The 576,716-nt window shown below is 43.3% G+C and overlaps 14 protein-coding genes across 29 annotated transcripts; 8 read left to right on the top strand and 6 right to left on the bottom strand.

The window, feature by feature from the left end:
• The first annotated feature begins 147,722 nt into the window (after positions 1 to 147,722).
• On the top strand, positions 147,723 to 270,652 carry LOC115197442 (G1/S-specific cyclin-D2). Of its 2 annotated transcripts, none has more exons than XM_029758966.1 (5): positions 147,723 to 147,767; positions 236,790 to 237,005; positions 241,669 to 241,828; positions 259,249 to 259,397; positions 266,101 to 270,652. In XM_029758966.1, exons 1-5 carry the CDS (start codon positions 147,738 to 147,740, stop codon positions 266,275 to 266,277), a joined length of 732 nt encoding a protein of 243 aa, XP_029614826.1. In that variant the 5' UTR covers positions 147,723 to 147,737; the 3' UTR covers positions 266,278 to 270,652. The 2 variants fall into 2 exon arrangements, with proteins under 2 accessions (XP_029614826.1, XP_029614825.1); XM_029758965.1 differs by lacking the exon at positions 147,723 to 147,767 and adding an exon at positions 235,044 to 235,444.
• A 1,461-nt stretch (positions 270,653 to 272,113) lies between these two features.
• tigara (TP53 induced glycolysis regulatory phosphatase a) lies at positions 272,114 to 275,114 on the top strand. Of its 4 annotated transcripts, none has more exons than XM_029758970.1 (6): positions 272,114 to 272,245; positions 272,774 to 272,811; positions 273,196 to 273,317; positions 273,467 to 273,544; positions 273,797 to 273,907; positions 274,495 to 275,114. In XM_029758970.1, exons 1-6 carry the CDS (start codon positions 272,214 to 272,216, stop codon positions 274,861 to 274,863), a joined length of 750 nt encoding a protein of 249 aa, XP_029614830.1. In that variant the 5' UTR covers positions 272,114 to 272,213; the 3' UTR covers positions 274,864 to 275,114. The 4 variants fall into 4 exon arrangements, with proteins under 4 accessions (XP_029614830.1, XP_029614831.1, XP_029614827.1 ...); XM_029758971.1 differs by having other exon boundaries at positions 272,142 to 272,532; XM_029758967.1 differs by having other exon boundaries at positions 272,142 to 272,532; positions 272,774 to 273,317.
• Positions 275,115 to 280,689: 5,575 nt separating this feature from the next.
• LOC115197444 (fibroblast growth factor 23) lies at positions 280,690 to 287,853 on the bottom strand. Its single transcript, XM_029758972.1, has 3 exons — positions 287,293 to 287,853; positions 282,685 to 282,788; positions 280,690 to 282,523 (listed from the first exon to the last, which is right to left on the bottom strand). The coding sequence occupies exons 1-3, from the start codon at positions 287,498 to 287,500 to the stop codon at positions 282,161 to 282,163; spliced, it is 675 nt and encodes a 224-aa protein (XP_029614832.1). The 5' UTR covers positions 287,501 to 287,853; the 3' UTR covers positions 280,690 to 282,160.
• Positions 287,854 to 290,048: 2,195 nt separating this feature from the next.
• Positions 290,049 to 300,523, bottom strand: LOC115197441 (fibroblast growth factor 6). Its single transcript, XM_029758964.1, has 3 exons — positions 299,492 to 300,523; positions 298,857 to 298,960; positions 290,049 to 292,147 (listed from the first exon to the last, which is right to left on the bottom strand). Exons 1-3 carry the CDS (start codon positions 299,799 to 299,801, stop codon positions 291,971 to 291,973), a joined length of 591 nt encoding a protein of 196 aa, XP_029614824.1. The 5' UTR covers positions 299,802 to 300,523; the 3' UTR covers positions 290,049 to 291,970.
• A 13,900-nt stretch (positions 300,524 to 314,423) lies between these two features.
• LOC115197439 (solute carrier family 45 member 3-like) lies at positions 314,424 to 388,731 on the bottom strand. 2 transcript variants are annotated; one of them, XM_029758957.1, is made up of 5 exons: positions 388,648 to 388,731; positions 338,161 to 338,494; positions 331,564 to 332,370; positions 325,904 to 326,169; positions 314,424 to 316,014 (listed from the first exon to the last, which is right to left on the bottom strand). In XM_029758957.1, exons 2-5 carry the CDS (start codon positions 338,306 to 338,308, stop codon positions 315,571 to 315,573), a joined length of 1,665 nt encoding a protein of 554 aa, XP_029614817.1. In that variant the 5' UTR covers positions 338,309 to 338,494; positions 388,648 to 388,731; the 3' UTR covers positions 314,424 to 315,570. The 2 variants fall into 2 exon arrangements, with proteins under 2 accessions (XP_029614817.1, XP_029614818.1); XM_029758958.1 differs by lacking the exon at positions 388,648 to 388,731 and adding an exon at positions 349,849 to 350,074.
• A 1,629-nt stretch (positions 388,732 to 390,360) lies between these two features.
• On the bottom strand, positions 390,361 to 409,971 carry LOC115197438 (protein C12orf4 homolog). 3 transcript variants are annotated; one of them, XM_029758955.1, is made up of 14 exons: positions 409,866 to 409,971; positions 404,233 to 404,418; positions 403,953 to 404,098; positions 401,315 to 401,496; positions 401,092 to 401,191; positions 400,856 to 400,977; positions 400,242 to 400,348; positions 399,844 to 400,041; positions 399,402 to 399,527; positions 398,448 to 398,522; positions 398,044 to 398,246; positions 393,214 to 393,271; positions 393,056 to 393,123; positions 390,361 to 391,635 (listed from the first exon to the last, which is right to left on the bottom strand). In XM_029758955.1, the coding sequence occupies exons 2-14, from the start codon at positions 404,408 to 404,410 to the stop codon at positions 391,543 to 391,545; spliced, it is 1,656 nt and encodes a 551-aa protein (XP_029614815.1). In that variant the 5' UTR covers positions 404,411 to 404,418; positions 409,866 to 409,971; the 3' UTR covers positions 390,361 to 391,542. The 3 variants fall into 3 exon arrangements, with proteins under 3 accessions (XP_029614815.1, XP_029614816.1, XP_029614814.1); XM_029758954.1 differs by lacking the exon at positions 390,361 to 391,635 and adding an exon at positions 392,089 to 392,679; XM_029758956.1 differs by lacking the exons at positions 390,361 to 391,635; positions 403,953 to 404,098; positions 404,233 to 404,418; positions 409,866 to 409,971 and adding exons at positions 392,087 to 392,679; positions 403,484 to 403,556.
• Positions 409,972 to 410,139: 168 nt separating this feature from the next.
• On the top strand, positions 410,140 to 418,432 carry LOC115197440 (RAD51-associated protein 1). 4 transcript variants are annotated; one of them, XM_029758959.1, is made up of 8 exons: positions 410,140 to 410,388; positions 410,635 to 410,681; positions 410,789 to 410,912; positions 411,126 to 411,229; positions 411,399 to 411,566; positions 411,692 to 411,826; positions 414,725 to 414,844; positions 415,174 to 415,528. In XM_029758959.1, exons 1-8 carry the CDS (start codon positions 410,372 to 410,374, stop codon positions 415,218 to 415,220), a joined length of 762 nt encoding a protein of 253 aa, XP_029614819.1. In that variant the 5' UTR covers positions 410,140 to 410,371; the 3' UTR covers positions 415,221 to 415,528. The 4 variants fall into 4 exon arrangements, with proteins under 4 accessions (XP_029614819.1, XP_029614822.1, XP_029614821.1 ...); XM_029758962.1 differs by having other exon boundaries at positions 410,140 to 410,420; XM_029758961.1 differs by lacking the exon at positions 415,174 to 415,528 and adding an exon at positions 418,317 to 418,432 and having other exon boundaries at positions 410,141 to 410,388.
• Positions 418,433 to 456,364: 37,932 nt separating this feature from the next.
• Positions 456,365 to 470,371, top strand: LOC115197437 (dual specificity tyrosine-phosphorylation-regulated kinase 4-like). Its single transcript, XM_029758953.1, has 12 exons — positions 456,365 to 456,908; positions 462,340 to 462,492; positions 462,771 to 463,085; positions 464,817 to 464,953; positions 465,457 to 465,597; positions 466,754 to 466,892; positions 467,085 to 467,166; positions 467,314 to 467,486; positions 467,621 to 467,681; positions 468,206 to 468,335; positions 468,606 to 468,787; positions 468,888 to 470,371. The coding sequence occupies exons 1-12, from the start codon at positions 456,885 to 456,887 to the stop codon at positions 469,151 to 469,153; spliced, it is 1,803 nt and encodes a 600-aa protein (XP_029614813.1). The 5' UTR covers positions 456,365 to 456,884; the 3' UTR covers positions 469,154 to 470,371.
• Positions 470,372 to 472,261: 1,890 nt separating this feature from the next.
• LOC115197436 (NADH dehydrogenase [ubiquinone] 1 alpha subcomplex subunit 9, mitochondrial) lies at positions 472,262 to 476,356 on the top strand. Its single transcript, XM_029758952.1, has 11 exons — positions 472,262 to 472,361; positions 472,722 to 472,892; positions 473,555 to 473,652; positions 473,796 to 473,887; positions 474,177 to 474,319; positions 474,420 to 474,521; positions 474,875 to 474,945; positions 475,018 to 475,094; positions 475,455 to 475,550; positions 475,810 to 475,876; positions 476,061 to 476,356. Exons 1-11 carry the CDS (start codon positions 472,307 to 472,309, stop codon positions 476,229 to 476,231), a joined length of 1,143 nt encoding a protein of 380 aa, XP_029614812.1. The 5' UTR covers positions 472,262 to 472,306; the 3' UTR covers positions 476,232 to 476,356.
• Positions 476,357 to 478,264: 1,908 nt separating this feature from the next.
• On the top strand, positions 478,265 to 482,758 carry LOC115197435 (probable polypeptide N-acetylgalactosaminyltransferase 8). The gene is made up of 8 exons (XM_029758950.1): positions 478,265 to 478,663; positions 478,764 to 478,961; positions 480,125 to 480,239; positions 480,427 to 480,612; positions 480,799 to 480,936; positions 481,818 to 481,913; positions 482,009 to 482,176; positions 482,398 to 482,758. The coding sequence occupies exons 1-8, from the start codon at positions 478,542 to 478,544 to the stop codon at positions 482,530 to 482,532; spliced, it is 1,158 nt and encodes a 385-aa protein (XP_029614810.1). The 5' UTR covers positions 478,265 to 478,541; the 3' UTR covers positions 482,533 to 482,758.
• Positions 482,759 to 494,781: 12,023 nt separating this feature from the next.
• LOC115197432 (probable polypeptide N-acetylgalactosaminyltransferase 8) lies at positions 494,782 to 500,780 on the top strand. Of its 4 annotated transcripts, none has more exons than XM_029758943.1 (11): positions 494,782 to 495,048; positions 497,289 to 497,583; positions 498,120 to 498,286; positions 498,372 to 498,558; positions 498,724 to 498,921; positions 499,037 to 499,151; positions 499,293 to 499,478; positions 499,659 to 499,796; positions 499,934 to 500,026; positions 500,129 to 500,296; positions 500,426 to 500,780. In XM_029758943.1, the coding sequence occupies exons 1-11, from the start codon at positions 494,835 to 494,837 to the stop codon at positions 500,543 to 500,545; spliced, it is 1,881 nt and encodes a 626-aa protein (XP_029614803.1). In that variant the 5' UTR covers positions 494,782 to 494,834; the 3' UTR covers positions 500,546 to 500,780. The 4 variants fall into 4 exon arrangements, with proteins under 4 accessions (XP_029614803.1, XP_029614806.1, XP_029614804.1 ...); XM_029758944.1 differs by having other exon boundaries at positions 494,985 to 495,052; XM_029758945.1 differs by lacking the exon at positions 494,782 to 495,048 and adding an exon at positions 496,654 to 496,718.
• A 516-nt stretch (positions 500,781 to 501,296) lies between these two features.
• ribc2 (RIB43A domain with coiled-coils 2) lies at positions 501,297 to 504,996 on the top strand. Of its 2 annotated transcripts, none has more exons than XM_029758948.1 (7): positions 501,297 to 501,520; positions 502,609 to 502,690; positions 502,831 to 503,142; positions 503,240 to 503,358; positions 503,530 to 503,757; positions 503,895 to 504,061; positions 504,575 to 504,996. In XM_029758948.1, the coding sequence occupies exons 1-7, from the start codon at positions 501,404 to 501,406 to the stop codon at positions 504,651 to 504,653; spliced, it is 1,104 nt and encodes a 367-aa protein (XP_029614808.1). In that variant the 5' UTR covers positions 501,297 to 501,403; the 3' UTR covers positions 504,654 to 504,996. The 2 variants fall into 2 exon arrangements, with proteins under 2 accessions (XP_029614808.1, XP_029614809.1); XM_029758949.1 differs by having other exon boundaries at positions 503,895 to 504,083; positions 504,575 to 504,654.
• LOC115197433 (adenosine deaminase 2-A) lies at positions 504,772 to 511,354 on the bottom strand. The gene is made up of 10 exons (XM_029758947.1): positions 511,217 to 511,354; positions 510,015 to 510,364; positions 509,450 to 509,669; positions 507,452 to 507,662; positions 507,139 to 507,266; positions 506,870 to 506,960; positions 506,590 to 506,698; positions 506,199 to 506,356; positions 505,773 to 505,975; positions 504,772 to 505,645 (listed from the first exon to the last, which is right to left on the bottom strand). The coding sequence occupies exons 2-10, from the start codon at positions 510,316 to 510,318 to the stop codon at positions 505,555 to 505,557; spliced, it is 1,515 nt and encodes a 504-aa protein (XP_029614807.1). The 5' UTR covers positions 510,319 to 510,364; positions 511,217 to 511,354; the 3' UTR covers positions 504,772 to 505,554.
• An 8,064-nt stretch (positions 511,355 to 519,418) lies between these two features.
• LOC115197431 (cat eye syndrome critical region protein 2) lies at positions 519,419 to 571,225 on the bottom strand. Of its 2 annotated transcripts, none has more exons than XM_029758940.1 (19): positions 570,916 to 571,225; positions 545,452 to 545,546; positions 539,575 to 539,758; positions 536,033 to 536,160; positions 535,541 to 535,621; positions 535,316 to 535,374; positions 535,032 to 535,192; positions 533,092 to 533,181; positions 532,834 to 532,990; positions 530,990 to 531,119; positions 530,856 to 530,893; positions 530,620 to 530,711; positions 530,349 to 530,475; positions 529,479 to 529,846; positions 529,113 to 529,268; positions 528,091 to 528,928; positions 525,753 to 527,616; positions 525,528 to 525,595; positions 519,419 to 522,704 (listed from the first exon to the last, which is right to left on the bottom strand). In XM_029758940.1, the coding sequence occupies exons 1-18, from the start codon at positions 571,033 to 571,035 to the stop codon at positions 525,547 to 525,549; spliced, it is 4,737 nt and encodes a 1,578-aa protein (XP_029614800.1). In that variant the 5' UTR covers positions 571,036 to 571,225; the 3' UTR covers positions 519,419 to 522,704; positions 525,528 to 525,546. The 2 variants fall into 2 exon arrangements, with proteins under 2 accessions (XP_029614800.1, XP_029614801.1); XM_029758941.1 differs by having other exon boundaries at positions 529,113 to 529,265.
• Between the last annotated feature and the right edge of the window lie 5,491 nt (positions 571,226 to 576,716).

Raw genomic sequence — 576,716 nt, 5'->3', positions numbered from 1 at the left:
AAACTGAATAAAAAGTAGAAGAAACTATACTATGAAACAAAGATAAATTACATAAAGAATGATAGTAAAAAACTTTGGAGCACCTTAAATTACATTTTGGGAAAAAACGTAAACTCAGCGCCATCATTCATTGAATCAGATGGCTCATTCATCACAAAACCCACTGATATTGCCAACTACTTTAATCATTTTTTCATTGGCAAGATTAGCAAACGTAGGCATGACATGCCAGCAACAAACGCTGACACTACACATCCAAGTATATCTGACCAAATTATGAAGACAAGCATTGTAATTTTTTATTCTGTAAAGTAAGTGAAAAAAGTATTGTTGTCTATCAACAATGACAAGCCAACAGGGTCTGACAACTTGGATGGAAAATCACTGAAGATAATAGCGGATGATATTGCCACTCCTATTTGTCATATCTTCAATTTAAGCCTACTAGAAAGTGTGTGCCCCCAGGCCTGGAGGGAAGCAAAAGTCATTCCTCTACCTAAGAATAGTAAAGCCCCCTTTACTGGCTCAAATAGCTGACCAATCAGCCTGTTACCAACCATTAGTCAACTTTTTGAAAAAAATGTGTTTGACCAGATACAATGCTATTTTACAGTAAACAAATAGACAACAAACTTTCAGCATGCTTATAGGGAAGGATATTCAACAAGCACAGCACTTACACAAATGACTGATGATTGGCTGAGAGAAATTGATGATAAAAAGATTGGGGGGGATGTTTTGTTAGACTTCAGTGCGGCTTTTGACATTATCGATCATAGTCTGCTGCCGGAAAATTGTATATGGCTTTACACCCCCTGCTATATTGTGGATAAAGAGTTACCTGTCTAACAGAACACAGAGGGTGTTCTTTAATGAAACCCTCTCCAACATAATCCAGATAGAATCAGGAATTCCCCAGGGCAGCTGTCTAGGCTGCTGTCTTACTTTTTTCAATCTTTACTAATGACATGCCACTGGCTTTGAGTAAAGCCAGTGTGTCTATGTATGAGGATGACTCAACACTATACATGTCAGCTACTGAAATTACTGTAACACTTAACAAAGAGCTGCAGTTCGTTTGAGAGTGGGTGGCAAGGAATAAGTTAGTCCTAAATATTTCTAAAACTAAAAGCATTGCATTTAGGACAAATCATTCACTAAACCCTAAACCTCAACTAAATATTATAATAAATAATGTGGAAATTGAGCAAGTTGATGTGACTAAACTGCTTGGAGTTAAACCTGGATTGTATTTTTTTTTAATTGAACCTTTATTTAACTAAGCAAGTCAGTTAATAACAAATTCTTATTTACAATGATGGCCTACCCCAGCCAAACCCGGATGACGCTGGGCCAATTGGGCACCACCCTATGGGACTCCCAATCACAGCCGGATGTAATACAACCTGGATTCAAACCAGGGACTGTAGTGACACCTCTTGCACTGAGATTCAGTGCCTTAGACCGCAGTGCCACTCGGGAGCCCTGGTAAACTGTCATGGTCAAAACATATTGATACAACAGTAGCTAAGATGGGAAGAAGTCTGTCCATAATAAAGCGCTGCTCAACCTTATTAACAGCACTATCAACAAGGCAGGTCCTACAGGCCCTAGTTTTGTCGCACCTGGACTACTGTTCAGTCGTGTGGTTAGGTACCACAAAAAGGGAAAATTGCAATTGGCTCAGAACAGGGCAGCACGGCTGGCCCTTGGATGTACACAGAGAGCTAATATTAATAATATGCATGTCAATCTCTGGAGGAGAGATTGACTTCATCAGTACTTGTATTTATGAGAGGTATTGACATGTTGAATGCACCAAGCTGTCTGCTTGAGCTGCTGGCGCACAGCTAGGACACCATGTATACCCCACAAGACATGCCACAAGAGGTCTCTTCACAGTCCCCAAGTCCAGAACAGACTATGGGACACTACTACGCACACTACTACATAGAGCCATGACTTCATGGAACTCTATTCTACATCAAGTAACTGATGCAAGAAGTAAAATTAGATTGAAAAAAATAAACCCAGATAAAAAAACACCTTATGGAACAGCGGGGACTGTGAAGCAACACAAACATAGGCACAGACACATGCATACACACACACACACACGGCAACATGCACATTATACACACACGTACACATGGATGTTGTACTGTAGATATGTGGTAGTGGTAGAGGAGGGTGCTGAGGGCACACATATTGTGTTGTGAAATCTGTGACTGTATTGCAATGTTTTTAAAATTGTATAAACTGCTTTAATTATGCTGGACCCCATGAAGAGTAGCTGCTGCCATCCACAATAAATACAAATACAGAAAATATGCAACTATGATACAGAGGGGTAGGGATATGACATGATCTTTGCTCAATATTCTTTGATTGATCAGGGATGAACTATTTCAGAAAACTGTACAATAAATGTATGCAGAGGCTTTAAAAGGGGATAAACGAGATGCAATAGGCCTAAAGCCACTAAGCCAGGCCTATGTAATGTCCATGAGAGTACATATTGAAGATGCAGCCTCAACTGACAATGATTTATAGTTGAACCAAGTCATGAGGGTCACTCTCTTTCCACCCGAGCACTTTCCCATTGAACAAAAGGCAAAGAGGACGTCTGGCCTACAGGTATATGTCCGCAGGGAAGGATCAGGATGGCAAGTAAAGCTGTTAATGACACTGTAAAGCACTTTACCTCAAAAGCAGGAAGTGAACTAGCAGAAGATTAAGGATTTCCCCTGCCTAACTCTGTAAACAGACATTAGGCAACTCTTAGACAGTGAGTTCCACTGTCTGTTGTTCCACATATCAATGGTTGGGTGTTTTATACCAACATCACTCAGTATTAAAGCAGCTAACGCCAAGGGCTAGTTAATAAAGCAGACTCAGACTTCAAATATGGAAACTTGACATTACCGATGACACTACAGGGAATTGTACAGTAATTGTAGTCCATGTGACATTCATTAATATTGTATGCACATATTGTGCTCTCAGTTGACGGAAAATAAGTTCCCTGGAAGAAGTGAGGTCAAAAAAGAGTATACAGGTGAAGAACCAGTCTGGTTCAGAAACAAAAACAAAAGTTGAACCAAGCCCTTTGTCCATGAGGTGCAATGTACCAGGATGTGTTTCTCTAGGTCAGGGGTAAGCAACTACAATAGATTCAGCCGCTGGCCGATTTTTGTCTGTGCGAATGGTCGGGGGGCCGGAACATAATTACACTGAACAAAAATATAGAAGGAACATGCAACAATTTCAAAGATTTTATTGAGTTACAGTTCATATGAGGAAATCAGTTAATTGAAGTACATTTATTAAGACCCAGGTTAGGACGATGAGCACGCAGATGAGCTTCTCTGAGATGGTTTCTGACAGTTTGTGCAGAGATTCTTCGCTTGTGCAAACCCACAGTTTCATTGGCTGTCCAGGTGGCTGGTCTCAGACGATCCCGCAGGTGAAGAAGCCGGATGTGGAGGTCATGGTCTGCGGTTGTAAGGTCGGTTGGACGTACTGCCAAATTCTCTAAAACAACGTTGGTGGCGGCTTATGGTAGAGAAATTAACATAAAATTCTCTGGCAACAGCTCTGGTGGACATTCCTGCAGTCAGCATGCCAATTGTACACTCCCTCAACTTGTGGCATTGTGTTGTGTGACAAAACCATACATTTTAAAGTGGCCTTTTATTTTCCCCAGCACAAGATGCTCCTGTGTAATGATCATGCTAGTCAGCTTCTTGATATGCGAAACCTGTCAGGTGAATGGATTATCTGGGCAAAGGACAAATGCTCACTAACAGGGATGTAAACAAGAAATATGCTTTGTGTGAAAATATGAAGTATTTCTTGGATCTTTTATTTCAGCTCATGAAACATGGGACCAACACTTCACATGTTGTGTTTTTATATTTTTGTTCAGTGAATACACTGCAAATTGACCACAACTAAGCCCAAAAAGAGATTTGTATTTAAAAATGACAATCATTTCATACCTTGATTACATTGAGACATGATCACATATGTCTTTCTTTATTCGTGGGAATACTTGGGAACAGATTATTTTTTTAAAGTGTTACATTTGTATTTTTTATTATTGTCACTCTCGGGATGGTTTTGGCCCACAGGCCGTCTGTTTCCGACCCCTGCTCTAGCTTATTTAATGTTCAGGTGACCCTATTGCATTTTGTCAGAGCAGCAGTACATCAGGGGACTCTCTCAACCCTACGTGGCTAGGCTTGTATCCGGATAACACTTTCCTCTTTGGGGTGTGTGTCCAAGGCATTTGTTCGCTTTCTAGCGGTGCAGTGTGTTATAGAGACCACCCGTCGGTGGGTGACTGATGGATGTCATTTTGCACGTTTCCACATAGAAAATCGGTTTGCACTCGGTTTTCAAAATGCACCTGGCACTCTGTTCAAATCAAATTTATTTATATAGCCGTTCTTACATCAGCTGATGTCACAAAGTGCTGTACAGAAACCCAGCCTAAAACCCCAAACAGCAAGCAATGCAGGTGTAGAAGCACGGTGGCTAGGAAAAACTCCCTAGAAAGGCCAAAACCTAGGAAGAAACCTAGAGAGGAACCAGGCTATGAGGGGTGGCCAGTCCTCTTCTGGCTGTGCCGGGTGGAGATTATAACAGAACATGGCCAAGATGTTCAAATGTTCATAAATGACCAGCATGGTCAAATATACTGCTCAAAAAATAAAGGGAACACTTAAACAACACAATGTAACTCCAAGTCAATCACACTTCTGTGAAATCAAACTGTCCACTTAGGAAGCAACACTGATTGACAATAAATTTCACATGCTGTTGTGCAAATGGAATAGACAACAGGTGGAAATTATAGGCAATAAGCAAGACACCCCCAATAAAGGAGTGGTTCTGCAGGTGGAGACCACAGACCACTTCTCATTTCCTATGCTTCCTGGCTGATGTTTTGGTCACTTTTGAATGCTGTCGGTGCTTTCACTCTAGTGGTAGCATGAGACAGAGTCTACAACCCACACAAGTGGCTCAGGTAGTGCAGCTCATCCAGGATGGCACATCAATGCGAGCTGTGGCAAGAAGGTTTGCTGTGTCTGTCAGCGTAGTGTCCAGAGCATGGAGGCTCTACCAGGAGACAGGCCAGTACATCAGGAGACGTGGAGGAGGCCGTAGGAGGGCAACAACCCAGCAGCAGGACCGCTACCTCCGCCTTTGTGCAAGGTGGAGCAGGAGAAGCACTGCCAGAGCCCTGCAAAATGACCTCCAGCAGGCCACAAATGTGCATGTGTCTGCTCAAACGGTCAGAAACAGACTCCATGAGGGTGGTATGAGGGCCCGACGTCCACAGGTGGGGGTTGTGCTTACAGCCCAACACCGTGCAGGACGTTTGGCATTTGCCAGAGAACACCAAGATTGGCAAATTCGCCACTGGCGCCCTGTGCTCTTCACAGATGAAAGAAGGTTCACACTGAGCACGTGACAGACGTGACAGAGTCTGGAGACGCCGTGGAGAACGTTCTGCTGCCTGCAACATCCTCCAGCATGACCGGTTTGGCGGTGGGTCAGTCATGGTGTGGGGTGGCATTTCTTTGGGGGGCCGCACAGCCCTCCATGTGCTCGCCAGAGGTAGCCTGACTGCCATTAGGTACCGAGATGAGATCCTCAGACCCCTTGTGAGACCATATGCTGGTGCGGTTGGCCCTGGGTTCTTCCTAATGCAAGACAATGCTAGACCTCATGTGGCTGGAGTGTGTCAGCAGTTCCTGCAAGAGGAAGGCATTGATGCTATGGACTGGCCCGCCCGTTCCCCAGACCTGAATCCAATTGAGCACATCTGGGACATCATGTCTCGCTCCATCCACCAACGCCACGTTGCACCACAGACTGTCCAGGAGTTGGCAGATACTTTAGTCCAGGTCTGGGAGGAGATCCCTCAGGAGACCATCCGCCACCTCATCAGGAGCATGCCCAGGCGTTGTAGGGAGTTCATACAGGCACGTGGAGGCCACACACACTACTGAGCCTCATTTTGACTTGTTTTAAGGACATTACATCAAAGTTGGATCAGCCTGTAGTGTGGTTTTCCACTTTAATTTTGAGTGTGACTCCAAATCCAGACCTCCATGGGTTGATAAATTGGATTTCCATTGATTATTTTTGTGTGATTTTGTTGTCAGCACATTCAACTATGTAAAGAAAAAAGTATTTAATAAGATTATTTCTTTCATTCAGATCTAGGATGTGTTGTTTAAGTGTTCCCTTTATTTTTTTGAGCAGTGTAATAATAATCACAGTAGTTGTTGAGGGTGCAACAAGTCAGCACCTCAGGAGTAAATGTCAGTTGGCTTTTCATAGCCGATCATTGAGAGTATCTCTACCGCTCCTGCTGTGTCTAGAGAGTTGAAAACAGCAGGTCTGGGACAGGTAGCACGTCCGGTGAACAGGTCAGGGTTCCATAGCCGCAGGCAGAACAGTTGAAACTGGAGCAGCAGCATTACCAGGTGGACTGGGGACAGCTAGGAGTCATCATGCCAGGTAGTCCTGAGGCATGGTCTTAGGGCTCAGGTCCTCCGAGAGAGAAAGAAAGAAAGAATTAGAGAGAGCATACTTAAATTCCCACAGGACACCGGATAAGACAGGAGAAATACTCCAGATATAACAGACTGACCCTAGCCCCCCGACACAAACTACTGCAGCATAAATACTGGAGGCTGAGACAGGAGGGGTCAGGAGACACTGTGGCCCCATCCGATGATACCCCCGGACAGGGCCAAACAGGAAGGATATAACCCCACCCACTTTGCCAAAGCACAGCCCCCACACCACTAGAGGGATATCTTCAACCACCAACTTACCATCCTGAGACAAGGCCGAGTATAGCCCACAAAGATCTCCGCCACGGCACAACCCAAGGGGGGGCGCCAACCCAGACAGGAAGACCACGTCAGTGACTCAACCCACTCAAGTGACGCACCCCTCCTAGGGATGGCATGGAAGAGCACCAGTAAGCCAGTGACTCAGCCCCTGTAATAGGGTTAGAGGCAGAGAATCCCAGTGGAGAGAGGGGAACCGGCCAGGCAGAGACAGCAAGGGCGGTTCGTTGTTCCAGAACCTTTCCGTTCACCTTCACACTCCTGGGCCAGACTACACTCAATCATATGACCTACTGAAGAGATGAGTCTTCAGTAAAGACTTAAAGGTTGAGACCGAGTCTGCGTCTCTCACATGGGTAGGCAGACCATTCCATAAAAATGGAGCTCTATAGGAGAAAGCCCTGCCTCCAGCTGTTTGCTTAGAAATTTTAGGGACAATTAGGAGGCCTGCGTCTTGTGACCGTAGCGTACGTGTAGGTATGTATGGCAGGACCAAATCGGAAAGATAGGTAGGAGCAAGCCCATGTAATGCTTTGTAGGTTAGCAGTAAAACCTTAATCAGCCCTTGCCTTAACAGGAAGCCAGTGTAGAGAGGCTAGCACTGGAGTAATATGATCACATTTTTGGGTTCTAGTCAGGATTCTAGCAGCCATATTTAGCACTAACTGAAGTTTATTTATTGCTTTATCCGGGTAGCCGGAAAGTAGAGCATTGCAGTAGTCTAACCTAGAAGTAACAAAAGCATGGATTAATTTTTCTGCATCATTTTTGGACAGAAAGTGTCTGATTTTTGCAATGTTACGTAGATGGAAAAAAGCTGTCCTTGACACAGTCTTGATATGTTCGTCAAAAGAGAGATCAGGGTCCAGAGTAACGCCGACGTCCTTCACAGTTTTATTTGAGACGATTGTACAACCATCAAGATTAATTGTCAGATTCAACAGAAGATCTCTTTGTTTCTTGGGACCGAGAACAAGCATCTCTGTTTTGTCCGAGTTTAAAATTAGAACGTTTGCAGCCATCCACTTCCTTATGTCTGAAACACAGGCTTCTAGCGAGAGAGGCGCTAAAGTACTCTCGGCCGGCAGACGCCCGACAATCCTACCGGTCTGTTTGTGCCATAAGGGACATATAGGCCCCTATATAAATGACTCACTCCTGAAATCTTTATGGCCATATATACACCTCCCAAGAGTTTGTAGCCTTCACACTGATACGCATACAATGTATTATGCCATTTCCCAGTGATATGTCAGAAGAAGATGTGGGTGATTGTCATAGTTTTCCATGGAGCTGGGTTTGACTTGCTGAACTCTAGGACACATGCCAGCCTTGCACGTTATTCTGCCCCATTTCTGTAGAATGGCATGGCATTCAGGAAAGACCTGTTTTCAAGTCTTATCAACATGCATTATCTGGGGTTATGGTATTGCAGACCTCCAGTCTGTTGTAATGGCTCTCTTTTCCTTGTTACAGTGAAACGGCTATTTGCTTAGGCTACTTATCACCCGACAATCAGTTCAAGTCACTTTACCTCACAATTGGCTTCATGGGAAAATCAGTCTGATCAGGTGCCAGGCACTTTGAACATCCACCCCAACTGGTGCAGCATGTGTGTGCATGTGAAAGACGTGTCTGCCAACACCAAAGCTGGTTCTCAAACCAAAAATTCTATTCGCAACAAACAAACTGGATTCATAGCACGGAGGACCTCTGGTCAATGACATGCAGCCCTTTTTAAATTCCTCTGAGAACAAGTCTCTGAATGGTCAGTCATTGATGGGGATTTTCTACATATAACGACATACTTCTCTATCATTCCACTGAGGATACAGTGCAACACTTAATGAATGTCCTCTTGTTGGAACAAAGGAGTAAGTCCACACAATGACGAAGAGAGAAGCCTGTGCAAAATATCTGTTGGATATGCAGTACCCTGCATGACCTTCAGATGGAACTGATGCATTCTTTAAACAGCTCTTTCTGGGAGGAATCTCACTCTGGTTTGCCGCATCTCTCTGTGGTCGTCTACACACAGCGTGGTGGGCACATACACTATCTACCAGAATTAGAACGGAGAAGCCATACTAATAGTACAAGATAGAATAAGAAATTCCTGTCACCTCAAGGCACGAACACTAATGAGACATGCATGATCTGGTGTTACGTTAGTAACATGGTCTAAAGGTTATCATTTGTACCATGCTACAATGACAGCATAGTTCCACTAGGGTTGAATGGCGGGAACCCGGTTACTGAGATTTACCGGAATTTACAGCACAAAACCACTCCCGGGATAATTAACTGTGAGAAACCGGTAAATTATAGTGAACAAAATGGGGAGCCAGGCCCAGCCAATCGGAGTGAGTTTTTCCCCACAAAAGGGTTTTATTACAGACAGAAATACTCCTCATCATAAGCTGTAGACCACACCATCTACCAAGAAAGTTTTCATCTATATTTTTCGTTGCCGTCTACTTACCACCACAAAGTTGGCACTAAGCCCGCACTCATCGAGCTGTATATCATAAGTAAACAAGAAAATGCTCATCCAGAAGCGGTGCTCCTAGTAACCGGGGACTTTAATGTAGACAAACTTAAATATGTTTTACCTCATTTCTACCAGCATGTGCAACCAGAGGAAAAAAAACTTTAGACCACCTTTATTTCACACACAGAGACACATACAAAGCTCTCCCTCACCCTCAATTTGGCAAATCTGACCATAATTTTATCGTCCTGATTCCTGCTTACAAGCAAAAACTAAAGCAGGAAGTACCAGTGACTCGCTCAATACGGAAGTGGTCCAATGACGCGAGTGCTACGCTACAGGACTGTTTTGCTAGCACAGACTGGAATATGTTCCAGGATTCATCCCATGGAATTGAGGTGTACCACCTCTGTCACCGGCTTCATCAATAAGTGCATCGACGACGTCGTCTCCACAGTGACCGTATGTACATACAGTGGGGGAAAAAAGTATTTGATCCCCTGCTGATTTTGTATGTTTGCCCACTGATAAAGAAAGGATCAGTCTATAATTTTAATGGTAGGTTTATTTGAACAGTGAGAGACAGAATAACAACAAAAATATCCAGAAAAACGCATGTCAAAAATGTTATAAATTGATTTGCATTTTAATGAGGGAAATAAGTATTTGACCCCCTCTCAATCAGAAAGATTTCTGGCTCGCAGGTGTCTTTTATACAGGTAGCGAGCTGAGATTAGGAGCACACTCTTAAAGGGAGTGCTCCTAACCGCAGCTTGTTACCTGTAAAAAAGACACATGTCCACAGAAGCAATCAATCAGATCTCTCCACCATGGCCAAGACCAAAGAGCTCACCAAGGATGTCAGGGACAAGATTGTAGACCTACACAAGGCTGGAATGGGCTACAAGACCATCGCCAAGCAGCTTGGTGAGAAGGTGACAACATTTGGTGCGATTATTCGCAAATGGAAGAAACACAAAAGAACTGTCAATATCCCTCGGCCTGGGGCTCCATGCAAGATCTCACCTTGTGGGGTTGCAATGATCATGAGAACGGTGAGGAATCAGCCCAGAACTACACGGGAGGATCTTGTCAATGATCTCAAGGCAGCTGGGACCATAGTCACCACTTTGTAGACGCTTTTATTAAAACTCATGTGCAAGCATTGCCATCATATGTAAAAGACTCTATAGACTTCATAAACAAGATCTCACCAATAACGGGTTTGAAAGAAGTCTGTATTCTGGTCACATTAGATGTCGAGAGTCTATATACCAGCATTCCCCATGCGGGGGGGCTGGCAGCACTAGCTCACTATTTGGGAGACAGAGATACTAATGAATATCCACCAACAAACTTTATTTTAGAGCTGGCAGAATACGTTTTGAAGTATAACTATTTTAGGTTTGATGATGAATACTACCTCCAAACGAATGGAACGGCGATGGGTTCCACATTCGCTCCGAGCTATGCTAACCTTTATGTGGGTCTATTTGAAGAACGTTTTGTCAATAACATAAACGAAAATCCATTTTTGAACAAAATCCTGAAGTGGTATCGATATATTGACGACATTTTTTGCATATGGGAAGGAACTGAACAAGAGCTGTCAGATTTTATGGCACTACTCAATGACATGGATCCCAATCTCAAATTTACTATTGAAAGTGACACTCAACGCGTTCATTACCTCGATATGTGGATTGAGAAATCAAATGGAACCCTGTTTACAACTCTGTATCGAAAAGAAACAGACAGAAATACTCTATTACAGGGGGACAGCTTCCATCCTGAGCCATTAAAAAGAGGACTTCCTAGAAGCCAGTTTTTCAGACTGCGCCGTATATGCTACTCCAATGATGATTATCTAGAAAAAGCAGCGGAGATGCGCACTAGGTTTCTAAGAAGAGGCTATTCGCCACAATGTGTGGATGAAGCTCTTCATTTGGCATTGGGAAAAACACGAGATGAATTGTTACAAAAAAGACCCGCTAAAGCAAAAGAACACTCCGTTATGTTCACAACCACATATACTTTGAATTCGCGAAAAGTGGGAGGTGTGGTTAAGAAACACTGGCATATTTTATCATCGGACCCAGCTTTGCCGGCTGAATTTAAGAATCCACCACTCATTGTATATAGGAGAGGTCGCAATTTACGCGATAAATTGGTTCATGCCAACTGCCAGCCACGAAAGAAAATCAGCCAGGCTCTTTTACGCCCTCTACCAAATGGTAGCTATAAATGTAGAGGATGCGCACAGTGCAACAATATGATGAAGTGTGAATATGTCTGCCACCCACACACAGGAAAACGGTTTCAAATAAATGATATCATTACGTGTACCACCACCCATGTTATTTACATTATTAAATGTCCATGTGGGCTCTGCTATGTCGGTAAAACCTCCCGCTCTCTCAAACAGAGAATTAGTGAACACAAAAGTTCAATCAGGAGAAACGACAGGGATTATCCAGTCGCAGTACATGACCTAAAGCATGACATTTATACCTTTAGATTTTGTGGCATAGAGAAAGTCAAGATATCAGACAGGGGAGGTGATATTAATAATACTCTGAGCAAAAGAGAATGTTTTTGGATTTTCACCCTCCAGACATTATTTCCTAAAGGACTTAATGATGAAATGCCTATGTATGTTATGTTGTGAATTTAAAATATGTTCCTATTTAAGATTACTTTGTTTTTTTTTCGTATGATGTACCCAATGATTAATGAAAACTTGCTATGTCCTCGTTGTGATTTTATGGACGTGTTTGGTGCGTCTAGTCTATACACTTGTAATATTTGTGAAATGCATATTGTTATGTTTGGTAGCACTTTTTTATTTTTCCTTAGCCTCCAACTCCTTTCCATATGTGGAACGGATGTGGGTGGGGCTAGGTCTACATAGAGGTGCTGTTTTCGAAAATTCACAAAAGCTCTGACGAAGGCCGTTGGGCCGATACGTAAGCTTATTAAATACCAGTGATACTATCAAGAGCAGTGTGCGGTTTCCTTCATCCTGTTTTAATTGCTTTAATTGTTGCCATGCACCTGCAACAAGACTGCTCAGATGTGCGAGTGCCTTTTGAATCTTACCATAGTCACCAAGAAAACAATTGGTAACACACTACGCCGTGAAGGACTGAAATCCTGCAACGCCCGCAAGGTCCCCCTGCTCAAGAGAGCACATATACATGCCCGTCTGAAGTTTGCCAATGAACATCTGAATGATTCAGTGGACAACTGGGTGAAAGTGTTGTGGTCAGATGAGACCAAAATGGAGCTCTTTGGCATCAACTCAACTCGCCGTGTTTGGAGGAGAAGGAATGCTGCCTATGACCCCAAGAACACCATCCCAGCATGTAACATGGAGGTGGAAACATTATGCTTTGGTGGTGTTTTTCTGCTAAGGGGACAGGACAACTTCACCGCATCAAATGGATGATGGACGGGGCCATGTACCGTCAAATCTTGGGTGAGAACCTCCTTCCCTCAGCCAGGGCATTGAAAATGGGTCGTGGATGGGTATTCCAGCATGACAATGACCCAAAACACACGGCCAAGGCAACAAAGGAGTGGCTCAAGAAGAAGCACATTAAGGTCCTGGAGTGGCCTAGCCAGTCTCCAGACCTTAACCCCATAGAAAATCTGTGAAGGGAGCTGAAGGTTTGAGTTGCCAAACGTCAGCCTCGAAACCTTAATGACTTAGAGAAGATCTGCAAAGAGGAGTGGGACAAAATCCCTCCTGAGATGTGTGCAAACCTGGTGGCCAACTACAAGAAACGTCTGACCTCTGTGATTGCCAACAAGGGTTTTGCCAGCAAGTACTAAGTCATGTTTTGCAGAGGGGTCAAATACTTATTTCCCTCATTAAAATGCAAATCAATTTATAAAATTTTTGACATGCGGTTTTCTGGATTTTTTTGTTGTTAATCTGTCTCTCACTATTCAAATAAACCTACCATTAAAATTATAGACTGATCATTTCTTTGTCAGTGGGCAAATGTACAAAATCAACAGGGGATCAAATACTTTTTTCCCTCAGTGTATTCAGACCCATAACCATTCAATATTCGTGAAGAGAAGTGAAAGCCATCTGCATCTAATTCTAGTCGTATATTATTCAAGGATGTCATTAGAATGATGAAGATAAGGACAATGAAACTTATTTAATTGAACTGTTGAAAGCGAAGAAGGAATGAAGCAACAATAGAGAGAGAAAGATGAGGTAGGCTAATAATGTTAGGGAAAATATTATGAAAAGTATATATGTGTAAGCCTACTAATTATACAAATAGGCTCTACTATATTTCAGAAACAAAGTGATTTATTCTCAGGATGCAACATTTGTAAAATATCAGGAAAATAATTAACCCTAAATTCCACCATGACAATCTCCGGGGCTGGCTGGCAGACTATCACATGCCACAAAATCTGAGTGGAGGCCTCTGGACTCAGCAAATAGACAATAGATGGCTATCACTAGAACACTATGACACTTTACTGTACGCTCATGCCTCATGAGTAAAGCACTGAGTGACTGCTCTTGCTGCTGGGAAATAAATGCTTTAAATTACTTTCTCTTTTCGTTTTTCTTCCATTCAATAAGTGGTTGGAAATACTAGGAAGTTATTAGTATTACCCAGAAGTAATACTACCCAGAGGGAGAGGGAGAGGTCATGAGCAGATGAGCTCCCACATTTTTCAGCATCTTTTTTAAAAAATAGATAGAGTTAGACAAACTAAGATTTTTTGGCAGGGACATATACAGGATGCTACCCTAAATAACATAATCTTCACTCCTAATCAAAACTCCAAACCTGCAACCTGATTTTGGACGGAATTACCTGGAATTACCTGGAATGCCTCCTACACCCAAGGATTATTATTCCCAAACTATACAGCAAATGCTCTAGCAAACAAACAGAAACCTGAAAACACCATCCAACCTGGAACTGAGTGAGTAATGCTTAGTCTGAAGCTATTTTTTACTTTCAAAAGAGAAGAAGAAAAATATATTACAATCATACATTTTACTTTATAAGGACTGAATGCTAAGGCTACCAAGCTTGCTAGGACAAAGAGATACAACTTCAATTAGCACTGACGTGTGAAGCGAGAGGTGTTGAAGCCTTTGAGCCCAACAAATGGCAGGCTACCCCACCCAAATCCACAGGTCTTGAAGCCGGCGCCTGCTGTGCAGAGACCATCCACTGGCATTTTCTACAAGAAATCTGAAATCCAGAAATAAAAGCTTCTCCCAAGTGGGTGTGACACCTACTCCCGTCGCTCGCCTCCACCGCACAGGTACTGTTGGGGCGAGTGACTTTGATCTTACAATGGCTAACCCCAAGTCGTTATATATATTTTTTTTTTCTTGTGCATTTTACTATTTGCCTCATGACTCCTGCATGCTTTGTTGACTACGAACTTTCTTTACCCAACCGTGGGACTCGGACTCTCTATTGGTTACACAGACTTTTGGCCTCCCATCCTATTCTAACCACCTCTCACCGGCTTTGTATTCATGTTACCTGATGAAATTGCTGTACAATATGATCTTGTTGCCATTTGATGCACATTCAGATGTCATAAATCAGCACTGCAGAGCTTTCCTTTTCCTATGCCGTGCCTTGATTGTATTACTGTTGATGATATCTGGAAATGTGCATGTACACCCTGGCCCATCTACTGTTGCTAGCCCCAATTCTGACTTGTGCTCTGATATCTGCTTCACTGATTTTTGCTCTCATAAAAGCCTGGGTTTTTCTGCACATTAGAAGCTTATTAGCTAAAATGGATCAATTGAAAGTGTGGGTTCACAGCTCCAATCCAGATGTGTTGGTCATTACTGAGACGTGGTTAAGGAAGAGTGTTTTGAATACTGATGCTGCTATTTTCATTGACTTGGCCAAAGCTTTTGATACGGTAGACTATTCCATTCTTGTGGGCCAGCTAAGGAGTATTGGTGTCTCTGAGGGGTCTTTGGCCTGGTTTGCTAACTATCTCTCTCAAAGAGTGCAGTTTATACAATCTGAAAATCTGCTGTCTCAGCCACTGCCTGTCATCAAGGGAGTACCCCAAGGCTCAATCCTAGGCCCCACGCTCTTCTCAATTTACATCAACAACATAGCTCAGGCAGTATGATGCTCTCTCATCCATTTATATGCAGGTGATACAGTCTTATACTCAGCTGGCCCCTCCCCGGATTTTGTGTTAAATGCTCTACAACAACATTTCTTAGTGTCCAACAAGCTTTCTTTACCCTTGACCTTGTTCTGAACACCTCCAAAACAAAGGTCATGTGGTTTGGTAAGAAGAATGCCCCTCTCCCCACAGATGTGATTACTACCTCTGAGGGTTTAGAGCTTGAGGTAGTCACCTCATACAAGTACTTGGGAGTATGGCTAGACAGTACACTGTCCTTCTCTCAGCACATATATCAAAACAAATATCAAAGCTCCAGGCTAAAGTTAAATCTAGACTTGGTTTCCTCGATCGTAATCGCTCCTCTTTCACCCCAGCTGCCAAACTAACCCTGATTCAGATTACCATCCTACCCATGCTAGATTATGGAGACATAATTTATAGATTGGTAAGGGTGCTCTTGAGTGGCTAGATGTTCTTTACCATTCGGCCATCAGATTTGCCTTATAGGACTTCTTAGGGATCGGCGTCCTGTCAACGGGACAGTTAGTAATCATGCAGCGCCTTGTGTCAAGATCGCAGATTTTAGAGAAACAACAAATGTCAGTACATATAAGTGTCTTATATCGGCTGAAAGCTTAAATTCTTGTTAGTATAACTGCACTGTCCAATTTACAGTAGCTATTACTGTGAAAAAATGCCATTATATTGTTTGAGGAGAGCTCCTAACAACAAAACACAACTGAGCCACAGGTCCCGTGTGGCTCAGTTGGTAAAGCATGGTGTTTGCAACGCCAGGGTTGTGGGTTCAATTCCCACGGGGGACCAGTACGGGGGGAAAAAAAGAAAAAAAAATGTATGAAATGTATGCACTCACTACTGTAAGTCGCTCTGGATAAGAGCATCTGCTAAATGATTAAAATGTAAAAAAATTATAAGTTTGATAAATTCACCTCTGAAGGTGAAATGTATACTTACATTCTGAAGTCTTGATCTGATGTATCATCCAAAGGGTCCCAGAGATAACATGAAGTGTCGTTTTGTTAGATAAAATCATTTTTTAATATCCTAAAAAGGTCCATATAGCATGCACGATCAATTATGTATTTCCACTCGTTCAATTTGCAAAGAAAGGAATCTGTGAAAATCTAACCCTAACCGTTGTTTCAACCAGTCAACGTTCTTTCAACCAGTTTGTATGTATTCCTCAGAGATCCTAGAATGTAACCAGACTTAACTATATCATTAGGGGTGTAGTATATCCTATAGGATACCAAATTTGGTCAGAGAGCGACGCCGATGACGCAAGCGGTCTTCACTTGATCAACTCTAACTTTGTCAAATAAGCACCAATTGGGATCAAACAAAGCCAGCTAGATAGCCAATGAGCTGGACTTTACGGGAGTATCCGGAAACCCTGTATCTGTCGCAAAATGGGGCTGCTAACCTTGTGCGACAGCATGCATTTTCCTTTTGGACAAAAATTCAAAGAATATTCAGAGTTATGAAGTTATGAAAACTGGTTGTTTTGCAAATGTTGAACTTATAATATGGCTACTAATACTGGAAAAGCTAAATCAAAGTCCAAGTATACAGATTTGACAATATTCTTGCAGAAAAATGTAATATGAATGCAAATGTCTCCTTCACGATTGGCCCAAATGTACCTGGGTGACTTCACACTAAATGTCATGTAGTGTGCTCATACTTCAAGTTATTCGTCTTTGCACATACACTGCTGCCATCTTGTGGACAACATCGGAATTACAACCAGAGTGATGGCTATAAGTGGGACATTTCTGATGCATTTCAAAGATGGTGGTAGAAAAAAACGTTGTTTTTTTTTCTTCTACCAGATCTATTGTGTTATATTCTCCTACATTCAATTCACATTTCCACAAACTTCAAAGTGTTTCCTTTCAAATGGTACCAAGAATATGCATATCCTTGCTTCAGGGCCTGAGCTACAGGCAGTTAGATTTGGGTATGTCATTTTAGGCGATAATTGAAGGAAAGGGGGCTATCCATAAGAAGATTTATAGGACACATCACTCCACTCTATACTCCTCTGTAAACTGGTCATCTCTGTATACCCGTCGCAAGACCCACTGGTTGATGCTTATTTATAAAACCCTCTTAGGCCTCACTCCCCCCTATCTGAGATATCTACTGCAGCCCTCATCCTCCACATACAACACCTGTTCTGCCAGTCACATTCTGTTAAAGGTCCCCAAAGCACACACATCCCTGGGTCGCTCGTCTTTTCAGTTTGCTGCATGACTGGAACGAGCTGCAACAATCACTCAAACTGGACAGTTTTATCTCAATCTTTTCATTCAAAGACTCAATCATGGACACTCGTACTGATAGTTGTGGCTGCTTTGCGTGATTTATTGTTGTCTCTACCTTTTTGCCCTTCGTGCTGTTGTCTGTGCCCAATAATGTTTATACCATGTTTTGTGCTGCTACCATGTTGTGTTGCTACCATGTTGTTGTCATGTTGTGTTGCTACCATGCTGTGTTGTCATGTGTTGCTGCCTTGCTATGTTATTGTCTTAGGTCTCCTTATGTAGTATTGTGTTGTCTCTCTTGTCGTGATGTGTGTTTTGTCCTATATTTAGATTTTATATTTTATATTATATTTCATCAACTGGAACACCTGCGTTATTGCCATTTTTTTTTACTAACTTGTTGAAATGAATCCCAATTTATAATAGCTACAAAAAAACTTGGACTACATTTTTTATAGTAGGCCTAACTAATAATTAAGAACACATTGAAGTTGGTAGTGGCACATCTGTCTGTCAGAGGAAGCGGTCTGAACAGTTGGAGACATTGTTAGAGGGGACGCCATTCAGGGAGAGAGGCAAGGAGATTTGGATGCTTGTAGAGGCCTGGAGGGTTGTCTATCTGAGCTGAGCCCTACAGGTGTGCTGCCATCTGGGGTCCCAACCGTTGAACCAACTTCCCAGATAACAGGCACCACCCTGCTCCCACCCTGTCAGCAAACCAATCACACACTTTGATCTGGTGGCATCCCTCTCTATCTCTCTCTTTCACTTTGTTTGAAAGTGCAGACAGTTGGCAGTGTCTGTGAGACTTAGTGTTGCTGTGTACCACAGGTATGGTGATGCGGGTATAGAATCGTGTGTGTGTGTGTGTGTGTGTGTGTGTGTGTGTGTGTGCGCGTGCGCATGTGCTCATGTGTTTGTTTACAGAGGCGTCATGCCCATAGGGGGCACAAGGGCACGTGCCTCCACAGATATGTTATGTTTTTAAATGAATTACTGAACTTAATTTTTAAACCCTTTTTATAAATCATATATCATAATTATTTATAAAATGATCTGTCAAAGTATTTTGCAGAAGGAGCACACATTTTATATGTACATTTTAGTAATTTAGCAAACACTCTTATCCAGAGCAATTAGGGTTAAGTGCCTTGCTCAAGGGCATATTGACATATTTTTCACCTAGTTGGCTGGGGGATTCAAACCGCCGACCTTTCAGTTACTGGCCCAACGTTCTTAAGTGCTAGGCTACCTGCCACTTTTTTCCTGGCACACTGACTGCCTTTTATAAACATATAATGCAGTTCTATGTCATTTTACATACCAGATTTTTCTTTTTTATACCACACAAATTTGTGAAATTATAGGCTAAGAATGAACGGAGAGATAGGCCTATGTGTTCATCTTATCATATTTCTCTAATGCCAAATCAGTGTGTCTTGTTTGCAATGAAACTATCCCTGTTTGCAAATAATAAAATGTGAGATGTCATTAGGAATCTGAGCATGGTACTTTCAAAAGTTAGGCCTACCAAAAGAGCAGGCCTACCGACACAGAAAAATGTTAGCTTTATCTCCTGGCTACTCTTCTTCCATGGCTTAATCCAATGAGAGGAGGTTACAAGTGTTTCCCTAAAAACTGTCTGAGTTTAAACATCTTGTATTGTACAGAAAGTGAATAGCTTAATCAATTGATAGTGACAGAATTAAATGACTGCCCAAGCAAAGTAAGCCTCTGAATGTCAAAGAAACTAAATAATGATATCCCCATATGCATCAGTGTCACGTCTTTCCCGGATATTTTACAGCTTGTTTCTAGCATAAAACATTGCAGACCACTTTATTTTCTTTAAAATCTCTTTTCACATTTTATTTACTAAAAGGTAGGCCTATGGCATAACCCCTCAATTTGAGTCTTGGTTTTAACTTAACAGCCCTTCACTGACAAGGAGATAGGCTATTTAAAGAGTGCATGGTGGGTGGCGGAATTGACTGACAAATCTATTGATATAGCAGCCTATGACCTAATTTCATCTGTCAAACAGGTAGACCTACCTCTTATTTCTTAAATAGGAAGTAATAGGCTCCAACACAAAGTCCTCTTGTTTTTAGTAAAGTCTAATTAAAATGAAGATGGTTGAAATGAATTATGCCTAATCAAATGTTCCTACTTTCAGAACCATGAGCTGTCCTTTTCCGATTGATTTTGCAGCGGCTGTTGCTTTAAGTTTCAGCACCACAATGTAAGTTACTAAAATCTGGCTTATTGTGAGGTCAAAAACTACATTATGGGCAAGGAACATATTGTTTTTAATAAAATCAATTATAATGGTCGCAAGCGATCAAAGTTGACCTCCAGTCCTCCTTCTCATCTTCGCTTGCTCCTTCTAAAACTGAACAAAACATAGGCTATAGGCTAGGTCACACGCAAGATATTGAATTTTTTGGACTAGGCCTAATAAATAAAAAAATCTGAAGAAACCATTTGACTCTGCTCCTTAACTGCCACCTTAGCACTACACAGCAGGGGCAGCATCGGGCACACATCAATATATAGCCTAATAAGCAAGTAATTCTAAACAACATTGACATTTCATCAATTACATATCACATGAGAGTCCTCTGGACTAGATTTAAAAAAAATACTAAACACTCCCCTTGACTGAAATTGAAAAGCATGACCCTCCCCCATTTTCCTCCAGGTAACCATTCTGTGAATTTCGATCCATCCCTAAGTGGTTCCTTTCAAGATGCACCACGAAGTAAAGATATGCTAAGCAGGACGCTAAATACTCTAGTGTGTGCAGACACTATCGTCAGTGGAGGAGCAGAGAGAGTGTTGAGTTGATTTAAGCAGGACAAGCAGGAGGTATGTTTGTAAATGAATTTGATCAAGCTATGTAGCCTATTGATTCCTTCTTGTTTCTCTGTAAAGCCACCTAGCAATATTATGAAGTTGGCTTTAGCTGGTCATCCCCAAAGCCAACACCTCCTTTGGCCACCTCTCCTTCCAGTTCTCTGCTGCCAATGACTGGAACAAATTGCAAAAATCACTGAAGTTGGAGACTTATATCTCCCTCACGAACTTTAAGCGTCAGCTGTCAGAGCAGCTTACCAATCGCTGCAGCTGTACACAGCCCATCTGTAAATAGCCCATCCAACCAACTACCTACCTCATCCCCATATTTGTTTTTGTTTTTCTGCTCTTTTGCACACAAGTATTTCTACTTGCACATCCTCATCTGCACATATATCACTCCAGTGTAAATTGCTAAATTGTAATTACTTAACCACTATTGGCCTATTTATTGCCTTACCCCCTTACTTCATTTGCATACACTGTATACAGATGTTTCTATTGTGTTATTGACTGTACGTTTGTTTATCCCATGTGTAACTCTGTGTTGTTGTTTTTGTCACACTGCTTTGCTTTATCTTGGCCAGGTGGCAGTTGTAAATGAGAACTTGTTCTCAACTGGCCTACCTGGTTAAATAAAGGTGAAATAAAAATAAAAAGCTAGCCAGCTAGATAGGTTTTCAATCTCCCAACCTCATAACTAGCTACCAAGCCTGTCAATCAAGTTAGAGTAGCTTGTCTATCTTAGCTGGCATGCCTGTTAGCAAGGTTGCTAAAATACTTTCTGATACTATATACCAGTAGTGTTGTCATGATACCAGAAGTTTGACTTTGATACCAGATTTAGTATCACTATAATCGATACCATGGCAAAAAAATAAGGTATGCTAGCCAAAGTCACAGAATGGCACTTGATCCAGACAGATAAACAAAGTTACTGCTTTGTTCAATCGTTGGGCATCTTTTGAGTTCAATATCATTACATTTGAATTGCTTTTACATTAAACATTTATCATAGACAGCCATGAATGCATTAATTAATCAATAATACAATCAATTTGACTTTGTTTTTACCATTCTAACTACATAACATAATGCAAAAATATTATTTGGAAGGTAAATCTCTATTGATAAACTGGGTAAATCAAGATGCAGCCTCGGCCTATCCACAATACAGGTGAATGCATATTCAATAAGAGTTTGTGCATGCATTGATTTATTGAGCTTGTTTTGGCTGATTTCATGGGGCAACAGATCACAAACAATCTGTCTCCCTTCCATTTATGACATATTTTATTCCACTGATGTAACAACATTTGGGTAGAAATAGCTTATTTTATAAAAATGTGCGCTGTCTCTTTAACAGGTATGACTTAACCTCTCTGGGAAATGTGGGACGCTAGCGTCCCACCTACGGGACACACTATTCAACAGCCAGTGAAATAGCAGTGCGCCAAATTCAAAATAACAAAAATCTCATAATTCAAATTTCTCAAACATACAACTATTTTACACCATTTTAAAGATGAACTTCTCGTTAATCCAACCACATTGTCCGATTTCAAAAAGGCTTTACGGCGAAAGCATAACATTAGATTATGTTAGGATAGCGCCGAGACAAGAAAAACCACACAGCCATTTTCCAAGCAAGGAGAAGCGTCACAAAAACCAGAAATACAGCTAAAATTAATCACTAACCTTTGATGATCTTCATCAGATGGCACTCATAGCACTTCATGTTACACAATACATGTATGTTTTGCTCGATAAAGTTCATATTTATATCCAAAAAAACCATTTTACATTGGCGTGTAATGTTCAGAAATGTTTTGCCTCCCAAAACATCTGGTGAATGAGCACATCAATTTACAATAAACATTGATAAAATATTAAACTATTATTCAAAGAATTATAGATACACTTCTCCTTAATGCAACCGCTGTGTCAGATTTCAAAAAAATTTTACAGCGAAAGCACACTTTGCAATAATCTGAGTACAGCGCTCAGAGACGAAACCAAACTCGCCATTTTGTGGAGTCAACAAAACTCAGAAATAACATTAGAAATATTCACTTACCTTTCATGATCTTCGTCAGAATGCACTCCCAGGATTCCCAGTTCCCCAATAAATGTTCATTTGTTTCGATAAAGTCCATATATAGGTCCAAATACCTCCTTTTTGTTTGCACGTTCGGTAGAGTACTCCAAATGCACTGTGCTCGCGCAGTTAAGTTCAGACGAAAAGTTTAAAAAGTTATATTACAGACGATGTATAGAATGTCAAACGATGTATAGAATCAATCTTTAGGATGTTTTTATCATAAATCTTCCATAATATTCCAACCGGACGATTTCTTTGTCTTCAAAAAAGAAAAGGAACACAGCTACCTCTCATGGGAGCGCGCGCCACTGAGCTCATGTCATTTTCTCCCTCATCTACTTCCAGGAGCTCTTATTCTCTCCCCATTCACAGTAGAAGCATGAAACAACGTTCTAAAGACTGTTGACATCTAGTGGAAGCCTTAGGAAGTGCAAAATGACCCCATTGACACTGTATACTGGATAGGGAATCACTTGAAAAACTACAAACCTCAGATTTCCACACTTCCTGGTTGGATTTTTCTCAGGTTTTTGCCTGCCATATGAGTTCTGTTATACTCACAGACATCATTCAAACAGTTTTAGAAACTGCAGAGTGTTTTCTATCCAAATATACTAATAATATGCATGTCCTACATTCTGGGCCTGAGTAGCAGCAGTTTAATTTGGGCACGTCATTCATCTGAATTTCCGAATACTGCCCCCTGTCACTAAAAAGTTAATTCACAAGGTAAGAAGGGGGCGGCCTGTCGGAGTACAGTCAGTTCGCTGAGGCAATAGATCATCTTTGGGAGAAAGGTGAGAGAGAGCGACCAAATAAGTGAATTAATAACGTTTTTGGTGGCAATCAGCTTTGAAATCAGCATATTTCGCATTATGGTTTGCCTTCCACAACAAAGTACAAGGGTGGTGAATTGATGTTAGCTTCAGCTGTAATCTAGCAGAGCAGCCTATAAAGCTGGAAGCTACCTGTATCTTCTTCGATTAAAATTAAGTTTCAACATTTCTACATTCAGTGTCTTATTATTCAAGTGTTTTATCTTCACTGAAGCATGAGTAAGGAACTAACATGATGCAGACCAGACTCCCAGTGTAGGATGGCAGTGAGTAAGTGGAGCAGGCACGGTGCCCTCTATAATAAAGGGTTGACTGTGCTGCAAGACAGGCTTGATCCGTGAGACACATTTGACAGAAGTACCGAAAGTTACAAAAATTCTAGTACCGAAACGTTTTTCATGTTCTAGTATCGAAAAGTACCGAAGTTTTGGTATACTGTGCAACACTATATACCAGTGTGGAAGTTGTACTAAATTCATAAGGGATAACAGTTTTTAAAGGATAATGTGCATCATTAATTAAAACGGCAGTTGAACAGGTAAAGATGTGTGCTTAGATAACCTATGCATAATGATTATGGCTCTAGATTGCAAGAAAAAGCTGTTTCAGGTGTTTGAAAAATGCACAATTCTCCGTCTTCCGGAGGAGGGGCAACTCCAGCTATTAAACACTGACTTTTTCTGAACTGCATTTGTTTGGATGTGCAATAATCCATACTGCAGGGCTAGGTGCAGAGCAAGCTAGTTTCCTTTTTATAAACCACACATTTCATTAGAACGCACATTGTCAAGTGCTAACCTCATTTGTGCCACAGCTACAGATCCTTTGAAGGCTCGAGAGTAACACTAATGATGATTGTACTGTATGTCTTCACCAACCAGCTAATGGGATACTACTCATTGTTGACAGCTCTCCATCTTATTAATGTTGCAGCTAAACAGGTCATATAAAAGCTTTGATGTCTGCAGACCAGACACAGCTGCCACAGCATTCTCAGGGCATAATCGATCATTTACCATTATTTGACCTCCACAGGTAGCCTACCCACAATCCTTTGCACCTCAGCTTCTAGTGCAATACCTGAGTGGCATTTACGTTCCTCTTTAGAAGTGGGCTAGCACAGTGATTCTAATGTTTCTTTCTTGAGAATATTTTTAGGAGTGGGAGGCAATCTATGTTTAGATAGTTATCTTTTTTTAAAGTTCCTGCTCAACATTCTCTTTTTTTGTTGTCTTTATTTGGTGAACCAAAAACAACCAAGTACCACCATACTACACACTCTGTCATTGTCACACTTTGTCCTGCACAGAGCGTGTCACAATAAACCTGTTAAGCAACAGTGTGTCCCTAACTGGCTTTTGTTAATAGAAAATTATACAGGCCAGGAGTTAGCTAGCCCACTACTTCAGGCAGAGAGCAGATGTTAAACCTGAGTAGCAGAGCCCTAATCCCTAATCTGGAAGGATGAATTTATGTGAATTTCATGAATCAGATTTTAGGCTGTTTGTATTGGAACTGTCAGTCACCAAAACAGATCAATATTAACATGCTAATCTAGTAGCCAGAATGGAAAACAGCAAATCAATGTCTGTTGACTGTTGGAGGTAATTGTTTGACAGGATAGAATTTGCTTTTATTATAGTCTGAAATATTCAGAACAGAGGACACAAAAATAGGTTACACAGGAAATTGTTTGCAAACAGAATGATTTCAATTATAGTTCCTATTCATGACAAAGTTGTTGACAAATGTGATAATGTCTTGTTACTTTCTGATCATTTTGTTAGTCCTTTACATCTTAAAGGACTTTTGAAAGAAGAAAATTCATTATAATTACATATAAATTAGCCTGTTTTGTGATTGTCCTACATTTATATTTGTTCTTACTTAGAAACTAAAACCTGGAGGTCAGAAACACAGGAATTGTTTCATTGTTTCATTCTTGTTAATCAACCTCAATCCCAAAGTAATCTAACTAGGGAAAACCTGTCCTTGTGTCCTTATTGCTCAACTTCTTCTGTCCATTTTACACCAATTGTCCTTGAATCAGATAGGAAATTGTGATACAAGCACGTATATATCAAGTTATTTTGGGTATCAGACTAAGCCTATTTTGTTATAAATCTTTTGTCTTAAATAGCTCAAAGATATTGAGGGTTTATGCAGTCCAATCAAAACTATGGTATTCAGTATGTGATGAAAGTGTTTGGCTGATGTATACAGTACTTATGATTATGTGTGTGTGTGTGTGTGTGTGTGTGTGTGTGTGTGTGTGTGTGTGTGTGTGTGTGTGTGTGTGTGTGTGTGTGCACTTATGTGCGTGTGTGCACTTATGCACTTGCGTTGCATGCATGCGTGTGTGTGTGTGTGTGTGTGTGTGTGTATGCGCTTGTGTGTCTGTGTTCATGTCTGCCTCTGCACTTTGACTGTTAGAGCGCTTACAGCACTCTCTCCATTCCTTTCCCTTTACATTGATAAGAGCCTTTGTCCAAAAATACAGTGAAACAACTTTGGTATAAGCAAACTTATTACCGTTTTGTGATTTAATATTAGTGTTTATTTCTATTCATTTGTAGATTTGTATTTGAAATTCAGTTTAGTTTTAGTTCGTTTTCAGACTTGATTTACTAAAAACCTTTAAATTTTTATATTAGTTAGTTTCAATTTTAGTTTTAGTGTTGGGGACAGAAAGTAGCCTATGCGTGGGAGGCTAGGAGCGATTTCTGTGTTGTCAAAATGGCGAAAGTCCTCAATAGCGCTGCCCATGCAAACACAGGCTTTTGGCCACTAGAGGACTCCATATAACTCCATGCCCAGGACATAGGTTTGGTTAGGTTTAAATTATTAATCAATCCTAATGTGACTTGGATTTAAAGGATACGCACCTAGACTGGTGCAAGAAATATGGAGGAAACTCTCTTGCCCATTTTTACACCAATCCAATGTTTTTTTAACTTTAGTAATAGTTGTAAGAAGAATCAAGTACCTTTACCTTTATTTGACAGAAAGGGAGAGGAAAAAAACAAAAGATGAAGTCATGGCACATTTGACCTGTTATGTTTATGTAATATTAAACATGTATCATTGACTAACCCCTTCAAATACAGTTAATAAAAACAGCTGCAAAAAGAGAAAAAACATAAGCAATACAACAGTTATTCAGAAATCTCTCAGTTCACAGCCAGCTTGTGTGTGTTTCTGTTCAACCAAACAAGATTTTCTGGTTTATCTTCAAGAAGACTCAATGTTCCAGAGAGGTGTCAGTTCGGTTTCTCAAGCCTGATGACAGTTGTGCACAGACAGAGAATATTCTCCCCACGAGTGCTTGGGATGCAGGGGCAGAAACCAGATCCAGTGACACAGGGAACAGCTTTGGATAAACAGCCATCCTTGCCTGCCAGAACTGGAGAGGTGACTCGGTAAACATGCCCCTCTTTACCTCTTTCAGGTATTTCAGCAGAGCACACAGGGCACTTAAAGGGGAAGTTCACCCAAAAACACTTCTGGGCCCCTACTTTTATATCAAAAGGCAAAATGTCAGATATTACCTAAAATGTATTAAACACTGTGTATTTATTGTTACATAAACAACACTTGGTGTCTCTGCATTGAATTGCCAAACAAATGTGTTGTTTAATGTAAAAAAATAAATAAATTAAAAATACTTCGTGCTAGTGCAATAGTCTTCCATATAGTCCGTAATCCAGTAGATACTCTTCTTCGTGGCTCTAAAATTGATAATTATAGGATGCGGGACGAAGGAGCGGCTTACTATTGGTCTTCAAGAAAGGAAATCAGAACGAAGGAAGTAAACAAAGTAGGGATGCACCGATATGCCATTTTTGCTCGATATCGATATCCGATATTTTCCTTGACAAAAAACACGATACTGATAACCGATATTTAAAATTTTTGTGGCCTTTTAAGTGTTCTATTACAGTTAAATTGTCACGCCCTGATCTGTTTCACCTGTTCCTGTGATTGTCTCCACCCCCTCCACGTGTCACTTATTTTCCCCAGTGTATTTATCATGTCTCTGTGCCAGTTCGTCTTGTATGTTTAGTCAAGTCAACCAGCGTGTTTTTCCCCATACTCCTTTTCTATTCTCATTTGCTAGTCCTCCCGGTTTTGACCACTGCCTGACTCTGGACTACTTTCCCAACTGCCTGATTATCCTGCCTACCCTGACCTTGAATCTGCCTGCCCTTCGGTACCTATTGGACTCTGAACTTGTTTTGACCTTTTGCCTGTACACGACCATTCTCTTGCCTACCCCTTTTGGATTAATAAACATTGTAAGACTCCAACCATCTGCCTCCTGTATCTGCATCTGGGTCTCGCCTTGTGCCTTGATAGTACGAACTGGCCATGACAGACCCAGCAGACTTGGACCAGCTCCACCACGCTGTCTACCTGCAGGGAGCCACCATTGGGAGTCATGAGGAGTTGTTACAGGGCCTTTTGGAAGGGCTCAGTTCCTTGACGGAACGCCACGACCATGGGTTAAAGGCTATTATGGAGCAAATCAGGGAGTTAGCTCAGAGGCTGCCTGCCACCTCTGAAAAACCCCAATCACCCAGTAACTTTTTCCCTATCTGTGGTGAGTTTGTACAGCCTATCCCAGCTCCCCGAGAACCCCGCTTACCTCTTCCGAGCAATATTTGGGGAATCCTGGTACCTGCCGGGGTTTTCTTTCTCAGTGCTCGCTTATTTTTGAGCTACAGCTATCTTCGTTTCCTTCAGACCGATCGAAGATGGCGTATATTATTACGTTAATGTCGGGAAGGGCACTCTCCGGGCTACGGCAGTTTGGGAGCAACAATCTGCCATTTGTGGTCATCTGTAGGAATTCATGGCAGAGGTGAGAAAGGTATTTGAATCTCCGGTATCTGGGAGAAAGGCAGCCAGTAAACTGCTTGACCTACGTCAAAAGTCCCATATTGTGGCAGACTACTTGGTTGATTTTCGCACGTTGGTCGCCGAGAGTCCCTGGAATCTGGAGTCTCTTTTCGATACTTTTCTGCATGGATTATCTGAGGAGGTAAAGTATGAGCTAGCTGCTCGGGAACTGCCGGTGGTCCTCGACACCCTTATTGCTCTGACCATTTAAAATCGATGGACGCCTAAGGGAACGCAGGAGTGAGAGGAGGTCTGGTCTCGGGCGCACTCATGCACCCGATATGGCTCGTTCACCTTTGAGGGAATCCGGAAGTTTCTGAAGGAAGCTTTTCCGAGAGGATTCGAAGCCACTCGGGCGCTCTCGTGAATTTACGACGGGTGAGTTGCATACTCCAGAGCCTATGCAGTCGGGAAGAGCTAGGTTATCAGTTGGGGAACGCTCACGGAGGATGAAAAGTAACTGTTGTCTGTACTGTGGAGGGGCAGGACATTTTATACCTACCTGCCCAATTAGGAAACCCTTGTCTCTAGTGGGTACCAGTACTATGGTGAGTCAGACTGGGAGTTCCCTAATTCCCATCACCCGCACACACTTTTTTTGTGCTGTGGGGAGACCAATCTAAGTCTCTCTGAGTGCTCATTGACTCTGGGGCTGATGAATGTCTTATGGATGCCACTATTGCTTCGGAGCTCGTTATTCCCACTCAGCCTCTCTCTGTCCCATGGATGCTAGGGCAATGGACGGCCGCTCTACTACTGTGCCCGTTCAATTACGGGTTTCTGGTAACCACAGTGAGACCATACAGTTCCTCCTCATTGCATCTCCCCATGTTCCGGTTGTTTTGGGATTTTCCTGGCTCATAAAGCACAATCCTGTGATTGACTGGACCACAAGCTCCATCCTGGGTTGGAGCCCATTTTGCCATTCCCACTGCCTTCAAGCAGCACAGCCTTCCCCAAGTCATCTTCCTCAGGATGTTAGCAAGACTGTGGATGTCTCTGCTATTCCCACTGAATACCATGACCTCCTGGAAGTGTTCAGTAAGGCACATGCTACTTCCCTTCTCCCGCACCGTCCTTATGATTGTTCCATTGATCTTCTCCCAGGTACTACACCACCTCGGGGTCGGTTGTCTTCTCTGTCCGGACCAGAGACCAAAGCTATGGAGGAGTACATAGAGGAGTCTCTGGCCACTGGGGCCATCTGTCTGTCTGCGTCTCCTGCCGGTGCAGGGTTTTTCTTTGTGGAGAAGAAGGACAAGACCCTGCGTCCGTGCATTGACTACCGGGGACTTAACGACATTACTGTTAAAAATCGCTACCTCTCCTCTCCTCTGCATTTGAACCTCTCCAGGGGGCCACCATGTTTTCCAAGTTGGACCTTCGGAATGCCTACCACCTGGTTTGGATATGCGAGGAGGATGAGTGGAAGGCAGCCTTCAACACAGCCAGTGGACATTATGAGTACCAGGTCATGCCATTTGGACTCACCAACGCCGCCGCTGTTTTCCAGGCTTTGGTAGACAATGTGCTCTGGGATATGCTAAACGTTTTGTGTTCGTTTACCTTGACGACATCCTGTTTTTTTTCCCGATCTGCCCAAGAACATGTATTTCATGTCAGACAGGTCCTTCAGCGCCTCTTGAAGAACCAATTGTTTGTGAAAGCTGAGAAGTGTGAGTTCCACCGCTCGACAATCTCCTTTCTGGGATATGTCATTGCTGAGGACAATGTTCAGATGGAGCCTGGAAAGGTGAAAGCAGTGGTGGATTGGCCTTAACCAAGGTCCAGGGTGCAGTTGCAATGGTTTCTTGGTTTTGCCTACTTCTACCGCCGTTTCATTCGGGAGGTACCGTTCAAGGTACCGTTCAAATGGTCTCTAACTGTCGACAAAGCCTTTGTGGACCTGACGCATCAGTTCACAACAGGACCCATCCTCATCCATCCGGACCCTTCGTGCCAATTTGTGGTGGAAGTTGATGCTTCGGATGTTGGAGTGGGGGCCATCCTGTCCCAGCAATCTGCCCAGGACCAAAGGCCTGCAGAGAGGAACTACGATGTAGGCAACCGAGAACTACTGGCAGTTGGAAGAGGGGAGGCACTAACTGGAAGGAGCAGACCAGCCATTCTTGGTCTGGACCGACCATAAAAACTTGAAATATCTCCATACAGCCAAGCGCCTCAACTCCAGGCAGGCCCGGTGGGCCCTCTTGTTTACCAGATTCAACTTCACCATTTCCTACCGCCCAGGGTCATAAAATGTGAAGCCTGACGCGCTCTCCCTCCTATACAGTTCCTCTGCCACACCCTCGACCTCCGAAACCATTCACCCTACCTCATGCCTTGCTGCCACTGTGGATTGGGGTATTGAGAACCTGGTTCGCGGGGTGCAACACTCCCAGCCTAGACCTGAAGGGGGCACGGCTAATCGGATGTTTGTCCCTAACCCAGACCGGTCCCGGGTCCAGGAATTGGCTCATTTCTTTAGGCTGACCTGTCATCCAGGGTCCCGTCGTACACTAGCCTTCCTCCGACAATGTTTCTGGTGGCCCACAATGGTTCCTGACGTCTCTGCCTTCGTCGCCACATGCACAGTGTGTGCTCAGAACAAGACTCCACGGCAAGCTCCTTCTGGCCTCCTTCAGCCACTACCGGTCCCTCATCGTCCCTGGTCTCAAATCTCTGGACTTTGTCACTGGGCTCCCTCAGTCTGATGGCAACACTGTCATTCTGACGGTAGTTGATCAATTCTCCATTTCATCCCTCTCCCCAAACTACCTTCTGCCAAGGAGATGGCCCAGCTTATGGTGCAGCATGTCTTCCGGATCCATGGACTCCCGGTAGACATGGTCTCCGTTCGGGGTTCTCGTCTCAGTTCTGGAAGGCATTCTGCACCCTTATTGGGTCGTCGGCCAGCCTTTCATCCGGATTCCATCCCAAACCAACGGTCAGTCAGAGCGAGCCAACCAAGACCTGGAAATCCCCCTGAGATGCCTGCTCTCAACCAATCTCACTACCTGGAGCCGACAACTGGTCTGGGTGGAGTATCCCTGGAACACCCTTCCCTGTTTAGCAACGGGACTCTCTCCATTTGAATGTTCTTTGGCGTATGAACCTCCACTCTTCCCGGAACAAGAGGAAGAGGTCAGCGTACCCTCGGGCCAGATGTTTGTCCGCCGCTGTCAACGTACCTGGAGAAGAGCTCGGGCGGTACTTCTCAAGACCAACTCCAGGTATCGTCGACAAGCGGATCATCGCCAGGACTCCAGCTCCCCGCTACCGCATTGGGCAGAGGGTATGGCTTTCCACTCGGGACCTGCCCCTGTGGGTAGAGTCCCGCAAACTGTCTTCCCGTTTCATTGGTCCTCTTCCCATCTCTAGAGTCCTTAGTTCCACTGCTGTCTGTCTTGTGTTACCCCGTACCCTCCGTATCCACCGTAATTTCCATGTGTCCAGAATTAAGCCCATGCCTCACTGTCCTTTGTCTTCTGTTTCCAGTACCTGGTTGACTGGGAGGGTTATGGCCCGGAGGAGAGGTGCTGGGTTCCTGCTAAAAACAACATTTCACCGCCAACACTGGAGGGGGGGGCTACTGTCATGCCCTGATCTGTTTCACCTGTCCCTGTGATTGTCTCCACCCCCTCCAGGTGTCGCTTATTTATCCCTGTGTTTCCTGTCTCTCTGTGCCAGTTCGTCTTGTATGTTTAGTCTTCGGTACCTATTGGACTCTGAACTGGTTTGGACCTTTTGCCTGTACACGAACATTCTCTTGCCTACCCCTTTTGGATTAATAAACATTGTAAGACTCCAACCATCTGTCTCGTGTGTCTGCATCTGGGTCTCGCCTTGTGCCTTGATATAAATAGTTACCCACACACTGACAAAGTTATTTTGTTGGCATTTACGTATGTCCCCCATTCCCAGTAAAACATAATCAAAGCCTATTTCTTTCACTTACTTGCTGTGCTGTTTCGTTGTTCATTTGTTCAGTCTCAACCAGGATTTCATCATACATGTCAAGCAGTGAAGTTTCAGCTCTGTCTGTCCGTGGCGCCTCTTCCTCTGTGCGCACTGTCACTGTGTCGGTTTCCATCTAGTCTAGCTGTGTCTGTAACATTTCACGTAAACCCTGTTTCTTGTCTGCATCGAAGTAGTGGTCCTTGTACCTAGCATCGAGCATGGTGGCGACATAGTAAAGAGGCTCAGAGAGAATGCCACCGACTTGCTTGTTCACAGCCTCTTGTAGAGTACTTTTGCAAGTTTTAACCCCACGGTATGTGTCGGCAGTTTTGTTGAGCAGGCTTTTCAATGCCATGACAGAGGGTATCACGTCTGCTGCGTCTGATAGTCTGGGTAGCTATTTTGTTAACTATTCAGCGGTCTTATGGCTTGGGGGTAGAAGCTGTTCAGGGTCCTGTTGGTTCCAGACTTGGTGCATTGGTACTTCTTGCCGTGCGTCATGCAATAATTTCTATGGTAATGTTCATTCAAATTATGCTAACTGATGTCGCTCATCCAATGGAATGTGTTTTTGTAATTTGAGTTGATTCAACAAATCACAGCACAGATTGATGGGTACTTCCTGCTTTAACTTTATGCTTTTACTTGCTGCTTTGCTCCTATGGGTACAGTTGCAATGGCCGGCAGTCCACACATTATGCCATCACTGTCTTGAATGGGAACACCAGTTCTATTCAATGAGGGATTAGATTAATCTCGCCCGGGCTCCCGGAGTAGGCGTGTTTTACACCGGGTGAAGTTTTGGAACCGGGCTGCCTCCCCAGTGTGAGCCAGCACATGGAGTAATGAGCAGGATTCTGTCTTAAGATCTTAAATGCAGACTCCTAGCGTCTACTCTCAGCTCCTTCTCAAAACCGATTGGATGAGAAAGCCAGAGGAGAAGGATATGAGGAGGCAAAGAGTATGCAATTGGGATCTTCCATGTGTTATGCATATCCACACGATTCTCAAAGCTTGTACCTAAAGAGCTACTATCCTATAGGTTTTCAATCCAACCCTAATCAAGCTCACTTGTTGGAGTGAAAACTTACAAGACGATTGCTCTCCAGGAATATGTTTGCAAATCCCTGGTCTAACTAATGCTGAGTGACAGTGTGAATGGCATAGTAACTGTCATTGTTGTTTTATATGTTTTATAATAACATTAAATTCAATCTTTCCTCCTGGCTACCCCAACCCTGGCCAACAGCTCCGTACCCACCGCAGCTACTTGCCCAAGCCTCCCCAGCTTCTCCTTCACCCAAATCCAGATAGCAGATGTTCTGAAAGAGCTGCAAAACCTGGACCCGTACAAATCAGCTGGGCTAGACAATTTGGACACTCTTTCTAAAATGATCCACCGCCATTGTTGCAACCCCTATTACCAGTCTGTTCAACCTCTCTTTCGTATCATGCGAGATCCCTAAAGATTGGAAAGCTGCCGCGGTCATCCCCCTCTTCAAAGGGGGTGACAGTCTAGACCCAAACTGTTACAGACATATATCCACCCTACCCTGCTTTTCTAAAGTCTTCGAAAGCCAAGTTAATAAACAGATCACTGACCATTTCGAATCCCACCGTACCTTCTCCACTGTGCAATCTGAGGTGCACCCGCTGGTCACGGGTGCACCTCAGCCACGCTCAAGGTACTAAACGATATCATAACCGCCATCGATAAAAGACAGTACTGTGCAGCCGTCTTCATCGACCTGGCCAAGGCTTTCGACTCTGTCAATCACCGTATTCTTATCGGCAGACTCGACAGCCTTGGTTTCTCAAATGACTGCCTTGCCTGGTTCACTTCAACTACTTCTCAGATAGAGTTCAGTGTGTCAAATCGGAGGGCCTGTTGTCCGGACCTCTGACAGTCTCTATGGGGGTACCACAGGGTTCAATTCTCGGGCCGACTCTTTTCTCTGTATATATCAACGATGTCGCTCTTGCTGCGGGTGATTCCCTGATCTACCTCTACGCAGACGACACCATTCTGTATACATCTAGCCCTTCTTTGGAAACTGTTAACTGACCTCCAAACGAGCTTCAATGCCATACAACACTCCTTCCGTAGCCATCAACTGCTCTTAAATGCTAGTAAAACCAAATGCATGCTTTTCAACCATTCGCTGTCCGCACCCGCCTGCCCGACTAGCATCACTACTCTGGACGGTTCTGACTGAGAATATGTGGACAACTACAAATACCTAGGTGTCTGGCTAGACTGTAAACTCTCCTTCCAGACTCATATTAAACATCTCCAATCCAAAATTAAATCTAGAATTGGCTTCCTATTTCGCAAACAAAGCCTTCTTCACTCACGTCGCCAAACATACCCTCGTAAAACTGACCATCCTACCGATCCTCGACTTCGGCGATGTCATTTACAAAATAGCTTCCAATACTCTACTCAGCAAACTGGATGCAGTCTATCACAGTGCCATCCGTTTTGTCACCAAAGCCCCATATACCACCCACCACTGCAACCTGTATGCTCTCGTCAGCTGGCCCTCGCTACATATTCGTCCCCAGACCCACTGGCTCCAGGTCATCTATAAGTCTATGCTAGGTAAAGCTCCACCTTATCTCAGCTCACTGGTCACGATAACAACACCCACCCGTAGTACCCGCTCCAGCAGGTATATCTCACTGGTCATCCCCAAAGCCAACACCTTCTTTGGCCGCCTTTCCTTCCAGTTCTCTGCTGCCAATGACTGGAACGAATTGCAAAAATCGCTGAAACTGGAGACTTATATTTCCCTCACTAACTTTAAACATCAGCTATCTGAGCAGCTAACCAATCGCTGCAGCTGTACATAGCCCATCTGTAAATAGCCCACCCAATCTACCTACCTCATCCCCATATTGTTTTTATTTACTTTTCTGGTCTTTTGCACACCAGTATTTCTACTTGCACATCATCATCTGATCATCTATCACTCCAGTGTTAATTTGCTAAATTGTAATTACTCTGCTACTATGGCCTATTTATTGCCTTACCTCCTCACGCCATTTGCACACACTGTATATAGACATTATTTTTTTCTATTGTATTATTGACTGTATGTTTGTTCATTCCATGTGTAACTCTGTTTGTTGTTCGTGTCGCACTGCTTTGCTTTATCTTGGCCAGGTTGCAGTTGTAAATGAGAACTTGTTCATCAACTAGCCTACCTGGTTAAATAAAGATGAAATAAAATAAAAATTAATAAAAATGGTTAATATTTTTTTTTTAACTACAATGTTATTTATTGATATTGTTATTCATATAAGATGCTATTAGCCTCCTCAACTTCCTGGAATCCAATATAGCTGCTGCTGGGGTCAGGGTATGTATGTAATTGCTGCCACCACAGAGGCTGGGAGTACCGCCACTAGGCCTATACCAGTGGCGGTCAGTGCCGTTTAAGATGAGGGAGGACAAATCTTTTTTGTTCATGAACATGGACTTATTTCTATTACAACATATTGAATGACTGTCATTCATATTCCATTCACCCAGTTCAATGTAACAGCGATAGGTTTAGGCTATTACATGATACTCAAATTTCCCCTATACCCATCATGAGGTTGCTACAACCTAGCCTTTGAATGAAAGTTTACAACGTAGGTGCACACATGTTGAGAGAAAAATTTGAGGTGACAGTGTTTACATTCAATACCGCCTTGCACACTCTTGCCTGCATCTATCTGATATAGGGTGTAATCATTAGTCCAATAGTTGCAATTTCAATTGGACAAATTCCGGTATGCTTTTCCCCATTTTGTTCCGTTTGCTTCTATTTAAGAATTTTTTTTATCAGAATCGGCGGAATGAATACAGCCCTGATCACGCGTAAACAGTTCACTTTCATAGCATAAAATTTGTCCCAGAGACAGTCATGTATGCATTAATGCATCACTTTTAAAATCAAACAATAAATATGACTTTGCTTTTACCAATTAGTTAGATAATGATAATATTTTTTTTTGCATGGCAAATCTCTTGATAAACTGGGTAAATTAAGATGGCATAGGCCTTCTCACAATACAGGTGAATGTATATTCAATAGGAGTGTGTGCATGTATTGAGTTATTGCGCATGTTTTGCTGATCAGTGGAGTCTATGGTGCTACAGATGACAAACAATGTTTGACTTTCATTTGGGACTTATATTAGCATACAGGTCAACAATATTTGCATAGAAGCATCACTCCAGCATGTTACGCCTGTATGGAAGGACATCATATAGGCACTGCTGTTAGTTTGAGAATATAAAAGAACATCTATTCAATGCAAATGGGTCCAACATAACGTCATGATTTGTGATCACGGTTGCTTTTGAAACTAGTAGTTTTAGTCATTTTCTTTGTCAGAGCCGGCGTAGTAGGATTCAATTTTTTGTCCTGTATTGATGCTTTTTCTGTTTGATAGCTCATCGGAGGTCATAGTGAGATGTCTTATAAGCGTCCAGATTAGTGTCCTGCTCCTTAAAAGCGGCAGCTCTAGCCTTTAGCTCAGTGAGGATGTTGCCTGTATTTTGTTGCCTGTATTTCTTGGCGTTTGGTTGGGATTACAGACTACAAAGGGAAGCACAGCCAAGAGCTGCCCAGTGACACGAGCCTACCAGACGAGCTAAATTACTTCTATGCTTGCTTCGATGCAAGTAACACTAAAACATGCATGAGAGCATCAGCTGTTCTGGACGACTGTGTGATCACGCTCTCCGTAGCTGATGTGAGTAAGACCTTTTAACAGGTCAACATTCGCAAGGCCGCAGGGCCAGATGGATTACCAGGACATGTACTCCGAGCATGCGCTGACCAACTGGCAATTGTCTTCACTGACATTTTCAACCTCTCCCTGTCCGAGTCTGTAATACCAACATGTTTCAAGCAGACCACCATAGTCCCTGTGCCCAAGAACACTAAGTTAACCTTCCTAAATTACTACCGACCTGTAGCACTCACGTCTGTAGCCATGAAGTGCTTTGAAAGGCTGGTCATGGCTCACATCAACACCATTATCCCAGAAACCCCAGACCCACTCCAATTTGCATACTGCCCTCACAGATCCACAGATTATGCAATCTCTATTGCACTCCACACTGCCCTTTACCACCTGGACAAAAGAAACACCTATGTGAGAATGCTATTCATTGACTACAGCTCAACATTCAACACCATAGTGCCCTCAAAGCTCATCACTAAGCTAAGGACCCTGGGACTTAACACCTCCCTCTGCAATTGGATCCTGGACTTCCTGACGGGCTGCCCCTAGGTGGTAAGGGTAGGTAATAACACATCCGCCACGCTGATCCTCAACACGGGGGCCCCTCAGGGGTGCGTGCTCAGTTCCCTCCTGTACTCCCTCTTCACTCATGACTGCATGGCCAGGCACGACTCCAACACCATTAAGTTTGCAGACGACACAACAGTTGTAGGCCTGATCACCGACAACAACGAGACAGCCTATAGGGAGGAGGACAGAGACCTGGCCGTGTGGTGCCAGGACAACAACCTTTCCCTCATCGTGATCAAGACAAAGGAGATGATTGTGGACTACAGGAAAAGGAGGACTGGGCACGCCCCCATTCTCATCGACGGGGCTGTAGTGGAGCAGGTTGAGAGATTCAAGTTCCGTGGTGTCCACATCAACAACAAACTAACATGGTCCAAGCACACCAAGACAGTCGTGAAGAGGGCACGACAAAACCTATTCCCCCTCAGGTGACTGAAAAGATTTGGCATGGGTCGTCAGATCCTCAAAAGGTTCTACAGCTGCACCATGGAGAGCATCTTGACTGGTTGCATCACTGCCTGGTAGTAAAGGTGATCTAGAGTTTTATTGCTTCTAGTTGCACAGGTGACATGCTGATAAAAGTGTGGTAAAACAGATTTCATTTTCCCTGCATTTTCTTGTTTGCTTATGGCCCCCATACAGCTCGCTGAGTGCGGTCTTAGTACCAGCATCGGTTTGTGGTGGTAAATAGACAGTTACGAAAAAAATAGATAAACTCTCTCGGTAAATAGTATGGTCTGCAGCTTATAATGAGGTATTCTAACTCCAGCGAGTAAAAACTTGAGACTTCCTTAATATCTTTTGAGTCCCGGGGATCAGGGCCTGGTCCGGGGTAAGCATAACGTTCAGAGCTGCCAACTAGTTAAAGTAGAAATCGAAATCGAGGTTAGTGATCAGTGTTCTGATGTCCAGAAGCTTTTTTCAATCGTAGGAAATGATGGTGGAAAACATTATGTAAAAACAAACACACAAAATAGTAGAATTGATCAGTCACCGGCTTCATTAATAAGTGCATAACCAATGTTGTCCCCACAGTGACCGTATGTTAGATTAGAGGGGAAAGGTGGCTTTCCTCTGTGACAACATTATTGCTCCGTCCTTAAGACAGTCTGACCCATTCCCATCCCAGCCTAAAATTTGAACATGTGATGTCAGAGCACCCTGTAATCCTTACATGTCACTCAGGGACCTAACCAAAAACAGTCATTAAAAGTTATTTACTCTGAATTGCGAAGGCTCTCAGTAAAAACTGTAATTGCGTACAGAAACCACTCACCTGATCTACAGAAGAGAAATTATGTAGTCATTTGTAATAAAGAAACATTTAAACATTTTGAGGGATTTAAAAAAATAACACTCAACAGCTATTTTTCTTGGATGCTGTTTCAGTCCTACTGTATTTAGGTTAGTTATTGACGTTTGGAAAATATGAATAACTTAAAATGTTATTTACACTTCTGAAGTGTTCATTAAATCTTTTGTAATCTGAAAATTATGATTTGCTTTGTTACTTCACTAGTGCAGCACCTGTAGATGTCTCACAAGTCGTGGTAATGTTCATTGTGGTTAATGACATAACTCTGCCTCCACAGGGTGTTATATAGCCTACGCAGATTGGTTTTAGGTTTGAGAGAGAAACATATGAAGTTTCATCTCTGACATGGGAATGAAATCCACCGATCTTTACTGATCAGGTTATTCTGAAATCTAATTTATAGTATATCTATATATTAGAATTAAACACCATTTATCCCAGTGCTGAATGGGGCTTTTCTACCAAATAGAAAAAACACAATGCAACTATCTACAAAGCTTCTGGTTCCATTTTTATGAACAATGTGTGTCACCAAGAAAAAAAAATTAACAAGCCCCCCCAAAACCAATAGGATATAAAAGGCGAGGCAAAGCTACTGTTAAAAAGCCCTTCTCAGCTGTAAGAAAACATATGGCTCAATGTTTCTGTTAACTAAGTTTTGATCTCTTCTCTCTTTCTTTTTAATATTGACATTTATGAGTTTTGGGATTTAGTAGAAAGATAAACTGGTTAAATTTGGGCCTCAGCAGTGTGTGGTCCCATGGTGACAGTTTCCCAGTTACTTATGTATCCGGCCGAGACATTGGTCTTCAGAGATTGGCCTGCTTTTCCATCAGCCGTCAGGTCAGATTTTATGGCCATCTGGTCGCCCATTGCAGAGGCAGTGCGGCTTTACCTTGTGAATATGTGTGAGTGGCGGCCTTGCGACGTTTGACCTGTGCTTTCCAGGTCCTGACCTTCACCTCATTTCCTTGCGAGCAGCCATTCTGACAGCAGGGTTACGTTTATCTGATACCCCAGATAAGTGCTACTTGAAAGTGGCAAATTTCGGGAAGCAGCCCTCTCTCCTTTGATACTCTGGTTTCTGATGACCCTGCTCTGTCCTCACCAAACCTGAGTCCATCTGGACAGGCCCCACACCAGGCTGCCGTAACCCCCCCCCCCCCCGCCCTGCCACACCAACTTTGTCCCAGTTTTCTCTCTCTCCCTTGTTACCTTTACTTTAGGCTACCTTAACCTTTGTTTGCTTCCGCTTTTTACTTCTGTAATTAAAAACTTTGCCAGTTTAAAGAGGCATCTATTGGTTTTACATTCACATTGTTTTTAGCTTCACTAGAATCTGAAATATCTTCATTGATATTGAACTTTAGACCTCTAGCTTTTTGGCCCTGTGTGGTAGTCCATAAATTAACCCTCCTTTGAGAGAGCTGGTCTGGAATTCCGGAATCTTTGAACTTTCCGGACTGCCGGCTGCTTTCAGAGTCCTAAGGAATCTTTCAGTGGCTCTTGGTGCCAGGGGAAGCCGACACCAAGCTTGATCCCTCCCCCCATTGCTTGCCTCTGTGTCTTCTAGGAAAGAGCACGCAAGTAAGACATCCTTGACTGAATCAAGAGTGAGATGGCAGCGGGTGAAAACTGACTTATGTGCCACTCAACAATATTCCTTTGGCAGAGAGGGGGAAGTGGTGTGTTAGGAAGCAACTATAGAGTATGTGTTGCAAAGTGTTTGAACAGAGGAGGTTGAAATCCATTCTCCACTTTGGCATGCCTGGCCGTTATTAACCTTGCTAGCTTGGCCCTGTGAGAAGACTTAGCTGGGCTCTGTAGCTGAGAGCAAGGCCGGCAAGGCCGACATCAGCACCCCCCTCACAGGTGCCTCTCTTCCCCCAGTGAAGGGCATAATAGCACCAGCTCCCCAGCCCAGCCCAGCCCAACCCTGCTCTGGTTGGCCTTACATCAGTGGGAGAGGACCAGCTAGCTCCTCTCTCACGATGAAATATGTCAATAATGTCTGAAATTATTTGTTCTATTGGATGACCATTTCTGAATAACATGTAGACTAGTTGAAAATATGCGCAGGGTTGGATGAATCTAGTGCTGCATTTTATTGTGACCATTTGTGTACAGCATAAATGTACAAACTGATCTTCACAATACTGTACTGTATGTAAATTATGCTTTATTCTTACTTGGTATTTAGAGTTTTCTGTCCTTCTCACATAACACAAAGACCGATAGAAATGTAACTGGTGCATTTTAGGGTGCTTTAAGACTTTGTTGCAGTCACACCTTATTTTCAGAGATTTCTTCATTTTCTCATGTGTTTGCTTTTCTCTCATGTGGCATGAGACAAACGGTACGCCTTGAAAAGCACCTATCAGCTTTGACTTAGGATATAAACACAACATGTGAATACACCCATGATGGTTTGCTTTTGTTCTTATTTTGGGCTGTGGCCTTACAATAATTTCTTAGAATTTCACTTGACTTTCCGTAAGCGTCATCCTCTGTTTGAAAGCTATATCAGTAGCTTTGTTTGACTTACCCTTGTCTCAGCTTATGTGATAATGCTCTTGCTTTATCCTGTCATAAATGTCTTTTAGACATTCAATAACCTCACATGTATCGTAGGATGAGAGCTCAGCCATGTTAATTGTTTCAGGAGTTTGACAAAAGCACTTTCAAGTTTGAACACTTACAGCACATTACAGAAGAATAAGAAGTCCAGACTAACCTGTACTCCGTCCCAGAGGTCTGCATCATATAGGCCTATACAGTGTAAGCATTTGGGTTATGGGGTGAGGAAAGGGCCCTGTTACAAGCTGCAGCACGGCCTGTGTGCACTCCTGCTCTGGCATGCAACAAAGTATGTGCCAGTTCCCATGACTCGCTCACTATGCCATGCCACTTTTAGTTATCCCCCCCCCCAACAAATGTCACTCACATTGAAAGCTGCATTCATACAGGAATTCATGTAGTGTATTTGATGTGTCCATGTGACGTTAATGTCATAAAGCAGTAGCATAGACTTACTAATAGAATATTTTATATTCATGTAATTTTTTCCCCATTTACCTTTTTAATGATTTGATGGTCTAGCTACATGGCAGGCTCTTATTGTAAGGTTTCCCTGTGTAACGCCCTGGCCATAGAGAGGGGTTTTGTTCTTTATTTTGGTTAGGCCAGGGTGTTACATTGGGTGGGCGTTCTATGTTCCTTTTTCTATGTTTTTTTATTTCTTTGTTTTGGGCCGTGTGTGGCTCCCAATCAGGCACAGCTGAAGCTCGTTGTTGCTGATTGGGAGTCACACGTAAGGAGCATGTTTTTCCTTTGGGTTTTGTGGGTAATTGTATTTTGTTAGTGTGTTTCTGTTTAGTTTTGTACCTAGCAGAACTGTAGGCTGTCGTTCATTTTTGTGTTTTGTTTAAAGTGTTTCTATTAATTAAATATTGAATATGAACACTCACTCCGCTGCGTATTGGTCCACCTTTTCCGACAATGACTTCTCTGTTTCATCTGACGACGAAGACAGCCGTTACACCCTGTTATTTACAGTACAAGTCAAATTGTGGACACCTACTCATTCAAGCATTTTGCTTTATTTTTACTATTTTCTACATTTTAGAATAATAGTGAATACATCAAAACTATGAAAAAACATATGGAATCATGTAGTAACCACAAAAGTGTTAACAAATCAAAATATATTTTAGATTCTTCAAAGTAGCTGGCCTTTGCCTTGATGACAGCTTTGCATAGTCTTGGCATTCTCTCAACCAGCTTCATAACGTAGTCACTTGGAATGCTTTTCAAACAGTCTTGAAGGGGTTCCCACATATGCTGAGCACTTGTTGGCTGCTTTTCCTTCACTCTGCGGTCCAACTTGTCACATCTGCTCCTGCCACACCCCTAGTGGACATCCGGTGTCTCCTTGACCTGCAGCCATTCCCCTAGTTCTCTCTCCCTCTCCCTCTCTCTCTGTGTGTGATTGTGTGGTTGGAGACAGGTGTGCTGGAGTCAGAGCAGTTCCCCACCAGCAGCAATCAAGACCTCTACAAGTGCAGTTAATTGCCGATTTCTGAAGCTAGTAACTCTAATGAAATTATCCACTGCAGCAGAGGTAACTCTGGGTCTTCCTTTCTTGTGGCGGTCCAGTTTCATCATAGCACGTGATGGTTTTTGCGACTGCACTTGAGGAAACTTTCTAAGTACTTGAAATGTTCTGTATTGACTGACCATCACCTTCATGTCTTAAAGTAATCATGGACTCTATTTTCTCATTGCTTATTTGAGGGGATCTTGCCATTAATATGGACTTGGTCTTTTACCAAATCTTCTGTATACCAACCCTACTTTGTCACAACACAACTCATTGGCTGAAATGCATTAAGAAGGAAAGAAATTCCACAAATTGACTTTTAACAAGGCACACCTGTTAATTGAAATGCATTCCAGGTGACTACAGTACCTCATGAAGCTGGTTGAGAGAATGCCAAGAGTGTGCATCAAGGCAAAGGGTGGCTACTTTGAAGAATCTCAAATATAAAGTATATTTTGATTTGTTTTACACTTTTTTGGTTAGTACGTGATTCCATGTGTTATTTCATAGTTTGATGTCTTCACTATTATTCTACGATGTAGAAAATAGTAAAAATAAAGAAAAACCCTGTAATGAGTAGGTGTGTCCAATCTTTTGACTTTTGACTGGCACTGAGTGTGACAGCCTGCACTGGGGAATGGCAGTCCCCTTGATCACAGTCTCATGACTTATCGAACGAATGCTATTTCCAAATTATAGCCTGAAGGATAAGCGGAGGCGTGAGATGCGTAAGAATAGTGTGTACTCGATTAATAGTTATTCACTGGCACTGTATTTGTTTCCTCAAAAGGTCCAGGGCCCATTGCCAAAACGTTGCTGTGTTAAGACAAGAGCCAGCATTTACAATGGAATTTGCCACTACATTATTTGCCAAGGGTTGTTTGTGTTGACAAGTGACAAATGCATTGATACTTTGATCAATCTTATCAAACTGCCGGCAGTTAAGCACGAGAAGCTGGCGCATCCCCTTGGAATGGGCGCATTAAATGTCAACCTTGTCTGACTTGGTCAGAAGTTCGGCCATTCCACATTCCTGACTAAGGGATAAAGCTGCTCTAATCCCTTTTACCAGGTAGCCAGAGTTGGCAGCTGAGCCTGGAATTCCAGCGGCATTCCGATTTGGGGAAGTTGCTAGGGTCTGGATGGACAATTCGCACAACAAAGGAAGACTCTCATTCAAAGAAAATAGGGTTTAAGTTCTGTGAGAAAGTCAGCCGAAAGTCATGTGGATAGTGGCATATTTAGAGAGCTTTTGATTCGGCGGCTGCTCTAAAAAGGGCTGAGGCAATTGGACGTCCACGAGCCGGGAGGCTGATGCAAAGTGGGAGGTGGGAGGCCGGTCTTGATCTCATGACAAGTCTGGCTGAAGGGTGACAGTCCAGAGCAGATTGCAGCAGACTTACCTGTCAAAGCCAAGCCAATGAGCTGCAGTCCTGCAGTACAGCCCCAACAGTACTGACTTCAGAGTCACAGAGGGCACAGTCTGGCATTTTATCTGTCTGGAGAATGCTGTATGGTGCTGCTAAAGACCACAGGCGCCATAGAAGTACAGGGGCATTACTGACCTGTCTCACTGAGTCCTCATAGCCCAGTGGAGTCGGTGTGAAAAACATGGAGATATACACTGAGTGTACAAAACATTAGAAACACCTACTCTTTCCATGACATAGACTGACCAGGTGAATCCAGGTGAAAGTTACAGTATGATCCTTTATTGATGTTACATGTTAAATACATGTCAATCAGTGCAGATGAAGGGGAGGAGACGGGTTAAATAATCATTTTTAAGCCTTGAGACATTTGTGCCATTCAGAGGGTGAATGGGCAAGACAAAATATTGAAGTGCCTTTTGAACAGGGTATGGTAGTGGGTACCAGGCGCACCGGTTTGAATGTGTCAAGAATTGCAATGCTGCTGGATTTTTCACGCTCAATAGTTTCCTGTGTGTATCAAGAATGGTCCACCACCCAAAGGACATCCAGCCAACTTGAGTCAACATGTGCCAGCATCCCTGTGGAACGCTTTCGACAGCTTGTAGGCCATGCCACGACAAATTGAGGCTGTTCTGAGGGCAAAATGGGGTGCAACTCAATATTAGGAAGGTGCACCTAATGTTTTGTACATTGGCCGCTCTTTGTCCAGTCTGAGTAGCATTGAGACTGAACAAGACTCCATGCAACCTGAACAAAAGCCATTAATCTGCAGTAATGTACACGCGAACATGAATTCTTTCAGTTCAATAAAACTCTGTTAAGGAAGAATGGATCAATATCACTGGGTTCCCAATCCCTACGTTTATCGGGGAGATCTAATTAGCATAATGTCTGTTTACTGCTGGCCAGACGTTACTTTTTCAGTGATATACAAATAACGTTTGTGTTATAGCCTAAGTATGTCACAACCTGAGTTTTTTGTTGTCAGAATGGTCCCTATCTCTCTCTGCTTGAATGATTGAAAAAGTTGATATGGTCTGTATGTATGGCCTTGTCAGTATGACGGAGGGCGTTCACACGGTAAAGTATATCATGTTTTTCAAATGGGTGGTCGTCATACACTCCCAAATCTACATCTCAAACCAAGATTTATCACTCTCTGTCTATGCAAACACAGTATATTCTAACTCCCACCTATATTAAAGAATGTGAAGAATTTGTCACATTATAGTATAATTGTAACGTGTGCGCTGGGAGTCGGGAAGCAAATTCAGGGAGTGAATACATAATGAATGAACGAAACATAACACATAACACAAAACAAGAAACACGAACAACACACAGACATGAAACTAAAACAAACAACGCCTGGGGAAGGAACCAAAGGCAGTGACATATATATAGGGAAGGTAATCAGGGAAGTGATGGAGTCCAGGTGAGTCTAATGACGCGCAGGTGAGCGTAATGATAACAATAATTCATCTAGAATATTTTTTGTATTCTATCTCTTTTTTTCTCCCAATTTCAATTATGATCTTGTCTCATTGCTGCAACTCCCCAACGAGCTGGGGAGAACCGTGCTCCTTAACACCCGCCCGCTTAAACCGGAAGCCAACTGGACCAATGTGTTGGAGGAAACACCGCTATTCACCGTGTGTGTGTGTGCGCGTGTGTGTGTGTGCGTGCGTGCGTGCGTGTGTGTAGTTAAACTTTCAGTCAAGTTAGAAGACAAGGGCTCTGGGCCTGGGGGGGAGGGTCTGGTTTTTGAGATGGTGAGAAGGGCATGTCAGCCTCTATTGGCTCCCTGCTGTTAGTGTTGTACTTGAATCAGTCCCAGAGGCCCACAGTGTTCATGAACAGCCACAGACAGACTGCGGATTCACCAGGCAGAGCAGCACCCTCTCTGTCATTCTCCCTGAACTCCAGACACTACAAGGCGTCCCTGTTTCTTTGTGTGGCGTCTGTGAAAAGGCGTGTTTATAGACGCAGAACATAAATCAGCCATGCGTTAAGCCCAGTGTTGAAAAGTTACACATATGTGAAAGATGCTCTGTGTTGTAATGGCAGTATATTCAAAACACACACAAGCATGCACGCACGCACACACACATACATACATAGAGACACATGGACAAACAGACACACATGTGAATAGTAACTACCACATTCTCCCACTGTAAGATAGATTTTCCACACCACAGAGAGTGCTAGCTGCTTTAACTAGAATCATCCTCAGTTGATTCTGAATATGACAGTGGGTTTTCTATATGTAAGTTGCTATTTGACAAGAGGCTCTTCTTATGTAATGCTTTCGAATGCCAGCCCTTGTCTTTTAGCTGTACCCATATTTAGCACACAATAGGCCTATGTCTCACATTCCTGTTTGGCCTGTCACCCCCAAAAGGGAGACAGTGTCCCCTGACTGATGGCTAAAAAAAGTGGGACAAGGAAACAGGAGCCACCGTCCCCTGATGTCACTGAGGAAGAATCTATCTTCCCCTTCACATAATCAACCAGCTGTGTCCGACTCGTCCAACATGTCACCTATTGTACAATCCATCCCACACTGGGTCTACTCTCCCCTGGTTCCCACAGAGCCACGGTAACACTGCCCAGAGGAAAGGTGCCCATTCAGCTCACTGTTTCACCGCCTGGAAATCCCCCTCCGCACAAAGAGACACAAATATAATACTGCACCACTGCAGGCGGGGGAGGTATTCAGGGGGTATTCACAGGACAATATTGATACGGGAGGCACTTTTGTCTGTGAATCCTTCTGGGAATGCACTCAGTTGTTGTGGCTATATGGCCCCGCATTCTATCCAAGTGCAACAGGTAGCTAGGTGTTAGTTGTTATTGATTCAAGATAAGCTTAACACTTATGGACGCTCCGTTTTCTTTCTTTTCCTTTATCCGTCGTTTTTTCTGGGAACCTCACATGTGAGAAGCTGATCTGTCAGCTGATGTTAGCTGATCATGTGTTTTCAGCCTACCTATTCAAATACCACCGATTTGGACATTGTCTGCAGGAAGTGTAGTATAGTATAGGCCAGTAGTCTGTGTTACCTGACTGTTTCTGTATTCAACAATGCTACAGGGCAATTTCACGATAACAGCATTAGGCTGATACTCAGATTTTTCCGTAAATGTGTTTTTGTACAATTTTCTGTGTAAATTGTTATACATAGTCCTTGTGCATAGAGTTGTATGGTTTGTTAAACTTTGAAATCAATGAAACATCTGAGTCTCAGTGTAATTCCGTTATCGTGGAATTGTCCTATGTCATTGTCACCTCTTACCTTGTAAGTTTCTCAAGACATTATCCTTTCATAGGGATGAGAGGAGACCTATTGTACATCAATTTAGTATAGGCCTACTATAATGCTAAACTGGTTTTAAACATAAAACTATGTATTTTCCTGAGAGCTCCTTCCCAGCAGCAGACATAGAGACCAAGCACTAGTCTGACCAGACCAGGTGTGTGCTGCTGCATCCCGGTGGTCCTCTAGGGACATGGATTCCCAGTCACTGAAGTAGTAGTCAGAGAGCCACAGTCACTGTCTGTGTGTGTGTTCTCTGTGTGTGCAGAAAAATGAGGCTCTCTGCAAGACGTCGTTTGAATGCACTTCAGACACCGGGAACAGGGCTATACGTACAACTCCATATGTACTGGCTCACCTCTCCTTACCACATCATGTTTCCAGCCCCATGAATGAGGCCCTCAAGCAGGAACTGACAGTAACATAGAGCCAGACAGCTCTAACATAGTCTATTCCAGGAATATGCAACTTTGATGGGGGTGGGGGCCACGAAAAATCGGAACTCCTCATGGGATGCCGCAGTGGCTCACCAGTCTGCATCCATACCCACACATGTAGTCAGGCCCTAGCCTTTTGGTGGCCCTAAGCAAAATTTTGATTCCCCCACCTTGCGACCAAAATATTTTAGTGGCACCCCTCTTGACAGAGGAGAGAACAGATGTACGTTATAAGAGTTAATTTCCTGCAATTCTGTACATTTTGCCATGGGGCATAGAGAACATTTTGCAGTTTTAAAGCAAGTTTGCTGCAAATCTACACATTTTGCCATGGGGCGGAGAGAAATGTTTGCAGTTTTTAATATGATATCTGAGAGTGACTAACAATTCAATGGGGCTCCCCTCGGTCGGTCATTCGACAATGATGACTACAAGTTTAGATAGCTAGCTGCTAGACTTACTTACCAATCCAATGTAACAAGAGAAAAACTGCTGAATCACAACCAAATTTGGAAATTGCACCTTGTATTGTACTATTCTAACTCTCAACAGTAAGTTGATACCCCAACTGAGTCCGTCCCCCCCCCCCCCCCGCATGCAGTTGCCCATCCCTGGTCTATACAATAATAGACAAAATACGTTTATTTTTGTATTTCTCCAGAAACATGTTGTAGAGGACAGGGCCTGGTTTTAGGTTGCAGCAGGAGAGGTCCTGTTTTTCTAAGAATCCTTCAGAGCGATGCCATACTGTTCCCCTTTATGTGTTTTTTATAGCTTTTTATATATTGCTTGCACAATTTTTGCAACAAAAATGACTCCCTTGGCTGCCTTTTATATGCCACTGTTTTATCATATGTTTTGAATGTGAATCAGGAAGCAATTGTGAAGGTTTGAAACAAATTATGTCTTGTGTTCAAACCTTAGATACTCATTCAGGATATGCTTTGTTAGGACCATAACTGCATGATGGAAGTGGATGAGAATGATGTTGACCAATGAAAAGCTCCAATTAGTTACTACTAAACAGGGTTGAAAAGGTAAATTGTCCACTCAGAACACTTCAACTGACTAGCGCTGGGGCGGCGATCATACAGAGCCATGTCAGATAAGAACTAATACAATGGAGTGCTTATAACAATTGCTCCATACAGAACAGTAATGGGGGGAAATTTGGACTGTTCTGTGTCTGCAATTAAACCTTTAGCTGCGAGCCAAATTACGCAAATATGACTATTGAGTAAAAACAAAACACTGTTTTTTTTAAACGATAACATATCCAGACATTGCAATTACGCGAATATAGACCAACTCAATGTTTCAATTATTAGAAGTAAATAAATAAATAAGTCTGATTTGTGAACTAGATAAGTTGTTTTGAGTGTTTTATTTTCCCAAGTCAACATGGAGGTAATCATTTGATATTGAATTCATGAGCACATCATTTGTTTTTCTTAGGACATTTTCCTGAAATGAACAGCTCCCATACCTCAATTGTTATTAAATGGAAAAAAGAGCAATGAGGGACATGTACACATTATCATGTTAATAATTCATAGATAGCGATGGTCTTCCAGCTAATAATAATGTAGCAATATCAATATAAATATTATTATCTAAATGTCAAAGCAACAATGAGAGTTTCTTTGCAAGGTAATGGTCCTTACCATTTGTTGTAGTCATGTAGCATTTCTTAAAGTGGAAGCAACAGTTATTGTCCATATGCTAAGCTAAGTTTTCTAGTGTTTTATGATGATTTGAATAAATTCAGTTAATGTCTGTTTATGTGAGCTTTCACTGTCTGCTCAATGGACTTGTAGAGCATATGCAAATGTTATTTTTTCGGTCCTTTTGAATATAGGTTGTACTTCCTTTTCACTTCAAGCTAAAGTTTTAGGGGAATTCTGAATCACCAAGCCTATTTAAAGATGTTTGTGTTTGTATGGTTGTTGGGGTGTTTGTCCATTGTTGTTTTGCTATCTTGCCACATAGATGCCTACCCATGTAGTCTTCTTCTGTTCAACTCTACTAATCTTATATTGTCTGTTGGCCAGCTGTGTGAATTGACAGAGCAAGACAAAGTCAGTTTGTCCATCTGCCTGTCCCTCAGATTTCAGCTTTCACGTGCACCCGGACACACAGACTGGGCTGGTGAACAGAGACCTGTTGTGCCCACTCTGTGACTCTCAGTCCCCCCCCCTCTCACTTTTTCTCACCCTCTCACTCACTCTCTCTCTCTTTCTCTCTCCCACTGTCTCTTTCTTTCTCTCACTCACACACTCCCTTTCTCATTCTCTTGTGTTTTCTCTCTCTCTCATTCTCTCTTTCATTTTCTCACTCTCTTGTTCTTCCTTTCTCTCTCTCTCTGCTCTGAGGTCTGCAGGGTGATGCAGATACTGCTCTGGTGGCTGTAATCCGATAGTCACTGATAGTTGTCTTTGTCACGATTAGGCCCACAGCTCCACAGCCCCACTGAGCAGTGCCTGCAGGTGCCTGAGAAAGAACCTCAACTGAGCATGCCTTGTCAACTCGGTCAAAGGCAGATGCGGAGGTTCGCCATATGGAGATATAAATCCGCTGGAATCTCCTTTTGATACCAGGCAAGAAATATAGCAAACTCAGGATACAGGCAGGAAGCCTCAGTGAAGGAAGGTACTATTTTGGGTGAACAGTCCTATTGTCTATGATGTAGGGACGGGAGGCTGGGAGTGGGAGAGAGTGATGTTCTGGGGAGGCAGCATGGCTCCTCTCCCCTACCACTCCCTCCAGTGTTCCACATTCAGAGGGTCCCTCTGTCCCCTCTTATATAACTCGTCTTCAGTGACTGCTGGAGAGAGCTGCCCTGTCTTAAAGGGTTTTGACTAGACAGGATACAGCTTTTGTCAGATTTGACTTTTCAAAGCAGGTTAGGAGAACTAGCAGGTTAGGATAGTTAACATAGCAGGTTTAGGATAATTCGTTTAAGGTTAGGAAAAGGGTAAGGGTTAGCTAAAATGAAAAAAATATCTACTTTTGTCTTAATTTGACAAAATCTGTATCCCTCCTAGCCATGATGCAGTGTGGCGCGGCATAATCAAACTTGAAGATCATAAGGCCAATAAAAGAGAGTAAGCGCCGATGGCAGATTTTCAGAGCATGGCCGTTTGTTTGTCTGCCTTGTCACAATCATGCTGTTTAAAAAACAATACCTCCTGCCAAGAGAGGGAGGGTTGATGAAGAGAAGGGTAGGTAGGCCTTGTACTTTTTATGGACCCATATGTGAATATATATATAGAAAATAATCTAAAAAGCCGAGCTCAGGAAATGTGTTCTCAAACATATCGGTAGCCCTTTCCTGCAGTCAAAGGACCTAGTGGCATCATGGGTGGAATGTTATAATTTCATAAATATAATTTTTTTATTTTATGCTGAAAATCAAGTGTTTATATGTCCTACAGTTTTGTTATATTTCAGTGTCCTGTGATGTGTATAAAGTGTAATATTGGGGTGCAAACTCAAAATGAAATACATTTCAACTCTTGTCTGACATGGTACATGTGTCTTGTTTTTGTAAGCCCATAACCATGTGTGTGAGGTGTTTAAGACAACCAACAAACACTCTGTGTGAGCCTGATTAATCCCACTGCAGTAAAAGGTTATTCATGCAGTTCTTAGAAGTGCTAACCATAAACATTTTCAAGGTTTTGTAATATTCTACTTTCTCTTTCAATGTTTATATGTAACAGTTTAGAGATGCCGCAGTCAAACGTGTGAGTTGTGACCTCACTAACACCACAAGGCCTCACACAACAACTGTGAGGGGAATTCATGTACATTACGGGAATTGTGTGTTTTTAGTTTAGTATTACTGGGTCTGCAACTCTCATGGTCATATCCTCAACTGAAAAGGCCCCCCACTCCTAGGTTCTCTAAATCCTCTAGAGACGACTAGAAAAATAAGCGGAGGTCGTTTTGAGACACGGCTCAGCAAAGTATTTACTTCTTCACACGGCTGATGGTTCTCCAATGGGTGTAACATTGGCACAGGAGACATATCAGACCAAAGACAACACAACAACAAGTGTAGAGCTGTCCTCTGCGGCGGTGTTCGCCCGGAAGGCAAAGCAAACAAACAAACAAGCTGTAGGTCATAATTGCCTAACAGTGGAGGTAGTTCATGTGCTGTCTGGGAGTATAAAATGCCTCACACTCCATGGGCCTCAGCCGCAGCACAGAGCGCAGTACAGCCACCCCAGCTCACATGTACACCCACGGGTTCCTGTCTCACCGATCGCTCTAGCCCAGCCATAGAGCCAGCTGGTGACACAAGCACTTCCTACACTCCCATTTTGTGTCTGCGATTGTGCTGTTCAATGTGTAGCAACTGGCTGAGGCAAAGGCATTACATTACACTCACAATGGAGAGCCAATCCCCTGTATATAGCCTCATTATTGTTATTTTATTGTGTTATTATTGTGTTTATTTAGTAAATATTTTCTTAACTCTATTTTCTTAACTGCGTTGTTGTTTAAGGGTTTGTAAGTAAGCATTTCACAGTAAGGTCTACACCTGGTGTATACAGTGCATGTGACAAATAACATTTGATTTGATTTGATATCCAGCTAAAAACATACAGGTAACTGCCAAAATAATGGAATCACTTGGGTAAATGAGGGATAGTGGGTGAAAGCAGGTGCTTCATGGCTATGCCTTCGTAGGATGACAGTGCTCCCATCCACAGTACACGAGTGGTCACTGAATGGTTTGATGAGCATTAAAACGATGTAAACCTTATGCCATGGTCGTCTCAGTCACCAGATCTCAACCCAATTGAACACATATGTAAAATGTAAAAAAAAATGTAAACATATGGGAGATTCAGGAGCGGCGTCTGAAACAGCGTTTTCCATCAACAAAACACTAAATTATGGAATTTCTGTAAGTATCGTGTAGCATCCCTCCAATAGAGTTATTGTAGAATCTATGCCAAGATGCATTGAAGCTGTTCTGGCTCGTGGTGGCCCAACACCCTATTAAGACACTATGTTGGTGTTTCCTTTATTTTGGAAGTTACCTGTACTTGGTTAGTAGAGGGTATCAGAGGCAGAGTTACTTGTATCACTGAAATGTAATCAATTGTTGCTGAATTGTTATCTGTTTTATATATATATATATATATATATATATATATATATATATATATATATATATATATACAGTTGAAGTGGGAAGTTTACATACACCTTAGCCAAATACATTTAAACTCAGTTTTTCACAATTCCTGACATTTAATCCTCGTACAATTTCCTGTCTTAGGTCAGTTAGGATCACCACTTTATTTTAAGAATGTGAAATAGCAGAATAATAGTAGAGAGAATTATTTATTTCAGCTTTTATTTATTTCACCACATTCCCATTCAATATATCCACATAATTTCCTATCCTCATGATGCCATCTATTTTGTGAAGTACACCAGTCCCTCCTGCAGCAAAGCATCCCCCCAACATGATGCTGCCACCCCGTGCTTCACGATTGGGATGGTGTTCTTCGGCTTGCAAGCCTCCCCCTTTTTCCTCCAAACATAATGATGGTCATTATGGCCAAACAGTTCTATTTTTGTTTCATCAGACCAGAGGACATTTCTCCAAAAAGTACGATCTTTATCTCCATGTACAGTTGCAAACCGTAGTTTTGCTTTTTTATGGCAGTTTTGGATCAGTGCCTTCTTCCTTGCTGAGCGGCCTTTCAGATTATGTCAATATGGGACTCGTTTTACTGTGGATATAGATACTTTTGTACCTGTTTCCTCCAGCATCTTCACAAGGTCCTTTGCTGTTGTTCTGGGATTGATTTGCACTTTTCACACCAAAGTACGTTCATCTCTAGGAGACAGAACGTGCCTCCTTCCTGAGCGGTATGATGGCTGCATGGTCCCATGGTGTCTATACTTGCATACTATTGTTTGTACAGATGAACGTGGCACCTTCAGGCATTTGGAAATTGCTCCCAACAATGAACCAGACTTGTGGAGGTCTACAATTTTTCTTCTGAGGTCTTGGCTGATTTCTTTAGATTTTTCCATGATGTCAAGCAAAGAGGCACTGAGTTTGAAGGTAGGCCTGAGTTTGAAGGTAGGTACACCTCCATTTGACTCAAAGGATGGCAATTAGCCTATCAGATGCTTCTTAAGCCATGACATCATTTTCTGGAATTGTCCAAGCTGTTTAAAGGCACAGTCAACTTAGTGTATGTAAACTTCTGACCCACTGGAATTGTGATACAGTGAATTATAAGTGAAATAATCTGTCTGTAAACAATTGTTGGAAAAATTACCTGTGTCATGCACAAAGTAGATGTCCTACCCGACTTGCCAAAACTATAGTTTGTTAACAAGAAATTTGTGGAGTGGTTGAAAAACGAGTTTTAATGACTCCAACCGAAGTGTATGTAAACTTCCGACTTCAACTGTGTATATATATATATATATATATATCGTTAACACACTAAGAGCTTACAGATGGTAGGCAATTAAGGTCACAGTTATGAAAACAGGACACTAAAGAGGCCTTTCTACTGACTCTGAAAAACACCAAAAGAAAGATGCCCAGGGTCCCTGCTCATCTGCGGGAACGTGCCTTAGGCATGCTGCAAGGAGGCACGGGGACTGCAGATGTGGCCAGGGCAATAAATTGCAATGTCCGTACTGTGAGACGCCTAAGACAGCGCTACAGGGAGACAGGACAGACAGCTGATCGTCCTCACAGTGGCAGATCACGTGTAACAACACCTGCACAGGATCGGTACATCCGAACATCACACCTGCGGAACAGGTACAGGATGTCAACAACAACTGCCTGAGTTACACCATTTACATTTACATTTAAGTCATTTAGCAGACGCTCTTATCCAGAGCGACTTACAAATTGGTGCATTCACCTATAATATCCAGTAGAACAACCACTTTACAATAGTGCATCTAAATCTTTTAAAGGGGGGGGGGTTAGAAGGATTACTTTATCCTATCCCAGGTATTCCTTAAAGAGGTGGGGTTTCAGGTGTCTCCGGAAGGTGGTGATTGACTCCGCTGTCCTGGCATCGTGAGGGAGCTTGTTCCACCATTGGGTTGCCAGAGCAGCGAACAGTTTTGACTGGGCTGAGCGGGAACTGTGCTTCCTCAGAGGTAGGGAGGCGAGCAGGCCAGAGGTGGATGAACGCAGTGCGCTTGTTTGGGTGTAGGGCCTGATCAGAGCCTGAAGGTACGGAGGTGCCGTTCCCCTCACAGCTCCGTAGGCAAGCACCATGGTCTTGTAGCGGATGCGAGCTTCAACTGGAAGCCAGTGGAGAGAGCGGAGGAGCGGGGTGACGTGAGAGAACTTGGGAAGGTTGAACACCAGACGGGCTGCGGCGTTCTGGATGAGTTGTAGGGGTTTGATGGCACAGGCAGGGAGCCCAGCCAACAGCGAGTTGCAGTAATCCAGACGGGAGATGACAAGTGCCTGGATTAGGACCTGCGCCGCTTCCTGTGTGAGGCAGGGTCGTACTCTGCGAATGTTGTAGAGCATGAACCTACAGGATCGGGTCACCGCCTTGATGTTACACCAGGAACGTACAATCCCTCCATCAGTGCTCAGACTGTCCGCAATAGGCTGAGAGAGGCTGGACTGAGGGCTTGTTGTAGGCCTGTTGTAAGGCATCACCGGCAACAACGTCGCCTATGGGCACAAGCCCACCGTCGCTGGACCAGACAGGACTGGCAAAAACTGCTCTTCACTGATGAGTCACGGTTTTGTCTCACCAGGGGTGATGCTCGGATTTGCGTTTATCATCAAAGGAATGAGCATTACACCGAGGCCTGTACTCTGGAGAAGTCTCGTGAACGCGCATCTCAGTCTCACTGTCCCCAGGCAGGCCACTTACAAACTCTGCTGCTGTACTTTGCCCAGAGACAGGAGACACGTCATTCCGCTTTCTGAACGCTTTAGAGAGCCAATGGAAGCCTTAGAAAGTGTCACGTAACAGCACAGATGCTGTAATGTTGATAGAGATGCAACAGAAGGACAACAAATTGTCAGACAGGGCACTTCCTGCATGGAATCTTCTCAGGTTTTGGCCTGCCATATGAGTTCTGTTATACTCACAGACACCATTCAAACAGTTTTAGAAACTTTAGAGTGTTTTCTATCCAAATCTACTAATTGTATGCATATTCCCGTTTCTGGGCAAGAGTAGTAACCAGTTTAAATCGGGTACGTTTTTTATCCGGCCGTGAAAATACTGCCCCCTAGCCCCAACAGGTTAATGTGTTTGTGCCAATCAGTTGTCTTGTGACAAGGTAGGAGTGGTACACAGAAGATAGCCCTATTTGGTAAAAGACCAAGTCCATATTATGACAAAAACAGCAGAGAGAAACGACAGTCCGTCGTTACTTTAAGACGTGAAGGTCAGTCAATGCGGAAAATTTCAAGAACTTTGAAAGTTTCTATAAGTGCAGTTGCAAAAACCAACAAGCGCTGCATTCTGCAGTGATACACCATCCCATCTGGTTTGCGCTTAGTTGGACTATCATTTGTCTTTCAACAGGACAATGACCCAACTCACCTCCAGGCTGTATAAGGACTATTTGACCAAGAAGGAAAGTGATGGAGTGCTGCATCAGATGACCTGGCCTCCACAATCAACCGACCTCAACTCAATTGAGATGGTTTGAGGTGAGTTAGACCGCAGAGTGAAGGAAAAGTGGCCAACAAGTGCTCCGCATATGTGGAAGACTGTTGAAAAAGCATTCCAGGTGAAGCTGGTTGAGAGAATGCCAGGAGTGTGCAAAGCTTTCATCAAGGTGGCTACTTTGAAGAATCTCAAATATAAAATATATTTTGATTTGTTTAGCACTTTTTTGGTTACTACATGATTCCATGTAGTTATTTAATAGTTTAGATGTCTTCGCTATTATTCTACAATGTAGAAAATAGTAAAAATAAAGAAAAACCCTGTAATGAGTAGGTGTGTCCAAACTTTTGACAGGTATATATATATATAAACACATGATGCAGCCGCTCAATAACATGTAAAAGCTTGGCTTATGTCAATGACTGGAAATAGACCAACATACAGTAGAAACAATGCAGTGATCTTACTGAAAGAGATGGAGGTGACACAGGGCAGAAGTGACTTGTTTATACATTTGGATAAGGACAGGACCACAAATGGCTAAGTGTTCTTGAGGGAAACGCAAACAGTCGTCTGACATTTCAGAGACAAATGCAGAGTGTTGTCGGTGAGGGAGGGTTCCAGCTCAGAAGGTGCGGGACTGGGCAGAGCCGCCAGCCAAGGGGGAGAGCAGTGGCGTGTGGTTGGATGGTATAAGGGGGAGAGCGGCGGCGTGTGGTTGGATGGTATCCTTGGGAAAGTTTGCAGCTCGGCTCTCAGTATCTGGATCTCAGCTTGGGACAAATACCACATGGAAACGAGAGGAAGCCCGCTAGAGTGGAGAGGGCCGCGCGCTGGAATGTTTAACTTCAAATGGAAAATGTTTGCAGCTGTTAGCTGCTTTCTGTTTGCTTATTTCTCTAATTTGTTTCTGTGCCCAAGTGATTCTCTTTCATTGGGTCTACATTTGGCTGATACCCTGTGGATGAATCCCCCATGTCCTGCTTCCGATTGGGGCTTTCGTCAGCCCAGAGCAGACTGCCCTACACCAATGTAGATAATGCGTAGAGTTATACAGGAAGCTTCTGTCTGCCCCACAAGAACAACAACAACATCCCAACATCAACAATCCCCATAACTCCAGACCTTCAGACCATCCACCCATCTCGTCTGAAGTCTGATTGCCCTGGTTTGGCCAGAGTTCAAATGAACTTCCAGAGCATTTGTCTACAGAGGTTGCAAATGAGCACACTCTAATGAGCCTGTGGGTTGGAAGGGTTCTGAATCACTGAGAGAGTCCCATTCTAGTGACTCTACGTCCGTTTCCAGATGCATCAAAACCTCAGCCATATGCAGATCACACACCCAGTCACCCAGTGCAAGTGGCAGGTTTCCCTCTGGGCCTCTGATCAGCCTGAGATACGGCTCCATTTGGCACTCCCAATTAATGGGTGGGTCCAACTGTGCATGTTTTCCAAGCCCACATCTATCTCTCCAGTCTTGGGCTGGTTGAGGATTTCTCATAGAACGGCAGCATCACCAGGTTGTAGTCAGAGCTCTGAGAAATTCACTTAGCTGCCTAAACAGACCAAAATAGATAGCCCTTTACTGTGGTCTTGATGATTCTGTGCCTTTCCCTCCAAAACATATGGTAAATTGTTGTTTGTTATAATTGTTATAGTTTTGTATCATGCTCATACTGTAGAACTGTCTCATTTCACAGCTGTTATATTGTGGTTATCTGTTGTTGTTTGTCTTGCTGTTTTTGATGAGATGCAGGAAAATAAGTCTTACCCTTGTGACCCCTCGTCATTCACCAGTCCCAACGCTGATAACAAAAGACAGATAAAGCTGACCGGGCAGATTTGGTGCAGATTGTAGAGCAAGTTTCACCCATCTATGTTCTTTGTGAGCTGGGTGGACTGCAGTTTCCCTCAGACTCATGTGTGTGGGGCAGGGCAAATGCAGGGGCTGCGAGCTGAGACAGCAGCAGAGTGTAGGTGGAGGGGTTTCTTCTCTTCCCTGACAGCAGGGACAGATGAGTTGCTGCTCTGGGGGTAACAGGGAGAACAAATCCTGCAATCCCAACCCTGCAGGCCTCAGTGTCTGGACTGTGGGGACAGGGACTGGGCCTGTCAGCTTAGACGTGATGTGGACACTTTGCCTAGAGTTAGCTAAGCTCACGGACTGCTCTGGAGACAGTGGATGTGATGCATTTCTGTTGGCACACTTTGACAAGCAGCTGCTCACTGCAACACACTGACATAGAAGCTATGTTAAATTCTATCAAACCTAGTACTGATGTGCTTAGGTTAGCTTGTGCACTTGCAGGTGTAATGTCTTCTTTGGCCTGTTTATAATTTTGAAAATTTGACCCTCGTCAGTTACAGGTACCTACCGATTAGACCTGACAAATTCAATCATTTTCCTCATTTTGGCTAGGGTGTCTGTACACAACGTCCTTATATAGCAGGGGCTGACAACAGCCGGCCCGCGGGCCAAAACCGGGCCGGCAAGGGATTTTCATTGGGCCCTCCAAAGTAAAAAATAAATAAAAGTCTGTAAAATCACCAGGAATTCAGCAAAAAAAAGGATATTTCGGAAATCTGTTTCAAAGTATTCCCACAAATAAAAAAAGAGATGTGAACGTCTCTCAGTGTAATCAAGGTATGCCATGATTGTTATTTTCAAATACAATCTCTCTTTGGGCTTAGTTGTAGTCATTTTGCAGTGTACTAATTATGTTCTGGACCCCCGACCATCCACTCCGACAAAAATCAGCCCGCCGCTGAATCTAGTTGCCTACCCGTTATATAGTCTTCAATGTCAAGGCCTTACATAAATGCACAACTTCTCTCTCATCTGCCCCTAGTGTGGCTGAGGACGGAGTATGGCAATGACGAGGTTAAGTCTGGGCATATTGACTTAGAGAGCTTTGCATCATGTAAACATGTTATCGGGAGGTACAGTGCCTTGCAGAAGTATTCATCCCTCTTGGGGTTTTTCCTATTTTGTTGCATTACAACCTGTAATTTAAATTGATTTTTATTTGGATTTCATGTAATGGACATACACAAAATAGTCCTAATTGGTGAAGTGAAATGAAAAAAATTACTTCAAAAACAAATAAAACGGAGAAGTGGTGCATGCATATGTATTCACCCCCTTTGTGATGGAGCCCCTAAATAAGATATGGTGTTACCTTCAGAAGTCACATAATTAGTTAAATAAAGTCCACCTGTGTGCAATCTAAGTGTCACATGATCTGTCACCTGATCTCACTATATATACACCTGTTCTGAAAGGCCCCAGAGTCTGCAACACCTAGCAAGTGGCACCATAAAGACCAAGGAGCTCTTTGAAACAGGTCAGGGACAAAGTTGTGGAGAAGTACAGATCAGGGTTGGGTTATAAAGAAATATCTGAAACTTTGAACATCCCACGGAGCACCATTAAATCTATTATTAAAAAATGGAAAGAATATGGCACCACAACAAACCTGCCAAGAGAGGGCTGCCCACCAAAACTTACGGACCAGGTAAGGAGGGCATTAAGGAGGCAACAACGAGACCAAAGAAAACCCTGGAGGAGCTGCAAAGCTCCACAGCGGAGATTGGAGTATCTGTCCATAGGGCCACTTTAAGCTGTACACTCCACAGAGCTGGGCTTTACGGAAGAGTGGCCAGAAAAAAGCCATTGCTTAAAGAAGAAAATAAGCAAACACGTTTGGTGTTCGCCAAAAGGCATGTGGGAGACTCCCCAAACATATGGAAGAAGGTACTCTGGTCAGATGAGACTAAAATTTAGCTTTTTGGCCATCAAGGAAAACGCTATGTCTGGCGCAAACCCAACACCTCTCATTGCCCCGAGAACACCATCCCCACAGTGATGCATGATGGTGGCAGCATCATGCTGTGAGGATGTTTTTCATCGGCATCGACTGGGAAACTGGTCAGAATTGATGTAATGATGGATGGCGCTAAATACAGGGAAATTCTTGAGGGAAACCTGTTTCAGTCTTCCAGAGATTTGAGACTGGGACAGAGGTTCACCTTCCAGCAGGACAATGACCGTAAGCATACTGCTAAAGCAACACTCGAGTGGTTTAAGAGGAAACATTTAAATGTCTTGGAATGGCCTAGTCAACGCCCAGACCTCAATCCAATTGAGAATCGGTGGTATGACTTAAAGATTGCTGTACACCAGTGGAACCCATCCAAATTGAAGGAGCTGGAGCAGTTTTGCCTTGAAGAATGGGCAAAATCCCAGTGGCTAGATGTGTCAAGCTTATAGAGAAATACCCCAAGAGACTTGCAGCTGTCATTCCTGCAAAAGGTGACACTACAAAGTATTGACTTTGGGGGGGTGAATAGTTATGCACACTCAATTTTTTTTCTTCTTCTTATATCTTGTTTGTTTCACAATAAAACATATTTTGCATCTTCAAGGTGATAGGCATGTTGTGTAAATCAAATGATAGAACCCCCCCCCCCAAAAAATATAGATTTTAATTCCAGGTTGTAAGAAAACAAAATAGGAAAAATGCCAAGGGGGTGAATACTTTCGCAAACCACTGTAAAACGGCTCACATTTAGACCTGGACATCTGGTCCTGTGCATACAAGCAAATAGTCAATGGCTCTGGCTTATGCACTAGGCTGTGTCTCCAGTGCTTGTAGGAAAGTTGGAGAAGTCGAAGGGGGACTATCAAATAAAGAAGTCACTGTTTCCTATTTTTCTGTGTTTCATGTGTGATATAGTGAGGCAGCATGTGTAGAACAAGCCAAAATTATATGAGCAGAAAAATAAATATATAAACAAAGGAAAATTATCCCCAAATTTCATACTGGGTTCCCTCATTATGTGATTATAGAAAACAACGCAGCTCCCTGACAAATGAACTAACGCTGTTGATGATTTAGAACAGACTCTTATTGACTGGGCTTGGAATACGCTTGCCTTGCATTTTAACTGTTTAAGAAGGAATCCATGGAGAGGAGACAGACACTAAATCATATTAATGTACGTCCTTTCCCACCACAGTTTTAACTGCAAGGGAAAATGTGCTCTAAAGAGCGTCAAAACAGAAAGATCATCCATTTGCAAACTGAAGACAGATTTAAAACGCCCTTCTTTTATGCAAATCACACAATTTTGTGATGTAAAACTTACAGGTTGGCTTATCTATTTAGGAGGATACTTTTAGCCTGATTCAGACAACATATTTCCTGTTTCAGCCCCATAGACCCCTTTTGAATTACAAATGCCATCATTTCCCAATTGTTCTCAGTTTAGGTCAGTTTGGGAATTTGGGACCTGTACAAATATGGTGACATATTTGTATTGTGTCCGCCCCCAACCTGACACCTTACTGCGCAATACTGCATGAATCCCTAATCCTTTCTTCTTCCTCTCCTTGTCCCCTTGTACTTCTAGTTTATCAAAGACAATCCAGCCTTGTCATGTGACCAAATCGTCATGACACCCATTCAAGATGATGTTGTGGGCCAAGGAGAGAGTGAGAGGGAGTGATAGAAAGAGTGATAGAAAGAGCGATGGAAAGAGAGAAAGAGCGCAGGAAAGAAAGAGAAAAAGGGCAATAAAAATATGTAGAGCGATAGAAAGATGGAATGAACGATTGAAAGAGAGGGAAAGAGCAATAGAAAGAGGAAGATCAATAGAAAGAGAGCGATAGAAAGAGTGATAAGGATAGAGAGAGTAAATAGGATTACTCTGCTTTGCCACCTGAGGGGATGTAGTTAGCAGTGGTTGAGGGTTGTCGGGACAACAGCTGAGAGCGCTGCCACTCAAGGGGATGTAGCTAGCAGTGGTTGAGGGTTTCCGGGACAACAGCTGAGAGCACTGCCACTGCCGAGAGGAAGAGGGCTCATTTTAATATTCTATATGGGAGGTAGCTAGCCAAGCAGATAGCCTCCAGTGCTTTGGCTATGGGATGGGATTAGAAATGGTCAGTGGGACTGAGGTGCCCTACAGGTCTAAGCCATGGCTGGTGCCGCTGCACCCCATGTCCACAGAGGGGTGAGTCAGGGGAGAACGGCCTGTGTACTGACCAACACCCCACAGCAGGAGACCTCTGTTACAACCCACCATTAACCCCTCCAACTCATCCACAGGCTTTAGTTTTTTACGAAGAAGATGCTTTTCATATCATCAGATGTTCTGAATTGCTTCTCTTATTAACAATGTGATTTAAGTTCCGAAGGGCATAAATGGAAGAGAGAAATTCTCCCAAATATTTCAGTATTGAACTTGAGTTATTTCATTTGGATGTTTTGCATCATGGAACCCTTTTGATAATTCATGAATGATTCCCGTTCATGGGTCTGATCCACTTAATTGCTGACCACTGTTTTGCTACACATGTATTGGTTATTGTGTGAACATGAGACTTGAGCCATGAAGGGGAAAGAGTTTGTTTCAATGAGCAGCCTGTCTTGTTGACATTGAAAAGTTCTAGGATTTGGTCCAAGCCGAGTCAAGTGGGACTTTGAAAGCTTTGATGTCTAAACTAAGAGATTCTCACTGGAGATTACATGGGTTATCAAATCCTCTGGCCCCTTTATGTATTGTGGGCATTTTTTTATTGACCATTCCATTGCATTGGCAAACCTTGGGCAGTGGGCTACATTGCTCCATCCCTAAGGGTCATTTGTTGGATCAATGGATACTACTCACTGGAATGTGTTCCGTGACGCCATCGAGACAGAAGTTCTTCCAGAGTTTTCCCAGCTTAGACCTGACCTAACTGTGCACCATGTCAAAATGGCCGCATTATTTTTGGACAGAGATTGAAGGGTCTGTTGTTGACTCCCTATCCTACGCTGTGTACTAGAGTCCCTCTACAATTCTCCAGCTGCTCCTCTCTTCCCCAGCACTTTCTCTCCATTTCCCCAATGCACGTCCCTCTGTCCTCACCCAGAATGCTCTCTTGCTGTGGATGGATGGCCCCTGAACAGGTCTTGTCTCGGTTCCATTGGTCTGTGTCGGCTGGCCTGACCTTTGTCTGTGTGGGATGTTGTCACTTTGTACATCCTCCTATGAGTTATCGGACTGAAATGAATGGAGGTCAAGACAGAGCCACTCAGTTCTCACCAGAGAAAGAAACTGTTAACTAGACTTATTGTCAGGTCTTTCAAAGAACATTAGGCCGGTTTTAGATGTTTGGGTACAACTAATGTTATTTGAGTACAGTACAAGCTATTTTGGTTCAGTTGTACAGCAGCAGTCAAGAGCAGAGACCAACAGCTGATGGAATTGTTAAGGGAAACTCATGGTTAAGGGAGCAAAACAACCCCAAGAGGTTAACTTAACAGCACCATCTGTGTTACAGGCCCACAGCTCTCATTATCTGCATCTTGTTGCTTTCAGAAGCCATTTACAGGCACCCCCTATCCACAACATCAGTCTGAGATGAGTCACGAAGGAATGGTGCAGCCAGCCTGCTAGTGACGATGCCAGTGGGTGAATGTTAACAGTCAGTGTTAAGAATGGCGTTACATGTATATGAGGAGACCACATCATGATCGTGGGAGGAGTCAAGGACAGTGACGAGCTTGACCCAAACTAGGAGTTTAGTCATAATTTCTCTGCTCTGGAGATCTACTGATTGAAAATGTTATTGTTGACTCGTTTGATCCACATCTCTGACAGGGCTGATGATACAGTTTTGATTTTGAAGAATATTCTTTGTTTTTAAAAATACAAATCAAACAAGCATCAGTTTCTATTTTAATGTTAAACTTGGCTCTTATTCTGCTGTTTCTCTGCGTCATCTGGAGGTATACAGGGATGTCTCCACAACTTTTTTCTCTTCAGTGAGCAAATTAGCCAGACATGTTGCCTACCCCGTCAGCTTGCTAGTAAGAGCAGTGAGGTAAATAATCATTTTCAGCTTTGCTGTGCCAGTGACAGCAGCATGGTGGGCAAAGGCCTGGTGGGTCTGGCTCAGAGAGCCTGCAACATGGTGGGAGTCAACCGTCCACAACACAGAAGGAGGGGCACTAAGTAAACACACCCACTCCCAAAGAGACACACAGGCACAGAGAAACACAGACACAAACACACACACAGCAACACTGACATTTCATTAACATTGTATTTCACAATTAGTAACTTGAGACACAGTGATGGTGCAAAGAGGTTCCCATCACTGCTGATGCAATGATATGGCTCAAGTTCTGAATACAGAGACATTGAAAGAAACAAAATTATTTTGTTAGGTATGTATAGTCTTCTAATTTTCAAATAAGTAATTTCAACCTCAATCTATTCCTAAAGGAAAGTTAAATGAACATTGAACAATACTTGGGCGTGACGGTAAATACGTGTTTGAGAGACTATGTATAGCCTATACCAGTGAAAGCCTTGCCAGGCCGAAGGATTTATGCCACATTCTGCTGTGGCCATGCAGGATGCTCCCTGGAGTGCCCTTGGGTACAGGAAGGGGCAATGTTCTCCCGCTCTCATTTTGCTCATGATCATGCTATTTCAAGGCTGTTCAGGATTATCTCCCCCTACCTGGGGCTCAGGCCAGCTGGGCCAGCCCATGTCTGCCTCAGAGTAATATCAATTGTCTCGACAGTACCTGGCATACTGGATCACTTAGTGTTACTTTGGATCAGTGTAGATAATGTTCAGTGTTTTCCACAAGTATACAGAGTAGCCAGCGAAATAGAAAAAATAGCCAGCTGGGCCGGGGGGGTTTCCCCCCTTGGGTTGGAAATGTTTTGTCGTAGGCGCTCTATTTTGGTGGCCTCTGGTACATTATAATGCCTTGTTTCAATCTGAAATACACAGTGAAATTATTGAATACTTTATAGAGTTTACCTCCCGGATTGGAAAAATTGGTTGTGAAATTGTGTTGAAAGACATGACTTAATTTAAATAACTGAAAATGTATGAATTCAGTGTATTGTTAGTTGTTTTGGATATTGTCTAGGTCTAGGCCTATATGATCAGGGTTACTTTCTAAGTAAGATAACATTAAACCATTTCACCGGTCTTGAGATTAAAGTCTTATTTAGAGTTTTACTGCAAGTTATGAATTGCCACAATGTTTGTTCTTCAAATGTTTTTTTTATTAAAACAGAAAAATGAAGTAAATAGCCCACATTACCTTGAAAAATAAATGAAAGGTTTTGTTTTTCCAGGTTTGAGTTTCTCCGTTTTTTCAGGTTTTCATTCAACATCACACTTTTTAAAGAAAAAAACAACACAATTGAATGTTCTAAGCCCACAATGCTTCAACCACATCAGAAGACCACTTTTGAGGTCTGGGGAAAATCTGCAACATTTTTTATTTTGGGTGTCATTACCCTTTAATTCAAGTGTGCGCCTAACAAGAGGCTGACATTTAGCAGAATGTTTGTAGTGCACATGTGGAGGTAGAGTTTGCAAAACAAATACCCACTGGTGTCAAATATACAAATACCCATCATGAAATAATTTTGTCAGGTAAGCATAGGCTGCTTTGTAGTTAACATTTAATTGAGAAGGTTTCTGGGAAAGCCTTTCCATCTACTAGAAGACTGTTTTCATTAGCATCATCGCTAACAGCTACACAAAGTGGTAGACACACAGACAGGGGCATTATCGTTGCCTCTTCAGAAAGTTGCAGAAAATATGAATCACTGATGCATTCTTATGATAAACTTGTGCAAATGAATACATTTTCAATACATTTAGTTCATTCCCTACTGAGGTTAATACATTTCTTTATATTGTTGAATTCCGTTTTCACTAGTCACTTAAAAAATGTCACTTTAACAATGTTTACATATCTCATCTAATATGTATATACTGTATTTTATACCATCTATTGCATCTTGCTCGGCCATCGCTCATCCATATATTTGTATGTACATATTCTTATTCGATCCCTTTACATTTGTGCGTATTAGGTAGTTGTTGTGAAATTGTTAGATTACTTGTTAAATATTACTGCACTCTTGGAACTATAAGCACAAGCATTTCGCTACACTGGTATTAACATCTGCTAACTATGTGTATGTGCCCCAATAAAATTTGATTTGATTTCATGCCTGGATTCCGTGAGGGCCCTAATTATCATATTTTAACCAGAATGAGGTTCTCCACTACCTATTTTCCGGCAGTGATGATTCAACAGCTTCATTGAATGTTTTCATAATTTATCTGCAGATAATCGCCAAAAAACCTAGGCCTACCAATAGCCTATGCAAATTAGAGAGCCAAATGAATGACTCTTTCACCGATTCGATAGGCTACGCCAGGCATGTTTGCATTGACCCAGGTTTATTCGACAAAAGAAATGTTGCGATAAAAATCATTACGACATGTGTAATGGAAATGGCAGATATAAGAGAAACTTTCTAAAGATCGACAACATTTTTATCCGTTCGACAGGGGTGGAAATTTCTTTTATCTAACTTTCTTTATTGCAACAAATGATGATGAAACTGTTTTTTATTTAAAAAAATATAAATGCGACTAGTTTCAGGAAAGTAGGCATATGTCGCGCATAGGGATGCACATTTTGGGGAATATTCAGAGGTGGAAACCTTCCGTGGGAATTAACGGGAATATATGGGAATTAACAGAAATATATGCAAATTAATATTAACACCATTTAAATGTAGATGTTTTTTGCATTGGATATATTAACCATGTCATATGGAGACAGAAACATAAACGTTTTAACTTATCATAAGTAGACACAATTGCAAATGATTAAATCCTTCCAATAGAAATAAAAATAACTATTTAGTTAAATTAAACTTTCATTAAATGAGTTGACTCTTCACATGGAATGATTTCCTGAACAACAAAAGGGAATACTGAATGATCCCCAATCATCCATCGCATCTCTCAAAAACGTTTTCAAGAATACATCTGTAAAATGATAGTCTAGAAACTAAAGCTTTGGTTGTCTCCCTCTCAGGCTTCCATGTCTTCTCCCTGGACCTCCTCAATGTCCACCTCTTGAACATCAGATTGAGGGTTCATCTCCACTGTCACTTTCCAACCTGGTTGAGGATGGCTCGTTTTCAGGCTCAAAATGCCTCAAATTTGCCCGGATGGCAACCAATTTTTCAATCCTTGTATTGGTCAGTCTGTTGTGTCCTTTGGTGTGTGTGTGTTCCCAAACAAGGACCAGTTGCGCTCTGAGGCGGCTGATGTTGGTGGGATTTGGAGGATGATGGAGGCAACAAGGGAAATATCCTCAGATCCACAAAGTCCCTTCCACCAGGTGGCTGATGAGATATGTTGGCACAACTGCCATATTGGATCTCCATCCCAAAGCCCTTGCTTGGAAGTGTACTTTGCCAGACTGCCAAGAACCTTGCCCTCATCCAGGCCAAGGTGGCGAGACACGGTAGTGATGACACCATAGGCCTTGTTGATCTCTGCACCAGACAGGATGCTCTTGCCAGCATACTTGGGGTCCAACATGTACGCTACGGCGTGTATGGGCTTCAGGCAGAAGTCTTCACGCTTTTTGATGTATTTCAGAACTGCAGTTTCCTCTGCTTGGAGCAACAGTTAAGTGGGCAGGGCAGTACGGATTTATTCTCTTACATCTGCAAGCAGAGCCTGAACAAGATGGCATTGTCTCCCTCAAACTGTGCAACGGCTACTGCTATAGGTTTCAGGCGTTTCAGACTGCTTACCACTCTCTCCCAAAATACATCATCCAGGAGGATCCTCTTGATGGGGCTGTCCATATCAGCAGACTGTCATATTGCCATTGCTTGGAGAGACTCCTTCCCCTCTAGGAGACTGTCAAACATGATGACAACACCACCCCAACGGGTGTTGCTGGGCAGCTTCAATGTGGTGCTCTTATTCTTCTTACTTTGCTTGGTGAAGTAGATTGCTGCTATAACTTGATGACCCTTCACATACCTAACCATTTCCTTCAATCAATTACATTTATTTATAAAGCCCTTCTTACATCAGCTGATGTCACAAAGTGCTGTACAGAAACCCAGCCTAAAACCCCAAACAGCAAGCAATGCAGGTGTAGAAGCACGGTGGCTAGGAAAAACACCCTAGAAAGGCCAAAACCTAGGAAGAAACCTAGAGAGGAACCAGGCTATGAGGGGTGGCCAGTCCTCTTCTGGCTGTGCCGGGTGGAGATTATAACAGAACATGGCCAAGATGTTCAAATGTTCATAGATGACCAGCAGGGTCAGATAATAATAATCACAGTGGTTGTAAAGGGTGCAACAGGTCAGCACCTCAGGAGTAAATGTCAGTTGGCTTTTCACAGCCGATCATTCAGAGTATCTCTACCGCACCTGCTGTCTCTAGAGAGTTGAAAACAGCAGGTCTGGGACAAGGTAGCACGTCCGGTGAACAGGTCAGGGTTCCATAGCTGCAGGCAGAACAGTTGAAACTGGAGCAGCAGCACGACCAGGTGGACTGGGGACAGCAAGGAGTCATCAGGCCAGGTAGTCCTGAGGCATGGTCCTAGGGCTTAGGTCCTTCGAGAGAAAGAGAGAGAAAGGGAGAGAGAGATTTAGAGAGAGCATACTTAAATTCCCACAGGACACCAGATAAGACAGGAGAAATACTCCAGATATAACAGACTGACCCTAGCCCCCCGATACATAAACTATTACAGCATAAATACTGGATGCTGAGACAGGAGGAGACACTGTGACCCCATCCGACGATACCCCCGGACAGGGCCAAACAGGCAGGATATAACCCCACCCACTTTGCCAAAGCACAGGCCCCACACCACTAAAGGGATATCTTCAACCACCAAATTACTATCCTGAGACAAGGCCGAGTATAGCCCACGAAGATCTCCCCCACGACACGAACCCAGCGGGGGGGGGCGCCAACCCGGACAGGAAGACCATGTCAGTGACTCAACCCACTCAAGTGACGCACCCCTCCTAGGGACGGCATGGAAGAGCACCAGTAAGCCAGTGACTCAGCCCCCGTTATAGGGTTTGAGGCAGAGAATCCCAGTGGTGAGAGGGGAACCGGCCAGGCAGAGACAGCAAGGGTGGTTCGTCGCTCCAGTGCCTTTCCATTCACCTTCACACCCCTGTGCCAGACTACACTCAATCATAGGACCTACTGAAGAGATGAGTCTTCAATAAAGACTTAAAGGTCGAGACCTCACATGGATAGGCAGATCATTACATAAAAATGGAGGTCTATAGGAGAAAGCCCTGCCTCCAGCTGTTTGCTTAGAAATTCTAGGGACAGTAAGGAGGTCTGCGTCTTGTGACCGTAGCGTACGTGTAGGTATGTATGGCAGGACCAAATTGGAAAGATAGGTAGGAGCAAGCCCATGTAATGCTTTGTAGGTTAGCAGTAAAACCTTGAAATCAGCCCTAGCTTTAACAGGAAGCCAGTGTAGAGAGGCTAGCACTGAAGTAATGTGATCAAATTTTTGGGTTCTAGTCAAGATTCTAGCAGCCATGTTTAGCACTAACTGAAGTTTATTTAGTGCTTTATCCAGGTAACCGGAAAGTTGAGCATTGCAGTAGTTTAATCTAGAAGTGACAAAATCATAGATTAATTTTTCTGCATTTTTGGACAGAAAGTGTCTGATTTTTGCAATGTTACGTAGATGGAAAAAAGCTGTCCTTGACACAGTCTTGATATGTTTGTCAAAAGAGAAATCAGGGTCCAGAGTAATGCCGAGGTCCTTCAGTTTTATTTGAGACGACTGTACAACCATCAAGATTAATTGTCAGATTCAACAGAAGATCTTTTTGTTTCTTGGGACCTAGAACTAGCATCTCTGTTTTGTCCGAGTTTAAAAGTAGAAAATTTGCCGCCATCCACTTCATTATGTCTGAAACACAGGCTTCCAAGACGGCAATTTTGGGGCTTCACCATGTTTCATCGAAATGTACAGCTGTGTGTCGTCCACATAGCAATGAAAGTTGACATTGTGTTTCCGAATGACATCACCAAGAGGTAAAATATATAGTGAAAACAATAGTGGTCCTAAAATGGAGCCTTGAGGAACACTGAAATGTACAGTTGATTTGTCAGAGGACAAACCATCTAGAGACAAACTGATATCTTTCCGACAGATAAGATCTAAACCAGGCCAGAACTTGTCTGTGTAGACCAATTTGGGTTTCCAATCTCTCCAAAAGAATGTGGTGATCGATGGTATCAAAAGCAGCACTAAGGTCTAGGAGCACGAGGACAGATGTAGCGCCTTGGTCTGACGCCATTAAAAAGTAATTTACCACCTTCACAAGTGCAGTCTCAGTGCTATGATGGGGTCTAAAACCAGACTGAAGCATTTCATATACATTGTTTGTCTTCAGGAAGGCAATGAGTTGCTTTTTCAAAAAAATTGAGAGGAATGGGAGATTCGAAATAGGCCGATAGTTTTTTAAATATTTTCTGGGTCAAGGTTTGGCCTTTTCAAGAGATGCTTTATTACTGCCACTTTTAGTGAGTTTAGTACACATCCGGTGGATAGGGAGCTGTTTATTATGTTCAACATAGGAAGGCCAAGCACAGGAAGCAGCTCTTTCAGTAGTTTAGTTGGAATAGGGGCCAGTATGCAGCTTGAAGGTTTAGAGTCCATGACTATTTTCATCAATGTGTCAAGAGATATAGTATTAAAAAAACTTGAGTGTCTCCCTTGATCATAGGTCCTGGCAGTGTTGTGCAGACTCAGGACAACTGAGCTTTGGAGAAATGTGCAGATTGAAAGAGGAGTCCGCAATTTGCTTTCTAATGATCATGATCTTTTCGTCAAAGAAGTTCATGAATTTATCACTGCTGAAGTGAAAGCCCTCCTCTCTTGGGGAATGCTGCTTTTTAGTTAGCGTTGCGACAGTATCAAAAATAAATGTTGGATTGTTTTTATTTTCCTCAATTAAGTTGGAAAAATAGGATGATCGAGCAGCAGTGAGGGCTCTTCGATACTGCACCGAAGACTTTCAGTTTGGTGTAGCGCCATTTCCGTTCCAATTTTCTGGAAGCTTGCTTCAGGGCTAGGGTATTTTCTGTATACCAGGGAGCTAGTTTCTTATGACAAACATTTTTTGTTTTTAGGGGTGTGACTGCATCTAGGGTATTACGCAAGGTTAAACTGAGTTCCTCAGTTAGGTGGTTAACTGAGTTTTGTACTCCGACATCCTTGGGTAGGTGGACTGAGTCTCCAAGGGCATCTAGGAATCTTTGGGTTGTCCTTGATTCTCTTGTAGAGTGTATCCATTGCTTTCAGTGCCATTATGTACTTGAGGAGCAGATTCAATGCATGAGCGGCATAGCCAATCATTGTGATGTGAGGGTAGGACTCCTCCACTTTAGACCAAGCAGCCTTCGTGTTCGCAGCATTGTCTATCACCAATGCAAATACTTTCTGTGGTCAAAGGTCATTGATGACTGCCTTCAGCTCATCTGCAATGTAGAGACCGGTGTGTCTGTTGTCCCTTGTGTCTGTGCTCTTGTAGAATTCTGGTTGAGGGGTGGAGATGATGTAGTTCATTATTCCTTGCCCACGAACATTCGACCACCCATCAGAGATGATTGCAATACAGTCTGCTTTCTCTATGATTTGCTTGACTTTCACTTCAACTCTGTTGAACTCTGCATCCAGCAAATGAGTAGATAAAGCATGTCTGGTTGGAAGGGTGTATGCTGGGCAAAAAACATTCAGAAATCTCTTCCAATACACATTGCCTGTGAGCATCAGAGGTGAACCAGCTGCATACACAGCTCAAGCAAGACATTCATTTGCATTTCTCTGACTACGTTCCTCCATTGAGTCAAAAAAACTTCTGATTCCAGGAGTACCATGAGCTGTTGCTATCGATAAGGTGTCTGATTCATCATTTTCACATCGAATAGAAGTAGAGGGACTTATGTCAGAGATTGCTTGTTGTGAGCGCTGAGGGAACTTTATGCACTTTGCCAGATGATTCTGCATCTTTGTTGCATTCTTCACATATGATTTGGAACAGTATTTGAAAATGTACACAGCTTTCCCATCTACATTAGCTGAAGGTAAATGTCTCCACACATCAGATAGTGCCCGTGGCATTTTCCTGTGAAGATTATAATTCCTTTTGTAAAAAAAAACACAATACAATTCCATGTACAGATAAATAGTTAAGCAGTTAGATTAAACAAATCCTTTGTAAGATACATGTTTTAAAATGAAACATGTATGGAAACAGGTGAATTAACACTCGGTTTGCAGGCTCAAGCAAGCTAAAACCCACATGGTAGCAAAATCTAACTAGCAGAAATTGTTAACAAGTTAGAAATGATTTAAACACACTTTGCTGTAGGCTATTATTTACTAGTTAACAAAAAATAATGTAAGTCATATAAAATATATTCACCCCACCCAGTATTGTAATCAAAACTTACCAGAAAGCATGTAGTCCTTGGCTCAGACAGTGTAGTAGTGTGGGCTCAATAGCATCTCTTGTGTGCAAGATCTTGAGAATCAGCTGTACATGTGATGGAAGAATGCACTGTGCATGCAGGTGGTTGCAATTCCATTGAATTGGGGATAGTTTAACAAAATATGCCACAAGACCTAGAATTGCCTTATGTGTATCCCATAAAAAAGGTTCACTGTTACAAGCTAACTTTGTTGATGAATTTAAGAAAAATCCCCCAAATTCCAGGGCTTAACTTTCCATGGAAAAGTTCTGGAAATTTACCGGAAAGTGTCCATCCCTTTGCAACCCTAGTCACGCATCACTACTTCACAGGAGAGCAATTTGAATGTAAACAATTTTGTTTTTAACAAAATGCGTTTTTTGGCAGAAAGGCCTTCTGGAACATGTGAACTTTCATGTGCCTTAATAACAAATGTGTATGCTATCTGTAAATACGAATACAATTGTGAAATTCCGAGCTTAGTTGGTTTACCCATGGAAAAAAAAGCAACCTTCCCGCTAGCCATGATTGGAACGAATTGCAAAAATCGCTGAATCTGGAGACTTATATTTCCCTCACTAACTTTAAACATCAGCTATCTGAGCAGCTAACCAATCGCTGCAGCTGTACATAGCCCATCTGTAAATAGCCCACCGAATCTACCTACCTCATCCCCATATTGTTTTTATTTACTTTTCTGCTCTTTTGCACACCAGTGTTTCTACTTGCACATCACCATCTGCTCCACTATCACTCCAGTGTTAATTTGCTAAATTGTAATTACTTTGCTACTATGGCCTATTTATTGCCTTACCACCTCCTCACGCCATTTGCACACACTGTATATAGACTGTCTTTTTTCTCTTGTGTTATTGACTGTACGCTTCTTTATTCCATGTGTAACTCTGTGTTGTTGTTTGTGTTGCACTGCTTTGCTTTATCTTGGCCAGGTCGCAGTTGTAAATGAGAACTTGTTCTCTACTAGCTTACCTGGTTAAATAAAGTTGAAATAAAAAATTAATTAATTAAAAAATTGGCTGAGATAATGATTGAGCTGGACATGCCGAGAGATGAGTTCTATAACATGAGCAGTATGTTTAGGTAATCCTTTCTAAGGCAGCTTTTTTGAAAGATATCACGTAGCAGAACTGCTAAGTGTTGCTCTCCACTTTCTGGAGGACCGAGTTTTGAAATCAGTGGAATTAGAGTATGATAGCTCAGGAGATGGAGAAATTTCTGTCTTTTGATTGCAAATATGAAGACGGAGTCGAAAAGAGAACACACAGAAGGCTGTTGTATAAAACACTTGTCTCCGGATTACATCTTCAAACTAAGGGCAAACATGGCATCCGCGACAGAGAGGGAGAAGTGTCCATCCATGTGACGTTATACGGGTAAGATAGTCTAGCTAGCTATATTTTCAGCTATTGCACGTTTCTAATTTTGTCAGAAAGTCATTTTCATTTCAAGTTAAAGTGTACTGTTAGCTAGCTAGCTAACGTAAGCTGGATGGCTTGCTAGCTAACGTTACGTGTATGATCTATGTAGTTATATTATTTGTATATCAGAACCATTTGCATTGCTAGTTATAGCCTAACTTTAAGCATCAGCTGTCAGAGAAGCTTACTGATCGCTGCAGCTGTACACAGCCCATCTGTAAATAGCCCATCCAAACAACTACCTACCACATCCCCATATTTGTTTTTGTTTTTCTGCTCTTTTGAACACCAGTATTTCTACTTGCACATCCTCATCTGCACACTCCAGTGTTCATTTCTAAATTGTAATTACTTTGCCACTATGGCCTATTTATTGCCTTACCTCCTTACTTCATTTGCACACACTGTATACAGACTTTTCTATTGTGTTATTGACTGTACGTTTGTTTATCCCATGTGTAACTTGTGTTGTTGTTTTTGTCGCACTGCTTTTCTTTATCTTGGCCAGGTCGCAGTTGTAAATGAGAACTTGTTCTTAACTGGCCTACCTGGTTAAATAAAGGTGTGAATAAAAATGTTAGCTAGCTAACATGAATCTGGTTGGTTAGCTACCTGCAAATTCATGCAGGGTAGTAATGTTATGAGTTGGGATTATGGTTCATTGTTTAGCTAGCTAGCTACATGACTAAACAAAAGACTCCAATATGCAAGTAACCATTTCAATAGAATGTTCATGATGTCACTGCGACAACTGTCGATATACGTAGCTGGTAAATTCTCTCTGGCTATCTACTCCGATTGTGGAAAAAGTTAAGGGGTCTGAATACTTTACAAATTCACTGGACAAGTGAATGTTTCCATTCACTTGTCCAGTGATATTTTGTGGACATTTAGAATGTTTGCATAGAAAACAGATGCACCAGCTGCCTGCTAGGGTGCGTTACTAACTTGTGCCGATAAAACAGCTGGACGTAATGACGTCACACCAAAAAATATATATAATACAGTGCGCAAAAACCTACAGTGTCGAATAAAAACATAGTGGGTTAACGCACCCAAGAAAGCGTAATTAAATTGTTGCCAGCAGCACACAGTTGCAGTCACCAATGATCTGGATAACGTAAAAAAAGCCTAACCAGCTCTGCTAGGGCGAGTAAAATGGTCAGAGTGAACTGTTTTCTCATTTGTGTCTGGAAGTAGCTAGCAAGCTAGCCAACATTAGCCAGTTAGCTTGACTGCTGTTGTTAGGTCAGAACGCTTGGATCAACCCTACTCCTCGGCCAGACTGTCCAGTGTGCGCTCTGAAAGCTCCGAGAACGAAATGCTCTGAATTTAAGAATGGACAATATGACAACACTCTGAGTTTAGGAACGCCCAGAGCACACTCTGCCACTCCGGATTAAATTGAGGAATACACACGTAGTATAAACCATCTTTTAGTCTTGACATCTTTGGTTGTTTAGTACATGGCCTCACATGTGAATCCTTAAAGAGATGGGTGTGGCTAAAGCTTAAGAGGGCATGAACGATGCTGAATGGGTGTAGACAAAAGAGCTCTCCAGTAGGTGTACCAAAACATTTCCTATTGCTCCTCAACTGTAGTGTATGATATACCATTTTCTAGCTCTGAGTCTCTACTTTCATCCAATGTAAAAAACACCATTTCAAATTTTGCTACATAAGACAGAATCGAGCCGTTCGGTCACAAATGGTGATTGCCGAATACTTTGGAAGGAACGCGGGGCACCTGATGTCATCACGTAACTATGAACTCCACATTTAATTCTAAATGCCTACTGTTTGCGAAATAACAAATTCTAACTATAAAAATGTACTTTGCAGGACAAGGATTATCCTGACTTTGAAGAATTCCTGAATTGCTTCACCTTGCTTTTCTGGTTGGCTGGCATGTTTCACCGTCCAATTATTTCAGATCTACAGGAGTGCAAGTTTCACCATGGCACAGATTAGCCTAGGCAGCCGAGAGTGCATGACATGCATGGGCGCTAGATCCATGGTGATATGTTAGCACATAAAAATGATTAGAATATGACAAATATTAGTCAATTATTGCATTCTATCAATGCTGGCTTTCGCGGGCTACCTGAGACATGAAACAAATAGGTGGGAGGGCATACAGGCTGTCGCCAATTTATTAATGCTCCATTTGGCTAAATGGATCATGGAAACATTTCAACCACTATGTTCTTATTCGACACTGTAGGTTTTTGCGCACTGCATTATCAATTTTTTTTGTGTGACATCATTACGTCCGGCTGTTTTTATCGACACAAAATAGTAACGCACCCTAGCAGGCAACTGGTGCATCTGTTTTCTATGCAAACGTTCTAAATATCCTCAAAATATCACTGGACAAGGGAATGGAAAAATACAGTTAATTTGGAAAGTATTTAGACCCCTTTTTTGTTACGTTACAGCCTTATTCTAAAATGGATTAAATTGCCCCCCCCCCATCAATCTACACACAATACCCTATAAAGACGAAGCAAAATTATTTTTTTTTGCATTTTTTTACAAATGTATAAAATACAAGAAAACTGATATCACATTTACATAAGTATTCATACCCTTTACTCAGTACTTTGTTGAAGCACGTTTGGTAGTGATTACAGCCTCGAGTCTTCTTGGGTATGACGCTACAAGCTAGGCACACCTGTATTTGGGGAGTTTCTCTCATTCTTCTCTGCAGATCCTCTCAAGCCGTCAGATTGAATGGGGAGCGTCACTGCACAGCTATTTTCAGGTCTCTCCAGAGATGTAAGATCAGGTTCAAGTCCGGGCTCTGGCTGGGCCACTCAACGACATTCAGAGCCACTCCTGCGTTGTCTTGGCTGTGTGCTTAGGGTCATTGTTCTGTTAGAAGGTGAACCTTTGCTCCAGTCTGAGGTCCTGAGCGCTCTTGAGCAGGTTTTCATGAAGAATCTCTCTGTACTGTGCTCTGTTCAGCTTTCCCTCAACCCTGACTAGTCTCCCAGTCCCTGCCGCTGAAAAACACGTGATGTTGCCACCACCATGATTCACCGTAGGGATGGTGCCAGGTTTCCTCCAGATGTGATGCTTGTCATTCAGGCTAAATCTTGGTTTCATCAGACTAAAGAATCTGGTTTCTCATAGTCTGAGAGTCCCTTTAGGTGCCTTTTGGCAAACTCCAAGCAGGCTGTTATGTGTCTTTTACTGAGGAGTGGCTTCCGTCTGGCCACTCTACCATAAAGGCCTGATTGGTGGAGTGCTGCAGAGATGGTTCTCCATCTGGAAGGTTCTCCCATCTCCACAGAGGAACTCTGGAGCTCTGTCAGAGTGACCATTGAGTTCCTGGTCACCTCCCTGACCAAGGCCCTTCTCCCCCGATTGCTCAGTTTGGCCGGGCAGCCAGCTCTAGGAAGAGTCTTGGTGGTTCCAAACTTCGACCTCATGGCTTGGTTTTTGCTCTAAGATGCACTGCCTTTCCAAATCATGTTCAATCAATTTAATTTACCACAGGTGGACTCCAATCAAGTTGCAGAAACATCTCAAGGATGATCAATGGAACCGACCGTAAGGTGCTACAGAGGGTAGTGCGTACAGCCCAGTACATCACTGGAGCCAAGCTTCCTGCCACCCAGGATCTATATACTAGGTGGTGTCAGAGGAAGGCCCAAAAATTGATCAAAGACTCCAGTCACCCAAGTCATAGACTGTTCTCTCTGCTACCGCGCGGCAAGCGGTACCGGAGCACAAAGTCTGGGTCCAAAAGGCTTCTTAACAGCTTCTACCCCCAAGCCATAAGACTGCTGAACAATTCATCAAATGGCCACCTGGACTATTTGCATTTAGGGTCCCCTCCCCTTTGTTTTTACACTGCTGCTACTCACTGTTTATTATCTATATGTACAAATGACCTCGACTAACCTGTACCCCTGCACATTGACTCTGTACCGGCACCCCCTGTATATAGCCTCATTATTGTTTTTTTATTATGTAATTATTTTTTATTTTAGTTTATTTAGTAAATATTTTCTTAACTATATTTTCTTAAAACGGCATTGTTGGTTAAGGGCTTGTAAGTAGCGTTTCATAGTAAGGTCTACACCTGTTGTATTCAGCGCATGTGACAAATAACATTTGATTTGAAACAGGATGCACCTGAGCTCAATTTCTAATCTCATAGCAAAGGGTCTGAGTAGTTATGTAAATAAGGTATTTCGTTGTTTCTTTTATACATTTGCTAACATTTCTCAAAACCTGTTTTCATTGTGTCATTATGGGGTATTGCATGTAGATTGATGAGGAAAAAACATATTTAATCCATTTTGCAATAAAGCTGTAACGTAACAAAATGTGAAAAAAAGTGAAGGTGTCCGAATATTTTCCGAATGCACTGTAGCTACTGATTGACGAGATGAGAGTCACTCACTTGAGCGTCACTGTCTGGCAAGCTCCGACATCCTAGGAAAGGAAACCTAGGAAATCCTTTGTTTTACATGGCCCAATGTGATACCATGGACATATAACCTCGTGGCATGATTAATGAATGACAAAGCGATATAGGTCGACTTTAATTCAGTCAGTTCGACACCTTTTATAAACTAGTAAACACTTGTTTAGTTGTCAATCAACGCACCGTAAATAGTCTACTGTGCGCCCCGACTCCGCGTGGCTGGCTATGTGAAACACGCAAAAGAAAATTAATGTATGTGTCAGATAACAATAATTAGGCTAAGTCGTGGAATTCGACTTATTGTTACCACATTACATGGGGCGTGCAAACTCACAAGCATCATGCACTCTCTCCCTCCTCCGTGTGAATAAATTCGACAGCAACCATGATCTGTATATAATGACGAGATGCTCATGTCTCCGCCCTAACAACGGGAGGCAGGCGACAAGATTCGGTCCAAAAAAGGCCCATAGAAACGTACTTTGGACAGATTTTGGTGAGAGTGAAACCTCTTGCTTTGCCTCTTCCTCTCTGCTGCGTTTCCCAGTCGTCTCTCTTGTGACTGACAGGCCCCTATCCTATCAGTAGATGACTAGAAGATGCATGTCGTTCATTCTAGCCGGAGGGCTCGACGGCTGGCGAATTGAAGCTTTTACATGACAGTCAATGAATGGCAGTTGTGTATGTAGACAAGTGTTTCAAAACTCAGTTATCATGTTGTTTATTGTCATGTGTTCAGTGTGGTTTTATGTGATACGAAGGAGAGTTCAGTGTGGTTTTAGATGGACATGACCATCTCTTAAATGTCATTGTAACTGAACTATTCAGTACTGAAAATGGGACAATCTGTTTTGACTGTGGGAACTGACATGCAGCATGGAGTTTATATCCACTGGAGTTTATATTCCTGTAATTGTCCTCTTTGATGAGGCGCTGTTAGCATCCTTCCCTATGTTGACGAATTACAACGAAAAGATAATTATAAAGGTAGTGTAACGGTTGTCCAAAGGAGTAGACCAAGGTGCAGCGTGGTAAGTGTTCATCTTGATATTTATTTTTACTCAGAACACTTAAACAAAATAATAAACAATGGTAAACAATGGTAAACGACCGTCACGTCTTGCAGGCTTACCGAGTAGTACAAAAATAAGATCCCACAACTCAAGGAGGGAAAAAGGGCTGCCTAAGTATGGTTCCCAATCAGAGACAACGAATGGCAGCTGCCTCTGATTGGAAACCATACCTGGCCAAAACATAGAAATATAAAACATAGAATGCCCACCCTATGACCTAACAAAATAGAAAAATAAACCATCTCTCTCAGGTCAGGGCGTGACAGGTAGGGGTAATAAGATGAAAGGGATAAAAGGTCTGCTATCTGTGATGCAATGATTGGTCTGAGATGAGAATTACACACATTTTTGCACCAGTACTCTACCTTGAATGCAGGATACCCACATCCCCCTACAAACGCTAGCTGCACTGAAGTGGCTCCCTGTTTCAATTTACAGATCTAATCACGTTAATGGTTCATAGTCACAGGCAGTTTCACCTTATCCTAATATCACAATAGTGTGATCTGATCTAATGTGGAGAGTACAGGGAAATCACTCACTCCATTGCTTCTGGGCCAGAAATGCAGTCATGATTATAGAGATACTTCTCCAGTGTTTTGACAGGGAAATACTTTTGTTCTTCAGTACAACACATTACATTTTGGTCATTTAGCAGACACTCTTATCCAGAGCGATTTACATGAGCAATTAGGGTTAAGTGCCTTGCTCAAGTTGGCTCGAGGATTCGAACCAGCGGCTTTTCAGTTACTCGCCCAATGCTCTTAGGCTACCTGACGCCAACACATCTAGACATCCCACTGCACCAGTCTCTAGTGAAGCTAGTAGGGGTAATACTAGGGTGACAGTATGTTATTAGTTGTAATGAATATATTCCAAATGGCCGTCCGTGGACACATACTGCCTGACAAATAGAGTCCAGGTGTTCAAAGGAAAGATCCAATCACAGAAATACACAGGGGTGGATACGTCATAACTCTGATGCAGGAAGTGAACGTGGAGACCTGCTTGTCAAAGGTACAGTTGTGAATGTGTGGCCCAGGAAATTAAGGGTATAGAGGATCAGGCAGGGCCCTACCTCTACCAGAGGTAATCTATCTGGATTTTGCCTATGGGATAGGATTAAATGCATATATATAGAATTAATAGAACAGGAGTTCCCATTCAAGTCAATTATTCGTCCATTCTATTCATTCTATATCTATGCATTTAATCCTATCAAATAGGCGACATCCAGATAGATAGCTTTTGAAAAACTCTGGGAGAGGTAGAGCCCTGCAGGCCAGACAGACAGACGGATGGACAGATAGACATCACGGCCAGCTCATCTGAGCCCCATTAAAGTAGGAATCTCTCTGCCTGTGGTACTACTGTACTAAAGTATAATCTAGGAACATTATGATTGGACACATTATAGAAGTATAAGAAGAAGATTTAAAGCCCACCTTGCTCTTGATGCATTTTTTTTCTGCATTCTATGTATTCTGATGATATTATAGGGGGGGGGGTCAGCCTGTAGCTTTAAATTAGTTGGTCCCTCGTCATAGTGAGACAAATTTCCTGTCCCTGGGACCTGGGTGGGAACAATGACAAACGGCCCACATTAGGACAGTGCATTAGCACTGCACAGGGTGACACAGGGGTCACTGGTTGTTGCCGGAGCACACGACCTGAAATAGTTTCTCTCTCTGAAGTGGACAGAGCAGCGCTGGCTGCAGCTGGATGTGTTCTTGTTGTGATTACCTGGCTCCAGAGGAAGGCAGGCCATTCTCCCTGGACCTCTGGAAACGCACTGGGCTCTGCCAAGGGGCCATGATTATCACCAGCCCGGCCCATTCCTGGGTCAACACCAAGGGCAGTAGGGGGAATTCCACAGGCATCAGCCAGGCAGGGCTATTATTACTAACAGCATTATAACTTTATAATCCTCACTCACTGTAGGCTCTGGTTTGGAAACTGTACACAGGTATAGAGTAGGGTAGCAATGTCACCATTCACAGTCCTGTATATGAAATGGAATTGTTGCATTTTTGCATAGCGTGAAAGGATGAGTACTGTATGAATGGAATGGGTCTAGCCAGGAATATGAATGTAGATCAGTTTGAAGCCCCAAACTGTGTTGCTTGAACAGGTATCGAAGGGCACTGTACAAAGTCTTACCCCTTTGTGTCAGCGTTCTCTAGCAGTCAGCATTTTGGGTGCGCACTGCGTTGAAAACTCTGAGCTAGACCCTGCCAGAATAAGCACACTACTTAATGGTTCGGAACTCTGGCTTATCTTGGCCATCAAACTCAACAAAAGCTATGATTATCTGCAAAATAAACTCTCCCTCTTGATTGTTAGACAAATAATGCATTGAACAGTTCCATATAAACTGGATTCTGCTCAGTGCTGCTGGCCCTTATATACTACTAGAGATAGGCCTTTGGACTACAGATGTTAAGGACCACTTCACTAGGTGATGCAGGAAGTCTCTTGCTAGTGAATTCCAGTGTATCATAAAAGGAACAACTTATATAACAAATTATTATTTGAACACTTGCTTTGTTGTTCTTTATGAAAAATATATATATTTTTTGCCCTATGAAAGTTTCCCCTGCAAATGTGTTTTCCTTTTGTATGACTCAGCATTGTCCGTCTCATGAGGTTTGCTTTATATAGGCCCAGACATTATTTTTGGCATTTTACCTTACACTCCTCCCACTCTTGTTGGCCCTCCTCCATGAGGGCCATGGAAGGCTGGCACTCGCCTGGAGCTCTCGGCCAGACTTGGGCAGCTGGGATCTGGGAGAGCGCCCTCCCCGCAGTTCTGCCTCACTCCCCCGCCACTCTTAATTCTGCCTTTTAATTCAGCTCCAGAACACAATAGAGTGGAGTCCTGCTGCACACACACACACACACACACACACACACACACACACACACACACACACACACACACACACACACACACAGATTTTTCAAATGCAAATGCAATTCAAAGACAGGAGACCAAAGGCGGAAGAAAGTAGCAGACTCCTCTCAGATGCTCATCTAGGCTTTGTGTGCCACTTGACACAGACAAACGCACACAAGATATCTGTTGTTTATTGTTTATGGCAAGACTCTTCATCACACTCATGCTCTCTTCATCTGCCTGAAAAGAGGACAGTCAAGGGCTTTGAGGCTCTGGATTTAAGGAGCTACAGGTGCTGTCTTGCCTATCAATAGAGTGGAGGCGGAAGAGCATGTAAGACCTGTGCTGGAGTAACTGGAGATATTTTCAGGTATATTACACCCACTGGTCCACAGTAACTTCCACATTGTTGTTTGCTCAGCTGGAGTGCACAGGGGAAGGAGGGTTCAGAGCAGTCTTTCCCCAGGGGAGAGGTGTTGTACCGGGGACGCACCTGTAGGTGAGCCTGGTGGCACTGGCCCTGGCTAAACAGGTAGTGATACACTAGGCCCACCCCAACTCTTAAGACGCCACCGCTGACAGCTTCTCATGGCTCACCCCGGGTTCTCATAGCTCACCACGGGTTCTCATGTCTCTCCGGGTTCTCATGGCTCACCCCGGGTTCTCTGCAGTTAAAAGCAGTAGAAATACATTCCTTCCTAATGGCCCATGAAAGCAGCGATTCACCACATATTATTGTTTGAACCATGGCAAATCTTTCCGTTTTACCTCAGCTTTAGAAAACCCATTGACTGGGGCTTATTTTAACACAATTGGCCTTATTCTCGCCTTGACTTATTTTGATGGAGTTCGTAAAAAAAAAAGTGAACTTTTGGTTAATAAGAGTCCAGCTGGACTCAAGAGTTGAAAAGACCTGCCGACTCTGGAGGTCAGTGCCCCGCCATGAAAGACTCAGAGTTAACAGATTTGATGGGACTGGGGAGGACTCTGAGACTTGGACTGTGTTCTGGTAAATAATTGCATTCATTGTTCCTGCCACAGTTGATTATGGTCACAAGCTGTTTGGTAGGCCCCTGTCTGTCTGGGGCTCCCCATGAGCGCAGTGTCAGCGTCTCGCCCCTGAGGGTAACGAGTTGTGCCAGGGGTGAGATGCCAGCTCCCTGACCCGGTGGCCCTAGTCTGACGTGCCCAGGCCGGGGGTGAATGGGTCTGCGGGTCTGTTATGAGGCAGAGGCAGGGCGTGCTGAGCGCATGCATGCTGCTCCACGGTTAAATAAAGCTTGTTCAAAGAGCACATTCCTGCCTCTGCCGGCAACACTTGCGGTGTCAAAGTTCTAGATTGTTTCCTTTTTTTATTGCTTCTCTTTATCTCCTAGGACTTTGTACAATTTGATTGGACGCTTTGTATTTATTATTCACCGTGTGAGTGGTGGTGGGAATGGGGCATATGGCAACAGATTGCTCGGATCACATGCACTTTATCTTAATTCATTAAGTGAAGAATTCCTTTCAGACAAGCTCTCTGATGTGTTAAGTAAGATACTCCTCATCCACATTGTACGGCAGTAGAGTATCTGAATGCACAGTAACATCCACACACTAAACCTGTCACAGTGGGTATGCCATGCAGTAAAAACCAGCAGGGCTGATCACTACACACAATTTGTCAGATTACCATCATCACGAACAGAGTTGAAAATTTGCTCTCCATATCTCTGTCTTTGAGTCAATGTAAATACAACGCAAAGACATGTGTCCTTCACCTTTCATTACGGCAGCAAATGTTGAAGTATAAGGAAATGTGGGCTGTCACCAAAGAACTCACTCTTTTGGCAGAGACTCCACAGGAACTAGTTCATTTGGTCTTTGTTTGCCTTCTGCCTTTGGGACTTCTCTGAGGACTGAGTGCAGAGGGCCTCTTGGACAGATGATCAATATGGAATGTAACTCGAGAGCCATTAAAAAAAACAGGAAGTCCTCAGTAAAAGTCCTCTCACTCTCTCTGTCTCTCTCTTCCTCTCTATGGTTTCCTCCTCTCTTCTCCCTCTCCAATCTTTAATCTTGTCCAGAAGCTTCTTTGCAATATTACTCCCAAAGTGCACTTTGCCAAACTAGCGTGGGAACTGACCCGGCCCATCCAGAGGCGAATCATATGCTGCTTGTAATGATTGAACCTCAATGACATCATGTGCCTTTCAGCGCAGGCTTTGGAAACTGCGCCGTGCGCCTCCTCAAAATACCAGTGGCTAAGTGGAACACACACGCCGAGCTGGGCAATGGAAATCAGATGCTCTCGGTTTGAGTTTTTTTCCCGTCGGCTGGTAGGTTTGTGAGAGCCTGAGCTTGAGGGGCCTCAACAAGGGCTGGGCCTCGACTGTAAATGTTAGAAAATGAATCCAGGCCTTCGTAACAAAGTGGAATCTGATATAATCCACCACAGGCCACCGCGTTTGATCTACACCTCGTTCTCTACCGCTGTCAAAGTCTTGACAGAGAGTAAAGAGCATGCCATACTGTGCATTCGGAAAGTATTCAGACCCCTTGACTTTTTCCACATTTTGTTACATTACAGCCTTATTCTGTAATTGATTGATTTGTTTTTTTCCCCTCATCAATCTACACACAATATCCCTTAATGACAAAGCAAAAACAGGTTTTTAGATATTTTTGCAAATGTATTAAAAATAACAAACAGAAATATCACATTTACAGAAGTATTCAGACCCTTTACTCAGTCCTTTGTTGAAGCACCTTTGGCAGCGATTACAGCCTCGAGTCTTCTTGGGTATGATGCTACAAGCTTGCCACACCTACAGTACCAGTCAAAAGTTTGGACACACCTACTCATTCCGAGCTTTTTCTTTATTTTTTACTATATGATTCCATGTGTGTTATTTAATAGTTTTTGTGTCTCACTATTATTGTACAATGTAGATAATAATAAAAAAACTTGAATGAGTAGGTGTGTCCAAACTTTTGACTGGTACTGTATATTTGGGGAGTTTCTCCCTTTCCTCTCTGCAGATCCTCTCAAGGTCTGTCAGGTTGGATGGGGAGCGTTGCTGCACAGCTATATTCAGGTCTATCCAAATATGTTCAATCAGGTTCAAGTCCGGGCTCTAGCTGGGCCACTCAAGGACATTCAGAGATCTTGTCCCGAAGCCACTCCTACGTTGTCTTGGCTGTGTGCTTAGAGTCATTGTCCTGTTGGAAGGTGAACCTTTGCCCCAGTCTGAGGTCCTGAGTGCTCTGGAGCAGGTTTTCATCAAGGATCTCTCTGTACTTTGCTCCGTTCATATTTGCCTCGATCCTGACTAGTCTTCCAGTCCCTGATGCTGAAAAACAACCCCACAGCATGATGCTGCCACCACTATTCTTCACCATAGGGATGGTGCCAGGTTTCCTCCAGACGTGACGCTTGGCATTCTGGCATTCTGGCATTCTGGCTAAAGAGGCCAATCTTGGTTTCATCAGACTAGAGAATCTTGTTTCTCATAGTCTGAGAGTCTTTAGGTGCCTTTTGGCAAACTCCAAGCATGCTGTCATGTGTCTTTCACTGATGAGTGGCTTCCGTCTGGTGGAGTGCTGCAGAGATGGTTGTCCTTCTGGAAGGTTCTTCCATCTCCACAGAGAACCTCAAGAGCTCTGTCAGAGTGACCATCGGGTTCTTGGTCACCTCCCTGACCAAGGCCCTTCTCACCCGATTGCTCAGTTTGGCCAGTTGGCCAGCTCTATGAAGAGTTTTGGTGGTTTCCAACTTCTTCCATTTAAGAATGATGGAGGCCACTGTGTTGTTGGGGAACTTCAATGCTGCAGAAATATTTTGGTACCCTTCCCCAGATCTGTGCCTCCACACAATCTTGTCTCGGAGCTCTACGGACAATTCCTTCAACCTCATGGCTTGGTTTTTTTCTCTGACATGCACTGTCAACTGTGGGACCTTATATAGACAAGGGTGTGCCTTACCAAATCATGTCCAATCAATTGAATTTACCACAGGTAGACACCGATCAAGTTGTAAAAACATCTCAAGGATGATCAATGGAAACAGGATGCACCTGAGCTCAATTTCAAACCTCATAGCAAAGGTTCTGAATACTAATGTAAATAAGGTATTTCTGTTTTTTATTTTTAATAAATGTTTCTTACAAACATTTCTAAAAACCTGTTTTCGCTTTCTCATTATGGGGTGTTGTGTATAGATTGCTGAGGAATTGTGTTTATTTAATACATTTTAGAGTACGGCTGTAACGTAACAAAATGTGGAAAAAGTCAAGGGGTCTGAATACTTTCTGAAGGCACTGTATCTAGGATGTTACTCTATTTTCACTCAGCATCTGACGTCATGGCCATTTGCCAATAGATATTTTCATGTGTTCATTGACATTATGAAAAACATAGATCTTATATTCAGGTGTTTTTTTCTGTAGGCTTTTTGGATGTCCTGTAAAATGTTTAGGGCTGGATGGCCTATTCAATTGAAACCGGCAAGCAGGTTTCTGGGATGAGTTTGAGTTGATTTGCAGTTAATTTTCTCCACACTTTTTTCGGCACCATTTACTGTACAGGCAGCAGTAGTCCACAGTCTAACTAGACACACACAAGTATGGCGGCAGGAGAAACTTCCATGTTTCACTGCTCAAGGGCTCAGCGTGGTTGGTGAGACTTGAACAGTAGCTTCAGCATTTGCACTTTAATGATTGTCGAATGGGGGATATCTTAGTTTTCTGCATTTTAAAGGTATTTTGAAGATCCCTGGCTCTATAATCGTTTCCCCACCACACCTATACTTATAACGTGTGAAATCCACTGTCAACGTCTACTCCCATGTGGACACTGTCCAGCGCAGACTACTGGGTGGGAATGAAATGATGAATATATTGTTGTTTGGATTGACTGTGGATTGACAATTTATTGAATTATTTATTATTTTAACAAAAACAACAACCAACATAGTGAACAAAAACACAGAAATACAAAACACAAATAAATACAAATGATATTCTTTTTCATGGACATTAAATTATTTTATGTGCCCTTAAGGAAACACAAGAATCGTTCCCATATCTTTTTGGATTCTGTATTATTTGTCTCCAGCCTCTTTGCTAACATTATTTCATACCTTGTTGTTTTTATCAACATTTTCATCCATTCCGTGAGCACTACCTTATTAGAGCTTTTCCAATGTTTCAGGACCATCCTTAACACTGACACAATACCTCAACATAATATTTTGAATTCTGTCTGGTTAACCCCTCTTATTTCAGACTTGTCACTCAACAGACAGTCTTGGTGACCTAGGTACATGGAATTCAAGGCCGTCTCCCATGCACTGTAAGGCTGTTAATAAAAGTCAATACAGACTGTTCTGGTAAAGGTGCTTTCTTTGAGGGTGAACTTCATTCCAACCATTTAGAGCATTTGGCACGTCTCTCTTTTTTGGCCTCATCTCATGGCCTTCCTCCCCCTGATGTTTCTGGTAGCGGATGGATTGTAAAGCATTCTAAATTACAGGTCTATGGGAATCAAGATGAGAAAAAACATGCACATTACTTTCACAGATTTAGCAACATGTGGGGACATCTTAGACCAAATAGAGTATTAAAAAGACTCAAATATTTGGCTTTTGAAATACAATATGTGTTTATTTTTTCGACTTGTGGTAGGGCTACTCCTGTGGATAGATACAGCTGTAGCTTTTACCAGAGCGGGTATGTACATAGGCTACATACTTACAGTGTTCTACAGTATTTGCACATTCCAGTAACACTTTACTATGCCGTATTATAAAGGCTCATACAGGCTTGTAACAAGTCATGAAGCATTATACATGCAGGCTTTAAGTCAAGTGTTACCCAAATTCCATTTGAACATGTTATTTTGAATGCTGTTGGAAGACATGGCTGGACAGAGAAGTTTGGGGGTCTTTGTTTTTGAACAATGTCAAAAAGACATAAGGTAATCATGTAATTTAGCAAGAATGCTATAGGAAGCGTAAATAGACGTCAATGCGCAGGAAGGTAATAAAGTCGACAGGCTGTCTTACATTAAGAGAAAACAATCATAAAAATAAATTCTGTGTAAGTTACGGTATTAGCGGTTTGACTGTGCCAAGTACAATTTGATGTTTGTGTCTGTAAGGGATGAAGGCAGCCAAACGACTGTGGTTGTAGACTGAAGCGGAGCTGAGCGGACCACCATTGATATCCCCTTCCATGTGGCCCCCCACGGCGGAGAATGGGGCTCAATAGAATACTTCCGCATCACATTTCCTGCTGTGCTTTTCCGAAGGTCCATATCTCAACTCCATATGCTGCTCATTGCACATTGTCTGGAGAAACCATAGCAGTGCATTTGCAGGACTGTAATGTGTTACTCAGATTAGATCTGTGGGAGTGTTAGTTTATCAAATACAGTATAGCCTAAATCACAGAGAGAGATCACAGATGAATCCTTTTAGTGTGGGGTAGTAACAAATCCATCTACTGATATCTATCTGGTATATACCTATATGGCTAGCTAATTGTTTATCAAACACTCCCATCTCCAACCAGAGAACATCAGATTGGGAGAGAATTTGAGGAATGAGGAGGATAGCATCTCACCAATGTACGATCCACAGCCATACACAATGCCTGGTCCAACAGTTGTATTAATTTATTTTTCCCTCTTTATAACATTTCTAGTTTCCTTTCTTTCCTCTGGTATCCATGTGCACGTCCACTCCTCTGGAACAGAGGACCTAGAACACAAAGCTGTACTAAACAGTGAAATAATGATCTGGGCCCTGATACACCTGTGATTGAGTCAAGATCTGGGTCTGCTTCTGAAATATGGTCTCAATTACGACCGCCCCCCCTCCCAGCCCTGCTCCTCTGCTCTCCCCGCACACACCAACCAGCCCATACATCCCCACTTTACCACTTCAATTAAAGTCAGATTACCATCAGTGCTTGCCGAATGTGCCTTTTAGTAAATACAGATCCATTTCCCTAGCCAATCTGTTAGAGGCACCCTGCTGGGAGCCCCTCGGAAGCCTGTTCTCCTTTCCCCTGCTAGTTAGTTACTAATTGACTGGCCCTGTGGAGGCCAGGACACTTTGATGGGGAAGCATGGCAGTCATATGTGACCGAGGCGACTGAGTGCATGCGCCTGATATGGGAGCCATTAGCGCACAGTGTCGGCGGAGAGGCACACGTGGGGTGCACGGCTTGAACAAATAAATCACTGTGGAGTACATCTCCTCTGCCTAAAACAAGTTAAGTGCGGTGACTTGGGCTGACATCGATGACAAACAAAGCGTTCCCGTTCCCCCTTCAGGGATGGAGGGATGGCGACGTCTGCTTTGAACTCCTATCTCTGATCCCCCTATTCCCTGCCTGCCCCAATCACTCCCAACACCACACTCAGCACTCAGTATAGCTGTTCTTCTCATACTGTACAACTTACCTGACTGGCGTCAAATCGAATCAGGACCACATGATGTGGAGGTATTTCTCTCTGTTTATCATTTCATGATGTAATGTGGTGTGATTTTCTTTTTTTAAAGACAAATCCAAATCATGTGCAAATAAGTGAATGAAGACCTCAAAGAGAGAGTACAGTAGGAGAGGTTGGAGCTCTGGGTTGGCCAGGCAGTTAGTTATTTTTTAAATACATGCCTTTGATAATGATAGAGCATAAATAGGTCTGACTCCTATTGCCAATACTTTGTTTCTACTGAATCACCTAGTACAGGATGTGGATATGGCCCCCTTGTAGGCCCAAGGCAATCAAAGGCTGCTGAGTGCCCTCACCTGCTTTCTTATGCTCAGAGAAGAGCTTTATCAGTTGTATGGTCGGAAGGTACTGCAGTCTGGGACCTTGGATGTGTTTTTCTTCTGTTTCTGGACTTTGGCCCCTCTAAGGTGTACCAGCCAGTCAGCTGAGAGAGAGAAAAAGCACTGAAGGTGGTGATGGCAAGAGAGGAGAGGAGTTCTGCTCATGTGTTGCCCTTTGATCCAGATGTTTGTGCACAGCAAATACAGCAAACATCATAGGCAACCTGTGGATCTCAGTGTGACATTGTGATTAAGACATTTGTTTTCAGTGACCGGTGAATTCATGGCAGATTTTGTTCCTTATTGATCTTATTGATCTTTATTTAAGCGGCGGGACCTCATGGAAGTGTTCAACTGATTACGGAAAACCACAAAACTCTCCTCAAATTTGACCTTTACATTTATTTCAAAAATTAAATTTCTGAGAATATGTTGACTAGCATAGGAAAAATAGTGGCACAAGATGTGTAACGGTGCTCAAAACACCGACGTGAAAAAAGTCTGTTGTTCCAATCAGTTTTAAGCCATTCAAGCAACCTTTCACCTTGCTTTTCATGAGCTAATTTTCTCTCAGGTTATCCTAGCCACATTTGTGTACATGTACAGCAGCAAGCCATAGCATTGACTGCTTTGATGTTATGTGGTTGCAACAGAGAAGTGACTGTACAGTATGTTATGTCATGGCCAGGTGACTGACTTTTGATAGCACATGGACAGTGTTTACAGGCTACCATGCTAGTGACTGACTTTGCCTCTCCCGGCTGTACAGAACACATGATAATGACTGGTACCCCTTCCCCTTTCCCTCTTCAGAAGGACCACAATGGATATAAGCTGTTAAGCTTTATTGTGTTATCCTTGATGATTTTCTTAAATTGTATGTGGAGGCGTCACCAGCTGGAGTTCCCTTATGTATGTATTTTACAAATTGTCAAATAAATTCAATCAATCAAGTAACAACAGGGCTTTTCAGAATGTTGTTGCATGTCTCACTCTGTCGCTATCAAAATGCACTTTCATTCTCTCTCCCCTGTAGACCTGACTTTTTGACCCAAATTAGCCGGGTGGTTTGCGCCCAATGGAAAACTCTCCCTTAACTCCCCAACACAGGATTTATCCCACAGTATCATGGTGGTCTCTTAAATGATTGAAAGATCTATTTGCACTTATTGACCCGAGCCCCTACCCCGATCAGCAGTGAGTGTATAAACTGTAAAAGATAGATGTGTGATGTTCATGTTTCAGATAGAGAGAGCTCAAGAGACAAAGAGAGTGAGAGAGCTTCTGACCAGGCTGTATACCAAGTGATCCAGTCAGAGTTAGCAAGTTTTTTTCCTGGAGAGGATCTAATGTGCCGCCCAAGGACAGCCCGGCTTAGCAGATGTGACAGATCTGTAGCACCAGTCACAGCAGGCCTGTGTCAGTCCCACCAGACAGGCAGGCCATAGTGACTGGCTGGCATTTGGAGCTCGCCTGGCACTGCTACCCACCCTGCTCTGCTAGTTTGAAACTCTTTTTTTATTATGATTCCTTGTTGCCCCTCCTCCTGACCTTATAATGTGTAATCTCCCTGCTGGGAACCCTGTGCCCTTGTTACTTCATATAGCTTGGCTCTAGTGCACCAGCCATTGATAAGGCTAATGTCTCCGATAGCTAGCGTGCATTCAAGTCCCTCTCACAAAACAGCCGGCTCCCTTTCATGTTGTTTTCCCAAGTCAAAGACAGACAGGCAGGCCTCCCCAGGCTGCAGGATCCAACTGGCTAATCAGTAATCACTAACTTGCTGAGCCCAGCAGTCCTTCAGTTGGGGAGACTTTTAACACCCCTTCTTCTTCTTCTTCTTCTGTTTCTTCTTCTTTCCTCCAGGATGCTTTCTTGTGGTGTTGGAGATTTGAAAGGAGAAAGTGTGGCTGTCATAGAGGCGCCTTGGGAGAAGTGTTTGACTGAAGGGTCTTTCTGCCATGCTGTCCTTCTTTTTTGTCTCTTCTTCTTCTCTGCCGCCACCTGCCCTTCCCTCCTTCCCCTTCTCTTTTTTGTCTCTTCTCTACTCTTTCTGGAGAAACTGTTGGTCCTCTGCCTGGCTGATGAGGGGTGCCAGTGGGGGATACCAGGGACGGGGGACATAATCGTGCCACAGACACATGGCACTGTATTAAAACATTAGTACCACTTTATGACTTTATTTAGCACATGCCAAAGAAAATTGATTAGGTGACAGAGACGGAACAAAAGAGGAATCATCCTCACCCTCCTTAGTGCCCTTTTCTCTTTTAAGCCTATCATGGCCATTCATGTCTGAACATTGGACGTCTCACCCTGTTGTGTTGCTTCATGTAGCAGTGTCCCAAGGTACAGTGCATTCAAAAAATATTCACACCCCTTGACTTTTTCGAAATGTTGTTGTGTTACAATAGTGGGATTTAAATTGATGTAATTGTATTTTTTTGTCAACGATCTACACAGAATACTCTGTAATGTCAAAGTGGAAGAAGAATTCTAACATTTGTAATATATATATATATTACACTACCGTTCAAAAGTTTGGTGTCACTTAGAAATGTCCTTGTTTTTGAAAGAAAAGCAAATTTTTTGTCCATTAAAATAACATCAAATTGATCAGAAATACAGTGTAGACATTGATAATGTTGTAAATGACTATTGTAGCTGGAAAGGTCAGATTTTTTATGGAATATCTACATAGGCGTACAGAGACCCATTATCAGTAACCATCACTCCTGTGTTACAATGGCATGTTGTGTTAGCTAACCCAAGTTTATCATTTTAAAAGGATAATTTATCATTAGCAAACCCTTTTGCAATTATGTTAGCACAGCTGAAAACTGTTCAGAACTAGCATACCCACCGAAACTTCCGGTGAATTTACTTAATTACTCAGCATAAAACGTTCACAAAATACATAACAATTATTTTAAGAATTATAGGTACAGAACTCCTTTATGCAATCGCTATCGCAATATTCTGAGTAGATAGCTAGCCATGATGGCCGGGCTATTTTGACATCCACCAAGTTTGGCACTCACCAAACTCAGATTTACTATAAGAAAAATTGGATTACCTTTGCTGTTCTTTGTCAGAATGCACTCCCAGGACTTCTACTTCAACAACAAATGTTGTTTTGGTTCGAAATAATCCATAGTTATATTGAAATAGCTCTGTTTTGTTCGTGCGTTCAGGTCACAATCCGAAGGGTGACGCGCGAGCGCATTTCGTGACAAAACATTTCAAAATATTCAATTACCGTACTTCAAAGCATGTCAAACGCTGTTTAAAATCAATTTTTATGCGATTTTTCTCGTAAAATAGCGATAATATTCCAACCGGGCGACGTTGTATTCATTCAAAGACTGAAAGAACAAAATGGAGAATTCACATGAACGCGCATCTCCAGTGTCACTACCCCCAGGCAGGCCAGTAACAAACAGAGCTGCTGTACTTCGCCCAGAGACTGCAGACATCTCATTACACTTTCTGGCGCCTTCTGAGAGCCAATGGAAGCCTTAGAAAATGTCACGTTACAGCACAGATGCTGTATTTTTGATAGAGACGCTACAGAAGGACAATAAATTGTCAGACAGGGCACTTCCTGTATGGAATCTTCTCAGGTTTTGGCCTGCCAAATGAGTTCTATTATACTCACAGACACCATTCAAACAGTTTTAGAAACTTTAGAGTGTTTTCTATCCAAATCTACTAATTATATGCATATTCTCGTTTCTGGGCAAGAGTAGAAACCAGTTTAAATCGGGTACGTTTTTTTATCCGGCCGTGCAAATACTGTCCCCTAGCCCCAACAGGTTAAACAGCTGCATATTATCAAGATATCAAAGTGTCACCAAAAGAAAGGTAAATGCAGCATATGGCATTCATTTTCCACATGTAAATAGCACTTTTCAGTAGTGCTCAAAGCATGCCATTCCGTGAGCTCAGCATTTATTTTTCAACTCGATCAATGAGCCCAAATAGTCCTCCATGACAACAAAATCATAAACAACAGAGATGGCTGGCTATTAAATCCTTAGTTTTGGGGTCATGCTCAGGTAAAACAATTTGACTAATCTATACTTCCATATTTCCAAGTCCTATTCTTGAAGATTAAGGGGTATAACATTTATTGGAATGACTGGATTTCTCATATACTTTGGTTTTAATGTAAATATATAATTTAATCGTATTATATATATGTAGTAGAAAGAGATAGGTTAGAAGAAGCCTACATAACCAACCCATGAAGTAAAATTGAACACCCATATATATGGCCAGCTATGTAAACTTTAACATTGATTTATCCTACCATAGATGTCGTTCAATTGGTAACATACATTTTTGTCTTCTTCTAATGCCTCAAGGGGAAAGTAATCTAAAAGTAACGGAATGTAATCAGATTACATTACTGAGTTTGGGTAATCCAAAAGTTACGTTACTGGTTATAATTTTGGACAGGTAACTAGTAACTGTAATGGATTATATTTAGAAAGTAACCTACCCAACCCTGCCCATAACGTTATGCAGTCACCACCATGCTTGAAAATATGGAGATTGCTACTCAGTAATGTATTGTATTGCATTTTGTATTCAGGACAAAAAGTTAATTGCTTTACCACATTGCTGCAGTATTACTTTAGTGCCTTGCTGCAAACAGGATGCATGTTTTGGAATATGTTATTTTGTACAGGCTTTCTTCTTTTCACTATGTCAATTAGATTAGTATTGTGTAGTAACTACAATGTTGTTGATCCATCCTCAGTTTTATCTTATCACAGCCATTGAACTCTGTACAGTAACTGTTTTAAAGTCACCATTGGCCTCATCATGAAATCCCTGAGCGGTTTCCTTCCTCTCCGGCAACTGAGTTAGGAAGGATACCTGTATCTTTGTAGTGACTGGGTGTATTGATACACCATCCAAAGTGCAATTAATAACTTCACCATGTTCAAAGGGATATTCAGCGTCTGCTTTTTTATTTTTACCCATCTACCGATAGATGTCCTTCTTTGCGAGGCATTGGAATACCTCCCTGGTCTTCGTGGTTGAATCTGTGTTTGAAATTCACTGCTCAACTGAGGGACCTTACATATGTATGTGTGGGGTACAGAGATGAGGTAGTCATTAAAAAATCATGTTAAACACTATTATTGCACACAGACTGAGTCCATGCAACTTATGTGACTTGTTAAGCTCATTTTTGCTTCTGAACAAGTGGTTGAATACTTAATGACTCAAGACATTTCAGTGACAAAAAATATCAATGTAATCCATTTTAAATTCAGGCTGGAACACAACAAAATATGGAAAAAGTCAAAGGGTGTGAATACTTTCTGAAAGCACTCCACCATGGAAAGGTATGTAGGAGCTCAGCAATAGAACTTGAATGGTAAATGTTTAGGGGATCAAGAGAGATCACACTCTATAGGCCTAATCAAAATCAATCAAAGATGGTATTGCTGTTATGAAAAACAACAACACTCCAACATCATGTGAGTCCAATCTCTTATACCAAAGGTCCATTCTGAAAATAAGTGCCAGGCCTCCTGTCTGCTTGGCTCAGCATGAGTAAAGACAAAAAATCCTCACATGAGGCTTTGTTTTTTACATCAACTAAATGTAGCCCCTCTGACTGCCTTGCTTTCTGCAAATGAGTAACCAGACACATGATGATGTGTTATTGTTGTTTTTCCCGGGGCCCTGCGATCCCTGTGATCTGTGGTAACAGCGGAGGCTGTTGATGCGTGTATTGTGTGGCGCGGCATGTGATGCAACACCATATGATGGTCAAGGAGAAGAGGCAAGGCTGTGTCAGGAAGTGTGGTCCTATTTGTTTGTGCCTCTCTGCTTGAGCTCAGCCAGTAGCAGGCCCTCTCTCTTCTCACTGAAAAGACTGACCCACACGGTTAAATGAGAGGAGAGTTCTGCAAGCGGGAATGTGTTTGCCGTCCTTGCCAGAGGCAAACTGCTAGTCATCAGCCTTGGGCAAAGGGCAGTTAGGCTGCGCTGCCTTTAAAAAGATAGAAACAATGACGCTGTGAGTGTGAAAATGCTGTTTTATAAGTGCCTGAAGTTATATTAAATTGTAGCTCTTGATCCGGCACTAGACAGTGTGTTTTTATCTTAGACATAGTCTTAAACAGTTTCTATTTAGACTCCACCATTACATTTTGGCTACCCAGCAGAATCTCTGCTGGAAGATCACTGAGGGGGTTCTCACGGTTTGGCGATTCCTAAGATTCCCAAGGACTTCTGGGTTATTATGTTAGCTCTTTTCTCTCTGTTGCATTCCTGAATAATGAATATAAATCCAGTTACCCAATTTCAGTCAAATTAAAAACACTTGCTGCTATACAACAAGTAAATTCACCATGATTGATAACATTCTTTGCCCAAAACAAATATCAACAATACTGTGTTCCCTTCCCATTACGCAAGTGAAGAGAGAGTTAAACCCAAAAAGACAGTAGATATTATTTTACTTATTGTGCTTCTGATTGGGAGATTTTCTCTCTATCTCGCCATTTCATTCAATCTCGCACCTAATTATTATAAGAGAATGGAATAACTCCTTTCCTCTCCCCGCTGCACCTCTACATCGACAGTACCCCACTTATTTTGATTTATTTTGCGTATCATTTGGTATATCAGACTGTGTAAAATGTCTCAGGTACTGTAGGTGTCTTATAGGTCCAATGCAGCCATTTTTATCTCAATATCAAATCACTGCAGTGTAACAATTAAGTACCTTACTCTGATTGTTTTTGATTAAAATGGTCAAAGATTAATAAAAATAGCTTTAGCTAAGAGCAATTTCTCATGCAAGACTTTTTCTAGGACTTTCTGAGAGTGGATAGTCAGTTTAATATAATAGTTTGTTTAAACATTTACATGCTTTGCAAGAAGAAAGATTCTCCTAATAATCAATCCTGTTTACATGGACACATCTATAATCAGGCTACTGATGGGACGTTTGTTAAATGCAGAAATTTCCCAATCAAAATAAACGTTTTACCACAGTGACCATGTTATTTTTGCGAATACTTTTTGATTCTGAGTTCGGAAATATAAAGTTTGTATGTGAAGGCTATTTATATGATGCATACTTTCAGTTGTTCCGAACTCACTACCGGTGCTGGCACATGCACAGATCAAATACTTAGCTGGAATGCCGATTTAGCTGATTAATAATTTGTCCTAATAATTTAAAAGATTGCTCAGAAAACCAGGTGTTTTAATCAGCGTATGGTTACTTCAATTGTGACCATGCACCGATTTAAGATAAGTAGAGTAAGGTGTTTACATGACTAGGGTTGCACATTTTGGGGAATATTCAGAGGTGGAAACTTTTAGTGGGAATTAACGGGAATATGGGAATTAACAGGAATATATGCAAATTAATATTAATACCATTTAAATGTAGATATTTTTTGCATTGGATATTTTTACCATGTGGAGACAGAAACAGAAACCTTTTACCTAAGTAGACATAATTACAAATGATTAAATCCTATCAGTAGAAATAAAAAAGAACAATTGAGTTACTTTAATAAAATGAGTTGACTCTAAACATGGGATGATTTCACTGAACAACAAAAGAAAGGGAATATTGAATGATCCCCAATGATCCATCGCATCTCCTAAAAATGTTTTACACATACATCTGTAAAATGATAGTCTAGAAACTAAAGCTTTGGTTGTCTTCCTCTCAGGCTTCCATGTCTTCTCCCTGGACCTTCTCAATGTCCACCTCTTGAACATCAGACTCTGAGGCCTCATCTTCACTGTCACTTTCCAACCTTGTTGAGATGGCTCATTGTCAGGCTCAAAAAGCCTCAAATTTGCCCGGCTTGCCACCAATTTTTAAACCCTTGTATTGGTCAGCCTGTTGCGTGCTTTGGTGTGTGTGTTCCCAAACAAGGACCAGTTGCGCTCTGAGGCTGCTGATGTTGGTGGGATATGGAGGATGATGGAGGCAACAGGGGAAAGAGCCTCAGATCCACAAAGTCCCTTCCACCAGGTGGCTGATGAGATATGTTGGCACAACTGCCATATTGCATCTCCATCCCAAAGCCCTTGCTTGGAAGTGTACTTCTCCAGACTGCCAAGAACCTTGCCCTCATCCAGGCCAAGGTGGCGAGACACAGTAGTGATGACACCATAAGCCTTGTTGTTCTTTGCACCAAACAGGATGCTCTTGCCAGCATACTTGGGGCCTAACATGTACGCTACGGTGTGTATGGCCTTCAGGCAGAAGTCTTCACGCTTTTTGATGTATTTCAGAACTGCAGTTTCCTCTGCTTGGAGCAACAGTGAAGTGGGCAGGGCAGTACGGATTTCTTGTCTTACATCTGCAAGCAGAGTCTGAACATCAGACAGGATGGCATTGTCTCCCGCAATCCGTACAATGGCTACTGCTATAGGTTTCAGAAGTTTCAGGCTGCTTACCACTCTCTCCCAAAATGCATCATCCAGGAGGATCCTCTTGATGGGGCTGTCCATATCGGCAGACTGTGATATTGCCATTTCTTGGAGAGACTCCTTCCCCTCCAGGAGACTGTCAAACATGAAGACAACACCACCCCAATGGGTTTTGCTGGGCAGCTTCAATGTGGTGCTCTTATTCTTCTCACTTTGCTTGGTGAGGTAGATTGCTGCTATAATTTGACCCTTCACATACCTAACCATTTCCTTGGCTCTCTTGTAGAGTGTATCCATTGTTGTCAGTGCCATGATGTCCTTGAGGAGCATATTCAATGCATGAGCAGCACAGCCAATCGGTGGGATGTGAGGGTAGGACTCCTCCACTTTAGACCAAGCAGCCTTCATGTTCGCAGCATTGTCTGTCACCAGTGCAAATAACTTCTGTGGTCCAAGGTCACTGACGACTGCCTTCAGCTCATCTGCAATGTAGAGACCGGTGTGTCTGTTGTCTCTTGTGTCTGTGCTCTTGTAGAATACTGGTTGAGGGGTGGAGATGATGTAGTTAACTTCTATGGGCTACGTGCCACCTGCGGGACATAGCCAGTGAAATATCAGGGCGGCAAATTCAAAACAACAAAATGTCATAATTCAAATTTCTCAAACATACAACTATTTTACACCATTTTAAAGATACCCCTCTCCTTAATCCAACCACATTGTCTGATTTCAAAAAGGCTTTACAGCGAAAGCATAAAGTTAGATTATGTTAGGACAGTGCCGACACAAGAAAAAACACACATTTTCCAAGCAGGAGAGGGGTCACAAAAACCAGAAATACAGCTAAAATTAAGTACTAACCTTTGACGATCTTCATCAGATGACACTCCTAGGACTCAGTGTTACACAATACATGTATGTTTTGTTCGATAAAGTTCATATTTATATAAAAAAAACATTTTACATTGGCGCGTGATGTTAAGAAAATATTTTGCCTCCAAAACTGTTGGTGAATCAGCACAACAATTTACAAAAATACTCATCATAAACGTTGATAAAATATTAAACTGTTATTCAAAGAATTATATGGGTATAGGGGGCAGTATTTTCATTTTCGGATGAAAAGCGTGCCCAGAGTAAACTGCCTAATACTCGGGTCCAGAGTCAAATATTTTCATATTATTAGTAGATTTGGATAGAAAACACTCTGAAGTTTCCAAAACTGTTTAAATGATGTCTGTGAGTATAACAGAACTCATATGGCAGGCAAAAACCTGAGAAAATCCAACTAGGAAGTGGGAAATCTGATGCTTGTAGTCTTTTCAAGTCATTGCCTGTCTAACACACAGTGACTTAGGGTTCATTTTGCACTTCCTAAGGCTTCCACTAGATGTCAACAGTCTTTAGTACCTTGTTTCAGGCTGTTGCAGTGAACAGAGAGTGAACAAGAAGGCCGGGAAGTTGGTGACTCAGAAAATGACATGAGTTCATTGGCGCGCGTTCACGTGATGAGGTAGCTGTGTTCCATAACATTTTTCAAGACATTGGAATCGTCCAGTTGGAATATTATTGAAGTTTTATGTTAAAAAAGCCCTAAAGATTGATGCTATACATCGTTTGACATGTTTCTACGAACGTAAATATAACTTTTTTAGACTTTTCATCGTGAAATTTTTATGGCCCAGAACATCACTGGGGCCAAGCTTTCTGCCATCCAGAACCTATTTACGAGGCAGTGTCAAAGGAAAGCCCAAAAAATTGTCACGCCTCCAGTCACCCAAGTCATAGACTGTTCTCTCTGCTCCCGCACAGCAAGCAGTACCAGAGCACCAAGTCCAGAACCAAAAGGCTCTTCAACAGCTTCTACCCTCAAGCCATAAGACTGCTGAACAATTAATCAAATGGCCTTTTGGACTATTCACATTGACCCCCAACCCCTCTGTTTTTGCACTGCTGCTACGCACTGTCTGTTATCTATGCATAGTCACTTTACCCATACCTACATGTACAAATTACCTCAACTAACCTGTACCCCCGCACATTAACTCGATACCGGTACTCCCTGTATATAGCCTCATTATTGTTATTTTATTGTGTTACTTTTTTTATATTTTACTTTAGTTTATTTAGTAAATATTTTCTTAACATCTTACATCTAGATGTTCCGCTAGCGGAACACCGCTCCAATATCCAATGATAGGGCGTGGCGCGAATTACAAATTCCTTAAAAATCCAAAAACGTAAATTTTTCAAACATATGACTATTTTACACCATTTTAAAGACAAGACTCTCCTTTATCTAACCACATTGTCCTATTTCAAAAAGGCTTTACAACGAAAGCAGAACATTAAATTATGTCAGGAGAGTACCCAGCCAGAAATAATCACACACCCATTTTTCAAGCTAGCATATAATGTCACAAAAACCAAAACCACAGCTAAATGCAGCACTAACCTTTGATGATCTTCATCAGATGACACCCCTAGGACATTATGTTATACAATACATGCATGTTTTCTTCAATCAAGTTCATATTTATATAAAAAAACAGCTTTTTACATTAGCATGTGACGTTCAGAACTAGCATACCCACCGAAACTTCCGGTGAATTTGCTAAATTACTCATGATAAACGTTCACAAAAAACATAACAATTATTTTAAGAATTATAGATACAGAACTCCTTTATGCAATCGCTATGTCCGATTTTAAAATAGCTTTTCGGTGAAAACACATTTTGCAATATTCTGTGTAGATAGCCCGGCCATCATGGCTAGCTATTTTGACACCCACCAAGTTTGGCACTCACCAAACTCAGATTTACTATAAGAAAAATTGGATTACCTTTGCTGTTCTTCGTCAGAATGCACTCCCAGGACTTCTACTTCAACAACAAATGTTGGTTTGGTTCCAAATAATCCATAGTTATATCCAAATAGCTGCGTTTGTTCTTGCGTTCAAGACACTATCCGAAGGGTGACGCGCCGGCGCATATCGTGACCAAAAATTTCTAAATATTCCATGACCGTACTTCGAAGCATGTCAAACGCTGTTTAAAATCAATTTTTATGCGATTTTTCTAGTAAAATAGCGATAATATTCCGACCGGGCGACGTTGTTTTCGTTCAAAGACTGAAAATGTAAAATGGACTCTTCACGTGCCCGTTTCATTGTTCTCAGATCGACCACTATGCAAATGCGCTACTGTTTTTCAGCCAGGGACTGCAGAGTCATCATTCAACGTTCTGGCGCCTTCTGAGAGCCTATGGGATTCTTAGAATATATCACTTTACAGCAGAGATCCTCTGTTTTTGATAAAGAGGGTATAGAAAGCCAAGAAATGGTCAGAGAGGGCACTTCCTGTTTAGAATCTTCTCAGGTTTTGGCCTGCCATATGAGTTCTGTTATACTCACAGACACCATTCAAACAGTTTTAGAAACTTTAGGGTGTTTTCTATCCAAATCAAACAATTATATGCATATTCTAGTTTCTGGGCAGGAGTAATAACCAGATTAAATCAGGTACGTTTTTTATCCGGCCGTGAAAATACTGCCCCCTATCCTAAACAGGTTAACTCTTTCTTGAACTGCATTGTTGGTTAATGGCTTCTAAGTAAGCATTTCACAGTATGTGGTTATCAAGGCAAAGGGTGGCTACTTTGAAGAATCTCAAATATAAAATAGATTTTCATTTGTTTAACACTTTTTTGGTTACTACGTGATTCCATATGTGTTATTTCATAGTTTTGATGTCTTCACTATTATTCTACAATATTGAAAATAGTAAAAATAAAGAAAAACCCTGGAATTCGTAGGTGTGTCCAAACTTTTGACTGGTACTGTATGTGTATCTCAAGTGCACCTTAGCCAAATATATTCAAATTAAAAATGTCCTGTCTTAAGTCAGTTAGGATCACCACTTTATTTTAAGAATGTGAAATGTCAGAATAATAGTAGAGAGAATGATTTATTTAATCTTTAATTTCTTGTATCACATTCCCATTGGGTCAGAAGTTTACATACACTCAATTAGTATTTGGTAGCATTGCCTTTAAATTGTTTAACCTGGGTCAAACGTTTTGGGTAGCCTTCCACAAGCTTCCCACAATAAGTTGGGTGAATTTTGGCCCATTCCTCCTGACAGAGTTGGTGTAACTGAGTCAGGTTTGTCGGCCTCCTTGCTCGCATACGCTTTTTCAGTTCTGCCCACAAATTTTCTATGGGATTGAGGTCAGGGCTTTGTGATGGCCACTCCAATACCTTGACTTTGTTGTCCTTAAGCCATTTTCCACAACTTTGGAAGTATGCTTTGGGTCATTGTCCATTTGGAAGACCCATTTACGGCCAATGTTTAACTTCCTGACTGATGTCTTGAGATGTTGCTTCAATATATGCACATCATTTTCATGATGCCATCTATTTTGTGAAGTGCACTAGTCCCTCCTGCAGCAAAGCACCCCCACAACATGATGCTGCCACACCGTGCTTCACGGTTGGGATGGTGTTCTTCGGCTTGCAAGCCTCCCCGTTTTTTCTCCAAACATAAAGATTGTCATTATGGCCAAACAGTTCTATTTTTGTTTCATCAGACCAGAGGACATTTCTCCAAAAAGTATGATCTTTGTCCCCATGTGCAGTTGCAAACCGTAATCTGGCTTTTTTTATGGCGGTTTTGGAGCAGTGGCTTCTTCCTTGCTTAGTGGCCTTTCAGGTTATGTCGATATAGGACGCGTTTTACTGTAGATGTAGATACTTTTTTTACCTGTTTCCTCCAGCATCTTCACAAGGTCCTTTGCTGTTGTTCTGGGATTGATTTGCACTTTTCGCACCAAAGTACGTTAAACTCTAGGAGACAGAACGCATCTCCATTCTGAGCGGTATGACGGCTGCGTGGTCCCATGGTGTTTATACTTGCGTTCTATTGTTTTTACAGATGAACGTGGTACCTTCAGGCGCTTGGAAATTGCTCCCAAGGATGAACCAGGCTTGTGGAGTCTACAATTTTTTTTCTGAGGTCTTGGTTGATTTCTTTTGAGTTTCCCATGATGTCAAGCAAAGAGACACTGAGTTTGAAGGTAGGCCTTGAAATACATCCACAGGTACACCTCTAATTGACTCAAATTATGTCAGTTAGCCTATCAGATGCATCTAAAGCCATGGCATAATTTTCTGGAATTTTCCAAGCTGTTTAAAGTCACAGTCAACTTAGTGTATGTAAACTTCTGACCCACTGGAATTGTGATACAGTGAATTATAAGTGAAATAATCTCTCTGTAAACAATTTTTGGAAAAATTACTTGTGTCATGCACAAAGTAGATGTCCTAACCAACTTCCCAAATCTATAGTTTGTTAACAAGACATTTGTGGAGTGGTTGAAAAATGAGTTTTAATGACTCCAACCTAATTGTAAGTAAACTTCCGACAACATCTGTATATATACAGTGAGGGAAAAAAGTATTTGATCCCCTGCTGATTTTGTACGTTTGCCCACTGACAAAGAAATGATCAGTCTATAATTTTAATGGTTGGTTTATTTGAACAGTGAGAGACAGAATAACAATAAATAAATCCAGAAAAACGCATGTCAAAAATGTTATAAATTGATTTGCATTTTAATGAGGGAAATAAGTATTTGACCCCTCTGCAAAACATGACTTAGTACTTGCTGGCAAAACCCTTGTTGGCAATCACAGAGGTCAGACGTTTCTTGTAGTTGGCCACCAGGTTTGCACACATCTCAGAAGGGATTTTGTCCCACTCCTCTTTGCAGATCTTCTCCAAGTCATTAAGGTTTCGAGGCTGACGTTTGGCAACTCGAACCTTCAGCTCCCTCCACAGATTTTCTATGGGATTAAGGTCTGGAGACTGGCAAGGCCACTCCAGGACCTTAATGTGCTTCTTCTTGAGCCACTCCTTTGTTGCCTTGGCCGTGTGTTTTGGGTCATTGTCATGCTGGAATACCCATCCACGACCCATTTTCAATGCCCTGGCTGAGGGAAGGAGGTTCTCACCAAAGATTTGACGGTACATGGCCCCGTCCATCGTCCCTTTGATGCGATGAAGTTGTCCTGTCCCCTTAGCAGAAAAACACCCCCAAAGCATAATGTTTCCACCTCCATGTTTGACGGTGGGGATAATATTCTTGGGGTCATAGGTAGCATTCCTCCTCCTCCAAACAGAGCGAGTTGAGTTGATGCCAAAAAGCTCCATTTTGGTCTCATCTGACCACAACACTTTCACCCAGTTGTCCTCTGAATCATTCAGATGTTCATTGGCAAACTTCAGACGGGCATGTATATGTGCTTTCTTGAGCAGGAGGACCTTGCGGGCGCTGCAGGATTTCAGTCCTTCACGGCGTAGTGTGTTACCAATTGTTTTCTTGGTGACTATGGTCCCAGCTGCCTTGAGATCATTGACAAGATCCTCCCGTGTAGTTCTGGGCTGATTCCTCACCGTTCTTATGATCATTGCAACTCCACGAGGTGAGATCTTGCATGGAGCCCCAGGCCGAGGGAGATTGACAGTTCTTTCGTGTTTCTTCCATTTGCGAATAATCGCACCAACTGTTGTCACCTCACCAAGCTGCTTGGCGATGGTCTTGTAGCCCATTCCAGCCTTGTGTAGGTCTACAATCTTGTCCCTGACATCCTTGGAGAGCTCTTTGGTCTTGGCCATGGTGGAGAGTTTGGAATCTGATTGATTGCTTCTGTGGACAGGTGTCTTTTATACAGGTAACAAGCTGAGATTAGGAGCACTCCCTTTAAGAGTGTGCTTCTAATCTCAGCTCGTTACCTGTATAAAGACACCTGGGAGCCAGAAATCTTTCTGATTGAGAGGGGGTCAAATACTTATTTCCCTCATTAAAATGCAAATCAATTTATAACGTTTTTGACATGCATTTTTCTGGACTCTTTTGTTGTTATTCTGTCTCTCACTGTTCAAATAAACCTACCATTAAAATTATAGACTGATAATTTCTTTGTCAGTGGGCAAACGTACAAAATCAGCAGGGGATCAAATACTTTTTTCCCTCACTGTGAATATATATATATATATATATATATACAGATGAAGTCGGAAGTTATATATATATATATAAAAAAAACACAGGAAAATCACGTTTTTGATTGCACTGTGCCTTTAGGGTCATGTGAGAAGATCCATGGCACAGTTCCTTTCTAGAGTGTATCATTCTGTATGATATGCTCTTGACTGCCATTGTGTTACCGTAGCAGTATGTTTCAAGCCCATCTCCCATCTCCCCTGAACTGGTCCATAGGCAGATCCAGACCCAGCTGCATGATGGGGCCAAGAAATAACCTCAGCATGAGGGAATGTATTATTTTTTTTCCAGGCCATCCCTCATACAGTAACATGACTGGGAGATAAGGTGCTGCAGCATTGGACATGTTCTCTAATCAGGGAGACAGAAACATTTGTGCTGTGGTGGCCAGGATAGCCACTCCACTCTCTCTCTTTTTGTTTCAATGCAGAGTTCTGTCAAAGCATGATAATGAGGCAGAACTTGTATAAATGTGTAAAGACCGACTGACTTTTGCAATGGTCAACAAATGTTTGTCTACATACAATCTGAAACCCGCCCGGGGTCTGTGCAAAATCAAAGCAGGAATGAAAACAGGTCACAGAAATGTGAAGTGTGGTTAGAAATGCTAAACAAGCCATTTTGAGGATTTATTGTAAAAATCCATCATCTTGACAGACATTTGCTGACAATGACTCCAAGCACACACTATGCTTGTAATAGCTTCCAAATTCCAGCTACAACAAGATGATTGGAGACAGTCTCAACATTTTCTAACTCCTTTGTTACAAACACACTATTTACTGGTGGATTGATCTGATCCACTATGTTGATCTACTGATTGTCATAGCCATTCTACTGATGGATTCTGAGAGGTTTATTTGGAAACTCAAGCTCAAGTAACCTAACAGTATAATTCAAACTTCAAGGTGGCAGAAACATGAGACAGTCACACTTCCAGACTGTGCGTGAATGCTTATGTGTTGGACTCTCAGCTCTTGGAGGCTGTTCCTGACCCCTTATTTGGATGTGGGGGAGGTTGGTCTGCATCCCTTGCACAGACCCCACTGCTGGGTAACTAGAGGCAGATGGTACCTGTTACAGACACAGGACTGCTTGTTTTCCCTTGTTTCAATTGAACCCTGGCTGCCGTTAGTCAGAGAGAGGAGAAGAAGCCTAGAACAGACGTCTGGGTCTGGGGCCGGACTGGGGACTGGGGTTCTGTGGAGGCTATTGAGGCACGCATGAAGAATCACTCACATCGGGGGAACACCGCAGTCTGCCTGTCAACTGTTAGGATCTGCTTGGCCAACAATACTGTTGAGTTCGGTTGGTCATTTTTCAGGGGTGGTTTGACTTTTGAAGTAAAGCTATGTCATGTATGATTATATGTGATATAACTATATTTTACATATGCTTGATGAATTAGACATTTTTGCTTTATCACTCTATTAAATAAAATTAATCTATGACCTGCTCTCTAGTGTCTGGTATAAATCTACTGTAGTTCCAAGAACGGAAAGGTCTATAAACTATAGGCACTCCCTCTCTTTCTACATGACAGTTCTTTAACTGTGTGTAATGTCTGTACTGTGCTGTTGTACAGTAATGTCATGCTCTGGTGATGCAGGTAGCCTAGTGGTTAGAGCGTTGGGCCAGTTACCTGAAAGGTCGCTGGTTCGAATAACCGAGCTGACAAGGTGAAAAATGTGTGGATGTGACCTTGAGCAAAGCACTTAACCTTAACTTGCTCCAGGGGTGCCATACTACTATGGCTGACCCTGTAAAACAACACATTTCACTGCACTAATGTGACAATGAGCACATTTGTTATTTTTATTTTTTATGCCGCCAGGCAGTCGCTCTGGCACTGTTGAGGGGGAATTTGTTTGCGGTCTCCATGTTTTTCATGGAGGCGTCCGGACAGCTGGGTGGTCACGTTCTCGTTTGAAGCACTTTATTCACACTGATAAGTGGCCCCCCAGCCGTGTGGTAGCAGAGAGGCCATTCCAGAGCAAACAGCAGTGTTACCGGGTGCCAACGGAAATAACACCAACGCTGACGCTGATAAGATTAGACTGGCCCTCATTTTTATCTGGCCTGGCTGGCCCGGCCAAACACTGAGCCCTGTCCAGGAGGCAAAGGAGAGAGAGGACACTGCCCCAGCCACCTCCAGCCTCCTCCAGCCCTACCACCACCAACCATCTCTCCACAATACAACCACACTGCTCTGCCTCTCATGTTAGAACTATTATTAGAGGTAGAGAGCATGTGGGGGATTTAAAGGGGATACTGACAGGTTTATATCAGAAAGGTTGAGATAATGGACCAAGTGTGCTGGTTTTCATGTAAAGGAGTGTGAAGAGGGAGATGGAGATATGAATGGCTTGTTATGTGACAGGTTCAGGGACAGTTGATACAAGCCTCATGTTGATACAAGCCTTGTGATTTCCATGTCCTATATTGAAGACTTATTTAACTCATGTTATTGGATCATCTTTGGAAAGTCATAGTTGATCTTCAAAGTTGTTACTGGTAATAACAAGGGGGCTTTCTGGACATTTTTGACTCTCTCAAGATCCTTCATACTATCCTCAAGCTATAAATACTTACCTAAATACCATGATTTAACACAAGATTGTCCTTCATATTTTCCCATGAATGTGCAATCATGCATATACAATTACATTTCCAAAACGATCAGGTTTCACAATGAGCAAATTTATATGAAGAGATTCGTTTTGTGACTTTCCCCACCTACTGGACTGTGTTTATCCCCTCATAAGGTGATTTGTATATTCATCTAGCCCAGAAAGGTGTTATGGAAGTTTGAATTCACTTTTTACTATTCAAATGAATTGGCGTCAGTCTTTGCGTGTTGCTGTACTTTTGGAGAGATGCGGAACCTATGTGGAGCCTACAGCTGACTGATAATGACCTTTTAGCTCCACTATACAAGTGGTGAGCCGAACAGATTTTTCTCTTAAATGGACTCATAGTGAAAACACTAGAATGACATGACAGCAACCAGGGCATGAAAGTATGCAGTGTAATGTAGCAAAAAGAAGACCTAAATAAAACTGCCTCAGACAGTCTCAAAGTATACAATATGGACATTGTGTTTCCCCTAGTATTACCTAGAACATGCCCCACCAAGGGCTGTTGTCCCCCGCCTAAACATGTTTGCTACTTATTACAGTAAGTAATTTCAGTAGACAATGTCACTGTCGGGAACCCTAGTGTTTGATTTGGTGGCTTACATATTTAGTATATGATGCCTTCCCTTTCTCCTTCTCCCATATATACTCATTATGTCTCATTTACTGAGCACATTTCTACTAACACTCTTAACACTGAAAACATCCTTGTTGTTTTCATTCTAAGACTTGTTTATTGATGGCTTTGTGGTGAAGCAAAGCTCGGAAGTGGCACACTAACACACGCACACTCTCACGCAAACACACACACACACTATACCGAAGGGAAGATGACATTTGTAAAAAGTGAAGTTTTGGTTTAAATCGTGTGAGTGAAGCCCATGGTCTGCTCACTGAGTTTATTTGATATATTAATAAAAAAGTAGCATTGATCACAAACCATTTACCATCAATTTACAAATGATAAAGTTGCATTTATCTGCTGTATATCATGTATGATCATAAACTCACCAAGCTACAGTAGAACTTAAATCAAAATGTTATATGACTGAATTCATGATTATGACAAACTGATCTGTGTGGTTTTGTCTGTCAGTATAGTAGTGCTATAGCAGAGCAGCTGTTTAAAGGGGGCAGCACTGCTGCTGCAGCTGCTGGTGAAGCAGTCCATAGAGCAGGGTTTCCTGGGTGCTCGGGCGCGCGCAGCTCCCCGGGACTGCCATGCAGAAGAAATATCAGATCGAGCAAGGAAGCACGAGATTGAACTTAACTTCGTTTTCCCCCTTAGTTAACACTTTCAACGTTTCCCTTTACTGTGGGAATTGTGATGGAAACAATGCAATATTAGCCACTTTCAATGCAACATACTGTAACAAAATTAACTATACAAGACTTAGTATGCACAACTAACTATGCAAGAGATTTTGTTGAAGGTAGAACGCATCGGAGAGGGATTCTATTGCATTGACATGCCTGACTCAGCCTCTACTCTACACAGACCGGTGCGGCATAACCAATCAGAGCTGTAGTAGGCCTATATGCAAATAGACCATTGCCAAATATGGATCTGTGCCATTCTCTTTGAACTAGACTGTGTTTACAGCATGAGAAGTCGATCAAAGCTGCATGTAGCCACGTGTGTACATTTGTTCATATCCTTTGCTAGTTAGTGAGTTATTAGCCCAGTTATAGATCATTTGTAGTTAGAAATGAGGGCGTGATTGCTTCCTACAAGAGCACAAAATGTGCACATTTCTAGACATCTTTGATAAGGGAGTCAGATAAATTGCTTATTTCTTTTCATAAAGGGGCAGTGTTGTATTTTGAGACAGGCTTGAGTAAGTTAAGTAGCCAATAGACAGAGGGTAGCATAATTTGTCTGATTCTCTGTAATAATGGTATGGGAATAATAATGCATTTTATTTTGTAAAGTGGTTTCTTGCATCAAACAACACAACAATATTTTCAGTCACCTCTTTGTCTGAAGGACAAGTGGATAAACAAGTTAATGTCAAGCCCTGCATGTTTTTTTCAAAAGGCTCATGAATGTAGGCCTACATTGAACACCACACATTGGCTGCTACTGTAGGTTGAATGATAGACCAGCTATTTCCATGTTAAAATGTTATGGGATGCATTTTCTCCATTGTTTTTTATGGTAGGCCGCTCTGGTAGGCCCATATTATGATCAAATAGCCACAGTAGCCTACTTGACCACTGTCTGAAACTGTAACTTAAAGCGGGTTCAGCCTCAGTGTTCACAGTAAACCTGCTCTGGAACATGCACAGAATTTTGACAACATTCAAGTTTGCGCTCAGCAGACCTGAAATTTGATCAGTGACGAAGAAGATTTGAGTGAACATTGCCCAGGACGTTTAGTTTTTCCCCTAGCACTACACATCGGATTCAAACAACCAACTCATCATCAAGCTTTCCTTATTTTAATCAGCTGTGTAGTGCTAGGGCAAAAACAAAACGTTCACCGGGGGGGCCCCAGGACCAAGTTTGTTCACAAGCAAGGCAGACACAGATGCAGGGGAGAGCCCCGACCACAGAGCTGCAGCCTGCCTTTGGAGCTCTCTATTGAACGCTGTCAGGGCTGCCTGGACAGACACAGACAGACAGAGGAGCAGAGCAGAGCTGCTCTTGTTTGCTGAGTCAGGAAGTAGATACTCTACCACTGTTCAGCTACACATACCTGTGCAGGAGCAGGGCCAAGGACAGGGGCAACAGGGGAGGGGGCAGGGGAGGGGTAGGGGCCATGGAGGGGGAGGGGCAGGTTATAGGTCTCACCTTTCATTTCCTCCTCATCATCTGAGTCAGCATCACTGAAACATTCTGTTTGTTAGAACAGGGGAGGGGCATGATGTACCATAACTATAGCAACATTGTTTTCTATTGATAGCAGTATACTGTAACAGTTTCTAAAATGTGTTGCCCTCAAGGACATACCATTTTAAGAACATTGCCTTCGCGTTGGTGTTGCATTGGAATGGTAAACCACAGTCATATAACTGTACAGCAGTTTTTTTATGCACTGTGTTGCAATGGAATCAGGCAAAGTACAGTAGCTACAGGTTTTTTTTATTGTTTTTTATGCCTCTTCTGCCTAATGGTAAGCTCGCCAATGGGGACATCCCTACCTCATTGAAGTTGACATTTAAAATGGTTAAGGTAAGCGTTAATGTTAGGGTTAGATAATAGTTCTGGTTATGGTTAGGGTAAGTGTAGAGTTTAAAGTTAAGGTTTATGATAGCAACTTCCCATGGATCCCGGATAGCACTGACCGGCACCGATCCCAAAGAATTTCCCATCATTCCAAACATGGCAATTATCAACCAATCACATGGGAATGACTCCTACTGTCATGTGGGCTTCTTTATTTTGCCTGGCAACAGTTCAAGTTAAGTCAGATCTCACTGAGTGAAAGCAGCATGGCTGGAGTGGAGTTGAATTCTTGCAAGGACATTCCACTTAGACTAATCACAGGCTTTTTTGGGCTAAATGGAGAGAAATCAGGCAAATACCTCCTCCAAAAGAACCAGGGAACTTGTGGTATTTTAAGACACAGAGCGGTGACATCTGAATTAGCTTTAATCAGAAAGTCATTTAGAGAATGTTGTTGCTTTCTCCCAGTGTGTCCCAGCCCAGACTCACTCCATTAGTAATGACATTATGGCTCAAACATTAAGGCTATGTTCTAAAAGTTCACTTTAGGGAACAGATCAGTGCAGCATCAGTGGTGCATTCCATTTTGGTACAACTTCCCTTTTTTGAACTTCTCTACTTTAAACAACATGAATGAGTGGAATCTGAAAGTACACGTTTGACCAAACCTCAAGTCCATTCATCAGTATCACAGTCCTATATAAAGCAATCTCACTCAATCTCATTTTTTAGTACAGGCCTATGGTTTATCATCACATGATTTCAGCATCCGGGTGCCTACTGAACACTGCATTTGTTCCATATATAATTATAACAGGTCACTTATGGAATTATGTTTATTGCAAATCATGGATTCATATCTTCGCTTGCCAATTTCTGTTACAAACAGCTGATGTTGATCAATTTAACAAACTTATGGTAGCATTTCCTCCATAATAGTTTACACATGGTTATGCCAGTCATGTAAAATCAAATTAAATCAAACTTTATTTGCCACATGCGCCGAATACAACAAGTGTAGACCTTACCGTGAAATGCTTACTTACAAGCCCTTAACCAACAGTGCAGTTGAAGAAGAGTTAAGAAAATATTGATCAAATAAACTAAAGTTAAAAAAAATCTAAAAATTAACACAATAAAATAACAATAACGAGGCTATATACAGGGAGTACCTGTACCGAGTCAGTGTGTGGGGGTACAGGTTAGTTGAGGTAATTTGTACATGTAGGTAGAGGTGAAGTGACTATGCATAGATAATAAACAGCGAGTAGCAGCAGTGTACAAAACAAATGGAGGGGGAGGGTCAATGTAAATAGTCCAGTGGCCATTTGATTAATCGTTCAGCAGTCTTATGGCTTGGGGGTAGAAGCTGTTAAGGAGCCTTTGGGTTCTAGACTTGGCGCTCCGATACCGCTTGCCGTGCGGTAGCAGAGAAAACAGTCTATGACTTGGGTGACTGGAGTCTCTGACAATTTTATGGGCTTTCCTCTGACACACCATATTATATAGGTCCTGGATGGCAGGAAGCTTGGCAGACCCCTTTATTGTAGACCCTTTATTGGAGCTTTAGATACTGTCAGAATTGGTGCAGAGGGTCGGAATGCAACATTCAGTAACACTGTGTATTGAGAAGCCTCATAAATATGTCTAGTCTGCTGACTGATATGAATGCTAATTACCCATCAAAAATAACCCTGTATTGAGATCAACCAGTAAGGAGGAGGGATGGAGGGATGTCACCAGGCTGTTGTGATGCATGCCAAATACCAGAACCTTCTGAGGCTACAGCCTTCATTTTGAATGGTCACCTGATTGTGTGTGTGTGCACATTTTTATAAGAATACCATTCAAATTGCACCAATTAAAATAATCTGTACTATGACTGCTAAAAAATGTGGGTTCTTTGCACACATAATGTTTTATTTTGGATGTAGATAAGGCATTCAAAGCAATGTATGTTTGTAAGGCTGCATGACCATGCTGTGGAAGTGTCCCCAAAAGGGACAGGTGCCAGGTGTTTCACATCATAGTGTCCTCCTCTCAGTCCATTTGCATAGACAGATGTTTAATATTTAAACGGCCCGGGCCTTGCGACCCCCCTTACTTCGCCACTGATCAGCCTTTTTGACTGCAACATTGTAACAGTCTAATAAATACATGTCATATATGCTGTGGGAAAAATAATCCTTCGGTTGTGTTTGTGAAGGTCTTGGGTAACATTAGAATACGAAAAATAATTTTTTCGAAGAACACAATAGGATTTTCATTTGTTTATGTTACTGTAGGTAAGGATGTGTAACTCTAGTCCTCGGTGGCCTGATAGGTGTCACACTTTTGCCCCAGCCCCAGCTAACGCACCCGACTCCAATAATCAACTAATCATGATTTTCAGTTTAGAATGCAATTAGTTTAATCAGCTGTGTTTGCTAGGGGTGGGGAAACAGTGTGACACCACTCCGGCCTCCGAGGACTGGAGTTTGCCATCCCTGCTGTAAAGCTACAATGCCTTCAGAAACTATTCACACCCCTTGACTTTTTACACATTTTGTTGCGTGACTTCAGCCTGACTTTAAAATGGATTAAATTGAGATTTTTGGTCACTGGCCTAAACACAATACCCCATAATGTGAAAGTGGAATTATGTTTTTTTAAATGTTTACAAATTCATTAAAAATGAAAAGCTGAAATGTCTTGAGTCAATAAGTATTTAACCCCTTTGTTAGGGCAAGCCTAAATAAGTTCAGGAGTAAAAATGTGCTTAGCAAGTCACATAATAAGTGGCATGGACTCGCTCTGTGTGCAATAATAGTGTTTAACATTATTTTTGAATGACTACCTCATCTCTGTACCCCACACATACAATTATCTCTAAGGTCCCTAAGTCGAGCAGTGAATTTCAAACATAGATCCAACCACAAAGAGCAGAGTGATTTTCCAATGTCTTGCAAAGAAGGGCACTTATAGGTAGATGGGTAAAAATATTAGATGGGTAAAAATATTAAACATCCCTTTGAGCATGGTAAAGTTATTAATTACAATTTGGATGGTGTATCAATACACCCAGTCACTACAAAGATACAGGCATCCTTCCTAACTCAGTTGCCTGAGAGGAAGGAAACCGCTCAGGGATTTCGACATGAGGCCAATGGTGATTTTAAAACAGTTACAGAGTATAATGGCTGTAATAGGAGAAAACTGGATGGATCAACAACATTACAGTTACTCCACAATACTAACTAATTGACAGAGTGAAAAGAAGGAAGCCTGGACAGAATACAAATATTCTAAAACATGCATCCTGTTTGCAACAAGGCACAAAAGTAATAATGCAAAAAAATGTGCAAAGCAATGAACCTTCTGTCCTGAATACAAAGTGTTATGTTTGGGGCCAATACAACTGAGTGCCACTCTCCATATGTTCAAGCATGGTGGTGGCTGCATCATGTTTTTATTGAACTAGGCAAGTCAGTTAAGAACAAGGGTCCAGATTGTCTAACCCAGCTGATTTGTACGGGTCCAGGTTTTGCAGCTCTCTCAGAACATCTGCTATCTGGATTTGGGTGAAGGAGAAGCTGGGGAGACTTGGGCGAGTAGCTGCAGGGGGGGCGGAGCTGTTGGCCGGGGTTGGAGTAGCCAGGAGGAAGGCATGGCCAGCCGTTGAGAAATGCTTATTGAAATTTTCGATTATCATGGATTTATCGGTGGTGACCGTGTTACCTAGCCTCAGTGCAGTGGGCAGCTGGGAGGAGGTGCTCTTGTTCTCCATGGACTTTACAGTGTCCCAAAACTTTTTGGAGTTAGAGCTACAGGATGCAAATTTCTGCTTGAAAAAGCTAGCCTTTGCTTTCCTGACTGACTGCGTGTATTGGTTCCTGACTTCCCTGAACAGTTGCATATCACGGGGACTATTCGATGCTATTGCAGTCCGCCACAGGATGTTTTTGTGTTGGTCAAGGGCAGTCAGGTCTGGAGTGAACCAAGAGCTATATCTGTTCTTAGTTCTGCATTTTTTGAACGGGGCATGCTTATCTAAGATGGTGAGGAAATTACTTTTAAAGAATGACCAGGCATCCTCGACTGACGGGATGAGGTCAATATCCTTCCAGGATACCCAGGCCAGGTCGATTAGAAAGGCCTGCTCGCAGAAGTGTTTTAGGGAACGTTTGACAGTGATGAGGAGTGGTCGTTTGACCGCGGACCCATAGCGGATACAGGCAATGAGGCAGTGATCGCTGAGATCCCGATTGAAAACAGCGGAGGTGTATTTGGAGGGCAAGTTGGTCAGGATAACATCTATAAGGGTGCCCATCTTTACAGATTTGGGGTTGTACCTGGTGGGTTCCTTGATGATTTGTGTGAGATTGAGGGCATCTAGCTTAAATTGTAGGACTGCCGGGGTGTTAAGCATATCCCAGTTTAGGTCACCTAACAGAACGAACTCTGAGGCTAAATGGGGGGCGATCAATTCACAAATGGTGTCCAGGGCACAGCTGGGAGCGGAGGGGGGTCGATAGCAGGTGGCAACAGTGAGAGACTTATTTCTGGAGAGATTATTTTTTTTAATTAGAAGTTCGAACTGTTTGGGTATAGACCTGGAAAGTATGACAGAACTTTGCAGGCTATCTCTGCAGTAGATTGCAACTCCTCCCCCTTTGGCAGTTCTATCTTGACAAAAAATGTTGTAGTTGGGTATGGAAATCTCAGAATTTTTGGTGGCCTTCCTAAGCCAGGATTCAGACACGGCAAGGACATCAGGGTTGGCGGAGTGTGCTAAAGCAGTGAGTAAAACAAACTTAGGGAGGAGGCTTCTGATGTTGACATGCATGAAACCAAGGCGTTTTTGATCACAGAAGTCAACAAATGAGGGTGCCTGGGGACATGCAGGGCCTGGGTTAGCCTCCACATCACCCGAGGAACAGAGGAGGAGTAGAATGATGCTACGGCTAAAGGCTATCAAAACTGGTCGCCTAGAGCGTTGGGGACAAAGAATAAAAGGAGCGGATTTCTGGGCATGGTAGAATAGATTCAGGGCATAATGTGCAGACAGGGGTATGGTGGGGTGCGGGTACAGAGGAGGTAAGCCCAGGCACTGAGTGATTATAAGAGAGGTTGTATCTCTGGACATGCTGGTTATAATGGGTGAGGTCATTGCATGTGTGGGAGGTGGGACAAAGGAGGTAACAGAGGTATGATGAGTGGAACTAGTGGCTCCATTGTAAACTAAAACAATAACTAACCTAAGCAACAGTATACAAGGCATATTGACATTTGAGAGAGACATACAGCGAGGCATAAAGTAATCACAGGTGTTGATTGGGAGAGCTAGCTAGACAACAACGGGGGAGACAACAGCTGATCAGCTAAAACAACAACAACAGGTAAAATGGCGATGACTGGACAGAGAGGGTCGGTTAACTACACACACAGCCTGAGTTCGCGGCTGGGGCCGACACATAAACAAATAATAAACAGAATGGAGTACCGTGATTAATGGACAGTTCAGCAGGCATCAGCTATGTAGCCAAGTGATCATAGGGTCCTGGGGGCAGCAATAGATGGAACAGGGAGGCCGCGGAGTAGTCGCTACTACGCTAGCACGCGGGCGACACGGCGCTTAAAGTTAGTAGCCCGGGGCTAGTAGAAGCGTCTGCTCCGACGTAGGACGGTTGGAGGCACAGCGGATGGATAATTCGTCAGCAGACCAGTCGTGGTGGTGCGGCGGGGCGCCGTGTCGACAAAGGATCCAAGCCAGATGGCGAAAGAGGTATTGTAGATGTAGTAATTTAGTTTGCTAGCCAGGGGATGTGCCTGGCTCACGGCTACCTGGTGCTAGCTTCAGGGCATGGGGCGTTAGCCACTATAGCCACTTGATAGCAGCGGTGATCCGGTGCCAAGGTCCAGAGCTTACGGCAAGGATCCGGTAGTGTAGTGGGTTCTAGCCGTGTTTGGGTGGGGTTGGGGTGAACAACTGAGTAGGCCGGGAGGTGGGCCTTAGGGATAGCTTCGGTACTGGGTAAGTCGGTGGGTGCTAGCTAGCTGTGAAGATCAGGAGTAATGGTCCAGGGATTACGGCAGGAATCCGGCGTTGTAGTGGAGAGACAGTCCGATACTGGTAGGCTGGCGAGTATTATCCAAGCTAAAAAAAAAGGGCTGGTATCTGTGCAGAAGGTAAAGGCCGCTAGCAGTGGCTAACAATGACTAAATAGCTTGTAGCTAAATTAGCTGGTTAGCTTCTGATGGCTCTTGCTATAAGGTCTAAAAAATTTAAAATAATAGCGGTTCTGTATCACATTGGGTGAGGCAGGTTACCGGAAGGTATAATTGAGTTAAAATGGAAAGAGATTGAAAATAAAAATCGAAATATATACAAAAAAGGACGAAAAATACAAAAGTACACGAGAGGACGAACAAAACACGTCTGCACTGCTACGCCATCTTGGGAATACATGATAATATTATGTTCTGATTACAATTATTATGTCTCATCTTTTCAATAAATGCGACCTATTAGCTTCCAATATGTAAGTAGGTATATTGTCTAGCTGTCCGATAACACGTTCTGATGGAATGGCGTGTCCTGCACTTTGTAAAAGTGCATTAGTGAATGTTGGAAAAAGATACTGGTTACTTTCTAAACATTGAAATGTGAATGCAAAGAGGGCTTGGACTACAAAATAGGTGAAGTGAACTGGCAAAAGAGTTGAGTCCTCATTCAAAGGTAAGGGCAGTGTGGATGCAAAAAGTGAACTGAGTTCTTTAGCTTTTTTTACCCCAGAGTTCACTTTAAAGAGGACTGAGATTGGTTCTTTTAAAGAGGACTATATGTGAAAACACCCTTAAAGGTCCTGTTGTCACATCATCTGCTTGACACTGTTCCTCAGATTGGAGTATGTGTGTGACTCTGTGTGACTCTGTGTGACTCTGTGTGACTCTGTGTGACTCTGTGTGACTCTGTGTGTGTGTGCGTGTGTGTGTGTGTGTGTGTGTGTGTGTGTCTGTGTGTGTGTCTTTGTGTGGCTGTCTGTGTTGTGTAAGCACCTTCATTCATGTTGGAGCTCTGTATCTATCTAGCAGTAGGGTTGTGTGTTGTGGTGCCCTGTAGAGAGGGGTCAGTTTTGGGTCGGTGTGGGTGAGCAGAGCAGTGCGGGGCGAAGGAGAGGGGGGGGGGGTGGTTAGGGTTATGAATGGCCCACAGCTGTGTGGCCGAGTGGTCAGCACAGACAGCTGAAGGATGAGGAGGAAATTATTAAAATAAACTGCGCGTGATGCTCCATTTATTCTGCAAGACTCCAGTCGCGCCTCACACATCTGGCCTCAGAGAAGCACACCCTGTTGACGTAATGGACATAAATATTTAAAACAGCAAAGGTCGCCAAGTTGATTCATGCAATCAGCCCCGGAAGAATATGAGGGATCCAACTTTTATGAATGTGTTGTGTCATGCACACAATGCTGTATTTACAGAGAGCAAGAAAGAGATTGAGCCAGAGATTGAAAGAGAGGGGGATAGTGACATAGATTTGGTGGGCAAGAAGGGCAGAGATAAAGACAAAGAAAACAGTCACGTTCTGCGAGGATTTCCCTCCCACCCTGGTTGGACCTTGAGCCCGGACTGCCTGGACACACAGCCAGTGCTGTGTCGTGGTTGTGTGTGATGAGCGACGCAGACGGACTGAGGATGACTCAGTGCTACGCACAGTGACAAGCATTGCTGCAAGAGAGTGACACTAGCCTGTCTTCTCCAACTAATTTACTCTTCATAATAAGTGATTTGTGGAAGAATGAGTAACTTTTTAGGAACTTGAAGAAGGACGGCTTTTCAAAGAAAGGATGATCATGGGAAAGCAGACCTCACCTCCTTTTACACATCTCCACACCCCTCTCTCCCCAATTCTTAACCCCCTTCGCACCATCACCCCTGACCCCTTCCATGGGGCTCCCAGACAAAGACACGAGTGCAACTCCTTTCTCAGGGATTATAGGGGGCGGGCCTGTTTGTGCCCCTCTGTGACCCTGCTCTGTGTGTGTGTCAGTCACTTGCACTCGGTTACTGTTTGGGGAGGTCTACTGGTCCTGGCAAACACTGTCGCTAAGCTTATCTCTGGTGTTTTATGTTCCACCCTGTCGGGGCACAAGCAGGCCTTTGTGGCTGAGGGGTGGCTGGGGCCAGTCCAGGCCAGCCCATGCAGCTGTTCCCCACTGTAGGACATTTCCTTGCTGGGTGACCCTCAGTGTGCTGCCTGCTTGCCTGGGGCCGCGTGTGCTGGTGGCTGGTGCTGGGCCCTGGAGGCCAGGGCTACTCAGGGTGTTCAGGGCTGGAGAGAGACGTGGGAGAACTAAGGAGGAGAGGGAAGGGGGGAGATGGAGGCCAAGGCATGCTATGTAGTGCTGGACTGTGCATTGGATCAGTGTTGGGGGTGACGGTGGTGGTGGGGCCTGAACCGACAATGCCTCTTTCATGTGTTTGTGGAGTGTTTGACCTTGTGAATGAGCCCTGTCCTCTCCCGTCACATCCTCCATGTGCTCTGAATGAATAGGGGCCGGGTCTGAGAGGATCAGTGTGGCCCCTGACTCTTTGCGGCCCCAGCCCAGTCAGAGGGGACAGGGGGGCCTGCTTGGAACTGCCCTGTCGACCCATTACCCCAAATCCATCCTGGGTATCACCTCATACCCCTCCACCTGAACCCTGGTGACACGGCAGCTCCCCTCACAGGAGGTTCATTGCTCTGTAACAGAAAGTACATTGTGTTTGACCCATTAAGCACTCTTAAAAGGAGCAGTCGGTGAGGGAAGCACATGCAATGAAGGCCATGTGCTGTGCTCACAGTGAGCGAGGAGACGGCAAGAATGTACCCCCCCAGATTTGGCTAGTTAGCTTACTCCTCTTGTCGATGCAAAAGCTTTGGTGCTTTAAAAAATGTGTGTGCTCGCGTTTGTACTTATAATTAGTTCTGTGTGTCTGTGTGTGTGTTTGTGTTTGAACTCGTGTGTGTGTGTGTGTGTGTGTGTGTGTGTGTATGCTTGCTCATCTCATGTGTTTGTATGTGGGGGTGCATGCCTGTGTGTGGATGTAATGGATGCATCTTGATTAAAAGACTGTAAGATATACAGTGCATTCGGAAAGTATTCAGACCCCTTGACTTTTTCCACATTTTGTTACATTACAGCCTTATTCTAAAATTGATCACATCATTTTTTACTCATCAATCTACACACAATACTACATAATGACAAAGCGAAAACAGGTTTTTAGACATTTTTGCACATGTATTAAAAATAAAAAACAGATATACATTATTTACATAAGTATTCAGACCCTTTGATATGAGACTTGAAATTGAGCTCAGGTGCACCCTGTTTCCATTGATAATCCTTGAGATGTTTCTACAACTTCATTGGAGTCCACCTGTGGAAAAATCAATCGATTGGACATGATTTGTAAAGGCACACACCTGTCTATATAAGGTCCCACAGTTGATAGTGCATGTCAGAGCAAAAACCAAGCCATGAGGTCAAACAAAATTGTTGGTAGAGCTCCGAGACAGGATTGTATCGAGGCTCAGATCTGGGAAGGATACGAAAAAGATTCTGCAGCATTGAAGGTCCCCAAGAACACAGTGGCCTCCATCATTCTTAAATGGAAGAAGTTTGGAACCACCAAGACTCTTCCTAGAGCTAGCTGCCCGGCCAAACTGAGCAATCAGGGGAGAAGAACCTTGGTCAGGGAGGTGACCAAGAACCCGATGGTCAATCTGAGAGAGCTCCAGAGTTCCTCTGTGGAGATGGGAGAACGTTCCAGAAGGACAACCATCTCTGCAGCACTCCACCAATCAGGCCTTTATGGTAGTGGCCAGACGGAATCCTTTCCTCAGTAAAAGGCACACGACAGCCCGCTTGGAGTTTGCCAAAAGGCACCTAATGGACTCTCAGACCATGAGAAACAAGATTCTCTGGTCTGATGAAACCAAGATTGAACTCTTTCGCATGAATGTCAAGTGTCACGTCTGGAGGAAACCAGGGACCATCCTTATAGTGAAGCATGGTTGGTGGCAGCATCATGCTCTGGGAATGTTTTTTAGCGGCAGTCTCTGGGAGACTAGTCAGGATTGAGGGAAAGATGAACTGAGTGAAGTATAGATAGATCCTTGATGAAAACCTGCTCCAGAGCGCTCAGGACCTCAGACTGGGGTGAAGGTTCACCATCCAACAGGACAACGACCCTAAGCACACCGCCTTGGTTTCTCAAATGACTGCCTCGCCTGGTTAACCAACTACTTCTCAGATAGAGTTCAGTGTGTCAAATCAGAGGGCCTGTTGTCCAGACCTCTGGCAGTCTCTATGGGGGTGCCACAGGGTTAAATTCTTGGGCCGACTCTTTTCTCTGTATATATCAATGATGTGCCTCTTGCTGCTGGTGATTATCTGATCCACCTCTACGCAGACGACACCCTTCTGTATACATCTGGCCCTTCTTTGGACACTGTGTTAAAAACTTCTTAGGGCTAGGCGTTCCACCAGCAGAACACCTGTCGATAACTTCCAGTGAAATTGGAGGGTGCACAATTCAAATAAATAATCATAAAAATTAGGGATATTAAACATTTAGGTGCACACAAGTGCCTTATATCGGTTAAAAGCTTAAATTCTTGTTCATCTATGTAAGGGGTGCGTACTGGCGGTAGAGAAGTCAGGCACAGGAGAGCAAAAACTGATTTACAACGGCACAGTTTAATAATAAAAACCACCATAAACAGAACAATAAATCAAATGGGTACAAAACCCGTCAACCACCAGCATAACGTGCACAAGCACTTACAACAAACAATTCCAGACAAGTAAATGGGGGGAACAGAGAGTTAAATACACAACATGTAATGATGGAATTGAAACCAGGTGTGTGGGAAGACAAGACAAAACAAATGGAAAATGAAAGGTGGATTGGCGATGGCTAGAAGACCGATGACGTCGACCGCCGAACGTCGCCCGAACAAGGAGAGGGTCCGACTTCAGAGGAAGTTGTGACAATCTAACTGCATTGTCCGATTTACAATAGGCTTTACAGCGAAAGCATGCCATGCGATTGTTTGAGGACGGCGCCCCACGTCAACATATTTTTCCACCTGCACATAAAATCACAAATAGCGATTAAATATTCACTTACTTTTTGAAAATCTTACTCTGATTTGCAATCTAAAGGGTCCCAGCTACAACATGTATGGTCGTTTTGTTAGATAAAATCCTTCTTTATATCCCAAAATGTCTGTTTAGTTGGCGCCATCGATCCACTCGTTCAACATGCAGAGAAAGGAATCCAAAAAGCTACCGCTAAACTTTGTTAAAACAAGTCAAAATATGTTTCTATTTATTAATCCTAAGGTACCCTAAAATGTAATTAAACTATAATATTTCATACGGAAAGAAGTATGAAGTATCCAACTCTGACTCCTAGTACTAAAACTCAAAATTCTTCCTCATTTTGGAAGAAACAAGCCTGAAACCTTGAGCAAATACTGTTGACATCTAGTGGAAGCCATAGGAATTGCAATCTGGGAGCTGGAATTGTAAGGGCATGGGCTCTCAAAAAAAAAAGAATTCTGGTTGGTGTATCTTTGAATTTTGTCCTACCATATCAATTGTGTTATAGTCTCATACATTATGTTATCATTTCTACAAACTTCAAAGTGTTTTCTATCCAATGGTACCAATTATATGCATATCATGGCTTCTGGGCCTGAGTAACAGGCAGTTTACTTTGGGCACGTCAGTCAGACAGGAAGTGGAGACAAATAAACCCTAGGCTGAAGAAGTTTAACAAACCTCCAAATGAGCTTCAATGCCCCTACAACACTCCTTCCGTGGCCTCCAACTGCTTTTAAATGCTAGTAAAACTAAATGCATGCTCTTCAACCGATTGCTGCCCGCACCCACCTGCCCGACTAGCATCACTACTCTGGACGGTTCTGACTTAGAATATGTGGACAACACAAATACCTAGGTGTCTGGTTAGACTGTAAAATCTCCTTCCAGACTCACATCTCCAATCATCTCACATCTTCCAGACTCGCATCTCCAATCCAAAATTAAATCTAGAATCGGCTTCCTATTACACAACATTTACATTTACATTTAAGTCATTTAGCAGACGCTCTTATCCAGAGCGACTTACAAATTGGTGCATTCACCTTATGATATCCAGTGGAACAACCACTTTACAATAGTGCATCTAGATCTTTTGGGGGGGGGTTAGAAGGATTACTTTATCCTATCCCAGGTATTCCTTAAAGAGGTGGGGTTTCAGGTGTCTCCGGAAGGTGGTGATTGACTCCGCTGTCCTGGCGTCGTGAGGGAGCTTGTTCCACCATTGGGGTGCCAGAGCAGCGAACAGTTTTGACTGGGCTGAGCGGGAACTGTAATTTCCTCAGAGGTAGGGAGGCGAGCAGGCCAGAGGTGGATGAACGCAGTGCCCTTGTTTGGGTGTAGGGCCTGATCAGAGCCTGAAGGTACGGAGGTGCCGTTCCCCTCACAGCTCCGTAGGCAAGCACCATGGACTTGTAGCGGATGCGAGATTCAACTAGAAGCCAGTGGAGAGAGCGGAGGAGCAGGGTGACGTGAGAGAACTTGGGAAGGTTGAACACCAGACGGGCTGCGGCGTTCTGGATGAGTTGTAGGGGTTTAATGGCACAGGCAGGGAGCCCAGCCAACAGCGAGTTGCAGTAATCCAGACGGGAGATGACAAGTGCCTGGACTAGGACCTGCGCCGCTTCCTGTGTGAGGCAGGGTCGTACTCTGCGAATGTTGTAGAGCATGAACCTGCAGGATCGGGTCACCGCCTTGATGTTAGTGGAGAACGACAGGGTGTTGTCCAGGGTCACGCCAAGGTTCTTAGCACTCTGGGAGGAGGACACAAGGGAGTTGTCAACTGTGATGGTGAGATCATGGAACGGGCAGTCTTTCCCCGGGAGGAAGAGCAGCTCCGTCTTGCCGAGGTTCAGCTTGAGGTGGTGAGCCGTCATCCACACTGATATGTCTGCCAGACATGCAGAGATGCGATTCGCCACCTGGTTATCAGAAGGGGGAAAGGAGAAGATTAATTGTGTGTCGTCTGCGTAGCAATGATAGGAGAGACCATGTGAGGATATGACCGAGCCAAGTGACTTGGTGTATAGTGAGAATAGGAGAGGGCCTAGAACAGAGCCCTGGGGGACACCAGTGGTGAGAGCACGTGGTGCGGAGACAGATTCTCGCCACGCCACCTGGTAGGAGCGACCTGTCAGGTAGGACGCAATCCAAGCGTGGGCCGCGCCGGAGATGCCCAGCTCGGAGAGGGTGGAGAGGAGGATCTGATGGTTCACAGTATCAAAGGCAGCAGATAGGTCTAGAAGGATGAGAGCAGAGGAGAGAGAGTTAGCTTTAGCAGTGCGGAGAGCCTCCGTGACACAGAGAAGGGCAGTCTCAGTTGAATGCCCAGTCTTGAAACCTGACTGATTAGGATCAAGAAGGTCATTCTGAGAGAGATAGCAGGAGAGCTGGCCAAGGACGGCACGTTCAAGAGTTTTGGAGAGAAAAGAAAGAAGGGATACTGGTCTGTAGTTGTTGATATCGGAGGGATCGAGTGTAGGTTTTTTCAGAAGGGGTGCAACTCTCGCTCTCTTGAAGACGGAAGGGACGTAGCCAGCGGTCAAGGATGAGTTGATGAGCGAGGTGAGGTAGGGGAGAAGGTCTCCGGAAATGGTCTGGAGAAGAGAGGAGGGGATAGGGTCAAGTGGGCAGGTTGTTGGGGCGGCCGGCCGTCACGAGACGCGAGATTTCATCTGGAGAGAGAGGGGAGAAAGAGGTCAAAGCACAGGGTAGGGCAGTGTGAGCAGGACCAGCGGTTGTCGTTTGGCTTAGCAAACGAGGATCGGATGTCATCAGCCTTCTTTTCAAAATGGTTGACGAAGTCATCCGCAGAGAGAGAGGAGGGGGGGGGAGGGGGAGGAGGATTCAGGAGGGAGGAGAAGGTAGCAAAGAGCTTCCTAGGGTTAGAGGCAGATGCTTGGAATTTAGAGTGGTAGAAAGTGGCTTTAGCAGCAGAGACAGAAGAGGAAAATGTAGAGAGGAGGGCGTGAAAGGATGCCAGGTCCGCAGGGAGGCGAGTTTTCCTCCATTTCCGCTCGGCTGCCCGGAGCCCTGTTTTGTGAGCTCGCAGTGAGTCGTCGAGCCACGGCGCAGGAGTGGAGGACCGAGCCGGCCTGGAGGATAGGGGACAGAGAAAATCAAAGGATGCAGAAAGGGAGGAGAGGAGGGTTGAGGAGGCAGAATCAGGAGATAGGTTGGAGAAGGGTTGAGCAGAGGGAAGAGATGATAGGATGGAAGAGGAGAGAGTAGCGGGAGAGAGAGAGCGAAGGTTGGGACGGCGCAATACCATCCGAGTAGGGGCAGAGTGAGAAGTGTTGGATGAGAACGAGAGGGAAAAGGATACAAGGTAGTGGTCGGAGACTTGGAGGGGAGTTGCAAAGCCTCCTTCACTCATGCTGCAAAACATACCCTCGTAAAAATGACTATCCTACCGATCCTTGACTTTGGCGATGTCATTTACAAAATAGCCTCCAACACTCTACTCAGCAAACTGGATGTAGTCTATCACAGTGCCATCTGTTTTATCACCAAAGTCCCATATACTACCCACCACTGCAACCTGTATGCTCTCGTTGGCTGGCCCTCGCTATATATTCATCGCCAAACCCACTGAATCCAGGTCATCTATAAGTCTTTGCTAGGTAAAGCCCCACCTTATCTCAGCTCACTTGTCACCATAGCAACACCCACCCGTAGCACGCGCTCCAGCAGGTATATTTAACTGGTCATCTCCAAAGCCAACACTTACTTTGGCTGCCTTTCCTTCCAGTTCTCTGCTGCCAATGACTGGAACGAATTGCAAAAATCACTGAAGCTGGAGACTTATATCTCCCTCTCTAACTTCAAGCATCAGCTGTCAGAGCAGCTCACTGTACCTGTACACAGCCAATCTGTAAATAGCAAACCCAACTACCTCATCCCCATATTGTTATTTATCTTCTTGCTCTTTTGCACCCCAGTATCTCTACTTGCACATCATCATCTGCACATCTATCACTCCAGTGTTAATGCTAAATTGTAATTATTTTGCCTCTATGGCCTATTTACTGCCTTACCTCCCTAATCTTCTATTTTTGCACACATTGTACATCGATTTTTCTGTTGTGTTATTGACTGTACATTTGTTTATGTGTAACTCTGTGTTGTTGTTTTTGTCGCACTGCTTTGCTTTATCTTGGCCAGGTTGCAGTTGTAAATGAGAACTTGTTCTCAACTGGCCTACCTGGTTAAATAAATGTGAAATAAAATAAAATAAATAAAACAGCCAAGACAACGTAGGAGTGGCTTTGGGACAAGTCTCTGAATGTCCTTCAAGTCCAGCCAGAGCCCGGTCTTGAACCTGATCTAATATCTCTGGAGAGACCTGAAAATAGCTGTGCAGCATCGCTCCCCATCTAACCTGACAGAGCTTGAGAGGATCTGCAGAAAAGATTGGGAGAAACTTCCCAAATACAGGTGTGCCAAGCTTGTAGCGTCATACCCAAGAAGACTCAAGGCTGTTGTCACGGATCCCTCTGGAACTTTCATCACGCACACCTGTCCCCTATTCCCACTGATTAGTACTGAAGTGTGCCCTTTAGTTTCCCTTGTCTGTCGATTATTGTTACAATGTCCATTGGTGCATGTGAGTACCTGTGCTGTGTGTTTTGGCTTTCGTGCCCTTGTGGATTGCGCAGATGATTACGGGTCTCATCCTGTGTGATAATCATTGTGTGTTTGTGTATTTATTCGAGGTACTCCTCGCTCTTTTCTTTTGGGTTTCTACCCAGTGTTTTGTTACGTGTTTGTTTGTTTTTTGTCCCCGTGCCTTTACACGGCACGCCGTAATTTGGGTACAATAAAAAAAACTATTACGCATTCCTGCGTCTGTCTCCCGAATCATTCATACCAATGTGACAGCTGTAATCGCTGGCAAAGATGCTTCATCAAAGTACTGAGTTAAGGGTCTGAATACTTACGTAAATGTGATATTCCTGTTTTTTTTATACATTTGCAAACATTTTTAAAAAACTGTTTTTCGTTTGGCATTATGGGGTATTGTGTGTAGATTGATGAGGGAATGTTGAAAAAAGAAGGCTGTAATGTAAAATGTGGAAAAAGTCAAAGGGTCTGAATACATTCTGAATGCACTGTAGTATGTACTACAGGCACTGGAGGGTCATGCTCAGTCCTATTATGCAATAAAACATTTTTGAAGTATCTAACATTTCAGTAGCTGTGAAGTAGTATAATCTTGGGTACCTTGCACCTGCCTGCTGATGTACAGATGTGTGTGACAGTATGTAAAAACATGGAAATAATGAGGGACAAATGAACCCAACCCAACAAGTGTTCCAACCTGATGCCTGTCAAAACATCTTAAATAACTCAATACGCACCTATGTTTCATGCACTTAGACATATTCATAGACATTGTATCTGCTGACCTCTGTTGACCCCCTGACCTGTCTGACCGTCCACTTCTTGTCTCTGCCTGTGTTCCCACCCTCAGGGGTGTAGTTAGTTGACAGAGCTGTCAGTGCAGGTGCCAGCCTAAGTGGGCTGTGAGGGATGTTGATGGCTGCATGGTTTAGTGGAGGCCTGGCACTCTGTGAGGCCAGAGATCAGAACTCCACACCTCCACTCTCTCTTTCTGATCAGTGCTCTCTCTCTCTCTCTTCTATTCTCTGTCTCTCTTTCTCTATACACCCACTGTCTCTCTATCTCTCCCCCCTTCTCTCTGACTGACCAGAACATGTGGCTCCTCTCACCCAGGGTCAACGCTCACTGCTCACTCCTCCAGAACAGAACAAAGAATGTGTGGCCTATCCTCAGTGACGATCTCTATATTCCTCTACCTTCCTCTACCTTCCTCTACCTTCCTCTGTCTTCCTCTACCTTAATCTACCTTTCTCTTTCTCCTGTCATTTGTTTTGTCCTCCATCTGTTTTTCTCCTTGATGTGCTGAAACCTCTCCATCAATGTGGTCTCAGTGTGTATGGGTGTCTTAGTGTTTGTGTGTGTGTCTTTGTGTGTTTGTGTCTTTGTGTGTGCCTTTTTGTGTGTCAGTATGTTTGTCTCAGTGTGTCTCCTGATCACAGTGAGAGAACATCTGCTTGACAACGGCGGACAGGGACAAACACAGAGGGGGAATTCTAACAGGGCCGCAAACAAAGATACAGAGGGGATCCAGAACTCTGTTAATCCACTGATGCAGCCAGTTAGCTAGGGCTGAATGGATAGGTAAACCCTCCTCCAAACAAATCCTAAACCAGACTAAAGCACTTGACTGGGAAGTCACTTCCAGTCCTTCCTTTGGTGCCATTGGCCGGGCTGTTTGCTCAGCCTTTGTACCAATCACAAATCAAAGCAGCTGCTTCAATGGAGAGATTAGGTCCCAGAAAGAGTGGGGGGTTCTACCTGTAGCCTGGGTTCTTTATTGACATCCACCTGGGTAACATGTTGGCATTGCATTAGACACACACACACACGCACACAAAACAAAAAAGATCAACTTTCCAGTCACACTGATACAATAGAGCTGCGATAGCACGCGCGGGAAACGACCAGAACTTTCACACACACCGAGGGGAGAAACAGAGAGGAGGGGAGAATGAGAGAGCTAGAGAGGGAGAGGGAGAGAGAGAGAGAGAGAGAGAGAGAGAGCTTGTGCACTTACTTAGGCCTCCCAGATTGTTATGTGCGTAGAGTGATACAAGCAAAACATCATAGTGCATGATACTGTATTATATTGTATGTGTTGGTTGAAGCTCAATGTTAAATTAAAATCTCCCTACCATATCTAAGCCAATATGACACCAATGTCGATGAAAATTTGCACTTGATTGGTGGTACACAACACACTCCTCGCCTCTCATCATGAGCCGTCTGGCCGTTACCGAGAACCACATACCGACAGTGGTGTAAAGTACTTAAGTAAAAATACTTTAAACTACTACTTAAATCGTTTTTTTTGGGTATCTGTACTTTACTTTACTATTAATCTTTTTGACAACTTTTACTTTTACTCCACTACATTCCTAAAGAAAATTATGTACTTACATTTTCCCTGTCACTCAAAAGTACTTGTTACATTTTGAATGCTTAGCAGGACAGGAAAATTGTCTAATTCACGCACTTATCAAGAGAACATCCCTGATCATCCCTTCTGCCTTTGATCTGGCAGACTCACTAAACACAAATGTTTTATTTGTAAATTATGTCTGAGTGTTATGTCTGTGCCCCTGGCTATCCGTAAATTGAGAAAAGAAAAGAAAATCGTGTCGTCTGGTTTGCATTTTAAATTATGTATATACTTTTACTTTGATACTTAAGTAAATTTAAACCAAATACTTTTAGACTTTTACTCTAGTAGTATTTTACTCGGTGACTTTCACTTTTACTTGAGTCATTTTTTTTAAGGTATCTTTACTTTTACTCAAGTATGAAAATTGAATACTTTTTCCACCACTGCATCCCGGATATTTAATAGGCTAGTTAGCAATTGGGTTTTCAGAGTATTTCCTACGCTACCTAGCTCAAATTCTAGATGTTGGTTTAAAACGAGACTGTAGCCTCCATAAAGTGACCATTGGACTAAAAACATTTCAGATTGACAAAATTTGTAGGTGCAACAGTTTTTATTAAATGTATAATTTATCGCTGTCACGTACACATTTACGACCATTAAGAATCAACAACATGATACTTTTTTGTAGCATTTCTCACAATGCTAACATCTTTTTAGCCGAATCTCAGAGTTCTATCTAAAGGGGTCGAGCAACTCGGTTACTCGGCAACAAAACATCTGCTACTGCCAGTCTATAGGAAATGGAGAACAAACCTAGGCTATTGCAGATTTAAGTGATAATGTCAGAGAATTTGATTTATTTCCCCTTTATTTAACCAGGTAAGCTAGTTGAGAACAAATTCTCATTTGCAACTGCGACCTGGCCAAGATAAAGCATAGCAATTCGACACATACAACAACACAGAGTTACACATGGAATAAACAAAACATACAGTCAATAATACAGTTGAACAAAAGAAAACAAAAAGTCTACATACAGTGAGTGCAAATGAGGTAAGTTAAGGCAATAAATAGGTCATGGTGGCGAAGTAATTACAATATAGCAATTAAACACTGGAATGGTAGATGTGCAGAAGATGAATGTGCAAGTAGAGATACTGGGGTGCAAAGGAGCAAGATAAATAAATAAATACAGTATGGGGATGAGGTAGGTAGATAGATGGGCTGTTTACAGATGGGCTATGTACAGGTGCAGTGATCTGTGAGCTGCTCTGACAGCTGGTGCTTAAAGCTAGTGAGGGAGATATGAGTCTCCAGCTTCAGAGATTTTTGCAGTTCATTCCAGTTATTGGCAGCAGAGAACTTGAAGGAAAGACGACCAAAGGAGGAATTGGCTTTGGGGGAACCAGTGAGATATACCTGCTGGAGCACGTGCTACGAGTGGGTGCTGCTATGGTGACCAGTGTGCTGAGATAAGGCGGGGCTTTACCTAGCAGAGACTTGTAGATAACCTGTAGCCAGTGGGTTTGGTGATGAGTATGAAGCGAGGGCCAACCAACGAGAGCATACAGGTCGCAATGGTGGGTAGTGTATGGGGCTTTGGTGACAAAACGGATGGCACTGTGATAGACTGCATCCAGTTTGTTGAGTAAAGTGTTGGAGGCTATTTTATAGATGACATCACCGAAGTCGAGGATCGGTAGGATGGTCAGTTTTACGAGGGTATGTTTGGCAGCATGAGTGAAGGATGCTTTGTTGCGATATAGGAAGCCGATTCTAGATTTAATTTTGGATTGGAGATGCTTAATGTGAGTCTGGCAGGAGAGTTTACAGTCTAACCAGACACCCAGGTATTTGTAGTTGTCCACGTATTCTAAGTCAGAGCCGTGCTGGACGGGCGAGCAGGTGCGGGCAGTGATCGATTGAATAGCATGCATTTAGTTTTACTTGCGTTTAAGAGCAGTTGGAGGCCACGGAAGGAGAGTTGTATGGCATTGAAGCTCGTCTGGAGGTTAGTTAACACAGTGTCCAAAGAGGGGCCAGAAGTATACAGAATGGTGTCGTCTGCGTAGAGGTGGATGAGAGAATCACCAGCAGCAAGAGCAACATCATTGATGTATACAGAGAAGAGAGTCGGCCCGAGAATTGAACCCTGTGGCACACCCATAGAGACTGCCAGAGGTCCGGACAACAGGCCCTCCGATTTGACACAATGAACTCTATCTGAGAAGTAATTGGTAAAATCAAATCAAATTTATTTATATAGCCCTTCGTACATCAGCTGATATCTCAAAGTGCTGTACAGAAACCCAGCCTAAAACCCCAAACAGCAAGCAATGCAGGTGAAAGAAGCACGGTGGATAGGAAAAACTCCCTAGGAAAAACTCCCTAGAAAGGCAAAAACCTAGGAAGAAACCTAGAGAGGAACCAGGCTATGAGGGGTGGCCAGTCCTCTTCTGGCTGTGCAGGGTGGATATTATAACAGAACATGGTCAAAATGTTAAAATGTTCATAAATGACCAGCATGGTCAAATAATAATAATAGTAGTTGTCGAGGGTGCAACAAGCACGTCCGGTGAACAGGTCAGGGTTCCATAGCCGCAGGCAGAACAGTTGAAACTGGAGCAGCAGCACGGCCAGGTGGACTGGGGACAGCAAGGAGTCATCATGCCAGGTAGTCCTGAGGCATGGTCCTAGGGCTCAGGTCCTCCGAGAGAAAGACAGAAAGAGAGAAAGAGAGAATTAGAGAGAGCATATTTAAATTCACACAGGACACCGGATAAGACAAGAGAAATACTCCAGATGTAACAGACTGACCCTAGCCCCCCGACACATAAACTACTGCAGCATAAATACTGGAGGCTGAGACAGGAGGGATCAGAAGACACTGTGGCCCCATCCGATGATACCCCCGGACAGGGCCAAACAGGCAGGATATAACCCCACCCACTTTGCCAAAGCACTGCCCCCACACCACTAGAGGGATGTCTCCAACCACCAACTTACCGTCCTAAGACAAGGCCGAGTATAGCCCACAACGATCTCCGCCATGGCACAACCCAAGGGGGGGCGCCAACCCAGACAGGAAGACCACGTCAGTGACTCAACCCACTCAAGTGACGCACCCCTCCCATGGACGGCATGGAAGAACACCAGTAAGCCAGTGACTCAGCCCCTGTAATAGGGTTAGAGGCAGAGAATCCCAGTGGAAAGAGGGGCACCGGCAAGGCAGAGACAGCAAGGGCGGTTCGTTGCTCCAGCCTTTCCGTTCACCTTCACACTCCTGGGCCGGACTATACTTAATCCTAGGACCTACTGAAGAGATAAGTCTTCAGTAAAGACTTAAAGGTTGAGACTGAGTCTGCGTCTCTCACATTGGTAGGCAGACCATTCCATAAAAATTGAGCTCTATAGGAGAAAGCCCTACCTCCAGCCGTTTGCTTAGAAATTCTAGGGACAATTAGGAGGCCTGCGTCTTGTGAACATAGCGTACGTGTAGGTATGTACGGCAGGACCAAATCGGAAAGATAGGTAGGAGCAAGCCCATGTAATGCTTGGTAGGTTAGCAGTAAAACCTTGAAATCAGCCCTTGCCTTAACAGGAAGCCAGTGTAGGGAGGCTAGCACTGGAGTAATATGATCAAATGGATGGAGTAATATGGAGTAATGGAGTAATATGAGTAATATGGAGTAATATGATCAAATGCCTGGGCAACCTGAGCGAGGCAATCATTTGAGAAACCAAGGCTGTCGAGTCTGCCAATAAGAATGTGGTGATTGACAGAGTCGAAAGCCTTGGCCAGGTCGATGAATACGGCTGCACATTAATGTCTCTTATCGATGGCGGTTATGATGTCGTTTAGGACCTTGAGTGTTGCTGAGGTGCACCCATGACCAGCTCTGAAACCAGATTGCATAGTGGAGAAGGTACGGTGGGATTCTAAATGTTCGGTAATCTGTTTGTTAACTTGGTTTTCGAAGACCTTAGAAAGACAGGGTAGGATAGATATAGGTCTGTAGCAGTTTGGGTCTAGAGTGTCACCCCCTTTGAGGAGGGGGATGACTGCGGCAGCTTTCCAATCTTTGGGAATCTCAGACGATACGAAAGAGAGGTTGAACAGGCTAGTAATAGGGGTTGCAACAATTTCGGCAGATTATTTTCGAAAGAGAGGGTCCAGATTGTCTAGCCCGGCTGATTTGTATGGGTCCAGATTTTGCCGCTCTTTCAGAACATCAGCTATCTGTATTTGGGTGAAGGAGAAATGGTGGGGGCTTTGGCGGGTTGCTGTGGAGGGTGCTGGGCAGTTGACCGGGGTAGGGGTAGCCAGGTGGAAAGCATGGCCAGCCGTAGAGAAATGCTTATTGAAATTCTCAATTATTGTGGATTTATCGGTGGTAACAGTGTTTCCTAGCCTCAGAGCAGTGGGCAGCTGGGAGGAGGTGCTCTTATTCTCCATGGACTTTACAGTGTCCCAGAACTTTTTTGAGTTAGTACTACAGGATGCAAATTTCTGTTTGAAAAAGCTAGCCTTAGCTTTTCTAACTGCCTGTGTATATTGGTTCCTAACTTCCCTGAAAAGTTGCATATCACGGGGGCTATTCGATGCTAATGCAGAACGCCACAGGATGTTTTTGTGCTGGTCAAGGGCAGACAGGTCTGGAGTGAACCAAGGACTATATCTATTCCTAGTTCAACATTTTTTGAGTGGGCATGCTTGTGAGGAAGGCACTTTTAAAGAATAGCCAGGCATCATCTACTGACAGGATGAGGTTAATGTCATTCCAGGATACCCTGGCCAGGTCGATTAGAAAGGCCTGCTCGCAGAAGTGTTTTAGGGAGCGTTTGACAGTGATGAGGGGTGGTCGTTTGGTCGCAGACCCATTACAGATGCAGGCAATGAGGCAGTGATCGCTGAGATCTTGATTGAACACAGCAGAGGTGTATTTGGAGGGCGAGTTAGTTAGGATGACATCTATGAGGATGCCCGTGTTTACGGATTTGGTGGATATATTGGCACGGGTGTTGTTAGCCCCGAGACGAGGGCCGCCGAGGGCCGGCAAACCGTGCCAATATATCCTCCAAACACCGGCTTCGAGGGCATTATCACTTTTATACAGCGGGTTACCAACATATTCAAATAGTGATTGACATATTTTAATTAAAAACGTTATTTTGATGCATTTATTCATACTATTTCATCCATCCACAAGATATAGTCCCAACACAAATCTAGGGTTCCTACCCAAGCCAGCTGGTCATTCGTTCTATTGGTTCGGTTGCCAGAGATGCGACCCAGTCATTTAGTCTTTTTGTTAAGTATCTATGGACGAAACCCAGTCGTTCGTTCTAAATGTTCCATTGCCATACTGGCTGGCAACGTTCTTATCCCTTGCTTGTTAGCTAGCCAACTACGGCTAACTTCCAGTCACATCAAACAGTGCAGACATAATAACAATTGTAGCCGCATTTGCATTTGTTTAAGCTGTGCATCAAGGACGTAGTCCCCACAGTGACTGTACGTATACATACCCCAACCAGAAGCCATTGATTACAGGCAACATTCACACTGAGCTAAAGGGTAGAGCTGCCGCTTTCAAGGAGCGGGACTTATAATAAGTCTTATAAGAAATCCCGCTATGCCCTCCGACGAACCATTAAACAGGCAAAGCGTCAATACAGGAATAAGATTGAATCGTACTACACCGGCTCCAACGCTCGTCGGATGTGGCAGGGCTTGCAAACTATTGCAGACTACAAAGGGACACACAGCCAAGAGCTGCCCAGACGAGCTAAATAACTGCTATGCTCGCTTTGAGGCAAGTAACACGGAAACATGGATGAGAGCATCAGCTGTTCCGGACGACTGTTTGATCACGCTCTCCACAGTTGATGTGAGTAACATTCACAAGGCCGCTGGGCCAGATGGATTACCAGGATGTGTACTCTGAGCATGCGCTGACCAACTGGCAAGTGACTTCACTGACATTTTCAACCTCTCCCTGTCCGAGTCTGTAATACCAACATGTTTCAAGCAGACCACCTTAGTCCCTGTGTCCAAGAACATTAAGGTAACCTGCCTAAATGACTACCGACCCGTAGCACTCACGTCTGTAGCCATGAAATGCTTTGAAAGGCTGGTAATGGCTCACATCAACACCATTATCCCAGAAACCCTAGACCCACTCCAATTTGCATACTGCACCAACAGATCCACAGATGATGCAATCTCTATTGCACTCCACACTGCCCTTTCCCACCTGGACAAAAGGAACACCTATGTGAGAATGCTATTCATTGACTACAGCTCAGTGTTCAAGTGCCCTCAAAGCTCCTCACTAAGCTAAGGACCCTGGGACTAAACACCTCCCTCTGCAACTGGATCCTGGACTTCCTGACGGCCCGCCCCCAGGTGGTAAGGGTAGGTAACAACACATCCACCACGCTGATCATCAACACGGGGCCCCTCAGGGGTGCGTGCTCAGTCCCCTCCTGTACTGCCCGTTCACTCATGACTGCACGGCCAGGCACGACTCAAACACCATCATTAAGTTTGCTGATGACACAACAGTTGTAGGCCTGATCACCAACAACGATGAGACAGCCTATAGGGAGGAGGTCAGAGACCTGGCCGTGTGGTGCAATGACAACAATCTCTCTCTCAACATGATCAAGACTAAGGAGATAATTGTGGACTTCAGGAAAAGGAGGACCGAGCACGCCCCCATTCTCATCGACGGGGCTGTAGTGGAGCAGGTTGAGAGCTTCAAGTTCCTTGGCGTCCACATCACCAACAAACTAACATGGTCCAAGCACACCAAGACAGTCGTGAAGAGGGCACGACAAAACCTATTTCCCCTCAGGAGACCGAAAAGATTTGTCATGGGTCCTCAGATCCTCAAAAGGTTTTACAGCTGCACCATGGAGAACATCCTGACGGGTTGCATCAATGCCTGGTATGGCAACTGCTTGGCCTCCAGAGGGTAGTGCGTACCGCCCAGTACATCACCGGGGCCAAGCTTCCTGCCATCCAGGACCTCTATACCAGGTGGTGTCAGAGGAAGGCCCTAAAAATTGGCAAAGACTCCAGCCCCCCTAGTCATAGACTGTTCTCTCTGCTACCGCAAGGCATTCTGGACCGCAGTGCCAAGTCTAGGTCCAAGAGGCTTCTAAACAGCTTCTACCTCCAAGCCATAAGACTCCTGAACAGCTAATCAAATGGCTACCCAGACTATTTGCATTGCCCCCCCACACACACACACACACTGCTGCTACTCTCTGTTATTATCCATACATAGCCACTTTAATAACACTACATACATGTACATAACTACCTCAATTACCTCGACACCGGTGACCCCGCACATTGACACATTGACTCTGTACCGGTACCCCCTGTATATATAGCCCCACAATTGTTATTTACTGTTGCTCTTTAATTATTTGTTATTCTTGTCTCCTACTTTTTTTAGGTATTTTCCTAACACTGCATTGTTGGTTAAGGCCTTGTAAGTAAGCATTTTACTGTTGTATTTGGCGCATGTGACAAATATAATTTGATTTGATTAGATTTTCTAGTGACAATTATTTGGATGCATCCCTAACCTAACAATGAGCTAAATGATGCGTGATTTCGCCTGGAATAGAAAATGCGCTTTCTCATCAGAACATTGTTGTTCAGAGGAGCTAGCCAACAATAACTTCAAACTGTTTGTCTTGTCCCGACTCACTACATGTTCATTACCATGGTTCAGCTGGAGAATGAATTTGAATATTGAAACAATGTTGCAAATGCTGAAGAGACAGACAGCAGGGTTTATACAAATCTCTGCGTTTGAAAACAAAATTCTGGTCTAAAAGAAATGTGAGATGTCTAGATGCTTTTTATAGTGGAGATCAAGTTTATAAATTGTCTGACTGGGCTGATGAGACAGTGGACAGTACGTAGTCAAATGGAACAGAGTAAATAGGCATTTTAACGTCATAGATTTAGCCAGTGGTAACTTGTGGAATAGACACCGGCTGGAATGCGGTTTTAATAAAGCTAGCTATATGGTGGTATTCAAACTGAGGTTAATCAATAAATGCAAACATATATTTTGATTACCTAGGTTTTGTTCTTTTTTATTTCACCTTTATTTAACCAGGTAGGCCAGTTGAGAACAAGTTCTCATTTACAACTGCGACCTGGCCAAGATAAAGCAAACCAGTGCGACGAAAACAACAACACAGAGTTACACATAAACAAATGTACAGTCAATAACACAATAGAAAAATCTATGTACAGTGTGTGCAAATGTAGAAGATTAGGGAGGTAAGGCAATATATAGGCCAAAGAGGCAAAATAATTACAATTTAGCATTAACACTGCAGTGATAGATGTGCAGATGATGATGTGCAAGTAGATACTGAGGTGCAAAAGAGCAAAAAGATAAATAGGTAGTTGGGTGTTCTATTTACAGATTGGCTGTGTACAGGTACAGTGGTTGGTAAGCTGCTCTGACAGTGTCACGGGCGTCGTAAGGAGTGGACCAAAATGCAGCGGGTAAAGTGCTCATCTTCTTATTTATTAAAGGAAAGACACTTAAACAAAACAAATGACGAAAACAGTCCAATAAGGTGCACAGACTATACTAGGAACAACCACCCACCAACACAAGTGAAAAACGAACACACTTAAATATGGCCTCCAATTAGAGACAACGACAACCAGCTGCCTCTAATTGGAGGTCATTGAAAAACACAACATAGAAATAGAAAACTGGAATAAACATAGAATAGAAAATATAGAACATAAATCAAAATCCCCAAAACACACAAAACAAACACCCCCTGCCACGCCCTCACCAAACTACAATAACAAATAGCCCCTTTTACTGGTCAGGACATGACAGTACCCCCCCCCCCCCCCCCCCAAAAGGTGCAGACCCCGAATGCACCTCAAAACAAACAAACCACAAAAAATAACCCCAAACTTAAAGGGAGGGAAGGGAGGGTGGCCACCGTCAATGACGGCTCCCGTGCTACACCCCCTCCCCCAATCCTCCAACTACGGAGGTGGCTCTGGCTCCGGCCTTAGTCCCCATTCTAACCTGCCCACCCCCGCTGAAGGCTCAGGGCTGTAGACCACTGCTGAAGGCTCTGGGCTGAGGTGCGTCGCTGGAGACCTCGGGCGAGGTGTGTCGCTGGAGTCCTCGGGCTGAGGAGCGTCTCTGCAGGCTCCGGACTGTGGGCCGACTCTGCAGGCTCTGGACTGTGGGCCGTCTCTGCAGGCTCCGGACTGTGGGCCGTCTCTGCAAGCTCCGGACTGTGGGCTGTCTCTGCAAGCTCCGGACTGTGGGCCGTCTCTGCAGGCTCCGGACTGTGGGCCGTCTCTGTCGGTTCCGGACTGTAGGCCGTCTCTGTTGGTTCCGGACTGTAGGACATCGCCGGAAGCTCTGGACGGGGAACTGTTGCCGGAAGCTCTGGACGGGGAACTGTCGCCGGAAGCTCTGGACGGGGAACTGTCGCCGGAAGCTCTGGACGGGGAACTGTTGCCGGAAGCTCTGGACTGGGACTGCGCACTGAAGGCCTGATGCGTGGGGCTGGCTTAGGAGGCGCCAGACTATTGACACGCACCTCAGGGCTAGTGCGAGGAGCAGGAACAGGACGTACTGGACTGGGCAGGCGCACTAGAGGCCTGATGCATGGGGCTGGCTTTGGAGGTGCCATAACAGTAGCACGCACCACAGGGCTAGTGCGAGGAGCAGGAACAGGATACACTGGGTCTTGAAGATGCACTGGAGGTCTGGAGCGCACAGCCTGCACAACCCGTCCTGACTGAGTTGTCACTGTAGCCTTGCACGGGCGGAGTGCTGGTACAGGGCGAACTGGGCTGTGCGGAGGAATGATGGCTGCCGTGCATAGAGCAGGCGCAGGGTAGCCTTCCTGGCTGGATGCCCACTCTGGCACGGCACTTGCGGGGGGCTGGTATCGACCGCACCGAACTGTGCGTGCGGATGGGCGAGACCGTGCGCACTTCCGCATAGCACGGTGCTCTCCACGCCAAACGCTCCCCATAATAAGCTCGAGGAGTTGGCTCAGGTCTATTGCCTGACTTACCCCAACTCCCCGTGTGCCCCCCAATTTTTTTTTGGGGGGGGGCTGCCTCCTCACCTCCTGAAATGGAGGATATAATACCTCATACATCCGTCATTCTGCCTTTGCTGCCTCCAATTCCTCCTTCGGGCGCCGGTACTCCCCAGCCTGCCTCCAAGGTCCCTTTCCATCAAATATTTCTTCCCATGTCCACGACTCCAAATATTTATCCTGCTGCTCCTTCCGCTGCTTGGTCCTCTTTTAGTGGGTGGTTCTGTCACGGGCGTTGTAAGGAGTGGACCAAAATGCAGCGGGTAAAGTGCTCATCTTCTTATTTATTAAAGGAAAGACACTTAAACAAAACAAACGATGAAAACAGTCCAATAAGGTGCACAGACTATACTAGGAACAACCACCCACCAACACAAGTGAAAAACAAACGCACTTAAATATGGCCTCCAATTAGAGACAACGACAACCAGCTGCCTCTAATTGGAGGTCATTGAAAAACACAACATAGCAATAGAAAACTAGAATAAACAATAAAATCGAAAATATAGAACATAAATCAAAAACCCCGAAACACACAAAACAAACACCCCCTGTCACGCCCTCACCAAACTACAATAACCTCTATGGGCTAGGTGGGACGTTAGCATGCCTCAAAAATGCTATAACTTCAATTTCTCAAACATATGACTATTTTACACCATTTGAAAGATAAGACTCTCGTTAATCCAACCACATTGTCTGATTTCAAAAAGGCTTTACAGCGAAAGCAAAACATTCGATTATGTCAGGAGAGTACCCAGCCAAAAATAATCACACAGCCATTTTCAAAGCAAGCATATATGTCACAAAAATCCAAACCACAGCTAAATGCAGCACTAACCTTTGATGATCTTCATCAGATGACACTCCTAGGACATTATGTTATACAATACATGCATGTTTTGTTCAATCAAGTTCATATTTATATCAAAAACAGCTTTTTACATTAGCATGTTATGTTCAGAACTAGCATTCCCACTGAAAACTTCCGGTGAATTTACTCAATTACTCACGATAAACGTTGACAAAATGCATAACAATTATTTTAAGAATTATAGATACAGAACTCCTCTATGCAATCGCTATGTCAGATTTTAAAATAGCTTTTCGGCGAAAGCACATTTTGCAATATTCTGAGTACATAGCTCAGCCATCACAGGCTAGCTATTCAGACACCCGCCAACTTCGGGGCTCACTAAACTCAGAATTACTATTAGAAAAATTGGATTACCTTTGCTGTTCTTTGTCGGAATGCACTCCCAGGACTTCTACTTCAACAACAAATGTTGTTTTGGTTTCAAATAATCCATAGTTATATCCAAATACCTCCGTTTTGTTCGTGCGTTCAGGTCACTATCCAAAGGGTAACGCGCGAGCGCATTTCGTGACAAAAAAATTCTAAATGTTCCATTACCGTACTTAGAAGCATGTCAAACGCTGTTTAAAATAATTTTTTACACTATATAATATTTCGATAATATTTCAACCGGAAAATGGCGAGGTCTCGCATCTCCAGTCTCTCTGTCACCAGGCAGACCACTGACAAACTGTGCTGCTGTTATCTGCCCAGAGACAGGAGATGCCTCATTCCGGTTTCTGAAGGCTTTAGAGAGCCAATGGAAGCCTTAGAAAGTGTCACGTAACAGCACATATACTGTAATTTCGATAGAGATGCAACAGAAGGACTACAAATTGTCAGACAGGCCACTTCCTGCTTGGAATCTTCTCAGGTTTTTGCCTGCCATATGAGTTCTGTTATACTCACAGACACCATTCAAACAGTTTTAGAAACTTTAGTGTGTTTTCTATCCAGATCTACTAATAATATGCATATTCTCGTTTCTGGGCAAGAGTAGTAACCAGTTTAAATCGGGTACGTTTTTTATCCGTACATCGAGCTGTAGGCGCAAACAGCGCGTCCTGTTTAGTCTTAATACCTTACTTAGGCCTATATTTCAATATATAGGCTACTATATCAGTCAATCAATCATTCATTCGTTCATGCCATCACACAGGATACGAGACATTCATGGATTGAAATTCAATCAAGTGTTTTTGACTAATAATTGTAAACATTTCGACCAATCCTCCTTCTGTTTTCTTGACATTTTAATCGAAATGTGTGCTAATCAACAGTGCCAAACTAACAACTCTGCCATTTGACCGTCTTGAATGTATTTACAGCTCCGATCTGGATGCTGGACTAGCCTATCTGTTGGATATTTGTCAACAACCGCTGTGCACGGCCATTCTACTGACACGGCACTAGGGGTGGGGGGAGTGGGCTAATGACCCCCCCAATCCCGGATTATACAAATGTATAGGATGCATAACTCTGCAAAGCTTCAGGCTAGAAACAAGCTGTAAAAGGCACAATAAAGACGCGGCTCCAGTGTACATGGGGATATCTTTGTTTAGTATCTATGGCTGACACAGGAGGCTGCTGATGGGAGAACGGCTCATAATAAAGGTAAGAACGGAGCAAATGGAATGGAATCAAACACCTGGAAACCATGTGTTTGATGTATTTGATACAATTCCACTTATTCTGCCCTAGTCATTAACACAAGCCCGTTCGCCCCAATTATGATGCCAACCTCCTGTGATGGCTGAGTTATACAACCTTCAAAAGTCAATGATTTAAAACAATTTTTTAAACTTTGCTTTCAATGCGAATTGTGTCATATTTTACAATGTTAGTCTGTCACAATCAATTGAGCTATTCACCTTCTGAAAACTGCAGACAATAATGTTTGACTATCCATGGTAAATTCTACACATACTTTAGTTGTTAGTTCAAAGGAAACAGCCAAAAGGGTTTAAACCAGAAACCCTTGCAATTATGTAAGCATACCAGCTGTGCCATTAAGGTCCAGACCTTTTGGCAAATGCGTTTGAGCCAATCAATTGTGTTGTGACAAGGTAGGGTTGGTATACAGAAGATAGCCCTATTTGGTAAAAGACAAAGTCCATATTATGACAAGAACAGCTCAAATAAGCAAAGAGAAACGACAGTCAATCATTACTTTAAGACATGAAGGTCAGCCAATACGGAACATTTCTAGAAAGTTTCTTCAAGTGCAGTCGCAAAAACCCTCAAGAGCTATGATGAAACTGGCTCTCATGAGGACCGCCACAGGAAAGGAAGACCCAGAGTTACCTCTGCTGCAGAGGATAAGTTCATTAGAGTTACCAGCCTAAGAAATTGCAGCCCAAATAAATGCTTCACAGAGTTCAAGTAACAGACACATCTCAACATCAACTGTTCAGAGGAGACTGAGTGAATCAGGCCTTCACTGTCAAATTGCTGCAAAGAAACCACTACTAAAGGACACCAATAAGAATAAGAGACTTGCTTGAGCCAAGAAACATAAGCAATGGACATTAGACTGATGGAAATCTGTCCTTTGGTCTGATGAGTCCAAATTTGAGATTTTTGGTTCCAACTGCTGTCTTTGTGAGATGCAGAGTAGGTGAACGGACGATCTCCGCATGTGTGGTTCCCACCATTAAGCATGGAGGAGGAGGTGTGATGGTGTGAGGGTGCTTTGCCGGTGACACTGTCTGTGATTTCTTTGGAATTCAAGGCACAATTAATCAGCATGGCTACCACAGCATTCTGCAGTGATATGCCGTCCCATCTGGCTTGCGCTTAGTGGGACTATCATTTGTTTTTCAACAGGACAATGACCCAACACACCTCCAGGCTGTGTAAGGGCTATTTGACCAAGAAGGAGAGTGATGGAGTGCTGCATCAGATGACCTGGCCTCCACAATCACCCGACCTCCTCCCAACTGAGATGGTTTGGGATGAGTTGGACTGCAGAGTAAAGGAAAAGCAGCCAACACGTGCTCAACAAATGTGGGAACTCCTTCAAGACTGTTGGAAAAGCATTCCAGGTGAAGCTGGTTGAGAGAATACCAAGAGTGTGCAAAGCTGTCATCAAGGCAAAGGGTGGCTACTTTGAAGAATCTAAAATGTAAAACATATGATATGCTTAACACTTTTTTGGTTACTACATGATTCCATATGTGTTATTTCATAGTTTTGATGTCTCCACTATTATTCTTCAATGTAGAAAATAGTCAAAATAAAGAAAACCCTTAAAGGAGTAGGTGTGTCCAAACTTTTGACTGGTACTGGTATTATATATATATATATATATATATATATATATATATATATATATATATATGGTCATGGGTCAGACCCCCCTTTGCCTCCAGAACAGCCTGAATGGATGCACCTGGTCAGCAACAATGTTTAGATGCGCTGTGGCAGTCAATCATTGCTCAAGTGAACTAACGTATGCCAGAAAAACATTCCCCATACCAGTATACCACCACCATGGATCCATGGACTCATGCTGCTTGCGCCAAATCCTGACTTTGCCATCAGCATGATGAAATAGGAACTGGGATTCGTCAGACCAGGCAGTGCTTTTCCACTCCTCAATTGTCCTGTGTTGGTGATCGCTTGCCCACTGGAACCAGTCTTGTTTTTAGCTGATAGGAGTGGAACCCAGTGTGGTCGTCTGCTGCAATAGCCCATCCGTGACAAGGATCAACTAGTTGTGCATTCCGAGATGTCGTTCTGCACACCACTGTTGTACTGTGCCGTTATTTGTCTATTTGTGGCCCGTCTGTTAGTTTGCACGATTTTTGCCATTCTCCTCTGACCTCTCTCATCAACGAGCTGTTTGTATGACTCATGTGTGGTGTCTGTAGGAGCGATTCATTTTTCGTGAATGGGGTGGTGTAAACTAAAAAACAGGTTGTGAGTGTATATCATTATGCTGTATGTATTTTTAGATATAGACCTATTGTAAATATGTATTATTGTAGCTTCACCATAAATACAAATACAAACATAACTAAGTTACATATTCATTTTGCAGAGGTAATGAACTGCCCATTTATCAGAAAGCAATTGATAAAACAGGACCATGCTTGCTAAACACGTGTTTCTGAGCATATGTCAATATTCACAGGTAAACTAACAGTTATAGAAATAAGGAATGCAGACAGGCTCTATAGACCTGTGAATGTGAATGTGTCCAACCCACCACCACCTGTTGTTATGTTGGGTACATGCTGACCAAATTTTTTTTAATGAAATATAGATTTTTCTTGATGCTTGATTGAGCAAACAGCTTGCTCAATCAAGCATGATGGTTTTGTAAGTATAAAAGCAAAGCTTGCTTTCATATAATTATTAAAAAGTTTGAAAATGTAGTGGAATGGGATTAGTGTGGTGTGTGAAGAATTCAATACGTCATCTTGTATGCGGTACAAATCACATTATTATGGGAGCACCTGAAGGTTTGAATTCTAAGCAACCTGAAAACGATATTGTGTGAAGTACAACAGACCAACATAGCTACTGTAGTAGGTCAAACTGTGTGCTGCAAAACCTTAGTAGAGCATGGGTGAAGTAGGCATTGTGGTGCTCATGTGTATTTCCTTTCTTTTTCGGCTTCAAACTAATGCCTACTTCTCACATAATACATAATTTTTGTTTTTAATATCTATGGGCATGATGAATGTCTTGAAACCTTTAGGATTTAATTTAACAACTTAGGCTTGTATTGTCACAATGCAGAATAAATAATTGATCAGATATTATGCGTAATCCATTGAGGATTTTAATAATTTTTTATTTTTGTTATTTGCAAATTTGCCTATCAAGAGAATCCTTACAGTCACGGCTTAACAGAAATGGAGAAGACGGACAGGTGCATGATAACCAATGTGCTGCTTTGCCAAGTGCTCAGATTTCAAAGACATTTCTAAATAATAGAAGAAGTTTTAAAAAGAGATTTGAGACAATGGAGGGACTTGAATCCTAGATGTCCCCCTCAACATTTATCTTATCCTTATTCCTGACTTCTGAAGTTGTGGGATCTACTTGTGACAGTTGCACATTGAAGCGCTTTGTATTCACACTAGATTTACTTTGTTTGAAAATAAATATGTGTTTTGACAACTTCACATCTCACTGGCTTTCATGATACAGCGCCCCTCCCTCCCTTCCCTTCTTCCCTCCTTCCGTGAGAAATCCTCTCCCACTTGCATTCCTTCCAGGTGAATTGAACCTTGTCTTACTGTTAAATGAAGCTGCTCCTCTTCCTCCTTCCCCCCTCCCCCTCCTCCTGCGATGGATTGGGGGCATTAACTTTAGAAAGTAACGTTAGCTCTCAGACTTGTTTTGGTTGGGGGGCCTGAGGCCTCACTGGCCCAGATAAACTGATCTCTCTGGGGAAGTCTTGATAGAAGACTTAACTCTAACTGACACATGCTTTTGTGGAATAATCACCCCTCTCATCCAAATAATTGTGAGTGATAATAGCTCAGGGAACCTCTGAATTGTATCCTTCTCTTCTTTGTTACCTGTTACGTCATGAGATTTACTATGATTTCAACTGAAGGTATGGAGTGATGGCTTGTTGTTCTGAATCAGGATCATATTCATATAGGGCACTAATGTAAAATGAAATTAAGCATTTCTTATAAGTTCAAGTAGTTTCAGTCCATTTTGTGGCTTACATTTTTTAACTTTTTGTCATTTAGCGACTTACAGGAGCAATTAGGTTTATATGCCTTGCTCAAGGGCACATCAGCTCGATGATTTGAACCAGCGACCTTTCCGTTACTGGCCCAACGTAACCGCTAGACTATCTGCCACCTTGTGAATACCCCCCATTCTTGCATAAGTTGATGGCTCATTTAAAAACTGTAAACCAGATGGGTTAGATTTGAGCTTTCAGCCATATCACATGTAACACATGATCAAACTATTATTCTTCAGATCGAGATTGTGTGAACACATGAAGCAATGGGCTCCCAGTCACCCACAGAGGGAATTTACAAGTCTGTAGGATAAGTGACTGTTCAATTCAAGTTGCATTTGTTTTTTATCTCATATCAGAATTGTCAGGAAACTACTGTCAGGGGAATTCCAGTTAGAAAGGTACATTTTATTGAAGAGGAATAGTACTTTCCATGCAATCATCATCATCATCTTGAGAACAGTAAACTAAGTTTGAGCAGTACTTTCTTTGTTGATATGATGGCTATCAATCACTCAGTTTATTTAATTGTGTCTTTGTTTTTGTTGTTCTAGGAGCATCTGAGCGTCTCAGGAATGGTCTTGGCTGGGCATGGCTCATCTCAGGTAAGACTTTAGCTACCATGGTTTACTTTGTACATGTGAGCTGCTGTTTTCACATGGGAAGGCTACTGAATTCCCCTCTTTGTTTTCAATGAAGAAATTCTACCACAGCAAGAATACTGTAGATTTTGCATGTGTTGTACTGTAAGGAAGGAATAGAAGACATTCCCTGTCCCTGCAGATTCCCTCTGGTGATTTGATTAGCATTTGAGAAATAGAATATCCTGAAACAATAGACTGTTCTATTATACAAGATGTGTAAATGATATAGGATGGGGCAATTCCACGTAAACACAACGGAATTGCACCTACTTTTCAACGTCCATCTAACGGTTTCAGTCAGTGCTCAGTGGGTGAGGATAATGGTTACAGTAAATGGAAAGAGAGGGGGCTCATGGATAACAGCCCGGAGAGTTGGCATTAATTGGAGAGAGAGAGGGAGGTGTTGTCCAGAATTTCACACTCTTGCTTTGACCACCAGATGACAGAAAGAGAAAAAAAAATGTTATCAGTTGAACATAAAAGTATGCCAGTGGAAGGCAGGACAGTAGCAAGTGACCCAGCAGTGATTTGTGACTACTACTACTAGCCAATTCAATTGCAGAAATTTTGTAACAGATTTTTCAGAAGTCTGTTACTGATTTGGTATCAGAATTTTAAGTTTTAGTCACTTAATAATGAATTAACAAAATTGATATCAGTAAGAACACTATAACCTTTACTTGTTACTTCTGTGAACGTCCATTATCCTCCCTCCGCATGAGGTAGAGAAATTAGAAAATATCTTAAAGATATATGGGTTTTTGGTAACAGAATTTCAATCCACAAGGCAATGTTTCTTAAACTTACAGAAGGCAGAATTGTTTTTCCTTGAAAAATAAATAATTGAATAACCTAATATCTAATAACCTAATTGAATAACCTAATATCCAACGTTTCGATAGACAAGCTGTCTTCATCAGGGTATAATGACAAACACTGTGGGTCACTAGTTTATATAGTGTCAAAGAACTCACACAGGGGTCTGTAATCATGGCCGGGTGTGGCCTGATATCATTGGTTAATTCTTAGATATAAAAATAACATACAAAAAACATGAATGATAGCATACGATCAAAGATACAATTTGGCTACATAGGCCTACAAACATTTACAATGAATAGCAAAATCACAATAATCACAAGAATGGCTTCAGATCAAAGTCTACGTTGAGACCGAAGGGAAAAAGGGTCTTTAAATGAAAGATCCAGGCAGCCTCTCATTTTAACAATAAATTGTCGAGTTCACCTCCTCTCCTAGGGAGGGTGATGTGTTCGATGCCGATATAACGTAGGGATGAAATTGAGTGGTTCGCTTCCAAAAAGTGAGCCGCAACTGGGTAAGTCGAGTTCCTGCACCTAATGGCGCTAATGTTTTTCCTAGCAAAACTAAATATAAGTGTTGATATTAGTTGGCAGGGGTCTTTAGTTCAACATTATTGTGTTTTGATGTATTTGTAATGCCTTTAAGACTTTTTCTGGTAGATGTTTTCTAAGACCGCCTTTCCTTCTGTTTGTCAATAAATCAAAGCCTTTGCTTATTCCAAAGTTTTTGGGATGATTATTTTTGAAAAATGTATACAATGCCTTCGGAAAGTATTCAGATTCTTCTAAAATGTATTACATTTTTGTTTTTTTCTCATCAATCTACACACAATACCCCATAATGACAAAGCAGAACCAGGTTTTTAGAAATGTTTGCTAATTAACCTGGAAATATCACATTTACATAAGTATTCAGACCCTTTACTCAGTACTTTGTTGAAGCATCTTTAGCAGTGATTATAGCCTCGAGCCTGCTTGGGTATGATGCTGCAAGCTTGGCACACCTGTACCCGGAGTGTTTTTCCGATTTTTCTCTGCAGATCCTCTCAAGCTTTGTCAGGTTGGATGGGGAGCATTGCTGCACAGCTATTTTCAGGTCTCTTCAGAGATGTTCGATCGGGTTCAAGTCCGGGCTCTGGCTTGGCCACTCAAGGACATTCAGAGACTTGTCCCGAAGCCACTCTTGCATTGTCTTGGGTGTGTGCTTTGGGTTGTTGTCCTGTTGGAAGGTTGCACCTTCACCCCAGTCTGAGGTCCTGAGTGCTCCAGAGTAGGTTTTCATCAAGGATCTCTCTGTAATTTGCTCCGTTCATCTTTGCCTCGATCCTGACCCGTCCCTGTCGTTGAAAAACATCCCCACAGCATGATGCTGCCACCACCATGCTTCACCGTAGGGATGGTGCCAGGTTTCCTCCAGATGTGACGCTTGGCACTCAGGCCAAAGAGTTCAATCTTGGTTTCATCAGACCAGTCTGAGAGTCTTTAGGTGTCTTTTGGCAAACTCCAAGCGGGCTGTCATGTGCCTTGTCCTGAGGAGTGGCTTCCATCGGGCCATACTACCATAAATGCCTGATTGGTGGAGTGCTGCAGAGATGGTTGTCCTTCTGGAAGGTTCTCCCATCTCCACAGAGGAGCTCTGTCAGAGTGACCATCAGGTTCTTGGTCAACTCCCTGACCAAGGCCCTTCTCCCCTGATTGCTCAGTTTGGCCGGGCTGCCAGCTCTAGGAAGTCTTGGTGGTTCCAAACTTCTTCCATTTAAGAATGATGGAGGCCACTGTGTTCTTGGGGACCTTCAATGCTGCAGAATGTTTTTGGTACCCTTCCCCAGATCTGTGCCTCGACAAAATCCTGTCTCGGAACTCTACGGACAATTTCTTCAATCTCATGGCTTGGTTTTTGCTCTGACATGCGCTGTCAACTGTATGCCTGTCCAAATCATGTCCAATCAATTGAATTCACCACAGGTGGACTCCAATCAAGTTGTAAAAACATTTCAAGGATTATCAATGGAAACAGGATGCACCAGCTCAATTTCGAGTCTCATAGTCACTGTGCATCAGGTGTCACTGTTAGTAGATATCAATTTCACATGTCTATGTACTTCTCTGTGAGGTGGTGGGGGCTGTTTGAAAAATGTTGTATTATGAACTGTAAATGGATCAACAACAATATTTCAACACAATCTACCCACTGGTATCTAATTCTCATAACTATACCGGTGCTCCCAAGTGGCGCAGCGGTCTAAGGCACTGCATCTCAGTGCTTGAGGTGTCACTACAGTCCCTGGTTCAAATCCAGACAGTATCACAACCGGCTGTGATTGGGAGTCCTATAGGGCGGCGCACAATTGGCCCAGTGTCGTCCGGGTTTGGCCAGTGTAGGCCGTCATTGTAAATAAGAATTTGTTCTTAACTGGCTTGCCTAGTTAAATAAAGGTTAAATAAATACCAGAACATTTCACATACTCTATTGTTTTTGGTAAATTGATCAATGACAGTACACAGATTCATCAAGGCTGCATTGGAGCCGGTGCCCACCTTGAAGGTAAAGGTCATATGTGAATCTATTAGTGGTCACATATGTTACTGTCATTTTCACTATAACAAATGATCTGATACCAGCACTGTGTCTTTCTTTCTCTACCACCGAAATTCCACAGGCTTGAATTCCTGTAAATGGTGGTCAGGTGGTTTCTCTCCCATCCAGCACTCTCATATCTCTTGATGATTTTAACTTATTTTAAACATTTGATGTTGTACAGCAGCTGTAGAGTATTTTCAATGTGTCAAGGACCATCCACTTAATTGTCCTGAAATTATTTTCACAAAATAATTCACTCAAGTGTCAAACTGATAGGCCTCAGTAAACTGAGGCTCATTACATCAGAAACAGACACTTTCCTAGTATCACACCTTTTCCTGAGTCTTTTTCACCAGATGTATCTTGTTCGCGAAGAGGAAGGGTATATGAATGGAGGCACAGCACAGGCACCCAGTGTGTCAGGGCATTCCTCAGTGAAGTGGATCTGCTCAGAGTGACTCGACACTTTTGACATGTGCTAGCACACTTGTGCTCAGATACGTTTCATTTTTGGATTAGCCTCTGTAGCAGCTGCCTCCCCACAGCTGACCGACCGGGGCTCAAGAACAGAGGTGGAGCTCAGGGTGCTGGAACCCCCCACCCCCCACCTGTCCCGCAGCAGCCAGCCTAGGCAGCGGCTACAACTGTACCCTCTGGTCCCGTTGCCCAGAGAGGGTACAGATGTCTGTTTTCTGTTTCAAGTTCATCTAATAGGCAGTGACAACATGGAACGATTTACGTTTTGTCTGATTTGAGATATTTGTGTGTGTGAGCGATCTGAATCCATGCTTAATGTTTACTAGCAATATATGAATTTTGTCTTATACTGCCAATGGCATTACTGAGCGCCCAGTCCACTGTGCCTGACTGTCTCCCTTACTGTCTTCCTTTCTCTGGTTATCTCACTCATGTCTCTGGGATCCAGTGCTCCAGTCAGAGTACTTTCTGTTGTTTAGGGCTTGCACAGCAAAGGCCCCTCTGCGCTGTTAGCCCCTAGTCCCTAGCTCCACTCTGGGGCCATGTCATCACATCAAACAGTCTGCCAGGTTAGCCCCCAGTTTGTCTGTAGCTCGGTTGCTAAATAAAGGAAACATCTGCTCCTCTGCAGCGCTGCTGGCTGCACTAGATCCAGACAGACTGGCCCTGGGCTGGGGGAGGAAGAGCCGCTCGTCGTGCACGTCGCTCAGCTCTGGTTGCTCTGCTGCTGTCTCCCCCTCATTCCGCCTCAGCCCCCAGCACCAGCACCACCACCACCACCCCCTCAGTCCCTCTGCCCCCCACCATAACAGCTGCAGCCCCCGGATCAATGCAGCTTCAACCATGGAGGGGGTGTTGCAAGGTTTTGCCACAGCTCTCTCTCTCTCTGTCTGTCTCTCTCATTCTCTCTCTCGCTCTCTCTCTATCTCACTTTCTCTCTATCTGTCTCTCTGAGCAAAGATGTGCCTCTGCACATGCATACTACTGTTAACCCTAGCCCAAGTAGTTGTACTCACGCAGCTGTGCTTGCGTGCTAACATTTGAGTGCGGGTTTTAGTGTGTATCTTGAATTGTTAGGGGGGCTCCCATCAAACATTGGTTCTCACAGAGGAAATCCCCCATTCAATGAGTGTGAGGAGAGAATGGGAGAAGAAGGGGTAGATAATGCTGACTCACCCCAGGTAGACTGACAGAGGGAAGAGCTCACAGACTTGAACTGGACACTAGAATATTCTGCAACAGCAGAATGTCCCTTGAACCTACAGTACAGCTGTATTGAGACAGTTCCGCAAGCTTTCAGGAGGCTAATTGGTTAGTTAAACATACATCTTAAACATAGAGCCATAACCCAAACCTGTCAAGATGTGACTTCAGATAGATCACTAACTAGTGGTTAGAGCGTTGGGCTAGTAACCGAAAGGTTGCTTGATCGAATCCCTGAGCTGACAAGGTAAAAATCAGTCGTTCTGCCCCTGAGCAAGGCAGTTAACCCACTGTTCCCCGGCCGCCGAAGACGTGGATGTCGATTATGGCAGCCCCCCCGCACCTCTCTGATTCATAGGGGTTGGGTTAAATGCGGAAGAGACGTTTCAGTTGAAGGCATTCAGTTGTACAACTGACTAGGTATCCCCCTTTCCCTTTCAATTAACCATAGATCAGCTATTGTTGTCACAGATCCTTGTCATGGATATCTGTAACATGTCATTGCTAATAATAAATGTGTAGCTCATGAATATGACATGTCTTCTGCATGATCTGGGTGATGCACAAAATATAGGTCACTGGGCTGTTCTATACATTACATCCTGGGGCTATGGAGGTATGAGCACAGAAACTGTGACTGTGAGAATGATCCCCAGGGAGGAGGTCACGATCCCGGGAAAGAATGGCCATAAAAGAGGCCTCTCTTGGACCTCTTGGTCCTATGCTATCCCCTCATCCAGACAGACACAGAAATAGACTAGTATGGGTTAACTAGCACTCTCTCTCGCAGACTTTAAAATAATAACCCTGTCAACCAAAAGGGAAAAGCAAGATCTGTCCTTCCCAGAGATTGTGGTGGGAATCAAATCAAATCAAGCTTTATTTATACAGCTCATTTCAGACATGGAATGCAACGTAATGTGCTTTACAGGAAAAAACGAATAAAAAAAAGCTAAAATATTTACAACACAACAAACATAAGATTAAAAAAACAAAGAATGACACAAGCTGAACAAATAAAAAGCACATTAAGGAAAAGTTAAAATATGTGTTGTAAGATCTCTTTTAAGTATGTCCACAGTTTCAGCCACCCTCAGGTTCTCTGGCAGCTATTCCAGAGGCTGGGGGCATAATAACTAAAGGCTGCCTCTCCATGCCTCTTGGTCCTAGGCTTTGGGATAGTTAAAAGGCCAGTGCCAGAGGACCTGAGGGACCTACAGAGTACATAACTTAAAAGCATGTCTGACATGTATTGGGGTGCACAATCGTGGATTGATTTAAAAACCAATGGAAGAATCTCAAAATGAATTCTAAAACTCACAGGCAGCCAGTGCAGAGACCATGAAACCTGTGTAATCTGTGCTCTCCTTCTGGTCTTGGTCAGTACCCATGCTGCAGCATTCTGTATGTTTTACAATTGACCAATGACTTTATGGGTAGACCAGACAGGAGAGCATTACTGTAGTCAAGCCTGCTTGTAATAAATGCATGGATGAGTCTCTCTGTATCAGCCTGAAAGAGAAACGTCTACACCTTGGCAATGTTCCTCAGGAGGTAAAAAGCTATTTTGGTCACATTCCTAATGTGTGATTTGAATTTTACTTCAGAATCTAAAATAACACCTAGGTTTTTTACCTGGTGTTTTATCTTATTGCCCATGAATTAAAATGTGTGGCTAGATTCTCTCTCTGTGCTTTGGCTCCAACAATAAGTACCTTGGTCTTGTCTTGATTTAGCTGGAGGAAGTTGTGAGCCATCCAAGTATTTAAATCACTAATACAGTCTAATAATTGATCTGTGGAGCTAAAATCCTCTAGTGACACTGAAATGTAATGTTGTGTATCGTCTGCGTAGCAGTAAAAATCAATGCTGTGCTGTCTGATAATGCTGCCAAGGGGTAACATATATAAACTGAACAGTACAGGACCCAAAATCGAACCTTGTGGAACGCCACATGTGATATGTATTTTCTCTGAGTTATGTTCACCAAGAGTGACAAAAAACTCTCGACTGGACAGAGAGCTGTTTCACATCTGTGTTGGTTCTAAGATAATTTAACGCTTTAACTAAGACTGTCTCTGTGCTGGGCACAAAGAACAGATTGGAATTTTTCTAAAATACAGTTTGCATGAAAAAAATATTTAGCTGTTTGATCACCAATTTTGCTTAAGAATGGAATGATTGAGATGTCTGAAAATACGAGATTACTTTTCATCAGAAGGGGTTTCACCATAACAGTTTTTAGTGCAGTGGGGAAAGTGCCTGTTAACAGGGAGCAATTAAAAATAGCTTGCTCTTCTTCAGATATGCAATTTTTGTATTAAATTTGTTTAAAATTAACCCCTCCACCCCTCTTCGGAAGACAACTATATATATATATTTTTTTTTGTACAGCTTTTCTGCTACACATTTCCGAATCCAAGATGGCGTAGCAGTCAGACGTCTTTGTCTTTGTCTTCTTCACATTCTTTTTAATATTTTTCCTAAACCTCAACTTCAAAATACTCTCCTGCAACCCGCCTCACCCAATGTGGTGTGGATCTGTTTTTTTTCCTAAAGTATTTCAATTTACCTTCGAACTGGAATACCTCAACTGAAGCTAGCTAGCTAACTAGCTACCAGCTATCAGCTATCAGTCAGCTAACCACTGCTAGTGGTCATCAGCTAACCTTTAGCTCGGAAATCTCTCGCCAGTTCGTACAACGCGTTTCAAACCAGAGCATACCGGACCTATTTTTCTCGCCATATCCCCGGATTCCTACCACAAACTCTGAACCTTTTCATCTGGATCATCACAGCTAGCTAACCTCAACCCGGGTTGACTACTCCTGGCTAATGTTTCTGTCCCGGAGCTAGCACCAACTAGCCTGGAGCTAGCCCATGCTAGACCCATCTCCCGGCTAGGGCTCCTGGGCTACTCCTGAAGCCCCCTCCTCGGCTACAATATCTGGACCCCTTCTACTGCCGGTATGGGGCACGGAACCCCTCCGATCCTTCACGACTGGAATACTGACATAATCTGCCCAAGGATCCCAACAGGCCCCTCAGGCACGACGTCTCCTGAAGGCCCATTCTGCTAACCGCGGCCTGCTAGCTATCTAGAGCATATTGCACTGTTAGCTGATCCATCGGCCAGTTTCTTGGACCACTATACCCATTTTGCCAATTGGACTTGGACCCCTCTGCTACTTGGAACCCTACTAATTCCACGACTGGTCCGTCGACGTCACCGCACGAGGAGGCAAAAACAGACTTGTCCATCTAAGGCCCTTATGCTAGCTTGCTAGCCCCGGCCTGCTAACTGCTAGCTTGCTAGCCTTGCCTGCTAACTGTCTGAATCGCCGTGTCCCCAACCAGCCCAACCACTCACTGGACCCATACGATCACTTGGCTACACATGCCTCTCCCTAATATCAATATGCCTTGTCCATTACTGTCTTGGTTAGTGATTACTGTCTTATTTCACTGTAGAGCCTCTAGCCCTGCTCAATATGCCTTAACCAACCATGTTGTTCCACATCTCACATATGCGATGACATCACCTGGTTTAAACGTCTCTAGAGACTAAATCTCTCTCATCATTACTCAATGCCTAGGTTTACCTCCAATGTACTGTCTTCCTACCATATCTTTGTCTGTACATTATGCCTTGAATTTATGCTATCATGCCCAGAAAGCTGCTCCCTTTACTCTCTGTTCCGAACGTGCTAGACGGCCAGTTCTGATAGCCTTTAGCCGTACCCTTATCCAGCTTCTCCTCTGTTCCTCTGGTGATGTAGAGGTTAATCCAGGACCTGCAGTGCCTAGCTCCACTCCTACTCCCTAGGTGCTCTCATTTGTTGACTTCTGTAACCGTAAAAGCCTTGGTTTCATGCATGTTAACATTAGAAGCCTTCTCCCTAAGTTTGCTTTATTCACTTCTTTAGCACATTCTGCCAACCCGGATGTCTTAGCCGTGTCTGAATCCTGGCTTAGGAAAAGCACCAAAAACCCTAACATTTCCATTCCTAACTGTAACATTTTCCGCCAAGATAGAACTGCCAAAGGGGGCGGTGTTGCAATCTACTGCAGAGAAAGCGTGCAGAGTTCTGTCTTACTATCCAGGTCTGTACCAAAACAATTTGAGCTTCTACTTCAAAAAATTCACCTTTCCCGAAACAAGTCTCTCACCGTTGCCGCTTGCTATAGACCACCCTCTGCCCCCAGCTGTGCCCTGGACACCATATGTGAATTGATTGCCCCCCATCTATCTTCTGAGCTCATGCTGCTAGGTGACCTAAACTGGGACATACTTAACACCCCGGCCATCCTACAATCTAAGCTTGATGCCCTCAATATCACACAAATTATCTATGAACCTACCAGGTACAACCCCAAATCCGTAAACACGGGCACCCTCATAGATATCATCCTAACTAACTCGCCCTCCAAATACACCTCTGCTGTTTTCAACCAAGACCTCAGCGTTCACTGCCTCATTGCCTACATCTGTAATGGGCCTGCGGTCAAACAACCACCGCTCATCACTGTCAAATGCTCCCTTAAACACAGCGAACAGGCCGTTCTAATCGACCTGGCCGGGGTATCCTGGATTGACATTGACCTCATCCTGTCAGTAGAGGATGCATGGTTATTCTTTAAAAGTGCCTTCCTCACCATCTTAAATAAGCATGCTCCATTCAAAAAATGTAGAACAAGGAATAGATATAGCCCTTGGTTCACTCCAGACCTGTCTGCCCTTGACCAGCACAAAAACATCCTGTGGCGTTCTGCATTAGCATCAAATAGCCCCCGTGATATGCAACTTTTCAGGGAAGTTAGGAACCAATATACACAGGCAATTAGGAAAGCTAAGGCTAGCTTTTTCAAACAGAAATTTTCATCCTGTAGTACAAACTCAAAAAAGTTCTGGGACACTGTAAAGTCCATGGAGAATAAAAGCACCTCCTCCCAGCTGCCCACTGCACTGAGGCTAGGAAACACTGTCACTACCGATAAATCCACAATAATTGAGAATTTCAATAAGCATTTTTCAATGGCTGGTCATGCTTTCCACCTGGCTACCCCTACCCCGGTCAACAGCCCGGCACTCCCCACAGCAACTCGCCCAAACCTCCCCCACTTCTCCTTCACCCAAATCCAGATAGCTCATGTTCTGAAAGAGCTGCAAAATCTGGACACCTACAAATCAGCTGGGCTAGACTATCTGGACCCTCTCTTTCTAAAATGATCTGCCGAAATTGTTGCAACCCCTATTACTAGCCTGTTCAACCTCTCTTTCGTATTGACTGAGATTCCCATAGATTGGAAAGCTGCCGCGGTCATCACCCTCTTCAAAGGGGGAGACACTCTAGACCCAAACTGCTACAGACCTGTATCTATTCTACCCTGCCTTTCTAAGGTCTTTGAAAGCCAAGTTAACAAACAGATTACGACCATTTCGAATCTCACTGTACCTTCTCCGGTATGCAATCTGGTTTCAGAGCTGGTCATGGGTGCACCTCAGCCACGCTCAAGGTCCTAAACGATATCATAACCGCCATCGATAAGAGACATTACTGTGCAGCCGTATTCATCGACCTGGCTAAGGCTTTCGACTCTGTCAATCACAACATTCTTATTGGCAGACTCGACAGCCTTGGTTTCTCAAATGATTGCCTCGCTTGGTTCACAAACTACTTCTCCGATAGAGTTCAGTATGTCAAATCGGAGGGCCAATTGTCCGGACCTCTGGCAGTCTCTATGGGGGTGCCACAGGGTTCAATTCTCGGGCCGACCCTCTTCTCTGTATACATCAATGATGTCGCTCTCGCTGCTGGTGATTCTTTGATCCACCTCTACGCAGACGTCACCATTCTGTATACCTCTGGCCCTTCGTTGGTCACTGTGTTAACTAACCTCCAGATGAGCTTCAATGCCATACAACTCTCCTTCCGTGGCCTCCAACTGCTCTTAAATGCAAGTAAAACTAAATGCATGCTCATTAACCGATCGCTGCCCGCACTTGCCCGCCCGTCCAGCATCACTACTCTGGACGGTTCTGACTTAGAATATGTGGACAACTACAAATACCTAGGTGTCTGGTTAGACTGTAAACTCTCCTTCCAGACTCACATTAAACATCTCCAATCCAAAATTAAATCTAGAATCGGCTTCCTATTTCGCAACAAAGCATCCTTCACTCATGCTGCCAAACATACCCTCGTAAAACTGACCATCCTACCGATCCTCGACTTCGGCTATATCATTTACAAAATAGCCTCCAACACTCTACTCAACAAATTGGATGCAGTCTATCACAGTGCCATCCGTTTTGTCACCAAAGCCCCATATACTACCCACCACTGCGACCTGTATGCTCTCCTTAGCTGGCCCTCGCTTCATACTCGTCGGCAAACCAACTGGCTCCAGGTCATCTACAAGTCTCTGCTAGGTAAAGCCCCGCCTTATCTCAGCTCACTGGTCACCATAGCAGCACCCACCCGTAGCACGCACTCCAGCAGGTATATCTCACTGGTCACCCCCAAAGCCAATTCTTCCTTTGGCCGCCTCTCCTTCCAGTTCTCTGCTGCCAATGACTGGAACGAACTGCAAAAATCTCTGAAGCTGGAGACTCTTTCCTCCCTCACTAGCTTTAAGCACAGCTGTCAGAGCAGCACACAGATCACTGCACCTGTACATAGCTTATCTGTAAATAGCCCATCCAATCTACTTCATCCCCATACTGTATTTATTTATTTATCTTGCTCCTTTTCACCCCAGTATCTCAACTTGCACATTCATCCCCTGCACATTCTACAATTCCAGTGTTTAATTGCTATATTGTAATTACTTTGCCACCATGGCCTATTTATTGCCTTACCTCTCCTATCCTACCTCATTTGCACATGCTGTATATTGATTTTCCTACTGTATTATTGATTGTATGTTTATTTATTCCATGTGTAACTCTGTGTTGTTGTATGTGTCGAACTGCTTTGCTTTATCTTGGCCAGGTCGCAGTTGCAAATGAGAACTTGTTCTCAACTAGCCTACCTGGTTAAATAAAGGTGAAATAAAAACAATATATATTTATATATATATATACACTACCGTTCAAAAGTTTGGGGTCACTTAGAAATGTCCTTGTTTTTGAAAGAAAAGCACATTTTTTGTCCTTTAAAATAACATCAAATTGATTAGAAATACAGTCTAGACATTGTTAATGTTGTAAATGACTATTGTAGCTGGAAACGGTAGATTTCTTTATGGAATATCTACATAGGCGTACAAAGGCCAATTATCAGCAACCATCACTCCTGTGTTACAATGGCACGTTGTGTTAGCTCATCCAAGTTTATAATTTTTAAAGGCTAATTGATCATTCGAAAACCCTTTTGCAATTATGTTAGCACAGCTGAAAACTGTTGCTCTGATTAAAGTATCAATAAAACTGTCCTTTAGACTAGTTGAGTATCTGGAGCATCAGCATTTGTGGGTTCGATTACAGGCTCAAAATTGCCAGAAACAAAGGACTTTCTTCAGAAACTCGTCAGTCTATTCTTGTTCTAAGAAATGAAGGCTATTCCATGCGAGAAATTGCCAAAAAACTGAAGATCTTGTACAACGCTGTGTACTACTCCCTTCACAGAACAGCGCAAACTGGCCCTAACCAGAATAGAAAGAGAAGTGGGAGGCCCCAGTGCACAACTGAGCAAGAGGACAAGTACATTAGAGTGTCTAGTTTGAGAAACAGACGCCTCACAAGTCGTCAACTGGCAGATTCATTAAATATTACCCGCAAAACACCAGTCTCTTCATCAACGTTGAAGAGGCGACTCCTGGATGCTGGCCTTCTAGGCCTCTTCCCATTTATTTTTCAACCTGTATGGTGCAGCTGTCAACATTTTGTCCTCAAATGAAACTGGTATATTTTTCTATTTATGCCAATTCCTTTCAGCCAATTTGTATCTTTAGTATATGGCAGGCAAAGAAGTTCCCTGCCTTCTCCCTTTTCCACTTGCCTCCTCCATTTTTGTGGTAATGCTGCAATCAGTTGGTTGTGAGTTTGGATTGAGCAGTTATTCCCATATATTTTCAATAGCTGCATATGTGACAAAACTCCTGTCACGTCCTGGCCAGTATAAGGGTTAATTAGTATTGTAGTTTGGTCAGGACGTGACAGAGGGTATATGTTTTATGTGGTTCAGGGTGGTGTGTTTGGTTAAAGGGTGTTTGATGTAGTATTTCCGGGGTTGTGGTTTATAGTCTATGTTTATGTATTTCTATGTGTAGTCTGGTGAGTGTGTTTCTATGTTGGTTTGATTGAGAGTCCCATATATTGGGGTGTGTTTGTGTTTGTGATTCGTGGGTGATTGTTCTGTGTTGAGCCTATGCTTGGCCAGACTGTTAGTTGTTGTTAGTTCGTTCATTTTTCTTGGTTTGTTATTTTGGTGTTCATTTTGTACTTATTAAATTCTCAAGATGAGCATACACGTACCTGCTGCGTTTTGGTCCTCTTTCACCGACGACAACCGTGACAACTCCTCTGTTTCTATTCATAATATCATTAATAAATATAATTTAAAAAATGTAATCCATAAAGAATGTTTTTTTATTAATCAGTATATTTTAGTTTAACCTTAACATTTGTTATATCTTTTCTGGAGGATGAAACTGAAATTGTAACCAGCTTTGTATGTATCAAGGCACAAGCTGAGACACAAATGCAGACACAGGAGGCAGATAGTTGGAGTCTTTCAATGTTTATTAATCCAAAGGGGTAGGGAAGAGAATGGTCGTGGACAGGCAAAAAGGTCAAAACCAGATCAGAGCCCAGGAGGTACAGAGTGGCAGACAGGCCCGTGATCAAGGCAGGCAGAATGGTCAGGCAGGCGGGTACACAGTACAAAGCAGGAGAACGGGTTCATCGCTGGTTGACTTGGAAACATACAAGACGAACTGGCACAGAGAGACAGGAAACACAGGGATAAATACACTGGGGAAAACAAGCGACACCTGGAGTGGGTGGAGATAATCACATGGACAGGTTAAACAGATCAGGGTGTGACAGTATGGCTTGTTTAAGAAAGGGCGATACTTTAAACAAAATGTCATTTTCAATTAGTCGGAAATGAGAAGTTATAATTTGTATAAAGTGTGACGACCCTCCCACTCTGTCTGCCGTATTCTTTCTCTTTGCTCTTGTTTTCCTTATTAGGATGTCAGCGGGCAGAGCTGGGAGGGTCGTCAGCGACATGGGACACACCTGGGCCCGGGTGTGTCCCGGGATAAATACACCTCTTCCCCATTCATTGAGGAGACTCTCTCCATGCAGACACACTTATAGATTTTGGTTGTGGCATTTTTGTGGCCGTTATGTTTGTTTGCTTTGGCACCTTTCAACACCCCTCATTATCACATTTATGCACGCAAACACTCACTTACACTACTGATTACTGACTACACACACCATTGTTAATTGTATTTAGTTTACTTCAGTTAATATTTTGTTATTCCTTATCTCCACGTTGTCTCCCTTTTTGTTACGAACTTCGAGCCGGTTTGTGACAAAAGGAAAAAAGGCAATTTTTGAACAAAGGATGAGCCTTAATAATTTACTGGAGAACCATTTTGGGTTTAAGTATCAAATCAAATCAAATCAAATCACATTTATATAGCCCTTCTTACATCAGCTGATATCACAAAGTGCTGTACAGAAACCCAGCCTAAAACCCCAAACAGCAAGCAATGTAGGTGTAGAAGCACGGTGGCTAGGAAAAACTCCCTAGAAAGGCCAAAACCTAGGAAGAAACCTAGAGAGGAACCAGGCTATGAGGGGTGGCCAGTCCTCTTCTGGCTGTGCCGGGTGGAGATTATAACAGCACATGGCCTAGATGTTCAAATGTTCATAAATGACCAGCATTGTCAAATAATAATAATCATAGTAGTTGTCGAGGGTGCAAGAAGTCAGTAACACAAGAGTAAGTGTCAGTTGGCTTTTTCATAGCCGATCTTTGAGAGTATCTCTACCGCTCCTGCTGTCTCTAGAGAGTTGAAAACAGCAGGTCTGGGACAGGTAGCATGTCCGGTGAATAGGTCAGGGTTCCTTATGTATGAGTGAAGCTTTTAGTGAGAGGTTTAAAGCTTTAATATTGAATTAATTTTAGCCCGCCCAAACTCAAATTCATTATATAAATTCCCTTTCCATTCCTAAATAGGCACGTTTAATTTTGTCTGGCTGAGCATTCCAAAGATCCGTCTGGAGTAGGCAGTGCCGTAGGTAAACTGTGATATGACCAAAGAGTTGATCAATGTGATTTTTCCATAAATAGACAAGTATTTACCTCTCCATGGTTGCAGAATCTTATCTATTTTTGCAAACTTTCTATTGAAATTAATTGTGGTAAATTAATAAATATTTTTTGAGATGTGAATACGAAGTATGTCCACTTCACCATCCGCCCATTTTATTGGTAAACTGCAATGTAGTGTAAACACTGTATTTTTTATGTTTCAGTACATAACATGGTACACTTGTCATAATTAGGTTTTAGTCCAGAAAGACTAGAAAAGTGATCAAGATCTTCAGTGAGACTGTTCAGAGATCAAGATTGTGGACTTAAGAAAAAACTAGAGTCATAGGCATACATTGACACTTTTTTTTTTATCCCCTGGATTTCTAACCCCTTGATGTGCTTGTTGGATCTAATTTTAATAGCTAACATTTCAATGGCCATAATAAATAGAAATGGAGACAACGGACAGCCTTGTTTTACTCCTCTTAAAAGCTCAATACTTTCTGATAAGTAACCATTGTTTACTATTTTACATCTAGGGTTGCTGTACATAACTTTAACCCATTGTATAAGATATTCACCGTAATGCAGGCATTTATATATACATTCTATTCGTATCAAACATATTTTCAAAATCTGCTATGAAGACCAGGCCTGGTATCTTTGATGTTTTAGAATTTTCAATTGTTTAAATGGTTGTATATAATCTCCAATATATCGTCCATGTAAGCACCTGTCTAATTAGGATGAACAATAAAACAGTGAAACCTTTTTTATTCTATGTGCTATGCATTTCGCCAGGATTTTCACATCAGAACATTGAAGTGTAAGAGGCTTCCAGGTTTTTAAATGGACTGGATCTTTATCCTGTTTTATTAGTAATGAAATGAGACCTTCTTGTTGAGTACCTGAAAGTCTACCATTTGTATAGGAGTAATTAAAACATGCTAATAATGTATCTTTGAGTACATCAAAAAAGGTCTGCTATACCTCTACTTGTATACCATCAAGCCCAACAGTGTCAAATGCAGCACTTAAATCTAAGAGTACAAGGACAGAAAGCTATTTTGCATCTGTTATCTCTAAGATAATTTACCCCTTTAACTAAGGCTGTCTCTGTGCTGGGCACAAAAAACAGATAGGATTTTTTTTTTGCTTAACAAAGGAAGATTTGAGATTGTCTGAAAATTGCTAAGAACTGAAGAATCTAGATTACTTTTCATCAGAAGGGGTTTCACCATAGCAGTTTTTAGTGCAGTGGGGAAAGTGCCTGTGAACAGAGAGTGATTAACAATAGCTTGCACTTCTTCAGATATGCAATTACAAACTATTTTAAAGAAGGTGGTGGGGATAGGATTGAGAAAGCAGGCAGAAGGCTTGCTTGACTGATTCCCAGCCTAATGTTGGTTATTTCATCTCTGAAATATGCCGCAACCTCATCCCATTTAGATGTGGAGGAAAGTTCACATACTGTAGGTTTTCAGAGGTAGGATTTATCAGGCCATCAATGGTCGAGATGAGCACTGTCGAATTATTCAGATTAATAGTGATCAAGTTAGAATAATGTGCCTGTCTGGCATTTCTAATTGTCTTGTTAGATATGCCAAGTTGCTCTCTCAGAACATCATAATGAACCTGCAACTTTGACTTTCTCCACTTCCGCTCTGCCTTCCTGCAATTTCACTTAAATTGATTCGTTTCCTCACTCATCTGTTTGGATGTGGCCTTTTTTAACTTTACTGGAGCTATGGTATCAATGCTTGCCCTTAATTTGCTATTAAAGCTATCAACTAAATCATCACAAGAGGAAGGCAGAATAGGTGGTGGAGTATTGTTCATACACTCAATAAAATATGTAGCAACTTCAGAGGTCAGATAGCATTTCTTAATAATGTGGTCTGTATTATCCTGTGATATGGGCAACAAGGTAGTAAAAAATACACAGTGGTGATCAGATAAAGCAACATCAACAACAGAGGATATGTCAATAGAAAGCCCTTGGTAATAACCAGGTCCAGAGTATAGCTACGGTTATGGGTGGTCCCAGTAATATGATGGATAAAGTTCATAGAATCAATTACTTCCTCCTTCTTTCTCCAGGAACGGGGACAGAGTCGTTGTTCCCTGAGATCCCATAGTATTAATAGTGCCTCTGATATGCCAGCGGTGTTACAGCATCTTGAGTTGTTGTGAGAACCTCTTGATAAAGAATCATAGATCTTAGCGACAATACATTTCCCTGTCTCCTTCCTTTTTTGTTCAGCCCAGTGAGCTGTACATCATGTTGCTCGTAAAATACTATGTGAGTATGTGTTGACAATGTGTGATACATGAGTTGTAGCCTATATCAGGGACAAACCGACACCGGGCCTTTGACATGTGTCTGTGGGTTTGTGTTGGGCTGTGACGTCACATCGAGCCCTGCAGCTCTGGGACAATTTTAGTCACTAAGTGACACGATGGGAGACAGGGTGAGGAACCTGTCTCAGATATACAGTCAAATAGCGCTTACACAGCCTGGAGGTGTGTTGGGTCATTGTCCTGTTGGAAAACAAATTGATAGTCGAGGGGTTTTTTTTGTTGTTTTTTTTGTTTAGTACATGATTCCATATGTGTTATTTGATTGTTTTGATGTCTTCACTATTATTCTACAATGTAATCAAGAACAACCCTTGAATGAGTAGGTGTGTCCAAACCTTTGACTGGTACTGTACATTGCTTGACATCTACCATTGTTCTAATACACTGGGCACGAAAGGATGTATAGCTACATACTTTCTGCTGTGCAAACTGCCTATTGTCCCTGAATGCACAGGAAATACTGATAACTGTAGCACGTATCATGTAAATGGTCAGTTGACTCGGTTCAATGTCCTATTCACAACAATACATGAGTTGGATAATAATGCTTGCTGAAAGCTGAACCATTGAGGAAGTGGAGAACCATTGTGCAGATTTAGAATCAACTCATTAATATGTCCATTTAGCGTGGACTTAATCGATGACTGATTTACACCAGTGAAAGTGACCTATTGCAGATTTTCCAAAATACTTTTTTCAGCCTTGTTTGATAGACTGCCTAAATACTGTAGATTCCCTGAAAAGCGACCATGGGGGAAAAAAAACATATGCTGGGAAAATATTGCGAGACGGACGCCACTGGTAGTGGGGCAGGGCATTGTGAGACGGGGACTGAGAATGTTTTGGCTGACTACCCACCCACCCGGTGAAATGGAAACATGGAGGAACAGACACGAAACACAGAGACTTAACCAGGCCAACAGGACCAGCTGCAGTCCCAGCTCCCCAGGACTAGTTTACATTTAGTTGTGTTTGCTTGATTTCCTTCAGACAAATTTGCATTCAGCTGGCTCGCTGGGCAGAGTCCCCTCATATGGGCCTAGGAGCATCTTCATCATGCATACTGACATACCAGGCTGATGAGGGCCAGTCCCAGTGCGAGTGCCAAACGGGGATCCCACCCAGGGCAGCGTGCCTTCCATGCCCACCTTCCGCATTCCACCAGGGCCCAGCTCAGGATATCAAGAGCAGGCTGTGCGTCGGGGAACAGCGCTAATGATCTCCTGGGCAATACCATCCCCTTCATGCCCGGCCCCAGAGTCCAATTTTAGCTAACGCTATTTCCTATAGATAAGCACAAACATGCTCCTTTTATGTTTTTGAGTGTGTGTGTGTGTGTGTGTGGGGGGGGGGGGGGTGAATACGTGATTGATTCCCTGTGAGACAGATTTTATACCTAGTCGGCATTTGGATTCAAAGGAACACCTACGTAAGAAAGCTGTTCCTTGACTACAGCTCAGCGTTCAACACCATATTGCTCTCCAAGCTCATCACTAAGCTAAGGACCCTGGGACTAAACACCTCCCTCTGTAACTGGGTCGTGGACTTCCTGACAGGCCTCCCCCAGGGTCACGTTAACCCTCAACACAGGGGGCTCTCAGGGGTGCGAGCATAGTCCCTTCCTGTACTCCCTTTTCACCCACGACTGCGTGGCTGCGCACGACTCCAACACCATCATTAAGTTTGCCGACGACATGACGATGGTAGGCCAGATCATCGACAACGATGAGACAGCCTATAGGGAGGAGGTCAGAGACCTGGCAGTGTGGTGCCAGGAGAACAACCTCTACCTCAACGTCAGCAAGACAATGGAGCTGATCGTAGACTACAGGAAACCGAGGGCCGAGTATGCCCTCATTCACATCGATGGGGCTGTAGCTGAGCGGGTTGAGAGCTTCAAGTACCTCGGTGTCCACATCACTAAGGACCTATCATCAAACACACCAATACAGACGTGAAGAGGGCACGACAATGCCTCTTCCCCCTCAGGAGGCTGAAAAGATTTGGCATGGGCCCTCAGATCCTCAAAAAGTTCTACACCTGCACCTTTGAGAGCATCTTGACTGGCTGCATCTTGAATGGCAACTGCTTGAAATCTGACAGAGGGTAATGCGTACAGCTCAGTACATCACTGGGACCAAGCTTCCAGCCATCCAGGAACTCTATACCCGGCGGTGTCAGAGGAAGGCCCTAAAAATTGTCAATGACTCCAGTCACCCAAGTCATAGACTGTTCTCTCTGCTACCCCATGGCAAGCGATACCAGAGCGTCAAGTCTGTGACCAAAAGTCTCCTGAACAGCTTCTACCCCCAAGCCATAAGACTGCTGAGTTAATAAAATGGCTAACCGGACTATTTGCATTGACGCCCTTTTTATTTGCACTGACTCTTTTGCACTGGCACTATGCACACTCACTGGACTACCCACACACACACATACTACACTGACACTCCAACACACACACACACTACATACTCTCACACACAGAAAACACACACACGCATGCATATTGACGCCACACACACACACACACACACTTTCACACTCTTCACATATACTGCTGCTACTTTGTTTATTATCTATCCTGATTGCCTAGTCACTTTTATCACTACCTACATGTAAACATTACCTCAATTACCTCAACTACCTCGTACCCCTGCACATTGACTCGGTACCAGTGCTCCTTGTATAAAGTCTGTTTATTGTTATTTTATTGTATTAAAATGTCCTTTTTTATTTTTGAGAATTGTTCTTACTTTTAACTCTGCATTGTTGGGAAAGGGCACGTAAGAAGCATTTCACGGTAAAGTCTACAACTCTTGTATTCGGCACATGTGACAAATACTTATTTGATTATTTGATTTATCTTTTTTGTTTGTCTCTGTGTTTCTCTTTCTCTCTCTCTTTCTTTCTGTATGTGTTCCTCTCTCGTTCTCTCTCTCTCTCCGTTTCTCTCTGTGTTCCTCTTTCTCGCTTCTCAATGTTTATTTTTGTCTCTCTCTCTTTTTCTTTCTCTGTCTCTTGCCTGCTTGCTTGCACAGTGCAGCCAGAGTGCAATTCTTTCAAAGTCATCTAGCACAGATTCCACATCTCAACAGAGACGGCACTTCTGCAGCCCTAACTCACCAGAATGCAAATAGAGTTTTTCACATTACTTCCCTGCTTATATTTAGTCACAGAACAAGAGCAGGCAAGGGTGTGCCTCTGCAAAACCATGTCTTATCAGCATAAAATACCACACACAAAAAAAGGAAAAAAATAATAAATAAAACAAAACGGTAATGCCCTGATATAGGAAGTGAAGTAATAATGTAGCCTCACATTAACTGTAACTGGCAGACTATAGCATAGGGAAAGAATGCTGTCTCTCTCTCTTACAGCACAGATTCTCTGGCATTCTTGGTATGAAACCAATGTTACTTGTCAACTTTTACTATGGGATATTCCCATGTAGAATCAGGTTTGAGACATATGGGAGAGTGGTGTTATAGAGCTAGTAGTTGGATGTGATCAATATGACTTATCCCTCATAGACGGCTCCATTCTTTTGTAGTACTGTATACAGTATCTGTGCTGTCTTGCAATGGGGCCCAAGACCATGGAGTGGGGAGGGCCAGGTTCTACAGCGTGCAAGCTGGGAGTGTTCCCTACCTGGACTCCTTCCAGCAGGAGTACCTTCAGCTGCAGCCCTGCAGCCTGCAGACACCATGCCTATAGAAACAGATCTGGCCTATGGACCGAGGCTAAGCATGCATCTCTCGGCCTGGCAGTGAATGCACAGCCCGCCCTTTGCTCTCACTGAGAGTGCGTTCCAAATGGAATCCTATTCCCTTTATAGCACATTACTTTTGACTAGGGCCCATAAGGCTCTATATGGTAGGGCTCTGGTCAACGTAGTGCACTATATGGGAATAGGGTGCAATTTGGGACAAAGCCACTGCCTCTCACCAGGAAACTCCTTTTTCCAGCTTATTCTCCAATTCACTTACTCATCTGTGCACTTCAACGACAAAGCCAAGGGAAAGAAAATAGATACATTCTTGACCACAGTCGTTTCTCTCTCTCTTACTTTCTCATTTTGCTGAAGTGGAGAATTGTGACAGAGACAGACACAAGCTTTTGAATGTGTTAATTTTTGTTTTAGAGGTGTTACTTCAAATCGACAAAGCTACACAGTGTGTTAGAAGTGTTTCCTGTGTTGTCACCTAGGTAGCAACTTCTTGAGAACCAAACATGTCATGTATTTTTGCTTACCTCATAATTTCAGGAGGTGCGGGTGCACAGCCTAGTTTGAGATAGCTACATTACATAGGTGTAGGTGGAGACAGGGCTTTGTTCGAAGAAAAGCGTCCCTGTTCAATGCTGCCATTCAAAGTGATGACTCAGATGACTCAGAAATTTCCACTGAGGTAAGCTGTTACTGTCTGGCTAACATTTGACTTATGGAGCAGAAGCCCTGAGAGGATATCTGAGCCACAGAAACAGTGAGTCTGTCAGTCACAATCATAACGCAGCACATTCAATGTACTGAACAAAATGTTTTATTTGATGGACTGGACATTTTTCAAACTAACAGTAGCTAGTACTGTTTCTAACATGAACATGTTTATCTGTCCTCTACTGTTCTTTGCGGTTGTTTGTGTGGAGCCACACATACCCACTCACTCCTCCTGCTTGACTGTGTCCCCTCTCACACAATCAGTCTCTCTATAGTGAGAGGCTTCAGTGAAGTGGATCAGCTCCAGCTCAGACAAGCCTTTGATACTTCCTTTCCTCTCCGGTGGCTGGAGGCTGGAGATGCTGCTTCCTTCCCCCTGATGTAGTGAGGGGCCCCTGGGGGCCGGATCTGTCCTGGAGAGGGGAAGAGAGGGGGATGCTGCTACTGTATAAAAGCAACAAGGAGGAGGACCGCTCTGCTTCCTGCTCTCCTCCTGGAACCACAGTGATGACATCATGCCTGTGTGTTAAGGAGGGAGAGGGGAGGGAGGGAGGGAAGGAAGAAGAGCGGGAGAGGGTAAGAGAAGGAAATAGACAGGAGCATTACCCCAGCAGAGGTGCGTTCGCTTGGTGAGGCCTGCCTTGGGCCTCCAGAATGCTATAATCAGCCTGGCCGTCTGCTCTGCCTCCAGGAAATATTTTTATTTTTTATTTTAGAAACAAATGATTCTTTCCCCCTTTACAAACAATGAAACTAATAAAGTTAATTAGGGCCTGAGCTGAATTTGCCTCACAAGAGCTCTTTATATCTGGCTGCGGTAGGTATGGGGCACAGGGCTAGCAGCATGCACTGCTGGCTGCACACAGGAAGCTTTACAGTCTCCAGCAATGCAAACCTTCTCTGTTTGCAATACCTGCAAACCATTCATACACCTTCACTGAGAAGCTTTAATGTTAAGCACTTTTCAATGCACTTTCATTTCGTTCTCTGGAGGTAAAGAATGAAGGAGAGAAACGATGGCGTGGTCAAGGAAGGGAAGGAGGAAGAAAAATGCCTGCCTGGCTGAGAGCGGTCTGAGCACATGCAAGGCCAAGCTGCCAGAGCAGCCAGAGAGAGTGATCTCACAGAGGGCCGCAGAGGAATCTCTCACTCTGTCTCTCTCTCACTCTCTTTGTTTTCTTGAAAAGAGGATACAGTGAGTCCCTCTGTACAGTACTTTATTGTCTCTGTGCTGTGCACTCGGGCCACCCCATTGAACTGCCAGCTAGTTATCAATTATAGGCCTTGTCATTGGGAGCCCTGTGCACAGCAGCTGGCCGCAGCAAGCAGCAGCAGCCCTGAGTTCCACAGCCTCTTAGCCAATCAGCTGCCTCCAGCTGTCCGCCCGGCACCCTCACCATTCAGAGTTCTGTTGTTGCCGCTGCTGCTACTGACTGGAGTTCCTTCACCGGACTTTCTTTTTCAATTCTTCCTTCCTAAATTCTCAACTGCACAGACACATCCGCCCCTGGCTGTGACCAAACTGCCTCGACAACATTGTTCCTCCCCAAAGTGCTCTACCCTGCCTCCTCTAATTTTTCCCCCTCCCCTCTCTATTTCCTCTTTCTGTCTCTCTCTTTCTCTCTCTTTATCCTTTTAACCTTTCCCCCATCTCCTCCTCCATTCTCCTGCATGTCCTCAATGTTTCTGTTTTATTGGTCTCTATCTCCCTTTCTCTCTTTGTTGTTCACTCTGTCTCTCCTCCTCTCTCGCTCTCTCAGTCTCTCTCTCTTCAACACTTTCTCATCTGAAGTTATACCCCGTTTGGAATCAACATATATTTTTTCTCAGAGAAAGAGAGTGAGAAAGAGAGGGAGAGAGAGAGAGAGAGGGAGAGAGAAATAGAGAGAGAAGGGAGAAGAGAGGGAGAGAGGCCTGCTGGCACATCAAAGGGTCTCCCTGTAAAACGATCTGAAAGAGTCTGGCATTAGCATCCATCAGGGTACCTTGAAAGCTCCCTGGTCAGTACAGGGAGGCTGAGGGCCCCCCAAAGCGAAAGCCAGTCTGGAGAGGAGAGGAGAGGAGAGGAGAGGAGAGGAGAGGAGAGGAGAGGAGAGGAGAGGAGAGGAGAGGAGAGTATGAGAGAGTGAAAGAGAAAGAGAATATGAGAGAGTGAAAGAGAAAGAGAATATGAGAGAGTGAAAGAGAAAGAGAATGAGAGTGAAAGAGAAAGAGAATATGAGAGAGTGAAAGAGAAAGAGAATATGAGAGAGAGAGAAAGAGAATATGAAAGAGAGAGAAAGAGAGAGAAAGAGAATATGAGTGAGAGAGAGAGAGAGAGAGAGAGAGAGAGAGAGAGAGAGAGAGAGAGAGAGAGAGAGAGAGAGAGAGAGAATGAATAACCGGCAACTGGTCCATATAGGAAATATTTGAGGAAGGAAGGAAAATTCCCATAACACACTGTGGTCTTTTTTGGGGGGGGCTATCCCCCTTCCTTCATTTTTTCCTTGGATCTTTAATTTCTTTATGGTGTTGAGTCTGTAAGAGGAGAGTATCTCCATCTGTACACCATCTCCACTCAGCTCACCAGTCCAGAATTTCACTAGCCCACCCTTTAGGCTCCAGACATAGGGTCATGTCTGTGTCTGGGGATGAGATGGGAGGGCGAAAGAGCACAGTTCTGCTCCACACAATCCAAGGTCTTGCTGTTCTTTAAGAGACAGTTTCCTAGACCCAGATTAAGCCTACCTGTGTCAACATATGCTCATTTGATCATCTTAGTTATGTAAAAGTAATTTTTTAGTACAGGAATAGGCTTAAACCGGATCTGGGACACCATCCTTAAGTGTTTGAATTCTTTACGTAGTTTCAAGTTTTAATGTCACAAGCACAAGTACAGTGAAATGCCTTTCTTGCTAACTCAAAACCCAACAGTGCAATAATCAATAGCAATGTAATACTAGAAAAGACTCACAAGAAATATGAAGAACACAATAAGTAAGTAAGCACACTATATACAAGAAATATACCAGATTTGCATGTGCAGGGATACTGGAGTGATGAATGTAGATATGTAATAGGGAGTAAGGTGAGTAGGCAACAGGATATAAGATAAACAGAGTAGTAGCAGCTTGTATGTGAGTGGGTGTGCGGGTTTGTAGAGTCAGTATAAATGTATGTGCATATTATGTGTGAGTGAACAAATGATGGAGTGAGTGTTTGTGTGTGTGTTGGAGTGACAGTGTGTGTGAGTGTGTAGGGCCCTATGAGTGTGCATAGAGACAGTGCAAATCTTGAAATAAACGGTAAATAAAGATACAAGGTAAACTCAGTCCGTGTATCTATTTTGTGAGCTATTTATCAGTCGTATTGCTTGGGGATCCTTTTGGTGTCAGACTTGATGCACCGGTACCTCTTGCCATGCGGCAGCAGAGAAAATAGTCTATAGTTTGGGTGGTTGAGGTCTTTTCACACTACCTGATATAGAGGTCCTGGATGGCAGGGAGCTCGGCCCCATTGATGTACTGGGCTGTCTGCACAACCCTCTGTAGCACCATACGATCAAGGGTGGTGCTATTGTCACACCAAGCAGTTATGCAGCCAGTCAATATGCTCTCAATGGTACAGCTGTAGAACCTTTTCAGGATTTGAGGGCCCATGCCAAACTTTCTCAACCTCCCGAGGGGGAAGAGGCACTGTCGCGCCTTCTTCACAACTGTGCGTTTGTGTTTGGACCATTTGAAATCTATAGTGATTTGGACACCAAGGAACTTGAAGCTGTCTACCTGCTCCACTGCCGCCCTGTCGATGTGGATGGGGGCGTGCTCGCAGAGTCCACGATCAGCTCCTTGGTCTTCCTGATGTTGAGGGAGAGGTTGTTGCTCCGGCACCACACTGCCAAGTTACTGACCTCCTGTAGGCTGACTCATCGTCGCCGGTGATCAGGCCTACCACCGTCGTGTCATCAGCGAACTTGATAATGGTGTTGGAGTCGTGCGTAGCCACACAGTCGTGGGTGAACAGGGAGTACAGGAGGGGACTAAGCACACAATGTTAAGGGTCAGCATGGTGGAGGTGTTGTTGCCTACCCTCACCACCTGGGGTTGGCCGTCAGGAAGTCCAGGATTCAGTTGCAGAGGGAGGTGTTCAGAACCGGAGTCCTAAGCTTGGTGATGAGCTTGGAAGGGATAATGGTGTTGAATGCTGAGCTGTAGTAAATGAGCAGCATTTTCAAATACAGTTGAAGTCGGAAGTTTACATACACCTTAGCCAATTACATTTAAACACAGTTTTTCACAATTCCTGACATTTAATCCTAGTAAAAATTCACTGTCTTAGGTCAGTTAGGATCACCACTTTATTTTAAGAATGTGAAATGTCAGAATAATATTAGAGAGAATGATTTATTTCAGCTTGTATTTCTTTCATCACATTCCCAGTGGGTTTGAAGTTTACATACACTCAATTAGTATTTGGTAGCATTGCCTTTAAATTGTTTAACCTGGGTCAAATGTTTTGGGTAGCCTTCCACAAGCTTTCCACAATAAGTTGGGTGAATTTTGGCCCATTCCTCCTGACAGAGCTGGTGTAACTGAGTCAGGTTTGTAGGCCTTCTTGCTCGCACACGCTTTTTCAGTTCTGCCCACAAATTTTCTATAGGATTGAGGTCAGGGCTTTGTGATGGCCACTCCAATACCTTGACTTTGTTGTCCTTAAGCCATTTTGCCACAACTTTGGAGGTATGCTTGGGGTCATTGTCCATTTGGAAGACCCATTTGCGGCCAAGCTTTAACTTCCTGACTAATGACTTGAGATGTTGCTTCAATATATCGACATAATTTTCCTACCTCTTGATGCCATCTATTTTGTGAAGTGCACCGGTCCCTCCTGCAGCAAAGCACCCCCACAACATGATGCTGCCACCCACGTGCTTCACGGTTGGGATGGTGTTCTTTGGCTTGCAAGCCTCTCCCTTTTTCCTCCAAACATAACAATGGTCATTAAGGCCAAACAGTTCTATTTTTGTTTCATCAGACCAGAGGACATTTCTCCGAAAGTACGATCTTTGTCCCCATGTGCAGTTGCAAACCGTAGTCTGGCTTTTTTATGGCAGTTTTGGAGCAGTGGCTTCTTCCCTGCTGAGCTGCCTTTCAGGTTATGTCGATATAGGACTCGTTTTACTGTGGATATAGATACTTTTGTACCTGTTTCCTCCAGCATCTTCACAAGGTCCTTTGCTGTTGGTCTGAGATGAATTTGCACTTTTCACACCTAAGTACGTTCATCTCTAGGAGACAGAACGCATCTCCTTCCTGAGCGGTATGACGGGCTGCGTGGTCCCATGGTGTTTATACTTGCGTACTATTGTTTGTACAGATGAACGTGGTACCTTCAGGCGTTTGGAAATTGCTCCCAAGGATGAACCAGACTTGTGAAGGTCTACAATTTTTTGTAGACCTTTTTAATACAGTGAATTATAAGTGAAATAATCTGTCTGTAAACAATTGTTGGAAAAATTACTAGGACTTGCCAAAACTATAGTTTGTTAACCTCCCTGGGCAAGGTGGGACGCTTGCCAGCCAGTGCAATCGCATGGCGCGAAATACAAATACCTCATAAATGCTATAACTTCAATTTCTCAAACATATGACTATTTTACACCATTTTAAAGACAAGACTCTCCTTAATCTAACCACACTGTCCGATTTCAAAAAGGCTTTACAGTGAAAGCAAAACATTCGATTATGTCAGGAGAGTACCCTGCCAAAAATAATCACACAGCCATTTTCAAAGCTAGCATATATGTCACAAAAACCAAAACCACAGCTAAATGCAGCACTAACCTTTGATGATCTTCATCAGATGACACTCCTAGGACATTATGTTATACAATACATGCATGTTTTGTTAAATCAAGTTCATATTTATATCAAAAAACAGCTTTTTACATTAGCATGTGATGTTCAGAACTAGCATACCCACCGCAAACTTCCGGTGAATTTACTTAATTACTCACGATTAACGTTCACAAAATACAGAACAATTACTTTAAGAATTATAGATACAGAACTCCTTTTTGCAATCGCGGTGTCAGATTTTAAAATAGCTTTTCGGCGAAAGCGCATTTTGCAATATTCTGAGTAGATAGCCCGGCCATCACGGCTAGCTAATTTGACACCCACCAAGTTTGGCCCTCACCAAACTCAGATTTACTATAAGAAAAATTGGATTACCTTTGCTGTTCTTCGTCAGAATGCACTCCCAGGACTTCTACTTCAACAACAAATGTTGTTTTGGTTCGAAATAATCCATAGTTATATCCAAATAGCTCTGTTTTGTTCATGCGTTCAGGTCCGTATCCGAAGGGTGACGCGCGAGCGCATTTCGTGACAAAAAATTTCAAAATATTCCATTACCGTACTTAGAAGCATGTCAAACGCTGTTTAAAATCAATTTTTATGCGATTTTTCTCGTAAAATAGCGCTAATATTCCAACCGGGCGACGTTGTATTCATTCAAAGAGAGAAAGAAAAACATGGAGAATTCACATGAATGCGCATCTCCAGTGTCACTGTTCTCAGCCTGACCACTCACAAAATCTCCTGCTGTTTTTGCCCAGAGACTGGAGAGACGTCATTCCACTTTCTGGCGCCTTCTGAGAGCCAATGGAAGCCTTAGAAAATGTCACGTTACAGCAGAGATGTTGTATATTTAATAGAGATGCCGCAGAAGGAGAACAAATTGTCAGACAGTGCACTTCCTGTATGGAATCTTCTCAGGTTTTGGCTTGCCATATGAGTTCTGTTATACTCACAGACACCATTCAAACAGTTTTAGAAACTTTAGAGTGTTTTCTATCCAAATCTACTAATTGTATGCATATTCTCGTTTCTGGGCAAGAGTAGTAACCAGTTTAAATCGGGTACGATTTTTATCCGGCCGTGCAAATACTGCCCCCTAGCCCCAACAGGTTTTAACAAGACATTTGTGGAGTGGTTGAAAAACGAGTTTTAATGACTCCAACCTAAGTGTATGTAAACTTCCGACTTCAACTGTAGGTATTCCTCTTATCTAGGCGGGTGAGGGCAGTGGGGAGAGCAATTGAGGTTTCGTTGTCTATGGATCTGTTAGGGTGGTATGCAAATTGGAGTAGGTCTATGGTGGATGGAATGGTGGAGTTAATGTGTGCTAAAACCAGCCTGTTAAAGCACTTCATGATTACAGAAGTCAGTGCTACAGGGCGGTTGTCATTGTGGCATGAAGCCTTAGACTTCTTAGGAACAGGAATGATTGTGGCCATCTTAAACATCTGGGGATTACAGACTGGGACAAGGGGAGGTTTAAAATTACCGTGAATATGCCTGCCAGCTGTTCTGCACATGCTCTGAGAACGCGCCCTGGAATACCGTCGGGGGCCGTGGCCTTGCCGGTGTTGACCTGATTAAAGACCCTTCTCACGTCGGCCTTGGAGAGCGAGATCCCCCAGTCCTCTGGGTCGGTGACGGGCGTCACACCCAGCTTGATGTAGTTGTTGTCAAAGAGTCCATAAAATGCATTGAGTTCATCTGATAGAGGGCATCGTTGGGCAGATCATGGTTGGGTCTTCCTTTTGCTCATTTGATGACTCTGCCGCGGTCATAGTGGGCCTTCCGGTATAACATGTTGTATTTGTAACACATTTAGGCACATATCTACCGCTTCAGCTTCGCTGTCCTCTTCATCTACTCTTTTACCCACAAACTGGGTTGTGGCATCTTCCTCTTGCCGGTTTAGCACTTCAATGTTAGCGTTGGTGGCACTGGTACTAGTACTACTACTACCGAATAAGTCGTTTAGTTTTTTACAGTTACTTGCATTTGAGGGAAAGACTTTTGACTCTTTTGTCTCTTAACTTTTCAGCCCCACCCTTACGTTTTTTTACTCTGCTTTTCCATTTTCTATTGTAGCTAGTTTTCGAGCTGTCAGTTGATTCATTTGATTCTGATTGCTTTTGTCTTGTCGTTCTAAACGCTAAATTGCATTAGACATATACAAACGTTAATTACTTAATCTTATTTCATGTCAATACAGCCAATAGTTGTCACGCCCTGACCATAGAGAGCCCTTGGTTCTCTATGGTATAGTAGGTCAGGGCGTGAATAAGGGGTGTTCTAGGTTTATTATTTCTATGTTGGTGTGCTTGGTATGGTTCCCAATCAGAGGCAGCTGTTTAGCGTTGCCTCTGATTGGGGATCATATTTAGGCAGCCATTTCCCCACTGTGTTTTGTGGGATCTTGTTTTGTTTTTGTGTAGTTGCCTGTGAGCACTCCATAGCTTCACGTTTGTTTTTTCTTTATTGTTTTTTTTTAGGGTTTCCATTTATAAACATGTGGAACCCAGATCACGCTGCGCTTTGGTCTGAGTATGCTTCCAACGACAATCGTGACAATAGTATACATATTGTAAAACAAATTAAGTCCTTTCCCTCTCAAATTCATATTTTGTGCGGGAGAATATGGCTACAGTGATTTGCTAGGTATGATCCTCATCGCCACGGTTCCTACCACTTCACCTCTTACTAGACAATGCATTGAAACTCATCATCATGCCAACAGTCTGGTGTGAACGATGAGTAAAGCCACACAAAAAAACGTATTGTTGTCACGCCCTGACCTTAGAGATCCTTATTATTCTCTATGTTTGGTGTGGTGTGGTGTGACTCGGGTGGGAAAGTCTATGTTTTCTATTTCTTTGTGTTTGGCCGAGTGTGGTTCCCAATCAGAGGCAGCTGTCTATCGTTGTCTCTGATTGGGGATCATATAGAAGTTGTCATTTTCCTTTTGGGTTTTGTGGGATCTTATTTTCTGTTTAGTGTCTGTGCCTGACAGAACTGTTCACTTTCGTTTTGTTGCTGTAGTTATTTTGTTTTAGTGTTTCTTGAATAAACGAATCATGAACACTTACCACGCTGCGCCTTGGTCTACTTCTACCACCAACGAGAGCCGTTACAGAAGATTCCACCAAAAACGGACCAAGCAGTGTGGCCAGGATGAGTGGACATGGGAGGAAATCCTGAATGGAGAAGGGCCCTGGACGCGGATTGGAGAGTATCACCGTTCAAGGGAGGAGATGGAGGCAGCAAGATAGGAACGGCAACGATACGAGGAATTAGAACAACAACGGAAGCCCAAGAGGCAGCTCCCCAAAAAATTGTGGGGGGGGGGGGCACACGGGGAGATTGGTGGAGTCAGGGTGGAGACCTGAGCCAACTCTCCGTGCTTACTGTGGGGAGCGTGGGACCGGTCAGGCACCGTATTATGCGATGATGTGCACTGTATATCCAGTGCGCATTCACAGCCCGGTGCGCTCGTTGCCAGCTCCCCGCATTTGCCGGGCTAGAGTGGGCATTCAGCCAGGACGGGTTGTGCCGGCTCAGCGCTCCTGGTCTCCAGTACGCCTCCTCGGTCCAGGATATCCTGTGCCGGCTCCCCACACTGTGTCGCCAGTGCGCCTTCACAGCTCAGTGCGTCCTGTGCCAGCGCCCCGCACTTGCCGGGCTAAAGTGAGCATCCAGCCAGGACGGGTTGTGCCAGCTCTACGCTCCAGACCTCCAGTGCGTCTCCACGGCCCAGTATATCCTGTGCCTGCTCCACGCACCCGGCCTCCAGTGCGTCTCTCCAGCCGGGTACACCCTGTGCCTGCTCCACGCATCCGGCCTCCAGTGAGTCTCTCCAGCCTGGTACACCCTGTGCCTGCTCCACGCACCCAGTCTCCAGTGCGTCTCCCCAGGCTGGTATGCCCTGTGCCGGCTCCACGCACCAAGCCTTCAGTGATGATCCATGGCACAAAGCCTGTAGTGATAATCCAGGGCACGAAGCCTCCAGTGATGATCCATGGCACGAAGCCTCCAGTGATGATCCATTGCACGAAGCCTCCAGTGATGATCCATGGCCCGAAGCCTCCAGTGATGATTCATGGCACGAAGCCTCCAGTGACGATCCATGGCACGAAGCCTCCAGTGACGATCCATGGCACGAAGCCTCCAGTGACGATCCATGGCCCGAAGCCTCCGGAGACGGTTCGCAGTCCGGAGCCTCCGGCGACGGTCCGCAGTCCGGAGCCTCCTGCGACGGTCCGCAGTCCGGAGCCTCCAGCGACGGTCCGCAGTCCGGAGCCTCCAGCGACGGTCCGCAGTCCGGAGCCTCCAGCGACGGTCCCCAGTCCGGAGCTTCCAGCGACGGTCCCCAGTCCGGAGCCTCCAGCGACGGTCCCCAGTCCGGAGCCTGCAGCAAAGATTCCCAGTCCGGTGCCTCCTGAGAGGGTCTCCGGTCCGGAGCTTACAGGGGGGGTTCCTAGCCTGGAGTCCCCGATGACGATCTACAGTCCGGAGGTCCCGGCGACGATCCCTGCACCAGAGGCGCCACCGAAGTGCGGGGAGCCTCAAGCTGAGCGGGGTCTGCGTCCCGCACCGGAGCCTCCACCGAGAGTAGATGCCCACCCGGACCCTCCCCTATAGGTTCAGGTTTGCGGCCGGAGTCCGCACCTTTGGGGGGGAGGGTACTGTCACGCCCTGACCTTAGAGATCCTTATTATTCTCTATGTTTGGTTAGGTCAGGGTGTGACTCGGGTGGGAAAGTCTGTTTTCTATTTCTTTGTGTTTGGCCGAGTGTGGTTCCCAATCAGAGGCAGCTGTCTATCGTTGTCTCTGATTGGGGATCATATATAAGTTGTCATTTTCCTTTTGGGTTTTTGTGGGATCTTATTTTCTGTTTAGTGTCTGTGCCTGACAGAACTGTTCGCTTTCGTTTTGTTGCTGTAGTTACTTTGTTTTAGTGTTTCTTGAATAAACGAATCATGAACACTTACCACGCTGCGCCTTGGTCTACTTCTACCACCAACGAGAGCCGTTACAGTTGTGTTGTCATTCTTTCACTTGATATGAAATAGTGGGGCTGCTGCTGTGTTTTTGTAGTTTTCAAAATTGGATCATTATTAGTTAATTTATATATTATTTTATTAATATCCAGGTTGATGATAGGTCCAGTCCAGTTTCAGTGGAAGTGAGCATTGATGTTGATGACAGGCCCAGTCCAGTTTCAGTGGAAGAGAGCATTGATGTTGATGACAGGCCCAGTCCAGTTTCAGTGGAAGAGAGCATTGAGGTTGATGACAGGCCCAGTCCAGTTTCAGTGGAAGAGAGGATCTTTGGGTTTGATGACAGGCCCAGTCCAGTTTCAGTGGAAGAGAGAGTCAGGGAAGGCCAGGATGCCAGAACAACTTTTGGTTATTTCAAGAGACCCAAGTCAGATGACCTAAAAAAAATTGGGCTTCTACCCTATGCAGGAATAAAAAAACTCTGTGGTACAGAGGGTTTTCTGTTTTAAAGACGGCACCAATCGGAAATGGCTGTCATACAATGAAGAAAGCCATGTGTTATACTGTTCAATTTGTATGGCATTTGCAAAGCCTACTGACAGCAGTATTTTTATGAGTGGAATGACGGATTGGAAACATGTTCACCAAAGGGGAGAAGAGCACGAGAAGAGCAACATGCACAGAAGTAGTGCTGAGACATACTTTTTAAGGTCCTCCAAAGCAGACATTCATGGTCTGCTCAGTGGCAATCAGGTGTCTGCCCAAAGAGAGCAGGTACGCAGGAGAAGGCAGGTGCTCGAACGTGTCGTAGACATAGTGAAAGTCATTGGCAAGAGGGGGTTCAGTTACAGGGGGATGCAGTCTGAGGCTGTGTATACATTAGAGGACACCAGTATCGATCACGGTCATTTCTTGGAGATTATAATATATTGTGGCAAAGGTTCTCTAATCACACTCCTCTCAAAAAATTCTGTCAACAACGTCATTCACACAATTCAGAGCATTATCCAAGAGACCATGTCAAGTGAAATTGAGCAAGCTGGAATGTTCTCTGTCCAGATCGACACAACTCAGGACATTACTTCTCAAGACCAGTGCTCTGTCATTGTGAGACATGTGACAGACGTCGTACAAGAGAGGCTTGTGGCTGTGAAGTGGGAGGCGTCCACTGGACAGTACTTTGTCCAGTTGTTGACAGATGTCGTGGATAAACTCAAATTAGACATGAGCAAGTGCATTGGCAATGCTACGGATGGAGCATCCAATATGCAGGGAAAATATAATGGCTTCTCTACTCTGTTATCCTCAAAGTCCCCCAATCAAGTACATGTATGGTGCTATGCACATGTTCTTAATCTGGTTTGTCTGACACAACTGAAATTGTTTTAGCAAGTGGGTCAACGTTTGCTCTCCTTAACAACATTGCTGTGTTACTCCGTGAATCCTACCAAAGGATGGATGTGGGAGAAGAAGAGCGAGGACATGCGACACAGACGCCTATCTCCAATCGGAGAAACACACTGGTGGGCTAAGGATAGTGCTTTGAAGAAGGTCTTTGGATCCTTTGAAAAACCAGACCAGGATCTCTATGTTGAAGTAATCCTCACACAAGAGGCTCTTCTCCGGTATGAGACGATACTGACAGCTCAAATATTTCTTTGGATATTTGAGAACACGTCACCCCTGTCCAAATACCTGCAGACTGGTGGGATGGACATCCTGTCTGCCCATCGAATGGTTGTGGCTACACAGGAAACCCTTAAAGGCATGTCAAGAGACTTTGACAACATTAAGGCAGCTACAGACACATTTGTTCAGTTAGCAAATAAGAAGATCAAAGAACAGGATGACACAGAGCTGGAGGAGGTGGAAGCCACTCTGCCACAGAAAAGGGCAAGAAAGAAGATAATCATGTCTGGAGAGACTGCTTAAGATGAAGCTTGACAGGGGCAGAGAGTGCCTATAAAGTTCAAGTCTACAATCAAATTATGGATACATTCACAGACAGAAATCGCCTGTGGATACTGTCTCATGGAACTCTATATGCTGACCTTGCCCTTCTGGACCCTAAAAACCTCTCCCAAATAACATCCAAGGGTCTTCCAGAGACAGCCCTTCAAGAGCTCAGAAAAATGTTTGCTTTGATTTGATAGCGGAGCAACTGTTGACAATTTGTAGTGTGAGCTGAGGAGCCTCGCTGTACAGTGGAAAAGACTGAAAAGTTCAGGATTGGAGGAATACATGACCAGGACAGTGGAGGACGGCTCTGATGGAAATGAAGATGAGGTGGAAATTAAGAATAAATGCTGCTCATCCAGAGAATGTCCACTGTGTTGTTACCAGATGCTGAGACAATACAACCTGCTGACTGATGCATACCATATCCTTGGCCTTGGATACAAGTTCCTACTCACCCTCTCAGTTACCCAGGTAGCTTGTGAGCAAAGTTTCTCTACCTTAAAGTATATCAAGAGCAGACTCAGGAGCACTCTCTCACAAGAACACCTAGAGGCCTTGCTGATGCTGATGGCCACTGAGAAGGACATCCTAATGACCCTGGATACTGACATGGTGATTGATAGAGTTGCAGAGAAAAACGAGTTGTTGAGAAAATTCCTCCTCCAATAAGGTAGTTGCTACCTATTTCCTATAATATGCTTAATTACAATTATTTTACTCCTACATTTATAATGTCTCTTTTTCCTGTCTGTAATATTTCTGTCCAGTATTTTGTCCAGTGAAGCCAGCCAGCTGACCCTGAGCAGCAGTTTGACAGTTCTGTTTCAGTGAGTATTGTGGATATTATAGCATCTCTTTTTTACTCCAGGCTTCAGGTGATGTAGATGAATCACGACCGATGATGGCTTGTGCTGCTCTCTAACAGGTTACGTTCTATGTTTGGAGAGGTGTTCAACCATTGTTTTTTTAGAAGGTGTACTTCCATGACATAAAGCCAGCCAGCTGACCCTGAGCAGCAGTTAGACAGCTCTATGTCTCAGTGAGTATTGTGGATATTTTAGAATCTCTTTTTCACTCTAGGCTTCATGTGATGTGAGGTAGTTCAATCATGACAAATTCAGTGTGTGTTCTGTATAAGTTTTATAACAATGTGCAGCGTTTGTGTGTGTGTTCTGCTGCCTTTTTAAAGTAGTACTGCAATAGTGATCAATGGTTGTGATGCAGCTAGGTGGCTGTATTAGGGGCTGGTCGTGTGTGTACGTGTGTGCATTAGCAGGGCGGCCGTAGTGGAGTATACGGGGGCCGGTTCTAGTGGGCCGGTCTGGATCAAAGTTCAGGGCCGTTTTTTACTCCCAGTCCGTCCCTGGGTAGAAAGGTTGGCATTTGAACATCAGGTATTCCAAGACGGGTGAACAGTGGGTCAACACTTCCACCGCGCTTGAATTATCACACAGGTTGTCAAACCCCTCCCTCCCTCGATTTCCTCAACATCGATCTCGATTAGAACTGCATTCCACTTCTGTTCCAGAGACAACTTAAGATTTATTTCCTTTTTCAATTACCATGAAGTGTGATAAAGGAATACTATTTGGATCAATATTATTCACCTGATCCAAATCGGTACTTTCAGCCTTAAAGAGATTGAACGGGATCTTAAGCACTTGCAAATTAGTAACATATTGTACGAATTGGAATTTGTAGCATCTTGAAACAGATGATGCTGTACACAATTGTGCACAATTTTCGGTGATTGGCAATTTTCAGGGAAATTTTATTTTGGCTTGTGAGTGCTACTTTTAAAACTACTGGCTGAAATTATAGAAAACTTTTATAATGTATCTTTAAATTTAAATGACTTATTCTAAAAAAATAGGCAACAGAATGCAACTTCAGAATGTATCAAATTTGATTTGTGTCATCAAGATTGTTTCTGTGATCTAATGATATCATGAAATAGCAATTAGTTATGATCTATAGATTATAAGGAAGCCTTGACACACCAAAACATTCTGCATTATCATGCTATTTTGCGTTCTCCCAGGAATCTGTCCTTAGTGTTCCGTCCATATGAATCAACAATGGCATATTGGTCTCAAGATGGGATTTGGTGAAAGAGAGAGAAAGCTTTGGTGCCCCCATATGGAACAGTGCAGGGGGCCCCTCTTCTCAGTGATGTAACCTTGAGACCCCCACAGGTTAAACACCCATCACCCACCTACTCAGTCTCACACACTCACACGCACAAGCACGCACACACACATACACGTGCATCCACGCACACACACATGCATGCGTAGACACATGCATGCATAAACACACAAACACATACACTCTGTCTTTCTCTTGCACAATGGATGTCTGTCCCACTTGTACTGACTGCTGACGTGTGGTGGATCTGACCGCCCTGCTTGCTGCACGGCTGCATGCCACTGTGGATGTCCACAGTCTTTGTTGCTTGGCGCACCACTGTCCGACTGAGAATGAGTTCCTCTACTATTTAGGGAAGAGGATGTGATCTCATTCGTTAAAAATCCAACCTATGTCGCTTGCTGCTCATGACTTAATTCAGGCTTCTCTTTTGTGCAGAGAACCCTCCTCTCTCTTCTCCCACTTCCTTACTCCCTGTCTCTCTCCTGCTCTCTCACTCTTTAACTCTCTCTTCCTACCCCGCTGCCTCTTTTTCTAGTTCCTGTCTGCAGGGGCCCCTTGCTGGTATAGAAGAGAGTAAGCTGCAGGGGCCCCTTGCTGGTATAGAGGAGAGTAAGCTGCAGGTGCCCCTTGCTGGTATGGAAGAGAGTAAGCTGCAGGGGCTCCTTGCTTTGTATAGAGGAGAGTAAGCTGCAGGGGCCCCTTGCTGGTATGGAAGAGAGTAAGCTGCAGGGGCCCCTTGCTGGTATAGAGGAGAGTAAGCTGCAGGGGCCCCATACTGGTATAGAAGAGAGTAAGCTGCAGGGGCCCCTTGCTGGTATAGAGGAGAGTAAGCTGCAGGGGCTCCTTGCTGGTATAGAAGAGAGTAAGCTGCAGGGGGTCCTTGCTGGTATAGAGGAGAGTAAGCTGCAGGGGCCCCATACTGGTATAGAAGAGAGTAAGCTGCAGGGGGTCCTTGCTGGTATAGAGGAGAGTAAGCTGCAGGGGCCCCTTGCTGGTATGGAAGAGAGTAAGCTGCAGGGGCTCCTTGCTTTGTATAGAGGAGAGTAAGCTGCAGGGGCCCCTTGCTGGTATGGAAGAGAGTAAGCTGCAGGGGCCCCTTGCTGGTATAGAGGAGAGTAAGCTGCAGGGGCTCCTTGCTGGTATAGAAGAGAGTAAGCTGCAGGGGCCCCTTGCTTTGTATAGAAGAGAGTAAGCTGCAGGGGCTCCTTGCTGGTATAGAAGAGAGTAAGCTGCAGGGGCTCCTTGCTGGTATAGAAGAGAGTAAGCTGTAGGGGCTCCTTGCTGGTATAGAGGAGAGTAAGCTGCAGGGGCCCCATACTGGTATAGAAGAGAGTAAGCTGCAGGGGCTCCTTGCTGGTATAGAAGAGAGTAAGCTGCAGGGGCTCCTTGCTGGTATAGAGGAGCGTAAGCTGCAGGGGCCCCATACTGGTATAGAGGAGCGTAAGCTGCAGGGGCTCCTTGCTTGTATAGAGGAGAGTAAGCTGCAGGGGCTCCTTGCTGGTGGTTCTTGGTGTATTTCTGAGCATATGCTTTGTGGGGCAGCGGATCTAGGCTACTATAGGTTTGCAGAGGAAACTTTTGTTCATGAGTTCAATGACCTGCAATATAGTGTTGTTCACTGTACTGTACTCTACTGTACTGTACGCTACTGAGCAGCACTGTATCTACATTTACATTTACGTCATTTAGCAGACGCTGTTATCCAGAGCGACTTACAAATTGGTGCATTCACCATATGATATCCAGTGGAACAACCACTTTACAATAGTACATCTATATCTTTTTTGGGGGGGAGGGTTAGAAGGATTACTTAATCCTATCCCAGGTATTCCTTAAAGAGGTGGGGTTTCAGGTGTCTCCGGAAGGTGGTGGTTGACTCCGCTGTCCTGGCGTCATGAGGGAGCTTGTTCCACCATTGGGGTGCCAGAGCAGCGAACAGTTTTGACTGGGCTGAGCGGGAACTGTGCTTCCGCAGAGGTAGGGAGGCGAGCAGGCCAGAGGTGGATGAACGCAGTGCCCTTCTTTGGGTGTAGGGACTGATCAGAGCCTGAAGGTAAGGAGGTGCCGTTCCCCTCACAGCTCCGTAGGTAAGCACCATGGTCTTGTAGCAGATGCGAGCTTCGGACGAGCGGGGTGACGTGAGAGAACTTGGGAAGGTTGAACACCAGACGGCCTGCGGCGTTCTGGCTGAGTTGTAGGGGTTTAATGGCACAGGCAGGGAGCCCCGCCAACAGCGAGTTGCAGTAATCCAGACGGGAGATGACAAGTGCCTGGATTAGGACCTGCGCCGCTTCCTGTGTGAGGCAGGGTCGTACTCTGCGAATGTTGTAGAGCATGTACCTACAGGATCGGGTCACCGCCTTGATGTTAGCGGAGAACGACAGGGTGTTGTCCAGGGTCACGCCAAGGCTCTTAGCACTCTGGGAGGAGGACACAATGGAGTTGTCAACCGTGATGGCGAGATCATGGAATGGGCAGTCCTTCCCCGGGAGGAAGAGCAGCTCCGTCTTGCCGAGGCTCAGCTTGAGGTGGTGATCCGTCATCCACACTGATATGTCTGCCAGACATGCAGAGATGCGATTCGCCACCTGGTTATCAAAAGGGGGAAAGGAGAAGATTAATTGTGTGTCGTCTGCGTAGCAATGATAGGAGAGACCATGTGAGGATATGACAGAGCCAAGTGACTTGGTGTATAGCGAGAATAGGAGAGGGCCTAGAACTGAGCCCTGGGGGACACTAGTGGTGAGAGCACGTGGTGCGGAGACGGATTCTCGCCACGCCACCTGGTAGGAGCAACCAGTCAGGTAGGATGCAATCCAAGAGTGAGCCGCGCCGGAGATGCCCAACTCGGAGAGGGGGGAGAGGAGGATCTGATGGTTCACAGTATCAAAGGCAGCAGATAGGTCTAGAAGGATGAGAGCAGAGGAGAGAGAGTTAGCTTTAGCAGTGCGGAGAGCCTCCGTGACACAGAGAAGAGCAGTCTCAGTTGAATGACCAGTCTTGAAACCTGACTGATTTGGATCAAGAAGGTCATTCTGAGAGAGATAGCAAGAGAGCTGGCCAAGGACGGCACGCTCAAGAGTTTTGGAGAGAAAAGAAAGAAGGGATACTGGTCTGTAGTTGTTGACATCAGAGGGATCGAGTGTAGGTTTTTTGAGAAGGGGTGCAACTCTCGCTCTCTTGAAGACAGAAGGGACGTAGCCAGCGGTCAAGGATGAGTTGATGAGCGAGGTGAGGTAAGGGAGAAGGTCTCCGGAAATGGTCTGGAGAAGAGAGGAGGGGATAGGGTCAAGCGGGCAGGTTCTTGGGCGGCCGGCCGTCACAAGTCGCAAGATTTCATCTGGAGAGAGAGGGGAGAAAGAGGGCAAAGCATAGGGTAGGACAATGTGAGCAGGACCAGCGGTGTCGTTTGACTTAACAAACGAGGATCGGATGTCGTCAACCTTCTTTTCAAAATGGTTGACAAAGTCATCCGCAGAGAGGGAGGAGGGGGGGGGAGGATTCAGGAGGGAGGAGAAGGTGGCAAAGAGCTTCCTAGGGTTAGAGGCAGATGCTTGGAATTTAGAGTGGTAGAAAGTGGCTTTAGCAGCAGAAACAGAGGAAGAAAATGTGGAGAGGAGGGACTGAAAAGATGCCAGGTCCGCAGGGAGGCTAGTTTTCCTCCATTTCCGCTCGGCTGCCCGGAGCCCTGTTCTGTGAGCTCGCAATGAGTCGTCAAGCCACGGAGCAGGAGGGGAGGACCGAGCCGGCCGGGAGGATAGGGGACTTAGAGAGTCAAAGGATGCAGAAAGGGAGGAGAGGAGGGTTGAGGAGGCAGAATCAGGAGATTGGTTGGAGAAGGATTGAGCAGAGGGAAGAGATGATAGGATGGAAGAGGAGAAAGTAGCAGGAGAGAGAGAGCGAAGGTTGCGACGGCGCAATACCATCAGAGTAGGGGCAGAGTGAGTAGTGTTGGAGGAGAGCGAGAGGGAAAAGGATACAAGGTAGTGGTCGGAGACTTGGAGGGGAGTTGCAGTGAGATTAGTAGAAGAACAGCATCTAGTAAAGATGAGGTCAAGCGTATTGCCTGCCTTGTGAGTAGGGGGGGACGGTGAGAGGGTGAGGTCAAAAGAGGAGAGGAGTGGAAAGAAGGAGGCAGAGAGAAATGAGTCAAAGGTAGACGTAGGGAGGTTAAAGTCACCCAGAATTGTATCTCAATGTTATTATGTGACCTTCACTCTCCCAGCTATGTACTGTAACAATGTAACAGGCTAAGCAGTAGGGGCCCAAGTGTCTCTGATTGACTAATGACCCTAATTACATTGGACAGCATGCAGTTCATCATTCATTAAACTTGGTAAACCAAGTTGTTTACAGTCACGCAAACTTACTAGACCAACTAATTTCTTGGATTGATTATCTGTTATTGTTTTTAATTGGTTGTTTCTTATACAAGATGTGGAGTCCTCATATGCAAAGAACATGAATTGTGTACTGAGGGATTAGTACTTTTTGCATTGAACATTTTGCTAATTCTTTTTATTCAGTATTAGCGTAGTAATGCTATGCTACAAGGCTAGGGTGCATTAGCTACCTAGCTAAACAATTAACCGTAATCCCAACTCTAATGCCGTGTTCAAAACAACTGGGAACTAGGAAATCTCCGACTTCCGAGCGTTCAAAAGAACTAAAAAAAAAACGTTAAAAAAACGAGCTCCGACTGGGAGAAATCGATTTCAACGGTCATCCAACTCGGAATTCCAACTCAGGAACTCGGGCCTTTTTCTAGAGCGCCAACTTTCCGACCTGAAGATCACTGACGTCATGATTTTACCTCGTATTTCTCAGAGTTCCCAGTTGTTTTGAATGCGGCAATTCTACCATGCATGAATCTGCAGGTAGCAATAGCTAACCAACTAGGTTTAATGTTTGCTAGCTAGCTAACATTAGGCTATAACTAGCAATGCAAATTGCTTTCTGAGATACAAATAATATTACTACACAGATCATACACGTAATGTTAGCTAGTTAGCTAACAGTACGCTTTAACTTGCAATGAAAATGACTTTTGGGCAAAATTAGAAACGTATAATATCTGAAAATGTAGGTAGACTCTTACCCGTATACATAGATGAAGTCTTCTCCCTCTGTCATGGAGGCCCTTAGTTTTTAATTTTACCCCCTTTTTCTCCCCAATTTCGTGATATCCAATTGGTAGTTAAGATCTTGTCTCATCGCTGCAACTCCCTAACGGGCTCAGGAGAGGCGAAGGACCTTTTGATTAAAAATACATTTTAAAAAACCTATGAAATGCCTCTCCTGCGAAGTAGTGACGTGCGACATACGCCTGGTTTCTTGAAACGGGTCACATATGGGACAGCTCTGAGCTCTAGTACAGAAGACTGCTGACAGGACAAGTGCCCAACACTCTGTAGTCTTTGTTTCATGGTTAACTGTTGTTTTTTACAGACTTAACCAACATGCTGTGTCTGTCTGGCTCTCTTATATCTGCCTCCAGTGACCCCACACTCTGGTCTGTCCAGTGATGACCAGCCATGCCAACCCTTCATACACTGCCTCACTTGTCACCAATTGTCAGGGCAGCTGTCTGCGAGCGGCAAATGATTGTGGCACGTCATAACTCAAGCCCACAAAGAGAGGGATAGCACTGCTGGGATGTGGTACGCCAGCTTGTGTTTCCTGGCTTAGGGGCAAAGGGGCTCTGTCAGTCAGCTTGGGTCACAGATATATGGTGTAGCAGATGCACCAGACAGAGACATCTGACGGCTGGGGCCCAACACCTCCAGTGGCGGGGACCGACTCCAACTTCCAGCTCTCCCCACAGACCAGCCATGCATTCCCCCGCACCTCACCCCCTAGTGGGGGTGTAGTAGTCTGCTGCCTGGAGGATCCCCCAGTGGGTGAGAGTTTACAAGACAGGGAAGAAGGGTGCAGGTTACCATAAAAGAGCGGAGGGGGAAACTGATCAGGAGGATGTTGTAAAGATAAAGAAACCAAAAGATGAGAGGGAACGGAAGGATTGGATGTGGGGTTAATTCAGGGTTGTATATGTACAGTACACTGTATATGGGAGTAGTAATAGTGAATGACATGGGAATCTCTGTCTCAGGGCTGGTAAAATATGACACACATACCTATGTTATTGTTTGCATATATCAAAGTGTAGATTGATTAGTGTTCGTAGGGCTTTGAATTTGCATCAGGGCTATAGGGTAAACTGTCAAACATTCTGACAGGGGGATATCCCCAGGCCCCACACCCCTCTCTCAAGTATTCTGCTGGAGCATACTTGACCTTACTGTATTCAGAATCAGGTAAATGTAAATACTATTTATTTTAACTAGAGGAACAGGGAGGCTGTGTTTCAATATGCGGTGCTTTCTGGCTGAACAGCCCTCTGGGAAAACATCAACGAAGTCTGGTGTCTTTTATCTTACCCATGATTCTGGGTCGTTCCACCAAATGAGTACCTATTGGGTAGTCTAACTTCGTTTATTTGACCTAATGTTTACATTCTGTCATAAAGAACACATTCAACTTAATAAAAAACAAGTTTTCCCATCTAAAAAAATACTATAGCAAGTGCCTATTAAAGATGCACTCCAGGATCTTAAGCACAACAAATTCATAACATATAGTACAAATTGGAATTAATTCGGCCCTAATCTATGGATTTCACATGACTGGGAATACAGATATGCATCTGTTGGTCACAGATACCTTAATAACCAGTCAGTATCTGGTGTGACCACCATTTGCCTCGTGCAGTGCAACACATCTCCTTCGCATAGAGTTGATCAGGCTGTTGTGGCCACAGCACAAGGTGCACCTGTGTAATGATTATGCTGTTTAATCATCTTCTTGATATGCCACACATGCCAGGTGGATGGATGATCTTGGCAAAGGGGAAATGCTCACTAACAGGGATATAAACAAATGTATGCACAGAATTTGAGAAACATAAGCATTTTACATGTACATTTTTTACATTTTAGTCATTTAGCAGACGCTCTTATCCAAAGCGACTTACAGTAGAGTGCATACATTTTATTAAATTTTTTGTGTGTAGGGAAGATTTCTGGGATATTTTAATTCAGATAATGAAACATGGGACCAACACTTTACATGTTGCGTTCATATTTTTTGTTAAGTATAATTGTTAAAACATTTCTAGCATGTCTGTCTATGGGTAACAGGGTTGCTGTGTTATGCTTGACCCGCTTTTACACCACAAAACACCTGGATATGGCCAAAAAGTGTAGAACAAGCTCACCTGATTTTACACTATGATTTGATGTTCAATGTTTCTTTTGAAATACACATTTAAAAAGGAATAGTTTCACCATATTAAAAAGAGAGTTCAGTTCTCATAACAGGGTTGACCTTAAAATGAGGGACAGACATTTAATGTGATTAGGTTAATCAACAATCACATGAAATAAATAATAATCTTCAGACTTGACTTTGTCAACGCAACAAAATAACTAGGGCTTTACAATGATGGTGAAAACTTGGTGAGGGTGAAAACTTGGAGAAAGTTTGGGGTTAAGCGGGTTAAAATCTTCCTAGAAGTCACCGAGGGTGCACAGAGGGATATGTCAAAATCCAGAATTTTGGCACTTTAGCAAGCAAGTCTTTATTCATACAAACAAATCAGATTTATTGAATTTTTCATGTGGTCTGTATTAAAGGGCACTTCATTTAACTCAGACTTTTAAAACTCAATATTGGTGCACAATTTCTACCTAAAATATCAAAGGGAGGCAAAAGGTACTCATTTGGTGGAATGACCATTCTACCTATTAGCTCTCTGTTTTGGGTTATTCTCTAAAACATGCATGGTGCACCCAGAGAGCTGACTATCTTATTCTTTCATCTTTGCTTAAATTGTATGTGAAAACATTACCTGCATGCTGCATTAAGTGTAAGTACCCACCGTAAAGGTGACTGTATATACAGTTGAAGTCGGAAGTTTACATACACTTAGTTGACTGTGCCTTTAAACAGCTTGGAAAATTCGAGAAAATTATGTCATGGCTTTAGAAGCTTCAGATAGGCTAATTGACATAATTTGAGTCAATTGGAGGTGTACCTGTGGATGTATTTCAAGGCCTACCTTCAGACTCAGGGCCTCTTTGCTTGACATGATGGGAAAATCAAAAGAAATCAGCCAAGACCTCAGAAGAAAAATTGTAGACCTCCACAAGTCTGGTTCATCCTTAGGAGCAATTTCCAAACGCCTGAAGGTACCACGTTCATCTGTACAAACAATAGTACGCAAGTATAAATACCATGGGACCATGCAGCCGGCATACTGCTCAGAAGGAGACACATTCTGTCTCCTAGAGATGAACGTACTTTGGTGGGAAAAGTGCAAATCAATCTCAGAACAACAGCAAAGGACCTTTTTTATTTTATTTCACCTTTATTTTTAACCAGGTAGGCTAGTTGAGAACAAGTTCTCATTTGCAACTGCGACCTGGCCAAGATAAAGCATAGCAATTCGACACATACAACAACACAGAGTTACACATGGAATAAACAAAACATACAGTCAATAATACAGTAGAACAAAAGAAAACAGAAAGTCTATATACAGTGAGTGCAAATGAGGTAAGTTAAGGCAATAAATAGGCCATGGTGGCGAAGTAATTACAATATAGCAATTAAACACTGGAATGGTAGATGTGCAGAAGATGAATGTGCAAGTAGAGATACTGGGGTGCAAAGGAGCAAGATAAATAAATAAATACAGTATGGGGATGAGGTAGGTAGATAGATGGGCTGTTTACAGATGGGCTATGTACAGGTGCAGTGATCTGTGAGCTGCTCTGACAGCTGGTGCTTAAAGCTAGTGAGGGAGATATGAGTCTCCAGCTTCAGAGATTTTTTCAGTTCGTTCCAGTCATTGGCAGCAGAGAACTTGAAGGAAAGACGACCAAAGGAGGAATTGGCTTTGGGGGTAACCAGTGAGATATACCTGCTGGAGCACGTGCTACGAGTGGGTGCTGCTATGGTGACCAGTGAGCTGAGATAAGGCGGGGCTTTACCTAGCAGAGACTTGTAGATAACCTGTAGCCAGTGGGTTTGGCGACGAGTATGAAGTGAGGGCCAACCAACGAGAGTGTACAGGTCGCAATGGTGGGTAGTGTATGGGGCTTTGGTGACAAAACGGATGGCACTGTGATAGACTGCATCCAGTTTGTTGAGTAGAGTGTTGGAGGCTATTTTATAGATGACATCACCGAAGTCGAGGATCGGTAGGAGGGTCAGTTTTACGAGGGTATGTTTGGCAGCATGAGTGAAGGATGCTTTGTTGCGATATAGGAAGCTGATTCTAGATTTAATTTTGGATTGGAGATGCTTAATGTGAGTCGGGAAGGAGAGTTTACAGTCTAACCAGACACCCAGGTATTTGTAGTTGTCCACGTATTCTACGTCAGAGCCGTCCAGAGTAGTGATGCTGGACGGGCGAGCAGGTGCAGGCAGTGATTGATTGAATAGCATGCATTTAGTTTTACTTGCGTTTAAGAGCAGTTGGAGGCCACGGAAGGAGAGTTGTATGGCATTGAAGCTCGTCTGGAGGTTAGTTAACACAGTGTCCAAAGAGGGGCCAGAAGTATACAGAATGGTGTCGTCTGCGTAGAGGTGGATAAGAGAATCACCAGCAGCAAGAGCAACATCATTGATGTATACAGAGAAGAGAGTCGGCCCGAGAATTGAACCCTGTGGCACACCCATAGAGACTGCCAGAGGTCCGGACAACAGGCCCTCCGATTTGACACACTGAACTCTATCAGAGAAGTAGTTGGTAAACCAGGCGAGGCAATCATTTGAGAAACCAAGGCTGTCGAGTCTGCCAATAAGAATGTGGTGATTGACAGTGTCAAAAGCCTTGGCCAGGTCGATGAATACGGCTGCACATTAATGTCTCTTATCGATGGCGGTTATGATGTCGTTTAGGACCTTGAGCGTGGCTGAGGTGCACCCATGACCAGCTCTGAAACCAGATTCCATAGCGGAGAAGGTACGGTGGGATTCGAAATGGTCGGTAATCTGTTTGTTAACTTGGCTTTCGAAGACCTTAGAAAGACAGGGTAAGATAGATATAGGTCTGTAGCAGTTTCGGTCTAGAGTGTCACCCCCTTTGAAGAGGGGTTTGACCGCGGCAGCTTTCCAATCTTTGGGAATCTCAGACGATATGAAAGAGAGGTTGAACAGGCTAGTAATAAGGGTTGCAACAATTTCGGCAGATAATTTTAGAAAGAGAGGGTCCAGATTGTCTAGCCCGGCTGATTTGTATGGGTCCAGATTTTGCCGCTCTTTCAGAACATCAGCTATCTGGATTTGGGTGAAGGAGAAATGGTGGGGGCTTTGGCGGGTTGCTGTGGAGGGTGCCGGGCAGTTGACCGGGGTAGGGGTAGCCAGTTGGAAAGCATGGCCAGCCGTAGAGAAATGCTTATTGAAATTCTCAATTATAGTGGATTTATCGGTGGTAACAGTGTTTCCTAGCCTCAGAGCAGTGGGCAGCTGGGAGGAGGTGCTCTTATTCTCCATGGACTTTACAATGTCCCAGAACATTTTTGAGTTAGTACTACAGGATGCAAATTTCTGTTTGAAAAAGCTAGCCTTAGCTTTTCTAACTGCCTGTTTGTTATATTTGTTCCTAACTTCTCTGAAAAGTTGCATATCACGGGGGCTATTTGATGCTAATGCAGAACGCCACAGGATGTTTTTGTGCTGGTCAAGGACAGACAGGTCTGGAGTGAACCAAGGACTATATCTATTCCTAGTTCAAAATGTTTTGAGTGGGCATGCTTATTTAAGATGGTGAGGAAGGCACTTTTAAAGAATAGCCAGGCATCGTCTACTGACGGGGTGAGGTTAATGTCATTCCAGGATACCCCGGCCAGGTCGATTAGAAAGGCCTGCTCGCAGAAGTGTTTAAGGGAGCGTTTGACAGTGATGAGGGGTGGTCGTTTGGTCGCAGACCCATTACGGATGCAGGCAATGAGTTAGGATGATATCTATGAGGGTGCCCGTGTTTACGGATTTGGGGTTGTACCTGGTAGGTTCATAGATAATTTGTGTGAGATTGAGGGCATCAAGCTTAGATTGTAGGATGGCCGGGGTGTTAAGCATGTCCCAGTTTAAGTCACCTAGTAGCACGAGCTCAGAAGATAGATGGGGGGCAATCAATTCACATATGGTATCGAGGGCACAGCTGGGGGCAGAGGGTGGTCTATAGCAAGCGGCAACAGTGAGAGACTTGTTTCTGGAAAGGTGAATTTTTATAAGTAGAAGCTCGAATTGTTTGTGTACAGACTTGGATAGTCATACAGAACTCTGCAGGCTATCTTTGCAGTAGATTGCAACACCGCCCCCTTTGGCAGTTCTATCTTGCCGGAAAATGTTATAGTTAGCGATGGAGATTTCAGGGTTTTTGGTGGTTTTCCTAAGCCAGGATTCAGACACGGCTAAGACATCCGGGTTGGCAGAGTGTGCTAGAGCAGTGAGTAAAACAAACTTAGGGAGTAGGCTTCTAATGTTAACATGCATGAAACCAAGGCTTTTACGGTTACAGAAGTCAACAAATGAGAGCACCTGGGGAGTGGGAGTGGAGCTAGGCACTGCAGGACCTGGATTATCCTCCACATCACCAGAGGAACACAGGAGAAGTAGGATAAGGGTACAGCTAAAGGCTATAAGAACTGGCCGTCTAGCACGTTCGGAACAGAGAGTAATGTGTATGTAGGAGGTGGAACAACATGGTTATTGAGCAGGGCTAGAGGCTCTACAGTGAAATAAGACAGTAATCACTAACCAGGACAGTAATGGACGAGGCATATTGATATTAGAGAGAGGTGTGAAGATGCTGGAGGAAACAGGTACAAAAGTATCTATATCCACAGTAAAACGAGTCCTATATCGACATAACCTGAAAGGCCTCTCAGCAAGGAAAAAGCCACTTCTCCAAAACCGCCATAAACAAGCCAGACTACGGTTTGCAACTACACATGGGGGCAAAGATCGTACTTTTGGAGAAATGTCCTCTGGTCTGATGAAACAAAAATAGAACTGTTTGGCCGTAATGACCATCGTTATGTTTGGAGGAAAAAGGGGGGAGGCTTGCAAGCCGAAAAACACCATCCCAACCGTGAAGCACGGGGTGGCAGCGTCATGTTGTGGGGGTGCTTTGCTTCAGGAGGGACTGGTGCACTTCACAAAATAGATGGCATCATGAGGTAGGAAGATTATGCGGATATATTGAAGCAACATCTCAAGACATCAGTCAGGAAGTTAAAGTATGGTCGCAAATGGGTCTTCCAAATGGACAATGACCCCAAGCATACTTCCAAAGTTGTGGCAAAATGGCTTAAGGACAACAAAGTAAAGGTATTGGAGTGGCCATCACAAAGCCCTGACCTCAATCCCATAGAAAATGTGTGGACAGAACTGAAAAAGCGTGTGCGAGCAAAGAGGCCTACAAACCTGACTCAGTTACACCAGCTCTGTCAGGAGGAATGGGCCAAAATTCACCCAACTTATTGTGGGTAGCTTGTGGAAGGCTACCCGATACCTTTGACTCAAGTTAAACAATTTAAAGGCAATGCTACCAAATACTAATTGAGTGTATGTAAACTTCTGACCCACTGAGAATGTGATGAAAGAAATAAAAGCTGAAATTAATAATTCTCTCTACTATTATTCTGACATTTCACATTCTTAAAATATAGTGGTGATCCTAACTGACCTAAGACAAGGAATTTTTACTAGTATTAAATGTCAGGAATTGTGAAAAACTGAGTTTAAATGTATTTGGCTAAGGTGTATGCAAACTTCAGACTTCAACTGTATCTGGAAGCTTCACAATACACACTAGAATTAATAAAGTCTTCTCTGCCTGGTTGTCACGTGTGCTCCCTCTCTGGCCTCTAGGTCACCAGGATGCTCGTTATGATAGTAAAATGGCGCCGGAAGAAATGGCAGCAGTTTTACAGGCGCCCAACCAATTGTGCTATTATGTGGGGGTTTTTTCGCGTTATTTCATTTATTTTGTACATAATGTTTCTCCAACCATATCTTATGGCAAAAAATTGCTTTTGGATATCAGGACAGCGATCACTCACCTCGGATTAGACAAAGTTTTTTTCTTCAACAAGCAGGACACACAGGACATTCTCTGAACACCCGACAAGGCCATCATCCCAGTTATTTGCAAGAGGAAGAGACGCAGGTACAGAGGACACAGAGCGGGGGGCCTCATAGGGATCCACAGAAGGTGAGTGGGAAAGCTGCCGTTACCATCAATATTACTCGCCAACGTGCAATCATTGGACAATAAACCAGCCGCAAGCTGCCCAGTGACACGAGCCTACCAGACGAGCCTACCAAACGAGCTAAATCACTTCTATGCTCGCTTCGAGGCAAGCAACACAGAGACATGCATGAGAGCATCAGCTGTTCCGGACGACTGTGTGATCACGCTTTCCGTAGCCGACGTGAGTAAGCTTCAAACAGGCCAACATTCACAAGGCTGCGGGGCCAGACGGATTACCAGGACGTGTGCTCCGGGCATGTGCATGTCCGGGCATGTCCCTGATTGAGTCTGTAATACCAACATGTTTCAAGCAGACCACCATAGTCCCTGGGCCCAAGAACACGAAGGCAACCTGCCTAAATGACTACAGACCCGTAGCACTCACGTCTGTAGCCATGAAGTGCTTTGAAAGGCTGGTAATGGCTCACATCAACACCATTATCCCAGAAACCCTAGACCCACTCCAATTTGCATACCGCCCAAACAGATCCACAGATGATGCAATCTCTATTGCACTCCACACTGCCCTTTCCCACCTGGACAAAAGGAACACCTACGTGAGAATGCTATTCATTGACTACAGTTCAGCGTTCAACACCATAGTACCCTCAAAGCTCATCACTAAGCTAAGGATCCTGGGACTAAACAAGTCCCTCTGCAACTGGATCCTGGACTTCCTGACGGGCCACCCCCAGGTGGTGATGGTAGGTAGCAACACATCTGCCACGCTGATCCTCAACACTGGAGCCCCTCAGGGGTGCGTGCTCAGTCCCCTCCTGTACTCCCTGTTCACCCACGACTGCATGGCCAGGCACGACTCCAACACCATCATTAAGTTTGCAGACAACAAAACAGTGGTAGGCCTGAACACCGACAACGACGAGACAGCCTAGAGGGAGGAGGTCAGAGACCTGGCCGGGTGGTGCCAGAATAACAACCTATCCCTCAACGTAACCAAGACTAAGGAGATGATTGTGGACTACAGGAAAAGGAGGACCGAGCACGCCCCCATTCACATCGACGGGGCTGTAGTGGAGCAGGTTGAGAGCTTCAAGTTCCTTGGTGTCCACATCACCAACAAACTAGAATGGTCCAAACACACCAAGACAGTCGTGAAGCGGGCACAGTAAAACCTATTCACCCTCAGGAGACTGAAAAGATTTGACATGGGTCCTCAGATCCTCAAAAGGTTCTACAGCTGCAACGTTGAGAGCATCCTGACTGGTTGCATCAATGCCTGGTACGGCAATTGCTCGGCCTCCGACCGCAAGGCACTACAGAGGGTAGTGCGTACGGCCCAGTACATCACTGGGGCTAAGCTGCCTGCCATCCAGGACCTCTACACCAGGCGGTGTCAGAGGAAGGCCCTAAAAATTGTCAAAGACGCCAGCCACCCCAGTCATAGACTGTTCTCTCTACTACCGCATGGCAAGCGGTACCGGAGTGCCAAGTCTAGGACATAAAGTCTTCTCAACAGTTTTTACCCCCAAGCCATAAGACTCCTGAACAGGTAATCAAATGGCTACCCAGACTATTTGCATTGTGTGCCCCTCCTCCCCCAACCCCTCTTTTACGCTGCTGCTACTCTGAGTATATCATATATGCACAGTCACTTTAACCATATCTACATGTACATACTACCTCAATCAGCCCGACTAACCGGTCCCTGTATATAGCCTCGCTACTGTTATAGCCTCGCTACTGTATATAGCCTCGCTACTGTTCTTTTTCACTGTCTTTTTTACTGTTGTTTTTATTTCTTTACTTACCTATTGTTCACCTAATACCTTTTTGCACTGTTGGTTAGAGCCTGTAAGTAAGCATTTCACTGTAAAGTCTACACCTGTTGTATTCGACGCACGTGACAAATAAACTTTGATTTGATTTGATTTGGAGCACACCTGTCACCATCATTATGTGCACCTGCACGTCATCAGACTCACCTGGTCTCCATCACTTCCCTGATTACCTTCCCTATATATGTCACTCCCTTTGGTTCCTTCCCCAGGCGTCATTGTTTCTGTTCCTGTGTCAGTTCTGTGCATTGTTCGTGTTTCTTATTTTTGTATTATGTTTATTTATTAAAACACTCACTCGCTGAACTTGCTTCCCGACTCTCAGCGCACATTGTTACACTGGTAGAGTGCCCTCAATGGCATTTCATTGGATATTCATCGTCCTATGAAGGACTGTGTCTCCCAATCAGTCTTATCTAGTATTTTGTCTTAGGGGCATCCAGTCCTCCACTTCCAAAACAAAGCCTACATATGACTTGAATCCCATGTTGCTGAAATAAGGGTCTGAGCTGAACGTTACGGGATGATAAGAGGCAGCAGACTGTGACTCCCTTTCCCTCCACCCCCTTCTCAGCCCTGCACTCTGATTGGTTGAGAGCAGTTCCAGCACTTTCATGCTGGAACTGCGGATGTCGTTACCTTGTATCCAGACAGCGGATGTCGTTACCTTGTATCCAGACTCCCGTGCTCCCTCCCCCTTTTCCCATTACATCCGATTTATTTTGGGTTGTTAGGAGCTGGCGGAGTGCGGCTCGATTGGGTCCATATGAGGATGGTGCTGAGAGGTCATCTGAAACAATGAAACAATTTTCAGTAAGCTCATTATCTGGCCAAACAACCGAAAATACCCAATTTCCTACTCTGCTGTTCATAAAAGTGAGAAATTGTGAAAACCTGGAAAAGCTTTTTTATAATTGTTAGCCATTGACCTTAGCTCGGTCTCTCCGTCTTTCTCCCTCTCTCATTTTTTTCCTAGGTAAAGAATGCAGGGAGGAAAAGCAGTGTGTTGGATAGCTTTAGGCCATATTCCACCAAGTTCACTTTCTCCTCCTTGATGTGGCCCTGGATGCGAATTCAATACACAAATATTTGCCAGGTAGTTTGTCTCTCTTTAGGATTCGCTCTACCTGAACTGAGATGCCACTTAGAGCCACACTTAGACAGCCCACTGGACAAGGTCCCCTTTCATCCCATTCTGGGACCCGGACCTGCACTTCCCCAGCAGTTAGGGTTGTCTCGACACTTGGCTTGACGGACATACTGCCTCTGAGTGACTGTGAAAGGCTACATCCAAAACGGCATCATACTCCCTTTCCCTTTATAGTGCACTACTTTTGAGTAGGGTCCTTAAGGCTCTGTTCAAAAGTAGTGCACTATATAGGGAATGGGGTGCCCTTTTGGATGCATCCAAAGTATTCTCTTGCTGGGGAAATGCCTGCATGATAGATGCAGGGGCTGGAACAACAGCTGAGCTGAGGCAGGACTTGGCACAGTGTCCAGGACTGTTTCAGTTTTCTCATATCTGGGCTCTTTATTATTTTTTTACAATATTATCCGAACTCCTCTACTCAGCATTTAAAATACCAATTTTTCCCTGGTTCTTTTTCTTTTCCCATTTTTGTATTTATTTCCACTCCTGTCTTTCTGGCAGGGCAGACTGCAAGATCATAACTGTAACTCAATCTCCTCTGGTGGGGAGGGCCCGTGGCCACGGGGGCCATTGCAGACCATGCGTGGGCGAGTGGGTGGGCGGGGGGTGGCGTCTGGAAGGCAGAAAAAGGGGTGTTCAAAGTACACCTCTCAGCCAATGAGCTTCTCTGTTCACCTAAAGACAATGACACTCCCTTTCAGAGGATTTCCTTTATTTATCTACTTGAGGATACATTTCTCTTCTTGTGTTTTGAAAGTGAAGGTGAGTAGGGTGGCAGGTAGCCTAGCGGTTAGAGCGTTGGAGGAGTAATCGATAGGTCACGTCACTGGTTCAAATACCTGAGCCAACAAGGTGGAAAATCTGTCAATGTGCCCTTGAGCAAGCCACGTAACCCTAATTTGTTCCAGGGGCGCCGTACTACTATGGCTGACCTTGTAAACAACACATTTCACTGCACCTATGTGACAATAAAACATGTATTTTTTTTAATTAGAGACAACTGCTGCATCCTTCATGGAACAGTTGTCACTTGTTACATCACTCTGGAAATATGAAAAAAGCTGGACAATTGAATGAACTCAGACAACGCACACAAAAACAACTATACATACCAGAAAACAACGCATTGTTTGACTACAGTCCACACCAGAATATATTTTTACTGAAACGCTCGCTTCACTTAAATTAGCTGATCTAAAATGGCCACCTATTCATCTCTTAAAAGGGGCCTAACCCCCATCTCCCCAGACCGTCTTTCATCCTGCTTTCTGACCCTCCCATATGTGCCACTAATCTCTCCCTTGTGTCTCTGAAATGTCAGTGTGGAGGAGCGAACATGTACTTGCTCGCTATGGATTTCCCATGGAATGCACATTTTCGTTTCAGCCTGTGTTGCGTGTTGTGATAGGCAGTGATTATGGAGTATTTATTTGTTCTACTGGGTGTGGGAACCGAGTCTATTGGTACACTACCATTGTGACTGAGGCTGCTTTCTGGTTCAGCTCAGCAGGGGTGATTCTCTGCTGGGGGAAGTAGTGCCTCACGCTGTTCTCACTAGACTTGGAGATTACATCTCCAATTAACAAATATAGGAACTAGATCCAGCTCAAGGTGTATTGTAATTAAGAGGAAGCAATGCATAAAAAGGGAAAAAAAACCTTTGACACACGAGGGAACATCCCTAACAAACCGGACACAGACAGAACCACCTTGTTTGTATAGATGGGTTGTGTGCCAGTAGGATACTTGGAGGAGATAAAATAGGATACATTAATTTTTAAAAAATGAATTAAAATGTCAGTTAAGTTCGCCTATCGGATAGGATTAAATGCATAGAAATAGAATGAATGGAACGGACAGATCATTATATTTATATGCATTTAATCCTATCCGATAGGCGAAATCCAGATAGATTACTTTTGTAAAACTGGGACCAGTTAATCACAACCCCAATACTTGAATGAATATATTAGAATTGTGTGTTTAATACAAATCAACAATATGCATATTAATACATAGCAACATGCATATTTTGTATGTGTGTGTTGCAGCCAGAGAGAGAGGTCCAGCGAGAGTGTTCAAGGTGTTAAAAATCCTATCAGCCTTTGGAATGAATGGTGGAGGTTTGGTGGTGGAGGGGGAGGGAAGAAGAGAGGGAGAGGGAGGGAGCCTCGTCTGCAAGACAATTCCCCCGACGTGAGCCATTCACAGACACAGGAAATGCTTGGCCTCACACCCTGAGAAACGTCCACAGCAGCCCATTTGTGTTCAAGGTGTAATTGGGCGTAATTAGGAACTGGCAGAAAGGACGGCCTGTACATGCCTTACCTGCCTGCCTGGCTTCATTCTCCCCTCACCTCGCCTGCCTGGCTGGTGGCTCCCTGGAGCCAAGATATTTACAGCAAATATACTGCCTCTAAACATGAAGCAGAGGAAACTTAGTTTTTAACACTTAGGTTGATATGGCTTCTGAAAATATTGGCTAAAATGAAATCCGAAAATGTTGTTTGTCTGTTTAGTATCGTAAAGGTTGGTATGTTTGTTGGTGTGTTGTCTTGACTGCTTACATGATGTACTTGTTTGGAGTTCCCCACGGCACTCCTATGCCACAAATGCCATTCTGTAGTAAACCCATGGTCGGCTGTTTACGTGAACCCCATGGCAGCAAGCTGGCTAAACATGGTCCATGTCTTAATTTTACTAATCGGATACATGTAACCACATTATCTGTGAGATGCTTTTGATTGGACATGTGAAAAGATTTTAAGAAAATACTGTTTTACCCAGAGTGGATGCTCCTTCAGTGACCTCTTGCCCTGACCTGAGTCTTCAATTCCTCCTTTGTGCTGGTCCACGGTGGACCAGAGAAGCTCTGATTCACTGAGGACAACCTCAGGTGGCATGACAGAGGGAGCACCAAAATTCATTACCTTCCACTATATCATCTCCTGGAAATGTGCTTTTCCTGTATGGAGAACAAAGACATAAAACACGGCTTGACATGAATTGACCAACCAGCTGCTTCCTTTCACCACCCTGTGCTAGGAATGCACTTTTTCCTCGGGGTAGTTCATTCACAACCTGCATTGTATGGCTGCTTAGGGAAAGTCAAGGCTGTTGGCCATTAATGTGATGTGGGATAGTGGGGGGATGGAGGAGGGAGGTGGGAGGTAAGTTGGGTGTGGGGAAAGGGGAGAGGGGAACGGGGAGAGGGAGAGGAGAAAGGGGTGGAATAATGGGAGATGGGATCTTGAAGCAGTGAGAGAGGGGAAAGGGGAGAGAGAGTGGATCTTGACGAGGTGGCAGGAGGGAGGAGAAGAGATAGGCGTGAGGAGGAGGGAAGGAATCTTGAAGAGGGGATAGGGAAATGGCAACGGAAGAGGGGTTGTGATCACTCAGGAGATCTAGGGTTCTGACCTCTGACCTGTTGTGAGAGAGCTGGATGCCACCACTTTGAACCTGTGAGGGCCTAGGCATTTAAGATCCTGGGACACACAGCCTTTCTCCATGATGAATGGAATGCTAGCATGTACACGAATTGCCCTGTAATAATGACACAGACACAGCATATAACCAAGCAGCACAGAGTGAAACTGCTAAGAACAGAGAGAGAGGGGGAGAGGGGGGCAGGGAGAGAGAGAGCAAGAGATACAGCAGGGGATTAGGGAGGGGAAAGGGATGGGTGGAGGGAGGGAGGAAGGAAGGGAGAGATGGACTTACAACATAGAGAGAGCGATGCTGGTGTTTTCTCCCCACTCTGCTGACCCCGGAGCCCCTGTGAGGGCAGGATTCCAGAGGCCCCTCAGCAGCAGGCAGCTCAGACCCAACAGACAGACAGACAAGCATCCATGAGGGTCTGTTAGTCATCTATCCCCCCCTCCTCTCCTTCTGTCTCTCCGAGCTCAGAGCAGCTCCAAGCCCTGGGGACTGTTTACACGTAGTACTCTTTGCTCTTTACATAGGCTAAAAATAGATGTTTAGTTCACAGGCTGATTCATCCAGAATGCCAGCATCCCTTTTTATAGCCATGGCATGACACAGCATGGTAGATCTCTCTTCTTTGCCTTTTTTCCCTCCCCCAAAAACAACCCGTCCCTCTGTCTTTGAGGAAACACATGAATTAGATTAGTCCGGTGGAAGGCACAGGTCACACTCCAGTCAGTACTTGAAATACGATTATATATGAGTTAAAGTGATTACAGTGGCCCTGTGATTGAAAGGTGAATGCAGGCCTGTGATGTGACCCTGCTCCCTTCTTCCGCTGCTGGAATTCCACAGGTAAAGGATCATTAATGGAAGCCTCTTCAGTAGATGGAGACAGGCGGTGGACTGGGCGGCCATGACGGGGCAGGAGCAGGGCAGGAGGATCTAGGTGGAGCCAGAGCACCCTCCTCACCTCTTCCCCAGTGTTATAATGGAACACTAGTATTCTTTCTAAGAAAGACATCTACATATATTTCAGGATTTTGTGTATCCCAGGAAATAATCAGAATTCAATTCATGTAAACATTACAGTTTTGAAAACACAACGCTTGTCAAAAAAAGTGGTCTCTTTGCACAATTTACCCCGGGTATGGTAAATTAAGCAGCCTACAAATATCTGTACTGAATTAAATATTACCACTACCTTTGTAATACCGTGTCGATCTTTATTTCCCAAAAACATTTCAGCACAATAACAATCGCGTTTAGCCTTTTAATCATTTTAAGCAACTTTTAACAAAGGCTTAACGCCTAACAAACACTTTGTAGTTTTTAAAACACTTTTAACATAGGCCAGGCACTGTTGTTACCTCATATCCCAGAGATAATGCCTTGCATTATGCCTGGGAGGAAAACACTTCAATTTGTTCAACTTGCCATTGGCTCGACTATAACTTACCCCAAGGCAAACATTTGTACTATATTAGCCCACAGAGATACAAGGATCCACTTTCATGCTAGGTTTAGGCCCTCCTATTGAAGCTTATTGAGACTACAACTGATGTATAGAACAATCTTAAAATGATCTACTTTAGTTTAGAAGCAAGCATCATGAAACTTCTAACACAATACATTTGTTTTTTGGACCTAACTTGCTTACCACTTTTTTCATGTGGTTTCTTCCTTCAAATACAACAGGTGTAGACCTTACAGTGAAATGCTTACTTACAAGCCCTTAACCAACAATGCTTTAAGAAGTATTAAGAAAAATAAGTGTTAAGTAAAAAATTGAAAATAAAACTAACAAATAATTAAGCGGCAGCAGTAAAATAACAATAGCGAGGCTATATACAGGGTGTACCGGTACAGAGTCAATGTGCGGGGACACCGGTTAGTCGAGGTAATTGAGGTAATATGTACATGTAGGTAGAGTTAAAGTGACTATGCATAGATAATAAACAGAGAGTAGTAGCAGCAGCGTAAAAGAGGGGTCTGGGTAGCCCTTTGATTAGCTGTTCAGGAGTCTTATGGCTTGGGGGTAGAAGTTGTTAAGAAGCCTTTTGGACCTAGACTTGGCGCTCCGGTACCGCTCGCCGTGCGGTGGCAGAGAGAACAGTCTATGACTAGGGTGGCCGGAGTCTTTGACAATGTTTAGGGCCTTCCTCTGACACCGCCTGGTATAGAGGTCCTGGATGGCAGGAAACTTGGCCCCAGTGATGTACTCTCTGTAGTGCCTTGCGGTCGGAGGCCGAGCAGTTGCCATACCAGGCAGTGATGCAACCAGTCAGGATGCTCTCGATGGTGCAGCTGTAGAACTATTTGAGGATTTCAGTACCCATGCCAAATCTTTTCAGCCTCCTGAGGGGGAATAGGTTTTGTCGTACCCTCTTCACGACTGTCTTGGTGTGTTTGGACCATGTTAGTTTGTTGGTGAGGTGGACACCACGGAACTTGAAGCTCTCATCCTGGTCCACTACAGCCCCTTCGATGAGAATGGGGGCGTGCTCGGCACTCCTTTTCTTGTAATCCACAATCATCTTCTTTGTCTTTATCGCCATGAAATGATGACCTCTTCCTGAATATTTAGAACAAATTCTACATGTTGTGTATGGTTTCCTAGAAACAAGAGTGTCTCAACTTTCCCCTTTGGCTCAACTTACCCATTCTCCCCCATCATCCTGCCTGTCCCTCAATCTCAAGACACAGGCATTTGATCGAATTAAAACAAATAGAGTTGTCAGTGGGCCAATCAAACTAATTATGCCCATTTTTGGTCAGTTATAAATGTCAGTTAGTGTTTTCCCAAGGTGAGGGGAGAAATTGTGAAGCATCCAGATAGTGATTGAAATGGTTCCAAGTCAATCAACACAGACCCAATGACACCAGAGTCACTTCTCAACAGAGCCATGCAGGATATCAGATCATCCCCCATTTACAAATCTGATTCAGTAAACTGGCATCTCTACCATTCTCCCTTATAGTGCCATATCAGTTCTCCCGGGAAAACAACTGTATGTTTTTGTAGATGATCAGTACTATAGCATCTTCATTGAGAGATTGTGCTGCATTTAAATCCTCTCCGACATTGGAACCGGTTCTGATGCCTGTTCTTGTGTGAGATACTGATACTGCACTGTGATGAACTCTGTCCCTGTATTGTTGCATGGCTGGTCTGCTAAGCATGCTGTGCTGAACTGTCAGCCTGGTTGCTGAGTGTCTGCTCATAGAGAGGACTGCATGAGCCCAGCATGATCAGCATGCCATAGAACTGAGCTATGTTGGACTCATTGTGAAAGGCAGCCTGGGAGCTGGGTTGAATGCCTTTTTGTCATGGCTGAAACAGTTGTCTGGTGAAGCTACACTATGGCAGGTGTGAGGAGACCCTATCCACCTCTGCCTACACCGCCTCCATGCTCTGTAGTATCTTGATGAAGCAATGCAAAGAGAATGTTCCCAGGAAAAAAGAGGTAGAGAAAACAGTACTGTTTCCCTGTGAATGTAGGTATCCTTTGATAAATATCTACTGACACTTGGCAGGGGACCAAAGACAACACAACACTCTGGGCCACAGAAAATTATTCAGGCCCAGTAGGTGATAATGGGACATTGAAGTTTGTGTGTGTGTGTGTGTGTGTGTGTGTGTGTGTGTGTGTGTGTGTGTGTGTGTGTGTGTGTGTGTGTGTGTGTGTGTGTGTGTGTGTGTGTGTGTGTGTGTGTGTGTGTGTGTGTGTGGCCTCAGTCTGTGATCAATGTTTGATGTTTTTATAGGGTGCTGCAAGAACTGTAGAGGTGCATTTCATGTGCGTGGCATTGCACTTCAAGGCATTTGTTCATCTGCAGTTTTGCATTTAACTTTTACGTTGGGGGAGGGAATTGTCTTAGTAATAAAAAATATACTGAATAGAACCCCAGTCTCATACATAAGATAAAAGGGTACCCTACATTGAATCATTGGAGACAAACCAAAAGCATACAAAAGCATACACATACATACACAGCAGTTTTTTTAGTGAGGGTTAAAGATGTTCTTATCAAAATTGCATCTCAGAAGACAGTAGGTGGCAGAGAGGAAATGCAGGCAGCAGGGAGGATTGTTTGACTCTCTGCTCTGCTCCGGCCTACAGATTACATCCGCTATTGTTGCAGTTAGCCCCTTGCTATTGTGACTGAAGTACAGGCAGCAATCACCCCACCTGAATGCTCTCTTCATCGTTCACATAACAGCATTCCAACCGTAACGACCTGTCCTCCCCTGGAAATGAACCCAAGTCACAGGCCTGGAGGGGGACACACCAATCGATTCGCTCACTTTGAGGAAGAGTTCTTTACTTTATTTGTAGATACAGTGCCTTCGGAAAGTATTCAGAGCCCTTGACTTTTTCCACATTTTGGTACGTTACGGCCTTATTTTAAAATTGAATAAATTAAACAATTTGCTCAGCAATATACACACAATACTCCATAATGACAAATTGAAAACAGGTTTTTAGAAATTTTAGCAAACTTATTACAAACAAAAAACTGAAATACTTTATTTATATACGAATTCAGACCATTTGCTATGAGACACGAAATTGAGCTCAGGTGCGTCCTGTTTCCATTGATCATCCTTGAGATGTTTCTACAACTTGATAGGAGTCCACCTATGTGGAATTCAATTGATTGGACATGATTTGGAAAGGCACAAATCTGTCAAAATGTATAGGAAATATAGTCAAGACATTGACAAGGTTATAAATAATGATTTTTTATTGAAATAATAATTGCGTCCTTCAAACTTTGTCAAAGAATCCTCCATTTGCAGAAATTACAGCCTTACAGACCTTTTGCATTCTAGCTGTCAATTTGTTGAGGTAATCTGAAGAGATTTCACCCCATGCTTCCTGAATCACCTCCCACAAGTTGGATTGGCTTGATGGGCACTTCTTACATACCATACGGTCAAGCTGCTCCCACAACAGCTCAATAGGGTTGAGATCCGGTGACTGTGCTGGCCACTCCATTATAGACAGAATACCAGCTGACTGCTTCTTCCCTAAATAGTTCTTGCATAGTTTGGAGCTGTGCTTTGGGTCATTGTACTGTTGTAAGAGGAAATTGGCTCCAATTAAGCGCCGTCCACAGGGTATGGCATGGCGTTGCAAAATGGAGTGATAGCCTTCCTTCTTCAATATCCCTTTTACCCTGTACACATCTCCCACTTTATCACCACCAAAGCACCCCCAGACCATCACGTTGCCTCCACCATGCTTGACAGATGGCGTCAACCACTCCTCCAGCATCATTTCTTTTTTTTCTGCGTCTCATGAATTTTCTTCTTTGTAATCCGAACACCTGAAACTTAGATTTGTCTGTCCATAACACTTTTTTCCAATCTTCCTCTGTCCAGTGTCTGTGTTCTTTTGCCCATCTTAATCTTTTCTTTTTATTGGCCAATCTGAGATATGGCTTTTTCTTTGCAACTCTGCCTAGAAGGCCAGCATCCCGGAGTCGCCTCTTCACTGTTGATGTTGAGACTGGTGTTTTGCGGGTACTATTTAATTAAGCTGCCAGTTGAGGACTTGTGAGGTGTCTGTTTCTCAAACTAGACACTGTAATGTACTTGTCCTCTTGCTCAGTTGTGCACCGGGGCCTCCCACTCTTTCTATTCTGGTTAGAGCTAGTTTGCGCTGTTCTGTGAAGGGAGTAGTACACAGCGTTGTACGAGATCTTCAGTTTCTTGCATGGAATAGCCTTCATTTCTCAGATCAAGAATAGACTGACGAGTTTCAGAAGAAAGTTCTTTGTTTCTGGCCATTTTGAATCTGTAATCGAACCCACAAATGCTGATGCTCCAGATACTCAACTAGTCTAAAGAAGGCCAGTTTTATTGCTTCTTTAATCAGAACGACAGTTTTCAGCTGTACTAACATGATTGCAAAAGGGTTTTATAATGATCAATTAGCCTTTTAAAATGATAAACTTGGATTCCAGACTCACATTATGCATCTCCAATCCAAAATTAAATCTAGAATCAGCTTTCTATTTCGCAACAAAAGCCTCCTTCACTCATGCTGCTAAACATACCCTCATAAAACTGACTATCCTACCGATCCTTGACTTCGGCGATATCATTTACAAAATAGCCTCCAACACTCTACTCAGCAAATTGGATGTAGTCTATCACAGTGCCATCCGTTTTGTCACCAAAGCCCCATATACTACCCAAAACTGCGACCTGTATGCTCTCGTTGGCTGGCCCTCGCTTCATAGTTGTCACCAAACCCACTAGCTCTAGGTCATCTACAAGTCTTTGCTAGGTTAAGCCCCGCCTTATCTCGGCTCACTGGTCACCATAGCAACACCCACCCGTAGCACGCACTCCAGCAGGTATATTTCACTGGTCATCCCCAAAGCCAACTCCTCCTTTGGACGCCTTTCCTTCCAGTTCTCTGCTGCCAATGACTGAAATGAATTGCAAAAATCACTGAAGCTGGAGTCTTATATCTCCCTCACTAACTTTAAGCATCAGTTGTCAGAGCAGCTTATCGATCACTGCACTTGTACACAGCCCATCTGTAAATAGCCCACCCAACTACCTCATCCCATATTGTTATTTATTTCTGCTCTTTAGCACCCCAGTATCTCTACTTGCACATCATCAACTGCACATCTATCACTCCAGTGTTAATGCTAAATTGTAATTGTTTCACCACTATGGCCTATTTATTGCCTTACCTCCCTAATCTTACTACATTTGCACACACTGTATATTTTTCCATTGTGTTATTGACTCTAAGTTTGTTTATCCCATGTGTAACCCTGTGTTGTAGTTTTTGTCACACTGCTTTGCTTTATCTTGGCCAGGTCGCAGTTGTAAATGAGAACTTGATCTCAACTGGCCTACCTGGTTAAATAAAATTGAAATAAAATTGAAAAAAAAAAAAAATAGCTAACACAATGTGCCATTGGAACACAGGAGTGATGGTTGCTGATATTGGGCCTCTGTATGCCTATGTAGATGTTTAATCAAAAATCTGCCATTTCCAGCTACAATAGTCATTACAACAAGTGTATATACACTAAAGGTCATACGTTTTAGAACACCTGCTAATTCAATGGTTTTTCTTTATTTTTACTATTTTCTACATTGTAGAATAATAGTGAAGACATCAATACTAGTAAATAACACATATGGAAACATGTAGTAACCAAAAAAGTGTTAAACAAATAAAAATATGTTTTATAATTGAGATTCTTCAAAAAGCTACCCTTTGCCTTGACGACAGCTTTGGACACTCTTGGCATTCTCTCAACCAGCCTCATGAGGTAGTTACCTGGAATGCATTTTCAACAGGTGTGCATTCTTAAAAGTTAATTTGTGGAATTTCTTTCCTTCTTAATGCATTTGAGCCAATCAGTTGTGTTGTGACAAGGTAGGGGGGTATACAGAAGATAGCCCTATTTGGTTAAAGACCATGTCCATTTTATGGCAAGAACAGCTCACATAAGCAAAGAGAAACGACAGTGCATCATTGCTTTAAGACATGAAGGTCAGTCATTATGGAACATTTCAAGAACTTTGAAAGTTTCTGCAAGTGCAGTTGCAAAAACCATCAAGCGCTATGATGAAACTGGCTCTCATGAGGACCGCCACAGGAAAGGAAGTCCCAGAGTTACCTCTGCTGCAGAGGATAAGTTCATTAGAGTTTCCAGACTCAGAAATTGCAGCCAAAATAAATGCTTCACAGAGTTCAAGTAACAGACACATCTCAACATCAACTGTTCAGAGGAGACTGTGTGAATTAGGCCTTCATGGTCGAATTGCTGCAAAGAGACCACTACTAAAGGACACTAATAATAAGAAGAGACTTGCTTGGGCCAAGAAACATGAGCAATGGACATTAGACCAGTGGAAATTTGTCCTTTGGTCTGGAGTCCAAATTGGAGATTTTTGTTCCAACCGCCGTGTCTTTGTGAGACGCGTGTGGGTGAACGGATGATCTCCGCATGTGGATTTCCCACCGTAAAGCATGGAGGAGGAGGTGTTATGATGTGGGGGTGCTTTCTGGTGACACTGTCAGTGATTTATTTAGAATTCAAGACACACTTAACCAGCACAGCAACCACAGCATTCTGCAGCGATACGCCATCCCATCTGTTTTGGGCTTAGAAAATTATGTCATGGCTTTAGAAGCTTCGGATAGGTTAATTGACATCATTTGAGTCAATTGGAGGTGTACCTGTGGATGTATTTCAAGGCCTACCTTCAAACTCAGTGCCTCTTTGCTTGACATCATGGGAAAATCAAAAGAAATCAGCCAAGACCTCTACAAAAAATTGTAGACCTCCACAAGTCTGGATCATTCTTGGGAGCAATTTCCAAACCCCTGAAGGTACCACGTTCATCTGTACAAACAATAGAACGCAAGTATAAACACCATGGGACCACGCAGCCGTCATACCGCTCAGGAAGGAGACGTGTTCTGTCTCCTAGAGATGAACGTACTTTGGTGCAAAAAGTGCAAATCAATCCCAGAACAACAGAAAATGACCTTGTGAAGATGCTGGAGGAAACAGGTACAAAAGTATCTATATCCACTGTAAAACGTGTCCTATATCGACATAACCTGAAAGGCCGCTTAGCAAGGAAGAAGCCACTGCTCCAAAACCGCCATAAAAATGCCAGACTACGGTTTGCAACTGCACATGGGGACAAAGATTGTACTTTTTGGAGAAATGTCCTCTGGTCTGATGAAACAAAAATAGAACTGTTTGGCCATATCGACCATCGCTATGTTTGGAGGAAAAAGGGGGATGCTTGCAAGCCGAAGAGCACCATCCCAACCGTGAAGCACGGGGATGGCAGCATCATGTTGTGGGGGTGCTTTGCTGCAGGAGGGACTGGTGCACTTCACAAAATAGATGGCATCATGAGGTAGGAAAATTATGTGGATATATTGAAGCAACATCTCAAGACATCAGTCAGGCAGTTAAAGCTTAGTTGCAAATGGGTCTTCCAAATGGACAATGACCCCAAGCATACTTCCAAAGTTGTGGCAAAATGGGTTAAGGACAACAAAGTAAAGGTATTGCAGTGGCCATCACAAAGTCTTGACCTCAATCCTATAGAAAATTTGTGGGCAGACCTGAAAAAGCGTGTGCGAGCAAGGAGGCCTACAAACCTTACTCAGTTACACCAGCTCTGTCAGGAGGAATGGGCCAAAATTCACCCAACTTATTGTGGGAAGCTTGTGGAAGGCTACCCGAAACCTTTGACCCAAGTTAAACAATTTAAAGGCAATGCTACCAAATACTAATTGAGTGTATGTAAACTTCTGACCCACTGGGAATGTGATGAAACAAATAAAAGCTGAAAGAAATAATTCTTTCAACTATTATTCTGACATTTCACATTCTTAAAATAAAGTGGTGATCCTAACTGACCTAAGACAGGGAATTTTTACTATTATTAAATGTCAGGAATTGTGAAAAACTGAGTTTAAATGTATTTGGCTAAGGTGTATGTAAACTTCCGATTTCAACTGTACACATATATATATATATATTTTTTACTTTTTACCTCTTTTTCTCCCCAATTTGTAGTTAGTCTTGTCCCATTGCTGCAAATCCCATATGGACTTGGGAAAGGCGAAGGTCAAGAGCCATGTGTCCTCGCTTAATCCAGAAACCAGCCTCACCAATGTGTTGGAGGAAACACCGTACAACTGGCGACCGAAGTCAGCGTGCCTGCGCCCGGCCAGCCACAAGGGGTTACTATGGCGTGATAGGACAAGGATATCCCGGCCGGCCAAACCCTCCCCTAACCCGGACAATGCTGGGCCAATTGTGCGCCGCCTCATGGGTCTTCATGGATCAAACCCGGGTCTGTAGTGACGCTTCTAGCACTGCGATGCAGTGCCTTAGACGGCTGCGCCACTTGGGAGGCCCAAGGTCCTACAGTTGGCAGTGCATGTCAGAGCAAAAACCATGCCATGAGGTCAAAGAAATTTTCCGTAGAGCTACAAGACCAGATTGTGTCAAGGCACAAATCTGGGGAAGGGTACCAAAACATTTCTGTAGCATTGAAGGTCCCCAAGTACACAGTGGCCTCCATCATTCTTAAATGGGAGAAGTTTGGAACCACCAAGAATCTTCCTAGAGCTGGCCGCCCGGCCAAATTGAGCAATCGGGGGAGAAGGGCCTTGGTCAGGAAGGGGACCAAGAACCCGATGGTCACTCTGACAGAACTCGAGAGTTCCTCTGTGGAGATGGGAGAACCTTCCAGAAGAACAACCATCTCTGCAGCACTCCTCCAATCAGGCCTTTATGGTAGAATGGCCAGATGGAAGACACTCCTCAGTAAAAGGCCAAAAGGCACTTAAAGACTCACAGAGTGGCCTGATGAAACCAAGATTGAGCTCTTTGGCCTGAATGCCAAGCATCACGTCTGGAGGAAACCTGGCACCATCCCTATGTTGAAGCATGTTGTTGGCAGCATCATGCTGTGGTGATGTTTTTCAGCGGCAGGAACTGGGAGACTAGTCAGGAACGAGAGAAAGATGAACGGAGCAAGGTACAGAGAGATCCTTGATGAAAGCCTGCTCCAGAGTGCTGAGGACCTCAGACTGGGGTGAAGGTTCACCTTCCAACTGAACCATTGACCCTAAGCACACAGCCAAGACATCGCAGGAGTGGCTTTGGGACAAGTCTCTGAATGTCCTTGAGTGGCCCAGCCAGAGACAGAATTTGAACCCAATCGAACATCTCTGGAGAGAACTGAAAATAGCTGTGCAGCAACGCTCCCCATCCAACCTGACAGAGCTTGAGAGGATCTGCAGAGAAGAATTTTAGAAACTCCCCAAATACAGGTGTGCTAAGCTTGTAGCGTCATATCACAGAAGACTCAAGGCTGTAATCGCTGCCAGAGGTGCTTCTGCAAAGTACCTAGTAAAGGGTCTGAATACTTATATAAATATGATACTTCTGTTTTTTATTTTTAATAAATTAGCAAAAATGTCTTAACCAATTTTTGCTTGTCGTTATGGGGTTTTGTGTGTAGATTGATGAGGGAAAAAAATGATGTAATCAATTTTAGAATAAGGCTGTAACCTAACAAAATCTGGAAAAGTCAAGGAGTCTGAATTTTTTCCGAATGCACTGTAGTAGATAGATACCCCTTTTGCCTACTTAAATAAAGGTTAAGAAAAAAATTATAATATGGGATATACATATAGACTTCTGGCTGTTGCAGGATATTACTCGAGGGGCCTCTTTTTCTTTCTTTCTCTCTTTTTTCCCTCTATCTCTCTCAACTTCTCTCTCTCAGCTGTTCTTTTCTCGGCCAGGCTGACTGAGTTAGTGCCTGTGCTGTTACGGATTCGTTGTGCTGGTATGCGGCAGGAATCTTTGGATCAAGGTAATTTCACACTCTTCAGCATTTTCCCACGCTGTTAAGCTTCCCTTTACCTTTGTGCCACTTGGAGAACGAGATAGGGAGTGACACATGTTGCCATTAAACACACACAGAAGCTCTGCAGCCCACAGAGCTGGCGTCACCAGCGGGTCAAAAGAACAACTTGAAAGATATTGTTTATAAATTACCATCTGACACTCCAGTTTCCCAAAATAATTTGATTATTGCAGGCAGATCCAAGTGTGGGATGGTGCAGTGAATTGATAGGTGGTGCTGTAATTATGATGAAGGGAGTTTGACTTGTCATTGCAGAGGTCCAGAGTTTTGGGAGGGAGGCCAGACTATGCGCCTCACGTTTGTCCTGATCAGATACAATGAAGATAAGAAGGTGTATTCTTATTATAGTGAAGAAACGCAACATGCAACAAACGCAACATGCAAAAATTTCTACGATTTTACTGAGTTACAGTTCATATAAGGAAATCAGTCAATTCATTAGGCTCTAATCTATGGATTTCATATGACTAGGATTAGAGATATCCATATTTTAGTCACAGATACTTCAACAACAAAACAGGTAGGGGTGTGGATTAGAAAAACAGTCCGTATCTGGTGTGACCACTGTTTGCCTCATGCAGCTCGACACATATCCTTCGCATAGAGTTGATCAGGCTTTTGATTGTTGCCTGTGGAATGTTGTCCCACTCCTTTTCAATGGCTGTGCAAAGTTGCTGGATATTGGCGGGAACTAGAACACGCTGTTGTACACTTCGATCCAGAGCATCCCAAACATGCTCAATGGGTGACTTGTCTGGTGAGTATGCAGGCCATGAAAGAACTGGGAAATTTTAAGCTTCCAGGAATTGTGTACAGATCCTTGCGACATGGGGCCATGCATTATCATGCTGAAACATGAAGTGATGGCGGTGGATGAATGTCACGAAATTTGCCTCAGGATCTTGTCACGGTATCTTTGTGCATTCAAATTGCCATCAATAAAATGCAATTGTGTTCATTGTACTACTGACCCCATTTAGTCGACTGGTCAATTGTTTGGTCGAGCAGTTGCAAAAAAATGCAATAAATATGGCACGTCTTGATTGATGCCTGCCTCAGTGGACTAACCCATTGCGAAGGGCACGGGGATGGCACATAAGTATCACCAGTAGTACATTTACCGTTAATTCCCATAATTTCTAATCTACAATGTTTATTTGGTTTCCATCATTTCTATTAATGCATTCAATATATTATTATTACTGTCTTTTACAGTTCTCGTTGTCGGAGTGGACATGATGTTTGCAGAGTGCACAACCTAGGCTACGCTTGTGAGAAACAAGTTTTGGTTTATTTTATTCCATTTACAAATTGTCCATTTATTAATTGCGTTTTCTTTGGAGCTCTCCTGTCAATGTTGAGTAAAGACGCGTACGTGATTATGCATAGAAGTAGGCCTAGGCTACCTGGCCTGGGTGCAAATGTAGGCTTATAAATGTACCATTTGGGGATCTGATAGTATTTCAGATTGTCTTAACTCACCACCACTAATGAGCTGTGGAGCTTCTCAAATAAAACATTTCTTCAACTCAAACAGCAAGTAAAGTCTGTTTTTACATCCATTGAGAATGACAATAGTTCCTCAATGTAACCTATTTGAAAAATCTTTCCAGCTCTCTCCCTTTCCATAACCACTCAGTGTGAAAGGGAATAAAAGGTCATGCTCTGATCTGGTGGAAACATCATAAAATAGGCCTACTGTACCTGATTACTTCTTATCCCTTGAGCAAATAGTCTACAGCTGTCTGTGTCTGTCCGGAACTCACTGGCACGGGAAACTGAGGGTCCAGAATATTTTATTAAATGTTTCAAGTTCCTTGCAGACAAACTATGCATAGCCAATGTGATTTATTTTTATCAGAGTATATTCTACCTGCAAACTGCAATGTTTTTATTTGTTGGCTTTATGTAGGCTAGTTTTACATAGTTGGCAATGGCAATAGAACTTACTTTCAGATTTGTATAATTTTCATTTAGAATTAGATAGAATAACTGTCACGCCCTGGCCATAGAGAGGGTTTTATTCTCTATTTTGGTTAGGCCAGGGTGTGACTAGGGTGGGCATTCTATGTCCTTTTTTCTATGTCTTGTATTTCTTTGTTTTGGCTGGGTATGGTTCTCAATCAAGGACAGCTGTATATCGTTGTCTCTGATTGGGAGCCATACTTAGGCAGCTTGTTTTCCTTTGGGTTTTGTGGGTGGTTACTTTCTGTTTTGTTGAACCTGACGGAACTGTTGGTCGTTTTGTTATTTTGTGCATATGTAAATCAAAACTGGCACGCAGATCGGTAGAAATAGTAAGATAAATTGGCACTCCAAATGGAAAAGGTTGCCGACCCCTGGAGTAGCCTATTATTGGCAACTTCGGGAACGTAATGGCAGAATCTGCGAAGGCCAGCAGCAGCGGTAGGAGGTCCAGGTTTTTTTCTTCTGGTTAGGCTATCTTGATTTCTGTCTCTCTTGAGTCATTTGTGCGTCTTATTAATTTAATCTCAGTGTGTTTAAAGCATCAGACAAGCTCAGTAGCCAACATATACAGTAGTTGCTTTTATTAAAACACATTGGGTGTGTCTATATATGGAAAAAAATAATTGACCAGTCGAAAGAACAGAAGATGCTGTTTAATCTGCTTCTTGATGTGCCACACCTGTCAGGTGGATGGATTATCTTGGTAAAGGACAAATGCTCACTAATAGGAATGCAAACACATTTGTGCACAAAATTTGAGAGAAATAAGCATTTTGTTCCAATAACAAATTTCTGGGATCTTTTATTTCAGCTCATGAAACATGGGACCAACACTTTACATGTTGCATTTTATATTTTTGGTTCAGTGTACAGTACCAGTCAATGCTGAGCACTTGTTGGCTGCTTTTCCTTCACTCTGTGGTCCAACTCATCCCAAACCATCTCAATTTAGTTGAGATCGGGTGATTGTGGAGGCCAGGTCATCTGATGGAGCACTCCATCACTCTCCTTCTTGGTCAAATAGCCATTACACAGCCTGGAGGTGTGTTGGGTCATTGTCCTGTTTGAAAACAAATGCTGGTCCCACTAAGCGCAAACCAGATGGGATGGCGTATCACTGCAAAATGATGTGGTAGCCATGCTGGTTAAGTGTGCCTTGAATTCTAAATAAATCACAGACAGTGTCACCAGCAAAGCAGCATCACACCTCCTCCTCCATGCTTCACAGTGGGAACTACACATGCGGAGATCATCCATTCATCTACTCTGCGTCTCACAAAGACATGACGGTTGGAACCAAAAATCTCCAATTTGGACTCATCAGACCAAAAGACAGATTTCTACCGGTCTAACGTTCATTGCTCATGTTTCTTGGCCCAAGCAAATCTCTTCTTCTTATTGATGTCCTTTAGTAGTGGTTTCTTTGCAACATGAAGGCTTGATTCAGGCAGTCTCAACAGTTGATGTTGAGATGTGTCTGTTGCTTGAACTCTGTGAAGCATTTTTTTGGGCTGCAATTTCTGAGGCTGTTAACTGTCGTGTCTTTGGCATCATTAAAACTGAAGACTTAGTTTATCAAATCAATTCTCTGTAATTATTACATGATTATTCTAATCATGTAAATGTAATTAACTTGGAGGTTGGGGCACCAAGGAAAATATTCAGATTACGAAGTTATAATTTTCCTAATGCAACTTTCAGATATTTTAATATCTGATCAATTAGTCTTCTAATTAATGAATTATTCTTTACTTCATGTTAGTTTCATTCCAAACGTCGTAAATTGTTGGTTATCTGCACGAACCCAGCCTTCACTAAGAATCATCCATACATCAATTGTCTCAATCATTTATTTATTAACAAACTAAATAATCACAGAAATGCACACAAACAAACAAAATATGGTTACAAGGAAATGATAGGGGATGAGCCCTAGTGGGCTAAACCGGTATTGCGGCTTGGTAGACAAAGGAACTGAGAAGGGAGTGAAAGATAAGACACTAAGTTGATAATTATAACCATTGAAATGCTAATCCTTTGCACATGAACGCTCACTCATTTGGGAATAATTGCAATCAATATATATATATTTACGCTCAGTGTGTCGTCGTGGTATGGTTAAAAGATTCAGCAATCTACTCAAACTTTAGCTCCCTCTGTGAAGAGGTACTGGTCTGGTCTCAAACCTTAGCCCTTTCGTGGTAATCAAGGTAAGCTGGTCTGCTGGGAAATCCTTCAGGTGGGGGTTATATTTGTAACAGCAGAAGAGGGCTGTCCCATGACGCCAGGTCAATGTCTGTCCTCATGGGGCGGGCCTATGACCTAGTTAAACTCCAAAGGGAATTGGAGTTTCCTTCATTAAAAAGTTTATAATCACATTACATCATTTCACAAATAGTTTCATCTTTACTCATTCATTTTATACAACAATTAGATACAAGAGTCTCAGTTGTGAGGCTTGCATAAACAGAGTTAAGGTAATGTGGCTGTATTGTCTCTCATGAGTTTCACAAACATTAAACGAAATGGACCGGTCGTAGCTGGATTCTTCCCCGAATGTGTACACATTCTCCAAAACATGGACATTGTTCAGTTCTCGAGTTCTGTGATGTGGAATAGGTTCCTTTGTTCTCCTGTGAAACTCACTCTCTCTATACTCTGGCCATGAGGAGAGAAACTCCATGAATTCATGACCTGCCTAACAGAGCCTGGGTGTAGGAGGAAGAGAGAGGTGGTGAGAGAGAGGGGGATGGTGCAGAGAGGGGGACAGTGCTCGCTGTACCCAAAGAGGGCCACGTCATGACATAACTCTAATGAACTTATCCTCTGCAGCAGAGGTAACTCTGGGGTTCCTTTCCTGTGGTGGTCCTCATGAGAGTCAGTTTCATCATAGCGCTTGATGGTTTTTGCGACTGCACTTGAAGAAACGTTCAAAGTTCTTGACATTTTCCGTATTGACTGACCATGTTGTCACGATCGTGAAGGAGTGGACCAAGGTGCAGCGTGGAATATGTTCATCTTGTGATTTATTTACTCAGAACACGATAAAAAGTAATGAATAAAGAAAATATGACCGTCACGTTCTGTAGGCACACAAAGCAATACAAAAATAAGATCCCACAAACACAGGTGGAAAAAAGGCTGCCTAAGTATGGTTCTTAATCAGAGACAACGATCAACAGCTGCCTCTGGTTAGGAACCACACTCGGCCCAACACAAAGAAATACAAAATGATGGACTATCGTTTCTCTTTGCTTATTTGAGCTGTTCTTGCCATAGTATGGACTTGGTCTTTTACCAAATAGGGCTATCTTCTGCATACCACCCCTACCTTGTCACAACATAACTGATTGGCTCAAACGCATTAAGAAGGAAAGAAATTCCACAAATTAACTTTTCGCAAGGCACATGGATTTGTTGTATATTTTGTAATTATATATTTTGGGGGGGGGGGGGGGGCTCGGATAGTTGAGGGGCAGCTCTCGGGAACTGCGGGGGGGGGGAATCTTGGAGGGCTGGTGGCCTGGTGGTTGGAAGCTTGGGCTGAGGCTGATAGATTGCTGGTTCGGGTCCCCGTTTTTGACCTTGAGCAGGGCGTTAACCCTGGTTGCTTCTGTGGGTCGCTCTGCATGGGAGTCTGTTAGATGACTGAATGTAATGTAAATGTTGAGCGGCTTCACTACAAGTAGACTGTTTTAATATTACAATTAAAAAAAGTTCCTCCATAGAAGCAGCTCCTCCATAGGTATAATTCTGTGGGCCTAATTCAGGTAATGCATGTCATCACAAGAAGCCTAGCGCTTCTTAGTTCCAACCCCTGATGTGCCAACCTGGTCTCAAAGCATTTCATATTATTCAGTACGTAAATCCAGTGACTCAATTTAGTATGCCATGTTACGTTTCGTAAGGTATGTATTACGTTCTCCCCTCGGGTGTAGCTCGTCTGAGGAGGAGACGTAAATGCCTGGGCCTAAACACACAAGGTAATACAGATGAAAGGGGAAGAAATGTGGGGTGTAATGAGCTAAAGTAATCAGACCACAACTCAATTTTAGCCCTCAGGGGATGTTTAGTAAAGTAATTAAACAATATAAAAACACCCATAAAGAATCAGTAAGAAAACAAAAACTAACAACCACAACCAGGGAAGGTAAGAGAAGGAAATGTTTGGGATCGGGGTCCAAGTAATGAAAATAAACAAAAGGTCCCTCCTCTTCTACACACCTAATCCTTCCTAACACACTCTAAACACTAAACCACTGTCCTACCTGGTTCCAAGAAAATACAAGGGTGACACCCGCCCGGCTAACCTAGTGTATAAAACAATGGGTTATCTACGTGGGAATGTACACCCATGGGCAGATCTACCTTTTCCCTTCTCCAGGACCTAGGTAGGGTGGAGTACATCAGGAGGACAGGCTGTAAAACAAACAAAGATAAATTAAAACAACAAATCATCAAATAGCCCCAAAAAAAATGTGTCCCCTCTCTCTTCTCTTTTCACACGACAAACAGATATCCTCTCTTCAATCAGCTACAGCCACGCCCACCATCGTCAGCCGCAACTAGGTACACCTGTAATGCCTAGGACACAAACACACTAACATGGGAAAAATGGGGAGCAAGAAAAACGTAACACGTAACAGTATGTAATAATTTGTGGATGTCCATCACCCATTTCGTATGATATGTAACGTATTAGGATTTATATGATATGTTATGCAAAACTTACAATATGTTACACATTTGGAAATGTACTATATGTTATGAATTTGCAATACATATGTGTCACAACTTCTGCCGAAGTCAATGCCCCTCCTTGCTCAGGAAGCAACAGTCTTCTAACCATTTACATTTTAGTCATTTAGTAGACGCTCTTATTCAAAGCGACTTACAGTAGTGAATGCATACATTTCATACATTTTTTTCCATACTGGTCCCCCATAGGAATCGAACCCACAACGCTGGCATTGCAAACACCATGCTCTACCAACTGAGCCACACGGGACCATCATTGATCAGTTTTTCGTTTTCCATTGGTTTTGTCTTGTCTTCCTACACACCTGTTTCCAATCCCATTAATCATGTTGTGTATTTAACCCTCTGCTTCCCCTCATGTCCTTGTCGGTGATTGTTTGTGATGTTATGTTACGTGGGTTTTTGTATCAGTGTGCGACGGGTATATTTTACCCATGTTATTTTGTACTTTGGTTTTGGAGTTTGTTTTTTCATTAAATACTCCAGATTAACCAATTTGGTTTCTCCTGCGCCTTACTTCCCTGCCACCTACATACACAAATATGACAGTATGATATGTTACGAATTCTAGCTAGGAGACTAGGTGGCTAACGTTAGCTAGCTGACTAACTTTATCTAGGCTAGGGGTTAGGGTTAGGGCTTAGGTTAAGTTTAAGGTTAGGGTTAGGGGAAGGGTTAGCTAACAGGGTAAAGGTTATGATTGGGGGAAGGGTTAGCTAACATGCTAAGTAAACTCAGCAAAAAAAGAAACGTCCCTTTTTCAAGACCCTGTCTTTCAAAGATAATTCCTAAAAATCTAAATAACTACACAGATCTTCATTGTAAAGGGTTTAAACACTGTTTCCCATGCTTGTTCGATGAACCATAAAGAATTAATGAACATGCACCTGTGGAACGTCGTTAATTAAGAAACTAACAGCTTACAGACGGTAGGCAATTAAGGTCACAGTTATGAAAACTTAGAACACTAAAGAGGCCTTTCTACTGACTCTGAAAAACACCAAAAGCAAGATGCCCAGGGTCCCTGCTCATCTGCGTGAACATGCCTTAGGCATGCTACAAGGAGGCATGAGGACTGAAGATGTGGCCAGGGCAATAAATTGCAATGTCTGTACTGTGAGACGCCTAGGGGAGACAGGATGGACAGCTGATGGTCCTCACAGTGGCAGACCACGCATAACAACACCTGCACAGGATCGATACATCCGAACATCACACCTGCGGGACAGGTACAGGATGGCAACAACAACTGCCGAGTTACACCAGGAACGAACAATCACTTCATCAGTGCTCAGACTGTCCACAATAGGCTGAGAGATGCTGGACTGAGGGCTTGTAGGCCTGTTGTAAAGGAGGACCTCACCAGACATCACCGGCAGCAACGTCACCTATGGGCACAAACCCACCGTCGCTGGACAAGACAGGACTGGCAAAAACTGCTCTTCACTGACGAGTCGCGGTTTTGTCTCACCAGGGGTGATGGTCGGATTCGCATTTATCGTCAAAGGAATGAGCGTTACTCCGAGGCCTGTACTCTGGAGGGGGATAGATTTGGAGGTGGAGGGTCCGTCATGGTCTGGGACGGTGTGTCACAGCATCATCGGACTGAGCTTGTTGTCATTGCAGGCAATCTCAATGCTGTACGTTACAGGGAAGACATCCTCCTCCCTCATGTGGTACCCTTCCTGCTTATCCTGACATGACCCTCCAGCATGACAATGCCATCAGCCATACTGCTCGTTCTGTGCGTGATTTCCTGACAGGAATGTCAGTGTTCTGCCATGGCCAGCGAAGAGCCCGGATCTCAATCCCATTGAGCACGTCTGGGACCTGTTGGATCGGAGGGTGAGGGCTAGGGCCATTCCCCCCAGAAATGTCCGGAAACTTGCAGATGCCTTGGTGGAAGAGTGGGGTAACATCTCACAGCAAGAACTGGCAAATCTGGTGCAGTCCATGAGGAGGAGATGCACTGCAGTACTTATTGCAGCTGGTGGTCATCATATACTGACTGTTACTTTTGACCCTCCTTTGTTCCGGGACACATTATTCAATTTCTGTTAGTCACATGTCTGTGGAACTTGTTCAGTTTATGTCTCAGTTGTTGAATCTTGTTATGTTCATACAAATATTTACACATGTTAAGTTTGCTGAATATAAATGCAGTGGACAGTGAGAGGATGTTTCTTTTTTTGCTGTGTTTAGTTGCAAAGTAGCTAAAAATAATGAAGTAGTTAACTAGCCAATTAACTAAAATGCTGAAGTTGTCTGTTATGAGATTTGAACTCACAACCTTTGAGTTGCTTGACATTCGAGTTGCTAGACATTCATGTTATAAGCCCACCCATCACCCCCTTTCATTTTTGCATTAAGTAACCATCTGTCTTATGTAACCGTATCAAACGTAACATATAATATGAGTTACCCGGATTTACATGTACTATGTTACGTCTAGTCTATGAGACCAGGCTGGATGTGCAAGTGTGAGCGTGAACATTTGTGTGAACGTGTGTGTGTGTGTGTGTGTGTGTGTGTGTCATCTCTACATCTGTGTCAGTGTTTGTCTTCAACCAGCAACATGTGTTTTAGGGTTCTTTTTTTTATCTTCCCAGACTGTTCAATGTTAATATTAGATATACCAGATGAGTCAACACCTGATGGGTATGGATGGAATATTAGAGTGGTATAATTGTTTAAGTAATCTAGTTTATCTTTACTATAAGAGGTTCCTTCATGTAACATCTGCTTGTGCTGGAGACCTTCGGGGTCCTGACCTAACCACACACACTGCAGGGAATACGGGGCCCTTACCCACTGTGCGTGCGCGCGTGCAAAATTCAGGTGTTTACAATGACACGCCAATGAGCACATCAAGCCTTGAAACCCTGTAAATTTTTTTCTGGGTTTCAAAGTCAGTAGAAGAGCATCTTAAATACAGCTGCAGGCAGAAATGTCTCTGTGCCACCTTATTCCCACTTTCTCAATTGAACTTGTGGAGATCACATAGTTAAACCTTTCACGTTTGCAATGCTTTTTGTCTGTTTGACAAACATAATGTCAATAGGCAGCATTTTTCTTTGTTCCCAACAGGGAGAGGTGCATGAATCATACATTAAACATGATTTGTATGAATTCCTCACTCATAGGCAGCGTTTCTTTCTTTTTGGGCGATTTGCAGCAGGTGTCAAAGTTGGGTGTCACTCAACTTAAACTGTATGCTGTATGATCAGGATTACAGTTGACGTGTAGACAAATGAGGTATCAATCCATGTATTTTTTCCTTTGGATGTTTCTGAAGCATTCCCGTCAATGAATGCCAAAGTACTTTATCGTTTAATATACAGTTCCAAGTATAAAATAATATAATTACAAAAATGTCTGAGCATGTAATATATCTATTTTAGTATTAGTATTTTAATTATTTGATTTCATCTTTATCAAGGGTGACAATCATTTTGGACATGACTGTATGTCTTGATCTTCAGAGACAAAATGTAATTGAACCTCCCAGGGGATTAGTTGACTTTCATTCCATCTGTCTCTCTATCTGTCTCAAACTGACATCTGTCTGAGAGAACATATTGAGGATAAATTAAAGTCTGGAGTTTGAAGCCCATGCAATGTTTTCACTCAGACAAGGAAGGGAACACATTATTTAGGAACTAGCCATCAGAGTCATCAGTTCATTAGGGCACACAACATAAAATGTTTTTAAGGTCCAGGTGGTCTCTCCTGTTTGGGTCAGTTTTCTTCTGTTTGGTGCCTAATGAACACTACCCATTGGACTGTCTTGCAGTACAATAAAAGGTTGTGATGATGCACATTTGGTCTGGACATGTGGGTGCAAGTCTTCAGGGTGTTTTTGCTCCCTCTGGATCAATGTTTCAAATGACCTGGAATCAGGTGTGCCTTTTTGTGCAGAATTACACCATGAGGGACACAACTTCTATAAAAGGGTGTGTAACTGGTGGCAGGGAAGTCAGACGCAGGAGAGCAGAACTAGGTAGTAGCCGGAGCAGTTTAATCCAAAAACCAACGACATAAAAATACAACAGAATATGGGTACAAAAACCTGACAAGCACCAGTAAACAAGTGCACAAGCACTTACAGCAAACAATCCCACACAAATACATGGGGGGAACAGAGGGTTAAATACAACAAATAATGAGGGAAATGGAAACCAGGTGTGTAGGAAAACAAGACAAAACAAATGGAAATTGAAAAGTGGATTGACGATGGCTAGAAGACTGGTGACGTCGACTGCCGAACGTCGCCCGAACAAGGAGAGTGTCACACCCTGACCATAGAGAGCCCTCAGGGTTCTCTATGGTGTAATAGGTCAGAGCGTGACTAGGGTGGTTTTCTAGTTATTATAGTTTTATGTTGAGCGTGTCATCAGTCCGGTGAAACCTGTGCCGGCTCCACACACCAGGCCTCCAGTGCGCCTCCCCAGTCCGGTACGTCCTGTGCCGGCTCCCCGCACTCGCCCTGAAGAGCGTGTCATCAGCCCGGTGACACCTGTGCCGGCTCCACGCACCAGGCCTCCAGGGCAGGGTGTCTAGTCCCGCTCCATGGCCGGAGCCTTCCTCTGCGCCAGTGCCCAGTCCAGGCACGGCGTCCAGTCCCGCTCCATGGCCGGAGCCTTCCTCTGCGCCGGTGCTCAGTCCAGGCACGGCGTTCAGCCCGGCTTCATGGCCGGATCCGCGGTCTGAGCGGGTGCTACGTCCCACACCGGAGCCGCCACCGACGCTAGTTGCCCACCCTATCCCTCCCCGTCTAGGTTCAGGTTTTGCGGTCGGAGTCCGCACCTTTGGGGGGGATATTGTCACACCCTGACCATAGAGAGCACTCAGGGTTCTCTATGGTGTAATAGGTCAGAGCATGACTAGGGGGGGTTTCTAGTTATTATAGTTCTATGTTGGTGTGTGAGTATGGTTCCCAATTGGAGGTAGCTGAATATCGTTGCCTCTAATTGAGGATCATACTTAGTGTGTCCCTTTTCCCACCTGCATTGTGGGATATTGTTTGTATGAGTGCCTATGTGCGCTACGTATTGCACATTCGTTAATTCTTTGTTGTTTTGAAGTTTCACTGTAATAAATATGTGGAACTCTACTCACGCTGCGCCTTGGTCCGATTATTTATATAACGATCGTGACAGAGAGGAAACGACTTCGTTGGAAGTCGTGACAACCTGCCCCCAGAGAGTCCTTGCAAGACCCCTTGGACCAACAATGCCTTTGTTTTTACTTGTGGGTTGCAAAGGAAAGGAGGGGAAAAAAGCTCTGGTATGATATTGGTAAGCAGTTGTTGCATGAGTGACAAACTTAAGGGCTACCGATATGAACATTGGAAAATCCTAGAGAGCAGTGGGGTGAAGACACAACAGCAGCTGACCTGCTCCGCTCAAAAATGTGCAGTTGTGTTATCCGACAAGTGTGAGAAGAAAGGAAAACCTATATTATGTATCCTCTGGATGGGCAAGGGAAAAGATACTATCCTTGGCAAGCTGTTCACCAGATCTTCCGTCTCATCTCCTTTCCTCTGAGTTCATGAAAGATTGTTGGTGGAGTTCAAAAGGCAGGGTCAAGCATGTGAGAGAGAAGGGAAGAGTAAATAAAGGTAAATGAATAGCAGACTGGCTCTTCTCTGTTGGCAGAGGGAGGGTTTGTCTAGTTGGTGCTCTACATGTTGGTGCTCTCTATTTTATGTCCCATGCAGGTAGAACAACATCAACTACGTCCTCTCTGTGGAGAGACCCATACATCCCTCAATGTGCTGTCAGCAACCCCTTTGATAGATTGATTTTAGTTATAAATGCTTTAACTTGTATTTTTGTTTTACTTTTCAAGAGCTGTTTCTTTGATTGATTCTAACGATTTGCTTCAAAAACATATGGGAAGAAATGTGGCTGAAGTTGGTGTTTTTAAGATTGTTGCACGACAACCAGAATACAGCTACGTGTTATTAATTTATCTTTGTCTGTGTCTAGATCACATCTGTTCCCAAGATTTTTGTGGCATGCACCTGCAAATACTGTAATATCAGTCATATGATACAAGACTATTGCAACTTTGCAACTGATTGTAACCAACCCCACATAGCATATGAGAATGTTTGAAGCATGTACCTCTTGTCGGCAGCATCAATTCATCTCACCTTGCTTCCTCAGACGCCCACCCCTCGCCCCCCGAAACGTTGGGAGATGACAATTAAACATAGATATTTTGCTCGTTCCCTTGTTTTTGGACTTCATGAGATAAAAACAGGTTTAAAGAAATTGCAGGAGGACATCTTTGCATACAGAATGTCAGAGGGAGTTTGGCTGTGAGTCTACAGCCCTGGTCATTGGTGCCACATTTGCATTGTAACATCAGTAATAGAAGGGTGAGAATAAAGAATAAAAACATCCCACAGGTGCATGAGCTTCCAGGGACAACCCTCGTGAATTTAGTAAGTTGGTTTCTAAAACATATCAGAGTATGGAAAGGGGTTGAGAATGTAGCCTGTAGCATTCGATAATTCTTAATTTATTCTTAATTTCTTTATTTGAACTTTTTGGATTATGTGCATATTGTTGTGTATTTTAGGTATTTTTACATTGTTGGAGCTAGAAACACAAGCATTTTGCTGCACCTGCGATAACATCTGCAAATCTGTGTATTTGAGCAATAAACTTTGATTAGATTATTTTAATCAATCCATTACACATAGTTACTTTCACTAAATAGTAAATTGAGCTGGCTCTCTAGCTATCCCTCCTATTCTCTTTCCATGTGTGTGGTTTAGAATAGCTTTTACTCCTTTATCCATTGCTCTCTGTACACTCTTAGAAAAAAAGGGTTCCAAACGGTTTTTCAACTGTCCCTATAGGAGAACGCTTTTTGATTCCAGGTAGAACCCTTTTGGGTTCCACGTAGAACCCTCTGTCAAAAGATTTCTTCATGGAACCTAAAAGTGTTTTACCTGGAACCTCAAAGGGTTTTCCTATGGGGACAGCCGTAGGAGAACACTTTTTTTCTAAGAGTGTAGACCAAACTCAGGTCTCTTTTGCTGTGATGTTATGCCACTTCGTCTTTGAGAAATGTGGTCGAAACATATTATAATCGAATCAAATGAATCTGTTTGGCTGAATCAAACATGGATGTATGTGTTCCTAATCTAACGTGTTGTGTTTCAAGCAGACAATTTGGATTGTGTGAAATGCGCAGTGTTGGGTGGTTATGCAGACTAAGCTATGGCTATCTGGCTTTCTGGTTCTGTCTATTGTCCAGATAGCCTACAGACTGTACTGTGTCTGCACTCTACGATTAGGAGGGATACAGGACACTATTATTACACCGTTGTATTTGCACTTCTTTGTTGATATCAGCTAAAACATTACTGTTATGTAAATAAGTCTAACCAATGGAGCATTGCAAACAGCCTGGTATTGTGGTATGGATGGACAAGTTATTTCTGTTTTGTTATTGTTTTACTCAGACATCTGCAGTTGTTCAACCACAACAAAATAACAGAAATGCTGTTATAAGCTATGAGCATGTGTGAAATAAGCAAATTATAAACATGCATAAGATGTTTTGAACTGAAACATTTAGTGTACATTATTGATAGCATATTTTGTAGCAACTGATCTCTTATGACCACCTAATGTGCAGTCTTACTACATGGTTGTTACTACATGGAGTAGTAATGTAATATCTTTTGATGCTTGTGTGTGAGAAGCTAAGGAGACTTGTGAGTTATAACAGATGTCCAAGCTCAGGGTAATGCAGGAAATAGAGTTTGCATTGCTTTGTAAGTGTCAACCACATAACTTTCCTGACAAGGTTCTGCTTTATTCTCCATAGATTATATTTTGTTGATGACAATGTCAGGAGAGTTCTTAATGTTAAAATGTCTTAATTAACTCTTTGAATTACCGTAAGAGTGAATGGTGAGTTTGTTACACCAGTACATTACTTTGCAGTGTTTGGAGTCAGCCAATGAGGCAGTTAGTGAATGGTGAACACATGTAAACACAGAGTGGGGTGGAGTCACTAGTTGGACCTCCTATCAATTGGCATTAACACTGTATGCACATGTTTTTTGTCATGCAAAACTTCTGACCCTGTCATGGTTGATTTATTCTAATGTTTTATTACATCAAGAATATGTTGTATTTATTTGGTCATTTTTAGGGAATATTTTCTCCGCTTTTCACAGTTATCACATGTAACACAACACTTTTTGGGTTTCAATTGCTGCTTTTATAACAACATATAGGCTACTGTTAAAATGTTCACCCCAGGCCAAAAGTATGGAATAAGAGAACAAAAGCTATTTCTATAAATAACATTAGTATATATATTAATTTAGGAAATTAAATAGTGAACTTTATTAATGTTGTTATGGTATATATAATTGAATGGTTTAATTTAATTATATTTAAATCAACCCATTCTTTAAACACTTAACAAGGTTATTGTTAACATTGACACAGTCTTTTAAAAATAATTTCAAATATTAAACTGAATAAAAGGACAAATATAATATATATTGGTGCATACAGTCTGAAATTATATGAAGTCATTCAAACCAAGAACCTACAGTGGATTTGCCTCTTTCTACCTTTTGCCCTCTAATATGGTCTGTGAGACATCTAGTTATTTGTTCTATTTATTAGATTTTTCATGTATAAGTGAATAACAAAATGTGTTTTTGTGTTTTCATATAGGCCTATGTTAATTATCTGGTTAGAAAGATGTTATTCTTTCATTGCAGAACTGCACTAATACCAGCTTGCAGCTGTGGCACTTGGCTGCAGGTGTGTTAGAATTATCTATAGGAAGCAACATTCCATGTGTTTTTCAAAACATACTTCTATCACCTGCCATAATTGGGTTTATCTAGAAATCAGCCAACTTTCACACAACCTAATTTAGTAACATTGTGGAAATGGCATATTTTCAGAATTCCTTTTTGAACCTGTCTGATAATTATTTTGTAATAGTTTCAAATACAGTTCCATGTAGCAGCCCAATGAACACATTATGGTTGTTTAATTTGATGTATAATGTATATGTAAACATGCTCAAAGGGAGCATAAACAATATTTCTCAGAAATATACTATGAACAGTTGTTGGGAAATTATCAACATTTATGAATTTGAAAGTACAACCTATGTTTGTTGGTATAGACATTCTAGATGGTTTTCAGTTCAAATATGTCCATTTTCTGAATTTTAAATGTTAAAAGGTTTATTTTTCTTTAGATTGTTTATAGTCTATTACTGTTATTTGTAGAACATTGAAACCTTAAACTCATAAAGTTCCTTCCAAAATTCCCATGTCTGTTAATTTGACACATTTTGAAAACATCATAATTCCTGTTTTGATGTCAGCAACCCACTTGTGCCTTTAGTATGCTGCCTAGCTTACCCCACACTTGCATTATCTTCCCGTTATTTCAAAACCTTATGTAGGCTGTTTCATACCACTTTGAGTAAACTTTGAGACAAACCATTGCAGTCACGGGTGAGATATGAGGTGAGATAACTTTTCAAACTTCCCTATCAAATCAAAATAAAGTTTAAAACAAATGTTGCAATATTCTTTAGTTTGTGTCCCATTGGATATCATGTTAATTGCATGCATCCGGGAAATAATGTAGCGCCTCCGCTGCGTTTGACGCTCATCAGAGCCTGCGGTGACGTCATTATTCCGCGAAAATACAGCATGGTTCTTTCAGGCTGCAGTGCTGAGCCGCTACTGTAGTTGTGGAATGATTGTCGAATGGTATGTGTTTGCTGATTTACCTTCTCTTTTTTTTGCATTTGTTCCATGACATTGTAAACTTTAACCTTAGCATCATAAGAAATCTACCATAACTTGGGGATTAGGGATCTTAATGTTCAAAGTGTTGTGTTCCCAAGAGAGTTTAAACACTACATTTTCCATTTGTTAATATCTGCAGCAAAACGATTGTCTTTGTTGGAAGTAAGAACACAAATGGGCTTATTGGGATGTCTTTATTTTTCACTTTGTTTAACATGCTGTCCAACAAATGGACATAAAAAAATAATTTCTGATGGCAGTGACAGGTGCATGAGCAAGTCATGAGATGCAGAGGCAATCAGAACACGAACAGCCTAAAATAAGTCCCCATTTTGAAAGCCGAAATATGATAAATAGGTTGAAATATGAATGAATGGATATTTTAACAAATGCATATTGACACCTGAGGAGGTGGTTGAGAAGCATGGCCATCAAGGCGCTTCACAAGCGTATCTGTCTGGCAAAGTATAAACTTCAATTGGACATGATTGTGCGCATGTTGGCTCAATGTAGTCTACTACTGCATCGTTTTTTGCATTCTATGTGTGAGCGTTTAAGATCAGTCATTATGGCACAAATGGGTTTGCACGATGTAGAATGTTGATTGTTTGTTCTGTTTCTCTGAGGGAAAAAATGTATACCAGAATAATTCATTGAAATGCGTCAGGGACACGATAAATATCTGGGGGAACTCCCCCTATACACTGCCACAAAACGAGCAACTTTCTGGATTGGAAGGCTATTAGTCTATACTATTGTTCGTTGAAAAACATCCCTTATTGTCTTTGATGTAGTCGTTCTGGTAGTCCAAAACATTCCGACAGAAGGGGGGGGGGGAATCACTCAGTGCCTCATTCATGTAGTTGTAATATTTGTGGTTGTCATAACAACATAATAGGTTATCATGGAACCAATTAAGAAACAGTTATAGCCTCAGCCTAGGCTATATTTCTCTAATTTTTTCGTATAATAAACAAGTTATAGAAATGTTGATCTTTATTGTAGTAGCTTAGTCTGCTTGTCGAACTTCTTACTTTTAAAAGTCTAACTGTTTTTTAGTTAAAACTTTAAAACGTGTGTGATGTGGAGGTTTCATCCATTTGGAATGTGTTGCTTTGCCATGTCTTAATTGCTTGATTGTTGGATGCAATTTTACGATTTATATCTATGCTAGGGGGGCAATAACATCAGCTAATCGTGTGAATTGATAAATAGTTAGTTATTGTAGGAGTTGGACCGCCCTGGTCCTCCGAATATAGCCTATGCAATAGAATTCTGCCCAGTAACAATCGGCAAGCCTCGGTCACGCGCAGAAGACCTATTGGCTATATGCAAATTGTGACATGGGGAGGAAACTATCTCGAGACAAAAAATGCTTTAAAGAGACATTTCCCACTTCTCTCACAAGTACAAGAACAAAGGTGTTGCCATTCAGACCGATAGAGACACCCACTCGAATGGAATTTAACAACTTTGAGCGCAGCGGAAGACTGCCCCTTCTGCATTTGAAACACAATCCATGCAGGATAGTCTTTTTGACTCATCTTTGGGGGTAGAATATTATTAGAGACTAAGCTTTTTTGGCAAACTATCAGTTCTGCTTAAAGCTCCTCCAACATTACACTGTAGCATATTTAAGAGACCTTTATCAAGGCATAATACCTATAATGAAGTATTGGACATGGGTCCTATGTGTATCGTTCTGCATATGAGTGTAATGATCACAACCTCAACAATATGGATTATATTTATATATGAATACATGCAGTTGTCCAATACAGAGCATAGGCTGTCGTGGTGTTATCTATAAGAGAAGTTTGTCGCAACAACTTTTTTATGCTGCATTGCATTTCCTAGAAAGCTATCTCATTCAACCACAAGCGAGCTGTTGCTATATAAAAGATAGTTATGGTAGACCTTTGTGTGTGTGTGTGTGTGTGTGTGTGTGTGTGTGTGTGTCGGGGAGAGGGAGAGCGGGGCGATTAGAAGTTAATCAAGTGCATTCGAAAAAACAACAGAGCAAGCAAATCAACAAGGATACGTTTTTTTTGTTGATAAACTGAAATACAGAAATAAAATTAGCCTAATGCATGTTTATGAAGTTGTCAACTTGGGTACATTGCTATTCCTGCATTCATAGCCTAGCCCTAGGCTACATCCCCTCTGAAGGCAGAAAAACTGTACCCTTGACGAGTTTGAACTCTAACACTTGCTAAATGAATAAATTGTTACAATTATATAGCCTATATTATGCGAGTACATTTTCTCAATTTGTTCATGTGACGCATGGGTGGGGTTTTAATTGTGGTAATATTGTCATGATAAAATACAATTAATATGAAGTATGAAGTTGTCATCTAAAAGTGGAGAGAAAAGAGGAACAAATGTTTGAGTAACTGCTCAACATAGTGTGGTCTGCGCTGCTGCTCGCGTCACTTTGGTCGGAAAAGGCAGGCTTAAAATGTAACGCCAGAAGAAAGTAGAAGCGAACTGAGGGGGAGAGGAAAAAGTTCGCAAGGAGAGGCAGGACTACTCTTGGGAGCCCTGCAGTCTCACTTTTATGCCTCCAAAATACTTTCCTTCCAGTTTCTTTGCATCTATCAATATTGTTATAGTATTTTCACAAGAATAATCCGGCTTTGTAAAAACTGAAACGACCATGGAGCTGCTTTGCCTCGAAATGGACACCATTTTAAGAGCTCGTCCTGATCCGAATATTCTGTGTGATGATAGGGTATTACAAAGCCTGTTGACCATTGAAGAACGATTTATTCCCCAATGTTCTTATTTCAAGTGCTTTCAGAAAGATATTCAGCCATTTATGCGGAGGATGGTTGCTACATGGATGCTGGAGGTTTGTACCGAAGTACTCTGTAGGCTCACGACTCATATCAAAACACACTAAAATCGGACCTTTCGTTCTGTCATTTTGTCCAGTTTGCATGGTGTGAGAAAGAGGAGGGTTGCACATCAAATTGCCGAATATACAATCCTGATAGCCTATAATTAGCTTATCTTATTTATATGGTTTTATTTTTTGAACCAAGTCACTGACGATTATGTGTCAGATACATTGACAGGTGGTTACAGTGGTGTAGTCTATCACCAGATAAAGCTTTTCTTTGCATAGGTCGGATCTAGGAAAGGTGCACGGGATTATTTGTTATATATTTTAAAATTGCCTAAATATGTCCATGCACACGTATGCAGTTCAATGCTAGCCCTATTCTAGCCTATATTCTAACGCCATGTTGTTTTTTCAGGAACTGTTGCAGTTTTTCTGACGATTTTACAGATCATAAACGCTATAACTGTAGTTGATACGTGGCATAAATGAAAGAGCAGTGTCTGAACTACATAGTCATCATTGAAATGAATGCGAAATATTGATCAAACATTTTCTATTTATTTTTTAAATATTGGATCGCGGAAGGGGTGCGGGCCTTTCTGTCCCTCTGGTCTCCTCATTGAAATCCGTCACCCAGGAATTAAGTTCGATTTTTTACACTTTGTTTGACATAATATGTTGGGAATTGTCTGAATAGAAACCTGACCGTCAGAGCTTTATTTTCATGTATGAGTTATTTTACTAAGATTCATGAAATATTTTATATTAATTTTTGAAAATATATTTCGACCTGGTGGTGACGCACTCGAGAGCAGCCACATGCTACTTCGTTTTACATTTGACAATTATTTCGCATTTATCTTCAAATTACATGTTTATCAATTGTCGGGTCTGATGTGAAAGACATTGGTGTTCATTATGATGTGAAAATTATAGGTGTAGACAATTTATTTATATTTTTAAATATTTTAGGAAAATATGACGAAGGAAGAAAAAGAGGTTCCGTACTGTGGGTGTTTTTTGGCTGGGGTAATTGTGACTTGAATTCATTTCTTACTGAAGGAATGTGATTCTATTGACAGCCTGTGCCTGAGAGCTTTTTCAAACATTGAAAATAATCTATTTAGAATTTATTGATGATGTCGCAACAACTCTGGGTGGGGCTCAATTATTGGCCAGGTCCCAAAGGGTTTCGACGAATATATATGCATATCTGGCTGTTACATTATTTCCTTAATTTCGTTATCATTTTTATGTTTCACATGTAATGAACACATTATAGGTAATTGAAATAACTGGAATTTGATGATGCCAATTGCTGCACATTGTCACATGTCGCCTCTCTCTCTAGGTTTGTGAAGAACAGAAGTGTGAGGAAGAGGTTTTTCCCTTGGCAATGAACTACTTAGACAGATTTTTAGCCGTGGTTCCAACCAGAAAGTGTGATCTGCAACTTCTTGGAGCAGTTTGCATGTTCCTTGCATCCAAATTGAAAGAAACGCGTCCATTAACTGCAGACAAACTCTGCATCTACACTGATAACTCCATCAGACCACAGGAGCTGCTGGTAAGCAACAGTTGGTTTCTGCCAGCAAAATTATGAGTTACATTTCAGATTGTTATTATGGCTTTGTCAAATATGAAACTCATGACTATTTGTTTATGTTATGAGCCATACCTCAAAAGCCACCTACATATAAATGTTAGGCTACTGTCCATTTTCTCAAAGGATAAGATATTATGGAATATAATTCACGGAAATCATCAGCAAACCTAGATTAAATGTTTGGCCCCATCACTCTAAGAATGACCCAGAGTGCTTTGTCCCCCAAGAGTTATACTGTACTACAGGTAACTGCCAAAATAAAGGAAACACCCACGTTAAACGTGTTAATAGGGCGTTGCGCCACCACAAGCTGCCAGCACTGCTTCAATGCGCCTTGGCATAGATTCTACAAGTGTCTGGATCTCTATTGGAGGGATGAGACACAATTCTTCCACAAAAATTCTATAATTTGGTGATTTGTTGATGGTGGTGGAAATGCTGTCTCAGGTGCCGCTCCAGAATCTCCCATAAGTGTCCAATTGTGTTGAGATCTGGTGACTGAGACACCCCGCTTTCAAGGTCACTGAGAACTCTTCTAGCCATGGTAGGCAAAATTATGGGCAACTGGGAATTTTTATACATGACCCTAATCATGATGGGATGTTAATTGCTTAATTAACTCAGGATCCACACCTGTGTGGAAGCACCTGCTTTCACTATACTTTGTATCCTTGATTTACTCAAGTGTTTCCTTTATTTTGGCAGTTACCTGTATATTGGACTGTACAGTAGGGTTTTGTACAGTGGTCTCCATCACCATCTAGTGGCAAATATTTGCAGTAGAACGAGGTCAGCCGTTGAACTGAGGCCAAGGTTTAGATCCGAGGAGTGAGTGATCTTTAGAGACTTCAGTCTACAGAGAGGAAGTCTCACATATTGATGGTCCTGGCAAACAAAATGTTATCTTTGACCTCAAGTTTGCTCTACTCAAGGTTTGACATAGATGTCCTCAAAGAATGGACACTTTTTGGTTTTTGTAGATCCTGTTTCAAAAAGCCCTTTTTCCAATGTGTTAGAAAACAATGCTTATTACTTGCATACAGTACATTACAATTGTGCATTGGATTAGTTCACTAATTGGATGTCTTGGTTGTAGGCGCTCACAACAAGGTTTCACTTGACCTGGTGTGGGTACATCCTGCTTGTCTTGGTTAGGGTTTCTGCTGCAGTCATTGGTACCCCAAAGTTAGAGCCTTTGGCAATCTCATAGGGTCATGGTGGACCCAAGTGGTGGTGAACATTTAAATAGTCAGTTTCTCACATCAGAAAACTATTTCCTCTGCGACGCTACATAAACATTCTTTAGTAAACAACAGTCAATCCCACCCATGTTGTGAAAGAGGCCGCATATTATTCAGCTGAGAGCTTGGGGGATGCCTGGTCCTGGCCCACCTCCTCAGTTGATTGCTGATCCCAATGCTGTGGTACTAAGTATGTATGGGTTGGAGAGGCCAGCTGTTCCCTGTGATGACAGGTCCTGCATCAGTGGTCTTGGGAGGAGGGACAGCCTCAGCCCCTATTTCTCATTGGTTGTTATTGTATTACTTGCTGACAGAAGCATGATCAACATCAGGTGAAGATTCACCTTTTACTGGGAACTGGGCTGGACTGGACTGGGCTGAGCTGTATCCACCCATACATGCTGTTTAGGCATGGGTCAGAGGAGTATCATGTTTCTGAGATGGTTTCATGAGGCTTGCCTGGTCGTGTTCACAATTAGCTTCTCTTTAAGGCAATCTTTTGGCTGACAGATAGATACAGGAAACAGGAGATCAGCTGCTCGGCCCATGTGATCGTTTTTTTTGTCCCCATCTTTGGTAACAATTTCTTGTAAAATAAACCACAATGTCACCCAGAAGGTGGGACCGGAGGCACCAGCAGAAGGAAGTGGGTGCCTGCATGGAGGGTGTGTTGCAAGGTTTTGCCACATCTCTCTCTCTCTCTCTCTCTCTCTCTCTCTCTCTCTCTCTCTCTCTCTCTCTCTCTCTCTCTCTCTCTCTTTGTCTCTCTCTCTCTCTCTTTGTCTCTCTCTCTCTCTCTTTGTCTCTCTCTCTCTCTCTCTTTGTCTCTTTGTCTCTTTCTCTCTTTGTCTCTCTCTCTCTCTTTGTCTCTCTCTCTCTCTTTGTCTCTCTCTCTCTTTCTGTCTCTCTCTCTCTTTCTCTCTCTCTTTCTCTCTCTCAGCTTGTGTCTGTCAGCTCGTGTCTGTTTTCTACCACAGCAGAAAGCAGACCTATAATGATAGAGAGGGGAAACACTGCAGAGTGTGGACAAGAGTTAGGTCACAGTCAGGGCCATCTATCTATACGATTCCTCATTGATTCCTTGAATTCTAACCGCAGCATCACATTTGTCAACGGCCTATTTCTCAGCGGTATATGTGGCATTCTTAAGAAGTGACTCACTGAACCTTAGCAGTTTTTTTACTGTTTTTGTAAGTTGATAGGGAAACACAACACCCTGTGAAACTGAAGTGGGGATATCATAGGGCTGTATCATAGTGTGTGGTCCCCTTTCAGAGGAGAGGAGAGAGAGCGATACAGTTCACCTCATATTGGGAATGAGATTTGGTCATCGGTTCAGAATTACAGAGATACAGTTCACCTGATATTGGGAATGAGATTTGGTCATCGGTTCAGAATTACAGAGATACAGTTCACCTGATATTGGGAATGAGATTTGGTCATCGGTTCAGAATTACAAAGATACAGTTCACCTGATATTGGGAATGAGATTTGGTCATCGGTTCAGAATTACAGAGATACAGTTCACCTGATATTGGGAATGAGATTTGGTCATCGGTTCAGAATTACAGAGATACAGTTCACCTGATATTGGGAATGAGATTTGGTCATCGGTTCAGAATTACAGAGATACAGTTCACCTGATATTGGGAATGAGATTTGGTCATCGGTTCAGAATTACAGAGATACAGTTCACCTGATATTGGGAATGAGATTTGGTCATCGGTTCAGAATTACAGAGATACAGTTCACCTGATATTGGGAATGAGATGTGGTCATCGGTTCAGAATCACCCTGTCGTGGAGCTTTAAAGGCAGTTAATGGCTGCCACATTGGACCTGCGTTGTCTCATGACTAAGAACCATGTGACTCTCTGAAGGGGAAAATCACTAGTGTCCCAGGTCCCAGGCACAAGGACAGTCGCAAACCACAAAATTCCTCCCAAATTAGTCACCAGCTCCTTCCGTTACTCATCCTTTCTTCTCTAAGAAACAAGGACAACCATATAACTCAAACATAACCTCCCACCCCCCAAGAAAAATAAAACCATGTGATTTAAGATCGGCCTAAATGTCATTGGCTATTGCTGATAGACATTGGGATTGTGCAGTTGAGGATACTACTCACGATTGAACAAGTTCAAGTTGATTAGTTTTAGGGAAACTGTCATTTTGTTTATAGTTTTGCTAGGTGGGGATATTTTTTTTTAGTTTCCTTTTATGCTGTTCACATCAAACATTAGGTATACACTTGTTAAGTCTGTGTGCCAGGTGAGCTGTAAAATCGTTGTAAATTAGCTTTGTTTGGCATTTGTTTGGCGTTTGTTTAACATTATCGATCGAATTTCAGAGACAGCGTCAATTTGAATTTAGCTAGGTGCTCAAAGTAGCAAAACAGGCCCGAACTGTGGTAAAACTTAATAGCTTCCAACAGGTTATGACAAAGGTTAAACTATGCTATCCTGTGCTAACCTGTTTGCTGTGCATTTTGTCATGCATTTGTACTTGTATAATTGATACTGTGTACAAGACCATGGTACTTCTTGCTGCCTACGGAGCAGCAAGAGGAATTGCCCCTGTCTACCCGAGTACTCCGTTCTACCACCTCTGGTCTCCTGGCTCTACCACCCCTGCCAAAGGGCAGCTCCTCTGTCCTGGCACCCCAATGATGAAACCAGCTTCCCCCTGAAGATAGGCATGGACTCTGCTGTCCTATCTTCTGAAAACATCTGAAACCCTACCCCCTATTTTAGATAATCCCACAGCACCCCCCCAATAAATAAGCATTTTGTGAACTAACACACGCACTTGACTCATTTCCCTCTTACTAGCTGACTTTGCTGACAGCTACTTTATTGAGGAAAAAAGTAGTTACTGTGGCTGTGATATGTGGTTGTCTCACCTAGCTATCTTAAGATGAATGCACTAACTGTAAGTTGCTGTGGATAAGAGCATGTGCTAAATTAATAAAATGTAAATGTATTATTCTTTTTTTATACTAAATAAATCGTTAACCTAATGATCAGCCATATAGGAACATATTCATTGCCTCTGTTGGCTTGAGCATGTTAGTGAGAGCTAGTTTTAGAGTCCATATCTCCCCCTCGTCCCCCATCCAACCTGGCTCGGTCTCAGCTAGGCTGGTGCCATGTATATACAGTATGTTTAGCCTTGTTGCCGCGCTCATCCTAAAACAGTCTCTCGGTCTCTCTCCTCTCTCTCTCTCTCTCTCTCTCTCTTTTGCCCTCTCTTTTTCTCTCTCGCTCTTTTTCTCTCTCGCTCTCTTTTTCTCTCTCTCGCTCTCTTTTTCTCTCTCTCGCTCTCTTTCCCTCTCTCTCGCTCTCTTTCTCTCTCTTTCCCTCTCTCTCGCTCCCTCTGTTTCAGGAGTGGGAGCTGGTGGTGTTGGGGAAGTTGAAGTGGAACCTGGCGGCTGTCACACCAAACGACTTCATCGAACACATTGTGAGGAAGCTGCCGTTGCCCGAGGACAAGCTGACGCTGATACGTAAACATGTGCAGACCTTCATCGCCCTCTGCGCCACAGGTATGTTGCATCATTTATTGATACTAAAGTCTCACTGGTGGATATTTATGTCATCAAAAGATGAGCCAATGTGGGTTGCCATCTGATATCACTTTTGGCTCCCATTCCACATTTTGTAAGTCAAAACGATAACGGATGTGCTGCCAAGTCAATTAGGTGCGGATGTCTTGCGTCAACATAGTTGCAAAATATCCTTGTCTCCCCTTCTCTCGACACAAAATCAAAATATATTTTCTGAGCAACAATGACTGGAGGAGACCCCATTCAGGTAGCTTTGTGGGCCCCCCGTCATGTGGTGTCATGTCACTTAAGTGAGATGTATTACCTCAATGTGAAAATATGTGGGGCTTAGAAAAGCATGTGTCATGGAGGACGTGTCTCTGTGAGAGTCTCATGTCCACGTCCATCATGTTTCTCTCTCCCGGCTGCGGCGGCTGGTACGGTCATGTTCTGGAGGCATATCAGTGGCTATCAGAGAATAGAGTGACACTTCAAAGGGCAGCAGCCTGGTTTAAAGGACATTCCGGTGTTCCTGTGTGCTCTGGGACCAAGGGAGGACCTGATGGGGGTGGGACTGGCCATGGGACTGGGCATTGTCCCCTCCGCTTTCCAGGGTGGATTGTTTCTTCAAGATCAAACATCGAGTCGTGGGAGTGAGAGGAGATTCTCTAAATATGATCTGAAAATCTGGAGGAGGAGGGTGAGAGCAAAGAAAGAAAGAAAGAAAGAGAGGAGGAGGAGTATATTTTTCCTGCAGTCCCGCATAGTGTTTTCATATCTGTCCATTTCCCTCTCTTACGCCTCCCTACTGCTTGAGGGCATGATGACTTTCCCATGTTCAGGGTGTGTTTGTGGGGCAGGTTCTCCCAGCACACAGCCCAGCAGTATGGGGGGTAATGGGATCCAGAGCTGCAGCAAGGCTCCCTCTCCCTCCCTGGCCCCTCTGGACTCCACCCCAGGGTCCCACCTCTGGCCCCACAGGAATGCCCCCTACACTCCCTTATGGGTGAGATCCATGTGGTGGTAGAGGAGTGTGTGTATGGATGGATGGAAGGGAGTTACGGTGACAGGTCTCTAAACATTGCCACTTTTGATGTAGAATCCCTTTTCTGATTGTGCAATTGATATTGTATGTTGTGAAAGACAGAGCACATTGATGGTCTCCATGGGAACTGGCCCAATTGTTCGCCATTTGTCTCTCTGTGGCTCTCTCTTTTCCTCTCTCTCTTTCTCGCTCTCTCTTCATGCTCTCCTTTATGTTCTGTGCCATTGGAGAGATGAATGTAAGGAACGACTGTGTCAGTGATCAGACCTATTCCCAAAGCAACATTGTGCAAGGCTCCCAATGCACTTGGTCCACAATTGCTTCAGTGAGGCAGTGGATATACATATATGAGTATTGTGGAGGGAGATGTCTTCCTGACGTCTTGTAGAAGGAAGCCTTGTTGCAGATAACTAGGATTAGCAGCAGGCTATTTTGTCTGCATACTCTCCTCAGATTTCAGATTCATATGTAGGCAAAGAGCATGCTGAACAATTTGGTGCATCTGAAGATCTCTGGGAATTCAAAACCCATTTTGTGCAACGTTCCCAGCCATAAATCAACTCAACTATCTTGTGAGATTCCTCCCTGAGAATCCCCCTCCAGACATGCTTAGAAGGTGAAGCTGAAGGAGGAAGTTTCTAGGGCTTTGCTATTTGCAAGACAGTTGACAACAGATCTCCTGGGGTCTCAGTATTTCATGCATAGAAGTGATTCAACTCACCCCCACCTCCACTCCCTCTTCTTGGAAAATGTGCATAAACCAACCTTTCTGTATTTGATGGAGTGAGAGAGAGGAGAGGTGGAGAGAGAAAAAAAGGCTCTAATTTTTAATGGTTCCTCTCTTTTGATGGAAAAGTTCTGTTCGAGGCACTCTGTGGGGATTTGGTCAGGTGGCTGTGGGCCGGGAGGCGCAGGCTGGTTCAGTATTAATTAATAATGAGGGAGGGTCCATTCAGCACTATGCAAATCGTCTCGGGCTCGGCTACAGAGGCTGGGAGAAAGGAGACAAAGAGCCAGCTCTACATTTCATATGCAGAGGCATGTAAGGGTCAGCACAGCGGGGGCACTCCATAGGAATCACCAGCGTCTCCCCAGGGAAGCCTACAGGATAATGGTGGAGAAACAAGCCCATTAAGGGAGATTATGGCCTCCTTCTTCCACAGAGACACCAAGCACTTCTTGTCCCCTTGTTTCCCCCTGGTCTCCTGTCCCGTTCTCTTTTAATAGAGGTAAAGGAGGGGTTGGGGATAGTGGTGCGCGGGTCAGTTGTTGGTTCACCCGTACCAGCCCGCAATTCCTAATAACCAATCCGCAACTGCCCGACTATATGTGATAAAGTGAACATCTGAGGCCCGCACCCGAACCAAACCCGCAAAAATGAAAACATGTGCTATAGGCTACAGTCAAAGACGGTGGAACGATTTTTTGAGTGAGGGTGCAGGATTATTTTTTGCCTGATTTGGATATGTTTCTGCTTATAATTTCTGTCATTTTGGTAGGCTATTTCTTAGTCCCCTTGTCTATAATTAGATACGTGCAGCTTCTCTTCTGTCATTATACACTGAGTATACAAAACATTTAGAACACCTGCTCTTTCCATGACATAGACTGATCAGGTAAATCCAGGTGAAAGCTATGATCCCTTATTGATGTCACTTGTTAAATCCACTTCAATCAGTGTAGATGAAGGGGAGGAGACAGGTTAAAGAATGATTTTTAAGTCTTGAGACAATTGAGACATGGATTGTGTATGTGTGCCATTCAGAGGCTGAATGGGCAAGACAAAATATTTAAGTAGCTTTGAACGTGGTATGGTAGTAGGTGCCGGGCGCACCGGTTTGTGTCAAGAACTGCAATGCTGCTGGGTTTTTCATGCTCAACAGTTTCTTGTGTGTATCAAGAATGGTCCACCACCCAAAGGACATCCAGCCAACTTGACACAACTGTGGGAAGCATTGGAGTCAATATGGGCCGGCATCCCCTTTCAAAACCTCGTAGAGTCCATGTCCTGACGAATTAGGAAGGTGTTCCTAATGTTTGGTATACTCAGTGTATGTTACCCTAAGAAGACTAAATAAACCCTTGCTCACCAGAATAATGTCATACATCGATAGAATGAATGCTTCAATCTAGTTGACATTGGTAAACTTTTCTCTGTCATCTTCTTTCACGGAGCAAAGATGTTTAGGGGCCAGAGAGAAAATGCAATTAGGAAGAAAAAAAAACTGGAACGATCAATTTGACCGGTTTTAAGGAAATATAAAGCTGTGAAAACAACCCAACATGTTTCTGGTAAGATTTCAGTTAGGCTTGGATGCATATTTTATGTGGTTGAAATACTATCAGTTTTATGATGCTGATAAAGATAGCACCTCTGTGGTATTTAACTGAGCATTCAAATTCTCTCAAGAGGCTGAAAGAAAAAACATATTTCTCCACTCCAGTTCCCAGGTCAAAATTTTGCCCACATTTTGTGTATCATTTTACTGCAAGAAATGCTTAATTCTGCAGGAGTTAATATTAAGGCTATGTGAGAGGTTATAGACCTACAGTCAGTGTCCAGATTTCATTCTCCATTTAACCCATCTGAACAGTAGGTTACAGTTCCTTTGACATGACATAGGCCTATTTGAGGTCCCGGTTTTGTGACTGTCAAATTTGCAAAGCTCCTCACAATCATCACACATAACATAGTGTTATGTTATGTTTTACCACTTCACCAACTCTTTCCCAAACATTTATTTTCTGGCCCTCCCTTCTCTTTATTTTCAACCCTCTTTTCACAGCTTTTCCGACATTGTTATTTTTGCCACTGTGGATTGACAGGAACTTTATCTGCCCATTCCCAAAACCATTGGGCGATTGGCGTGTAGGCTTTTCGGCGCTAAATCTTAAGCTTATGCACTAATGCCAGACAGCCTAAAATAATGAAAGAAACCCTCAATGTAGCCTATAGATATAAATTGCACAAGAATGACATTTATGACTGTTTTAAGGTATTGTTTTCTCTTTATTCAACCCGCCCTTCACCCACCCGCCCTTCATCCACATGGATATAACCGTGGGGACTGCCGGTTATGAGTCAACCCGCGCATCACTAGTTGTGGAAGGAAGCAGATAGGCCTGAACCTGTCTAATAATCAGTTTCATCCGACTACTTTACTAGAGGTGGGATTTACAATCCACTGGGACTGCATGGCGTAGGTCTTTAATTCTATACCCGTGTTTGTTAACAGAAAAGGCTTCTGATTTGATTAGTCAGAGCTTCTAACAAATTATTCCTCCTCCTCCTCTTCCAACTAATGAACCTCCTCTCTCCGTCCGCACCAACTCCATTGATGTCTGATTAATCTGCAGCATCCATCCATGAGGCTAGAGGAAGCTTCCTCACAGTGTGCACACAGGAATGTGATACACGGTGTGTCATAGAATGGTATGTCCTGAACTAGCCTCACCTCACTGTGGTTATCAACACCACATCAGAAAACCTGGGGGCGGCCAGACTTCCACTGAAAAATACTAAAGGCTGATCCGGGAGGACCATGTAGAACAGGGCACTAGCAGAGCGCTATAGGCTCTGCCCTGAATGACGGGTCGCCACTGCATGTGGTAGACAACATAACGGGCTAGCATGACATGTCACAGTACTTACACTTAGATGCACGCACTAAACACAGGTCAAATGCATATGCTTTTAAGAAACAGTTAATTATCTTCTGACCACGGTCTCACTCTGACGGCAGGAGCGGGGTTCAGTGAGGCGCACAGGGAATGGTAAACTGTGATTGGCTGATACAAGTGGGGGGGCTTGTAGCTACCACTAATAAGAAAATAAGGGGTGTTGGGTAAGTACAACAAACTCCTTGTTCAGGGGTGCTGAAACTGCAGACTAAGGTAGCGTTTCCACCACTTCCCAATTCACCAGACAAAGTTCCACCCCATTCCTTTTCAATGGGAGCACGTGGAGCAATGCGCAGAGGATTGTGGGAAGGTGAGCGGAGCAATAGAAAAAGTTCAGCTCTGCTCTACTTTATGCAAATTGCACGCGGCCACCATTGCCGTTAACCAATCATGTGAGGAAAATCTTCCGTTCATGAAACACTGTTAAGCCTGTCATTAGTTCCGGGCAAGCACAACCAAGAAAGATGTAGGAAAGCCAATCATCGCTGTCTGTTTTTCCAATTCTATATGATTTTACTTTGCTAGAATACAGAGACAAAATAAGGTCCATGGCATGGAGGATTGTAGCGAATTGTTGGTGTTAATGGTAGGTGAAGAGAGATTTGCCCAACGATGTTTGCTTGTGCTGCTAGCTAGCTATGAACATCAAGCAACCTAAACCTCAAAACTGTGATCAAAGCCACCATTTGTAAATGTGTTGAGTAAATAAAGGGGAAATAAATAAAATACAAAAATAAATTGTATTGTGAAATGTGCCTACCAAAGGATAGAAATCACCAGTAACACATTATAACATTGTAAATGATACACTAAGCATGGATTTCCCATGTAATATGCTACCAATTGGATTATGGTATCTTAACATTATGATTGTCATATATGAACTTCCGGCGCCGACAGAGATGGCCGCCTCGCTTCGCGTTCCTAGGAAACTATGCAGTATTTTTTTTTTTATGTGTTATTTCTTACATTATTACCCCAGGTAATCTTAGGTTTTACTACATACAGTTGGGAGGAACTATTGGATATAAGAGCAACGTCAACTCACCAACATTACGACCAGGAATACGACTTTCCCGAAGTGGATCCTATGTTTTGCCCACCACCCAGGACAATGGATCGGATCCCAGCCAGCGAACCAAAACAACGACGCCGTAGAAGGGGCAGACGGAGCGGTCTTCTGGTCAGGCTCCGTAGACGTAGGCTCCGCACATCGCGCACTGCTCCCGAGCATACTACTCGCCAATGTCCAGTCTCTTGACAACAAGGTAGACAAAATCCGTGCAAGGGTAGCCTTCCAGAGAGACATCAGAGACTGTAACGTTCTTTGTTTCACAGAAACATGGCTCACTCGAGACACGCTATCGGAGTCGGTACAGCCACCTGGTTTCTTCACGCATCGCGCCGACAGAAACAAGCATCTCTCTGGTAAGAAGAAGGGCGGGGGTGTATGCCTTGTGATTAACGAGACGTGGTGTGATCATAACAACATACAGGAACTCAAGTCCTTCTGTTCACCTGACTTAGAATTCTTCACAATCAAATGCCGACCGCATGACCTACCTAGAGAATTCTATTCGATTATAATCACAGCCGCATATATCCCCCCAAGCAGACACATCGATGGCCCTGAACGAACTTCATTTGACTCTATGTAAACTGGAAACCACATATCCTGAGGCTGCATTTATTTTAGCTGGGGATTTTAACAAGGCTAATGTGAAAACACGGCTCCCTAAATTCTATCAGCATATCGATTGCTCTACCAGGGCTGGCAAAACCCTAGATCATTGTGATTCTAACTTCCGGGACGCATATAAGGCCCTCCCCCGCCCTCCTTTTGGAAAAGCTGACCACGACTCCATTTTGTTGCTTCCAGCCTATAGACAGAAACTAAAACAGGAAGCTCCCACGCTCAGGTCTGTTCAACGCTGGTCCGACCAATCGGATTCCACGCTTCAAGATTGCTTCGATCACGTGGACTGGGATATGTTCCGCATTGCGGCGAACAATAACATTGACAAATACGCTGAGTCGGTGAGCGGGTTTATTAGCAAGTGCATCGGCGATGTCATACCCACAGCGTCTATTAAAACATTCCCAAACCAGAAACCGTGGATTGATGGCAGCATTCGTGCAAAACTGAAAGCGCGAACCACTGCTTTTAATCAGGGCAAGGTGACCAGAAACATGACCGAATACAGCCAGTATAGCTATTCCCTCCGCAAAGCAATCAAACAAGCTAAGTGTCAGTACAGAGACAAAGTGGAGTTGCAATTCAACGGCTCAGGCACGAGAGGTATGTGGCAGGGTCTACAGTCAATCACGGACTATAAAAGGAAAACCAGCCCCGTCGCGGACCAGGATGTCTTGCTCCCAGACAGATTAAACAACTTCTTTGCTCGCTTTGAGGACAATACAGTGCCACTGACACGGCCCACTACCAAAACCTGCGGGCTCTCTTTCACTGCAGCCGACGTGAGCAAAACATTTAAACGTGTCAAAGCTCGCAAGGCTGCAGGCCCAGACAGCATCCCCAGCCGCGTCCTCAGTGCATGTGCAAACCAGCTGACTGGTGTGTTTACGGACATATTCAATCAATCCTTATCCCAGTCTGCTGTCCCCACATGCTTCAAGAGGGCCACCATTGTTCCTGTTCCCAAGAAAGCTAAGGTAACTGAGCTAAATGACTACCGCCCCGTAGCACTCACTTCCGTCATCATGAAGTGCTTTGAGAGACTAGTTAAGGCCACCCTACCTGACATCCTAGACCCACTCCAATTTGCTTACCGCCCCAATAGGTCCACAGACAACGCAATCCCAATCACAGTGCACACTGCCGTAACCCATCTGGACAAGAGGAATACATATGTGAGAATGCTGTTCATCGACTACAGCTCAGCATTTAACACCATAGTACCCTCCAAACTCATCATCAAGCTCGAGACCCTGGGTCTCGACCCTGCCCTGTGCAACTGGGTCCTGGACTTCCTGACGGGCCGCCCCCAGGTGGTGAGGGTAGGTAACAACATCTCCACCCCGCTGATCCTCAACACTGAGGCCCCACAAGGGTGCGTTCTCAGCACTCTCCTGTACTCCCTGTTCACCCACGACTGCATGGCCATGCACGCCTCCAACTCAATCATCAAGTTTGCAGACGACACTACAGTGGTAGGCTTGATTACCAACAACGACGAAATGGCCTACAGGGAGGAGGTGAGGGCCCTCGGAGTGTGGTGTCAGGAAAATAGCCTCACACTCAACGTCAACAAAACAAAGGAGATGATCGTGGACTTCAGGAAACAGCAGAGGGAGCACCCCCCTATCCACATCGACGGGACAGTAGTGGAGAGGTAGAAAGTTAAGTTCCTCGGCGTACACATCACGGACAAACTGAAATGGTCCAACCACACAGACAGCGTGGTGAAGAAGGCGCAGCAACCTCAGGAGGCTGAAGAAATTTGGCTTGTCACCAAAAACACTCACAAACTTTTACAGATGCACAATCGAGAGCATCCTGTCGGGCTGTATCACCGCCTGGTACGGCAACTGCTCCGCCCATAACCGTAAGGCTCTCCAGAGGGTAGTGAGGTCTGCACAACGCATCACCGGGGGCAAACTACCTGCCCTCCATGACACCTACACCACCCGATGTCACAGGAAGGCCAAAAAGATCATCAAGGACAACAACCACCCGAGCCACTGCCTGTTCACCCCACTATCATCCAGAAGGCGAGGTCAGTACAGGTGCATCAAAGCAGGGACCGAGAGTCTGAATAACAGTCTGATGGCCTTGAGATAGAAGCTGTTTAACAGCCATCATTAACATTGAGTGGCTGCTGCCAACATACTGACTCAACTCAAGCCACTTTAATAATGGAAAAATTGATGTAATAAATGTATCACTAGCCACTTTAAACAATGCCACTTCATATAATGTTTACATACCCTACATTACTCATCTCATATGTATATACTGTACTCTATACCATCTACTGCATCTTGCCATCTTGATGTAATGTATCACTAGCCACTTTAAACAATGGCACTTTTAAATGTTTACATATCCTACATTACTCATCTCATATGTATATACTGTACTCTATACCATCCACTGCATCTTGCCTATGCCGTTCTATACCATCTCTCATTCATATATTTTTTTATGTACATATTCTTATTCATTCCTTTACACGTGTGTGTATAAGGTAATTGTTGTGAAATTGTTAGGTTAAATTACTCGTTGGATATTACTGCATTGTCGGAACTAGAAGCACAAGCATTTTGCTACACTCGCATTAACATCTGCTAACCATGTGTATGTGACAAATAAAATTAGATTTTTAGTATAGCTTATGGCTCTTTAATTATACTGGTGTCATGACAATGATGATTATAGGTCACTTCCTGTAAAATACATAGGCCTAAATGCACATGAATGGGTACTTTGGGAAAAGGAAATTGTGGCTTTGACTTGCAAACATTGTTGTGCAAATCTCTCTTTACCCACCATCAACACCAACATCTCTGCAATCCTCCTCCATCCCATTGACATTCTGATTTTGTCTCTGTATTCCAAAATCATTCTCAGCGAATAAACAAGGTAGAATTACAACACTCCACATTAGTTTTTTTGATATGTTTAAGTAGCCTTCAAACTACCAGCTCTGTATTTTCATGTACAGTACCTAAAATGGAAGGGTTGGATTTGCACTAAACAATTTCATGTCAGAATAATGTGGTAGAAAATCTGTTTTATGGTTAGCCTCATATACGTTATCTACTGGTACCATTTTAAATTGGAGAGCTCACAACTGGACAAAAATGTAATGTTCATTTGAGAAAGCAACATAGAAACACAAATTAGAGACAGATCCCCTTCACACCTTTTTATTGCAGAATTGTGATCTGTGATGAATGAACATTGACACTAGTTCATCTTGAATAATGTTTTAAAGAAATAAAACAAGTTTAAACACTTCACTTCAATGAATCATCATTGAGTGAATCAAAATATAATTTCAAAATGTACAAATAATCTAACTTTTGTAAATGTTAGACATCTTAGCAAGTAGGCTATTATTACAAAAGCATCATTTCAGGTGAACCAAAAAGTCCATACCAGAGTTGGCCAACCTTGCTCTACTCCCTGATCTACTAGGTGAGCAGGCTTCTATTTCAGCCCAGCAATAATACACATTATTATCAATTCATTAGGTTTGATTAGTTGAATCAGGTGTGTTAGTGCCGGGCTGTAACAGAAGTCTGCACACCCAGCATACAGTTTACCTGCAGAAGAAGGATTGGCCTGCTACAGTTCTAATATGTTTGTAGCCTATAATTTGTGTGTGACTTTTAACTGTATTGTTGTATACAACATTTGCTAACATAAGTACACATTCAACCCATGACATACAAGGATGCGCCAGCAGTCTCTTGGGACATTCACTGGGACCTCATCTGCAGACAGGCTTTCACAGCTCTCCATATCTGAGGACAGACATCACAAAGAAACAGGCATAATTGTATTGCAATTAGATAGCCCTGACTATTATCTCTTTCTGTCTTCATAGTTTTCCTCTCTAGGGATTAAAACTAGAGATATTTGCATAATCTCATCGCACAACCTGCCCTATCTAACTAGTATACCTACTCCCTTTTCTGAAAGCTGGAGCAGAAAATCCTTTCACTCTCTTCCATTGCTGTTATCTACAAACACATTTGGAGCACACGTTTTTAATTTACAATGATAAATAGGCTTACATCAAGATAACAAGCTAATATTAAGTTAACTAGCTGTAGTATGTAAAGTTGGTTAGCTAGCTAGCTAACGATCAGTTCATTAGCCTACACACTGTGGTCTCCTGTAGCTAGCTAGCTAATAATAAATTGTTTTTTAACGTTTTCAAAATGTATTTAATTATTTACTTGAATAGATTCACGCCTACACCCACGCCCACGAAGCTGCCAATCTTTTGGAGCTATAGTGATGTCAAGCGGAGGCACCACTTCTGGTCGAAATGTACCAATAGGGCTGGCCTTTTAACATCCACCATAAGGCCAAACAATGAATGCGTGGACGTTGCAGTTGTCCTAGCATGAAGTGATTTTCTAAGGGCACAGATTAACCACTGAAAATAACACTGAAAATAACATCGGAGGTTTGGAAGTAAAGTAAATGTTAGCGGCTGGTGGGTTTTGAGTTTGACATGAATGATGTTCTCATTATACAAGAAGTCACCCTGAGCACAGCTGGAGTTTCTAGGTAAAGATGCGTCGGTCGGCTATTCCTCAGCTGTTTATACAATTTTATCTGTCGAATACTGTCTGGAAACGAAACTCAACTACAGAAAGTCATGGATGAGGGATTCTAACTGTGCTCCAAACGAAAGCTGCCAATTCATGTTCTTCCAGTTCAGAGGGGTCTGTTTCCTCCCACGCCAGGCCTGAGTGCTGTTGCTCAAGTCTCTGGGTCGCGGTGGTGCAACACTGAAGCAAGTTGTTACAGGATCCAACCGTTAAGGAGGATTCCTGTTTTTGTTTCTGGCAAATCAATGTGCCTTTGAGGCTGTGCCGTGGTGACCCAAACCCATTTCTTCTATCCTTTTTTTGGTTTTTTGGAGTAAATGTGTTCTTATGGAATAAGCAAAGTTATGGAACCTGCCAAGATAAGAATGTCAGATGCTTCTTTCCTAGAAAATTAACTCTTTCACATTCTATGCAGCATTAGTAAGACATACTGCAATAAAAGTCAGGAGGTTCACAGTTGTTTATAGTGCCTCTCCTCTCTGACCCAGAGAGGTAGTTTACAGTCTGGCTAAATGTCTGTAAATGTTGTTTTGACTACCTGGTCCACTCCATTAGTGGTGAGAAACAGCATAATGCCAGTCTCAAAATGATGTTTGCCTATGACCTTAATCAATCAACAGGGCCAAGGTCCTCAAAATGGAACCCAGTAAAAAAAAAAATAATAATAACTTTGCATCTGTATAGAACACAGTCTATTGATTTATTGCACAAGAAAAAAAAAAGTTTTGTTTTTGGCTGTTAGTCAAGTTTCTAGCTTTTATTAATTTACAAGTTAAATGTGTATACAGTGCATCTCACCCACCCAGGAGTTGGCCCTGGTGAGCATGGCAGGCCAGGCAGGCAGGCTGGGTGAGCAGAGTGGAGTGGAGAGGAGGCCTGGGGATGGATGTTGTGGAGTGGATGGGGGGGCATTGAAGGGGGTGAGAGGCCTGCAGGCAGGGCCAGTCAGCCGTTGCTCACAGTCCATCGCAGGCGTCCCCACTCAGCTACATACACATTTTATCCTCAGCATGAATATCAATTAGGCTAGCCTAAAATACAGCCATTCTTCCACCCCATACGTAGCACTCACCACTGGCCCACCAGCCCCAGAGTGGTAGCCTCCGTCGATGACCCTTGTTCTGCAACAGACCTGTCTTGTCCTCCGGGGCCAAAATTCAGCTTGCTGCCCACTGCTCCACTTAGGCCCCATGCTTAGTGTGTGTGTGTGTGTGTGTGTGTGTGTGTGTGTGTGCACATATGTCTTTGTCCCTTTTTCACAATAAAAAGCTGTGCTGGTAAAGTGCTGATGTAGTGCTCAGGGCTCTGTGCCCTCTTTCCTGTTTTGTGGAGGTTGTCATTAATAAATCAGCCCGTGGCAGTCGCCCAGCAGCTAACACAGGGGTGTATAATAAGTTCATTTATTTGTCAACACTGAGCCACAAGATGAGAAAGCGCCTGGCTCTGCATGTTAAAAAGGCAGCGAGGGGCTGCTGCAGCAGCTCTCAAAGGACCTACCTCTTTGATTTGGAGAGAGAGAAAAAAAGAGAAACTCCCCTTCAGAGCCATTGCACACACACACAGTTTGCTTTTGCTATTGAATATGGCAATATGTTAATGCATCGGCTGTTTCTCTATGGCTCTGTCCACTCCTCAAGCCCAAAGGTGGCCCAGCTACAGAGGAATAGCTGTGGATGGAGGTGTGAGGACGTGGGAGGGAGACCGACTCTTTTCTTCTTCCAAAAACTCACAAGGGTCTGGACCCAGACTAGAGAGCGATGTGCAGCAGAGCGATGCCCCACACCCACTACTCTCCCCCTTGTCCCTACTCGCCCCCTTGTCCCTACTCTCCCCAGAACCACAGTCCCCCCTCCACTGCTCTTTGAACAGTTGTCGGATTGAATCGGTATCAGCGGAGAGGGTCTGTTGCCGGGTCTCTCACTTGGGTGAAATGAGGTGATGACTTCAGACAATGGAGCTACACTCTCCTGCGTATCCTCTCTCAGCTACTGGCTGCACCAAATTAATATGCACACAAAAAATTGGCGCTCCGCAAATACAAATCACTGGCTGCAACAAAGAGCTGGGCATCTGTGCCATTCAGAGGAGCTTGTTTCTAAAAAAAATATATAAAAAAATACAGGATTGAATCGGTATCATAAGAGTGAGAGAGGCAGAGTGAGTGGAGCAATAGGGAGAAGGAATTGAAACTGGGGAAAAGGGGGGCAGTGTCACGCCCTGACCATAGAGAGCCATTGTTTCTCTATGGTGAAGTAGGTCAGGGCGTGACTGGGGGGTATTCTAGTTTATTATTTCTAATTGGGGATCATATTTAAGTAGGTATTTTTCCCACCTGTGTTTGTGGGATCTTGTTTTTGTGTAGGTGCCTATTTGCACTTCACTGTCTTCATGTTTCGTTTGTTCATTTATTGTTTTTGTATTTTGCTAAGTTTCACATTATAATAAAGATGTGGAACGCTACTCACGCTGCACCTTGGTCCAATTATTACGACGAACGAGACAGGCAGAGAGCAGACAGACAAATTAAAGGAGTAGATCAGTTGTTCAATCAATTCAGGGACTTTTGAGAAGTGTAACAACGTTTGATTTCACTTAATTTTTACATTCTGCTATAAAGAGCACACATTCATCATCATAAAAAAAACATGTTTTCCCATCTCAGAAAATTACTATAGTAAGTGGCTATTAAAGTAACAGGGTTGACGATTTAATCTTAAAGCAGCCATAAATCCCAATGTTACATGGGGAATGAAAGCTTCTTGTGCAACAGGGAGTGAAAATTGAACGCAAGCTTCACAGGAAAATGTTAATTGTTAAAACATTTCTAGCCTATATATGGCTAACAGGGTTGACGTGTTATGCTTGACCGCTCAGTTTCCCACCACAAAACACCAGAAAATGGCCAGCTCAACTGCTTTTACGCTGTGATTTGACTATTAGATGTTCAATTTTTATTTTGAATGAAAAAAAGGAATAGTTTAACCATATTAAAACGAGAATTCAGTTCACGTAACAGGGTTGACCTTAAAATGAGGGACAGACGTATACTAATCACTAATCACATGAAATAAATAATAATCTTCAGAAATAGCGTTGTCAAAGCAACTAAATAACTAAGGCTTTACAATGATGGTGAAAACTTGGTGATGGTAAAAACTTGGAGACATTCTGGGGTAAAGTCGGTTAAAATCTTCCTAGAAGGCACAGAGAGTGCACAGAGGGCCATGTCAAAATGCAGAATTGTTGGACTTTAGAAAGTGTTTATTCATATAAAAAATCTGATTTTTTGAATTTTCCATGTGGTCTATATTAAAATGGAAATAGCATTTTAACAACTTTGCAGATATGAAACAAACAGGCAATCATATCAGTCAAAAATATAAAATTCCCAGTTTATGCTACAAAACCACCTTTATAAGAGGTTTTAAAAATCGGTTCTATTTGACTCAACATTCCATGACGTACATTAAGGCATTGTTGGCAGAATAGATAGATACTGTTCAATGCATGATTCATATAATTCACCAATACATTTGTTTCAGTTTCAATTACTCAATATTTTTGACAAAAACGGACGAATTTAACTAAGGCTAGGAATGTCAATACATTCAAACTAGCAAGGTCAATGATCACAAGTCAGTCATAACGTGGCTAGTAGGCTAGCGTATTTATTTATGTAGCAAGCTAAAAGTACAATGCCTAACGTTAGCTAGATAGCTAGCTAGCTGCTAGGAGGATGTCATGTCATTGGAGGAGTAGGTGAGTAACTTACTTTTTTTGGTGGCTACACAGCTAGAGACGCAAGTGTCATTTGGTTAGCTAGTAAGAAAGGTTCAGCAGCTATGCTGAACTTGAACGACTGTTATCCAGTTAGCATATCTCTTGCATTCGCAAATTCACTCAGGCTATTTACTCTGATTTCAGAGCACTCTCGTCTGAGTGTGCCAGAACGCAAAATCACTTTATGAACGTGCAACACCTGCTGAATAGGACTGGTCTCAGTAAACCAAGGCAAAAAAGTAATAGTTAGTCACGAACACTCTAGATAACATGCAAACAGCCTAACCAGCTCTGTTAGGGCGAGCAAGTTACTATTTCCTATCGTTTATCAGTGCAATTTTGATGGCCAACTAGCTGAAAAGGTTTGAAAGGGTTTATCTAATGTTCCGTTAGATGTTAGATCATCTTGCTCTGGCTAGCATTAGTTGTTGATCTTGTTGTTGATGTGCATAACTGAGGGAGAGAGAGCTTACCTTTTCATGGTTGTTTGAACAATACGACTGTAATGTTCCCAAATATACGGACTCCCATGGTATTTACATATTTGCAGAAATCAGGTATATTTTCTGGCTTTTGGCGAATGCGTTCTAATGATCTAAAGTCGCGCTGTTGCAACTGCCTGTTAACACACAGTCCAGTTCAAAGTGAATGATGGCAGGCCCTTGTAGCAAATGGCTTGTTTGCATTAAGGCCTACTGTACACTCTTATATAAAAGAAAGGTGTTCTTCGGCTGTCCCCATTGGACAACCTTTTAAAGAACCCTTTTTGGTTCCAGGTAGAACCATGTTGGTTCCAGGTAGAAAGAACCCTTTTCCGTTCCATGTAAAACCCTTTCCACAGAGGGTTCTACATGGAACCCAAAAGGGTTCTACCTGGAGCCAAAAAGGGTTCTTCTACGGGGACAGCCAAAGAACCCTTTTGGAACCCTTTTTTCTAAGAGTGTATCTTTGATTGGCTATGGCGCAGCTATCTGCGTAGACTCCGGTCCAGGACGAGACAGTTGTTTTTATTAGGTTTTATTTACTGCAGTATATTTAAGAACCAGCTGTCAGAGCAGCTCACAGATTACTGCACCTGTACATAGCCCATCTATAATTTAGCCCAAACAACTACCTCTTCCCCTACTGTATTTATTTTGCTCCTTTGCACCCCATTATTTCTATTTCTACTGCAAATCTACCAAATCTACCATTCCAGTGTTTTACTTGCTATATTGTATTTACTTCGCCACCATGGCCTTTTTTTGCCTTTACCTCCCTTATCTCACCTCATTTGCTCACTTTGTATATAGACTTATTCTTCTACTGTATTATTGACTGTATGTTTGTTTATTCCATGTGTAACTCTGTGTTGTTGTATGTGTCGAACTGCTTTGCTTTATCTTGGCCAGGTCGCAATTGTAAATGAGAACTAGTTCTCAACTTGCCTACCTGGTTAAATAAAGGTGAAATAAATCAAATAAAAAATTCCAAACGCATGGTCAATTTCCCACTCTATATTGCTATAGTATTTTCACAAATGCCTTAACTATATGTAATTGCAAAACTTTCTAAGAATTTATGAAAATGTGAAAATGACCATATCTAAGTGGTCACTTGTCAGAAAATATTTTTTAAAAGTGTTATAGTCTTCCTGGGGGTGTATATGAACAGATTTTAATAAGCTTTCATGTTGCTAAAATGCTGTCAGTTCCACTTTAAAGGGTACTTTGTTTAGTATAACAGGCTTTTAAAATGCAATATTGGTGCACCATTTCTACTTAAAATATCAAAGTAGATATCTTTTCGTGTAACAACCCAGAAGGAGTCTTAACCTAAGAGTTTTTTAAAATCTTTTCCTCTCCCTCTCTGCCAGTGGCCTTCCTGGTGGCCAGTGGCCCGTTCACAAGCTATCTTATTTGCATTATGAATGACAGTGAGGGGAGCTAACAAGGTTATTGGTCTTTGAGACGCACGCCTGCGACCACACGTGGAAAAGGACCTACAGCAGTGAGCATTGGCAGAGGGACTGTGGCTCTTTATTCCACCCTTTCCAAGCGCTATGGGGCTTTTTTCAGACAGCACACGGTTTACTCAGGAGCTGGAAGAAAAGGGGCCGGACCGGGAGGTTGACTGGGACAGGGGGGTAGAGGGGCAGTGGGGTGGAAGGGTTTGCCTTTCAGCTCCTTTACAAGCCAAGTGAACCCTCATTACCCAGGGTCCTGGTCATTAGTGGGAGCCAGTGCTAAAGGCGATTATTTATGACCACCAGATTAGCCTATCAGATTGTCTCTAGGGGGAACGTGTCTGTCTGTACCCCTATTGTGTCAATTGTGAACTTAAGAAAACTATTCAAATCTCACTCACTAAATGTAGTGGCGTTTGCTGGCTCACCTGGAGTGTTTGTGGTGTATATCTCTGGATGAGTTGGTAAGTGTAAATTAGTTTTAACTGGGGATATGCTCTATAAAATTGACATGTTTTATAGCTTTATTGCTGGGTACCTTTTAAAATCAGTTTTACTGCCCTCATAACTGTTTTTGAGCAGACAGACAAATGTGTCCTCCATTTCAGCCATGTAGTCTTAGAAAGTCATGACTTCAGCATGTTTTTTGTCCTCGCACAGACTTCAATTTCGCCATGTACCCCCCATCGATGATCGCCACGGGCAGTGTTGGAGCGGCTATCTGTGGGCTTCAGTTGGACTCGGGTGACCAGTCTCAGTGGGGGGACAGTCTTACAGACCTGCTGGCCAAAATCACAAACACAGAAGTGGTGAGTGACCTGTCTTTCTGGTCAATTCTGACTTGAGAGAAAACTCCTTCAAATGTTTTTTTCTGGTAATTTTCTCAGCCTAAACAGTATGAGTAAGAGCAAAGGTTGACATCTACACCGAATCCTTCTCAGAAGCATTATTCATTTAGGTATATCTGAGTACCTACACTTGCAGTAAAGTTCATTTAAAATATTTGAGTCAAGGCCTGTATGTGAGTCAAAGTTGAACCACAGGTAAAATCACAAGTCTTTGATCTCTTCAGCCAATCAGCCTGTCCGGAAAAAACAGCCCATACAGAAATACCTCAACCACTGATTACGATTGATAGACAGCATTTGACTGGGTCTGTCAATCTAAATGTAGCTCAATGTCTCTTTTCCAACCCTTCCATAGTTCCCTAGTGCCCTGTGGCAGTATATTCCACCTAACATTTGCGTGGAGCTGCTATGCAAAGGTAGTGATTTCCCCCTTCAATCCAGGTTAGTTTCCCACAGCCCAGTCAGCATCCCAGGGCCTTGCAGGTCCCTGACATAAAATATCTGTTAATCCAGGCAGAATGTGGTGCTCAAATGCAAACTGAGGAAGCAGAGCCAGGCCAGGCGGCCCTCTGTGTGGTTCTGGGGGTAGAGCAGTGCCGTGGCTGGGGGGAGGTGGAGGGGTGCTCAGCTCAGCCCAAACACAGGCAGGCAGGCTGGGCCACAGCTGGCTCCCGCACCTTCTTTTCATTAGGAGGGGAGCAGGGGTGGGGTAGGTGAAGGAGGGCGGGTGTACAGGGGGGTGATAATAGTCCTGTCATTTAAAACTCCCTGATGGCAGGCGCTAACCTCCATTCTGTCGGTCGCCTCCTAATATTCCTTGGTCATGTGCATTCCTCCTCGTTTGAGGCAGGACTGAGTGACCTGAGGGCTTTCTGGCCTGACCAGAGTCCTTTGACCTGTAAGGCCAGTCGACCCTGCTGTGGCTGGCGGGGAGAGGAGACCTGGGGGCATGAGAGTGGGGGGCTGAGGCTGCCTGAGCTGCATTGGCCTCTGTTCTGGCTCTCTCCTGCTAAACCTACTGCCAGACAGAGCAAGAGACAGCTGTGGGAGAGGATAGGAAAGGTGGGGAGAAAGCTGTTGAAGTGTGAAAAAGGACACCAGGGGAGCATAGCCAGTATCCCGCCTCACTTGTGATGGTTACCCCCTCTCTCTCTCATGCCCCATAATGCATCTCTGCAGGAGAGGCTCCCTCCCCAGTGTGTGGTGTGTGACGTCGTGCTCCATAGCCAATAAACAACAAATGGCTGGCCTGAGCAGCACAGGCCCTCTGCTACAGTAAACTGGCCTGCCAGAGCAGCATTTTTGTGAAGAGGATGCTTGATGATTACTTCCCACTTTGTTTCCATGTCATTTCAACAACAGAAAAATCTATGTGTTGATGTTGAATCAACATGGAAAACTGATTGGATTTGCTAAAATTCGTCAACATAAGGGAATTTTGTCATTTTTTCCCACACAACTTTTAATCTAAATCTAAATACATTTTTGGTTGATTTCACGTTGAATTCACGTTAGTTGACAACTCAACCAAGTGTAAATCAAAACTAGATGTTGAAATGACGTCTGTGCCCAGTGGGTTAGCACTGCTCTGTCTATGGTCTCGCTATAAAAGCAAAAGAGGAATTGGTGTGTCATTTCACACTTACCCTTCCTTTTCCAGGTAGGGTAAGTGTGAAAGGCCGTCATTGTAAATAAGAATTTGTTCTTAACTGACTTGTCTAGTTAAATAAAGGTTCAATAAAATTGTAATAATGAATTACAAAAATTCCAAGCTCAGCCACTTAATGTCAATCCCACACCTAATGGCTACAACCACCTCAATTATATCAGTTTGAACGCAGTCGTCAGTTTGGTATGAAACAGAGTGTGAGTGTGTACACACATTTGGTTTGTTGCTCCGGCTGGGGAGTTGGCACAGAGCTGGGATGGAGATGGCCAGGCAAAATATGAAGTAAAGTAAACTCTTGCCAGCCCGGCTGCTAATGCCAACACCAACTTTTGGCATCCCGCTGGCATATTTGGTATCCAGAGTGTGTGGTTTTCAGAGAGGACATGTGATAGGGACAAGTCACCGTCTCACGCCGCCCCGGGGAATGTGTATATAGCCTTAGATACACCTGGTGTGGCACAGAGAGTGGTCAGTCAGGTACAGCAGCCCGGTCAGTGAGCCTTCAGGCCAAGCCATGATGGGAGAGGCTGGCGCTGAGGAAGAATTAAAACTTTGTTACTAGGAGGTTTCGATTGGTTGTGATTCCTGTAAGACCAAAGGGATTCTCTGTTGCTGGGCTACTGTCGGTTGTTTGCTGCTTCTGTTTTGATTCTCAACATCCAAGAAGCCAAAAGCATTGCCAGCGAAAGGTAGGACGATAGAAAGTGGATTGACATAAAAAGTAATGTAGCTCATCAAATGTGAAACCTTCCATTGAAGCTAAATGCGCAGAAGGTCCTTCTCTGTTATAACACACAGCAGGCTGAAACAGGAAGAGAGGAAGGGGCTAGAAGACTGTTTCCACGTTTTTGTCTGCTTTGCTTGGCAAGCGTACACTCTCACTCTCTCCCGTTCATCTTTACTCTCGGAGTAACTCACAGGACACCAGATACACACACGCCCCTGTCCTCCACACCCACTTCATTCCTCCCCTGACCCTCTCTCCCTTTTCTTCCCTTCCTGCATCCCTCCACTCATCATCCACCCCTCCTGACTCACATTGAGATCTTCTTTTAGCCAAAGTTGTTTCTAATTTCATCTGGAAGTTTAGTCTATTGAGCAATGATGTGTGTAATAATCTGGGTGTAACACAGAAATATAGCCAAAGGGAATGGGATAGCTCCTTGTGATGCTCAAACATGACATTGCTCAAAGCAGAGAGACAGACACATCACATTTGAACTCACATTGATCTTGTGTACATGGGGTCATGGGTTGCTCTGACCACTTCCAGGGTATGGCATGATCCCCCTCCTAAACACAGACGCACATCAACACGCGCACACATGCACACACACACACACACACTCACACACACGCGCAGACACACAGACAGACCATGCTGTCTGCACAGAGTAGCACTGCCTTGTGTGGTACAGTAGTTAAAAAATTCCATGGTTTTGTCTGTCTGCTCAACTTCCTTCTTGTGATGTCACAATGGATGCAGTGTTTGTCTTGTGGTTCCTCCTCACACTGTTGATTGAATTGTCCAAATAATTGTAATACATTTTTATTTATTTGGGTAGAGTTTAACATGTAAGAGTGGGGGAATGGGGGCTCAGGATTGGGTACAAAATTCCCAAACTTAATTCCCAGTGTATTCCAAGTGCTGCCTTCCCTAGTATCTAAGTACCAAAAACCCTATCTGAAAACCATATTGGTGTTTTCAATAGTCATATTGAAGCCATTAAAGGTTCTCAAATGAAGCCTGTGGGCCTTGGCATGGGATCCAAACTGAAGCATTAAAGAGCAGCGTAGAGGGGAATGTCTTTTAAGATGTTAAGGCCTGCATTCTTGCGGTAAGACACAGGCAGTTCCTTTACATGTTTTGTGCTTTAGTTAATCTCGTAGGAGTAGATTTTTGGAGCACATGGCACATGTTGGTGGGAAGTTGGGGACCTATGAAGCATAAAATTGGGATGCTGGGCGACGGTCGTGTTTCCTCCACGTCAGCGCAGCCAGTTAGCGATCATGGGAGACGCCCTCCCTGAGGCTCCTCCACATGTTAGTGCTCTTCCAGCCCTATTCCTAGGCCCCCTAACCCTCACACAGCCTTCTCACATCTGTCCACATCCATGGCCACTGTAGGTAGAATACAGAATAAATATTGAGTTATTTAATATGAAGTGAGTCCATTTATCAGATACATTTGGCTCGTCCTCGATTGAGCCCAAATACAGAATTTGAATTATTTAATTAGTAATTAATTAATTATTTACAGAGTAATTCACTAGGATCATATACCTAGCCTAAGTAGTGCATTTTTGATTTAGCATTCATTTGCGCAAGGCTTTTCCTGGAGATTTTTGCATTGTGACCTTTGACACGATGACTTTTCATAACTCAGCTCAGTTCACCTCCTAAGGAGCAATTCCCATGTGATTGGCCTCTGTTCTCATTTCACCAATGCAGCAGGCAACACTTGCCCAGGCCCAGAAGCCATTACACAGGTTCAAACCATGGCCCATCAGGTTTAAATTAGCTGTAAATGTCTAAGGAATGTTCCCCTCCTCACAAGACTAAAGCTTCTGGCTTTGGGGCTCTCTTTCTTATTTCCCACAGCCGCCCGGCTGTTCCAACAGAGCTAAGGGTGCCTTACTGTTGTATACCACCAGAGGGCTGCACTGTCATAAACTGCAAGCCATAAGCATAGTTATTACAGGGCACTAATATTTTAATAGTCAGATCAGAACTCTTCCTCTCTAATACTTCCAACCTGAGAGCTGCATCTTGGGGCCACAGCAGGCTGAACTACTGGATATTTCCTCTGTCCCACACCCTTTGAGGCAGATTCCTAAATCCCAATCCTGTAAAAACAAATCCGTCAGTCCTCCTCTCTTCCTTTCCTTTCCTTTGGTCTCCTCATGTCCCCTACATCATCTCCCCATCGTGGCGGATACAAGGTCTGAGACGGGGGGGGCTTAGGGGTGTTGAGAGGTTGCTTTCTCCGAAGGATTCTCAGGTACTTCCGGCTCTCTTTGATGCTGAAACCCGATCGGCCCGCTCTCAGGTGGATTCCCTACAGGCAGAGACTGGCTCGTTAAAAAAGCACCACCTTTGTGTTCCCATAGGACGTGGATGTAATTAACATAGCTTAGCTTCAGTACTAGGGCCTATACCTGTGTTTTCACTGTTGTCAAGGCTACTGGTGAGTTGTGTGTGTGGGGGATGAATGGGGGGATGGGGGAGGTGTTCAGTGCTGGGCCCTAGTGGGCTGAGGTAATGCTTGGCCTGGTCCTAATCACCGCTCAGCCGTAGCTCTCTGTCTGTGGGGGCGGTAGTCAGGGTAGCGGTCATCCAAATTCTGCATGGTCCCTGTTCCCATAGTAAAGCACAGTACAGTCAGGAAACTGGAGGTCTGTGTCAGTGTCACTTCTGTTTTGTCAGAGCCAATGATTTATATATACACTAGATGACTGACGGGGAGCTGTGTTGAAGCCACGTGACTCCATCTTGGCACTCCCCCATCGTTGTAAAATAATATTTTAGAAGCTATAGAAATGAATTTGTTTAATGTCTACATTTGTTTTTGCCACATTTATTATATTAGACACCTTAATGCATACTTTTAAATTAAATTATGTGAGCTATATATACAAATAAAACAATTTAAAATATATAACTGTTTCCTTAAAGTATAATTTTTTGAAAGTTCTAATGTTACTGTCCCCAATACAAAAAATGAATACTTAAATAGATGTCATTTTTTTATTTTTAAACATTTATTTAAAATACTGTAAAATTCCATTCATTCCTATAGAGGACTGCTTTTTCTGAGGAGTGCCAATATGGCCGACCGGTAGCTTCAAAGCCTCTCATTGGCCATTACATAGCATCAGAAATCCAGGGTTTATATACATCAGGGGTAGGCAACTATAGATTTGGAGCTGATGGTCGGGGGGACAAGTAAGTTAGCCGTAGTTGGCTAGCTACCAAGCAAGGGATAAGAATGTTGCCAGCCAGTATGGCAATGGAACATTTAGAAAGAACGACTGGGTCGCATCCATATATACAGAACAAAAAGACTGAACGACTGGGTCGCGTCTCTGGCAACTGAAACGATAGAACGATCAGCCGGCTTGGGTAGAAACCCTAGATTTGTATTGGGACTATATCTTGTAGAAAGATACAAACGTATGAATAAAATCATCAAAATATTTTTTTTTATGAAAATATTTCAATCGTTTATTGAATATGTTGGTAACCTGTTGTATAAAAGTGATAATGCCCTCGAAGCCGGTGTTTGGAGGACATATCGGCACGGTTTGCCAACACCCGTGCCAATATATCTTCCAAACACTGGCTTCTCAGGCATTATCACTTAATTGTACACTGCAAATTGACCACAATTAAGCCTGAAAAGAGATTGTATTTTTGTAAATACTAATTTCATACTTTGATTATACTTAGACATGTTCACATATCTTAGATTTCCTCAATTAAACAATTTTTTGGATGAATTCCTGGTGATTTTACAGTATTCCTTAACCAAAAAATAAACACATATAAATGGGGGACCAAAAAAAAAACATATACATCATTGGTCAGGGCTGGGGTTATGGATTATGGAAAGGATAAATAACCTTGTCAAATATCAGGCAGATAAATGGCTGTGACACAATATATCAATATACTGACATCTCAGTCATTTCCCCCCCTCCTTTGTTAACTTCTTTATTGAGAAAAATGTACTTACTACTATGATATGTGGTTGTCTTACCTAGCTATCTTAAGATGAATGCTCTAACTGTAAATTGCTCTGGATAAGAGCGTCTGCTAAATTACTCAAATGTAAATGTAAAAAAATGTAATATATTTATGTACGTGTATATGTAAATGCACACACGTGTCATTTTGTCTGAGTCTTGACTTTATTTACATATTTATTTCCATCACCTTGTGTACTGTGCACTCTTCCTATATTTATGGACATGTCTGTTTGGTTGTGTGTTGCAGGACTGTCTGAAGGAGTGTCAGGAGCAGATTGAGAGGGTTTTGGTGAGCAGCCTGCGCGAGGGGCGGCAGCAGCAACAGCAACATCAGCAGCAGGTCCAGCATGGCCCCAGCAGTAAGACCATGGACGAGCTGGATCAGTCCAGCACCCCAACGGACGTTCGCGACATCAACTTGTGAGCCTGCAAGAAGCAGTAGCGCATCCGAAATAAGCAACAAATCAACATAAAAAAAACAACAAAAAACAAACTACCCCTCGAAAAAAGTGCTTGCTAGTTTTTGTAGAGATTTTTTATTTTATAACACAAAAACATGCACCCGTGTATTTTACGAAATCAAAGCTATTTTTAGATATAAAATAGATTTCCTTTAAAAGCTCTGACTTGATACACAAAATCTCAATGGTGCCTCAGATATACAGAAGTGAAGCCAATCATATTGAGTTCTGTTTTTGATTGTTTAATCATAATAAAGTTATATTGAATAAGAAACCAATAGCTTAATAAGGCTTTTTAAAAAGTAGTGGTGAGTCCATTCAAGGCTTGCATATATGAGATCACATTTGGGGCAAGGTTTTTCTGTTTTGTTTTGTATTTTTTGTTTTTGTACATGTTGGTCTGCCTGAGATAGGAGCCCCATATGGGCTACACTGACCGTGAATGGCAGGGCTCAATATGACATGGTTTGGCTGTGTGTTGGTGATAAGGGGAGCACTTTGCATGAATTGCAGAGTATTGTGCTAAGAAAGAGACAAGAAGGGTCCCAAATCCAGGGAACAGCCAAGTATATAATAGTGAATTACATTATTATTATTATTATTATTATTATTATTATTATTAAGAAACGTATTCGTGAATGAAGAGTAATAGACGTCAATAAGCTCTTTTTGTCAGGCTGCTTGTTCGTATGTGTGTGGGCATGTATCTCTGTGTGTGAGTGGGTTGGTGTGATTGCCGTGTGTGTGCGTGTGTGTGTGTGTGTGTGTGTTGGAGCATTATGGCTTGGCACTTGAGTGGGAAGACTGGTGATAAACTATGGAACAGGCAGGAGACAGGGATTATTTGCAGGGCATCTATGTTATATCACTGCCTTCAGTTAATATGCGTTGTCGGCCAACAAAAATCTGGGGATCTGAGTCCACTTAGTGGGTGGAGGAACGGTGAAAGGGATGGAGCGAGAGGAGAGAGGGGTGGCTGTGCTCCTTCGTTTTGTCTAGAAGAGTCAGCCGTGGACCCTCTGTTTAGAAGTTTCATTTTGAGGTGTTTGTTTTTCACTGCCAACATACCAATCAAATATTGCCAGATAGCGTTTGTATTTTCATGTTATTGTTTTGTTCTTTTGGAGTTATGGAAGGAGCTTCAGGCTGCTTAGTGTCAGTAAGGTGGAGTGTGTGCCTCTCTAAGTGGTGCTCTAGTATCTCAGATGAGAGGAGAGGGGGGATCCCTGTGGTGGATGGAAGGGGTTGGGGGTGAACAGGTGTAGATGGAAAGAAAGGGTTTGTTGCGCTGCAGAAGCATGCTGCTGTGTAGAGGGAGGAGATGTAGGTGAGTTGCTGAAAGATACAGCAGAGGAGCCTAAAGGCCTCAAATTATATCTATCCGATTTCTGCGTTTTGGGCAGATCGAGGCCACGGATGACGAATTAGGATCAAAACCAGACTTTACGCTGCCAGCTCATTATTTGAGAATTAACTTTATTGGTTCATTAGAGGACAGAGAAATGTATTGGAGCAGGGGAAGATTTGTGATCATTGCATCTGTAGTCCCTCATAGTTGTTTCAACACGCCTATGATTTCAACAGCAAAGCACTTAGAAAACATGCTCCCCAAGGGACAAATTAAATGGTTACGGTGTGGGGGTCTATGGATGTTTTCTCTTGTGAGCTTTTTCTTTGATTTAATTTGTAGGGCTGGTTTCCCACATTGAGGCCTAACACCTTATGATATGAGGACATTCCGATCAAAAAACATTCCGAAAAGTGCAAGATGAAAGGGCCATCTGACCATTTCATGTGTTTTAGCAAATAATTAATGCCAATGCCAATTTCAAAAAGGCTACAGACCTTTATGATTTCAGTTTTATGATTTTGTTTTAGAAGTTGTCACATTATGAAATATTTGTTATACTTGAATTTTCTATTTGATCTGCTTCAGAGCAACAAAAAAGTCACATGGGCGATGAACTATAAAGAAAATGTTACCATAACATCAGAGTTTTGCACATGTTCTGAGGGCAATTGAGGTTTTCTTTCAAACAAATGAAGCTGGTCTATATTCAAGGCTACCTTGTTGATAGTTTTGCTTGTAGAACCTGGCCTATTGTCTATGGGGGTACCCCTGTGTAGCTGTCTCTGTGTGAACCCCTCTCCTCCCGAGTGATTGCTGCTTCAGTCACTTCATTGGCATGGGGTTCAATCAGTTACCCAAATGTCAGAATTAAACAAATTCACTTCCAAGACTGACAACAGGGTACATCGCCAGTACAAGGTAGCTTTCCTTTGACTCACACAAAATTCTCAATGCTACATTTAAAGGGGGCTTTGGTGTGTGTGTGCGCATGTGTGTGCTTGAGCGTTTGTTTGTGTGTACGTGAGTATGTGTGTGGTAGGTAGGTATGAGGGGAAGTTGAGGATTCAGTGTTTTAGCAGGCTAATGTTTTCGAAGAAACAAATCTTATAAACCAGGCCATCTTCAACCTCTCAACAAAACTAGCCCCTGTTCATCATTGCCAAGAATGTCAGCCTTTTTTTGTTTTTTGCAAGCTCTATTCTGAGCAAAGATTATGATTTGTTTTGTTTTTGGACTGTGTTACGTTTGAATTTGTAAATACACCTCCTTAAAGTTGTGTTTGTTTTATTTTATGGGGTGTCCAGACCTAATGGAGTTTGTGGAGTGTTTGTAAGGGGTTAGATACTGTATTCCAAAGTGAAGAGAGATGGAGGTGGTGTGAAGACATCATAAAGTGTCAATATTTGTATTGAGTTATTATTATTGTCTTTTTGCGCTGCTAAAAGCTATGATTTTGTTTCATTCTTATATATAAAAAAATAACATGACTTAGTTGTGATGTCACTTGAGTGTGCTGCTATTTTATAAACATTTGTATTATAATATAATTATTTTACCGCTTAAGAGATACATTCAGAATACTGAAGTAGATGGTAATAGAAGAACATGAAATAAGTATTCGACTGGAAATGTTCTTTGTACAGGTTGCTTAGATAGCATGTTTTCTTTTCATTTTGATCTATTTTGCTCTCCTTTCTTGGTCACATTCTGCAAATGCGGTATCTCTATACCTCAGGTTTACTGGACAAAAAAATAATATCTCAATACCTCACAACTCTACAGTTTTTAGGGAGCCTGGGAAGGGTAACAGTACAGTAGGAAGCACAGTAGTTTGTCTGTTGTGAAATGTACTGACCGTGTTGGGTGGCATACATGCAAGGCTCCCACCTGGACTTAAACCCTAGTGGATGGGACACAACAACCAGTCACCACTTCCTCGGTCAATTTAAAGTGATACCATGTTCATTGTGGTGCTAAATGTGAGATTCATGTGACATTCATTGCAAAGACAAATGTGAAAATGTCTCAAATATCTGATGAGTATATGGTTTGTACCAATTACATTTAATGTCAATAGATTTTGGTTCCTAAGCTTGATTTGATGAGCTTAGTTGATCTGGTATGTGCCAGGTTCTATTGTCTGGAAAACCAATACAAAATGGCTAAACCAATCAATCAAACACCTCACCACATACTGTATCTGACATGAGGAAGTGTGTTTCAACAGCGTGGATTTCTCTTTAGTTGTCCCCATCCACTAGAAATTACATCATGTACCTCAGAAATGTCTGTTGCACAACCTCTGTTCAATAAACTTCTGCTTTAAAGAGTGTGACACCATATCAGTCCAATGTTATTCTCACTTCTGTTTTCTTTTTGTATGTCATTATGGTTAGTGGAGCAGATTGTGAGATGTGATTGTGAACATACAGTGAGGTGAACAATAGAGGTTGCTGTAGTCATGAAACCAAGAGGACTGGGGAGATGTTAGTGGAGTGGAGCTGAGATTGTGTGGCAGGTGGCAGGCCGCAGTCTTGTTTTAAAAACAAAAGCTAAGATGACGGACATCATGTTTACCCCCTGCTTGAATACCAACCAAAACCTCCCATTAAGAACGTAGACAGCTTAAATCAATTGGGTGGCAGACAAACAAATGAGGTGAATGTGGTTATTTCTGTTGCTTCCCCTGTATGACATCCTTTTAAACACACTCTAATCAGTACAGTTTCAGGCAAGTGGGGGATTGGTGTCTGCGTTTGTCCTCTTACTCTGGGGCCCTAAGGCACTCTTATGCAGCTTGTTGGGCTGTTTTTGGGGGGGGGACTGGATCATGTAGGCCTAGTAAGTGAATAAGTTGGTTTCAAAGTTCTGTATTGACAACTTCTGTTTATGATTAATCAGCTCTATATTGGTCTGTTTGAAAGGATCAGTAAAGGTGTTAAGGATTAAGGCATGCTGTATGATCAATAAACTCACCATGAATGAAATCCATTGTCCCTGCTCTTTTTATGATTTTGACAAATTGCTTTATTATCTTACTAATAAAATCTTCTCTCACTCATAAACTCTTTAGGGACCTTTTTATTGCAAACTGTTAAAGGCCCAGTACAGTCAAAAACGTGATTATATATATTTCCACACTATGAAGTTGGAATAATACTGTGAAATTGTGAAAAGTTATGGTAATGCCATTTTAGTGTAAGAGCTGTTTGAAAAGACCGCCTGAAATTTCAGCATGTTTTGGTGGGATGGAGTTTTGGCCTGCCTGGCGACATCACCAGGCAATATAAGTTAATGGACCAATAAAAAATAGTTTTGAACCTCTCTGCCACTAACAGATGGTTTTCAAGTTAAATACCCCTCCTATTAGGCTCGTCCAATTAGGTCACGTAGACCACTCCCAGACAGTCTTAACTAAATTCTTGATTGAGAAATTGCTTTTTTGTTTCTTTTTGACTATTTATATTGACAAAAACAACAGTAATGTACTTAATTGTTACCCAGAAATGATTTTATATTTAAATACAAAGGTCTGCATTGGGCCTTTAAAGCAAAACGTTTTTTTAAGCAGATATGAGCATGGTTCACAGGATGAGTTGGATAACAAAGCAGGCACTCTATCATGTCGGAACTATCTCTTAATATGCAATCATGAGTCTAAATACAAAATCTGGAGTGAATCTGATGTATGGTTCACGAGGAGAAGATGATTTTGAGCATTTGCGTTACATATGCAAAGAATAAGTTATTAATAGTTCCCTTGTTTAAAAAAAATATTAATACCAAAAACAGTGTGGTTCATCTTAGGTACGTCCATGATTGCAATGACAAGATGATAAGCCACTGTGAAGTGGATTTAGAAAGGATTTAAATGGACACGTAAAATCAGATTTCCTGATTTAGCAATAACTCAGCCATCTCTTAATCAATCCCGGTTTGTGTTGTTTAAACGTATGGTTCGTGAGAAGCAGTTTTTCAAAGGTTTTCCAAAATGTCCAAAATTGAGGAAAATGTATCCTGACGGACCTTTTGGGTCATTGAGACAAATTTGCTCAGCATGAGGAAAGACACCTACACACAAAGTTTCAAGTCTCGAGGTAAACGGTGCGGCAGATATGACTGTTTCTAATGAGACCACTTATAACAGCGACACCTATAGGCCAATCGGTGCCATTGTTCTTGTCCAAGTCACCCATGGCCTCTAGTTTCTGTGTGCCAAATAAGAAGAAAAAAAGTGACCAATCTATGCTTGAGTGATTTGACTATGGGAAAATATATGTTTTTTAAAGAATAACAACGCTAATAATGTTTAGGCATTTTGTTTTACTGCATTTTATATTAAATACACCATATAAAATGCTTTCTTACCATTCTGATGTCATTCCTGTACTAGAAGGGACATGGCCAATCATATTGCGTAGCGTCTTTACGTCATTACCATACACACAGACGTGCTCGTGCTGTGTTTTGCAGGGGACAGGAAGAAAGATCATATTGAAGAATTGTGATTTGAAGTTCATCAACCTCCTCACATTTAAAAGGATAACGATGCTTACCTTTGGCATAACGATAGTTCGACAGTAAGTGTGCATTATTCAGAAGATACTAGCGGTCGATTCATTACTATTCAGTGTATGTCTGTTTCCATTTGCAATGCAAGTGTAGACTGTAGCCCGATACTGTTGCTACATACAGTGAATGGTTATTGACAAGGTGCACGTCAAAAACGGGTGAATGCTTATCATAGTACAATTTAGAATTTGAATGGCTTTCATGCTATCAGTGCACGGCCACCGCACAGACGCTCTACGCTGAGCTGGTGTCGCATTACTCGTCTCCAGCGGCTGGAGTGAACGTCCAGATAAAGGTCAGACTGAGTACGAATGTTCAGCCTTGCTTCTCATGAAATGTCAAGGAGTCACTGCAGTCCTGTTCAAGTCGATCACTGCTTCAATAGTAATACAGTATGATTAAAGAGAAAAACCCTACTACTAACTAAACCATCCATTTAGATGTATTTCTCATTAGATGGGGCTGTCTTCTGTATTGAATTGTATTCTATGTTATTATTGTCTTATTACATGCTTATAGATAGTTTTTTTTTCCAGTGGTGAAACAGAATGGAATAAAAAAGGCCTCCTACAAGGTATGATTTACTATAAAAGCACATCTGTGTCTTTGTTTTGATACTGTTTTGGATACATTAAAGCAATGGTTTCCAACCTTTTTCGGTTACTGTACCACCAACTGAATTTTGCTCTCCCCGGAGTACCCCTGAAATACTCCCCCTCGTGCATTTTACCAGTAAGCCTATGGTCTCATGAGCCTTCTCAAGTAACACCTGTGGTCCTAGTACCCCTGGTTGGGAACCACTGCATTAGAAAGACTCTTGGATGAAACGTGTCAAAAAGCACAAAGTAAAAGCTTTGGAACAGATCATCCCAATAGATTTCCTAGATGTCATGTTTCAATGCCATATCACTGTGGCCTAAAGTATCACACCAATCCTGGGCATTTCCCAATCCCCCAGGCCAGGCGATAGACTCGTCTCTATCAGACATAGGGATGCAGCAGGCAGAGGCTGCAGGAAAATATCTCAAAGACGTCAAGTTCACCAACGTGTTTGTCAGTGACATGGCCCGTGCCCGCCAGGTGAGTGGTGATGATGTCACAGACCCCTTAGCATCTTTTAGAATATAATTGGACCCCATTATTATGTGTTGGGATGGCCCGCGGATTAGATTTTATTGTGTAGGTAGAAGTTTATGAGAAAAATTGTTGTTTTGTCTGTTTTGTTACAGACTTGCGAAACAATTGTAAAACACAACAGTAGTTGCTCTGGCCTAGAAATTGTGACCGATCCATCACTTAAAGAGAGGGTGAGTACCCTTTCTCTGGGCTAAAGGTTGTCAATATCTTATTTCTATAGATGCGGTTTTCATTCTCAGTGTGTGTGTGTTTGTTTGTTTGTTTGTTTGTTTGTGTGTGTGTGTGTGTGTGTGTGTGTGTGTGTGTGTGTGTGTGTGTGTGTGTGTGTGTGTGTGTGTGTGTGTGTGTGTGTGTGTGTAGTTCTATGACCATGTGTGTTTTTGTACGCAAGGCCTTACAGTAAAGCGGCTGTTATTTTTCAGAGTTTTGGGAGTGCCGAGGGGGGCTTGGTGGTGGACATGAAGAACATGGCTACAGCGGCTGGTCAATCGTGGCTGGACTTCACTCCTCCAGGGGGAGAGACTATAGAACATGTGAGTAACTCTGGGGGATCCTGAGGGCATCGCTCTCTCTCTCTCTCGCTCTCTGAAATACTACTGATGGGAGACCAGATGCAATACATTTTAGCAACACTAGATGGAACCTTTGGCATGCTTTACACAGGGTAATCCATCCTTGACTCTGAAGATGTCCAATAAATGTTTTGCATAACAGTTCCCTTCATCAAATTAATTTGATTGACGTTTGTCTGCTTGATGCTTTTGAAGTGGGGATCAAAGTACATAGGCCTTTGCTGCCACACAATGTCTCGATTGAATAGTCGCTACTTCTGTTGGAGAATACTTATTTAAAGTGTGGGGGAATGTTCCATTGAGACCAAGAATGTACATTGACTTGCCAATTAGGACTCAGCTTGCAGGTCACATGTTCAGTGTCAGTGTGATCCAACAGCTAGTTTATGTGACAGAAGGGCCCCCGGGCCCAGTAACACTCTAGCCACACAGGACAAGCTGTTGGCCCCTCCATCAGGATGGTGTCAACCAGTCTGTTGTGTGGGTGGAGGAAGGAAAGGGGAAGGATGAGTCTGTGTTGTGAATAAGAGTTCTTTGTTCTGTATTAGATGAAGATGCGGATCAAAGAGTTTCTGGAGCACCTGTTCCAGCGCATGGTGGCTGACCACTGCAGACCAGGACAGAGGGAGACAGGGATGCCAGAGGGGGCTCTCGCAGGCAAGCCAGACGATGGGACCAGAGATGTTCCTGCCCATGCCCTGGTGGTCAGCCATGGGGCCCTCATACGTGTGGCCATGCGCTACCTTGTGGACGAGCTAAAGTGTCCTTTACCCCAGGGGTTGGACATGTCCCATGTGATCGCTCTCTGTCCCAACACGGGCATATGTCGGTTTATCTTCACTGTGACAAAAGGGGATGCGGGCATCACCCTCTCAGCCATCCGCTGTGTCTTCATCAACAGGTGCGAGCACATCTAAGAGGAGGGGTAGAGTGGAGGGGGTTGAAGAAAATAATCTCCTGGTTCACACTATAGGGCCGACTAGAACCGTACTGTGCTGTTTAGGATATTTTCTTTTCACATTGTCCTTTCTAGCATGGTTCCAGCAACTATGGTAGATATGCAAAGTGGTACTGGGCTGGCCTGACTCGCCTTGGCCTCTTGAGTATGAATGGGGCTGACTAAGATATACACAGACTCCACATAGGAATCTGGTTGAGTTATTGAAAATTATTTTAAGGCATACACTACCGGTCAAAAGTTTCATAACACCTACACATTCAAGGGTTTTCTTTCTTTCTTTCTTTTTTTTAAACTATTTTCTATTTTTAATAGTGAAGACATCAAAACTATAAAATAACACATATGGAATCATGTAGTAACCAAAAAAGTGTTAAACATTTTCTATTTGAGATTCTTCAAATAGCCACCCATTGCCTTGATGACAGCTTTGCACACGCTTGACATTCTCTCAACCAGCTTCATGAGGTAGTCACCTGGAATGCATTTCAATTAACAGGTGTGCCTTTTTAAAAGTTAATTTGTGGAATTTCTTTCCTTCTTAATGCGTTTGAGCCTATCAGTTGTGTTGTGACAAGGTAGGGGTGGTATACAGAAGATAGCCCTATTTGGTAAAAGACCAAGTCCATATTATGGCAAGAACAGCTCAAATAAGCAAAGAGAAACAACAGTCCATCATTGCTTTAAGACACGAAGGTCAGTCAATACGGAAAATGTCACGAACTTTGAACGTTTCTTCAAGTGCAGTCGCAAAAACCATCAAGCGCTATGATGAAACTGGCTCTCATGAGGACCATCACTGGAATGGAAGACCCAGAGATACCTATGCTGCAGAGGATAAGTTCATTAGAGTTACCAGCCTCAGAAAATGCAGCCCAAATAAATGCTTCAAAGAGTTCAAGTAACAGACACATCTCAAAATCCACTGTTCAGAGGAGACTGTGTGAATCAGGCCTTCATGGTCGAATTGCTGCAAAGAAACCACAACTAAAGGACACCAATAAGAAGAAGAGACTTGCTTGGGCCAAGAAACACGAGCAATGGACATTATAACGGTGGAAATTTGTCAAAATTTGAGATTTTTGGTTCCAACCGCCATGTCTTTGTGAAACGCGGCGTGGGTGAACGGAAGATCTCCAAATGTGTATATCCCATCGTAAAGCATGGAGGAGGAGGTGTTATGGTGTGGGGGTGCTTTGCTGGTGACATTGTCTGTGATTCATTTAGAACTCAAGGCACACTTAAACAGCATGGCTACCACAGCATTCTGCAGCGATACGCCATCTCATCTGGTTTGGGCTTAGTGGGACTATCATTTGTTTTTCAACAGGACAATGATCCAACAAACCTCCAGGCTGTGTAAGGGCTGTTTTACCAAGAAGGAGAGTGATGGAGTGCTGCATCAGATGACCTGGTCTCCACAATCTCCCGACCTCAAGCAAATTGAGATGGTTTGGGATGAGTCGGACCACAGATTGAATGGAAAGCAGCCAACAAAGGCTCAGCATATGTGGGAACTCCTTCAAGACTGTCGGAAAAGCATACCAGGGGAAGCTGGTTGAGATAATGCCAAGAGTGTGCAAAGCTGTCATCAAGGCAAAGGGTGGCTATTTGAAGAATCTCAAATATAAAATATATTTAGATTTGTTTAAAACTTTTTTGGTTACTACATGATTCCATATGTGTTATTTCATAGTGCTTTTGTCTTCACTATTATTCTACAATGTAGAAAATAGCAAAAATAAAGAAAAACCCTTGAATGAGTAGGTGTTCTAAAACTTTTGACCGGTAGTGTATATGTATTTGTCTGATAGTATTTTAATGTACATTATGCAACACAATGAAGATTGAGAAAAAAGAAACAATCATATTTTGAAGCTTTCCAATTCCATCTCATCACTGCACCGTGCATTTTTTAAATTTTACCTTTATTTAACTAGACAAGTCAATTAAGAACAAATTCTTATTTTCAATGACGGTCTTATTGACAGTGGGTTAACGGCCTTGTTCAGGGGCAGATGACAGTTTGTACCTTGTCAGCTCGGGGATTAGAACTTGCAACCTTTCAGGTTACTAGTCCAACGCTCTAACCACTAGGCTACCCTGGCACCCCAATAACTAGCTGACTTGTTAAAAACCTACAGCACTGTCTTTGAAATTCAAATTTCATATTCATTGACACCATCTAAATGTTCTCTATGTTACCGGTAGTTTTATTTGGTGAATAAAATGTGAACGTTTGGCTTATTCCACAAATGTTCAAATAAAAAAATTGCTGATAAGTAAAGAACACACTTTAAGAAAAAATGTAAAAACAGACTTGTTTAACCAGGCACAATGCCTTTTCGTATTACTTAAACTTTTGGTTTAATGTATTTCTTTATACATCTTATAACATCGCATTTAACATCACATCTCCTTCTTGGAACTACTCACATCATGTTCTATCTGTTGTTGTCATGAAAAACAGAACTTCATGCTCATGAAAGGCTATTTTTGATTGACCACAGTTTTACCTCTTGGAATCCAACCACCATGTTAATGAATGAATGCTGGGTAACACTTTATATTAAGTTGTCTAAACTTATGTAGTAATACTGTAATTATACCAGTAATACATAGTAGTCAGGAGAGTAGGATAATTGCATTTTAATTGCTTAGTAATTGAGGTTTTGCCTTTACAAAAGAGGGAGATGGACCGTTCTTCCTTCCACTGGCGTAATAACTAAAACCACTCAACCCCATTACTATGCTATTGGTAAACAACAATGTTGTGACTGTAGTAATTACAGCATTACTACTAATGTAAAGTGTTACCTAGAGCTGCATTGAAAGCAGTGCGAACAAGGTGTAATTATGAACCTAGTGTGAAATAATTATTTCAAATGCTATGTACATTAGTAATATTATGTCAGAATTTGTCATATTTAGATCTGTTTCCGTTTACACTGAACAAAAATATAAACGCAACATGTAAAGTTTTGGTCCCATGTTTCATGAACTGAAATAAAAGATCCCAGAAATGTTCCATATGCACAAAAAGCATATTTATGTCAAATTTGTTTACATCCCTGTTAGTGAGCATTTCTCTTATGCCATGATAATCCATCCACCTGACAGGTGTGGCATATCAAGAAGCTGATTAAATGCCATGATCATTACACAGGTGCACCTTGTGGAGGGGCCAATAAAAGGCCACTCAAAAATATAAAGTTTTGTCACAGATGTCTCAAGCTTTGAGGGAGCGTGCAATTGGCATGCTGACTGCAGGAATGTCCACCAGAGCTGTTGCCAAAGAATTTAATGTTAATTTCTCTACCATAAGCTGCCTCCAACGTCATTTTAGAGAATTTGGCAGTACATCCAATAGGCTTCACAACCACAGACCATGTGTAACCACGCCAACCCAGGTCCTCCACATCTGGTTTCGTCACCTGCGGGAACGATCAGCCACCCAGACTGCTGATGAAACTGGGTTTGCACAACTAAAGAATTTCAGAAACCATCTCAGGGAAGCTCATCTGCTTGCGCTTCATCCTCACCAGGGTCTTGACCTGACTGAAGTTTGGTGTCGTAACCGACTTCAGAGTACAAATTCTCACCTTCGATGGCCACTGGCATGCTGGAGAAGTGTGCTCTTCATGGATGAATCCCGGTTCAACTGTACCAGGCAGATGGCAGACAGCGTGTATGGCGTCGTGTGGGTGAGTGGTTTGCTGATGTCAACGTTGTGAACAGAGTGCCCCATGGTGGCGGTGGGGTTATGGTATGGGCAGGAATAAGCTACTGAAAACAAACACAATTGCATTTTATCGATGGCAATTTGAATGCACAGAGATACCGTGATGAGATCGAGGCCCATTGTCGTGCCATTCATCCGCTGCCAGCACCTCAAGTTTCAGCACAAGCATTTCGCTACACCTGCAATATCATCTGCTAAACATGTGTATGTGACAAATAAAATGTGATTTAATTATGCAGCAACTTCACACAGCCATTGAAGAGGATTGGGACAACATTCCACAGGCCACAATCAACAGCCTGATCAATTCTACATGAAGGAGTTGTCACGCTGCATGAGGCAAATGGTGGTCACACCAGTAACTGACTGGTTTTCTGATCCACACCACTACCTTTTTTTAAAGGTATCTGTGACCAGATGCACATTTGTATTCACAGTCATGTGAAATCCATAGATTAGGGCCTAATTTATTTATTTAAATTGACTGATTTACTTATATGAACCGTAACTCAGTAAAATCTTTGAAATTGTTGCATGTTGTTTATATTTTTGTTCAGTGTATATATTTTATGATAAAACAATAAGCATCCATACAAAACATTTCACATTATAAATAACAATATGTGAATACATTTGAATAAATACATATTATATTGTGGCTCATTGCTCATTGCTTTTTCCTAATGGTGTCCAGCACCAGCTAACATTTGGTATGGTTTCAAATGACAGCGAAACACAACCTTGATATACACTACATGACCAAAGGTATGTGGACACCTGCTCATCATACATCTCATTCCAAAATCATGGACATTAATATAGAGTTGGTCCCCCCTTTGCTGCTATAACAGCCTCCACTCTTTTGGGAAGGCTTTCCACTAGATGTTGGATCATTGCTGTGGGGACTTGTTTCCATTCAGCCACAAGAGCATTAGTGAGGTCGGGCACTGATGTGGGGCGATTAGGCCTGGCTCACAGTCGGCATTCCAATTCAGCCCAAAGGTGTTTGATAGGGTTGAGGTCAGGGCACTGTGCAGGCCAGTCAAGTTATTCCATACCGATCTCGACAAACCATTTCTGTATGGACCTTGCCTTGTGTACAGGGGCATTGTCATGCTGAAACAGGACAGGGCCTTCCCCACACTGTTACCACAAAGGTGGAAGCACAGAATTGTCTAGAATGTCATTGTATGGGCTCCCGAGTGACGCAGCGGTCTACGGCACTGCACTGCTAGAGGCGACACTACAGACCCTGTTTCAATTCCAGGCTGTATCACAACCGGCTGTGATTAGGAGCCCCATAGGACGGCGCACATTTTGCCCAGCGTTGTTAGGGTTTGGCCGGGGTAGGCCGTCATTGTAAATAAGAATCTATTCTTAACGGACTTGCCTAGTTAAATAAAGGATAAATAAATAAAAATACAAAATGCTGTAGTGTTAAGATTTCCCTTCACTGGAACTAAGGGACCTAGCCAAAACCATGAAAAACCACCCCAGGCCATTATTCCTCCTACACCAAACGTTACAGTTGGCACTATGCATTGGGGCAGGTAGCATTCTCCTGGCATCTGCCAAAGCCAGATTAGTTTGTCGGACTGCCAGATGGTAAAGTGTGATTCATCACTCCAGAGAATGAGTTTCCACTGCTCCAGAGTCCAATGGCGGCGAGCTTTACACCACTCCAGCTGACACTTGGCATTGGGCATGGTGAACTTAGGCTTGTATGCAGCTGCTCGGCCATGGACACCCATTTCACAAATCTCCCGATGAACAGTTATTTTGCTGACGTTGCTTCCAGAGGCAGTTTGGAACTCGGTGTGAGTGTTGCAACCGCTACGCATTTCAGCAGTCCTGTTTTGTGAGCTTGTGGGGCCTACCACTTCGCGGCTCAGCCATTGTTGCTCCTATATATATATAGTGTATTTACCATATTTAAACATTGTGAACATCCACCACAACCTATAGATTGACAAAATATAGTAATTCCATAACACATCTATTGAAAAATGGTCTGCAATTAATAGAATTTACAATGCATTAATGCAATGTTGTATCAAATAATATTTACTTGTCAATTACAATAATTCAAACAGAAATGTTGGTCCATTTTGACATGCATAGCAAAATCTCATGCAAACAAATTATTGCAACATCATCAGGCTCAATGCCAAACCAGTTTAAAATGTTACTTTTTAAAAGGAGTTAAAAGGACAACATGACACTGGTTCAACCCAGGCGTTACCCAAAAAGGACAATTTATGTTGAATGTTGCCAAACAGGCCCCTCATCAACTGCTACTCAAACGTCTCTCTGTATGAATTGATATATGATTCTAAGTAATGTAGAAAAGGAAATGGGTGACCTGCCTTACCTTTTTATACGCTGTTATAAAAACAAGAAGTGCCCATTTCATAATGAGCCTGCATATTTTCAGGATCAGTGTTACAATGATTTGATTGGACTTTCATCCTTGACACAGAGAAAACCAAACTGTTTGAAAGTCTTTTGCAATGTAAATATTTAAAAAGTGCAGGGGCGGACTGGCCATCAGGCATTTCGTGAAAAATGCCAGATGGGCCGGTCGATTCTTTACCTCATGGGCCTGCCTAACTTGGGTTTTTTTGTGCAAAATCATCATCATCATCATCATCAGGCTAAGAATAGGGGCCACAAGGGGAAGAAAAAAAAATTGGCCGCTGTCAGGGCCTTGAGGAAAAAAATGGCCCGATGTGTTACAAATGCCAGGGCCGATTTCTGGTCCCAGTGAAAAAGTGCATCACACCCTTGCATAACCAAAAGGTTGGCTTCTCACTGCACTATACACATGGTCTCATCCACCCGTTCTCATCCACTCATTAATGACCTTAGGAAGCACTACCTCAGCATATACCGTAAGACTGTTTCTCATGATGCTCACTGATCAGCTTTCTAATTCACCTCCTTGTTTCAATCTAACGTGCTCCTTCTCAAGTTGTATTGTGACCCCTCCATCCAGACTACGATTTCAAAATCACAAACTCATGAGGATTGAGGCACTGGTGCATGGCATTACTGTATATCCCTTAATGTTATTTAGCAAAAAGTTTAAACATTTTCCAGACAAGCTTCAAATTCAAAGCCCTTTCGAGTCAAGCTATTGGCCAATGCTTCACTCCTTCTCTGCATTTTCCTTTTTTTAAATATATTTTTAAGCTATTTTCTGACTTTATTGAACAGTTAGAGCAGGACTCGGCAACCTTGGTTCTGGAGTGACGCAGGCACTTCATGTTTTTGATTTAACCAACCTGGAAGACCAGGTGTGTTGAATTTAGTCAATCACTGAACTGATCAATTAGCTCATTTGGTCTGGTGTGATGCCTAGTTGGGGCAAAATCCTGCAAGCACTCCAGGAACAGGGTTGTCTACCCCTAAGATAAAGAGAGAGGATGATAGTGGGGAAAGAGAGTGGGCAGTAGGTTGGATTCAAACCTATGCCAACACCGTAGACGTGTGCCGGAGGCATCTGCTTAGACCGCTAGACCACTTTGTCTGCCTTTTGCACAGCCATTTTGATAGGGCTGCCTGGGCTATTGGAATGCAACACCCGCAAAGGGTCGTCACAAGAAGTGATGGTCTCCTTGGAAATGGCGCCAGCTCGTTCTTGGTCCTGTTGCATAGCCAGGTCCTGATCCTCCATGATGGAGTCTGCATCTGGGTTCTCCTGTTGGCTCCTCTTCCTTCTGTAAACCATGTGTCTCTTTAACAGGTCATACCCTTTCACAGGGATCTCAGCCCTTTCCAGTAGGAGCAACAGTCCATTGCTGGATGAATAGAACACGTCAACATGGTTCTCCATCCGCCTGTGCTGGAAAAGGCACTCTTTCCTGCTGAACATCATCTGGTAGGGAGTGACAACAGAAACACAACTTGAATTTCACATGAATACGTTAAGTGATTCTACGAAAATTAATTACACAATGAATGTGAAGTGATTTGGGAGAGCAGATATGACTGTTCCCAGAGTTGCCATCCATGGATGACTTGCCATGCAATACCTACATAACTGAACCACTTTTCCTCGACGTCCACACATAAGAAACGTTTACTTTTCAAGTCCAATATTGACACAAAGTCACTTGTTTCTGTTCTTATTGGGAGGACAACTATGGAAAAATAAAAAAAACATGTCACAATTTCATACTGTACATAAAGACAGACAATGTATTCCTTTTGGTAAATGATTAAACAATCCTAAATAAGGCACTTTGTTGAATTAGTTAATTTTGACATTATCTGTACAGTTTCTTTAGTTTGAGTGTGAAAACTTGAATGAAATCTATTTGTGTGAAATTAACTATAAAATAAAGCATACCCAGCTAGCACATAACGTTCTGAGAACCATATGTTTCTTAGAGCTTGGTGAGAGCGTGGCTGTCCTGTGGTTATTTTGCATACAACCTTCCCACAACTTTCTGAGAATGGTGCAGGATAGTAAGGCCGGGATGATACCAGTATCATAATATTTATTTTCCCATGGGAAAAATGAAAACGCAGAGCAACACTCTTTGGTCCTTTAAAAACCTGCTGTATGTAAAATATTGTGTCCTATGGCTTGAAAATATGAAAGTAAATGTGCCTCTGGATGACAACATAATGTTTTTTTCCAACATTAGGGAAGTTTTCCTAAAGAAAAGCCGCTTCGTGTTTTGTTTCCTTGCCGCGATAGTAATGAGTGTCACAATACTGGTGTCATAGTCCGTGTATGTAGGTGGCAGGGAAGTCAGGCGCAGGAGAAAACAGAGTGGTTTAAAAATTGAGGATTTATATCCAAAACTAACTCCAAAACCCACGTAGAAAATAATCTGGGTAAACAATAACCCGTCGCACACCAATACATAAACAACACGTACATAACATAACAAACAATCACCGACAGAGAAATGAGGGGAAGCAGAGGGTTAAATACACAACATATAATTACTGGGATATGAAACAGGTGTGTAAAGAGACCAGACAAATCCAATGGAAAATGAAAAACTGATCAATGGTGGCTAGAAGACCGGTGACGTCGATCGCCGAACACCACCCGAACAAGGAGGGGCATCAACTTCGGTAGAAGTCGTGACAACTGCTATCAATCCCTACAGGATAGTTGCTTGGCTTTGGAACATTCTCAACACACACACACACACACACACACACACACACACACACAGAATATTCTCTAACAGTTCAGAAACAACATTCTTCTGTGGGAATATCAGAACTTAAGGATAAAGTTTCCTACAGGTTTCCTAATGGTTCTATTTAAAATCATGTTCTCAAATTGTTTCCGAGAAGGTCAAGAAAACTTTCCATAAAAACCACAAGCAAACTTTAGTAACGTTCAGAGAGACCGTTCTAAGATTGTTATTGAAAAACATACATTCCGTTCTGAGCATCAACAAAACTCTCCATCCTCTATCTTAAGTGTGTTGGCCATGCCCACTAATTGGCCACACCTGATCTTAATGAGTGCTTGTTTCCTTTGAAATAGGATCTGTTTGAATAGACTAAAGATAATAGCTTTGTATTGGTAAGATAACACGACATGTTAGCTTCATCCTGGTGGCGTAGTGGACTAATTCCATGGATAGAGAACAGAAGATTATAGGTTAGAATCTCACAGCTGCCTGTTTGCATGATTAATGCCCAAGGAAAGGAATTTCCATTGTCCTATCTGTGCTTGGAGTTCTTTTTTTAACCCAATATAAGCTAGCAGTGTTATTAAAGGCTTATTGAAACATTTAGTGAATGTTTTAAAGGATGTTAAGAAAACTCCTAATAACCTATAATTTCCGTTCTCAGAGCGTTAATAAAACCTCCCAGGAAAAGATTTAAGGAACCAGAGTAAAACTTCTCAGGACCTTCCTGCAACTTAAAAATAAACGTTCCCAGAACAGTCAATTTTCACTTCTGCTCTCAGAACGTTTAAAAAATGTGTTTTACCGGTCAGAAAACATATGGCTTCGTTCCTGTGAAATAAACAGAGCTGCCGGAAAACATGTGGCGAGACAGCATTTGCCTTTTCAATCTGGTGGGGCACCACTTTCAAAGCAGCAGCACCGAACAAGTTTACCCTATTCATTTGTTCACGCCGTAGAAAAAAACGTATAAAATGTTTTGCAATGGAAAAGAAAGCAAGCGTTTCTTATTGGACAAGTTGACATAGTACCTCCCCCAATTAAAGCCTGTTTTCCTTGGTTTTGTCAAGTGAACACTTGCTGCAACAGGTGGGTTCAGTCACAGTGGTCTCCTAGCTACAGCGTCTCATCAACCATGTCTCCCGACAACTACATTTGATTTCACCAGCACTTGATTTCTTTCTTTGCTCACGCTCCTCTCCTGGGCCTTCACTAGATAACACAGCCAAAGTCAAAATTGTCTATATCGTAAACATGTATGAAAACAAAAATGTGCTTCTTGGTCTTCATTTAAGGTTAGGCACAAGGTTAGCAGTGTGGTTAGGTTTAAAAACTGATTTTAAGATGAGACATTTTTGAAATAGGCGGGGTTTATAACTTTGTGGCTGTGTTAACTGGTGACTGTCCCTCCTGCCTGCCTCATGAGCGAACACAAATGTTCATGGAAAACAAGGTATGTGTTAATAAAAGCAGTTTATAAAAGCGGTTTAGTCGTCCTCCAAAACTAGCTAGAATGATCCAATCTATAGCTAGCTAACAAAACTAGTATCTTTAGTAGCCTAGCTAGATATCTGCCCTTAAGCAAGGAAGTTAACCCCCAACAACTGCTCCCGGGCGGTGGAGAAGGTGGAAAGTTTTAAGTTCCTCGGCGTACACATCACAGACAAACTGAAATGGTCCACTCACACAGACATTGTGGTGAAGAAGGCGCAACAGCGCCTCTTCAACCTCAGGAGGCTTAAGAAATTTGGCTTGTCACCCAAAACCCTGACAAACTTTTACAGATCCACAATCTAGAGCATCCTGTCGGGCTGTATCACAGCCTGATACAGCAACTGCACCGCCCTCAACCGCAAGGCTCTCCAGAGGGTGGTGAGGTCTGCACACCGCATCACCGGGGGCAAACTACCTGCCCTCCATGACACCTACACCACCCGATGTCACAGGAAGGCCAAAAAGATCATCAAGGACAACAACCACCCGAGCCACTGCCTGTTTACACTGCTACCATCCAGAAGGCGAGGTCAGTACAGGTGCATCAAAGCTGGGACCAAGAGACTGAAAAACAGCTTCTATCTCAAGGCCATCAGCTAAACAGCAATCACTAACTCAGAGAGGCTGCTGCCTACACTGAGACCCAATCACTGGCCACTTTAATAAATTGATCACTAGTCACTTTATACAATGCACTCTAAATAATGCCACTTTAATCATGTTTACATATCTTACATTAGTGATATCACATGTATTTTATACCATCTATTGCACCTTGCCTATGCCGCTCGGCCATCACTCATACATGTATATATTCTCATTCACCCCTTTAGATGTGTTTATTAGGTAGTTGTTGGGGAATTGTTAGATAACTTGTTAGATATTACTGCACTGCCGGAACTAGAAGCACAAGCATTTCGCTACACTCGCATTAACATATGCATGTGACAAATAACATTTGATTTGACATGGACGTCGATTAAGGCAGGCTTCCCGCACCTCTCTGATTCCCAAAAGCATTTAAAGGCTACGTTCATCATTAGAACCGTTGTAGGAGCATCCTTAGATCTCTGAGCTGTTTCCTAAAACCAACGTTACTAAAGTTGCTCTTGAAAGACACTCGTTATTTAATGACCGCCTCAGACTACTCGAACAGCTAAGTACGTTGTGAATGCCTTTTTGCCCTTCTGCGTCACTTTATACACAAGATCTCAGTTAAACACAAAATCAAGATGTTTGTCTTTATGTGACCGCAGATTAACTTTAGAATGAATGTGACAGTGACTACAAATACAAAGCTGCCCATTTCTTTACAAAACAACATAAAGATGCTTTAAATGAAAACCCAGATGGCTGTATTAAAATAAATACAGTGTAGGCAGTATAGCCCTATATATTTGAATAATATTGAAATCCATTTTATGTTAATGAAATGTAGTTTTATTTAACTATTTGTACGCTACTTTCTGTAATGTTGGCCTGAATATATTTCATGGTGTAATGTGTGCCAAATCTTGATTTAGTGCATTGTTATAGGGTAAGCATTAGAATAAGCCGCCTCAATATTTGTAGTCATATGTGATATCTCTAGGAGCTGTTACGTCATCAGTATTGTGATAAAATTCAAGTATTAAGGTAAGATTGGAAAGGGAGATCCGAGAGCAGTGTTTTTTCTTTTGATCCTATCAGTATCGACACATTTAGCGAACATGCTCTCTGCGTGGTGTTTTGGGAAACGCATGCAGTAGGAAATATGCATTGTTGAAACCTAGGCTTACTAGTGTTTTATCACTATCGGGAAACCGGGCCCAGGTCATGAGATCAGGAAAGACTCCAGGCCCCTGAAAAGACACGCAATGCTTTTGTCCCAACACTTTAGAAACTGTGGTGCCACATCTGAACCAAAAATATACGTTCCCACAACTTCCAAGGAACCAAATGTGCTAGCTGGGTAGTATGAAAATAGTTAATTAAAGAAAAATACACTTACCGAGAGAGTTTGTGGAGATGGCTTTCTTTACATGTCCATTCAAATTCACCTTCCATAAGTAATGTCCTGTATCGACAGACTCTGAGCGCGTGAGGATTCCATTGATTGTCCTGTGCGGCCGCAACAGGTCTAGGTGTACAGGGAAACAATTCACCCGAATGGAGTGTTGTAGAGCGGCCAGCCAGATCACGAGGAGAGCCGGTTGCATGTTGGGGAAATGTGCCGGTTCACACGGTAATCCTGAGGTGCTGAAGGTGCAGTGTTGAACACAATTGACGGGAACAGAGGCCAAAGATTATATTTGAAGACTAACAGCTCTGTGACTGGCCCAACCTTGTCGATATTTTTTTTTTACTGACCGGATTTGAGGTTGAGTTACATAAACTCTTTAGATAACACGGCTAACAATACATTATGCTCGCTCTAACCTATAAAAAAACACGTGTCAAGCTCAACAGAATAATGTATGTGCGGGAAATTATGTATGTATTATGTAATCGTGTAGCCTACATTTCCAGTGAATTTCACCACCGCCCCTCACTTTAAAGGTTAAAGGTAACTGGCCCATATGCCATTCCTGCTCTCTGATAATCGCCTTCACGGTGGTTTGGGTGATATTCTTCCCAAAACGTGGCCATATTTATTTTTGCCAGAAGGGGGAGCCCCAGCTTCACATATATCAAAGGAATTTGAGTGTGTTGAGAATTGCAGTATAGTCCTTGAAATAGTTACATTTATTTATCAACTGCCACAAAGAAACATGTAAATCGCTGGCATGTTTTGCCTTGAGTACTGTATTACCTACTTCTCAATATAAAATACTCAGGGTGGCCTTGACCAAATCAACACATAGGATGTTCAATCATTCTAAATCCAGTTCACAATTGACATACACCACAGGCATAAAATAACAACAACAATAACAACCCATATAAAACATGTTTTATTATTCATTCAGGAATACAGTTGACTGCTGTGCACAGCACATACGTACAAAAATAAAAGGAAAACCATTTTTAGTATATTAGCATTCTTACTCGTCATCATATTTTTTAAGAAACAAATGATTGGAGAAGTCTGTTATTTCAAACTAATTTACAATCATTTCAATAAATCAGAACTAAGGCAGAAGGTGAGGTATATGTTAAAAAAGAGGAGGGGGATTCAGAAGGAAGCACACTCCCCTCTGTGCAGGAATAGAAAACTGAGAGAACTCAAACTTAGGCTGCCGACACACAGGGACACACTGAATCGCTACCACCACTCCCTTATCCACTACCACCCATAGCACCTTTTCACAAGTTGGAGAGCCTGCAACGCACTGTATTGTAAGTTACTGTAGGCTTGAACACCATTTGAGTATCTAACACTCTTTAAGCAGCTTTAATACATTTGGTACAAAGACCTATGGTTAGGACTAACAGGTGTACACTGAACTAGGTGCCCCTTGTGACATGAGAAGCCATTGTGACAGAGGCACAATTCTCACATTTCCAAATATCTATTTCAGTTCACGTATTTGCATGTTGTCATGATAGTGTCCTGTTGCCCATATGGACCAGCAACAAAAAAAAAGAATGATAAGGATGTTGTTATCAAAACAAATATTGTTCACCTTCATGAACATTCACATTGCATGTCTTATTATGAGGACCTTGTGGGGAGAAGAAAGGATGGAAAATAAGATTTTGCACCATCCAAATTCAATAAACCATGAATCCTGCTATGTTATCATCCCAGACGAACACATGCAAGAGAGTGGAAAAGCTTGTTTTCATTCATTCCTCAATTACTGATCCTCATCCTGAATAGGTAGGTGGTGGTGAAGACATTTTTCAGTTCCATTGTGACAATGAAAGTGGGCTTGATCTGGTGCTAGCTGTAGAGATTATTCTACTTGGCAGACTGAGCAACACTTTTAACTTACATAACTATTACAGTAGCTATATCTCCTGGGAGCACCATGGTTCAAGCAACAGCACTACTAGATATGCATATAAAATCATGTTTTATCTCATAACGGTCCAAATCCAAAACAACCTTTGTGTTACATATTTTCATTGTCTGCCATTCCCCTTGATGGAAATAGCGCCTAGCTAGCACATCGATACAATTTCAGCTTGGTGAATTGATCTGATTGGAACTTTGCTTTCTCTTTGGCTGTGGCAAATATGGAGTATGATGACTGTTGACAATGAAATTAATGAAATGAAACACTAGCCACTTTAATAATGTCTCTGTATCTTGCATTACTCATCTCATATGTGTAAACTGTACTCTATACTATTCTACAGTATCTTAGTCACTTTAATTGTTTGTAAGTATTGCATCACCCATCTAATATGTATATACTGTACTCTATACTATGCCACTGTATCTTAGTCCAATGCCTCACTGACATATATGTATATATATTCTTAATCCATTCCTTACTTAGATTTACGTGTATTTTGGGTATATGTTGTGAAACTGTTAAATATTACTTGTTAGATATTACTGCACTGTCGGAGCTAGAAGCACAAGCATTTCGCTACACCCACAATAACATCTGCTAAACACGTGTTGGTGACCAATAAAATATGATTTGATTTGACACAGATGCTTCCTGTGTTCCATCCCAACCAGACACTGCATCAAGCCTCAGCCTGTCTCTTCTTACTACTGTAAGTACTTGTGTGAGGGTAAGTACCAGCTCACATCCATTTTACAGTGGGCTACCAATGCTGTGTTGGAATAAGAATTTAACAGGCGTAAAGTTAAAGGTTGGTAAAAGAGGTCAAAGATGACCTTTCCTGTGTATTTTACTCAGACGCACCAAACATACTTATAGCATTGTAATAGCCAAAGGTAAATCTTTAAATCAGATTATGCCACTCCATTCCCAATAAATCCATGCTCATTGGCGACCAGTCAAAGAGAGATACAGAATCAAACCACTTACACCTAAAAATCACCTTATGTCATTCATGCAAGGTTTTCATTGAGCTACACACCATTCATAAATAAATAAAGGAATAACAAAACGAACGTAGGTCAAAGGGGCGTCAAAGGGGCCAAGTGATACTGGTGAACATGAACACCATGTGCTTAGACACAGTGAAAGAGGTCTATGACTCTGACCTTGGACTAAAATGGCTCTGGGTTGGGGAGGAAGGATACTTCTGGAATCTCAAGACTGTTGTTGAACAAAGGGTTTTACAGTGTCAACTGGCCAAGGGGGGTCTGCTCAGGTACAGTATTCGAGGAGGAGAGCAAGCAAGCATTGACTTAAATTATGCTGCATACTGTACAAAGCCCAAACATCACTACTGTAAGCCTTTGGTGAATTGCTTTGAGACATTGCTTCTGTTTTTCTTTCACACAAGATCTTACAACTTAATAACCAGTTTAAACAATAAAAGAGAGAAACAGGTACGTACGAGTACAATCCTTATTATTATCTAAATATCAGATATTAGACATAATAGCCAGATTGTGATACCTGAAATGTTGTTAGCACATCTTAATTGCATGAAATAATGATCCCTTCTCAAAAAATGTAATAGGAATATTTACATATTTTTCTAATTAATGTAGCAGACCCTCATTTACAGAGTGAACGTGAAAACAAGCACTATTTATGCAGCTCAACATTTACTGCAGAAATGGAGATACTGTAAAAGTGCTAACATTTTTTTTCAAACCGGCAGATAAGTTAAGGTTTCAACCCTCATCAGTTTCAAAAAACGGATCAAACTGTTTGATCGATCGATACAGCAGGCTCCCGGTTAGTCCAAGACCAGACACACACACATTTCAATCTGGTCTAAACATCAAGCCATCTCACACTCAGCCTCATAAAAGCCAGGATTGTCAAAGTTCTCCTAGCATGGTGGGTCTCCAGTTCTAGCTTCCCACATCAATGGCTGTGAGCTCCTGAGGGGCCCGGCCTGTCCAACAGTCTCAATTACTTAACTGATCTAATTTTGGAAAGAAAATAAACTGAAGATACTTTTGGCCCTCTAGGAATTGGGCTAAAGCCCCCTGGAGTGTCTGAGGGAGTGATGACTTGCGTGTCGTCCCTATTTCTGACTGAGGGGAGCGTTTCTCGCATGCAAGGGAAGGAGCCACAAGTAGGAATCAAAGGCAACCACCACCTCATCACAAAGCAAGGAAACAAACAGGTGCTCTAGTTGCCCTTACTAGACAATGATATAATGTTGACACAGATGATGGAAAATGTTTAGTTCTTGATGGATAATGACAAAAGTTCAAAGTAAACAGGCATTCTTCTCAGTAGAAATATCATGCACACATTATTTCATTCGGGAAATGGCGCTTTGAGGTAATAAAAAGTATCCATTCCACTTCTAGATGCTGAGATGAGCTGTCATCTACTGACAGGGCAAGGTCTTCACCATTTATGTATGGCAAGCACACATACAAAGTGAAGGGGACAGATGAAGCTTCTCCACCCCTTATATAATACTGATAAAATAATAAGCAGCAATTAATGGCATATCTGTAAGTTCTAATACAAAGTAAGCTACCGAAATATACATATAAAGACTGAATAAATACTATCATATAGTGGTATTTCTTTCTTTTTCAGTCCATTTGTATTGGTGTATACAGTATAATGTTACCTGGACAACAATCCACATGTGCAAATAAGTGAGTTATTGCCTGCCAGTCTTGCTCATATTCGGGGGAGGAAGTGTGTGACAGTCATGGCAGTGGTAGCCTTTTTGCCTCTCTTCAGACGGCCATGCTTGCTGAGAGCAATGTAGGAGCCTCTGTAAACGGAAGACTCATAGGCGTTGTAGTTGTTTGGAAGCATGCTCTCTCTGAACTTGCACTCATCATGGAAGACTGTCTGAAAATAACAAAGGAGAAAAGGTAAAATAAAAAGTATGGCCAAGTTAAGTTTCAGTTACCAGTTTTATACAGTTGTACAAGTTGCACAGAAAAATACATGCCATGCATACATTTCATCCTCACCCAGAATTAGTTGACATGTAAAGTAGGGGAGCCATGCACTAACTAAATGTATCAAATTTGGGATTGATGGAAGAACCTGTAAAGCTTTGTTTCTGAATAGCACATATCTTGCTCCATCCAAAATTCATAATAAACTAAATTGTTTATCATGTATGTTCTTGAGGGGATATCTAACCAAAATTGCAGCATGTTCTCTTTTTTATTGAAAACTACAATAAAAAAATTGAAATTGACTGATATAATCCTGAAATATCATACTCACTCAATATCAACAACAAAAAATGCACTGTGCATGTTGCTGTTTTGGAGGGGTTTACACATGCTATTGGGAGCATGCTAACAGGGACCTTACCTACCACTCCCATAGTTTGTGCTTGATGAAGACAATACTAAGCTGCAGCTAACTGAACAAAAACAAATGTTGGTTTACTAACTCCTATAGACTACAGGTCTATAGACTTATTTATGTGTAGTAATAAGATGAAGTAAACGTGTACTATCCTTTTAAATATCAATGAATCTGTATTACACACAGGTAGCACTGCTGTACAACTTATTTCTCACCCATATGGTTAATTAATTAGCCTATTAACCAATGAATTATTAGTGCAATAATTAAAGAGATTATCTAGTACTTTTGTATACTTTTTAGCCAGTAGTTCTGAATGTAGCACTCACGAACCAAAAGTGGTCCCTGAAAATTGCGTACTACGTCACATATGTGCACCACGTAATTGCGCTCTCTCTCTCTCTACTGTGTCCACTGGGCCGTGCAACCTCATTGGATAAAGCTGGGCAGTCGCCTTGCTAGCTGTCAATCAAATGCTTGAGGGGCTGAAGCTCATTGGTTAGAACTCAAATTGCTAGTGGGCTGGCCTACATTGCAGGAAATGTAGGGAAAATGGCACAACACATCTTCAAGAAAACAGATAGTTTCAAAATAGGGATTTTGTGGCTGATTGAGGTAAGACAGTAATTCTGATCATAGATTATGCATGCATGAACTACACATTGACACATCCAGCCTAAAGCGAGAGGTTTAAAAAATACTTTATTAGTTACCAAAATACCAGAGTATGTCTTTAATGTAAACGTGTTGTTAATTGCATACACTATGTAACTGTATCCTTTTTGTGATGTTCATTAATGCGCAATTGGAAAGCTGCATGGGCCTTCTTTTGCTCACCTTGCAAGTTGTTCATTTGTCTATCCTAATAAACATTTCACAAATAATATTTTTCAGAGTATTATTTTTCTGACCATTTTCTGCAATAATAAGTTGTGAAAAGACAGCATGTGCTGGGACTATCGACAAGAAGGGGAGCTGATGACGTCCGTCAGAGATACCCTAATACAGTGGTCTCCAACCTTCGAGAGCTAATTTATTTTAAAAAAAAATTCTAATAGGCACATTCTTCCCTTCTCTCTGCAACTCTTTCTGGGTCCTTAGGGTACAAGAGAAAATAGTGCACTGTTTTCTGTCAATATACCTGGAAGAATAATGGTTAATAAACAACTCTAAGGGGGCCCTATAAAATCTGTAATTTTTTTCTCAAATTCTGTTTTATATTTTCCCAAATTATGTTTTCTCGGTTTTCTTTTTCCTGGTTTTAGATGTTTTTTGTTTTTAACTCTCAAATGTACAATTGTTCATACAGAAACAACGGAATTGGAACGTTCTGAGTCCATGTTAATGCTTAAATCACATCAGAAGACAATTTTGGGGGGTGTCTAGAACAAAACGTACACATTTTGATTCGAGTGTAATTTCCCCTTTAATTGCGCATCTGGCCCTAAAATTGCGCATCTAGCAAGCGAGGAATGTGTCATCTAACGTGTCGGTCTAGCATGGTTCTGTACTGCTGCTGCTCATTTAATTGCAAAGTTTGCAAATAACACATAATAGATACAAATGATATACTTGCTCATGATATACTTCTACCAGGTAATCCTACTTTGCAGTTAACATTTAATTGAGAAGGTTTTGGGGAAAGTATTTCTGTCAAAATCACGTCAACTGGCTACACACGGAGTGATAGACAAACGCGCGCACCACAGACAGACAGGGGCAATATTGCTGGAAATTAATTGGCAGATATTGTGGTAGGTTTGGCCAATAGTGGCTAACCTGGGGTGGGATAATGTCAATGGTGCGTTGATTAGATAGTAGGCTAGCTGGGAGCTTGCGGTGTCTGATACTTGTGAGAACACGTGAAAATTGCATGTATACTGAACAAAAATATAAACGCAACATAGAAAGTCTTTGTCCCATGTTTCATGAGCTGAAATAAATGATCGCAGACATTTGTCATACACACAAAAATCTTATTTCTCTCAAATGTTGTGCACTAATTTGTTTACATCCCTGTTAGTGAGCCAATCCTTTGCCAAGATAATCCATCCACCTGACAGGTGTGGCATGTCAAGAAGCTGATTAAACAGCAAGATCATTACACAGGTGTACCTTGTGCTGGGGACAATAAAAGGCCACTCAGTTTTGTCACATAACACAATGCCACAGATGTCTCAAGTTTTGAGAGAGCGTGCAATTGGCATGCTGACTGCAGGAATGTCCACCAGAGCTGTTGCCGCCTCCAACGTCATTTTAGAAAATTTGGTAGTATATCCAACCGGTCTCCAACCGCAGACCACATGCAACCATGCCAGCCCTGGACCTCCACATCTGGTTTATTCATCTGTAGGATCGTCTGAGACCAGCCATCTGACAGCTGATGAAACTGTGGGTTTGCACAACCAAAGAATTTCTGCACAAACTGTCAGAAACTGTCTCAGGGAAGCTAATAAGGGTGCTTGTTTTCCTGACTGCAGTTCGGCGTCATAACTGGTTAGGTTATGGTATGGGCAGGGATAAGATACTGGACAACGAACACAATTGCATTTTATCAATGGCAATTTGAATGCACAGAGATACCACGACAAGACCCTGAGGACATTGTCGTGCCATTCATCCGCCGCCATCACCTCATGTTTCACATGATAATGCTTGGCCCCATGTAGCAAGGATCTGTACACAATTCCTGGAAGCTGAAAAAGTCCCCGTTCCTCCATGGCCTGCATACTCACAAGACATGTCACCCATTGTGCATGTTTGGGATGCTCTGGGTTAGAGGTCGACCGATTATGATTTTTCAACGCTGATACCGATACCGATTATTGGAGGACCAAAAAGGCCGATACCAATTAATCGGCTGAATTTTTGATTTATTTATTTGTAATAATGACAATTACAACAATATTGAATGAACACTTATTTTAACTTAATATAATACATCAATAAAATCAATTTAGCCTCAAATAAATAATGAAACATGTTCAATTTGGTTTAAATAATGCAAAAACAAAGTGTTGGAGAAGAAAGTAAAAGTGCATTATGTGCCATGTAAGAAAGCTAACGTTTAAGTTCCTTGCTCAGAACATGAGAACATATGAAAGCTGGTGGTTCCTTTTAACATGAGACTTCAATATTCCCAGGTAAGAAGTTTTAGGTTGTAGTTATTATAGGAATTATAGGACTATTTCTCTCTATACGATTTGTATTTCATATACCTTCGACTATTGGATGTTCTTATAGGCACTTTAGTATTGCCAGTGTAACAGTATAGCTTCCGTCCCTCTCCTCGCTCCTACCTGGGCTCAAACCAGGAACACATCGACAACAGCCACCCTCGAAGCAGTGTTACCCATGTAGAGGAAGGGGAACAACTACTCCAAGTCTCAGAGCGAGTGACGTTTGAAACGCTATTAGCGTGCACCCCGCTAACTAGCTAGCCATTTCACATCGGTTACACCAGCCTAATCTTGGGAGTTGATAGGCTTGAAGTCATAAACAGCGCAATGCATTGCGAAGGGCTGCTGGCAAAACGCACGAAAGTGCTATTTTGAATGAACGCTTATGAGCCTGCTGGTGCCTACCACCGCTCAGTCAGACTGCTCTATCAAATCATAGACTTAATTATAACATAATAACACACAGAAACACGAGCCTTAGGTCAATAATATCGTCGAATCCGGAAACTATCACGTTTATTCTTTCAGTGAAATACGGAACCGTTCCGTATTTTATCTAACAGGTGGCATCCATAAGTCTAAATGTTCCTGTTACATTGCACAACCTCCAATGTTATGTCATAATTCTGAAAAATTCAGGCAAATTAGTTCGCAACGAGCCAGGCGGCCCAAACTGTTGCATATACCCTGACTCTACGTGCAATGAACGCAAGAGAAGTGACACAATTTCACCTGGTTAATTTTGCCTGCTAACTTGGATTTCTTTTAGCTAAATATGCAGGTTTAAAAACATATACTTCTGTGTATTGATTTTAAGAAAGGCATTGATGTTTATGGTTAGGTACAGTCGTGCAACGATTGTGCTTTTTTTTCCGCAAATGCGCTTTTGTTAAATCATCCCCCGTTTGGGGAAGTTGGCTGTCTTTGTTAGGAAGAAATAGTCTTCACAGTTCGCAACGAGCCAGGCGGCCCAAACTGCTGCATATACCCTGACTCTGTTTGCAAGAGAAGTGACACATTTTCCCTAGTTAAAAGAAATTCATGTTAGCAGGCAATATTAATAACTAAATATGCAGGTTTAAAAATATATACTTGTGTATTGATTTTAAGAAAGGCATTGATGTTTATGGTTAGGTACACGTCGGAGCAAAGACAGTCCTTTTTCGCGAATGCGCACCACATCGATTATATGCAACGCAGGACTGGCTAGATAAACTAGTAACATCATCAACCATGTGTAGTTAACTAGGGATTATGATTGATTGATTGTTTTTTATAAGATAAGTTTAATGCTAGCTAGCAACTTACCTTGGCTTCTTACTGCATTCGCATAACAGGCAGGCTCCTCGTGGAGTGCAAAGGTGGTTTGAGCATTGGACTAGTTAACCATAAGGTTGCATCCCCAAGCTGACAAGGTAAAAATCTGTCGTTCTGCCCCTGAACAAGGCAGTTAACCCACCGTTCCTAGGCCGTCATTGAAAATAAGAATGTGTTCTTAACTGACTTGCCTAGTTAAATAAAGGTAAAAAAAAATTGTTATGAAAACTTGAAATCGGCCCTAATTAATCGGCCATTCCAATTAATCGGTCGACATCTACTCTGGATCGACATGTACGACAGCGTGTTCCAGTTCCAGAAAAATATCCAGCAACTTCGCACAGCCATTGAAGAGGAGTTGGACAACATTCCACAGGCCACAATCTACAGCCTGATCAACTCTATGCGAAGGCGATGTGTTGCGCTGCATGAGGCAAATGGTGGTCACACCATATATTGAATGGTTTTCTGATCCACGCCCCTACCTTTCTGTGACCTACAGAGGCATATCTGCATTCCCAGTCATGTGAAATCCATAGATTATGGCCTAATGAATTTATTTAAATTGACTGATTTGCTTATATGAACTGTAACTCAGTAAAATCTTTGAAATTATAGCATATATTTTTGTTCAGTGTAGTTTCAGAATTGTTTGGTGAGCTACTCACAGGTGGGCAGTGAGCTACTGGTAGCTCTTGATCGACTTGTTGGAGATTAACTCAATCCTAGCTCAAAACTATTTGTTCAACATCTATAGTCAGAGGACGCACTTCACTCAAGCCCCATTTATACCTGGTTCTAATTTGCGTCCTTTGTCCTGATCTTGTCCACATTCTGATTTTGCCCACATTTGTAGACAGGTGTAGACAATCAAAAGACACATTGTGACCTGATTGTGGTCAGATCATCCTGCCCACCTCCGGAGGTAGTCAGTCACACATTGTGTCTGGATATCTTACAAGTGTAGACAGATCTGGACAGAGAAACCATTTTAAATCATAATTATTTTGCCCTCTAAAATCATTGACAGGAGGCACCATTAACTGATTACATCAATATGTGTCTTACAATAAAGAAACATTATTTTGAAATAATAGCTGTGAAAAATGTGCATAAGTGAAGGGACCAGGAAATCTGTTCACAATGCAGACACAGTGGACAGATAAGACACATTTTATTACACATTTCTGGAAATGTGTGCACAATCAGAATGTATATAAGATCAGGACAAAGGTCCCATATTAGCACCAGGTATAAACGGGGCTTCAGTGATAGGCATAACCTACAAATGTAACCTAACATGTAAATAATATTCATCTTTAATGGACGAATTTCATATGGTCCCAAGTCACGATGACAGGTTCTGGAGTGTCGGGGGGCTTTCCCCGCACACAGGGCCATATTACAGAGCGTGACAAAATTATGCGTCTGTTAACCTCATCATTATTGCCCAAGGCAAGTCGACCATGAACAGGCCCCTAGCTCATTTGCTGCCTACAATTAAATACGAACGCATAATAAGAAAGGGTAAACATATATAATGAACCATCAAAAATACCAAAATAGCGTTCCACTAGCATATGTCTTATCACATATTTCACAGCACATGTTAAGATAGGCACACCCAACAGCTTTAAATGGCATGCAAATAAAACCCGATCAGTCATAATAGCAAATGCCACGCGGAACCATTCAAACAAATATTGCAGGACAATAAATGTAATAGTGAGCATACCTACCGTTCCGTATAACCTTCCTCGGCCATTCATTGCGACAAACAGCTCACTTCTCACACCATACAAGCTAACCACTCCTCGCTCTACCGTTGAGATCTCTAATAGACCTAATTGAACAAAATACCAAATATTAGATATTGGAAAAACACATCCGATCAGACTGGCACAAAATATGTTTCGAAATGGTTGTAGGCTAGGCTATAGCTAGGATGTGCTCTGCGTCTGTGGGTGTAACCTTGCAGGTTGCTACGCAGGATGCTGAGTCTTTGTTCTATATACATTCCCACATTCAATTTTCGATATTTCCTCAGTTTAGGCTATCGTGTAATAATTGCCCTTTTGGACGTGTGCGGTGTCGGTGACTGTTCGTTTTTGGGCCGCTGTAGGAGCCAGTGTAAAAATAAGTTGTTGTCTAAATACGTCCATACATTCATGTCATGTTTGAGCTTAGGGAGATATTTAGCACTGGTGGATAGTGTTTTTAATAGATCTGTCTTTGCTCTAGAAGTCATCCAATGTTCCCTTCGCGTCTTTTGACACATCACGCAAAATATGGGCTATAGGCTCTGTTTGACGCATAATTATTGACGACCCCTTTATGTGATGTCTATTGCATTACATCTGTGGAAGCAACTCACTGTACTGGTTTTCATTATGTACACCATTTATCCTGCCGTCTGGGAGGACCTGGAGGTGAAACCCGATACCCACGTTGCAGTAGAGCCTCCGCACTCTTTTGATACCTAGCAAATAGTCACTCTCCCAGTTCAGGTCCGATCTCTCCCCCGAGATGCCCAGAATGGAGCGGGAGAATAGGGTCTCCCATCTTTTCTCCAATAAAGTTGCATTTGTCCTGCTTGGAATAGGATATGATGACACAATCCCGACTAGGTACCCCAAGAGAACAATCGCAGTCAACGTCCAGTGCGTGCTGGCCTCGTAGGACATACTGATGAGGAGCCTTTGCGCAATGGCCTTCCGGTTTACCTTCGGGGCACGTGGTCAAAATTAATGGCCCTAAAAATACCACTCTTCTTGTTTTTCTTCCTTCGGCATGCTGGCAGTGGATTATTTTTGGAACGCAGATCTGAACTCTGGGTATGAAACGAGAGCCCCAGTGCAGAGGGGTAGAAATAGGAGAGTGTGCGGCAGAGCTTGAGGTGGTGGCGGTGATGATTACCATGTTTTGCAGCTCCGCGCTTCTCTCTCTCTGTAGGCAACGCAGGCCGTGGAGAATACCACTCACCAAAACTCTGTTTCACCATGCCAGGCTATCGCATCTCTAGATGACGTCATGCTGACTTCACCGCTGCCCCGTCGAATAATACAAGGGCCGAGGATGTAGAGAGTGAAGTTGCGAGCAAGCAAGAAAAGAGTCGCTGAACTGCAGTGCCCTGGAGAGTTCAACGGAACACTGTCACAGCGCCCGTGAAACCGAGGAAGGGAGAGACCTCATTGGGTGGCGTTAAGCAAATGCGGGACATGAGAGACCCTTTGGCAGCTCCCAAATTGGGTCGGTGGTCATATGTCTGACAGGCTGCGTCCTTATTTAGAAGGAAGGTGTAAAAACAGTCCACTTGTCACCGGAGAGCAATGGCACCCTTGCAGGCCACATCCTATGCTGCTTGTTTATTAAGGCTAGGCCTAGTGCGCAATTCGGTTACCCCGAAACGTCTCTCATAGACTATTCCTTCCCCTTGCCTGAAACATAAAAGCATATAATATTTTCTTTGTAATGCCACCATGGAGCATGCCTATACGTCAAATTGATTATATACAGTTGCGCGCTTCCACCGGACCCCTTAACACATGTCATCCATTTGGTTGGAAATTCCGATGGAAGGCGCTATTTCCAAGGTTTTAATAACTGTGCTTCATACGCAACCACCATTGACCATAGTTCAAATCATTTTCACAAACGGTAAAAAGTTGTTCTTAGTGACATACGACATCTCAGACAAGCATTTTACAATGCAGTACATTTATTTGTATACAAATATATTTGGTGACTGCACATTGATACCCAATCTGGATTTATAATAAAAATGATTTGATTTTTATGAAGGCTGAAAATACCAAGGACAACACATTCGGAGCATCAGTGAAAACTGAGGACATAATAGCAGATTCATAATCATACAGTCATCGGCAAATAGGCCCAATGTGAAGATCCTTGGCACTTGCTATCATGAAGCACAACTAACCCAAACACTGGGCATTTGGACAAATAAAGGACCACAACACTTGCTAACTTGTTGAAATTCAATGGTTACTTATGTCTATGAAATATCAACAGAACTAAATATGGGGGGAACAGAGGAACAATGGTTATAATTGAGCCAGATGCAACAGTATTGACTACTTCCTATTTACAAATAAATAATGATACACGAAGCGTTTACCATACTCTGCACAGGCATTAGTCATCATCAGGAAATGCACATTCAGAAAAGTTGCTCCTTTAAAACCAGAACTAATACAGGAAATGGTCAGGAGGAATGAATATATATATATATTTAACTTTAAAGCAAAACAAAGCCATATTTTTAAATATTATGAGTGTACTATTCTGCATGATCAACCAGGAAATCATCAACTTTGTGACAGCAGTCGAGATCAATAAGCTATCTGAAAGTAAGCAGCCAACGATGAAAGAGTGGGATGGAAGAATATCCCAATAAATTATAGAGCAGAAAATGTCTTTATACCACATCTATACTAAATAATAATTTATCATTTTTTTCACAGAAATAGCTTTTGCACCTTACACCTTTGACAGATGCAATGAAAAGAAGGCAAAATACTTTAATATGTGCTTATGATTTTTAAAAGAACAATAAATACCGACTTATGTACAAAAAATACTGACATTTGTAACAGAGGCATTACAAAATTGACTTATTTTTCCAAGCGGTCTGGCAGTGTGTCCTTATGTTCTACAGTAACTCAGATAACTATTTTTTGAGTGTGGGGGGAATTTCCAAAAAGTAAAACTGTTATTTAAAAAAAGTTAACCTGTCTGTCTACTAATACATTTTCATTGATTAAGAGTGACAGGATTATCTGTCACTAACTGTCACAAAAAATGTCATACTAAAATTTCGTACTGGAGAGAAGAGGACCAAGACGCAGTGGGAATATGGATACTCATGTTTTTTAATTTTTTTTAAAAGGAGTAAAGCATCCACTTGACAAAACAATAAAGAGGACAACAGCAACAGTTCTGCAGGCTATTAAACGCAGTGCAAAAACAACCACCCACAACCCCAAAGAAAAACACACACACCTATATAGGACTTCCAATCAAAGGCAACTCAACACACCTGCCTTCAATTGGAAGTCCCAATCACCAACACAACATTTAACAAACACAAACCACCTGCCACATCCTGACCAAGACTAACACAATTACGCCCTCTGCTGGTCAGGACGTGACAGTACCCCCCCCTCAAGGTGCAGACCCCGGGATGCACCTAAAAAAAAGAAAAACACAAGAAAATCCCCAATACCCCAACAAAACCAACAAACAATAACCCCTAAACAATAAGGGAGGGAAGGGAGGGTGGCTGCCGTCACCGACGGCACTGTGCTACACCCTCCCTCCCCAACCCACCTATCCTGGAGGTGGCTCAGGTGCAGGACGTGGACCTTGCTCCACCTTCGGCGTCACCCACTTCGGTGGCGCTGCTAGCTGCGCCGGGCAGACGGGCCACTTGGGCTGACCCTGGCAGACGGACCACTCGGGCTGGGCCGGAGGACAGGAGGGCCACTCGGGCTGGGCCGGAGGACAGGAGGGCCACTCGGGCTGGGCCGGAGGACAGGAGGGCCACTCGGGCTGGGCAGGAGGGCCACTCGGGCTGGGCCGGAGGGCAGGAGGGCCACTCGGGCTGGGCCGGAGGGCAGGAGGGCCACTCGGGCTGGACCGGAGGGCAGGAGGGCCACTCGGGCTGGGCAGGAGGACAGGAGGGCCACTCGGGCTGGGCCGGAGGACAGGAGGGCCACTCGGGCTGGGCCGGAGGACAGGAGGGCCACTCGGGCTGGGCCAGAGGACAGGAGGGCCACTCGGGCTGGGCCGGAGGACAGGAGGGCCACTCGGGCTGGGCCGGAGGGCAGGAGGGCCACTCGGGCTGGACCGGGCAGTCGGGCCTCTCTGGCAGTTCCAGGCAGTCGGGCCACTCTGGCAGTTCCGGGCAGTCGGGCCACTCTGGCAGTTCCGGGCAGTCGGGCCACTCTGGCAGTTCCGGGCAGTCGGGCCACTCTGGCAGTTCCGGGCAGTCGGGCCACTCTGGCAGTTCCGGGCAGTCGGGCCACTCGGGCAGATCCGGGCAGTCGGGCCACTCTGGCGTCTCCGGGCAGACGGGCCACTCTGGCGGCTCCTGACTAGCGGGCGGCTCTGGCGGCTCCTGACTAGCGGGCGGCTCTGGTGACTCCTGACTGGCGGGCAGCTCTGGTGACTCCTGACTGGCGGGCAGCTCTGGCGACTTACGACTGGCGAGCAGCTCTGGCGATTTACGACTGGCGGGCAGCTCTGGCAACTCCTGACTGGCGGGCAGCTCTGGCAACTTACGACTGGCGGGCAGCTCTGGCGACTTACGACTGGCGGCCAGCTCTGGCGACTTACGACTGGCGGGCAGCTCTGGTGACTCTTGACTGGCGGGCAGCTCTGGTGACTGTTGACTGGCGAGGCTGGGCTGACGCACTAGACTCCTGATGCGTGGGGCTGGTACTGGACGTGCCAGCCTGGAGACACGCACCTCAATGCTAGTGCGTTTAGCGGGAAACCCTGGACCGTAGAGGCGCACTGGCGGTCTTGAGCGCAGGGGTTGGCATCACCCCTTCAGGCTCGATGCTCACACTCCCCTGGCACATGCGGGGCGCTGGTACTGCGCTTACCGGCCTGAAAATGCCAGGCCTCACCACAGCACCTACCCCAAAGCACGGGACCTGTCCAGTGTGTTTTCTTCCAAAAAGGGTACGGGGAGCTGGCCTGGGTCTCCCATCTCGCCCCGCCAAACAGCCCTTGTGCCCCCCCCCCAAAAAAATGATTGGGGCTGCCTCTCGGGCTCTACCTGCCTCCCAGGCAGGTTGTCGCAGTGCACCCGTAATTGCTCCCATGTCCAGTCAATCCTCTCCTCAAGTATTTCCAGCGACCAGGAATCCATCACCTCCCGAGCGCGCTGCTTCCAACTTTCCTCCTGTGGCTTCCTCCTCTTCCGCTGCTAGGTCCTTTGGTGGTGGGTGGTTCTGTCACAAAAAATGTCGTACTCGTCACAGAAAATGTTGTACTGGAGAGAAGAGGACCAAGACGCAGCGGGAATATGGATACTCATGGTTTTAATTTTTTTTTAAAAGGAGTAAAGCATCCACTTGACAAAACAATAAAGAGGACAACAACAACAGTTCTGCAGGCTATTAAACACAGTGCAAAAACAACCACCCACAACCCCAAAGAAAAACACACACACCTATATAGGACTTCCAATCAAAGGCAACTCAACACACCTGCCTTCAATTGGAAGTCCCAATCACCAACACAACATTTAACAAACACAAACCACCTGCCACATCCTGACCAAGACTAACACAATTACGCCCTCTGCTGGTCAGGACGTGACACTAACTGCCAATAAATATTACACTTGAAGCAAAAAACACGTTCATTTCGACTATTCTCAAAATGAGAGTATACAGTGCTTTCGGAAAGTATTCAGACCCCTTGACTTTTTACACATTCTGTTACGTTACAGCCTTAATCTAAAATGGATTAAATAATAAATGTTCATCATCAATCTACACACAATACCCCATAATTACAAAGCAAAAAACACGTTTTTAGATTTGTTTGCAAATGTTTAAAAAAAAAAATCTTTTAAATACCTTATTTACATAAACTACCGTTCAAAAGTTTGGGGTCACTTAGAAATGTCCTTGTTTTTGAAAGAAAAGCACATTTTTTGTCCATTAAAATAACATCAAATTGATCAGAAAAACAGTGTTGTTAACATTGTTAATGTTGTAAATGACTATTGTAGCTGGAAACGGCTGATTTTTTATGGAATATCTACAGTCATGGCCAAAAGTTTTGAGAATGACACAAATATTAATTTTCACAAAGTTTGATGCTTCAGTGTCTTTAGATATTTTTGTCAGATGTTACTATGGAATACTGAAGTATAATTACAAGCATTTCATAAGTGTCAAAGGCTTTTATTGACAATTACATGAAGTTGTTGTAAAGAGTCAATATTTGCAGTGTTGACCCTTCTTTTTCAAGACCTCTGCAATCCGCCCTGGCATGCTGTCAATTAACTTCTGGACCACATCCTGACTGATGGCAGCCCATTCTTGCATAATCAATGCTTAGAGTTTGTCAGAATTTATGGGGTTTTGTTTGTCCACCCGCCTCTCGAGGATTGACCACAAGTTCTCAATGGGATTAAGGTCTGGGGAGTTTCCTGGCCATGGACCCAAATTATTGATGTTTTGTTCCCCGATCCACTTAGTTATCACTTTTTCCTTATGGCAAGGTGCTCCATTATGCTGGAAAAGGCATTGTTCGTCACCAAACTGTTCCTGGATGGTTGGGAGAAGTTGCTCTCGGAGGATGTGTTGGTACCATTCTTTATTCATGGCTGTGTTCTTAGGCAAAATTGTGAGTGAGCCCACTCCCTTGGCTGAGAAGCAACCCCACACATGAATGGTCTCAGGATGCTTTACTATTGGCATGACACAGGACTGATGGTAGCGCTCACCTTGTCTTCTCCGGACAAGCTTTTTTCCGGATGCCCCAAACAATCGGAAAGGAGATTCATCAGAGAAAATAACTTTACCCCAGTCCTCAGCAGTCCAATCCCTGTACCTTTTGCAGAATATCAGTCTGTCCCTGATGCTTTTCCTGGAGAGAAGTGGCTTCTTTGCTGCCCTTCTTGACACCAGGCCATCCTCCAAAAGTATTTGCCTCACTGTGCGTGCAGATGCACTCACACCTGCCTGCTGCCATTTCTGAGCAAGCTCTCTACTGGAGATGCCCCGATCCCGCAGCTGAATCTACATTGGGAGATGATCCTGGCGCTTGCTGGACTTTCTTGGGCGCCCTGAAGCCTTCTTCACAACAACTGAACCCGCTCTCCTTGAAGTTCTTGATGATCCGATAAATGGTTGATTTAGGACAATAGTTGAGTATCTGGAGAATCAGCATTTGTGGGTTCGATTACAGGCTCAAAATAGACAGAAACAAATAACTTTTTTCTGAAACTTGTCAGTCTATTCTTGTTCTGAGAAATGAAGGCTATTCCATGCGAGAAATTGCCAAGAAACTGAAGATCTTGTCACGACTTCAGTCGAAGTCGGCTCCTCTCCTTGTTCAGGCGGCGTTCGGCGGTCGACGTCACCGGCTTTCTAGCCATCGCCGCTCCATTTTTCATGTGTCCATTTGTTTTGTCTTGTTCCCTGCACACCTGGTTTTCATTCCCCAATCAATTCATATGTATTTATTCCTCTGTTCCCCATCATGTCTTTGTGTAGGATTGTTTGTGTTACGTGTATTTTGATATTGTGGATATTGTTACGTGCATTACTTTTTGTCTATGTTCCGTGTTTTGGGTACATTTATTGTTATTTTTGTGCTGTCATTTTGACCGGAATTAAAAGTGCGCCTGTTCACTACACTCTGCTCTCCTGCACCTGACTTCACCTCCGATACACACTTCTAAAATAATCCTACACCAACCATGGAGTCAGCAGGAGCAGGTACACAGGTCAGAGGAGTCGAGGAACACGTCCAGGAACACGCGGATATGCTACATCATCTCGGTGCCATGATGGATCGCGTTGTCCAGACCATGGACTGCTGGGAGAGACAGGAAGTCTCTCCAGCGCCTCGACCAGCTGAACCGGGGTTATCTCTACCCGTCACGTCCGGATCCAGCTCCAGTGGAATACGTCTCTCCCTTCCCAGGGAGTATGATGGGACGGCCGCACAGTGCCAGGGGTTCCTTTTACAACTGGACCTATACCTGGCCACTGTTCACCCAGCTCCCTCAGGAAGGGAGAGAGTATCTGCCCTCGTCTCATGCCTCACGGGGAGAGCTCTGGAGTGGGCAAACGCCGTGTGGGGAGAGGAAGACGCGGCGTTGGACCACTTCGAGGAGTTTACCCGCCGTTTCCTGTCCGTCTTTGACCATCCGCATGAAGGTAGAGCGGCGGGTGAACGACTCTTCTATTTGAGGCAGGGGACGAGGAGCGGACCTTCCGGACCTTGGCTGCCGGAGCAGGATGAACGATAGGGGCCCTCATCGACCACTATCGATGCAGCTTACGTGAGGACGTCCGACGGGAGTTGGCCTGCAGGGATGCCACCACCACCTTGACCAACTGGTGGATATGTCTATCCGGTTGGATAACCTGCTGGTCATCCATGGACGTCCTGAGGGGACTCTGTCAGTTCCATCTCCCAGCACTCCCGCTCCGGTACCCATGGAGTTGGGAGGGGCTGCGCGTAGGGAGGCTGGAGGAGGGGCCTTCACATGCACCATCTGTGGCCGCAGAGGGCACACTGCCGGTCGGTGCCGGGTTGGTCCCTCTGGGAGTCGAGGCAGCAGGCAGGGCACTCTGACGTCACCCCAGGTGAGTATGCACCACTCTCATCCAGAGTCCTCTGTTGTCCACCTGTTTGTACCTGTTTGTTTCCCTGAGTTCTTTTATTGACAGAGCATTAGCACTTAGTTTAGGGATCCCCATTATTCCTGTGGATATACCTTGTCCAGTTCACACTCTGGATAGTCGACCATTAGGGTCGAGGCTAATCAGGGAGGCCACCATCTCTCTAGGCCATGGAGATGCAGGGGGTTCACGATGAGAGAATCAGTCTCTTTCTCATTGACTCTCCTGCGTTTCCCGTGGTACTAGGCCTTCCCTGGTTGGCCCGTCATAACCCCACCATTTCCTGGCAACAGAGGGCTCTCACGGGGTGGTCGCGAGAGTGCTCGGGGAGGTGTGTAGGCGTTTCCATTGGTGCTACCACGGTGGAAAGTCCAGACCAGGTCTCCACCGTGCGCATTCCCCCAGAATATACCGATTTGGCTCTCGCCTTCTGTAAGAAGAAGGCGACTCAATTACCACCCCATCGACGGCGGGATTGTGCGATAAACCTCCTGGTAGACACTGCACTTCCCAGGAGTCACATGTATCCCCTGTCGCAAGCGGAGACGGTGGCTATGGAGACATGTCTCCGAATCCCTGCATCAGGGGTACATTCGGTCCTCCATTTCACCCGCCTCCTCGAGTTTCTTTTTTGTGAAGAAGAAGGATGGAGGTCTGCGCCCGTACATTGATTATAGAGGTCTCAATCAAATCACGGTGAGGTACAGTTAACCGCTACCTCTTATCGCCACGGCGATTGAGTCAATGCAGGGGGCGCGCTTCTTCACTAAACTGGATCTCAGGGGTACGTACAATCTGGTGCGTATCCGAGAGGGAGACGAGTGGAAGACGGCGTTTAGTACTACCTCAGGGCATTATGAGTACCGTAAAGGTTGATGAATGCTCCCTCAGTCTTCCAATCCTTTGTAGACGAAATTTTCAGGGATCTGCACGGGCAGGGTGTGGTGGTGTATATCGATGACATTCTGATATACTCCACTACACGCGCCGAGCATGTGTCCTTGGTGCGCAAGGTACTTGGACGACTGTTGGAGCATGACCTGTACGTCAAGGCTGAGAAATGCCTGTTCTTTCAACAGTCCGTCTCCTTCCAAGGGTATCGCATTTCCACATCAGGGATGGAGATGGAGAGTGACCGCATAGCAGCCGTGCGTAATTGGCCGACTCCCACCACGGTAAAGGAGGTGCAGCGATTTTTAGGGTTTGCCAATTACTACTGGAGATTTATCCGGGGTTTTGGCCAGGTGGCTGCTCCCATTACCTCACTGCTGAAAGGGGGGTCCTGTACGTCTGCAGTGGTCGGTTGAGGCGGACAGGGCTTTTGGGCAGCTGAGAGCTCTGTTTACCTCGGCTCCCGTGCTGGCCCATCCGGATCCGTCTTTGGCATTCATAGTGGAGGTGGACGCGTCAGAGGCTGGGATCAGAGCCGTGCTCTCTCAGCGCTCAGGCACGCCACCGAAGCTCCGCCCCTGTGCATTCTTCTCGAAGAAGCTCAGCCCAGCGAAGCGGAAGTATGATGTGGGGGACCGGGAGCTGTTGGCTGTGATTAAGGCTTTGAAGGCGTGGAGACATTGGCTTGAGGGGGCTAAACACAGTTTCCTCATCTGGACTGACCACCGCAACCTGGAGTACATCCGGGCAGCTAGGAGACTGAATCCTCGTCAGGCAAGGTGGGCCATGTTCTTTACCCATTTTGTGTTTACCCTGTCCTACAGACCAGGTTCCCAGAATGTTAAGGCAGACGCACTGTCCCGGCTGTATGACACAGAGGAGCGGCCCATGGATGAGCCTCCCATTCTCCCGGCATCCTGCCTGGTAGCGCCGGTCGTGTGGGAGCTGGACGCTGACATTGAGCGGGCGTTGCGTACTGAACCTGCTCCACTCCAGTGTCCCGTCAGACTTCAGTACGTTCTGTCTGCTGTCCGTGACCAGTTCATCTATTGGGCCCACACATCACCCTCTTCTGGTCATCCGGGGATTGGTCGGACAGTGCGCTGTCTGTCTGGGAAGTACTGGTGGCCCACCTTGACTCGGGACGTGAGGGCTTATGTTTCCTCCTGATCGGTGTGTGCCCAGTGTAAGGCTACTAGACACCTGCCCAGAGGTAAGCTACATCCCTTACCCGTTCCACAACGGCCTTGGTCACACCTGTCAGTTGATTTTCTAACGGATCTTCCTCCCTCACAGGGGAACACCACGATCTTGGTCGTTGTGGATCGTTTCTCTAAGTCCTGTCGTCTCCTCCCTATGCCGGTCTCCCTACGGCCCTACAAACTGCGGAGGCCCTGTTTACACACGTCTTCCGGCACTACGGGGTGCCTGAGGATATAGTGTCTGATCGGAGTCCCCAGTTCACTTCGAGAGTCTGGAGGGCGTTCATGGAACATTTGGAGGTCTCGATCAGCCTTACCTCGGGTTTCCACCCCGAGAGTAATGGGCAGGTGGAGAGAGTGAACCAGGATGTGGGCAGGTTTCTGCGGTACTATTACTAGGACCGGCCGAGGGAGTGGGCGGCGTTCGTGTCCTGGGCAGAGATGGCGCAGAACTCGCTCCGCCATTCCTCCACTAACCTCTCCCCCTTTCAGTGTGTATTGGGGTACCAGCTGGTTCTGGCACCGTGGCATCGGAGTCAGACCGAGGCTCCTGCGGTGGACGAGTGGTTCAGACACGCGGAGGAGACCTGGGAAGCCGCCCATGGTCACCTCCAGCAGGCTGCGCTGCGCCAAAAGACCAGCGCGGACCGTCACCGCAGTGAGGCTCCGGTGTTCGCACCAGTGGACAGGGTCTGGCTCTCGACCCGAAACCTGCCGCTCTGCCTGCCCTGCCGGAAGCTGGGCCCACGGTTCGTGGGGCCATTCAAAGTCCTGAGGAGAGTGAACGAGGTATGTTACAGGTTACAGCTTCCCCCCGATTACCACATTAACCCCTCGTTCCATGTGTCTCTCCTCAGGCCAGTGGTGGCTGGTCCGCTCCAGGAGTCTGAGGTACGGGAGGTTCCTCTGCCCCCTCTGGACATCGAGGGGGCCCCGCCGTACTCCGTCCGTTCCATCCTGGATTCAAGGCATCGGGCGGGGGGCCTTCAGTACCTTGTGGAGTGGTACGGTCCGGAGGACAGATGCTGGGTTCCGGTGGCGGATGTATTAGACCCTGAACTACTGCGTGAGTTCCACCGTCGCCGGATCGTCCCTGAGGCCGGTGTCGACGCACCGCTGGAGCTGCGCGTCGGGGGGGGTACTGCCATGACTTCCGCCGAAGTCGGCTCCTCTCTTTGTTCGGGCCGGCGTTCGGCAGTCGAAGTCAACGCTTTCTAGCCATCGCTGCTCCATTTTTCATGTATCAATTTGTTTTGTCTTGTTCCCTACACACCTGGTTTTCATTCTCCAATCAATTCATATGTATTTATTCCTCTGTTCCCCATCATGTCTTTGTTTAGGATTGTTTGTGTTACGTGTATTTTGATATTGTAGATATTGTTACGCGCATTAGTTTTTGTCTATGTTCCATGTTTTGGGCACATTTATTATTTTTGTGCTGTCATTTTGACTGGAATTAAAGGTGCACCTCTTCACTACACTCTGCTCTCCTGCACCTGACTTCACCTCCGATACACACTCCTACAGATCTTGTACAACGCTGTGTACTACTCCATTCACAGAACAGCGCAAATGGCTCTAACCAGAATAGAAAGAGGAGGTCGGAGGCCCCGGTGCACAATTGAGCAAGAGGACAAGTACATTAGAGTGTCTAGTTTGAGAAACGTACACAACGTCAACAGTGAAGAGGCGACTCCGGGATGCTGGCCTTCTAGGCAGAGTTGCAAAGAAAAAGCCATAATCAGGACTGGCCAATAAAAAATAAATATTGAGATGGACCAAAAGAACACAGACACTGGACAGAGGAACCCTGCCTGGAAGGCCAGCATCCGGAGTCGCCTCTTCACTGTTGACGTTGAGCCTGGTGTTTTGCGGTACTATTTAATGAAACTGCCAGTGGAGGACTTGTGAGGCATCTGTTTCTCAAACTAGACACTCTAATGTACTTGCCCTCTTGCTCAGTTGTTGCGCTCTTGTGCTGTTCTGTGAAGGGAGTAGTACACAGCGTTGTACGAGATCTTCAGTTTCTTGGCAATTTCTCGCATGGAATAGCCTTCATTTCTCAGAACAACAATAGACTGACAAGTTTCAGAAGATAGCTATTTCTTTCTAGCCATTTTGAACCTGTAATGGAAACCACAAATGCTGATGCTCCAGATACTAAACAAGTCTAAAGAAGACCAGCACAACAGTTTTCAGCTGTGCTAAAATAATTGCAAAAGGGTTTTCTAATGATCAATTAGCCTTTTAAAATGATAAACTTGGATAAGCCTAACACAACGTGCCATTGGAACACAGGAGTGATGGTTGCTGATAATGGGCCTCTGTACGCCTATGTAGATATTCCATAAAAAATCTGCTGTTTCCAGCTACAATAGTCATTTACAACATTAACAATGTCTACACTGTATTTCTGATCAATTTGATGTTATTGTAATGGACAAAAAAAATTGCTTTCTTTCAAAAACAAGGACATTTCTAAGTGACCCCAAACTTTGAACGGTAGTGTACGTTTTCAGAAACTTTGCTATGAGACTCGAAATTGAGCTCAGGTGCATCCTGCTTCCATTGATCATCCTTGATATGTTTATACACTTGATTGGAATACACATGTGGTAAATTAATTGATTGGACATGATTTGGAAAGGCACACGCCTGTCTATATAAGGTCCCACAGTTGACAGTGCATGTCAGAGCAAAACCAAGTCATGAGGTCGAAGGAATTGTCCGTAGAGCTCCGAGACAGATTTGTGTTGAGGCACAGATCTGGGGGAAGGTTACCAAAAAATGTCTGCACCATTGAAGGTCCCCAAGAACACAGTGGCCTCCATCATTATTAAATGAAAAAAAGTTTGGAACCACCAAGACTCTTCCTAGAGCTGGCCGCCCGGCCAAACTGAGCAATCGGGGGGAGAAGGGCCTTGGTCAGGGAGGTGACCAAGAACCCTATGGTCACTCTGAGAGAGCTCCAGAGTTCCTCTGTGGAGATGGGAGAACCTCCAGAAGGACAACCATCTCTGCAGCACTCCACCAATCAGGCCTTATGGTAGAGTGGCCAGACGGAAGCCATTCCTCAGTAAAAGGCACATGACAGCCTGCTTGGAGTTTGCCAAAAGGCACCTAGAGACTCTCAGACCATGAGAAACGAGATTCTCTGGTCTGATGAAACCAAGATTGAACTCTTTAGCCTGAAGGCCAAGCATCACGTCTGAAGGAAACCTGGCTCCATCCCTACAGTGAAGTATGGTGGTGGGAGCATCTTGCTTTGGGGATGTTGATCAGCGGCAGGGACTGGGAGACTAGTGAGGATCGAGGGAAAGATGAACGGAGCAAAGTACAGCGCGCTCAGGATCTCAGACTGGGACAATGACCCTAAGCACACAGCCAAGACAACGCAGGAGTGGCTTCCAGACAAGTCTCTGAATGTTCTTGATTGGCCCAGCCAGAGCCCGGACTTAAAAGTATTTAAAACCGTTTTTAAAAAATGGTCCTGGTAACCCAAAAATAAAACATAGTGCAATTTCTGAGAGGTGAAACATAGCTGATTTTCTGAGAATTTTGGACTTAGCCATATTTCTGAGACTTTTTTAAAACTTCCATAAATCAGCCAGGCCGGCCCCCATTGACTTGTGCCCGTAGTAGGGTGCTCTCAGGGTGGGTATGTAGGTCCCTATACCCTTTAAAAGTATTTAAAACCGTTTTAAAATTTCACCCCTGGTAACCCAAAATAAAACCAGGTGCATATATGCTACGGACACGTCCCCCACCGTACCTTAAAAACATCCATAAAACACTCATTCTTTATCACACTGACTTGGGATCAACGTGGGGTGCTCCCACGGTGGTGAAGGAGGTGGTTATGGCCTTTAAACCCGATCGAACATCGAGAGAGACCTGAAAATAGCTGTGCATCCAACCATCCAACCTGACAAACTTAAGAGGATCTGCAGCCCAAATACAGATGTGTCAAGCTTGTAGCATCATACCCAAGAAAACTCAAGACTGTAATCACTGCCAAAGATGCTTCAACAAAGTACAGAGTTAAGGGTCTGAATACTTATGTTAATGTGTGTTGTATAGCACACTGTATTACTTATACAACTAATATAAGGACAGGACATGAGATGGGAGTAGATATTAGCGTGGGCATTGTTTAATGCGTTTCACAGGAATAAGCAAGGGGGGTTACAGGTGCCCTAAAGGGACAAAACTAGAATATCAATACACAACAATGTGATATTAACATTTTTTTTTTTTTATATATACAAATTCAAAATTTCGAAAAACCTGTTTTTGCTTGTCATTATGGGGTATTGTGTGTAGATTGATAAGGGGGAAAAACAATTCAATCAATTTTAGAATAAGGCTGTAACGTAACAAAATGTGGAAAAAGTCAAGGGTCTGAATACTTTCCGAATGCACTGTATGTCCATTAGTGCCAACTGTATTTAGCAACCTCATCCTTGCATGAATGGACTATTAAATTATGTTTGGTTTTGATTATAAAAATGTTGTGCACTCACTCACTACTTACTGTAAGTCACTCTGGGTAAGAGTGTCTGCTAAATGTAAACTACTATTTAAATATACATTAACAGATGAGTTATAGAAAGACTGCAGTATTCTCTAGGTGAGGAGAGACTGCACTTATCCAAAGTCATACCATGTTGCCCTGCTCTCTTCACGGCACTCACACATTGAAATTTTCTCACTCACACACACACACCACACACACACACACACACACACACACACACACACACACACACACACACACACACACACACCACACACACACACGTATGGTACACAGAGCAAAGTATAAACATTTAATAGAACACAGAGAACTGTCATCATACCAAACTATTTTCAGGAACTCAGTTCACAGTATCACTGCAGTGTTGCTAGTATGACTTTTTGGTATTTTGCTCATGGAAATATAATGGAGTTTCCGAAAATAAGTGTACCTGGATTTTAAAGTGTTGGATAATTCACCTCATTTACTTTCCTAGATTGTCATATGAGGTTGAACATGGGATGATAATGGCAGTAGAAATGATGTAATGATTGGCACTATATGGCACTCTGATATTTCTAGAAAATAGGGAGAGAAAAAATTCCAATGAAAGCTTTGAACCACTTCATCCTAACAACACTGCAGTTACACAGATTACCTTATAGATGACCTCTACCAAACAGGTCGCATAATACATTCCCATAGGGATATACATATATGTTTTCATATACAAAATATATATGATAAACCTGTTAATTACCACAACAAACTCCAACACTAGGGGCCAGTGACACTTAACATTCCTAATTTTTCAACCTGGCTGATAACAACAGACAGAAATGACCCTAGAGTAGCAGCATGTAGCTATGTGAGACCAGATTCTTTCCCAAGCAGGTAATGGGCTCTCCAGATTAACTCGTTCCTATCTCCCGCGGCCAGTCTGCATGAGAACTGACTAATAATCTCCTGTGACTTCGTCTAAGAGCAGACTATTTTAAGATTATAGCGTTGACAAACTCCACCACTTCACACATAGATGAGAGTAAAATGGGAATACATCTGTATTTCAGTTGTCTAAGGGCTGATGGAGTCTGATCAAGCTGTGTAGCTAGTTGTACCTAAGGAGAAGGTGAAGGGACTTATCTGAGCGGTCTTCTATGTGACTGAGGGGAACACTCTTAAGTACACAGACAGTGTCAACAGACCAGTTAATGCCAACCAGTCTCTCTCATGTAGCCATAGTAACTGCCTGCAGTAATCTCTGGAGGTAACAATTGTCACGGGTTTACATTTTCTTTTAATTCTGCAGCACACATACATACAAACATACAGACAGGCTGCCTCATTGCAATGTGTTGGTAAAGCCATTGCAACGGCCAGCGATGACACTGGAGTGTTGCATGCTGGAAGCAGTCGTGCATTCCTTCACTCCTGGTTACTGCTTCTTTCAGCTATTGAGGTCCTTTTGGTCAAAGATGATCTGGTTGGCCAGATAAATGGCGATGATGCCGAAGATGGCGGAGGAGGCCATATAGGCAGTGACGGACTTTGTGAACTGAACGATCATGCCCATGAAGAGAGTGGGAAAGACCTGAGAGAGGAGGAAGGTGCTGTCCAGGATGGCAAAGTCCAACCCTACGCCACGCTTCTCGTAGCCCTCCGGTTCATCCTGCTCGGGGGCCGTGGCGCTGAGGGACGATCCATTCTGGCCGTGGGGAGGGGGGTAGTAGTCTGAGCCTTCCTGGCTAAAGATGGCATGTCCGTTGGTGCCCCCCCAGTTTGGGATCAGCCCCCCCTCCTCGTCCATGGCTGTCAAATGCATGATTGAGTCCCGCTTGATCGCAATCCCGTTCTTAAGCATGTTTTTGGTTTTCTTATTTGGCATGTAAACCTGAAATGCAAGGAGATACAAGTACATTCAATATAAAGTCTAGGCCTAGGCAGTGTGTGCAAGGGAGTTTGTGTGTATAGGTCTAGATATGAATATGTGTCAGGAGAGAGCTAGAAAAATTATGCGCAAGATGTGAGCGTTTGTTTGTATTGGAATATGAGTAAGATACATGGCTGTTGACTCAGGCGATACATGGCTGTTGACTCAGCCGATACATGGCTGTTGACTCAGCCGATACATGGCTGTTGACTCAGCCGATACATGGCTGTTGACTCAGCCGATACATGGCTGTTGACTCAGCCGATACATGGCTGTTGACTCCTATAGCGTCGAAAGGAGTCAACAGAAATGTATCAGGGTTAGAATATGATCCCATATGGTTCTTTCTATAAATAATGGGGCCAATGTGTGGCATTGGGATCCAAAATTGTCAAAATGGTTTGAAACAAAAATAAAAATGATTTTCATGCAGTTTCACAGTGAATATATGCAAATTGGCCCATAACCCCACAGTGATGACCCTCCCACTCTGTCTGCCAAATTCTTTCTCTTTGCTCGTTTTCCTTAATAGGATGTCGGTGGGCGGAGCCGGGAGGGTCGTCAGCGAAATGGGACACACCTGGGCCCGGGTGTGTCCCGGGATAAATACACCTCTTTCCCATTCATTGAGGAGACTCTCTCCATGCAGACACACTGTTAGAGTTTGTTTGTGGCCGTTTTAGTTGTTTGTGGCCGTTTTAGTTGTTTGTGGCCGTTTTAGTTGTTTGTGGCCGTTTTAGTTGTTTGTGGCCGTTTTAGTTGTTTGCGGCCGTTTTAGTTGTTTGCGTTGGCATTTTCAACACCCCTCGTTATCACATTTATGCATGCAACCACTCACTTACACTACTGACCACACACACACACACCACACACACACACCATTGTTAATTGTATGTAGTTTACTTCAGTTAATAAATATATTTTGTTATTCCTTATCTCCACGCTGTCTCCCTTTTTCTTGTAGGTGCTTTGTTTGCATCTTTTGTTACAGCTTTTTTGAGTTGTAATGTTTGGTGCCCAGGGTTGGTTGCCTTTGTTGTTTGGTAAACCTTGCCACTGTGGATAATTGGTTGTGTGCTGCAATGGAGAGAGTACATTGGCTGGAGACTCTTGCTCTACTCGCTGTTGGGACATCGGTCCGAGGTGAGTACAATCGGCTGTGTACCTCAGTGGGAGATTTGGGTAGGGTAGTGAAACTTTCTAACCGGAGCTATAGCCTTAGGCTTAGCAATGTGTTTCACTTTGGAATATGTTGGGCATGGCTATTTTGTTCATTTTTGTGTGGTGTCTGTGGACTGAGCCACATGCATTAATGGTCTTAGGGGCACACATTTTTTTATTTAACCAGGTAGGCCAGTTGAGAACAAGTTCTCACTTACAACTACGACCTGGCCAAGATAAAGCAAAGCAGTGCGACACAAACAATGGAATAAACAAATGTACAGTCAATAACACAATAGAAGAATATATACAGTGTGTGCAAATGGCGTGAGGAGGTAAGGCAATAAATAGGCCGTAGTAGTGAAGTAATTAGAATTTAGCAAATTAACACGAGTGATAGATGTGCAGATGATGATGTGCAAGTAGAAATACTGGTGTACAAAAAGTAAGTTAAAAACAATATGGGGATGAGGTAGGTAGTTGGATGGGCTATTTACAGATGGGCTGTGTACAGTTGCAGCGATCAGCAAGCTGCTCAGATAGCTGATGCTTAAAGCACAGCTGTGGCTTGGGGGAGTCTGCCAGTGTGCTCCCCCCTTGCCAGCGGGCTACAGTGCGTAATTACCAATCTCAAATCCGCACGAAGACTAGGGTTGAGTTATTTTAGATTTTGGGAAGCTCCACATATCTCATCTCTTGTGGTGCCCAGTGTGATTGTCATTTCTCTGGTTGTGGTCTGGTGTGCTCAGCAGAGGGGAAGAGCGATTTTTAATTTATTTATTTATTTATTTATTTTTTTTTTTTTTTGTATTTGCTTGTGACTATGGCGTCTTACGTAGATGAGTTCATTCGCTTTCAATCAGAGGAACTGTTAGAATTATGTACTAAAGAACAGCTGTTGAAGATGGCTGAACACTACAAGGTTGAAATTGGTGATAAACGTCTAAAATACATTTCTGTTAGGTTGATATTGAAGGCCAATCTGATGGAGAGTGGTATAGATGTACCACTGGGGCAGCTTCTGCCGAGGACTCGCCGTCTCCCTGTTTCGTTACAATGGCTGCTCCATCTGTTAGCCCTAGTAGTCTATTTGAACAGCAGAAATAACTGCTTCTGTTACAGCTAGAGTATGAAAAGGAATTGGAATTTAAACAGGATTTGGAGCATGCTAAAATCAAGCTGCAACAAGAGCGGCTAGAGTTGGTTAGGGAAGGAAAGCTGTTCAGGGGGAGCGTTTGCTCTGGGAAGGTGACCCAGATTTACCTAGGGGTCACTCCTCTTTCGGTGGTGCCCCGGACACATTTGATATTGTTGGAAACTTACAGTTGCCAAAATTAATGAGAAGGACCCTGAGACATTATTTTCGTTGTTTGAGTGTGTTGCTGACGCTAAGAGTTGGCCTGATTCTGACCGCACTTTATGTTGCAGTGTGTGTTGACTGGTAAAGCGCAGGAAGCATATTTAGCTCTTAGTGTTGCTGACAGTGTCAATTATGATAAGGTTAAAATGGCTGTTACAGATTTACGAATTGGTTCCTGAGGCTTACTGCCAACGATTTAGAACTTTAAAAAGGGATGTTAAAACAGACTCATGTTGAGTTTGCGCGAGAGTTATCTTCACAGTTTAATCGCTGGTGTTCCGCTCTGCAGTTATGACTTTCCAAGGGCTGTGTGATCTGATTATGCTAGAGCAATTTAAGGACACAATCCATGATCTTATAGCCACATACATTAACGAATGAAAAGTAAAGACTGTCGATGAAGCTGCAGTTTTGGTGGACGAGTGTTTTGACTCGTGTCTTTGCATAGCCCCGTATTCGGAGTGAGTGGGGCCGTTCAGCGAGATTTGGGCTTCGCTCACCGAGATACTCTGTTTCACGGACAGAGTTTCATTCAACTAGGGTTAAGCCTGACTCCTGTGGTAAAGCTGACTTTGGTCAAGAGTCACTACTGTCAGGGTTCAGGTCATTGGGAAAAACGAATATCCGGTTCTCAGGGCTAAGGGTAAATTCAGTACTTGCGCTTGTGTTAAATCTAAGCCTATGGCGTTAGCAGTGCCTGTCCCACATCAGTTCACTCCTGACACACTGTCTCATGCCCAGGGGCATGTGAAAGTCCATATTGACCCAGACTATTTACCTTTCATTACGGAGGGTTTTGTGTCTGTTAGGAAAGTAACGACCTAGTGCCAGTAACGATCCTGAGAGACACAGGTGCCTCTGAGTCGTTTGTGTTAGAATCTGTTACCTTCTCTGCTGAGACTGATTCGGGGAATAGTGTTTTAATTAGGGGAATAGGTTTGAACACTCAGTTACATTGCATAAACTGATGTTGGATTGTGGACTGGTGAAAGGTGAGGTTGTTGTGGGGTGCATCCTTTGTTGCCTATTGAGGGTATCGACATTATCCTTGGGAATAACTTGGCTAGTGAGCGTGTATGGCTTGTTGTTTCCATCTCTAGTGATTTCCGCTAAGCTGTCATTTGTAGTGATTCCTGATGAGTGCACAGAGTCTCTCAGAAGTGTTCTCTGCGTGTGCAGTGACATGTTCTATGAGCCGTGGCGACCTGGTCACTGCGCCGGCTAACGAGAATGGCACAAAGAATTCTGTCACTACTTTCCCTGTTATCCCGTTATCTGTACCCTGCTCCGATCTTTTGGCCCTGTCCGGGGGTTTCATCGGATGGGGCCACAGTGTCTCCTGACGCCTCCTGTCTCAGCCTCCAGTATTTATGCTGCAGTAGTTTGTGTCGGGGGGCTAGGGTCAGTCTGTCACATCTGGAGTATTTCTCTTGTCTTTTCCGGTGTCCTGTGTGAATTTAAATATGCTCTCTCTAATTCTCTCTCTTTCTCTCTCTCAGAGGACCTGAGCCCTAGGACCATGCCTCAGGACTACCTGGCTTGATGACTCCTTGCTGTCCCCAGTTCACCTGGCCAGTTCCAACTGTTCTGCCTGCAGCTATGGAACCCCTGACCTGTTCACCGGACGTGCTACCTGTCCCAGACCTGCTGTTTTCAACTCTCTAGAGACAGCAGGAGCGGTAGAGATACTCTCAAAGATTGGCTATGAAAAAGCCAACTGACACTTACTCTGTTACTGACTTCTTGCACCCTCGACAACTACTATGATTATTATTATTTGACAATGCTGGTCATTTATGAACATTTGAACATCTAGGCCATGTGCTGTTATAATCTCCACCCGGCACAGCCAGAAGAGGACATAGCCTGGTTCCTCTCTAGGTTTCTTCCTAGGTTTTGGCCTTTCCAGGGAGTTTTTCCTAGCCACCATGCTTCTACACCTGCATTGCTTGCTGTTTGGGGTTTTAGGCTGGGTTTCTGTACAGCACTTTGAGATATCAGCTGATGTAAGAAGGGCTATATAAATACATTTGATCTAATCAAGGAGCAACGGGCTGACCCAACATTAGAAGAGTTGTGACCAAATTGTGCCTGTGGAACAGTTGGGAGGTGTCGTCCATGGGTATTTTCTCCAAGAGGATGTCCTGATGAGAAAGAGGGTGTCATGGTGGTAGTTTTGATGGAGAGGCTATTAGTCAGGTTGTTGTACCAGTTAAGCTTCGTGAGTTGGTGTTGACAACTTCCCACAACGACGTTGCTGGCCATATTGGTGTGAGGAAAACCTACAATCGCATATTAAGACATTTCTTTTGGCCTAGGTTAAAGAGGTATGTTTCTGAGTTCATCAACTTGTCACACCTGTCAATTAACTGGTAAACCTAATCAAGCTATTAAGCCGGTACTACTGTTTTCTATTCCTTTACTCAGCCAACCTTTGAGTATCTGATTATTGACTGTGTTGGTCTACTGCCTCGTTCTAAAAAGGGTAGTAGTTACCTGTTCACTGTGATGTGTCAGACCACTAGGTTTCCTGCTGCCCATCCTCTCCGGTCTGTCACCACTAAGTCTGTGCTAAAAGCTTTGACTCAGTTTCTCTCTGTTTGGAATCCTAAGGTCATTCAGAGTGATCAAGGATCTAATTTCACCTCTAATCTGTTTGGTCAGGTTCTCCAACAGCTCCATATTAAACACAATTTGTCTAGCGCCTATCACGCGCAGAGTCAAGGAGCGCTGGAATGTTTCCATCAAACACTTAAGTCTTTGTTGAGAGCTTATTGTACTGAGAAGGATTGGGAGGAGGGGTTGCCTTGGTTACTGTTAGCCGCTAAGGAGGTTTCACAGGAGTGCACGGGTTTGTCCAAATGAACTTGTTTGGACATAGAATTCCACACACCCTATCAGTTCTCCAGGATGACTAGAAGTCAGTCCCTGTTATTTTATGTGTGATTTCCGGTGATGCCTGTATGCCGCTGGTGAGATGGCTAAAGAGAAGCTATCATCTTCACAGGAGAGGATGAAGGGCATATTTGATCGGCGAACTGAGCCTCGTCACTTTAGTCCAGGTGACCAGTTCTTGCTCTGCTGCCAATTGTTGGTTCTCCTTTTCAAGCCAAGTTTCAAGGTCCATATACGGTTGTGCGCCAGTGCACTGAGCAAAACTATCTAGTTGCCACTCTAGACCGGAGAAAAGCACACCAACAGTGCCATGTAAATCTGTTAACCCTATTATGCACGTTCCTCTGAGGCTGAACAGTGGGAGTCTACAGAGGACGGTAAAACCTGTTCTTTTGGCCGATACCGTTATTTCGCTGGGTTCTTGTCATGCTAGGTCCGTGCATGGGGATGAAGATGTTCTTGGACCTGACGATTGCATACTGCAGGGTAGATTGAAAAATTCAGACACTGGATGTTTTAGACAGCCTTCTCGCTCATCTACCTGTTGATGGGCGGGAAGAGATGGTCGGTCTGATTCTGAGATTTCCAGGTTTGTTTTCTGATACACCTACATGTACAAACTTAATAGAACACGATATTGACGTTGGATGCTGACCCTATTCGTCAGAGGTTCTATAGAGTTTCTTCAGAGAAACGGCGTTGTCTGTATGCTGAGGTCAGGTACATGCTAGAGAGTGATATAGCAGAGCCTTTCTCCAGTTGGGCTTCTCCCTCTATCTTGGTCAGTAAACTGGATGGGACAAACAGATTTTGTACGGACTACCGTAAGGTAAAGTGTCACTAAGCCAGATTAATTTCCTCTTCCTCGGCTGGAGGACTGCGTTGATCAGGTCGGCGCAGCTAAGTTTGTGAGCAAATTTGACCTGTTAAAGGGCTTTTGGCAGGTGCCACTGACGAGTAGGCCACGTGAAATCTCTGCCTTTATTACACCCTCTTGTCTGTACTCGTATTCGGTTATGCGTTTCGACCTGCATAATGCACCTGCCACTTTTCAGCGACTTATGAACAGGGTTGTCTCCGGTCTGGCCGGGTGCGCTGTTTATCTGGACGATGTAGTGATATATGCAGATACTTGGGAGGAACATCTGTCCCGTATTCAAGCCTTGTTCGACCGCTTAGCTGTGGGTTGCCTCATGATCAATCTGGCTAAATGTGAGTTTGCTCAGGCGACTGTTACATACCTTGGAAAGGTGGTTGGGCAGGGTGAAGTGCGTCCTGTTTGGGCTAGGGTGGTAGCTATTGATGCTTTTCCACCACCAACTACTAAAAAGGAACTGGTGCGTTTCTTGGGAATGATTGGTTACTACCGTCGTTTTTGTAGGAACTTCTCTACTGTGGTCACTCCTTTGACAGATTTGCTGAAAACTAAGGCTGTTTACGTCTGGTCTTGTTGTCAACAAGCTTTTTAAGATGCAAAGAGGCTGCTTACCTCAACTCCAGTGCTGGCTGCTCCTTGTGTGGATTTTTCATTTAGCTTGCAGGTGGATGCTAGTCATGTGGGGGCAGGTGCAGATGTGTCTGGTGTTGAGAGACCTATTAGTTTCTTTTCCAAAAAGTTTAACCATTTATCAGTTGAACTACTCGGTCATGGAAAAAGAAAAGCTAGCACTCATATGGGCGCTACAACACTTCGAGGTGTATGTCGGGTTGGGAGTAGGACCTATTGTGGTCTACACCGACCATAACCCTCTCACCTTGAGGTCCATGATGTGTCCTAACCAGAGGATAATGAGATGGAATGCTTGTAAAATAAACACTAGCTCGATGTGCGGCACATCAGGGGGACTGATAATGTCGTTGCTGGCGCGTTCTCTCGTGCGCCCTGTTCCTGAATGTCCACGTGACTGACCACTGTCTTGTGTTGTCCTGTTCTATCGCTCCTGTCTGTTCCCTTCTGGTCTCATTTTCTTCTTTCCTCTTCCTGTGCGTAAAAGTTGCTGAGGACGAGGTTGGTTAGGGCAAGTGGAAGTTTGAACACATACCCTCATGGATTTGGGACACAGGCTGGGTCTTCTAATAGGATCCAGGGCAATATTTTGTTTGACTGGTATGATGTTCCGGGGTCCTTGTTGGTCCCCGGTTTTATAGGGGGGGTGTGTGATGACCCTCCCACTCTGTCTGCCAAATTCTTTCTCTTTGCTCTTGTTTTCCTTAATAGGATGTCGGTGGGTGGAGCCCGGGAGGGTTGTCAGCGAAATGGGACACCTGGGCTCGGGTGTGTCCCGGGATAAATACACCGCTTCCCCATTCATTGAGGAGACTCTCTCCATGCAGACACACTGTTAGATTTTGGTTGTGGCATTTTTGTGGCTGTTTTATTTGTTTGCTTTCGCACCTTTCAATACCCCTCATTATCACATTTGCAACCACTCACTTACACTACTGAGTACTAACTACACATTGTTAATTGTATTTAGTTTACTTCAGTTAATAAATGTATTGTTATTCCTTATCTCTATGTTGTCTCCCTTTTTTGTTACGAACTTCGAGCCGGTTCATGACTCCACCTACACAACTATACATCCTTTCAGCAGGGTTCATACAGACATTGGCTAGTCAAATTCAAGGACTTTCAGGGACTTTTTCAAGCACTTCATTGTAATTTTCAAGGACCTCAAAGTTATATAATTGTACATACAGGGCCTAATATAGAACCACTCCTCCCCACAAATGGCATGCAGAAAGTGGCCATTACCCCTTTAAGAATAAATTATATTTTAGGCCTTGCCAATGCATTGATATTCAAAGTATTATTACGTTCTAAAATGTGTGAATAATTAGGAGAATTCCTGATTTGAATAGACTGGATGCATGCATGGCGATTTCTGGGCCGACAGAGTCCCACATAAAGCAATGAATAGCTTTAGGATTCATCTCACCATCACTGTTTTAGTAATGAGAAAGTGACCAAAAAAACAGGTTCCTTTTCTAATGGAAGGATTTGGATGGAAAGCAGAGATTATAATAACCGCATGTGGTTTTACAGCAACAGAGTAGCGCAACACCCTTCAATTGAAGTGGAGGGAAACAAACGAGTGGCCAAATCTCTCACAAAAACAGATAAAAAATGAAATCATGGAGATTTATAAGGGAGCAGGAGAACATATTGGCTACAATATCATCTCTCGCACCAAATTGAGGACATGTCTGATTTTCAAGGTAGGTTGATTCGTACTTGAATTTCTGAGCTCCCAGTTCAAGTAAGCTACTTCAAGACCCTTGTATTCTTTAAAATTGCAGTCTACCATGGAAAGCAAAATGCTTTTATTTATTTACCAAGTTATATTTTGAATAAGCCCACTAGGCTATGTCATTTGTTTTCATATCTTAAATAATTCATAGGAAGAGCGTTGGGTGTTGCACACAATTGTAGACTGTGTCCAATCCGAGGCACAAAAACATATGAAAACATGAACTCATTACCTTGATGCTTTCTCTGTTAAATCTAAGGAGACCCTGCTAGAAATCAAACAGTCAACAACAGATGAACAACAGATGATCAACATCAATTCGCTAGGGATATTAGATCCAACAGTGGATCCAGGTACAACGGTCTTCACTGGTGAAATGAACGAGACACCAAAATATTCTGGACATTCCTTGCATTCCTTTTTCCAGCACTTGAGCTGTTGCATGGCATGTGCTATCACATCAGCTGTTCCTCACTTGACTGTCATTTGTAAAATTCCATCCTGGATCAGATTATGTGTGAAAATATCACGGCATAACTAATCAGCTGGACACCAAATGCTCATCCAACAAGCATTATGCATAATTATTGAAGAACCACGTTAATGACAGTATCAATTTAGGTGTTAACTATCAAAGTAAGGTGACTCTTTATCGGTTAGAAGCATTTGATTTTGCAATACATACATTATTTAGAATTTGTGTGCCCATGAATACTGTTTTCACCAGTAACATAAGGAGACACTAAATGTACCTGTACTTACACTGCATGTTCCGACAGCTATATCCAGGATTCTCAAAGGGTTCAAGTTCAATGTCTAATTTAACTGATTAATGCTTAACATATATAAGAACAACTTACACTGCCATAAATGCAAGGACAGAAAAGTTATGTTTTATGTCACATGATTTTGGACAAATCTGTCAAGACACCAACAATGATAAAGGGTAAAACACAGGTTTTAAATCAACTTGTTCATTTGATTGAATATAGCTATGATCCCCCTTATATCAATGTAATAACATGAAAAAGGCATTATTATCAATGACTTATCAACAGCTGTAACAAGCTGTTAATTGTAAGAAATCCTCACTGGTACCCTAGTTTATAGAAAGACCCATATACACTATTCACAGTGCAGGGACCACAGAGTCCTGTATGTAAGTATGCCTTTCGGTCCTTACCTCCATTTCCTTGTGGTAGTGACAAGTGAGGGTGTAGGGCAGCGTCTGCAGCGTGGCGTAGGCAAAGCCTGTCAGAGCTGACATCAGGCTGACCAGGACCACACTCTTGGACATACATATGACCAGGGCAGAGATGGTGAAGCTCACCATGCTGCTCAGGTAGACCCGGCGCGAGCCAAAATGGCGAACCAGTCGGCTCATGAGCAGGGAGAAGACGGTTGAGGTAGCACACTGCAAGAACAGGCCCAGGCTGCCCATACGGATGCCTGCAAGACAGGATTGAAATTGTGGCAACAAATTAAGATAAAATATTATGTTATATTAATTCTATGCCCTAACACTCAAACTGGAAAGTTTTATCTCAATCTCTTCATTCAAAGACTCAATCATGGACACTTACTGACAGTTGTGGCTGCTTTGTGTGATGTATTGTTGTCTCTACCTTCTTGCCCTTTGTGCTGTTGTCTGTGCCCAATAATGTTTGTACCATGTTTTGTGCTGCTACCATATTGTGTTGCTACCATGTTGTCATGTTGTGTTGCTACCATGCTGTGTTGTCATGTGTTGCTGCCTTGCAATGTTGTTGTCTTAGGTCTCTCTTTATGTAGTGTTATGTTGCCTCTCTTGTTGTGATGTGTGTTTTGTCCTATATTATATATATTTTTATTTTTAATTTTTAATCCCAGGCCCCCGTCCCCGCAGGAGGCCTTTTGCATTTTGGTAAATAAGAATTTGTTCTTAACTGACTTGCCTAGTTAGATAAAGGTTCAATAAATAAAAACATATATATGCAAAATGGTTATTGGTTACAGTAATTCCTCATTATTCTAATTCTTATTATTCTAATTGTAGTTAGTAAGCTAGGCATTAGATTGCTAATCGCCTCAGGTTCATGCATACATATCAGATATGAAGGTAAGACCCAGATGCAGACCACATCAAATAAACAATAGTTTAATATTCCAACAGGGGCAGGCAATAGACAGGTCAAGGCAGGCAGGGGTATGTAAACCAGAGGTGGGGCAACGGTACCGGGCGGCAGGCAGGCTCAGGGTAAGGCAGAGGTCGGTAATCCAGAGGGGGGGCAAAGGTACAGGTCGGCAGGCAGGCTCAGGGTAAGGGGCAGGCAGAGTGGTCAGGCAGGCAAGGACAGGCAAGGGTCAAAACCAGGAGGGCGAGAAAAGAGAGACTGGAAAAAGCAGGAGCTGAGACACAAAACGCTGTTTGACTTGAACAAACAAGACGAACTGGCAACAGACAAACAGAGAACACACCCCTTCCAGGTGTCACCCATCTTGGGGGGTGGAGACAATCACAAAGACAGGTGAAACAGATCAGGGTGTGACAATACACAAACAGGAACAACCCAAGGTCAAACACAATACTAATACACCACAACCTGCTGCGGTTGCAAATGTAAAATACAACCAGTAGCCTCATCCGGACACTAAGTATTCAAAACTACCCCTGTAGGATCCGGGTTATGATCTGTGTTCTAAGTGTGTTTTTTCCATTTCACGTCATACTTTCAACCCGTCTAAAGATACAACACACTTTACCACAGATTAACCTATAGCTGCATTAATGGTTCTTTATGTGTTTTGAAATTCTGTTTGCATACGCCATCAACTCACAGAAGAGATCTGCTCTGGGAGGAATTTAAAGACAAACAAACGGTTGAGTCAGCAAACAGTTTGACTGGACTGTATCGGAAACCATCACAGACCAAATTGACATGTTTGCTGAGGCGGTAGCTCTTGCTCCAGTTCCACCAGATCTGTGTTAAAAAACAATTGTATATATTTTCAAATACTTAATATGTGCTTGATTGAGCTTAATGGACTAATAGAATAGTCCCAAAACTGAAAACCCTGCCCATCTGGCACTCCAGGTAGGCTAGAGTGAACGCTCCAAAGAATTCAACTATCTTCATCTTCTGCACATCTATCACTCCAGTGTTTAATTGCTAAATTGTAATTATTTCGCCACTATGGCCTATTTATTGTCTTACCTCCCTTATCCTACCTCATTTGCACACACTGTATATAGACTTTCTTTTTTCTATTGTGTTATTGACTGTATGTTTGTTTTCCATGTGTAACTTTGTGTTGTTGTTTGTGTCGCACTGCTTTGCTTTATCTTGGCCAGGTCACAGTTGTAAATGAGAACTTGTTCTCAACTAGCCTACCTGGTTAAATAAAGGTGAAATAGGGTTATTTAAAAAACTTTTTTTTTTTAAGTATTTGAACCCAGGTCTGGGTCCCACCAGCGCCTGCTCAGGGTCTCACCCATTGAAGAGAAATTCAGTGTTCAAACACCCGACAGAGAAGGAGGTGCAGACTCCTGAGCTCAAATATGTCTGAAAAGCAGTTTGTTCTACCCTCTACAGTCTACATGGCATTACAAGGAGGATCTATATTACAAGGAGGATCTATATTCCTATGGAAAGACGTCTACCCGGATCGACTTTATCTGTAGTATTTAAAGCGGTCTGATGTTACAGTAGGCTGTAAGTGCATAGGTCACAAGTTCAGCAACATGGCAGCTAATATCACATGGTGTCAGGGGTCAGTGTGCAGCGGTAGGACGGAGTCAGGCGCAGGACACAGAACTGAGTAAAATACGTACTTTACTCGAAAAGAAACAACAATAATTTCCACGCAGGGAGAGGCACCAATTTCGGCGGAAGTCGTGACACATGGGAAAAGGATGTGGATGGGCTAGCTGTTTTAAAGCAAAGGACTAAGCCCACATTACAAACACTGCTTGAGATAGTGGATTAGCTTTAACCAGCATTGGAAGTTCAGGGTATACAATCAGACCTGCACTGAGGAAAAGCCACATTGCGGTAAAAAAAAGGTTAACACAAGATAATCTCAATTATGGGGTGTAATCTCAATCACACTCCACACTGCCCTTTCCCACCTGGACAAAAGGAACACCTATGTGAGAATGCTGTTCATTGACTACAGCTCAGCGTTCAACACCATAGCGGCCACGAAGCTCATCACTAAGCTAAGGACCCTGGGACCAAACACTTCCCTCTGCAACTGGATCCTGGACTTGCTGACGGCCGCCCCAAGGTGGTAACGGTAGGCAACAGCACGTCTGCCATGCTGATCCTCAACACTGGGTCCCCTCAGGGGAGTGTACTTAGTCCCCTCCTGTACTCCCTGTTCACCCACAATTGTGTGGCAAACACCGGTACCCCCTGTATATAGCCTCGTTATTGTTATTTTATTGTGTTACTTTTTATAATTTTTTACTTTAAATATTTTCTTAACTCTTCTTGAACTGCACTGTTGGTTAAGGGCTTGTAAGTAAGCATTTCATGGTAAGGTTTACACTTGTTGTATTCGGGGCGTTTGTGACAAATAAAGTTTGATTTGATTTTATAATACATGCTTTGTTATAACTTCAATAAATATGATGTCAGGCTTCAGACTTTTGTGCTTGGCCTGTCCTGTACTTGAATGAACATGCTCTTTGTGCTCTGATTATGACATTAATGCACTGTGAGTGTGACATTCCTCCTGGTCCTGCAGGCATGGGAGAGAGAGAGGGAGGTAGAAGCAGGAAGCATTGCAGAGCTCCACTACACACAGAGAAGAGACCTGGAGGGCGCTCACTTTCGGTTTCTCTCTCACCTTTGTCTCTTTTGCTCTGGGTCTGTCTCTCTTTGTCTCTCACCTGTCTCTGCTGGGAGTCTGGGATACTATGCCTGTCTCACACAGGTCACCCCCAACCAAGGCTGCTGTGTGATCCGCCAGTCAGATTTAATGCAGTTTGAAGGTCAAAGACACTGACAGTGCTCTTCTCCTTTTACAGTGACCTGCCCCTTCTCATCCAATAAAGCTATGCAATCTTCTACACGCTTAGATTAAGTGATGCTATCAAGAACCTAAAAGAGTTATTTGGCTATTAGGCAACAAGATTCAGCCGCGGGACGATTTTTTTTGGCGTGAATGGTCGGGGGGACGAAAAATAAATATTATAATTTGTACACAGACCACATCTAAGCCCAAAAAAAGATTGTATTTGAAAATAACAATAATTTAACACGTTGATTACTTTGAGACACGATCACATCTCTTTTTTTATTTGTGGGATTACTTGGGAACAGATTTATTTTTGCTGAATTCCTTCGATTTTAGTAATCTTTCTAGTAATAAAAAAATGGCTTGCTGGCTGGTTTTGCCCCCCTGGCCGCCTGCTGCAGATCCCTGCCATAGGAGAACCCTTTGATGAACCATTTTTGGTTCCAGGTAGAACCCTTTTGGGTTCAATGTAGAACCCTTTCCACAGAGGGTTCTACATGGAACCCAAAAGGGTTCTACCTGGAACCAAAAAGGGTTCTATCTGCAACCAACCTTTTTTCTAAGAGTGTAGGGGATTAGGAACCACACTATTAAAGGGTAAAAGCCAATTTATGCTTGAACTGAAAATGTGGTATGGAGGGTGTGACGCAATTGTGGAGCCTCTGGAGGCATGCAGAGGCCAAATTGAGCACCGTATTGCATCGCTGTGCACCTCCCACATTTTTTAACAATGCGGAGGGCTCCATATAGCTACTTATAGGTCTGCATTGACATGATTGGTTGATGGTAGGTGGGAGCGGGAGCGGAGGTCCTGTATAAACACAAACTCACTTCCTTGACAACATCCTTCACAACAGCTCTGCACAACTGCTCTTCGAAGCGCAAGAAGTATGAATGCCCTGACTTCTGCAGAGGCCGTATCACCGTAAATGCTGCATATCTGCCTCATGTGGGACTAGAACTCACAACTATGAGCAAACTGTCTTAGTGGAATGTGCCACCAATCAGTCATAGCGATTGGAAAAAAATACAACGAGCTGAAATTACCACCATTGTCACATATTTCTTGTTATGATGGATGTAGCTACGACTATAAACGTGTAATCTTCATAGCATATATGTTTTTTTCTTCTTCGTAACAGCACATACAGTATCTGGATTGAAATGTACTTAAGTACAGTGGTGGAAAAAGTAGTACATTTTTATACTTGAGGAAAAGTAAAAAGTAAAAGTAAATGCTATACATCAAATCCCTTATATTAAGCAAACCGAACAGCACAATGTTCTTTTTTTCATTTTATGGACAGCCAGGAGCACACTCCAAGACTCAGACATAATTTACAAACACTGAGTCCGCCAGATAAGAGGCAGTAGGAATGACAAAGTGTTAAATTGCTAGGTGCGTGAATTGGACCATATTGTTGTCCTGCCAGAGCATTCGAAATGCAACAAGTACTTTTGGGTGTCAGGGAAAATGTATGGGAGTAAAAAGTACATATTTTATTTAGGAATGTAGTGGAGTAAAATTTTAAGTTGTCAAACATATAAATAGTAAAGTACAGGTACCCCAAAAAACAACTTAAGTAGTACTCCAAACAAGTTTTACTTAGTTACTTTACACCACTGCTCTATTGGCCATTTGAGAACTTTGGGTTCTCTGATTGTGAATCCATCAAAGATCAAGGATCTAGTCCCAATGAAGCAGAGCTTGCCCAGCCAAAGTATTTATGTGATAATATCAAATAGTGTCTACATGAGAGATGGAGAGGCACTCTGAAGCTTGCCCTGCCGAAGTTAGTGATAGAGTCACACAGTATATCTACAAAAAGAGAGTCAACTCACCATCCTCGTAGCGCTGCCTGGAGGCGGTCCCGGGGGCGGCGCTGGGCATGCCTTCGTACAGCCCCTCCCCCATAAAGTCTGTGTAAAAGAGCATGAAGGACATGACGGCCATCCAGCTGCAGAGCTGGGCCATGCACAGCTGCCTCATCACCCGGGGCACGTGGCAGTAGCTGCGGTAGATGGCCGGAGTCATGGACCAGCACATCCTCAGCAGGCACAGTAGCGGAACCGACTTGAGCAGGTACCAGCAGGAGCGCGGGACACCACAGCGACCTGCCTCCAAGAAAGGACCAGGCTCCAGGGCCGCGGCGCATGGCGGCTCCTCCGACACCTTCATGGTGATCAGCACGCTGGTCACGAAGATGAGGATGAGCATGAAGAAGAGGCACTCTGCCTGGCCACCCAGGTAGACTGACAGCAGGCCCCGGCTCCAGTCCAACGCAGGCAGCAGGTAGCCCACACAGCCTCCCAGGCTGACCATAAAGGAGAACATGGCGAAGGCCTGGTTGCAGTCCTCCTCGTCGCGGTACAGGTCAGACAGGAGCGCCTCCAGTGGCGTGAAGCACACCTGGCCACAGAAGTCGAGTAGGCCCACACCGAGGATGAGGAAGGCCACCTGCAGGGCGCATCCGCCCCAGGAGAAGTAGGCAGCCAGCAGGTCGGCATGGGGGATGATGAGGAGGGCTAAGAGGACTCCCAGGGACAGCAGCCAGATGAAGGGCCGGCGGCGGCCGTAGCTGCTGTTGCAATGGTCACTGGCTGAGCCAATCAGAGGGATGAAGATGAGACCTAACACTGGGCCGATACCTGGGAACAGAAAGGAGGGAAGTAGTGAGGTTGATTCATTGGTTGTCAGTATCAAAGTCAAAGCCAACATAATAGTTATTGGATTTGAGTTTTACCACAATATTTACCTGTGAACTAGGAAATGTGCAATCCAACAAATGTCCTGGCTGCATCTGATGTTTTCTGGTATCTTCCAGTTTACTATTTCACTACCTTCCCCGTGCTGACAGGGCTTGGAGGCAGGCTCTGTGGCCCCACTGGCCGCTTTACTGCTACATCCATCTCTTTGAGTGCTTGTGAAGGATGCCTACAGATGGTTCTGTGCCCCGAGCTAACTCACCGTCAACCTCCCCCTCCTCCCCACTGCTCCCCACTGCTCCCCACTGCTAGCTTGGGCTAATTGGAACACCTCATGACAAAGGCTGCTTGTGGAGCAACACAACTCACATTCCCCACAACGGCCAGATGTATGCCTCTGGTTTCACAATGGGAACACGCACGGAATGCTTCTTTTGAAAACATGGTTTCAAATTCCATCAAAAATAAAAAATAAAACATATTAACTAGATCCACATGACGCCACAAGTGTCATTGTGATTAAATATGTGTGGAGACTGGAGAGTATAATGAATATTCCATTATTCCATTCCCAGACAATGTTCCCTTTAATGTTTGGGATTTCTCTACCTGGATGGATATCTGACAACAACACTTTGTTGAAAACTGTTACACAATGAAATGAAAGAAACCAGATACTATTTTATTGGCATTAAGTTGTGTAATGGTTCCCAGGAAAACATTCCCTGAGGTAAAAAAAATGTGGTTGGTTGGGGGTTTAGTTCATGTTGACAGGCTCTCAGTGGAGCAGCCCCACAGACAGACTGACGGACGGACAGGCAGGCGGACGGAAGGCCAGAGACAGAGACAGAGACATACAGAATGGGTCACTGCAGTCAGACCCTCACTCACATTTCTGCCTGGCTGCCACAGCTGTGGAAGCCCATCATAACAATCCAGTGTGTAGAGCCTGATGGTACAGTCTGAACTCTCACACACACGGTCCTACTCTGCTAAATATGAGCTCTCTTTCCCTCACCACACACCACAAACATTTCACTACACCCGCAATAACATCTGCTAAATATGTGTATGTTACCAATCAATATGATTTGACATACAATCCCAGTATGTATGCACACCACAATATACTTTCTCATATAGAATACACACACAGCAATCTGCTTTTTAACTTGATACAGTACACACGCACCACATGCACACATGCACACACGCACGCACACACGCACACACACACACACACACACACACACACACACACACACACACACACACACACACACACACACACCACCACGAGATCACTAACTTTTAAGCAGTATACACACACCACCATGTGCTTTGCACTCATATACAGGACACACAGTATAATGTGATTTTTTAATATAAGACATGCCCCTGAGCCACTCTACAGAAAGCAGAGTAGAAGAGTAGATTAAAGAATTAAAGAGAGGCAACCGGGAAGTATAAATCCAGAGAAGTAGCCATTAGATAAAGTAGATGGACTGCATCTGAGAATCTGACATAACTGCTAGGAAAATCAGACATAAGCCTCCAGGACGCAATTTCCATCTCCATTCACTTAACACTTGACCGTTCCATTAGAAGAAGCTAAAGCAGAAAGTGAATGAGGTTTTGTGCCATTCCCCGATCAGGTTTACGGGTTGTGTGGGAACAATACAAATACATTTTTTCTCCTGTTTGCGTGCAGCTGTTTAGAGAGAGGGAGAGTGGAGTGTACGTTAAGACATCTCATATTATCCGTCCATTGGAGCTGTAATTGCCATATGCACATTTCGGAGGGACAATCTCAATTCGTTTGGTCACAAGATAATCTGAGAGAGAGAAGAAATGCCTTTACAGCAAACCATGTGGAAGCAATTTGCGGGCAACAGGATGATGCAACTATTCACATCGCCTACACAAAAAATCCACTGCAGCACAGTGGCTATATATACACAGAGCCAGTGGTGCAGCACGGTGGCTATATGCACACAGAGTCAGTGGTGCAGCACAGTGGCTATATATACACAGAGCCAGGGGTGCAGCACAGTGGCTATATATACACAGAGTCAGTGGTGCAGCACAGTGGCTATATATACACAGAGCCAGTGGTGCAGCACAGTGGCTATATATACACAGAGTCAGTGGTGCAGCACAGTGGCTATATATACACAGAGCCAGTGGTGCAGCACAGTGACTATATATACACAGAGCCAGGGGTGCAGCACGGTGACTATATATACACAGAGTCAGTGGTGCAGCACAGTGGCTATATATACACAGAGCCAGGGGTGCAGCACGGTGGCTATATGCACACAGAGTCAGTGGTGCAGCACAGTGGCTATATATACAGTTGAAGTCGGAAGTTTACATACACTTAGGTTGGAGTCATTAAAACTTGTTTTTCAACCAGTCCACAAATTTCTTGTTCACGAACAATAGTTGGTTAGGACATCTACTTTGTGCATGACACAAGTAATTTTTCCAACAATTGTTTACAGACAGACTATTTCACTTATAATTCACTGTATCAAAATTCCAGTGGGTCAGAAGTTTACATACACTAAGTTGACTGTGCCTTTAAAGAGCTTGGAAAATTCCAGAAAATGATGTCATGGCTTTAGAAGCTTCTGATAGGCTAATTGACATAATTTGAGTCAATTGGAGGTGTACCTGTGGATGTATTTCAAGGCCTACATTCAAACTCAGTGACTCTTTGCTTGACATCATGGGAAAATCAAAAGAAATCAGCCAAGACCTCAGAAAATAAATTTTAGACCTCCACAAGTCTGGTTCATCCTTGGGAGAAATTTCCAAACGCCTGAAGGTACCACGTTCAGCTGTACAAACAATAGTACGCAAGTATAAACACCATGGGACCACGCAGCCGTCATACCGCTCAGGAAGGAGATGTGTTCTGTCTCCTAGAGATGAACATACTTTGGTGCGAAAAGTGCAAATCAATCCCAGAACAACAGCAAAGGACCTTGTGAAGATGCTGGAGGAAACAGGTACAAAAGTATATCCACAGTAAAACGATTCCAATATCGACATAACCTGAAAGGCCGCTCAGCAAGGAAGAAGCCACTGCTCCAAAACCGCCATAAAAAAGGCAGACTATGGTTTGCAACTGCACATAGGGACAAAGATCGTACTTTTTGGAGAAATGTCCTCTGGTCTGATGAAACAAAAATAGAACTGTTTGGCCATCGTTATGTTTGGAGGAAAAAGGGAGAGGCTTGCAAGTAGAAAGAACACCATCCCAACTGTGAAGCACGGGGGTGGCAGCATCATGTTGTGGGGGTGCTTTGCTGCAGGAGGAACTGGTGCACTTCACAAAATAGATGGCATCATGAGGAAAGAAAATGATGTGGATATATTGAAGCAACATCTCAAGTCATCAGTCAGGAAGTTAAAGCTTGGTCGCAAATGGGTCTTCCGGATGGACAATGACCCCAAGCATACTTCCAAAGTTGTGGCAAAATGGGATTGATTTGCACTTTTCGCAGTACATTCATCTCTAGGAGACAGAACGTGTCTCCTTCCTGAATGGTATGACGGCTGCGTGGTCCCATGGTGTTTATACTTGCATACTATTGTTTGTACAGATGAACGTGGTACCTTCAAATTGCTCCCAAGGATGAACCAGACTTGTGGAGGTCTATAATTTTTTTGAGGTCCTGGCTGATTTCTTTTGATTTTCCCATGATGTCAAGCAAAGAGGCACTGAGTTTGAAGGTAGGCCTTGAAATACATCAGAAGCTTCTAAAGCCATGACATTTTCTGGAATTTTCCAAGCTGTTTAAAGGCACAGTCAACTTAGTGTATGTAAACTTCTGACCCACTGGAATTGTGATACAGTTAATTATAGATGAAATAATCTGTCTGTAAAAAAATTGTTGGAAAAATTACTTGTGTCATGCACAAAGTAGATGTCCTCACCGACTTGCCAAAACTATAGTTTGTTCACAAGAAATTTGTGGAGTGGTTGAAAAACGAGTTTTAATGACTCCAACCTAAGTGTATGTAAACTTCCGTCTTCAATTGTACATAGTGGTGTCTATTTTAAACCTAAACATCTAATTCAGCATTAATGTTAGGTCAAATATAACAGCATGCCACAGTTTGCAGGCAATGAGGTCTAACAACAACCACCCCTCTTTGTATCTATCGGTAAGAGTAGGCTGCTGTTGTTAGTGTAGAACAACCCCGCAGCCACAGTCCAGAACCACATTAGAAACTCAACTATGGGGATCTAAAATGAGCCTGTTCCATCAGGAGGACAAAACAGTGAATATGTTTTTGGAAATGTGGTCCTGTGCCAGCAGGCCAACAGCCACAGGAGACAGCAGGCTGTTGTAGATACATTTTCTAACGGGCTGTTGGGGCACTGCCCTGTCCACTTCCAGCAGGACGAGACCCATCCAGAGCACTGGGCCTCTGTACCTCCACACTAAGCCCTCTGACACCCCTCACCAGTAAAATCCCTAGCTGCACAGCAATGAAAACATTATAGAACACAATGCAGCTACGCTCCGAGACATTAGCCAAACTAGCAGAGACATTAATAACACATCCATAACAAAAACAGAGACTGCGTGAGAAGTGAAAGGGCAAATAGAAACGTGTTCATATTCACATCTGAAATGACCTGCTTCATTTCAGATTTGAGTTCTGAAGTGCAACTCATGTAAAGAGTAAAAGTAGGCCTGTGAAACGGAGGGCTGCTGCCTCCAGCCGTTCCGTCTCTCTGTCTCCCACTGCCTTTCAATTAGCACCTGATTACGACCTGAACAAAGCAACAAGTGATTTGGCCTCTGATTAAGGTAATGGCCTCATTGACGCCTACAAGGCCAGTGGGAAACGGACTAATAGCGAGAGACCTGTGGCCCTGCCCAACCCTATCTCCCAGACATAGTCACACACAGTCACAGGCCCGCTAGCAGGCAAGCACACACACACACAGACACTTTAATAAGAGGTTTGTCTCCTATCCTTTACCCTTCCTACAGAGCACATTATCAATTTGAATATCAAGTCTAAGCCACCAACAACTGTTAAATCATTCACATATGCTACACAGTTGTTCATCAACCCACAGAATACATTTCAATTTGTTTGGCTTTCATATGAGTTACACATTTCCTGGGACTACATTAATGAGTCTCAAATTATATTGGCACTGCAATCTGCAGACAGTTTAACTGCAATAAAAAGGGACATAAAAATTATGCGATGGGGTATAATCATATTTTCTACCAAATAAACATTAAAAAAAAAGACACGGCAGAAACACTGGGAAAAGAGGGAAGTGTCTAATGTATTAAATAATGGGAAACAGTTGACACCCAACAATCCATCAAGTGGTCAGCTAGAGAACAACAGAAGAGACGGATGAATCCTATTCTCCAGTTTCTCTCCCCAAGGGAGTATGTATGTGTGTGTGTGAGCACGTGCGTGTGAGCATGGGGGCATGCACATGCCTGTTTCTGTGTGTGTGTGTGTGTGTGTGTGTGTGTGTGTGTGTGTGTGTGTGTGTGTGTGTGTGTGTGTGTGTGTGTGTGTGTGTGTGTGTGTGTGTGTGTGTGTGTGTGTTGGGTGATATATAGCTAATGGGGCGGGGGGGGGGGGGGGGGCTCTCATCTTCCCCTTAGATGAAGACTCTTTCAAGTCTATTGAATGTCCTGTCAGAGAGAGGGGACAAGGGGGGAGTAACCAGAGCTGGCTTACCTAGTACCATAGTCATGTACTGTTCCTCTACCCCAGCCTCCAGTAGCAGGGGGGGAACATACGTGATCCCAGCTGCCACGCAAATCTCCAGGCCGCAGGTCAGGGAGTTCAGCAGGACGAGACGCCATTGAGACCTCCATCCAGACATATTTACAGGGTCGCCTTTCCACTGCTACTCCGCAACTGGGGGCTGCTGCCGGGAGATGGAGAGCCAGATGGGGCCCCGCGGGACGAGGCTCGGGGATGAGGGAGCCGTCGCAGACGGAGAACAGGGAGAACACGCGGACCGTCTCAGATAACCTGGAGGATCCATCCTGGCTTCAGCATTCTGGATCTGAAAGAAGAGAACAGAGGAGAGAGGTGTTGAGAAGAACAAAATATCAGTTTGACTCACGTTGGAAAGCATGGAGGCTGATAGCTAAGACCGGCCTGAGGAGGGAGGGACGCCGGGAGAGAAAAGGGCCCAGACAGGTCCCTCTAAGGCTAAAGCACCTGGTGGTCAGACGCCTCAGGCACAGAGATTGCTTGATAGCTGCTGCCGCAGAGAGCCTTTCTCACAAGACAAGGAAGAGGATTCCAACATGTAGAGACAGAGACAGGGACTGTTAAGCTCAAAACAGTTTGTGCATATATAATGACGATATTTTGTGATGTTTTTGTTCATTTTGGACTCCGGTAAGTTTTTTGGGGGCAGCTTGGGCACACAACATTTTTTCTCAAGGCCAGCCGAAGTTCGGGAGCCGAAGTTTACGCCCCTTGTCCATAACTGGTAAACTGTAAGGTTTCTTCAATAAAGTCTTTGTTGTCAACGACTCGTTTTCAAGCTAATTTTTTCATTGAGAAATACTGAACCAAACATCTTAGATGTAAAATTGCACGACTAAGATCTCCTCTGAATTTTTTTTATTAATGACAGATTCCTTAGATTAATTCAGACTATTTTGAGGACATGTATACTGGCTACGGCTCTCAAATAGGACGAACAGTACTATTGCCACTTATTTCTCGTTTTACAAGTGAAGATCTTTTAAGGGAGTATGGGAGCACACTCGTTCGGTTCGCCTAGCCGACTTTGGCTAGCTGCCAGCCGAACTGAAGCACGCTGATACCTTTAGACAGCCACAACCAGCCACAAAAGGATTAATACACCAACTCAACAGTTCAGCTTCTGAACAGCTTGAACAACAGTGAGATGAGTCAGACATACAGTTGAAGTTGAAAGTTTACAAACACCTTAAAAAAAAAAACATTCAAACTTGGTTTTTCACAATTCATGACATTTAATCCTAGTAAAAATTCCCTGTCTTAGGTCAGTTAGGATCAGCACTTTATTTTAAGAATGTGAAATGTCAGAATAATAGTAGAAAGAATGATTTATTTCAGCTTTGATTTCTTTCATCACGTTCCCAGTGGGTCAGAAGTTTACATACACTCAATTAGTATTTGGTAGCATTGCCTTTAAATTGCTTAACTTGGGACAAACATTTCAGGTACCCTTCCACAATAAGTTGGGTGAATTTCGGCCCATTCCACCTAACAGAGCTGGTGTAACTGAGTCAGGTTTGTAGGCCTTCTGGCTCGAACACGCTTTTTCAGTTCTGCCCACAAATTTTCTATAGGATTGAGGTCAGAGCTTTGTGATGGCCACTCCAATACCTTGACTTTGTTGTCCTTAAGCCACTTTGCCACCACTTTTGAAGTATGCTTGGGGTCATTGTCCATTTGGAAGACCCATTTGCGACCAAGCTTTAACTTCCTGACTGTCTTGAGATGTTGCTTCAATACATCCACATCATTTTCCTACCTCATGATGCCATCTATTTTGTGAAGTGCACCAGTCCCTCCTGCAGCAAAGCACACCCACAACATGATGCTGCCACCCCTGTGCTTCACGGTGGGGATGGTGTTCTTCGGCTTGCAAGCCTCCCCCATTTTCCTCCAAACATAACAATGGTCATTATGGCCAAACAGTTCTATTTTTGTTTCATCAGACCAGAGGACATTTCTCCAAAAAGTACGATCTTTGTCCCCATGTGCAGTTGCAAACTGTAGTCTGGCTTTTTTATGGCGGTTCTGGAGCAGTGGCTTCTTCCTTGCTGAGCGGCCTTTCAGGTTATGTCGATATAGGACTCGTTTTACTGTGGATACAGGTACTTTTCCTCCAGCATCTTCATAAGGTCCTTTGCTGTTGTTCTGTGATTGATTTGCACTTTTCGCACCAAAGTATGTTAATCTCTAGGAGACAGAACGCGTCTCCTTTCCGAGCGGTATGACGGCTGCGGGGTACCATCGTGTTTATACTTGCGTACTATTGTTTGTACAGATGAACGTGGTACCTTCAGGCGTTTGGAATTTGCTCCCAAGGATGAACCAGACTTGTGGAGGTCTACAATTTTTTTGTGGAGGTCTTGGCTGATTTCTTTTGATTGTCCCATGATGTCAAGCAAAGAGGCACTGAGTTTGAATGTAGGCCTTGAAATACACCTCCAATTGACTCAAATGATGTCAAATAGCCTGTCAGAAGCTTCTAAAGCCATGACATCATTTTCTGGAATTTTACAAGCTGTTTAAAGGCACCGTCAACTTAGTGTATGTAAACTTCTGACCCACTGAAATTGTGATACAGTGAATTATAAGTGAACTAATCTGTCTGTAAACAATTGGTGGAAAAATTACTTGTGTCACGCACAAAGTAGATGTCCTAACCGACTTGCCAAAACTATAGTCAGGAATGTCAGGAATTGTGAAAAACTGAGTTTAAATGTATTTGGCTATGGTGTATGTAAACTTCCGACTTCAACTGTATGTCATTTACAATAGTAGACTAGTTAGTAATGACGCACAGCAGAGCACAGTAAATAAATACTGTTCAGGTGCATGGAATGAATTGGCTGCATTTACATGGTGAGTTTTTATAAAAATAAAAATAAATTGAACCTTTATTTAACTAGGCAAGTCAGTTAAGAACAAATTCATATTTACAATGACGGTCTACGTCCTCCAGGAAATAGTTTCAGTAGTGATTATTTAGTAGTTCAACAACAATGATCAGTTGTGAAGAAACAGAAAAACAAAAGCATTAGACAATTTGTAGAGTGGGGAATGTAGTTCTATAAAATGTTCTATTCAGCATTGGAAACCATTACTGATGTCATCATCATAGGCGACTGGAGTGTCAGTGAGCAACGTGAGAGGAGTGTCAGTGAGCAACGTGAGAGGACTGTGAGAGAGAGACGTGTGCGGAGTGTCAGTGAGCAACGTGAGAGGACTGTGAGAGACGTGAGCGGAGTGTCAGTGAGCAACATGAGAGGACTGTGAGAGAGCGACGTGAGAGGAGTGTCAGTGAGCAACGTGAGAGGACTGTGAGAGACGTGAGCGGAGTGTCAGTGAGCAACGTGAGAGGACTGTGAGAGACGTGAGAGGAGTGTCAGTGAGCAACATGAGAGGACTGTGAGAGAGCGACGTGAGAGGAGTGTCAGTGAGCAACGTGAGAGGACTGTGAGAGACGTGAGCGGAGTGTCAGTGAGCAACGTGAGAGGACTGTGAGAGACGTGAGAGGAGTGTCAGTGAGCAACGTGAGAGGACTGTGAGAGACGTGAGCGGAGTGTCAGTGAGCAACGTGAGAGGACTGTGAGAGAGCGACGTGAGAGGAGTGTCAGTGAGCAACGTGAGAGGACTGTGAGAGACGTGAGCGGAGTGTCAGTGAGCAACGTGAGAGGACTGTGAGAGACGTGAGCGGAGTGTCAGTGAGCAACGTGAGAGGACTGTGAGAGACGTGAGCAGAGTGTCAGTGAGCAACATGAGAGGACTGTGAGAGAGCGACGTGAGAGGAGTGTCAGTGAGCAACGTGAGAGGACTGTGAGAGACGTGAGCGGAGTGTCAGTGAGCAACGTGAGAGGACTGTGAGAGACGTGAGCAGAGTGTCAGTGAGCAACGTGAGAGGACTGTGAGAGACGTGAGCGGAGTGTCAGTGAGCAACGTGAGAGGACTGTGAGAGAGCGACGTGAGAGGAGTGTCTGTGAGCAACGTGAGAGGACTGTGAGAGACGTGAGCGGAGTGTCAGTGAGCAACGTGAGAGGACTGTGAGAGACGTGAGCGGAGTGTCAGTGAGCAACGTGAGAGGACTGTGAGAGAGCGACGTGAGAGGAGTGTCAGTGAGCAACGTGAGAGGACTGTGAGAGACGTGAGCGGAGTGTCAGTGAGCAACGTGAGAGGACTGTGAGAGACGTGAGCGGAGTGTCAGTGAGCAACATGAGAGGACTGTGAGAGAGCGACGTGAGAGGAGTGTCAGTGAGCAATGTGAGAGTAGAAGGGGGACAGAGCAGATGCTTTAGCAGCCTGGGGCCAGCAGGGTCCTGGGTCACTCCAATGGAGGAGAGAGGAGACTTTCACACTGGTCAAATCCCAATCCCACCAGACTCAAACACCCTGAAAAGAGCCCATCAGGGGACCAGTCAGCGCCTCCAGTGCCTGCCCAGTGCCCACCCCCTCCCGTACACCTGTCTTCTTCTTCCCCTCCCTAAACCATCCTCTCTCCATCCTCACACTCCTTGGCTCCAAGGTCACCTTCAGGGCTGACCTGCAGTCTTAGAATTCTAAGAGGACTTTTGACATTTCTGCACACGACTGGCTATTTTTTGATGTCTCTCAATCACAGTTTGAATGCCCTCTTTTCCCAGTCCCAGTCAGACTTTCTCACTGAAACTACAAGTCCCACATGACATGAACAGATAAAGAATCTTATTTTGTGCAGGTCAGACAGACTCCAGGGTTTGAAAATGGAATGGCTGCAGAGGTATTGACCTAAGCATTGGTGGCCACACTGGGCCGAGGTGGGGAGGGATGTGAGGGAGTAGAGACTAGACAGACTACTGTGCAGAACATTTATCAGCAGGTTTAGCGAACCCTGAATTATGTGTAAAATAAAACCCACGTGTTTGGTTCAAACCTGGCACTCCTCGAAAATAACATCAACATGGCACGGAGCAGAGCTCTCGGGGGCAAACTCCTAGACGGAGCAGAGTGAGGCAGACAAGGTGCACACAGCAACCCACACAACAGCCATTCCACACAAGTTTAATGACACCTCTGGCTCCACAATATATTCCAGTCATGCCCATCGATCGTCAGCCATACTTAATCAGAGCATCTCAGAGTCTTCTGGAGTGATTACACACACTGGGCCTAGGCACAGGGGCAGAAGGGGCTGAGGGGGGAAGAGATGGGAGATAGAGGGGGAAGAGGTGCTATTGTCATGACATCCCTGCTCTCCCTTTGTGCCATTACCAGGCCCATTCAGGTCCAGCCCCCCAAATCAGCCTTAATGGCTTCGAGGAGTATTATTACAACACCAAACAGGCTTTGTGTACATTGTGCCAATCTGAGTAGTAGCACTTTGATCTATTTTTTGAAGACCTGTTCAATTGGGGCTTTTATTAATACGGGGGTTCATATAAAATGGTATAAACCTTACAGTGAAATGCTTACTTACAGGCTCTAACCAATAGTGCAAAAAAGCTATTAGGTGAACAATAGGTAAGTAAAGAAATAAAAACAACAGTAAAAAGACAGAGAAAAACAGTAGCGAGGCTATATACAGACACCGGTTAGTCAGGCTGATTGAGGTAGTATATACATGTAGATATGGTTAAAGTTACTATGCATATGTAACAGTTCAGCTTCTGTCCCTCTCCTCGCCCCAACCTGGGCTTGAACCAGGGACCCTCTGCACACATCAACAACTGACACCCACGAAACATTGATACCCATCGTGCCACAAATGCCGCAGCCATTGCAGAGCAAGGGGAACAACTACTTCAGGTCGCAGAGCGAATGACGTCACCCGATTGAAACGCTATTAGCGCGCACCACCGCTAACTAACTAGCCATTTCACATTGGTTACACATATATGATGAACAGAGAGTAGCAGTAGCGTAAAGAGGGGTTGGCGGGTGGTGGGTGGTGGGACACAATGCAGATAGCCCGGTTAGCCAATGTGCGGGAGCATTGGTTGGTCGGGCCAATTGAGGAAGTATGTACTGTACATATGTACATGAATGTATACTTAAAGTGACTGTGCATATATGATAAACAGAGAGTAGCAGCAGCGTAAAAGAGGGGTTGGGGGGCACACAATGCAAATAGTCCGGGTAGCAATTTGATTACCTGTTCAGGAGTCTTATGGCTTGGGGGTAAAAACTGTTGAGAAGCCTTTTTGTCCTAGACTTGGCACTCCAGTACCGCTTGCCATGCGGTAGTAGAGAGAACAGTCTATGAATGGGGTGGCTGGGGTCTTTGACAATTTTTAGGGCCTTCCTCTGACACTGCCTGGTGTAGAGGTCCTGGATGGCAGGCAGTTTAGCCCCAGTGATGTACTGGGCCGTACGCACTACCCTCTGTAGTGCCTTGCGGTCGGAGGCCGAGCAATTGCCGTACCAGGCAGTGATGCAAACAGTCAGGATGCTCTCGATGTTTAGGTGTTTAGTCCCAGGATCCTTAGCTTAGTGATGAGCTTTGAGGGTACTATTGTGTTGAACGCTGAGCCGTAGTCGATGAATAGCATTCTCACATAAGTGTTCCTTTTCTCCAGGTGGGAAAGGGCAGTGTGGAGTGCAATAGAGTTTGCATCATCTGTGGATCTGTTTGGGCGGTATGCAAATTGGAGTGGGTCTTGGGTTTCTGGGATAATGGTGTTCATGTGAGCCACGAGCAGCCTTTCAAAGCACTTCATGACTACGGATGTGAGTGCTACGGGTCTGTAGTCATTTAGGCAGGTTGTCTTTGTGTTCTTGGGCACAGGGTCTGCTTGAAACATGTTGGTATTACAGACTCAATCAGGGACATGTTGAAAATGTCAGTGAAGACACCTGCCAGTTAGTCAGCACATGCCCGGAGCACACATCCTGGTAATTCGTATGGCCCTGCAGCCTTGTGTATGTTGACCTGCTTAAAGGTCTTACTCATGTCGGCTACGGAGAGCGTGATCACACAGTCATCCGGAACAGCTGATGCGCTCATGCATGCCTCAGTGTTGCTTGCCTCGAAGCAAGCATAGAAGTGATTTAGCTTGTCTGGTAGGCTCGTGTCACTGGGCAGCTCACGGCTGTGCTTCCCTTTGGAGTCTGTAATAGTTTGCAAGCCCACCCACATAAGACAAGCGTCGGAGCCAGTGTAGTATGATTCAATCTTAGCCCTGCATTGACGCTTTGCCTGTTCGATGGTTCGTCGCAGGGCATAGCAGGATTTCTTGTAAGCTTCCGGGTTAGAGTCCCGCACCTTGAAAGCGGCAGCTCTGCCCTTTAGCTCAGTGTGAATGTTGCCTGTAACCCATGGCTTCTGGTTGGGGTATGTACGTACAGTCACTGTGGGGATGACGTCCTCGATGCACTTATTGATAAAGCCAGTGACTGATGTGGTGTACTCCTCAATGCCATCGGAAGAATCCTGGAACATGTTCCAGTCTGTGATAGTAAAACAGCCCTGTAGTTTAGCATCTGCTTCACCTGACCACTTTTTTATAGACCGAGTCACTGGTGCTTCCTGCTTTAATTTTTGCTTGTAAGTGTAACGGTCGTCGTATGTAATGGATCAAGGCACAGCGGGTTGAGTGCTCATTTTAACGTTTATTTGAACACTGACAAAACAAAAACGAAAACGAACAGTAATGCAGGCTACACACACACAGCAGTGCAAAAACCACATCCCACCAACACAGGTGAAAAAAGGGCTACTTAAGTATGACTCCCAATCAGCAACAACGATGTACAGCTGTTCCTGATTGAGAGCCATACCAGGCCAACAAAGAAATACACAACCTAGAAAATCATAGAAATACAAAACCAGAACAATACCCCAAAACCCCGGAACACATAAAACAAACACCCCTCTTACATAATTACATATCCCAACAAACCCCGAACCACATAAAACAAACACCCCTGCCACGTCCTGACCAAACCACAATAACCCCTTATACTGGTCAGGACGTGACAGTACCCCCCCCCCCCTCCAAAGGTGCAGACCCCGGATGCACCTCACACAAAAACACAAAAATACCCCAAAACAAAATAATCCCAAAACTACATGGGAGGGAAGGGAGGGTGGCCACCGTCACCGACGGTGCTTCTGCAACACCCCCCCTTCCCAACACTTCCCCCTACGGAGGTGGCTCAGGAGCGGGACGCAGACCCCGCTCCACCCTTGGCTCAGCCCACTCACATAACGTCTCTAGATTGAGGTCCCTCTCCGTCGACCCCGGACTGGGGACCCTCGCAACGGGCGACTCTGGCTGCGTCGTACTGGAGGGCGACTCTGGCTGCGTCATACTGGAGGGCGACTCTGGCTGCGTCATACTGGAGGGCGACTCTGGCTGCGTCATACTGGAGAGCGACTCTGGCTGCGCCAGTTCCGGACTGTAGGGCAACTCTGGCTGCGTCGTACTGTAGGGCGACTCTGGCTGCGCCGGTTCTGGACTGTAGGGCGACTCTGGCTGCGCCGGTTCTGGACTGTAGGGCGACTCTGGCTGCGCCGGTTCCGGACTGTAGGGCGACTCTGCAGGCTCCGGACTGTGGGCCGTCTCTGCAGGCTCCGGACTGTGGGCCGTCTCTGCAGGCTCCGGACTGTGGGCCGTCTCTGCAGGCTCCGGACTGTGGGCCATCTCTAGACGGGGCACTGTCGCCGGACACTCTGGACGGGGCACTGTTGCCGGACACTCTGGATGGTGCACTGTTGCCGGACACTCTGGACTGGGCACTGTTGCCGGACACTCTGGACGGGGCACTGTTCCGGACACTCTGAACGGGGCACTGTTGCCGGACACTCTGGACGGGGCACTGTTGCAGGAAGCTCTGGACGGGGCACTGTTGCCGGAAGCTCTGGACGGGGTAATGTCGTCGGAAGCGCTGGACCGGGACTGCGCACTGAAAGCCTGATGCGTGGGGCTGGTAGTGGAGGTACCAGACTGGAGACACGCACCCCAAGGCTAGTGCGAGGAGCAGGAACAGGACGAGTTGGACTGGGCTGATGCACTGGAGGCCTGGTGCGTGGAGCTGGTAGTGGAGGTACCAGACTGGAGACACGCACCCCAAGGCTAGTGCGAGGAGCAGGAACAGGACGAGTTGGACTGGGCTGACGCACTGGAGGCCTGGTAGTGGAGGTACCAGACTGGAGACACGCACCCCAAGGCTAGTGCGAGGAGCAGGAACAGGACGAGTTGGACTAGGCTGACGCACTGGAGGCCTGGTGCGTGGGGCTGGTAGTGGAGGTACCAAGGCTAGTGCGAGGAGCGGGAACAGGATACACTGGGCCGTGGAGACGCACTGGCGGTCTCGAGCGCAGGACTGGCACCACCCTTACTGGCTGAGTGCCCGCTTCCCCCTGGCAAATGCGGGACGCTGGCACCGAGCACACCGGCCTGTAAATGCTCGGCCTCGACGCCATGCGCATCACCCCAAAGCACGGGGCCTGACCAGTATCACGCTGCCTCCGGTAAGCACGGGGAGTTGGCTTGGGGCTCAACCATGGCCCAGCCAAACTACCCGTGTGCCCCCCCCCAAAATATTACTTGGGGCTGCCTCTCAGGCTTCCATGCCAGCCTTGTTCTGATATAACAGTCCCGGTCCATTCCAGCCTTCCTCCATGGTCCAGCCCCGTCCAGAATTTCTTCCCATGTCCATGATTCCCCATAGTCCATATAGTTCCTCTGCTGCTCCTTGCCCCGCTGCTTGGTCCTTTGGTGGTGGGATGTTCTGTAACGGTCGTCGTATGTAATGGACCAAGGCGCAGTGGATTGAGTGCTCATTTTAACGTTTATTTGAACACTGACAAAACAAAACAAGAAAACGAACGAACGAACGAACAGTAATGCAGGCTACACACACAGACGTGCAAAAACCACATCCCACCAACACAGGTGAAAAAAGGGCTTCTTAAGTATGACTCCCAATCAGCAACAACGATGTACAGCTGTTCCTGATTGAGAGCCATACCAGGCCAACAAAGAAATACACAACCTAGAAAATCATAGAAATACAAAACCAGAACAATACCCCAATACCCCAAAACCCCGGAACACATAAAACAAACACCCCTCTTACATAATTACATATCCCAACAAACCCCGAACCACATAAAACAAACACCCCCTGCCACGTCCTGACCAAACCACAATAACCAATAACCCCTTATACTGGTCAGGACGCAGGAATCAGGAGTATAGAGTTGTGGTCGGATTTACCAAATTTAGTGAACATTACCTGGCTGTTGATCAGTTGACTGAAAAACCTCTGTCTGAGGAGAAAAGACGTCCTTGTCTTATTTCTGGAGAGTCTAATCATACATTTGGCCATGGCACTCTCCATCTACATAATTAAGCCAATGTCTCAGCACAATACATCTCAGAAGTAAGTTGAATATGAAGCTGATGTTTAACTTTAATTTAACATTTTTGGCAATTAATTAGAGTTATTAATTCTTTTGAAACTTTCTCCATGGTTGTTGCCAATATGAAGTATTAAGTCCGATCATGAAACTGAAGTAGTAACATATACAATTCATGCAATAAATAACAATAAAATAAAATACATTTGTTTATTTTTCTGAAAATACAGATTCAATTGTCCTTTACACTTTTGAGGGAACTTGAAACCCAATCAGCTCTCCTTTCAGAGTCCTGGCAGAGCTGGTGACCCTCCCGGGGAAGCAGCGCTGGTTAGCCTATCTGACAGACAGATGGACAGACAGGGGATTCACACACAGACACTTATCAGGTGGACCCAGAGGAGAGGAATGCACGCTGGGGATAACTGATCTGGAAGTGAGGAGAGGAGGATCAACACCCCTCCCAGTCCTTTCAAACTGTTGAAAGGGTAAAGGGGAAAGGGGGATACCTAGTCAGTTGTTCAACTGAATGCATTCAACTGAAATGTGTTTTCCGCATTTAACCCCACCCCTCTGAATGGAGATAATAAGAGATCTGGGAGGGGACTCTTATCCCCCTTGGCACGCAAATAGCACAAAAATGGATTGCCACAGAGTCCAATCCTGTAGCCTTTTGTGAATCAATGCCTGATAACGTCCCTGAGGACCCCTGCCTTTCAGTGCCTCAAAGCCTATTATGTAAAGCTGCAATGACTAATATGAGTAAATTGCATCTCAATGACTTTCATTAGAATGACAACAGATTTATTTGCACAAAGTTAATTGAGAGGTCAAAACCTGAATTTAAGCCTAAAAGTTTTTGCTGTAGAATTGATTTTTAAAAAATCTTTCTCATATTTGTAGTATTAACTCAAACAGAGCTCTCCAACAGTTTGCCCTCAAAAAGTCCATTCATGCCTTCTTCTTGGCAGGGCTGGCACAGTTCCTTCACTGTGAGCAAATAATTGGTGTAGTCACCCCTTCTCAAGTGCAATAAGCATTTTGTGGACTGGCATTATGCATGGCTGACAACAATGAGCACTGCATGGACTGGCATCATGCATGGCTGACAATAATGTAAAAAAAACAAATGTCAATTAACATACACAACTGAGTGAATATCTGTTTGATAACTGTCACACTTACAAAAGGATCATATAACAACAGTATTTGCATCTTTGAATTCACAGTCTGATGGTTCTGACCAGTTAGCACATTCAATTAGGAAACTTTATCATAATTCAAAGTAATGGGTAGTAGAATGTACTTACTATGTAAAGTAGAGTAGTACAGCTGATGACCAAGACAATTGCATTGCCGCTATCTGACCATCACAGTCTTGTCCCCTAGCCATTCACACACACAGACCACTGGATATTTGCATGCCCTCCTTATCCTACCAATACTCCACTGCCACTAGAGGACAGCTACATAGATCCCTATTCTGACTACCCAGCCAAACTGTGAATATCTACTTTCTGCTCTCTCCCTCTATGTCTCTGCTTTCTTACTGCCCCTCCCTCTATTATCTCTCTCTCTCTCTCTCTCTCTCTCTCTCTCTCTCACTCTCTCTCTCAGCCTGTAAGGTGGAAAAACCCTGAGCACTTCAGGAATCTTCTCCTCGAGGAAAACATACGGCATGCTAGCTCAAACCTCTTCCTAAAACCCACACACCTACTCATTACTCACCACACACGCACGCGTACACGCACACGCACACGCACACACACACACACGCATACACACGCATACACACACATCAATCCTCGTGGGGTCCTACAATTAATTTCCATTCAAAATCCTATTTTCCCTAACCCATAACCCATAACCCTAAACCTATCCCTAACGATAACCCTACACCTATCCCTAACCCTTATGATAACCCTAAACCTAACTAATAACCCCTTACCCTAACCCTAATTGTAACCCTACAGTAAGTGTAACCTTAACCCTAAACCTAGCCCCTAAGCCTAAAAAAGCCCTTGTCCTCATGGGGACATTTCCAAAGTGATTGCATGTGTTTGTATGTGTGTGTGTGTGTGTGTGTGTGTGTGTGTGTGTGTGTGTATGTGTCGGTTGGTTCTTCTATAGAATTTTCCTTGTTTTAATATCCTTGTTGGGACATAAAATCTCCCAAAGTCCCCACAAGGATAGTAAAACAAGGAACATTCTATAGAAGAACCAACCAACCAACACACACACACACACACACACACACACACACACACACACACACACACACACACACACACAAACTCATGAAATCACTTCTCTTCCCCCCAAAAAGTTAGTACAAAAGCCCCTGGCCCGGTATCATGTTAAATAGCCTATCAGGGATGGCCCTCTCACCCCCTTAATCCATACTCCTGCCTCAGTCACAGGTCCATTCACACACACTAACTCCACTAACCCCCCAGCTGCTGACATGTCTGCTCCTCACGCCTGCAGGCAGGCTCAACCCCCCACAGAGAACCTTTTAATTTGATAAACGACAAGAGAAGTGGAGCGGCGTGGAGTGGAATCAGAGACAGTAACTCATTAGAGCATGCCTGTAGTTTAAGGAATCTCCATTCCTGCAGCCTGCTGACCAGGGGCAGATCAATATGAAGACAGAGGGCAGCAATTGTCTGCTAGTAACAATTCCCTTTGCCCACAAGAGTGGCTTGCATCGAATTAGATGAGCTTTAGAGAGCTCACAGCTTAGGGAATGATGTGAGTTTGTTAGAAGACTGTTTCCTGACTATCAAAAGCCTCTTCTCTAGTATCGTTTTTCCATTTAGATATATTGGGCTAAAACAACAGAACAAACTAATTCTGTCCCCAGTCATGAGATAAGTATGAGCTATTTATAAGACTGAACGCTAGTTAGTCTAAACATACCTCTTTTGCAATTCATTAACAGAGTAAAAGCAGAATGTAAAAGCCTTTCAGTATGCCATAGAGTTAAAGAAGACAGAATATCAAATCAAATCAAATTGTATTGGTCCCATACACATGGTTAGCAGATGTTAATGCGAGAGTAGCGAAATGCTTGTGCTTCTAGTTTCGACCGTGCAGTAATATCTAACAAGTAATCTAACAATTTCACAACAACTACCTTATACACATAAGTGTAAAGGAATGAATAAGAATATAAATACAAATATATAAATATATAAATAATATAAATATATGGATGAGCGATGGCCAACCGGCATAGGCAAGATGCAGTAGATGGTATAGAGTACAGTATATACATATGAGATGAGTAATGTAGGATATGTAAACATTATATAAAGTGGCATTGTTTAAAGTGACTAGAGATACATTTATTACATCCAATTTTTAATTATTAAAGTGGCTAGAGATTTGAGTCAGAATGTTGGCAGCAGCCACTCAATGTTAGTGATGGCTGTTTAACAGTCTGATGACCTTGAAATAGAAGCTGTTTTTCAGTCTCTCGGTCGGGGCTTTGATGCACCTGTACTGACCTCGCCTTCTGGATGATAGCAGGGTGAACAGGCAGTGGCTCGGGTGGTTGATGTCCTTGATGATCTTTATGGCCTTCCTGTGACATCGGGTGGTGTAGGTGTCTTGGAGGGCAGGTAGTTTGCCCCCGGTGATGCGTTGTGCAGACCTCACTACCCTCTGGAGAGCCTTACAGTTCTGGGCAGAGCAGTTGCCTTACCAGGCGGTGATACAGCCCGACAGGATGCTCTCGATTGTGCATCTGTAAAAGTTTGTGAGTGTTTTTGGTGACAAGCCAAATTTATTCAGCCTCCTGAGGTTGAAGAGGCGCTGTTGCGCCTTCTTCACCACGCTGTCTGTGTGGGTGGACAATTTCAGTTTGTCCGTGATGTGTACGCCAAGGAACTTAAAACTTTCCACCTTCTCCACTACTGTCCCGTCGATGTGGATAGGGGGGTGCTCCCTCTGCTGTTTCCTGAAGTTCACGATCATCTCCTTTGTTTTGTTGATGTTGAGTGTGAGGTTATTTTCCTGACACCCCACTCCGAGGGCCCTCACCTCGTCCCTGTTGGCCCTCTCGTCGTTGTTGGTAATCAAGCCTACCACTGTAGTGTCGTCTGCAAACTTGATGATTGAGTTGGAGGCGTGCATGGCCACGCAGTCATAGGTGAACAGAGAGTACAGGAGAGGGCTGAGAACACACCCTTGTGGGGCCCCAGTGTTGAGGATCAGCGGGGTGGAGATGTTGTTTCCTACCCTCACCACCTGGGGGGCGGCCCGTCAGAAAGTCCAGGATTCAGTTGTACAGGGCAGGGTCGAGACCCAGGGTTTCGAGCTTAATGACGAGTTTGGAGGGTACTATGGTGTTAAATGCTGAGCTGTAATCGATGAACAGCATTCTTACATAGGTATTCCTCTTGTCCAGATGGGTTAGGGCAGTGTGCAGTGTGATTGCGATTGCGTCATCTGTGGACCTATTGGGGCGGTAAGCAAATTGGAGTGGGTCTAAGGTGTCAGGTAGGGTGGAGGTGATATGATCCTTGACTAGTCTCTCAAAGCACTTCATGATGACGAAAGTGAGTGCTACGGGGCAATAGTTGTTTAGCTCAATTACCTTAGCTTTCTTGGGAACAGGAACAATGGTGGCCCTCTTGAAGAATGTGGGAACAGCAGACTGGGATTGATTGAATATGTCCGTAAACACACCAGCCAGCTGATCTGCGCATGCTCTGAGGACGCGGCTAGGGATGCCGTCTGGGCCGGCAGCCTTGCGAGGGTTAACACGTTTAAATGTTTTACTCACGTTGGCTGCAGTGAAGGAGAGCCCGCAGGTTTTGGTAGCGGGCCGTGTCAGTGGCACTGTATTGTCCTCAAAGCGAGCAAATAAGTTGTTTAGTTTGTCTGGGAGCAAGACGTCGGTGTCCGCGACGGGGCTGGTCTTCTTTTTGTAATCCGTGATTGACTGTAGACCCTGCCACATACGTCTCGTGTCTGAGCCATTGAATTGTGACTCTACTTTGTCTCTATACTGACACTTTGCTTGTTTGATTGCCTTCCATGTGGGAATAGCCACACTGTTTGTATTCGGTCATGTTTCCGGTCGCCTTGCCATGATTCAAAGCAGTGGTTTGAGCTTTCAGTTTTGTGCGAATGCTGCCATCAATCCACGGTTTCTGGTTGGGGAAGGTTTTAATAGTCACCGTGAGTACAACATCACTGATGCATTTGCTAATAAACTCGCTCATGAATCAGCGTATACATCAATGTTGTTGTCTAAGGCTATCCGGAACATATCCCAGTCCACGTGATCGAAGCAATCTTGAAGCGTAGAATCAGATTGGTCGGACCAACATTGAATAGACCTGAGCACGGGCGTTTCCTGTTTTAGTTTCTGTCTATAGGCTGGGAACAACAAGATGGAGTCATGGTCAGATTTGCCGAAAGGAGGGCAAGGGAGGGCTTTGTATGCGTCGCAGAAGTTAGAGTAGCAATGATCCAGAATTTTGCCAATCCAGGTCGTGCATTTGATATGCTGATAACATTTATGGAGCCTTGTTTTCAGATTAGCCTTGTTAAAATCCCCAGCTACAATAAATGCAGCCTCAAGATATGCGGTTTCCAGTTTACATACAATGAAGTTCTTTCAGGGCCGTCAAGGTGTCTGCTTGGGTGGGATATACACGGCTGTGATTATAATCAAAGAGAATTCTCTTGGTAGATAATGCGGTCTGTATTTGATTGTAAGGAATTCTAGGTCAGGTGAACAAAAGGACTTGAGTTCCTGTATGTTGTTATGATCACACCATGACTCGTTAACTTTTTAGGGTATAGGGGGCAGTATTTTCGATTTCGGATGAAAAGCGTGCCCAGAGTAAACTGCCTAATACTCGGGCCCAGAGTCAAATATTTGCATATTATTAGTAGATTTGGATAGAAAACACTCTGAAGCTTCTAAAACTGTTTGAATGATGTCTGTGAGTATAACAGAACTCATATGGCAGGCAAAACCCTGAGAAAAATCCAACCAGGAAGTGGGAAATCTGAGAATTGTAGTTCTTCTTTTGAATCCCTATCGAAACTACAGTGTCTGTGGGGTCACGTTGCACTTCCTAAGGCTTCCATTGGCTGTCAACAGCCTTTAGAAACTTGTTTCCTCCTTCTCCTATTACTGGGCAGAGAATAGTAGCTCAGTCAATGAGTGACTGCCTATGGAGAAAGGGCTTGGGTATGCGCGAGCCCTCGAGCGTGCGTTCCTTCTTTTTCTCCTGGAATGAATACGCTATTGTCCGGTTGGAATATTATCAACGTTTTATGTTAAAAATACCCTAGGGGTTGATTGTAAACAATGTTTGACATGTTTCTACGACCGGTAATGGAACATTTTTACTTTTCGTGTCCTGAGTTTAGTTGACCCCAGAACTTGGCGGGTATCTGTATAGCTTGCTTTGATGGCTGAGGTCTGTACTCAGAATATTGAAAAATGTGCTTTCTCCGTGAAGCTATTTTAAAATCACACAGCGGATGCATTAAGGAGAAGTATATCTATAATTCTTTCAATAACTGTTGTAAATTTTATCAACGTTTATGATGAGTATTTTTGTGGGAATACATTTTCTGAACATCACGCGCCAATGTAAAATGCTGTTTTTGGATATAAATATGAACTTTATCGAGCAAAACATACAGTCGTATGAAAAAGTTTGGGCACGCCTGACAATCTCCATGATTTCCATTTATAAATAATTGGGTGTTTGGATCAGCAATTTCATTTTGATCTATCAAATAACTGATGGACACAGTAATATTTCAGTGGTGAAATTAGGTTTATTGGATTAACAGAAAATGTGCAATATGCATCAAAACAAAATTAGACAGGTGCATAAATTGGGGCACCCCAATAGAAAAATCACATCAATATTTAGTAGAGCCTCCTTTTGCTAAAATAACAGCCTCTAGACGCTTCCTATAGCCTCTAATGAGTGTCTGGATTCTGGATGAAGGTATTTTGGACCATTACTCCTTACAAAACATCTCCAGTTCAGTTAGGTTTGATGGTTGCCGAGCATGGACAGCCCGCTTCAAATCATCCCACAGATTCTCAATGATATTCAAGTCTGGGGACTGGGATGGCCATTCCAGAACATTGTACTTGTTCCTCTGCATAAATGCCCGGGTAGATTTTGAGCAGTGTTTTGGGTCATTGTCTTGTTGAAATATCCAGCCCCGGCATAACTTCAACTTTGTGACTGATTCTTCAACATTATTCCCAAGAATCTGCTGATATTGAGTGGAATCCATGCGACCCTCAACTTTAACAAGATTCCCAGTACCGGCACTGGCCACACAGCCCCACAGCATGATGGAACCCCCACCAAATTTTACTGTGGGTAGCAAGTGTTTTTCTTGGAACGCTGTGTTCTTTTGCCGCCATGCATAACGTCCCTTGTTATGACCAAATAACTCAATCTTTGTTTCATCAGTCCACAGCACCTTATTCCAAAATGAAGCTGGCTTGTCCAATTGTGCGTTTGCATACCTCAAGCGACTCTGTTTGTGGCATGTGTGCAGAAAAGGCTTGTTCCGCATCACTCTCCCATACAGCTTCTCCTTGTGCAAAGTGCGCTGAATTGTTGAACGATGCACAGTGACACCATCTGCAGCAAGATGATGTTGTAGGTCTTTGACCGTTCTCACCATCCTTCGCCTTTGCCTCTCCGATATTTTACTTGGCCTGCCACTTCTGGCCTTAACAAGAACTGTGCCTGTGGTCTTCCATTTCCTCACTATGTTCCTTACAGTGGACACTGACAGCTTACATCTCTGCGATAGCTTTTTGTAGCTTTCCTGTAAACCATAATGTTGAACAATCTTTGTTTTCAGGTCATTTGAGAGTTGTTTTGAGGCCCCCATGTTGCCACTCTTCAGAGGAGAGTCAAAGAGAACAACAACTTGCAATTGGCCACCTTAAATACCTTTTCTCATGATTGGATGCACTTGTCTATTAAGTTCAAGGCTTAATGAGCTCACCAAACCAATTGTGTGTTCCAATTAATCAGTGCTAAGTAGTTACAGGTATTCAAATCAACAGAATGACAAGAATGCCCACATTTTTGCATAGCCTATTTTTCACATCTGATTTAATTTCAAACAACTTAATATTGCTACACTAAAAATCTTTGTCTGGACAATACCCCAGTACTCAGCTTTTATTAGAAAATGAATGGCATGCCACTGTGATCATTTTCTGTGATGACAGAGTAAATTATTATGCAGCCTCAGAGGGGTGCCCAAACATTTTCATACGACTGTACATGTATTGTATAACATGAGGTCCTATGAGTGCCATCTGATGAAGATCATCAAAGGTTAGTGAATATTTTAGCTGTACTTTTGTTTTTTGTGATGCATGTCCTTGCTTGGAAAATGGCAGTGTGGTTTTTCTTGTGAAGTTTATGTCCTAACATAATCTAATTTTATGCTTTCACTGTAAAGCCTTTTTAAAATCGGACAATGTGGTTAGATTAATGAGAGTCTTATCTTTAAAAGGGTGTAAAATAGTTGATTGTTTGAGAAAATGAAATTATGAGATTATTGCTGTTTTGTATTTCGCGCCATGCTATTTCACTGGCTGTTGAATAGTGTGTCCCGCAGGTGGGACGCTAGCCCAGAGAGGTTAATCATAAGGCATACACCCCCGCCCTTCTTCTTACCAAAGAGATGCTTGTTTCTGTCGTCACGATGCGTGAAGAAACTGGGTGGCTGTACCGACTTTGATAAGGTATTCCGAGTGAGCCATGTTTCCGTGAAACAGAGAATGTTACAATCTCTGACGGCTCTCTGTAAGGCAACCCTTGCTCGAATTTTGTCTACCTTGTTGTCAAGAGACTGGACATTAGCGAGTAGTATACTCGGGAGCGGTGAGCGATGTGCCCGTCTACGGAGCCTGACCAAAGACCGCTCCGTCTGCCCCTTCTGTGGCGCCGTTGTTTTGGGTCGCCTACTGGGATCCAATCCATTGTCCTGGGTGGTGGTCCAAACAGAGGATTCACTTCAGGAAAGTCATATTCCTGGTCGTAATGTTGGTAAGTTGACGTTGCTCTTATATCCAATAGTTCTTCCCGGCTGTATGTTATAAGACTTACGATTTCCTGGGGTAACAGTGTAAGAAATAATACATTAAAAAAAGGTACTGCATAGTTTCCTAAGAACGTAAAGCGAGGCGACCATCTCTGTCGGCACCATCCTAGTTGCTGGGTCTTTAACAAATAATGAGGTTGGTGCTGAGTAAATAATGAGGTTGGTGCTGAGTCAAATCACCAAGGAACTAGAGTTCCACCCAGTCTCATTTCTATATCCAGCTGGACTCTTTCTCCACAATGCCCAAAGGACTCAAATCGGAGCATATGACAAGTATACATAGGCCTATACCTTAAGACTATAGACCTTAATTTAAAGCCACAGCTCTAGACATACACCACAGTATCTTTGGCCTGCAAATATTCAGTAGAATCTGGCATTTCCTAGAAGTACTATCCCACAGAAGTGTAGATGTTAATCTATTCTAATTAAAGTTGTTCATGGTTCATTACAGCGGGTCTTGGCTGATGACATATCAGCCGGCTAGGCTACATGGGTTTGAGTATTCTGCAAACCCTGCTCCAGGACTAAAAGCTAAACCCAGAGTGTCCATTATAAGACTTCTCTGCACTTTGATAACTGAGGAGGAGACAAAAGTGACCATGTCAGAAATAGGCTAGAAGAGCTACTCCTCTTGGCATCGAGAGGAAGGACCCAATAAAACTTAAATTTCACCCACATTATAGATGAGTCGCTGGACAGAGGAAGGATCAATCACTCATTGTGTGTTCCCATAGCAAATTAACCTACGTTAAATACATGATTCTGATGCTAAAACGCAGCTCTGCACATTCATTAGCTTAAACACAGATCCTGGCTTACATTCTTAGAGATTGCCTTGTAAGTAACCAGCTATATTGTTCTCTGCTTGCTCTAAATAGATAGGTTGTTAGTTTGGGAGAGCCCATTAGAGACGGTGACAATGAAGGAGTACTGTTGGCCCCAGAGAAAGACAACACTTATCAGTGTGATTTCTCTGTGAAAAGGAGCCTCACTGCAGGACATTAGTTAAGCTGCTGGGAAAAAACAGGCCACCATTTTGATAACTCACTACCTATTACAGACCCAACAGACAGCACTCATAGGCCTATACCAGAGATGCATTCATAAGAGTCCACTGCTGAATGAAATCTGTATATCTCTGATGCATTGGGGAACACTTCAACATGTGTTTGCCGGGATCTGTGTGAAGTTCCTGGGATTGGGAGTCGTGGCGCACATGTGTAACCCTTCTAGATGTTTCTGTTAGGTATGCTGGGAGTGTAGGGCCGCGACCTCACACAGATCTGTCTTCAGAAAGAGTGACCCAGAGTTTGGCGGTGGCTCGATATTGGTGGGACATCCACAGGTCCATGTTTCCAGCTGTTGTCAGACTGCAGAGAGCCTTATGCCCCAATGATTAACGCCTCAGTCAAACGCTACACAGAACCAGATGGTGAGACCCAGGAACGGATGCTCTGCCCCATACGGATATTCATGTACACACACACACACACACAATTGCTTTGTGTGTTTATTAACAGCAGCGTTCTCATCACACCACTCCCTCACACACATACAGACATAAAGTCATTGCAACACAAAATCAAAAGGAAAAAATAGCCTTTGCAACACAACTGGCATGGTGAGCCCAACCCATAACAAAGATACAGCGGGGAAGTCAAAGTCGGGTGGGACAGAAGGCATGTCAATCGTCAGCTCCAACACACAAAAGGCAGCCACAGAATGGCAAGAGCAACCAAGTTAAAGATTTCCTTCCTTTACGTTGATTAGCCTCTCATAAACACTCTCAAACACACACTACACTAGACATCAAATGGTCAAGTTCAATATCAAATTGTCTATTTCTGGCATTGGCAGAAATCCCATCACTAGGCCTAACCTTATTATAAAGAAAGGCTTAAAATCCCCTCACTAAATAGGCCTCTCTCATGGTTCACCGAGTACAGAAATGCCTTTCCATTTCAGGTACATGAGAGTGTGAGAATGAGCAGAAGCCATGTGTCACAGGAGCACAATGGCCATTCATCCAATTTCTGATGGGGAATTACAGGTCTAATACAGGAGAAAAACATGTCAGGAACACGTGAGCAAGAACATCAAATCAAATTTATTTGTCACATACACATGGTTAGCAGGTGTTAATGCAAGTGTAGTGAAATGCTTGTGCTTCTAGTTCCAACCATGCAGTAATATCTAACAAGTAATCTACCAATTCCACAACAACTAGCTTGTACACACAAGTGTAAAGGAATGAATACGAATATGTACATAAAAATATATAAATGAGTGATGGCCGAACGGCATAGGCAAGATGTAGTAGATGATATAGGGTACAGTATATACATATGAGATGAGTATTGTAGAGTATGAAAACATATAAAGCAGCATTGTTTAAGGTGGCTAGTGATACATTATATCAGGATGGCAAGATGCAGTAGATGGTATAGAGTACAGTATATACATATGAGATGAGTAATGTAGGTTATGAAAACATTATATAAAGTGGCATTGTTTAAAGTGGCTAGTGATACATCTAATTACATCAAGATGGCAAGATGCAGTAGATGGTATGGCGTACAGTATATACATATGAGATGAATAATGTAGGTTAAGTAAACATTATCTAATATAAATAATATAAAGTGGCAAGTGATAAATTGATTACATACATTTTCCCATTATTAAAGTGGCTTGAGTTGAGTCAGTATGTTGGCAGCAGCCACTCAATGTTAGTGATGGCTGTTTAACAGTCTGATGGCCTTGAAATAGAAGCTGTTTTTCAGTCTCTCGGTTCCAGCTTTGATGCACCTGTACTGACCTCGCCTTCTGGATGTTAGCGGAGTGAACAGGCAGTGGCTCGGGTGGTTGCTGTCCTTGATCTTTTTGGCCTTCCTGTGACATCGGGTGGTGTAGGTGTCCTGGAGGGCAGGTAGTTTGCACCCGGTGATGCGTTGTGCAGACCTCACTACCCTCTGGAGAGCCTTCCCGGTTATGGGCGGAGCAGCTGCCGTACCAGGCGGTGATACAGCCCGACAGGATGCTCTCGATTGTGCATCTGTAAAAGTTTGTGAGTGTTTTTGGTGACAAGCCAAATTTATTCAGCCTCCTGAGGTTGAAGAGGCACTGTTGCGCCGTCTTCACCACGCTGTCTGTGTGGGTGGACCATTTCAGTTTGTCCGTGATGTGTACGCCGAGGAACTTAAAACTTTCCACCTTCTCCACTACTGTCCCGTCGATGTGGATAGGGGGGTGCTCCCTCTGCTGTTTCCTGAAGTCCACGATCATCTCCTTTGTTTTGTTGACGTTGAGTGTGAGGTTATTTTCCTGACACCCCACTCCGAGGGCCCTCACCTCGTCCCTGTAGGCCATCTCGTCATTGTTGGTAATCAAGCCTACCACTGTAGTGTTGTCTGCAAACTTGATGATTGAGTTGGAGGCGTGCATGGCCACGCAGTCATGGGTGAACAGAGAGTACAGGAGAGGGCTGAGAACGCACCCTTGTGGGGCCCCAGTGTTGAGGATCAGCGGGGTGGAGATGTTGTTTCCTACCCTCACCACCTGGGGGTGGCTCGTCAGAAAGTCCAGGATCCAGTTGTACAGGGCAGGGTCGAGACCCAGGGTTTCGAGCTTAATGACGAGTTTGGAGGGTACTACGGTGTTAAATGCTGAGCTGTAATCGATGAACAGCATTCTTACATAGGTATTCCTCTTGTCCAGATGGGTTAGGGCAGATTGCGATTGCGTGATCTGTGGACCTATTGGGGCGGTCAGCAAATTGGAGTGGGTCTAAGGTGTCAGGTAGGGTGGCGGTGATATGATCCTTAACTAGTCTCTCAAAGCACTTCATGATGACGAAAGTGAGTGCTACGGGGCAATAGTTGTTTAGCTCAATTACCTTAGCTTTCTTGGGAACAGGAACAATGGTGGCCCTCTTGAAGCATGTGGGGACAGCAGACTGGGATAAGGATTGATTGAATATGTCTGTAAACACACCAGCCAGCTGGTCTGCGCATGCTCTGAGGACGCAGCCGGGGATGCCATCTGGGCCTGCAGCCTTGCGAGGGTTAACACGTTTAAATGTTTTACTCACGTTGGCTGCAGTGAAGGAGAGCCCGCAGGTTTTGGTAGCGGGCCGTGTTAGTGGCACTGTATTGTCCTCAAAGCGAGCAAAAAAGTTGTTTAGTCTGTCTGGGAGCAAGGCATCGTGATCTGCGACGGGGCTGATTTTTCTTTTGTAGTCCGTGATTGACTGTAGACCCTGCCACATACCTCTCGTGTCTGAGCTGTTGAATTGCGACTCCACTTTGTCTCTGTACTGACGCTTAGCTTGTTTGATTGCCTTGCGGAGGGAATAGCTACACTGTTTATATTCGGTCATGTTTCCTGTCACTTTGCCCTGATTAAAAGCAGTGGTTCGCACGTTCAGTTTTGCGCGAATGCTGCCATCAATCCATGGTTTCTGGTTGGGGAATGTTTTAATAGACACTGTTGGTACGACATCACCGATGCACTTGTTAATGAACTCGCACACCGAGTCAGCGTATTCGTCAATGTTGTTGTTCGCAGCAATGCGGAACACTTCCCAGTCCACGTGATTGAAGCAATCTTGAAGCGTGTAATCAGATTTGTCGGACCAGCGTTGAACAGACCTGAGGGCGGGAGCTTCCTTTTTTAGCTTCTGTCTATAGGCTGGGAGCAACAAAATGGAGTCGTGGTCAGCTTTTCCAAAGGGAGGGCGGGGGAGGGCCTTATATGCGTCGCGGAAGTTAGAATAACAGTGGTCTAGGGTTTTGCCCGCCCTGGTAGCACAACCGATATGCTGATCGAATTTGGGGAGCCTTGTTTTCAGATTAGCCTTGTTAAAATCCCCAGCTACAATAAATGCAGCCTCAGGATATGTGGTTTCCAGTTTACATAGAGTCCAATGAAGTTCTTTCAGGGCTGTCGATGTGTCTGCTTGGGGGGGATATACACGGCTGTGATTATAATCGAAGAGAATTCTCTTGGTAGATAATGCGGTCGGCATTTGATAGTGAGGAATTCTAAGTCAGGTGAACAAAATGACTTGAGTTCCTGTATGTTGTTATGGTCACACCACGTCTCGTTAATCATAAGGCATACACCCCCACCCTTCTTGTTGCCAGAGAGATGCTTGTTTCTGTCGGCGCGATGCGTGAAGAAACCAGGTGGCTGTACTGACTCAGATAGCGTGTCTCGAGTGAGCCATGTTTCCGTGAAACAAAGAACGTTACAGTCTCGGATGTCTCTCTGGAATGCTACCCTTGCTCAGATTTCGTCTACCTTGTTGTCAAGAGACTGGACATTGGCGAGTAGTATGCTCGGGAGCGGTGTGCGATGTGCTCGTCTACGGAGCCTGAACAGAAGACCGCTCCGTCTGCCCCGTCTTCTGCGGCGCCGTTGTTTTGGCTCACCGGCTGGGATCCAATCCATTATCCTGGGTGGTGGGCCAAACAGAGGATCCGCTTCAGAAAAGTCGTATTCCTGGTCGTAATGTTGGTGAGTTGACGTTGCTCTTATATCCAATAGTTCCTCCCGACTGTATGTAATAAAACCTAAGATTACCTGGGGTAACAATGTAAGAAATAACACATAAAAAGCTAAATACTGCATAGTTTCCTAGGAACGCGAAGCGAGGCGGCCATCTTTGTCGGCGCAGGAAGTACCTTTAGATCTATGATCTTGCTCAATCCAGCACAGCACATAGGCCTACCTCATACAATGTAACAACAACCAAATGATTAGAATTCCTTTGCATTCCACTCTTAACCCCTGTCATTCAGTGGTCTTTCTGACAATCAATGGTGAGTATGAATCATTTGTATAGTAGCAATACTAGTTTCTGTGTGTGAAAGTAACAAAAAGTCCAGGTATGTGCAGTTGATTTTGACTGACACATGCATGTTGGTGATTCACTCACTGGTCAGACATTTACTGAAAAGGAAAAGTCCAACGCTCGCTAATCATTAAAAAAAATCATCTTTTGATGTATATATATCATATAAAACAATTATTTCCAGACATTTACTGACCCATCATCGGATTCAGGGCAGATCCCATAAGCCTTTGGTTTGAAACCATTTCTGACAAAACATTAGTCCATTCCAGCTAAAACAGGCATCAAAGCAGTCACACATATATTGACTTACCATAATTTCCGGACTATTAAGCGCACCTGAATATAAGCCGCACCCACTGAATTAAACACATATATTTATTTTGAACATAAATAAGCCGCACATGTCTATAAGCCGCAGGTGCCTGCCGGTACATTGAAACAAATTAACTTTACACAGGCTTTAACGAAACACGGTTTGTAACAAAAATAAATAGGCTTTAACGAAACACGGCTTGTAACAAAAATAAATAGGCTTTAACGAAACACGGCTTGTAACAAAAAATTTAAAATTAGCAGAAAGCTTTAGTTGTCTTTTTGCACTGAGTCAATTCCTCACGCTGCTGTTTCCAACGTCTTATCATCGACTCATTAAGACCAAGCTCCCGTGCAGCAGCTCTATTTCCTTTTCCAACAGCCAGATCAATCGCCTTCAACTTGAAAGCTGCATCATATGCATTTCTCCGTGTCTTTGCCATGATGAGGGTGACAAAATGACTACCGTAATCAGAATGATGGGAAGTTTGAGAGCGCTCGATTTAATCTAAACAGTAAACAAAAAAGTTGTTTGACCTTAACCCGTTCGGCAATTTCATTGGTCTAATGAAAGCTTCATGCCACCAAAAAACTGAGCACGTCACAGAATGTTTTTTTGGAGAGAAAAAAAATGTTAAGCGGGAAAAATCCATATATTAGCCGCGTCATTGTTTAAGCCTGGGAAAAAAGTTGCTGCTTATAGTCCGGAATTTACGGTAAATAATTTTGTCTTGATCCTTTCAGAGGGTATATGGTTCTCAGATATCAAAGGTCTCTCACACTCCCCTCAAACACTGGCCTAGAATCCCTTTCAGCCCACGGCATGAAAAACAAGACGGTGGTATCTCTCATACTTTTCAATGTCTCACAGAAGAGTAGCTAAATCACAAACTTTTTTCTTAGTTGGCAGCTTCCTGGCACATTCATAAAGAGCTAGCTTGGCAGCAGTGGCATCCATACTTGGTACACTTTAGGGCTGTTTCCGACTAAAGAAAAAATCTTGGTCAACCGAGAGTTGTCCGGTTCTTTCGACCAATCGATTGGTGTAAATGTATAAACAGACATATAGAAATATAGAGGCAGACATACCCTATGTGTTTGAATAAAACCAACTAGATATGCACTGAGCTTGTCTGATGCTTTAAACACACTGATTGATTAAATTATTAAGACATACAAATGACTCAAGAAAGAGCCCGATGGTCACACCGTGTTAAAAAAAAATACAGCGAGTGCCCGTGTGACTGGCCCACGGTGTCTCGCTCTCCTCCCTACTGCAGTGAAAAGGCATCACAGCACAGCAAGTGTTTATTGGGCTGTCCATGATGAAGCTGCAACATCATTACAGCCATTTAGTTGCAGCGAAAACTGTTTTTTAGAAACTTTGCTAATAACATTTTAAAAAAAATTTTTATTTACATAAGTATTCAGACCCTTTGCTATGAGATGCGAAATTGAGCTCAGGTGCTGTCACGGTTGTCGTAGGAATGAGCGGACCAAAGGGCAGCGTGTGTGTCGTTTCACATTTTATATATACTGTGAAACTATGCAATACATAAATAGACTGAATGAAAAACAACAAACCGTGACACAGAGATGAACACATACACAACTCAAAATGAATCACCCACAAAACCCAGGTGGAAAAACCCCTACTTAAGTATGATCTCCAATTAGAGACAACGAGGACCAGCTGCCTCTAATTGGAGATCATCCTAAACAAAACACCAACATAGAAATACAAAACTAGAACCTAAACATAGAAATAGAAAACATAGGAAAAAAACCTGCCACACCCTGACCTACTCTACCATAGAAAATAACATCTTTCTATGGTCAGGACGTGACAGTACCCGGAGGCTTTGTGCCATGGATCATCACTGGAGGCTCCGGGCCATGGATCATCCCTACAGGCTCCGGCCATGGATCTTCCCTACAGGCTTCTTGCCATGGGTTATCACTGGAGGCTCCGGGCCATGGATTATCACTGGAGGCTTCGTGCCATGGATCATCACTACAGGCTCCGGGCCATGGATCATCACTGGAGGCTTCGTGCCATGGATCATCACTGGAGGCTTCGGACCATGGATCATCACTGGAGGCTTCTTACGTGGAGCTGGAACAGGTCTCACCGGACTGGGGAACATCGCTGGAGGCTCCGGACTGGGGGACATCACCGAAAGCTCTGGACTGGGAACTGTCGCCGGAAGCTCTGGACTGGGAACTGTCGTCGGAGGCCTGATGCGTGGGGCTGGCACAGGTGGCGCCAGACTGGTAACACGCACCTCAGGGCGAGTACGGAGAGCAGGAACAGGACACACCGGACTGGAGAGACTCACTGGAGGCCGGGTGCGTGGAGCAGGAACAGGTGGCGCCAGACTGGTAACACGCACCTCAGGGCGAGTACGGGGAGCTGACTCAGGTGACCAAACTGATAACACGTTCCTTTGGGAAAAATCCGTGCATCCTCCACCAACTCAACAACTCTCCAATATCTCTTTTCTCTTGGATTAGCTCTGGTTCCCTCCTCGGGTCCGCCGACTGCTCCATGTGCCCCCCCCCCAAAAATGTTTTATTGGGGTTTCTGTGGCCTTCCTTCCTGACTTCGTAGCTGTCCCTCCTTCGCTGCTTCCGCCTGCTTCCCTGGCAGGCTCTTGTCTCCTGCCACTATTCCTTCCAAAGTCCAGGATATACTCTTCCTAATCTCTTCAAAAGTCCACTGGTCCATACCACGCTGCTTGGTCATATTGTGGTGGGTGATTCTGTCACGGTTGTCGTAGGAATGAGCAGACCAAAGTGCAGTGTGTGTGTCGTTCCACATTTTATTTATACTGTGAAACTATGCAAAACATAAATACACTGAATGAAAAAACAACAAACCGTGACGCAGAGATGAACACATACACAACTCAAAATGAATCACCCACAAAACCCAGGTGGAAAAACCCCTACTTAAGTATGATCTCCAATTAGAGACAACGAGGACCAGCTGCCTCTAATTAAAGATCATCCCAAACAAAACCCCAACATAGAAATACAAAACTAGAACCTAAACATAGAAATAGAAAACATAGAGAGAGAAAAACCTGTCACGCCCTGACCTACTCTACCATAGAAAATAACATCTTTCTATGGTCAGGATGTGACAGGTGCATCTTGTTTCCATTGATCATCCTTGAGATGTTTCCACAACTTGATTGTAAATTAAATAGATTTGACATGATTTGGAAAGGCACACACCTGTCTATATAAGGTGTTAGAGCCGATTTGGACATATTTGTATAAAAGACAGAACATTCAGAGCTCCATGTATATTTGTGTAAATATGAATGTATATGATGAAATATTAGGTACGTACCTTTTATGATTTATATTTACCTGATTGAGATGTATTCATTTGTTGTTAGTGTAACTTAGTTTTGTCCCCCCCCTCTTGCCCATTCATTGTACTGCAGTAAGTGTGTTAGGATAAAAGCAGGAAGTTGGGCCTTTGGGGGGAGGAGTCCTTGCTAGACGCGGGAGCGGTATAGTTTTTTGACCATACAGACATACAGATATACAGACATACAGACAGGTCATATTGTGTATTTTCCATATCAAGTAACCTATGTTTTAAGTTGATTGGATATTCATTTTCCTGTTAGATATAAGAAGAATAAACATTTTTGTTGCACCATATCCCTGGATCTCATTGAATGTTTGGCTGTTTGGAAACCTTGAGTGTGGACTGTATGCGTACCAAACAACCCCGCTTCAGGCTAGGGCAGTGGCTATGGTAAAGAGGAAAGGAAGCCACTACATTCAAGTCAAAAAACTCCGTGAAGGATTGCTATCGGAAGGAAATCTCCGGTTTTGGACACACGCTGGATATTGTTCTATTTGTAATTGCATTCATACCATAAGGACAGCTCACTTGGAAGGACTTGAACTCCTAGAATTCGCCAGCCGTGAGTAACCACTGCGAATGAATGAGCTGCCCTGTTCAATGCGTTCGATTGATCATGCATATTATGGAAGCGCAAATGTGCTTATAATTGGAATGTTTGATAAACTTGGGAATGGAATTCAAAACACAGCGCTGTGAAAACAATTAAGAAGTTTAAGTTTGGGTAACACTGAGATCCTATGCACAATGTAACCTAATCATATGTCTAATATTTGGCCTAAAGTGGAAATGCAATGCATCCACGCAACGAATGATACTGCGTGTTCAAACTTCATTAAAGGGACAAAACGTATAAATGGATGAAATGTTTAAAACGCAACTAAAATGCCGAACTTGCACATGTTCAATTCAAAATGGGTCAATATGCTGAAATGGATGACTGTGTTTTAAAGCATTAAAGGAGGTCTAAAGGCGCATTATGTTTAACAATCAAACCAACAACTGTGTCATTGTAAATTGAGTGAACTAAAAGTGAATGATGGAGGATGAAATCCCAAATAAGACTCCACTGGAGAGGGCAGAGGAGCATCTAAATTCACTTTATGCAGCCCGGAGAGGCAAACTTGGAGTGAATGAAATAAAAGTCCTCCTTGTTGATGGAGGAAACATTGAAACTGTGAAGGAGAGTCTTGAAGCATTTGATGCTGTTCTCAATGACTTTAAGAATGCTCATGAATCTGTGCTAGAGCTGGTCACAGAGGAGGAACAGGACCAGGAGAGCATGAACTATTATCAACCAAGAATGAGAACTTATGAACATTTCCTGAAAGAGGTGGAAATATGGAAAAAAGCTGAAGTTGAGCCACAAACGCTCATTGAACCACACGACAGCATTTCCAATGTGTCAAAAACATCAAGTAAAACAAAGTGTTCTAAGACGGCTTCCTCAGTGTCCTCTGCACGCCTAAAAGCTGAGGCAGAACGAGCAGCTCTACTAGCTCGCCAAGCATCATTACAGGACAAGCATGCACTGGAACTGGAGAAAGCTCAACTGGAACAACAGAAAGCTCAACTGAATGTTAGGATGGAGAAAATGGCACTGGAAACGGACATAGCAGCATATAATGCCAAACTGAAGGTCCTGGAGAGTGTTGAGTCAACTTCTCAATCCCATGCTGTGGCAGCCCATTTACTAAGCCAAGAAGATGGAATGAACTCTTATTTTGAGAACCAGGAACCCGAGGTCTATGTGGAACCTGAACCATCACCTGTTGAGTTTGCTGCATTAGGTGCAGTTCCAAAGACCCCACTACAAAGGGTTTTACAACAACCGACAACAAAGCCATCAAAAACTATTCAGAGGACAGTCATGAACCACACCCTTCAGCAGCCAACAACAAGGTCTAGCAATCAACACAGAATCAACACTGCGGGTATCAGCGATAATACCAGCCATGATAACCTCTCTACTGTCATGCAAAGGCAGAATGAAATTGCTGACCTTCTTGTACTACAGCACAAACAGGCCACACTCCCTGTTAGGGAGATACCTATGTTTGACGGTGATCCTCTGAACTTTAGGCCATTCATGCGTGCATTTGAACATGGTATAGAAGATAAGACGAGCAGTCACCAGGATAGGCTCTATTACCTGGAACAGTACACCACTGGTCAGCCCAAGGATCTGGTACGTAGTTGTCTGCATATGGAAGCCAGAAGAGGCTATGCAGAGGCTAAGAGGTTGCTAAAGGAACACTTTGGCAATGAAATCAAAGTCACCACTGCTTACATGGAAAAAGCTTGGAACTGGACAAACATCAAACCAGATGATGGAAAGGGACTGGGTGGCTATGCACTCTATCTTAGAGGTTGCTGTAACGCTATGCAAGACCTACAGAACATGGAAGAGCTTAATCTTCCCTCCAACATAAAGTTGATCATGTCAAAACTTCCCTACAAACTAAGGGAAAAATGGAGGTCTACGGCATGGGATATTTTAGAGAGAAGACACCTGAGGGCCCAGTTCAGTGACCTTGTGACGTTCATGGAAAAACAGGCCAAAATACTGCAGGATCCGTTGTATGGAGATATTCAAGATCCCCTGTCCAACAAAAAGTTTTTAAAAACCAGAACAGAAGCTGACTTTAAACAGCAGTTCAAGTCCAAGAGTAGGGGAAGCAGCTTTGCCACTGCAGTAGCTGTAGTGGCAGATTGTGACTCTGTGACTCTGAAAAACCTCTAAAAGAACAAACATTAAAAGTAAAGAGACCAGGCACCTACCCTTCTGACGCTCCCAGTATCTCATGCGTATTTTGTGCTGGAGAACATTTATTGGTCGACTGCCAACAGGTGAAGGCACAGCCACACGAATCCAAGGTTGAGTTTCTGAGATCAAAAGGCCTTTTGTTTTGGCTGTTTGATGAGAGGACACTTAAGCAAAGAATGTAAAAGAAGGATGACCTGTCAGAGCTGTCAAAGAAAGCACCCCACTATCCTGCACATTGAAGGAAGAGAGAGATTTAGATCTCAAAAGGCAGATATGAGTGGTGTAGCAGTAAAGCGGGAGGAGACTGTCAGCAGTGCTCTTGTTTCACTGGAAGCTGGTGAAGATACCGGGGCCGGCACTTGCACTTGGCACTTGCAATTGTGCCAGTTCAAGTAAAGGTGGCAAATGGAAGCAAGTCTTTGTTAACCTATGCGTTTCTTGATTCTGGTAGCTCGGCAACATTTTGTACGGAGAGACTCATGAGGCAGCTGAATGCTAAATGCAGTGAGACTGAAATTCTGCTACGCACAATGGGGCAGGAGAGTCCTACCAAGAGCTTTGAGATATCTGGATTAGAGATTGGCAACGTGGAAGGCAACACATTTCTTGCATTACCAAAGGTCTACACCCAAAATAAAATCCCAGTGACAAGAGAGAACATTCCCACTCAGAAAGATCTCAAAAGGTGGCCATACCTGAAAGAGGTTCAGTTGAAGGAAATTGATGCCGACGTCGAACTCCTGATTGGCGTAAATGCTCCAAAGGCAATGGAACCCTGGCAAATCATAAATAGCCAAGGCAACGGACCGTATGCAGTGAAAACCATCTTTGGATGGGTGATGAACGGTCCTCTTAACAATTGTACCATGGCAGAAGAATCTGGATGTCCTACGGTGATGGCCAATCGTATCTCAATGGCCGACCTGGGGGTTCTTCTTGTAAATCAATACAACCATGACTTCCCTGAGAGAGAGTATGAAGAGAAAAGTGAGATGTCAGCTGAGGATCGTAAGTTTATGGAGATAGTATCAAGCTCCATAACCCTCAAAGACCGTCACTACTACTTACCGTTGCCCTTTCGCAACAAACAGGTAGTCCTGCCGAACAATCGTGACATGGCAAAGCAGCGGGCTCTAAATATCATCAGGAAGTTTAAGAAGGATGAAGGTTATGCTGCAGAGTACAAAGGCTTCATGGAAGAGATGATAACAAAAGGTTATGCCGAGAAGGTACCACAAGAACAGCTTCTCAGAAAGAAAGGCAAGGTATGGTACATACCACACCATAGCGTTCACCATAAGCGCAAAGAAACAATACGAGTGGTGTTTGACTGTTCATCATCCTATAAAGGTACATCTCTTAACAGTGAACTCCTTCAAGGGCCTGACCTGGCAAACACGCTTATAGGAGTCTTGCTAAGATTTCGGCAAGAGCACATTGCCATGATGGCAGATATCGAAGGAATGTTCCATCAAGTACGTGTCCATGAAGATGACTTAGACTTCCTGCGATTCCTATGGTGGCCGGATGGTGACACTAACAAAAGATTGGAGGAGTACAGAATGACAGTACATCTTTTCGGTGCTATATCCTCTCCAAGTTGTGCAAATTTTGCACTACGAAAGACTGCAGAAGACAACTGTGAGAGGTACGATGAAGAAGTGATTCAAACAGTCAAGTCCAACTTCTACGTTGATGACTGCCTCAAGTCAGTGGCCACAGAAGAACAAGCCATAGCTCTCACAAAAAACCTCATGGATGTGTGCTCTCAGGGTGGGTTCAAATTGACCAAGTGGGTCGGCAACAGCCGTGCTGTGCTGGCTTCTATCCCTGATGAACACAAAGCCAAGCAGATAAAAGAACTGGACCTGGACAGAGAAAAGCTGCCTGTTGAAAGAGCACTTGGAATCCGATGGAACATTGAAAGAGATGTTTACCTTCCGAGTCATTGTCAAGAACAGACCCCTTACAAGAAGAGGTATTCTCTCTACTGTCAGCTCTGTTTATGATCCATTAGGTTTCCTCGCCCCATTCGTATTAAAGGCAAAGCAAATTCTTCAAGTGCTCTGCAAGCTAAAGTGTGGATGGGACGAAGTCATCCCCGAAGAACACTCTATTTCATGGAAGAGATGGCTCTCAGAGCTAGACCAGCTTTCCAGATTCCAGATAGACAGGTGTACGATGCCTGAGAACTTTGGTCAAGTCAAGACCGCACAGCTGCATCACTTCGGTGACGCAAGTGAGCAAGGTTATGGCACGGCAAGCTACCTTAGGTTCACAAACGGTATGGGAAAGGTCCACATTGCATTCATACTGGGGAAATCAAGGGTCACTCCACTCAAGCAGATGACGATCCCCAGACTGGAACTTGCTGCAGCAACATTGGCAGTGAGAGTGGACAGGATGTTAAGGTTGGAGCTCCAGATTGAACTTGAGGAGTCAACTTTCTGGACAGACAGACAGTCTGTGCTAAAATACATCCGCAACGATACCAAGAGATTCCATACCTTTGTGGCTAATAGGGTTGCTATGATCCGTGACCTATCGAAAGCAAAACAGTGGAGGTATTTGAACTCCAAACACAACCCAGCCGATGATGCTTCAAGAGGATTACATGTTGAAATTTTCCTGAACTCAAAGAGATGGCGCAAAGGACCAGAATTCCTGGAGAAAACAGAAACACAATGGCCAAAAGTCCCCGAGGAGCTTGGCCCCATCCCTTCAGATGATCCAGAGGTGAGAAAAGACGTCATCGTAAATAGTACATGTGTGGAAGAAAAGAGTCCGACCAGCAAACTGATTGAGTACTATTCAACATGGAACAGCTTGAAGAAAGCAGTTGCCTGGATGCTGAAACTGAAGAGACTTCTTCTACAGTTAAGCCAGAAAAGGAAAGTTCTCACACAAACTGATCCAGGTTCAGATCAGAGTCTGACTAACTCACTGAAGGAACAAATTGACAAGTTCAAACTGACATTTGGAAAAGAAAGTCTGTCTGTGGATGACCTAGATGAAGCAGAAAAGGCCATCATTCGATTTGAGCAGCGACAGCACTTTAAACAAGAAATTGCACTAGTTGTGAAAGGAAAACAATGTGCCAAGAGAAATGGCTCAATCTGTAAGCTTGATCCAATTCTTGACAATGGCATTCTGAGAGTGGGAGGAAGGTTAAGCAAAGCTGCTATGCCTACGGAACTAAAGAATCCTATGATCCTACCCAAAGACTCGTACATCTCCAGACTGATCTTACTCCACATCCATGAGCAGGCTGGCCACTCTGGGAGAGGTCACATGCTTTCTAGACTTCGCCAGCGATATTGGATACCCTGTGCCAACTCCTTAGCAAGGAAGATCCTTAAGAGCTGTGTCTTCTGCAGGCGGATGCAAGCTAGAGCTGGAGAACAGAAGATGGCCGACCTTCCACAAGATCGGGTGTCACCTGATTTGCCGCCTTTCACCCATGTGGGCATAGATTACTTCGGCCCCATAGAGGTGAAGCGAGGCCGCGTTCATGTGAAGCGGTATGGTGTGATCTTTACTTGCCTTGTGAGTCGAGCTGTCCATCTAGAAGTTGCTAGTTATCTGGATACTGATTCCTGCATCAATGCCCTGCGCAGGTTCATCTGTCGAAGGGGCCCAGTCACAAGTATCAGAACAGACAATGGCACCAACTTTGTTGGAACACACAGAGAGCTAGGAGAAGCTCTGAAAGAGCTGGATCACAACAAGATTCAAAATGAATTACTGAAGGAAGGAGTGACATGGTCATTCAATCCTCCCTCTGGAGCCCACCATGGGGGGGGGGGGTATGGGAGAGGTTGATCCAACTGGTGAAAAAGATCCTCTATTCAGTCCTTAAAGAGCAAGTACTGGATGATGAGGCTTTGCAGACAGCCTTGTGTGAAGTTGAGGCGATTATGAACGACAGACCAATCACAACTGTAACAAATGACCCTAATGATCTAGAACCCCTGACTCCGAACCATCTGCTTCATCTGAAAGCAAAGCCAGTCCTGCCACCAGGACTATTCCAGAGAAGCGACCTATACTCACGAAGGAGATGGAAGCAAGTACAATATATTACTGACCTCTTCTGGAAGAGATGGATCAGGGAGTATCTTCCACTTATGCAGGAGCGGAACAAGTGGAACAAAACTAAGAGAAACTTCAGTCCTGGTGACCTTGTGGTCATCGTCGACGACACCGCCCCTAGGAACTCTTGGCTAATGGGGCGTGTGGTGGAGGCTTTGCCAGGGGCCAAAGGTCTTGTCCGGAGCGTCATGGTTAAGACCAAGACCAATATCTTACAGAGACCTATCAATAAACTCTGCCTGCTCCTGGAGGCGGCGGAGTGAGACACACACACACACACATACACAGTGCTCCATCTTTGAATCACGTGCACCTCTGATTCGTTGATGTTGTACTCTTACATTCTTTGATGTCGTAGTCATACATTTTCTGGACGTCATACTCTTGACATTTTTGGAAGTTGAACACCTGAACACTTCAACTCAGACTGAGATCTACGGACTATTTTCCTATATGGCACCTTGTATATTTGTATATAGCTATGAACTGTAATGGTGCTCTGGTATAGAATGTTTTGTGTATTGGCTCTACGTTTGAATATTAAGTAATTGTTGTCCACTCAGTGCAGTTAACAATTAGGGGCCGGTATGTTAGAGCCGATTTGGACATATTTGTATAAAAGACAGAACATTCAGAGCTTCATGTATATTTGTGTAAATATGAATGTATATAATGAAATATTAGGTACGTACCTTTATGATTTATATTTACCTGATTGAGATGTATTCATTTGTTGTTAGTGTAACTTAGTTTTGTCCCCCCCCTCTTGCCCATTCATTGTACTGCAGTAAGTGTGTTAGGATAAAAGCAGGAAGTTGGGCCTTTGGGGGGAGGAGTCCTTGCTAGACGCGGGAGCGGTATAGTTTTTTGACCATACAGACATACAGATATACAGACATACAGACAGGTCATATTGTGTATTTTCCATATCAAGTAACCTATGTTTTAAGTTGATTGGATATTCATTTTCCTGTTAGATATAAGAAGAATAAAAAATTTTGTTGCACCATATCCCTGGATCACATTGAATGTTTGGCTTTTTGGAAACCTTGAGTGTGGACTGTATGCGTACCAAACAACCCCGCTTCAGGCTTGGGCAGTGGCTATGGTAAAGAGGAAAGGAAGCCACTACATAAGGTTTCACAGTTCACAGTGCATGTCAGAGCAAAAACCAAGCTATGAGGTCGAAGGAATTGTCAGTAGACAGGATTGTGTCGAGGCACAGATCTGGGGAAGGGTACCAAAAACTTTCTGCCGAATTGAGAGTCCTCAAGAACACAGTGGCCTCCATCATTCTTAAACGGAAGAAGTTTGGAACCACCAAGACTCTTCCTAGAACTGGCCGCCCAGCCAAACTGAGATTCTCTGGTTCTCTGGTCTGATGAATCTCTTTCACCTGAAAGCCAAGCGTCACGCCTGTAGGAAACCTGCCACCCTGCCTACGTGAAGCATGGTGGTGACAGCATCATGCTGTGGGGATGTTTTTCAGGGGCAGGGAGACTCGTCAGGATCGAGGGAAAAATGAACGGAGCAAAGTACAGAGAGATCCTTGATGAAAACCTGCTCCAGAGAACTCAAGACCTGAGACTGGGGCGAAGGTTCACCTTCCAACAGGACAATGACCCCAAGCACACAGCTAAGACAACGCTGGCCCAGCCAGAGCCTGGACTTGAACCCAATCGAACATTTCTGGAGAGACCTGGAAATAGCTGTGCAGTGACACCCCATCCAACCTGACAGAGTTTGAGAGGATCTGCAGAGAAGAATGGGAGAAACTCCCCAAATACAGGTGTGCCAAGCTTGTAGAGTCATACCCAAGAAGACTCGAGGTTGTAATCGCTGCAATCGCTACATTTGCAAAAATGTCAAAATCTGTTTTTGCTTTGTCATTATGGGGTATCGTGTGTAGATTGCTGAGGATTAAAAAAAAATCTATTTTAGAATAAAGCTGTAATGTAACAAAATGTGGAACAAGTCAAGAGGTCTGAATACTTTCCGAATGCACTATATGGATGATTTATAAAGCCAGGCACATTTAACAGTTAGGCTGTTGATTATAGACCTAATTAAATTGGGGTTTGCTCTCTCCGCAATTTTCTTAGACAATTAGGCTAAGTCCCTAATCGCACGGGACTAGTATTACTAGAGAACGTTTGTTACGTAATTGTTACCCCAGAATGTCCGTTATACTGTACCTGAGGACAATTCGGACAGGTTTCATTTGCTCCAAACTGCCCCCTGTAATTCTTTCTTTTTTTCCAATAAATTGACAGTTATGATGGAAGCCTGGAGGTTTTTTTCTAGGCGTGAAGATATTTCAACAAGTCCAGGCGATAACAGGGCTACAGTGATTTTTATTTTATTTTTTATTTTTTCATTTCACCTTTATTTAACCAGGTAGGCTAGTTGAGAGCAAGTTCTCATTTCATTTACAACTGTGACCTGGCCAAGATAAAGCAAAGCAGTGTGACACAGACAACAACACAGAGTTACACATGGAATAACATGGAATAAACAATAAACAAGCCAATAACACAATAAACAAGTCAATGACACAGTAGAAAAAAAGAAAGTCTATATACAGTCTGTGCAAAAGGCATGAGGAGGTAGGCAATAAATAGGCCATAGTAGTGAAGAATTAACTGAGCAGATGATGATGTGCAAGTAGAGATACTGGTGTGCAAAAAGAGCAGAAAAGTAAATAAAAACAATATGGGGATGAGGTAGGTAGATTGGGTGGGCTATTTACAGATGGACTGTGTACAGCTGCAGTGATTGGTTAGATGCTCAAATAGCTGATGTTTAAAGTTGGTGAGGGAAATATAAGTCTCCAGCTTCAGCAATTTTTGCAATTAATTCCAGTCATTGGCAGCAGAGAACTGGAAGGAAAGGCAGCCAAATGAGGTGTTGGCTTTGGGGATGATCAGTGAGATATACCTGCTGGAACGTGTGCTACGGGTGGGTGTTGTTATCGTGACCAGTGAGCTGAGATAAGGCGGAGCTTTACCTAGCATAGACTTATAGATGACCTGGAGCCAGTGGGTCTGGCGACGAATATGTAGCGAGGGCCAACCGACTAGAGCATACAGGTCGCAGTGGTGGGTGGTATAAGGGGATTTGGTAACAAAACGGATGGCACTGTGATAGACTGCATCCAGTTTGCTGAGTAGAGTATTGGATGCTATTTTGTAGATGACATCACCGAAGTCGAGGATCGGTAGGATAGTCAGTTTTACTAGGGTAAGTTTGGCGGCGTGAGTGAAGGAGGCTTTGTTGCGAAATAGAAAGACGATTCTAGATTTGATTTTGGATTGGAGAGTTTACAGTCTAGCCAAACACCTAGGTATTTATAGTTGTCCACATATTCTAGGTCAGAACCGTCCAGGGTGGTGATGCTAGTCGGGCGGGCAGGTGCAGGCAGCGAACGGTTGAAAAGCATGCATTTGGTTTTACTAGCGTTTAAGAGCAGTTGGAGGCCACGGAAGGAGTGTTGTATGGCATTGAAGCTCGTTTGGAGGTTAGTTAGCACAGTGTCCAAGGAAGGGCCAGAAGTATACAGAATGGTGTCGTCTGCGTAGAGGTGGATCAGGGAATCACCAGCAGCAAGAGCGACATCATTGATGTATACAGAGAAAAGAGTCTGCCCAAGAATTGAACCCTGTGGTACCTCCATAGAGACTGCCAGAGGTCCGGACAACAGGCCCTCCGATTTGACACACTGAACTCTGTCTGCAAAATAGTTGGTGAACCAGGCAAGGCAGTCATTAGAGAAAGGCTACTGAGTCTGCCGATAAGAATACGGTGATTGACAGAGTCAAAAGCCTTGGCCAGGTCGATGAAGACGGCTGCACAGTACTGTCATTTATCGATGGCGGTTATGATATTGTTTAGAACCTTGAGCGTGGCTGAGGTGCCCCCGTGACCGGCTTGGAAACCGGATTGCACAGCGGAGAAGGTACGGTGGGATTCGAAATGGTCAGTGATCTGTTTATTAACTTGGCTTTCGAAGACTTTAGAGAGGCAGGGCAGGATAGATATAGGTCTGTAGCAGTTTGGGTCTAGAGTGTCACCCCCTTTGAAGAGGGGGATGACCGCGGCAGCTTTCCAATCTTTAGGGATCTCAGACGATACAAAAGAGAGGTTGAACAGGCTGGGAATAGGGGTTGCAACAATGGCGGCGGATAGTTTTAGAAAGAGAGGGTCCAGATTGTCTAGCCCAGCTGATTTGTACAGGTCCAGATTTTGCAGCTCTTTCAGAACATCTGCTATCTGGATTTGGGTGAAGGAGAAGCTGGGAGGCTCGAGCTTATTTCCCAAGTTTCTAAACAATACCTAACCATCTTTGCTATAGTGTTGCCATAATATTTGAATTGAGGAAGTGTGCGATCCGCAGTAGACGTCCTAAATGCCTCCCAGCCTTCAGATGTGAGCTAAACAGTGCACTTGCACTTGAGATGCGTTTTAAGGCAATGGATGTGAAAGTGAGCTTGTAATTTCCAAACGTTTAGGTCAGTTGTATGCTGCTTTGCGATCTATTAACAGCAAGGGTTACAATAAATAGGCGCAATATTTTTTTACTGATGCATTTGGCAATATTCAACTCATACGCACAAAACATATGAACAAAAGCATTCACTGGGAAAGTTGATACATGTAGGCCGTTCATATATAGGCTATTCGTAAAACTTCTTTCAATGTATCAAATCAAATATTGTTTTCTTGCTGAAACCTTGAGCAACACCTGCCAAACATAGACATTTCTCTCAAAACACAGGGATGTCGATTCGCACAGGACTAGTATTATCAGAGGACCTTGGAGTTCTTCTGTCTGGAATTTTTACTCTCCTGCCATGTACAAATTCCTGACATAGCAGATTCGGACGGAACAAAATTGACAGATGTGGTGTTTTGTGCTTGTGCACATAATTACATTACCCGACCACCCCCAGTAAAACTAATCCCGTCCGAATAGGGCTTAAAACAAGAGCTGTTTCCTCGTCTCTCTGCTGCTGCTGCCTCTACCACATTGTTCCCAATCCCAATATGCTGGTTAATTTTGCTATTATGCACATAGCATCATAGGGAAAGGAGCCAATTCTACTGAGCACTGAAGATTATGTTTCAGAACCGCGGACAGCGACCATATTCAACGCAGGAGAAGGCGCATTTGTTACAAATTAATTGATTCATTAGTGTTGCACCATTATTTTTACATAATATAACCATATACAATTTCAGTATCATGTCTCAGAGTGATGGACTGTGCCATCCCCGTGGCCTTCGCAATGAATTAGTCCACTGAGACAGGCGTGAAGCAGACAGGTGTCTTGTGCACCATGATTTTTTTTTTGTTGCAAATGCCCGACTAAAGAAATCTCGGTCGACCAACAGCCTATCGACCAAACAATCTACCAGTCGGCTAAATGGGGTCAGCCCTAGTAAACTTACTGTATAGCCCCTTCTACCACACTTCACTCAAGTAGTGTAGCTGGGGCTTTGTGTGTATTGCAAACATCTGGCCAAGTCCTTATCACCATGGGAAAAGGTCGGAGGACAAGACTGTGTTATCCTAGCTATGGGGCCCAGTCTCAGTGACACACCATGACAGCCATTAGTGTGGTGTGGGGTTTGATTTGAACAGCATCAGACTGAAGATGTGCTTCTCATTACTGGAGAATTTGTAGCTTGTACCCTCCCCTCCCTGCTTCCGTGAGAGTCAGGCCTGCAGCATTCTCTTCAGTCTCCTCAGATGCCAAGCCCATGAACACACTTTACCAAGTGGGCGAAACTGAGTAAATTCACTAAATTGAATTATGCCGAGAGAGGGGGTGTAAGACTACAATGAGGCACGAGTAACAGTTAGGTTTTGATTTCTCTCTCAACCAGGAAATGAGCATCGTTGTGTGAGTACTTCAGCCTACTCTCAAAAGCATTGGGGGATCGTGAGGGAGAGACAGAAAGCTTTTCAATGGATACATAATTAGGCTCTGCTTATGTATGCTTATAACATTAGTGAAGAACCATATCATTAACCACTGTGTGTAATCAACAAAATATTGTCTAGCTACCCAACCACTAAAAATATATATTAATTACATATCGGGGTGGTTATTTTTAACACAAGCACAGGGACCACAAAGAATGCGGTGATTGACAGAGTCGAAAGCCTTGGCCAGGTCGATGAAGGCGGCTGCACAGTACTGTCATTTATCGATGGCGGTTATGATATTGTTTAGGACCTTCAGCGTGGCTGAGGTGCACCCGTGACCAGCTCGGAAACCAGATTGCATAGCGGAGAAGGTACGATGGGATTCGAAATGGTCGGTGATCTGTTTGTTCACTTGACTTTCAAATACTTTAGAAAGGCAGAGCAGGATGGATATAGGTCTGTAACAGTTTGGGTCCAGAGTGTCTCCCCCTTTGAAGAGGGGGATGACTGCGGCCGCTTTAAAATCTTTAGGAATCTCAGACGATACGAAAGATAGGTTAAACAGACTAGTAATAGGGGTTGCAACAATGGCGGCGGATAATTTTAGGAAGAGAGGGTCCAGATTGTCTAGCCCAGCTGATTTGTAGGGATCCAGATTTTGCAGCTCTTTCAGAACATCGGGGGGGGGGGGATTTCTCATGGCCAGCCATAGAGAAAATCTTATTGAAATTCTCGATTATTGTGGATTTATCAGTGGTGACAGTGTTTCCTAGTCTCAATGCAGTGGGCAGCTGGGAGGAGGTGCTCTTATTCTCCATAGACTTTACAGTGTCCCAAAACTTTTTGGAATTAGTGCTGCAGGATGCAAATTTCTGTTTGAAAAAGCTAGCCTTTGCTTTCTTAACTGACTGTGTGTATTGGTTCCTGACTTCCCTGAAAAGTTGCCTATCGCAGGGACTATTTGAAGCTAGTGCAGTACGCCACAGGGTGTTTTCGTGCTGGTCAAGGGCAGTCAAGTCCGGAGTGAACCAAGGGATATATCTGTTCTTAGTTCTACAATTTTTTTGGAACTAAGAAAGTCTTAGTTTTTAGAACTAAGAAAGTACAAGTCTTTGCTAGGTAAAGCCCCGCCGTAGCACGCGCTCCAGCAGGTATATTGCACTGGTAATCCCCAAAGCTAACACTTCCTTTGGCTGCCTTTCCTTCCAGTTCTCTGTTGTCAATGATTGGAATGAATTGCAAAAATCTCTGAAGCTGGAGTCTTATATCTCCCTCTCTAACTTTAAGGATCAGTTGTCAGAGCATCTTACCGATCACTGTACCTGTACACAGCCAATCTATAAATAGCACACCCAACTACCTCACCCCCATATTATTACTTACCCTCTTGCTCTTTTTCACCCCAGTATCTTTACTTGCACATCATCTTCTGCACATCTACCACTCCAGTGTTAATGCTAAATTGTATTTTTTCACCTCTATGGCCTATTTATTGCCTTACCTCCCTACTCTTCTACATTTGCACACACTGTACATTGATTTTTCTATTTTTCTTTTCCATTGTGTTATTGACTGTACGTTTGTTTATGTGTAACTCTGTGTTGTTGTTTTTGTTGCACTGCTTTGCTTTGCTTTATCTTGGCCAGTTGTAAATGAGAACTTGTTCTCAACTGGCCTACCTGGTTAAATAAAGGTGAAATAAATAAATAAAAATACAAGGAGTCAGAGGTCATACACCCTGTGAGGTGTTCACCCATGTGCATCAAACCCCACTTATGTGTCTCATCCCCTGGATACCAAAGTAAACACAAAATGTACATAGTGCTCTTCATCCTATCTCTAACACCGATGAGGACCTTCAAGAATTCTGAAAAGTCAGCCACAAAACACATCTACACTAAAGGCATAGCAAAAAAAACTAAAAAACTGAGAAAACATAAAACAAAGAACAAGACGATGTGGAGAACTATCAGGTGGGACACAAAGGAGACTTTCCGAGCTAGGTTAGCTGTCACCTGGCTTATTGATTTGGCCGATTAGAGAAGCCACAGCTAGACTGCATTTTCCTCATCCCAGCTGGCTACAGCAGACTATTAGAGGGAAGCTGTGTGGACTCTGACCTTGAGGACTGGAGAGGGCTGAGAAATGCTTTTGTGCTCCTCAGCTCCTCATAATGAATGGTCCAGTAGGAGATTTCATGGACCAGACGGCCCTGCAGTGAGTTATGGATGGTGATCCAATAATGTGCATTCCAGAACACAACGGTTTCCTCAATTACGGTGCAGGTGGTGTGGCCATTCTGATTGGTAGTGGTTTAAGGAGTGTTACCCTCTAGGGGCAAAACATCATGAAATAACGAAAGAATACAACACTTTGTTTTTGCCATCACATTTCACTTTTACAGCGCATTTCCCCACTCTTGTCACAACAAATAATGTAATGATGTTTATTATGATTACAGCTGAAGGGACATCCAACTCAGCAATGAAAGCATGGAGCCTAATTGGTCTGCTTGCCCAAAGACAAAGATAACTAAGAATATTCCACTGATTAAAGAAATCAACTCACGCTATGTAGCCTAAGAGATTAACTCACACAGAGACAAATGATAAAGGCCTAGACTTTGCTGCTTGGAGCCAGTCGGGTGGTGAAGATGGCACAGTACATTACTGGGGCCGTGATCCCACCCATCCAGGACATCTACTTAAACGGTGCCACACACACACTCACGCTACACACACATCACAACTGCTGCTACCAGACTCTTTTTTACTATTGCTAATACTGCACAATTTAAACACTTGCCCCTCATCCTCCTTTCCCTGATACATGTGTAAATATTGCACTATAAATTGTGCCTTCCTGTATTATACTTATGTCTATTCTATTCTACTGAGCCATTTACTTTATGTTCGTTTTCTTCTATTATTTGGTTGAGAAGGAACCGTGTATACCATGTGTATCCTGTACAGATGACTAATACAACTTTAAACTCAACCTAAACTAAACAGTGGCTCAGATTTCTTCCAAACCAAAACAATCGTTAATATTCAAGGATGGTCAAAGATAAGGTCTCACGTGGACAGAAAATCAACAAAAGAAAACACTTCCTGCATTAAATTGAAGAAAAATATATACAGCAAACATTAATATTAGAGAACACAATATAAAATAGTCACCCAACGAACAGTTCTTGTGCTGACGTTGCTTCCAAACTGCCTCTGGAAGCAACGTCAGCACAAGAACTGTTCGTTGGGAGATTCATGAAATGGGTTTCCATGGCCAAGACGCCGCACGCAAGCCGGTTGGAGTGGTGTAAAGCTCGCCGTCATTGGACTCTAGAGCAATGGAAATGCGTTCTGTGGAGTGATTAATCACGCTTCACCATCTGGCAGTCCGACAGACGAATCTGAGTTTGGCGGATGCCAGGAGAACGCTACTGACCGAATGAATAGTGCCAACTCTAAAGTTTGGTGGAGGAGGAATAATGGTTTGGGCTAAGACCCTTTGTTTCAGTGAAGGGAAATCTTAAAGCTACAGCATACAATGACATTCTAGACGAATCTGTGCTTCCAACTTTGTGACATCAGTTTGGGGAAGGCCCTTTCCTGTTTCAGCATGACAATGCCCCCGTGCACAAAGTGAAGTCCATACAGAAATAGTTTGTCAAGATCGGTGTGGAAAAACTTGACTGGCTTGCACAGAGCCCTGACCTCAACCCCATTGAACACCTTTGGGATGAATTGGAAAGCCGACTACGAGCCAGGTCTAATAGCCCAACATCAGTGCCGACCTCACTAATGCTCTTGTTGCTGAATGGAAGCAAGTCCCAGCAGCAATGTTTCAACATCTGTTGGAAAGCCTTCCCAGAAGAGTGGAAGCTGTTTTAGCAGCAAAGGGGGGACCAACTCCATATTAATGCCCATGATTTTGGAATGAGATGTTCAACGAGCAGGTTTCCACATACTTTTGGTAATTTAGTGTATGATACGAGCATAGCATACAAGGCTTTAAACAGGAGGAAGAGCTTAGTGGAGTGAATAGCTTCTTAGCTACCAAAACACTTTTTTCAGCTGCTCTTAGTGAAAGGCGTTGAGCTAATTTCACTCACAGGGGTCATGCTAAACTTATCTTAGAGCCAGACTTCAATAATAAATACAGCTACAGTTAACATAATGGAGTAGCACGAGATACAGGCCTAGAGCTAGGCCAATATGTGTGTGTTTAAAGGTCTTGAGTAGCTTTAAGTAGTTTGCCGGGTGGGGTGTGATTTTCCTGCTCTCTACAGCATTAGGGAGCAGATTGCAGCTGGTCTAGCAGGAGCATTCGGGGTGAAGGACGGGTTTTTCCCAGGATGGAGCAGATGTGGCCCTAAGGAGATCAACCCAAGGCTCTCCGACTGGCTGCTACAGGCTCAGTGAACAACCATGGCCCAGGGTACTGTACATACTGTGTCTGTCAGTGTCTACCAATGTGTTTCATACATACGGAGTGTAGGCCCTGCAGGCATATTCAGAATAGGAACTTGTAAAAATCCATTTTTACAATGTGTCATTACGAAGGGATAATCAGCTTATTACTGAGCAGGCTGAGTGATTCTTGGATGTTGATTCTTAGCCTAATATACGTTAATAACAGGATCATAAAACATAACCCTAGTTAATTTCAATACTTGTTAAATGTTAGGAAGGAAGAATAGGTTGGGAAGTGAGATGCTAATTTGCTGATGTTATAACTGGACAGTACAGAAACTAGCAAAGAACAGAGCAAAACAGATAAGGACAGAAGAGGAGAGATAGACCCTGGTAATAGGACTGAAAATAATTCTGTATTTCGCTGAAACATTAATAACACACTCAAGTGGCTTTTGCAGAGGGAAAGAGGCCTTTGTATGTAGGTAGAACCATGGCCACATAGATAAAAAAAAGTCCCTTCATCATGATTTGAAGCTGTTTAAAATGTTTATCCTTTTTGTAAGTACTGTGGGTTTGGCCATTCAGTTCCTGGTAAGAGCAAAGCACCAGATATAGCCTAGAAAAAAACCTTGGAAACTTTTAGCTGTAATTTACATTTATATGCATGTATGGTGACAACCTCTGTTTATAGAATGAGCCTAATGGAAAACCCAGTTCCTGTTATTTTGTTATTTTGTTCTCTGGCCAGGGAAGTTTTAAGAGAAACAGAGAAAAAACACAGATCATTTGACTAATAACTCTACAGTCCAATGTGTAGCAATGGGGAGCAGTTCTGTCAAATCTCAAACAGAGTAAATGTGTCACTCCAATCACTGAGTTTAAACTATAGGCCTAAGCATCAACTGATGGATTGAATGTCTAGGTACGGATATACTTTTGATCAAGGTAAAATAGGAGGGCATAAGTATGAAAAGGTCAGTTATTGTGGCTTACTCTAAAATAAGAAAAAAGTGGTGACACTGTAACCTAGTCTTGCATCAGCAGGTCTAACATTACACATGTGAAGTTATCTACAGATTTATGGGTTAGAAATTATTTGGGACATTTGTGTCATGTGGCACTGGTATACAATTTACTTTGCCTGGTGAATTATTATGTAATATATTAAGCCTACCCCTATATGGAAATATGTTTAGAAGTATTCCTTGTAATTGGAAAATAATAGGTCTACTACTGTGTTAGAATACCGTTCTTCACTTTGCCAATGAGTGACATTTAAAAATGTTATATCTCTATGAATTCAAAATACACTACATGACTAAAAGTATGTGGACACCTGCTCATGGAACATCTCATTCCAAAATCATGGGCATTAATATGGAGTTGGTTCGCCTGTTGCTGCTATAACAGCCTCCACTCTTCTGGGAAGGTGTTCCACTAGATGTTGGAACATTGCTGTGGGGACTTGCTTCCATTCAGCCACAACAGCATTAGTGAGGTCGGGCACTGATGTTGGGCGATTAGGCCTGGCTCGCAGTCAACGTTCCAATTCATCCCAAAGGTGTTCAATGGGGTTGAGGTCAGGGCTCTATGCAAGCATGTCGAGTTCTTCCACACTGATCTCGACAAACCATTTCTGTATGGACCTCACTTTGTGGACGGGGGCATTTCCATGCTGAAACAGGAAAGGGCTTTCATACGTTTTTGGCACTATGCATTGGGGACAGAGCATGTGAGCAGAGCGGAGCGAAGAGTGGAGCATGTCTAATTTGACTGGAGCGTGGAGCGAGATTCTCAAAGGTATAGGAGCTTTCGCCTTCTCACCCGCTCCAATTTCGCTCCAGCAGTGCTCACTTCACGAGCTCAGGTCATGCCCGCCCCAGCATAACCCCTTGCTTTCGATTCTGTCATGGAGTTCGCTAAATATTTTCATAAAGAAACTGGTAAAACACACAGTTACTAAATCAAGGTGACTTACAAAGATGAGAACCAATAGGAAGAGAGGGAGTGCGATGATGTAGTGTCGACAACGAATCATTGTGGAATCTGAAGACACTTATCCCAAAAGCATTATGGTGTACTTACTACGTGCACATGCTAAAAGAAAGGAACGAGGTGGGTCGTTAACCAAGTGTGTTATTGTAGCAAAGTATTTATAAACTAAAAATCTGATCTCTTAAAAGTTTCGTTCACCTTCGTTTTATTATCTATACATATTCCCAAGTTCAATGAGCTTTCCGTTTTGATTGGGTTATTTTGCCTAAAAAGCTCTACCTATATACAAAAATGGTTAAAAAAACTTTGCATCTCTGCCCAGCCTGGCAAGAGTGGCCAAAAGCGTGTTTATCATCCCCAGTGGCTTTGCAGGTGTGGAGAGGTTATTCTCTGCTTCTGGCCTGCTCTCCAGGCACCATCACATGAGCCAGAAGACACAGACTGGCCAAACTCGTGTTTCTAAAGATTTATTCTAAAAATGAATTCAAAGGCACTAAGTCATTTCCTGTTTAATTTGTATTTAATTCTAAGTAAGTCACAACCTATATGCGCAATGTATAGACTATAATGATTTAATACAATGAAATGTTGTTTAAATGCTGAGCTCTTTATGTCCCCACCAGCCTGTTGTGTCGCATTCGCAAATCCTTCACAGTGCATTTCTTTTTAACGTATAGTCTTGAAATAATTGAAATAATATAGCCTAAATAATTCATTTTCGTTCCTTCTCAGGCTCCCTGTCTGTCTCCTCACCAATTTAAAGTGTTTCTATGCTGTTTAATATGCCATGTAGGCTATTTGAAATTATGTTCACTTCTAACATTCACCTTTTCATGTTTATTCAAATACCTTTAATTAAAATCCATATGGTTTAGTTTCAATACTTAAAAAACAATTGGTAGGTCCAGGGAGTCACAAAAATAGATGGGTGTTGGTTAAATTGTGATTTTAATGAATGGAGCGAATTTGGAGGGGGAATTTTTTTTCCTGTGAGCCCGGAGCGGTTTTTAGGAAAGGACCAGGAGCGCAGGTGAGCAATGAGCGGGATTTCCAACCGCTCAACTCCGCACACGTGTTCTATTTGGGGCAGGTAGCGTTCTCCTGACATCCACCAAAAACCCAGATTCGTCTGTCGGACTGCCAGATGTTGAAGCGTATTTCATCACTCTAGAGAACGCATTTCCACTGCTCCGGGATCCAATGGCTGCGAGCTGTACACCACTCCAGTCGACGCTTGGCATTGCGCATGTTGATTTTAGGCTTGTGTGCGGCAACTCGGTCATGGAAACCCATTTCATGAAGCTCCAGACAAACAGTTATTGGGCTGACGTTGCTTCCAGAGGCAGTTTGGAACATGGTAGTGAGAGTTGCAACCAAGGACAGGCGCTTTTTATGTACTACGCGCTTCAGCACTCGGCGGTTCTGTTCTTCACAGCTGAGCCTGTGTTGCTCCTAGACATTTACACTTTACAATAACAGCACTTACAGTTGACCGGGGCAGCTGTAGCAGGGCAGAAATTTGATGAACTGAATTGTTGGAAAAGGAGGCATCCTATGATGGTGCCATGTTGAAAGTCACTGAGCTTTTCAGTTAGGCCATTATACTGTAAATGTTTGTCTATGGAGATTGCATGGCGGTGTGCTCGATCGTGCACACCTGTCAGCAACGGGTGTGGCTGAAATAGCCAAATCCACTAATTTGAAGGGGTGTCCACATACTATTGTATATATATAGTGTACTTCCAAATGGCTCCTCCCCCTCACCCATGTGTCAAAACAGCAGGGTTCACGCCAACAGTGCCAAATGTTTACAGCGAAGACAAAATGTACGCAATCGTTGCTACCATGGCACAATATCAATTAATATAAATCAAAGTAGCCTATATGGCAACTATGCCTGTATAAAACATCAGGACGTCAAAAGCCACAACGTCGTGATCATTTCGACTGGAACATCATTATCACATTGATTTTGGTTCGATAGACAGACCATAACCGCGAGAGGACTTCAAAGCATTATGTTTTTCAAAAGCAAACTCATGCAGTGGGCGCATTTTACATTGTATAAAGCGGAAGTTATAGAGATACAATGAATACGTTTTACATGTTAGTAGTCCAGTTATAGCGAGCTGCGGCGCTACATTTGGAAACAAGCGGAAAGTATGTGGCACACCAAAAAAATACAAGAACTGCAAATTATTAGATAGAATAGCGAAATACTGTCGGCCTACCTTCTCTACAAAACTCCCGTAAATGTATGCAGTAACTTGTCCACTGTTCTTGATGTTCAGTCGTTGCCCAACTTTTAGGAACTTGGGACTCTGCTGTGACGTTCAGACATGGAGCGGGGAACAGAGGAGAGATTATGGGAGGATGGAGGCGACTGTTTTCGGGAGGAATGCTGAGACGCTCAACGGTAGGCTAGACTTCATTCTGGATTTTATGAAGCCGATATTTTTTCTACAAAGTATCCTCCTGTTTGTTTTTCGCTCCACTTGTAATAATACGATGACACAATGTATCAACTATCAATTATACGATGTAGTATCAGATACTGACTCAATGTAACATGGACAGTTGAATCCCTTTATTTTGAGGGTGAAATGTGTGTTGAACTCAACAGGGCATTTGTGGCTTTAAAGACACATCCTGCATTATTTCTAAATACTGACTCAAACACAGAGGGACACATACTGTATTTCACAACTATTTTATATTACACTCCCTCTACTTCATTGTCAAACAAGTTCAGAAGACATGTTGAATGCCATCTGAACCATCATGTTGCCTGACCAGAGGTTTAAGGAGTTGGGGAACTAATAACACTAGGAAGCCAAAGCAGGCAGAGTTGAATAGCCTTGTGGTCATCTCCATGCTTTGTGTAATGCAGTCACATCTAGCCCCCTGGAGGCCATTCCCTAGACTTCAATTACAAGCTGGTGAGGTTGGGAACATTCCATTAAAATTCATTTTCACTGTATAATTGTTTTAGTTTCTTATAGTGTATATGCATGACCATCATACGCTTGTGTCAAGCATCCACATGGGCACAGTACCAGAACACAAAACACTGTTGTTGGCTTCTCTGAGCCAATAGAGGGGTCTCTTCTGGAGACACATGTATTGTGCTATTCAGAGGGGGTACAACTTCACCGAGTAGCTCATGTCTGTGTAGTAATTCAATAGGAATAACATTGTATTAACACATTGTTGAATGATCCTTATTCAATTTGTAGTAACAATAACCCCTAAACTCAATTTCTACACAATAACAAAGCAATTATTAAATTGTTTTACTAAAGATAGAAGCTCAAGATACAGTACAAGTTCATTCTCAGAGGAGTTAAATATGAACCCTGCTTGGTAGAGAAGAAGCCCCACTTTCCCATCAATCAACAGTGTGAAACTTAAATCATCTCAGATTCATGCATTTCTTGCTGTGCAAGAGGAATCATGTCTTCGGAAACAATTATTTGCAGCATTGATTGAATAGGGCCCTGTACTGTAGGTTTCAGTGTTGTGTGTACCTGAACCCAGGAACCTGATCAGCCAATCAGCCCCCTTGGGGGTCAGCTGTTCCAAGGATTTGCTGTCCTCGTCAAAGGACCTGTGTGTGTGTGTGTGTGTGTGTGTGTTGCTCTGACGGCCAGGCTGCCTTGCTGCACACAATACTAGGGAGGAGGAGGGACAGGCACGGGGTCCGGCCGGGGAATGATGCTGCTGAGTCGGCACCATGGTCCCTCTGCTCCAGGGAACCCAATACTTAAGGCCACCGAGACCAATCCAAGAATGCCAGGCATTCAGTGACACATTTCCGTAGGGTTTTGCGGGTTCTCACCACTGCAGTACGGTATAAACAGTACAGCAGGTTTTAACACGACACCGACTGGGGAGCTCTGAGGAGAATGGCCACAGCCATCTGTTTTTCACTTGAAAGAAGACACTTTTGATGGTGCACTTGATCTGTTTAATCATCTTAATACTGTTGCTGTTCATCATAGCAGGCAAACCATCTGACAAGCTTAAATTATTTCATCCAACTAAAATGACTTGATTCAAACAGACATGGAAGAATGTAATTACCATGTAATATTAGCTTCAGGTAGATTAGCCGATCGTGGACTACTCAAACAGTAAATTAAATTGTGCACAAACTGCAATATGGAGTAGGCTATACTCCAATGTTTACAGGCCCAGTAAAAAAATGTACGAATGTAAAATCTGAAACATTTCACAGAGAGAAGATTCAGGATAGATTCACATTGACCAGTAATAAGTTTAAACACTTTTTACATACATTTAGACTAAATACATATAGTAAAGATATGGGTGTAAACAGTACATTATGATCAGTGTACAGTGCATTGTGATCAGTCAATTGGAATGCCACATCAAAAATAATTTGAGAAGTGCTGAAAATGTGTTGGGCAAACATTCAGGGGTATGGGCGATAGAGTTTAGGCTGCAACAACATATGAAACAAACTTTCTGTGTCTCATAGTACATGTTTAAATCAATGTTTTGGCACGGAGTAGATTAAACATCATCTATCAGAATGCTTCTTTATCTCTGAGAACAGTGCCCTCTGCTGTTACTGGGGTGGAGTGAGATGATGACAAAAAGTTCACTATAATTCACTGCAATGCAGTATACACACAACACCTGCATAATGCTTGCCTCGGCAACAACACAATCCATCTTTTTTGGGAAGATGGGCCAAGATGATGTCACCTTGCCCTAAGAAGATGCCAATTATGCAGGGATCGCTAAATCAATTGACAGTCATCCATCCTACTAACCTCTGTAAAATGCAACTATTTAAATAGGTTAGAGGGAACTCAATTATCAAAACTCTTGAGGCCCCTCTCTATATTGTAAAATCATTGCAATACAAAAGCACTGAATCTAATACTTTTGACTGGAGTGCTTTAGCAATCTGAGAGTACAGTCACTCCTTTGGTTAGTTTATTTTCATGATGGTAGACTCAACTGTGACTTAACCACAGACTGCAAGACTAAAATGCTAATTGCTATCGCATGATGAGGAAGAGGCCATAGAATCTGTCTGTTAAAAACAGCATGGTGTTGACAGTTGCCAAGCCACCGTGATTGGCCCTGTGTCTCCGTCAGCGTTTGGAGGTGAGCGTGAGGGTGGAGGAGACACGGAAGATCTGAGGCAGCATGTTGCTCAACTGGTAGAACATCTCCTCAGAGATACTCTGTCAATAAAACACAGACAAAGTAGATATCAATGTTTAATGCACATTGGAATGGATGAACACATGGAACGGCCGCTTTCCAAGATAGTAGTTGGTATCTGTGTAGGCTACTCTAACATGCAAGACATCTACTAGGGGGAAAATCTTAACATTTAAATTCACCACATACATTGTTTTGCTTGTACAACAGTAAGTGTTAACGACCACCTAAACAGGGACCTTTAGCTCAATGTCCCATTTCCCTTGGGACCAGTCAAGATGCACTCTCTGACAGCTGTCCCTTCAATAGGTAGCATGGCCTTCAAATAAGCATTTTAAGTATTAATGTCTCCCCTCACAACTTGTCTACTGCTCGTGTATTTAGACTTACGTCTCTGTTTGAGGTGTACAACACAAAGCTGATTTAGAGGTGCTATTTTGAATGGTGTCGGAGCGTAAGGCTGGCAGCCGTAAATGCTGTTAGGGGCCTTTGATGCTGGTTTTATCCCGAGTGTCAACATATAAATCATACTATAGGTGACCCTCTCTACAGGGACACAATCTCACTCATGCCTGTAACCAAAAGACTTGTATAACTAACCTGTAACAGAGCCACATTAATGAAGGGGGATGCTTCTATTGAGAAATAACAGTGCTCCAGAATATAATTTCTCGGTGAGATGTAGACGAGTAGACAGCTAGTACGTTGCTTTTAAACTTTACTGAACTATTAACCGAATATATTTACAAAATAATACATATAGGAGCAGTCAGCATATTATTATTTGACCTAAACAACGTATTATTATTTTTAATATAACATTTTCATCACATAGTGACACTATAGACTGAGACCAAGGTACATATGTTTTATGTTGAGCTTCCGGGAATCTTCTTTTGTGATGTTAAATTGAATGTAGGTACACTGTGTACACTCCGAAGAGTATTTGGAGAGTACACAAGACCAGCTGTGCCTTTGTGAGACATACTGTACAGGGGTACTATTGTTGGATGCTGAATTGCTGGGACAAGCAATAGCTCCAACTCCAAAGTGTGTTTAACTTCCTGTTCCAAAAAGATACAATCAGAATCTTCTCCTCAAGTACTTGTTTTCGCTTGAAATAGGGTTCATTCTGGGGCTTCACTAAATCACATTTGGCAGGCAACACTTAATCAACCTATAATACTAGTTATATGAGTGGTGTCAAAGACTAATCAGCCCTGAATAGTGAATACTGACTGGATGCTTTGGTGTTGTTTTCCGAGTCCTTGTCAGAGACATCTAACCTGTCTGGGTGTGTGTACATTCAACTGTAATGATACAGTTATAAACCTAAATAATGTTGCTAAAAGTATATATTCCACAATACAATGCATGCTATGTGTGAGTCAATGAGGTTCTGACCAGATCAGCAGCAGCCAGTCAGACCTGTTTTCTTACCTGTGGAACTAGAAACTGGACTGTCCGTGAGATCCCTCCATCCCACGATGCCATCTCCATCATGAAACCTGCAGAGGAAAACATCTTAAGTTAGGACTGAGAGGTCTCAGAGGTAACACAAGAGGGGAAAATGGCACTGGTACATCTTACTCTCTCACCTTTGACACATTTGAAGACCAGCTCAGCCCGCCTCAGGCACCATGGGATAGTCATCTCCTGCAGGGGAGAGAATAAAAGGAGTCAGTCGGGCCACAGGATGGTGGAACACGATGAACCTTCTGTCATCTGTCATCCCCTCTGTCATCCCCTCACTGTTCCCTTCTCTTCTGCCTGCCTGACAATGTCAAACAACAGCTTTTCATAGAGAAGAAAAGTAATGTTCCTTGAAAGACATCTGTGGGTGTACAGCTCATTGCCTTCTATGGTTCCTTTGACCAACTATGCTGGTCATTATGCTACTGTATATAGGCCTGAGTTGGGCAAAAGTACAATCCATCAGTTGGAAAAAGCACTGGGAAAAGAAGACTCCAGACAGAAATGCTTCAAAGTTATAAAAAGAGACAGATAATTAAGATTCTTTGGTTCCTGCAGCTTAGGAAGCGAGAACACCACACAGAGTACATTTGTGAGCGAGCTCCTGCTTTGAGAAAAAAAGAAAGACGTTTCATCAGGTATGTTGTGGCATGATAAGGACAGAGCCCTCTCTAGACTGCAGAGAGGAGGTCTACTCTACATCAGGTATGTTGTGGCATGATAAGGACAGAGCCCTCTCTAGACTGCAGAGAGGAGGTCTACTCTACATCAGGTATGTTGTGGCATGATAAGGACAGAGCCCTCTCTAGACTGCAGAGAGGAGGTCTACTCTACATCAGGTATGTTGTGGCATGATAAGGACAGAGCCCTCTCTAGACTGCAGAGAGGAGGTCTACTCTACATCAGGTATGTTGTGGCATGATAAGGACAGAGCCCTCTCTAGACTGCAGTGAGGAGGTCTACTCTACATCAGGTATGTTGTGGCATGATAAGGACAGAGCCCTCTCTAGACTGCAGTGAGGAGGTCTACTCTACATCAGGTATGTTGTGGCATGATAAGGACAGAGCCCTCTCTAGACTGCAGTGAGGAGGTCTACTCTACATCAGGTATGTTGTGGCATGATAAGGACAGAGCCCTCTCTAGACTGCAGTGAGGAGGTCTACTCTATATCAGGTATGTTGTGGCATGATAAGGACAGAGCCCTCTCTAGACTGCAGTGAGGAGGTCTACTCTACATCAGGTATGTTGTGGCATGATAAGGACAGAGCCCTCTCTAGACTGCAGTGAGGAGGTCTACTCTACATCAGGTATGTTGTGGCATGATAAGGACAGAGCCCTCTCTAGACTGCAGAGAGGTCTACTCTACATCAGGTATGTTGTGGCATGATAAGGACAGAGCCCTCTCTAGACTGCAGTGAGGAGGTCTACTCTACATCAGGTATATTGTGGCATGATAAGGACAGAGCCCTCTCTAGACTGCAGTGAGGAGGTCTACTCTACATCAGGTATGTTGTGGCATGATAAGGACAGAGCCCTCTCTAGACTGCAGTGAGGAGGTCTACTCTACATCAGGTATGTTGTGGCATGATAAGGACAGAGCCCTCTCTAGACTGCAGAGAGGAGGTCTACTCTACATCAGGTATGTTGTGGCATGATAAGGACAGAGCCCTCTCTAGACTGCAGTGAGGAGGTCTACTCTACATCAGGTATGTTGTGGCATGATAAGGACAGAGCCCTCTCTAGACTGCAGTGAGGAGGTCTACTCTACATCAGGTATGTTGTGGCATGATAAGGACAGAGCCCTCTCTAGACTGCAGAGAGGAGGTCTACTCTACATCAGGTATGTTGTGGCATGATAAGGACAGAGCCCTCTCTAGACTGCAGAGAGGAGGTCTACTCTACATCAGGTATGTTGTGGCATGATAAGGACAGAGCCCTCTCTAGACTGCAGTGAGGAGGTCTACTCTACATCAGGTATGTTGTGGCATGATAAGGACAGAGCCCTCTCTAGACTGCAGTGAGGAGGTCTACTCTACATCAGGTATGTTGTGGCATGATAAGGACAGAGCCCTCTCTAGACTGCAGTGAGGAGGTCTACTCTACATCAGGTATGTTGTGGCATGATAAGGACAGAGCCCTCTCTAGACTGCAGAGAGGAGGTCTACTCTACATCAGGTATGTTGTGGCATGATAAGGACAGAGCCCTCTCTAGACTGCAGTGAGGAGGTCTACTCTACATCAGGTATGTTGTGGCATGATAAGGACAGAGCCCTCTCTAGACTGCAGAGAGGAGGTCTACTCTACATCAGGTATGTTGTGGCATGATAAGGACAGAGCCCTCTCTAGACTGCAGAGAGGAGGTCTACTCTACATCAGGCAGCAGCTTGTTGAGTAATGGTTGTTTTTCAATTCTGGGTGCCTCCATGTGGACTCAGGAGTGCTGCTGTCTATCAATGCTACCGCTGTCCCCCCACCCTGACCTGTGTGTACCGTGCGCTCAGAGTTTGAGTAAACACAACAGTTCAAGACTCTCCACTTTTCCCTCCTCCTCTACTCCGGAATGGAGGAAATGCTAAGAGCACTGCTGAGGTTGGGTTGTACTGAATTAACAAGTAGAGAGACGTGGAGGAGGAGGTCATTAAGGGACACAGTATCAAAGGCTTGTGAATGTGCCATGGGACAGGGTAGAAACGTCAGGACGACACTGGGGATCAGGACAACAGACTGACGCCCACACCACTGTTTAACTAAAGGGCAGGAGGGGCATAGCGGCACTCAAAGACAAATCAGTTCCTAAGGCCGGAAATAGGACACATTCATTACTCCTCCTCTCCTTCTTCGTCAGTCCATTTTTCATCCATTTCTCCTTCCTCTACTAATCATCTAACCATAGAATGAGGAGTGGTCAGTTCAGTTCACTGGGTTTACTCACAAAACAACTGAATCATACACCATAAAGTTAAATATAAAATTGGGTGATTCAACCATTTCTCATAATTGAAGTTACATTGATATTTTTTTTTAGAGCTTGTGATAACATTGACTGTACAGTTAGATAATAAGTAATCAAATCCTTTCACACACCCATTTTACTTCTACAAAACATCACCATTGCCAAAACCATGACTGAAAATGATGTATGATGCAAGGAGCCACTTCATAAAATACATTCATTATTATCACTGGTATTGACAATGAAACGCTCCTGGTGTCTGATCCCATGCATAAAATACTGCATTGATAGGCTGCTGTATAAAACACATGTGGTCCGTCAACCCTCCATCCAAAGAGCTACTGGGTATGCAGGCTTTTGATACAACATTTTACATTTGACATTTTAGTCATTTAGCAGACGCTCTTATCCAGAGCGACTTACAGTAGTGAATGCATACATTTCATTTCATGCATTTTTTTGTTTGTTGTACTGGCCCCCCGTGGGAATCGAACCCACAACCCTGGCGTTGCACACACCATGCTGGCATTGCAAACACCATGCTCTACCAACTGAGCCACAGGGAAGGCTATACAACCCTGCGCAAATACACCAGTCAGCTTATCAAGGTCCTGTTGAGCAGCTGATTTTTCTTTACAATGTGGTGTGTTCATGCAGGGCTGGAGCAAAATCCTGCACACCCAGTAGCTCTCCTGGAGGATGGTTGGCCACCCTGCAACATTACAATTACAACCAATGACATAGTGATCAAATGGCTAAGATGGGCAAGGTAGCTAACAAAGATTTGTTTATAATATTCCGTGTTCAGGGGAGATCTTGACAGCATAGGAGTTACTTGTCAATTAGGCTATTCTAAGAATATTTTTTTTACTTTGTCAGAATTACCTGACCAGTAATGAGTAGAGGAGAATCCTAGCTTTCCAACGGTGTCAGAATTATTTCTCAACAGCCAATGTTTGAGTGACAGTTTTACAACAAGAGTATGCCGCATTTGCGCACCCGTATCAGCTGCGTGTCGGCCATTGGGGGTTATACATGGTGCCGGTGGAAAGTTATTTTAGGACATCGGACATGACAATGACATTAATACATGCTAATAGCTAAATAGTTAACTAGCGATTCAAAACACAGTGTAATTTGGCTGGTTATCTAGTTTTATCTGCTGCGCAATGTCTGGCTCTCTCTCCTCTGGAGATGGCCCACTCGCACTGGAACACATGCAGGTGATGCACACACCAGGACTTTTCCAGGATTTTCATTGCTGACCAAAAATGTGCTATAACTGGGCAAATAAGTCACTAACTAGCAATTAATATCAACAAATGTGCACACTGTGCAGCGGGTAGGAGCGTTGGGCCAATAACCGAAAGGTTGCTGAATCGAATCCCCGAGCTGATGAGGTAAAAATCTGTCATTCTGCCCCTGAGCAAGGCAGTTAACATACTGTTCACCGGGCGCCTATGACGTGGATGTCGATTAAGGCAGCCCCCCGCACCTCTCTGAAGACACATTTCAGTTGAATGCATTCAGTTGTACAACTGACTAGGTATCCCCCTTTCGCTTTCCATGATCTCAAAAACACATCTCGCGACTGCATGATTGAAAGACCGATCATGCCTGTCAAAGCAGGCCTACAATAATTATACTCCAATGCGCCCTGCAGAGATTGGGAGGACAGTGCGCAACACATCACAGGAGACTTTGATCCAATTCTGATCAGAGTAGCCTAATTGTTTGATATTTAATTTTTTTGGTCCATTCGGACAGCTTAAACCTATAATCTGCTTGTCCGACAATTTGTTTTACTTGCCCCGGGCAAGCAGAGAAGTGTTAATGTCGAGCCCTGAACCAATACAGCATAACATATGTATAACTAACTGTCAGCTCTCACCTGTAACTAATGTACTATGTTGTACATGCATTATGAATCTGACTTCTGGGACCTCGAGGTATATATATTACCTTCTGCTTTTACACATATAACATAAGGCTCTCTCTCACCTCTGACATGTCGTGGACTAGTAGCAGAGGGATGGTGATGGTGGTGACATCATGCGTGCAGCAGACCTTGAGGATGTTACGCAGGCCCATGATCGCAGGTTCCCGGGCCGTGATGTTACCTGAGCGCACGTTGTCATCCACACACAGGTGGAACACTATGTGGACCTCAGACAGGTTGGAGTGGCGGGAGATGTAGAATTCACCTGGAGAGGATGATAGAAGAAGATAAAGTTTAGAAATGATTTAGCCTATTTCTAATAAGGTTGGTTTCATTTAGGAGTGAATCCTTTCTTCCACTTAAGCCAAATGTTCACCTAGTCTCCCATTGACATCAATGCACAAGGTTAGGATTTGCCCCTTAAAGATTTAGGCTAAGATAAAACCACATATTCAGTCAACTTTACCTGGTAAGATGTTGGAAGAATTCTTTTCCACATTTTGGTTCTTATCTTCACAACTACTTCCATTCCTAGGAACCTCTGTCAATGGGAAAACAAGAGATGACTTCAGCATTTCCTGTATGGAAAACTAGCGCAAAGATAACCTTTCAGGAAATAGATGACAATAGCAACAACAGAGGTCATAGGTCCATCTGTATAAAGCCTGATAGCTAGGATGAATGTTTCTATACTCAGCTTTCTAATCTCTCCACTTAAACAACCATTCAATAGGGATTCATTGTGATAAGGATCTTGACTGAGGTTTCAAAAAAGTATTGTCCCTTCTGTCCTGACATAATCCCCAACAAGTATTTATGTCCAACATGCCACTGACTTTGCCCTTGCGCGAACGTTGAACAAACGTTACTTCACTGGTCCAGCAGGATCTTTAACATTGTTCTAACTGTACCTTATATACAGATAACCGCCAAAATTAAGGAAACACTTGAGTAAATCAAAACACCAAATTATGGAATTTCTCGTGGAAGAAGGGTGTCGCATCCCTCTAATAGAGTTCCAGACACTTGTAGAATCTATGCTAAGGCGCATTGAAGCTGTTCTGGTGGCTCAACGCCCTACTACTATTCAGACTCGATAGTTGGTATTACCTTTATTTTGGCAGTTACCTGTATTTCATAGTTACATCATCACTGTCTATCCAGTCCTCTTACAGAGAACACTCATCTCAATCATCATGTAATTCAAGTCAGAGTCTGGGGAAGAAATACAAGTGAATTAATGCATCTTTGTTCAGACTTTTTCACTGTGATACCACAAGGCCATATTTGCAAGTTATATAGAGAATGGCTGGAAAATTAGCAGTTTCTCATTGCAGCTATATAATGATTAAAAAACACTCTCAGAAGTGTGATTGACTGTTCGCCAGTGGTGGGCTGCTGGTGTGTGTGACTGACTCACCAGGCTGGTCTTTGTGCTTGCTGGTCTGAGACCGGGCATAAAGCACCACTTGCTGGACAACCTCCAGCTGCTCCTCCAGCCGAGGGAAATGGAAGTCTGTACACTCTTTAGATACTGTGGCAAAGTCTGGGGAAAATGTAGAAACACATGATGATGAGGATTCATTACATTGATTCATTATAATCTCACAATGGTTATGGAGGTTTAGGGGTTGGCGTATGTTTTTACTGTGACAAAACCTTTATGAGCTATTGTCATGCTAAAATACTAAATCATCTAACTCACTGGTGCCATAAAGCCAAAGAAAAACACCTTCAAATGTGTTCATGGCAATAAGAAAGATTTTATTTATTCAGATTATAAATGTGTTTCATCCTCTCACTTAACTAACAGGGTCTAACAGTGTGGTCCCCCTGCTTTATGTTGGCCCCTGACCTCTCACCTCTCTTGATGCCACTGTAGGAGTTGACCCTGTTGTCCACCAGCAATACCAGGCCACACAGGGACGAGGAGTAGAGCGACAGAGCCGTCTGCAGCCGCCGCAGCTTGGTCCCTCTGCTGCCATGGCGACGGTGCTTACAGAAGTCCAGTACGTCCGCCCGCACCAGTCGCAGGTTGTGCATTGTCTTCAGCTGTGCACCTGGACAACACCACAGCAACAACACCGTAAAAATACATACGGAAATAAACACAAAAATATATATTGTACAGGATGTCTTCACATTTTACGATGTCAAGAAGTTCAGTGTAAATTAATTAGCTGTCATCAAGGTTTATTTTTATCATGGGCTTGTTGGACCAGGCAGCAGTGTTTCCATGGGGACACAGACAGTATAATACCTAAGTGGATGGTGAAGCTCTCCTCCAGCTGTCGCTGCTCCTCATACAGCCTGGCCCCAGGCTCAGACTCCTCTGTCAGCTGGCTCGGCTGCATCTTGATCTCCTCACTGACAAACACAACATCACACTGTAAAGGATACAGTTCACAAGATGACTAGCCTTGTCCCAGATCTGTTTGTGCCGTCTTGCCCACGCCAATGAGCATAGAAGTTGGCAAGACAGCACAAACAGATCTGGAACCAGGCTGGAAGATGAACAACCTCAAACCAACCCCAGATGAAGTGCATTGGGACTGACAAACTTCACTGAACATAAAGAATAATTAAGACATATATAACAAAAGAAAACATTTATTTGAGCTCGGATGCTATTTCAATGCCTCTTGAAAGTGCTGCTGTGTGTGCAAATTACATTTAACTGTGTCTGCAGGCTTTCTTTCCCATTTAAGCACATGACTCGTCTATTCATTATCTGATTTAACCAATTTTGCTTCACTGTAAGAAGGTGAAGATTAGTGAGATTTCAAGGAACATCTCCCTAAAAAACAATTGAGAGTACATTTCTGCACACATGCATTCACAAGCACGCACATGCACACACACACACACACTTACTTAATAGTGCTGTTATTGGGGTTCTGCATGTCCTGGTGCAGTTTGATCACCCACTCCTGATACTCCTGCTTCTGAATATGAGTCACCTGTTTCAGTTCATTGGCCCACTTGTTTTCCAGCACCTGACCAGACAGAAGAATCACCAATCGTACATCTCTATGACTGTGTATCTTTTTACATAGAGCATTACAATGCTTGTAGCTTAAATGGCCAACCAGACTGGCTCTGTGTCTTACCTGCTGGGCATCGAAGTGTTGAGATGCAACTGCATTTACATCCTGGTCAGTCATGGTCTTTCCCAGTTCTTGCATGACTTTGTCCATCTCTGTTGCCTGCCTGGGAGTTGAAAACGGAACAATGCAAAACGATTTAGGCATTTGGTATATGACACTAACTTCAATTACGATGATTTAATTGGCTACTTTGCACTTGAGGACTCATCTCTATGGTCATACCAACCTCTCTTGTAACTTCTTCAGCTCCATGTCCCTCTCACTGATGAGCTCCGAGACACTGACAAAGTAGTTGTGTTCCAGGTTGAGCAGGGTGTCAGAGGCCGGGGAGTGGATGAGCTCGTGGTAAACATCTGCAAAGTCCTCATCCCAGCTGGGCTCCTCAGGACAAGCATGTTCCAGCGTGGTCTAAAGAGTAACAAGCCAAAGAGAATAATGGCATTGAGGTGTGGGAGTAACGTTTTGAGAGCGAAGGAAAAATCACAGGAAGACATTGTTCAGTAGATCACAGGACATTGTAGGAAGTGCAGAAGTGAGTGACACAACACGGTACGAAAGACCCAGGCAACTATTTTGACTGAAAAGCATTAGGTGGTTTTCATAAACAAACCCAATAGAGGCAAAGCAAAGAGAGCGACCTCATACTTCTGTCATATTTAGAATGTTTAGAATAGTATATAGAGTGTGGACTTCCTCTATTAATACATGTCTGGGAATCTTTATGCAACAAACATGATAGACATTAAAATACCTTTGGAGTTCCTTAAAATACACTGTACAGAGTGAGTATTTCTGTGCTAGTGCAGTAAAATGTTAATGGAAATCCTGTATGCACCACAGCAGTGAGCCAAAAGAGCTTTATCGGAGGGGCAGCCTTCTTTCTTTTTATGTGCTTGAGCAAGTGGCAGCAGAATTTAAAGTCCAGAGCTTTGCAGTGCATGAAGCAGATGATCTCGTTGACCTTCTTAAAAAACAAAATAAGGAAGATATTCTGTTTCAAAAGGATTTTTTCACAAGGAGTCTCCACTCTTTGATCCATTTAAATTGAAAGCCATAATGTCTATTAATATCCCTCATCAGACCACAGATGTTATAATGATTTACAATATAACCTTCAGACTGTCAGACAGATGATGCAGGTCTGGAATTGCAACATTCCCTGCAGTCTATAAAATCGATGAAGTACAACTTATCAAAGTCAAATACTACAACTTGGCAACTCCGGGCAAAAAATGTTTAATACATTGTTCCAAACTTAAGGAGCAGTCAACTGTCTGTGACTTACTGACTTCCTTTATCAACATAATGATCTATGACTACAGCTCAGACACTGAAGACAATATCCTCAGGATGCACAGTATGCTAACACTTCTCGAGCTCGTCTTTGAGATAATTGGATTTTTCAATAGCATAAGAATACAGGTTGCACTGTATAAATCAAATGTTATTGGTTGCATACACATACTTAGCAGATGTTATTGAGGGTGTAGCGAAATGCATACAGTCATCTACTTCTGTAATTTGAGGTGGACAACATGAGAAAATCAGTGGGCGGGACACTACCAGATAGAAGCGAGGGATGTGGGAGAAGAAGAGAGGGAAGGACAGAAGATAATCAGTGGGCGGGACACTACCAGATAGAAGCGAGGGATGTGGGAGAAGAAGAGAGGGAAGGACAGAAGATAATCAGTGGGCGGGACACTACCAGATAGAAGCGAGGGATGTGGGAGAAGAAGAGAGGGAAGGACAGAAGATAATCAGTGGGCGGGACACTACCAGATAGAAGCGAGGGATGTGGGAGAAGAAGAGAGGGAAGGACAGAAGATAATCAGTGGGCGGGACACTACCAGATAGAAGCGAGGGATGTGGGAGAAGAAGAGAGGGAAGGACAGAAGATAATCAGTGGGCGGGACACTACCAGATAGAAGCGAGGGATGTGGGAGAAGAAGAGAGGGAAGGACAGAAGATAATCAGTGGGCGGGACACTACCAGATAGAAGCGAGGGATGTGGGAGAAGAAGAGAGGGAAGGACAGAAGATAATCAGTGGGCGGGACACTACCAGATAGAAGCGAGGGATGTGGGAGAAGAAGAGAGGGAAGGACAGAAGATAATCAGTGGGCGGGACACTACCAGATAGAAGCGAGGGATGTGGGAGAAGAAGAGAGGGAAGGACAGAAGCAGGGACAAGGGGAGGAGCTTTAGGGCAGGGATCGTCAACTAGATTCAGGCGAGGCCAATTGTTTCTTGAGAGGATGGTCAGGGGGCCAGAACTTAATTACAAATAATTTGTAGACTGCAAATTGACCGCAAGAAGCCCAAACAGATATAACATTTGACTAAAACATAATAATTTCCAACCTTGCGTACATTGTATATGATCACATATACACTCACCGGACAGTTTAATAGGTACAACATCCCGTTCACGAAAATGGATCGCTCCTACAGACAGTGAGTCACGTGGCCGTGGCTTACTATATAAAACAGGCAGACAGGCATTGATACATTCAGTTACTGTTCGATTGAACGTTAGAATGGGCAAGACGACTGACTTAAGCAACTTTGAACATGGTATGATCGTCGGTGCCAGGTGCGCCGGATCCAGTATCTCAGAATCTCAGAAACAGGGCTTTTCACACAAGACATTGTCTAGGGTTTACCGAGAATGGTGCGACAAATAAAAAACATCCAGTCAGTGGCAGTCCTGTGGGCGAAAACAGCTGGTTGATGAGAGGTCGAAGGAGAATGACAAGAATCGGGCAAATAAAAATCACCCGCGGGCCAAATTCTGCTTTAGGGCCAAAGAAGTTTATATGAAAAAATGCTTGTAAACATGGTCTTTGGTTTGGAGTAATTATTTTACCTCTGAGTAGGCCTTGGCCCATGTGTTTGTAAGCTGGTCGATGTCCACCTCTCCTGTTGTTAGTCTCTGTAGGGCCAACTCTGCTTCTCTGTCATAGTCCTGGATGGTTTCGCTCTCAATAAACGTGGACAGTGTGCTCCTCAGTTCTAAACCAAGATACATCAAAGTATTAGTACCAAAAGGTATGTGTGGATGAATAAAATAAACTGTAAGTTGTTGAATATATCAATGTGCTTGGTTTTGAATTTAATTGCATTTAGTTTAATGGAAATCTCATTACCATTCTCAACAAAGCAAGGTATTTTGTGCAGCAGCATAAGTCTTCCATGAAGGTCACTGACATTTTCTTGGACAGGGAATTGCAGAGGTACTTTGAGGACACAGTCATTCCTCCCTGCCCTGAACCCAAACACAAACTCCTTCTCAGTGGTGTTCACCTTTCCCTTGTTTTTCTTCATTTTCTCAGCTGAAAGCAGATAGAATACTGACTACTTGTACAGTAATGATAATGCAATCAAATCGTTCCATGTCATTTCAACAAGCCATGACACCAACCATCTCAGATTGTTCTGTAGTTTAATTTAATCTCTGCCAAATTAAGCTAATTGATTGCACCCAAATTGGACATTTTAATTCATAGGATTTAGATCATATTCAATAAATATAGTACCCAACATCCGATTTGGACCAAACTTTTTCCTACCAATGAGTAAGACACGAGGAATAAAAATAAAATGTCAAAAGCCACCCACGGAGACCCCACACCAATCCTACCCCAACAACCAGTATACAGTAGAAGTTCTCCATGTTTGACAAGTAGTATGAAGTTGCGGCTTGTAGTATTACTTCTCCATACCATGTAATGTATTCGCTAAGAATCTGGTGATGGTTTTTTCCCCTGTTCAGAGAAAATGTGTAATTTAAGTTGCTTGCATTATATACCATAAAGTAGTGTGAAAGTACTAGGTTTTGACCACTAGATGTTGTTGTTGCTGCTATACAGACACACTTTTATCCATTTTGCTGGTCTCGTGGTTATTAAATCAAATCAAAGTTTATTTGTCACGTGTGCCGAATACAACAGGTGTAGAACTTAGTGAAATGCTTACTAACAGGCTCTAACCAATAGTGCAAAAAAGCTATTAGGTGAACAATAGGTAAGTAAAGAAATAAAAACAGTAAAAAGAGAGTGAAAAACTGTAGCGAGGCTATATACAGGCACCGGTTAGTCAGGCTGATTGAGGTAGTATGTACATGTAGATATGGTTAAAGTGACTATGCATATATAATGAATAGAGTAGCAGTAGCGTAAAGAGGGGTTGGCGGGACAATGCAGATAGCCCGGATAGCCAATGTGCGGGAGCACTGGTTGGTCGGGCCAATTGAGGTAGTATGTACATACGTACATGAATGTATAGTTAAAGTGACTGTGCATATATGATAAACAGAGAGCAGCAGCAGCATAAAAGAGGGGTGGGGGTGGGGGGGGCACACAATACAAATAGTCTGGGTAGCCATTTGATTACCTATTCAGGAGTCTTATGGCTTGGGAATAAAAACTGTTGAGAAGCCTTTTTGTCCTACACTTGACACTCCGGTACCACTTGCCATGTGGTAGTAGAGAGAACAGTCTATGACTGGGGTGGCTGGGGTCTTTGACAATTTTTAGGGCCTTCCTCTGACACCGCCTGGTGTAGAGGTCCTGGATGGCAGGCAGCTTAGCCCCAGTGATGTACTGGACCATACGCACTACCCTCTGTAGTGTCTTGCGATTGGAGGTCGAGCAATTGCCGTACCAGGCAGTGATGCAACCAGTCAGGATGCTCTCGATGTTGCAGCTGTAGAACCTTTTGAGGATCTCAGGACCCATGTCAAATCTTTTTAGTTTCCTGAGGGGGAATAGGCTTTGTCATGCCCTCTTCACGACTGTCTTGGTGTGTTTGGACCATTCTAGTTTGTTGGTGATGTGGACACCAAGGAACTTGAAGCTCTCAACCTGCTCCACTATAGCCCTTGTCGATGAGAATGGGGGCATACTCGGTCCTCCTTTTCCTGTAATCCACAATCATCTCCTTAGTCTTGGTTACGTTGAGGGATAGGTTGTTATTCTGGCACCACCCGGCCAGGTCTCTGACCTCCTCTCGTCGTTGTTGGTGATCAGGCCTACCACTGTTGTGTCGTCTGCAAACTTAATGATGGTGTTGGAGTCGTGCCCGGCCATGCAGACATGGGTGAACAGGGAGTACAGGAGGGGACTGAGCACGCACCCCTGGGGGGCTCCAGTGTTGAGGATCAGCGTGGCAGATGTATTGCTACCTACCCTCACCACCTGGGGCGGCCAGTCAGGAAGTCCAGGATCCAGTTGCAGAGGGAGGTGTTTAGTCCCAGGATCCTTAGCTTAGTGATGAGCTTTGAGGGTACTATGGTGTTGAACGCTGAGCTGTAGTCAATGAATAGCATTCTCACATAGGTGTTCCTTTTGTCCAGGTGGGAAAGGGCAGTGTGGAGTGCAATAGAGATTGCATCATCTGTGGATCTGTATGGGCGGTATGCAAATTGGAGTGGGTCTAGGGTTTCTGGGATAATGGTGTTGCTCGTGGCTCACATCAGCCTTTCAAAGCACTTCATGGCTATGGATGTGAGTGCTACGGGTCTGTAGTCATTTAGGCAGGTTGCCTTTGTGTTTGTTGGGCACAGGGACTATGGTGGTCTGCTTGAAACATGTTGGTATTACAGACTCAAATCAGGAACATGTTGAAAATGTCAGTGAATACACCAAATAGATCACAACATTTTCTTTGCAACTTTGGGTAGAAAAATCAATAGATTTGGCTCATGATGAAAATAAAGTGAGTGGTCATCCTCACAATTGAGGCCAGTCCTCCATGAAAGCAAATCAGTTTGTTCCTCTTTTACGCTTAATCTGTGTCCAGGTAACAGACCCTTTGCGAGTGGTTCATTCCCTTCAAAAAAGGTCTGGATTAGTTACTGTTTGACCATTCCTGGTGAACAAGCAAACCATTAGGCTACAGTAGTTCTAATGGTTTCAATGTTATGGTCTCAAATGGTCTTCAACGGTAAAAGTCCCAACCACACACTAAAGTGTTTTGCAATTGTAATGGTTTTGGGTTGGTTTTAATAGTAAATGTCACTAATCACATTACATATAGAGCTGTTTCCTGATAATTGTATTGAAAAACAAGACTGCCATGCAATTCATTATATTATTAGGGTTGTCACAACATTTTAGTCCCTTGCCCATTTCTCCATCAAAGTTTGTAGGAAAAGTCTTCATGAGAATTGCATTGAGATAACACTTTCAGAGAGTGGCCACTTGTTGGACTGTTCAAGCAGAGTTGGGTTGAAGCATTAGGTTGCTATTATGACAAACTCAATTGCTTTAAAGGAGGACTTGCTTGAATTGTTAGGATGACCACACAATTTATTTTCATAATGAGCCAAATCTATTGATTTTTCTACCCAAAGTTGCAAAGGAAATGTTGTGATATACAGTACCAGTCAAAAGTTTGGACACACCTACACATTCAATGGTTTTTCTTCATTGTAGAATAATAGTGAAGACATCAAAACTATGAAATAACACATAAGGAATAATGTAGAAACCAAAACAGTGTTAAACAAATCAAAATATGTTTTATATTTGAGATTCTTCGAAGTAGCCACCCTTTGCCTTGATGGCAGCTTTGCACACTCTTGGCATTCTCTCAACCAGCTTCATGAGGAATGACTTTCCGTCTTGAAAGAGTTTCCACATATGCTGAGCACTTGTTGGCTGCTTTTCCTTCACTCTGCGGTCCAATTCATCCCAAACCATCTCAATTGGGTTGAGGCTGGTGATTGTGGAGGCCTGGTCATCTGATGCGGCACTCCATCACTCTCCTGCTTGGTCATATAGCCCTTACTCAGCCTGGAGGTATGTTGGGTCATTGTCCTGTTGAAAAACAAATGATAGTCCCACTAAGCCCAAACCAGATGGGATGGCGTATCGCTGCAGAATCCTGTGGTAGCCATGGTGGTTAAGCGTGCCTTGAATTCTAAATAAATCACAGACAGTGTCACCAGCAAATATATTTAATAAAAATATAGGACAAAACACATCAAGACGAAACACCACAACACTACATAAAGAGAGACCTATAAGACAACAACATAGCATGGTAGCAACACAACATGGCAGCAGCACAGGGTACAAACATTATTGGGCACAGACAACAGCAAAGGCAAGAAGGTGGAGACAACAATACATCACACAAAGCAGCCACAACTGTCAGTAGTAAGACTGTCCATGATTGAGTCTTTGAATGAAGAGATGGAGATAAAACTGTCCAGTTTGAGTGTTTGTTGCAGTTCGTTCCAGTCGCTAGCTGCAGCGAACTGAAAAGACGAGCAACCCAGGGATGTGTGTGCATTGGGGACCTTTAACAGAATGTGACTGGCAGAACGGGTGCATCTCATTCTGAGCTTTTACAGAAATTATAGTCATAGTTTGCCTTTAATGGGAAATAGACTACTTTAGCTAGCTACCAGGCTTGTGAGGTTCAGATTATTGCTGACAGATAGATGAATAGATAGTAAAAACAAGGCATTAAAATGTGGGTCATCACTAGTTAACACAGCCAGAAAGTAATAAATGTGCCTATTTCTACAATTTCTCTTCCAAAAATCAGATTTGATACCTAATGCTAACCTTAATCACACTGCTAAAACGAATGCCTGGCCCTAACCTTAACTTAAACCAAAAAGCACATTTTTGTTTTCATACATTTTTACAATATAGCCAATTTTGACTTTGTGGCTGTGTTGTCTAATGGAAATCATTGATGCGCTAGGCCCATTGGTCCCTTCGAAGAGGGCTAGGATGCATCTATTGAACGTTTGCTACATTGCATAAAAGGTTTCTACTGAACAACGCGTTTCCCCAAAATGTTCTTCAACGTTCTTGCACATACTGAGGTACGTTTGCGCCATAGGAGGCTGGCTCATAATAATGTCTGGAAGGAGCGAATGGAATGGCATGGAACACATGGAAACCATGTCAAATCAAATTTTATCTGCCACATGCGCCAAATACAACAGGTGTAGGTAGACCTTACAGTGAAATGCTTACTCACAAGCTCTTAACCAACGATGTAGTTAAGAAAAGTACCCCAACCCCCAAAAAATAAATAAACTAACAAATAATTAAAGAGCAGCAGTAAAATAACAATAGCGAGACTATATACAGGTGATACAGGATCAGTCATGTTTGATATAGTTGATACCATTCCACTTGTACCACTCCAGCCATTACCACAAGCCCATCCTCACCATATATGGTGCCACCAACCGCATGTTTTGCTCTATTTGGTAGGTGTGGCTTGAAGCAATGGGTGGCATGTTTAAATGGAAGTGGCTATGCTGACCGCCTTCCTCAACCGGCGTGTGTTCATTAGTCGGATTCCGTGGCAAAACGTTTCGCAACGGAAACCATTTACAATTTAATATATGAAGCAAACGGAACGGAGAGGGCCCTACCTACATTTGTCCAATATAAACTATCGTTTTCGTTGCAAAACGTTTTCTGTTTGGAGTAAACAGTTTGTTGCAAAACGTTTGGCAATAGACCAACGTTTTCCAACGGAATCAGACAAATGAATACATTCCTGATCGTTCAGAACAGCACAATTTCGGCGTAATTGAACGTTCCACTAACTGTTACGGTTTTTCGTTGTGAAGGCAGCCCTGCCGTACTAGCTAAATCGCTGGCTATTTAGCAATGGTAGCTAACATTGCAGTGGTCGCTGCCTAGCTTACTAAGTGCAACCAATAACAACAATATTGACACTAGTCATACTGCAATCGTGATACATTTGTTTCAGAATAATAATGATTATCGTAGAAGTCTAGTTTTACCTGTACATTCGTATTTTGTGGATGTAAAAGGACGACGGTGTTCATTCCCTTGTTTGGACAACCAGCTGACTGACACAGCTGAGCTAGCTGTGCTTTTAAAATACAACTTTCGTCATATTTTATTTTCAAAACAGTAATACATCAAATCAATCTACACGTAGGAAAGAAAAGTGCAAGCATATGGATTTGTATATTTATATTCGTAGAATAATGGTATTGAGTTATTAATAATACATATTTTAACATTATGCCAATGTAAAGTTACACAAAAAACGAATCGCCTAAATATAAACCCAAGATATAGATGTGAACGATTCAGTTTGTCGCGGGAAAGCTTGAAATAAACAACATGCAAAATTGTACTATTTTATTTCAATGTGGTCGTTTAAGTTATTCTGTATTTCATTTTGTTTCTAGTTTGGACACTGTTAAGGGACTTGATTTACGTCATTAAGTAACTAGCTACTACTAGCGTTTGGTTTCTCAAGCTGGCTGAATACGATATTATGGCTCGACCAACAAGGTGTGTAGCTAAACTAATCTACAGCACAAGAGGTTGGTGGCACCTTAATAATTGAGGAGGACGGGCTCAAGGGTAATGACTGGAGCAGAATTATTCCATTCGCTTCGTTCCAGCCATTATTATGAGCCGTTCTCCCCTCAGCAGCCTCCACTGACCTAGAGGTAGCAGGCTGACAGTAGCTGCAAAAATCATGATAACTGTTTTGTTTTAGTGTGATGAATGATGACTATTTGTTCTCGTCAAAAGAGCCAAGAACCAATTGAATTACTCAGACTTGATGGAGCTTGATGATGGTACGTGATGATGATGTCAACTGTTTGGACATTCTCAACTTTTACATATTGTCATAATGTTAATGTGCATGCATTTTGTAATGTTTTGTATTTTTTTGTTGAATCAGATGAAGATTTGGCCTGTATGAAAGGGCCTTCCAGCAAGAAATCTCGGGTCCTTGTCAAAGAACCACAGAGAGACAAGAGTCTGCATCAATCAAGCAAATCTTTCGGTCAGGATTCAAAGAACACGTAGGCCAATCATTTTTTTTTATAGAAAACTTACTGCTACATATGTTTTATAGCTGTCACACAGAAAAACATCTTTACACACTGCCAACAAAGCACACACTACCAACAAAGTCAGGCACTATTTTGATCAGTGTGCAGGTAGGCTGGTAATCGACAGTCCTGTTTTGTGTGTGTGTGTGTGTGTGTGTGTGTGTGTGTGTGTATGGGTTTCAGATTGTCTTTAGATGACGAAGAGAATGAAGTTGATTCACAGGCATCCTCTTCTCTCTCTGTGCTCCAAAGAGCTGTGGTTGTAGAGAAAGCACCCAGTAGAATAAGTATGTTCAGTGATCCTTTTATAAAGCCTTTATGAACATTCATTATTTAGGGAAACATGTCAAACCTACTGTATAACATCTCAGACATAATTGAACATGCTGTAAATCACAACACTAACAGTAAACCCTGCCTATAGTCTCTTTGTTCTAATGACTTTCTCTCTCCTAGACCTTCATGAGGTCACAAGTGAGAGGGGATCCAATGTCAACCCCTCCAGCCAGAGACGGGCAGCTGTCAAAGCTAAAGATCAACAGAGATCCATACTGAAAGTGGAGAGGATCAGCCAGGTTGAGAGTGGGCAGGAGGATAAGGATTACAAGCCTACCTGCATACCACGTAGCTACCATCTGTCATCACGTTAATGCCCTCAATAAGAAATGTTCACCCAATTATAATGGATCTAAAGTATATTGTGCTGCTATTACATTTCTCTGTGCTTTCCTCTGTTACTCCCACCACAGAGAGTTGTAGTCCGACTCCAGCCACATCAAAGCCTGTGTTAACTCAGAGGAAGCTTGCTGACACTCCCACTTTACCTGGTAGACCATCCCCTATCAGCCCAGTAGGTGGCAGGCTTCTAAAGTGGAATCCACCAGGTGAGGCTCAGTGACACAATTGGAGATTCTCTACTGGACAAAGGTTCGCCCTCTCCTTAACTCCTCCGTCCTCTGCGACCCGGAACCGATAAGTGGTCGAGGAGAGAGTCAATTCGTTAGTAGGCAAACCGAGGAGTATGCTTCCCTCCTTACAGACTTCAGCAAAGGATGCACAAGAGTATCTTCCTGGTGGCTAGCGTGGAAGTGTTTTAAAATACCCCACACACAGGCCTTTCTAATCGACCTGGCCCGGTTATCCTGGAAGGATTTTGACCTCATCCTATCAGTAGAGGATGCCTGGTTCTTTAGAAGTGCTTCCCTCACCATCTTAAATAAGCATGCCCCATTCAAAAAATGTAGAACTAAGAACAAATATAGCCCTTGGTTCACTCCAGACTTGACTGCCCTTGATTAGCATCTAATAGCCCCCGCGATATGAAACTTTTCAGGGAAGTCAGGAACCAATATACACAGTCAGTTAGGAAAGCTAAGGCTAGCTTTTTCAAACAGAAATTTGCTTCCTGTAGCACTAATTCCAAAAGTTTTGGGACACCGTAAAGTCCATGGAGAATAAGAGCACCTCCTCCCAGCTGCCCACTGCACTGAGGCTAGGAAATACTGTCACCACCAATATATCTACGATAATCGAGAATTTCAATAAGCAATTTTCTACGGATGGCCATGCTTTCCACCTGGCTACCCCTAACCCGGCCAACAGCTCTGCACCCCCCGCTTCTCCTTCACCCAAATCTAGATAGCTGATGTTCTGAAAGAGCTGCAAAATCTGGATCCCTACAAATCAGCAGGGCTAAGACAATCTGGACCCTCTCTTTCCAAAATGATCCGCCAAAATTGTTGCAACCCCTATTACTAGCCTGTTCAACCTCTCTTTCGTATCGTCTGACATCCCCAAAGATTGGAAAGCTGCCGCGGTCATCCCCCTTTTCAAAGGGGGTGACACTCTAGACCCAAACTGTTACAGACCTATATCCATCCTGCCCTGCCTTTCTAAAGTCTTCGAAAGCCAAGTTAACAAACAGATCACCGACCATTTCGAATCCCACCGTACCTTCTCCACTATGCAATCTGGTTTCCGAACTGGTCATGGGTGCACCTCAGCCACTCTCAAGGTCCTAAACTATATCATAACCGCCATAGATAAAAGACAGTACTGTGCAGCCGTTTTCATCGATCTGGCCAAGGCTTTTGACTCTGTTAATCACCGCATTCTTATCGGCAGACTCAATAGCCTTGGTTTCTCAAATGACTGCCTTGCCTGGTTCACCAACTACTCAGATAGAGTTCAGTGTGTCAAATCGGAGGGCCTGTTGTCCGGACCTCTGGCAGTCTCTATGGGGGTGCCACAGGGTTAAATTCTCGGGCCTACTCTTTTCTCTGTATATATCAATGATATCGCTCTTGCTGCTGGTGATTCTCTGATCTACCTCTATGCAGACAACCCCATTCTTTATACATCTGGCCCTTCCTCCAAACGAGCTTCAATGCCATACAACACTCCTTCCGTGGCCTCCAACTGCTCTTAAATGCTAGTAAAACTAAATGCATACTCTTCAACCGATTGCTGCTCGCTCGTCCAGCATCACTACTCTGGACAGTTCTGACTTAGAATATGTGGACAACCACCAATACCTAGGTGTCTGGTTAGAGAGTAAACTCTCCTTCCAGACTCACATTAAGCATCTCCAATCCAAAATGAATTCTAGAGTCGGCTTCCTATTTCGCAACAAAGCCTCCTTCACTCATGCTGCCAAACATACCCTCGTAAAACTGACTATCCTACCAATCCTTCACTTCGGCGATGTCATTTACAAAATAGCCTCCAACACTCTACTCAGCAAATTGGATGTAGTCTATCACAGTGCCATCCGTTTTGTCACCAAAGCCCCATATACTACCCACCACTGCGACCTGTATACTCTCGTTGGCTGGCCCCCGCTACATTTTCTTCGCCAAACCCACTGCCTCCAGGTCATCTATAAGTCTTTGCTAGGTAAAGCCCCGCCTTATCTCAGCTCACTGGTCTCCATAGCAACACCCACCCGTGGCACGTGCTCCAGCAGGTATATTTCACTGGTCATCCCCAAAGCCAACACCTCATTTGGCCACCTTTCCTTCCAGTTCTCTGCTGCCAATGACTGGAACGAATTGCAAAATTCACTGAAGCTGGAGACTTATATCTCCCTCACTAACTTTAAGCATCAGCTGTCAGAGCAGCTTACCGATCACTGTACCTGTACACAACCCATCTGTAAATAGGACACCCAACTACCTCATCCCCATATTGTTATTTATTTATTTTTGCTCTTTTACACCCCAGTATCTCTACTTGCACATCATCATCTGCACATCCATCACTCCAGTGTTAATGCTAAATTGTAATTATTTTGCCACTATGGCCTATTTATTGCCTTACCTCCCTAACCTTACAACATTTGCACACACTGTACATAGATTTTTCTACTGTGTTATTGACTGTATGTTTGTTTATGTGTAACTCTGTGTTGTTGTTTTCGTCACACTGCTTTGCTTTATCTTGGCCAGGTTGCAGTTGTAAATGAGAACTTGTTCTCAACTGGCCTACCTGGTTAAATAAAGGTAAAAAAAATAAAAAATGTATTGCACAACTAGCTACAATTGATTTGATCACTTTACACATTTATTTGGGGATTCCACCTCTGTAAATGTAATTTGCCTGATGGCGCGTGAGTAGAGAAGGAGTCTCATTTCGTACAAGCGCATTTGTGTCCATGTTTCGTCGCCTCTGCTCCTCGATCCTTGAACTTTTTCAAAAGTAGGCGAGGAGAGGCCGGAGGCGAGGAAAACCAATTGAGATTCTCCCTATATGTCTTAATTCAACTCTCTGTTCTTTATCACTAGCACAGAGTGGAATAAGTCCCAGCTCAACCCCGAATTCCACCACAAAGTCTCCAGGACAAGGCTTGCGACTGGGATTGTCCCGCTTAGCAAGGGTCAAACCTCTGCACCCCACTGCTAGTGGTAACTGACTCTTGCCCTACTAAACAGAGAGAAGTCAGAATCTCTTTTTCTTTGGTGTACTGTGTGTTTAGCCTGTTACTCTTGTGTTGCATTGCTAATATTGGAATTCTGTAATCATTTTTGTTTAGCATCTAGTGATTGCTATTCATCAAAATGTTTATTTATTTAGCATTTGTTTCTTACCATGCCTGCAATTGTCCAGTATTTTTTGTAATATTAACAAGCGTTTGATACTTTGCATACAGGTGTAATTCTTTTGGTGGTACGGTATTTACTCTGGTTCTAACTCGGATTTCACTAATGTCCATCATGGTTATTTCCATTCTCAGACTATAGAAGTTTGCTTGATCCAGCTATCCCCCTGCTAGAACATTAATTTAATGTTTCCCATTGAAGAAAACACTGAGGAATAAAGAAAATCTTCTGGAACTGTGAACAGTAGCTAGGTTTCCATCCAATTGGCAACATATTTTCATGTAAATATTCTAGAATCCGCATAAAGAAAATGTACCCACCAGTGGTACAGTATGTTTCTACCAAATAGACTTGATGTGGATAAGAAAACATGTGTATGATGACAGATTTGTTTTTCCTCAGTCTACACCCAATATCCCATAATGACAAAACAAAAACAGGTTTTATATTTTTTTGCAAATGTATTAAAAAACAGAAATATCACATTTACATAAGTATTCAGACCCTTTACTCATCAGTACTTTGTTGAAGCACCTTTGGAAGCGATTACAGCCTCAAGTCTTCTTGGGTATGACGCTACAACCTTGGCACAGCAGCTCTGGAGCAGGTTTTCATCAAGTATCTCTCTGTACTTTGCTCTGTTCATTTTTCCCTTGATCCTGACTAGTCTCCCAGTCCCTGCAGCATCCCCACAGCATGATGCTGGCACCACCATGCTTCACCGTAGGGATGGTGCCAGGTTTCCTCCAGATGTGACGCTTGGCATTCAGGCCAAAGAGTTCAACCTTGGTTTCATCAGACCGGAGAATCTTGTTTCTCATGGTCTGAGAGTCCTTTAGGTGCCTTTTGGCAAACTCCAAGTGGGCTGTCATGTGCCTTTTACTGAGAAGTGGCTTCCGTCTGGCCACTCTACCATAATGGCCTGATTGGTGGAGTGCTGCAGAGATGGTTGTCCTTCTGGACTGTTCTCCCATCTTCACAGAGTGACCATCGGGTTCTTGGTCACCTCCCTGACCAAGGCCCTCCCCCGATTGCTCGGTTTGGCCTGGCGGCCAGCTCTAGGTTGGTGGTTCCAAACTTATTCCATTTAATAATGATGGAGACCTTCAATGCTGCAGAAATGTTTTGGTGCCCTTACCTGGATCTGTGCCTCGACACAATCCTGTCTCAGACCTCTACAGACAATTCCTTCAACCTCATTGCTTGGTTTTTGCTCTGACCAGCATTGTCAACTGTGGGACCTTATATAGACAGGTGGGGGCCTTTCCAAATCATGTCCAATTTAATTTAACATAGGTGGACTCAACATCTCAAGGATGATCAATGGAAACAGGATGTACCTGAACTCAATTTCAAGTCTCATAGCAAAGGGTCTGAATACGTAAATAAGATATTTCTGGTAAAAAAAAAAATTATGATTTCGTAAACAAAAATATCTAAAAACCTATTTTCGCTTTGTCATTATGAGGGAAAAAATCGATTTGAGAATATGGCTGTAATGTAACAAAATGCGGAAAAAGTCAAGGGGTCTGAATACTTTCCGAATGCACTGTAATGTTTGTTAAATTAATATTTGTGCATAAAGGCGTTTCCACCGGCATTTCCTGCATAATTAATTTTACCGACACAAATGACAAACTATCTGTCAGCATTTACCTAAAATTACACCGAAACGTCCTGTTTCCGTCACAGTTGTCATGATTTTTTTTTATACAATATGAATTTACTCACATAAAAACTATGGACAGAAACCTGGTTATTGAAAGACAAAAAAAAACTATGTTTTTGGTCAGTGTACCAATGTCTATAGATCGGTGAATTTTCCAAATCAGCAAACTTGCAGTGTTTTTTTTTTTGGTAAGGTTTCATAAGTAAGCTCTTCAATTAGCCATTTTACAATTTATTGATCTATCTATTTGAGCTTTATGGTTAAGTTATGTAGTGACAAAAGTAACAGAAGTCACTTTCAGTGAAAGAAAGTCTTATTTTGCAACGGTTTCTTTTTCTTTTTTTCTTACACTTCTCTCCTTCCTGGATGACAGTTTTCAGTCACAAATCACATGCAGGTTGAATTTAACAAGTGTCTCAAATAGCCTACTATTATCCAGAATTATTGGGATGTTTTATTTATTGCAGTGACTACATGATAAGCATTACATGGTTTTCACTGAATTTAATCAGGAAATACCTTAAGTTGCAACTTAAGGGTATTGATTCATTCAGTGGAATTGTTCAAATAGCTTATTGGACTGTTGGCTGATGATGAGTAAACTCAGTGACAATCAGCACATTTCCTAATAATAACAAACATGAATGTGTGAAGATCATAACATTCACAGCAGGCATAGCCTACTGTTGTAAATACATATATGGTCTTCTAGGCTACAGTTAGATTGCAAATTACAACAAAAACATCCCTTTCTTATTTGGGTCACACTTCATATTCAGTTTATGACCTTGGGGCCTCAGGAAAGGACCCTAACTGGTCCAGACCAGATAACCACAAAATCATGAATGGATCCGACCCGAATCCGATATATGTTAGAGAACTTGTGTAACTGTGACGCCATCAGATCCATTGCTTTTAGAGTACTGAGCAATTACCCTAGTTACCGAGAGAGCGCTATAAATGTGCTGCACTGTTGAAGCGTGGAAGGTGCGTCAACTCCCCACAGATCAGCTACATTGATAGCCTACAACACGCTGCGGGACCCATACGGTCGTTATCAGCATTTTTTGAGGAAGTATTCCGTTAGGTCAGTCAGGCGTGATCGTGACAACATAGTAATCTGTTTGATTTTTATCATAGTGAATCATGAGTGCGCCTAATAATTCCGAGCAGAAGAGGTTAGTTAGCTGACTCTCCTACAAATAGCCCACTATCAAAATGTTTTGACATGTTATATGATGTGATTGACTAGAATTAGGCCTACATGTCAGGTATATTTCACTTTTATTTGTTGATAGTATAATTCATTATTTTTGCATAACTTTGTAACATAGCAATATGAATGGAGAAAGGTGGATCATGTTTTTTTTATTTTGAAGCAGGTTTTTGCCAGTAGTTTTTGTCAGTAGTTTACCACTAGTTTACAATATATCCAGGACACACTCCTTGCTCTTAGGAGCTGTACCTCAGCCTAGACAAACCAAGAAAACAGCAACCCTTCTAAAACAAACTAATTGGAAAACCATGACAATCAACTTCTCTTAGATAAACGAGGCTATTAAACCATCTGAATATCTTATGGCACATGATATTGTGTGTTTTTGACAGGAATGCAATGAAGAACAAGCTGGAAAAGTTGATAAAGGGTGGCTCCCTCTCACTGATGTAAAAGGTAGGACGAAAACACTATCAGAAATTTGGCCTGTAATTCTTCCATTTCTATTTTTCAGTACAGTAGGTTATTTCTGCTCAAAGCACCCCAAAGCAAATGGTGTTGCACTTATTTCCAAGGGTCCCATTAGCTTTATCCAGGAACCAATTGTTTGTGTCTGTGGAGTCTTGGTCCCTTGGGCTGGAAGGAAGGTTGCAGGACTGTTGTGCACTCCACACTCACTGAGCATGTGCAATCAGGAGTGCCCCAGGCCTGCTGCCCAACTGACTGGTCCTCTCTGCACTCTCTTTGAATGTCAACTTGTGTACATGTCACCAGAAACCAAAGTAAACCAGACATGCGTGTTAGAACACTGTTATTACATGATCATAGAACTCTTATTACAAAAAAATCACATTGCTCTTAAGGAAAATGTGAAAAAGGTGTACCCTGTATGCATCCATACATCCGTCAGACTAAACTTAGACTTATTATAAAGTCAGGAACATTGGGATCAATAAAATTTGGGCCACATTATTGGTGCAGTCAGAGCCTTCTACAGTATTTCAAAAGAGGGCTCTAGGTACAGTAGCCTACCATTTTTATTTTGAGAGCTCCAGCAATGCAGGTGTGAGTGTGACCTAAACCTAGTATGGGCCAGCTGACCCATTCCCAGGGCCTCGGGGAGATTAGTGTGGCCAATACATCACCTGTCAGCACCAAGCCAGGGTTCCACTCTGGTTCCGCTCTCCGCTGATACATTTTTCATACAGGCCACTCCACTGCCATGGGAACTGACAGTCCCCAGCAAGCAGGAATTACTAATTCCCTTTGAAGTGAGACAGAACAGGAAGTGGCTTCCATGCTCCCTGGGACTGGGTCTATTAATAACTACCTCAACGGGATGTCAGTCTGGAATTAGACTGAAAACAAGGTAATCACGGAAGAATGAAGGAAAATGAAGACGAGGTAGCTTCTGAAGTTTAATTTCAGCAGAGACAGCAGATCTTTTGGGTGAGTGTTTAAAGTGGTTAAATTAAGAATGTCATTTCCATCACGACATAAATTACATGTCAGATTGCCACAATGTGGAAAAAAGATTGCAAGGGATCTTGGACATGACAATTCACCAAGTCCAAAGGCACAGAAGAAATATGGCACCTTCAATATGCTACTACAGTCAAGTCCTTTAAAACATGTTGGGGCTAGGGGGCAGTATTTGACCGGCCGGATAAAAAACGTACCCGATTTAATCTGGTTACTACTCCTGCCCAGTAACTAGAATATGCATATAATTAGTAGATTTGGATAGAAAACACTCTAAAGTTTCTAAAACTGTTTGAATAGTGTCTGTGAGTATAACAGAACTCATATGGCAGGCCAAAACCTGAGAAGATTCCATGCAGGAAGTGGAAATCTGATTTGTGGAATCACCTTCAACACTTTGCCTATGAAACACACCGTGAGTTAGGATTCATTTAGCACTTCCTAAGGCTTCCACTAGATGTCAACAGTTTTTACAAAGTGGTTTGAGTCTTCTCCAGTAGAAACTGACCGAATGAGAGGCCTGGAAAGTTGGTCATAGGGGGAGGGCCATTACTACTATGACGCGGGCGCCCGTGGGTACCCTCTCGTTCCAAAACATTTAGTAAGACAATGCAATCGTCCGCCTTGAATATTATTGAAGCTCTGATTGAAAAAGGCCCTAAAGATTTATGTTATCCTGTTATGGCTAGGGGGCAGTATTTTCACGGCCGGATAAAAAACGTACCCGATTTAATCTGATTATTACTCCTGCCCAGAAACTAGAATATGCATATAATTATTGGCTTTGGATAGAAAACACCCTAAAGTTTCTAAAACTGTTTGAATGGTGTCTGTGAGTATAACAGAACTCATATGGCAGGCAAAAACCTGAGAAGATTCCAAACAGGAAGTACCCTCTCTGACCATTCCTTGAGCTTCTTGGCTCTGTTTAAAGAAAATGTAGGATCTTTGCTGTAACGTGACACTTCCTACGGCTCCCACAGGCTCTCAGAACCCGGGAAAAAGCTGAATGATGTAATTCCAGCCGCTGGCTGAAAAACTTTAGCGTGTTTGGATGGTGGTCGCTCAGAGGGCCATCAGACTGAGGCTCGTGCACGAGGAGATCCTATGCTTTTACTTTCTCTCTCTCTGAACGTAAACACGCTTTGCCGGTCGGAATATTATCGCTTTTTTACGAGAAAAATGGCATAAAAATTGATTTTAAACAGCGGTTGACATGCTTCGAAGTACGGTAATGGAATATTTAGAATTTTTTTGTCACGAAACGCGTCGGGCTCGTAACCCTTATTTACCCTTTCGGATAGTGTCTTGAACGCACGAACAAAACACCGCTGTTTGGATATAACTATGGATTATTTGGGACCAAACCAACATTTGTTATTGAAGTAGAAGTCCTGGGAGTGCATTCTGACGAAGAACAGCAAAGGTAATAACATTTTTCTTATAGTAAATCTGATTTTTGGTGAGTGCTAAACTTGCTGGGTGTCTAAATAGCTAGCCGTGATGGCTGGGCTATCTACTGAGAATATTGCAAAATGTGCTTTCACCGAAAAGCTATTTTAAAATCGGACATAGCGAGTGCATAGAGGAGTTCTGTATCTATAATTCTTAAAATAATTGTTATGTTTTTTGTGAACGTTTATCGTGAATAATTTAGTAAATTCACCGGAAGTTTGCGGGGGGAATGCTAGTTCTGAACGTCACATGCTAATGTAAAAAGCTGGTTTTTGATATAAATATGAACTTGATTGAACAAAACATGCATGTATTGTATAACATAATGTCCTAGGGGTGTCATCTGATGAAGATCATCAAAGGTTAGTGCTGCATTTAGCTGTGGTTTGGATTTATGTGACATTATATGCTAGCTTGAAAAATAGGTGTCTGATTATTTCTGGCTGGGTACTCTGCTGACATAATCTAAAGTTTTGCTTTCGTTGTAAAGCCTTTTTGAAATCGGACAGTGTGGTTAGATAAAGGAGAGTCTTGTCTTTAAAATGGTGTAAAATAGTCATATGTTTGAAAAATTTGAGTTTTTGTATTTTTGAGGAATTTGTCATTCGCGCCACGCCCATCATTGGCTATTGGAGCAGGTGTTCCGCTAGCGGAACGTCTAGATGTAAGAGGTCATACAACGTTTGACATGTTTGAACAAACGTAAACGTGACGACAAGTCCCGCGCGCCTCGTACATTATGAGTAGCCTTCGGAACGAGCTAACAAGGAGCTATTGGGACATAAATTATTAACTTTTTCGAACAAAACTACATTTGTTGTGGACCTGGGATGCCTGGAAGTGCCTTCTGATGAAGATAATCAAAGGTAAGGGAATATTTACAATAGTATATTTGATTTTAGATGGTTCCAAGATGGCGCTAACCTGTATCGCCTAGCCTTTGTTTCTGAGCATAGCACCTCGTTTATTGCAAAGTGTGATTTCCCAGTAAAGTTATTTTTAAATCTGGCAATGCGGTTGCATTCACGAGATGTTAATCTATAATTCTTTGAATGACAATATTAGATTTGACCAATGTTTTTGAATAGTCATTTTGTAAATTGTAGCGCTGATTCACCGGAAGCATTTGAGGGAAAATATTTTCTGAACATCACGCGCCGATGTAAAATGCTGTTTTTATATATAAATATGAACTTTATCGAACAAAATAATGCATGTATTGTGTAACATGATGTCCTAGGAGTGACATCTGATGAAGATTGTCAAAGGTTAGTGCATAATTTTAGCTGGTTTTCTGCTTTTGGTGACGCCTGTCTTTGCATTGAAAATAACTGTGTGTAATGTTTTGTCAATGTACTGTCCTAACATAATCTAACTTTATGCTTTTGCCGTAAAGCCTCTTTGAAATCGGACAACGTGGTTGGATTAAGGAGGTGTTTATCTTTCAAATGGTGTAAAATAGTTGATTGTTTGAGAAATTGAAATTATTAGATTTTTGCTATCTTGTCAAGCAATCCCGTTACCGGGATGAGAACGGGAAGGGGTCCCATAGAGGTTAAAGGGTGACTGCACTTCCTGATTTGGCCTCGTTTAATATTTGGATCATAAAAAAATGCTAGCCACCATGACTGAATTAAAACGTGACTTGATTTTGGGGTGTGGTTTAATGTGGGTGTCTCTTGTGTGTGTTCGCAGGTGGGAAGAGTTAGACAAATTATTTAGCCAATTAGCATCAGCTGGCTGGTGTAGACCGTGACAAAATTGGTCCCTAACTAGCCTATCACCGCCGAGGCTAGTTAGGGACCGTCAATAAATTACATGTATGTAATTGAGACAATCTTTTCATGTTGCACACCATTTAGTTTTATCATTAAATGCTTTTGTCATTTGCATATTAATTTCTGCAATTTATAGTTGGTTTAAGTTTTTTAAGTCATTGACATTTGGAGCTATTGGAATTTTAACACATTGTCCTATATACATTGTGTAATTTACCGATGGTCCCTAACTAACCCCATAGGGATATCAACCCAAAATTACTGCAGGTATTACACTACCGGTCAAAAGTTTTAGAACACCTACTCATTCAAGGGTTTTTCTTTATTTTTACTATTTTCTATGTTGTAGAATAATAGTGAAGACATCAAAACTTTGAAAAGATACATATGGAATCATGTAGTAACCAGAAATGTGTTAAACAAATCCATATATATTTTATATTTGAGATTCTTCAAATAGCTTTGCACACTCTTGGCATTCTCTCAACCAGCTTCATGAGGTAGTCACCTGGAATGCATTTCAATTAACAGGTGTGCCTTCTTAAAAGTTAATTTGTAGAATTTCTTTCCTTCTTAATGCGTTTGCGCTAATCAGTTGTGTTGTGACATGGTAGGGGTGGTATACAGAAGATAGCTCTATTTGGTAAAATACCAAGTCCATATTATGGCAAGAACAGCTCAAATAAACAAAGAGAAACGGCAGTCCATCATTACTTTAAGACATGAAGGTCAGTCAATACGGAACATTTGAAGAACTTTGGAAGTTTCTTCAAGTGCAGTCGCAAAAACTATCAAGCGCTATGATGAAACTGGCTCTCATGAGGACTGTCACAGGAATGGAAGACTGAGTTACCTCTGCTGCAGAGGATAAGTTCATTAGAGTTAACTGCACCTCAGAAATTGCAGCCCAAATAAATACTTCACAGAGTTCAAGTAACAGACACATCTCAACATCAACTGTTCAGAGGAGGCTGTGTGAATCAGGCCTTCATGGCCGAATTGCTGCAAAGAAACCATTACTAAAGGACACCAGTAATAGAAGAGACTTGCTTGGGACAAGAAACACAAGCAATGGACATTTGTCCTTTTGAGATTTTTGGTTCCAACCGTCATGTCTTTGTGAGACACGGTGTGGGTGAACGGATGATCTCTGCATGTGTATTTCCCACCGTAAAGCATGGAGGAGGAGGTGTTATGGTGTGGGGGTGCTTTGCTGGTGACACTGTCTGTCATTTATTTAGAATTCAAGTCACACTTAACCAGCATGGCTACCACAGCATTCTGCAGCGATACGCCATCCCATCTGGTTTGGGCTTAGTGGGACTATCCTTTGTTTTTCTACAGGACAATGACCCAACACATCTCCAGGCTGTGTAAGGGCTATTTGACCAAGAAGGAGAGTGATGGAGTACTGCATCAGATGACCTGGCCTCCACAAACCCCGACCTTGAGATTGAGATGGTTTGGGATGAGTCGGACCGCAGAGTGAAGGAAAAGCAGCCAACAAGTGGGAACTCCTTCAAGACGGTTGGAAACGCATTCCAGGTGAAGCTGGTTGAGAGAATGCCAAGAGTGTGCAAAGCTGTCATCAAGGCAAAGGGTGGCTATTTGAAAAATCTAAAATCTAAAATATATTTTGATTTGTTTAACCCTTTTTTTGTTTCTACATGATTCCATGTGTTTTTTCATGGTTTTGATGTCTTCACTATTTTTCTACAATGTGGAAAATAGTAAAAATAAAGAAAAATCCTTGAATGAGTCTGTGTTCTAAAACTTTCACTGGTAGTGTATGTTTGGGTTTGTCACATCCTGACCAGTATAAGGGGTTATTTGTTATTGCATTTTGGTCAGGACTTGGCAGGGGGTGTTTGTTTTATGTGGTTCGGGGTTTGTTGGGCTATGTTCCTATGTAAGAGGGGTGTTTGTTTTGAGTGTTTCGGGGTTTGTTGGGCTATGTTCTTGTTAGTTTATTTCAATGTTAGTTCTAGTCTTTCTATTTCTATGTTTAGTTAATGGGGTTGACCTTCAATTGGAAGCAGCTGCTCCTAGTTGCTTCTAATTGAAGGTCTTATTTAAGAGGGGTGTTTTTTCTATGGGATTTGTGGGTAGTCTCCTGTTTTGTGTCTGTGCACATGACAGGACTGTTTAGTGGCGTTCGTTGTTTTGTATACGTGTTTCTTTTGTTTTTTCCTTCTTTTAAATAAAATAAAGAAGATGAGTATACACGTTCCCGCTGCACCTTGGTCCAATCCTTACGATGGCCGTTACAAAACTACCCACCACAAACGGACCAAGCAGCGGAGGAAGGAGCAGCAGAGGAACTATGTGGACTATGTGGAATCATGGACATGGGAGGAGATCCTGGACGGGGCAGGACCATGGCACCAGGCTGGGGAGTACAAACGCCCTAAGGAGGAGCTGGAGGCAGCCAAGGCAGAGCGGCGTCATTATGAGGCATTATACGTGCCGATGGGCAAGTACGAGAGGCGCACGGGGAGATTGGCTAGGGCAGGCAGTAGACCTGAGCCAACTCCCGTGCTTATTATGGGGAGCGTGTGGAGACGAGCGCCGGTGTATGCGGAAGTGCGCACGATCTCGCCCATGCGCACGCACAGTCCGGTGCGAGTGATCCCAGCCCCTCGCAAGTGCCGTGCTAGAGTGGGCATCCAGCCTGGAAGGAGGATGCCTGCACAGCGCATCTGGCCACCAGTGCGCCTCCTAGGCCCAGGCTACCCTACGCCTGCTCTACACACGGCAACCATCAGGCCTCTGCACAGCCCAGTTCACCCTGTGCCAGCACGCCGCTCGTGCAGGGCTACTATTACCATCCAGGACAGGTTGTGCAGGAGGTGCGCTCCAAACCTCCAGTGCTTACCCATGGCCCGGTGTATCCAGTTCCTGCTCCTCGTACTAGCCCTGAGGTGCGTGTCTCTAGGCTGGCGCCTCTAAAGCCAGCACCACGCACCAGGCCTCCAGTGCGTCAGCCCAGTCTAGTACGTCCTGTTCCCGCTCCTTGCACTAGCCTTGGGGTGCGTGTCTCCAGTCTGGTACCTCCACTACCAGCCCCAGGCCTCCAGTGCGTCAGCTCGTCCTGCTCCTGCTCCTCGCACTAGCCCTGTGGTGCGTGTCCCTAGTCTGGCGCTTCCTAAGCCAGCCCCACGCATCAGGCCTTCAGTGCACAGTGCCTCGTCCAGAGTGTCCGGCAACAGTGCCTCGTCCAGAGTGTCCGGCAACAGTGCCTCGTCCAGAGTGTCCGGTGACAGTGCCCCGTTGAGAGACGGCCCACAGTCCGGAGCCGGCGCAGCAGAGTCGCCCTACAGTCCGGAAGCGGCGCAGCGAGAGTCGCCCTTCAGCCCGAGGTCTCCAGCGACGCGCATCAGGCCTAGGTCTTCAGCGACGCGCCATAGCCCAGAGACTTCAGGAGGGGTAAAGTTTAATGAGTATTTAGCGAGGGTGGACAGGTTAAGTTGGGGAGTAAGGCCGGAGCCTGACGTGGCAGGACGTGGCAGGGGGTGTTTGTTTTATGTGTTTCAGGGTTTGTTGGGCTATGTTTAGTTAATGGGGTTGACCTTCAATTGGAAGCAGCTGCTCCTAGTTGCTTCTAATTGAAGGTCTTATTTAAGAGGGGTGTTTTTTCTATGGGATTTGTGGGTAGTTGTCTCCTGTTTTGTGTCTGTGCACCTGACAGGACTGTTTAGTGTTGTTCGTTGTTTTGTATATGTGTTTCTTTGTTTGTTTTTTCCTTCTTTTAAATAAAATAAAGATGAGTATACACGTTCTCGCTGCACCTTGGTCCAATCCTTACGACGCCCGTTACAAGGTTGCGTGCTGCTGCACTCTGGATTGGATTGGTGATTACTTGTGTGCCGCTAGCCATGTGCATGTGGGCGGGATTGAAACAAATCCAAACTTCATTTAAGTTGTGATGCAGTCAAGACCACAAGTCTCACAAAACTCTGTTTTGGATGAGACTGACTTTATGACCAAAATTATCCTATTTACACTTTAGTGAATTTTGACCGAAAAAAAATTTCTGACTCATATCAATGCCACATAGGCTGTTTTCTAAATGAGTAGTCGGTTTGTAGGGGCAGTTGCTCTTTATCCTTTTAGAGTGGAAATCCCGTTACCGGGATCAATTCGACAACATCCGGTGAAATCGGAGCGCGCCAAATTCAATATACTAAATCATAATATTAAACATTCATGAAAATACAAATGTCTTACATTGTTTAAAAGCTTAACTTGTTAATCCAGCCGCTTTGTCAGATTTCAAAAAGGCTTTACGGCGAAAGCATACCATGCGATTATCTGAGGACAGTGCCCCACATACAAAAGCATTAAACATTTTCAAAACAAGCAGAGGCGTCACGAAAGTCAGAAATGGCGATAAAGTAAATCACTTACCTTTGAAGATCATCCTCTTTTTGCAATCCCAAGGGTCCCAGCAACATAACAAATGGTCCTTTTGTTCGATAAAGTCCTCCTTTATACCCCAAAAAAGTCAGTTTAGTTGGCGTGCTTGATTCGGTAATCCACCGGTTTCCCTCGTTCAAAATGCATACAAATGAATCCCAAAGGTTACCAATAAACTTCGTCCAAACAACGTTTCTAATCAATCCTCAGGTACCCTAATATGTAAATAAACTGTAAAATTTAAGACGGAGAATAGTATGTTCATTACCGGAGATGAATAACGAACCTTAATACTTCCAAAAGATTCAGCATCAACAGAAGTGTACGACGGGGATGCCCAATTTCACAATTTTTATTCATTTTGGTTGTGGAACTTCTATCTCTAGATATTCTGAATAATGCAAATTTGTATGGCTTAACCATTTCTAACAAAGAAATCAACATTTCCCAACTGGCTGATGATACTACTCTTTTCTTAAGAGACAAAGACCAGGTCGCCCATGCCCTTAATGCTATAACTGCATTTTCTATTGCATCAGGATTAAAACTGAATGTTTCTAAATGTGAAATCTTATGTTTATTTGACTCTGATGATAAAGAAATAGAAAATATTCCTGTAAAGGACTGTGTTAAATATTTAGGAATACATCTGTCAAAAAATCAGTTAGTCAGACAACATTTGAATTTCTCTCCTAAAATTAAGAAAAACAAAAATATATTCAATAATTGGCAACAAAAAGATGTTTCTATACTTGGGAGAGTACTTCTGTCCAAGGCAGAGGGACTGTCTCATTTTGTGTACCTCCTCATTATTGTTATGTGTAAATCCTGCTACTTGTAAAGAGATCAATAAGACCTTTCTTGACTTCATCTGGAAAAATAAGTCTCACAAACTAAAAAAGTCAGTCCTTTCGTACAAAAGAGCTGAAGGTGGTCTAGAAGTGTTGTATTTTGTTGACATAAATAACACTTTAAAGATAAACTGGTTGAAAAGATGTTTGATCAATACTGATTCGATATGGTATTTCATTCCAAATAATGTGTTTAATAAGTTGGGAGGTCTTCAATTTTTACTGTAATGTATTTATATTCCTGAAAGATTACCTGCTAAATTGGCTAGGTTTCACCAACAAGCTTTAATGGCCTGGAAAATATGTTTCCTGCACAATTTTTTCCCCACATAAAGCTCTTTTGTGGAATAATTCAGACATAACTGTAAGGAATAAGTCATTGTTCTACCCCAGCTGGTATGAGAGGAATATTGACTTTGTTCTTGATGTTTTCAACAACAAGGGTAATATTCTCACATATGAACAATTTATAACATTGAAAGAGTTTCCAATACCTTTCAGAGAGTTTATTTCTGTGATCAAAGCCATACCCAGTGGTCTAACTACACTAATGAAAACTCATCTTAGCTTTGGTAATGATCACAAAGTTTATCCAGAACTCAGATTGGAAGGCGTGGGCTTACTTGAGAAATTTTGTTGTAATAAATATATAAGACAAATTCTTCATTCACAAAACCAACTTACACCGAGAAGTTTTTCTGCAAAATACTTATTTACCATTTTGAACGCTACCTATGTTTTTGACATGAAAGATATATGTTACTATTGTAATGATAACAAGACCACTGAAATGATTGTGAATCTTTTTATTCTTGTTGCCAAATACTTCATACACCAAAAAAAATTCTTTACCTGAATTAAACTATTTTATTAAAACATTAACCCTAGTGAACAATAACAAGAATAACATTTTCCTAAATCATTACAATAAGATTTTTTCAGAGTGATTACAATTGCACTAGAATTGTTTATTTTTTTATATTTGTTTGTTTCAGTATTTTCTTGTTAATACCTGTGTTCTGTTTTGTATGATGTAAGAATGTAAATTGTTGATCTGTATTTTGAATTATTATATATTTTTTCTCATCATAATAAATAAATAACAAAGTGTGCGCCCTCACCAACGCGCGCCGCAATAATTCAGCCAAATGGGAGCCACTTAGAAACACTACAAATTCTAGCTCATTTTTCAAAAAACAAGCCTGAAACTCTTTCTAAAGACTGACATCTACTGGAAGCCCTAGGAACTGCAATCTGGGAGATATTCCTTTGATAGTCCCATAGACAGCCATTAAAATTAGTGGTGAGCACAAAATAAATAATTCCTAGATGGATTCTCTTCAGGTTTTTGCCTGCTATATCAGTTCTGTTATACTCACAGACATTATTTTAACAGTTTTGGAAACTTCAGAGTGTTTTCTATCCAATACTACCAATATGCATATCCCTGCTTCTGGGCCTGAGTAACAGGCAGTTTACTTTGGGCACGTCAGTCATCCAAAATACCGAATACTGCCACCGGCCCACAAGAAGTTAACATGGTCATTCATCAATAATGTAAATAATCTCTTTTTAGTCACGTAGATCTGATTGTAGCACAACTTTTTTTTGTAGCACAATTTTTGCCCTGTATAGTGCTTTGAACTTAACAAGACAGCCTCAGACTAGGATATTTTATTAGTTGGCATTAACACTGTCAGCATTTGTCAGAAGAACTTATAACTTCAGACTGAGATAGACAAACAGCATTGATACCTCTTGCACCTCTGAGAAACGTTTCAACAAGGACTGTTGCCAAGGAACAGATGGATCTTTTAAGCTTTAGCGGAGGCTGATTATCTTTCAGGCTCTTTTATCGGCTAGTGATGTTGTTGCTGCTCTCGCTAGACAGCCTTGAGAACCCACTGCATCATCTCCAGACACAGAGACATCAAGTGCCTCACTCACTGCAGTTCAACTTCTGCAGGATGTAAAATGGTATTGTGCTGCATTGACGCTTTCCACAGAATAATTCAATCCACCAAGGAGAAGTTATTTTACATGAAAATATACTTTTAACACCCCAACTGCTTGATACCGTTGTTTTTAGAGGATACAACATTTTAGTGAAGGGAGACCAGGTGCACATTCTCCAATGAATTGTTCCTGGCCTTGACCATGTTGTATGTTCCAGCCCTAAGGCTCAGCTCCCACTCCTAGTTAGCACAACCCAGCCTGCCAGCCCCTTGGGCACCAGGCCACAGTGTGCACTGCATTGCCACCCAATATTCTGATGAACTCTGTCCCTGATAAGGTTTCTCATCGCAGCTTTGTCCTCGACTGACATCGGACACTGAATTAAAGCAGGAAATTTGGAGAGAACTCACCTGCGCTAGATTACAGAGCTGTATCAGTGTCAGAGAGCAGGGGGTTCACATGTCACTTTACTTGCTTGGTAGGATCCCAGAGGCCTGGCGACACCGTCAGCCCTGGTGGGTGTTGTCCCACAAATTGAGGCTAAAATGAGGCTAAAAGGAATCACATTCATGAGTACTGCAACTGAGAATCCTAACCTATACATTAAATCAAATTTTATTGGTCACATACACGTGTTTAGCAGATGTTATTGCAGGTGCAGCAAAATGCTTGACAGTGCAGTGATATGCAGTGATATCTAACAAGTAATATCTAACAATTTCACAGCATATACCTAATACACACAAATCTAAGTAAAGGAATGGAATTAAGAATATATCAATATATGGACGAGCAATGTCAGAGCGGCATAGACTAAGATACAGTAGAAAAGTAGAGAATAAAGTCTATACATATGAGATGAGTAATGCAAGATATGTAAACATTAGTAAAGTAACTAGTGTTCCATTTATTAAAGTGGCCAGTGATTTCAAGTCTACAGTTGAAGTCGGAAGTTTACATACACCTTAGCCAAATACATGTAAACACAGTTTTTCACAATTCCTGACATTTAATCTTAGTAAAAATTCCCTGTCTTAGGTCAGTTAGGATCACCACTTTATTTTAAGAATGTGAAATGTCAGAATAATAGTAGAGAGAATGATTTATTTCAGCTTTTATTTCTTTCATCACATTCCCAGTGGGTCAGAAGTTTACATACACTCAATTAGTATTTGGTAGCATTGCCTTTAAATTGTTTAACTTGGGTCAAACATTTCAGGTAGCCTTCCACAAGCTTCCCACAATAAGTTGGGTGAATTTTGGCCCATTCCTCTGGACAGAGCTGGTGTAACTGAGTCAGGTTTGTAGGCCTTCTGGCTCGCACACGCTTTTTCAGTTCTGCCCACAAATTTTCTATAGGATTGAGGTCAGGGCTTTGTGATGGCCACTCCAATACCTTGACATTGGTGTCCTTAAGCCATTTTGCCACAGCTTTGGAAGTATGCCTGGGGTCATTGTCCATTTGGAAGACCCATTTGCGACCAAACTTTAACTTCCTGACTGATGTCTTAAGATGTTGCTTCAATATATACACATAATTTTCTTTCCTGATGATGCCATCTATTTTGTGATGTGCACCAGTCCCTCCTGCAGCAAAGCACCCCCACAACATGATGCTGCCACCCCCGTGCTTCACGTTTGGGATGGTGTTCTTCGGCTTACAAGCCTCCCCCTTTTTCCTCCAAACATAACAATGGTCATTATGGCTAAACAGTTCTATTTCTGTTTCATCAGACCAGAGGGCATTTCTCCAAAAAGTGTGTGCAGTTGCAAACCGTAGTCTTGCTTTTTTATGGCGGTTTTGGAGCAGTGGCTTCTTCCTTGCTGAGCGGCCTTTCAGGTTATGTCGATATAGGACTCGTTTTACTGTGGATATAGATACTTTTGTACCTGTTTCATCCAGCATCTTCACAAGATCCTGTGCTGTTGTTCTGGGATTGATTTGCACTTTTCACACCAAAGTATGTTTATCTTTAGAAGACAGAACACGTCTCCTTCCTGAGATGTATGACGGCTGCGTGGTCTCATGGTGTTTATACTTGCGTACTATTGTTTGTACAGATGAATGTGGTACCTTCAGGCGTTTGGAAATTGCTCCCAAGGATGAACCAGACTTGTGGAGGTTTACAATTTATATTCTGAGGTCTTGGCTGATTTCTTTAGATTTTCCCATGATGTCATGCAAAGAGCCACTGAGTTTGAAGGTAGGCCTTGAAATACATCCACAGGTACACCTTCAATTGACTCAAATGATGTCAATTAGCCTATCAGAATCTTCGAAAGCCATGACGACATTTTTGGAATTTTCCAAGCTGTTTAAAGGGACAGTCAACTTAGTGTATGTAAACTTCTGACCCACTGGAATTGTGATACAGTGAATTATAAGTGAAATTATCTGTCTGTAAACAATTGTTGGAAAAATTACTTGTCATGCACAAAATAGATGTCCTAACCAACTTGCCAAAACATTAGTTTGTTAACAAGAAATTTGTGGAGTGGTTGAAAAAATAGTTTTAATGACTCCAACCGAAGTGTATGTACACTTCCGACTTCAACTGTATGTATATAGGCAGCAGCCTCTAATGTGCTAGTGATGGCTATTTTACAGTCTAATGGCCTTGAGATAGAAGCTGTTTTTCAGTCTCTCGGTCCCAGCTTTGATGCACCTGTGCTGACCTCGCCTTCTGGATGATAGCAGGGTGAACAGGCAGTGGCTCAGGTGGTTGTTGTCCTTGATGATCTTCTTGGACTTCCTGTGACATCAGATGCTGTAGGTGTCCTGGAGGGCAGGTAGTTTGCCCCGGTGATGCATTGGGCAGACCGCACCACCCTCTGGAGAGCCCTGCAGTTGCGGGCGGTGCAGTTGCAGTACCAGGCGGTGATACAGCCTGACAGGATGCTGTCAATTGTGCATCTGTAAAAGTTTGTGAGGGTTTTAGGTGCCAAGCCAAATCTTTTCAGCCTCCTGATGTTGAAGAGGCACAGTCGCGCCTTCTTCACCACACTGTCTGTGTGGGTGTACCATTTCAGTTTGTCAGTGATGGGTATGCCGAGGATCTTGAAGCTTTCCACCTTCTCCGCTGTGGTCCCATTGATGTGGATAGGGGGGTAACCCCTCTGCTGTTTCCTGAGGTTCACGATCAGCTCCTTTGTTTTGTTGAGAGGTTATTTTCCTGGCACCACACTCCCAGAGCCCTCACCTCCTCCCTGTAGGCTGTCTCGTCATTGTTGGTAATCAAGCCTACTACTGTTGAGTTGTCTGCAAAATTGATGATTGAGTTGGAAGCATGCTTGGCCACGCAGTCATGGGTGAACAGGAAGTACAGGAGGGGGCTGAGCATGCACCCTTGTGGGGCGCCAGTGTTGAGGATCTGCGAAGTGGAGGTTGCCCCCCTGGAGGCTGCCCGTCAGGAAGTCCAGGACCCAGTTCAGACCCAGGGCCTCGAGCTTAATGATGAGCTTGGGGTTACTATGGTGTTGAATGCTGAGCTTTAGTCAATGAACAGGGGCACTAGTCATTTAGTTCAGTTACCTTTTGCTTTCTTGGGTACAGGAACAATGGTGGCCATCTTGAAGCATCTGGGGACAGCTGACTGGGATAGGGAGAGATTGAATATGTCCGTGAACACACCAGCTGGTCTGCGCATGCTCTGAGTACGCAGCTAGGGATGCCGTCTGGGCCGGTAGCCTTGTGAAGGTTAGCAAGCTTAAATGTCTTACTCACGTCGGCCACGGAGAAGGAGAGCCCACAGTCCTTGGTAGCGGGCCGCGTCAGTGGCACTGTGTTATCCTCAAAGCAGGCGAAGAAGGTGTTCAGCTTGTCCGGAAGCAAGACGTCGGTGTCCGCAACATAGCTGGTTTTCCTTTTGTAGTCCGTGATTGTCTGTAGACCCTGCCACATACGTCTCGTGTCTGAGCTGTTGAATTGCGACTCCACTTTATCTCTAATCTGATGTTTTGTGTGTTTGATTGCCTTGTTTTCACTTTGCATAAAGTCCAGTGAAGTTCTTTCAGGGCCGTTGTGGTATCGGCTTGAGGGGGAATATACACAGACGTGACTATAACCAAAGAAAATGATATTGGGAGATAATACGGTCTGATTTGATTGTGAGGTATTCTAGGTCAGGTGAACAAAAGGACTTGAGTTCCTGTATGTTTTCGCAATTACCCATGAGTTGTTAATCATGAAACATACACCCCCGCCTTTCTTCTTATTTATTCCTGTCTGCGCGATGAACTGAGAACCCAACTGGCTGGACCGATTCAGACAGTATATCCCGAGAGAGCCATATTTCTGTGAAACAGAGTATGTTACAATCCCTGATGTCTCTCTCAAAAGAAACCCTCGCCCTGAGCTCGTCAACTTTATTATCCAGAGACTGAACCTTAGCGAGTAATATAGTCGGAAGCGGTGGGTGGTGTGCGCGCCTCCTAAGTCGGACTAGAAGACTACTCCGAGTACCTCTTCTCCGCCGGCATCGTTTTTGGTCGGCCTCTGGAATCAGTTCAATTGCACTTTGGGGTGCGAACAAAAGATCCGCTTCAGGAAAGTCGTATTCCTGATTGCAATGCTAGTAGTGCTGGTGAGTTACCACCGCTCTGATATTCAATAGTTCTTCCCAGCTGTATGTAATAACACCCAAAAAATTCTGGGCTAATAATGTAAGAAATAATTCATAAAAAACGAAATACTGCAAAATGTTCTAGGAGCTAGAAGCAAGGCAGCCCTCTCTGTGTGTGATCCTGACCCCACACACGTCAGGATCACACACTCCCACCCATCACTCATCCAACTTATGAAACGTTATTCAACCCGTTATTCACTGTCCTTACTATTTTATTCCCCGCTTAATTTGTGGCTCAGTCAGTGTTGAGATTGAGGTGAAATGTGTCAGTCAAAGGGTCGCTGAGACGTATGTGCAGGGTCACAGTGCCCAGAGAGCACAAAGGCTGTCAGGCTTATTGTCACAGGTCGTCACGTGGTTGAGGCCACTCAGCGTGTGGCGCTCGACACTGCCGCCACCACAATGGAACCAGGGAGCAAAGCAGTGTTCCCTCTGCCAGGTGTGGTTGTTATCTGTCCCATTGTTCCACAGGGCCATGATAGCTGTGGGACGGGCTGTTGTCCTGGACGCTGTTTCCATGGCACAGTTGTTGTGGACAGCTGGGCGTCTCCTCAAGTCTAATGAACATTAATTGGATTTGCAGGGAATGCTGTGTATACAGCAGCCCAGACGGGATGTTAATTAGTGACTGGGTTTGTTACATTAGGCTCTGTTGTTCCTGTTGTTCATGGAAGGGTACGGTTGGATAGTAGTGCCAAAACACAACCCGGCTCCTCCTCTATGGGGACCTGGCCATCATTGTGTAATGCGTGAAGACTTGCCTGCTCCGAAAGATACTACATAAGAAGGTTGATTTTTGTATTTCTTTTTTGAGACTTTTGCTCATGAATTGAGATCTGAGTTGATTTCAGGAACATTATAATGCATTGTTGTCTAGTAAAGAAAAAACACTGTGAACTTGACAAATGTAAAAATAAATCTATAACATAATGAGAGATGTGTTGGTCAGAAAAGGCCAGTGTGTCAGTGAATGGGGCGGCAGGGTAGCCTAGTGGTTAGAGCGTTGGACTTGTAACCGAAAGGTTGCAAGATCGAATCCCCGAGCTGACAAGGTACGCATCTGTCGTTCTGCCCCTGAACGAGGCAGCTAACCCACTGTTCCTAGGCCGTCATTGAAAATAAGAATTTGTTCTTAAATGACTTGCCTAGTTAAAAAAAAATGCCTTTTGAATGAGCCAGGCCTGAATGGAGCCTTACTTGATTACAGCCATAGTGTCTCTGAGAAGCTATCTCTATCAAAGACCCAGCTATTGATGTGATTTGATTACACGCTTTGGAACAGCCCTTGTATTTGGCGGCTTTTGGCCCATGAAAAAAACAAGTGTACATTCCCATTGTACATTGACACATGATGTCATCGGGTTAATTCCCCCATTTGTGGTAATTGTTCCTATTTGAAAGGAGCTTATTGGTCGTGTCTCACTGGTTTTGGACAACATTTTGTGTCCAGTCTGTGACTAAAGGGATTAAGGGGATCACCTTGCACCATCCACAACCGCAGGGCTCTCCAGAGGGTGGTGCAGTCAGCCCAATGCATTACTGGGGGCACACTGCCTGCCCTGCAGGATATCTAGAGCATTAAATGTCACAGGAAGTCCAAGAAGATCCTCTAGGACCTCAGCCACCCAAGCCACGGCCTGTTCACCCGACTATCATCTAGAAGGCTATGGTCAGTACAGGTGCATCAAAGCTGGGACCGAGAGACTGAAAAACAGCTTGTCTCAATGCCATCAGACTGTTACATAGACATCACTAGCCGGCTACCACCCGGTTACTCAACCCTGCACCTTAAAGGCTGCTTCCCTATATACATAGACATGGAATGACTGGCCACTTTAATAATGGAACTCTAGTCACTTTAATAATGTTTACATACTGCTTTACTAATCTCATATGTATAGACTGTATTCTATTCTACTGTATTTTAGTCAATGCCACTCTGACATTGCTCGTCCTGATATTTCAAATGTCTTAATTCCATGATTTTACTTTTAGATTTGTGTATTGTTGTGAATTGTTAGATACTACTGCACTGTTGGAGCTAGGAACACAAACCTTTCACTACACCCGCAATAACATCTGCTAAATACAGTACCAGTCAAAAGTTTGGACACCCCTAATCATTCAAGGGTTTTTATGCTTTTCCTTCACACTGCGGTCCAAATCATCCCAAACCATCTCAATTGGGTTGAGGTTAGGTGATTATGGAGGCCAGGTCATCTGATGCAGCACTCCATCACTCTCCTTCTTGGTCAAATAGCCCTTACACAGCCTGGAGGTGTGATTGATCATCTTCCTGTTAAAAAACGAATCATAGTCCACCTAAGCGCAAACCAGATGGGATGATGTATCGCTGCAGAATGCTGTGGTAGCCATGCTGGTTAAGTGTGCCTTGAATTCTAAATAAATCGCTGACAGTGTCACCAGCAAAGCACCACCACACCTCCTCCTCCATGCTTCACGGTGGGAACCACACATGCGAAGATCATCCATTCACCTACTCTGCGTCTCACAAAGACACAGCATTTGGAACCAAAAATCTCAAATTTGGACTCATCAGACCAAAGGACCGATTTCCACCGGGCTAATGTCCATTGCTCGGGTTTCTTGGCCCAAGCAAGTCTCTTCTTCTTATTGGTGTCCTTTAGTAGTGGTTTCTTTGCAGCAATTCGACCATGAAGGCCTGATTCACGCAGTCTCCTCTGAACAGTTGATGTTGAGATGTGTCTGTTACTTGAACTCTGTGAGGCATTTATTTGGGCTGCAATTTCTGAGGTGCAGTTGACTCTAATGAACGTATCCTCTGCAGCAGAGGTAACTCTGGGTCTCCCTTTCCTGTGGTGGTCCTCATGAGAGCCAGTTTCATCATAGCACTTGATGGTTTTTGCGACTGCACTTGAAAAAACATTCAAAGTTCTTGACATTTTCTGCATTGACTGTCCTTCATGTCTTAAAGTAATGATGGACAGTCATTTCTCTTTGCATATTTGAGCTGTTCTTGCCATAATATGGACTTGGTTTTTAGGGCTATCTTCTGTATACCACCCCTACCTTGTCACAACACAACTGATTGGCTCAAATGCATTAAGAAGGAAAGAAATTCCACAAATTAACTTTTAACAAGAAACACCTGTTAATTGAAATGCATTCGAGGTGACTACGTCATGAAGCTGGTTGAGAGAATGCCAAGAGTGTGCAAAGCTGTCATCAAGGCAAATGGTGGCTACTTTGAAGACTCTCAGATATAAAATATATTTTGATTTGTTTAACACTTTTTTGGTTGCTACATGATACCATATGTGTTATTTTGTAGTGTTGATGTCTTCACTATTATTCTACAATGTAGAAAATAGTAAAAATAAAGAAAACCCTTTGAATGAGTAGGTGTGTCCAAACTTTTGACTGGTACTGTATGTGTGTGACCAATAACATTTGATTTGATTTTATATACTGTATTCTAGTCGGGGCTCATCCAATACACCTTATTTGAGTATTTTTCTGGATGATGTGTGTTGTTTTGTATTGGTAAGTATTGCTGCACTGTTGGAGCTAGAAACACAAGCATTTCACTGTACATGTGATAACATCTGCAAATATGTGTACACGACCAATCAACTTTGATTTTATTTGCAGAGTCTGTTGTGGAAGGTGACAGGTGTGTGAGTTCTAACACATGAAAGAAGGGCTGGTGGTGACATCATGATGCTCATCTTACCTGGGTGACACATTGCTCCTCTGCTTGTCACCTGTCCAGGACCATGGAGAGTGTCCAATGTTTTTATTTATTTTTTATTTCACCTTTATTTAACCAGGTAGGCTAGTTACATTTACATTTACGTCATTTAGTAGTTCTCATTTACAAATGTGACCTGGCCAAGATAAAGCAAAGCAGTTTGACACATACAACAATGGAATAAACACATGGAATAAACAAACATACAGTCAATAATACAGTAGAAAAAGTCTATATACAGTGTGTGGAAATGAGGTAGGATAAGGGAGGTAAGGCAATAAATAGGTCATGGTGGCGAAGTAATTACAATATAGCAATTAAACACTGGAATGGTAGATGTGCAGAAGATGAATGTGCAAGTAGAGATACTGGGGTGCAAAGCAGCAAGATAAATAAAAAAATCAATACAGTATGGGGATGAGGTAGTTGGATGGGCTATTTACAGATGGGTTATGTACAGGTGCAGTGATCTGTGAGCTGCTCTGACAGCTGGTGCTTAAAGCTAGTGAGGGAGATATGAGTCTCCAGCTTCAGAGATTTTTGCAGTTCGTTCCAGTCATTGGCAGCAGAGAACTACAAAGAAAGGTGGCCAAAGTAAGAATTGGCTTTGGGGGTGACCAGTGAGATATAACTGCTGGAGTGCGTGCTACGGGTGGGTGCTGTTATGGTGACCAGTGAGCTGAGCTAAGGCGGGGCTTTATCTAGCAGAGACTTATAGATGACCTGGATTGGCGGCGAGTATGAAGCGAGGGCCAGCCAACGAGAGCATACAGGTCGCAGTGGTGGTAGTATATGGGGCTTTGGTGACAAAACGCATGGCACTGTGATAGACTGCATCCAATTTGTTGAGTAGAGTGTTGGAGGCTATTTTGTAAATGACATCGCCAAAGTCGAGGATCGGTAGGATGGTCAGTTTTATGAGGGCATGTTTGGCAGCATGAGTGAAGGATGCTTTGTTGTTAAATAGGAAGCCGATTCTAGATTTAATTTTCGATTGGAGATGCTTAATGTGAGTCTGGAAGGAGAGTTTACAGTCTAACCAGACATCTAGGTATTTGTGGTTGTCCACATATTCTAAGTCAGAACCGTCCAGAGTAGTGATGCTGGACGAGCGGGCAGGTGCGGGCAGCGATCGGTTGAAACATCATGATTTTAGTTTTACTTGCATTTATGAGCAGTTGGGGGCCACGGAAGGAGAGTTGTATGGCATTGAAGCTCGTCTGGAGGTTAGTTAACACAGTGTCCAAAGAAGGGCCAGAGGTATACAGAATGGTGTCGTCTGCTTAGAGGTGGATCAGAGAATCACCAGCAGCATGAGCGACATCATTGATGTATACAGAGAAGAGAGTCGGCCCGAGAATTGAACCCTGTGGCACCCCATAGAGACTGCCAGAGGTCCGGACAACAGGCCCTCCAATAATGGTACAGACTGGCAGAGGAGGCTATGATGACCACAAATCATTCACTACACATTGGAGCAGTAACTGATCCTATTGTCAACCGATTCATTATTCTCAATTTGGACATACACAATTCCAATGTAAAATAATCAACTATCGTGGTCCCCTAATATCTGTGGCACTAAAGCCCCTCAGGGTATCCATCAGACGACATGGTCCAGGGCCATACAGAGGGATATTAGGCCGTCGTCACTCACTGCTCCATCCTCAGGTTCCTGGGTCAGCTAGGTGCTCTGTCTGGGGCAGCCAGGTCACCACCAGTGACAAATTTCACATGATACAGTAGGGTTTATTAGAGCTGGCCAGCAATGCTGCTAGTGTCTTCAACCTCCCCAGCCCACTCTACCCCGCCAACCTTCATCCCAGCCTCAGACCTCAGTCTGAACCATCTACCTCAAGACAGGGAGCAAGTTCTCCTGGGGTCTATCTCACCTGCTTTTCCCTTACACCTCTCACTCTGTCTGGGGCAACCGGAGCTGGACATGGGGCCGTGGGCTGGGTCACATACCCAGGAGGGAGAGCAGCCCCTGGGTGAGGACAAGGGTGATGCTGAGGTAAGACCTCCAGGGAACTACTGACCTACTGGGGTATGTACTGCTGAAGCTAGGCTTCAAGGAGTGTTACATTTGCCATCGAACGGGAAACAGTGTTGCAGTTCAGGATACTACTGTACAGTAGTGAATCTGTAGAAAGTCGTGCCTCTGAGCTCATGAAATAGGTTGTTTTGTTTGAAAAAATGTATTCCAATGTAGAAGAATATGTATTGTTACTCATGGCACTATTGTTCCATTTTGCTTATTTGAAGTATAAGAAATTGTAACATACAGTACACTTGATCTTTGCTTTGTAAAATGACTGAGTGTGTGTGTGTGTGTGTGTTATTAACCAAGCATTATTGCGATTGCAGGCTTTCTTTAATGCAATACAGAACCAACAAAATACATTCTCTGTCAGAAGACATACAGTGTAGCCTATTGCACTCATTTTCCCCTTCACAACAGTCTAGTGCTTACTGTTGGACCCCTCGAGATCACAGCCGTCCACCTACCATAACTCCATTACATTAACATCCTTTCCTAATTACACTCAGCTGGCGGTCATTTTGCCTGCATGGAAAAACTCCCATTGTATTCAGGTGTATTTTAAGAGCGCAGCTTAGCAGGGGCATGGCAAAGACAGGAGAGTTGAATGAATGGACTAAATCTGCTGTATCATTCACATTTGTCCTGCACAATGTTGCTGATATCGATTGGCTATCACAGTACTGCTGCAGCTTCTCTGCTCAGAGCAAGGGTATGGATATGGTTTCTGTACCATATCTGTCTGTCTAGTATATTATTGATACTGAGTATTGATTGCATTGCCCAGGGTCATCAAAAAGCAAGTTGGAATTATGCAGAATATAGTCATGATGATGACTGTAAACAGCGCGGATGCGGCATTAACTTTGGGATCTGGGGGCAGTATTGAGTAGCTTGGATGAATAAGGTGCCCAGAGGTAACTGCCTGCTACTCAGGCCCAGAAGCTAGGATATGCATAAAAATGGCATGAGCTCAGTCATGCGCGCAGCCGTGAGAGCGAGCTGAGTTCCTTTTCATTTCTGAAGACAAAGGAATTGTCCGGTTGGAATATTAATGAAGATTTATGATAAAAACATCCTAAAGATTGATTCTATACATCGTTTGACATGTTTCTACAAACTGTAATGCAACTTTTTTTAACTTTTCGTCTGGACTTAGTGCATGCACCTTCTGCATTTGGAATAGTGAACTGAACGTGCAAACAAAAAGGAGGTATTTGGACATAAATATGGACTTTATCAAAACAAAACAAACATTTATTGTGGAACTGGGATTCCTGGGAGTGCATTCCGATGAAGATCATCAAAGGTAAGTGAATATTTATAATGCTATTTCTGACTTCTGTTGACTCCACAACATGGCGGGTATCTGTATGGCTTGTTTTGGTGTCTGAGCGCTGTACTCAGATTATCGCATGGTGTGCTTTTGCCTTAGAGCTTTTTTGAAATCTGACACAGCGGTTGCGTTAAGGAGAAGTGTATCTTTAATTCTATGTAAAACACTTCTATCTTATATCAACGTTTATGATGAGTATTTCTGTAAATTGATGTGGCTCCCTGCAAAATCACTGGATGTTTTGGAGGCAAAACATTACTGAACATAACGCGCCAATGTAAACTGAGATTTTTGGATATAAATATGAACTTTATCGAACAAAACATACATGTATTGTGTAACATGAAGTACTATGAGTGCCATCTGATGAAGATCATCAAAGGTCAGGGATTAATGTTATCTCTATTTCTGATTTTTGTGACTCCTCTCTTTGGCTGGAAAATGGCTGTATGTTTTTTTGTGACTTAGGCGCTGACCTAACAATCATATGGTATGCTTTCGCCGTAAAGCCTTTTTGAAATCAAACACTGTGGCTGGATTAACAAGAAGTTAAGCTTTAAAATGGTGTATAATACTTGTATGTTTGAGGAATTTTAATTATGAGATTTCTGTTGTTTTGAATTTGGCACCCTGCAATTTCACTGGCTGTTGTTGAGGTGGGCGTCCCACATATCCCAGAGAGGTTTTAAGGAAGTGACTCATTTATAACATGATGAGAATGCTCTCTCGCTCTCACTCTCACTCTCGCTCTCTCTCTCTCTCTCTCTCTCTCTCTCTCTCTCTCTCTCTCTCTCTCTCTCTCTCTCTCTCTCTCTCTCTCTCTCTCTCTCTCTCCTCTCTCTCTCTCTCTCTCTCTCTCTCCTGTTCAGGGTCAGACCATAGATAATCTAACACACTGCTCATTGTGATCATGTACGGCAGTGGTTCCCAAACCTTTTATAGTCCCGTACCCCTTCAAACATTCAACCTCCAGCTGCGTATCCCCTCAAGCACCAGGGTCAGCGCACGCTCAAATGTTGTTTTTTGCCATGAGTGTACATGAAAGTTCAGGGACCTTGCTTTAACAAAGTGAACCATTTTCACTGTTGTGTCAAAAACGTATTTCACGCTGTCAGGCAAGAGCCTCTCGATGGATGCTGCAGTGTACTTAAGTGGCGTTGGGAGCAACTGCTTGCATGTGTGTTACCAGTCCACTATGTCTCCCTGTCATGGCTTTTGCGCCATCAGTACAGATACCAACATGAGCAGCAGCTACATTTGGCTACATACAGACCGTTAGTGGAATTCCCGCGAGAGAGTAACAGTTAATGTGATTGGATGTTAATTATTTGACTAGGCTACCTGTATTTGACATTGTGTTGTTATTTTGCTGAACACTAGATGGTTTCATTTTATTTTTGGCAGTGAAACGAGGATACTCAGGTGAGAAAAGAACCTCACCCAAATGTATAGCCTCATTGTTTGAAAATGTGAAGAACTGTTTTTTTTATAATAAAAAATAAATACATATATATATATATATGTATTTTTATATATATATATATATATATATATATATATATATATATATATATATATATATATATATATACACATATATATATATATATATATATGTATATATATATATATATATATATGTATTTATATATGTACGGTCCGTATGCTCAAAAAAATAAAGGGAACACTAAAATAACAGATCTGAATGAATGAAATAATCTTATTAAATACTTTTTTCTTTACATAGTTGAATGTGCTGACAACAAAATCACACAAAAATAATCAATGGAAATCCAATTTATCAACGCATGGAGGTCTGGATTTGGAGTCACACTCAAAATTAAAGTGGAAAACCACACTACAGGCTGATCCAACTTTGATGTAATGTCCTTAAAACAAGACAAAATGAGGCTCAGTAGTGTGTGTGGCCTCCACGTGCCTGTATGACCTCCCTACAATGCCTGGGCATGCTCCTGATGAGGTGGCGGATGGTCTCCTGAGGGATCTCCTCCCAGACCTGGACTAAAGCATCCGCCAACTCCTGGACAGTCTGTGGTGCAACGTGGCGTTGGTGGATGGAGCGAGACATGATGTCCCAGATGTGCTCAATTGGATTCAGGTCTGGGGAACGGGCGGGCCAGTCCATAGCATCAATGCCTTCCTCTTGCAGGAACTGCTGACACACTCCAGCCACATGAGGTCTAGCATTGTCTTGCATTAGGAGGAATCCAGGGCCAACCGCACCAGAATATGGTCTCACAAGGGGTCTGATGATCTCATCTCAGTACCTAATGGCAGTCAGGCTACCTCTGGCGAGCACATGGAGGGCTGTGCGGCCCCCCAAAGAAATGCCACCCCACACCATGACTGACCCACCGCCAAACCGGTCATGCTGGAGGATGTTGCAGGCAGCAGAACGTTCTCCACGGTGTCTCCAGACTCTGTCATGTCTGTCACATGTGCTCAGTGTGAACCTGCTTTCATCTGTGAAGAGCACAGGGCGCCAGTGGCGAATTTGCCATTCTTGGAGTTCTCTGGCAAATGCCAAACGTCCTGCACGGTGTTGGGCTGTAAGCACAACCCCCACCTGTGGACGTCGGGCCCTCATACCACCCTCATGGAGTAGCAGACACATGCACATTTGTGGCCTGCTGGAGGTCATTTTGCAGGGCTCTGACAGTGCTCCTCCTGCTCCTCCTTGCACAAAGGCGGAGGTAGCGGTCCTGCTGCTGGGTTGTTGCCCTCCTACGGCCTCCTCCACATCTCCTGATGTACTGGCCTGTCTCCTGGTAGCGCCTCCATGGTCTGGACACTACGCTGACAGACACAGCAAATCTTCTTGCCACAGCTCGCATTGATGTGCCATCCTGGATGAGCTGCACTACCTGAGCCACTTGTGTGGGTTGTAGACTCCGTCTCATGCTACCACTAGAGTGAAAGCACCGCCAGCATTCAAAAGTGACCAAAACATCAGCCAGGAAGCATAGGAACTGAGAAGTGGTCTGTGGTCACCACCTGCAGAACCACTCCTTTATTGGGGGTGTCTTGCTAATTGCCTATAATTTCCACCTGTTGTCTATTCCATTTGCACAACAGCATGTGAAATGTATTGTCAATCAGTGTTGCTTCCTAAGTGGACAGTTTGATTTCACAGAAGTGTGATTGACTTGGAGTTACATTGTGTTGTTTAAGTGTTCCCTTTATTTTTTGGGTTTGGGGTCACTTAGAAAAGTCTTTGTTTTTTAAAGAAAAGCACATTTTGTGTCCATTAAAATAACATCAAATTGATCAGAAATACAGTGTAGACATTGTTAATGTTGTAAATGACTATTGTTCCTCTATCCAGTATCTGTGTTCTTTTGCCCATCTTCATCTTTTCTTTTTATTGGCCAGTCTGATATATGGCTTTTTCTTTGCAACTCTGCCTAGAAGGCCAGCATCCCGGAGTTGCCTCTTCACTGTTGACGTTGACACTGGTGTTTTGCGGGTACTATTTAATGAAGCTGCCAGTTGTGGACTTGTGAGGCATCTGTTTTTCAAACTAGACACTCTAATGTACTTGTCCTCTTGCTCAGTTGTGCACCGGGGCCTCCCACTCCTCTTTCTATTCTGGTTAGAACCCGTTTGCACTGTTCTGTGAAGGGAGTAGTACACAGCACAAGATCTTACAAGATCTTCATTTTCTTGGCAATTTCTCGTATGGAAGCCTTCACTTCTCAGAACAAGAATAGACTGACGAGTTTCAGAAGAAAGTTCTTTGTTTCTGGCCATTTTGAGCCTGTAATCGAACCCACAAATGCTTATGCTCCAGGTACTCAACTAGTCTAAAGAAGGCCAGTTTTATTGCTTCATTAATCAGAACAACAGTTTTCAGATGTGCTAACATAATTGCAAAAGGGTTTTCTAATGATCAATTAGCCTTTTAAAATTATAAACTTGGATTAGCTAACACAACGTGTCATTGGAACACAGGAGTGATGGTTGCTGATAATGGGCCTCTGTACGCCTATGTAGATATTCCATAAAAAATCTGCCGTTTCCAGCTACGATAGTCATTTACAACAAGGCTAGGCGTCCTGTCTACACTGTATTTCTGATCAATTTGATGTTATTTTAATGGACATAAAATGTGCTTTTCTTTCGAAGACAAGGACATTTCTAAGTGACCCCAAACTTTTTAACGGTAGTTTATGTAAATAACGTATTTTTTTAGTTGTAATACATTTGCAAACAAATCTAAAACTTGTTTTCGCTTTGTAATTATGGGGTGTTGTGTTGCAATTGACGAGGAACATTTTTTATTTGATCAATTTTAGAATAAGGCTGTAACATAAACAAATGTGTAAAAAGTCAAGGGGTTTGAATACTTTCGAAAGCACTGTATACCGTCTGTGCGGTGTCTCCTGCACTGTATACCGTCTGTGCGGTGTCTCCTGCACTGTATACGGTCTGTGCTGTTACGGGAGCCACAACAGGCTGCTGGTTAGGGCCTCTGGCTCTGAGTTTGAGATGTTTGGCCAACTAGGCCCTCCCTGCTGTTCACTCCCTCCCCTCCCACGAGTCCCATCCCTGCTTGACTTACCGACCAACTAACTGATTGACTGACTGACTGACTTGTGAGTTCCCACCTATAAGCCCCAGAGAGTTCAGTTCCCACCCAGGCCCTAGGAGTTCAGCAGCGTGTTCAAGTGTTTTTGATTTAGTAAAGCTGTGTGAGGCTGTGTGAGGAGGAACAAAGACTGAGTGGCAGCCTTGGGTGAAACTTCAGCAATGCTCCAGTAATCCTGATGACGTTAGTAGAGAATAGCAGCTTTTTCAAGCAACAATAAACAATAGCTATGGTTTGATTGACATAGTCACAGACATACAGTAGATTTTGACCATGGTAGACACATTACTCATTGCAAGTGCTTATTGAGTACGCAGAGACCAAAATAGAAGAAGATGAATCTGCTTAGGTATGTTCCTTTGCAAGGCAAGCTGTCATGGAAGTCAGTTGAAAGACCCACATACAGCACGCTGAAACAACTGCAAACTAAAGTGACACCTGGATTTCAGGCCTTAGAAGTGATGAGGTAAAATATATTCACACAGAGTTTCTCACCTGTAGACTTATTGACCATCTTCTGTAACGTTTAATGGGAGGTTAGTTTAGGCCTAGTGCCTCTAACCACCTATTTTTACAAAGCACCGTCAGAGTCATCCTCTTGAGTCTTCCTCTGTGCTCTGTCCTGGTGTAGACTGAGCAGCCTCCAGCTGCTGCAGTGGAGGCTGGCAGCATGGCAGGCACCAGGATAATATTTCATCTCTGCGCTGTTTGTCAGCAAGGCGGCAGCATCCCAGGGGCTTGCAGCAGAGCAGGTGGTAGAGGGGGGAAATAGGACAGTTCTAGTGGTTCTGTCTCCAGGAGGAGGGGGGAAATAGGACAGTTCTAGTGGTTTTGTCTCCAGGAGGAGGGGGGAATAGGACAGCTCTAGTGGTTCTGTCTCCAGGAGGAGGGGGGAATAGGACAGCTCTAGTGGTTCTGTCTCCAGGAGGAGGGGGGAATAGGACAGCTCTAGTGGTTCTGTCTCCAGGAGGAGGGGGGAATAGGACAGCTCTCGTGGTTCTGTCTCCAGGAGGAGGGGGGAATAGGACAGTTCTAGTGGTTCTGTCTCCAGGAGGAGGGGGAAATAGGACAGTTCTAGTGGTTCTGTCTCCAGGAGGAGGGGGGAAATAGGACAGTTCTAGTGGTTCTGTCTCCAGGAGGAGGGGGGAATAGGACAGCTCTAGTGGTTCTGTCTCCAGGAGGAGGGGGGAATAGGACAGCTCTAGTGGTTCTGTCTCCAGGAGGAGGGGGGAATAGGACAGCTCTAGTGGTTCTGTCTCCAGGACGAGGGGGGAATAGGACAGCTCTAGTGGTTCTGTCTCCAGGAGGAGGGGGGAATAGGACAGCTCTAGTGGTTCTGTCTCCAGGAGGAGGGGGGAATAGGACAGCTCTAGTGGTTCTGTCTCCAGGAGGAGGGGGGAATAGGACAGCTCTCGTGGTTCTGTCTCCAGGAGGAGGGGGGAATAGGACAGCTCTAGTGGTTCTGTCTCCAGGACGAGGGGGGAATAGGACAGCTCTTGTGGTTCTGTCTCCAGCGTCAGCCGGGCCAATTGGGAACCCTATTTGTGCTCTGCCTGCGCCCGTCTGACTCCACAGCCCCATGAAGAGCCCACCTGGGAGGCAGAGGGGTCTGTCACCTGCACTCCTCCTCCCCAGGAGGCCCCTCTCACAGGAAGCCAGCGCCAGGCCCATGCTGCTACATCTCCGGTTCAGAATGGGTCCCTCGTTGAGCCCCCTCCACACGTCAGCGTCCTCCTCCCTCACCAAGCACAGTAGCAGCCTCCCCTCCCTGCCTGCCTGCCTGTCTCCTGGACCAGAGAGAAGAAGGTAGGAAATTGATGAAGAAGCCCAGGGCTGATACAGATGGTACAGGGAGCCACCCTTCTCAGACCAGCTTCTGTTCGACCAGTTCCACCATGTGAACTACCAGAGGAAGTCTTGTTTAGGAGTGCTACAAGAATATCTACATTACCCGTGTGGCGAAGATAAGGAAGGTTTTGGTAAAACGGGTCTTAAGGAACAGCATCTGTGGTGATCTGACCCTAATCTCTAAAAGAGCCCTCTCCAGTTGGGTGTGGTGGGGCTGAGGTGTGGCGTGGGCGTGACAGCATGGAGGAGCTTCATAATGGGGGGAGACAGGACCTCTCCTGCCTGCTGTGGCTTTAACCTCCTCCAGGGCTGCTGGGGCAGCCAGGGACGCAGGAACAGGAGGGTCCAGCCTGAGGTACATGAGGTAATTCATGGCACAGAGGGCGTTACATAGATGGGTTTACTGTAGAGGGTAAACTGAAGCTCTCTTATCCTCAATCACACCATCTTTATCACTCTATCTCTTCTCTCTCGCTTGCTCTCTGTTTTGATATGGAGCTATTTTCAGTCGATGCACTGGTGGTCATTTGATTAGCAACAAAAGTAAATTAAACTCTGTTAAATGTTAATTATACGTGATGTTATACATCTGGTGAATTTCCAGTGATTATGATAGGTAAATGCAGATTCCAGGAAATTGCACAGTGACTTGTTCTGCTTCAGCTAGCTATATGTCAGTAAACTATACTTAGTCACCTGGGTGATAGAAGACACTGCGTAATGACTGTCTCTCTCCCCTGTGAACTCTGGCAGCTCTGTGGCTTATTTACTTGGTGTTTGATCATTAACAACACCCTCTGTTACTATCTGAGACATTAACAGACTCGTCTGTTGTACAGTGGATTTGTTTCACGTTGTTGAGAAATACGTGGCACTTTTAGTTTTATTACTAGACCATTGTAATGCTTGAGCTCTAAACGTTGCGAATGAACCGAAGTTTCGAATTTGACTTCCTTTATGGACTACATTTGTCTACTAATTGTCAAGCAATGTAAATAAGGATTTTATGAACCGGGAAAAGGAAGAGATTTTAGGAAGAGACTGAGCTGATGAGGGGGGTGGGGGGGGAGTGTTGATGGTCAAAGTGCTTGAACAGGGGTGTTTAATTACAGGAGATAACGACCACAGTGCTGAAGTAGTAGGAGACACTGCTGCCTTGGTTTAGCTTATCTCATCATTATATACCTTGGTTTAGCTTATCTCATCATTATATACCTTGGTTTAGCTTATCTCATCATTATATACCTTGGTTTAGCTTATCTCATCATTATATACCTTGGTTTAGCTTATCTCATCATTATATGCCTTGGTTTAGCTTATCTCATCATTATATGCCTTGGTTTAGCTTATCTCATCATTATATGCCTTGGTTTAGCTTATCTCATCATTATATACCTTGGTTTAGCTTATCTCATCATTATATACCTTGGTTTAGCTTATCTCATCATTATATACCTTGGTTTAGCTTATCTCATCATTATATACCTTGGTTTAGCTTATCTCATCATTATATGCCTTGGTTTAGCTTATCTCATCATTATATGCCTTGGTTTAGCTTATCTCATCATTATATGCCTTGGTTTAGCTTATCTCATCATTATATACCTTGGTTTAGCTTATCTCATCATTATATACCTTGGTTTAGCTTATCTCATCATTATATGCCTTGGTTTAGCTTATCTCATCATTATATGCCTTGGTTTAGCTTATCTCATCATTATATACCTTGGTTTAGCTTATCTCATCATTATATACCTTGGTTTAGCTTATCTCATCATTTTATATCTTGGTTTAGCTTATCTCATCATTATATACCTTGGTTTAGCTTATCTCATCATTATATACCTTGGTTTAGCTTATCTCATCATTATATACCTTGGTTTAGCTTATCTCATCATTATATGCCTTGGTTTAGCTTATCTCATCATTATATGCCTTGGTTTAGTTTATCTCATCATTATATACCTTGGTTTAGCTTATCTCATCATTATATACCTTGGTTTAGCTTATCTCATCATTATATACCTGGGTTTAGCTTATCTCATCATTATATGCCTTGGTTTAGCTTATCTCATCATTATATGCCTTGGTTTAGCTTATCTCATCATTATATACCTTGGTTTAGCTTATCTCATCATTATATGCCTTGGTTTAGCTTATCTCATCATTATATGCCTTGGTTTAGCTTATCTCATCATTATATACCTTGGTTTAGCTTATCTCATCATTATATACCTTGGTTTAGCTTATCTCATCATTATATGCCTTGGTTTAGCTTATCTCATCATTATATACCAGTGCAGATTTTTTGTGCTGTGCTGTGATTCAAGTATTGTTTTATTATTTGGTTGACACCAAGTGCTGTGCAAGGATCTTGGTCAAATTATTATTGTCTGATGTGTAAGCTAATTATAACCAATATCAATCTGTCTCATCATAAGCAATATGTGAGATTTATACTTTCCAGTCCTATTGATCAGATAACTGTGCTGTTATAAGGTGTTCTACTGATAGGAGATTAAAGTTTAGTTTTAGATGTCTAGGAAGCATATTTTGACAGAACAGTAGTAATATCTCTGGATGACAAGATTTCTGGGATTATGCTGGCGTATTCAGGAAGAAGTCACTCCTACTGCCGTACGATGGGAGAAACCATACATTGGGGTTTGAATAGATGTACAGTACCAGTCAAAAGTTTGGACACACGTACTCATTCAAGGGTTTTTCTTTATTTTTTACTATTTTCTACATTGTAGAATAATAATGAAGACACCAAAACTATGAAATAACACATATGGAATCCTGTAGTAACCAAAAAGAATTAAACAAATTGTTCAAAGTAGCCACCCTTTGCCTTGATGACAGCTTTGCACACTCTTGGCATTATCTCAACCAGCTACATGAAGTAGTCACCTGGAATCATTTTCAATTAACAGGTGTGCCTTGTTAATTTGTGGAATTTCTTTCCTTCTTAATATGTTTGAGCCAATCAGTTGTGTTGTGACAAAGTAGGGGTGGTATACAGAAGATAGCCCTATTTGGTAAAAGACCAAGTACAACTCAAATAAGCAAAGAGAAACGACAGTCCATCATTACTTTAAGACATGAAGGTCAGTCGATGCAGAAAATTTCAAGAACTTTTAAAGTTTCTTTAAGTGCAGTCGCAAAATCCATCAAGCGCTATGATGAAACTGGCTCTCATGAGGACCGCCACAGGAAAGGAAGACCCAGAGTTACCTCTGCTGCAGAGGATAAGTTCATTAGAGTTAACTGCACCTCAGATTGCAGCCCAAATAAATGCTTCACAGAGTTCAAGTAACAGATACATCTCAACATCAACTGTTCAGAGGAGACTGCGTGAATCAGGCCTTCATGGTCGAATTGCTGCAAAGAAACCACTACTAAGGAACACCAATCAGAAGAAGAAACTTGCTTGAGCCAAGAAACACGAGCAATGGACATTAAACCGGTGGAAATCTGTCCTTTGGTCTGATGAGTCCAAATTGATATTTTTGGTTCCAACATCCGTGTCTTTGTGAGATGCAGAGTAGGTGAATGGATGATCCCCGTATGTGTGGTTCCCACCGTGAAGAATGGAGGAGGAGGTGTGGGGGTGTGGGGGTGCTTTGCTGGTGACACTGTCAGTGATTTATTTAGAATTCAAGGCACACACTACCACAATATTCTTCAGCGATACACCATCCCATCTAGTTTGGGCTTAGTGGGACTATCATTTGTTTTTCAACAGGGCAATGACCCAAAATACACCTCCAGGCTGTGTAAGGGCTATTTGACCAAGAAGGAGAGTGATGGAGTGCTGGATCAGATGACCTGGCCTCCACAATCACCCGACCTCAACCCAATTGAGATGGTTTGGGATGAGTTGGACAGCAGAGTGAATGAAAAGCAGCCAACAAGTGCTCAGCATATGTGGGAACTCCTCAAGACTGTTGGAAAAGCATTCCTCATGAAGCTGGTTGAGAGAATGCCAAGAGTGTGTAAAGCCGTCATCAAGGCAAAGGGTGGCTACTTTGAAGAATATAAAATATATTTTGATTTGTTTGACATTTTTTTGGTTACTACATTATTCCATATGTGTTATTTCATAGTTTTGATGTCTTCACTATTATTCTACAAAGTGGAAAATAGTTTTAAAAAATTAAGAAAAACCTTGAATGAATAGGTTTGTCCAAACATTTGACTGGTACTGTACATGTAAAAAAAGGATAATGGAAAAGCAACCACCAACGACAGCATCCCAAATTAACCCCTGATCAATCTGCATTATTTTAAGTCCCTCACTCTCCACTTAAACCTTATTGTTTAGGACCAGAATTGATCATCCTTGGCTCATTTAAATGTTCTCCAGTGTAAATTAAGCCTGCTAATGCAGCGCACGGTGGTTCTGGAAGTTTTAAATCAGGAGGAACTTGAGAGCTGCCCGGTTCCAACAGGTCTGACAAAGGGTACAGTAGACCTACGACATCACTGAGTCCAATTGTGCTGAAGGTCAGAGCACTCTCCAGCAGGGACAGATCATCCTCTTAGCCCTGTCTGATTTCTGGAGAGCCCTTGTGTTGTATAACATCTACAATCATATTCATCTGCAGCTTTCCTCATTGTGTAAGGGGATGGATTTGGTTTTGACCTGCCTCACCCCATCTGTGATTAGTGACTCAGTCTTGGCCCTATGTCACAATGGAAAAACATCTTACACTTACATCACTGAAGTTTGGGTGTGAAGGACACCACGTTTTGTTGTCTCCCATTACACCACTAAAACATGCTGTTTCCAGGGTCAGTATAAGAAATGGGGTGATTTTTATTGTGCACCTACAAGCATTTATGTGCTGGTACATAATAAGCCTCCATTGCAGTTCATTTCCAGCATAGGACAACTCATACTGATCATCATTGTAACGTCTGCTTCCAACTCACACCCTCAAACACGTAGATCCCTTGAACGCAGCTCACTTTCCAGCTCACACTCTCAAACACCTAGATCCCCTGAACGCAGCTCACTCTTCAGATCCCAATCACCTGAATTCTGATCACCTGTTCACACACCTGTATGTCATTATCACACACTATTTAGTTCAGTTCTTTGCACCCCATCACTGTGAAGTATTGTTTGTTTTGTGACATGTCTTTCGGAGCGCTGGGTTTCCCGGGATTTACTCCTCCCGTGTATGATAGATTTTGCCCGCCTCACTAATGACGCCTTTTGCCTATTCCCTGCCTGTACTTTAGCCTATTGGATTTCCTGTTTTCTACCTATTGCCTGATCTCCTGGATTATGTTACTAGCCTTTTCCCTGCCTGTACAGTTGCCATTTTGGACCTCCTGTGTATGACCTTCTGTCTGCCCCTGGACCCAGCTACCTGCCTTCCCCTGTGGTCCTTTGCAATAAACACCTGCTGTACCCTGCGCTTGAAACCAGCTCTCTGTCTCCCCTCGTGTTCATTACAATCAAATATATACTACTGTTCAAAAGTTTTGGGTCACTTAGAAATGTCCTTGTTTTTTAAAGAAAAGCAAAGATTTTGTCCATTAAAATAACATCAAATTGATCAGAAATACAGTGTAGACATTATTGTTAGGGATAGGGTCTATTTTTCTCAATTTCCACCTGGCTTATGTGCCCAAAGTAAACTGCCTGTTACTCAGGCCCAGAAGCCAGTATATGCATATAATTGGTAGCATTGGATAGAAAACACTTTGTAGTTTGAAGAAATGTTCAAATTGTGTATGAGACTAAAACACAAGTGATACGGCAGGTGAAAATCCAAAGAAATAACAACCGGAAATTGTTTGTTTTTTTTAGCTCCCAGGCTCTTATAATGGAAAGCTATGGGTTCTATGTAATTCCAGCTCCCAGATTGCAATTCCTATGGCTTCCACTAGATGTCAACAGTCTTTGTTCATTGTTTCAGGCTTGTTTCTTCAAAAACGAGCAAGAATTGTACATTTTTGTAGAAAGAGTCCCGGTACAATATCAGTCTGTTGGCGCGCTTACTAATTTTTCTTTTCTATTGAACATACTTCTTTCCGTATTAAATATTATAGTTTATTTACAATTTAGGATACCTGACGATTAAATAGAAATGTAGTTTGACTTGTTTGAACAAAGTTTAGCGGTAGCTTTTTGGATTCCTTTCTCTGCATGTTGAACAAGTGGATTACTCAAATCGATGGCGCCAACTAAACAGACTTTTTGAGATATAAAGAAGGATTTTTTCTAACAAAACGACCATTCATGTTGTAGCTGGGACCCTTGGGATTACAAACAGAGAAAGATTTTCAAAAGTAAGTGATGTATTTAATCGCTATTTGTGATTTTATGAAGCCTGTGCTGGTTGAAAAATATGTTGATGTGGGGCACCGTCCTCAAACAATCGCATGGTATGCTTTCGCTGTAAAGCCTATTGTAAATCAGATAATGCAGGTAGATTAACAAGAATTTAAGCTTTTAAACGATATAAGATACTTGTATGTTCATAAATGTTTAATATTACAATTATTTATTTGAATTGCGCGCCCTCCAATTTCAACCAGATGTTGTCGACAGGTGTCCCGCTAACAGGACGCCTAGCCTTGTTGTAAATGACTATTGTAGCTGGAAACGGCAGATTTTTTACGGAATATCTAGATAGGCGTACAGAGGCCCATTATCAGAAACCATCACTCCTGTGTTCCAAAGGCACGTTGTGTTAGCTAATCCAAGTGTATCATTTTAAAGGCTAATTGATCATTAGAAAAGCCTTTTGCAATTATGTTAGCACAGCTGAAAACTGTTGTTCTGATTAAAGAAGCAATAAAACTGGCCTTCTTTAAACTAGTTGAGTATCTGGAGCATCAGCATTTGTGGGTTTGATTACAGGCTCAAAATGGCCAGAAACAAAGAACTTTCTTCTGAAACTCGTCAGTCTATTCTGAGAAGTGAAGGCTATTCCATGCAAGAAATTGCCAAGAAACTGAAGATCTTGTACAACTGTCACGCCCTGACCTGAGAGAGATGTTTTGTTTCTCTATTTTGGTTAGGTCAGGGTGTGATTTGGGTGGGCATTCGAGATTTGTAGTTCTTTGTTCTATTCTATGTTTTCTATTTTTATGTTGTCAGGTTCTAGTTTTGTATTTCTATGTTGGGTTTTGTTTGGGATGATCTCCAATTAGAGGCAGCTGGTCCTCGTTGTCTCTAATTGGAGATCATACTTGAGTAGGGTTTTTTTCCACCTGGGTTTGTGGGAGATTATTTTTGAGTCGTGTATGTTTCACCTCTGCGTCATGGTTTGTTGTTTTGTTCTGTAGTTTATGTTTATGTATTGCATAGTTTCACAGTGTAAATAAAATGTGGAATGACACACACGCTGCACTTCTACTCCTTTCGACGATCGTGACAACAACGCTGTGTACTACTCCCTTCACAGAACAGTGCAAACTGGCTCTAACCAGAATAGAAAGAGGAGTGGGAGGCCCCGGTGCACAACTAAGTACATTAGTGTCTAGTTTGAGAAACGGATGCCTCACAAGTCCTCAACTGGCAGCTTCATTAAATAGTACCCGCAAAACACCAGTCTCAACATCAACAGTGAAGAGGCGACTCTGGGATCCTGGCCTTCAAGACTGTTGGAAAAGCATTCCAGGTGAAACTGGTTGAGAGAATGCCAAGAATGTGCAAAGCTGTCATCAAGGCAAAGGGTGGCTACTTGAAGAATCTCAAATATAAAATATATTTTGATTTGTTTAACACTTTTTTTTGTTACTACATGATTACATATGTGCTATTTCATAGTTTTGATGTCTTCAGTACTATTCTATTCTATTATTCTATTCTATTATTCTATGTAGAAAATAGTAAAAATAAAGAAAAATCCTTGAATGAGTAGGTGTTCTAAAACCTTTGACATATTATCAAGTTGTATAACCTATTATGAAACAGGCTTTGCATTGTCAGTTGGTTTATTTTGTGTACATGTGTGCATGCGTGACACACAGGGAGAGATGAAATTCAGTGAGCCTTTACGGTTGTTTGTGTCTGCCAGTGCAAACCTACAATTTCATCAAATCTTTAGCACGTGTGAGGGTCGAAATAGGAGAAAGCTTTATAGGGGTTAATGTAAGATTCACAGTGTTTACAAAAAAGAGCGTCTGCCCCATCTCGGGTCAACTGTGATTATGCCTCAATACAGAGTTTTTATTGCAATAGTCTGACCCAATAAATGTTATAGCAATGTGTGAAATGGTCTGTGAATGGTAAATTGTGAGGTGAGAAAATGTGAGAGACATCAGCATCTCTGAAAACATCAGGACTGCAATGTGAGAAGCTCGTCTGTGTAGTCTATCCACAGGGATGCAGCCTCTGCGGTAGGCTATTGGCTACTGTGCGCACAATGGCGCACACTCACCGGCCACTACTGAATTTTAGGAGTGTTAGTCCAATGTAGGTGACGATATGCAGCCTAACCGGGAAAAAAACATATGTCAGGTAGACCCAGCTGTCAGCTGCAGAAACCTAAATAGGCGGCCTCTCCAGAGATTCACGCGTCAGATGAATAGACAGTTTACAGCTTGCTTCTTTCTCGAATCTCCTCCTGACGACAGCAATACTGACTCTATGTTTAAAATTATGACTGTTGCAGTTTGAGTTTCAGGACCCGATCAGATTGTGCTGATTCAAGAGACAATCGCTTTTCGGTTTGACTTGGGCTGCTTAAGTTAAAGAGAATCTGAACGTGACAAGCCGTCTGGACTTTTGAAGATGTGCTCGCGACTTGCATTTACCTGGAATTTACAGTAGTTACTTTCACTCGTAGGCTACATTCAAAGCGGTATGTTTCCCGAAATTAATAACAAGGTGAGGTCAATAATCCATTTTGAGTATCTATATCCATATAATCCGTTATTTATTTCAATCTTTAGGTTACATATGTTGACAATGCAGTTTTTTACAGCATTTATGTTTTCTCTCTTATTGTCTTTTATTTTATCATTTGCTTGAACATCAGACAGTTATGTATTTTTTATGCCACTGAAGTCTGATATAACATTAGTTTTGCAGTTGAATAACATTCACTTTTCTTTTCCACTGAACGTTACCCACTGATTTCAATGACAGAATATTATGATAAGTAAACAGTAGTAGGGGCTAAATATTATGACCCATTTAGTAGTTTGCTTATGGGTTCTTATGATTATCTGAGAAGGTATTAAAGATAAACATGATCCATAACTATTTTAGTCTACACTTATTTTATGGCTAGATTCATGGTGTTGACAGAAGCTCTATAGATTTACCATAAACAGTATCACACATGACCAAGGACAGGAAAACAGCAACTCTTTCATCCACTTTTTACAAATAACATTAGCCTTGTTGACATCTGTCATTTATTATTTGCAATATCATTGTCACATTGATCAGCAGCCATCTATAAATCAGTCAGTGTATTTTCTCTGTGTCAAGTTTGAGACTCTGTCAGCTTTTCTGGGTGGGATTGATGCTCTACTTTCATGAGCAAAAAATGTGTACGTTTCTGTATAGCTACTAAAACTTCATCCGTTGTTGATGCTTATCAACTCTTAGACAGTTGTTTCCATTTGCTGCCAATTCAATATTTTCAATACGTTCCTTACCATTGGAGTTGAAGCTTTACTTTCCTCATGCTGTTCTGTAACTGGTGTCGTGCGAGTCTCAGAAAAGACATATTAGGAATACTGTGTTCCCTTTCAAGGACCTGCATGATGTCAACAATCCAAAAGCTCTTTCCAGTATCCAGTGAGATGTGCACTGCAACTAGTGGCAGCTTCTTTGTTGCTCTGGGCATCATTGCTCTACTGACCCACCCAGACCCTTGATAACACGTCAGGGGTGGGGGTGGGGTCATCCCCCACCCCCAGCACACCTCCCTCTCGTGACCACAACCCAAGTAGAAATACAGGGTAACACATATCATAACACTACAAGTGACCTCAGAAAAAAAGGGACTTCAGTTATCAGATACAGGACTATTGTAATACTATAAGACAAATTATTGCCCTTTGAACACAGAGGTATTGCGTGCTTAGAATTGGTGGCAGGTAGCCTAGCTCTTCAGAGCTTTGGGCCAGTAACTGAATGGTCGCTGGTTTGAATCCCCGTTTGCTGAGTGCCCATTTAGAATTGGTGGCAGGTAGCCTAGCTCTTCAGAGCTTTGGGCCAGTAACTGAATGGTCGCTGGTTTGAATCCCCGTTTGCTGAGTGCCCATTTAGAATTGGTGGCAGGTAGCCTAGCTCTTCAGAGCTTTGGGCCAGTAACTGAATGGTCGCTGGTTTGAATCCCCGTTTGCTGAGTGCCCATTTAGAATTGGTGGCAGGTAGCCTAGCTCTTCAGAGCTTTGGGCCAGTAACTGAATGGTCGCTGGTTTGAATCCCCGTTTGCTGAGTGCCCATTTAGAATTGGTGGCAGGTAGCCTAGCTCTTCAGAGCTTTGGGCCAGTAACTGAATGGTCGCTGGTTTGAATCCCCGTTTGCTGAGTGCCCATTTAGAATTGGTGGCAGGTAGCCTAGCTCTTCAGAGCTTTGGGCCAGTAACTGAATGGTCGCTGGCTTGAATCCCCGTTTGCTGAGTGCCCATTTCAAATGGATGAGCGGTTTTGGGATTGTATCTGCTTACAGTAAGCAGATGTACAGTACCTGTTTAGTGCCCTACCACAGTGGCCGACATCGCAGTACAACCCTCACTCTCACAATCCACCCAGGGGATTGGTTGTGTTACACGTGAATCCTGCATGTGTTCATATTTGAATGAGTGTTTGCTGACTTGTTCAGATTCCAAACCGAGCCAATGTGAAGGCAATCCTAGGTGGGCACTGGTGTTCCACTACTCTAAGTCTTCCCATGCCAAATCCTTTCATACATTGCCCTGTGTATGTATGGGAATCAAAATACGGTCATATTCTCACCAAGGAACACATATGGGTCAGTAAGAGGCAATTGGCCATTTCATAAAGAATATAGAGCATATGGATGTTTATTTAGTGAACTCATGAGAAACAGTATTTTTTTCCACTGTTTTATTCTTCGGACCTTTTAATCCAATAGTGTTATTTAGGTCAAGTCCATTCTCAGTCTACTCTGCTAACCAAGCAGCCGTTGTCTAACCCTCTCTGGCTCTCTGAGTTTTGCCTGTGCTCATCTGGGCTGGATGTTTCAGTCCACCCATATGGTGTCTCTCATTCAACACACTGTGTTAGTTGACACACTCCCCTCTGATTAAGGCATGTGTAAAACTGGCTATTCTGCCACAGTGGCACCAGAGATAATAGAATCTCAGTGACTTAAATGACCCCATGAAGCCTAGCATCAGACTGAATTGGGCTTTGTGAAAGGAAGTGAAGGATCTCTCTGCAGTGGCGGTTCTAGACCATTTCAACTGGGGGGGCCAAGCTGGGGCCAGTTGTACTGTTAGAGGGGCCAGTTACATTAGACGTTATTGTTGTCATATTGTTTTCTTCACTGCATTGCAGGCATTAGCAGGCAAAAGACCATGTTCCGCGTTGCCACTGTCTAATAACGGATGTAAAAAAAGAACGATAGCAAAAATTTGTTATGTAAAAATGATTTCATACTCCACATTTAGGGGGGCCCACAAGGGGGTCCAAAATTGTTGTCACAGGGGCACTGCCCCCCCCCCCTTCCCCCAGAACCGCTAGTGTCTCTCTGGTGCCAGGCTAAAACAGCCCTCTACTCTCACCATCATTACCACACCCTTACACTCGTCATAGAACATCAGAGTGTTAACAAGCCTATGCTCTAGTAAAGGAATGCATCTTGTTGAAAAACGGATGATAAAGAGACCATTGCTAGAGGACTGGCCACCCCTCATAGCCTGGTTCCTCTCTAGGTTTCTTCCTAGGTTTTTGGCCTTTCTAGGGAGTTTTTCCTAGGGAGTTTTTCCTAGCCACCGTGCCTCTTTCACATGCATTGCTTGCTGTTTGGGGTTTTAGGCTGGGTTTCTGTACAGCACTTTGAGATTTCAGCTGATATACGAAGGGCTATATAAATAAAAAATAAAAAAAATAAATACATTTGATTTGAAGTCTCCCATATTCCTTTCCCCCACTCACACATGCTCCAGACCCAACAGGGAACCAACCGACCCTATTCACAGGTGAGCATTTACTCACTGGTGACCCCTGACCTGTAGAGCATTTGAGCCCCTACAGACCCACTCTCTTTCAATCCTGTATCTTTCTGTCTGTGCAGTGGCCTCCCCCTTCACTCCACCAAACGTCACTACCCTAGCTAACTCATGCTATTGGAGTAAATGTTTAATGTTGTTGGTGAATGACAACTCAAGGGGATAACTTTGGCCTTCCATTTACAGTGATGAACATAAAGCAGTCCTCACTGTCAATAGACCAGGATGTGTTTAAGAACACAGTATAGTAGCCTACACTCTTAGGAAAAGGGTTCCAATAACACTTTTTGGTTCCAGGTAGAGCTATTTTGGGATCCATGTAGAAATCTCTGTGGAAAGGATTTTACATGGAACTTAAAAAGGGTTCTACCTGGAACCAAAACAAGTTATTCAAAGGGGACACCCGAATAACTCTTTTAGGTTCTAGATACCACCTTTTTTTCTAAGAGTATACCTCATCAGCCTGCCTGTCATCTGTTGTTCTTTACAAATTGTCGTATGAAAGAGACCAAGGTGCGTATCGTTCCACATCTTTATTTCTATGTGAAACTATGCAAGACAGACTATAAACAAAAACAACAAACCATGACAAAGAGGTGCTACATGCATAAACTCAAAATAATCTCCCACAAACACTAGTGGGAAAAACAACAACTTAATTAAATATGATCCCCAATTAGAGACAACGATGACCAGCTGCCTCTAATTGGGAATCATATGAAAACTCCAACGTAGAAAAAAGAACCTAGAACACAACATAGAAAATGTAAACTAGACAAAAACCCCAATCTAGAAAAAAGAACCTAGAACACAACATAGAAAATGTAAACTAGACAAAAACCTCAACATAGAAAAAAGAAACTAGAACCAAACATAGAAATAAATAAACTAGACAAAAAAAAACAGTCACGCCCTGACCTACTCTACCATAGAAAAATACGAGCTCTCTATGGTCAGGACGTGACACAAATGCTGTTTTGAATTAAAGGAAATTGTACCTACACACTGAAGAATGCTGTAAACTGAAAATGTCTGTGTACACTATCCTTGATGCAGTAAAAAATGATAAAGTAAGCTTTATGTGACATCTTTGGGAGTGCAAACCCATTCCACCTCTTTCTTTGGCTGAATTTGCGGGTTTTACACACCAGCTAAGCTTCTGGGAGAACATGATGGCTCTCTTTTGATTACCTAATCAGCCTGCCCTGACTCCAGTTGTGTGCTGGTATAATACTGTATTTACCATATACTGTATTTACCATTTGCTTGTTGTAGCAGGTGCTTGGAACTATATTTAGCCTGTGTCTCTATGCGTCATAACTAAGTTGGAGGCTACTGCAGCAGCCTGTGCACGTGCGATTAAATATCACTGCTATGTATAGACTGAGCTGGTTTTCTGTGCTTCTGTGCTTGCTGTTACCAAAGCAAAGGGATAAAGAACTACTGGTTCCACTTTACAATAACTGTCCAAAATAATGCCTATGTATTTACATGTTAGTTATATCGGCAGATACATTGCCATTACCATGTATGAAGTCATTCAATATTTTACTGGCATGTACAATTTTACAATAAACTCATGATCCCTGTCGTAGCTTAGGTAAGAGGTCTCCTTTCCCCATCGTTCGTTTAGCTGTGCCTGCAAGGCAGCCAGTGACATATGTAAACGTGCTCCTACAGCAAGCAGCATGGCAGCTAGAGAAAGGCCTGCTCCAGTTCAGGTCCCCCACAGCAGCAGCTAGCGCTGACAGACTGTCATGGCCCAGTCTCCAGGCTTTTGTCCCCGCCTCACACTCACCCTGCTGAGTCATTTCATCCTCAACCCTGGGGGTCCTGGTTACCCGAGCCACCACAATTAGAATGGATGTAGCACTCTCTACATCCCTTTATTTCTCCCTCCAACTCCCCAACCTTGTCCATAGACGATGTGATCACATAGTCTCTTCCAACAGTCGCTGTAACTCGGACACAACTGGGGTTAGAGCACCATGGGTCTGGCAAGTGAGACTAGTTATGACGATACAAAATCTTATTATACTTTTAATGTTTTCATCTGCATATTTTAAAAACCCTTTATTTATTTGAACCCTTCTCTGTCTCTTGAAGAAATTGAACTCGGGCATAGTGACCTTGCCCCAGCTGGAACCCGCAGTTATACAGGTTGTTGTCAGCAATGCCAAACTCCACCACCAGCAGTCCAATAGCATCCTGCCCCACATCGCCAACAAGGGGGTGCAGAACAACTACCAGACACACCAGGTGAGGCTGCATTTCACACTGTGTCACACTATACTGTTGGCCTCCAAAAGTAGTTAACTTGACTCCAGTTGTCAATTGTAAATGCACATGTAAATTGTACATGATAGTAAGTCCTTGGTAGTTTATACATCTTCAGGTGAAGCCGCTCAGCTGACATGTAATATCCCAGTAATGTAAAAGGAAGTGAGAGCCGTTTCATCAGGGTTACGCTTAGTGACAGAGCCAAAGGGTTGAAAGGACAGATCAACTGACCTCTTGATCCCTTTTGTGATTGGCAGGATGAGAGACCAAAGCCCTCCTCCCAGTTCTCCACATGGTTTGGCTCCTCAGTGGAGAACCTGTCTGACTCTATCACCACCAAGGGTCTCAGCAACAAGCTGGAGGAGGCAAAGCTTTATAAAGGACAGAGGCTGCCCATGTCTCCCACAGAGGCACTGAGGTACTTCCAAGGGCGTCTGACAGAGTTTGAGCAGCAGGAGATCATGGACTACTCAGAGATCTGGTTCCTGGGTCTGGAGACTAAGAAGATCAAGGCCTCTCACGGAATTCCTCAGAATGCAGGCTATGACGACGAGCACGGCAGCTACAACAAGGTACAGTTACATCAATGATTTTAATTGAAATTATTCTTGTGGTTCCTTGGGGTAAGGTGTAAGGTTTGTTTGTTTGTTTGCTGTGATATAACCAGCAGTTAGTGTCTTATTAGTGTCTTATTGTCACGTTCTCTATCTTCAAATTCCCTGTCATATATGAGCCAAGGCGCAGCGTGCCGGTAATTCCACATCTTTATTTGAAGAAAACCGAACCAAAACAATAAACAGGAAAACAGCAAGTAACGCAACTGTGGCGTATACACACAACACGCACAGAAATAATAATAACCCACAAACACAGGTGGGGAAAAGGCTGCCTAAGTATGATTCCCAAGCAGAGACAACGAATGACAGCTGCCTCTGTTTGGAAACCATACTCGGCCAATAAAGAAAAAACAACATAGACATACAACACATAGAATGCCCACCCCATGTCACACCCTGACCTAACCAAACAGAGAAAAACGACTCTATCAGGTCAGGGCGTGACACTTATTCCATCCTGTATGAATGTGCTGTTACAGGGAGACTGGGTGTGAACATTGTTTAGACTCATGGCCCTATGCCCCCATTCATGGTAACCTCTAGGTCACACAAAACCAGTTAAGTCATGACAGATGCTCAGCTAAATAACCAAATGAAACAACACAGGAGCAGTATTATTATGAACTAACTTTTAACCAACTTTACCTAACTTTAAGTAACTTTTAACTAACTTTACCTACGTTGAACTTACTTTTCTTAACTTTAACTAACTTTTAACTAACTAACTTTACCTAACTGTTAACTAACTCACTTTAACTTTTGAACTAACTAACTTTACCTAATTTTAACTAACTTTTGAACTAACTAACTTTTCCTACTAGCACTGACTTTGCTGATAATTACTTTATTGAGGAAAAATGTACTTGTTACGACTGTGATATACTGTCTCACCTTGCTATCTTAGCTACCTAGCTATCACCTTGCTATTCGCTGCAGCTAGCGACTGGAGCGAGCAAACAAACACTCAAACAGGACAGTTTTATCGCAATCACTTAATTCAAAGACTCAATCATGGACACTCTTACTGACAGTTGTGGCTGCTTTGCGTGATATATTGTTGTCTCTACCTTCTTGCCCTTTGTGCTGTTGTCTGTGCCCAATAATGTTTGTAACCTGTTTTGTGCTGGTGCCATGTTGTTGCTGCCATGTTGTTGTCATGTTGTGTTGCTAACATGCTGTGTAGTCATGTGTTGCTGCCATGCTATGTTGTTATCTTAGGTCTCTCTTTATGTAGTGTTGCCTCTCTTGTCGTGATGTGTGTTTTGTCCTATATTTTTATTTAATTTATTTTTATTTTTAATCCCAGCCCCTGTCCCCGCAGGAGGCATTTAGCCTTTTGATGGGCCGTCATTGTAAATAAGAAATTGTTCTCAACTGACTTGCCTAGTTAAATAAAGTTTAAATAAAATAAATAAATACAAATATCTTAACGTGAATGCACTAACTGTAAGTCGCTCTGGATAAGAGCATCTGCTAAATGACTAAAATGTCATTGTAAATGAACTAGTGTTTGGCACTAGTCATTATAGTAGTCATTATAGAAAACCATAATGAAGGATGTCATTGTATCATGAACTACCATTTAAGTACATGCAGTGAGGCTCTTGTATTCAAAAGTATTGTCCAACATACCATACACACAGTACACAAACATTTCCAATTGAATGTTCTCTGTTCCGTATCCAGGTTCTGCACGACCACATTGGCTTTCGCTTCGAGGTGCTGGAGGTGATTGGGAAAGGATCCTTTGGACAGGTCCTGAAATGTCTGGACCACAAAACCCAAGAGCTGGTCGCCATCAAGGTCATTCGCAACAAGAAAAGGTACAAACAAAACATTTTGCTACATGCTCTTGAATACGCAGCCAGTGCTCAAAGACTCTGAAACTGACCTTCTTGTGTGAGGTCAGTACCGACAGGTTGTCAGGTCAGTGTTCCAAAGGAGTTACCTCGGTATTGCTTTACCAGTCCTCTCTCAAGTGATCCAATGCACTCTGTGTGTCAATGGAAGTACGCCTCCTCCTCTTTGACTTTGATTGATACAAATGTCATCAGGGCTTAATGCTCTTCAATAATGCAGAAAACAAAATGGGCGCCTTGGTCTCGCCACTGGGGCCTTGTCTTGAACTAAACCCTCTCAAAGATCCTGTTTCTCCTGGGAGAGGAGATTCTCCCTTCTTTGCAGCTGTCATAATTTTTCACACCAAAGTAAATTAAAACTGGAATTGAAAAATATTTGCTAGGAGATTTTCCATTTCTGATTTTGAATTATTAAATCCAGAATGGAGCCATGACTAACTCTAACTAACTCTTAAATTGGACTGTAGGTTTCACCACCAGGCCCTAGTGGAACTGAAGATCCTGGATGCTGTGAGGAGGAAAGACAGGGAAAAGTGTCACAATGTCATCCATATGAAAGAATACTTCTACTTCCGCAACCATCTCTGCATCACCTTCGAGCTGCTAGGGTGAGTGTAGTGTGTGGTATGTATAACACTATTATAAGACACCTGAAATGATGATTAAAGCAATCACACGCACAAACACACACACACACACACACACACACACACACACACACACACACACACACACACACACACACACACACACACACACACACACACAATCAAAATAGTCCCAGTAGAAGATAAATGGAACCCTGAGTAATTAAAGTGTTAATCAAAGGTATTCAAGGTTAGGCACCTCTCCCAAGGTACAACTCCCCTATTACATACACAGCTCGTTTATCACTAGTCACTTAAAATGCTACACTAGTTGAGCAAAGTGAGTGTCCCGCCTAGAACAATCTGCCTCAACTAGCCTTAGTTGAGACAAAATAGTCTTACATTTACATTTACATTTTAGTCATTTAGCAGACGCTCTTATCCAGAGCGACTTACAGTAGTGAATGCATACATTTCATACATTTTTTTTTCTTCGTACTTGGCCCCCCGTGGGAATCGAACCCACAACCCTGGTGTTGCAAACACCATGCTCTACCAACTGAGCTACGGGGAAGGCTAATGCTACACTAGTTGAGCAAAGTGAGTGTCCCGCCTAGAACAATCTGCCTCAACTAGCCTTAGTTGAGACAAAATAGTCTTACATTCCAGGCTGGCTGACCTTTAGTAGACGTCTTGGACTGCCACCCTGTCTAACATTACCGTCACCCAGTCCCTTAGTTAACGCCTTGATTAGGGCTCTATCACTTTTCTCTGGCTGCTCGAGGTGTGAAGGCTCCGTTTACGGACAGAGAAGTGTGTACTTCCCAGAAGTATCTAGAAATACAAAGAATAACTCTGAGAGACTCTCTTTTTATGTTAAGACATTCAAGACTGTTAAGTAATCTAATTCAGCATGCAACATAATGGTGTCCACTTCCTTTTTTATATCTTATTACTAAACTGCATGGTCTTGCTAGATTTGACTGAGCAATACCATGATATCAAAAAGCAGTATAGTGATGGCCTCTAGAGGACGAATAAACTATTACATTTGAGACCAAACCCTCCATGCAGTGGTGGGAAAAAGAAAATGCAGAGAAAGACTGGGAATAGTGAGTGACAGACATTTTATCATTTGACCAGTTCTCTAAATTCTTCTCTTTCTGTCTTCTTATAGAGTCAACCTGTATGAGCTTATCAAGAAGAACAACTTCCAGGGCCTCAGTCTGGTCCTGATCTGTCGTTTCACCAGCTCCCTGCTCAAGTGCCTGCAGATGCTGCATAAGGAGAAGATCATTCACTGTGACCTCAAACCGGTAAGGTTCCACAAATCCCCATACATTGTAATGTCTCTGCATGGAACAGTAACAGCACAAAGAATACCCAGCTGAGAAGTCAGACATGCTAATGCACAGTACCAGTGTACTACAGAGGAAATAAATTGGTTGCACTTTGATTGGTAACTTGGAAAATGTCAAATTGACATTGTTTCTCTTTTTTCACAAAAGGAGAACATACTTCTGTCTCAGAAAGGACAAGGAAATATAAAGGTGGTTGACTTTGGGTCCAGCTGTTATGAGCAGCAGAGAGGTGTGTCTCACCTGATTAAATACCTGATTTAAAAGTCTTTTGTTAAAATCTCCAAAGCCACAGCACTCATATACAATAACAGAATTTTAACATGAACTCCGCTTCCTCCCTTCCACTCCCTCTCTTTCTCTTTGCCTGCCCTTGTAGTCTACACCTACATCCAGAGTCGTTTCTATCGCTCCCCAGAGGTGATCCTGGGCCACGCCTACAGCATGGCCATCGACATGTGGAGTCTGGGCTGCATCATGGCTGAGCTCTACACCGGCTTCCCCCTATTTCCTGGGGAGAGCGAGGTGGAGCAGATCGCCTGCATCATGGAGGTACACAACCAACCACCTGCAGACATACAGTCTCAGACCCCAGCGCTAGCCAATTGGAGTATCTGATGTTAGATGTTTTTAGGAATCAATTTATCCATCACCATTCAAGAACATTCTGTTCTTTTATTTCTTAGGTACTTGGAATGCCTCCCAATGATTTTGTGCAGACTGCATCCAGGAGAAGGTTGTTTTTTGGTAAGAACTTTCTATGATTTGTACAGTAAGAATGTGTTTCTTTACTTCGGAAATATATATAAGGTATAGATGTTGTCTGTTGTCTGTACTGTTGTCGGCGCCCAATAATGTTTGTATCATGTTTTGTGCTGCTACCATGTTGTGCTGCTGCCATGTTGTGTTGCTACCAAGTTGTTGTCATGTGTTGTTGCCATGTTATGTTGTTGTCTTAGGTCTCTCTTTATGTAGTGTTGTGGTGTCTCTCTTGTCGTGATGTGTGTTTGTCGTGATTTTATTTTTATTTTTAATCCCAGTCCCAGGCCCCGCAGGAGGCCTTTTGCCCTTTGGTAGGCCGTCATTGTAAATAAGATTTTGGTCTTAACTGAGTTACATAGTTAAATAAATAAAAAGATGTATACAATTAGGAGCAACAAAACATCTTAAAAAAGTATTAGGTCCAGAATTAATCAGATGAATCTCTGGGTTGCGTTTGAACCATGAGGTTTGGTAAGTCTCTAACTAGTGTGTTTGATGACTTGTTGCAGACTCCAAAGGAAACCCCAGAAACATCACAAACAGCAAAGGGCGGAAGAGGCGACCCAACTCCAAAGACCTGGCCAGTGTTTTGAAGACCGACGATCCTCTGTTCCTGGACTTCCTTCAACACTGCCTCACGTACGTCAACACTGACACACTAGAAATCTAGAATTCAGCACAGGATTATTACTCTGTGGTTTCAGGGTCATGAAAACTGTTGTCATGAGATTTCTGGTAGTGACCCCACTCCCTGCGGGTGTCTCGGGAGGAGTTGGGATATGCAAGAAACACATTTCCATTACACAGTTGTGTGTAGCAGGGCAAATATAGTCCCCCCCAGAAATGTATTATTATTAGCTTGCTTCATCTTCTCCACGCACACTCAGTGTATATTCCTGTGCTATCTAGGTGGGATCCAACCAAGCGTATGACACCAGACGAAGCGATGCAACATGAGTGGATCCAGGAGGCTCGTCTCAACAAGCCCCGGCCCAAAACACGACCCATGATTTGGAAGCCCAGGGAAAGCGTGAGCAGCACAGAAAATAACTACGAGGCTACTTACCGCAAAGTAGTCACTAACAGGACAGGTAAGACCAGGCCTCTCACTCGCTTTTATCTATCGAAATAAATCTTCACAGTGTGTCAAAACTATTTATGGATTAAACCACATCATTCTGTACTTTGCAGCTGAGAAGATTGGGTCCGATAGCAATGACAAGCTGAAAAGAGACCTCTCCGCCAAGGCAGGGGGCAAGATGGTGACCACCGAGCGACTGCATCCCATTGGAGCGTCTGCAGAGGTGGAGTTGTGTGAGGGCATGGCCAAGGTCAACAGGGACACCAATCAGGAGGCGAGTGGGGAGAGGTCCGTGCATATCATCATCAAGCCTCAACTAGACGTGGGCACTGACGGAGATCAGGAACTGTCCCAGTGTCTGCCCCCTATCATGTAGCAGCACAAGGGAGGGGGCAGGAGGGCACTACTAGGCATTATAAACTTAAACATAATCAACCAGACACAGAAGATAATGCATACTGTTGTCATGTACAGGGGACCTCCTGTTTTGTGATATTCCTGTGGTCTATGAGGTTCATTCTATACATTCTATAGAGTTACTTTAGCTATTCTGAGTATCCCACTGAATGCACTGTCTACGTATCATGGAGAAGATCAAAGATTCATAGTTTGGCAAGCTACCAATCCCGATCCAAACATGGGTTATTGTTGATGGTTCGTTTACTGTTTAAAGGAGGCACAGAGACAGGATCAGTTAAAGTTACCATTCAGGAATACCGTGGTACAACAGCATTATGCTTTTGTTATGTGCATCTTTTGTGGCCCAGATCACAATCCTCAACCCCAGCTAGTTTTACCTGTTGTACATTGACGTCTTTGAAAAGGAAAAGATGCAATACTCGCTCACCATTAAAAATGTATTGTTTTATTTAAGCAAGTTAAAAAGACTAACGTTTCGGCCTTCATCTTCTTTCCGTTCGTTGACTTCTTAAAGATATTATTTATATTTTAGGTTTACTCTTTTACTGCTGTACTTTGTGTAGATATTCCAAACCAAAGCAGCTCCGTTGTGCAATATTTTGCATGGCTTCTTCCTTCTAGAATGGTTATTAGTTTCTGAAGGAGCGTGTTCATAAAGGCTGAGCCAAAGAAAGTATTTTTGTCACTGCTGATCTTTCAGCTCAGCTGTGCCCTATAAGAAACATGTTCTATTCAAACCTTTATGTCCTGCATCTTTATTAGATTGAATAATGCTATTGGAATGATATTACATAGTTATAATGGTCGTTATGGAGATGATTATCCAGACATAGAAATGATGTTTGTAATGGCTTGTTTTCCCTGTACATATGTACCTGCTGTGGTTTTTGATGTACGTAATGCAGAAAATGATGTATGTGTATGTTACAGGTTATTGTAAAGTTTAGACAAGGTTTTACTTGTTCAGGTTTTACTTGTATTATCTATGTATGAAAGAATAATTTTATACTCGATTATGTTTGTGTTTGTAAACATTTTTTTTACGATTAGACACTGAGAGACAATCATTTTATTAATAGTTTGTGCCTTGCAGTGTTATAATCCTTGCACTTTAGCTCTGTATTTACCTGGGATAAAAGACAGATTCTCCACATAAAAAAGTTACCCAAAAACGAATCAAGTGAGAGTTGTGTAATCAATGATATACTGTAGCTTGCCAGGAAACATTCAGTGAGGGAATCGCATAATTTTGTGTTATACCATGGCAGTTTCTAGAAGTCAACATAATGACAAAGAAAATAGAGCATATAGACCAGAACATCCTGGTATTAGTGACATAACCTCTTTGTAGTATGCTGTCATTTTCCTTGCATCTGATAAATGACCTGGCTACACAAGTTTACAGGGAGAGTCACCATAATCTGTATGTATCTTAATGGGGTAGACAACTAAATTAATTGACTGTAACCAGGTTTCCATCCAAACTTATGTGGGTAAAGTACATGTCGGATAAATGACAGGCCTGATGGAAACAACATCTGTTGGTATACATTACAAAAGTCGACAAAACAAAATACGCTGGGCAAGGTGAGATATTTTTGTGTCGGTAAAATGTAATATGCGAGAAATGTCAGTGGAAACGCTTTTATGCGCAAATATTAACGTAATAACCATCAATCATATCGAAGTAAACTTGGAGTCACGCGATTACATGTTGTGTGGTCCGAAAGCATGCAGTTTATTAGGCTAAATCAAATAAAATGTATTTATATAGCCCTTCTTACATCAGCTGATATCTCAAAGTGCTGTACAGAAACCCAGCCTAAAACCCCAAACAGCAAGCAATGCAGGTGTAGAAGCACGGTGGCTAGGAAAAACTCCCTAGAAAGGCCAAAACCTAGGAAGAAACCTAGAGAGGAACCAGGCTATGAGGGGTGGCCAGTCCTCTTCTGGCTGTGCCGGGTGGAGATTATAACAGCACATGGCCTAGATGTTCAAATGTTCAATCTGATCAGGCTACAGATTGAATAAATTATGTTGAACTTCACAGGGTGGTGAAAGTGCAAGGTGATGACAGAGTCGGTTTAGGTAACATGAAAGAGGATGGCATTGGCATGTCTGTACAGGTAGGGTGAGTCAAACAGTTTTTTTCTACAAGCAAGCACTCACGAACACGCACACAACACACACAGATAAATCAGTACCATGGACAGCCACATCATATTTAGCTTAAATTGATTGGACTAAATCGTTTTTGGTATATTTTAGTTGTCACTGTATTAGACTAAGCATAGGTGATTAGATGATGTTGAAATGTTGAAGTTGCAATGGTGCTGGAATACTGGATGGAGGCAGCGCCTGTTTTCTTTGCGACTTCGATAACTCTGCTTTGTTTTAAATCAATAGTCGTTTAGTAGACCGAACATTTGAAGATGATGAAGATGATGAGCTTGATGCTCCTTTCCAATAAACATCGAGGGTCTTATTCTGGTTATATGAACATCGATGCTTGGCTGCCGTTTGACAAATACAAATAAACTCACTTTTTAGTCCATAATAATCTCATCATAGGCTATGGCCTAGCCGCACTATATTTGCGAGATGTTGGCTAGACTAGAGAGCAAGTGCAAATACCAGAGTGGGCACACACTCTATATCACGCAAAAAAATGTTGGTGAGAACGCCATCAGTAGAGTTGGAAATGCGATGGAAACCCATTTAACTTGTATTTTTTATTCGTTACATGGGAATTTTACCGCGAAAGGTATTTGTATGTGGACCAAGTCATCACTCGCAGTTTTTATCCCCAACAAGTTAATTTGATGGAAACACATCTCTGGTGGGAAAATTAGCATATTGTTTTTATACGGATTTTAGAATATTCGATTGAATATAAGTGGAAACAGTATATATATTTTACGCCTGATATGTTAGGTTAGTCCCTGGCTGGCTGGTTATATTTCAGAATAGTCATTACAATATAGCTAAATATTGTTACATTGCCAACATGTTGAAATTATAACGCTCTCAAACAAACGAATCCATTAACTCACGCAAAACCCAGAACCTTCTGACTTGCCGTACAAAGAAGCGCTTTCAGAGAAGAAACATGGCGGCCGCTGCGCTCGTTAGCCGTCCTGCGAGTGTCCTTCCCAGGTTTTCAGGTGAGTAACACAAGACATGCACTTTTATAGAAATGCACCGATAACTGCACTGTTGAGAGATAGTTGAAAGAATGTTTAATCTGAACATATAATAGTTTTTAAGCGACATTGCTACCCTCTGTGACCCTTTTTGTGATATGACCTAAGTTAGCCGGTTAGCTAGCTCTTGTTTACGAATACGACTAGTTGTCTAATTTCTAGCACCATGTCATATATCAGATATCAGTTTGTGCCACAGACATTTTTGCTAAGAAGGCCTATGTTTTTGGTTGGTTGATCATTTGTGATGTTGGCATTTTGAATACAGTACAACCATCAGATATTCCCCACCCCCTCAGCTTGTACTGCTCCCCCCTGCAGGGTCCTGCTCCCCTGTGGTGCTATCAGCCGTCCCTGTGACAGTCCAGCAGAGAACGGTCCACCATGCTGTCATCCCCAGAGGGAAAGGGGGGCGCTCCTCCTCCAGTGGGGTAGCAGCCACAGTCTTCGGAGCCACCGGCTTCCTGGGAAGATATGTTGTCAACCGCCTGGGTGAGTTTCACCATCATCAGTCCCGAAGCCTTCAGATGATAACCTTTCAAATTACCATGTTGCTGCCATGTTGGGTTGCTACCATGTTGCTGCCATGTTGGGTTTCTACCATGTTGTTGCCATGTTGTGTTACTACCATGTTGTTGCCATGTTGTGTTTCTACCATGTTGTTGCCATGTTGTGTTGCTACCATGTTGTTGCCATGTTGTGTTGCTACCATGTTGTTGCCATGTTGTGTTGCTACCATGTTGTTGCCATGTTGTGTTGCTACCATGTTGTTGCCATGTTGTGTTCGCTACCATGCTGTTGCCATGTTGTGTTGTTGTCTTAGGTTTCTCTTTATGTAGTGTTGTCTCTCTTGTCGTGATGTGTGTTTTGTCCTATATTTAGTAGGTAGGAGGTATTTTGCCTTTTGGTAGGCCATCAGTGTAAATAAGAATTTGTTCTTAACTGACTTGCCTAGTTAAATAAAAACATTTTTTAAAAACATGGCAGCTCTGTGGTCTTCTTCAACTTATTTCTTATGTTTATATGTGATTATGAGGGATGCATTAATTTATTTGGTTTTGTGACAATCCTCTTTGTTTACACTGCAGTGACTGCATACTTGTGTTTCCTATGGGGCAGTTATGTGTTTGTTGACCTGTCTGGTGGTTTTGTAGGTCGTATGGGTTCTCAGATTGTGATTCCTCACCGGTGTGACCAGTATGACCTCATGTATCTCAGGCCCATGGGGGATCTAGGACAGATCATCTTTATGGTGATAAAAATACTATTTATCAGATGTGACGTCATTAATCACTTCACTTTCAAATCTCTTCATTTGTTAGCTAAGTGTTGTTTTTTTCTCATGCCAGGTTACCCTCAAGCCTCATATGTGCACACAACCTTGCTATATTTCAGGAGTGGGATGCCAGGAACAAGGATTCTATCAGAAAAGCATTGGCTCACTCCAATGTGGTCATCAACCTGGTGGGACGAGAGTGGGAAACCAAGTATGGCCCAACTGACTGTATACACAAACATATTTTAGAAAAGTACATGGTTCCTAAAAAGAACCCACTGGTGGTGAACATTCACATAAGGAGTTGCTCCATCACTCCATCACTATATGAATCAACCTACTTTTAACTACACCAGAGGCTTGAATTACTCCTTAGTGTAGCAAAGAACCTCAACCCTGCTTCCACCATTAGGAACACTTATATTATGACTTTCTGCGAAACGTTTGTTGTACTTGGCTTTACTCAGTGTTCTGTTCTTCCTCTTTCTATCTGTATAAAGGAACTATCCCTTTGAGGACACCTATGTGAGCATCCCTCAGCAGATTGCCAAAGCCACCCGGGAGGCAGGCATCACAAAGCTGATCCATATATCTCACCTCAACGCTGACATCCGCAGCCCCTCCAAATACCTTAGGAATAAGGTACTGGCTAATGCAGAGCTCTGTTGAACTCTCTTTCTTGGACATATTTCTTTCTGGCATGTCATTGTGCAGAAATATCATGTAATGTGTGTGATGTAACCTTGTAGGTGAGACGGCTGTGAGAGATGAATTCCCTGATGCCATCATCATGAAGCCTGCTGAGATGTTTGGAAGGGAGGACAGATTCTTCAACCATTTTGCCAGTAAATAAGCAGAGCATAGTTCATTTCCATGTGGCCCAGAGTAAAAACGGTTAAAAAGTTAAATAAGATTTAAATGTGATCTGTCAGAACTCTTAAGTAGACAGTGTCTGTATTTGTGGGAATATGTTGGCATAATTACACAGCCTCTGTTGACTGTATAGGACTGCAAACTGTTGAGGGGGCTGTTGCATAGTTGAACACTTGAATTTTCAGTGTATTGGCAAAACAAACCAAAATAATGATTTTGTAAGGTGAGGTATCGGCTCCAATTGGTCTCGATGCAATGCTATTATTGTTTAAAAGGGGATGAGTTCAGTCATTGTTTGAATGTTTGTTTTTTCCTTGTTGCACAGACATGCGCTGGTTTGGGAAAGCTGTGCCTCTCATTTCCATGGGGACGAAGACGGTGAAGCAGCCTGTTCATGTGAGTGTGTCTGATCTCATGATGTCAGCCATGTCTGTTACTCAAGACTCACTCTGTGTCTGCTCTTTTCAGGTGGTAGATGTGGCCAAGGCTATCATCAATGCCATCAAGGACCCTGATGCCAATGGCAAGACATATGCACTAGTTGGGTAAGGACTTGAAATGGGCTTGACTTTTGGCTGTTTTTTAGGGATGTCAATTGCATTTCCAGTCAGTTCAGGAAGTGAAGTAAAATTCTATCCATTCATTTGAAACTGCTCATTATCAACAACTAGGTGAACCTAGTATAAATCATAAAAACGATTGTTCGACTAGATTAGTTGCTTTATTGCATGGGTTTGTATCTTGTACTCACCCAGGGTATGGAATAAAATATATGATTGTGTAATGGCAGTTTCATGTTCACACATGCAGTACGTTATTTAGACACGTCAACCAGCAGAATTTAGAGATGTAGCAACCAAAATGTTTGTCAGCCTTTTGGTTAGTTTTGTTTTCCTGCCACACAGACCAAACCGTTATCTCCTTCATGACCTGGTGGAGTACGTGTATGCTGTTGCACACAGGCCCTTTGTGCCCTACCCTCTCCCACGCCCTCTCTATCAGTGAGTATGCACCGGCTTCTGGTTCTGCATGGTATCTTAAATGACCCTCGGGAGGAAAATTAACTGTGTACGTACTATTATAGGCTGGCTGATGAAGTGGTGTGCCAAGCTGTTAGTATGTTTAGAACACAAAAAGCCTCATCAAGTTTGACCAGTGGATGTGACGTGGCAAGGAACAAGGAACCTGTTGGTTTGTTTAAATGCAATACTATCAGATACGGTATGGTAAACATGTCTTACCTTTTATCTCTGGGTTCAGTCTTGTTGCATGTTTCTTTGCAATGAACCCATTCGAGCCTTGGACAACTCCTGACAAAGTTGATCGGGTAAGAAAATGCAACATAAACAGCAAATTATAAGCATCTTTGTAAAAAGCTAATTTTATACAAATGAAGGTAAATTGGAATTTTCTTTCATGTTGTTGGCCACATGTTGAAGAAATGTGAATGAAGGAAATATGTTTAAACTTTCTCTTGGATTTGTGTAATGACCTGAATGTGTTTGTTCCAGTTCCACACCACAGATATGAAGTATCCAGGGCTTCCTGGCTTGGAGGACCTAGGCATTATCCCTGCCTCCGTAGAGCAGAAGGCCATCGAGGTCCTGCGTCGCCATCGCCGCTTCCACTTCTTGGAGGCTGAGTTGGCCGATACCAAGCCAGCCAAGACAGTAAACTATTGAGTAGCCCGTCTTGTCTGACCGCCCAACACCACCACCATAGCCACAGGCTGATCCTCCTATACAAATGTGCTGTCTTTTACAAATACGCTGTACATAAATAAATAACAGATGATCGTCTAAAACTATTTTGTCGTTATGATTCCATGGATCCATTAAAACAACATTCATTGTGTAGCAAAAAATCTATAAGTCTAAATAATCAGTCACCTTAACACACTCCCATGTAACGTAAATGTGCATCACTATTTATTGAGGAGAGGTACTTTGAAACCACCATCTGAACGGTGTTTTAGGACTTTGAGTCAGCAAGGTTCAGCAATCTATTCTTTCCTCCAGTAACTCACAATCTGTTTTTATGGAGCCCCTCCCACAGTCCCACTACACACCAAGTCTCCACCTCCACACCAACTGATTAGATTTCAACTGTTATGTCCACGTTTCCCTCAGCAATTATCAATGATGTTCTACATCACATATCTGGTCTTAACATGTGTGTTTGTGTAATCATGCTTGTGTTTGTAGGCCTATATGATGTAGCCTAATTGTTTATGAATGTATGTTATCCATTTATGCTTTTGTATATGTGCTATTGATATTTGTAAATCGAACAATGAAATCAAGCCACAGCCGGCCATGATTACAGACATCTGTTTGTGTCCTTTGATACTATATAAACTAGTGACCCGCAGTGTTTGTCATTATACCCTGATGAAAACAGCGTGGCTGTTGAAATCTTGGTATTAAATTATTGTGCCTTTTCTTTGTAATGTGTTATGTTAACAGTTGATCTACCTTGTCAACTCTCCATAACTGTTAATGAAGTAAATCAATGGTGATTCGCTTTCTTTTTTTTATAGGCACATGTATTCTTTGTTGATTAGATAAGAAGTATTTTATGGCATTATATGGAGGGAGTTGTAACGTCTTTAGAGGGCACAGTTACCGAATCAATGTATCTGACAAAGGGACGTAACCAGGCTGGTTGTCGACAGGTAGCAATGAAGCTCAACATCCTGCGAGGAGTGGGAATCACGTTTGGAGCCATTATTCCTCTCATCATGTATATTGTCTATATGAAACAGGCAGTGAGTTCCTCTTCCAATACAAAAAGGCTTCACCAAAAAGAGACTGCCAAGGATCAGAGTACTGTGCTGATGACGAGACTGGAGAGAATTGAAAAGAACCTCAACAAACTATGTAAGTGTTTCTATGTAAGTGTTCTCAATCGCCATCTTGACATACACTCTTTGCATTTCAGTATTCTTTACTGAAGTACATTACAATATGCACAGTGATTTTTGGGGGGGATTGTGACTTGTAATGCATTTCTGTAATATTTATGTTATGTTGCATGGGTAATATGCTTCTGCATATGAGCTAAAATAATCCAGTCATTGTCAGTCAATCATTAAATTAATCTGCCAGTGACTCAGAAATACTGTAAAATCAAGTGTTACTTAAGAACAAAGGGGAATTGGTTCGTATTGTTGTTTGTCTTCTACTGATAGATGCCACTCATGCCAATAACATTGTCACATAGTTTTCCTCAGTGGCATCAGTAATACTTGTGAGCATTTTGTCCACAGCTGAATTAATAGAATCTAAATATCAGAAAGACCCCCCAACAAGGGAAGAAGTTGTGGTAACAGAGGCAAAGAAGATGGTGGTGCCCAAGTTGTATCCCAACTCCAACCTGTTTACAAAGTGGGGTGATGACCTCTCAGAGGAGGAGCAGAGAGAGGCCGAGGCCCTGTTCCAGAGATATGGATACAACGTCTTCTTGAGTGACCAACTGCCACTCAACAGAGAGCTGCCAGATACACGAGACAACAGGTTAAACCAACTGTAATCAGGACTTTGCTATGGTCATGACCGTAACTACGCTGCTTGGTCATGACTTGATGAAATGAGAGGGACATTTAAATATTACTGTCTGATAAATGGTAAGACACAAAGCACAGGTGGTGGTATGCCTTCTAAATAATCTCTCAACACTCAGATGTTTGCAGAAGAAATACCCCAAGGACCTTCCTAGTATTGCTGTGGTATTGATCTACCTGGACGAGGCCCTGTCTATCATTAAACGGGCCATCCGCAGCATTATCGACCGAACACCTGAACACCTGCTGAGAGAAATCATTCTGGTGGACGACCACAGCTCCAATGGTGCATCTCACAGTCACCATTCCATTACTAGTGGAGTAAGTATTTGTCTATAGTCTTGATTATGAATCTCTTCTCTCCACAGAGGACCTGGGAGAAAAACTAGCTGCCTACATAGAGCTCATCAACAAGGAAAGGCCGGGCCTTATGAAAAGGGTGAGACACAAGCAGCAGATGGGACTGACTCAGGCCCGCATCTCAGGGTGGGAGCACGCCACCGCCGATACAGTGGCCATTCTGGATGCCCACATTGAAGTCAACGTGGGGTGGTAAGTGCCATGTGTGTATGGTGTTTCCCATACATTACTTGGGCAGCATCTGTCTGCTTGTCTTTGATTGATTGACCTTTGTTGTTGTCCACGCTTACAGGGCAGAGCCACTGCTGGCCAGGATCAAAGCAAACAGGACCACTGTGGTGACTCCTGTGTTTGACAAGGTCGGTTTTGATGACCTGCATGTGGAGCATTACTGGGCCAATGCACACGGTTTTGACTGGCCACTGTGGTGCATGTATGAGTCCTTCAGACCAGAGTGGAACGAGCTCCATGATGAATCACAACCAGGGAAGTAAGTGACGTCCACTATGTAGCATCCAGCCCCATCACTATGAGACTTATTGTCTCATATGTTCTGTATTAATTAGTAGCAGTCAATAGGAATTGCAGAAGAATACCATGTACACTGAACAAAATATAAATGCAACATGTAATGTGTTGGTCCCATGTTTCATGAGCTGAAATAAAAGATCCCATAAATTTTACATACACACAAAAAGCTTATTTCTCTCAAATTTTGTATACACATTTCTTTACATTCCTGTTAGTGAGCATTTCTCATTTGCCAAGATAATCAGGTGGATGGATTATCAAGAATCTGATTAAACAGTATGATCATTACACGGGTGCTCCTTGTGCTGGGGACAATAAAAGGTCACTCTAAAATGTGCAGTTTGTCACACAACACAATGCCACAGATGTCTCAAGTTTTGAGGCAGCGTGCAATTGGCATGCTGACTGCAGGAATTTCCACCAGAGCTGTTGCCAGATAATTGAATGTTCATTTCTCTACCATAAGCCACCTCCAACATCGTTTTAGAGAATTTGGTAGTACATCCAACCAGCCTCAACCACAGACCACATGTAACCATGCCAGCCCAGGACCTCCACATCTGGCTTCTTCACCTGTGGGATCATCTGAGACCAGCTACCCAGATAGCTGATGAAACTGTGGGTTTGCACAACCCAAAATATTTCTGCACAAACTGTCTCAGGGAAGCTCATCTGCTTGCTCGTCGTCCTCACCAGGGTCTTGACCTGACTCCAGTTCGGCATCGTAACCGATTTCAGTGGGCAAATGCCCACCTTCGATGACCACTGGCAAGCTGGAGAAGTGTGCTCTTCACGGATGAATACGGGTTTCAACTGTACCGGGCAGTTGGCAGACAGTGTCGTGTGGGTTGAGCAGTTTGCTGATGTCAACATTGTGAACAGTGCCCCATGGTGGCGGTGGGGTTATAGTATGGGCAGGCATAAGCTACAGCGAACAATTGACTTGATTTTCTTATATGAACTTTAACTCTGTAAAATCGTTGAAATTGTTGCATGTTTTTTCAGTGTAGAATTCATTTCAATGATGTGTATTGTGTGTCTGTTGTAGCTCCTACTTCGTGTAGCAGTGCTTTTACTTCCTGGTTGGTTCCACATAATCACTCACTGACCTTTTTTTTATAGGAGTCCTTCTGTCATGGGTATTTTTGTGGCACATCGACTTTTCCTTGGAGAGATTGGGGTACTTGATGGTGGAATGAAAATCTATGGAGGAGAGAATGTTGAGCTGGGGATCAGGGTAGGTTGAGCTGGCTACCATGGCGTAATGGCTGCACAAATTACAATATCTGATGTCAAGTAGCTAAGGAAATTGTCCTCAGTTGGGTATGGATTAGATTTGTGTAATTTTACAAGCACATATCAGAGTATGTTTTGTCTCATATCTTCAATAACATTTTGTGGTGATCTGGACTGTCTTATTCCAGGTGTGGCTGTGTGGAGGAAGCATAGAGGTGGTGCCTTGTTCTAAGATCGCACACATTGAGAGGGCACACAAACCTTACGCACCTGACCTGAGTTACATCATGAGAAGGAATGCACTGAGGGTAGCTGCGATCTGGATGGATGACTACAAAAGTAATGTGAACATTGCTTGGAATCTTCCGTTGAAGGTAGGGAAATCGAGATGAGGGCAATTCCATGGAAACGGAATTACACTGACTGGAATTGCCCATAAACCTCTGTGGGTCGGGCAACGAAAAAACAAGACAATCTTTCTTTCCTATAAATAGCCTGTGGAAATCATTTTGATGAGATGTTTTTCTAACAGTATTATTTTTGTGATGTATGCCTCCTAGGATCATGGGATTGATATCGGCGATGTGTCAGAGAGGAAGAAGCTCAGAGAAAAGCTTGAATGTAAGCCCTTCAAGTGGTACCTGGATAACGTGTATCCTACACTGGCCACCTGGGGGGAGCTAGTGGCCTATGGAGGAGTAAGGGTTACATTATTACTAAGTCCCTCACCAGATTAATACAATGTACAGAATTAGAACTTTGACAACTCTTTATCACTCTGATATTTGCTAGGTAAATGCCAAACAATGTTTAACCAAATTAGTTCAAAGGTCTAATGGTATATAATTCTATTCCATTATTTTCATGGTTGCAGTAGCAGCACACTAAAACAAAGACGCACTATGACAAACAGTTGTAACAATCAAATGTTCTAATTTGATGGTGGATATTTATTAAGCAGTCATAAAACTAAACAATCAGGCTGCGTTTAGACAGGCAGCCCAATTCTGATATTTTTTCCACTAATTGATCTTTTGACCAATCACATCAGATCTTTTTCAGAGCTGATCTGATTTGTCAAAAAAAATAATAATTAAAAACGCAAAAAAAAGTTATAAATCAGTATTGAGCTGCCAGTCTAAACGCAGCCTAAGAGTCATGGAAACAGATCTTCTTAGTGAACGCATAGCATACTGTCTACTGGTTCAAACTATGGAGCCAAACCTACAGTGAGGGAAAAAAGTATTTGATCCCCTGCTGATTTTGTACGTTTGCCCACTGACAAAGAAATTATCTGTCTCTCACTGTTCAAATAAACCTACCATTAAAATTATAGACTGATCATTTCTTTGTCAGTGGGCAAACGTACAAAATCAGCAGGGGATCAAATAATTTTTTCCCTCACTGTACCTGTACCGAGAAGGCCTGGTTACAGATCCACCATGGTATAAAGGGCAATGTGAAAAGAAAATATCAAGAGCCGGTACAGTTTGGTTTGGCTGGGCACGATAGTGAAAAGAGGGAATTAGTGTACCACCAAATATTCTTCCCTAAACACACCTTCTTCTTGCACCTCCAGCTGCAGAATGACCTCCTGCAGAGCCATTGTATTGATGAGGGGACTGTCCCTGGGAATATACCCCTTCTTTATGGATGTCATTTCTATCAACCACAGGTATGTTAGTATTCTGTGTATGTGTCTGTGTATTATATCATTTTGTGCCAAACAATCCGTTCTCCCCGTCTGTTGAATAATGTTCTTTTCCACAGCAATGTTATTACAACACTGATGGGGAGATCTACGTGGGTGGGATTAAGTCTCACAAGTACAACAACAACCGGTGTCTAGTTGATCCTGGCACTGGAAATACACCAACGCTGCATGATTGTAAGCTGGCAACGGAGAGGGGACTACACAAGCACTGGGATTTCCAACAGGTAACCTGTAATCAGACCTCTGGGTCAAGATCATACATTTTAGAGCTTTCTTCTTGAGCAGGGTTTCCTCTACTCGGTCCTGTCCAAACTGTGCTCTAGAGCAGTGGTCTATGCACCACACCCAAAAACAGTTCCATCAAAGCCTTATTCATAACAGCATTCACTTAACAAGCATGCAAAGTTCATCCAAAGTTATTTTATATGTACGTTTGTTTTTCCAGGGTCAAGCCATCAGGAACACACACACAAATAGGTGTCTTGAGATTGCCCAGGGACAAAACTCATACTATATGCTGGTCATCCAACAATGCACTGGGCAAAACTGGAGAATTCAACATGTCATAAGAGAGTTCTAAAACACCCCCATGGACAAGTTGTTGGGGTCACATTCCTGAAATTCTAGATTTGACATTGTGTTATCTATCATAACTGTTTCAAACAATATCTTGCCAAAAGAAAATACTAAATTGATTTTATGCAGGGTATTGACAACAAACATCCAATGTAGACAATTGCATTATTCTCTTTCTCTTGAAAAACATGACACAAACAGACAGAATAAAAGATTGCATTGTAAAATAATCTTGTTGATGGTGGTTCTGATTTTCAGCTTTTAGCTACCCATGTGTACATAATAAACTAACATGTACCATGCACTGTATATTGAATGCATACACACAAAAATATTTTTGGGGGTCTTAGCATTGCTTTCTTGTCATTGTTCCACATGTTATGTCATTCATAAAATACAGTGGCTAGCGAAAGTATTCTCCCACTTGGCATTTTTCTATTTTGTTGCCTTACAACCTGGAATTAAAATATATTTTTTGGGGGGCTTTGTATCATTTGATTTACACAACATGCCTAACACTTTGAAAAAATAATAAAAAATAAGACAAAAAAAATGAAAACTTGAACGTGCGTAACTATTCACCCCCCCAAAGGCAATACTTTGTAGAGACACCTTTTGCAGCAATTACAGCTGCAAGTCTCTTGGGGTATGTCTCTAGAAGCTTGGCACATCTAGCCACTGGGATTTTTGCGCATTCTTCAAGGCAAAACTGCTCCAGCTCCTTCAAGTTGGATGGGTTCCGCTGGTATACAGCAATCTTTAAGCCATACCACAGATTCTCAATTGGATTGAGGTCTGGGCTTTGACTAGGCCAAATTACTTCTATATGCGCATCGAGGCAAGCAACACTGAAGCATGCATGAGAGCACCAGCTGTTCCAGATGACTGTGTGATCTCCCTCTCCATAGCCAATGTGAGCAAGACCTTTAACTTACATCTAGACGTTCCGCTAGCGGAACACCACTCCAATATCCAATGATAGGGCGTGGCGCGAAATACAAACTCCTCGAAAATCCGAAAACGTCCATTTTTCAAACATATGACTATTTTACACCATTTTAAAGACAAGACTCTCCTTTATCTAACCACACTGTCCGATTTCAAAAAGGCTTTACAACGAAAGCAAAACATTAGATTATGTCAGCAGAGTACCCAGCCAGAAATAATCAGACACCCATTTTTCAAGCTAGCATATAATGTCACAAAAAACAAAACCACAGCTAAATGCAGCACTAACCTTTGATGATCTTCATCAGATGACACTCCTAGGACATTATGTTATGCAATACATGCATGTTTTGTTCAATCAAGTACATATTAATATCAAAAACAGCTTTTTACATTAGCATGTGACGTTCAGAATTAGCATTCCCACCGAACACTTCCGGTGAATTTACTAAATTACTCACGATAAACGTTCACAAAAAACATAACAATTATTTTAAGAATTATAGATACAGAACTCCTTTATGCAATCGCGGTGTCCGATTTTAAAATAGCTTTTCGGTGAAAGCACATTTTGCAATATTCTGAGTAGATAGCTCGCCATCACGGGCTAGCTAATTTGACACCCACCAAGTTTGGTACTCAACAAACTCAGATTTACTATAAGAAAAATGTTATTACCTTTGCTGTTCTTCGTCAGAATGCACTCCCAGGACTTCTACTTCAACAACAAATGTTGGTTTGGTTCCAAATAATCCATAGTTATATCCAAATAGCGGTGTTTTGTTCGTGCGTTCAAGACATTATCCAAAGGGTGACGCGGCGGCACGTATCGTGACAAAAAATTTGTAAATATACCATTACCATACTTCGAAGCATGTCAAACGCTGTTTAAAATAAATTTTTATGCTATTTTTCTCGTAAAATAGCGATAATATTCCGACCAGGAGTCGTTGTTTTCGTTCAAAGACTGAAAAAGTAAAATGGACTCTTCACGCGCACCCGTCTCATTGTTTTCAGATCGACCACTTACCAAATGCACTACGTTTTTCAGCCAGTAACTGCAGAGTCATCATTCAACGTTCTGGCGCCTTCTGAGAGCCTATGGGAGCCTTAGAAAGTGTCACGTTACAGCAGAGATACTTTGTTTTGGATAGAGATGACAAAGAAGGCCAAGAAATGGTCAGACAGGGTACTTCCTGTACAGAATCTTCTCAGGTTTTGGCCTGCCATTTGAGTTCTGTTATACTCACAGACACCATTCAAACAGTTTTAGAAACTTTGGAGTGTTTCCTATCCAAAGCTACTAATTATATGCATATTCTAGTTTCTGGGCAGGAGTAATAACCAGATTAAATTGGGTACGTTTTTTATCCGGCCATGAATATACTGCCCCCTATCCATAACAAGTTAAACAGATCAATATTCACAAGGCCGCAGGGCCAGTGGGAGTTACCAGGACGTGAACTCCGTGCATGCGCTGACCAACTGGCAAGTGTTTTCACTGACACTTTCAACCTGTCCCTGACCGAATCTGTAATACCAACATATTTCAAGCAGACCACCTTAGTCCGTGTGCCCAAGAACACCAAGGTAACCTGCCTAAATGACTACCGACCCGTAGCACTCACGTCTGTAGCCATGAAGTGCTTTGAAAGGCTGGTCATGGCTCACATCAACACCATTATCCCAGAAAACCTAGACCCACTCCAATTTGCATACCACCCCAACAGATCCACTGATGATGCAATTTCTATTGCACTCCACACTGCCCTTTCCCACCTGGACAAAAGGAACACCTATGTGAGAATGCTATTCATTGACTACAGCTCAGCGTTCAACACCATAGTGCCCTCAAAGCTCACCACTAAGCTAAGGACCCTGGGACTTAACACCTCCCTCTGCAACTGAACTTCCTGACGGGCCACCCCCAGGTGCTAAGGGTGGGTAACAACACATCTGCCACATTGATCCTCAACACGTGGGCCCCTCAATGGTGCGTGCCCAGTCCCCTCCTGTACTCAGTGTTCACCCATGACTGCTTGGCCAAGCACGACTCCAACACCATCATTAAGTTTACCGACAACAGAACAGTGATAGGCATGATCACGGACAATGATGAGACAGCCTATAGGGAGGAGGTCAGAGACCTGGCAGTGTGGTGCCAGGATAACAACCTCTCCCTCAAGGTGATCAAGACAAAGATTGTGGACTACAGGAAAAGGAGGGCCGAGCACCCCTCCATTCTCATCGACGGGGCTGTAGTGGAGCAGGTTGCTACCGCACGGCAAGCTGCACTGGAGCGCCAAGTCTAGGTCCAAAAGGCTTCTTAACGGCTTCTACCCCCAAGCCATAAGACTCCTGAACAGCTAACCAAATGGCTACCCGGACTATTTGCATTTTTATGCTGCTGCCACTCTCTGTTTATTATCTATGCATAGTCACTTTACCTCTACCTAAATGTACATATTCCCTCAATTACCTCGACTAACCTGTGCCCCCGCACATTGACTCTGTACCGGTACCCCCTGTATATAGCCTCATTACTGTTATTTTATTGTTGCTCTTTAATTATGTTATTTTCAACAACAAAAAATTATTGTATTTATTTATTGTATTCTTGTCACAATCGTCGTATTGAGCGGACCAATATTCAGCGAGTATGTGAATGCTCATCTTCTTCGGTCCCGTGTAGCTCAGTTGGTAGAGCATGGTGTTTGCAACGCCAGGGTTGTGGGTTCGATTCCCACGGGAGACCAGTACGTAGAAAAAATATATGAAATGTATGCATTCACTACTGTAAGTCGCTCTGGATAAGAGCATCTGCTAAATGACTAAAATGTAAATGTGATGTTCTTATTTATTAAGAGGATCCAAAACACTGAAACAAAACAGCGACGAAAAACAGTCCTGTAAGGTACTATGACTATACATGGAAACAACCACCCACAAAACACAAGCTGAAAACCCCTACTTAAATATGGGCTCCAAATAGAGACAACGAAGAACAGCTGCCTCCAATTGAAGGCCAAACCAAAACCCTGAACATAGAAATAGAACTAGAAATACAAACATAGAAATACATGACATAGAACAGTACCCAAAAATCCCAACAACACAAAACAAACACACCCCTCTTATGTCCTGACCATATTACAATAACCAAATGACCCCTTTACTGGTCAGGACGTGACAGTACCCCCCCCCCCCCCCCAAAGGTGCAGACCCCGAATGCACCTGAGAAAAAAAACTCACAAAAACAATAACCCCAAACTAAAGGGAGGGAAGGGAGGGAGGGTGGCCACCGTCACCGACGGTTCTTGTGCAACACCCCCCCTTCCCAATCCTCCCCCCTACGGAGGTGGCTCAGGAGCGGGACGCTGACCCCGCTCCTCCACTGGCTCACCCCATATTGGTGGCGCCTCTAGAGCGAGGTCCCTCGCCGCCGACCCCGGACTGGGGACCGTCGCAGCGGGTGACTCTGGCTGCGCCGGACAGGCGGGCGACTCTGGCTGCGCCGGACTGGCGGGCAACTCTGGCTGCGCCGGACTGGCGGGCGACTCTGGCTGCGCCGGACTGTGGGCCGTCTCTGTCGGCTCGCCGGAAGCTCTAGACGGGACACTGTCACCGGAGGCTCTAGACGGGGCACTGTCGCCGGAAGCTCTGGACGGGGAACTGTCGCCGGAAGCTCTGGACGGGGAACTGTCGCTGGAAACTCTGAACGGGGAACTGTCGCCGGAAGCTCTGGACGGGGACTGCACACTGAAGGCCTGATGTGTGGGGCTGGCATTGGAGGCGCCAGACTAGGGACACGCACCTCAGGGCTAGTGCGAGGAGCAGGAACAGGATGTACTGGACTGGGCAGGCGCACTGGAGGCCTGATGCGTGGGGCTGGCTTTGGAGGCGCCAGCCAAGTAACACGCACCTCAGGGCTAGTGCGGGAAGCAGGAACAGTGTACACTGGGTCCTGGAGACGCACTGGAGGTCTGGAGCGTACAGCCTGCACAACCCTTCCTGGCTCAGTGCTCAACCTAGCCTGGCAACGCTGAGGAGCTTTCACCGATCGCACCGGCCTTTGAATGCGTCTGGGCAATACAGTGCGCATTTCCGCATAGCTCGGTGCTTTCTTGATCCGTCGCTCCCAATAATAAGCACGGGAAGTTGGCTCAGGACTCCGACCTGACTTAGCCATACTATCCGTGTGCCCCCCCAAAACATTTTTTGGGGGCTGCCTCTCGCACTTGCCAATCGGTGCGTATAACGCCTCGTAATGGCGCCGCTCCGCCTTAGCTGCCTCCAGCTCCTCCTTAGGGCGCCGGTACTCCCCAGCCTGGTGCCATGGTCCTGCCCCATCCAGGATCTCCTCCCAGGTCCATGACTCCTTATAGCTCCTCTGCTGCTCCTTCCTCCGCTGCTTGGTCCTCTTTTGGTGGGTGGTTCTGTCACGTCCGTCGTTAGAGTGAGACCAAGGCGCAGCGTGGGTTGGGTTCATCGTATTTTAATATAAACGGTGAACCAGCAAAACAATAAACAAGAAGCAACACAACGAACGAACAGTTTCGCAGGCTACAAACAGCAATGCAAAATCAACTTCCTGCCACGTCCTGACCATACTACAATAACAAAATGACCTCTTTACTGGTCAGGATGTGACAATACTTCAGTTTATTTAGTAAATACTTATTTTTTATTAACTGCATTGTTGGTTTAAGGGCTTGTAATTAAGCATTTCACTGTAAGGTCTACCTGTTGTATTCAGCACGTGACAAAACATTTGATTTGACTTCAAGACACCAGGGGAGTCTCTCAAATTGGATTTAATTCGATTTAATTTACCTTGAATATTGCAGCCAATTTTGTGTAGGCTATTAGCTGGACAAAACCTTCTGAGTTCAACTATAAATAGAGGCTGAATTTATCCTCAAGCTGACTTTCTTTCTTTGCTCATTGTTATGCCGCGTTTAGATGGTACGAGGTAATGACAAAGGGCCACCAACTTTTGAAGAAAGCTTGGAGTGAGATTTTCTATGTGAATTTCATTGTCCCCTGGCACAACTCCTAAACGGAAAATGGTACCGTTTTAAAGCTAATTACCAACAATTCTACATATTTTGACATGGCTTAGGCGTATGACCATGGAATAAAAAATAATAAAAAACACAGGTCAGGTGTATTCAGGGTATTGTGAACATTAAATTAACTCAAAATTCGACGACTTTGTTACTTTGAGAATTTTGGGGGACGTAATTTAAAGAATGCTATAAAAAATATACCTTGTTTGACACTATTCAGACAGAAATTAGATGAGGAGACAGGCAAATGCTAGAAACAGTGGGAAGGTTGGAAGAAGGGATTGATCCCTGTTCTTTGGTGGAAAGGTGTATGCAACACGTGCCGTGGAGTGTTACCACTACACCAAGGCCCTGCACAGGAAATAATAATATTAATGCTTGATGGCAGTTGGTAACCAAATCATAGATTGCAGTCTACTTGTCCATAGACTGCTTTCAAGGTAAGGACACAAACATTTTGTTATTTGGGTGAGCTATCTCTTTAAATTAGGGCTGGAGAGAAAATCCTGCTTGCTCTCCAGGAGGGTTGGCCACCCCTGATCTATGTTTCCCAAGTGCTGGATGTTTGAAACTGTTCTTGTTATAACAATGACTTCTCAAAATCACCTAATCTTCAAGAAAAATGTAATGAATATAAATATGCAGGTGGTTTATGCCTATTAGTTGAAGATCATTGCCATCATTTTACTCTACATAGACAAAATCTAATGTGTTTAGTTGAGTCCCCCTATCATCTCTGCCTAGCTTGTGCACAATACTAAAATGTCAAATGATATTTGATTCCTGGCGCATTTAATATCCCATGCTTATTTGTATGACTTACTCAAAACTGTTCATGAATGGCTGCAATAATACATAGTCTTATAATTCATTTTCAAAGACGAGTAGGCATATTAGATTTCAAATATGTGATTACACTGGCAAAATTGGGAAGAAGTGGAATAATAAAATAAGTTAGAGGACTAACAGTTGTGTTCTTGCTGACAAGCACAGTAATGACCCTATAGCCCATTAAGAATGAGAATTGTTCCACTGATCAGACTAAATAAAGTAAATAAATAATGAAATCTCTTGATGACAAATCGGTCCCTACACCCTAATCAAATTACGTTTCTATTAATTGTCCCTCCTCTAGAATCAAATTTGCACTTTTCGGTTCATTGACAAAATGATTTTCAGTTACAAATCAGGTCACCTTACCAAACCCCCCTGCTAAAACGTACTGTATGTAGGTCTGTCTGCAGCCTTTTACTTGTCACAGTCTAAATTCCAATCAGCAAACAAGGGGACTAATGCAAGTGGATTAAATCATTCAACTCCGCTCTAATCTTGAGGGGTGTTTCTAGCCCCCTTTTTTTTCAATTTTCACCTAAAATGACATACCAAATCTTACTGCCTGTAGCTCAGGCCCTGAAGCAAGGATATGCATATTCTTTGTACCATTTGAAAGGAAACACTTTGAAGTTTGTGGAAATGTGAATTGAATGTAGGAGAATATAGATCTGGTAGAAGAAAATACAAAGAAAAAAAACGACCAGATTTTTTTCTACCACCATCTTTGAAATGCAAGAGAAAGGTCCCAGTTCTAGCCATCACTCTGGTTGTAATTCCGATGGTATCCACAAGATGGCAGCAGTGTATGTGCAAAGTTTCAGACGGATAACTTGAAGTATGAGCGAACTTCATGACATTTAGTGTGAAGTCACCCAGGTACATTTGGTCAAATCGTGAAGGAGACATTTGCATTCATATTACCGCAATTGGTGCTTATTTGACAAAGATACAGTTGATCAAATGAAGACAGGCTGCGTCATCAGCGTGCCATGAAGGCTTCGCTCTCTGACCAACTCTGGTGTCCTATAGGATATACTACACACCTAATGATATAGTGAAGTATGGTTACGTTCTAGGATCTCTGAGGAATACATACGAACGTGATTTGACTGGTTGAAACAACATTTAGGGTTAGATTTTCACCGATTCCTTTCTTTGCAAATTGAACGAGTGGAAATACAAAATCGATCGTGCGTGCTATGTGGACCTTTTTACGATATGAAAAAGGATTTTATCTAACAAAACGACACTTCATGTTATCTCTGGGACCCCTTGGATGATAAATCAGAGCAAGATTTCCGAATATAAGTACACATTTCACCTTCAGGGGTGAATTTATCAAACCTATCTTGGTGAAAAAAAAGTGTTTTGTTGTTAGGAGCTCTCCCCAAAACAATAGCATGGCATTTCTTTGCAGTAATAGCTACTGTAAATTGGACAGTGCAGTTATATTAACAAGAATGTAAGCTTTCAGACGATATAAGACACTTATATGTACCGACATTTGTTGTTTCTCTAAAATCTGCGATCGTGACACAAGGCTCTGCATGATTTACAACTGTCCTGTTGACGGGATGCCGATCCCTAAGAAGTAAAAAACATGCACCCAGTCCCTTTGATCCCTTACATAACTAGACCAATCATATTCTTCAATGTGCTGCAATTTACAGTACTATGGAAAGACAAGACAATGATAGAGGTTCAGCTCTCGATGTTAAATTGTAGGTGCAGATGTTCCGATTTTCAAAACGATTTGAAGCACAGTTGAAAAGTTAACGTGCTGACTATTTAACGGACTAATTAGAAAAATAAAAGCAGTACTTTTCAATGCGTGAGAATCATCGCGCTGGCATGCTTTTGCCATGACCCTCTTTCTTGCCCCGCTATGCCAACTGGTATGACGGTTTATACGTCCCTCATCTAAACGCAGCATTAGGCTATTTGATGTCTCGTTTTTTTAAGTGTATAAATAGCAGCCAAAAACGGTATACAGCTATAGATCGTAGGCCTACACTGCATAATGAAACACTCCCTAGTAAATTAGTGTTGCAGCCCACCAGTGTTATGAGGGTGGACTGACTGTAACCTATTATTGAGCATTAATAGACTGGTTTTACGCACAACTTTCTATCCAAGCTGGGAGAGAGCACGAACTCTGACCTTGCGGGGATCTAGAGAAACGGCATTATGCCAGTGTGCCCTAGAACGGTGGTATCCATACTTTTTGGGGTACTGTACCACTAAAACCCTTTGACCTGCCTGAAGTACCCCCTCATGCAGGTGCGACCGGCATGATTCCTAAATGAGATGTTAAAAAATAACAAATGACACACCCAGTCGAGTTTGGCAGACTTGTTTTCAATGTCAGGGAAGTAGAAATTGTACTCACTGATTTTGGATAAATGTGAGCTCACTATTTGCACCATATGAGCTCTGTCAACATCACCTGTAGAAATATAGCCCACTGTAGGTGTCAAGCTGCTGGAAACAACTGATATCCCCATCTTCACATTTCCACTCCCAGAGTTTGTTCTTCTTAATGAATCCACACACTTTGTCATACATGTTTAGGATGTGTTTTTCTTTAACTTGCACAGCTGGATTCCGGTTGTTCAGTTTGATGAACACATCAGCAAGATAGGCACGGCGGGCTCCCCAGTCTGTCGTCGAACACAGACACAAGAGGGTGTGTGAGTGCTCAGACAGAAAATCATTACTTCAGATCGCAGCTCAAAAAGCCTCTGTAGCGTTTTCCTACTAGATAGCCAACGGACGTCGGTGTTAAGCAGTAGCTGCTGGTGCTCAGTCCCACTGTCATCACAGAGCTTTTCAAACAGTCGGTGATTCAGAGGCCTGGACTGGATGGATAAAGTTCACTGCGTTATTCAAAACATCATGCAACTCTGGACTTGTTTTATTGCTGGCCAATGCCTCTGTGAATTATACAGTGGGATTTACCTTCTTAATTAATCCTTTCACTCTCCCAGGTGTGCACACGAACACAGGATTTCCTATCCAGATTGTGCTCTGAGAAAAAGCTGTCAATAACGTGAAACACATCCTCACCAGCACAGAAAAAAATGTATGAAATTGTATGAAATGTATGCATTCACTACTGTAAGTCGCTCTGGATAAGAGCGTCTGCTAAATGACGTAAATGTAATGTAAAATGTAGTGCTCCCCGTTAGCTTCTTGCAGAACAGAATGTGCTCATTATTTTCCGAAATGTCTCTGTATCGCACAAACAGAATGAACTGGGCTTCCTTACTGACATCAGTCGATTCGTTCAACAACTGCAGAGAAAATGGACCGGTTTTATCATTTTTTCCAGACAAACATAACATGTATAATATCATTTTACCACAAGAAATGCATCATTCTGCAGGAGTTCATATTATTTTAGGCTACCGGTGAGAGGTTATAGGCCTACCTGCAGTCAGTGTCCAGATTTCAGTTAATATTCCTAATTTAAATTAAAATGGAATTGTGTGTTTATTCATAGTTGCAGGGATACTTGTGAGCGGGATATCAAAGGTGCACGTAACCAAACTATCTGGAACATTTTTCCAAACTCAGTCCTGGGGCCCATCCTTTGTGCACGTTTGGTTTTTGCCCTAGCACTACACAGCTGATTCAAATAATCAAAGCTTGATGGTGAGTTGGTTATGAGTCAGCTGTGTAGTGCTAGGGCAAAAACCAAACGTGCACCCCTAGCTTTCTATACATATGGAAATTAAAAAGGTTTATAAATAACTTTTTGGAGGGTTACCCCCCCCACACACCTGCCATGCACGCCAGTGCCTGGGTCTTTCTCCTTGAAGGGGCGAAAGACCCAGTGGAGGCTGTATCAGGCAGGTAGAGGGGGGGCCAGGTGAGATTGGGCCAGGCACGTCAACGTGTCAGGCCAGGGTGTTCTCAGTCGCGGTCTTAGAGCCTCAGGCCCGGAAGGGAAGACAGAGAAAATATTAGGGTTAGTGAGCATGGCTAAGACCATATGCATCACATGAACCAGGGGTAGAGAGTAATCAATAGTGCTGCTGTGGACACTGAATAATCTAACACACACACATCTGTTTGACCTCGCTGTGATACTAAAGACCTACCTATGTTACTTTTCTGAGTCAATTCAAGTAGCATTCAATGTCCTTCTTTTGTGTTAACCATAGCCAGCGTTACAAATAAAGATGGTTATTTCCATGTAAAAGGACCCATGAGCACCATAATGTGAAGTTCATATGTGCATGTCAAATGAAATCTAAGAGTCTATATTTGAGAAATGAAGGCATATATAAATGTTTTCAAAAATGATCCATCCAAAAAATTAGGAATAAGCAAAGGCTTTGATTTCTGGTCAAGCAGATGGAAAATGGGTCTTAGAAAACATGTACTACAGAAAATTGCGGTGAACAGCGCCACACTCAGGCAGAAAAATGTTCTATTCACAACCAGGCCCATCTCTTCAAATAAAACAAACGTTTTTTCGATCTCTATTTGAGCAAAATAAGTAGTTTTGTTGTGATCACAAGAAAATCCTAACAATTAAGGTGAAGTGCGCCACAGTCAGGCAGAAAAATCTGAATATTGTATTATAAAGTGAGAACATAAAGTTTCTCTGGCTGCTATATGGCTGTTACTTAGACAGAGTATAACAGTAGATGAATAGATGGCCATTCACTGATATAAACCTGTCTCCAATATGATTGCATAGTTTACAAAGACTCACCGCAGACCTTTGACAATTAAATCTCAGTGTGAAAAGGCATAACATGGTCTGTTTTGTCAACAAGCTCAACCAGATGATCACAATAAATGGTATGTTCTGTTGCTGTTGCGAACTGTCTGGGACAAGTTGATTCCCAATTTACTACTCAAAGATATTTTACCTATTTAGTCAAATACGAAATTAACTGCAATATACTGGTCTCAACTATATTAGCATAACTAGGGTAACTGCAATACACTGGTCTCAACTATATTAGCATAACTAATATATATATATATATATATATATTCGTTTTTTAAAATTATATATAAAAACTCAGGAAATATATATCTCTTAGATTTAGGACAGACACTTCAAAACCTTGTTTCTTATGATTTATTTTTTTACTGTCCTTTTTGTGTTTCTATTCGCCTAAATCAATATTTTATCTCTCTCTCTCTCTCTCTATATATATATATATATATATATATATATGAAGGGGTCCTAAAATTCCAAATCCAATAGATAAATAATCCATAGTATGATCATCTTTAAAAAATGCATATGTCAGCTCCACTCCCAACGTCTTAGAGTCTGATGAATTGAAACGTGTCCAGCCAGTGCAACATGCCTAGCTCTGCCCACTGGGGCGTGACTTACGGAGCGCTCTTTGAAATAAATGCTTGTATTGTCTTAATAATACCAACGTCTCGAGTTATCATCACACCGGTTCTGTTGCTTTGACTCTTGACTATGCCAATTAAAAACGGAATCATGCAAATAATATATATGAGGTCTATGTGGGTGAAGCTTCTATTAGTTTTAGGATGTGTTTTATTCCTCAGCTATATATCATTGATTTTGAGGAATGAAACCGACAAAAAGACAGATGAGAGGCCTACTGAGGCCCAAACTATTGACATTGATAGAAGATTTTCTGACTTGGAAAGCAACATCAACAAAGTCTGTGAGTAAGTCAACTTTCTTGAATGTTGATTAATTCAAGATGTGCCTTTTGGATAACGTATAAACTCATAGGAAAATCATAGCTACATGGACGATTTTTTTTGTAACAACATTTGGTTACACTTTATAGGGAACACATGACATGTCATTAATTATATTATAGAACACTGCTGTGCGGACGCATAGGCTTACACGTTTTGGATGCTAAGTTCTTTAGTTCCACATCGACGGTGTGGGTTTGTAAATGCATCAGTTATTCTGCGCTCTGGCACTCAGACGAGCGTGCTCTTAAATTAGAGTAGATGGCCAGAGTTAATTTACGAACGCACCCTAAATCTGTTTCTTGTGTGGCTTGCTCTTTATTAAATAATAGTTAGGAAACTCTCGTCACGAAAGCGCATTGTTTATTTGTTTCGAGCGTTTGTTTCCCCAAAGGCTACAGGTAGTAAATGCTTTTTACAAAATGTATATTGCTGTTTTGCAAGTATCATAATTTACTGTGCCTACGCCTAATCGAGTGTCGAAGAAATGTTTGTTTGGAAAGGTAGTTCCGTAGGCTTTCTGTTCCACAAAACATGCGGTCATTTACCGTTGTTTCGGTGCACAGATTCATGGCAACATTCACGAGATGCAAGTGCTATTTATTTATTTGAATTAACGTTTTCCTTTGTTCATATTTCCCGCGTTGTGTCATAGCTACTTGTCTGTCATTCTGGTTGTGCGTAATAGGAGTGCGCATAGAAATAAGATACGTGGTCTGTACGCCAGGCTTTAGAGTCTATTTATGAATGGTGATGAAATGTAATGACTGTCTGATTAACTAGAATTTGCTAATGTAACAATGGATGTTGAAATTGACTTTTACGTCATAGAACCAGCTTATTGGTTGTAATTGCCAATTGCGGTCCTGGGAGAGACCAAGGGCCTTATAAACTCAGCAAAAAAAGAAACAACCCTTTTTCAGGACCCTGTTTTTCAAAGATAATTAGTAAAAATCGAAATAACTAAACAGATCTTCATTGTAAAGGGTTTAAACACTGGTTCCCATGCTTGTTCAATGAACCATAAACAATGAATGAACATGCACCTGTAGAACGGTCTTAAGACACTAACATCTTACAAACGGTAAGCAATTAAGGTACCAGTTATGAAAACTTAGGACATTTAAAGATGCCTTTCTACTGACTCTGGAAAAACACCAAAAGAAAGATGCCCAGGGTCCCTGCTCATCTGCGTGAACGTGCCATAGGCATGCTGCAAGGAGGCATGAGGACTGCAGATGTGGCCAGGGCAATAAATTGCAATGTCCTACTGTGAGACGCCTAAGACAGCGCTACAAGGAGAAAAGCTGATAGTCCTCGCAGTGACCGACCACGTGTAACAACACCTGCACAGGAGCGGTACATCCGAAACTCACACCTGCGGGACAGGTACAGGATGGCAACAACAACTGCCCGAGTTACATCAGGAACGCACAATCCCTCCATCAGTGCTCAGACTGTCCGCAATAGGCTGAGGGGCTGGACAGAGGACTTGTAGGCCTGTTGTAAGGCAGGTCCTCACAAGACATCACCGGCAACAACGTCGCCTATGGGCACGAATATTTACAAATGCCATAGGTAGGCCTATGAGGATGTCTGGTCAGAGTTCGTCGTTATAGTGAAAGTCTAAGTACGCCTTGCACAGTCTTCACATTTTGCACATTAAATCTAAAGGGATTATATTCATCCCCCCTAAAGATCTACACAACCTACTCTGCATTTTCAAAGTGAAAGAAAATTATAGAAAATGTTCCAAAAATGTGTTGCTTGTGTTTGTCTTTATACCCCAGAGTTTATACTTAATACGGCTGTAAACCTTTGGCGGCCATTACAGTTGTGAAACATTTTGAATAAAATTCTACTGACCAAAATCATAGGGCAAAATATCACAATACGTTTTATATAAATAATGACATACTTATTAATTCATGGTTCAATTATTTATGAATACATATTCATGAGTTATTAAAGTGTCGCTGACTTTTTGTTATTAATTTACATGTCTATTTCACTTATACGTGTGAATGCTTTTGATATGCATTGTTTGGAAGACTATGCTATTATCTGTTAAGCACTGGCAGATTAAATATGTGAATGATGAAAATATTCTGACAACTTTATTTTTCACAATTCAAATGTAAGAGCTATTTCTGTGTTAAATTGGGATAAAACCACCGACACTTTATTTTATTTATCTCAGACGATTTGTTCAAAAACATTGAACAAAAGCAGGATGCCATTCAGAAAATGCTTGTGGATGAGAGAGGGAGATTTAAAGACCAGAAAGTTGTGGCAGCTCCGGTCAAATCTCAGAGAGGACACGATGAACAGAAGCTCAAGCCCCAGCAATCTCCATTGTTTAAGGGCTGGGGAGAGAATCTATCGGATGAGGATCAGATGGAAGCACAGGCTTTGTTCGAGAAATATGGCTACAATGTTTTCCTCAGCGATCGTCTGCCTCTCAACCGAGAGCTACCAGAGACACGTGAATCCAAGTAAAGTAACGATTCTCTGACGCCGTTTTTTTTCCCCTCACCCTTTTAAGGTTTCTCTCCCTCACCCTATCGCTTGTCTGTTGTTGCATTCCTTCTTCCATGCACGTAATGATTATTCGGCTGTAAACCAGAATGGAATAATAATGTACAGAATCTATCTCCAATGGGAAGGAGATGTGGCAACAGTTTTGCATGTTACTGATCTTCAAGATCAAGACAGAATATGTATTAAAGGATTACTTCAGGATTTTGGCAATGAAGCCCTTTATCTACATCCCCATTGTCGGATGAACTAATCGATACCATTTTTGTGTCTGCATGCAGTTTGAAGGAAGTTGATAACTAGCGCCAGTTAGCATTGGGCTGCAAATCTACCTCTTACTTCCTTCATACTGGATGCAGAAACATAAATGGTGTCCATGAGTTCTTCTGACTCGGGAAGTAGATCAAGGGGTTTCATTGCCAAAATCCTGATGTATCCTTTTTTAATATACCTATGAGAGGAGTGTAACTGATGGTTAGTTTTCTTTTAACAGATGTTTGCAGAAGAAATACCCCAAGGACCTTCCTAGTATTGCTGTGGTATTGATCTACCTGGACGAGGCCCTGTCTATCATTAAACGGGCCATCCGCAGCATTATCGACCGAACACCTGGACACCTGCTGAGAGAAATAATTCTGGTGGATGACCACAGCTCCAATGGTACATCTCACCAAACTATACTGACAGCTTTTGTATGATAATATTCATTTCCTACTTTAATTATTATTTTTTTTTACCCAATCAGATGATCTGAAGGGGGACCTGGATGTCTATGTCAAATCCATTGAGGCGCAGAATCCTTTGTTTCGCATGGTCAGAGTGAGACATGTTGAATCACTGGGGTTAACTCAAGCTCGCATCTCTGGGTGGAGAGCTGCTACTGCGGATGTGGTTGCCATTCTAGACGCTCACATTGAGGTCCACAAGGAGTGGTAAGAGTATTTAGGAATATACAGTGTCTCTGAAATAGCTACTGTGCCAGTAGTTGCCATATTGCACATCAAGTGAAATATCTGTAACTTGTCCCTCACCTTGAACAGTTCAGTGCAACAGGGCCAGCATGTTGTTTTCCATGACTCTGCTGTCTGTGCTTGCAGGGCGGAGCCTCTGTTGACTCGTATCAAGGCAGACCGGACAGTGGTGGTCTCCCCTGTGTTTGACAGGGTGAATTACTATGACCTGGATATTGTCCATTACGTCCCAGCGGCCCATGCTTTTGACTGGGCTCTATGGTGTATGTATGAGTCCTTCAGGCCGGAGTGGTACCATCTCAACGACACGTCACTGCCAGGAAAGTAAGTTGAGCAGGCAAATGGAATCACTCACACTGTCAAACCCTTTGTGGTTGTGGGGTTGGGGGGGTGACAGCGAGTATAGTGTTTTATTTTAACGCTTTGTCTCTGTCATCAGGAGTCCCTCTGTCATGGGAATCATGGTGGTGGACAGGAAATTCCTGGGTGAAATTGGTGCCCTAGATGGTGGAATGAAAGTGTATGGAGGGGAAAATGTCGAGCTAGGTGTGCGGGTGAGAAGCAACAATATTATGCACCATTCTTTTTTTTTTTACCAGATTCTGTGAACATTGATATTTTTGATAACATTGTTTTCTGTGGTCATTAAATAGTATAATTAGCAATGTCCTCTACAAATAATGTAAATGTTTCAGGTGTGGCTGTGTGGAGGAAGCATAGAGGTAGTGCCTTGTTCTAAGATCGCCCACATTGAGAGGAACCACAAGCCTTACGCACCTGACCTGAGCATGTCCATGAAGAGGAATGCACTGAGGGCAGCAGAGATCTGGATGGATGAGTACAAACATAATGTCAATATTGCCTGGAACATCCCAATTAAGGTATGAGCTTATGATGACGTACCCATTATTTTATTTTTAACCCGTGAATTCTACCTTCATGAGACTCATAAAACCATTGGAAGTTTTGCAAGCTTTTGATTTATTACATAGTTTGATTTGTTGATAATACAAGAGTTTTGCGGGATACAACAAATAATCCATAATCACACTCAAAAATAGGATCATGGAATAGATATCGGTGATGTGTCAGAGAGGAAGAAGCTCAGAGAAAAGCTGAAATGTAAGCCCTTCAAGTGGTACCTGGAAAATGTTTATCCTCAGTTGGACACATGGGACAATATACTGGCCTATGGAGGGGTATGTTTTTTACAGTACTTTTGTGTATGGTTTTAAACTGTAGTTTTTAAATTGAAGGTTTGAATGCCTGTCACTTTATCAAACATGTGGATAAATAATGTCATCCCTTGCTTAATATTTGACCCTCCTACTTGTAGATGAAGAACTTGGATGCAAACATATGTATAGATCAAGGGCTTTTTCCTGGTCATACACCCATAGCCTTCGACTGCTTCAACTATGGCCCACAGGTAACTCCTTACAATACTGTCTCTTATTGTTGCAGTTAATTAACTTTGCTCTGTATTCAAGGTAAAATCTAATGCCCTATCTTTATTTGTTTGATCGTTCAGCACACGTACTACCGCAGTAATGGGGAGCTTTACATTGGTGGCCTAAAGTCCCACAAGTACAATGACAACAGGTGTTTGGCTGACAGTGGGGAAGACACTTTTCCTGATCTGTACGACTGTAACGAGGCCGTGCAGAAGGGCATGGGCATTCACTGGGACTTCACGCAGGTGCAACTCGATACACTCCTAATACGTATATAGGCAGTTCTTTCCTATACTGTATGCACCCCTAAATTATTTCCTTTTTGCCAAAGAGGTCCACTGTTTAAAAGCATTAAAATATGTATATTTTTCCAGGGCAAGGAACTCAAGAACAGACAAACAAAAAGATGTTTAGAAATACAAAAACAGAAACTTGTGGTCCAGAAATGCACTGGCCAGAAATGGGAAATCCAAAACATCATCAAGCCCTTCTAATGGACCAGCATAAAGTAGATTCATGTTTGCCTCTAGACTAAACCACATTTTGTCTTTTTTTTTAATGTTTGCTATTCTGTTCTATGGGTCACTTTGGACTACGAACCTAAATGTGGCATATGCCTATGCATTGATATAACATGATAACAGTGCTTATTTAATTTTGTTGAAAAGGGAAATGTGCCTTTCTGTCCTTGATTTGGATTGCCATAAATAAAATGAGTTGTAAAAAAAATAATTGTTGCAGTCAAAATGTCTGTCTGCAAGACTGATCAATCCATGCATGCTGAGACAGATTATATATATATATATATATAATCTATATATGCTATGTTCATAACGAAGAGGGAAGATGGTATTTACCAAATACATTTTAATCCCTTTAACAGACGCTTATATCCAGAGCGACTTCCATGAGCAATTAACCTGTGAGCAACTAGCCTGTGAAACATCCACTTGAACGCCCCTCTAACTGGTAATTACGTCCCTGAGCTCCGACTTCGCCCACATGCTGACCTCACCTTAGGAAATTACATCTAACAGCATTTTCGGCAGTTAAACTAATCATTCTTTATAAAAAGCTGTCTTAATATTTTGTTGACTATAATTTGTTCACAACCATGATAGCTGCACGTTTAGTTCATGGTAGACCGACACAGATTGTTGGCCATTAGCCAATCGGATTTTTTTCAACGAGTTCAATGCACTTGAACGCATTCAACTGGTAATTACCACTCCCACTTGGCTGTGAACAGCAGGGTAGGTATCCGAATGTCGGGTAGCTTAGCAACGGATATGTTTGCAGAGTGCATTCTAGCCCTGGTCATTTGATTCTCACCACAGCGAGACTAAGGGAAAATGTACAATGCTGAATTACTTTCGGACCGCATTGCTGCGGCTAGTTTGGAGAGGAGGCGTAATCGAGAGATGCAACGTCAAGATAGCATTGAAAATCCTAAAGTTAGAACGATTGGGGTAAGTTTGTCTTCTCCAGCAATTGGCGTTTAGTTTTTTCGCTCACCAAGCTATGAGTTTTTGTTTGGTCATATGAGTGTCGAATTTGGTCAACAAAAAATGTAATGGCTTGTTTGCTACGTGAGGCTTATTTGATCTACTGTCGGTTTTTACGAGTGTACTGATACGTGACATCAGTGTTGCCAACTCCTCAGTAAGGAAAGTAGCTATTGGCTGTCCTAGAAGTCGCTAAATGACGTCATCACACAATTTGCATAATTGGCCATGTGCATGTAATTGTGATGGACTGTAGGAGAGAGGAATAACGTCTTGGAAGAGAGAAAGTGAGTAAAAAAAAAACGAAATATGTTTAGAACTACAAATGAACCTTCTGTCGATTCTTGTTTTGTTTTTTTGTCACAATTCCAACCATCCTCCTTTATCCGTGCTTGGGACTGGCAAAAGTGACCCAAAAGAGACACTCTGACGGAGTTACTTATTTTAGTTTTTTAGTTGTTTTTTACATTTACATCCCGCCGGGGCGGGATCAGCCAGCAGCGGCTTCCCGCATGCGGGATTCATTTGCAGTCTGGACGCGGAGGGGTGAACATCTCCCGCTTTGACTGCAGCTGGGAGGGACTGCTGCGTGAGGACTGGGCCGCCTGTGACTGCTTTGGGACGGGGGTGGGGCCCACGGCCGCACCCGCTGCTCGTTGAGAAGAGTATGAACGATACGTGCTTTCACATCAGTCTCCAATAACACCAGAAAAAGTTTCTAGATTTGTCGCTAGTCGCTTTTTTGAAAATGTGTCGCTAGAGGGGTGTGAATACTCGCTAAATATAGCGACAAAGTCACTAAGTTGGCAACACTGCTCTATATCAGTTGTTCACACACGTATCTGCCCTCTCATTGGCTAGAATGGCAACACCTGATCCTCCCTCTGCCTTCCATTTTTGAAGACTTATTTTCATTGTTACAGCGACCACTTGTATCTGGTCTGGTCAATATAATGGATAATCTGTGTTGCAACTGTAACCGGCTGTGACATCACAACACATGTTAATTCAGTTGTGAAGACATGTTTGTCACACTTTTCTGTTCCTCACAGATAGATAAAGAGGCTCTTGATTCCCAAGTGAATGAAAGAAAGAAAAAAGAACAGGCAGAGGCAGAGTCACTTAAAGCATATGGTAAGTGCAATAAAATACAGAATGGGAGTCCTGACAGCTCTATATAAGCTTCCATACATAGTAAGCTTCAATGCAACCAAGGTTTTATTGATCCAATCTGTTAGCTAGTGTCATATGTCGCTGGAATGCATGCCCTCTAGCTGCAGATGCAGTGCGCAACGACAAGGCCGCTTGTCTACTTGATCAATGCCAACTTAAGGATGAGCGTCTGCTGCATGGAGCCATAGAGAACTTCCGATTGAACTTCCAGCCGCGGTGGAGTCGGCGAGAGTATGACTTGAGCAACCCGGACAAAATTAAAGGTCAGGAGGTGATCCAGATGCTGCCGGGGCTGGTGGGTGAGGACCCAGACAGCCAGGGGAGGCTGAAGAAGCAGCAGGAGCAGCTCAGAGAGTGGTCCGTCCAGCAGCAGCATGAGCTGGCCACAGCGCGACACCAGCAGAGACAGGAAGGTAGGTTACAACCTAACACAACCTGTCCTGATGCTAGACACTGATACACTCACTGCCTCCTCTCAAAACAATCTCTGTCCCTGCCTCACCCTTGCAGAGCAGCAGTATGACCAGGACAGAGTGGACCTGGACAACAAAGCTCTCCAGCTCCAAAAAATTGAGGAGGAGAGGAGGAGAACCGTAGCCCTCGCTACAAAGAATTTCAATCTGACAAAGGTGAGTCATTATACTTTACCTGGTGCGGTTGTCAAACTGGCAAAGGTAAGTTCTTAGGATTGATAGTACTATCTAACCATGTGTGGTGTGATTCCTGTGATTTGTATATGGGGGAACAATGTAATTCTGTCAACATGTCAACTGTGTGATATTTTGTCTGTCTCTTCCCAGGCAGCAGAGAATGCAGAGAAGCAGTGGAAGGAGTGGCAGCAGCAGGAGGAGAACAGCAGGACAGACATCCTGAACCAGCTGCAGGGGGAGCTGCTGAGTGAGAGCCAGGAGCAGGGCATCAGTGTGCTGGGTCTGCCCCGCCTCCGGCCCGACAGCTACAAGGGCCACACAGACGAGCAGCTGCGGCACATCATCAACTGCCAGCAGCAACAGATAGATGAGAAGAGGGTACATCTACATTGTTTACCTTGAGCAGAGATGTTTTCATTGCAGTATGTTGCACTCTATCTTCTGAAAGAGGACAAAAAGCGAGCGTAGATCGCAACACCCATAAATAGTGTTGACCTTCATGTTTGGTTGTGCAGAGAATTCAGGCTGAGCAGCAGCAGGAGGAGCTCCAGCAGGACCGCTTCCGTGTGGCCTCGGCTCGAACCGCCCTACTAATGGAGAGACAGCAGGCCCGCATCAACAAGCAGCTCCGTCGCACCCAGGACAACACCAACGCACAGCTGGCCGAGGCCCACCGTGAACAGTAACACTTTCCATATGTTAAGGTTTAGACACATGGACACAGTTTTTTATACCTTTCGCTTTGTTTGATGTTGTACTGTCGGGCTTCATTACCGTACAGCATCATTGTTTGTCACACATTATTTTGAAAATATTTTCTTTAACACTTCTGTGCTCAGAAATAATTAAATTGTGCAGAAGAAACTGATCAACAAGATTAGCACAGTTAATGGACACACAAATGATCAACTAGGAGCTCAATTCAATCCGTTTTGTGGAAGATCCGCGTTACCGTTCGAAATTTAAAGACAATGTTCCCTAGTTCACAGAGACTGCATTCAGCGTTAAAATGTAAAGGTAATTTGCGATTGAGCAGACAGACATATGCAATATTTATCGTGATCTTCCGCGATACGGATTGAATCCAGCCCTAGAGCTTGTTGACCTGCCCATAGCACTGCATAGACGACATATCAAATGCCTACAGTTTTGTTCTTGATATCAGTTATAGACCAATGCATTCTTCTCTTTTCAGGAAAAAGTATTTGGAGAAGGTGTATACTAACATCCCAGATGACAGTTACTTCTCCCAGTTCAACACCAGCAGTCGATAAAGGATGACAGGGCCTTACTATGCCATGCATTATTAGACTATTATGGAGAAATGTTTCTTGTATTAAAAAGTGAAAGTAGATAAATAACTTATAACAAAGGAAAAATGAACAAATCTGATGTTTTCCTTCCCATAATTCAAAACTATTTCACAACTAAAAAATTACAATCAAGGCTTCATAGAAAAGTGTGTCTATGAATAAGGCATTGCCTACTGTTCTGCATGCATTTGTCATAACGTGTCCATTGTTAAAATAAGAGTATCTGTATAATGAATTAAATCTGTACAAATGCACATGTTCTCCATTAAAATCACATTACCAGCATAAAATGCTATTAAAGAAATCAAAGACTAGCTGGTCAGTTCATTCAGTATAAGCTTTTTCTCACAGTGCTCTATTACCATGTAGAGTCTCCTTGAATTCACGATTACAGTGCAAATACAATTCTCTGCCACTGAAATAATAATGATCAAATGCCTTTGTGAGAAAAAACAGCTTCCTTCATGACTCCTTGACTAGTGTACTCAACTTCTGTCAGGGGCCTCCATTTTGTAGGAGTTGACAGCAGTGTGGTCTGCTGATTGATTTCTTACAGGAGTGTTATACACACCCTATCCATGTGAGGGCGATAGGAACGTTCTCTTTTTCCTTCTCAACCCTAATATGCCAAACTGTCTACAGCTTCGTAGGCAAAGAAAAATACAAAAAATGTTTCAATAACACCTACATCCTTTCCCTTGTCTGAATTTTGAACAACATTTCTAATTGTGTGTCCATTTGGGACCAGCATGCCAAATATCATTCCCTTCCTATGGGGGCACAAGCAACAGGCTCACAGACTGGGGTGATCCCACTGTCACAGTCAGCGTCCGAATGACCACTCCTCTGCTCCAGCAGGACTCTATTGTGAGTTCTCTGAGACAAACTTGTCCCACTTTCTCTGCCACAAATCCAATGCTTTCTCCTTCAGCTGTGGCGACAGAGAGCTGTACCTGGGACATAACATTTTAAAGTCAGAATCCTTACCCTACAATGGCATAAACGGTTGCAAGTAGCTAAACTAGTACAGGTTATTCCACCAATATTGTACGGTGCCTGGACCTGCTAGCTTGGCCTCACCTGATGGAGTTCATGGCCAGTTCCTTGAGAGTTCCTATGTGAGAGTTCATTCCACCTAAACCCACAAACGCCTCGTAAAAATCATGGGAGAGGCCAGAAGCTCCAAACATGGCAGGGTCGTCTGAACTGATCACCAGGGGATGGCCCTCTGACATCAGAACAGCAGCTGGGTGATTCCGCAGGTCTGAGACCAGTTTCAGTACCTGGAGAAAAATGTTCAATTACTACAGACCCTCCCGAGTGTCTGTAGTGACGCCTCTGGCACTGAGATGCAGTGCCTTAGACCGCTGCGCCACTCGGGAGCCCCAAAATGAAGAGTTTCAATGAAGATGCAGATACAATCTACCCCTTAGCTGCCCATCCACAGATCGAGGTGTCTTAATCGTTCATCAACATGTGAGTGTGGTGACAGTGATAATGCCCTACCTGGTTGGAGATGGGGCACACCTCTACAGCCACCCCTTTCCCCCTAGAGAGGGCCTTGGCCACAGGGTGGCGCAGCAGGGCAAAGCCATGGCCGATGCGAGACGTGTTGAACAGTAAAGCATCCAGTAGGTTCCCATCCACATCAGTGCCCTCTTCATCTGCAAATGACAGTCAATCAATGATGCCATCAATGTAGACTGTAGTAAACACTTATCTGTACTGTATAAACTTCATTCTCAACAACACAAAATTGGCTATAAAGTCTTATTCCATCAGAGTTAGTGCTATCCGGGCCCCTAACCAGGGCCAGATTAAAAAATCATAGGCCCATTCCATGAGTACAGCCTAAATATGAACACTTCAGATAAGGTGGAAAGGTTCATGTGCTCACCAGTCTCTCCTGCGTGGAAGAAGAATGGAAGGTTGACTCCTCTCTCGCCTGGCAGAGACAAGGCCTCCTTGAAGTACCAGAGGGGTCTTCCACTATCTTCCCGACCCACCTAGTACCAGACGAGAACATCAGACATGTCAACATCACCCTCCACAGCCTATACCTATTTTTTTAATAAACCTATCTAGTAATAAATAAATCAAGTCCATATCAACTTTAGGTAATTTTCTGAGAGAAATTAAACAGTTTTAAGGAGTCTTGTGACTAAGGATGTACCTACTAGGTCAAATCCAGCCATGATCTCTGGAAAGGCTTTCTGTAGGTTCATAGCCTCCTCCACTGCCTTCCATGCCATGGACGCATTCAGCCGCCTTAGACAAACATAGATTCCCAAACTACATTCAATCTCAACATTAATATGACGTGTTTTGTTCTTCTCATTGTTCCTTTAATTCTGTATAGTTTTTAAATAAACTAATCCTTGTAGAACTGTTAGAGGGCCCATGATTCTAATTCCACCTTTACACTGATCAGGTGCATCTCCTTCACCTGTGCACAGTGAAGATGACACGAGCTCCCAGGAAGTCTGGGTGCTCTGACACAAACTGCCTGGTCACGTCCTGATAGGTCTTGAGGCCCCAGGCACTGTCATGTGTGCTCCCATCCAGCTCGTATGTCTGTGTATTAGTAACAAACATGTAAGAATTATACAACCTCTTATGTATAGACAATACATCCTGGTTACACCTTGAAAATGACTGGTCAACTCAATTGTGTATGGAATAATCTTAACAACTTAATCACACAACTGAACTCATATCACACGGTTGGAACAATAAACGTATCTGTATGTGTTGTCTACCTCTGGAAGCAAAGCCCTCAGCTCCAGATACATGATACTATCCATGTAGAACTGCCTCAGGCCCTCATAGTAATAGTCCTTGAACACAGGAGCGTAGGTGACTAGTCCCCAAGCCGAAGTGAACGCCTGCTCAAACCTTTTCCAAACGGCGTCTTGGCTGGGATAGGCAGCCTCTGGGTCCTCAGTGAAGAGTGTAAGGTTGCGGATGAGGCTGCACAGATTAAACAACCAGGTTGTTGGAGAGTGCATACAATTTGAAAGAGATGAGTCAAATAGAAAATCTAATTGTGTCTGTATTCCCCCAGAGAGATACTTATGTGATGTATGACCATGACATATGACATAATATATAATGACATTTAATGACATATACGTGTCATTTGACATATTGAATGACATACATTGCCTTCGGAAAGTATTCAGACCGCTTCACTTTTTCCACATTTTGTTACTACAGCCTTATTCTAAAATGGATAAAAAAAATATAAAAAATCCTCAGTAATCTACACACAATACCCCATAATAACAAAGCGAAAACAGATGTTGAATTTTTTTGCACAAATTATTAAAAACAGAAAACATAAATACCTTATTTACATAAGTATTCAGACCCTTTGCAACGAAACTCGAAATTTAACTCAGGTGCATCCTGTTTCCATTGATCATCCTTGAGATGTTTCTACAACTTGATTGGAGTCCACCTGTGGTAAATTCAATTCGTTTGACATGATTTGAAAAGGCACACAACTGTCTATATAAGGTCCCACAGTTGACAGTGCAAGTCAGAGTGAAAACCAAGTCATGAGGTCGAAGGAGTTGTCCGTAGAATGCCGAGAAGGGATTGTATCAAGGCACAGATCTGGGGAAGGGTACATTTCTGCAGCATTGAAGGCCCCAATAAAAAAGTGGCCTCCATCATTCTTAAATGGAAGAAGTTTGGAACCACCAAGGCTATTCCTAGAGCTGGCCGCCCGGCCAAACTGAGTAATCGGGGTAGAAGGGCCTTGGTCAGGGAGGTGACCAAGAACCCGATGGTCACTCTGACAGAGCTCTAGAGTTCCTCTGTGGAGATGGGAGAACCTTCCAGAAGGACAACCATCTCCGCAGCACTCCACCAATCAGGCCTTTATGGTACAGTGGCCAGACGGAAGCCACTCCTCAGTAAAAGGCACATGACAGCCGCTTGGAGTTTGCCAAAAGGCACCTAAAGATTCTCAGACCATGAGAAACAAGATTGTCTGGTCTGATGAAACCAATATTAAACTCTTTGGCCTGAATGCAAAGTGTCATGTCTGGAGAAAACCTGGCACTTACCTACGGTGAAGCATGGTGGTGGCAGCATCATGCTGTGGGGATGTTTTTCAGCGGCAGGGACTGGGAGACTTGTCGGAATCGAGGGAAAGATGAACGGAGCAAAGTACAGAGAGATCCTTGAAGAAAACAGGACTTCAGACTGGGATTCACCTTCCTACAGGACAACAACCCTAAGCACACAGCCAAGACAAAGCAGGAGTGGCTTCAGGACAAGTCTCTGAATGTCCTTGAGTGGCCAGAGCCCGGACTTGAACCCGATCTAACATCTTTGGAGAGACCTGAAAATAGCTGTGCAGCAATGCTCCCCATCCAACCTGACAGAGCTTGAGAGGATCTGCAGAGAAGAATGGGAGAAACTCCCCAAATACAGGTGTGCCAAGCTTGTAGCGTCATACCCAAGAACACTCGAGGCTGTAATCGCTGCCAAAGATGCTTCAACAAAGTACTGAGTTAAGGGTCTGAATAATTATGCAAATGTGATATTTATTTTATTTGTATAAATTAGCAACAACAAAAAAAGTAACCTGTTTTTGCTTTGTCATTATGGGGTATTGTGTGTAGATTGATGAGGGGGAAAAAACAATTTTAGAATAAGGCTGTAACCTAACAAAATGTGTAAAAGTCAAGGGGTCTGAATACTTTCCGAATGCACTGTATATATTGACATATGTTCCTACTTCCTACCTATTGTCAAGGTCAGTGGTATTGCCTGTTTTGGCCCTCAGGGACTCCAGCAGCATCCAAGAAGAGCACTGAGGTTTTGGTTTGGGCTGACCAGAGGAGAAGAGTAACCGAACTGACTGGTCCTCTGTAATGCACATGTAGCAATGTGGCCGGTACGTCACATTCCTTACCAGCCACTCCACTCCCACCATGGAGAAGTCATGGACATGAAGTGCTGCTCCTAAAACAGATCAGAGGAGGATATCATCGTAACCTGTGTGAAATAGGAGTTTGGTGGCACCTTTATTGGGCAGAACGGGCTTGTGGTAATGACCGGAGCGGAATCAGTGGAATGGTATCAAATACACAAAACACATGGTTTCCATGGTTTCCAGGTGTTTGATACCATTACATTTGCTCCATTCCGGCCATTATTATGAGTCATTATCCCCTCAGCAGCCTCCACTGCTGTGTGGCTTACAATGAAGTACATTATATATGTGCCATATTTGCTTACAAGTATCCTCTCAGTTTATCACAAATGCAAAGGGGACAGGGGTACGGGTCCATTTGGGATCCGGTGTACCTTTGGGCATCCTCTGCAGTAGGCTGTAGATGAGGCTGCGCTGGATGAGTGGCTTCGCCTTGAAGAAGTGCAAGGCAGGAGGGAAGTCTGAGCTCTTCATCTCCTGCTCCTTCAGTTTGTGCAGCTGTGCACTAAGCCGCAGCTCTGCCTCTGTCAGCAGCAGTCTGCCCCCTGTCTGCCGGGAGGCCTCCTGCTGCATCAGAGACTCTCTGAGCCTGGGGTCAGGGCTGCACCAGCACAGGGTCAACCAGCACAGCAGGACTGACACCACAGCCACCTGGTGGCTCTCTGGCCAGTGCAACATGGTGAAGGTGTGGCTAATCAATGTTGGTCAACACTGAATAGATAGGCTTGAAGGAGAAAGAAACATGTGATAAGACGAACTCATCTAGTGGGAAAATAGGTTCAACAGAGCTTGGTGTTTAGTGTAAGCCTACTGCACCTGTTTACAGAACATAGGATAGAAATCAATGTTTTTTCCACTTCCTCATTATTACTTTCTTATGCTTGCTTCCTCAGAACATTTAGTTTCTCTTCAAACAAACAAAAAATGTCCAGTTCAGCCAATAGCTTAAGAGGTCTATTTCCCATAATTTCTATGAATATGATTTAATATGTATATTTAGAGGATAGGGTCTTCAGGATGTCATACTGTCAGGCTGCATTTAGGTCTGAATTTGATACATAAATGCACAAATCATTTCTTTTATATAGTTTTGTCCGCAATTGCAGTATTTATCTGTAAGTAGGCTAGTTTAGTGCACCGTGGTGGACGTGGACAAAGAGAGTAGCACCACCACCAGCTGTCGGTGTCAACAAACCTGCTTTGTGATTCACGGATTATGTAGTTTACTTGTTGTGAATACGTTTGATGCCTTATCGTGTTTTTGTTAGTTTGCAGTTATGATCAAGATATTTAAACGAATACAGACTTTTTATAAACCTGACACATTGCCTGCTTCAGCCGGTCACCTATTATGTTGTTCAGTTGGCGATTTCAATGTATCTACAATGTAACAACAATGTATCTAACAACAATGTAACATTTGGTAAACGTTAAAGTGATGTGCCTCAAGCCTGCAATTCTAAAGTGTAACAAAGTAACAGCTGCACGTTCACACTGAACGCTGGATACATTGATAATAGCATACATGTTTTGCCAGTGTTATGAACATTAATTGTTATTAGAACGAGTATCTCACCACTGAACAAACCTGTCCGCGAAAGTGAAGTGATGAATGGGTACTCCTATATTGCTCTATACTATAACAACAACTGTTACAATTGTTGTTATTCAGTTCTGTAGCCTGAAAGTGTAATGCCGCGTTCACGTGTTAGTCGGAAATGGGAAACTCGAAAATGTCTGACTTGATAACATGATGAGCGCAGGACCAGTTAGCAAGTCTGACATTTCCGAGTTTCCGAGTATCACATGAACGCAGCATTACTCTTACTCACTTCCTAAAACAGTGGTACACGTCATATCCCCCAGTGGTTGACTTGGGATGGAGGAAGTGCAGGACCTGTTCTCCAAGTCGGTCCATTAGACTATGTTCACCGAATTCACAAGTGGAATTATGCTATAGAGACTTCTGATTATTCAATGTTAACGGTTTGTATACATTTTCCATGACTTTTAACCAAATGTTCATGACTATTTTTTATTGCCTACTTGAAACGTAAGCATTATTGACACTGGAAAGCTGCTGTGTCTGATCCCATGTAGACCTACCACCTCCTGCCGTTGTGCCCTTGATCAAGGCATTTAACCCCCCACATAGAACCGCACTTTTAGTCACAGGTTGTCAACCCTCCACCTGGAGACCTCCTGGGTGTGCAGGCATGGTTTTTTCAACATTGCAAACAAATACTTTTGTCTTTATACAATTATTCTATCATTCAATAAATCAGAGTTCAAATGTCGCAATTACATGGCTACTGTTTAATAGAGGGTAATACATCTGCACCCGTTGGAAAGTTGCTTATTTCGACTTTACAGTGCCGGTGGAAAGGCAACAACGAAATGAATGCTGAGTTATCTATAGTTAACGAGCGAGCTAACTGCTACAAATTATGTTTCGAATTGGTGATGTAGTTAGTCTGTCTGTCTCATTATTTTATACCTGCTGCTGAAATGCCACGTTCTCTCTCCTCCGGCAACGGCCCACTCGCACTGGCGCACACACACAGCACCATAGACATGCACTGAAGGCATAGCTGCCGAGTGACGCAGCGATCTAAGGCACTGCATCTCAGTGCAAGAGGCGTCACTACAGTCCCTGGTTCGAATCCAGACTATCACATCCGGCCGTGATTGGGAGTCCCATACACTAAAAAGAAAAGGTTCCTGGAGTATCCTTTAGGAGTTCTTCAAATTGAAACTGTGGGGAAACCCCTGTAAGTTCTTCAAATATCCCCTTTTAATGGATCCTCGAAGAACCTTTTGAATAACCTTTTGAATAACCTACGTTTTTAACTACCCCCCTCCCCTATTAATAACAATAACACTAATATTTTAGTTCTCAGTGTTTATTATGATTTTAGTGGCAAAGCAGAATAAAAAAATCTAAATATGAGGTAAACTCCGAGCAGAGCCTTAAGTCTAATGTGTATATCCTCTGGCATGTTGACATTAATGTGTTGATATTCTCCGTATCCATAGCCATAATGATTTTGCAGTTCACGGTGATCGAACAAGTTTCCTGTTATATTCATCAAAGGTGTAGGGAGGGCGAAGTCTGTGAATCCAACAAAAATTGTAATTATACAGATGATTAACAAAATATGCACACAACAGAATTCATACCTTGGTTTTTGTGGTGAATGTGAATTAAAAAAACTGTTTTGATAATGGTTTTCATACACATACCTTGTCCATAATGTAGAGGCTTATGGGATATTCATTGAAGAGGTAAGGGAGGAGGATGGTAAATGTGATCTGCATAACATACCAATTGACATACAGTTGAAGTCGGAAGTTCACATACACTTAGGTTGGAGTCATTAAAACTAATTTTTCAACCACTCCACAAATTTCTTGTTAACAAACTAGTTTTGTCAAGTCGGTTAGGACATCTACTTTGTGCATGACACAAGTCATTTTCCCAACAATTGTTTACAGACAGATTATTTCACTTATAATTCACTGTATCACAATTCCAGTGGGTCAGAAGTTTACATACACTAAGTTGACTGTGCCTTTAAACAGCTTGGAACATTCCAGAAAATTATGTCATGGCTTTATAAGCTTCTGTTAGGTTAATTTACATCATTTGAGTCAATTGGAGGTGTAACGGTGGATGTATTTCAAGGCCTACCTTCAAACTCAGTGCCTCTTTGCTTGACATTATGGGAATATCAAAAGAAATCAGCCAAGGCCTCAGAAAAAAAAATAATAATAATAATTGTAGACCTCCACAAGTCTGGTTCATCCTTGGTGGCAAATTTACAAACACCTGAAGGTACCACGTTCATCTGTACAAACAATAGTACGCAAGTATAATCACCATGGGACCATGCAGCCATCATACCGCTCAGGAAGGAGATGTGTTCTGTCTCCTAGAGATGAACGTACTTTGGTGCAAAAAGTGCAAATTAATCCCAGAACCAAGCAAAGGACCTTGTGAAGATGGAGGAAACGGGTACAAAATTATCTATATCCACAGTAAAACGAGTCCTATATTGACATTACCTGAAAGGCCGCTCAGCAAGGAAGAAGCCACTGCTCCAAAACCGCCATAAAAAAGCCAGACTATGGTTTGCAACTGCACATGGGGACAAAGATCGGACTTTTGGAGAAATGTCCTCTGGTCTGATGAAACAAAAATAGAACTGTTTGGCCATAATGACCATCGTTATGTTTGGAGGAAAAAGGGGGAGGCTTGCAAGCCAAAGAACACCATCCCAACCGTGAAGCACAGGGGTGGCAGCATCATGTTGTCGGGGTGCTTTGCTGCAGGTGGGACTGGTGCACTTCACAAAATAGATGGCATCATAAGGAAATAAAATTATGTGGATATATTGAAGCAACATCTCAAGACATCAGTCAGGAAGTTAAAGCTTGGACAATGACCCCAAGCATACTTCCAAAGTTGTGGCAAAATGGCTTAAGGACAACAAAGTCAATGTATTGGAGTGGCCACCACAAAGCCCTGACGTCAACCCTATAGAAAATTGTGGGCAGACCTGAAAAAGTGTGCGCGAGCAAGGAGGCCTACAAACCTGACTCAGTTACACCAGCTCTGTCAGGAGGAATGGGCCAAAATTCACCCAAGTTATTGTGGGAAGCTTTTGGAAGGCTACCCGAAACATTTGACCCAAGTTAAACAATTTAAGGCAATGCTACCAAATACCAATTGAGTGTATGTAAACTTCTGACCCACTGGGAATGTGATAAAAGAAATAAAAGCTGAAATAAATAATTCTCTCTACTATTATTCTGACATTTCACATTCTTAAAATAAAGTGGTGATCCTAACTGACCTAAGACAGGGCATTTTTACAATAATTAAATGTCAGGAATTGTGAAAAACGGAGTTTAAATGTATTTGGCTAAGGTGTATGTACATTTCCGACTTCAACTGTACCTTTGTATGCCTCCTTGTCTGTATACCTGCAGACACAGACACAAAAGTGAGCAGTTCAGTCATCTGTTTGCAATACATATAGCCTTCAACATATTCTTATAGCCTACATACTCTTACCTCTTTGTTGATTGGTATACATTGAATTGTGTCCATTTTCTGTTTTAGAAAGATTGGCACAAATATGAAAAGATAGATGGTTTCATCATGAAACAATATCAATTTAGATAATTCAAGGGACAAACCTTACCTTAAATTGAGGAGATCTTAACATTTTTCAGTTAGTGCCTGCCACCTGCTGTTCTTTCAAATCACAATGTTTCAATTGGGCAGTTAGGTTCCTGCAAGAACCCCCACCAACTAAGGAGGTTCCTCGATGAACCCCACCTCGGGTTCTTGGGAGAACCTTTTGGGGGGAATTTTCAGTGCCAAGAACCCAAAGGTTCTTCGAAGAACTTTGAGGATCTTAGAAGAACCCTTGTTGAACCCCTCATTTTTAGAGTGTAGGGCGGCGCATAATTGGCCCAGCGTCGTCCGGATTTGGCCGGGGTAGGCCGTCATTGTAAATAATAATTTGTTCTTAACTGACTTGTCTAGTTAAATAAAGGTTAAATACATTTTTTTTAAAATTAAATATCCGCTGGAATTAGTTTGGGGCGCAGGAAACCCCCAAAGAAAAAAATGGCAGCACCCCCAAACTACTTCCGGCGGCTATGCTTTCAGTGCATGTCTGTGGTGCTGTGTGGTGGGTGCCAGTGCGAATGGGCCGTTGCCTGAGGAGAGAGAACGTGGCATTTCAGCCGACAGACTAACTACATCACCAATCCGAAACACAACTTGTAGCAGTTATCTCGCTAGGGGAGGATAGCTCATGATAACAGAATGGGGTCAATGGAATGGAATCAACCACATGGGAACCACGTTTAATTCCATTCCATTTACTCCATTCCAGCCATTATTATCCACTGACATATATACACACAGTGCATTCGGAACTTATTCAGACCCCTTGACTTTTTCACATTTTGTTATGTTACAGCCTTATTCTGAAGTAGATTCAATTAATTGTTTTACTCATCAATCTATACACAATACCCCATAAGGACATTTTTGCAAATGTATACAAAAATGTTTTCCATTGATCATCCTTGAGATGTTTCTACAACTTGAAGTCCACCTTTTGTAAATTCAACTGACTGGACAATATTTGGAAAGGCACACACCTGTCTATATAAGGTCCCACAGTTGACACTACGTCAGAGCAAAAACCAAGCCTTGAGGTCGAAGGAATTGTCCGAGACAGATGTGTCGAGGCACAGATCTGAGGAAGGGTACCAAACAATTTCTGCAGCATTGAAGGTCCAAGAATACAGTGGACTCCATCATTCTTAAATGGAAGAAGTTTGGAACCACCAAGACTATTCCTAGAGCTGGCCGCCCGGCCAAACTGAGCAATCGAGGGAGAAGGGCCTTGGTCAGGGAGGTGACGAAGAACCCGATGCCCACTCTGACAGAGCTCCAGAGTTCCTCTGTAGAGATGGGGGAACCTTCCAGAAGGACAACCATCTCCGCAGCACTCCACCAATCAGGCCTTTATGGTAGTGTGGCCAGACGGAAGCCACTCCTCAGTAAAAGGCACATGACAGCCTTCTTGTAGTTTGCCAAAAGTCACCTAAAGGACTCTTAGACCATGAGAAACAAGATTTTCTGGTCTGATGAAACCAAGATTGAACTCCTGGCCTAAAAGCCAAGCTTCACATCTGGATGAAACCTGGCACCATCCCTACGGTGAAGCATGGTGGTGGCAGCATCATGCTGTGGGGATGTTTTCAGTGGCAGGGACTGGGAGACTAGTCAGGATCGAAGGAAAGATGAACGGAGCAAAGTTCAGAGAGACTCTTGATGAAAACCTGCTCCAGAGTGCTCAGGACCTCAGACTGGGGCATAGGTTCACCTTCCAACAGGACAACGACCCTAAGCGCACAGCCAAGACAACACAAAAGTGGCTTTGGGACAAGTCTCTGAATGTACTTGAGTGGCCCAGCCAGAGCCCAGACTTGAACCTGATCAAACATCTCTAGAGAGACCTGAAAATAGCTGTGCAGCAACGGTCCCTATCCATCCTGACAGCGCTTGAGAGGATCTGCAGAGAAAATTGGGAGAAAATCCCCAAATACAGTTGTGCAAAGCTTGTAGCGTCATACCCAAGAATACTCAAGGCTGTAATCGCTGCGAAAGTTGCTTCAATAAAGTACTGAGTAAAGGGTCTGAATATTTATGCAAATGTGATCTTTTTTTTTGTATTTATACATTAGCAAAAAATTCTAAAAACCTGTTTTTGCTTTGTCAATATGGAGTATTGTGTGTAGATTGAGGGAAAAATACAAATTAATCAATTTTAGAATAAGGCTGTAAAGTAACGGAATGTGGAAAAAGTCAAGGGTTCTGAATACTTTCCATGTTTTGCAGAGGGGTCAAATACTTATTTCCCTCATTAAAATGCAAATCAATTTATAACATTTTTGACATGCGTTTTTCTGGATATTTTTGTTGTTATTCTGTATCTCACTGTTCAAATAAACCTACCATTAAAATGATAGACATCCTTTCTTTATCAGTGGGCGAACGTACAAAATCAGCAGGGGATCAAATACTTTTCCCCCCCACTGTGTATATATATATATATATATATATATATATATTTTTTTTTAATTTCAGGACCCTGTCTTCGAAGATAATTTGTAAAAATCCAAATAACTTCACAGGTCTTCATTGTAAAGGGTTTAAACACTGTTTCCCATGCCATAAACAATTGAACATGTACCTGTGGAACGTTCGTTAAGACACTAACAGCTTACCAACGGTAGGCAATTAAGGTCACAGTTATGAAAACTTAGGACACTATGGAGGCCTTTCTACTGACTCTGAAAAACACCAAAAGAAAGATGCCCAGGGTCCCTGCTCATCTGTGTGAACGTGCCTTAGGCATGCTGCAAGGAGGCATGAGGACTGCAGATGTGGCCAGGGCAATAAATTGCAATGTCTGTACTGTGAGACGCCTAAGACAGCGAGATAGGACGGACAGCTGATCATCCTCGCAGTGGCAGACCACGTGTAACAACACCTGCACAGGATCGGTACATGCGAACATCACACCTGTGGGATAGGTACAGGATGGCAACAACAACTGCCTGAGTTACACCAGGAACGCACAATCCCTCCATCATTGCTCAGACTGTCCGCAATAGGCTGAGAGAGGCTGGACTGAGGGCTTGTAGGCCTGTTGTAAGGCAGGTCCTCACCAGACATCACCGGCACAAACCCACCATCGCTGGACCAGACAGGACTGGCAAAAAGTGCTCTTCACTGACGAGTCGCGGTTTTGTCTCACCAGGCGTGATGGTCGGATTTGCGTTTATCGTCGAAGGAATGAGCGTTACACCGAGGCCTGTACTCTGGAGAGGGATCGATTTGGAGGTGGAGGGTCCGTCATGGTCTGGGGCGGTGTGTCACAGCATCATCAAACTGAGCTTGTTGTCATTGCAGGCAATCTCAACGTTGTGCATTACAGGGAAGACATCCTCCTCCCTCATGTGGTACCCTTCCTGCAGGCTCATCCTGACATGACCCTCCAGCATGACAATGCCACCAGCGATACTGCTCGTTCTGTGCGTGATTTCCTGTAAGACAGGAATGTCAGTGTTCTGCCATGGCCAGCGAAGAGCCCGGATCTCAATCCCATTGAGCACGTCTGGGACCTGTTGGATCAGAGGGTTAGAGCTAGGGCCATTCCCCCCAGAAATGTCCGGGAACTTGCAGGTGCCTTGGTGGAAGTGTGGGGTAACATCTCACAGCAAGAACTGGCTAATCTGGTGCAGTCCATGAGGAGGAGATGCACTGCAGTACTTAATGCAGCTGGTGGCCACACCAGATACTGACTGTCACTTTTGATTTTGAGCCCCCCTTTGTTCAGGGACACATTATTCCATTTCTGTTAGTCACATGTCTGTGGAAGTTGTTCAGTTTATGTCTCAGTTGTTGAATCTTATGTTCATACAAATATTTACACGTTAAGTTTGCTGAAAATAAACGCAGTTGACAGTGAGAGGACGTTTCTTTTTTTGCTGAATTTATACTTTATGTGATGTGACAAGCAGGTATGGTGACAGGTGGAAAGGCCATTTCTTCAGCGATGTCCAGTGTAGGCCTACATACAGGTTCCATGCTAGTGGCTAATGCTACTTCTGGACATTGTGCACAGCATTCAGACCAATTATGCTGATGCTACTATGCATTGGCCAATGAGAGGCTTTGAAGGCACCGGTTGGCCATATTGGCACTCCCCAGAAGAAGCAGTCCTCCAAAGCAGGGTTTCCCATACTTGGTCCTGGGGCCCCCCCTGGGAGCACATTTCGGTGTTTGCCCTAGCGCTACACAGCAGATTGAAATAACCAACTCAAGCTTTGATTATTTGAAATCAGCTGTGTAGTGCTAGCTTGGGAAAAAAAACAAAATGGGGGGGAGCAGGACAGTTTGGGAAACCCCAGTTTAGCTCACATAATTTAAAAGTATGCATTAAGGTGTTTGTAATAGAATAAACATGGCAAAAACTAAATATACATTTTTATAGCGTCCAAAATAAAGAAAATTACAATAGTGGGGGAATGCCAAGATGGAGGTGCGGTGGCTTCAAAACAGCAACCCTTCAGTCATCTAGTGTATACATAAAATCATTGGTTCAGACCATGGGTAAACAGACTGCAACCTGATTGGCTAAACACGATGCCCAACATCTGGAAGAAGCATTAGCCACTAGCAAGGTGGTGGAAAATTGTGTTTTATTAAGACAGTATGCATCATTTTCCAAATTTTCACAAAAATGTAGTTGAGGAAAACGGACACCTTTGCAGCCTGAATGAAGGATGTTCTATGTACGAGCCGGACGCCGGAGAACACAAGCGTATTACCGGCTGGGCAGATTACAGTTGGACGTCAGATGACAAACGACATCAGGAATAATAGCTCCATCAGGCAGACAGTTCGGCTGCTCCTTGACAAGAAACTTACTTTGAAAGGCCTAAGCATCTATCAGTGACATCACCTAACCCCGAGCTCTACCATCCATACCAAAGAAAAGAGAGAACAAGCAACATTCTTAAAATCAGGAAAAGTTATTTATTCTAAGAAATGTACAGTATAGAAAATACGTTGTCTATTTCCAAAATAATCTATGTCATAAGAACTTGTGAACATAAAACTGGAACATACGGGGCCTTTTTGATGCCGCCATGCTACGGAGGTAAATGTCTACTGCTTAAAACAACCAGACATCACATGTATATTAAAAACAAGTTTAAAAAAAATGTACAAAATGTAAAAGAGCAAATAAATATGATTCACATTTAATCCAATCTAGACATTTTTACTAGTGCAGACAAACTGGATGACAGCAGAGTAGAGGTATACATACTTCCATGTCTTGTGCAGTCAACACAATCAGAAACAACAAAGCTGCATAACAGTATCACAACCTCACAGACCATTTACAACTACGCTGTCCTTCATACATGGACAGCGCAAGTGAACACACTACCTCCGAGAAGACCTCATCTAGCTAATACTAAAAATGAAAATTTCCTAGTAGGTAAAACAGCAATACATCCTTGTACAGAATCGTGGGACAAATTTTGCCTCACAGCTAGTATTTTCCGATATTCATCCCTCCTTGAGCACATTTCCTTTTAATGCCATAGATGTCTATCAATGAGGGCACTACGCTGCCAGCTCTATGCTGTCTAACACGTATCCAATAGAAGCACAGGGCTCAGGTTGTCTAGAGTCACCTGTGGCAGGAAGGCATGCAATCTATACAGCTGGTAAGACGAGATCATATATAAAAAGAGCCCTATTCTGTCGACCTCAGACATATGCCCAATCATTCACCACACCCCCAAGTGACACAAGTAGCCTTACAATCAAAGGTCTTATGGAAGGGAAAAGTATACATAGTCATGAGCTTTTGTAGCAAAGTAGTATAAGGCCATGTGTGTGCTGGGGTCTGAGTGAGTGAATGACTGAGTAGAGGGACATAGTGGATGCCAGATGACTGGCTATGAGGTAGATTCATTTGTTGTCATCGCTATACCTGTGGGGTTCACAGGTGCAACATGGATTTAATAAGATGGGGAAGACTTCAATTCACACAGATAAATTGTTTATAGACGCATCACTCGCCGATGCATGGTGGCAATGACAAAAGCTACAATATTAAAATGAAAAACAAAACCCAAACAGAAATCAAATGGGTTGACAGTAAGCAAGACCGCCATTGTCACAAAGAGGACCAAAAATAACACAGAATCTTGCAAAAACAATATTGGTTTATCAGTTGTCACAAAATTAGGCTAATTAATTTGTCACTATTCCAGTCATGTTTTCTTGTGGTGCTTCTCCTTCAAATAATTCATTAAAATACCCGTATAGAACTGTACACCCTGAGGACATATTAAGTTCATTGAATTGGGGAGGAGGAAGCACTGACGTAAAGAAATAATCACACATGGGTGTGATTGTGGACAATCTTTACCCTTCCAAATAAAATAAACACCACAAATAAATGAGCTACAATAGGATTACCATTTTAGGTGACATTTTTCAACAATGGAATGCAATACATGACATTGAAACAAATAAAAATAATTGGGCTGGAAGAGTGACATGAATATAGAAAAACAAATACATCAATTGTTGATTCTAACTCTTGTTCACTTTGTGTGTATGTGCATATGCCAACCAGCTGGGCACATGGAAGTGTGGTGAACCGACCCACAAAAGACCCCAGTTTTTGTGACAGAGGACACCTACAGTGAAGAGTTATACTTAATATATATTCATATATACAAACACAGTAACAGCACCAACAAAGAATCCAAGGCCACTAAATTCCAGTAGTTGTAGACTATCCCTAGTGCATAGCAGAGAAGGCTCTCTGCAGGTCTGAAATAAAATACATTCTCATAGTGAAGGCAGTTTTGAAGGATGCATAAAATTACACCGGAACAGCAACAAAAAAAGCTGTGTTTTAGTCAAGGTGGAAATGGACAGAAATCTCCCCTTTTCAGAACGGTTTCCTTTTTCCCGACAGGCTATCCTCCATCATCTTCTGTCCCTTCACATGGCGGGGCTCCTGTGCTGTTCATCTATCTACATATATCGAACTCATTCACACATACATTCAACATGAAGGAAACAAAGGCAACTGCAAGGCGTGTGTGTGTGTGTGTGTGCGTGTGTGTCTGTCGACAGGGTTCTGATGACGGGTTCTCTACAGGTTCAAAGTACCTCCTTTTCTACACCTGAGTCTAAAAACATTTGGAGAAGAAAACGAAAAAACACAAAGTAACACCAGTGCTCTCCTCTTACCACACCAGCTCCTTTTGTCCATAGAGAGGCTCTGAGAAGACCAGGCTGGAGGTCCATAGAGAGCTATAGACAAGGGGGAGAGCCTTTCCCCGACAAATCCAGTGTGAGAGAAAATAATTTAGAAAAGGTCAAACAGAGCACCACAATCAGACCATGTCAATAGACCACTTAAAGCCTGCGTTTACACAGGCAGCCAAATTCTGAGTCCAACCAGCCTGCAGACAGAGAAGCAGGGTCTCCAGATGTTCTTGCTGGCCAGGCCTAGAGGGAGGGTCCAGCTGTACAGTCTGAACTTGACTGGGAGTCCACAGGCATGAAGACAGACAGGGCCATGTCTCTGCAGAGGCAGTCTCAGTGAGGGTTCCACACAAAGCAGACAGACATCCCCAGGGGCAAAGAACTCATTCCCTAAAGAGATTCTCAAATAAATATGTCTCCATTGCCTGCATCACTCTGCACATCTCTTGTCCGATGCAGTGGGAGCCCTACTTACTGGTGCCCTCGAACACAGACAGAGGACAGAATCCATTTTGAACCGCTCCGCAGCAGATAACATCATGGTTCCGACAGCAGTCACATTTAAAGTCTTAAGACAGGAGAGACACAGACAAGCACACAGGTTGTCGTCATGGATGATATGCAGGCACCAATTTGTGTAAAGGTTTTTGTTGCATTTGTCCTTTACCTGAATTGTGGAGAAAAGGAATGAAACAAGAATATCAAATCATTGAAACTAGGACTGTGGCGCCAGTGAATTTCAAGCAAATACCTGCCGGTCTCATAGTAATTGACCGTTAATTAACAAACACATTTAGTATCTCCTGGCTTCCATACAGTCTGATGTGGACCTTTCGAACATCTACATTTTAAAAAGTCTAACAAATCTATTTAATAATATAGCCTACACCATCACAATAAATCCATTATTTTAGACAGGTCTAAAGAAACATGATATGAAGAAAATGTAGTCTATTTCAAAAGAACAGAATAGCATACTGAGTTGTCCTTATGTTAGGCCCTGATACGGCTGTGGAGTACACTAGTTCATTTAGCAGAGAATATTTTCTTAGAATTCCGTGGCATTATTTTATAGTATGAAGAATACAATAGAAAGGATATTTTCTCTAAACGATTTGAGGGAGTGCGCACACAACTTTAGTTGTGATACGAACATTGGGCTATATGTTTTGATTTTTAATACATTCTAAGGCTGCATGACGCGACTAATGATGATCTGAAAAAAGTTGCTTGAAAAGGCATGAGCTCTGCTTAGTTTTTTTGCACAGGCTGTACACATTTCATCAGTCTCTCATTCACAATTTGACAAGCACTTGATAATGCCTCGAATTTCCTGGCTGCATCCCCTTTGTGTGACCGTAATGCCCTCTAAAAAAATCCATGCCTTTTATGGCCAGTGGTCGTTGTGTCCTTGGGTGGAATATAATAATTATAATTCCCTTCTCCAGGCTGCGTGCTCCGAAGCACCTCTCACTCACCTCAAATCTTATTAGCCAATGCCCGTCACGTGATCGGGTCTTTCTCACAGCATCCCAGGTCCTTCTCACAGTCTACAAGTGAAGACACACATTGGGGACGCAACTGCACGTGTTCTTATCAAATGCCGAGGCGCATATTGAAGACGTTGAAAGAAATGTCCATATTTACTTTTTGTCAGCAAACAAGATGAGTAGGCCTAACGAATAGCAAATGCACCAGCCTATGTCAATCTATTATCCCCCATAATACAAAAGTTGACCTATTGGTCAATTTGTCCTTCTGTGCGAGAAATAAATATTCCAAACATATCCCTCGACTGTCCCAGGCTGCGATAGATCCTAAATTAATACAACCACTAGCATCAAAAAACCTCTCAAAAGCAATGAGGCTGATGCAACAGATCAGAACATTTAGCTTAAAATGTTGATAAACTATTAGGCTATTTCTTCACATTATAAGTGCAGCAATGCCCACATGGCAGTAGGCTACAAGAGCGAATGTTCCAAAATCCAATCAATCAGCAGGAAAATACCATTCTCAAAGGTGACCACAAATGCGATTATGCATGTAATGCTTTTAGTTTTATTTTCCCCCAACTTGAAACTCATGTGCTGCATATGTATGCCAGGTAGGGTTTACACTCGTTGTAAATAGGATTAATGTGCTTAAGTGGCCAAATAAGATCTTTAAAATTAAGTTGTGATACAAACCGTATCAAAACATATAGGCCTATGGGCTAGGCTACATGAGGTGTGTGACTATGATTTGAAAAAGTCTGAGAAAAAAAAGGCAGAAGCTGCGTCTTGCGTTACTGCACACAAGCTGGGCATCATTCAGGTAGGCTACCGCACAGCATGCGGTACCAGAGTGCCAAGTCTAGGACCAAAAGGCTCCTCAACAGCTTCTACTGCCAAGCCATAAGACTGCTGAATAATTAATAAAATCGCCACTGGACAATTTACATTGATGGACCCCCCCATTTTGTACACTGCTGCTACTCGCTGTTAATTATCTATGCATAGTCACTTCACCCCTATCTACATGTACAAATTACCTCAACTAACCTGTACCTCCGCACACGGACTTGGTACCGGTGCCCCCTGTATATGGCCTCGTTATTGTTATTCTTATTGTGTTTACTTTTTATTTTAGTCTACTTGGTAAATATTTTCTTAACTCTTCTTGAACTGCACTGTTGGTTAAGGGCTTGTAAGTAAGCATTTCACGGTAAAGTCTACACTTGTTGTATTCGGCGCATGTGGCAAATAAAGTTTGTAAATGTAAATGATTTGATTTTGATATCGATTCACAAGTGATAATATATAATTCACAAGCGATAGGCTAATATTGTCACCCATCAGATTGTTCTTGAATTAATCTTGTCTTTACATATACTAAATAATGTGTGTGACATTTGTTTTGATTTAAAATTTACCATTATCATGCACCTGTTTCAATACAGGGGCAGGGGTTCATTTTCATGCTAGGTAGGCTATACTCTTGTTGTAAAGCGAAGCAATGTGCTTAATATTAGGAAAGTTGAGAAAATATAGTAGGCCTAGCCTATAAAAAGCTGATGGGATCCTCCTCTTCTTAATAGAGGCCACCAAAACTATTTTCTCACACAATTGCATAGCCTATAGAAATGTTGCACAGCATGAGCTCATGGGCTCATGAATTGTTTGATTTTCAATTACATTTACATTGACGTCAGAGTGATTAGAGGGACAACAGAGTGCTGAGTACAAGGCAGTTAGCAAATGACCATCAGCAGCATCAGAGCTTGGAGAAGTCTAATTACCATGACTAAACAGTTACGTGGAATTTAACTGCGGTCATGACTCGTGACAGCCGGTTTATCAGTAATATGGTCACCGTAACAGCCCTAACTGAAACATGACGTGATTTATTTAAATATTGATTGGTGAAATCTGTTATGAATGTATTGTCTTGTCAGTAGCTAATGGAGATCCATAATAAATACAAAATACACCCTTGAATAGTCACTTACCCTGCTTCCACAGAGTTGCTCAAACTCCCTGTTTACTGCTGGGACCACTGGGAGACATCATCTGCTGCCTACAAGATGCCATAAGATAAAATATCAATAACCTATTTTCAACCATATTTTTAGCAGGAGTCCAATTAAGATCAAGGTCTCTTATGCAAAGAAGCCATGCAAGGGAGCCCTGCAAAGGAATGAACAGTTAGAATCTTCAGCGTAGCTCTTTCTTACCCTGGGTGAAGGAAGTGTTCAGGACCCAGGCCTCTCTGCTGGACCGTCATGCCTTGGAAGTGGCCTTCAGTCTGGGGGTGTCTGTAAATGGCCATGCGGGTCTGTCCCGGGTGAAAGGGCAGGTGCTGGGGCCGCTGCAGTGCCTCCATGAGGTGGGGGTGGGGTCTCTGGGGAGTGTAGTGTCCACTAGAATAGCCAGGCTGGCTAGGGTATGGAGGCCGAGACATTATGTGGGGGGGTGGGGCCCCGCCCTGCTGCATCCCAGGATGCACTGCTCGGGGGTCGTACAGAAAGTTGGCCACTTGAGGCAGGGGCTGGGAACTCCAGCGGCGTGCGGCAGCGTTGTGGCTGTCCAGGTCCAGGATCTCTTTAGGGCTCTCTGGCCGCTCTGAGCTCTCCTCCACCCGAGCATGCTGAGGCTTCATTGGGCTGCCAGCCTCCCTGCTCTCCTTCCCTGCAGAGCCTCCATGGAGGCCCTCAGGCATGAGACTTGGGGACATCAGGCTGACCCCGGAGCCCTCAGAGCCCAGGGGGGAGCCCATGCTGCTGCCCTCCTTCAGGCACCCATTGACCTTGGCACTGGCTGCAGGCAGGTAGGTGTTGGAGGGCATGGGGTGGCGAGGCTGGTATTGCTGCTGCCTATGCCACTCCTCAGGTGGGTAGCCCCCCAGGCTGTTGGCCTGGGGCTGGGGGTATAGGTGTTGCTGCTGGTACTGGGGGTACATGTTGGTGTGGCCCTGGAGATGCTGCTGCTGGGCCATGTGGTATGGATAGGCAGCTCCTTGCTGGTGGTAGGTGGGGTAGCCGGCAGGGTTATGGTGGGGGTTCATGGTCTGGGGCATAGCTTGGTTTGGGTAAGGCTGCCGATTTGAAGGGGGCATGGGCCTGCCCATAGGTTGACCATAGTGTGGATGTGTTGGGCTGCCCATGGCCCCAGCAACCTGGCCCGGAGAGTGGGGAGGCATGGCTGGGATGTGACCAGGTGCTGGTCCCCTTGGCCCCAGACTGCCCTGGTTACCCAACTGTGTCTGTTGCACCTTGGGACTGAACGACTGTTGTTTATAGATGCTGTTGGGAGGTCCAGACTTCATCATGCTGGGGTTACCAGAGCTGCCTCCAGAATCCCTTCTGCTAGTGGGCTCGCTGGGCCTCTGGTCTCCATGATCGGCTGGGCTGGGCTGGGGAGGCAGCTGGGACACAGGGTGGCTGGGGGGCAGGGAGGTGAAAGGGGCTGGCTGTGGTGGACCAGGGCCGGGCTGGGCCCCCTGGGGGGCGCATTTTGGCATTCCATGCATGGGGCTTGGCTGTGGACCACGTTGAAGGGGATTCTGAGCCACATGTGGAGGTGTGTTCTGAGGGTTTTGGGATCCTTGCTGTGGGGCTTTCTGACTGATATGTTGAAGGATGTTTTGTTGCTGTGTATTCTGGATCATGTGTTGATGGGCGTTCTTAGGGTGAGGGGCATTCTCTGGGATTTGCTGAGTGGGGATCTGGGTTATATGCTGTGGAGCATTCTGGGAGTGCGGAGAGTTCTGGGAGTGAGGTGAATTGTGGGGGTGTGGAGGAGGAACAATGGAAGGGTTGTTCTGTTGAGTGGGAGTCTGGCAGACAGACTGTCCTCTTCTCTCCCCCTCCTGGTTGCCGGTTGTCTCTGAGCTCTGTGGGTGTCCCGGCCCAGACGCAGCCTGCTCCCCGGTCCCGCTACCCCTCTCCTGTGATCTGCCCAAGTTTGGAGCCGAGGGGCTCTGCATGCCCCCAGTGGGGCGACTGGGAGGCTCTGTGGGACGAGCCTGTTCAGACTGGACGGGGGTTATCCGCGTTCCTGTATGGTTGTTGTTGGTTGTTTTGTGATCTGATGTGGACTCTGTTAGGACAGAGAATATAGATGAAGGATGTTACAGTGAACACAAAAGATCCATTTGTAGAACATCTGAGTTTAAGCCTCTACAGACGGAGAACATATCATATTACTTTTCAAGGCACAGACTCAAAATTAACACCATCTTTGATTATATTGGTTTGATAAATGTTTAGGGTTTGTCCTTTTATATAAAACATATTCTTGCTAGTGTAGCTGCAGTGTGATGACATGTCATCTCAGTTCCACCCTCAAAGCAAGCCGCGAGACTTCATTGAAGTGATGAATATTTAATTAGTCACTTACGTGAAAAACGATTACTATCACATTGCAACGAGATGAGGGGAGAGGGTTTGCTTATGAAATAGTCAGAACTTCAGACAAGTATGAATATTATTTTTTTTGGAGGTAGACGAGGATCCAAGTTGATTTTCATAAAGCTTAGAGGGAGAGTTGTAAAGCAAAGAAGATCATTCCTACCTTTGGGCTGCATGTCTGTGTGATGGGCAGGCTGGCTATCTGGGCCATCGTCTCTGGCAGGACGCAGCAGCTGAATTTCAGGGGGAGGTGGGTGCTGTGAGGGCTGAGCTTGAGTTGGTGTGCTGCCAACTCCCTGTGGGGGCTGCTGCTGAAGGTTGCCCATGAGCTGGCGAGAGGAGCCAGCAGGGAGTCTGGTGGAGGAGGCAGACAGCTGCTGCAGGGCAATCATCTCTGGGCTCTCCAGCATGGAGGCCAGACGCTGCCGTGAGTCCTGATGAGGCATGGGAGGCCGCAGGGCCATGGGCCCCGGGGAGGTGCTGATGCCACAGGGCATCCTGTACTGGCTATTCGGGGGTGGGGGGTACCCTCCAGGGCCACCAGACTGCTCTGGCCAGGGTTTTGGGCCCATGGGACGTGGACCCCCATGGAAATAGGGGTGCTGCTGGTGGTTAGCCATATTCTGCTCCTGCATCCCAGGTCCACTGGGCCTCTGCTGGCCTTGGTGGTTCATTCCTGACCACATGCTAGGAGGCACGCCCATGCCTGGACGGAAGGCAGGGTAGTTGTGTTGTGGTGGGACGTCAGGCCCGGGGTAACGGTTCCCGCCGGGGTGCATGGGGTGGCCGTCGGTGCGCTGGCGGGACGGGTACATGTTCCCTTCGGGCGTGGGGGTGCAGAGGCCCCCAGACTGGAGGGCCACAGGGCGGGGACCCAGTGAGGGGCCGTGGGTGGGACCCATGTAGGGGTGCTGCTGCTGGTGGTGCTGGGAATGGAGAGGCCGGCCATCAGGCCCCACCTGGTATCTAGGGCCAATGTGGTGACCATCCCCCAGGTGTGACTGGAATACAAGGACATCTATCAGTATGTCTGCATAGCAGCAAATATAACCAACCAACGGTGACAGCAGGAACACACAAAACATTGTTCAGTTTGAGCACACTGTGTGAGCAGAGCAGATAACAAGATAGTTCCTCATCAGATATGTGAAAACTCCATGGGATCATTTTCTTAGCTGATCTCACCTGCATGTTGTAATGTTGAGGCATGTGGTGAGCATTGGGGTCTCCAGGCCGGGGCATGTGTCCCTGTCCAGGGTGAGGGTAGGCGTAGCGGGGGTCCATGGCCATCCTCTGACCATACATGTGTGGACCGTGGGGACCAGGGGGGTGCTGGAGCTGCTGCAGAATGGATGACAGTTCAATATCTCATGTCTAAAATGTCATGCATTCATCTTTCCTCATCTAAAACTACTCTTAACTGTTTTTCTCTTTATTAACTCCTACTGAAGTACTAAAGCACTATCTCCTATGTGAAATATTGTTTTGACATGCATGGCCTCCCTTTAAGCCTAAACAAGAACTACATATCAAATAAGCATTCCTAGTTACCTGCTGTGCTGGGTGGTATAGATTCCCAGGGTGGGGTTGTCCATGGGGCATGCTGTGAGGGTATGGGTGTCTGTTGGCCCAGTGGGTGGGAGGGGGAGGCTGGGCCACCTTGTTCCCCTCCTCCATGGCGGTGCTGCCCTTGCCCCCTGGATGTGTCCGTTTGCGCGAGGCATGCTCAGTGGCTCGGCCCAAGCGCTCTGGCCCCGCTTGTTTGGGGCCTTTGCTCCGCCTCTTCTCCTTGCGGTCTCTCTCACGGTCCTCACCATACACGTGGAACTCTTCGTCCGTGTCACCGTCCTCCGACGGCAAATGCTTGAGCAGGGCTCGGCTGAAACAGCGCTCCAGGGACTCCGCCATGATGCTGTACTCTGCCGAAAAACACAGACAGGCACACAGGGCTCATTCATCTGACCAGTTAAACACAGACAGACAAATATCAGAGTATCATCTGAATGCCATCGCATAGACACACCCCAGCGTTGGCCGGCAGGCTGACCAGCCCAGAGGGCCGTAGTGTGGTTAACCCCTGGCCCCAGTGCCTCTCCCTGGGGAGAGCATTCAGACAGATGGATGATTCCAGACAGGGGGCTTAGCTAGGGGCTGGAATGTCTCTCTGGCAGGCAGGGCCTGGTGCACTGGAGCACAGCTCAATCACTCCCCATTCATCACTGTCAAATCTGTCAGGGCCAAAGCCACATTACAGCCTAGCTCTCCCCCAAAATTCTCTCCTCCTCCACTTAATCAAATTTATCCATTTCACATTCATAATTCAAGTCCAAAGTCAATCCCCAAAAACATTTTTCACGTACTAGAGGCATTTGAGGGACATCATGCATGAGGTTAAGCTCAAAATGAAGTGTGTGTATTTACCACTGTCTTCCCCATTGTACTCAATGCAATTCTCAAACATGAGCTTCACGTCGGACACAAACTCCTCCTTGGCGATGTACTCTCCTTCATTCAGCTTCCTCTCGATGGTGGACAGGTCCATCGGAGTCTGAGGAGAAATCAGGGCTAACATAAATTGCTACTTGTGGAATGGATGACATCAAATTAAAATGTGAAAAAACCTCATAACCGAGGCATCTAACCTTCATTTGACAAAGTTTGGACCCGTCTTTCTCACTGTGAGTTCGCTCACCTGAATGATCTCATTATAGTTGGGGGCATAAGATTCATCCACAGGCTCCAAGAAGGGCCAGGAGTCTTTGTGGGCTTTCAGGGCCTCCAACACTGTGGAGAACAGTTGTAGTCAGAACAGAGGCACCATCCTGGCTAACTAACCAGAAGAATCTGCAGTAGGTCAATATGCTTTATACATACAGATATGATACAATGATGATTGCATAGATGACAGGGCATATTCTTTTACTTTACCTTTGTACAACGCCGTATAATCATCATCAATTTCATAGCTGCAATAAAAGATTGAACATTTTCAAAACAAATCCACACAGGTTACTCTCCATAAATGACCAGTACTCTAGTGTTGAGTAGTAGTGTGCTCTTACAACGCTTTCGTCCTGCGGGCGCGTTGGATGGGTGAGTGGGGCTCCAGGTGCAGCAGTTCGGGGGGCAGATCCTTCCCCTGGGATATCAACCAGGCCTTCTCCTCACGCAGCTTCCGCCGCCGCGCTCGCTCTGGGGGACACAGCAGAACACGGGAATCACAATGAATTACACACAACAGCATGAAGAATAGTGCGCCAACGCTAGTGGTACTTCCTAGCCTCCTTACAGTTTCAAGGGCACTTGTTGCCCATCCGGCCATCTGCTGGTTCGCAGAGTCCATAAAAACCAGGCATAACATCACGAGAGACTGAAGGAGTTCAGAGAAGAGTGATTCATCAACCATCTTTTTGCAGGCATAGCTGATCAAAAGATGAGACAAAGCGATATGTGCTCCTCTATCTTTCAACATGAAAGGCCGCCCCCTGCTGTGCGGATTAAAAGATGGAGGGTTGAGGCTCCGATCCACCCGAGACCAGGCAGCCCAGCCGGTCCTGCTGTTCATCTATAATACATTCATGAGGGTCGTTCAGCAGTTAATTAACCGTTGACAGATGACATCAGACGGAGGAAGAGACTCCTGTGATTCAAAGGGCTCAACATTCCCACTCTTAGCCCAATGCGGCACAGATGTAGGATCTTAAATTTGATGACTTTTGCTACTCAGAATTTTCCTGCACCGCAAGAAACGCAGATGAGCTTCTTGATGTACATACATTGACTGAAAAGCCACAGTAACACACTGTTACATGCGGACCACACCACTCGTGCGTGCATGTTGATTTTGTCCACTCACACCGGATGCGATCAGGACATGCAGGTAGAAATATCAAAATGAGAACCAACTATATTAGTTTGGGGACAGGTCGAAAAGAATTAAACATTTATGGCAATTTAGCTAGCTAGCTTGTGTTGCTAGCTAATTTGTCTTGGGATATAAACATTGGGTTGTTATTTTACCGGAAATGCACAAGGTCCTCTACCCTGACAAGTAATCCACAGATAAAAGGGTACAACAAGTACGTATCTAGTAATCGCTCCTCCTGCAGGCTTCTTCTGACTTTATATGGTGGTTGGCAACCAACTTTAAGGTGCATTATCACCATCAACTGGACTGGAGTGTGGACCTTTCAATCACCCACGTGGGTATATGCTCCTAAAAACCAATGAGATGAGAGGCAGGACAAAAAGCGCATCAAGTGTCACAAATAGAACTAAGTTCTATTTTACCACAGGCTCTACCATGCTCAGTTGGTAGAGCATGGTGTTTGCAACGCCAGCATGGTGTGTGTAACGCCAGGGTTGTGGGTTCGATTCCCACGGGGGGCCAGTACCAAAAAAAAAATGCATGAAATGAAATGTATGCATTCACTACTGTAAGTCGCTCTGGATAAGAGCGTCTGCTAAATGACTAAAATGTAATGTAAAATGTACACAGATGCTCGTTGACGCGGGTGCAATGATTGAATAACGTGCGTGTACATTTATTTTGCAACACCCGCGAACGCAAGCGTGGTGGTCAGCATGTTATATTAATTAACAGTAGTACACTTTTCTAATAGCTAATAACCTAACTACTGACCAAGCAACATTATGGACAAAATGTTAAAATCCTGTTGCTGCAGGAATATTTTGCTGTGACAATATAGGTCAAATTAAGATCCTACCCCGGTATAATTCACAACCAGGGGCAGTGGATCAGGCAACGGTACCGGCAATAAAAATGCAGAGGTGTGCACGAGTTTGGCTGTCCTTTAGAATCCATCATGTCGTCTTTGATCCCAGAGTCTATTAGTGTAACACTCTGAGCCTCACCCTGTCTACCACTCCCAGCTCCACTACTCACCCTCCACAGCTTTGACTCTCTCCTGCTCCTCTCTCTGACGCTCCTCCTGAAGCAGCATCTCCTCCTCTCGTTTCTGCTCGGCCAGCAGGGCCTGCCTGTCCATGTCCACATCCCTCTGTTTCTGCTGCTCCACGTCGGCTATGGCCTGCAGCGTGTCCTGGACACACAGGAAACTATCAGTCTACTGGGCCTCACAGGAGACAGGACACACTAAGAACACCAAGAACCATCTATACACAAACACACAGCTGGTCTCACCTCCTCCTCTTGGCTCATGCGTTTCTCAGAGAGCCGGTAAGAGCTGCGTACTGGGGTGGGGTCCAGCAGCCTCTGCTTCTGCTCATTCTCCTGGAGAGGCAAAATAATCAAGATTAAAACACAAATAAGTGGCTTCGTTATTCACACTTGAAATTATTATTATTTTTTTTAAATCACACGCAGTCGCACTGATCACATAACGCTGCCACGGGAGCCAAGCAGACCCTGGGGAATCCTCTGTGCTCTTCCAGCAGAGCTGTGAGGAGAGGGGGAGGGGTCACATGCCCTTGGGCGATTCAGTCTCTGTTCCTCCCCACCCCCTGACTACCCCACTTTAAACCCCACCCACTGCGCTACCCATCACACAGGGGGTCTCTGACTAACCAAACAAATCAAACTCCTCCATGCTCCCTGTGACATTAACAATCAAACGTAACAATTACCACTAAAAGCCGGGGGAGCGGGGGTGGGCTGTTTCTCATGTGTGTGTGTGTTCATTTGCAAACAGATCGTAGCATTGCCACTTCATGAAAAAGCCTATATTGCAGCAATTAGTAAGTTACATGATATACTGTTTCACAAAATGTGTCCATGAGTATCAAAATTGGTCGCAGAATACAACCCGTTAACATTTATACACAGACTACAACATGGGAAAAAGAACTACAGAAGGAAGCTGCAGTCAGAGCGGAGCCCTCCTGGCCAGGGAGTATCTATATCCATGTCAGGCAATTGGCTTGGTGCTTCCTGTCAGAACCCATCAGATGACCAGGACTGTGAACACCACCAGGGCTAGCCCCTTCCCCCTTTTAGAGTTCTGCCTGCCAGCAGCATGTGGACATGTTCGAGCAAGGCAGGTAGCTCCACTGGTGCTTATGGCCGCCGCCACCACAACTAGAGGGGGTGTAAAAGTGCTGAATGAGCTACAGCTCCCATCCCCCAGTCTTCCCTCTCTGCACCGCAGCACCAGCATGTCCTGGGGCTCCTCTGCATTACCCACAGCACTTAATCCCACACAGGAGATGGACTGCCTTTGGTGTCGCCACTTAAGTGGTCGACAATCCTGCAGCGCATAGGGCCGTCAATCAAGAGGCTCCATCCCACCTCAAGGTGAGCGCCTGCCTCCCATCAGCGCCCCCACCAAATGGCTGTGACGGCCAGGGCTGTGGACGGGAACTGGAAGAATCCACGCCTGTGTGCACTCACACACGCTACACATATACAACCCAGACGCCTGCTCTGTACCACCAGAGCCTGCACCCGGTGGGAAGGGAATGTTCAGCAGCTTGAGAACTGTGAATATGTCCAGAAAGATACCAGCCAGGCATGCTGGCCGTGAAGGACAGGTCACCATCGGTGATTATTAGAAAATGACCCCATGCCGACAGAATGGTCAAAGGGCTTTAGACCGTCACAGACGGGCAGGCTGTGTTGGGTTTCTATAGCAACAGGGCCAGTATGTGTTATCAGACAAGAGAACACTAGGAAATGGTGGGCTAGGGATAGCAGCCACCACCAACCAGAACGTGCTCGTCTCGCAACAGATATACTGTCTAACTACGTATACTCAAAGATAAATGAGTATGCAATGTCTTAAAAGGGCAGCGTTTCAACAGTTAAAACATGGCGTCAATCTTCCAAGGCGAGTCTCATTCCACAGAAGAAAAACTAGTGATAAATGAGCGTCCCCAGCCCTGACTGTCACGCCAGCAGCAGCTGCACACAGGGCAACTGGTCCACAGTGAGAGACAGAGAGAGACAGACATGCTTTGGGCCCAAGGCTCTGTAGGGTTTAGAAGCTGGTGTTCTGGGCAAGCAGAGACCAGTCCGCCTCCACACCTGTAGGTACATCACACAGCCTCCCTCCCAGCCTCCACTTCCCAACGCCTCCTGGAGTCAATGTCTGAATGAAGAGTGAGGAGAGAAGAGAGCTGTCTGACCTTGAGCTCGATCATGCTGCTGATCTCAGGGAGGAAGTTCTGGCTGATGATGCGGTAGAGGTGGCGGTCCTGGGGGGACGTTTTGTCCTTGATGCTCTCAGCCAGACTGGCCCACTGCTCCTCTGTGTCACACACCAGGGACCAGGCGCCACGCTCACGGTCTGGACGGACAGACACATCATGGTCAACATGAGTCCCAATCGTCAGCATCAATATACATCTCTAGTCAGAAGTAGAAGTCAATCTAAATAGACTATGTTTGATAGCTTTGTCTTTTTGCTCACCTGTGCCTGAGTGCAGACCTTCCAGTCCATTCTCCTTATTCACTTCGCTCTCCACCTCACTGAAACAAAAGGACAGCCCGTTCAGTATTTACCATGCACTCCAAAGCATTGCATGAACAAGGACTGGGGAACAAAGCTGGTGAAAATATTTATTTCTCCGGAGACATTTTGTTTGAGAGCGGAGAGAATGTGAGACCACAAAGGAGAGACCCTGCTGCTGGCCACCTTAGCTGGATCTCCTCCACTTTCTTCTTTGGTGGTCTTCCTCTTTTCCTCTTCTCTGCTGGTTTGATCACAAGGGCTTCACTGTGGGGGGACAACACCATGAAAAACAAATATCCGCCCACACTTTAAATTACACAGGCCTTTCACCTGGGTAGCTGTTACCGGAGTGACACGTGTAATTAACCTCTAACAGGCTAGCAAGTACATGTAGTTATGGAGAATAACTAACTATGTTGGTGCCCACTTTGTCCTTCCTTAGAAAACATAATTTGCAGTACGAAGTGCTACTGTTTACATGGGTCATTGCATTACAAAAACCAGAGTGCATATATAAATGCACACACACACAAAGTATCAGAGAATCCCAAAAATAATAAACATGGTTATATACACTAGCATTGCGTTCACGTACTGTAACCTCTATTGGTGAATTATGGGCAAGCAAAACCATCCAACGTCTACAACTGATGTCCTATGGCGCAACCCTCTTACCGGAGCTGCTCAGCTTTCCGCTTGACCGGCTCCTCTTTGTACATGCGGGTACCATAGAAGTACCAGTAGAGGGTACCGTTCCCATCTTGACCCAACGGCTCCACGCGCAGGCTGTCCGCATCCAAACCCTGGGATCAATCATTGCATGGATTAATAATGTACAGTACCATTCAACAGTTTGTACACACCAAATCATTCAAGGGTTTTTCTTTATTTTTATTTTTTAATAGGGAAGACATCAAAACTACGAAATAACACGTATGGAATCATGTAGTAACCAACAACAAAAAAGTTAAACTAATATAAATATATTTTATATTTGAGTTTCTTCCAAGTAGCCACCCTTTGCCTTGATGACAGCTTTGCACACTCTTGGCATTCTCAACCAGCTTCATGAGGAATGCTTTCCACATATGCTGAGCACTTGTTGGCTGCTTTTCCTTCACTTTGCAGTCCAAATCCTCCCAAACCATCTCAACTGAGTTGAGGTCGGGTGATTGTGGAGGCCAGGTCATCTGATGCAGCACTCCATCACTCTCCTTCTTGGTCAAATCGCACTTACACAGCCTGGAGGTGTGTTTTGGGTCATTGTCCTGTTTAAAAACAAATGATAGTCCCAACTAAGCCCAAACCAGATGGGATGATGTATCGCTGCAGAATGCTGTGGTAGTCATGCTGGTTAAGCGTGCCTTGAATTCTAAATAAAATCACTGGCAGTGTCACCAGCAAAGCACCCCCACACCATTACACCTCCATGCTTAACGGTGGGAACCACACATGCGGAGATCATCCATTCACATACTCTGCGTCTCACAAAGACACGGCGGTTGGAACCAAAAATCTAAAATTTAGACTCATCACCGGTCTAATTGCTCGTGTTTCTTAGGACAAGCAAGTCTCTTCTTCTTATTGGTGTCCTTTAGTGGTTTCTTTTCAGCAATTCGACCATGAAGGCCTGATTCACACAGTCTCCTCTGAACAGGAGGCGGCAGGTAGCCTAGTGGTTAGAGCATTGGTCCAGTAACTAAAAGGTTGCTAGATCGAATCACTGAGCTGACAAGGTAAAACTTTGTCGTTCTGCCCCTGAACAAGGCAGTTCACCCACTGTTCCTAGGCCGTCATTGTAAATAAGTATTTGTTCTTGACTGACTAGTTAAATTAAAAAGGTTAAATAAAATAAAACTGGAAAAAAACAGGTGATGTTGAGATGTGTCTGTTATTTGAACTCTGTCAAGCATTTATCTGGGCTGCAATTTCTGAGGCTGGTATCTAACAAACTTAAGACCCAGAGGTAACTCTGGGTCTTCCTTTCCTGTGGTGGTCCTCATGAGAGCCAGTTTCACCATAGCGCTTGATGGTTTTTGCGACTGCACTTGAAAAAAACGTTCAAAGCTATTGAAATTTTCCACATCGACTGACATTCATGTCTTAAAGTAATGATGGACTGTCGTTTCTCTTTGTTTACTTGAGCTGATCTTGCCATAATATGGACTTGGTCTTTTACCAAATAGGGCTGTCTTCTGTGTACCACCCCTACCTTGTCACAACACAACTGATTGGCTCAAACGCATTAACCTGTTGGGGATAGGGGGCAGTATTTGCACGGCCGGATAAAAAAACGTACCCGATTTAATCTGGTTACTACTCCTGCCCAGTAACTAGAATATGCATATAATTATTGGCTTTGGATAGAAAACACCCTAATGTTTCTAAAACTGTTTGAATGGTGTCTGTGAGTATAACAGAACTCATATGGCAGGCAAAAACCTGAGAAGATTCCTTACAGGAAGTGGCCTGTCTGACCATTTCTTGCCCTCCTTGATCATCTCTATCCAAAACAGGGGATCTCTGCTGTTACGTGACACTTCCTACGGCTCCCATAGGCTCTCAGAAGGTGGGAAAAAGCTGAATGATGTAATTCCAGCCCCAGGCTGAAACACATTAGCGCTTTTGGCAAGTGCTCTATCAGAGGGCCATCAGACTGAGGCTCGTGCATGAGGGGATCCCATGCTTTTACTTTCGCTCTCTTTGTATTAAAAAACGATTTCCCGGTCGGAATATTATCGCTTTTTTACGAGAAAAATGGCATAAAAATTGATTTTAAACAGCGGTTGACATGCTTCGAAGTACGGTAATGGAATATTTCGATTTTTTTTGTCACGAAATGCGTCGTGCTCGTCACCCTTTACCATTCGGATAGTGTCTTAAACGCACAAACAAAACAGAGGATATTTGGATATAACTGTGGATTATTTGGGACCAAACCAACATTTGTTATTGAAGTAGAAGTCCTGGGAGTGCATTCTGACGAAGAACACCAAAGGTAATAGCATTTTTCTTATAGTAAATCTGACTTTGGTGAGTGCTAAACTTGCTGGGTGTCTAAATAGCTAGCCCTGTGATGCCGGGCTATCTACTCAGAATATTGCAAAATGTGCTTTCACCGAAATTTTCACCGGACATATCGAGTGCATAGAGGAGTTCTGTATCTATAATTCTTAAAATAATTGTTATGCTTTTTGTGAACGTTTATCGTGAGTAATTTAGTAAATTTTTTGTAAATTCACCGGAAGTTTGCGGGGGGTATACTAGTTCTGAACGTCACATGCTAATGTAAAAAGCTGGTTTTGATATAAATATGAACTTGATTGAACAAAACATGCATGCATTGTATAACATAATGTCCTAGGTGTGTCATCTGATGAAGATCATCAAAGGTTAGTGCTGCATTTAGCTGTGGTTTGGGTTTTTGTGACATTATATGCTAGCTTGAAAAATGGGTGTCTGATTATTTCTGGCTGGGTACTCTGCTGACATAATCTAATGTTTTGCTTTCGTTGTAAAGCCTTTATGAAATCGGACAGTGTGGTTAGATTAACGAGTCTTGTCTTTAAAATGGTGTAAAATAGTCATATGTTTGAGAAATTGAAGTAATAGCATTTCTAAGGTATTTGAATAACACGCCACAGGATTCCACTGGCTGTTACGTAGGTGGGACGATTTCGTCCCGCCGACCCTAGAGAGGTTAAGAGGGAAATAAATTCAACAAATTAACTTTTAACAAGGCACACCTGTTAATTGAAATGCATTCCAGGTGACTATCTCATGAAGTTGGTTGAGAGAATGCCAACAGTGTGCAAAGCTGTCATCAAGGCAAAGGGTGGCTACTTTGAAGAATCTGAAATATATTTTGATTTGTTTAACACTTTCGGTTACTACATGATTCCATATGTGTTACTTCATAGATTTGATATCTTCACTATTATTCTACAATGTAGAAAATAGTAAAAATAAAGAAAAACCCTGGAATGAGTAGGTGTGTCCAAACTTTTGACTGGTACTGTATATTTACATTTTAATTCACTTCATCAGGTTAGATAGCACTTCTTCAGCCAGTCACCATAAATTATGTCACAATAATTCACCATCACTACAGCAAACAAAAAATGTGTTTATCCAGTTTTTTTTGTAACTGTTTTCCCCATGCTAACTCTGAAATAGTCATAACAGGAGTTAAGGAGTTGTGTGCGCGCATGCAGTACCTTGAGCAGGTCGAAGACATCGGCAGCGTCCAGGCGGTAGTCACATAGCCTGTGCAGCAGTTCCACCTGCGTGCGTGGGGCCAGCTCCTCAAAGGGCCCCTGGCGCAGGGGGTTAGGCTTCCCCTCCTCCAACTCCCAGCGGTAGTTGATGATGTCGTCCAGGTAATCGCTGAATGCCTGGGGGCTGAAGGGGAGAGGAGTGATTAGTCCCATTTGTTTTCCCACACCTAGTAAAGCGTCGCCATTAATCTCTGAGACAATGACACGCTAGTATGACAATACAATAGTAAGGAGGGCTGGGTATTAACAAAACCATATTGAGATCTACTGCAATGAATATGGTTGGAGCAAACTAGTCAAGGGTTCCTTTATAACATTGGATAATTTTGTTGTTTCTAACCCATTCATGTCACATACTCAATCTCTTCAACTAGAAGTCATTCATTCTCAAACGCCTACTGTTCTTATAGTGTCAAAAGGTCAAAACTTGGAACATGTGCTTTGTATTGATACCAATCTAGGCAATTAAAATGAATGCTGATTGAGCGATGGTTGGACAGAAATTACAACACAATAATTCCCCTAATATAAAGACCTTCGAAGAGACCATTGGGATCTGACAATAGCAGCACCATTATTCACTCACTTCCAAATCCTTGTCCTTAAAGTTAAGAAAAGCAGGCTGTCCATTGTGATAGTCATTAAATAATTCAAGCTGCCATACCGTAGTAGTTCGAGGAAAAAGGAATGCAAAAAGAAAGCCATTTTGTTTGCATTTGAGTGGGTTTGTATTAGTGATGCAACGATATCGATATCCTATATTTTCCTTGCCAAAAACAACCCCATTTTAGCGGCCTTTTAAGCATTCTGGTACAGTTAAATAGTTAACACACACACACGTGCGTGCGCAGCGGTCTAAGGCACTGCATCTCAGTGCAAGAGGCATCACCACAGTCCCTGGTTCGAATCCAGGCTGTATCACATCCGGCCGTGATTGGGAGTTCCATAGGGCGGTGCACAATTGGCCCAGCGTCATCCGGGTTTGGCTGGGGTAGGCCGTCATTGTAAATACGATTTTTGTTCTTAGTTGACGTGCCTAGTTAAATAAAAGGTTACACACACACACACACACACACACTGACCAAGAAGTTATTTTGTTGGCATTTACGCATGTCCCCATTACCAGTAAAACATAATCAAAACCTATTTCTATCACTTACTTGCTGTGCTGTTTCGTTGTTCATTTGTTCAGTCGTTTCATTCTCAACCAGGATTTCATCATACATATCAAGCAGTGAAGTTTCAGCTCTCTGTCCGTGGCCTCTCTTCCTCGGTGCGCACTGTCACTGTGTCTGTCACCGTTTCCATCTTGTCCAGCTGTGTATGTAACATTTCACAAAAACCCTGTTTCTTGTCTGCATCGAAGTAGCGGTCCTTGTACATAGCGTTGAGCATGGTGGCGACACAGTAAAGAGAGAATGCGACCGAATCGCTTGTTCACAGCCTGTGTGGGCAGTTTTGTTGCCGAGGCAAACTGTCAAGGGCAACTGTTTCATTCACCAATGTGGGCCAGTAAAAACATCCACCTCGTCGGGAAAAGTGGCCATCTTTACTCCATAGAAACTAGTCAGCACTAACATCACATGAAGTCAGAATGGGCATGCGTACTCCACTGTTATGTGACAGAATCGGTGGCGTTAAAATGAGGAATTAGAATACTACACTAAACAAAAATATAAAAACGCAACATGTAAAGTGTTTGTCCCATGTTTCATGAGCTGGAAAAAAAGATCCCAGAAATGTTCCATACGCACATAAAGCTTCTCAAATTTTGTGCACATTTGATTACATCCCTGTCAGTTTTGTTGAGCAGGCGTTTCAATGCCATGACAGAGGGTATCACATCTGCTGCAGGCGCAGTTGATGAGCTTATTTATCGAGACAGTTGTTTGAATGGAGCTAGCATGTTCATGTTTCCAAGTTTCAAACATGTTCTCAAAAGCCATTTAAATGGCAGCAGCGGTATGACAACCAGCATATTCATGAGCATGCAATACGACTTTCCTCAGTTAGAAATCCTCGACGACCCACTGTGCTGTCAGACTCAGCATGCTCATGGTGCTGATATCGCTGGTCCAAATGTCAGTCGTGAAGCTAATAGCAGTGACGCTATTACTGTGTAACTCCACTGGTGCAACATCTGAAAAAAAGTGCCCCAAAAAAAATTAAGTGTACCGGTGCTCAACCGGTCGGCGAAAGCCAACATCACCCATGATAGAGAACAGTTGATTGTCAAGGGCTATGAATACCATTATCTTGCCATTAATGGATTTCGCCTTTGAGTTGTCCCGCTGAAATGATCTTACTCTTTCAAATGACTGCTCAACTTGTTGACTGCTCGATCCATACAGCAGACATTGTGGGCTAGGTTAGGAATGCTGTGTTGTACATGTTGCGCAAAATTTTACGTAGCGTCATTACGTCATGTACCTACATTATATACAAAGATGTTCTCATCTGTGTTATATAGGTATAAACGTCAGTTTTGACATCGGTTTTGCACATCGCCGTTAAATTAGATAATCGGGCCGATACCGATGTTGGCATTTATAGCTAATATCGGCCGATTCCAATATGTTCACCGATATATCGGTGGATCCCTAGTTTGTATCATTGTTCTAAGTTGGATGCTGGTAAATAAAATGTTGGTTCTGGGTCAGATCTCTGAATAATCTGGAAGCCTTCAGATCCCGCTCAGTTGCATAGAAACAAGGAGTCAGGACAGGGGTGAGTGCCAACGCAACATGAGAAAGAAAATAGCTTATCTTGAAAGAGCAGTGTGCACTTTCAGACAGCTGCAGCCCCCCCTCCCCCATCTCCCCCCCATCCTCTGCTAACACACCACCACCCCCCTCTCCAGCTCCGCCGGAGCGTTTAACGAGTGCGGATGAAAAGGGCAGCTCTGTGAAAGGCCAGAGCCAAGCAGCCACCCCTGAGATGCCAGTGGCTGTCCAGCCCAATAAGGCCAGCCTGGGTGCGGAAACTGGATCAGTCCTAACCTCTCTCCCCAGTCACAGGCAGACTGGTGCCTGGCCCGGTTGTGCTGATGGAGCAAGAACAGGGGGCTCACTTATCAACAGTGAGTAAATGTCTTACTAAATTCTGGTGTACGTGAAGATTCTAGGATGTGCATGCGCCACAAATGATTGGGATTGATCAAACTGTCACACACAGCAAGTTTTCATTGATAAATCAGAGCCATATTATATTTGTTCAGTAGTGAACAAGAGCTACAACCCCACCTGGAAAACACCCTCCACCTTTTATGGTAACAAAAACACCCTCATTTTCTGTATAATTTGGAAATGTTGGAACTGTGCCATGATAATTCCTAAAAGACAGTGCCATGGCAAAAAAAAATCTGTACAGGTGTGGGCAGACTGGCACAGTGAACCCCCCCCCAAATGCATGCCATCTAGCGAGTGGCAGACACTGGCCGCGCATTCTTTGTAGAATAATAGTGAAGACATCAAAACTATGAAATAACACATATAGAATCATGTAGTAACCAAAAAGTGTTTTGAGCATAACCACCTCCCTCCCTCTTGTCACAACAGAACTGATTGGCTCAAACGCATTGAGGAAAAAAAATCCATAAATTAACTTAACAAGGCACACCTGTTAATTGAAATGCATTCCAGGTGACTCCCTCATGAAGCTTTGGGCTCCCGATTGGTGCCGTGGTCTAAGGCACTGCATCTCAGTGCAAGAGGACTCACTACAGTCCTTGGTTCGAATCCAGGCTGTATCACATCCGGCCGTGATTGGGAGTCCCATAGGTTGGTGCACAATTGGCGCATCATCGTCCAGGTTTGTCCGTCATTGTAAATAAGAATTTGTTCTGAACTAACTTGCCTAGTTACATTTTTTTTTAAATATGGTTGATAGAATGCCAAGAGTTTGAAGAATCTACAGTTGAAGTCAGAAGTTCACATACACCTTAGCCAATTACATTTAAACTCAGTTTTTCACAATTCCAATTCCTTTAAATGCTAGCAAAAATTCCGTCTTAGGTCAGTTAAGATCACCACTTTATTTTAAGAATGTGAAATGTCAGAATAATAGTAGAGAGAATGATTTATTTCAGCTTTTATTTCTTTCATCACATTCCCAGTGGGTCAGAAGTTTACCTACACTCAATTAGTATTTGGTATCATTGACTTTAAATTGTTTAACTTGGGTCAAACATTTTGGGTAGCCTTCCACAAGCTTCCCACAATAAGTTGGGTGAATTTTGGCCCATTCCTCCTGACAGAGCTGGTGTAACTGAGTCAGGTTTGTAGGCCTCCTTGCTCGCACACGCCTTTTCAGTTCTGCCCACAAATTTTCTATAGGATCGAGGTCAGGGCTTTGTGATGGCCACTCCAAATCTTGACTTTGCTGTTCTTAAGCCATTTTGCCACAACTTTGGAAGTATTGTCCATTTGGAAGACCAACTTGCGACCAAGCTTTAACTTCCTCACTGATGTCTTGAGATGTTGCCTCAATATATTCACATAATTTTCTTTCCTGATGATGCCATCTATTTTGTGATGTGCACCAGTCCCTCCTGCAGCAAAGTACCCCCACAACATGATGCTGAAACACCCGTGCTTCACGGTTGGGATGGTGTTCTTCGGCTTGCAAGCCTCCCCCCTTTTTCCTCCAAACATAACAATGGTCATTATGACCAAACAGTTCTATTTTTGTTTCATCAGATCAGAGGACATTTCTCCAAAAAGTACGATCTTTGTCCCCATGTGCAGTTGCAAACCGTAGTCTGGCTTTTTTATGACGGTTTTGGAGCAGTGGCTTCTTCCTTGCTGAGCGGCCTTTCAGGTTATGTCGATATAGGACTCGTTTTACTGTGGATATAGATACTTTTGTACCCGTTTCCTCTAGCACCTTCACAAGGTCCTTTGCTGTTGTTCTGGGATTGATTTGCACTTTTCGCACCAAAGTACATTCATCTCTAGGAGACAGAACACGTCTCCTTCCTGAGCGGTATGACGGCTGCGTGGTCCCATGGTGTTTATACTTGCGTACTATTGTTTGTACAGATGAACGTGGTACCTTCAGGCGTTTTGAACTATTTAAAAGTAAATACTACAGCCCACACATCCATGCAAAAGACAAATTGTTTGTTCAATTTTTTGTTTCTCAATACATGATTGTGTTTCTATTAGCTTACCATTTCTACAATTTGAGCAAACACCTCGAAAAAACAATCCTGTTTGCTTGCAATACAGTTGATCAACCTTCTAGAAGTTGTGTGCAAACATGGCTTGAGAGTAGCGTGAAAATATGCACTCTCATTCAAGCTCAAAATTTGAATACCAACCTTTGCAAAAAAACTGGCACATGCTATTTTTTGTGTGCACACACCTTTGATCAATGAGGCCCCAGAAGAGGTGGTAGTAGTGGGTGGAGGCCCCTTTTGGACTAGAACATTCATTTTACTTTCCTGTGCTCTTCCCACTCCCTATCTCACACTTACTCATCAAATGAACTGCCCCCCACCAGGGAAAAATCTTCCTAAACCTAGCTTCCTTTGTGAGAACTCTCACTCAGTTGCAAAGGCTGATTTCAACACAAGCTGTTCACATTCTGATGTGCTCACTACTAACAGGGTTTGTGACTCAAACTTCCTGTGTTTCACTGTGTGCAGGCCCATACGGGCCCCTGGATGTTGTCACCAAGATGGGGAAGATAACAGACCAACGTTGCGTTACAAGAAAGGTAAATGCTGCTGTGTGCTAGTGAGCAAAAAAGGTAGACCTAGTCAATATTAAACTAATAAAAATTAAAGGATGTGGGAAGGCCGGGGGTACTACTTACGTGATGTCTGTGCGCTGGTAGCATCCTTGCAGCAGTGAGACGAGGAGGTCAGCCAGAAAGTCTATGTCCTGCTTCTGTAGCGCCTCTTCCAGCTCCTACCACACAGACACACACAGCAGGGAGAAGAGGTCAGCCAATGAGTTATATGGAGATCCTCTTTTTAAGGTACACAAAAATATTTGTTTTAAAGTCCGCATATTACATTTTATGGTTGGTATTAGTCACAGGTCGGCACGTAAAAAAAGAAAAGCTGTGTGATTCCAAAGTGATACGGATGACCTGGAGTAAAACGGTAGGAGGTGATGAGAATTTACGGTTTCCAAGACACAGTTTGACATTTTCAATGAAACAGGAGCTCTCGTAGCAAAACTTTGTTGAAGTGTGGATATTAGAACTTGTAAATTGTCAGAGCCATAGGGGACCAGAATCAGGCAGTATTTCACCTCGAGTCGAACACGCTTGATCATGACAAACAACCATACTAGATAGGCTGTGTGTAGGGACCGGTTAGTGTGATTGAGTTGCTGTGGGGAGGGGGGACTAGCTCACATGTTCTCAGATGAGTCCTTTCTGCCAGCGGTTGGAGGCGAGGTTCAAGTTCAACCCTGACCCCTCTCCTGCCTGGCATTGTGTGGCCACCATTGAGGGTTTATGAAGCGGCAGTAACCGGGAGAGCAAACTCTAAAGGCCCTGAAAGAGCCAAGGAGAGACGGCAGCAGGAGCCTAAGGCCACCGCACAGACCGACCCCCCTCTCCTCCACTGATCAACCGGGCCACAGCGCCCCACACAGTTACCCAGCATGCTTGCTCTCTCCCCGGGATACCCAAAGGCCCTCAGCTGCAGAGCAGAGGCTGGGCAGAGACAAGGGAGGCTGAGGGCAAAAAACACTAATGCAAATTGCTCTATCAGCCAAGTGTCCATTTTACTTAACCTTTCTTCCCACTTTCCCAGGATACAAAGCGACCCATCAGCATTGGCTATTCCCCTTAAAAAGTAATCCGCCTGCAGCTGACCGCCCCACCACTCCCTTCTGTCTCCAGCGACAGAACTCACTTCTAAATTCCCTGCATAAAACACATCTCCCTCCACCAACAAACCTCCCCAAAGAAAAAGCATGGTGAAAGTCCAGAATTAACTGAAGGGTGAGGAGGCCCATTTCAATTGTGCAGCCACAGCCTGCAGATTGCTGCCTCTCTCTAAATAAAACCATCTGAGTGCCGGGGTCACTGGGGGGTCAGCCTCCACACCTCCTGGCTGTGGAAAAAGCAAGGAAGCTAGGAGTCAGCAGGATGAAAAACAAGGGGGAGGGAGAGAGAGAGTGGTTTAAAAACAAGATAATATGGATGTTTCTGCTTTTGGGTAAAAAAATACAAATAATCAAATAGCTACTCAGGACTGGTTGGTGGTACAACAGAAGCATGCCAGAGCTGGCTGGGCTGATTCCTTATCTCCAAGTCCTATTATTAAAAAAGCAGAGTTCATTAAGCTGCTTGAGCACATTTCAATGACCAATTTAAAAACCTATTGATCATGGTGGAAAATTAGACAGATTCTAATGGATCTAAAGAAAAATTCAATATGAAGACCCTGTGAGGAGGGAAGCTCACAACCCTGGGAGGGCCTGGAACTGGGGGGGCAGAAACCAAAATAACATACACTAAGGTCAAAAGTTTTAGAACACCTACACATTAAGTTTCTCTTTATTTTTACTATTTTCTACATTGTAGAATAATAGTGAAGACATCAAAACTATGAAATAACACATATAGAATCATGTAGTAACCAAAAAGTGTTTTGAGCATAACCACCCCCCTCCCTCTTGTCACAACAGAACTGATTGGCTCAAACGCATTGAGGAAAAAAAAATCCATAAATTAACTTAACAAGGCACACCTGTTAATTGAAATGCATTCCAGGTGACTCCCTCATGAAGCTTTGGGCTCCCGATTGGTGCCGTGGTCTAAGGCACTGCATCTCAGTGCAAGAGGACTCACTACAGTCCTTGGTTCGAATCCAGGCTGTATCACATCCGGCCGTGATTGGGAGTCCCATAGGTTGGTGCACAATTGGCGCAGCATCGTCCAGGTTTGTCCGTCATTGTAAATAAGAATTTGTTCTGAACTAACTTGCCTAGTTACATTTTTTTTTTTTAAATATGGTTGATAGAATGCCAAGAGTTTGAAGAATCTACAGTTGAAGTCAGAAGTTCACATACACCTTAGCCAATTACATTTAAACTCAGTTTTTCACAATTCCAATTCCTTTAAATGCTAGCAAAAATTCCGTCTTAGGTCAGTTAAGATCACCACTTTATTTTAAGAATGTGAAATGTCAGAATAATAGTAGAGAGAATGATTTATTTCAGCTTTTATTTCTTTCATCACATTCCCAGTGGGTCAGAAGTTTACCTACACTCAATTAGTATTTGGTATCATTGACTTTAAATTGTTTAACTTGGGTCAAACATTTTGGGTAGCCTTCCACAAGCTTCCCACAATAAGTTGGGTGAATTTTGGCCCATTCCTCCTGACAGAGCTGGTGTAACTGAGTCAGGTTTGTAGGCCTCCTTGCTCGCACACGCCTTTTCAGTTCTGCCCACAAATTTTCTATAGGATCGAGGTCAGGGCTTTGTGATGGCCACTCCAAATCTTGACTTTGCTGTTCTTAAGCCATTTTGCCACAACTTTGGAAGTATTGTCCATTTGGAAGACCAACTTGCGACCAAGCTTTAACTTCCTCACTGACGTCTTGAGATGTTGCCTCAATATATTCACATAATTTTCTTTCCTGATGATGCCATCTATTTTGTGATGTGCACCAGTCCCTCCTGCAGCAAAGTACCCCCACAACATGATGCTGAAACACCCGTGCTTCACGGTTGGGATGGTGTTCTTCGGCTTGCAAGCCTCCCCCCCTTTTTCCTCCAAACATAACAATGGTCATTATGACCAAACAGTTCTATTTTTGTTTCATCAGACCAGAGGACATTTCTCCAAAAAGTACGATCTTTGTCCCCATGTGCAGTTGCAAACCGTAGTCTGGCTTTTTTATGACGGTTTTGGAGCAGTGGCTTCTTCCTTGCTGAGCGGCCTTTCAGGTTATGTCGATATAGGACTCGTTTTACTGTGGATATAGATACTTTTGTACCCGTTTCCTCTAGCACCTTCACAAGGTCCTTTGCTGTTGTTCTGGGATTGATTTGCACTTTTCGCACCAAAGTACATTCATCTCTAGGAGACAGAACACGTCTCCTTCCTGAGCGGTATGACGGCTGCGTGGTCCCATGGTGTTTATACTTGCGTACTATTGTTTGTACAGATGAACGTGGTACCTTCAGGCGTTTAGAAATTGCTCCCAAGGATGAACCAGACTTGTGGAGGTCTACATTTGATTTTCTGAGGTCTTGGCTGATATCTTTTGATATTCTCATGATGTCAAGCAGAGAGGCACTGAGTCTGAAGGTAGGCCTTGAAATACATCCACAGGTACACCTCCAATTGACTCAAATGATGTCAACTAGCCTATCAGAAGCTTCTAATGCCATGACATCATTTTCTGGAATTTTCCAAGCTGTTTAAAGGCATAGTCAACTTAGTGTATGTAAACTTCTGACCCACTGGAATAGTGATACAGTGTGTTAAGTGAAATTAAGCTTTCTTTAAACAATTGTTGGAAAAATTGTGTTATGCACAAAGTAGATGTCCTAACCGACTTGCCAAAACTAGTTTGTTAACAAGACATTTGTGGAGTGGTTGAAAACAAGTTTTAATGACTCCAGCGTAAGTGTATGTAAACTTCCAACTTCAACTGTATATTTTGATTTGTTTAACACTTTTTTGGTTACTACATGATTCCATGTGTTATTTCATAGTTTTGATGTCTTCACTAATATTCTACAATTTAGAAAATAGTAAAAATAAAGAAAAGCCTTAATGAGTAGGTGTTCTAAAACTTTTGACCATTAGTGTAGTTAGCTACCAGTAATGCTGAGTGATTAGTGTTTTTTGAAGCCAACTTTAAATTTTGGTTACATTATAAAAAATAGAAGAAAAAAAGAAAAAATAATCACCGTTGCCGATTTGGGTTTTGATAATTTTTTAAAACATTAAATGCAATTTGAGGCAAAAATTTTTAATTCAATTGTCAAAACATTGAAAATATTCCATTGTCCACATTGGGTAGACATCAATACAAAAATAAGAGGACTATGAAATATTTCAGTTATGTAGTGTATATAACTGAGTTATTTGACGACTACCATTTTTCAGTCCTTAAAAAGTTATCTTCGCATCTCTGCTCCAGGCAGTAGCAGCCAGCCAGCCGTTATCTCTGTGCAGTCTTCAGTCATCCCATTTAGCTAGGCTAGCCTGCCTATGCTGCAGAGCTGTCTGACAATCATTTGACTAGTTCTTCAAAGTATATATGGCATACTTTCACGAACTGTCTATCCCACTCTCTCCTCGTTGTGTACATTCCACTCTCATGCAGTATGTGTGTATCTAACCTAACGTAGCAGGCGTAAGTTTTTTTATCCATCTCTGTTAGAGGCGGAAAGAACAGGTGCAATGGATTATGGTCATTGTAGTTCATTAACATGTTTCTACACTGAACTATACCGAAGAAAAATATATATAACCGCCGCCATGTGCAATAAAGATTTTACTGAGATACAGTTCATATGAAGGAAAATCAGTCAATTTAAATAAATTCATTAGGCCCTAATCTATGGATTTCACATGACTGGGCAGGGGCGCAGCCATGGGTAGACCGGGGAGAGCATAGGCCCACCCAATTGGCAGCCAGGCCCACCCGCTGGGGAGGCAGGCCCAGCCACTCAGAATGAGTTTTCCCCACAAAAGGGATTTATTACAGACATAAATACCCCTCTGCACCCATCTCCAATAGATGATCCCGTAGGTGAAGAAGCCAGATGTTGAGGTCCTGGGCTGGCGTAGTTACAAGTGGTCTGCAGTTGAGAGGCCGGATGGACGTACTGGAAAATTCTCTAAAACGACGTTGGAGTCAGCTTATGGCAGAGAAATTAACATTCAGTTCTCTGGTGGACATTCCAGCAGTCAGCGTGCCAATTGCACACTCCCTTAAAACTTCAGACATCTGTGGCATTGTGTTGTGTGACAAAACTACACATTTTAAAGTGGCCTTTAATTGTCCCCAGCACAAGGTGCACCTATGTAATGGCCGTGCTGTTTAATCAGCTTCTTGATATGCCACACCTGTCAGGTGGATGGATTACCTTGGCAAAGGAGAAATGCTCACTTACAGAGATGTAAACTAATTTGTGCACAAACTGATAGAAATTAGCTTTTTGTGAGTATGGAACATTTCTGGGATATTTTGTTTCAGCTCATGAAACATAGGACCCACACTTTACATGTTGCGTTTATATTTTTGTTCAACGTAGGTTGAATATTTGATTCATGAAAACTCCCTTCAGCCCAGTGTCCCACATAGTTATTAACTTGATTTCTCTCTTTAGAGAAAACGATGCGATGGGCTCACACAAGAAACTAAATAGTATTAGAGTAATTGAACCGACATCAAATCAAATTTTATTGGTCACATACACATGGTTAGCAGATGTTATTGAAAGTGTAGTGAAAATGCTTGTGCTTCTACTTCCAACAGTGCAGAAATATCTAACAATTCCACAACAACTACCTAAACACACACACACACACACACATATATACACACACACATACATATACATATATACACACACACACACACACACACATATATATATATATATATATATATACATATATATATATATATATATATATACATATATATATATATATATATATATATACATATATATATATATATATATATATACACATATATATATATATATATATATACACATATATATATATATATATATATACACATATATATATATATATATATACATACATACATACACACACACACATATATACACACACACACACACACACACACACACACATATATATATATATATATATATATACACACACACACACACATACATACATACATACACATATACATACACACACACACACACACATATACATACACACACACACACACACACACATATATACACACACACACACACACACATATATACACGTACACACACACACAAATACATATATGGATGAGCAATGACAGAGCGGCATAGGCAAGATGCAATAGATGGTATAAAATAAAAAAAACAGTACACACATGAGATGAGTGATGCAAGATATGTAAACATGATTAAATTGGCATTATTAAAATGACTAGTGACCCGTTTATTAAAAGTGGACAATGATTTCAAGTCTGTTTGTAGGCAGCAGCGTCTGTTAGTAATGGCGGTTTAAAAGTCTGATGGCTTAGAGAGGAAGTTGTTTTCTATGCTCAATTGTGCTGTAAAAGTTTGTGAGGATTTTAGTTGACAGGACAAATTTCGTCAGCCTCCTGATGTTGAAGAGGCACTGTTGCGCCTTCCACACTGTCTGTGTGCGTGGACCATTTCAGTTTGTCAGTGATATCTAGGCCGGGGAACTTAAAACGTTCCACCTTCTCCACTGCTGTCCCATCGATGTGGATAGGGGAGTGCTCCCTCTGCAGTTTCCTGAAGTCCACGATCATCCCCTTTGTTTTGTTGACATTGAGTGAGAGGTTGTTTTCCCTGACACCACACTCTGAGTGCCCTCACCTCCTCCCTGTAGGCTGTCTCGTCATTCTTGGTAATCAAGCCCACTACTGTTGTCTCATCTGCAAACTTGATAATTGAGTTGTAGGCGTGCATTGCCACGCAGTCATGGGTGAACTGGGAGTACAGGAGGGGGCTGAGCACGCACCCTTGTGGGGCCCCAGTGTTGAGGGTCAGCGAAGTGGAGATGTTGTTTCCTACCTTGACCACCGGGGGGGCGGTCTATCAGAAAGTCCAGGACCCAATTGCACAGGGCCTCAAGCTTGGAGGGTACTATGGTGTTGAATGCTGAACTGTAGTCAATGAACAGCATTCTTACATATGTATTCCTCTTGTCCAGATGGAATAGGGCAGTGTGATGGCGATTGCATCGTCTGTGGACCTATTGCGGCGATAAGCAAATTGAAGTGAGTCTAGGGTGAATGTAAGGTGAAGGTGATATGATCCTTGGTCTCTCCAAGCACTTCATGATGAAGTGACTGCTACGGGTGACTGCTACGGGGCGATAGTGCGTAGTGACTGCTACGGTGACAGTAGTGACACTACTGCGTAGTGACTGCTACGGGGCGATAGTCATTCAGTTCAGTTACCTTTGCCTTCTTGGGAAGAGGAATAATGGTGGCCATCTTGAAGCATGTGGAGACAGCAGACTGGTATAGGGACAGATTGAATATGTCTGTAAACACACCAGCCAGCTGGTCTGCGCATACTCTGAGGACACAGCTAGGGATGACGTCTGGGCCGGCAGCCTTGTGACGGTTAGCACATTTAGATGTCTTACATCGGCCACGGAGAAGGAGAGCTCACAGTCCTTGGTAACGGGCTGCATCGGTAGCACTATATTATCCTCAAAGCGGGCCGTCGGTGTCCGTGACATGGCTGGTTTTCCTTTTGTAGTCCATGACCCTGACATCGGTCAATAATGGCGCCGGAGAGGATGGCTGCAGTTTTACAGTCTCCTAACCAACTGTGCTATTTTGTGTTTTTTCACATTGTTTCTAACTTATTTTGTACATAATGTTGCTAATACAGTCTCTTATGACCGAAAAGAGCTTCTGGATATCAGAACAGCAATTACTCACCTCGAACTGGACAAAGATCTTTTCTTTAACGAGTCTGACGCAAAGGATATACTGCTTCTCCTAGACCAGGCCCAAATTCCCATAATTTGCGTGTAGAAAATATGGAAATACAGGGGGTGGAGATCGGGGTGCCTTGTGAGAATATGTCGGCAACTGGGTAACCCGCCTCTACCATCCGTTCTATTGAAGCAATAAGGCCCGAGGGGGTGTGGGATATGGCCAATATACCCTGGCTAAGGGCTGTTCTTATGCACGACGCAACACGGAATGGTACATTGGCCATATACCACAAACCCCCGAGGTGCCTTACACTGCTACTATAAACTGGTTGCCAACGTAATTAGAGCAGTAAAAATAAATGTTGTCATACCCGTGGTATACGGCTGTCAACCAAATCACTCTGTTCAAGACTATCCTACCAACAGGATATTAAAAACTGTATTATCTTGTGTTTTACAGAATCGTGGCTGAACGACGACAGGGATAATATACAGTTGGCTGGGTTTTCCGTGCATTGGCAGGACAGCTACGTCTGGTAAGACGAGGGGTGTGTGTATATGTCAATAACAGCTGGTCCGATGTCTAATATTAAGGAAGTCTCAAGGTACTGCTAGCCTGAGGAGAAGTACCTCATGATAAGCTGTAGACCACACTACCTACCAAGAGAGTTCTCATCTATATTATTCGTAGCCGTCCATTTACCACCACAAATTATGCTGGCACTAGACCGCACTCAACGAGCTGTGTAAGGCCATAAGCAAACAAGAAAATGCACATCCAGAAGTGGCGCTCCTAGTGGCCGGGGACATTAATGTAGGCACACTTAAATCTGTTTGAACTAATGTCTACCAGCGTGTCACATGTGCAACGCGAGGAAATAAATGTATATATAAAAAATGTTTTAACTCTAGACCACCTTTACGCCACACACAGACGCATTCAAAGCGCTCCCTCGCCCAGATGCTATGATACAAGACTGTTATGATAGAACTCTATTTCTTGAACTGCATTGTTGGTTAAGGGCTTGTAAGTAAGCATTTCACGGTAAGGTCTCCACCAGTTGTATTTCGGTGCATGTGACAAATAAAATTTGATAACCGAACCCCCCTCCCCCAAAAAATTGTATTACTCACTCAGCACTAGCTACCAGTAGCGTACCGCAGTTTCGCAGGCCCACATGGTCTGAGAAAGCCCCCCCCCTAAAAAAAAATAGTTTAGGGGGAAAACGGCTAACTTCCTACAATTATATACATTTTGCCATGAGAAAATAAACATCTGTAGTTTTATAGCTAATCTACATATTTTGGAATGAGGCTGAGAATTTATATTTTTAAAGCTAATTTCCTGCATCTCTACACATGTGACCCGTTTTAGGAATCTAGGCATATGTCGCACATCACTTGACAGAAGGCACATTTTAACTTTTATTTATCGAAATGCACATGTCAGAAACGCAAACTTTCATGTGCCTTAACCAACTTTTATTCCATCTGTAAATACAAATACAATGGTTAAAATTAAGAGCCTAGATGGGGGGGACCAGTACGGAGAAAAACAATTTTTTATGAAATGTATGCACTCACTACTGTAAGTCGCTCTGGATAAGAGCGTCTGTTAAATGACTAAAATGTCATGTAAATGTTTAGACACAGAAATAGACATGGCTAGCAGGAAGGTTCCTGATTGGCTGAGATAATGGATGGGCTGGACATGCCGGGAGATAAGTTTGGATTGGTCTGCTATGTAGCATGCTTCTGTCTATAACATGAGCTGCTCAGAATGTGCTGACAATCCTTTCTACAGTGTCTTTTTTGAAAGATGCAGTATAACATTAGCCATCGAGAAGTTTCTACTTTTCTCATCAATATTGAAGCCCTGAATTTAGCAGGCGCTATTGACAGATCAGTTGGAAAAAGTTGTGATGGGCTACTTTCTGCACATGCCACGATCAGTATAAACCATAATGACTTGACAACGCTGGCTAAACAAGATGTAGCTACAAACGAAACGGAGTTAAATGGTTCCAGTCTGCCGTGAAGCGTTCATCCATGTATACAGGTAAGAGTATAGCTACATTCAGATATTATACGTTTCAAATTTGTCAGAAAGTCGTTTTCATTGCAAGTTAAAGAATACTGTTAGCCAACTAGCGAATGTTAGCTTGCTGGCTCGCTCGCTAACATTATGTGTATGATCTGTGTAGTATTATTATCATCATCAATCCATTTGCATGGCTAGTTATAGCCTAATGTTCACTAGCTAGCTAACATTGAACCAAGTTGGTTAGTTTGAACTAGATGCAGATTCATACTACAGCTATGACAATCAGTTTGTATTGGTGGTAGTATAAATTGGGATTATCCTGTTCATTGTTTAGCTAACTAGCTAAATGTCGAAAACAAAGACTCCACTTTGCCAGATGATTACAAGACCCATCAAGTTAACCAGGTGTGTCTGGGGGTGATTACAGCCATCTATTGTATTTCATGAACATGTGTACACGTCTAAACAATAGTGACCCATCCCCTTAGCTGGATGTGGCTGGTGGGGAAGAGGTATAGCATTTCTTTCACATGACCCATCAATTTAGACAAGTGTGTCTGGGTAAGCATCATCTAATAATTATATATCTGGACACTTTCAGTTTTTGATATTGCTACAATTCAAGTAGCCATTTCATTGTACCATTTACATTCGGTATCCTGTGCATGTGACAAACTAAGTTGAAATTGGGTTTCTATTTCAGGAAAAAAATCTTGCTTTCCAATGTTAGTCAGAAAGGATCTTTTTCAAAGCACTATCAGTGCTGGATTGTGGTGATATTGTCTATATGCAGGGCTCAGCAAGTACCTTCAATTCTGGACACTATCATGGAGCTTTAAAATGTATTACAAACGCTAGATCACTCACCCATCACTGTGATTTGTATGCTATGGTGCAATGGACCCCTCTCTCCACCAGGAGGCTAAAGCACTGGCACACTTGTGTACGAAGCATTGATGGGACAACTGCCTTTGTATCTCTGTTCTTTACTGACCAGATCAGTCACTCAATACAGTCTTTGTTCACAGTCGCTGCTGTCCTTGTCTATTCTTAAGGCTAGAACTGAGATGGGGAAATAATCTTTTCCCCATAATGGCCCTTCATCCTGGAACATACTTCAAAATATTTTAAAGTTAGGGGAGTTAGTATCCTTGCCTGTTAAGACTGATCGACAACACTGTTTGTGATAACTGCAGTTGTTTCTAATCTTCAATTGTATCAGTAATTTGTGTATTTTATGGACACGCTGCCATTTCCCTGTTTTGCCTTTTTTTTTTTTTTTTAAACCTTTATTTAACTTGGCAAGTCAGTTAAGAACAATTTCTTATTTACAATGACGGCCTACCAAAAGGCCTCCTGCGGGGATGGAGGCTGGGATTAAAGAGAGAAAAAACAAAAATCAAATATAGGACAAAACACACATCACGACAAGAGACAACACTACATAAAGAGAGACCTAAGACAACATAGCAAAGCAGCAACACAGCATGGTAGCAACACAACATGGTAGCAGCACAAAACATGGTACAAATATTATTGGGCACAGACAACAGCAAAGTGCAAGAAGGTAGACAACAATACATCACAAAGCAGCCACAACTGTCAGTAAAAGTGTCCATGATTGAGTCTTTGAATGAAGAGACCGAGATAAAACCGTCCAATTTGAGTGTTTGTTGCAGCTCGTTCCAGTCGCTAGCTGCAGCGAAATGAAAAGACGAGCGACCCAAGCCCTCTTGCCAGGTCGCCCTCGCAAAAGTTTTACCAGGTTAAATAAAAAAATATATATATTTTTTTTTACCTTGAGTTTCCTTGTAAAACACATTTAGTCTTGACATTTCTGGTTGTTTACAACACTACTCACTCTAGCACATGGCCTCATTTGAATCAAAGAGATGGGTGAGGCTTAAAACCTGTTGGGGCTAGGGGGCAGTATTTGCACGGCCGGATAAAAAACGTACCCGATTTAATCTGGTTACTACTCCTGCCCAGTAACTAGAATATGCATATAATTGTTTGATTTGGATAGAAAACACCCTAAAGTTTCTAAAACTGTTTGAATGGTGTCTGAGTATAACAGAACTCATTTGGCAGGCCAAAACCTGAGAAGATTCCAAACAGGAAGCGCTCTCTCTGACCATTTCATGGCCTTCTTGATCATCTCTAACCAAAACAGGGGATCTCTGGCATGACGTGAGATTTTCTAACGCTCCCATAGGCTCTCAGAAGGCGCCAAAAAGCTGAATGGTGGCTTTGCAGGCCCTGGCTGAAAAACATTAGCGCATTTTGTAAGTGGTCGATCTGAGAACAATGATACTGGAGGCGCGTGCCCGAGTCGACTCCATGTTTACTTTCTCTCTCTTTGAACGAAAACAACCACTCCCGGTCGGAATATTATCGCTTTTTTACGAGAAAAATGGCATAAAAATTGATTTTAAACAGCGGTTGACATGCTTCGAAGTACGGTAATGGATAATTTAGATTTTTTTTGTCACGAAACGCGTCGGGAGCGTAACCCTTATTTACCCTTCGGATAGTGTCTTGAACGCACGAACAAAACGCCGCTATTTGGATATAACAATGGATTATTTGGGACCAAACCAACATTTGTTATTGAAGTAGAAGTCCTGGGAGTGCATTCTGACGAAGAACAGCAAAGGTAATAACATTTTTCTTATAGTAAATCTGACTTTGGTGAGGGCTAAACTTGGTGGGTGTCTAAATAGCTAGCCCTGTGATGCCGGGCTATCTACTTAGAATATTGCAAAATGTGATTTCACAGAAAAGCTATTTTAAAAATCGGACATAGCGAGTGCATATAGGAGTTCTGTATCTATAATTCTTAAAATAATTGTTATGTTTTTTGTGAACATTTATCGTGAGTAATTAGTAAATTCACCGGAAGTGTTCGGTGGGAATGCTAGTCACATGCTAGTCACATGCTAATGTAAAAAGCTGGTTTTTGATATAAATATGAACTTGATTGAACAAAACATGCATGTATTGTATAACAATGTCCTAGGTGTGTCATCTGATGAAGATCATCAAAGGTTAGTGCTGCATTTAGCTGTGGTTTGGGTTTATGTGACATTATATGCTAGCTTGAAAAATGGGTGTCTGATTATTTCTGGCTGGGTACTCTGCTGACATAATCGAATGTTTTGCTTTCGTGGTAAAGCCTTTTTGAAATCGGACAGTGTTGTTAGATTAACGAGAGTCTTGTCTTTAAAATGGTGTAAAATAGTCATATGTTTGAGAAATTAAAGTAATAGCATTTCTAAGGTATTTGAATATCGCGCCACAGGATTACACTGGCTGTTGAGTAGGTGGGACGCCTAGCCCATAGAGGTTAAGAGGGTGTGAACGATGCTATATGGGTGTAGACAAAGAGCTCTCCAGTAGGTGTACCAAAACATTCATGGGCCATTTTCTCAAAAGTGGGGTTACAAGTTTATCCACATTCAAACCAGAATAACTTTCCATTTTCATCAACTGCAGTGTATGACATAACATTTTCTAGCTAGGTCTCTACTTTTATCCAATGTAAAATATATATATTTAAAAAAGTGACCAACCACCTCGATCTTACTTTTTTTTCTACATTGGATAAAAGTAAAGACTCACAATCTAGAACATGGTATATCATGCACTGTAGTTGTAGAACAATGTGAAAGTAACGCTGCTTTGAAAGTTGCTAAACTTGGAACCCCATTATTGAGAAAATGGCCCATGAATGTTTTGGTACACCTACTGGAGAGCTCTTCTTTGTCTACACCCATATAGCATCGTTCACACCCTCTTAAGCCTCACCCATCTCCTTGATTCACATGAGGCCATGTGAGTACAGTAGTGTTGAAAACAATCAAAGATTAAGACTAAAGCCTGGTTTATACTACATCTATCGACATGTCTGTTGTCTATTGTTGTCTGACAAACATGTCGTCGTCATTATTAAAAAGTATAAAACAGAAAAACAACAGGCTGCATGACATCAGCAGCCTGGTGGTCCAAAATAGCATAACTGGATGAATTAAATTAGCATAAATTAATGTAGTTTATATCAATCTAGCAAACCAGGTAGGGCTGGGCGATATGGACCAAAAGTCATATCCCGATATATTTAGGTTGAATATCGATATAAGATATATATCCCGATATGTTTTCCGCAAAGTGAGAGCAAATGTTCAGTCAAAGTCAAAGCCAGATATGACATGTCTCAAGTAGTTTTATTGAAACCGGCTATTTCAGTGAACAGTTGAAAAATCAAATGAATAAATAATAAACAGGGCTCTTCACCTGGTTCAGATTAAATGCTCAGCTGTTCAAATAACAATAACATGTAAACATAAACACTGTATAACAACAGGAGTACATTTTTTGAAATCAAAGCTCCGTAAGGTGCACATTTAAATAAACAAAAACATTTTAAACAAAAATAGCCTATAAAATAGGCCTCTTTTTCTGAAATAAATATTATATATATTTATGAGAAAAGTCAACTTTTTTTTTAGTTTGACAACTTTAAATGGCTTATTAAAATCAAATTACAGATTTCTTCTCCTTTCTAACAAATCCACAGATGCAAATAACGAACATTACAAAATAATAAAATATGACAAACCCTAGTAAGGGCAGTAATTATATATAAATAAAGAACAAAATAAAGTGCTCAGTTTGAGAAAATGTTTTTTAAACATCAGCCTGAGATTACCATTTGCTTTTTGTTAACTAAATTTCTTATCTGAACAGCCTCAACCAGTTGCACAAGAAACAGACTATCAACTCAATAAACATTTTCCCCCTCTTTTTTTACTTTGATAAACAGTAATGCTGTCTTGAGGTAGACATTAGGCACACTGCGGGAAAATGAAGTTTGCAGTGAGCTTTGTTTCGGGGCGGGAGCTTTTTCGGGTTGTCGACGGCTTGCGGCTGGGGCTTCTGCAGCGCGCAGTTTCACACACTCTTCGTATTGCAGTTTGTGCCACTGTTTTAGGTGGTGAAAAAGATTTGTAGTGCTTCCACCCCTGGCTGTAACTTTATGGCACTGCCTACATATAATGTGATTTTGTTCCTCATCTGATACTTTGATTCCGAACCATCTCCAAATTACTGAGCCAATGCTTTTTCTTTTACTAACCAATTCCTCCTCAAAACGCTCCGCAGACGCTGTTGCTTCCTCCATGTTTGTTTAAGTGTCTGTTCCTGCCCCTCCCCCCTCTGTGCATGAAAGAGGAGGGGCGGGGCGCGGGGAGCAGCGCAGAGAGCTCCGGGTCTGCAGCTTGCTTGGAGCAAGGATCAAAGCGCAAATTTGAACTATATCGATATATGCGAAATGGTCTAATTTCATATCACATTTAAAATATATCGATATATTTTTTATATCGATATATCGCCCAGCCCTAAAACCAGGCAACTAAAAGCAACTTTCTAAACAATGTTCAGGTTAGTTTCTAGCTTGTTAGCTAGCTAGCTAACATTACGGTAGCTTGCTAGCCAGTTCAAATAATGACCATGTCATATAGCTGACAACTTTTTAAAATTGAGCTCATTTGTATTCATTATTACAGGAAAATAAAAACTCACAACAAGATCCTTATTTACAAGTTAAATAACCAAAATAAATTATTTCAAAGTCAATATGTCCCGTCATAGCAGACACCCTATTCTTTCTGCAGACATCGTTGAATCTTAATTCAGAGCAGATATTTAACTGAGCTTTTGGAAAACATAGACAAAGATTTTACTGAAATTCTGTTATCAAACTTCACAGTAAATGTGTGTTTGTAAAATGTTCCATGTGAATGGTTAAAAGTAGTCCTTGTGCATACAGTTGTATCTTTGTTGAACTTTGACTAATGTAAATGGTTTTTGTTTGGCATAAATTTTAAGTGAACAAATCTGAGTCAGCGCAATTCTGTTACTACGGAATTACCCCATCTAGCTAGCTTCAGTGATATGCCTATGATTTTAGTTCCGTCTTAGAACATGGGGCTCTTTCAAGAGCTACGCTCAGTGTTATGATAGCACATGTACAATATATGTATGTACATGTATGATAGCAAAAATTTATCTGTGTGTGGCCTTGGAAAAGAGAGAGAGAGGGAGTGTATGAGTGTGTAGGCTTGTTGTGAATGTAAGTCTGTGTCCGTGTGTGTACTGTAGGTTATCATGAGGACTTTTGGTTCTGACCCCCCCTTCCGTCAACAGGGGGACACAGATCCTGTGTCACGCTCCCTGGCACTTCCTGGTCCCATGACAGCCAGCACCTGGGCCCCATCTATCAGTGGCAGACTGCACTTTGATCACACTTCAAACCTGGGGCCGTCCGAGGGAGCCAGGGCCCAGCCCAGCAGAGCAGTCCTGGATTAACACCACCCCGCTCCACCTTTGAAGTGCCACTCGGCAGCTCAGATGGCAAAGGAAAGGGAATTAGTGTGGGGTGTGTGCCCTTTCTTCAGTGTGACGGAGATCCCTCTGTGGGCTCACCGTTAATCAAGCAGAGTGTGTGTTAAGGGCCGTGATGAGGAACACTCACTGCAGCTGGAGCTCTCCTGCAAGGAGCTCAAACTGCCGGGATCAAACACACAGCAAAAACACGCTCTACACCCCAAGGAACTACTTACACTAGGTCAACCCGATGATCTGCACATGGTACAGATAGAACATGGATAAGACAAAGATATGCCTGTCTATCTTTGTCAACAATCCAAATCAAAGGGTTGATAGAGGGTTGACAGACTTATCACCAAGGAACTAAAACTTGACAAAGCAGCCTGGTAAACACTCCTCAAGGGAGTCAAATACTTGAAGGATGATTGGAGGGTGAGTCAATGCCAAGTCAAGGGTGTGTCACATCCTCTAAAGCGCACGTTCAGCCCCTTCAGCACTGTCAATGGCTCTGCTGTAGCTTGCTAAGGTAGGGTAGCTGGCCAGATCACTATCAGAGTGTGTTTGTGGCTATGCCTCAAGTGTCGCTTGCAGCGTCACACTTGGAATACAGGGTCAGAGGTTGGCTTCTGGCATTATGACTCACAGCAGAGGAACCGAACCCTAAGCTCTGCCATGAGCAAATCACTGGTGTCAAAACTGCCATAATATGGGATTGGCCCATTGTTGACTGAAAATATGTCCTGTGTTACAGTCAGCAGAGCCACTGACATTATGTCCTTTGTTACACAATGTCAGTGGCTCTGACTAACACAGGACATATTTTCACTCAACGATGGGCCAATCCCATTCAAAGGAATGGACTTCAGTTTGTGTGTTGCAGCCACGAGCCTCTTGCATCAAGAGAAGAAACACCCACACGATTCACAAACATTTGCTGATGATTACGTAAACAGAGCCTCTGGTAGGTTAACACAGCAGGTTGATTGAATGTGTGCACAAAGGTCCCAGAGCTCCTCACTCCGCAGGCCGGCAGATACCCCAGGTAGAGCCAGGGAGGCCCAGTGTCAAAGGCCACTGCTCATTTAAAGCATTCACCATAGGGCCACGCTACAGAGAAAACAGAACACATGCTCAGTCAGTGATTCTACAAGACAGTCTCAACCGAAGAGTCTGAGTAGACTGGCGGATGCATTTGAAGATAAAAGAAAAGCGCCCAGTTTTCCCAATCACTGCTCGTGTCCCAACGACAATGTGTGGCCTTGTGTGATAAGTCCTGCCACTGGGGCTGTATCTGATGGCTCCAGAGCTCCAGCAGACCCATAGAGGCCATGTTATCAGGGCTGGCTTCTCTGCAGAGCCTCACTGCAGATACTTTCCATGCCAATGCCGTTAACAGCTCCAGGAGGGGTTCAAGCAGGCAGTTAGAGGGAGGGGGTTGGGAGGCCTGCCTTCATTGTGTGAAAGCTATTCTCACTTACCTTCCCACTCCTCCTCTTACATGGCTCCTACAGGAGCCATCAACTGACAACACTCAATCCTCCCCTCCCACACGACACGTAGCAAGGCACACCATAACACAGGAAGACGCCCTCGCATCCTCAGGATGTGCCATGCATTCGCTCCGGAGAGCATTGAGATACAGTCTCATACCTGACCTTGAGAAGAACCAAAGATAGATAAACAAGTTGGATGCCTGCATACCACCTATCTGGATGCATAGTGAGTTGGTTGGAGCTCTGGTGATAGGACCGCCCATCTCGCACTTACTGCTGGTAAAGCCTGGGGCCACGTTCTGACACATTCAAAACATGATGGCCTCCGTGCTACCTAGTTATGGTCTCCATTTGGCCCCTGAAAACAACAACCCGACAAAACTGTTTACATGTGAATCATCTTGATTTTATTTATCAGGATTCCCATTAGGCGACGCCAAAGGTGGCACCTAGTAAAGGACCCATCTTCTACCACTTTGCCATTGGTAATCTACAGCGTCATACAACACATAGGGAAAACAAGGAGGTACACACATAGCAACTGCTGATTCCCATGATCACTCAAGTAGGAGAGCCGGCTGTGTTTCATTGCAGTCTCAATGTCATTGCAGTCTCAATGTCACGGCCAGTCAGCCAGGTGTGACAGTTGGCTGTGCTGGCGAGGGGAGAGAGGGGGCTGGGCTTGGGAGACTGAAGTTCGACAGATCCTTCCCGGGCTGAGCTCACTGCCGTGCAGACAGAAGAGCCCCCTGGGTGAGGATCATTAAGCACAGGAGATGGGAGGCGAGCAGCCTCATTCCTCCACAGCCACACGGGTAAACACATACACTTCCTCTCAGAACTAGAGTTTCCTGCTTTACGCTGACAACCCAGTGGTCTCATTTCCCAACCATATCACACATCCTACACCAACACACACGGCCCATTAACATTTAGCCTGCTGGCCCAACAGAGGAAAAAACTGTTTGACCAATGTGGTGGTTGGAGGAGGGATCCTTGGAACGTCCAACTGTTGTCACCTCAGTGAAATTTAAAATGGTTAAGTTTATGTACGTCCCAAGGAGCCCTGATAGCAATAACCCCAGTGCGCAATGAGCTGGGGAAAACACCACGAGGCAAATGGGAGAGCAGGGGTGGGACTAGAAGTGCAGCAAAATGAGTTTGGCACAGAGAACGGACAAAAGCAGTGAGACAACAGAACGGTGAGACAGGAGAGCGGGAATGAAAAACTAAAAACAACAGTACAGCAAAATGTTCCTTATGCAAGTTATGTTGCCTACTAAAGACAGGGGAACACTGACTATTCAAAAAATTTCACAGAGAAGGGCATGCTTGACAGAACCATTTCGAAGAGCCAAAACAGGCGATAAGTACTCCAACTAACAACTGCTAAGACTCAACAGGTGTATCTGACTGAGTCTTTGTTTCAGACTGACTACACCCTCTAAGCACTCGAGCCCATATACACCATCTCCTCCTCCCTTAGCCTCAGAGCCTCAGGTCCCTCACGTCTCACCCAATCTGCACCTCCCTCCCACACAAACAGTAACCCCCCTCTCCCAGTCTGAGGGGTGACACTCCCGCTGGTTAATGCCCCCCCTCCTCACACGCTCTCCCCTTGCACACACTCTCCCCAATGCTCAGAACACCATATTTCCCACCCCGCTCTTACCTGCTCAAAGTGTTATGTTGCATCACACTGTACTGAAACTGGGATGTAAACACGTCTGCCAGCCGCACTAAATACATATTAGTTTGCCTTAGGTTGTTAGCTGGCTTTCAAGGAATCCCCTTAGACAAGACCTGATTCTCAGAAGCTCATAAGTAATTTACCCTCTACTTTGTTCGTTCTTCTCTACAAGCCAAAATAAGTGGAGCCCTTGAAAGAGCAGACCAGTTAGGGTAGAGGCCGTCCCCAGACTGGAGACAGAGAGAGGGAGCCATGGGGAGCAGCAACAATAGAGTTGGCTGAAACAAACCCCAGTGTATGTGCCCCTCACCCCCCAGCTCCCCATGTGAAACCATCTGATGCATGTACTGCTGCTTCACTTGTCAATCACAGCTGGGGGAGGGGAGAGTCAGCTCTTACAATGTGCCTGGGTATGGTTGTTAGAGAGACATAGTGCATGTGAAGGACTAAGAATGTGTGTATTTATGAGGGATCCACAACGGGGTGTGAAAAGGATTGGGCTTGGAGTTAGGCCGACATGGCCATGTGAGGTTCGCATGTGTGACACTTTGATAGGATGAGCAGTGGAGGGTTGTGCTGGGAGTGTGTGTGGTGTGTAGCGCAGCAGAGCTAAGGGAGAACTCCGGGTGGAGGAGTCAGCCGATATAGTATTATAAAACAAACTGGGCTGATGAAAGGCTCATTGTTGTTGTGTGTGTGGGGGGTCCTTTCTCCTTTTGGGGCTGACAAAGAGTTGTGCAGGCCAGGGTTAAAAGGTAAAGATATTCAGGATGAACGCAGCAACCACTGATCCTTTTCAAGACGCAGCTTTGCGCTGGCTGCAACATGGCCCACTGACCCTTCCTTTATTGACAGCGCAGATCCCACAGACAACGTTCACTTCCTCCCAAAAACCCCAGGAGCTCCGCTGAGGACGGCCCCTTTCAGATCAATGCCCCCAATTCAACACAGACTCAGCAGGATTTAGCTAAAGCGTGCTGCCTATCTCTGACATATAATCCACATAGTGAATTAGCGGGTACCAGAGGGCCCTGTCTAAACTTGGAGAACATCACAAACCACTATAGATCCTTCTCCCTAATCCATTTGCTTTTAGTCAAGAGGCCTTGCTCACTCAGCTCCCCGCTCTGCCAGATCTAATAGGACTAAATCTTCTTTTACAATCAGGCACAGGCCTGGGAAGAATAGAAGCCCCCCCAGTCCAGACAGGCTGCAGCAGGCAGCAGCACCCAGTCAGCAGCACCTCCACCCTCCAGGGGGAAGGCAAAGAAAGAGCCACCATCTGGGATTTAGTCATGGTGATGCCAGGGCTGGAGTAGCACCGCTCTGGGGGCTGGATGAATAAAGGCTATTCAGCACTGGCACACTGAACATCACAGCCCAAGTTGGTCGGGGAGACTCCCTGAGAACGAGAGGAGGGCTGGCTTTCACAGGGACGTGATGAGCAATCAGTACAATATGGAGGCGGGAGTTGGTTTAAAAGTAGGAGTTGGAAGTCATTGGAGTGAAATACTTTCAAATGGCTTCAGGACAGTAAGCAACATACTAGGTTCCCTGTTAATTTCAGTTTGTTGAGAACTGCCAGGTCATTGTTGAGGGATCTTCTCTACAGTAGGTAGGTTGGCTCCATAGCGACCAGGACCCGTTTCAGTGTATCATCAGTGCAGATAGCAGCAGCCAGATTTCCATTACATCCGCATCCAGCCCTGCAGACTGGCTTCGTCAACCCAGCTCTTAAATTGATTCACCCTCAATGCATATTAGTACCCGGTCATTATGCCTGTCTTAAGTTTAATAAATGGCCCCAGAAAGAGGCCAATTTCTCTCCCGCTCTCCAGATATCAGATGAAGATGTATGGAATCAGACACGCTGCACCAAACATCAGCACGACACACATATCTCAAGTAGAATGTTAGGCTCAGGCTGGCAGTACTGGAGGTGGAGGGCACATTCTGGAGGATCCAGGAGGCTCAGAATGCCTGGAGTCTCTGGGATTTCAGGGCTCATTTCACAGCCACATTGCCAGGAAATCAAGCGTGCCTCCATGGAGACAAAGAAGCAGGGGGACGGCCAGGTCGGCTGGGGCCTCTTCCTGCAGAGTCCCTCTCCCTCCGGCCAGTGGAGACTGGGAGCGACAGCGAAGTGTAACAGGGGAACAATGCGCAAGGAGCCGTTGTGTGAACTTGCCAAGAAAATCTCCATTATCAGCCACCGGAACCGTGGCCCGAAAAAGAAAAGAACCGCTCGACAACACCACCTTCCCACTGGATCACTGGGTTTGTTAATATCCAGTTGGTAGCGGTTTCACATGGTACAAAAGTTTGGCTCTGTGACATTCATAAAGGGGCTCCTGAAAAAAGCCACAGAGAACTCTGCCCACTGAACCATTCCCACCATCCTGAGCTCTTGCTACCAACTGAGCTTTATGACCAAGAGACAAGATATTAGAGCCATGCGGAGCTAAAGCAAAAGGCGTAACATACATTCTTCAAGTCAAGCCTTACATGTTTGCCTCTCTCGCATGCTGATAATTTCCTCTGAAGAGATGACACTGGTAACAAATAAAACCGTTTTTTATATCCTCTCTACACAAGAAGTTCATTACTCAGAGGCTAGCATACCCTTTCCTCCCATCTGCCAATTCTGACACCTGGGGACAAAACCAGAATAGAAGATTAACAACACCCAATGAATGTGTCAGGGACAGCTGGTTGAAGCTCTCAGTGGCTACAATGTTGACCCTCCTGTCTGTCCAGTGAGACATGCATCGCTGTGTCCACAATGCTGGACGGAGAGAATGTCATGTAATGTTGACACTGCGACCAGGCTCAACTCAATCACCTGGGCGCTCGATACCAGAGGAAATACCATTCTGTCAGGGGAATGACAGCCACTTCCAGCATCACTCCAACCCAAGTCTTAAGTAACCCAACCTCAATGCTCACAGATAGCGCTGCACAGAGCTAAGTGCCACCAAGACACAGACAGAGCACAAGCACAAACACAGGAAATCAGTATCTTCTAAGATTTTTGGTGGTAGAGTTCAAAGAAACATTCTGGTTGCTTCTTCTATATAAAATAATGTTATTCAAATTCTAGAAGTTTGGTGAGACTGGCCAATATTGAATTTCAGAGAAATAGGCTATTTCAATCCCGAATAGAGGTGTGTTAGACTACTTATTGAGACAACGGTGGTCTGAATCCATGTCACTGTAGGTCTGCTTGGTGAAACCATGGTATCTCATGGTATGCAGAGTGAATGCAAAATAAAAACGTTTGACAAGAGTCCCCCCTTCTGCCTAAACACAGAGCACCAGTGTTCACTGAGCCCCAGGAGGAATCATTCAGAGGAACCTCTCTCTCTCCTCAAACCTACTGTGAACTGTCGAGTTGATCCAAACAGGTTAAACATGGTTAGAACATCCTAGCTGTACAGCCCCATATCCTCCTGGTGTCAGAGCTAGAATGAGCATTATAAAACTAGATCTTGCATCAGAGAAATGGCACCAAAGGCTAAAATGCAGCCTTCAAAATAGAATAAGCTCCTTAACGGAAAATCTAGTCTGGTCTGAGCAACAGTTGATTTAGGCTAAATAGGTGATCTCCTAAAGCGCATGGGCCCTCCGTTCTCTGTCCAGTGAGACACAGGCCTTGATCATTTACTCTGGCGTGGTCATACGATCACCTCCCAGGCAAGGCCACATCAAAGACACACTAGATCCTCTTAGACCTGGATTTGTGTGCTATTTACTAAGCAAGCCACCTGATTTTTTCAGCACAGCCATTTAAGAGCACACATTAGGGCTAAGCACAAACCAAACGAGGAACAACAGAGCCATCCACTAAGCTCTGTGCCATTACAGGCCATGTAATGAAGCACATAAGATCATCCAGGGCCACAATTCACTGATGGGGCTTAGTTTGTCCCAAATGGTGAGGAAAACTGGCAACCTTTCAGCTCAGTTCCGTTTGGGCCAGTGTATAAATAGCCTACCTGTGTAAGGGTTTCAGAATAACCTTGCTTGAACAGAGGTTCAATAAAAAAAAATGCAATCTGTAATGTCCAAATGTCAGAGCCCCTAAACATTATGTAACGTGATGCAATGAATATTGGTTCGGTTGAGAGTGAGATCATGTAGTCCAAGGCTATATACTACCCTGGTCCATGCAGCAGTGAAGATGTGACAATGACATTTGATCAGTCTAGGCTTAGATTTGTATTATCATCATCCATTGCATAATTGCATAATAGTTGCATTGCATAATAGTCTTATTTTTTTCTACTGTATTATTGACTGTATGTTGTTTACTCCATGTGTAACTCTGTGTTGTTGTATGTTGTCGAACTGCTTTGCTTTATCTTGGCCAGGTCGCAATTGTAAATGAGAACTTGTTCTCAACTTGCCTACCTGGTTAAATAAAGGTGAAAATAAAAAAAATAAAAAATAATTACACCAGAGAGAGCTTGATTCTTTATAGACTGGGAAACAAGAGATTGTCCTCTAGCAATTAAGAGTGACAAAATTACAGATTTCAGTATATACACTCTCCCTCTTACATAATCCCAATAGTATTTCTGAAATGGAGGGAGGTACATTTTCACCACTTCAAATGATATTTACAGATGTAGAAGTGATTGGCAATATCAAAAAATTGAAGAGCTTTAACATTTATTCAGATATATAGCCTACCTTCTACTTTATTATTGACTAGAGCACAATAGAAGTGTGACCTTGGACAACCATGAGTACGCCCGATTAAGACGTCAAATCGGTGGGTTTATGGTGAGCATTTGCGCAGGACCAATATGCTATTAAACCCTCATTATCATAGATGTCGTTACTGTTATGCGTCACGGATTAGGCAATCCATCAAATAAAATGTTTATTGAAATCAGCTACAGTGGCAGCACATGTGATCTGTGTCTAGTGACGCGGTTAAAGATTGATAAAATAATTCACGCGCACCCGCGTAAAACCAAACGGTGCAGATCGATCAAACCCGAGTTCTACAGAATCGAGACGTTTGCATCACGATATCGCTCGCGGAAAAAAATATAAACACAATACCAACTTTACTATAAACTAGAGGTGAAGCTTAGCCAGCCCCCCCATGCACCGACTCTAGAGACTAATTTATTTTAGCTTCACAGAAAAACATTTGAACGACTGCTTCATCATAGTAACGTTAAAACATTCGAGCGAATGAAAATGCCAGAATGGCAAACGTTACCCTGACTACCCCGTCCAGAGCACGCTAGACAATTAATTCGAAGCTCTCGTCATGAACTTGACTGTACTTGATAAAAACATGGCAACAGTGGATCAAAAGGGAGCAAGATAAAACTGCAAGCAGCCTTTATTCACGTGTGATTTATTTTGAAATTGAGAGTAATAAAAGATAATAGCTAACGTTAACGCTCTAATGAATTATAAGTTACACGTTACAGATAACTAGCTAACGTTATAACTTCGAGCTATTTATGGTGATATAATTAACATTTTGTTTCAAACTATAAAACGGTAAATTAGCTAGGTAACATTTGGACAAAGACGTGCGATTAACTATGACTGGATGGCTGTAAACATGAGCGAAGATTTCACCAAATGAAAACAAACGGTTCACACCACATGGTTCTGTTTCGGCTGGCAAGAACTATCAAAATACAACACACCACCATTGCCAATGGCATTGGTCTAACTTGTTAGCTGACGTTAACTGCATTGCTTGTTATAACAAAGTAATAGTATTTATATCATGAAATTAAACTACCGTTTATTTCAACTGGGACTTAACTGGTTTTCAAACGTTCTGTCTTAGCTGGTAGCTTACTAGCTAACTAGTTAGCAGCTAACTTGGCTAGCGTTAGATAAACACAGATAAGTTCTGAATAGATTAGCTAACTAGCTAACGTGAGCTAGCTAGCTAGTTCTCAACTGCCCTACAAAACGAATTCTATGAGCCAAATACGAAGGAAATTGAAATTTAGCAGTCCAAAAATAGAAAAGAAAATCTCCCAAATATCTACATGTAATTTCGAGAACTTCTTTACCTCTATTTCAAAGTCTGGTAGGTTGAAAGCCGTCCTGAACAGCGAACAGAAATGAGCTATGGCGGGGACTTCCCACCAAGACTGGATCTCTTCCACAGAAATTGTACATCCCTGGGACATTTTCGGAACTTAAATTGTATAACTTTGTTTCTCACATTAGAAATAATTTGCTCAAGGTATCAGTGTAAAACCTCGTTAATTCCTTAAAAAATAGGACAAAAGTTGCTGTTGATATTCCATCCAGTCAGTTGCCATTGCAACCCAGGTCGGAGAGTGCTTGCTACAATCTGTTTCAATCAGAATTTCACAAGAGCTGAACAGATGGGGTGGCGCTACCAGCTTGGCGCGAGGAGGGGTGTTCAGTTAGCTACTTACGCCGCGTATTTAAATATACAAAATCCTGGGTATCATAAATGTTTTGTCACTAAGCATTTATGATACCCGTCAACCTATTTGTTTACATGTAATTATACTCAAATTAAAGTATATTGATACGAACATTTGATTAGCCGGTTTCTTTGTTTTGTTTACGACGCGGCCATCACCACCACCTCGACTGATAGACCAGTCCCCATTTAAAGGGAATGCTAGTGAATTCAGAACGGTCTCGCAAAAGCGCTTCTACGGTATCAACATAAAAATTGTGTGCGCTTCTTCTGTTGCGCGTCTTCAAGAGTTGAAGAAATTAAGTGCAGGGGCATTTACACTGAATTAAATGTGATCACTGTTTGTTGGATGTTTCTTTTCTTTTGTCCTCCCTGGACCAGTTATGATGAGTTAGGTAATAATATCCTTATTGAACTCTTATTATAGGCTAGCAATTAGCCTTTATATTTAAACTTGTAGTTTATGTAAAACCACAGTTAAGTGTAGCTGTATTAGCTTGAAAAGCGAGGAAAAGATTTCGAATATATTTGTTTTGTAACGGCAGTCTCCTTCAAGGGAGAGTAAGTTTAATATGTAAAGCTGTGGCTCCCCCCATCGCAGAAAGGGGAAAGCGCATGAACAGGGGAGAGGTTGTGTGCGGTGATGACCACTGGCCTTAGACACTGTCATTTTGTCTCTGAACTGTCATTAATGGGCGGCTATCTCAATGGAGTACCAAAATAACATAGTATAATTCACCATTTATGTAGGCTACACAATTCGTAAAAGCTTGACAATGGAAAGAAGAGAAACAGCAATCATGCAATTTCCGGACTACAACATTCTGTTTATCAACATTTTCTATATTGACATATTCACTAGCAAATGGAAACTGCCCTTTGATTGAACCTATCTGTATTCTATTAGGGCTGGGGTTGATTGAGCAGTCACCTCAGGGCTAGTCGGTGGACAGCTATCACAGTGCTGTCGATATTTTCATAGGCTTAGGTGCCCTGGGAGCCGCTGTGCCCCTTCAGTGCTGCCATGTTGCTAGGAGACAGACAGATCCCGACTGCCTGTTGTCCAGTGTGGCTGTGGTTGAGCTTAGGTAGCCTTACTCATTTTAGAACATGGACTTTGTTCAATGATCCAGGCTCCAGACTATTTCAGAACATCCATTCACAACTGCAATGTATGTGCCTCATAAAGACTATCCAATACCATTTCATGCAGCCCACTAGCTTTGTCCTAACATAGGTTGACCATCATTTTAAGATTAAAAGACCATGTATGGTGAAAATCAATGAGTCACCTCAGTGACCATGATCTTTGTCATCACACGTTTCTTTGAGCAATTAGTTTAGATTAGAAGTTTAATAGTCACATGTAAAGGGTTGCGGGTGTAATTACAGGGTAAATAAGCTTCAAGCTCCAACAACGCTGGTCAAAGTGAAATGAAAACAATACAATTAATAATAAAGAATATACATAAATATAATATATACATAGATGATTGTGGAAGCACTCTAGTGGCAAGGGACATTAGTGTGTAAGTACTGTATTAGACTATTCTGAGTACTGTCTGGAAGGGTACTCTTATAGGGCTTTGATTTATGAAACTAAGGCAGTAGCAAAAGTTTGGATGGATTATGCATCCAACCCTAGGTTGGTCAATATCATACCCACAACATTGTCAGTGATGATTTTTTCCATTGTTCCTCTGGACACACAGTTTTTGAGACGGGACTCACTGTCTCAATATGGCCTAACAGAGGATCTTTGGAATACGAATACCTTACATAATCACAGACTACTCTGTGAAAGTTGTAAAATCCTCTCCATCGGGAGTTAAGGGGAGTCCAGGGTTTGTAACCTGACACCAGGTAGTCTGGGGGCCACATTTACCCACTTCAACAACTGGGGTGTGGGAGGCGCTCTCTCATTGGGGCTTTCTGAAAGTCCTCCTCTCCACAAAAATACCATCCATAATGCTTCCACTCTTTGTAAAACAGCCTTTTCATTGTGGAAGAAAATGAACACAATAGGCCTAGATAATGAGATAGCAAACATAAAGACAGGCAATAACAGGGTTTGTAAGCCATGTGTTGTTATGGCAGTGAACATTTAGTTCAGTCTGTCTCTGCATGTAGAATGTACGCCTGTTTCCACCTGTTTCACAGTCGCTCTGACCTTTGTACCACTCCAAAAGATAAGAACAATTGTTCTACCGTTTATATTTTTCTCTTGTAAGTTATGCCCTTTTTACATTTTCTTTGTACTGTAATGCGACAACAGATTGTAACACAAAATAAGAAATGTTTGTCTAAAAGTGACATTTACTTTTATGAAAAGCTACTGCTGGGATGCAAGTACTTGCCATTGATGTGACTAATTATCAATGTCAGAAGTTGTTTCCCATTAACATTAATCAATAATAAAAATCAATATTCATATAAATCAGATAGTTGGAGCACAGCAGGGTGGAGCTTGTGTTGGTGGAATCACTCAGTTGTTGCGGTAATGCTGTAAGTTACTGCCATTCCCTTGATTGTTTCAATTATATACACTGCTCAAAAAAAGAAAGGGAACACTTAAACAACACATCCTAGATCTGAATGAATGAAATAATCTTACTAACTACTTTTTTCTTTACATAGTTGAATGTGCTGACAACAAAATCACACAAAAAAAATCAATGGAAATCCAATTTATCAACCCATGGAGGTCTGGATTTGGAGTCACACTCAAAATTAAAGTGGAAAACCACACTACAGGCTGATCCAACTTTGATGTAATGTCCTTAAAACAAGTCAAAATGAGGCTCAGTAGTGTGTGTGGCCTCCAAGTGCCTGTATGACCTCCCTACAACGCCTGGGCATGCTCCTGATGAGGTGGCGGATGGTCTACTGAGGGATCTCCTCCCAGACCTGGACTAAAGCATCCGCCAACTCCTGGACAGTCTGTGGTGCAACGTGGCGTTGGTGGATGGAGCGAGACATGATGTCCCAGATGTGCTCAATTGGATTCAGGTCTGGGGAACGGGCGGGCCAGTCCATAGCATCAATGCCTTCCTCTTGCAGGAACTGCTGACACACTCCAGCCACATGAGGTCTAGCATTGTCTTGCATTAGGAGGAACCCAGGGCCAACCGCACCAGCATATGGTCTCACAAGGGGTCTGAGGATCTCATCTCGGTACCTAATGGCAGTCAGGCTACCTCTGGCGAGCACATGGAGGGCTGTGCGGCCCCCCAAAGAAATGCCACCCCACACCATGACTGACCCAGTGCCAAACCGGTCATGCTGGAGGATGTTGCAGGCAGCAGAATGTTCCCCACGGCGTCTCCAGACTCTGTCACGTCTGTCACATGTGCTCAGTGTGAACCTGCTTTCATCTGTGAAGAGCACAGGCGCCAGTGGCGAATTTGCCAATCTTGGTGTTCTCTGGCAAATGCCAAACGTCCTGCACGGTGTTGGGCTGTAAGCACAACCCCCACCTGTGGACATCGGGCCCTCATACCACCCTCATGAAGTCTGTTTCTGACCATTTGAGCAGACACATGCACATTTGTGGCCTGCTGGAGGTCATTTTGCAGGGCTCTGGCAGTGCTCCTCCTGCTCCTCCTTGCACAAAGGCGGAGGTAGTGGTCCTGCTGCTGGGTTGTTGCCCTCCTACGGCCTGCTATATATATTGTCAATCAGTGTTGCTTCCTAAGTGGACAGTTTGATTTCACAGAAGTGTGATTGACTTGGAGTTACATTGTGTTGTTTAAGTGTTCCCTTGTAACGGCCGTCGTCAGAATTAGACCAAGGTGCAACGGAGGATGTGTTCATCATTAGAATTTTAATGAAAAGAGAACACTTACAAAAATAAACAAAAACGACAGCCAAACAGTCCTGTCAGGAAAAACTCTAAACAGAAACATAGAAAAATGAACATAGAACGCCCACCCAATGTAACACCCTGGCCTAACCAAAATAAAGAACAAAAACCCCTCTCTATGGCCAGGGCGTTACATCCCTTTATTTTTTTGAGCAGTATATTATTATTAAAAAAAATGAAATGCTTGAATAGAGTTTCCACTATTCATTTCTGTTGTTGTTTAATTGAGTTGTAATTATCAGTGTTTCTTTCAGTTGTGGCTCATATTGTGTCTGAGATATTATGTTACGTTTGTGCTGCTACTGTATAGGTTCGTTCATACATAAAGTGCTTTTGTATTGCAGCTCAAATTGTAGTGCATTATAATAGCAATATTTTTGCACAGTCAATATGTTATGTGAGTGAGGAATTTCGCTTCTGTGGCGTTGTTGTGTGGTGTGAGAGTTTATGTTGCGTTGCGTTAGTGCAGAGCTGTGTTGCTGTAGCTGTGTCACAGAGAGTCACTACAAGAGGGAGGGACTTAGGCAGGAGGACAATGCTTGTGTATGTACAACGGCATCAGTGCCACGGCTTGCTCTCGCAGATCGCTCTTGCTTGACTACCGTTGCTGCACACATTGTTGAAGTGAAAGGAAAATGGACAGCTTGATCCTGCTTGTGGGATGCACTGACATTGGTAAGTTCCCCACTGCTGTCTTTCTCATGATAAAACCACTTTTTCAGACAAAAAATGAGTTATGTTGTCTGAGCTGGATGATCTGGTGCAGTTTGAAGCAGTTGGGGTTTGAAGTTGGCATGGGGTAAAGACTCTTGTCTGCGTTTTTGGCAGGGGACTAGTGTGAATGGAATGAAGCTGAAAGAAAGTTTCACAGAGCGGCTCTGTGAAAGGCATGTGCAGAATGTGACTGACTGGGCACTAGAAAAGACTGAGCTGTAAGATGAAAGGGATCCAGAGGAACGGTTAGGAGGATGGTTGTGGTGGAAGATAAGAACTGAGGCGAAATCAAGTGAATGGTGTCAAAACTAAGGTGAGAGATGGAGAAAGGAGAATTCATTATTTTTTCAAAGGAGGAGAGAAGCGAAGGTAGAGAGATGGTTTACAGTGGTAAAAATAGACAGAAGGGGAATGGAGGTGGGGAGATTAAGAGAGATTAATTAGGGAGCTGAGAAGGAAATAAGGAGAAAAAAAATAAGAATGGAAGAAAGGGGACAAGAGGAGAAGAGGGTAGGTGGGAACACCTGATGTCGATTTTACGGCTTGGGTAATATTGTGCATAATAACAGACCAGCTTCTGACAATTATTGTTAGCAGAAAAAATTGTCAAACCAATGTTACAAGTTCACATTGAATCTCTTCTCAGTCCTTTGTAAATGGTGGATCTCAAACACAGCTAAAGGAAACTGGTAAGCTTGTCATCTTTCAGTTTTGCCCTCCTTGGTAGATCAAATCATCTTATCCCTTTTAGCAATAAGATTAGAGAGACTTAAGATGTTCTCTTTCTGTGTGGGAGCCACAGGACATTCTGCCTCAGAATTATGAATGACCAACCTGGG

The sequence above is a fragment of the Salmo trutta genome, chromosome 7 (assembly GCF_901001165.1).
Source record: "Salmo trutta chromosome 7, fSalTru1.1, whole genome shotgun sequence".
NCBI classification, from domain to species: Eukaryota; Metazoa; Chordata; class Actinopteri; order Salmoniformes; family Salmonidae; genus Salmo; species Salmo trutta.
This window is presented reverse-complemented; position numbering and strand designations above follow the sequence as displayed.

Excerpts from the sequence above, each read along its gene's own strand:
- ribc2 (XM_029758948.1), top strand. The coding sequence starts at position 501,404 with ATGTACAATGCTGAATTACTTTCGGACCGCATTGCTGCGGCTAGTTTG. Across the intron at positions 501,521-502,608 it reads CTAAAGTTAGAACGATTGGG|ATAGATAAAGAGGCTCTTGA; the intron begins GTAAGTTTGTCT and ends TGTTCCTCACAG. Across the intron at positions 503,359-503,529 it reads AGAATTTCAATCTGACAAAG|GCAGCAGAGAATGCAGAGAA; the intron begins GTGAGTCATTAT and ends GTCTCTTCCCAG.
- LOC115197438 (XM_029758954.1), bottom strand. The coding sequence starts at position 404,410 with ATGAAGAAAAACAAGGGAAAGGTGAACACCACTGAGAAGGAGTTTGTG. Across the intron at positions 400,349-400,855 it reads CCCAATAACAGCACTATTAA|TGAGGAGATCAAGATGCAGC; the intron begins GTAAGTGTGTGT and ends TGTGTTTGTCAG. Across the intron at positions 400,042-400,241 it reads GAGCTTCACCATCCACTTAG|GTGCACAGCTGAAGACAATG; the intron begins GTATTATACTGT and ends GGTGTTGTCCAG.
- LOC115197436 (XM_029758952.1), top strand. The coding sequence starts at position 472,307 with ATGGCGGCCGCTGCGCTCGTTAGCCGTCCTGCGAGTGTCCTTCCCAGG. Across the intron at positions 474,522-474,874 it reads ATTCTTCAACCATTTTGCCA|ACATGCGCTGGTTTGGGAAA; the intron begins GTAAATAAGCAG and ends CTTGTTGCACAG. Across the intron at positions 475,095-475,454 it reads AAGACATATGCACTAGTTGG|ACCAAACCGTTATCTCCTTC; the intron begins GTAAGGACTTGA and ends CCTGCCACACAG.
- LOC115197441 (XM_029758964.1), bottom strand. The coding sequence starts at position 299,801 with ATGTCCTACGAGGCCAGCACGCACTGGACGTTGACTGCGATTGTTCTC. Across the intron at positions 298,961-299,491 it reads ACATAATGAAAACCAGTACA|GTCTATTAGAGATCTCAACG; the intron begins GTGAGTTGCTTC and ends TTGTTCAATTAG. Across the intron at positions 292,148-298,856 it reads GAGGAAGGTTATACGGAACG|ACAGTCTTCCATGATGAGTG; the intron begins GTAGGTATGCTC and ends TGTTATTTTCAG.
- LOC115197439 (XM_029758957.1), bottom strand. The coding sequence starts at position 338,308 with ATGTCTGGATGGAGGTCTCAATGGCGTCTCGTCCTGCTGAACTCCCTG. Across the intron at positions 332,371-338,160 it reads GTACATGACTATGGTACTAG|GTATCGGCCCAGTGTTAGGT; the intron begins GTAAGCCAGCTC and ends TTCTGTTCCCAG. Across the intron at positions 316,015-325,903 it reads ACTACCACAAGGAAATGGAG|GTTTACATGCCAAATAAGAA; the intron begins GTAAGGACCGAA and ends CTTGCATTTCAG.
- LOC115197440 (XM_029758959.1), top strand. Across the intron at positions 411,827-414,724 it reads TCTAAAGTGGAATCCACCAG|CACAGAGTGGAATAAGTCCC; the intron begins GTGAGGCTCAGT and ends CTTTATCACTAG. Across the intron at positions 414,845-415,173 it reads TCTGCACCCCACTGCTAGTG|ACTATAGAAGTTTGCTTGAT; the intron begins GTAACTGACTCT and ends TTCCATTCTCAG.
- LOC115197442 (XM_029758965.1), top strand. The coding sequence starts at position 235,250 with ATGGAGCTGCTTTGCCTCGAAATGGACACCATTTTAAGAGCTCGTCCT. Across the intron at positions 237,006-241,668 it reads TCAGACCACAGGAGCTGCTG|GAGTGGGAGCTGGTGGTGTT; the intron begins GTAAGCAACAGT and ends CCTCTGTTTCAG. Across the intron at positions 241,829-259,248 it reads CATCGCCCTCTGCGCCACAG|ACTTCAATTTCGCCATGTAC; the intron begins GTATGTTGCATC and ends GTCCTCGCACAG.
- tigara (XM_029758967.1), top strand. The coding sequence starts at position 273,123 with ATGTCATGTTTCAATGCCATATCACTGTGGCCTAAAGTATCACACCAA. Across the intron at positions 273,318-273,466 it reads ACATGGCCCGTGCCCGCCAG|ACTTGCGAAACAATTGTAAA; the intron begins GTGAGTGGTGAT and ends GTTTTGTTACAG. Across the intron at positions 273,908-274,494 it reads GGGGAGAGACTATAGAACAT|ATGAAGATGCGGATCAAAGA; the intron begins GTGAGTAACTCT and ends GTTCTGTATTAG.
- LOC115197435 (XM_029758950.1), top strand. The coding sequence starts at position 478,542 with ATGAAAAGGGTGAGACACAAGCAGCAGATGGGACTGACTCAGGCCCGC. Across the intron at positions 480,240-480,426 it reads ATGTTGAGCTGGGGATCAGG|GTGTGGCTGTGTGGAGGAAG; the intron begins GTAGGTTGAGCT and ends GTCTTATTCCAG. Across the intron at positions 480,613-480,798 it reads CTTGGAATCTTCCGTTGAAG|GATCATGGGATTGATATCGG; the intron begins GTAGGGAAATCG and ends TATGCCTCCTAG.
- LOC115197431 (XM_029758940.1), bottom strand. The coding sequence starts at position 571,035 with ATGTCCCAGGGATGTACAATTTCTGTGGAAGAGATCCAGTCTTGGTGG. Across the intron at positions 530,476-530,619 it reads ACTATAATGAGATCATTCAG|ACTCCGATGGACCTGTCCAC; the intron begins GTGAGCGAACTC and ends ATTTCTCCTCAG. Across the intron at positions 529,269-529,478 it reads TATACCACCCAGCACAGCAG|CAGCTCCAGCACCCCCCTGG; the intron begins GTAACTAGGAAT and ends TCCATTCTGCAG.
- LOC115197444 (XM_029758972.1), bottom strand. The coding sequence starts at position 287,500 with ATGCAACCGGCTCTCCTCGTGATCTGGCTGGCCGCTCTACAACACTCC. Across the intron at positions 282,789-287,292 it reads CATCTCCACAAACTCTCTCG|TTGTCCTCCCAATAAGAACA; the intron begins GTAAGTGTATTT and ends ATTTTTCCATAG. Across the intron at positions 282,524-282,684 it reads AGGAAAAGTGGTTCAGTTAT|ATGATGTTCAGCAGGAAAGA; the intron begins GTAGGTATTGCA and ends ACTCCCTACCAG.
- LOC115197432 (XM_029758943.1), top strand. The coding sequence starts at position 494,835 with ATGCCAATTAAAAACGGAATCATGCAAATAATATATATGAGGTCTATG. Across the intron at positions 498,922-499,036 it reads GACACGTCACTGCCAGGAAA|GAGTCCCTCTGTCATGGGAA; the intron begins GTAAGTTGAGCA and ends CTCTGTCATCAG. Across the intron at positions 499,479-499,658 it reads CCTGGAACATCCCAATTAAG|GATCATGGAATAGATATCGG; the intron begins GTATGAGCTTAT and ends ACTCAAAAATAG.
- LOC115197433 (XM_029758947.1), bottom strand. The coding sequence starts at position 510,318 with ATGTTGCACTGGCCAGAGAGCCACCAGGTGGCTGTGGTGTCAGTCCTG. Across the intron at positions 507,267-507,451 it reads TGAGGGCTTTGCTTCCAGAG|ACATACGAGCTGGATGGGAG; the intron begins GTAGACAACACA and ends ACTAATACACAG. Across the intron at positions 505,646-505,772 it reads CTGGCCATGAACTCCATCAG|GTACAGCTCTCTGTCGCCAC; the intron begins GTGAGGCCAAGC and ends GTTATGTCCCAG.
- LOC115197437 (XM_029758953.1), top strand. The coding sequence starts at position 456,885 with ATGTTTCCCGAAATTAATAACAAG. Across the intron at positions 462,493-462,770 it reads ACAACTACCAGACACACCAG|GATGAGAGACCAAAGCCCTC; the intron begins GTGAGGCTGCAT and ends TGTGATTGGCAG. Across the intron at positions 467,167-467,313 it reads CTGTTATGAGCAGCAGAGAG|TCTACACCTACATCCAGAGT; the intron begins GTGTGTCTCACC and ends CTGCCCTTGTAG.